Source organism: Sminthopsis crassicaudata, chromosome 1 (genome assembly GCF_048593235.1).
Source record: "Sminthopsis crassicaudata isolate SCR6 chromosome 1, ASM4859323v1, whole genome shotgun sequence".
Lineage (NCBI taxonomy): Eukaryota > Metazoa > Chordata > Mammalia > Dasyuromorphia > Dasyuridae > Sminthopsis > Sminthopsis crassicaudata.
Window position 1 is genome coordinate 383,055,135 of NC_133617.1, and position 576,716 is coordinate 383,631,850.

The 576,716-nt window shown below is 34.5% G+C and overlaps 1 protein-coding gene across 12 annotated transcripts; it reads left to right on the forward strand.

Annotated features, from left to right (window-relative positions):
* The first annotated feature begins 24,750 nt into the window (after nucleotides 1-24,750).
* On the forward strand, nucleotides 24,751-477,899 carry NEDD4L (NEDD4 like E3 ubiquitin protein ligase). Of its 12 annotated transcripts, none has more exons than XM_074279441.1 (31): nucleotides 24,751-25,451; nucleotides 168,510-168,583; nucleotides 270,156-270,237; nucleotides 273,482-273,520; nucleotides 276,767-276,820; nucleotides 367,516-367,566; nucleotides 373,043-373,104; nucleotides 373,223-373,325; nucleotides 378,042-378,208; nucleotides 388,597-388,729; nucleotides 389,853-390,029; nucleotides 395,217-395,291; nucleotides 397,552-397,611; nucleotides 406,009-406,140; nucleotides 406,670-406,789; nucleotides 407,972-408,169; nucleotides 422,967-423,044; nucleotides 424,236-424,290; nucleotides 431,882-431,940; nucleotides 433,925-433,990; nucleotides 436,406-436,635; nucleotides 437,980-438,101; nucleotides 443,060-443,130; nucleotides 444,200-444,295; nucleotides 452,477-452,550; nucleotides 453,271-453,331; nucleotides 457,124-457,183; nucleotides 459,167-459,274; nucleotides 461,742-461,838; nucleotides 462,533-462,605; nucleotides 477,241-477,776. In XM_074279441.1, exons 1-31 carry the CDS (start codon nucleotides 25,404-25,406, stop codon nucleotides 477,341-477,343), a joined length of 2,928 nt encoding a protein of 975 aa, XP_074135542.1. In that variant the 5' UTR covers nucleotides 24,751-25,403; the 3' UTR covers nucleotides 477,344-477,776. The 12 variants fall into 12 exon arrangements, with proteins under 12 accessions (XP_074135542.1, XP_074135540.1, XP_074135543.1 ...); XM_074279437.1 differs by lacking the exon at nucleotides 24,751-25,451 and adding an exon at nucleotides 26,458-26,812; XM_074279443.1 differs by lacking the exon at nucleotides 24,751-25,451 and adding an exon at nucleotides 26,695-26,771.
* The last annotated feature ends 98,817 nt before the right edge of the window (nucleotides 477,900-576,716 follow it).

A 576,716-nucleotide genomic window follows, 5' to 3' on the forward strand; every position in this document is an offset into this window, starting at 1 on the left:
CAATCACCATGCAGAGAAGCAGCTCGTGGGCTTTGCATATGCATGGTATCTACCAATGGGAGAAAAGCCAATCCAGCAGTTCAGCAACTCACTCACAGGCAAGAGGCCCTATTAAGGCATCCCTGTTTACATAGCCACTGGCTGTGACCCTCCAGATTACTCATTCCCATGATCACAAATCATTGCTCCTTGCTCAACAAGGATATTTCTGCAACATGGCAGAAAACTTACTGTGCACCAAAGGTTGAGGTGGCCTAGGTACTCCTCTTAGCAGAATCCTATAACTTAGTGTGTGTGTATACATATATACATACACATATGTATGTATATACACATACATACATGCATGCACATATATATACATGCATATACATATATATGTATGTATGTAAAGTTCCCACAGATCCATGGTTTTTAACTCTTGCCAAGAGTAAGAATTGAAAAGTATAGTCTCATCATTGAAAAGGAGAACTTGTAGAAAATAGATAATTTGTATGTAGCATGATCTGAAAGTGTTAGTGTAATATACAATCTTGAAACTGCCAATCAGGCATCTTTTTCCTTTGCTTTTTGCCAGAATATTCTTCTCTAGCTTAATCCCTGTTTGTTTGTTTTTTTCTCCCAGGATTCTTGGGCTCTATTTTAAATCTAATATTTAGTTTAGAGAATGACAGTGAAGAAAAATGAAAGCAAGGATTTAAATTATCAAGGAAAAATACAAGAATGCCATAGAATTTTTAAGAAGAATGGCAGAGAGGATAATGACCAGAACGAATTGAAACGACATAAAATTCTAAGAACTACAAAGAAGACTTTTCAAGTTACTATTTAGGAAAAAAAGTGGCTAGGGGATGGATTGATGGCCTGGGGATGTTATTGGACAAAACAGAGAAAGTGGAATCACACTCTACCTCTATTTTGTTTCTTTGTGATTATAAGACAATGATCTTCTCATTGAAAAGGACAAATTAGTTCTGATTAAGAAGGAATTGCAACACAAGAAAAGGAAATAGAAGAAGCATAAACAATTCTAAGGTAGTACTAGCCTCACTCAGAAGAATTTACACTTCATCATGCAGTTTTTATTTTTGCAGAATCCAGAAAGAAAGAAAGAAAGAAAGAAAGAAAGAAAGAAAGAAAGAAAGGAAGGAAGGAAGGAAGGAAGGAAGGAAGGAAGGAAGGAAGGAAGGAAGGAAGGAAGGAAGGAAGGAAGGAAGGAAGGAAGGAAGGAAGGAAGGAAGGAAGGAAGGAAGGAAGGAAGGAAGGAAGAAAGAAAGAAAGAAAGAAAGAAAGAAAGAAAGAAAGAAAGAAAGAAAGAAAGAAAGAAAGAAAGAGAAAGAAAGGTGGTAGAAGCTTGAGAAGAGCAAATGTTTCAGCTTTCAAAATGGAGTCTGATATTGAGGCGATGTGGTTTCCCAGGAAAAATCCTGTGTTTGGAGATAGACCTCGCCACCTTTGAATTCCATTTCTACTATTATTTGTCTTTTGGATCTTGGACAAATCATTTTAACCTTCTAGTTTAGCTTTCCTTATCTGTTAAATGAAAATATTAGATCTAATGACCTTTAAGTGTCCTTCTACCTTTAAATCAATGGTCTTATGATTCTACCATGTAGAATTTTAAGCATCCTTTTAAGCACCATGCAATATACACACTTGATAAGCATGTCACTAAAATGCCTTGAAGGTATATCTTAAAAAAACAAAAACAAAAAAAAAACTACCAAAAGTTGATTATGCTGTCCTGCCAATATTCTAGAACTAATGATTAGCTAGATTGTCTATGAACACTATAAAAAGATGTAGATGATTCCTCAGAATCAAGACAGGTACACAAAAGCAAGTTATGTCAGATTAACCCCATCGATTTATAAAAACAAGGTTACTGGATAGCCCAACCAGGGGGAATGCCATAAACATAGATTAACTGGATTTCAGTAAAAAAAAATTTAGAAATGCTCTTCTGCTGTCTTTGGACAAGATGGAGAGCTGTGGAATTGATCACAGAACAATCAATCACATTAATTTGGAATTAAGTAAATGGACATTTAAATGTGGTTGATTAATATAGTACAAGGAAATCTCTAGTGACATGCTACAAGGCTTTGTTCTCCATATTACCATACTCAATAATTATCAAATTTATGGAGAATATGTAAAGGGAAGAATGATAGTGTCTCAGTGTAAACTTATTTTAGAGACTAGAAAAGTACACTGAATCTAACAAGATTAAATTCAATGGGGACAAATGTAAAATTCCCTACTATGTTTTAAAAAGTTACAATCAAATAATCAACCCAAGATAATCAAAAGGCAATTCATTTTTTTTTAAAGGTGTGATCATTTTAAATGAATGCACTTTCAATTTGAGTAAATAGCATAATATAGCTGCCTGGAAACATTGGGTTATTAACCCTGTGTTAATAAAAGAGAATCCCCAGAATAAGGAGGCGGGAAGATAGGCACATTAGACCCTAATCTAGTCATAAAACATATTCAGTAATTTATTCATTCAGTTCTTGGCACTGGACTTTGAAAGGGACATTAGGAAGCTATAGCATTTCCATAGAAAGGTGACCAGATCATAATGGGACTTAAAACTGTGCCAAATGAAGAAAGATCAAAAGAATTGAAGACATTTGTCTTGGAAAAGACATTATAGTAGTATTTGAATATTAGAAGGAATTCTTTCTGAAAAAGGGATTTCTCCTATCTTTTATAACTTCAAGGTTTGGAAGAGGATGGGGTGGGGGCAGAAGGGAACAAACGTTCATTAAACACATACTATGTTATGCTGGTCATTGTACCCCAACACAATAAATATCTTAGCACACCATAGAATTTTATACACACACACATACACTCACACACACACTCTCTCTCACACACACATATACATTTTACACATTTAGACATTTTACACCTCACAATAATCATATGAGTTAAATGCTATTATGATTCATATTTTATAGTTGAGAAAACATGGAGATAGGCTAAATGACTTGTTTAGGGTAATACAGCTAGTAAGTATCTAAAGTCAAATTTGAACTTTGGTCTTCTTGACTTTATACATGGCATTCTATTCACCAAGCCACCTAGATTATGAGTGAGACAGATTTCAGATCACTCTAAGAAAGAATTTCCTAACATTTACAGATATAACCCAAATGGATTGGCTAGCCTGGGGAAATTTAGCAAGCTCTCCATAATTGGGTATTTTTAAGTAGAGAATTAACTTGTAGGGGATGATGAAGGTGATTGATACTTCATGGTATAAAAGTTGTAGATCCTAACAGTTTTAGGAATGTGTAAATCTATGATTCAATGTTATCCTTAATCAAAACATTTAATGTTAGTGTTTTTATTGCTATTTTTTTGTTCCTAGGTCTGTGTTTTTTTTAGACCTGGCAACTGCCAAATGAGATATTCCTTTTGCCAATGTAGATTGGCTACAGATTTAGGCCAGTTTTATACATTTATTAGTTTTATTTAGTTGCTAGAGGCGCTAAGAGGACAGGTGACTTGCTTGTGGTCCCTAACCACTGTATAATTAAGTACTGATTTAAAAGAGTAAAAATAGAAATATATACAATATGCTTATTCTTTAAATTCATTTATTAAATGAGATAGTTTTAAGATAAAAAAAAAAAAAACATGTCAACTTTAAAAAACAAGTATGAATGTTTGGGTAGCCAGTGGAGGCATTTTTGTTAGTGTACAAGTGATAACATTTACTTGTGAAAAGTTAAAGAGCTATATTTTGGGATTCTACTACCAAGATAAAAGCTATCATTAAGCATGCCTTTGAAAAGATGAAAATCATTGTTTAAAAATCATTATATCATTATTATTTTTATTTAAACTATAATGATCCCTCATTATGGAAATTCAAATAAGGAGTTTGATGTTTACTTTTGATTTTTTTTTTTGGATATTCAAAAAGTTTGGGGTTTCAAAGTTTTGACTGTTTCCCTATTCATTCCTTCTTGAAGAGGACCAACAACTTCAAGAAGTGATATCTTGATTTGTAAGTGAATTGAATTTAAGTGAAGCACGATTGTGCAGTCATCAACTCCTCTCTATCCTCTAGAGTCATCAGAATCCAGTGGTAAACTACAGGTCAAGATGACTGTTAATGGATCCAGATGCAATGAGAGATCTAAGTCTTTTTAAGTCACAGGCTATCCCAGGTCTTAGTTTATTTGAGGCAATGTCCATTCAGTAATTAAATGAAAGGTAAAAACTGAGATAAAAATGGCCTAGTTTGACTTAAAACAATCAATCTTGGAGACAAAGACTCTCACAATTTCTCTTTACATTATAGTAAATATGTTTTAGTAGTTGATGGGACCACAGAAATTGTGTCAGGTGGCTGAGTGATAAATTTTTCCATACTTAGTGAAGGTCATCTGCCTCAGATTTTAGTAGTGGGGTGTGTGTGTGTGTGTGTGTGTGTGTGTGTGTGTGTGTGTGTGTGTGTGTTAAAGAAAGTTTGCTAAATAAATTAATGGAGTAAACAAAATAAAATTGTTGAGAATAAGGCAGTAAACAAACGGTTTTTATTCTTCTTAAGAAAAAATAATTGACTTAAGTATCTCCAAAGTATCTATTGTCATAAAAACAATTAATGTGATATTTACAATCTTTTTCTTAGTATGTATTTAAGGGGCATTTATGGATCTGCACTGATTCAAGGAGGTTTCAAACCTGGTATTCTTCATACTAGTTAAATCACAGACAGTTTGATATGTTTGCTCACATACAGAAGACTGAGATCTTTATGTATAGAAGATTAATTTTATTTATAAATCAAAACCAATGACTTTTATAAACAATGTTACAAATTTAAAATTTTAAGTGGGCCCATGATTTTATTAGTTGTAGGCTGTTTCCTTAACCATCATAGGTCAGAACCTTCTTTTTATTGCGTCTTCTCTTGCAATCAAAAGAGAGTTTACAGAGAAAAATTAAGTGACTTGTCCATGTCACAAAGCTAGTATGTATCAAATGTAGACTTGAACCTACAAATTTCCTGATTTAGATAAATTTTCTCTCCATTAAAGAATACTACCAGTTGTGAACTGATCCAGCCATTCTGGAGAACAATTTTGAACTGTACCCAAAGACCTATAAAATTATTTATATCCTTTGATCTAGCAGTGTCAATACTAGGCCTGTATCCCAGAGAGATCATATAAGAGGGGAAAAGACCCACAGGTACAAACATATTTATGACAGTTTTTTGTAGTGGCAAGGAACTGGAAACTGAGTGAATGCCCATCAGTTGGGGAATGGCTGAATAAATTATGGCATTTGAATGTAATGAAATATTATAGTTTTATAAAAAATGATGAGCAGGCTGATTTCAGGAAAGCCTGGAGTAACTTACATGAATTGATGCTAAGTGAAGTAAGCAGAATTAAGAGAACATTGTACAAAGTAACAACAAAATTATGGGATGATCAATGATGATTATGGGATGGTTTTTCTATGATAGACATGAGGTGAAAAATGCCATCTGTATCCAGAGAGAAAACTATGGAGACTGAATGTGATTTGAAGTATAGCATTTTGCCTTTTTCTGTTTCTTTGTTTGTTTTTTCTTTTTCATGTTTTTTCCCTTTTGTTCTGATTTTACTTTCACAAAATGACTAATATGGAAAAAATCATTTAAGATGATATATAACCTATATCAGATTGCTTGCTGTTTTGGGGAGGAAAAAGATAAGGAAGGGAGAGAGAAAAAAAAATTGAAACTCTTAATTTTACAAAAATGAATGTTAAAAACTATCTTTACGTGTAATTTGAAAAAGTAAAATTCTATTGAATTTTTTAAAAAGAGAGAAAGAAAAAGCTCCAGGGAATCACAGCCTAATACTAAGCACCGTAGTTGGGTCAGTGGAAGTAGAAGAATCTTTGCATCCCCATATATAATAAAAATTTCCAAGAAAACATTTTGCACGGCTGAAATAAATAAGCAAATGTATATTTTTAGACTATATATATTCATTAACATAAAAAAGAGAATAATACCCTGCTTTTTTTTTTTTTTTTTTTTTTTTTTTTTTACAGAGTCCTTGGTTGACAAAATCCTAGAGTTGGAAGAGACCTTGGATAATATCTAGTACAGGAATTTTTCTTGTGTCTTGGATCCCTTTAGTGATCTGGTGAAGCCTATGAACTTCTCAGAAGAATGTGTTTAAATGCATGGAATAAATATGTAGAATTATGAAGGCAATTGGTTCTATTGAAATACAAATATCAACATATTGAAAATAAGTTCAGGGACCTTAGATTAAGAACCCATATTTGGTCAAACTTCCTCATAATACATTGCACATTGTTATTGTTCAGTTGTGTCCAATACTTCATAACATATTTTAGACTTTATTGGTAGAGACACTAGAGTAGTTTGCCCTTTCCTTCTCCTGCTCATTTCTTAGATGAAGAAACTGAAGCAAAAAAAAAAGTTAAGTGACTCACCCAAGGTCATATAGCTAGTGTCTGAATATTTGAACTCAGGAAGATGAGTCTTAAAAACTCTCTATTCTCTGTGTAACCTGGTTGTCCTACAGTGCATATAAGTAGTCCTACAGTGCATATAAGTAGATGCTTATTGTTCTCTGAGCTCAGTTAAAAATAAAATTTTGCAAATGAGGAAATTCAGGTTTATAAATGATGATTTATCTAAGCAAATCTATGTTAGCATCTATAGCTGATTTTTTTTTAATATAGCAGTTTTGAGTTTATAAAAAACTTGACTTTATTGTTTTTCCCAACAATTCTGTGAGGAAGATATTAATATTATTTATTGTAAAAGGCTGAAACTCTGAGTTGATGCACTGAGGTTGGACAACCGAGCACTTAAGGCTAATTACCAATTGGACAATATTCTATTAGCATATGCTTGGAAAATGGCCCTTCCCACTGTTTTGTGCTGGTTCAATCTTTTGGTGTATACAAAGAATTGTGGGGAGGGTTAGGGGGTGGAGTAAGACAAGAGAAAGTCACTTTGGGCAGTAGAGAAAAGAGAGGAGAAGTCGTGCAGCCCCTATGTTGATCCAATTCACTTCTACCTCTAAGACCAAGAATAAAGACCAAGGACTTTTGCTTATCCTGACTCCAGCTGATTCTAAGGTATCCAGGGTGCTAACTCGGTCTTCACAATTTATGATTGTTTTACTAATGAGAACACTGAGGGATATGTTAAGTGAGTTCTTTAATTCAAATTTAATAATAATGCAAATACTCAAACCCAGATTTTCTGGCCTTACTGCAGTAGTAATAGATAAAGGGCTAATAATATCTAACTATATTCAGAACCATGGGAACACAATCCCGGAGTCTGTTTCCTGAAGGGAGATAGAGAAGCATGAAAGGTTTCTTCTCTTATTTTATGGGCAAAATTTCAAAATGGAAGTTTAATTGAAGAGATTTTCCCAATACACATTCTTCCTAAGCATCCAAGGACCTAATGTTGTAAAATTTTCAAAATAGAAAGAATGGGATATTGCTGCAAGCTTGGGATGGCATTGGTGGTGGGGATTTATAGTAGTTTTTAAGTGATGCTTACTTTACTGATGACATAGGTATACGTGGAACTAGTGCTAGGGCCATGCAACTCAGGTTTTTCCCAACTGACTGAGTTGTGGTAGCATTTTTTAAAATCTATCAGTGGGTTAAACCCAAGGAGCTAGAAGTTAGGGAGAATTAACACAGAATGCATTAAGTTCTGAGGATCTCTAAAACATTAAGTACTTGGACCATGAAAGGGAAGACCATGTATGTTGGCTTTGGGGTCTTTTTTAGGATATAGTTGATGCCATATAAGACATTAAACTGGATTGCATAGTAGCAACTCCAGGAAAAAAAACAACACAAAAACCTAGAATAATTTTGAAAACTTCGAGTTAACTGATGGATGATACCTTTAACTGTCTGATTATTTGATATATTCCTTTTAAGATGTACTTTTTGTTATAAATAAAAGTACACCCATTTAATCTCCAAATTGATTTGGGATCATAATATTGTTTAGCTCTTCAAGGGAACTTTGAGGCTATTTAAACCAAACTTCCCATTTTGCCAGTGGGAAAACTAAGGCCCAGATAATAAGTGACTTGTTCAAGATCCTACAGGTAATAAGTGACAGAGAGGATTTGAACCTAAATTCTGGCAACATCCAGTTCTCTTTTTAAATTATTAATTTAATATTTTATTTTCTCCAATTACAGGTAAAAATAATTGTAACATTCTTTTTTCAAGTTTTGAGTTTTAAATTCTTTCCTTCTCCCCCCTCCCCTACCTCAATGAGAAGATAAACAATTTGAGATGGATTATATATGTGTCATTATGCAAAATATATTTCTATGTCAGTCATGCAGTGAAAGAAAACACAGATTAAAAAAATCCCAGGAAAAATAAAAGTATAAAAAATTATCTTTGATCTGCATTCAGGTTTTGCCAATTGTTTCTCTAAAATATAGTGCTCTTTGATCTGAAATCATGGAAATGAGCAGAAACTCTGAGGACATGGGTTGTCCTGGTGATAGTAATGACTTTTGACATTTAGGAGGGAACTACAGAGAGGGTGATAGAGCTGGCAGCTTCATATTGGTCCTTTGGGAAACATCAGAACAACATATTTGCCAGAATAGTATTGCCTTGTTTGAAGATCTGATACTGGCATTTAGGAGTCTGGTTCATTGTGTTGGTAAATCGACAGTTGTTTTATCATATATCATGTGCGTGTTCTCCAGAGCTGAGGGCAAATATGTAAATATATATTGGCCCTTGTACTCATTCCTTCTCTCTTCCTCTCTTCACTCCCTCACTGATGGCTGTAACAGATAGATACTTGGAACTGTAAGAGCATCTATGTGTTCAGAAGGAAGAAGAAGATGTAAAAAAGCAAAAACAGCTTAAGGAAGGAAGAAGAATTCTTAACCCAGGCATACTGCTCCAAAACTCTTTATCCCTCAATATCTGAAAATTGTCCCCTTGAATTTGTTATAGTGCCTAAAGTTCACCTAAGGCAACCTGTATTAGGGATGTCAAAGCCAATGAGGGAGTTACTGGACTGTTCTCTGACCATGTAGATTTAATTTGTCAATAGCAGCTGGACCTGGAACTGTGGGAGCAAAGCAAGTGAATTGCAAAGAGACCTTATCTCTGTGCCTGGAAAATAAGTGCTTAACAAATATTTTTTGATCTATTGAGTTCCCAAGTCCTTGCAAGGTACTATCTTACCTTCAAATGTCCCCTTGCTCCAAAATTAGCCCTATCTTCTCTCTACATCAAAACTATCATTGCATAAAAGTTAGAGAAGCTACCCCAAATGTTCATATGGACTATTTATTAAAGCTGGTTTTTTTGAAATTTTTCGAAAAATTTTAAAATTTTATGCATAGATAATTTTTCAATTGACCCTTACAAAACCTTGTGTTCCAAATTTCCTCCTCCTTTGCTCCACCCCCTCTCCTAGATGGCAAGTAATCTAATATATAATAAACATGTTAAAATATATGTTGAATACAATATATGTATACATATCTATATAATTATACTGTACAAGAAAAATCAGATTAAAAAGGGAAAAATGAGAAAGAAAAAAAAATGCAAGCAAACAGCAACAAAAAAGAGTGAAAATGCTATGTTGTGATCCACACTCAGTTCCCACAGTCCTCTCTCTGGGTGTAGATGTCTCTCTTCATCAGAAGATCATTGGAACTGGCCTCAATCATCTCATTTTTAAAAATTAAATCTTTTTAATTTTCAGAAGATATACTTGGATAATTTTTCAACATTAACTCTTACAAAACCTTGTGTTCCAATTTTCCCTCCTTCCCCCACCCTCTCTCTTAGATAGCAAGTAATCCAATGTATATTAACCATGGTAAAAATATATGTTAAGTCCAATACATGCATACATATTTATATAATTATCTTGCTGCATAAGAAAAATCAAATCAAAAAGGAAAAAAATATGAATGACCAGAGGACAGTCCAGTAATTCCCTCATTGGCTTTGGCATCCCTAATAGAGATTGCCTTATATGGATTTTAGGCACTATAACACATTCAAGAGGACAATATTCAGGTATTGATGGAGAAAGAGTTTTGGAGCAGTATGCCTGGATTAAGAATTCTCCTTCCTTCCTTAAACTGTTTCTGCTTTTTTTCCCATTGTTCTCTTTCTTCTAAACCCAGAGATGCTCTCAAAGTTCAAAATGTCTATCTACATTAGAGCCAACAGCGAAGGAATCTAGGAAGAAATTCAGAAGGAAAGGGGACAAGGGTCATTATATGTATAATATACATATATGTATGCTATATGTTTATATAGTCATGTCATATAACTATATTTATATATCTACACGCAGGATTTTCAGACTATTTTTTATTTTAAAAAACATATGCATAGATAATTCTTCAACATTAACCCTTGCAAAACCTTGTGCTCCAATTTCCCCTTCTTCTTCCACCCCCTCACCTAGATGGCAAGTAATCCAATATATATTAAACATGGTAGAAATATGTTAAATCCAATATGCATACATATTTATACAATTATCTTGCTGCATAAGAAAAATCAAATCAAACTGGAAAAAAATGAGAAAAGAAGTAAAATGTAAGCAAAAACCAACAAAAAGAGTGAAAATGCTAATGTGGATGTTGTGAACCATACTTAGTTCCCAAAGACCTCTCTCTGGACTCTCTTCATCACAAGATCATTGGAACTGGTCTGAATCGTTGTTGAAGAGAGCCACATTCACCAGAATTGATCATTCAGACTATTTTTACATTAATGATGATATGCACTTTTTTCAGTTGCTTTATTGATAGTTTTCATCTTTACATTTAGGTCATTTCATATTCCTAGTCCTTCTCTAAATTTGAAGAGGCAGTATAATCTATTTGAGATGTAGCACTGGACTTGAAGAACTGGATTCAAACTGACATCATTTTAAAAGAAAGCATAGTTGGTTTTCTTGAACTGTTTCTTATCATAGCCCCAAAAGATTCTATTTCATCACCAAAAACTTGGAAGACAATTTAATATTATTTATGTATTTATGTACAAAAATAAATGATGAACTCCAATTTGATTTCTGGTTGGTTTTTCAGTTTTCAGAATTGGTTTCCAGAGTTGATTAAGAAAAAAAAATCTCCTAAACTAAGTCTGGGATTTGTGAAGTGTGTGGCATTATATTGTTCTTTATTTGTCATTACAAAACTGTGCTTCAAAGAATCATTTTTGTTCTATGGGCCTGGAAGTGTAATATTGTATAGCAAAGGGAGAAACAGAGTAAAAATAAGACCTGTTTCTAGTTTTGGCTTTGTGTTATGTTGGGAAAAAATCACTTAAACCTCTTTGGGCCTCAGTTTCCCTCTCTATAAAATTAGAAGGTTGGACTTTATAGTGTGAGTTCTATTGCAAAGATTAATAACTCTAGTAATTTAGAAGATAAGGCTTGAATGGAAAATGAACATCCAAATGAACTAAACCTTTTTTCTCTCTTTTTTCTTTTTGAAATATTTATTTTCTCATTACATCTAAAAATAATTTTTTACATTTTTAAAACTTTGCGTTTTAGATTTTCTCCCTTTCTTTCCACCCCATCCTCATTGAGAAGACATTTGTGAAGTTATGCAAAACATTTCCATAAAAGTCATGTTGCAAAAGAAAACATAGATCTTCCTATCCCCCAAAAAAACAAACACTCAACAAAAAAATATGCTTCAGTCTGTATTCAGATATAATCAATTCTTTCACTGGGTATGGACAGCATTTTTTAATCATAATTCTCTTAGAGTAGTTGTGGACCACTATATTGAGAATAGCAAAGTCATTCATAACTGATTATCCCACAACATTGCTATTACTTTGTACACAGAACATTTAACTTTGCTTGAGTTCATGGAAAACTTTTCAGGTTTTTCTGAGAGTATCTTGCTCATATTTCTTATAGAAGAATAATATTCCATCATAATCGCATACCACATTTTGCTCAGGCATTCCCCAATTGATGGGCATCCCCTCGATTTCTAATTCTTTGCCCTGAGAAAAGAGCTGTTACAAAATATTCTTGTACATATATTTACTTTTCCTATTTTTTTCTTTAAATCTTTTTTTTGGGGGGGGATTCATGCATAACATAATAATGTCAAGTCAAAGGAGATGCATGATTTTATAGCCCTTTAGGTATATGAACTAGTCTTTAAAAAAAATACAGATGAAATTTTTTTAGGGCTTAGACAAGAGAGTCTAATATTTAAAGAACAAAATATCAACGCAAGTATGTGTTCACATTTTGTTTCTAATTATATTGAGCTACTCCTAGTTCAAGGATAGTGCCTTCTGTTTCTTTTGTATCTTCCTCTTCTGACTAAAACATTGCTGTGCAAACAACAGGTAATTTTAAAACTGCTTAATGAATGAATGAATGAGTGAGTGACAGATATGGGGGTAGTTAGAAAAGGTGGTTAAATATGAAGAGAACTAGAAAAGGCCTGTGGTATGTAGCAAGACATGAGCTATTTCTCCATAAGCTTTTTTTTTTTTTTTTTTTAAGCTTGTGTAATTATTTATTTAAAAAAGACTACAATTTACTTCATTTTTTATTAAATATCTATTATGTACAAGGTGATTTGCTAACAAGTGAGGGAATAATAAAGATAAAATCAAAAAAAGTTCCTATCCTTGAGATCAAATTAGATAATATTTGTAAAGTGATTAGCAGCTCTTAGCACATAGAAGGAGCTTAGTAAATGCTTGTTTACTTCCTTGGGCACCTTACATTTAAGGAAAAGGGGGAAAAGGAAGGAAGGAAGCACTAGATACAATGCATGCATAAATAAGTTTATAAAAGTAATATGAAGAAAGATTTTTTAAGAAGTTTTTTTATTCTCTAATTTTAATTGGTCAAATTCTTACTAGAATGTATTAAGTTTGGAGTAATTAAGATAGTCGTGGAGAAATTTGAATAGATCAAAAAAAGAGTAAACTGAAACTATAACTGATGTGGGAAAGTTTAAGAGGGTTTTGTTGTTACCATCGACTTTTTATTTGTTTTAAAGCAAAAGGTAGCTTGAAAGATGATTTTAAATATTTGAAAGGTCACTATAATGAAGATTTGAAGAAAAGAGAGGTGAACAATTGAGAGAAAAAGAAGAGAAAAATTTATTTTTTTTAAAAGTGTAATTGGTGTTTTTGCCAATAAGTCATTCCCAGGCATAGATACCTGCTCCCATCCTTTCATAATCCCTTGTGACTAAAAAAGGCACATGTAACACTTTGAATTCTTTGTCCCCTTGATGAGGTTTAGGTTTTGGGGTTCCCTTTCATAGGGAACCAAATGATGAGGTCTAGATTTAGGGAACCAAAATGAGATTAGGGTTTCTGATGGTCAGGGAATTAAATGATAAGGTCTAGTGGAAGATTTGGGGTTCAGGGAACCAAATGGAGAGGTTTGGCTCCCTTGTACCCTTTGGGATTTGGCACAAGGATAGGGAGTTTTGGGGAACTTCCTTCTGATAGTGCAGGGATTCTCTGTAAAGGAATTTACAGGCCCAAAAACCTAGATTGATAAAAGAGGTTTATTATGGAATTGAGATTCTACCTTGGCTCTGGCTGGAGGCTCCAGAAACCTCCCAAGAAACCTGCTCACAGAGGAAATGATTTTTTTTCCCCTTTTTCTGAGGCTGGGGTTAAGTGACTTGCCCAGGGTCACATAGCTAGGAAGTGTTAAGTGTCTGAGACCACATTTGAACTCGGGTCCTCCTGAATTCAAGGCTGGTGCTCTATCCACTGTGCCACCTAGCTGCCCCTGAGGAAAAGATTCTACAGAAAGAAACCTCCTCCCAGAGAAGGATTACAACTGAGAGACAATCAGAACTTTACAATTTGGCGCCCAACATGGGGCAAGGACTTATTCTGAGCCCTTCAGAGGAGCTAGCCCGAACCTCGACAATTCCAGTGGGCAGAGGCTTCCTTGGCATGGCATGGCATAGCATAGCATGGCATGTTTAGGACCTCTGCAAAGAGAGGATTTTAGATTGGCTCTTTTATAATAGGAGCTTTATAATTCAGCTTATAATACAAGCTGAAGGGGGCTAGTGGGTGGAGCTTGGTTTCAGCTTGAGCTATAATTTGAATGGAATAGAATTGAATGAGTTTCTTTAATTGAAGAGTGTTAGGATTACTAGGTGAGAACTCAGGTTGTCTGGACAGTGACAAGGTGAGAATTCAGGTTTTCTGGACAATTACAAGGTGAGAACTCAGGTTGACTTGATAGAAGGAGCAAGCTCATTGGCTGAAGTAGTTCTTCCCAGAAGCCCTTGCATTATCCCACGCCCATTCTATGGGAGGATAAAAGAGAGAACACCCAGAGATAGAGGAGGACTCTGCACTACATCTGGCTTGACGGGGCTCTCTGCAGGAAGGGAAGTCACTTCTAAGGACAAGAGTTAACAGCAACTGCCTGGAGACAATGGTTCACTACAGGAAGAAGAATCTGTCTGAAAGATTTGAGTAGACACAGCATATCTCTTCCCAGAGAGCGATCTGGCAGCTTCTGGAGACGACAACTCGCTACATTTGGCGTCCAAACATGGGGCAAGGACTTTTGCTTATCCTGACAAGAGGAGCTAGACCAGACCTTCTCAATTTGGCGCCCTAACAGGGACAGACACGGTCCTGATTCCAGTGGAAAAGCTTCCGATCTAGATCTCAGTCTCTCTGACCCAGAACCGTGAGTAATGAGGAAACTTTGTTAAAGATTAAGTGAGCGTGCTAATAGATAAATAAGGAACTTAACTTGTTAAGGGCTAAACCAGGAATCTCTTATAGCTGAAATGGGGCAGATGTTAGCTATATTCAATCCCTGGACCTCAGCCGACTCAACCCCAGCCCCAGAAGCAACCTCAGCTCCACCCCCATTCAGGAGTGGTACAATAGAGAGTATAATCAAGATAATTGAGGAGCAGAGTTTACTTGTAACCTGGGTACAGATTGCTAAACTCTTGGCTGCATTAAGATGCACATCCCCTTGGTTCTTAGAGGAAGAAAAGATAGATGTAGATAAATGGAAGCTAGTGGGATATGAAATGAAAGAATTTCAAGCAAAAAATGGGCCTCATTCAATTTCTGCAGAAGTATTTTATATCTACAACATAGTTAATTAGCCTTAAACTATCAAGCAAGTTGTAGGAGAAGGAAAAGTTCTAAAAATGAACAGAGGAGGAAGTGTGAGGAAAAAAGGAAAGATCAAGATCTTTCCCTAGAGCAAGAGGATTTAAATGAGGAATTATGGTATGATTCTCTTGAAGAAGCTTCAACCCTGCCTAGAGAACAGATTATTGACAAGCCCACGTCAACCCCACCTTCAGAGATGGAGGAAGAAAGAGGGGAAGAGGCAGAAACACAAACAGAATTGCCTGTGAAGCAGCCTAAGCCTATGACAAGATTAGAAAAAGCATTGGTTAAAGCTAAGAGAGAAGGACAGGATATAAGTGATTTTATACATGCATATCCTGTGATTGAAGAGATTGACTCTGTAGGTAAAAAAAGGAGAAGATATGCACCTTTAGATTTGAATAAAATTAAGGATTTGAAAAAAGGTTGTACCCTTTATGGGGCTACATCAGCTTATGTCAAAATGTTACTAGATGGTTTGTCTTATGAAGTCCTAACCCCGAATGATTGGAAATCCATAGCAAGGACATGTCTGGAACCTGGAGAAAATTTATTATGGCTTGCAGAATTTCATGAATTATGTAAAATTCAAGTCAGATGCAATTTGGAAATAGGAGTTAACACACAATTCACTTTTGAGCACTTAGCTGGTGAAGATCAGTATGGAGAGAATTCGGAACAGATTAATTATACCATGACAATATATGAACAAATTGCTAAGGCTGCAATAAAAGCTTGGGGTGTCCTCCCTGGACAGAAAGATCATGGAGAGGCTTTCACTAAAATACAGCAAGGTCCCAATGAACCTTTTGCAGATTTTGTGGGACGTTTGCAAACTGCTGTCAAAAGAACTATTGGAGAAAATGCAGCTACAGAAATAATGACCAGACATCTGGCTAAGGAAAATGCCAATGAGATTTGCAAAAGAATTATATGGGGATTAGACAAAGATGCTCCTTTAGAGGAGATCATAAGACGCTGTGTTACAGTGGGAACAAATGCTTTTTACACCCAGACAATGATGAATGTGGAAAGACAGGGTCCCTTCTGGCAAGGAACGTCTAGAGAAACTCGGCAATGTTTTCAATGTGGAAAAATTGGACATCTAAGAGCTCAGTATAGATATGGAGATACAGTGAGAAGACAGGGTGAAAGAAGACCTAAAACCCCATGTCCAAAATGCAACAGAGGACTCCATTGGGCATCAGAGTGTAGAATAATTCAGGGAAATGGGATGAGGGGCCCAGGTCCAGGGCCCTAGGCAAAAAAGACTTGGGGCATGATGGCAGCTGATGTTACACCCAAAGAACCTTTAGAAGGCCAGGACTCTGATTTGATCAACCAGCAGAAAAGCAATCACATGGCAGAAAGGGATTACCTGATAAGTGAGCCAAAAGGCAATCAGATTGCAAAAATGGATTACACTTGGGGAGAATACAGGCCTTTTAAACCAACAGGGCTGTATCCAGTGCAAACAATTCCAAGGTAATTGCCAGGTGATGAGAAGAGATTTAGAAAGTGGTAAATAGAAGGTAATTAGATAGGTTAACTGCCTGGGAGAGAGGGTTTGCTTGTATTTCTTCAGATGGAGAAGGAATCAGATGGGTGCCAATGAGTTGTATTCGCCTTGTCCATCAGAGAGAGACAGAAAAAGAGAAAGACCTCAAAATAAAGGAGAAGATCTAAGAAACATCCTACACCGAAAGAGCATGGCTAATAAAAAGACTGTTAAAGAACTTTAAAACCAGCAGGAATCATTGGACTTCCTCACACATGATGAGACTAATGGACAATGGACTTATGGACATTTATAAATTTTCAATTTATGATTATTTGATTATGTTATTTGTTATGTATTATGTTACTATGTTACTATGTATTATGTAATTTATGTAATTATGTGTAATACTTCCCATATTGATGGATTTATGTTTCAAGGTCATGACTGTCCTATGTTCTAAATCAAAAGAAAGGGGGAGATGTTAGGATTACTAGGTGAGAACTCAGGTTGTCTGGACAGTGACAAGGTGAGAATTCAGGTTTTCTGGACAATTACAAGGTGAGAACTCAGGTTGACTTGATAGAAGGAGCAAGCTCATTGGCTGAAGTGGTTCTTCCCAGAAGCCCTTGCATTATCCCACGCCCATTCTCTGGGAGGATAAAAGACACAACATTGTGCCTGGAGAGCAGATTGGCCTGGAGAAGGATAAGAGCTGGAGGAGATTCAAGAAGAAGACTCTGCACTACATCTGGCTTGACACAGCTCTCTCTGGAGAAGGACAAAGAGGAGAAGACTCTGCACTACATCTGGCTTGACGTAGCTCTCTGCAGGAAAGGAAGTCGGCTCTCTGCAGGAAGGGAAGTCACTTCTCTGGACAAGAGTTAACAGCAACTGCCTGGAGACAATGGTTTGTTACAGGAAGAAGAATCTGTCTGAAAGATTTGAGTAGACACAGCAGATCTCTTCCCAGAGAGTGATCGGGCAGCTTCTGGAGACAACAACTCGCTACATTAGAGGGTAGGAATTTTTTTGCTCAGGACTGAACTCACCCTACCTAAATAACAGAATGAAACTGTTTGTTTTGTTTCCCTTGGGCAAGGTCCCTCACTGAGGCAAAGTTGAAAATTTTCTCCTTCAAGGAGTTTTAGAATTTTGGGGTCCCTTCTTCACCCTTTTTTTTTTACTAAGAAGAGGGGAAAGTATTTCAATATCACCAGCAATAACAGTCATTGCTTTAAAAGTTAATTCAGCTCATTTTAATGTTTTTATTTGCATTAATGTTTCTATCGCATATATTGTTCTCAAATTTGTTTTTTTTTTCACTGAATTAGTTCATATAAATCTTTTAAAGTTTTTCTAAAATCCTTTCATTGCTTATTTCTTTTTGTATAGAGCAAGATATTCTTAACCTGGGTTCTCTGAACTTGGTTATTTCTTTTTCTTTTTGATAACTGTAATTCAGCATAACTGGTTTCCTTTGTAACCTATGTATTTTATTCACTTAAACACATTCATTCTTGAGGAGTCCATAGATTTCACCAGATTGCCAAAAAAGGCAGTGACATAAAAAACCCTTGAATCCTTTAAAATCCACTATAGATAAATATATATTCAGTTTGATGAAGTCCTATTTGTACGCTTCATTGTGGTGTGCTATTGACTGTAGTTGGGTGAACCTGGAACAGTGTCTGTTCTTGTAAAGCTAACCAAGTTGGATGGGATTGAGTCTGGAATTTCTTTGGTATGGAGTACTGGCAGGTGAGGGAGCTACTTCTACAAATAGAGGTCACATTCTATAAAATTTAGTCTTAGTTCAGGGATTGTTAACCTTTTTTTTAATATGAGGGACTCCCTTTTCTTCTTCCCCCCTTTTTGGCAATGTGATAAAACTCATGGACTCAAAAGAATATTTTTAAGTGCATAAAATAAAACATATAGAATTATAAAGGAAGAGATTTTTAAAAAATAAAATCATCAAAATAATTATTTTTGTATCCAAATATAAAATTTAATATGTGAAATCTATAGAAATCAACTTACAGTATGGAATTATTATTTTTTTTTTAGCAAGAAAGTGTTTTTAATTTAACTATGTACATTTTAAATGTAATACTATTGTATACTTAATAGATTATTATATAATGTAAACATAATTTTTTTATTTTTTGTTGTTTTATTATAACTTTTTATTGACAGAACATATGCATGGGTAATTTTTATTTACAGCATTATCCTTTGCATTCATTTCTGTTCCGACTTTTCCCTTCCCTCTCTCCACCCCCTCCACTAGATGGCAGACAGTCTTATAACATTTTAAATATGCTATAGTATATCCTAGATATAATATAGGTGTGCAGAATCATACAGTTCTCTTGTTGCACAAGAACTGGATTCAGAAAGTAAAAATAACCTGGGAAGAAAAACAAAAATGCAAGTAGTCCACATTCATTTCTCAGTGTTCCTTCTCTGGGTGTAGCTGATTCTGTCCATCATTGATCAATTGGAACTGAATTAGATCTTCTCTTTGTCGAAGATACCCACTTCCATAAGAATACATCCTCATACAGTATTGTTGTTGAAGTGTATAATGATCTCCTGGAAATGCTCATTTCACTCAGCATCAGTTCATGTAAGTCTTTCCAAGCCTCTCTGTATTCATCCTGCTGGTCATTTCTTATAGAACAATAATATTCCATACATTCATATACTCCAATTTACCCAACCATTCTCCAATTGATGGGTATCCGTTCATTTTTCAGTTTCTAGCCACTACAAAAAGGGCTGCCACAAACATTTTGGCACATACTGGTCCCATTCCCTTCTTTAGTATCTCTTTGGGATATAAGCCCAGTAGTAATGCTGAATGAAAGGATAAGCACAGTTTGACAACTTTTTGTGCATAATTCCAGATTGCTCTCCAGAATGGTCATCAATATAATTTTTAAAAGACAAGTTTATTGATTCAAGAATATAAAAAAAATAAAATACAAATTAAAAAAAAAAAAGAATACGAACTCCTACTTAAAGTTTTTGCCTGAGGTTTCTGAGAGTTTAAGAAATTTTTTGTTGTCTAGTCATTTTCTTTGTGACCCCATTTTAGTTTTCTTGGCAAAGATACTAGAGTAGTTTGCCATTTTCTTTTCCATATCACTTTACAGATAAGGAAACTAAGGCAAACAGGGTTAAGTGAGTTGCTTATGGATTTGCTAGTATCTGAGGGTATATTTGAGTTCAAATCTTCCTAATTCCAGACTCAGCACTCTTATCTACCCAATCACCTAGCTACCCTAAGTAAATTTATCAGTGTGTATCTGGTTAGGCCTTAAACTTAGCTCTTAATCTTGAGTCCAGTTCTCTATTCTGACTCTCTATCAAGTTATTAAGATTTCAAATACAGGTTCTGTGGTAGACTGAAATGCTCTTGTTCAAGGACTTGCATAGTTAAATTTGGAGGAGTTGGCTAGCTACTAATGAACTTTTTAGCCACAGAGATTCTCAAAGTCCCTTAGAAAGTATTTGATGGAGGGGCTTGATATAGTAGAATTATTGCATAATGATTTAACTTTTCTGGATCTTAGTTTTCTCATTCATAAAATGAAAGGGATAGTCTTATGATTATGTGCACTGTAATGACTGTGTTAGCACCCTGGATACCCTAGAATCAGCCGGAGTCAGGATAAGCAAAAGTCTTTATTCTTTCTTCTTGGTCTTTAGCAGTAGCAGTGGAAGGAATGGACCTAGGATCTCCACAACCTCACCTCTTAGTCTCCCTCCCAGAAGTGACCCAGGCTGGTCTCACTCCACTCCTTAGTCCCTCCCACAATTCTCTGTACACACCAAATGATTGGGCCAGCACAGGATAGTGGGAAGGACTATTTTCCAAGCATATTCTCATATTGTCCAATTGGTAATTAGTCTCAAGTGCTCCATTGTCTGACCTCAATGCATTAACTCAAAAGAGTTTCAGCCCTTTACAATGCACAATATTGATATACAATATAAAGGTATAACCAGGAATCAGGAGATAAAAAGCTTTAGTCCTTTCTTTAACTATTTTGTAACCTTAGGCATGTGACTTACCTTCTCTGGTTCTATTTTCTTCTCTGAAAAATATATTGTACTAAGTAATATTTCATATCTAAATTCTATGATAGTGAATAACTATTCTTTTTTTTTTCTTGTTGTAGTCAGAACAAAAAGAAATGGCTTAAGAAGAGTTTTATATTCCTATAAAGTATTTTTTGACAATCAGTTTTTAAGGATTGTAATGTTCATGTTGCAAAAGGACTAATGATTCCCAATGATTATTCAACTTGTGTTGATTTAAGTGAGGCAAAGTTGTACAAAGTCTCCAGCCTCAGTCTCTCTTTTAGAGTTATCAAACACCAGTGGCAAGGCAAAAGACAAGACAATTTGCAATGGCCTGGTTCCTTATCTAACCAAGCTCTAAGCCCTCCATTGCTTCTGATTCTACCACTACTTAGTGATTATTGGAACAAGTTGTTGTCATCTGCCCATTATGCTGAGCAAAGTCATCACATCCTTGAAATAGACAACCCCCTAACTCACTACAGGTTTGAAACTTGTTACCCTCAACTTGAGTTAGTCCATCTGCTGAGATAATTTACCAGAATGTGACTGTTCTACATACTATTGAAGAAGGAACCCTGAAACTCTAAAACTCCTTGAAGGAGAAAATCTTCAACTCTGCCTCAGTGAGGGACTCTGCCAGAGAGAAACAAGACAAACAGTTTCATTCTGTTATCTAGGTGGAGTTGTTTCAGTCCTGAGCAAAAGAATTCCAACCCTATTCATTTAAAGAAATTCATTCAATTTTATTCAAATCGAAGCTCAAGATGAAACTCAGTTTGTAGATGAGCCAATTTGGGACTCCACCCACTAGCCCCTTTCAGCTCGTAACCAAAGCACCTATTATAAAAGAGCCAATCTAAAATCCTCTCTTTGCAGAGGTCCTAAACATGCCATGCTATGCCATGCTAGGCTATTCCATGCTATGCCAAGGAAGCATCTGCCTACTGGAATAATATTCTTTTCCTGTGTTATCCTCTCTTTATCCTCACCTATTTCCCTAACGAGACCTTATGCCTCTCCGTCAGGATTTCTAATCTTACTTCCCAACCCCTATAATAAACCTCTTTTTATCAATCTAGGTTTTTAGGTCTATAAATTCCTTTACTGAGAATCTCTGTGCTACCAGAAGTGGGGTTTCCCAAACTCCCTACCCTTGCACTGAATCCCAAGGGGGTACAGGGGAGTCAAACCTCTCCATTTGATTCCCTGAACACCAAACTTGCCACTAGACCTTATCATTTAATTCCCTGACCACCAGAAACCCTAATTTCATTTTGTTTCCCTAAATCTAGACCTTATTTTTTGGTTCCCTATAAAAGGAACCCCCAAATATAAATCTCATGGATCATATTTTTGGTTCCCATACCGGGAGTCCTGAAAATTAGACTTCACCTCATCACTATGACTTTTTGGAGCTACAGGTGAGATTTGGGTGACAGGTAGACACTCATGGGATTACAGAATTTCTGTTCTAGAAAATGCTTCAAAATAAGATAGATGGTCATGATTTGAGTTGTACAAGAGACAAAATGACATAATGAACTAGATATTGTTTAGAGACAGCAGCACCTGAATTTAAATCCTGATCATATTCACTAGTTGTATAATTCTGAATGTGTCATTTAACTTCCCTAAATTGAAGGAATTGGATTCCATAACCTGAAAAGTTCCTTTTAGCTCAAAGTCTATAATTCTATAATCACGGGAAGCTGGGGACTAGACTTAGAGACTATAGCTATATGACTGTCTAATATCCTTTGCCTTAGGGTTATCTTTAATTGGAAGCACTTTTAAAGAAAAGAAATAATAAGCAGGACTGTTTTAAATATTCCTAAAAAAAGAATTACTTAAGGAAAATGCCAAATATTTACCTGTTTGACATTTTTTGAAAGCCTGCAAATATCTGTTGGGATCTGTTCATTTTCCAAGTTAAATTCTGATTAGAAAGTCATGAAATAAAAGAATCAAGAAAAACCAAGCTGATCATTGCTTGATCTTTAAGTGAAGAAGGAATACTAGAATGTAATTTAAAGTGTTAAGAAACTTAAATCCCTTTTAAATCATCCAGTAAAAGAATTCTTTCTAAAACATTTATTTTTCTGGACTTGGGAAGAGAGAGATGTTCTCTAGCCATTTAAAAATCAGTTGCTTAGATGTTTCCTGACTTTATTAATGAATGATATTAATTGTATGGAACTGTCTGAAAGACACCATGTTACATATCATTTTTGCAACATCATAATGTGAAACAATCATAATACAAAGGTACAAGAAGTACAAGTTTGGATCAGCACTTATAAAGTTTCAGACCTGCCTGTTTTTTCTCTTGAAAACAATGTAGCCTATTTTAATGGATAATGGGAGAAAGTATTCTTTGAAGGTGTCAAAGAGACAGCAAGGTGGTTTTTCTATTCTCACTAAATTTCCTCCCTGAAACTGCATCCTCTCCTAAACAATTGGTGTTTTTATTTGAGTTAATATAGCCATTGTGTATTTTTGTGGGTTTTTTCCTCTGCTGAATCAGTTAATAGAAGTCTTTCAAAGTTTTTCTGAATTTCTCTTATTCTTTATTTCTTAAATTGCAGAGCAAGGGGTTCTTAATCTGGGTTCTGTAAACTTGTTTTAAAGGGGGAAAAGTTAATTTGTTTTTTTTCTTTAATAATAACATAGCTGGTTTCCTGGTATTAGGAATCTAATGCCCAGTATGTTAATGCCTCAGAAGACACGATTCTAATTACATTCTAAAGGTGAGGGACATGTTCTTAATATTAATTTTATGTGCATTAGTATTCCCTAAAATAACGTCTTTTTGAGAAGAAAAGGGAGCCTGAAAAATTCGTGCGCCATATTTGTTTTTAGTTACACATCAGAGTTTTATATTGTTCCTTGCATTTTTATAAATTCCGAAGAATTAAATAATTTGCTTGCTAGGCAGCCATCCAAGTTCTTTCTTTCAGTAGGTATGTTGTAGGAGAGCCCTACGTTACTAAAGAATGTCTTAATCATTTGCTCATGCAAACGGAAAACCTGTAGTTAAGATTTGTTTTTTAACGTCGAGGTTTGAGATGATTTCCGAGGGCTAAGGAAAATCAGTTTGTTTTAAAATGGGAGGGGGTATCGCTTTGGGCCCCCAGCCTTTCACTTCTCCAGGTTTAACACCAGCATTGGCGATTGTTGGCCACACCGGGGCAGCCTCTCCCTGGCTGGGGGCTGGGGAAAGAAATCCGTTCCAGCAAAGCTGACAATGTAGCCAAGTCCGTATTTACCGTGGCTGCCAAGAATCATTTAAAGGGGAAAAGAAAACCAATTTTTAACAAAATTAATCCAAACCCAGAACCCTAAATAAAACAAACAAACAAAAAGCAACAGGCCAAGGAGATGGACACCTTAATGCTCTCTTGGAAGGAAGTCTTTTCATCCTGTAACCCCAAAAGTCTATCCCGCTCTTTTACCCCTAAACCCACTCCCAACTCAGGGGAGCCCTAGAGTATAGGTTAGTTCCCAAAAGGAAACCCCACATGTCCACGCCCCTTCAAACTCATTCCTATATCCCATCCCCTTGGGTAACATAATTGCACTCAAACCAGGGGAATGGGGGTGGGGGGCGAATCAAACCAACCTAGCCTGACCGCCTATCCTCCCCCAAAGGCTGAAGCCTGTGATTGGCTTGGTGGGCTCTTCTTCCCGCCCCGGTGAGACTGGGAGGAGAGAAGAGAGGGAGGGAGGGTCCCCTCACTGGCCTCGGGTGGAAGTAGGAGGAGGAGGAGGAGGAGGAAGGGGGGAGGAGGAGGAGGAGGAGGAGGAGAGAACAGAGAGGAAAGGGGAGGAAGGGGGTTGTGGTGGGGAGGATGTGAGCCGGGTTAAAGTGAACTGAGAGCCAGATAGGAGAGGGGGGCGGAGAAGGGAAGGAAGGAAGGGAGGAAGGAGGAAGAGGAGGAGGAGGAAAAAGAGGAGGAGGAAGAGGAGAGAAAGCCAAACGGCTTCGTGTAGCAGCAGCAGCAGTCTCCGCAGCAGCAGCAACAGCAGCAGCAACAGCAGCAGCAGCAGCAGCAGCAGCCGGGAAAGCCGCGGGGAGGCAAGCAGCCCCGCGTGTGCGTGCCGGGCAGGCGCTCACTCCAGAGTTGGGCAGCTCTAGCAGCAGGAAGAAGGGACCGCAGCCCCTGGAGCTCGGGCTCTCTTAAGGAAAGCCAGCGAGAGCAGCGGGAGGAAGAAAGAGCCTAGGGACTTGCTTGAGAGCTTTTCACATCCCTCTCCTCTCTAGCCTTCCTTTTCCCTTCTCATTGCCAGCCCGCATTTCCCCACAGCCTTCCGGCTTCAACTGCAGGCTAAGGAGGAAGCGGCCGCGGTTGAAGTGGGGGAGGAGGTCGCACCTCTTTGTAGTGGACTCTCTTACCTGCTTTGCATTGACACTAACTGCGTTGCCATCTCCTCGAGCTACAACTTCCCCAGGGGGGTAGAGTGAATCCCGGGGGCGGCCTGGAAGAAGAGTGAAGTCCAAAGTGTAGCTCTTGTAGCCTCTGGGGGCTCTGCTTAGCATTCCGGAGAGGGGAAAGGGCTGCAACTGCTTCGTCCCCCTCTACCCCAAGAGTTGGGGGTGCTTTTGCCCCCGGGCTCCATGGCGACCGGGCTGGGGGAGCCAGTCTATGGACTTTCCGAAGATGAAGTAAGTGATTTACTCTCTCATACCTCTTACGAGTTGGAATGCTTGACCTGAGCCCATCTGTCACCCTCGCCCCACCCCCACTCCCTTTCACTTCCCGGGGGAGCAAGGGAGTTTCATATACGCGGGAGGGTTGAATCCTCTGAGGGTCAAATTAGAGGATGGGGGTCTGGGTTTTTCCCACCGGCTTTCACTGTCCTTAATAAGGGAATTAAAGGAGCTCTGGTGATGAACTCCGAGTGAGGGGTATAGTGGCAAAAGATGAAGGGTCCCAGGAGTGCCGGGTAACGGCACCTGGGCCACCTGGCAGCTCGGATTCCCTGGAGCTGAGCGCAATCCTCGGGGGCAATTCTCCCCGCTCCCTGCCCGAGGCTCTCAGGTTTTGCTGCTGCCTCTTTCTTCCCCACCAGGAGCGCGAGTTGTTTGTAAATAAAACGGCGGAACTCCCTGCTTACTGACCTGGGCACTGGGGCCCAAATAGTCCTCGAAATGGGGAAGAAGTTATGCGTGTATCGTACCTTTTTCCTGTACTGTCTTAAAGAGGAGTCTCAGGACACTGAGGAGAAAGAGAACTCGGGGCTCTCTGCAAACTTTCCCTATTGCCTCAGGCTTCATTTTCAAGTGTCTCGTCTGTCTCTGGAGCCAATGACAGACTCTTGGTGCGCGGGGTTGGGCAAGGAAACGAACCGACTTTTTTCCGAAAACTTCCCAATTAATATTATCCGTTTTAGAGACGTTCGACGTTGTGTGTGTGTGTGTGTGTGTGTGTGTGTGTGTGTGTGTGTGTGTGTGTGTGTGAAAGAGAAATTCATTGCTGAAGATGGCTTTAGAGATTTGGTTGTGTGTGCATATGAATACATAGATTTATGATACACAATTTGGTTGGAGGACTGATATTGTTTATGTATGAGCGCGTATGTGTGAGGGTGGGAGTGAGGAGGATAGCAGGTGCTTTTAGGAAACTTGGATGGGTGGTTGCCGCCCAGCCATTTTCCTTCCTAAGGACCGGAGGCTAAGGTCTCAGAGGTGGATGGATTGAGAGCTATGGAAGATCGTTGGATTCTTTTTTATTAATAAAACAAACATATATGCAAACTCACAACCCAAACAATGTTTATTTAAATGAAAAAGGCTTTGTTTTTATCCTTAGGAAACCTCCCCTCACCCCCACCTTCCCGTTTCCCAACAAGCCTGGTAAATCACAGCTCAGCCCTCTTAGCAAGCTGTATACTCGGTTCTTATTGGTGTATTTCCATGCCAAAAAGGGGAGTGGGAGGAATATCACCCTGGAAGCCGGAGTGACAGAGAAGCTGTATGGAGCAGGTAGGAGTGGTTTCCCCATCTGGCTGTGTTTGCGTGTTCAGGTTTGTTTCTCTGGAGAGGTGAATTTACAATCCATGAACATTACTCAGCAGGGAGGTATTTCCTATCTTAGTCGGTTGTGCATTTCATGAAAAGTTGATGCCTGGAAATTCAGGCTTTTTTGGTTTTTCTTTCTTCCCTCTTTCTCCTTTCATTCTTCGGTTGAGGGGGTGGGGTTCAGAGTGAGGCTATTATCCGGGATATGCCCACATTATGGCTTCTTTCGCAGCGATGTAGGCATCTGTTACCCACCTACTCTTGGCACCCTACATGAATGTGTGTGAGTAAACTGGGGAAGTGTGTATGGGCATGTGAACCTGTATGTAAAAATGTGTAAGGTATATAAATCTATCGTAATTCTTAGTTTGTATGGGTTGCACTTTATTCTTCAAGATGGGTTAGGAAACACCTGTGGTTTCCTTTATGTGATTATAATGCAGAAATCTATATATTTATGTGAATATTGTATTTAAAATAGTTTCACCTTTTTGTGGAATTTACTGTACAATATTGTTATTTGGTGAGAGATTCTGGAGAATCCCAGAATCTTTCGGCCCGTCACTCCTTCCTTCCAATATGCCTTCCTTTCATTTTCCCTCCTCCTTTTTAAAAAAAATATCTGTAGAAAGAAGACAGAGAGCCTCCAGGGCTGGTAAGATAAAGACATTTCCAAACAAAGAGGCTGGAGCTTGGCTGAGGTATTGTGGGTGAGAGTCAGCTGCAGTTTTGTCTCATTAAGGTTATTAACATAACATGATTGTTGGGGAAAGCTGTGAAAATGTACTTTTAAAAATACTCTAGTAATGTGTGGGGTGGTTTATTTTAGGTCATGCTTTGCTTTCAAGAGGGCAGTAGATGAGTAGATTTCACATAGCTGTGGTTTTTATGTGCTAATGTGCTTTGTTGATATCAAAAACCAGTTGAAGAATCCAGTGTGTTCTTGAGAGATTGTTTTATCACCCTTTTGCCTAGGTTGGTTAATAACATTCTTAACTTGTACTACAACAAAAGGAAAAACTGAACATATGTCTATATTTATTTACATATTGTATATATATATATATATATTACTTAATATAATACATATATACAAAAATGTGATACATTTCCCTATATCTTTTTCTCTCTATATCTATTACTTCACAAAAGTATTCTAGAGCTTTGTACATATAAATGACTAACTTACTATGACTAACAAATTATGAAGAAATTGAATTTATTTTACATTTTAGCCATTTCCTTCTAGTGCTATACATGTTCTTGTGTGGATCAACAGTCTTCTCTTTTCTTAGCAATGCTATTTTGATGCCTTTTTATTTCTTTGGCTTTTTTTTTTTTTTTTTTTTAATAGAAGGGATTTTATACTGTCACACTTTGGCTGTTGGAAAGCCAAGGAATGCTTCTGCAAAATATTAACAGCAAATTGTAGTGGTATTATACCTAGTTTAGTTCTCTAGATTCCTTGCAGTCAGTCTAGAAGAAAAACAGATAGTGCTTTTGAAAGAATGGTGTCCAATGAAATTTATTTCTGGGCCCTGTTCGGTGTCCATTCACAACATGGTCCAAGGGACCATCTCATACTACATCTCATAATCTGAGTAATGGGCACAAATCATCTACTTGGCTTTTCCAGTGTAACCTTGAATAAGTTAAATCTTTCATTTTTATTTTTTAAGTGACATTAAGGAGGCCTTGTTATGTCCTGCATTTAATAGAATGTGTTTTATGTTATCCAACACATCTCTGAAAATATTTTCCTATATGTATTGCTCAGAAGTGTGAAAGCCTTCTTCCAAAATAGTGGTGAACCATCTCTCACTTGCTTTCTTTGATATTGATAAGCTGAAAGTCTTAACCGTTTTTTCAGTGGTTGAATCCATCAAGACATCATGTATCATCATGAATTTTTATAGGATTGTTGGAGACTTTTAAAGACTGCATTTTATTCTATCAAGTTGATTTTCCCTCCTCTATCCTGAACAATAAACAGCAAATGATATTTAGATCTTTTAGTAAGATATATAATAATGAGGATGGAGATTACTGTACAACATCATGACTGGATACCTGTTTCATAAAGTAGCAGATTTTCAAAGGCATTTAAAATACTGGACATCCTTATTTGTAAAATAGATTTGAATAAGTGAAATTTTATTCTTAAGAAGTTGGGGGTAAATCTGTTTTGTAAATCAAACTAGTGATATTTTAAATTAGCTTTTTAGTAAAACAGAATCACATCTAACTTATTTTTAAAGTAAATCTGGATGATTATTATATATTACTGCCCCTTTCTCTCTCTCACTCCCTGCCTTTTTTTTTTTTTTTTAATCTCTGAGCCTCTATCTTCTGGCTCAGTGCTTGCTAAGTAATAAATGTTTAATAAACACTTATTGAATAAATGATTGATTCTTAAAGTCTGTTAATGTCATGAATACACTGCTTAATCTATTAATATCAGGTAATAAGACTCTTATTTGAACCTGTAAAAATAGGAGCTGCAAGGTTTGGAGTGAGAGGGCAGTGCCACCCAGCGCTTTGGTGGTTTTACCATACTTAGTATACTTAATAATAACTTTTTGTTGTTGTTGTTGTGGGGTGGAGGATTGGGGGACAGTAAGAAGGATAAGATCAGTTTAAAGTTATGTTGGTAAGTTCACAGATGTTCTAATTGATCATGATTGAATCTGTTCAATTTGAGTGAATTAAAAAAATGCCATCATAAATTTTGTCAGGGAAGGAATGGGTGTGGTGAGACTTTTGTTAAAAGCTCAATAAAGACTTACAAAGATCAGTTTAGTTTGAGAAAATCAGTTTGGAACTATTTTGCTATTGGCTTGAGTCCTTGACATTTTTTGGCAGTCATTGACACTTTAGGGCATGTTTTTCTCATGAATATAACAATATTAAGTGTAAATCATAGACTGTTTTTTGACCAACTGACTTCAGAAACCTAAGTAAGATGTTTGAGGAGAATATGTCTATTAGGCAAAAATTTCTTGTGGTTTAACAGGCATAAGGATTTCAGGATATTAGATTCAGTATCTTTTTTTTTTTTTTTGGTAGCTATAATGAATGGGGGTTTAAATATGAGTCTTAGGCTGACCAGGTGGTGAATATGATTCTTTCTTTTTTTTTTTTTTTTTTTTTTACCCCCTCGCCTTCTCCTTATATTACTTATCTATACCTTGAATTGAGCAGTCAGTAGCCATTTTGCAAGTAACACAAAATGCCTCTTAAAGAGCTCAAGAGACCACAAATTGATGCTCAGGAGGCTGTTTGTGGAATTGGGGTGGTTGGAAAGGGGAAGAAGGACGAGGCTCGGTGTTCTTCCTGAAGAGTTTATAAATCTATTTGGTAAACACATTTTAACTAGTTTTGCTAAGTTCAGGTGTTTCTGTGCTGCTGACGGATTCTACTGTCAGCATCCTGGGGCAAAGCTCCAATAGGCCTCTCTACTTATACAAGGCAGATCAGAGAGAGTCAGGACTTTATATGTTAACAATTACCCATGTATCAACAAATTACCCACAAGTTACAAGCATAGAGTTGAATAGAATTCACATGTGATGATTAATACTTCATTTTATCAATGATGGTTTTTAATGTTGGTATCTGTTCCACTCATCTATATGAAAAGTTGTTCATGTTTTCTTTTCCTATATTGTTCTTATATGTGTTGGAGATATTTCTTTAGTTCTTTTCATATTTTATATCTGTTATGCTGAGTTCTCATTATATAATGACAGGTACATCTGCTTTTCTAATCATACATTTCCTCGATGATATCTCTTATTTCTAGTTATTGCTTATTATACATAATACATTATTAGAAGTATTAATGCAGTCTGATTTTGGCCTCCATGTCTCTCCTGTTGCCCTTTGGGTTGCTTGCAATTTTTATTCCTTGTATATTAGGGTTTGCAAGATGTGTGAGTAATCCAGCATAAATGAAAGAGCAGGTTAGGATCATCAATAAGCACTGGACAGTTTTCCAGAAAGATGTGGTACCACAATTTGTGATTTTATTAGTAGCCCTTTACCTATAAAAGTTTCTGACCTTTTCTTTAACTTTTATCTAAATCTTAGATAGTTGTCTGGGGGACATTGAGAAGTTAAGTAACTAGCCCAGGGTCACACAGCTAGCAGATGTGAGAGTTAGGACTTGAGACCATATCCTCTTAGCATTCATGGCATCCAGCATTTTCATCATGCTGTCTCAATTTCCTAAATGCAGTAAAGATGCATTTATTGCATTTATTAATATGCAAATATTTTTATGTCCATTTTATGGGTATAGAAATTTGTTAATCATTAGTTTTAGTGATATTTTAACTCAAAATTTTTATCAGAGGTGCAAATTTTATTGGATTTTCTCTCTTCCTTATTAACCTAGATGATCTTTGGAAAATGGACTAGTAGACTATGAAATGATCTAAATATTTTACTTAGGACAGAAAAATAAAGGTATTAGAATAATACACAAACTGGCTGTTTCCTCTGTTGATAATTGATCAGGTTTTTCTTATATCCTTGGTTGTATATGCATTTAGCTATTTCAGTTCTAGTAATACATATTATGAAAGTTAAATTAAATTTTATGTGCCTAATAAGAGAAGTGTAGTTTAATGGAAAGTCTTGGACTTGGGCTTAGGCAAGTCTAGAGTTCAGATTCTGTTGCTGACAGTAACAATCCTGTGACTATGGTTAATTTTTTCAGACTTTCAGTAGCTATAAATTAGAATTATTTATAAAACCTACCTTATAACCATTTTAAAAGTGAAGATCAAATGAGATAATGAATGAAATGTATTCTATAAAATTAAGGGGCTCTATATTAGTTACTAGGGCGGTTATTTGACTTATTTGAAAACTACTCATAATTGGTAAGACAAAGTTGAATTTTGTGGTTAACTTATCAAATTGGACTTGATCATTGATTTCATTGGATGATTTGATACTCTTTTCTCTAATATCTCTTGCATGTATATATCACTATGCCTAAGTATCATAAATGAATTATGGGAAGTAGAGTACATAAGGTCATAGTATGTGGCATAGTTTGTTAATTTAAAAAAAAAAGCCTCTAAGAAGCTTCATGTTTGGTATCTCTTTTATTAAGCATTTATGCCAGACATCTTTGAGTTGTTACAGTTCTTTTCTCTGTTCTAAAGGAAAATAAGACCGTAGAGGACCTCATCCTGTAGACAATCTTAATTTAAAATTCTGCTCTAGATATCTTCCACCACAGTGATGAAACATTCAGTGTCTTTGCTATGGTTTGCTTGATATGAATTATCAGAGAGTTGAACAAAGTTATTTATATCATTTATAGAATCTATTGATTTTTTTTTGTATGTCACCTACATTTCCTACTTTATTCCTTCCCTATTCCCTCTCCCAGAGCCATTCTGTATAATAAGGAATTTTTAAAACAAAGGAACAAAAAGTTTGAAAAACAACAGCACATTAGAAAAATATAACGTTACATGCACTTGTTCTTTACATCTGATTCCCTGATTTGTAGTATCTTGCATAAAATTTTGATGCTGAGACCTGTTAAGGCAGGTTTTTTACTCTTGTAGGTCAACTAAGTCACTAAAGAATGCCTTTTGTGCAGCTCATAACATGCATTTAGATAGATGTCCCATGACACTAGTCTGAGAGTTGGGCCCAGAATCAGACAGGATGAAAAGAGAAAGTCGAGTTGTCTTTGATTTAATCAATGCTCTTTTAATGTCTCCAAATTTCTTTCAGAAACAAAAGTGAACTTAAAAAATACCAGTATTCTTACACTGTATGGCTGGAAGTCATGGAATATCACAGTTTTCTATGAGTTCTCACATGGAGGGCAATAAAAAAGTATAGGGTGGATGGAAACAGGTTGAAAAAGAGGTATCAAATTATGAGCTATGGTTGGGACCTTGAAAAAAGAATGTCCTCAGGGAAATGTCTGCTCAAAAAAGATACTCTAATCCTGGGGGGGTGTTGAAGGAATAATCATTGTATAGCCTCTGTGTCTCACTGATATCTTTGTGATGTCAGGATGGAGTGAAGGTAGGGCCCAACTATGTTGTGTGGATGAACTGAGCAAAGATCTTGGACAAGATCTTGGACAACTGTTCCAAGTGAAAGATAGTCTTGAATATTGAACTGTGCTATTTTTATTTTTTTTTTTATTTTTTTTCCTTTGAATTATCAGTTTAATGTAACTTTTTTTTTCTTTGACAGCACTTTATTTATTTATTTTTATTCATTTTTCCAAGTTATCCCCTCCCTCCCTCCACTCCCTCCCCCCATGACAGGTAATCCCATACATTTTACATGTGTTACAATATAACCTAGATACAATATATGTGTGTAAATACCATTTTCTTGTTGCACATTAATTATTAGCTTCCGAAGGTATAAGTAACCTGGGTAGATAGACAATAGTGCTAACAATTTACATTCACTTCCCAGTGTTCCTTGTTTGGGTGTAGTTGTTTCTGTCCATCATTGATCAACTGGAAGTGAGTTGGATCTTCTTTATGTTGAAGATTTCCACTTCCATCAGAATACATCCTCATACAGTATTGTTGTTGAAGTGTATAATGATCTTCTGGTTCTGCTCATTTCACTCAGCAACAGTTGATGTAAGTCTCTCCAAGCCTCTCTGTATTCCTCCTGTATGACCTCCTGGTCATTTCTTACAGAGCAATAATATTCCATAACCTTCATATACCATAATTTACCCAACCATTCTCCAATTGATGGACATCCATTCAACCTTCAGTTTCTAGCTACAACAAAAAGAGCTGCCACAAACATTTTGGCACATACAGGTCCCTTTCCGCTCTTTAGTATTTCTTTGGGATATAATCCTAATAACACCAATGCTGGGTCAAAGGGTATGCACAGTTTGATAACTTTTTGGGCATAGTTCCAAATTGCTCTCCAGAATGGCTGGATTCTTTCACAACTCCACCAACAATGCATCACATCCCCTCCAACATTCATCATTATTTGTTCCTGTCATCTTAGCCAATCTGACAGGTGTGTAGTGGTATCTCAGAGTGGTCTTAATTTGCATTTCTCTGATCAGTAGTGATTTGGAACACTCTTTCATATGAGTGGAAATAGTTTCAATTTCATCATCTGAGAATTGTCTGTTCATATCCCTTGACCATTTATCAATTGGAGAATGGTTTGGTTTCCTATAAATCAGGGTCAGTTCTCTATATATTTTGGAAATGAGACCTTTGTCAGAACCTTTAACTGTAAAAATATTTTCCCAATTTGTTACTTCCCTTCTAATCTTGTTTGCATTAGTATTGTTTGTACAGAAACTTTTTAGTTTGATAGAATCAAAATCTTCTATTTTGTGATCAATAATGATCTCTAATTCTCCTCTGGTCATAAATTCCTTCCTCCTCCACAGGTCTGATAGGTAGACTATTCTCTGTTCCTCTAATCTATTTATGATCTCATTCTTTATGCCTAAATCATGGACCCATTTTGATCTTATCTTGGGATATGGTGTTAAGTGTGGATCCATATCTAATTTCTGCCATACTAATTTCCAGTTTTCCCAACAGTTTTTTCCGAATAATGAATTTTTGTCCCTAATGTTGGTATCTTTGGATTTGTCAAAGATTAGATTGCTATAGATGTACCCTTTTTTGTCCTTTGTATCTAATCTGTTCCACTGATCTACCGTTCTATTTCTTAGCCAGTACCAAATGGTTTTGGTGACTGCTGCTATATAATATAGTTTTAGATCAGGTACACTTAGACCACCTTCCTCTGACTTTTTTTTCATTGAACTGTGCTATTTTTAGAAGATAATGTTTTATGGTAAACAGTTACCATGAGAGCCAGACCCAAAGATATATGGGAAGATGTGCAATGAGTTTAAAACTGCTGTTTCCATGAATTTTTTTTGAATACTCAAATGTTACTACAACTTGCAGAAATGAATATCCTAGCAATAAATAAACGTGTATATCACAAACCTGGCATGTACTGGAAACAGCACTGAATTTGGAGCTGATATCTGAGTTCAAATTCTGGGTCTGACAGTATATGACACAATGAATAGACTGATGGACCTGATATGAGGAAGTTTTTGTTCATTTAGTCATGTCTGACTCTTTGTGACTCCATTTGAGATTTTCTTTTCTTTTTCTTCTTTCTTTTCTGCGACAATTGGGGTTAAATGAGATGTCCAGTGTCACACAGATAGGAAGTGTTAAGAGTTTGAGTCTGGATTTGAATTCAGTCCTCCTGACTTTAGGGCCAGTGTTCTATTCACTGAATAGGTTTCCCCTATTGGAGATATTCTTAGCCTGGAGTGGTTTGCCATTTCTTGCCCATTTTAAAGATGAAGAATTGAGGCAAATAAGGTTAAGTAATTTGTCAAGGGTCACACAGCTAGTAAGTGTCTGAGGCCAGATTTAGACTGGGATCCTCCTGACTCCAGGCCCCAGTGCTCTATCCACTGTGCCATCTAGCTGAGATAATCTGAGTTCAAATACTGCCTCAGACATTTACTCTCTGTGTGACTGGATAAATCATTGAGCTCTCAGCCTTAATTTCTTCATCTCTAAAATGAAGGGATTAGATTTGGTGGTATCTAAGGTCCCTTTCAATTATAAACTTATGTTCCTATGAAATTGCCATGACCTATTTAAAAGATATATCAATACTTAATGATAACTGACATGAAGCTCATTGCCTTATTTGATCCTTATAATATCCCTATGGGATAGGTAGATAGTACAGATATTATCCTCATTTTATAGATGATGAAAGGAGATTCAGGATCTGGAATTTTTATGTAGTGATTCCTTATTCAATGAAGAGTTGGAAGGGGCCAGAGCCTAGGACAGGAGGGCAGAGACAGAAGCAAGCTCAAAGGCAAAAGAAGGAGTTAATATCAAAGTAGACTACAAGAAAGGTATTGCATTGTCAGGGAGCTGGTTATCATTTGCTGTGCTAGGCTTAGAAGGGATGTAGTTTGAAAGAGATCTCTTTTTACAGAGCATTTGAATGGATTGGCATTGCAGATGACTGCAATCTATTTCTGCCTGTATTAATTACTGGTATTGTGACCTTGATTAAAGGCAGTTGGTGATCCTTAAATTTTACAACTTAACTCTTATAGATAAAACTCTCACAAGAGAGTGATGCTGGTCATTTCTCAGGTTTAAAGTTTTCCCTGATTCAAGGCAGAATGATTAGAGCAAAAACAAAACACAAATCCCAAAAGGTCAGGTACTTTAAAGAGTGAATACTATTGAAAACTCAGGCTTTAGTCTAGGGCTAGTGTTTTTGAGTAAATCAGTTTAGGATAGGTAGCAAAATCTTTTAAAGATGGTGCTCTTAAGCTGGGGTCCTCTTTGTGGTTAGATTTCATGGGCCCATGGACTTAGGGGGAAAATTACCTATCTAGCTATTTTTTACCTTTAAAATTTAGCATTTTCTTTCATTATGAATGTAGGCAATAAATGTTATTCCAAGTAGTCTTTCAGCTTCACCAGAATACCTTGTGGGCCCATGATTTTGAAAAGATTGAGTTCCTATTTCAAATGGGACAGTTGGTAGTGCAAACAAACTCCTTTGTACTTCCATTCAGCAATGAACTTGAGGCCCAGACTCAAATGGAACTCTTTATATTCACTAGCTGTGAGCTGGGGCAAACTTATTTTCTTCATCCCTAAAAATGGACTTAATAATACCATCTTTTATGGTTGGGGTGAGTGCTTTATAACTGTGAACTTGTATCAATTTAATTCATATATTTATTGTTGTGCTGCCTTTGACAGAATCAGGACTTTCCAAGTTTATTATCTTTGCTATCCATTTACTTAGAAGTAACTTTGTACTGTACTTGGATTTTTTGGCAAACAGACTTCCACTGAAAGATGAACTCTAATTCTTTTTAACCTGCTTTCTCGACAAGAGAATTTGCAATTGAAAATCAGGTGTCTTGGATTTTTTAAAAAGTGATCTATAGTGGTCAGGGAGTGCCTCCTGGAGCTAAGAGAGTCTTCAGGAAAGGAAAAGCATTTGTTATTTAGTAGGATTCAGAGTTTCTCTCTTTAGGCCACCTTAGTTGCCTGCCCACTCAAGTTACCTTTCTTTTTTACAGCCTCCTAAAGTCATTCAATGGTGTTTTCATTCTTTGTTCTGTGAGCAAAAAAGACATACAGCCTTTTTCCTCTTCTTTTGTTTGTTCTCATAAGGTACTAGGCTGAATCATGTGATATCTTTTGGTGGAAGAACAAAGTTTTGTGCTGCATTATACTTTTTTGTATTCTCACAAGTTGTCCCAGATCATCAACTCTTTCAGGTGATAGTTCTTGGCTCCACTCTGGTACCTTTCTGTCTAGGTCATTGGACAACATATCTATAAAATAAAGAGCAGAGCAAGAATTTCATCTTTGGAGTAAATAGTAATAGTGGGATAGCATTCAGCAAATATCAATTCAGGAGTTAGGAGGAATAGTCAATGCCTTCTCTCTCTCTGACAGGGAGATTCAGTTAAATAGGTATGTAGGGTATTAAGTGCTTTGCTGTGTGGAAGGAGATCAATGTATTAGGATTTGAGGCAGCTAGCTGACTCAGTGGATAGAGAGCTGGCCCCAAATCTAGCTTACACACTTACTAGCTATGTGATCAAGTCACTCAACCCTATTTGCCTCAGTTTCTTTATCTATAAAATGAGCTGGAGAAGGAAATGATAAATCATTTCAATATCTGTGCCAAGAAAATCCCAAATGAAGAGTCAGTGGTGTCTGGATATATATATTGTATACAAATGATTATTGTTTGTGTCACATACAAGCTGTCTGACTGTCAAGTCATTGAAAGTTAGGATCATAGCATAGCTGATTTAAAACTGGAAGGATCCTTTGAAATCATTTAGTCCTAATTTTATAATTTGAGGCTCAAAAAGTTCAAGTGACTTGCCCAAGATTATGCAAGTATATCTTTCTGGATTTAAATCTAGCTGTACCATGATGGCTTCCAAGCAATTCTTTTAGAGTAAATTGCAAAACAGGCTGAGTTCCCACTAGGAGTTCCCATATTGATGAAATCTATGTCTTGCTTGGCACACTTATTTCCCCAAGTGTTGTTTTATTTTTCCAAATACATGTAAAGATAGTTTTCAGCAGGGGTTGTCAAACTATGGCCTGCGGGCCACATGCGGCCTGATGAGGACTTTTATGGGGCCCACCATGTTATGACAAATGGGCTGAGGGGCAGAGACAGTGTGAGTTTTTGTTTTTACTATAGTCCAGCTTTCCAATAGTCTGAGGGACAGTGAACTGGCCCCCTATTTAAAAAGTTTGAGGACCACTGATTTTCAGGATTCAATTTTGTGAAACTCTTACCTCCCCCTCCCCATGACAGCAAGTAATCTGATATAGGTTAATTATGTGCAATTCTTTTAAACATATTTCAAAATATGTCATGTTGTGCAAGAAAAATCAGATAAAAAGAAAAAAAAAAAACAAGAAAGAAAACCAAAGCAAACAAACAGCAACAACAAAAAAGGTGGAAATACCATGCTTTAATCCACATTTAGTCTCTATAATTCTCTGGATGCAATTGACATTTTCCATCACTGCACTGTTAAAAAGAGGCATAGCTGATCATCCCAAAGTTTTATAGTTCCTGTATACAGTGTTTTCTTATGCTGTTCACTTCACTGTGCATCAGTTCATATATTCCATCAGTAACTTTGTCCAGGCTTTTCTGAAATCAGCCTGCTCATCATTTCTTATAGAACAGTAATATTTCATTAAATATTTCACCAAAACTTTTTCAGTCACTTCATTGATGAGCATTCACTCAATTTCCAGTTCCTTTTGGCACACTTGATAAATGCTTATGAATTAACTGCTGTTTAGCCTGGTAGCTTAAACTTCTGGACAGTAGGAACTATTATTTCCTCTTACCTTTGTATCCCTAGTTCCTTGCATATAAAAGGTGCTTAATAAATGAATTAAAATAATTCATGGGGGCTTAAAAAATTCAGTTTTATTTTAATTTTAGTTTTTTTTCCCATCTGTCTTTATCTTCACTCATTGAGAAAACAAGAAAAAAAGGAAATATTACAAATATGCATAGTCAAACAAAACAAATCTGCACATATCTCTAGAAAATTATATTTTTAATCTATGTTCTTGAGTCTATTATCTTTCTCTCTTGGGGCATGTAGAACATTTCATCATGAGTTCTCTGGAACTATAGCTGGTTCCATAGTATTGATCAGATTTTCGAAATCTTTCAGAGTTGTTTCTCTACAGGATTGTTACATGAACTGTTGAAGGTTCTGATCACAGCATCTGTTTTTACAATTCTTCACAAGTGTTTCTAAAACCATCTCCTAGTTGAGGGTTTTAATGAAGTGTATTCCTTAAGTTTCTTGAGTAATTAGACAGATGTGTTACTAATTGAGTTAATAATTAACTCCTGCTTCCTTGAGACAGTAATTTATTTTATATCTAAAGAAGTCTTAGAAGAAAAATAATATCACAAGAAACCCTCAATGAAATATTTTCTATTCAAAACCTGAAATTGTCAGAACTAATATTACAAGGAGATTGTTGAGAATTTTAAGAATACTGATAGCATGAGGAGGTAAAAGGAATAGCTGAAAAAATTAGCTTAATTCCTTCATGTTACCAAGAAAGAAACAGGCAGTAATACTAGAAAAGATAGATCCAAACAGGATGCTAACCCAGGTTTAGATTTAGAGCTACTTCTGCTTCTCCACTTTTCATTGTTCCCTCATTGTTTGTGGTAGGAAGAGAAAACCTTAAACTGTTTACAAAGTAATTTGTAGTCAATAATGATGTAGAGTGAATAGGCTTCAGAGAGATCTAACCTAACAGAGCTGGCTTGTGCTGCTGGCATTTGTGAAAGTGCAATTTTGTGCTGCTTTTAGAGGCAATATCTTAAATGAGGAGCTGATTGAATTTAACATAAATGGGGAAAGTATTGATCACCTTTTGGTGTGTTTATTCGGAGTATTTGAGCACCTACTGGGTGTTAGACATTTTTCTAAGCTTGAAGGTCCCATTCACCTTCCTTTTCCCTTCCTCTCCCTTCCACCCCCCTGAAAATTTGTTTAGCTTGGGGGTGAAAACCATTTCTAATTTAAGTTCTGGTACTGTTGACCCACATTTCTAAAATAATTCCAATATAGAATGTTTTTCTCCCTGGAGGTCTTTAAGCAATGTAAATAGCAATTGTTGCTGTTTTTACCAGAAACCCTGAGGCTCTTCCCCTCCCAGATTGATTCCTTCTTTTTTTTTCCTTTCTTTTTTCTCTTCTCTTCTCCTTTCCTTCTTTCTTTTTTGATTAGATTAAAAAGGCCATTCCTTGCTTCCTTTCTTTCCTACTTAGGCTTAATCACTGAATGAGTGGTTACCTCAAACTGAGGCCTATTAAAGAATTTAGCTTTAAAAGGCTAAAGTATCCCTTTATATCCAGAACCATCTCCAGTCATCTAGATTTATATCCTGCCACTGGACCCAGATGGTTCTAGAGGAGAGAGTGAAGCTGATAACTTTTCAAGCCCTCCCTCACTTCAATCTAGTTCACTTGCATGTCATGGTATGACCTCTCTGATTCCTGGTCAACTTTGAAAATGAATGACAAACAAGTACAATGACCTCTGGTTGTGTCTTCATTATACTAGAAATACTTCTTGAGATATGAGTCATACTAGATGATCTTGTAAACTTCCTCACTCTAAATTTTGGTGTTTTTGTAATATAGAGACTGCAAAATTTTCAAAGAAGTAAATTTGTTTGCCATCTGTCTCTTGAAAACTAGGAGACACAATGTATAGAGTGCCAGACTTGGAGTCAGGAAGGCTCATCTTCCTGAGTTCAAAACTGGCCTTAGTCACTTAGCAGCTTTGTGACCCTGAGCAAGTCACTTAACCTGGTTTGCCTCAGTTTCCTCTTCTATATAATGAGCTGGAGAAGGAAATAGCAAACTACTCCAGTATCTTTGCTAAAAAAATCCCAAATGGGGTTACAGAGAGCCAGTTGTGACTGAAAAAGACTGAACAACAACAGCAACACTTTGTCTCTTGGAAAGTTGCAAAGTGTTTCTATAAAGATTTTTACTTTCTCCCAATCTTCAACCTCATTTCTTCCCAGTTTATTTGTATTAAATGGTATTTTTAATGGAGGTATCCATACAGTCCAGGGGTTTGGGATCAATGTCAGTTTTTCTTATTTTTTTGTTTCACTTCTTTGTCAGTAGAAAAGAATATATGTCACCAGAAATCAGATGGAATAGATTTAAATGTCAAGCTATGTAGAGCTGCAATGACCCTTTCCAAAAAAAGGGTCAAAATGCAGGCAGTAGGTGCTTTGTTTTTCCTGAAAGTTGTCTGTCTACAGTTGAATGTTTTGGTGGCTTTGGGAATGTTAGTAGCCTGGAGGAAGCTGTTTTCTTCTTGCTTAGATTGGAGGCCACAATTTATAGCTGTAGTATTGCTCATTTGAATTTTTTTCTTACTAGTTTGTTTCTAGTGAAATGCAACTAGTAAAATTGCTTAAGTATAAGTAAACCACACAGAGTTACAATGTGTTCAATAAATGATACATATAAATATATACACATACACACATATATACATGTGCATATATACACAATACACATTATATCATATATACACATATACACAGTACTCACATTACACAGTACACCACATGTGTGCAAGCACACATAGTACAGCACAATAAGGCATACACAAAGACACACACATGCAATATATACATATATATGCATAATACATGTACATATATAGACTCACATATATGCAAAAAAACACACACTGATGATTAGTTGTGAGGAAAATGCTATCTGCTACAAATCAGGTCTCTGAAGGTAACACAGTGGATAAAATACTGCCCTGAAACAAAGAAGATCAGAATTAAAATCTAAGCTGATACACTTACTAGCTATGTGACTCCAGGCAAGTTAGCTCTGTCTTAGTTTTTTCAACTATAAAGTGGTGATAATAATAGGACCCATCCCATAGTTTTTTGCAAGGGTCAAATAAGATAATATTTGTAAAGTTCTTGGCACGTTGTCTGACACATAGTAAATGCTTGATAAATGTGTGGTCTCTCCTTTCTCTTAACAATCTATTGTAGTCTGAGTGGATCTTAAATTTTGAACTAATTGTTATTGTTCAATGGTGTGGACACTTTGTGATTCCATAAACTGTAGCTAGTTTGTACATGGGCTTTTCTTGGCAAAGATAATAGATAGTTTGCCATTTTTTCTTCTAGAAGGAACTTCAAAGATCTAGTCAATCCTTGTTTCTACAAATACAAAAAACTGAGGATCTAAAATGGTAAATGATTTATTTGAGGTCACATGTATAAGAGGTAGAGCTCAGATCCCAGCTCAGGTTTTCTGCCTCCCAAATCTCACTCTCTTTCAGGTTTTTATGCCCTGGGGAGGTGCCTGTTTGGTGTGACCCAGAGTCTTGGTAACAGCTAATACAAAAGAGTCTTGAGGGAGATCGGTCATGAGATTTTAGATCTCAGAAGAAATAAAAGGCAGTTTGCTTTGTGCTTAATGATAGAGGAGTTATTATTTAAACTAAGATATGATTTGTACAGAACCAGAGAAAGGTGAAGATCCCTCCTACTTTGTTTAGTGGGTTGATGATTTAAGAACATAGATATAGGTAAGCCTGGATTAGACTGTGGAACTTTCTTGAAATTGGTGTGTTGTCATTCCTGTCCGTTTACCTTGGAGGTACTGATAAGCCCACCACTGATAAAGGAAGGATTCTGAAATAGCAAAGTGTTTATAGAGGGCGAAGGTACGGACATAGAAATGAAAAAGTTGGGAAACAGAATGCAGCCCTCTTACTGATCAGACTAAGAAAATATTAGAAAGAGTTGTGTTGCATATATATATGTGTGTGGTTCTTCAATTCCCACTCCAAGGCTTGCCAGAAAAAGATTATGCAACATGAGTATTGCTATATCTTGGCCCTGAGGCATGCTGGTTCGGTTCCTCTTGGGCAAATCATTTGTGTACTCAGTGGTAAGCAATTCTTATAAAACTTTAAGTTGGAGAACAGTTGCTCATCATTGTTGATTGAGAGAGTTTTCTCACCTTGGTGTCTTGAGTAGGGAGAAAAAGAAAAACAACTAAATATGATTTCATCACCTGAAGACTGCCCCCCAATGGCTATGTCTTGAAAGCAACTGCAGGCACAATTTCATTGGTTTACCAATGAAAGAGATCTAGGGGAGCTCTGAAGTGGTGTCGGAGGATCATTATATAAAATGTCTTAGTCATAGTGTAGTTTTAAGCTAATGAAGCTGTTAGTGTAGTTTTAAGCTATTGAAACTTAAAATATTAACACTATTAAAGTTTACATTAATAAGTCTCCCAGGCTTAGTGTAGTGTTAAACCACTAGTTTAATACTACACTAAAATTTTTGGGACTCATGAGACTCATCCAACAATATTCTCTCTGTGTATTTTTTTGGGGGGAGGAGCAAATTGTAGTTAAGTGATTTATCCAGGATCACACAGCTAGGAAGTATTAAGTGTTAAATGTTAAGTGTGAAATTTCTGAGGCTGTATTTGAACACTGGTTCCCCTTACTTCAGGACAAGTGCTCTATCAACTGTGCCATGTAGCTACCCCTGTCTCCCATAAATATTCTCTTTTCTATATTGGCACTCAGGAATTTCTTTTTTGAAGGGGCAGGGAGGGAACTAGAGAGATTTGTTATATTCTATGATATCAACCTCTAAAGGGAAGAGAGGTTTTCCCAAACATTTTTCCTTTTAAGAAAATTTTTGTAAACTTTTTTTGACCCTTCCAAACTACAATACCTTTTAGGCAAAGAATTCAATTCAAATTTAACTTTATCTGTCACTAGGAACTCTTAGCTGAAGTACAGAAAATTTATCATGTTTGAGTAGGCTATTCCAGAAATTCATCGTATCTTTGGTTTAGAACTAAAAGGAATAAGATATTTTTTGTTCTAATCTCCTTATTTTTAAATTAGTATTTTATTTTTCCAAATACATGTAAAGATAGTTTACAACATTCATTGTTGCAAAAATTTCTGTTCCAAATTTTTCTTTTTCCCTTCCTTACCTCTGTCCTCACCATGACAGCAAGCAATCTGATATAAGTTAAATATGTGCAATTCTTTTAAGCATATTTCCATATTTGTCATGTTGTGCAAGACAAATCAAACCAAAAGGGAAAAAAGCATGAGAGAGCAAAACAAAAAGATGAAAATACTATACTTTGATCCATATTCAGTCTCCTTAGTTCTCTCTCTGGATGCAGATGGCAGTTTCCATTCCAAGTCTGTTAGAATTGCCTTGAATCACTGCATTGTTGAGAAGAGCCAAGTCCATCACAATTTAATCTTCTCATTTTACAAATGAGATTGAGAGACCCTAAAAAGCCAAATAGCTTGTCCTAGGTGATACAAGGTCTATATAAGTAGAACAGGGATTAAAACTTAACTCCTCTGAGCCCTGTTTTAGCGCTTTCATTTTTTACCACATTGTGGTGTCCCAGGGCCAAACCATAAAAGTCCAATTAAGCCACTCTCATTATGTTATTTATCATTTTCAACTCAATTCAGGTGCTTGCATTGTTGAGCCTATTGAAAAAAAAATCAATTTCATCACCCCTTCCAGTAGAGATACTTCTTGTTAGGGGATTGACCTTCAACTGGGACTTGATATGTACTGGTCTCTATGTTAGATTAGTGATAGAGACATAAATAAAGTACTTCTTACTCTAAGAAGCCCACATTTTATCATCCAAGTCAATAAATATCAAACAATATGACATTAAATAAAGTACTCTGCTCTAATAATAATTAATAATCAAAGGAAACAGAAATGTGACTTACAAATCCACTCTGTTAACAGTATTTTGCATCTCATGTCAATATAATGAATTGGGGAAGACAGACCCAAATAACATGATGACATTGTGAAAAATGGATCCATTTCAGTAATATGTAAAGAAAGCAGACTGGCAAGGCAATACTTAGGAATTCTTGTCCTCTAACTAACACACTGGAGATGATTTTTAACATTTCCTACATCATTGATTGAAAGAGTCGATTCAATTCAATAAGCATTTTTGAGTGCCTTTTATACATAGTCTAGGTATTCTGAGGGATGGTGATGTGTGGTACTACATTAGAAGCACCTAGAATAATAGTGCTATAGGACAGAGACCAGTATATGACACATGGTGCCTACCTTCTTAGGAGCCAAGAATCAAGAAGAAAAGAAAGCCTGTACAGAAAGATCTTCACTAATGGAAGTAGAAGAATTTATGTGGTACTGTAAGATTTGCAAAGCATTTTATGTATGTGATCTCATTTGGTCCCCACAATTCTGGGAATTTAGGTGCTATTATTATTTCCATTTTACATTTAAGAAAACTGAGACAAACCAGTTAAGTGACTTGCCCAAGATCACACAGTTAGTAAATATCTGGAGCAGGATTTGAAATCAAATCTTCCTGACTCTGCTTGTATATACATACCTACAAAATGTGGTGAACACTTTAAAAGTACAGGACAGAAGTAACCAGGGAGCTTGGAAGAATAAGAGATCTCTTTGTGGGGTGGGGAGAAGAGTGGGAGAATGGGATCAGGGAACACTTTATGGAAAAGAAGGGGGGATAATGAGGCTATAGACTGAGAGAGTCCCAAAAAACTTTGAAATCATCTGGTGCAACATTGTCTTGTTTTAAATGAGGAAGCTGAATCTTGGGAAGGCAATTTACTTACCCAAAATAACAAAGCTAGTAAATGACAATGGTGCCTTTGTTTCACTGTGATACTCTTTCGGTAGCCTTCTGTATTTCAGAGGTGGACAACTTGTGGCCATGGGACTAATTGTAGCTCTTCAAAGCTTCGTGGGTGGTACTTGTAACAAGCATGTAGTTTAAAAAAAAAATCAGAGAAACTGTGTTCAAAATCTCTCTTGTTTATTACCTGTAACAATCTATTACAATTCCATCTGGGCCTCAGTTTCCTTTTCTGTAAAATGAAGGGCTTCACAGCTTTTAAATTTTCTTACAGTTCTAAATCTGTTTCTGTAATGTAAAAGGTGCTGTTTCCAAGTGTTAAGAAAACAAAAGCAAAAATTTAAAAGTCCCTATATTAAGTTGCTTACCTACTAGGGTGGCACAATATGAGTACAGCTAAGTGTGAAGCATATACAAAGTAGAATGTAATAATTTTAAGGGAAAGAGAATTCTAACAATTGAAGGAAAAAACTTAGGAAATATCTAGGAGGTGACAATTTTTTTTAATACTTTAAAGACACCTAAGGTTTCTAGGAGGTGGCAATGAGGATGGAATATTTTATAGAGTTGGCTCCAGCAGCAAGGACTTTCCAATAAATATCTCATCACTATCAAAAATGCTTCATTATCAAATCTTGATACTTAGGAAATTCCCCTTTTGGGGCTAGAAGGATGGATTCCAGAACTTTTAAACTTAAAATTTATTTAAATGCTGCCCAAGAAATTTTCCTTCCCTGGCTAGAAAATGTGATTCTGTGTTATGTTGCCCAGGAAATCCTTCTTTAATTGGGAGACAAATAATAATTCCAGAGCTCCCTTCTTAGATCATTATTTAAAAAATAAAAATTGCTTTCTTTTCTTCATTTTCTCCTGGAATTTGGAATTCCAGGACCCAACCTCAAATTCTGACTCCTTTTTACTACTTATATGAACTTCCTCTGTTAAATTTTGTCTTTTATAAAAGTGGAAGTAGGATGGAGAAGGAGGGAGATTTGTTTTAGAAAAGCATTACTATCTCTTCTAGTTCTAGTTCAATGAACTAAAATGATCTTTATTTCTTTTTCATACTCTCCTGGCAATCTCACTCATTCTCAGTAGTTCAACTATCTCATGTACGGAGAAGGCTCTCAGGACTGTGCTTCAACATCAACTTCCATATTCTTTGATGTTTCTATGAGGCTGGCCCTCTAGAAATTCCAATTTAATATGGCAAACACGGAATTCATCTTCCTACCCAACCTTGACCCCCCCCCCTCATCCTCACCACTTCTCCTCCCTATTTCTGTCAATATTCTAGCAGGGAGAATTGCAGTCCCACTGACAGAAATAGAAAACTAGCTTGCAGATAGTATTCAGCATAAATTTAGTAACACATTAAAAATTCATAGGTTAAAAAAAATATCCTATCTTTATTCCTGGATGTTAGAAAGCAGTGTTGGATGTATCTTCAGTGTAAACCTTTAAGTGGCTATAAGTTGGTAGTATAAACGTATTCTAGCCAAGTAATTCTTGATGAGGACATACTTGCTTATGGAACAATCAGCTCTCAATTGTTTGACTTTCAAACAGGAAGTGTTTCCTGTTGTGTCAAACATCAGTACTGCTTTAAAAATGGTAGTATTTTATTGAGTTTATACTTTAAGATTAATGCAGATAAGAATAACAATAATATACAAGAGATAAGGAAGAAGTCTTTGATATGATATGCCTGAGCTGTAGTTGTTTTGGATTTCATGTGGGGCTTGGAGACTTATTGAAGGACTTGGTTGGCCTAACTTGGCTACCTAGAAAGAAGTCAGCGAATTTCCCATTTGGGCTTCCCTTCCACATCCAGTCATTTACTTTTGTCTAGGGCTAATACCTCAGTCCTCTGATATCAAGTGTTTTTCTATGATTTGGTTACTAAAATTGATCAATATATGTGAATATCTAAATAAAAAAGTACAGAGAAAGCAAAAGAAATATAGAAAACTGGATTAGTAGGTAGAGTGATGGGTGATATGACAGACAAGGAAGAGAGTGAAAATCAGGAAAAGCTGTGGAGAGAAGGAACTGTGAAAGCATTGAGTCTTGAACGGACTACTCCTATTCCATTCTTCTGCTTGCTTTGTCTCTTCTCCTCCACTTCCACCCCCCAAGGAACTCCTGCTTTATTGTGAAAAAACTCTCCTGTATTTAATCTTTTCCTTGAATGTGCCTTCTGACTTCTGACCATAATTTGAAACCTGGTTTCTCCCCTAATGAGAACATTTCCTCAAAGCTCTATCCTGGCCAAAGGCCATTTATTCATGGACTCTGGGAGAAACAAATACACTCACATCTCTGCTGCCATTTTTAGACCATTGTTCCCAGCACTGTTGTTTCTTTTTCTTTTTAAATGTTTATTGCTCTTTTGTTTTTCCCTTTACCTTCATTTCCCAATATGTTCCATTTTCCAGCCAGCCCTAAGAACAAAATATAAAAATTAAGAATGGAAAAAATAAGTAGTTTAGTTAAGCTAACCAATACATTAACTGAGTTCAATCTTATGTATAATATTCCACATTCACAAGTCCTTCACATCTGAGCAAACTCGGAAATCACAACATTGAATTTTAATTTTGGCTATTGTTTCATTTACATTGTTGCATCATCATGTGTATTGTTTTTTTTCTGGTTGGCTTATTTCAATTTGTCAGCTATTATAAGCATTTCCATGGTTCTGTATCATATTTTTTTACATTGTAGTCCATTTAAGTCACATATCAAAAATTGTTTCATCTTTCCTTAATCCATGGGCATCCTTTATGCTTCCAGTTCTTTGGTCATGCTAAAGGTGCTTCTAGAAATAATTTGCTCATCACTTTTCAACAATCTCTCCTTTTTAGTTCCAATGTCAGCCCTCTTGAAAGCAAAGCATGACCTAAAATAAACTACCCCAGGGACATTACTAGAGCATTTTAGATTGTTATCAGCCATTCTCCAAATGATTGTCATCTACTCAGTTTCTAGTTCCTGGCTGTTATAAACATTTTTGCTCAAGTGAGTCCTTTTCCTTTTTTTTTTTTTTTAATGATCTCTTTGGGATATACACCCAGTAGAGACACTGCTGGATTAAAGGGTATACACAGTTTGAAAGACCTTTGGGTATATAGTTCCATATTGCTCTCCAGAATGGTTGGATTAGTTCACAACTCCACCAACAATGTATTAGTGTCCCAGTTTTCCCACAATCCCTGCAACATTCATCATTATCTTTTCTGGTCATCTTTGCAAATCAGAGAAGTATGTAGTAATACCTCAGAGTTGTCTTAATTTGCATTTCTCTGACTAATAATGATTTAGAGCATTTTTTCAAATGACTAGAAGTGATTTTAATTTCTCAAAATTGTCTACTCATATCCTTTAACCCTTTATTAATTGGAGAATGGCCTGTATTATAAATTCAAGTCAATTCTCTATATATTTTAGAAATGAGGCCTTTATCAGAAATCTTGGATGTAAAACTTTTTCTCCAGTTTACTGTTTCCCTTCTAATCTTGTCTGCAGTGATCACTGAAGATTTTGTTTGTAGGGAAACTTTCAAACTTAATATAATTAAAATTATCCATTTTGCATTCCATAATGTACTCTAATTTTTCTTTGGCCACATATTCCTTTATTCTCCACAGATCTGAGAGGTAGACTATCCTTTGTTCTCCTAATTTGCTTATCATTCTTTATGTCTAAATCATAAACTCATTTCTACCTTATCTTGGCATAGGGTGTTAGATGTGGATCAGCATCTAATTTCTGCCAACTAATTTCCAATTTTCCCAGCACTTTTTGTCAGATAGTGAGTTCTTATCCCAAAAGTTGGGGTCTTTGAATTTATCAAACACCAGACTACTATAGTCATTGACTATTGTGTCTTCTTGATCAACTATTCTATTTCTTAGTCAGTACCAAATGGTTTTCAAGACTGCTGCTTTATATTATAGTTTTAGATCTGGTATAGCTAGGCTACCTTCATTTGCATTTTTTTCCATTAACTCCCTTGAAATTCTTAATCTTTTTGTTATTCCAAATGAAATTTGTTATTATTTTTTTCTAGCTCTATAAAATAATTTCTTGGGAGTTGGACTGGTATGGCACTGAATAAGTAGATTAATTTAGATAGGTAGAGTTGTCATTTTAATTATATTAACTAGGCCTACCCTTCAGGACTTGTTATTCTTCCAATTGATTAGATCTGGCGTTATTTATGTGGAAAGTGGAAAGTTTTGTAATTATGTTCATATAGTTCTTGACTTTGTCTTGGCAGGTACACTCCTAAATGTTTTATATTATCTACAGTAATTTTAAATGGAATTTCTCTTTTATCTTTTGCTGCTGAAGTTTTTAGTAACATATAGAAATGCTGACGATTTATGTGGATTTATTTATTTTTTTTTGCACAACTGCTAAAGTTGTGAATTGTTTCAAGTAGTTTTTTAGTTGATTCTCTTAAGATACTCTTAAGTATGCCATCATATCATCTGCAAAGAGTCATAATTTGGTCTCCTCATTATCTAATCTAATTCCTTTAATTTCTTTTTCTTCTGTTATTGCTAAAGCTAATATTTCTAGTACAGTATTAAATAGGAATGGTGAAAGTGGGCAACCTTGTTTCACTCCTGATCTTATTTTATCCCCATTTTATATGATGCTTGCTGATGGTTTTGGTTTTTTTAAATTTTTTTCTCTTTTTTTTTTAAAATTAATTTTATAATTATAACATTTTTTGACAGTACATATGCATAGGTGATTGTACTCCCTTCTGTTCCAAATTTTCCCCTCTTTCCCTTCACCCCCTCCCCTAGATGGCAGGCTTTCCCATACATATAAAATATGTTATAGTATAACCTAGATACAATATATATGTGCAGAACCGAATTTTGTTGCTGTTGTTGTTGTTGCAAAGGAAGAATTGGATTCAGATGGTAAAAATAACCTGGGGAGAAAAACAAAAAATGCTAACAGTTTACACTCATTTCTCAGTGTTCCTTCTCTGGGTGTAGCTGATTCTGTCCATCATTGATCAATTGGAATTGGATTTTGTTGATGGTTTTAAATAAATGCTACTGATCATTTTAAGGAAAACTCCATTTATTCCTATACTCTGGTGTTTTTAATAGGAACGGGTGTTGAATTTTGTCAGATGCTTTTTCTGAATAATCTTATAACTACTGTTAGTTTGGTTATTGATATAGTCCATTATGCTAATAGTTTTCCTAATATCAGCTCTGCATTCCTGGCATAAATCCTACTTGATCATAGTGTATTATCCTGGTGATAACTTATTGTAACCTCTTTGCTAATATTTTATTTAAGATTTTTGCATCAATATTCATTACAGAAATTGGTCTATAATTTTCTTTCTTTGTTTTGACCTTGGTTTAGATATCAGTACCATATCTGTTTGATAAAAAGAGTTTTGTAGAACTCTTTTCCCTGTTTTTCCAAAGAGTTTGCATAGTATTGGAATTAATTATTCTTTAAATGTTTGGTAAAATTCACATGTAAATCCATCTGGCCCTGGAGATTTTTTCTTATGGAGTTGATTAATAGCTTGTTCAATTTCTTTTTTCTAAAATGGGACTATTGAACTAATTTATTTTCTTCTCTGTTAATTTGGGCCATCTTTTTTTTTTTTAATCAATTTCATTTAGATTATCAGATTTATGGGTATACATTTGGGCAAATAGTTCCCAATTATTGCTCTAATTTCTTTTTCATTGGTGGAAAGTTCACATTTTCAAGTAACTAACAATTTGATTTTCTTCTTTCCTTTTTCTAATCAAATTAACTAAAGGTTTATCTATTTTTTTTCATAAAACCAACTTTTAGTTTTATGTATTTGTTCAATAGTTTTCTTTCAATTTTATTAATTTCCTCTTTTATTTTCAGAATTTCAAATTAATTATTTAATGGGGGGGTTAATTTGTTCTTTTTTCAAACTTTTTAGTTGCATTCCCAATTCATTGATCTTCTCTTTTTCTGTTTTATGCAAGTAAGCACCTAGAGGTATATAACTTCCCCTAAGAACTATTTTGCTTGCATCCCATAAATTTTGGTATGTTGTGTCTTGGACGAAATTATCAATTATTTATGATTTGTTGTTTCATCCACTCATTCTTTAGGATTAGGTCATTTAATCTTCAATTAATATATGGTCTTTACCCCTGGCCTTTTATTACATGTAATTTTTATTGCGTCATGATCTGGAAAAGATGCATTTACTATTTTTGTCTTTCTGCATTTGATTTTGAGGTTTTTATGCTCTAATACAGGGGTTCTCAAACTACGGCTCAAGGGTCAGATGCAACCCACTGAGGACATTTATGCGACCAGCTGGGTTATGGCAAATGGGCTGAAGGGCAGAGACAGAGTGTGAGGTTTTGTTTTTACTATAGTCTGGCCCTCCAACAGTCTGAGGGACAGTGAACTGGCCCCCTATTTAAAAAGTTTGAGGACCACTGCAAATACATGGTCATTTTTTGTGTAAGTTCCATGAACCATGGAGAAAAAAAAGGCATCTTCTTTTTTGTCTCCATTCAGTTTTCTCCAAAGATCTGTCTTACCTAAATTTTCTAAAATTCCATTTATCTCCTTTCTTTTTTATTCATTTTGTGGTTCGATTTATCTAGTTTTGATAAAGCAAGGTTGAGATCCTCAACTTGTGTAGTTTTGCTGTTTATATCTTCTTGTAACTCTCTTTCTTAGTTTCTCCTCCAGGAACTTGAATCTTATTCCACATTATACCACTTGGTACAAATTTAGTATTAATACTACTTCATTATCTATAGTACCCTTTTGCAAGTTGTAGTTTCCTTCCTTATCTCTTTTAATTAGATCTATTTTTGCTTTTGCTTTATCTGAGATCAGGAACTCTACCTCTGCTTTTTTTTTTTTTTTCCAGCTGAAGCATAATAGATTCTTTTACTTTGTATATATCACTCTGCTTTAAATGTGTTTCTTATAAACAACATATTATAGGATTCTGGCTTTTATTTCAGTCTGCTATCTGCTTCAATTTTATGGGAGAGTTTATTCCATTTCACATTCACAGATAAAATTACTAATTGTATTTCCTGTCATTTTATTTTTCCTTAGTTTATTTTTCTCTTCTCCACTTCTTGTCACCAGTATTTTCCTTGTGACTACTACCTCCCTCAATCTGCTCTCCCTTTTTATAGCCCCTTGCCTCTCTTATCCCTTTCCCCTTCTACTTCTGGTCTCCCTTCTATTACCTCCCCTTTTCCTTTCCCCTTTCTCCTCCTATTTCCCTGTGTGATAAGACAGATTTTTATATTAAACTAAATTTGTCTGATATTCTCTCTTTGGACCAAATCTGATGAAAGTATGGTTCACACAATTCTCCTCTCCCCTCCTTTCTTTTCCTCAACTGTAACAGGTCTTTTTTTGCCTCTTCATGTGATGTACTTTTCTCCATTTTATTTTCCCTTCCCTCTTCTTCTGGTACAATCCCTTTTCCACCCATAGTTTCTTTTTATCATCATAGTAAAATCAAATTATACCTATACCCTCTAAGCATACCCCAAACAAATATACAGTTCTCAAGAATTAAACATGTCATCTTCCCATTTAAGGATGTAAACATTTTAACCTTTAAAAAATACAGTCTTTTTTTCCTTCCCTTTTTACCTTTTTATGTTTCTCTTGAGTCCTGTATTTGAAGACTAGGTAATTTTCTGTTCAGCTGTGGTCTTTTAATAAAAAAAAAAAATGAAAACCCCTATTTCATTGAATGTCCATCTTTCTCCCCAACTGATAATGCTTAATTTTTGGATAGTTGATCCTTGGCTGCAGTCCAAGTTCCTTTCCCCTTGAATCCTTTAAAGTGGAAGCTGCTAGGTTCTAGATAATCCTGATTGTAGCTCCTTGATATTTCAATTGTTTCTTTTTGGCTGCTTACACTATTTTCTCCTTGATCTGATAATTTTAGAATTTAGCTACAATATTCCTTGGAGTTTTCATTTTCAGGTCTCTTTTAAGAAGATGACTGATGCTGTCTAGGACAGCAGGGCAGTTTTCCATGATGATTTCTTGAAAGATGTTGTCTAAGGTCTTTTTATCATGATTTTCAGGTAGTCTAATAATTCTTAGATTTTCTCTTTTGGATTTACTTTTATAGGTCAGTTATTTTTCCCAATGAGATATTTTACATTTTCTTCTATTTTTTTCATTTTTTGGTTTTGTTTGACTGATTTTTTTTCCCCCCTGAGGCTGGGGTTAAGTGACTTGCCCAGGGTCACACAGCTAGGAAGTGTTAAATGTCTGAGACCAGATTTGAACTCGGGTCCTCCTGAATTCAGGGCTGGTGCTCTATCCACTGCGCCATCTAGCTGTCCCCTGTTTGACTGATTTTTCATGTCTTATTGAGTCATTTGCTTCCATTTGTTAAATTGTAATTTTTAGTAAATTATTTTCTTCAATTAGCTTTGGATTTTTTAATAAGTTATTTTGTTCATTGGATTTTTTCCATTTTTTCCATTTCAGAAATTCTGTTTTCCTTTTTCATTTTGCCAAAAGATTATTATGCTTAAGCTGAAAAAAAAAAAAAAAAAGAGCAGAGGTAGAGTTCCTGATCTCAGATAAAGCACTTTAAGAAGTGATTTTCTTCAGATAATTTCAGTTTCCTTTTCCTGAACTGTCATTTTCTATCCCCATTTTTCTTCTAACTCTCTTTTAAGGTCCTTTTAAAATTCTTCCAAGATAGCCTTGTGAGATGGAGATCAATTTATATCACTCTTTGAGGCTTCATCTGGAGATGTTTTGCCATTAGTGTTCTTAGGGTTTGAGATCTGTTCTTCTTTGTCTCTATAAAAGCTATCTATAATCAGAGCTCTTTTTGCTTTTTTGCTCATTTTACAAGATTGAGTTCTGTTCTTAGGGCAAATGGGGAGATTGTCCCAAGTTTCCTCTACAGGCCATAGTGGCTTCATGCTCTGGGGCTAGTGCTACTGGCTTACTTCCCGTGCTAGGTGGGTTGGCCATGTCCTGTGTTATTCTGGGTTTCAGAAGCTCACTATTTATCTTCTGTAGTTGTGTTGAAGGCCTCATAGCTAATCTGATGATCCACTGGCTTTTGAACCAGGACAGAGTAGTAAATGCTACTGTATTTTGCAATGAGCCACCCACTACATTCCCTCAGAGCACAGAAGCCTCTCTGCCTTGGGTCTCCCTGCACTGCACTGCACTGTGCCTGGGATAGCCTGCAACACCTCTCCTACCTCCTCACCCCCTCCACTGCCTGATTGAATCTGTTCCTGAAGTTCTTCCAAAATATCTTCTTCTAGAAATTTGTTACTCTCCAAATATTTGTGGGTTCTGGAACTCTAAAATCCATTTAGAGGCTTGATCGGGTGTGGATCTGAGGGAAGCCAGGAAAAGCTTAAAGACCTGTCTATTCTCCGCCATCTTGGCTCCACTCCTGTGGTTGAAGTTTTGTGAAGCCCAAATACCTACATAATATCTTGCAAGTAGGCATACAATAACTTTTTGGGTGAATGAGTTCCTAGCCTTTAGCCAAAAGGAATTTAGAAACTAAGATAAAGATAGTTCTAGGAGATAAAAATTGCTAAAAACAAAACAAAACAAAACAACTTAGTATAAAAGTGGTAAGAGAGATCCTGAGTGATGTGCATGTCAAGATGAATATTCATAAATTCCATGAGATTCTTATGTGGCACAAATGGAAGGGAATAAAATTAATGAAACATTTAAGAGGAGATAGAACAAAGTAGGTATGATAAAATAGTAAAATGGAAACTGTATGGAAAACAGAAGAAAAAACTATTATTACCTAACTTAAGAAAGGGAAATTATGGAAGTAATAAGACAAAGAAGCAAAATGTTCTAATGCACAGAAGACAAATAGAACCAAATAATGGGTTGGATGGAAATAGATTTAACCACTGCTGATAAATGAAAGTGTTATAACTCTAAGGGCTAAAAGTTAGGAGGGAAAACAATATTAGAATAGAATCAAGAGAATACTAATCAGTTTCACTAAGGTTCTACACTGACATCCAACATATGTATTCCCCTCAAGATATCTCTTGATTCAGTAGAAGGAGCCAGCTCTAATTGACACCAAGCATTTTTTAATAGATGAAGAAATGGTACATTTTCAACGTGCTTTATTTTATTCCAATTTGGGTCAAAAGTGGTTAAGAGGAACATTAAAAAAAAATCTAAAGATGTTTATCATGATGGTATAGCAAGAAGAAATGACACAAAACATTCCCCCTAAAGTCAATCAGTTATAATTTATTAAACACCTATTCTATGCCAGAGTCTCTGCTAAGCATTGGGAATACCAAAAAAAGGCACCAAATAATTCCTGTGCTTTAGGAAACCCGCAATTTGATGGGAGTAACAATAAACCAAGAAATAGAAAATAATTAAGAGAAAAAGGGCACTGGAATTAAGGGGTTGGGAAAGGTTTCTTGTGGAAAATTGGATTTTAGTTAGGATTTACAGGAATCCAGGGAAATAAGTAGGTAGAGTAGGGAAGGAATATAATGCCGGAGAAACTGAGGCAAGATAGAGATTAGAGAGTTTTAATGTTTTATTTATTGGAGAGCTTAATTGATTGACTGGACAGGACTCTTGTCTCAAAGTATCCAGCAGTGAATGTGAGATTCCAAGGTTTTTTTAATAGGACTCTAGTAAGAAGAGAAACAAAGGCAGGAGGCAAAGGGATGGACAATAAATTCAGTTCTAGCAGGATAGCAGTGAAAACTATAAATTCTTACTACCTGGAAGGCCAGAGTCAGAATGTCTGAACAAACAGAAGTAAAGATGTCACTTAGGTATCTGAGATAGTCTTATCTTTTGGAATATTTAGAGTGGATAGTACAGCCCTAATGGACAGGAAAAAAGGTAGGGGTTGCATACTAACTCAGGGAAATGTAGATATAATTCAGGGAAACTAATGCAGGGAAACTGAAGTAGAACAGTTTAAGGGCGGTGGAATAACAGGAAGAGCATTTCAGACATGGGGGACAGCCAGAGAAAATACCCAGAACTGAGAGATGGAGAATCTTATTCAAAGAATAGCTAGGAGGCCAGGCTTATTGGATGGAAGAATAAGTGGTGAAGAATATTGTGTGAGAAGCTTGGAAATATAGGAAGAGGTAAGATTGTGAAGGACTTTTGAATCCCAAGCAGTGAATTTTGCATTTGATCCTGGAGGTGATAGAAAGACATTAGAGTTTATTAGGAAAATAACTTTAGAGGCTGAATGGAGGATTGGAAAGAGGAACAAGTAGACCCACTAGGCTATTGCAATAGACCAGGCAATGAGGGTCTGTGCTATAGTGTTAGCAGTGTCAGAGGAAAGATGAGGGCTCATTGAGAGATGCTGTAAAGGTGAAATTAATAGTCCTTTGTAATTGAATGTGGGGAGTGAGAGATAAGTTGTGAGTCAAAGGGACTGAGAAGGTAGTGACACCCTCTACAATAATAGGAAAGTTAGGAGGCAGAGAGAGTTTTGGACATGTTGAGTTTAAGATATCTATTGGACAATCCAGTTTGAGATGTCAGGAAAGCCAGTTGTAGATGCAAGATTGGAGGTCAGCAGAGAGATTGGGGCTGGATACATAGACATGACAAGCATAAGCATACAAATGGTAATTAAAGTCTATGGGAGCTGATAAAATCATCAAATGAAGTTTTATAGAGAGAAGAGAAGTGAGCCCAGAACAGAATCTCAAGGATCACCTACAGTTAAGAGGGCATGATCTGGAGTAGGATCTAGCAAAGGAGATAAAAGGTGACAGATCAGATGGATAGGAGAAAAAGCTAGAGAATACTGTGTTCTTATACTTAGAAAAAAAGTAAGTATCATGGCTGAGAAAGCCAACAGAGAGGTGGAGAAGAATGAGAATTAAGAAAAGACCATTGGGGGGCAGCTAGGTGGTGCAGTGGATAGAGCACCATCCCTGAACTCAGAAAGACCTGAGTTCAAATCTGGTCTCAGATACTTAACACTTCCTAGCAATGTGATCCTGGGCAAGTCACTTAACCCCAGCCTGGGGGGGTGGGGGAGAGAAAAGAAAAGACCATTGTATTCACTCACTAAGATATCTTTGGTAGCCATAGAGAGAGCAGTTTCAGCGGAATGATAAAAGCATAAATCCAGGGACACACTTTCCTACAGTTCAAACATGTTCATGAAAAGAATGGGCTCAATAATAATAATTATCATTTATGTCGTGCTTTAAGGTTTGTAAAATGCTTTACAAATATAATTTCATTCTTATAGCAACCCTGGGAAATTAGTAATATCTTAATTAGTAATATTATTATTATTATATATAATAATTAATTATTATATTATTAATATTATTAATTAGTAATATCTTAATTTTACAGAAGAAAACACTGAGGTAGACAGAAATTAAATGACTTGTCTAGTAAGTGAATGAAGTTAAGATTTAAACTTGGGTTTTTGACTCCATTTCTAATACTCTATTCACAATACCATCTAGCTACCTCAAACTTAAAACACACAAAAGGGAAGTGAGGCATAAATATAAGATATACTTGTGAACTCACAGCTTTTAGTGCTTAATATCCCAGAAGTCTTTTCTTGAGTCTATGGCATTCTTCATAGATGCAAGAGATCATAGTCCTCAATGCCACCTTTTCTCTGGTGAATATTGCTCTCAGCTGAATATGTTGCAGAAGCCCAGATTTTTATAAATCAGGTCTATTTGTACTATAGAAAGAAAGAAGTATAATTATCCAGGAGGTAGCTTTATCAGCAAGTTTGGAAGAAGTGGTTAGAGATCAAATGTTGTCCCAATACTGACTAAGCATTTCATTTGGCAAGAAAATAATGTGGAGAGCAGTCCTTTCTCTTTCTAAGGGAAAGTTACTAAATATGAACCAATCAGACTACTACAGAATATTTTTCTTTGTTAGTTGGATATGTATGAGTGGAAATTTTACCTGTGCTAATTTTCTGTGGCCTGGATTTTCAGAATAGGCACTTTGTTGATCATATATACCTCAAAAATGCAAGCAGAAAGTTGGATTTATGGCCAGAGCAGGGCAATTTATTTAAGTTTCATAATCTGAGTTATAGACACTTTAATGTAGATTAGCAGAGTTTGTTTTATACACCAGCTACATGATTTAATAGGTAAACCTTAAAATGTATTGCTTAGTGAGTTGTAGCATACCGACTTTTTGTTGTAGGGTGTAGTATATAAAGAAAGCTAGTAATATTTTAATAGCCTGGAAACTTGTAAACTTTTGTTTGAAGATTGGCAATTAGAATGTGATCTAGTAGAAGGAACATTGATTTTGAAGGCTGAATCTGAATTCAGATGCTGACTTTGAGTTCCAAACAATGTATGGTATATAATAGGCACATATAAGTGCTCATTCCCTTTACTTCCCTTAGAGGGACCTTACATTCCCTTACCTTAGGGTATTCATAAATGGAATACCCCAAGGACTTTAGAAGTCATGAAGTTCAATACCCTCATTTTTCAGGTTGGTTAATGAGGCCTAGAAAGATGAAATGATTCCCCCAAACTCACTCAATGGCAACACTAGCATTCTGACCTGCCATCTTATTCTAAATTTGTTCTTTCCATTAAACCATGCTGACTTCTAAAAATAGGGTGATTCTGTAGTTGTGTTAGTGTCAATATTAGTTATATATGTTAAGTCATGCAAAATGTTTCCACATGTTAGGGGGAAAAAAAAGGCAAAAAAACCCCACCAAACTGAAGAACGTATACTTCAGTCTGTATTCAGAGTTTATTAGTTCTCTCTCTGAAAGTGTATAGCATTTTTTAATCATGAATCATGAGTTCTTTAGAATTGTCTTGGATCATTGTATCGATTTGAGTATTCACATCTTTCACTGTGGCTCACAGTTACAAGATTGTTGTTACTATGTACAGTGTTCTCTTGGTTCTGATCATTTCACTATGCATCAGTTCATATAAGTTTTTCTAGGTTTTTCTGAAATCATCCCCTTTGTCATTTCTTATATTTATATATACTTAGAGTATTTCATTATATTCATAAAACAACTTGTCCACCCATTCCCCAAATGATGGGTATCTCTATTTCTAATTCTTTGCTGTCACAAAAAGAGCCGCTATATTTTTTTTACCTATAGATATTTTTATACTTTTTCTTTGATGTCTTTTGGATACAGGCCTAGTAGTGGTATTCTATGATTAAAATTTTATAGCCTTTTGAACATGGTTCCAAATTTTTTTCCAGAATGATTGGACCAGCTGACAAATACATGAAAATTGCATTAATATCCTGATTTTCCCATATCTCCTCTATCATTTGTCATTTTCTTTTTCTGTTATGTTAGCTAATTTGATAGGTATAAAGCAGCATCTCAGAATTTGATCATTTATCAATTGGGAAATGGCTTTTTAAAAAAATTTGGTTCTGTTACTTATTTGCTTTAGAAATGAGGCCTTTATCAGAGAAATTTTTGTACCATGACACACTTTTTAAGAAGTTTCATCTACATTATTTTTTTCTCTATCACTTTCTTAAATCTAGAGATCAAAATACTAAAATACATGAAGCCCTGATTTATAGAATTTGCCAAATAATAAGATGATTATTCACACTGAAAATGTAACCATTGGCTTGAGCTTACTATAATATACTTTGTGTTTCCCAGGCTGAGAATTGAATGCCTAGGTAAACAGTTGGAACTATAAATTATAAACTATATAAAAGTCAGTTAATCTCCCTGGACACATCTGTTTCTTTATCTGTGAAATGAAGACATTGGATTAAATGTCCTCTAAGTAACATTCCAGGTCTATTTTTCTATCCTCATATTATAATCCTACCAACATGACTATTGATTATTAATGAAATTCAGTGAGAGTTGGGTTATACAGATGAGAATGGTTGGTGGAAAATTCACTTTTTCTCTTCATCTTTTTAAATACAGTCAAGACTTGTGTTCTTTGCATGTCCTGGAAGGCAGGAGATTAGATTTTCCATTTTGATTTCTATCTAAACTATTGTAACATACATGTAACATTCTCCTATCCCCATAATGGGTAAGATGAAAATCAAATTTAGAGAAGACCATTTTCTCCCAATTTGAATATGAACAGTTATATATTGAGCACCTACTACGTGCCAATCTATTACAACCTATTGTATCTAGGGATACAAAGTCAAAAATGAAACATTCTCTTTCACAAGGAATTTACATTCTATTGGGGGTGATGTTTACATGTATATGTGCATATATAACATGTGCAAAAAATGGGAGATGGACAAGAAAAGGGAGTGTGGATTTATATAGCACCTATTTACTGTATGCAGAATATTGTGCTAAGCCCCCCCCCCTTTTTAAACAAATATTGCCTTTTTGATATGAAGAAATCTTGAAAGGAGGCTCTAGTAAATAGAAAGTTCAGCAAACAGTTTTAATTGAAGGAAACCAGGGATTTTAAGGTGAGGAGGGAGTGGGCTCCAGGCTAGGAGTGGGCAAGGCAGCTGATGCTAAGATTCCAAGATGGTGAAATGATAAGATCATTTTGGTAGGATTCTAGAGTGGAAAAGGGAAGAGATGTTTGATAAAGCTAAACATGTTGGAATTATATTGTAAGAGCTTTAAATAGCATATAGGAATTTTTATTTGATCCTAGAAATAATAGGGAACAAGTGCAATTTAGTGAGCAAGGGAAGTGACATGGTTAGAACTATGATTTATGAATTCTGATTTGGCAGCAATGGGAAGATGATTTGGAATGAAGAGAGTTGAGGGACTCCAAATAGGCCATGGCTGGAGGCCCAGGTGAGAGGTCTGTAGATTAGGTTGATTACTGTGAGTATAGATTTTGATTATGGGTTGGGGGAGGGAAGTGCAGAATTAAAAGTGACTCCAAGATTGTGATCCTGGAGTGGAACGATAGTGATATCTTGAGCACAAGAAAGGCAAAAATGAATTCATTTGTTTTGGCCATGTTGAGTTTGAGATACAAACTTAGTGAAAGGAGAATATTCCCTTACAGTGAGGCAATGTTGGACTAACACTCAGAAAAAAAACTAATGTTGGATATGTAGATCTGAGATATATATGTATTCTAATGCTGTAGGCAATCTGTTAATTATTAAATAAAAACTAAAATTTATTGCCTCTTCATCTTTCCTGAGCATTTTTATCAGTTTAATAGGATGTGCTTTGTAAGCTGGTATTTATGAAAGAGTTGGAAATATGAAATTTATTACACAGATTGCACTTATTGAAAGTAGGTTTTTGAAATTTGAAAATGAAGTTTCCCTCCTAAAGAAACAATTATCAAATATTATATATTCTGTCTCTCTTTATCAGGAGTTCTTTATCTGAAATCTACAAATCCCCCAGATGGCTACAGATAGATTTTAAGTGTTCCATGAATTTAGATGGGGGGGGGAAATGACATTTATTTTCTCTAATCTTTGGTTTCCTTTGTTAATCCCATGCATTTTCTTTTACACATTTAAAAACACTTTTATTGGGAATCTATAGGTTTTACTAAACGGCCAGTAGGTTCTATGATGCAGAAAAGGTTAAAAACTTTTGCTCTGAAATATCTTTTCTCTCTCCTTTAAGATATTTACCACATTCTTATGTTGGTCTCTGATTATTTCTTATTTCCCTACTAGATGATAGTTTTTAGGGGGGAAAAAAACTCAGTGGAAGGTGACCTGAATGATCACCAAAATAATCTGAAACTATACATTTAATCTTAGTCTATAGTATCCTTGGATTTTATAGTAATCTTGGAGAAGCCTATCCCATTGTTGAGTGCAGCTAGGTGGCGCCATAGTGCATAGAATGTCAGACTTGGAGTCAAGCAGATTCATCTTTCTGAGTTCAAATCTCACTTCAAAGCTGTGTGATCCTGGGCAAGTCATTTAACTCTGCATCCGTTCTTCATCTGTAAAATGAGCTGAAGAAGGAAACAGCAAACCATCCAGTAACTTTGTTTTTGAAAACCACAAATAGGGTCATGAAGAGTTGGACATGTGTGAACAAAGATTGAATAATCTAAATATTATGTTACTAAATATATGTTAATTGGGATACTCAGTCCAAAGCAAGATAAAACTAGAGGCTAACCATGATGCATAGATATGTCTTTTTTAAAATATATTTTTAAAATTAATTTTATAATTATAACTTTTTTTTTTGACAGTACATATGCATGAGTAGTTTTTTACATTATCCCTTGCACTCACTTCTGTTCCGAATTTTCCCCTCCTTCCCTCCACCCCCTCCCCTAGATGGTAAGCATTCCCATACATGTTAAATATGTTATAGTATATCCTAGATACAATATATGTGTGCAGAACTGAATTTTTTTGTTGCACAAGAAGAATTGAATTCAAAAGGTAAAAATAACCTGGGAAGAAAAACAAAAATGCAAACAGTTTACATTCATTTCCCAGTGTTCCTTCTCTGGGTGTAGCTGATTCTGTCCATCATTGATCAATTGGATCTGAATTAGATCATTCATCTCTTTGTTGAAGATTTCCACTTCCATCAGAATACATTCTGATACAGTATTGTTGTTGAAGTATATAATGATCTCCTGGTTCTGCTCATTTTACTCAGCATCAGTTCATGTAAGTCTCTCCAAGCCTCTCTGTATTCATCCTGCTGGTCATTTCTTACAGAACAATAATATTATATAACATTCATATACCATAATTAACCCAATCATTCTCCAATTGATGGGCATCCATTCATTTTCCAGTTTCTAGCCACTACAAAAAGGGCTGCCACAAACATTTTGGCACATACAGGTCCCTTTCCATTCTTTAGTATTTCTTTGGGATATAAGCCCAGTAGTAGCACTGCTGGATCAAAGGGTATGCCCAGTTTGATAACTTTTTGGGCATAATTCCAGATTGCTCTCCAGAATGGTTGGATTCTTTCACAACTCCACCAACAATGCATCAGTGTCCCAGTTTTCCCACAGCCCCTCCAACATTCATCATTATTTTTTCCTGTCATCTTAGCCAATCTGACAGGTGTATAGTGTTATCTCAGAGTTGTCTTAATTTTCATTTCTCCAATCAGTAGTGATTTGGAATACTCTTTCATATGAGTGGAAATAGTTTCAACTTCATCTTCTGAAAATTGTCTGTTCATATCCTTTGACCATTTATCAATTGGAGAATGGTTTGATTTCTTATAAATTAAAGTCAATTCTCTGTATATTTTGGAAATGAGGCCTTTATCAGAACCTTTAACTGTAAAAATGTTTTCCCAGCTTGTTACTTCCTTTCTAATCTTGTTTGCATTAGTTTTGTTTGTACAAAAGCTTTTTAATTTTATGTAATCAAAATCTTCTATTTTGTGATCAGTAATGATCTCTAGTTCTCCTTTGGTCACAAATTCCTTCTTCCTCCACAAGTCTGAGAGGTAAACTATCTTCTGTTCCTCTAATTTATTTATGATTTCGTTCTTTATGCCTAAATCATGGACCCATTTTGATCTTATCTTGGTATGTGGTATTAAGTGTGGGTAAATGCCTAGTTTCTGCCATGCTAATTTACAATTTTCCCAGCAATTTTTGTCAAATAGTGAGTTCTTATCCCAAAAGCTGGGGTCTACAGATATGTGACTGAGGACAGGAGTTGTCCCTCTATTGTTCAGTACGATGCAGATCTTTGTGAAGACCTTGACTGTTAAGACCATCACCCTTGAAGTGGAGCCCAGTGACAACCATTGAGAATGTCAAGGCCAAAATTCATGACAAGGAAGGTATTCCCCTAGACCAGCAGAGACTGATCTTTGCTAGAAAGGAGCTAGAAGATGGTCACACCCTGTCTGACTGCAACATCTAGAAAGAATCAATTCTTCACTTAGTCCTTCATCACAGAGGTGGGAATGCAGATCTTTGTGAAGACCTTGACTGGCAAGATCATCACCCTTGAAGTGGAGCCTAGTGACACTATTGAGAATGTCAAGGCGAAGATCCAGGATAAAGAAGGCATCTCCCCCAGAGCAGCAGAGATTAATTTTTGCTAGAAAGCAGCTGGAAGATTGGTGTACCCTGTCTGATTACAACATCCAGAAAGAATCCACCCTGCACTTGAGGGGAGATGTCTAAATTCCCTCAAGTTTCTTTCAGGCTTTTGAGTAATTTCCCTGCACTTTTCTTTCAATAAAGTTGTTGTATTCTCTTCCCCCCGCAAAAAAAAAAAAAAAAAAAAAAAAAAAAAATTATTTAAATATAATGTAATTGGCTAACAAGAAACAGGATCATGGATCTTAGTTGTTTGATTTTTGATAAAAATTTAGTGATGTATAATATTTTAAATATATACAACATAAAACTTTGTGAAAAATTCATCTTTTTTATTTTTAAATGGTAGATGTAGGATTTATTTTCTTTTGTAACAAATATGGTATACTTGAAGGTTTATTGGAAACTGAGGACTGAAAAAAGTTGAGGACTGCTAACTCCTCAGCAGATGTTTGATGTAGGATTCATAGGAGAGGATCCTAGTTCTAGAGTTGTAGAAGGGATCTCAGAGATCTTCTATTCTAAATGCCTTATTTTTTATATGAGAAAACTATAGAAAGTATAAATGACTTTCCCATTGTTACCCAGAGAGTAAACATCCGAGGTGAGATTTGAATCTATCCTCTGACTCCAGGGCCAGTGATCTAAATGAATATGTTGGCATTGTTCCATCATTTCAGTCATGTCTGACTCTTTGTGACCCTATTTGGGATTTTCTTGTCAAAATCGGACAAATATTGTAGAAAGAACTTTGGAGTCAGAGACTCTGGGTTTGAATTCTGTTTTTGTTGTTTTCTAGTCATGAGATCATAGACAGATAACCTAATTTCTAGGCCTTTCTTCAGTTTCTGCCTTCATGCCTAATGAGGGGCCAACTAATCTCTAATGTCACTTTTTAGGTCTCTAAATCCTATGATCCAAAGGCTTATCCTCAAGGCTGAGTCCTTCACAAAAACAGTACTACCTTTGACACAAATTCATTTTTTTTTTCTTGTTTTTCATATCCTTCCTAGTTTTTTGTTTTGTTTTTTTGGTGATTTCTATGCTTCAGATGTCTTCAGAATTGTATTTAGAATTTACATGTTATTTAGAGTATATGTTGTTGAATCAATATTTATGTTATAGCCTATTTTGTGAATTCACACACAAATATATTTTCTACAATGTTAGGTGGGAATGAAGTTATTAGCTGCTTCTCATTTATATACAGTATTGTTATCCTATTTTGACAGATGAGCTATAATTCTCCTTTACTACTGAAAGTAAATTCAATCAGTTTGAGTGGTTAAGAAAAGGGTCATCAAATTTATCTTTTTTTGTCTAGTTTTTGGCCTTACATTATCATTTTCTATTCTTTATTGTTTCCCTCAGTGGGAGTATGGGAACTAAAAGCAGCCAAAAGTCCAATCACTGGCTTCGGCTACTTAGCAAAAGAGATTTGGTGAGGAAGAGAAAAATTTAATTTAATGTTGAAGTTTGGATTTTAGTGGCATTTCACTATTTTGTTATCCTTTTGAAGAATTCAATTCAACTACAGAGTGCAGTGTGCTTGGCTTGGAGGTTACAAAAACAAGACTGCAGTCCTTGCTCACAATGAGTTTATATTCATTCTATTAGAGGGAAATACTATAGAAACAGACTAAATACCTATGATGTAGCTGAATTGACATAAGTGGTTTGATGTATATAAGATTATTACAATAAGCTTTTCAGTCCAATTTCATTAAATACCTAGAGTGCCTTGAGGAGATTGATTGTTATAAACTTTCCTCATAGGTTTTATTCTTTTATTTGGCTATGATTCTGCATCTAGTGAACTTTATGAATTGATGGTAATACACTTAAATGGATCCAAGAAGTACCTTATTTCCTGTTGCTTGAGATGGTTTTTAAAAAATATATTGTTATTTAAAGTTTGATATAAAGACCCGAATGTCCTCATTTTCCAAAAGTAGAGTTCCTTCTACTTGTGGGTTGAAGCTTGACCTTCAGCCTGCCAAAGTCTAAAATTATAGCATAAAAATTTACTATCTAAATATAAAGAGTTATTAGAACACTAGGAAAGTTCTATTTCTATCTTCCTCACCTTGTGGGGAGATGAGAGAAGAAGGATATTGAGAGTATAAATAAAGTGGTACATATTTCTTAAAGCTAAAAATTCAATTATTTATGGCTATTCATGAGTTGCTACTTGCTGGATGGAGTAGGACACTTCGAGCTATCTCCATAGAGAAAATTCTTTTTTATCCTTTGTTTTTTTTTTTTTTTCTTTTTAGTGGAAGTTTGTTTATTGAAGGTTTAAGACTGTCTAAGATAACTGAATACGTATTGATCCAACTCACATGAATTTGTGGTGTCAGAATTGACACAAGGAAAGTATTGTTATATTTACTGTTTTTATTTTAAATGATCTTCATTTTTTTATTTTCCCTATCTAGAAATCAATCTCTCTCTCTCTCTCTCTCTCTCTCTCTCTCTCTCTCTCTCTCTCTCTCTCTCTTCTAATTGAAGCTTTTTATTTTTCAAAACATATGTGTGGACAGTTCTTCAGCATTAGCCTTTGCAAAACCTTGTGTTCCAATCCTCCCCTCTCCCATGGCAAGTAGTCCAATATATGTTAAATATGGTAGAAATATATGTTAAATTCAACATATGCATACATATTTATATAATTATCTTGCTGCACAAGAAAAATAAAACAAAAAACAAATTAGAAAGAAAATAAAATGCAAACAAGCAACAACAAAAAGAGTGAAAATGCTATGTTGTGAACCACACTCAGTTCCCACAGTCTTCTTTCTGGGTATAGGTCACTCTCTTCATTACTAAACAATTGGAACTGGTTTGAATTATCTCATTATTGAAGAGAGAGCCATCGGAATAGATCATCATATTGATGAGGTTTGAATCCTCTCAATTCCTGGTGGTGATGAGGTTCGGCTCCCCTTGATTCCTGGTCAGAGAGCCAAATGATGAGATTTGGGGTTGTGTCTCCAAATGATGAGGTTTGGCACTGGGAGTTGTGTGAACCTCTTTCTGGCAGTGCAGACGTCCTTCATAAAGGAATTTATGAACCTGAAAAGCTAGACTGGCAAAAAGAAGTTTATTATTGCTATTGGGAAGTCAGTCTTTACTAGAAAAGACTGAATTCCTTGGTGGCAGGTCCCAACAGAGAAGTAAAGATTCTATTGGAGGAGTCCTGGTAGAGAGAGTCCAGAGAGAGAGATAGAGAATTTCTAGCAAAGAAATCTTCTAGCAGAGAAATCCCTACAGAGAGGTGAATAAAGTCTTGTAAGAGAAATAAGTGAGAAAGGTAAAGAATGCTGAAAGAGAATTATCTTTTCAATGGGCAGAGGGTTGCAACTATGCCAAGGGGAGAGAGATGAGTTGAAGGAAACTTGTTTTGTGAGCAGCTGATGGTGGGAGCTGGGAGCAGTTTGAACTGGAATCAAAATAGAGAATCTTGGAATTGAATGAGTATCTCTGGGCTAATCTCCAATTCAATAGAGTTGGAATCTCCAGCTCTGGCTAAGTAGGAGTGTTCCTGGATTCAACCAGTACCACCCAAATAATGGAATGAAATCACTTTATCTTGATTTTCTGGGGCAGGTCTCTCAGGGAAGAGCTTAGCGTCCCCCCCCAAAGTCAGAGAGAGAGAAAGAGGAAGAGTTTTGGGGCTCCCCTCAAAAATATAATCTTCTTGTTGCTGTGTATAATGATCTTCTGATTCAGTTCATTTCACTTAGTATCAGTTTATGTAAGTGAGAGCAATCACTTTTGAGAAAAAATTTTTAAGGGGGGGGAGAGAGAATAATAGCAAAAATAGATTAGGAAATCAATAAAACTAGATATAGGACATACTGTTACATGTAATATTCCATACCCATATCCCACTTCTGCAAAAGAGAATAAGTTCATTTTCTCATCTTTCTTTTGGAGACAAACCTGGTTGTTTTAATTAAATAGCATTAATTTTTATAAGGTTTGGTTCTTTCCATTTACATTATAATCATTGAATCACATTTAGTATTAATTCTAATTTTTTGTTTGTTTTTCTTCATTCATTCATTTATTCATTTTCCAACTCCCAGTTTTTCTATTCTACTTTTTTTAAAAATTAATTTTATAATTATAACATTTTTTACAACATTATCCCTTGTATTCCCTTCTGTTCCGAATTTTTCCCTACTTTCCTCCACCCCCTCCCCTGGATGGCAGGCATTCCCATACATATTAAATATGTTATAGTATATCCTAGGTACAATATGTATGTGCAGAACCAAATTTTGTTGTTGTTGTTGTTTCAAAGGAAGAATTGGATTTGGAAGGTAAAAAATAACCTGGGGAGAAAAACAAAAAAATGCTCTCAGTTTCCCACTGTTCCTTTTCTGGCTGTAGCTGATTCTGTCCATCATTGATCAATTGGAATTGGATTAGTTCTTCTCTATGTTGAAGATATCCACTTCCATCAGAATACATCCTCATACAGTATCATTGTTGAAGTGTATAATGATCTCCTAGTTCTGCCCGTTTCACTCAGCATCAGTTGATGTAAGTCTCTCCAAGCCTCTCTGTATTCATCCTGTTGGTCATTTCTTACAGAACAATAATATTCCATAACATTCATATATCATAATTTACCCAACCATTCTCCAATTGATGGGCATCCTTTCATTTTCCAGTTTCTAGCCACTACAAAAAGGGCTGCCACAAACATTTTGGCACATACAGGTCCCTTTCCCTTCTTTAGTATTTCCTTGGGATAATTCTAACTTTTAAGTGAAGAATATAAAGGTAAGAATTTGGTTCATTTGCCACAATTTTTCCTGAGTCCTAGCATTCTCAAACTCTGGCACACATAGTGATACAGATGTCATTGCAGCATTCACCATATGGCCAGTGACTATTGTGTACATATGACCCCAGCTAAGGTAACCCAGGGGGTAGTATGCAAGTGCAGACTTTTCACATAGTTGACAGCATGAATCAGCACAAACCCTCTGTCAATCAGAGCACATTGGTGGTTGAAAAATCAAATGCTGTTCAAACACTGCAACATGCCCATCCATAGGTAAACATGAAGTCTTGACCAATCTGAGTAATACTAATACAATAAGACACAAAGTGGGGAAAATATACCATTTATTTAGAGCTTAAATATGAAGATAAGATGTGGAGAACAGATCATTTGTTCCTCTCTTGCTTATGTCAACTAGATCTTCTTTCTTTTCCCATAATGAGTGACAGCAATGTTCTGAAGATTCAGGATCAAATCAAGTAAGGCAAAGTTGCTCTCCAAGAGCTTAGAAAGTATTGACAATTAAGAGTCCTATATTGGAAAAGCTGGTAGGAACTAAGGGCAGAAAACAGCACGAGATAAGAATTTCTTTTTTATTATAGCTTTTTATTTACAAAATATATGCATGGGTAATTTTTCAGCATTGACAGTTGTTCCAACTTTTCCCCTCCTTCCCCCCATCTCCTCCCCCAGATGCCAAGTTGACCAATACATGTTAAATATGTTAAAGTATAAGTTAAATACAATATATGTCTACATGTGCATACAGTTATTTTGCCATACAAAAAGAATCGGACTTTGAAATAGTTACAATTAGCCTGTGAAGGAAATAAAAAATGTAGGCAGACAAAAATAGAGGGATTGGGAATTCTATGTAGTGGTTCATAGTCATCTCCCAAAGTTCTTTCACTGGGTGTAGCTGGTTCAATTCATTACTGCTCTATTAGAACTGATTTGGTTTTTCTCACTGTTGAAGAGGACCATGTCCATCAGAATTGATCATCATATAGTACTGTAGTTGAAGTATATAATCTCCTTGTCCTGCTCATTTCACTCAGCATCAGTTCATGTAAGTCACTCCAGGCCTTTCTGAAATCATCCTGCTGGTCATTTCTTACTGAAAAATAATATTCCATAATATTCATATACCACAATTTATTCAGCCCTTCTCCAATTGATGGGCATCCACTCTGTTTCCAGTTTTTGGCTACTACAAAGAGGGCTGCCACAATCATTCTTGCACATACAGGTCCCTTTCTCTTCTTTAAAATCTCTTTGGAATATAAGCCCACCAGTAATACCACTGGATCAAAGGGTATGCACAGTTTGATAACTTTTTGAGCATAGTTCCAAATTGCTCTCCAGAATAAACCAGTCATTCTGGAGAGCAATTTGGAACTATGCTCAAAAAGTACAATTCCATCAACAATGTATCAGTGACCCAGTTTTCTCACAACATTCTGCATTATCTTTTCCTGTCATTTTAGCCAATCTGACAGGTGTGTAGTAGTATCTCAGAGTTGTCTTAATTTTCATTTCTCTGATCAGTAGTGATTTGGAATACTCTTTCATATGAGTGGAAATAGTTTCAACTTCATCATCTGAAAATTGTCTGTTCATATTCTTTGACCATTTATCAATTGGAGAATGGCTTGATTTCTTATAAATTAGAGTTAATTCTCAATGTATTTTGGAAATGAAGCCTTTATCAGAACCTTTGACTGTAAAAATGTTTTCACAGTTTATTGCTTCCCTTCTAATCTTGTCTGCATTATTTTTGTTTGTACAAAAACTTTTCAATTTGATATAATCAAAATTTTCTATTTTGTGATCAATAATGATCTCTAGTTCTTCTTTGGTCATAAATTTATTCCTCTTCCACAGATCTGAGGGGTAAACTATCCTATGTTCTTCTAATTTATTTATAATCTCATTCTTTATGCCTTGGTCATGAATCCATTTTGACCTCATCTTGATGTACAGTGTTAACTGTGGGTCAGTGCCTAATTTCTGACATACTAATTTCCAATTTTCTCAGAAATTTTTGTCAAACAGTGAGTTCTTATCCCCAAAATGGAGAATGTAATTAAGAAAATGGCTTTGAAGAATTGAATTAGAATTTCTGGGCCTTGGCTTAACATATATGGCAGACAGTTGGCTAGAGGAGAGAGGAGAGGGCACCTACTAAGAACTCTAAGAATATATTAGCCTGTAGACTTAATGGTTGTGATTAAGAGGTTTGACAATGAAGGAGAGGGAAAACCATTTGTATGCTAAATCACCAGACTACACACAGCAAATACCAGATTTGATAAGGAAAAATTAATTATGTTTAGTGTATCAGGTGCCTACTACGTACCAGGCTCTGTGCTAAAATGAAGATTTAGATCTGGAGATTAAAAATGTCAAATGTCACATAGTCTTTGCTTTTAAGTAATTTCTCTTGTGTTGGGTAAGATGTGAATAAAAACAAACAAATCATTTAAAGTGTAATTTTTAAAAAAAGGTTCCAGAACAGGTCTCCTGAAGGAGTTTTGCTTTCCCCAAATCTTGAAAGAAACCAGGAATTCCAGGAGCCCTTGGTCTGGAGGAATAGTGTTTTATTTATGAAAAGCTACCAGTGCTGTTATTGGAGAGGAGATATGGAGTATTGTGGATGAGAAGAGCAAATAGACCAGGGTTGCTAGACTATAGAGATTATGGAGGTAAGTAATGTGTAATTCTTGAATTGGCTAGAAATCTTAGGAGGAGTGAGATTTTGATTTACTTTAAATATCAAAAGTAGTTATTTATTCCTAGGAGCCATTTGAGTTTGTGTATAGAACGGGACATGATCAGATCTGTACTTTGGAAACTCACTTTGGCAGCTATGTGAAGGACAGATTTGAGTCTGGAGAGACATTAATTTTTAAAATATTTAACCTAATTTTATTCATGCTTGCTTTGGGATAGGGAATAGATCTTTCAATGAAAACATATAGTAAAAATAAAATATGTCTCACCATATACAACTTGTAACCTACAATAATGATGTCCATGCACACAAATATAAAATTGCAACCAAAAAAAAAAAGACTTGTTGGAACATTTTATTATTCTGGAGAGAGAATAGAGAGAAGGAGGAGATTGAATAGAATGCTATTGCAGTAGCTAAAGGGTAAAGTGATAAAGGATTGAATTAGGATGGTATCTCCAAAGGGAACATATATGAAAAAATGCAGAGGTAGAATCAGGATGATATTTTAGCTGATTGCCTCTGTGGAATGAACATAAGAGGAAAGAATTGAATATAATACCAGGGTGGCTAACCTTTGTAAATGGAAGCATGGTGGAATCTTTGATAACAATTAGGAAGAAATGAAAAGCAATGGTTTGAGATATCATCTGGTTTGAGGTATTTAATAGTCAGTAGACAGTTTTTACTGTAGCTCAGGTAATAGAATAACACTGCATATATAGATCCAGAAGTCGTTTCATAAGTATGATAATTAAACTGTGGGAGTTGATGGATACCCAATAAATCTTGAGAGAAAAAAGATGACCTCAGAGAGTACTAGAGGTTCCCTACAGGAGAAACAAAATGTCATTTCAAAGGAGATGTTATTCAGAAACAAGAATAATAAATTTAATCATAGTTTCATATATCTTTGCACTAAAATTCAGTGTGGGTAATAAAGGAAACTAACGTCTTAAAGCAATAAGAGAAACATAGCCTTATTGGTACAACTGTGAGTTGGTAGAGTATGACAAGTGACTGAAATTCAACCATTGAGAGATATATTTAAAAGAAAAAATTATTTCAATTAATAGTGATATAAAAGTTATAGTGAAGGAAAGGGACCTTAAAAGCCATTGAGTCCAAGCTCTTTATTTTATAGTTGAGAAAGATGAGACCTAGGGAGGTGTTGCCTAGTGTTACCTGGATATTATCTAAAGGATATATTTGGTTGTTATTACATTATTTCAGCCCTTTCTGAGTCTTTGTGTTCCCCACTTCAGCGTTTTCTTGGCAAAGACACTGGAATTGTTTGCTATTTTCTTCTCCAAAAGAATACATTATTTCATGGAAATATATCCTTGCCAAGGTCTGGGCTAGCTCCTCTGAAGGGCTCAGAATAAGTCCTTGTCAGCACAAGCAAAAGTCCTGGCCCCTCATTGGGCACCAATATGTAAAGTTCTTGAATTGTGAGGGTCTGGGCGTCTGCTCATTATAATCCTTCTCTGGGAGGAGATTTGTAAAATCTTTTCCTCTGTGCGCAGGTTTCTTGGGAGCTCTGAATCTCCTCCAGCTATTGTCCTTCCCCAAATCAGACTGGTCTCCTTTCAGCCTGCCTGGAGTCACAACTCTATCCCAGAGTAGATTCTTTCAGACCCAATGCTGCCCTTCTTTTATCCTCTCAGAGAATAGGCTTGTAAGAACTTAATGGGGCATGGGGAAATACTTCCACCAATGAACTTGCTCCTCTTAGAATTCCTAAGGTGTAAACTCCCTTTAAAGGCCCGAACCAAAGGTCTGAGCCAGAGAACTGTCAAGTCAACCTGAGTTCTCACCTTGTAATTGTCCAGACAACCTGGGTTCTCACCTTGTAATCCTAACATATTCTGAAAGGAAAAATATGATGAAGAGCATTCTAGTAAAAATTAATGGATGGAGAAATATTGTGATGAGTATTGGTGTTTTATAAGGAAAAATCTCCTTGTTATTAGAGATATCCAAAAGTGGAAGAAAGTACCTAGAGAGGAAGGGAGTTCACCATTGCTGTAAGTGTTCAAGTGTAGATTAGATGATCATGTGGAGAATGTTGTATATCCTTCTTAGGCCTGGATTAGAGTCATTCCAATTATTTTCAATTTAATAATTAAGTGTTAAGTGTCTGAAATAAAATTTGAACTTAGGTCTTCCTGACTTCAAGGCTGATGCTATATCCACTGCACCACCTAGCTGCCCCATGTGCCCCTATTTTTCTATAGCCTCTCAGCATTTGTCATTTTCCTTTTTTTTTTTTTTTAATCAACTTTGACAATTTGATGGATGTGAGGTAGAATTCTTGTAGTTTTTTTTAAATTTGTATTTCTTTAGTTATTAATGTTTTTATGTTATTGATAGCTTTTTATGAAAGGTATTAGCCCAACTTACTTATTTCACAAATCTACTGAGGCTGGCAGTAAGTGGCCAAACATGGATTTGAAATTTAATAAGGTTTCCCCCCCCTTGTCCAATGCTGATAAGTGCCAAAACTAATTAAATAATTAAATTCTTCAAACATCATTAAGCACATATTTGTTTTATATTAAGCACTAGCCAACTGCTGTGGATTCAAAAGCTAGAAGAAAACAATGACACCGATCAAGAGTTAGAAGGGACCTCAGAGGCCAATTAGCACGACCATGTCATTTTGTAGGAAATTTAGACCTTTTGTTAGGGTCCAGCTCCTGGGAATACCCAGAGTGTGAATAAATCTTGGAGACCTGGGGGAAGATGTACTTTGCAATCTGCATTTAATCTAAGTATCAGCATTTGCATATCTTTTAGACTAAGGTTACAAAATTACTAGCTACCTCCTTCCTGGGCATTTCTGTATCCACCTTAACTGTCAGTATAATACTAAGATGCTTATCAACACAGAATTGTAAGTAGTTGTGATATTTATCAATACGGAGCAGAAATTATCTTACTAATGTATTTGCCTCAAGTATGTCTTTGATTCATTGTATAGTTAAAAATGCCTTGTTCCTGTCACATGGATTTTCCATCAAGATTATCCTAAATTTACCAAATATGTCTTTGATTCCTAGTCTAGTTAAAATGCCTTGTTCCTGTCACATGCATTCTCCATCAAGATTATCCTAAATTTACTAAGAGTGTGTCTTTGATTCATTGTAGAGTTAAAATGCCTTATTCCTGTCACATGCATTCTTAATCAAGATTATACTAAATTTACCAAGTATGTCTTTACAATTGTTAGGGAGATGGTGAGCCTACAAAGTTTGAATTATTCCCTTAACTAAGTGTAGGTCTCAGGTAATTCCTGGACTGGACTCTAGCTGTTCATGGATTTATTCAACATTGGCCCTTTACAGCAATGTAGGGATTAACACTCTTGCTTCTTTAACTTCAGTTCTAGTGCTTTAAATTTTATTAAAATATAAAGGAAGGGCAGCTAAATGGTGCAATAAATCGGGAAGACTCATTTTCCTTGAGTTCAAATCTGATCTCAAACACTTAGTAGCTGTGTGTCCCTGGGCAAGTCACTTTACCCTGTTTGTCTCAGTTTCCTCATCTGTAAAATTAACTAGAGAAGGAGGTGGCAAACTACTCCAGTATCTTTGCCAAGAAAATCCGAAACAGAGCCAAGAAGAGTGAGACACGACTGAAAATGACTGAACAATGATAACATATATGCAAAGAAATACCACTTCTGTTTGAAGACCTTTAAGGGAAAACTTTGTAAACTGGGTAGAATTGGAGCCACACCTCGAGGTATGAAAGAACATACTGAAGTAGAAGGATGAGCTAGATGTGGGATAGGCAACTCTAAAAATATTTCTGAGAAGTGGGAATTAGGATATAGAATAATAAGAGATAAAGCACGGATTGAATTATGGGTGTTCTGCAGTGTCAGCTAAATGATCTGGATTTATCTCATGATCACTGGGAAACTAATGGCAATTTTGGAGCAGAGGAGATACACAATCAATGTAATATTTTTTTTTTCCTGAAAGATTCTGATATTGGCATAGAAAATTGATTGGGGAAGAGAGAAGTGGAAGCCAGGGAAATCAGTTTGGAAATAATTCAGGTGTGAGATAAAAGCTACTTAAAATTTTAATTAGTGGGAATGAACAAGAAGAAAGTGAGGCAGGAGAAAAATTATGGGGAGAAATTAACAAGGATTGATGACTGGCTGTGGTGGGCACCTGTCTTCAAGGTGAAGCAAGATGATGAGATTTTGAACCTAAATGACAAAAGATTTCACACACACACACACACACACACACACACTCTCTGCTATCCTCCCCCACTTCCCTTCTCTTTCAGAGTTTGGATTTTTGATTTCAATAGTGTTAAGGAATCCCTAGTCTGGGGACTCCAACTACCAACCATCTTTAATTTATAACCTTAGGAATTGCCTCGAGCATTGCACTGAAAGGTTAAGTGAGTTGCCTAGAGTCAAATAGCTGGTATGCATCAAAGATTAGGCATAAATTAGAGCTTCCTGACTCTAGGCTAGCCCTTCATCCACTGTATTCCACTCTCTCTCAGGAACTAGATTTTTGAAGCTGTTAAATTTCAGGTAGTGTTCCGACTCTCCTAATAGAAATGTCAAGGAGTGCTAAGGAAATGAAAACTGGGTAAATAGGAATCCTAGAAAGGATCTGTTCCTCCAGGTAATAGTCAAATGAGGGAAGATAAAATGTTCAATAAAGAGCCTGGGGTTGACTTATAAGGAGGAAGAAGAGTTGTGTCTAGGGGTGGAGAAAGGGACTTTTAGAGCAAAGCCTATAACTTGGTATATTGAAGAAACCACAGCAATGTTCTGAAGGGGGAGTGATCATCAGCATTAAATGAAGTGGAGAAGTTACAAAGAATGAGGGTTGGGAAGGGGCCACTGAATTGATTTATTTTTGACGAGAAAGAAATTTAGTCTGGATGATTTGTGTCTTTCTGGAGTGCAATTTCAGTAGATTGCTGAAGACAGAAAGCAGGTTAAGTGGGTGGTGAGAAAATGGAGGCAGTGGATACAGACCACATAGTTGAGGTTTGGTTGGGAAATTTCACAAATTAGAAAACATTAATTTTGAAAAATGTCTTGTTTTGCCCACCATAAGGATCCATGAATTTATCCACATTCAAAATCTCTGAGCCTCATTGACCTACTCTGTAAAATGAAACAATTGACCTATTTGTGGTACTATGATTCTATATAACTCTATAACCCATGATCCTAAAGGGAATTGCTCTCTATTAGATAAAAGCATTTTTTTCTTAGCTCGGCTTACTAGCCCACAGATATTTCCTAAAGAGTCACAATTTTATTGTGGGATGGGGAGTTTAGAGGATCTTTCAGTCTAGGTGCTTCCTTTTTTGTAGACAACAAAGCTAAAATCTGAGGAATGAAGAAACTTGCTTAAGACTAATAAAAAATCTAGGCCTCTCAATTCCAATGGGTTTGCGTTGAAGAATGCCATTTGCATCGAGAGAGAGGACTTTAGGTACTGAATGCAGATCACAACATAGTATTTTCAATTTGTTGTTGTTTGCTTTCTTGTTTTTTTTTTCCATCTGATTTTTCTTGTGCAGTATGATAATTGTGAGAATACGTTTAGAGGCGCTGTGCCACAGTTCTCTTTTATTGTCCTGATTCAGTTTCCCTAATTGTCCTGACTCAGTTTCTCTAAATTGTCCTGCCTCAGTTTCCCTGAATTGTTCTGCTCAATCAACACCACTCCTCCCTCCTTATCATATGTTGATCCAGATAAGGAGAAAGACCTGCTATCTTAAATATCATCAGAATGTTGGGTACCTCTCTCCATTCTGTAATCCTAATTATCAGATGTCCCCCATGCCTCCCCTCACCCTGTCAGAACCAGATTGTTAGTCCTGTGTTCCTGCTCTCAGCACCCTGATTCCCCCCCTGCCTCGGTCTACCCCCACTGGTATATATGTCACTGAGAATTCACATTGTTTGTTGGATCCTTGGAGATGACAGTCTCATTCAGCCCTGGGACCAAATCATGGATCCATTTGGTCCCAGTAAATCTTTCGCTTTCAAATAAAATATTAAATACTCTCTAATATCTATCTTGCCTCAGTTTCACCAGCATTACAGAAGAATTGTGTATGTTTAAAGTATATTGTATTACCTGCTGTCTGGGGGAATGGGAAGTAGGGAGAGAAATTTGGAACACTAAGTTTTGCAAGGGTAGATGTTGAAAACTATCTATGAATGTATTTTTAAAAAAAAATTTAAAAATCTCTTATTAAAAAAAAAAAATCCAGGCCTTCTGATTTTGTTAACCAGCCTTTTTTTTCATTGTACTATAGTAATTGTCTGATTTATAATCTTGCCTCCTCTATTATGGAGAACAGAAGAGGAGAAAAATACAGTTGTCCCTTCCACATTGGAGAATTTTCCACAAATTGGAAAATCCACACAAGAATTGTTTGGCCATCTTTTCATATGAGAGAAGAAATCTGAATTTGTTCTTTTTCTTTCATAGGGTGTTTATGATGCTATATTGTAAAATCTGGGTTAAGTATTTGGTTATAGGCTCTGTGTCATCTGGGACTTCTACAAAATTCTCCCAAACTTCCTATTTAATTTCTTATGTCGATATAGTGGAACTTTGATGGGGAAAATTGCAATGTGGAAGTTATAACTATAGATACATTCTTTCTGTCCTTGAAAAACCTAAGAACCAAACCTTTTAAGTATTCAGAAGATCAGGATAGGGAAGCACACTTCAGTGAGTAGCATTCCCCCTTTCCCCTCTAATAAGACCATAGTAGCCACTATTTATAAGAAATAAAATAGTCCTTTTGGTTTAATTTCATCATCAATTTTTGTTGATTTAAAATTACATTCTATACCTATAAACATACTTCTGCCTTAGTTTTGAGCCATATTTGAAATCCCTGTTAATTGAAAAGTCACAATCTGGTTTTAGTCCTTTGGTATCCTATACAGAAATTAACAATCTCTCAAGGACTGTGATTGCAGTTTAGGGAGAGGCTATTGTCTTTTTAATTGCTTTCTGCACTTAGAAAGAGAAAAGTTGATTAGAAGATACTGATAATACCTGTGGTACTGGTACATAATGGTGATAACAATATGTTTTTCCTTATTTGGATATTGTGCTAATCTTTCCCTGAAGCCAAACTAAAGTGAATTTAGCTCCCTTCCTTGCCTCAATCCTGTCTATTAAGAGAGAAACCCTCATTTCCTTCCGGAGACCTCAAAGATATCATCCCAAACTTCTAATGCTTCCTCTGAGACTCTGAAAACCTTATTTGCAAGTGGGAGAGGGGTGATTGGGGGTCGTGCTATGCTGGTCTGGACCTTGGAAGTCTTCTGGCTGATGGTGGGGTTTGTTTTTGTTGTTGTTGTTGTTGTTGATTTTGAGTTTTCCTTTTTTTGAGATTGGGTTTCCTTCTTTTACCTAGGACAGCTTGGTGTAATGAACAGAGTGCTAGATCTAGAATCAGAAGGACTTGAATTTAAATCCTCTGATTTTAAACATCTCCTTGCTTTGTGATCCTTGGTAAATCACATAATCCTGTTTGCCTCCATTTTCTCAGCTGTAAAATGAGCTAGAGAAAGAAGTAGTATGGCAAACCACTCCAGTATCTTTATCAAGAAATCCCCAAATAGGGTCATGAAAAGTAGGACACAGCTGAACAAGAACAAAATCCTACTAGGTTGGGAAGTACAACAGCCATTCACAGCCTCAACTCCACAATTAATTGGTTGCAGAGCTTTACCTTGCTCTGTTTCAGATCTGTCCTTAAGTAGTCTGGTCTCTTAGTGTTGACACCTGACTCACTTAGCTTATAAGCCTTCAGAATTTATGAGCTGAAGTTTACCTGAAAGTCTCTGCTTCCCTCCTCTCACAGTGGTAAGGGAGGTTATTCCATTGTGCCTGGTGATTTAGTTGATCTTTAAACTGACTTAGACGGTGATGTGACTAGAAGATGCCATCAAGTTTTCCCACTCCTTATTCCTTCTATACTTAACTACTTCTACATCATGGGGGTTAGAGTCTCTGATCTGTAAAATCCTGGTAAATTTTTTTGTCCCTCTTTTGTATCAGAGAAGAAACCTGAATTTTCTCTTTTACTTTTATTGGAAGTTTACATTAACTTGTAGTAGAACTTATGTGTTTACTCTAACATTATAGAATTTGGATGAATATTGTGTGGGACAGTATTGACCACAAAAACAATTAGAGACTCTCAGAATAATAAAAAGCAAAAAGGAATTTATTATGATTTTGTGAGAAAAGGCATCTGTCATCTGACAGGGTGTTCATCTATGAAAGGAGTGCAAAAGTAAAAACTGCAAAACGGCAGGTTAAATAAAACAGCCCCTCCTCCTCCCACTTGACCTTTTCTCTCATTTTTTTGGGGGAGACCAGGCTTACATCCTAAACAGAGAAATTTATCTCTGAAACAAAAGAATACAAGTCAATAATAATAAACTCTTAATTTAAATTTCCCTAGAGAACTGCTATACAAGCTGATACCCTTGGATTAGAGAATTCAAAGCCATTATCACCTTTACTAGAAAAATGTAAATATTAATTAAGAGGTAGTAGGAAACAGGAGAGGACAAACATCTGCAACTTTTTTTTAAAGCTATAACTCTATTTGTTATTATATAGTCTCAAGTCACAATTAAGGTATAGTTTGATGCTGTATTCCCATGAGAGGGTCTTAACTCAGTTAATGCCATACCATTTGATTTAATACAATACATATATTCTCTTCATTTCTGAGTTTCTCTGTCATCTGCTATCATTGTATATGTCATCTTCCACAACACTCCCCCCAAATTCCCACTTAATTTCTTTAACTGACCCACAATATATTTAAACAGCAATGAGGAAAGAGAGGATGTAGAAGAGATTACTGTGTCCTGCCCTACTGACTTATATTGTTAATGCTCCATCCTGTCTTTTTTACCTCAACTCCTGCAAGATTAAATTTTTGGGGGGATTGGAAGAGTCATCCAGGAGACTGGTTTCAAGCTTTTGCTATAAGGACTTAAATGCATGGTGAATTAAAGGCAGTTTTTCAGAAGTACTCATGGGTTGTTCTAAGTTACCTCTGTTCTTCCTGGTCCATTCTCCCTTACTGATAAATATTTGTGAGAGGGAGCACTGGGGTTTTGCTTGTGGTCACATGCAAAAAAATTTTCTAGAGTTTCATGAAACACTATTGAACTCATGGGAAATTGTTGATCTGTGGCTTTAGTCTTGTTAATGTGGTAATAGTCCTGGTGTTAGAGATGGAGTTGGAAGGGACTCATGAATTATTGTATGGCAGCTGTACTTTGCAAACAAATTTGAAGCTGCTTCTAGTAGGAGTTACTAATATTCCTTTCCTATTTGTGTTTTAGGCAGTATAGCACAATGGAAACAGGATTCCATTTGGATTCAGAGAGACTTGGGTTTAATCTTAGACTTGCTCCCCATGCTAGCAAGTCACTTCCTTTTTCTGGACCTCATTTTCCTTATCTGTAATAAGACAAGATTGGGTTAGATTTGTCCCTTAAAGCTTTGAATCTATCATCTGATGAGTGTTAGCTCAGACCCAGAATACCTAAGCTCTAATTGTTCCTCTCAGTGTGACTTAGTTGTATAATTATGGGTAAATTACTTAACTTTGCTTGTCTGTAGAGTAATGCTTATACTTATTGCCAATTTTATAAGGTTGTTGTGAAGAAAATGCTTTGCAAACTATAAAGCACTATCTGTCCTCTGTTTATCTATTTATCCATCCATCCATTTTTCCATCTGTCTGATCTATAAATACTTTAGTATCATGTCACCTATAAAATATTGCAGCTGACATTCTACATACCATTACTGTGCAGTGCTTTACTGAGGTCATTTGAATTAACCAATGAATACAAAAAGGATAATGAAAAAAATAGGGATGTTGTTCAATAACTTGGAAATTGATTAAATTTGGAGATTAGTTAGAATTATATTCATAGGCCATAATTTCTTCAGTCTAATCATTCACTGAACATAAACTTTACTTCCAGTGGTTTTAATTTTTAAAAATTTAACTTAACTTGATTCTATTTTTATGATATCCTTCATGCAGTTCCATGATTTTGCCTCTTACTTAATGGCCAAGTAACTGCTTGAATTTCTCTGTGAAGGATCCAAGATGTCTGGAATTTGGAATCACATTTAAATTTAACAAAGTCTATTTATGACCTTTAGGGAATAGCATAGACCTTTTTACCATGTCATATTGAGAGAATTTTAGCTATTGGATTTAATAAGCATTTTATTTTGACTTTTAACCCAATGCTCAAAATTACTCTCCAGTGAAGCTTGAATTAATTAAAAACATTATCTACTGTCCACATTTACTTATTTTTGTATTTTAAAATTCATTGGGTCAGTCTTTGACCTACACAGAGAAATTATTGGGATGGAATTAATAATAATTTTTTTACCTAATTTTTTTGATATCTTGGCTTTGAATTACATCTCAGAAAGGTGAAAGGTTAATGGAATAACTGTGGTCCATGGAGACTAGAATAAGAAATACTGGACTTTTAGACAAAATCATCAAACCATTTGCAATAGTATACTGTTTAGTTTCATCCCATATGGGTAAATTTACTTCTTAGAAAACATGGCTTTTCTTTTCTCTTTTTCTAACTACATTTTGTTTTATTTTTTGACTTTAAATTGCATAATTAATCACTCTGCTTCCTCTATTGACATACATCAGAGCTCTTTCCTCCTTTGCCCTATATGATTCTCATGTTATCCCATAAGTAGTTGCCAGTTATGTTAGAAGCTTTCCTTATATTTGCAACTTATTTTTCTCTAGGGCAGAGTAGTTCATATTCTTGAAGAATAGCTTGGTTTTATGAGTATCATTTATCATCTTTAATTCTTTTTTTTCTAGTCATAGTGACCATTGATTAGTATTCCACTTGTATGCAAACTGTTTTTAAAAAGCTACAGCACAAAGTGCATGTTTGGGTATTTGTTCTTGAGGATTATGATGTTAATTTTTCTGAGAGTTTTGTATTCCTTGATTCACAGCCACATACTACCACTGGAAAAATATTGGTGTTGAAAACATTGTTGAGTGTTAAGTTTGGAAACATCAAAAGTGCTATTCGCCTTCTGCAATGCAATTCTGTCTCGTCCTATTATTCCATTCTGGGCCATGGATGTCATTGTTATAACTCACACTGAAATTTAAGAAGCAACTTAAGTTTATTAACTGATTTCATTCTCAGGAAAACCCAGCGGACAATAATAGGAATAACCACTACTTTGTAGATAAAGCTATTCTAGGTTGGAGAGGTAGCATTTTGTTCATTTCTTTGTTCTTGAAGAGGACCTATGACTTTCAGAAGGTGTTATCTTGACTTGCAAATAAATTGGAATTAAATGAGGCAGAGGTGTACAAAGTCATCAGCCTCACTCTTAGTCATCTGAAGTACAGTGGTAAGACATAAGTCCCACAGCTGTTGACAGAAGCAAGATTGTAGGTCTTTTTCTAATTCCTAAGATAAGAACTCTTCATGAAGTCACACTGCCTTGATTGTCTGTAATATTTGTTCATACAAAATTCTATTCCAGGATCTCTAAGTTATAGATGGTCCTGGGTCTCCTAAGGCTATCATACTGAAGTACAAGCTCTGGCAAATCCTCCCATACTGACAAGGCTTTAAATAGAGGCCCAGCTAGAGATATCTCTCTTTTGAAGGAGAGACCCATCCTCCATTGCTTGGTGATGAATTCTTTGGTTTTAGCTAAGTATAAAACCAAGAAAAATATAAAATGGCACTTAATTTTGGGTGCTCCCATTCTGCTCCTGTAGTGATGATAGCAGGATATGCTAAGAGTTATCATAAAGTTTTTAGTTGATTTAAAAATATTAACTTAGCTGTGGGTACTCTAAATGTGACACTTTCATCCAGGAAATAAAGGACAGAAGACCGTAGCAAAGAAAACATATTAATCTTGATATTCTTGCCATAAATGAAATCTGAAATCAACCGGAAGTTGTGATTAAATGGAAGGATGGCTCACTGGCTTTAATTGCATTTGAGGAGCAAATAGAGAAGTTGTCAGGAGTTAGTTTTATCATATATTATTATAAGGGTGACAAGAAATATAATTTCATGAGAAATTTAGCCATCTCATATTGAAGTGTTCTTCATAGGTATTTATAAAGAATGAAATGAAGTACATGGATATGTAAGAATGTATATGTGAAGCTCAAATGAGCTATTAAATATCAAGTATTTGCCTTTAAGTCACTGACTTAAGGGTCAGTGGACCTGTGATTTCATGGTTGGGTCTAGGAGAAAACTCCCTTTTAATACAGTAAAAAATATTTAACAGATCAATAAAAATCCATTAAAATCAAACTAAGAAAAAATCTGAGTTAATGCATATGCACTTAAGTTCTGTAAGGTATTTTACATATATCAACTCATTTAAGTCTTATGGTGACCCTGTGGAGTAGATGCTGTTATTGCTTCATTTTGCACATGTTAATTTGGCAAATCAGCAATTGTTTTTAATTAATAGTCTTGGAGAGTTTTCTTGGGCATGAGGAAGGATCAAGAGGTTTAGGGATTCACTTAATTAGCATCAGAAGTGAATTTTGAATCCAGGTCTTAAAGAGTTCAAAGTCCATAGTAATTATATAACTGACTTTTTTATATAGATGTTTGTATACTGGTCTAAATATGGGTTACATTTTTAAAAAGTGACTTCATTAAATGAAAACTGTGTACACACATAACACACACAAGTATTGCAAAATTATGTTGATTATAGTCAGTGCCTGGGTTTTCTTGAAGCCATATTTGGGAGAGAAAAAATGAACCCTAGATTTGAACCAGTACTTTTGACTATGTAGTAATTCAGGGGTCTGTTCATCTGGCTGAACATTTATCCAGGTAATGTTCATTTTTAAAAAATTGTATTTTTTTAGTATTGGTGGTTTGACAAGTTCATTTTATATGACTGATTTTAGTTGAGGAGACTTAGGTTCTGGGTTTGATGTGTTTAATGGAGCATGTTCAAGGTCACACAGCTAAGAAATAACAGCTGGGTATAAGTGAACTCTGATCCTTTGATTTGACATCCATAGTCCTTTGCGGTTTACTCCAATGTCTTTCATCTTTTGTGACTAGAAAAATACCTTCAAGGGACATTATATCCCCCTGATTAATACCTAGCCTTATGTCAATGACTAGCTGCTGGTGTCCCTCCCTCCTGCCCTTCTTTTTTTCCTTGTCTTCTTTTCTTTTTTCCCTCTGTTCACATAGGAACTTTAAATCTACAGATGGTCCTAAAATCTTTTTCTTCCTCTTCTTCTTTTGGATCTCTGAATACTCCCAAGACATCTTAGTATTTACTGGCTAGATTCCTCCCTTCCTGCCTGCTTCCCTCCCTCCCTTCCTTCCTTCCCTCTCCTCTCTTTTAGATTTCTTTCTTAAGGACCATGCCTTAAACCAAAAACACTCTGATTCTCGACTGGCTACCCATAGGTCTGTGCCAAGTCTCATTTGGTCATCATTTGGATTCTAATCAACTTAGATTAAATATAAAGAGAAATTATTTCTGCTTTGGTCAGAAACCCTGAGGGTCTTCCTCTCCCAGATTTATTTATTTAGATTTTTTTTTAACTAGGTAAAAGAGGAGATTCTTTGCTTCAATTACTACCCAGCCTTTATCATTGAATCTGCACAGCTTCAGTCAAATGGAGACCTGCTGAAGATCTTAGCTTAAAAAGACCAATGTCTCCCATTGCATCTAGGGCCATTTCCAATCGTCCTAATCTATATCTAGCCACCAGACCCAGATGGCTCTGGAGGAGAAAGTGAGGCAGGTGACCTTGTACAACTCTTCTGCCCTTCAATCTAATTCACTTGCATATCATTTCATCACCTCACTACTGTCACAGTCCTCTTTGAAAATGGAAGGATAAGCGACAAGAAGAGGCTGCTGTTGTATGTAAAAACTTCCATTTGGGACCTTTCCAAAGTTCACAGTCTATTTTTTCATAGAGGATTGTGCTGAAGTTCCTTCTTATCCTGGGCAGTTGTCAGACCATACTTAATTTTCTTTGCTTCTCTGATGCATTATCCTTGTCTTTTTGGTTTATTATCTAAGATAGTAATGATCATTTATTTCCTCCAAGGCTTTTATATTTCCTGAAGTCTTTGTGTGGAGTTGCATTATCTAAAAGAGCAACACCTTGTGGTGCCATTTGGACCACTGGAGAAGCCAATGGCTTTGCACTACCAAGGGAGATTTTTGAATAGTGTGTGAACGAACAAAACCTAGACAAAGTAGAAAAGAGGAAGTCTTTATAGTCACCTGAAAAAGAAGGGATGGAAAAAAATGTGGCTGATAATTAAATATGGTAAGTGCTTCTGAGGTCTTGACTTCAGAACACATAGTATGTGAGAAAGTGTCCTTTCCTCTTCTCCCCAAAAAGGATAAAATGATGAGGGGATGGATGAAAAGGTGCCAAAGACTCATTCACAATCAACATTTAGTAGAATCAAGTAAAAATGGTTTTGCTTTTCTTTCATTGATTCAACAAGCCCATTCTGTATAGATCTACACCAATATCTGTGAAGATAAGTTTTATTTTTCAGAAGACATAGCCTTTTTCCTAGATGTATTTACCAAGAGAAGTTCTACATTTGCATTAATAAGGAAAATGATGTAGAAACTACTCACATAAAATGTAATTTATTTGGAAATTTGAGAATGTATAGACTCTTAAGAATGAGAAAGTTAGAAAACTAAAGCATTTTTTAACCTGAATCTCAGATAGCAGCATGAAGGTATGGTACTATACTGTTATAAATCTCTCTCTGTCTCTGTCTGTCTGTCTGTCTGTCTGTCTCTGTCTCTCTCTCTGTCTCTGTCTCTCTCTCTCTCTCTCTCTCTCTCTCTCTCATCTCTGCCACCCTCTGAAAATCCAGGAGCAGGACATGGAACTTTAGTCATTGTTGTCATAAGACTCTGGAACTAGGCTTGACACCATCCCTGATGCTCCAAAACTTTGATTCTATTGTTCATTGTGCAGTAGGTAGAATATACTGTGCTATAAAAAATGATGAGCTCAAGACTTGCATGAAGTGATGAAGAGCAAAGTGAGCAGAACCAAAAGAATATTGTATACAGTAATAGCAATACTGTTTTAAGAACAACTTTGTGTTAAGTCATTTTGGCTATTATAAATACACAAATTGATAATAAAGGAAATATGAAGAAAGTTTTCATTTTAGGATCTCTTTCAGGAGGTGATCATAATTTTTATGATTTATATTTATATTTATTTGATATATGTTCTATGATGTATGGTAACTCTGTGGTATATTTGGAGGGTATTGCTTCCATTTGAATTATCTTAGGAAGATTCTGAAGATCACCTGGCAGAATAAGATTCTGAGATTCTTCCTTGAATTAAACTAGCAAGCATTCCAACTTTACTGCAGAGAGCATAACTCCATTGGGCTGGCCACATTGTTTGAATGCCAAACATATGCTTACCACCAAAAAATTTTATGGAGAACTCATACAAACAGGTGCTCATGAGGTGGTCAGAAAAAGCGATACAAGGACACTCTCAAGGTATCTCACAAGAACTTTAGAATCAATTGCATCATGGGAAATACTGGCCAATGACTGCTCACTATAGTGTGCCTTCATCAGAGAAATGCTGTGGATTATGAGCAAAGCAGAACTGAATTAGCCCAAAAGAAACACAAGAAACACAACGCAAATCTAGAGAAGTCACCCCAAATGTTCATATGGACTCTTTGTGTCTGACCTGTGGAAAAGCATTCCAAGCTCATATTGGTCTGACCAGCCACAGTCAGACACACTGTAATTTGATTCTAACATAGTGATGTCATTTTGGTCCTCTTCAAGAATGAAGGACAACAGCCAACCAACCAATATGGTAGATTTGCAGTTTTATGGGCAATCATCCTTTTTCATTGTATGTTATGGAAATACTTTTTCCCCCCATGAATTAAAAATAAAATAAATTTAAAGAAAAAGAAAGCAAAAATGAGATTATTAATAATATCATTCCAGTGTTTGAAGTTGATAAGTTAAAAGGGGAAATATTGAAGATAAACATTACGTGGGGTTTTTTGTTTTTGTTTTTGTTTTCTATTGTCATTTTGGCAAAAAGTTGGAAGATTATATGGTGAGATCATCATTATTTTTATGTTCCCTCCTAAAGTTCTCAGAAGAATTCAGTATTCTCCCTGGGGATGAATACTATCTCTTGAATCAAACAGAGACTTGAAATTAAAGCATCCAAGGTTACATTTGCAATCATTTAACAGCAGAATTTGGATTGGTGAGTTTGATTGAAATTAGTGGGTGTTAGTGTTTATTGCTCCTTCTTTCTTGGATAGCAGCAAAAAAAATCTTTCTCCTTTCTATTCCTAACATTACCCAGCCAAACTAAAGTCTCCCAATTTCTGTATGAGACTTTTTTTAAGGACTGAAGTCAAATTTATTTATTAAAATTCAGCTATGAATTTAATGGCCCTGTTCTAGATAGTATAGAATTTAGTTAAAGCACAGTCTCTTCCTTCATGGACTTCATAATATGGGGGGGGGGGGGGATGAAGGAGATGTCCTGGTCCTCTCCTCACCCAGGGGAAGGCTGGGAAAATACCTCAGATCTTATAGATTAGATGAATCTAGGATGTTATGTTCTGGGAATGATGCTGGGATGAAAACAATCCTCCAGATTTTATAATTTTTTATCTTAACAATCATACTCTCAAAATTTCTGTCTATGTTGAAGATATAGAGAAATAACTTTAGTCCTATGTGGTGGTGACTAGGCTTCTCCTGGCATAATTGAAGATGGCTTTCTTTATAACATTTCTTATAGCTAATTAATCTATCACAAATATAAATGTAAATAATGAATAATAAATGTTTAGATTAAATTCTAATTTCTTAATTAGATAGATTTGTAGTCCTAATCAAGATTTGACAAATGTTGGGCAGAAAGGGAAATTCTGATTTCCTAATATTAGCTTCTTTTAGACTAGTTAATATTTGCCCTCAAGAACCTAATAACAGTCCAATTATTAATATATGCTATTTGCTCATTACAGTGTATGAATATTTCACTGGTAAACAATGTTTTATTAAGCAACTATTATGTTTGCCTTTTAAGTCTGGAAACAGCACTATTATATTATTCAGAAATCTATTATGTGGTCTATTTTAATGTTCTCATTTTTTGTTGTCATACCCATGAATCTGAACATGTTTGCTTATATTTATCCTCACTGAACTACATATCTTGGATCAATGACTAGACACTGGGAATGTTTGGGAAGACTGCCTTATAAAGTGTTGGGGTCAAAGCATTCTTACTCAGATTTCAAATGTAAAATAATGGGTCAATCACAATTTAAAAAATTATCCCTTAGGCTAGCCTGTATTGCAGCTAGACAGGTTTTTCTTGAACAGCTAGACCTGTGAAATATCTGCTGTCTGGGTAAAGAAACTGACTCCCCACCCCAAATGAGGGTGGATGTTCCTATTTTTCATGTTAATTATCTTTAAGAAACTTTTCTCATAATAAAGATATCTTACTGATGTGCTAAGTAAAGAAGGGGGGGTCATTCTTTTTTATATGTATTCTTGTGTTTCCAAACCTAGGAATTCAAAGCTCATTCAGATGTGCTGCTTTCTTTCCTCTTCTTCCCTCATTTTCTGTCCTGGATAACTCTTATAACTGATGTGTTTATAATTTACCAGATAAAGGTTATTTTACCAATGAGCGTTTTTACTATAATGAAACCATTCGAATCTTAAAGTGTTAAGGAAATTTATTTGAATGGGAATAGTATACATGATCATAAATTGATTGATACATTTATATTTTGGGGAATCAACAAGAATTGATTATTTACTATGTACTTAATCAAGTGTGATGGGATAGGGGAAGTGGTAAGCTCACAGTATTATCATCAAACTTGGTTTCTATACTAAGGGAACTTGGAGTATAGTTTTGGAAATCTTAGCTAGAAGTGATTGTTCTTTTTCTTTAACCATTTCTTTTACCATAATTTCTTCTATATATATCACATTACTCCTAATTGTGTCATATTTGTGCTTATGTACTCTGCTTAATAAATGTTGGTTGAGTTCATATAATAAAAGCTTTACAATGCACAAGGCTCTTATAGATTATCTAGTCTAACCTTCCAATTTTCAAATGAGAAAACTGAGGCCCAAAGAAATGAAATCATTTGCCTGAGGCCTTAGAGAAAAAGTAAGTAGCAGAACCCCATGCTTTTGCTTTAAATTCTAGTGTATTTCATAGTACTAGCTGACTTCTTGTTGAATTAAACTTCCTCATTTAGAGGATAATTCATTATAGCATGTGATGAAGTAATAGGTTTTCTGGTATATACTAAAAAATATTTGAAGATAGAGAAGAGGTGATATCCTGAAAAGACTTTATGGTGGAAGATATGGAATCGAAACTCGTTTTTTAGCAAAGGTAGTTGGGACACAAGAGATCATTTGAATTGGACTACTTAGGGTTGTTAGAAAAAAATGCAATAAAAGTTCCTGGCACAAGTGTGTGGAGGGCATAGAAGCTTGGGGGGTAGATAGGTCATCATTGGACACCTGAATGGATGATTAACTTACACTGAATAGTTAGATTTGAAGACAGATCAATCATTTAGAGCATTTTTCTGAAAAAATTATGAGGATGGATAGTTTCAGTGTTTTATCTTTGAAAGAAAAAGTTGTATGTTTTAAAATTTTCTGATTTAAATCAATTTAGAATGTGTGTCATCTATAATAACATTGGATATGACTGAGAGTCATATCTAGATATTTAAACTCACTGGTCATTAGTGTCTATGATTAAAAATATACATAATTGGGGCAGCTAGGTGGCGCAGTGGATAGAGCACCAGCCTTGAATTCAGGAGGACCCGAGTTCAAATCTGATCTCAGACACTTAACACTTCCTAGCTGTGTCACCCTGGGCAAGTCACTTAACCCCCAGCCTCCAAAAAAAAAAAAAAAAAAAAAATATATATATATATATATATATATATATATATATATATATATATATATATATATATATACATAATTAATCTAATGTGAATTGTTTTTTTTTAAATGATGGTCTTATCTATCCTTAAGTGGTTTTATGTAACAATTGTATTAATTTTCACTCGTTTGCCATTTTTCTATTTTCCTTTTTTAGTTTCTCATAATCTATATATTGAACTATCAAATCTTAGCTAGATGGTCCTTAGATCAAGGATCTTTAATCTTTTTTGTGCCTTAGACTCTTGTAGCAGTCTGAAGCTTGTGAACCTCTTCTCAGAATAATATTTTTTAATGCATAAAATAAAACATGGAATTACACAAGAGATAAATATTTTCCTCTATCTACATCCATGGACCCTTTGAAATCTATCTACAAAATATGGTCCCCAGATATCTATGCTAGATGAGGTAATTCAACCCTTTTATTTTCTAGCTATGGCAATTGAGTTCAAGAGAAGTTAGAGAGCTACTGAGTGGTAGAGTTGGGATTTCACTCAGGCTTTCTGATCCTAAATTTAATGTTCTTATCTATTAGAATGGAACCAATCATTCTTCTCAGAATTAATCAACCATGCACAAGCATTTATTTCATACAGGAGTTTATACTGTGTATGCAGAACTCCTAGGTATTATGAGATAAACAGAAGTATATAATGTTTCAATTAAAAAATATTTCTCTGAGAGACAGATTATTTACAGTATTGGCTTAGATTATCTACAGGACATAGATTAACAAAATACAATATCTCTTTCCCCAAGTTGGGAATAAGACATATACAATGCCTAATATTATCTTGGTGTTAGAGAAGCATTTAACCAAAATCACCACTGCTGTGTCAAGAGATCTAATTTCAGATCTCAGCTTTGTGCTACTTCTGGGATAGTGAACAAATTGGTTAATCTCTTTCAGATTTTCTGAGTGTTTTTACTTGGCAGAATGAAATGGTTAGGCTTGATCAGTGGGAAAGTATTCTCTTCAGATCCCCAGGGGTCCTCCCAGTGACCTTGTGAGGGCATCCTTGAGATCAAAAACTATTTTCATAATAATACTAAGATGTTATTTGCCTATTAGAATACACATTCTTTTCCCAATTAGTTATCTCTGTGAAGATGAGTTTTCTTCCATACTTCAACCAAAATAACACATTACAGCAGGTTGAATGCATAAACAGATGTGAGCATCCAGCTGTCTCCTATTAAATCAGGCTTTAAAGAAATCTTCAAAAATATATAAAATGATATCTCTTCTCACTGATTTTCTTTTTGTTTGAGAAAATGTTTTTCCATAAAATATTATGTCAATAAGTAATGGCTTTATTAGTTTTCAAATGAATAATATTTTTTGAATTATTGGCTTTAACTTCTAGTTTGATAAATTTTGATAGATATAATTCACATAAACAAATTCTTTGAGTCCCTCAATAACTTTAATAATGTAAAGGATTCCTTAGTTTTTAACTTTGTAAAGCTTTTTGATCCAGAGAACAAAAAGTTTGAGAACCATTGGATTAGACCATTCCTAAAGTCTCTTCTTTGGGGCAAGAGAAATTCAGGTAAGATTGCTTTGAGATAGGGTAATTTGAGGAAGTATTTCAAAGAATGTAGCATTTAAGTTGTGATAACAAGCCGGGGAGGATTTTGATAGTTGGCTGATGAGATTCTATCAGGAAGAGGAAAAGAGAAGAGATGTGGGATAGTGGTTAATAGCAACCAATTAAGATTAAAGCTTACAGTTTAGAATATGTATTGCATAGTATTTCAGATTATAGAGAGATTTGGAGAATTTTCAGATCTACTTGTGGTTGGAGAAAAGAGCAGAGGGTTATCAGGCTATTGTTCTACCTTTCCTCTTTGATTTCTGCCACTCCATACTGGACAGTAGTCTTGCTGGACTGTGTTTTGTGTTCTTTGACTGCAATCAACATTCAGCCTATTAAGTTATTGTACATCGAAATTGTTAAGTAAGCTCAGAACATTATTTAGGGCTGATGATGTTGAATAAAATACACTTTTTTATTCAATGTATTTATTTGAATAGTATCATGGTGTATTTTGCCATGAAATTTTTATTAAAACAGTTGAATTATGTAGCTAAAGATCAAAACATTTTTCCACTTTAAGTTTTCCTTATCAGAATTACTCTTTAAAAAGTGTTTTTTAGTAAAAGCTAATGTGTCATTACATGACTGATGCATTTTTCTATCATTTATCTCCAAGAGCCATTTATAGTTATGCTTTTGACAATAGTTCACAAAAGGATTACAGATTATTAAAAATCACAATTAAGAATGATCTAAATCACTAATAATACCAGAAATGCAAAATAAAAACAGTTCAGGCAGTTTGAAGTTTATATCTTACATTCAGCAAATTGGCAAATTGAGAAGAATAGTTCATATTGATAGGCTTGTGGAAAATTAGTTGGTTTATTGTTGGCGTTGTTATATTGGTACAATCATTCTAGAATACTATTCAGAATTATGAAAAGAAAGTTACAAGAGGTGACTCTGAAAGGAGAGAAGAAAGGAATAATTGGAAAATGTAAGTGATATTAAAAATATAAAAATAATAATTTTTGATAAAAGAAAAAAAGTTGTAAATAAATAGAATTTTTATAATTTATAATAGAATTTTTATACAAGGGCCTGTCTTTGAAAGGTATCCAGTTCTGAATTCTTTATCAAACCGAATCAATATTGCCTGAGTTTGTTTCTGTGTGCAAGATTTTCATATACTTCATATAGTTTGCTTAAAACAAAGCACCTATATCATCATATATTCATATGATTCCCTTTAAGTTGCGTGGTCCCATTTGAAAACTATTTTCTGATCTGCCCTGAAGGCCAGTAGACCAGGAAATAACTCTGTTATGATGACAATACTACTTAATCTTAAACCTTGCAGTAACTTTCTCACTTTTGAGAAATGTAGTGTGGAAAACAATATTTTTATTCACAGCATATTTTAAGTTTAGTTATTTCACTATTACATATTCCAAACTCAAGATGGTTTGAGTTAGCCACGGAGGAATTCTGCCAATAGTGATTTACTCTTTTATTTCAGGCAGTTTGACATCAAACTGACATCTGAAAAGTTCACCTGTTCAGTTTTAGTGCTTAAAAAAAGGATAAGTTGCTAAAAATGAAAACATGGTGATTTGTTCATGCAATTCATTACTCAGTTTCTTTGCTAGGAACTTCTTACTTTTGGAGGAAGGAAATGAAACTATTATGGCATGTGACATTTGAATGTTGCATATGTGACTGATTCATGAAATAGTTTCTGTGAAGTCATTGAGTTTGTGATTACTGATCTCAGTGTATGGGAAAAGAAGTCTCTGAACCAGAGGGTTTTAGCTTTAGGAGTGAAACTGACCTTAGAGGCATCTCTTTGAATTGCTTTATTTACAAATAAGAAAATTGAAGCCAGAGAAAGGAAATTAATTGCCTAAGCTCACACAGATATTAAAGGAACAATTACTTTGCTGCCATCATTCAGAGTCAAGTAGTATTTTGAATAGGAAAAACATTCTTTTTCTATGATTAACCAAAAGAAAAATTTTAAAGAGATATGCGTTTTCCAGAAAGTTTAGTTCTAAAAAATGACTAGAAGAAGGAAACCTGATTAAGAGAAAGTTTGACATCAGATCCAACTAAGAGAGACTATTTATAGAGCATTTCAGGATGGATTTCTAAGGAGCATACTATACAGATGAAAAATAGCTAAGTTCTATCAAGTTTTAATTTTCAAACTATTTTATTAAAGTATAGTTTAGTTTTCAACATGTATGAGGAAACAAAAATGACATTAAAGAAAACTAAAGTGGGAAGAATAACTGGATCTGGATAAGGATAGTCTGAGAAGGCATATGCTAGGGAAATCAAATTCTAATTGTATCAGAAGAAGTAATTCATAAAATTATCTACAAGGCAGGAAGATATCAAACAACTGGAAAAAATTACAGCTTGTATTATTACTGAAAAAGTGATGAAGAGTACATCAATGCCCATCTGCTTATTTTCTCATCTCTACAAAACATTTGAGAGGGATTTGCACATTTATAAATAGTATTCATGAAAATATGAGAAGGGAAAAGGCAGGCTTTCACAAATGATCATATATAGCAGACCAGAACTTTAGAGTCACATGACTGGCTGAAAGATACAGAACAACACGAGAGCTTGCTATACTTATTGTTCCTTATTTTAAAAATTGGACAGCAAAGTGATGCAGTAGTTAGAGTACTGGACCAGAAGTCAGGAAAACTTGTCTTCCTGAATTCATATCTGTTCTTAGATACTTCCTAGCCGTATGAACTTGGTGAAGTAACCTAATCTTGTTTGCCTCAGTTTCCTTATGTGTAAAATGATCTAGAGAAGGAAATGATACACCACTTCAGCATCTTTGCCAGGAAAACTCTAAATGGGGTCAGACATCACTGAAATAACAATTTAAAAGCTCATTGACAAAACTTGTAGTTCATGAACTTTTTCTCAGTATATATTTGTTTGATGGGCAGCAGATGCATTATAACTCAGCAAGAATAACTAGAAAGAGAGATCCCTTTCAAAATAACTAAAGAAACTATACAATATTTGGCATGGGATACTTACAAAGATTCATTCAAGAGCCATATGAATACAGTTATAAAAATATATTGTTGGAATGAAGACAGGACTAATGGTAGAAACATTAATTGTTCATAAGTAATTTGAGACATTACAATAAAATTGAGAGTATCAATGATAATTTACTTGATCAAGCTACTGAAGGAATGTATTATGCAGTTAGGAAAAACAATAGCAGAGTTCAAATGGAAAAAGAAAGGGTCAAGAATATTCAGTGTAATAAAAGAAAACTTGGGAAGGAAGGGGGTCCATCAGTACTGGATCTCAAACTTAATATAAATCTGTAATCAATAAGATGATTTGATTATAAATGGTCAAATAAAAAAGAGAGCTTAATCAGAAGAAAAGAAACATCACACATCACACACATAGCGTAGTGATCAGTAAATCCAAAAGACTAATTATTGGGGGAAGGGCTTATAGGACAGAAATAACTAGGAAAACTGGATATCAGTATGGCAGAAGTTAAATTTAAATAAAATTTTCACACCATATAATGTAAGCCCCCATCAATCTATAAATTTGAAAGGTCATATTATAAACAAATTAGAGGAAGAAGGAAGAAATTACTTTTTCAGATTTATGGGTAGGGGAAAAGTCATACATAATAGACATTATTATTATTTTTTATATACACAATAGAAAAGCAGTTTTGATTTTGTAAAAAATTTCTAAGCTTTTACATGAATAAGCATAATATAGTAAAAATTAGAAGTAAATAGGTAGGGGTAATCTTTGCAGTAAGTTTTTCTAGTAAAGAACTCATATCCAAGATATGTAAGGAATTGCAAGTTTATAAGACAAAGAGACAGTCTCCAATAGATAAATGGTTCATTATCAAAGGATATAAATAGTCTTCAAAGGACAAACTACCATCTGTCAACAACTATGTAAGAAAAAACCCACATGAAATCACTAATAATTAGAGAAATGAAGATTAAATAACTTTGAGGTTTCACCTCCTATCAGTCGGGCAAAGATGACAAAAGAGGAATGACAAATGTTGGAAGGGCTGTGGCAAACAAGCATGTTAATGCATTGTTTGGAGTGATGTGGATTGGTTCAGTAATTCTGGAAAGCTATTTGTAATTCCCTCCCCCCAGTGACTGCACAATGAATATCTTTTTACCCAGCTATTCCACTACAAGTTCTATATCACAAAGAAGTTAATGAAAGAGAAAAATGACCAACATGTACAAAAATATTTTAGCTGCATTTTGTGTGTGTGTGTGTGTGTGTGTGTGTGTGTGTGTGTGTGTGTGTGTGTGTGTGTGTGTTAGCCAAAGATATAATTCTGGTTGTTTGGGAAAATGGCAAAACAAATTATGATATATGATTGTAATGGAATAGTATTGTTGTTGTTTGTCATTCATTCTCGAAGAGAAGGTGATGCCATGACATACAAGTAAATTGGATTTGAGTGAGGGAGAGCTGTGTGAGGTCATCTGACTCAGTTTCCCTTTCAGAGCCAGTGGTTTAAGAGATGACAAAATGAATAGTTTAAGAGAGTAATGAGAAGACTTCAGTGAACTGATGCTGGGCAAAAATGGACAGAACCAGAAGAGTTTATACAATGATGACATTACAGAGAAATTTAAATGAGCATAGGAAAAATCCCTGTGATTAAATACATTCCAAATAGAGTATGCATGGAAAAAAAGTCCTTTTGTCCTAGGGATATAAGGTCAGGATACAGAAGCTACATATGCAAAGTAAAAGGTTGTTTTGTAAAGTCAGGACTTTGGTGCTAGGACAAACTAGTTATGCGTGGAAAGAGGTAAAAGGTCCTTTTGTAGAATCAGTATGTTGGATCTGTTGTCGCAGCTACCACTCCATCAGATTGAACTAATGATAGACCACTACTACAAAAAACCAAAACAAAATAAAACAAAAACCATGAAATGCATCGTTCTTCTACAGAGAAGTGAAGAACTTAAAATGCCCATTGTGTATCTGTACTTTGTTTAAAATTTTATCAATGGAAATAAGAGGAATAGAAGAATTTTTAAAAAAGGATATTTATGTTATGAAACACCACATTTATTTATGTTATGAAACACTATTGTGCAATGGTGTTGCTCTGAATTAATACCTTCCCATTGTACCACATTATCAAAGAGGAATGCCAAAAATACATTGCAACATCTTTAAAAAAATATTTCAATGTTCTTCTTCAAAGAGAGAGCTGCTACTGATAGCATTATTATTTGGAATGACTGGGAAATATTTATTGGAAAAAATAGATTAAAGGAAGAATTTAAATTGAATACAATTTGCATTTTTAAATTATTGCATTGCCAAGATACATATCATGTATTTAATTAAATACTTGTGCTTAAACAATTGTATTTATTAAATGCACTTTTGCTAAAATTAATGTGATAATATGCAAGTTTATTAAATTCTGTCTTGTAAAATTATGACATAGCTTATTATTCTTCCAATGAATTTATTCAAGTTCTCAAGTGCAGTGAGGTGAACACTTAGTGAAGAACACACCAAGAAAAGGTGTGTGAAAGGCTGATAGGAATATCTGAATTCCAGTGAATTCTCTCCTTTTAGGATAATTCCCTTTTTTTGTAACAAGTGAAACAATTCTTTCAGGACACTAGGTGAATATGTAGCTCACAAATGAAGGCCTTGATTGCATGTAATTCTAAATCTAGCCAACATGTTTCTTTTGCATGCAACACAGGAGCTACTCCACAAATTTTTCTCTGTCCTTTAGACACTTTTTAAAGTGCCACCCTACCCCATTTGCCTTTTATCAGATCTCGTGAACTATTCTACTCTCATACTTCCATTCCACATCTCAAGAGTCCTCAGCATTTTGACCTGCTCTCCTCCTCCTTCATTTTATTAATCTTAAATCATCTGGTTCATTTCTTTGTTGAGTCTCATCTCTCTACAAAAATAGGTTCTGGATCCTATCTTTTCCTATGGCCACTGGGGGCTTCCCATCTTATAATCTTTAGCCTCTAAGTATTGTGACTAGCTTTTCCCCTGAAGCCTTACAATTCAATTCAACGAAAAGTATTATAGGCCTATGGTGGGCAACTTTGTGCTGGGCTGGGGAATAGAAATAGGGACTGGACCGATGATGTTGTTATAAGCAAATTGCAAGTTAAAAAAACTCTCTCCTCCAAAGCAGATCAGAACTTTTCTCTGAAGCCTGAGAGTTGCCTAGATCAGAGATTTAGTGACTTGCCTACTGTCATAAAAGACGATCTTGAACTCTGATCTTGGCTTCAAAATTAGTATTGTATCTATTTTTCCCTCTTGCCTCTCAAGCTTTGGAGATAGGAATAAAATGGTACCTGCCCTCAAACAGCTTATATTTTAATTCAACTTATTAATAAATGGAACATCATTTGACATCTTCTCATCTTTAAGATCCTTCTCTTGATCTTGGTATCCTCTTTCTCACAGTTATCTTTTATCCCTATGCTTTTTCACTCACTATAGTCCTACCTCTAATTTGCTACCACCCAGTCATGGGGGCTCCTACAGTCTGGCTTTTGTCCCAACTATGCTATTGAAACTGTTCTCCCAAAGGTTTCCTTATCATCTTTGATCTTTCAAACTTTCAAAACTGTTCATGCTTTACTGATAGGCTAAATCAGTAGATGAGCTTAGCACCCTAACAGAGTTAATTAGCTATAAGGAGAAAGATACCATGAGGCATGGGGGGGGGGGTGCGGGAGAGGAGAGAAGGATGAGAGGAAAGCTGTCACATAACTGTCATGATGGGTTTAACCAAAAGGCAAAGATTTATTGGGGAATTTTAACCTCAAGAGTTTAATATAACTTGGATTTCTGACTGGTCTTAGCAAGGTGAGACTACCCATGACCTCCACAGATGGTGGGGCGCTAAGATTAAAAATTAAAGTTAAAATAGAGAAAATATAATAAGCAATATTATTCATTATTGTTTTAAACCATTTAAAATACCTAGGCAGTATAAAATATCTGCGTGTAAGAGGCAGCCAGATGGTTCAGTGGATCAAGACTGGCTCTAAAGTCAGGAACACCTGAATTCAAATCTGGCCTCTAATATTTAATACTAACTAGTTTGTATGACCTTGGGTAAGTCACTTAACCCCAGTTGCCTCACCAAAAAACAACTACAACAAAAACAACAAAAACTCTTGAATGTATACCATATACCTGCCAAAATAGACAGGAACTAAATGAATGTAAACATAAAACACTTTTTATACAGAGAAACTCAGATTTGAATAAATTTTTTTTGCATTTTTAAATTTAAAAAATATTTTAAAATTAAAGCTTCTTATTTTTAAAATATATATATGGACAATTTTCGACATTCATCCCTACAAAACCCTGTGCTCTAATTTTTTCCCTTCCTTCTCCACCCCCTCCCCAAGTCAGCAAATGATCCAATATGTGTTAAACATGTGCAGTTCCTCTATACATATTTCCACAATGCTGCACAAGAAAAATCAGATCAAAAAGGGAAAAAAAATGAGAAAGAAAACAAAATGCAAGCAAACAACAACAAAAAGAGTGAAAATACTATGTTGCGATCCACATTCAGTTCCCATTATCCTCTCTCTGGGTATAGAGGACTTTTTTCATCACAGGACTTTAGGAACTGGTCTGAATCACCTCATTATAATGAGAGCCATGTCTATCAGAATTGATCATCAAATAATCTTGCTGTTGCTGTGTATAATGATCTCTTGTTTCTGCTCATTTCACTTAGTATCAATTCATATAAGTCTCTCCAGGCCTTTCTGAAATCATCTTGCGCTATTTCTTCTTCTTCTTCTTCTTCTTCTTCTTCTTCTTCTTCTTCTTCTTCTTCTTCTTCTTCTTCTTCTTCTTCTTCTTCTTCTTCTTCTTCTTCTTCTTCTTCTTCTTCTTCTTCTTCTTCTTCTTCTTTCTTCTTCTTCTTCTTTCTTCTTCTTTCTTCTTCTTTCTTCTTCTTTCTTCTTCTTTCTTCTTCTTTCTTCTTCTTTCTTCTTCTTTCTTCTTCTTTCTTCTTCTTTCTTCTTCTTTCTTCTTCTTTCTTCTTCTTTCTTCTTCTTTCTTCTTCTTTCTTCTTCCTTCTTCTTTCTTCTTTCTTCTTTCTTCTTTCTTCTTTCTTCTTCCTTCTTCCTTCTTCCTTCTTCCTTCTTCCTTCTTCCTTCTTTCTTCTTTCTTCTTCCTTCTTCCTTCTTCCTTCTTCCTTCTTTCTGCTTTCTGCTTTCTTTGTTCTTCTTCTTCTTCTTCTTCTTCTTCTTCTTCTTCTTCTTCTTCTTCTTCTTCTTCTTCTTCTTCTTCTTCTTCTTCTTCTTCTTCTTCTTCTTCTTCTTCTTCTTCTTCTTCTTCTTCTTCTTCTTCTTCTTCTTCTTCTTCTTCTTCAATTATAGCTTTTTTTTTTTGCAAAACATGTGCATGGATAATTTTTCAATACTGACCTTTGTAAAAACTTCTATTCCAACTTTTTCCCTCCCTCCCTCCACCCTCTCCCCTAGATCGCAAGGAGTCCCATACATGTTACAATATATGTATACATATTTATACAGTTGTCTTCCTACACAAGAAAAATTGGATTTAGAAAGAAGGTAAAAATAACCTGAGAAGAAAAACAAAAATGCAAGCAAACAATAACAGAAAGCATGTGAAATGCTATGTTGTGGTCCACACTCATTTCCTAGTGTAATTTCGCTGGGTGTAGCTGGTTCTGTTCATTACTAATCAATTGGAACTGATTTGGCTCCTCTCATTGTTAAGATAGCCACTTCCATCAGAATTGATCCTCGTATAGTATTGTTGTTGAAGTTTATAATGATCTCCTGGTTCTGCTCATTTTACTCAGCATGAGTTCATGTAAGTCTCTCCAACCCTCTCTATATTCATCTTACTGGTCATTTTTTACACAACAATAATATTCTATAACATTCATATACCATAACTTGTTTAGCCATTCTTCAATTGATGGGCATCCACTCAGTTTCCAGTTTCTAGCCACTACAAAAAGGACTGCTACAAACATTTTTGCACATGTGGGTCCCTTTCCCTCCTTTATGATCTTTAACACATAAGCTCAGTAAAAACACTGCTGGATCAAAGGGTATGCACAGTTTGATGGCTCTTTGGTCATAATTCCAAATTGCTCTCCAGAATGTTTGAATCAGTTCACAAATCCACCAAGAATGTATTAGTGTCCCGGTTTTCCCATGTCCCCTCCAACATTCATTATTATCTTTTTCAGATCTAAATAATTGAAGCAATATAATTTTTCAAATGATACTTTTATCCAACTAAACTATTTATTCGATGTCGCCCCAATTAAATTGCTAAAAATTATTTTGTTTTGGAAAACATAATAACAGTTCATTTTGGAGAACAAAAGATCAAGAACGTTAAAGAAACTAAGAGGAAAGGATATAACAAGTAGATTCAGCAGTATCAGACCTTTTGAAGTGAGGGCATTGTTTAAAAGTGTAGAAAGAATAATTTCAATTATTTTCAATTAAAATTTTCTTGTGTAAACAAAATCTACTGAGCCAAAAATGGAAGGAATACAAAAAATTGAGGATGGGAGGAAATTTTATAAACACTCTCTCAGGATGTGATTGAATTGAAATATTGTTGTGGCTTAGGAAATGATTAGCTGGGTGAATTAGAAACTAACTATGCAAAGATGGAGACTTATGAAGGAAAATGCTATTCACCTCCAGAGAAAAAGATAATAGGAGGAAATAAGCATAGGATAGTGTTATATATGTGTGTATTACTATATATGTATTTGTTTACAGATAGCTATGTGCATATGCACATGTCACTTAATTGTAGGCTTCTTTAGGGTTGTGGAGGGAGGGAAGGAGGAAAGAAAAAGTTAAACATGCACAGCAGAGAGCAAAAGAAACCCAAGAAAGCAAAGAAAAGTTGGGCAGTTTTGAAAACAACGTGTAGTATTTACTGTTTACTTTTTCTTGAAATGGAAATTCATTTTTATATACAATCCTTTATTATGGTTTGCTATGTATATGGCTTCCCCTCCACTTTTTTTCTCATTTTTGTATTTAAGTTTAAAAATTTGCCAAAAATAAAAAAAAAATCCTGTTGACCTTTTTTATGTCCTACCTTCCTCTCCCTTCTCCTACTCATGGATTTTTCCTTCTTTGCCTTTGAGACACTTTTCTTTGCTGATTTTCTTACTTGACTATTCCTTTTGAGGGGTCTTTTGTTGCATCCTAATCTCCTAAATGTAGGTGTATACCTCTAAGATTCAGTCCTAGACTCTTAAAATTTTCTCCATATTGTTAGTAGATTCATCAGCTCCAATAAGTTCTATTATTATCTTTATATTACCAATGTCATTTTGAAATGTTTAGCCCATTTTGGACAAGTGCTTGTGAGCTTGGATTTTGCTTATTCTAATATGTTGCATTGTTTTCTTAATACTATTAATTTTTTTCAGCATTTTCAGTAAGAATGCCTATAAAAATTATGGAAAGACAACATGATGTTTATGAGCTCTATAATTTCCTTTAATTTTTATAACCTTCAATTCACTTCACTCTTTGATCCCTTTAAGTATGTCCAAGTTGATAGATGTTATACAAAGTAGGCTTTTAAGAGGGTATCTTTTCATCCTATAATTTAGAAGAAAAAACAGATTTATGGTTTCCCTTATCTGTGGTACAGTACTATTTCCTTTAAATGTTCAAAGAGAGTTTCCTCTCATTTGTGTGACCTCTGCCCTCTTTCCCCCTCAAATATAATAATATGAAGAATAAAAAACCTTATTCAAATAATTCAAGGTAGGAAATTACTGTTTTTGTTTTGTTTTTGTATTCATCCTTTGCCTTTAGTAACTACTTAAGTATTTACCAGAGGTTGAGAGTGTGAGTAGTTTTAGACAGGGTATGAAAACTATTTTTGAAGTTGAGAACCAGTGCTGACTTCAGGATGAAGAGCAGAGTACCTTTTGGCATGTTAAGTTATAGTTCAAGCAATTGACTAGTCTGACAGCCAATATTTGTAGATAAAGGGCGTCAAATATTGAGTGGTATCAAGTAGTCTAGAATTATGTCAGGACTGAAATCCACTGGGAATTAGTTATTTATTATGGTAAAGGCTTTCAAGATCCATCTTATTTCTCCTCAAGCCTTAGACTCTTGATCTTCTTTTTTGGACAGATAGGTCTAAACATTATAACTGGAGACAATAATTTGCTTTACAAATTTTCATATTTTCTTAATTCCAGATGGTGAAGGAAGCACCAATTTGCTTGTGATTTTGTGAATATTGTTCTATCTAATAGTTAAAATTGCATCTATGATTAGCATGTTACAATTGTAGAGAGTCTCTAGGTGGGAATTGGAGAAAATGTAGTCCAACTCCTCTTCCTCATCTTACACATCAGGGAATTGAGGCATGAAGAATGAAAATGGCTGATTTAAGGTTCAATGACTCATTAGTGACAAAATTAGGAGTTGATGTCATTTCTATTGATTCTGGAGCCAGACTTCTTTCATTATAGTATAGTTATCCCTCAAACTCAACAAAGTGTCATTAGTCAAATTAAAAGAAAAAAAAAGGCATTGTGATTATTTAGGCAGTTAAGTGATCAGTGACTAAAATGCTAGAATTGGATTCAATCCAGAAATATCTGAATTCTAATCTTTCCTCAGATACTAACTGTTTGACCCTGGACAAGTTACTAAAAAAACTCTTTTGGCTGTTTTCTTCATCTTTATAATGAGGGAGTTGTACTGAAAGGCTTCCAAGGCCACTTTCATCTCTATGACACTATAATCCTACCAATTGAACCCTTGTTAAAATAAGAGCATTTTTTTCAACAAATATTTCTTTAGAATCTGCCTGATATTGTGCCCAATACAGGAAAACAAAAAGAAAGCAATCAAGAAGTCTAGGTTAGGGGAAACAAATGCACACATATAAATAAATAGAAAGCATTATCAAGTAACCAATAAATATTTATTAAGTACCTACTCTGTGGTAGACACTGTGTTAAGTGTTGGGGATAACAAAAAAAGACTAAAAGACAGCTCTTGCCCTCAAGAAGCATGCAAGTTAATTACAAAGTCTACCACTTCTCAGTTCCCCATAATTAAAACTTCAGATACTCATAATTTTGAAATTGCTAATTACAGTACTACTTTCTAACAAGATTAAAAGCTCTTATGAAGTAGGGAGAGGGAATTATAAACTGGGAGCCAAGAAAAGAGCACTGAACTCTTTTTTTTTTTTTTTTTTTTGGATGACTGCCTCCATTCTTGGTTAATAGAAAAGGCCACCAATATCCCAGTTTGCAGTGGGAAGGCTAAGGATCAAAAATGTTTTCACTGCTTTATGGTGTGAAAGATTAATGAAAATGGATTTTATATGAAGTTTTGAAGTTTCATGGAAGGTGTCAAAGAAAATTAAAATAAAAAATTGTTTATCTAATTTAAAGAAAGAAATCTTGATATTGCTTTGAAAATGCCTGTCAGAAATGAAGAAAACTACCTTTTCTTCCCTCATTGATCTTTATTTAACATGGTTTAATTAACCATCAAAACCCAAAAATATTAAAACAGATTGTTCTAAAAACTAAGCTATTGAATGTTTCCTTTTAAATAGGTTCAGTACTGCACAGCTGTGTTTCTTTGGAGGGGTGTTAGCATCCTTTAGATACTGACTTATTACATGCCTTGTGTAATGCATTGTTTCTGAATACAGGTTTTGTTCAGTTTGAGTAATTTGCATTTGAAATCTAGTGAGAGAAATCATGGACAGAGCAGGTTTTTTGTTTTGCCTGATGAATGAGGAGGTTTTGAAGTATTTCTCAGTCTAGTCAGTGTCAAGTACCATTTCAGTAACAAGGGATTTATTACTCATTGATCTCTTTTAATAAATGTCTACTTAAAATTAAAAATTTTGCATTCCCTACTTAGTTTGCTCTGTGATGATATTGTGGGAAAGGGGTAGGGGGAGAGAAGAATCCTTATTTTCATAGACAGAAATTATGTACATATATTATATAGTTTTTACTTTTTAGATTTCAAAGGCACATTCTCATGCCTTATGTTATGATAGTTAGTCTGTCTTTGGCTCATTTTTTATTAAATCTTTTTATTTTTAAAACATATGTGTGGATCATTTTTCTTTTTAAAAATCATTTATTTATTTATTTTATATTAATTTTATAATTATAAAATTATAAAAAAATTTTTTGACAGTATATATGCATGAGTAATTTTTTCTTATAACATTATCCCTTGTATTCATTTTTCCAAATTTTCCCCTCCCTCCCTCTACTCCCTCCCCTAGATGACAGGCAATCCCATACATTTTACATGTGTTACAGTATAACCTAGATATATAATATATGTGTGTAAATCCAATTTTCTTGTTGCACATTAAGAATTGGATTCCGAAGGTATAAGTAACCTGGGTAGATAGACAGTAGTGCTAACAGTTTACATTCAATTCCCAGTGTTCCTTCTCTGGGTGTAGCTGTTTCTGTCCATCATTGATCAACTGGAAGTGAGTTGGATCTTCTTTATGTTGAAGATTTCCACTTCCATCAGAATACATCTTCAGACAGTATTGTTGTTGAAGTATATAGTGATCTGGTTCTGTTCATTTCACTCAGCATTAGTTCATGTAAAAGTCTCTCCAAACCTTTCTGAATTCATCCTGCTGGTCATTTCTTACAGAGCAATAATAATCCATAACATTCATATGCCATAATTTACCCAACCATTCTCCAATTGATGGACATCCATTCATCTTCCAGTTTCTAGCTACAACAAAAAGAGCTGCCACAAACATTTTGGCACCTACAGGTCCCTTTCCGGTCTTTAGTATTTCTTTGGGGTATAAGCCCAGTAGTAGCACTGCTGGATCAAAGGGTATGCACAGTCTGATAACTTTTTGGGCATAGTTTTGTGTGGATCATTTTTCAACATTGACCCTTGTAAAACCTTGTGTTCCAAATTTTCCCCTCCTTCCTCCCCAGATGGCAAGTAATCCAATATATGTTAAACATGTTAAAATAGATATTAAAATTCAATATAAGTATACATATTTATACAATTATCTTGCTTCACAAGAAAAATCAGATCAAAAAGGGAAAAATGAGAAAGAAAACAAAATGTAAGCAAACAACAACAAAAAGAATGAAAATGCTATATTGTAATCCACACTCAGTTTCCACAGTCCTCTCTCTGGGTGCAGATGCTCATTTTTCTTAACAATACAGAAAGGTTTTTCAAGTGAATTAGTTGATGTGGGATTAATAATGTGTAATCTATATAAATTAAGAGAGAAAAAAAGTGTCAAAAACTTTACTATTACTATGTAATTTTATTGTGTATTATATTAACATAGTTTAAAAGTATTTAATGATTGTGATATAGATATAATAGGATCAGACTTTAGAAGTTTAGTTTCCAGTCAATCTGAAATGTATGGTAACACACTTCACCTAGGAAGACAGACCTTAGGTATTTGCAGCCTGGCTAAGCTTTCTTCTAGGAAGAGGGGTGGGAGGGAAAGATTAGTTCTTTTCAGAATTATTGAAGTTGCCCTCTGAAAGGGCCCTGACAAAGCCAAGAGGAGTTTGAAGGAGGGTGCTGGCCTGGGCGGTGGATTCCAAGGTGCCATTGCTGTGGGAACCCAGTGCAGTGGTTAGCTTATATATATCTTAAGTTGCTGACAGCCCAACACAGAAAAAGGCAGGTCTGGAACTTGGCCATGGCAGAGGGGACAATGGCAGCAATGCATATTTTTGAAAGGGACAAGTCTCCAGATTATCTGTTTTGCAGAGGATTAGACTTGACTCAGCTTTCCTTCATCTGATTGGCTAATCATATACCCCTTAAAGCTGCACCAAAGCCTGTTCTTTGGGAAATAGGGGATAATTTAAGTTTTTGAATAGAGATATCTTTGGTCAACGGGCATAGGCCTCCTGAAGGCCCTTTCCTATGTTAATCTGTTGATGCAGTTATTTGTCAATGCTAGGGAAAATGGATTATCTGCCTTCAGGGCATACAGGGTAGTCTCTTGGAAGATGGACAAATACTAAAGGAAATTCTGAATTTTCCTCATGAATGGATGTTAATACCTGGGGAAAGTCCAGGTCAAAGCAGTAGTGAACTCTATAGTCTCCTGTAAATTGTGCAGAGAATTGGGAACTCACAGCTTTCAGTGACAGATGCTTTGTGTGTGGGGGTGTATGGGTATGTTTGAGTATGTGTGTATGAATCTGTTCCTGATAAGAAAAATTGGGAGTTTGGGGGATTTTGAAAGTACAAATTGAACTTTCATTGTGGAGTTCTCTTTAATAGCTGTGTACATGGAAGGAATGCGAGTACTGGTCATACTGTGCAACAAGGATGGTAGGATAACCTGGACTGAACTTCATAAATGTCACTGTTGCAATAGAGGATACAAAGTTTTTTGTTGTTCTTTTTTTCTCAATATTATTTCATTTTTCCAAGCACATGAAAAGATAGTTTTAAACATTCACTTTTATAAGACTTAATGTTCCAAAATTTTCTCCTTCCCTTTTTTACATCTCTCCTCCTCAAGATAGCAAGCAGTCTCTTGTAGGTTAAACATATGCAAGAGGGTACCAAATGAATAGTTTTTTTTTGTTTGTTTGTTTTTAATTTTGCCTTGTCTATACCCTTGAAATATGAATAAGATTTCTGTTGGTTTTTCTTTTCAAACCTTTTTAATATAATAGCAAGAAAACTGGACTATGTGAGCATGCCCCTATAATATACTCTGAATGAATTGGAATTTATAGTAGAGATAACAATGGTGGGCTGGATGCACCAAGTTTTGAATCAAAGTAGAATTTCTAAGATGGAGATTTGAAGCCTGAGAATTCTGATGTAGTTACTTCAGTGAGCTTTTTTTCCCCCTAAAAATTAGAAGAATAATATGAGGAAAATGCTTTGGGAATTTTTAAGTCTAGATAAATATAAGTTGTAGTTAGACACAAGGATAGAGAAAGGGCTTAGAGGGAGGAAATTCAGAGGTAAGAGGAAAAATTGTGTATTGATTTGCAACCATTATACCTTTTCTATTCTTTCAGTATTTCCAGAATTTCCTCTACACCAAGGCTTGCTTGTTTCTGAGACTGGAATTCTCTATTTCAGCCAGGGTGGAAGTGCAGTGCCATTTGAAGCTCTGATCAGCATGGAAGTTTTAATCTATTCTCTTCCTCCTCCTCCCAAGCCTGTTTACTTCTTTTTAGGCAGCTGGTGACCCTTTCCTGAGAATAGGAAGGAAAGCCTCAATATATTTGATCAGGACTTTTGTCCTGCTGTAACTCAAAATTCCCAAACTCAAGTGATCATCAGACTTTATATATACAGATAGGGAATATACAGATAGAGCACTATATTCAGCCAAACCAGACACTTCTTAACATGGCAGCCCATAAATGTCCTTAAATTTTTTTTTTCATAACTGAATTTCAATGTAATGTTTGTTCTACAATCCCATGTATTTTATTTTATGCAAGAAGAGATCTGTGGCTTCCACTGGACTGTCAAAAGGTCTAAAATATAAAAAAGATTAGGAATAAATTTTTTTTTGTTGTAATGATCTAAGAGGTGGGCCTAGTCAGTCAGTCAACATTTATTAAGGAGATATAAGGTGCCAGGGAGCGTGCTATATTCGAGGATTTAAAAAGTGGCACACACAAAAAAAATTCCTGCTCTCAAGAAGCTAGTCATTTAATGGGGGAGCTGATAACAAACAAATATGTACAAAGCAAGCCAAATACAGGATAAATGAGACATAATTAACAGAGAGAAGGTACTAGATTTAAGACTTTTGGAGAAAATTACCTTTAGGATATGGGATTTTAGCCAACACTCTCTTAGTTCAAAATTCCATTTTGTGATGAAACAAAAAGGCTTTTCACCCTAACACAACATTATGGATCAAAAACACAGAAAACATTAAGCTTCAGTTTTAGAAAATGTGGCTTCCCTTGTCTTAAAGAAATCAGTCTGCAGGTCAACAGGGAAGAGTATGGAGATTTTAAATGGTCTCAGGGAGCCACAACATCTGAGAGATCTCCATTTGTCTTCCATCATTGATTAGAGAAATGCAATTAAAACAATTTTGAAATAATCATTTACACCTATTAGTTGGGCTAACAATGATTGAAGGGGAAAGCACAGATACTGGAAGGAATAAAGAAAAATGAGGACATTAATTCATTGCTGATGGGATTGTGAACTGATCCATCTATTTTGGAGAATAATCTGGAATTATGCCCAAACAGTTATCAAACTGCTTATACCCTTTGACTTAGCAATACCATTTTTAGGTCTATTTCCCAAAATTATTCTGGAAAAAGAAAAAGAATCTATCTCTTCTGAAAAATTTATAGCATCTTTCTTTGTGGTAGCAAAGAACTGGAAATTGTGGGGATGACCATCACTTGGGGAATGGCTGAACAGGTTGTGGTATATAATTATAGCCGAGTATATGTGCTATAAGAATTGATGAACTCAGGGATCTCAGAAAAATATGCATAAACTTGCATAAAATAATGAATACCAAAATGAGCAGAATCAAAAGAACATTGCGTATTGTAACAACAATATTATTTTATGAACAAGTTTGAGCAACTAAGTCATTTTGAGTATTATGAATAACCAAGTTATCTACAAAGGACATATGTTATGTGTATCCAGAGAAACAACTGATAAATAGAAGTGTATATAAAATGATTTTATGTATGTGTGTGTATACACACGTAATGGTAGCCATCTCTAAGATTAGGTGGAGAGAAGAAAAACATTACATGTTAGGAGTAGCACCTTGTACATAATAGATTTGCAATTTCATGTATCATCACATTTTAAAGAAAAATTATACCATGTTATAGAAATGCTTATTTTATTTCATCAATTAAAAAAAATTTAAAAAGAAATTTCTCAGGGCAACTAGATGGCACAATGAATAGAGCATTGGCTCTGGATTCAAGAGAACTTGAGTTCAAATCCAGCCTCAAACACAATACACTCATTTAATTACAGTTGCCTCAAAGAAAAAAAAATAAAAGAATTACCCTATAGTGAATTGTGTTTGAGTTATTCTTTTTTATCTTTTATTCCTTCCTTCCCTCTGACCTGTTTGACAGCAAGGGCTATGAATTGTACATTGCAGGTACTACCTGGGTGTTTATAAGTGTTTAAATGTGTATTTGCTGAATGAATGAATGAATAATTAAGAAAATGTTCTGGAGCCTAAACATAGACATACAAAATGATTCATAAGGCTTAGCTCCAGAAATTTTCAGATATATCACATATCCAGAAGACCTTAGGCATTTAATTTGGGAACTAACTAGTACAGAATTACTGGAGTGAAAGAAGCTTTATTTGATGCTTAATGAAATAGGCAAAACTAAAAACAGAATTAGTCCGATGGGGTTCATGCAAAGTAGAAATTTATATAGAGAGCACAGTGGGTTTTGAAAATAAAGGGTTTCTTTTTCTGTAACAAAACCAGAGTCAGGACAGTGGGCACAAAACCATTTCCATTCTCTATTGCCCTATTAAGAATAAAATGTGGCTTATTCTTTGTGCTTAACAGAACACTTGTCATTATCAAAAATCAGGTGACTGCACCATCAAACATGAAATAAGGCATATAGGCTTCTTTGAAATATGGCTCCTCATGACAAATATGGAATATTTTTAGCTATTATTTGCTGTTCTGGGGAGGGGGAGATGAGGATTTGGAAAAATAAAATACTATTAAAAATAAAAATATAACTTGAAAAAAAGAAATATTTGTCTGCTTTATGTACAAACTGACATTTTTGTTCTTCAAGAACAAGGACAACTCTTTAAGGTCTTATTATGCATCCCCTTAGTCTAGTAATCTCTCTTCACTATGCCACCAGATAGAATGGTGTTGCTGTTTTGAGTTGAACATTCACCCCCACTATAGTTTTAAGCTTATTATTAAAATTTGACAACTAAAAATATTTAAAGAAATACAATATCAGGTGATTTATGTACATGAGTGAATAGAGTAGATAAATGTTTTATTTATAATACATATAAATTTATGGTAACATCCATGAATAAATCAAACATCTGAATAGAGCTAACCAAAACAAAATACATAAAAGTTGACTGCAAAAAATTGCATTTTAAATAGGAATAAATGAAAAGTAGAAATGATCTGGGGGCTTCAGTTTCACTGTAAATAATATGAACCTGAAGGATGCTGAGGCTGCTGGCTGGAAAAGCTATATTAATAGAAAAAATGTCATCCAGGTCATGAGAAACAATAGTCCCACTGTTCTGTGTACTTACTAGAACATGTTTAGACAGTTGTGTTCAGTTTTTGGCATGATGATTTAATGAGAGATTGATATACTAGAGAATTTCTGGAGGAGGGTGATCTGAATGATGAGAGATCTGGAGATTTTGTCTTAAGAGGAATAGTTAAAAGGAATGATCATGTTTTATCCTGAGAGGAGAAAACTTTGAGGTATGAGTTAAGGGGAGATATTGTGGTTCCTATTTATTGATTCATTTCACATGACTCCTCATCCAACTGGGGCCTTTAAACAGATGTGCCCTTGAAAGTTCTGTCCTTGGCTTTTTTTTTTTTTTTTTTTTTTTAAACTTGAGTTTGGGGCCTCTTACCACAATGGCTGGAATGAGGGCTCTGGGTACATTGGAAGAGATTTAAAGCAAAAAGACATATTCTTTTCCTTTTACCCTAAATTTGCCTCTGTGGATGATTATATGGTAATCCAGTCTCTGCAATAAAGAGAGGGAAAAGGAGAAATCCCTCACAGAAGACTGATGTTTTAGAGAATATTCTTTATAGCCAGCTTGAGATAAGAGGATATCCAATTTCCTCAACTGCTGTTGTTACCTAAGACCCAGAAAGAAAATGCTTACCTCTAGATATTAGTCCAGTGACTCAATAGATAGGGTTTTATCAATGGAAATGATACTAAAGAAGGATGCTTGGTGATACCACTAAGTCTTTGTATCTTCCCTAAACCTGAACGTTCCTTTATGCTTGATCTTTTTATGTTTGAACATGAACTCTTGGAGTAGAAGAGCCATGTCACTTTTCTGTCTGTATTTTTTTTAACAATAGTTTTTTATTTTCAAAATACATGCAAAGATAGTTTTCAATATTCATCCTTACAAAAAGCTTGTATTCCAATTTTTTCCTTCTCTTCCCTCTACCCTCTTTCCTTAGACAGAAAGTAATCCATTAAAATATGTACAATTCTTCTAAACATATTTCCACCCTTATCATGCTGCACAAGAAAAATCAGAACAAAAAGAAAAAAAAAATGAGAAAAAAAAAACAAGCAAACAACAAAAAAAGTGAAAATACTATGTTGCGATCTACATTCAATCCCCAAGGTCTTCTCTGGATGCAAATGGCTCTCTCCATCATAAGTCTATTGGAATTGACCTGTCAACCTCATTATTGAAAAGAGTCGTCTATCTTTGTATTTTCAATACTTGGAACCGAGGAAGTTCCACCATAGAGCAGAATTCTGGGAGGTGAAAAACAGTCTCTATGTTTATATCCTAAAACTCCAAGGAGAGAATTAACATCACTCTGCAAACAAAACAGAAATATTCATTTCACGAAGCAGGTGCAGGTCAAAGGGCACTGAAGACCAATGAGTACCCGTTCTATTGGTTAGTTACGTGCTCATGCTAATGAATCTTGGTTTCTCTGTACATAAAATTATCATCATACTTATGTCATCTAAGAAAAGTATTCTGTAAGAACTATACTGCTGGGAGTTATTCCAGGTGGTGTTATGGAGAAAACATTGAATTTGGAATTGACCAGCTTCTTTTAAAAAAAAAAAATTGTCATTCATTGATTCATTCATTTTTATTCCTCACAGGAAAGATAGTACTTGCAGTTATGAAATTCTAAGAAGTAAACATGTCCTTATACACATAATACAAAAAAAGATTACAGAAGCCACAAATCACTCACAATGAAATAAATTGTGGCAGTCATAAGTTTTATTGGTTCTACTGCATCCTCTCTGGACTTTGTCCTTTGGGGTCAAGAAGAATCATTCATCTTCCTGAATTCAAATCTGATCTCAGGTATTTCCTAGCTATGTGAATCTGGGCAAGTCATTTAACCCTGTTTATTTTAGTTTACTCATCTGTAAAATAAGCTAGAGAAGGAAATATCAAATTATTCCAAGATCTTTGTCAAAACCAAAAACAACAACCAAAAAAAACCTCCAAATGGAGTCATAAAGAGTTGGACATGATTGAAAGTGACTGAACAGCAACACACCATCTCCTTTATAACAAATCCAAATTGCACTGTATCATCATCTCCCCAAGTCTGGCTCCTGCCCTTTATGAGTCAGTTTCTGTTAAAGGAAGCCCCAGTCATTAATCTTCTCTTTGGTTTTACCCTACCCTATTTATTTATTAAATTTTATTGATTATCATTCTTATCAGCAATAATTTTAATATTAATTGTAAATTATATATAATTATGTATATAATGATTAATAATCTCATTTTCAATCACAGTATTGTTATGCTGGTCCAAAAGTATCTTGATTGGTCTGTCTTTTCGACTAAACCACTCTGATCTGCTACTACTCTACCCAGTGTCTCTAAATGATTCATTCCTGCTTATTGGGTAGAACTGATCCTGGCATTCTGTACCTATCACAACTTAACTCTAACTTACCTAACTTTTTCTTATATAAATCCCTTCCAGGAAACTACATTCTGCTTAAGCTAATTACCATTCATTCTTGTTCTGCTCCTTTCCATTTGCTAATTCTGCTCTTTTGTCCATAGTTGAAATGACTTTCCTCTTCTCTTCTCCCTCATCCCATTTTCCTACTTTTAAACTCCATCATTTCTTGAAGGCCCAGCTTGGCTAGATACCATCTCCTCCAGGAAGTTTTCTTTAACATTTCTTTTTCCTGGGAAGCTGAAAGTATTTTCTTTTTCTTCAGATTTCTTGATGATTCTCCCTGAATTTCTTCTTTCCCTTTACTAATTTTTAAAAAATCTTGTATTGTAGTTTATTATATACATAACTTTTCTCAATTAGATTGTAATTCTCTTGAAGACTGGAATATATCTTTGTATTTCTACTGATTGAGGGTGTCTTTTGCATGGTTGGTACTTTGTTAATTTTAATGGAAGATAGAATGATAAGAATTGGAAGGGAAATCAGAGATGTACCAGCTCCAGCCTTCCTCAGATATGAAAGCTGAGTTTCAGATTGTATAAATGACTTCTTCAAGATGATATAGATAGCAAATGGTAAAACCAAAGACTTGAACTTAGATGGATCCCAAAGAGCAGAATTATCTTCCCAGTACTGTTTTGCTTTGCTACTCCCTTTTTCAAGGATTACTTGGACATATGTTAGTGATGTTATATAAGAAAATTTCTGCCTACATAGAAGAAGAACAAAATGACCTCTGGGTTCCTTCTGAATAAATCATGTGATTCTAATTTCACTTTATGGTGCTCTTAAAAATATTATTGGGGCGGCTAGAGAGTGCAGTGGATAGGGCACCAGCCCTGGTTCAAATCTGATTTCAGACACTTAACACTTCCTAGCTGTTTGACTTTGGGCCTCAGTTGGACCCAATTGCCTCAGCCAAATATATATATATATATATATATATATATATATATATATATATATATATATATATATATATATATATATATATATATATATATATATATATACTTGTGATTTTTCCAAATATATATATATATATATATATATATACTTGTGATTTTTATGGATTACATACATGGGATAACTCTTGGTTTGATAATTTGTGATTTAGTTCAGCTACATACCATCTTTCTGGCTAACCACCAAGCAGTGCAGCTGATTTAATCATCTTCTCACCCAAATAACCATATGTATTTTTTTCCGGAGTTAGGATTACCAAATTGGATCTCTTATTTTTCAGTCTGGCTAATTATTTGGTGATCTACTAGCCCTTGTAAAATGCCTGCCTGAACTTCTGAACATATGGTCAGAAGTAATTTTCAGAAGCTGGTTTGAGAAAGTGAAAAATAAGGATGAGTATTATGCTTTATTATTTATAAGATTTGAATTTTGAAATGAGGGATAAAGTCATAGAAGCTAGGAAGCATTTAAAATTCCCATGGTCCAAAGTGCTTAGTGAAAATGTCTTGTCCTGTTCTGAGAACCTCATATTTAAATTCAGAATTCTACCCTTTTAAACTTGACAAGGGTTCTGGAGTATGCACAATCTCTAACATTACCTGGAAGACAAATAACCAAACTTTATTGCAGCCTAAGATAATGATGAAGGCAGCATGATATGGTGGAATAAATGTTGGATTTTTATCTTGAGGGATCTAGTTATAAATCTGTGATGTAATATTTTAGCTAACCATGTAATCTTAGGTCCCTTCCCCTTTTATTGTTGTTTAGTCTTTTTTCAATCATGTCTGATTCAAGATTTTTATCATTTAGGCTTTTTTGGGGGGGGGGCAAAAATACTGGCTTGGTTTGCTGTTTCCTCCATTAGGGTACTATACTGATGAGGAAATAGAGTTAAGTGACTTGCCCAGGGTCACACAGCTAAGAAATGTTTGAGGCCAGATTTGAACTCAGGAAAATGAGTGTTCCTGACACCATGTCAGGTGCTCTATCTACTGTGCCACTTGGTTAAACCCCTTGATCTTAGGTCTTCATCTGTGTAATTTGTATGTTGGACTTGGTGGCCCCTGATGTCTGTTCCACTTACAAATCCACTATATTCTACTTATTATACTCATGGCACATACAATTTAGTCTACTAAAGTTATCAGATCAGAACAATTCCATGTGATGTTTGAGAGCAGGACATTGGAGACTTAGAGAACTAATAATGTCTACGAGAAGTTCACAAGGAGTTGAGTGAAAGCCTGTATCAGTCCTGGCCCAAGAGGCAGCAATAATATTTATGAAGTTGCTAAGAGTTTGAAAATCCATGTGTTTTTCATGAAGGCCACAAGGAGCTGATAATCTTGTCAAGGAAAGATGGTGACACAGTCACTGTGATGTGACTCAGAATATGACAAGTATAGTATACATCATGTTTTGAACAATTGGACTTGAGAGATTCGAGGGGAAAATATTTTCTGAAAGAGAAGGAGTAGAAATCAGAGAAACCTTTAGGGTGTTGAAAAGGGAGTGACTCTGAGCCAGAAGATGGGAAGGATTTCAACAGGCTAATGAACTGGATGACTCTTGGCAAATCATTTAGCTCTCTGGATTTCATTTTATTATGTGCAAAATGAAAAATTTAGAATTGATCACTCTAGTTTGTTCTGGCTCTGAATTTCCATGAAAATTAGTTTTAGAGAGGGGCTATTTGGTTCTGTCTATTTTTAAAGTGTTATTTATGTCTGCAATTTAGATTCTCAATCTTCATATTACTTTTAAAAATTTCATCTTGAAATAAATTGGGTTTTTGGAAGGTTGTAAGACTCAAGAGAAAAAAAGGTTTCCATCTCTTCCAGCTTGGCTTTTATGTGTAATAGGTCCTCTCAAGTGTTTATGAAATGTCTCCCTCTTGTGGCAGCTTCCATGATGTCAAGCCATAAAATATACAATTGGACATAAATTGGAACTATTTCATACCAACCTCAGCTGATGGACATGTTATCGATTAGTTGCTGATATGTGTTGGGAAATATCATTGGGATGAGTTAAGGTCTTCCTAGTGGAATTGTAATTTCATTTCATGTGCACTTTTCAAATGGAAAACTTAAAGCTATGTCCTTTTATAAATGGTTTTCTTTTATGTGAATGTGATTCTTAAAATTAATGTTTTATTTGAAATGTAATATTGAATATATTGTACTTATTAAACTTACATTAATTTCAGGACATAAAATTTCATAACAATTTTTTAATCATTTCCTCTTATAGCCCTACCAAGATTCTTTGTCTTTTCATTTATTTACACTCACATTTCTCTCATGTAATCATAATGAGCATATATTTCTTTCTTTTCCTTTTTTTCCACTTTACATTATTAAGGTCTTCAATTTAAAAACAAAAATATTCCTTACCTTTCTTGTTCTTAATTTCCTTCCTTTTTAAAGCCACTTTAAATTTTATGATGTTTTGCTTTTATATGACCTGCATTTACAGACTGTCCACTTCAAGAGAGGCCTTTTTATAATAAAATAAAGTAGTTAAGTAAAGCTAATAATACAGTGACATTATTGGAAAATGCATGCAATATTTCATATCTGTAGCATTCCCTTAACTCTGTATTAAACAAACAAAAGAACAGAAATATGTTTTCTCCTTTCTACCTCATTGGAAAAAAATTCTTATTAAAAATATAGTCAAATAAAACATTTTCTCTTAATGGCTGTACACAAAAATACATGTCTCGTTCTATAAACTACACATAGCACTTTCCTGTCATGGATAGCACATTTCATCTTAAATCCAAGAATTTCTTGTTGAGATACAGTTATTTCCTTAACTGATGCTGGATATACCCCTGACTGATGAGGTTCCCAATCCTCCCTTGCCTGTCTATCCTTTGACCTTCTATATATTCACCATATAACTTCAACCTCAGTCTCCTGACATTGTGTAGATTCAGCTGGAGCTCATGAACTGTTCATGGGTTGATTATTTGTAATTCTTGCCACATGATCAGTCCATTTTCCCCCCTCATCGTACATTGATCTAGGAACTTTTATACAACCCCTCCCTTGTACTGTTTTGGCACCTATTCATATACCCACCATGCAGCTCTTCATTATCCTTAGGGTACAATTTTTTCTTTCTTTTTTTTTTTTTTTAATTTCCATATAAGTCATGCTGTAAAACAAGAAACATACTGAAAGGAAAAACCATGAAAAAAAAGTGAAAGTAGTATATTTGGATCATTTCATTCTTTGGATGTGGGAGAATTTTGGAATTGTCTTCTATCATTGTATTGCACTTCATTTCTGTACTGTTCCATGACTTGAAGCTCCATGTCACTGGAAGAATATTGCAAATTATAAAGCAACATAAGTTTTTGTTGTTCTTTATTTATTACTTTATTTCCTACCATAAAATTTATTAACAATTTCATAATTCTTTCCTGGCTTTTGAGAATCTAACTCCCTTGTTATACAGAGGGAGAAGATGAGATCCTGGGAAGTAAAAATGGTTTACCCAAACTCACAAAGCTAGGCTGAAGCAGCACCCTCTTCTGACTTTAGTCTTTTTTTTTTTTTTTTTTTTTCTCCTGAGGCTGGGGTTAAGTGACTTGCCCAGGGTCACACAGCTAGCAAGTTTTAAGTGTCTGAGATCAGATGTGAACTCGGGTCCTCCTGAATTCAGGGCTGGTGCACCACCTAGTTGCCTAGTTGACTTTAGTCTTTAACCTCGATTTGAGATTTTAAAGAATTAGTCATTCATCTTATTAGAAAACATCCTGAATATGGAGTTACATCAAAGGCTTTTTTTTTTTTTTTTTGAGCTCTACTTAAAATGGAGGGTTGTTTGATATCTTTTTGTTTCTAGTAAAATTGGTCTTTGGTTAATGAGGGAGCTCTCCTTACTGTACCTAGTTAATGATTTCTCATCTACAGTAAAGCTCTCTGTTGCCTGCATCATTCATGCCATGCGGAGTTCAACACCATAAAGACTTTAATTAAACATGTATACAAAGCTGCTTTTATCAAACAAGGCTATGCTTTAGGTAAGAAATGTGCAGCATCAATTCCTCAGAACTTTTAAAATCAAAATGAGTGGCCTGAAGTTTTTTTGTTTTAGTTTATTTAAGGTATGTAAATGTTGTAGGTCTCAAAATTATTCTACTATAGCTTATTATACCTAAGAACAATTGAGGAGTATCTAAACCCCTTCTTTTGCAGTTATTAAACTTTATTGTGTCTAGTCAGTTTTCAATATATTCACTCTGAGCAGAGTGTGCAAAGGCATGTATAACTTCCTTCCTTCCTTCCTTCCTCCCTCCCTCCTTCCTTCCTCCCTCCCTCCCTCCTTCCTCCCCCTCCCCTTTCCTTCCCTTCCCTCTCCTTCCCTTCCCCTTCCCTCTCCTTCCCTTCCCTTCCCTCCCCTTCCCTCCCCTTCCCTCCCCTTCCCTCCCCTTCCCTCTCCTTCTTCTCCCCATGTTGTCCGAAATTGACTCAAAAATCTTTTCCTATGCCCCATCTTTCTCCTCTTCTCATTCTGGAAATAGGCAATATCATGAGTCACACATACAAAGTACCAGAATCTTTATCATTAAGTGTTTTGGTTCCTAAACCATTTCTTGCTTCCTCTTGGAAGTGGAAGAGACTACACAATTTAGAGATCAAAATTTAGACCTGGAAGTGAAGTTAGAAATAATCTATCTGAAAAAATGCTATCTGCCTAAACTGATGTTATTTGAATATAGACTAAAGCATATTTTCTTTCTCTCTTTATGTCTCTCACTCACTTTTTTCTCTCTTTTTCACTCTTTTCCTTTCTCTCTTTCTTTTTGAGGTTTCTTGCACATAATGAAATGTTTTACATGATTGCACACATATAACCTCTATCTCATTGTTTACTGTCTCAGGGAAGAAAAATGGGAGGTAAGAACTCAAAACTGATTTTAAAAAATGTTAAGAATTAATTTCATATGTAATTGGGAGAAATACAATTTTTTAAATGCAAAAAAGCTAATAAAAGTAATCTAATTCAATCCTCTCATTTTAGAGATGAAGAAACTGACACCCCAAAAGATTACTGTTGTTTGTCCTTTGTTCTGAAAGAAGACCATAAGATCAAGGAGATGATGCTATGACTTGGCTAGTGAATTTGATTGAAGTGAAGGAGGACTGTGCAAGGTCACAACCTCACTTTGTCTTCTGGATCCTTGTGGATTTAGTAGACCTGGAAAACAATATCTCAATTTGGGAGGGATTGAGATTTCTCTGGGTTTTCTGGCAAGCAAGAAGAGAGAGAGAGAGAGAGAGAGAGAGAGAGAGAGAGAGAGAGAGAGAGAGAGAGAGAGAGAGAGAGAGAGAGAGAGAGAGAGAGGAATTAAGGAAGGAAGGAATCAAGGAAGGAAGGAAGGAATCAAGGAAGGAATCGTTATTAACATTTACTTTGAGCCAACTTGGGCCCTAACAATGACCACCAAATGTGGCTTGGCCTGGGACCTATTGTTGATCTATCTTTGTAAGCTAGAGTTAGTTGTGTTTCAAAAGTAGTCCTAGCTCATAAACCCTAAGATATCTTTAGATCAAAATTTACATTCTTTTCAGCAGAGCACTTGCATTTCAGAGTTTGATACCATATGTGGATTGAGGGAAGGGGTAAGGAAAGAAGAAAGAAAAGAAAAGGAAAGGAAAGAAAAGAAAAAACGTTAAGTAACTTGTCCAAAGTCTACAGGTAGCCAAGTCACAGAATAGGGATCTTAATTAACTACAAATTCACTGTATATCAGGGGTCAGCCTAAAAAAAAAATAAATAGAAGAAATTCTGCTTACAAGTACTTGTAAGTAAGCAGAAATTTCCAGAGGAGTTCCAAGTATAGATAGTATGCCCTCAGTGATTAAGAATTTAGCTACTCTTTGATTGGATTTATTACATATTTTGAGAGTTTCCAATGTCTCAACAAGTGTTTTCTAGACATAATTGATTTTTAACTAATAGCTTTTTATATTAAAAATAATTATCCCTTGATATATTCAATTGGCATTTTCCTGAAGTAAACTCAAAATTAGTGTTTTGAACCCAGTTTTCCCTCTCCTGTTGTCTAATTCAAAATGTGTTCTTATTTGAAAATTTCTTTTTTTTTTTCCAAAGTGATGAAGGAAAGAAATCCAAGGTATCAATAGACATGAAAAATTCTCTAGATTACTTTTAATCACAGAAATGCACGTTAAAACAATTCTCAGGTTTCACTTTACACACTTGCAGTTGACAAAGCTGACAAAGAAAAGAAAAGTGGCAGATGTTGCATGGGCTGTGAGAAATCAGGTACTTTAAAAGATCCACTGGTGAATTAATGTAAGCATTCTGGAAACCATGTCCTAAAAACTAGTAAACTGCACATGTCCAGTGATACTATTACTAGATCTATGCCCCTAAAAGATCAAAGAAAAAAGAAAAGGCCCCATATGTTCAAATAGATCAAAGAAAGAGGGAAAGAACATATGTGGAGGGGAGAGAGAGAGGATGGGGGAAAGACGGTGGGAGAGAGGAAAAGAGATGGCCACTTGGAATTTAGGATTTCTTTTGCTTGGTGATACATGTTAATAAAAAGGATTTTACTTTTCTTACTTTTTTTCTGGGGAAATAAAGAGAGGGACAGGGTGAAGGAAGATGGGAGGGGGATAAGGAAGATCTTTGAAAAAAATTAATTAAAAACAAAGTGATTTAGAAGATAAAATATCTGGGTAAGTTTACTAGGCTGAGCAAGTGACAAAATGAGTAGTAGTATCATGAAAAGTGAAACCTGGATAAGAGCACATTTATTAGAAAGGTGTTCAGAGAGGAAAGATTAAATTAGAAATAGGTCCTGACGGATGGGTCAGATTTGGTTAATAGGAGAAGGAACTCTTAACTGGCAAAGGCAAATATTTGAAATCTAGTTTGAGCAGATGGAAGATAATGTAATAGATTGATATCACTGTTGAGTAGTAGTCAGAGATGCAGTTGGATTGATAAATTGTTATCTGCTTATGAAGGGGCCTCAAGTGGGAGTTTAAAACACATCCTTTATGTAAACTGGGAGTCATTGCAGACTTTAGACCTTGGGAATGACAATAGTAATTTTTGAGATGACTAGTCTAACAGTGGTATAAAAGATTTAGTGCAAGAGGGACAGATTGAGAGAGGAGTTATAATGCAGATTGTGGAGTATGATGGTTGTGGGAATGGAAGAGTATAATAATATAGGTAGGGCTTAAAGACAGGTAGAGTGAGTTAAAAAAAAAAAGATCCAACTCACTTCCATCTAATCAATGATGGACAGAAATAACTACACCCAGAGAAGGAACACTGGGAATTGAATGTAAAATATTAGCACTACTATCTATCTACCCAGGTTACTTATACCTTTGGAATCCAATACTTAACGTGCAACAAGAAAATTGGATTTACACACATAAATTGTATCTAGGTTATACTGTAACACATGTAAAATATATGGGATTGTCTGTCATCAAGGGGAGGGAGTAGAGGGAGGGAGGGAGGGGAAATTTGGAAAAATGAATGCAAGGGATAATGTTATAAAAAAATTACTCATACATATATACTGTCAAAAAAATTTATAATTATACTATAAAAAAAGTTACTAAAGTTTTAATTCTATATGACAGATATCATGTGACCATAGATTTAGAATTCTCTTAGGAGGAAGATATTTTAGAAGTCCTTAATTTTAAGGACAGGAATTTGAGGCTCATAGAGGTATGCAACTTGTACAAACTCACAAACTTAGTGAAGTCACAAGGTGTTGGAACCAGAGTAATCAAGATTTGAGACCATCTCTTCCAATTTGGAATTCAGCATTCTTGCTGTTATATAGACAAGATTGCATTTCTAACAAATAGGAAAAATAGCTAATTTTATGGGTAAATATGAGACTCCGAATGGTGGAGATTGGGTAATTCTTAAGGAGCACTGAGAGGAATCCAGTCATTTCTTCCTCTTCTCCCCACCCTTTTTTGAGTCTAACCATACCCATATGCTTGGGTGAACACATACACACACATGCAGAATATGAGAATGTGAATGTCTTAATGGTTTTTATTCACTCTAGAATTCACTTAACTTCAAGTCTCCTCTTTGGTAAAATGTGGTACCTACTTTCTGAGATTATAAAATGAGGTAATATTTTTAAAAAATGCTTTACAAACCTAAAAATGCCATATACAATATTAGCTATATTATTCTTGATGGATTTAGTGATAACCTAGTTTTCATTAAAAGACATGGCAAGAGAGGTCACATTCTAGTTTTAATTTGAAATAACTTTTGCAAAAATGAGGAGCTGAGATGTGGACAGGTTTGAACTTGGGCTTTTTCTCTTGCTAATGTTGTGTAATGGAGAGTAAAATTCTCATTATAATTTCCCAAGACTAAGAGTCGAGTGTGATCTGCAAATAGGTAAATAGCAGTCTTCAGCTTATTGCAGCAATCATCAGTTTTCTAAGAACAGTGTACCTGGAGATTTGAAGGAATTATTTAGAGTTCAAAATTTTTATCTTAAGTAAAACTTGTCCATCTCTAGCAATCCCTTGCCTTCTTTGATGGATGTTAGTTGGATATAGTGGGGAGGCAGTTATCATTTATCTTTAACCCAATCAACTTAATTACACAGTGACCAACTTGTACTTATTATTTGTTGTCTTCCCCAAAATGGATAGTGGAGACTAAATAAGAAGAACTTAAAACAAGTTAACATGGCTGCATTTTATTGAACTTGATAGAAGAGTCTTTTGGGTATTGAGCCTAATGAGTTTTTAAACATTTTCATATTAAAAAACATAATCGAATGGACATTTATTCAAATCCTTGCTCATGACATTTACCCTGATATGTACCTGATAGACAGAATTGGAATCACTGGTTTTTGGGGTTAGAAGTATCCAAGGCCATGTTGTTTCAACCTGTAGATGAAAAAGCACTAACACTATCCCCCATGTTATCTGATAAATAAACCTTTGCTTAAAAAGCTCCATCAAGGTAAAACTCACTCCTTCCTAAAGTAATCTATTATTCTCTTGAGCTCCTGATTATCATTATGCTTTCTTTATAGCAGGAGAGAATCAAACTTCCCTAAAATGTTGATTCACTTGAATATACATTTATTAAATACTTGCTAAAAGCAAATACTGCATAAACATTTGTGTAAGTTTGCAGAGACATGCCTTTAATTTTTATGTTATAATTATTTCTAGATGAATACTCCCTCCCTAGTTGAATCCGTGTAACTTAGAAAAACAGAGTAATGAAACCAGCCAATTCAGTGACTGTCTGATAGTGTAGATGACACCCTGCTCTGTAAGTCTCATCTCTGCTGAAAAGTAGAAATTATGCTTCACTCAGTGAGTTTCTGTTTTGATTTTAGATATCCCTCTGGTTTTCAGGCACAGCATAGCTTCAGAATCAGAAAGATATGTTCAAGTCTGCCTCTGTCACATATTAAGTCCTGGCTAACTCATCCTATCAATGATTGTAACTTACAGTGATGGCATCCCACTTTTTTTAGTTTATTTTTAATTTTTAAAAATTTTATTTTATTTTGATCTCCACTTCTGAAGGGAGTTTACTCATTCAGAGTTCCCTCTACTGATAGGATCAGTCTAGTCCAGTCCATCTAGAGAAAAAAAAATTGCTCATCACTATTACTCTGACTAATGGAAAGAAAATTGCCTACAAAATTACTGTAAACCAAATGCAATGGAGAGCCATTAACAAAGAAATAACCTGTTTTTCTTTACTTTTTTTTTTTTTTTTTTGCTGAGCTAATTGGGGTTAAGTGACTTGCCCAGGGTCACACAGCTAGGAAGTTTTAAAATGTCTGAGACAAGATTTTAACTCAGTCTTCCTGACTTCAGGGCTCACCTCCTAGATGCCTCCTTTTTCAATCTGGAGTCTGTAGCCAGTTAACACATTAGATATGGTGCTGATGAGGCCAAAGTCATAGGTTCCATCCCAGTGTTGACTAATTATTAGCTTTGCTCTGTCTCATAGTAACTGATTAGCTCCATACTCAGCCAGTTGGGTAGTGTGATCACTTCCGTTTATATAGCTTAAATATTTACAAAATACTTTGTAAATGTTATTTTATTTGATATCATAAATGTGTGCCCTTGATTATACTGGGACAGGTGAGTGATGTTTTATAGACCCTTTGTGCTAATAGAAGAATGTACAAATGTCATCCTGGTGAATAAAAGATGAGTGAGCCTTGGCTAGTGTGGTCGGGATTGTATTTACTTTACATTTCTTTAAGACAAGAAGGATACCACCATTAGACTTGGTTGGTACAGAAAAGGAGAGAGAGAAAAATCTCAGCTTTTATGAAATCCAGGCACTGGAAGCTGTGTTGAATTTTTACTGCATTGAAAGGGAGGTTTTTTTTGACCTAGCTGTTGTTTTTCCATGCCCTGATGAACTTAGTATATTGTATCACTTAGAAATTGTATCTTCCTAAACTTTATTCTAAATAACTTTGTTTTATTTTATTTTATGATCTGCAAGTGTTATATTCCAATCTCTGCCCTGACCTAGAACAGGTAGCATGTGTTTAGCATCTCTGTCACATATCTTTCTGATACCAAAAACTTGAAACTATCAAGACTTTCAAAAAATTCAAACTGAAATCATTGTGACCTTTTTCTTTTGAGTAGTGAACACTATTAAAATGAAAACTTCTTTTTCAGAAAATATTATAGAAAACAATAATAAATATTAAGAACCAGAATCTCTCTTGACTGCCTTGTCTGAGGTAAAACTAGTTCAAAGCTAGAGTCCCTTAGGTGTAATAAGGAAGGCTATGTTTTATGGATCTTCCTTTTGTCAGACAGACATCTGTAGTTAAAGGGCTAACCCAAAGATGAGGACATGGATTTGATAACTTCTCAAGTGTTATTCCAGATATAAGATTCTGTAATTTATTTCAGAAGAGGTACTCAGTTTTCTTCTCCTCTGATGGTGCTTCTGGCCTGTTTAGCTCAATTATGGCAGATATAGGGAAGCTTAGTTGAAGAGACTATGTCCTAGTATTCCTCATGGGTGGAGTCATTATCCAGAGCTGAATTTGTATTTGGGTGGTTTATATTCTATGGCTTGCTCCATTTCAGACTTCATGATTGATGACCTTACATTCTTGGTTTACTAAATCAGCTTTGCTGATTGCACCTAAGTAGTATTTTTTAGATGAGCAAATTATAATTATTTAATCAAATACTGTATAGCCTGGTAAAATAGTCTGGATAAATAGCTGTAATATAAAAAAATATATTAAGTATAATTTAAATTAAGTAGAATTAAATAGAATTATATTTAGAATAATTTTATATATAAGTTATACAGGGTAGATTTAAAGTTTTGCATACAATCATTCTTAAAATTGTGCTATCTTAATGAAATGCTTGTTTTGTTCCATGGGTTGAAAATAAAATAATATTTTTAAAATAGCTGTGATTTTACTGTATATAAGTTTAAATAGCTGTAAACTAATCTTTCCATATAGATACAACTTAATTAACTTTGAAAGATCTAGTACAATGGAAATAAAAATATTAGGGACTTAAGTACCACATTCCCTTTTGTGATTGGAACAAAACTGGGATGATGTTCTTCTTACATTGAAATACTGCATATATTACTTTTAAAATGTTCATGCATTTTGTACATATTTTGGCTATCAAAGAATTTAAGTCATAAGGGACATCAGAAACGTTTCAGTCCATACCTGAAAAGAATCTCTACTATAATATATCCGAAAAGTGGACATCCACCTTCTGTCTGTCTGTCTCTGTCTCTGTCTCTGTCTCTCTCACCCCCCCCCCCCCCCCACACACACACACTTGCTTCATCCATAGTAGGCATTTAATGCTTGTTGCCTGGCTCTTTCAAGGCCCTTCCTCTTTTGGACAACTATAATTGTTAATTGATTTTTTTACTACTTCATTGTTCCAGAGGTTTTATCCCTTCAAGGTAACACTTATATACACTTACATAACACTTAATACATGGCAGGCACTGTGCTGAGCACTTTAGAATTATTATTGTACTTGATCTTCGCAACATTCCCGGGGAGGTAAATGCTATTGTTATTATCATTTACATTTTACAGATGAGGAAACTGAGGCAAACAAATTAAGTGGCTTGCTCAGGGTCATACAGCTGGCTAATGATTCATGCAGGATTCCAGACTCATCCCTCTATCTACTGTACCACCTAACTGACCCTAACCCCTACTAATTCTCTTGAACCATGATGTTTGGAATTAAACACATTATTCTAGATTGTTAATAGATTCCTTCTCTCAATTTTCTCTCTCTTTCTCTGTCTTTAGTAAAGCATAAGATTACATTCATCTTTTTGATTGTTACATTAATTCTGCAATTCATTGATTACATTGATTCTTCAGAAGCCCTTATTTTTCAGAACTGTCACCTAAGCCTGTCTCTTCCATCTTGCATTTGTTGTGAAGGTGACATTTTTAACTAAGAGAAAGGCTTTATGTTTATCTCTGTGGAATACTAGTACCCACCCTACCAAACTAATATTTTATATTTATAAAATTTTATATTTTATATTTATTTGCTTTATGTTCATGACATATAAGAATACTTATACATATGTGTATGCACATAGACATATGCTTTTTTTCTTCATTAGAATATGTTTCTTATGAGTAGGGATAAGTTCATTCTTTGTTTTTGTATCCCCAGCACCTAGTACAGTGCTTGGTACATAAAAAGTACTTAACAAATGCTTTTTATTACTTTATTAGAATTTAAAAATTTTGATTCAATTAAATTTTAAAATTATTTCATAGAATCTTATTAGATTCAGTGTAATTTTCAAATATTTTTGGACCCTGATTCTGTTATAACAATTCTTCATAGTTTTGTCATCTCTAAATTTCTTTAGCATGCTTTTATCTGAATCATAAATAAATAATAAATAGAGAGTCAAGCAGAGATCCCCGGGATTTTCCACTAGGGCCTTCCTGCCATGTTAATATTGTGCCACTGACAATGATTAGCAGTTACTTAAGTGATTCTAGAAATCTAACCAGTTTGACATGCATTCTGTTCTATTACTTTCTAATCCATATTGCTCCATCTCCTCTACAAGAAGTGCCAGAGATGATTCACTGGAACCTTTGTTAAAGTGCAGGTAATGTTGTAGGTATAGTATTACTTTCACCTACTAGGTTAGTAATCCTTTTCAAAAAGGAAATGAAATTATTTTGATGTGAATTCTTCTTAAGCCATTGTTGGCTCCTTATAATCATCACTTCTCTCTAGATGTTTGAAGACTGTATCTTTATGACTCATTCTAGAATTTTCCAGGAATTGAAGTCAAACTCATTGACCTCTAGTTGGCAAACTTTCATTAAAAAAAAAAAAAAAAAGAAAGAAAAAGAAACATTTTACCATCTTCAATATTTTGGTAACCTCCCATTTTGAATGATTTTTCAGATGTCATTGACAAGGATTCACTTGCTATCACTGCCAATTTTTTCAGGCATGTGATGTAATTTGGACCAGGTGATTTTAATTCATCAAGGGTGGCAAAATGCTCTCTTTCTGTCTCCTCCCTTATCTTGGGTATTAACTTCCTGTTAGTCATTATTCTATCATTTCTAGTGCAAAGGTCCATCTCCTAGGTAGAGAAGAGAAGCAAAAGATTTGACCAGCTTTGTTTTCCTCCAGTGTTTATTATAATTATCCAATGCACACTAAGCAAAGGTTTTATCCCTTCATGCATCTTCCTTTTTCTACCTAGATAGTTTAGCCACCTCTTTCCTACCGCCTTTGGTTTGTTCTTTAACAAATAGCTTCAGATCATTCTGAAATTTAGTATTCCTAACACTATTTTTAATAGAATCATATCACAAGTCTTATAAATGTATTCTTGTTACCTGACCTTGCTTCCATCTTTTGCATGAATCTTTAAAAAAAAATTTAAGTTGCTAAGTTCACTATGCACACACATAGGAGGGAAGGGAGAGGGAAAGATTGAGTAGATGTCTGAATAATAGATATTCCCCATTATTATTATATCATGCCTTTCTTCCAGGAATGATCTTTTTCCCAGATACTTATCTATTACTTTACTTTCCAGATTATCTGTAATAATACTCCAATGTAAAAATTTATTGTAATTCTCTAACCATTGACTTTCTGTCAACCTTGTGCTTCCTTTTTCCAGTATTAGCTCACACAAGTATATCTCCTTATTATATGGTGCTCCTCATCACTAGGTTCATTTAACATCATTACCACCCCCTTCTTTACCTCTCCTATTTCTTTGAATAAAGTATAAAGCTCTTCTAGATGCTTGGTCAAGTAATCAGTTTTATCCCCTTAAATCCCAATAATATCTATGAAATCAAATTCACCTTCTTGTACTTTAGCATCTACCTCAAGTCTTTGTCTTTCAACAGCAAACTTATGGTTTCTGGTTATGGTTATTGGTTCTTTTCTTGGATCTTGTCTACTGTGAAGTTTGGGGTATTTCAGCTGTTACTATTTTTTAAAATGGTTTTTATATTTTCTGTCTTATAGTACTCTTTTTGTGACAAAGGTACATAGTAAATAATCATTAAGTTATATGACATTTTAGGAGGAAACACTGTATAGTGTCAATCGCCTACTATTAGAGATGTTTTGCTATATTCCCTTAAGGAATAAGCTTAGTTAATTTTTTTTCTTTTACTAACTTTGACTGATGATTATGGTGGTAGTCTTATTTTTCCTTCTTTTAAAAATCTATGGAGCTTACTCTTCAAAGCATAGGGCATACTTGAATCAGATGTTTCGGAACTATTGAGCTGCATGTCCCCCCAAAAAGTTTCATTTCCCAGTTTCATGAACCTGTTGAATTGAAGATTATTATAGTATTTTAATTTTGTGGAAAATCTTCAAACTTTTTTGGCAAGTTGCTTTCTCATTGTGTACTCTCTTGGAAAATGGCTGAGCATCATGTGCCGCATATTTAGATTGCTGATCACTTCCTTCGGCATCTTTAATCTGCTTATTATTATTTGTTAAAAGTTCCCCTAAAATAATTTTGTTTTTTTAAAAAGCAAGACCTCATTCAGAAGCAACGCTTAAAGAAACAAAAATAACCCACCCCCAAAAGAAACCAAAATACTCCCTTCCCCAATCCCTTCCAAAACAAGCCAAAAAATTTAATCAAAAATTAGAGAATTGAGATTTTTTTTGTGTGTGGCAGTTTTGTATTATTAGTAGTACTAATATGTTGTTACTATGTTACTATGAATTATCAAAAGTTTAGAGAATATTTGGGGTGTTCATCATAGATTTAGAACTGGAAGGGACTTATAAATGTCATTTTATCTAACTCCTTCATTTTACAGATTAAAAAACTCAAATCCAAAAGGATTAAATGTTTACTCCAAGGTCTCATAGGAAATAAATAGCACAATTCAGTTTTGAATCCAGGTCTCCTAACTGTAAATCTATTTTTCTTTCTACTATGATATTGGATGAGTGTAATGAATTTTAAGCAACCCTTCTGTGCCTTTTAAGTCTGTGTTAAATGGTAAGCAGGGCATTTCACAAAATAATCTTACAAAATGCCATGTAGAAAGGCATCTAGGACAGAGTGTTCAGTAAATATCTCTTGCAGAAAAATAGCCAAGCAGCTTTTTTTTTTTTTTAGTTTATTGTAATGCTCAGTTATAATAATTAAAAAGGTATTGTTTCCTTTTGTAGAAACAATGAATTGCCTTGGTTATATTTGAAGGTAGCAGCAAAAGATGATTCAGAAGTGAAATATCTCTGCTTTTATTATTTTCCATATAACTAATCAGGTTATTCCTATTAGTGTATTGCTCCTCTGATGACTGAAGAAAAAGCTTCATCCCTATTTTTATGAATTGTAGAGTTTATTTAATGGGGAATCTGATATTTGATTATTTCTGTATGAGTCTCTTATGTGTCTATGCAAAGCTGGATTAGATATAAACTCATAAATATGGCGCCTCTGTTTGTTTTGCCTTACTATCTGATTGTAACTTATCATTTGAATGGAGACCATCTGGGGTAGAACACATAGATACAAATCATATTTGTCTTTCTAGGAGCTATGCTAGTGTAAACCATGAGGTTCCCAGTAGTGATCCAAATCTTTCTACAAAAACTAACTGACCTTTGATATAGTTGGCTGAAAGCAATATCTCTCTAATAAATTCCCTATTTACTGGCTTTACTCATATAATTAACACATTTGCAAAGTTTTTTTTGTTGGTTTTGCTGGAACATTTTGTTAAGTTATTCTTCTGTCCCTGACATGTATATTTTTATACCTGTATACTTGCTTTTCTTTAAACATGTTTTATCATTGAAAAGTCAAAAGCAAGATTGAGTGTGGGGAGAACTGAAGTAGATTTTTAAGAAGTCTCTTTTTAAAAAGGAATTTAAGGAATCTCTGTGAATACAGAAAATTTATAAGCGTTCTAGCAGCTTTCTCCTCTTCATTATGCTTTGTGATGTTAATGCCCTTGTAGCTGGCCAGGAAGTTAAACTCTTTCTCCCCCAAGTGGATAAAAGTGAGTAGTTCTATTCCAAAATTAACTAAAGGAAACAGACAAAAACAACTAGAAATTGTTGATGTGGTTCCTGAAAGCAGTGAAGACCACACCCCACCTCATGTGTTTGATTAGTTCTTATTAATCATTTTGGCATGTTTTGATATTTAGATATAAGTAAAGTGTTTTAAGGAAACATTGGTTTGTTGAATAAAGATCTGGGTTCCAACCAAGAAACTAAATCAAGTCTATGCTCGTCCCTAACTGGAGAAGGATAACTTTCATAGTTTTGATTTCTCATAGATCTACTGTTAATTATGATCAACTTATTCAAACAAGGATATTGCGAAAACTTTAATATCATGTGTTCAGTTTTGCAATCAGGACCTCTCTTTCATGCTTGCATTCCTTTACTCTCTCTTCCACTCTTTTTCTTTTCCTTTTTTAATTTTATCAAATCAAACAAGCATTTCCATAATGCAATAAAAAATATTGTACATAAAACTACAAATCTATTATGTACAATTTGCTTTTCCTTTTAAATATATAATAAAGGTAACATGTATTTTGTTTCTTTTTTCCTTTTTTTCTTTCCTCTCCCTCTCTCCCAGAGATAGCTATCATTAGACAAAATTAGGTTTAGGACAAAATTATATATATAATACACACACTCACATGCATGTAAAATTATTCTATACATGTATTTATCAATTCTTTCTATGGATACAGATAGCGTTTTTCTAAATATGTCCTTTATAGTTTCCTTTGATATTTGTAAAGGTCAAATAACTTACTCATTCAAAATCATTCTTTTTTATAGCTTTTTATTTACAAAACATGCATGGGTAAGTTTTTCAACAATGACCTTTGCAAAACCTTCTGTTCCAAATTTTTCCCTCCTTCTCCCCACTCTCTCCTCTAGGTGGCAGGTAGTCCAATTTACATGTTAAATATGCTAAAATATATGTTAAATCCAATATATGTAAACATATTTTTACAGTTATCTTGCTGCAGAAGAAAAATAGGATCTAGAAAGGAAAAAAAAAACCTGAGAAGGAAAACAAAAATGCAGGCAAACAATAACTGAAAGAGCAAAAATGCTGCGTTGTGGTCCATACTCGGTTCCTGTAGTTCTCTCTCTGGGTGTAGCTGATTCTCTTCATTACTGAACAATTGGAACTGATTTGAATCATCTCATTGTTGAAGAGCTTCTTGTCCATCAGAACTGATCATCGTATAATCTTGTTGTTGCCATGTACAATGATGTCCTGATTCTGCTCATTTCACTCAGCATCAATTCATATAAGTCTCTCCAGGCCTCTCTGAAATCATCCTGCTGGTCATTTCTTATAGAACAATAATATTCCATAACATTCATATACCATAATTTATTCAGCCATTCTCCAATTGATGGGCATCCACTCAGTTTCCAGTTTCTGGCCACTACAAAAAGGACTGCCACAAAATTTTTTGTACATGTGGGTCCCTTTCTCTCTTTTAAGATCTCTTTGGGAACACTGCTGGGTCAAAGAGTATGCACAATTTGATAACTTTTTGAGCACAGTTCCAAATTGCTCTCCAGAATGGTTGGTTTTGTTCACAGTTCCACCAACAATGTTACAGTTTTCCCACATCCCCTCCAATATTCATCATTATCTTTTCCTGTCATCTTCAAAGACTTCAAAATTTACTTCAGATATTTGCTAGCTGTGTGATCCTGGGCAAGTTTCTGAACTTTTGTCCCTCATTTTCCTCATTTATAAGAAAAAAAGATGAAGAGATTGAACTCCATGGTGTCCACAAAAATGATACTATAAATATTTTTTGTACATACAGATTTTTTTTTCCTTAGGCTCTAATACTAGTACTGGTATTTCTAGATCAAAAAGTATATACAGTTACTAACTTAGGGAGCTTAATTTAAAATTTCTTTTCATAATGGTTTTACCAACATGTAATTCTAATAACAGTATATTCATATGCCTATTTCCTGCAACCTCTTCAATATTTTACCTCTCCTTTTTGTCAGCTTGACTAATCAAATGGATAGGAAATAGAACCTCAGAGCTGCTTTAATATAAATTCATCCAAGTATTATTGCTTTGGAAATTTTTTTGTAAAGGCTTGGATTTCTTCTCTTGAGAATTACCTTTTCTTTTCCATGATTTCCATCATTTGATGGCCACAGGGATGTTAGGAGATTACTGATCTTGAAAATAGGTACCTTTGTGTTGAACAATAGCATACTGCCCAAGTTTCCCAAACTCATTTCACTTTAGTCTTCTCTTTAGTCATTTTGGGCTCAGTTTGTCTCTCTGGGACATTTTTGAAATTAGATGTTCTGATGGACTTTGAGGACTATCTATCCAAGTTTGTGCCCTAAACTATAATTATCAGACTTTTTTTTTAAAATTTAGGAACAGTAGATTTTGTTCTAGTGGAGATGGGCTTTTAAGTTTAATGCATTCAGCACAATATACTCCTGAAGCAGGAGCACAACCTTTCCATCTGTGAAAAATGACCTTTTTTGACTTTCTACTGGACATCATCCATGATACTGATGATTGTCTTTGCCAAAACAGTTTCTTGTTTAATTTCTTGCTTGATATTGAAGTTCAAAGGATTACTGAACAGGGAAAATCTGTCATGTCTTAGCCTAGCCTATTCTCTTAGTTACCCATTCACTCACTTGGTCATTTTTTAGTTCCTAAATGGTAGTATAATATGGCTAAATAATATCATTACTCCCTCCCCCCATTAACTTAAAACAAATTTCATATGTTTTGTTTCTACATCACTTTAATTTCCAAACATATACTTCCTGCCTCCCATCCAAAGGATCCTTGAAACTAAGAATGAAAATGAAAGGAGAAAAGAAACCATCACAAACAAAATAAACCTAGACATCTATCAAGTCTTATAGATTTGCAGTCTTCCATACTCAGGGTCTTTGCAAAGAAGGAAGGAACTTCCTTTTTGGGAGATCCAAATGTTATTAAATTTCTCTTTTTTGGTTTCTTTTTGTATAATGTTCTTTAGTTCAATCAGTCAGTAAACATTTATCAGGCATCTATTTAGTGCAAAGCACTATACTAGGCATAAAAAAAGCAAAAGACATTTCCTGCCCTCAAGGGTCTCAAGGTCAATTGAGAGTGACAACAACAAAAAAATAAAATGTACAAATAAACTGTACAGGATAAATAGGAAATAATTAAGAGGGATTGGGAAGAACTTCCTGTAAAAGATAGGTTTTTAGTTGTGCCTTAAAGATATCCAGGAAAGCCAGAAGCCAGTAGGTAGTGATGAGGAGGGAGAGCATTCCAGGTATGGGAGACAGTCAGAGAAAATGTCTGGAGGTGAGAGATGGAGTGTCTGGTGCATGGAATGACAAGATGTCAGAGCCCCTGAATAGAAGAGTTTGTGATGGGGAATTAAGGTGTAAAAAGACTGGAAAGGCAGGAGGAAGCTAGGTTATAAAGGGTTTTTAAATGACAGAATTTTGTATTTGATCCTAGAGACAACAGGAAGCTATTGAAGTTTATTATTGGCTGACACCAAAGCTGGGAGCCTGTGGATGGGAGGATTGGTGTGCATTCCATAGTAATAGAGAAAATAGGGGAGTGAGAGAGTTTAGGGGGATATACTTTTCCCCCAAATCTATACTCTAAAGAAGAACTAAATTTTTTGATTTTTCTAGGTTTTTGAATTATTAAAAACTTTCTCATTAATGATTGTATATATTTTAAAACAAGATTAATCTGAGCAATTAAGATTATAATGCCTTTAAGAATAAAAGCAATAATTTATTGACCCTAGGATAAAGGGCCACTTATGGAACTTACATGGCATAGTAAAGAAACGCCACAGAGAGTTGGGAATAGAACCTGAAGAGGAATGAAAAAACTTTTGAATGAGGAAAACTATTGTGGAGTAAAATGGGGTACCTCATCATTGAAAGCCTTCACATGGAGGCTAGAGGCCCATTTTCTGTCTTTTTTAAAATGCAAATCCAATATAGGCATATGTATTTATACAATTGTCTTGCTGCACAAGAAGAATCAGATCAAAAAGGAAAAAAAAATGATAAAAAATAAAATTCAAGCAAACAATAATAAAAGAAGTAAAAATGCTGTGTGTTGATCCACTCTCAATTCCCACAGTTCTCTCTCTGGATGTAGATGATTCTCATCATCACAAGATTATTGGAACTGGCTTGAATCATCTTATTATTGAGAAGAGCCATATCCATCAGAATCAATCATTGTATAATCTTGGGATTGTCATATACAATGAATCCTGGTTCTCCTCCTTTCACTTAGCATCAGTTCATGTAGCTCTCTCCAAGCCTCTCTAAAATCATCCTGCTGATTGTTTCTTATAGAACAATAATATCCCATAATATTCATATACTATAACCTATTCAACCACTCTTCAATTGCTTGGCATCTACTCAGTTTCCAGTTTCTTGCCACTACAAAAAGGGCTGCCACAAACATTTTTGCACGTGTGGGTCCCTTTTTTCCTTTAAAATATCTTTGAGGTATAAGCCCAAGAGGAACACTGCTGGATCTAAAGGTATGCACAATTTGATAACCTTTTGAGCATAGTTCCAAATTACTTTCCAGAATGGTTGGATCTGTTCACCGTTCCACCAAAAATGTATTAATTAGCCTCCCAGTTTTCCAGCATCCCCTCCAACGTTCATCATTATCTTTTCCTGTCATCTTAACCAATCTGACAGGTGTGTAGTGGTACCTTAGAGTTGTCTTAATTTGCATTTCTCTGATCAATCATGATTTATAGCACCTGTTCATATGACTAGAAATGGTTTTAATTTATTTATCTGAAAATTGACTTATCAATTGGAGAATGGCTTGAATTCTCATAAATTTGAGTCAATTCTCTATGTATAATTTTAGAAGTGAGGCCTTTATCAGAACTGAATGTAAAACTGTTTTCCCTTCCCTTCATCTTGTCTGCATTGGTTTTGTTTGTACAAAATCTTTTTAACTTAATATAATCAGAATTATCTATTTGGTGTTCAATAATGAATTCCAGTTCTTTGGTCAAAAATTCTTTCTTTCTCCACAGTTCAGTTCTGAGCAGTAAACTATCCTATGCTCTTCTAATTTGCTTATAATATCACTCTTTATGTCTAAATCATGAACCCATTTTGACCTTATCTTGGTATATGTTATAAGGTGTGGGTAGAGGTATTTTTCTAAGGCTCTTGTAGAAGTGATTGCTATTGAGTTATACTTTGAACTTGATAAATCACAGAAATCCCTTCCAATTGAGAGATTCTGTGAGACGGGAGTGGCTATGAGCTCTGATAAGAGGAGAAGGAAGAGGAAATTGGAGATAGAAAAGGAAAAGAAAGCTATACACTGATGAAAAAAATGAATTAATAATTTTGTGGGGAACACATTGCCAGTAAAAATGTAGGAGTATGTCTAAGCCAGAATTTTGATTACCTTATATTTGATTTTTTTTTCCTTTATTCAACTAAAATTTCTTTTAAGACTAGCACAGCATAATGGATACATTGCAACATTTAGAGTGGGGAAAGTAAGAGTTTTGGAATATACCTTTAACACTTCCTGTTTGAGATAACATGGGCCTGTCATTTAACTTATCTGATCTTCATTTACTTCATCTGTAAAACAGGGATAATAAGCTCCGTTATATGTGTCTTTTTGGGTTATTACAAGGCTCAAATGAGATTGTAAGATGTTTTGTGAAGCTTAAAATGCTTTTTTATATGTCAACCATTATTACTAAGCATTTATTCTGTGTTTAGAACCTGGGTAAGTATTGTGAGTAACTCAAAGGAAGAAGAAGACCTGGTTTGTGCTTTTTAGAAACTTAAAGTTCAGTAAGAAAAGCAAAAAAAAAAAAAGTGAATAACATTAGCTATTTAAAATACATTATTATCTTTTGTTTTTATATTAGTCAATGTGTATCTCACTTGCAATTCAATATGCCCTTCTTTATAATAAAGAAAAACTGTCAGGCAAAAGCATCAAAAAATGATGACTACTTCTTATTTAAAAAATTATACAATAATTATATAATATATGTTATATATTATAAATATAATATAAATAAAAGTATATATCAAATATAATATATAAATTTACATGTTTATATATTAAATATAATATAATAAATGTAAATGTAAAAAAATAAATAATATTAATATAATATAAAAATTATATTATATAAAAACATGGAGGAATAGATTGACACTCCCTTTTTAGTAGCAGTAATGATGTTGATTCAATTGATTATGGGTCCAGAGCTAGAAAGAAAGACACACATTTAGCAGACAAACAGCAGTCTCCTGTGTAAAATGAAGAATAGTTAGGGCTGGTTGAATATATGGGGCCAGGTGAGACACTCCCGAAAATGGGAGAAAGGGAGATTTTAGAAGGTTAAGTCCTCTAGACATGGTCTCTGGTAGTATAGATAAGATGTCTAAGTGTAAATATACTAGATATTTGATGCCATGCCCTGAGAGATGAACCAGTATCCCAATATTCCAGAGTCATTATAAAACCATATATCAATACTGCATGATGTCAGAATTCCATTTATCTTGACTCTTTTCAGCTTCAGCATTCAGTGGAGTTTTCTGTTCATTCAAACTGAAGCATACATTCCTTTACATTTCTAGTGGAATATTTCAAGGTTGCTATCAAAGCAAAAATGCTTTCTTTTGTACTATCAAAGCTTTGTGCTGGTTGTATTCTTTTGGTGAATTAGTGCTCTCTCTTAAATCCAGTCTTGCCATCCCTGTTTTTCCTGAATGACAGGCAGAATTGAGTATTGCTTAGAATCATGGATTACCTTTCCTTTTTCCTTTCTCTCCCTCTCCCTCTCCCTCTCCCCTTTTTTCTTTCCCCTCTTTTTCTTTTCTTGTCTTTTCTTCCAATCAGGGTTAACTTGCCCGGGATCACACAGCTAGTAACCATTAAGTGTCTGAAGCTGGATACGAATTTGGGTTCTCCTGACTCCACAGCTGATGTTCTATCTACTGCACACCTAGCTGTTGTCCCCATGTGTATCTTCCTAAGATTAATAGAAGATTTTGGAAGAAACGTTTTGGTTTACCTTTTCTCCAGGATATTATGAAATTGAACTAATTTCAAAGATGTGCTACCCATTCTTCATACATTATCCAATACTTTCTCCTGAAATCTATTGATCCACAATGTTTGTCTCATTTGTAAACATACCCTCTTCTCTCTGTATATGTGTGTATATGTATACACACATGAGTATATGTTTGTGAATATATACATATTTGTGTATATACACACTGATAAATAAGCTTTGAAATGTGTAGTTATCAATATTGATTCATAAAATTTGGAGCTAGAATGACCTTTAAGAACCTTAATATAACTTTCTTCTTTTACATGAGGCTCAGAAGTTGTGACTTGTTGAAGGTTATACCAGTATTTGCCTGGCGGGTGGAAATAAAACTCCCAGAACAAGACTCATAGTCAAATACAGTATGGCTAATATGAGAATGTGTTGCATGAGTTCATATGTATAATCAATGTTTGTTTTCTCAAGGAGTATGGGAGGGGTACAAAGAAGAAAATTTGAATTGCAAAATAAAAAAAATAAATGTTAGAAAATTAAAAATTAAAACATGGCACCTCCTTGCCATATAGGATGTCAAGAGATTAAGGATTTGACTCAGGTTAGTACCCAAATATAGTAGAGAATCATACAATTTTAGCATTGCAAAGGATCTTTGAAATCTTATGGATTTGATATGAAAATTTATGGATTAGAGACAATGATAAATCCATATATGAAATATTTGTAAAGACTTAGAAAACCGATAAGACTATCAAATGCACTTTTTTTTTTTCAAGAATTGAAGTTTTTTGGAGAAGATATGAAGTGGTAACAGAGGTCAACCTGTATAGTAGTAGGGGCACTAGAGTGGAGCTGGAAGATCTGGGTTCAGATCTCAGCTTTATATCTATGATTTAATATTTAGTTGTTTTGAGTTTATCAGGAAAGACCCTGAAGAAGATAAATTTTGACCTCTTATCATAAGCACATAGAATTATAGATTTAGAGCTAGGCAGGAGTTTAGGAGCCTTGTCCAAATTCTTTATTTTGCAGATGAGGAAACTGAGACTCTCAGAAATGAATTGCCCCCAAGGTCATACAAGTAGCCATTGCCAGGGTTGAGATTTGAATAATAGTCCTCTGGTTTAAAATACACCATATTACACATCTCTCAGCTGAAAGAGTAGAAAGAAAATGCAATATTTTCTTTCTGATCAGCTGGATTAGCAAGTAAACCCAGTATCAAAACAGTATGACAGCTTCCTAGAACTGATGTAAGAGGAGATAGATAAGGGAAGGGATGCGGAGAGACCATAAAGGTCAGCAAGTTATCTTAACTTGCAGTTTTAGTTAATAAGCTCAGTAGTGAGATGCTCTTTAGACCAGAGTACTTCACCTTTTTTGTGTTTATCACAGACCACTTTGGAACTCTCTTTGAAGCCTGTCAGTCACTTTTCAGAATACATTAAAATTCATAAAATAAAGCACATAGGATAACCAAGGAAACTAATTATATTAAAATGTGATTATCAGAATATTTTTTAGAAGACAAGTTAATGGACCCCAGTTAGATAACTCATAATACATTTTAACATATTAAATATATTGAATCAAGTTGAGCAAAGTACATGAATGCCTATATTAATATGAAAGAATAAAATGTTTTCAATTTAACAAATTTATTTTATTTTTTCTTGAAACTTTGGTTAACTATATTTTATAAAGAAAATATGATACATCTCTATTATAAAGTCACTATATGTAAATTACCCCCTTTTTCCCATGCCCCTTTTCCAATTTTCAAGTAAAAACTTAGAATAATCCCAGAACCAATGCCTATGGTTAGGAGGCTTGGCAATCTTCTCACATTCCAGACAACTGGCTGATGAAACTTGAATTGCTTGTGAAAACAATGAAACACTGTTTTATGCAACTGAAATATGAGGTTATCATGGTGATGAATTTCAGTTAAATTTGAACGTGATTAACCACTGGTTTTGTCTTTCTCCTTTTAAAAATTTCTAATTGATTTCAAATGACCTACTTTTCAATTCTTATGAGTATTTAATGGCTATGTAATTTTCCCTTAAAAACCTAAAATCTCTGACATTTAAGTGTTTTTCTGAAACCAATACTGACCCATAAAGCTATTTTGCTCACATTTCATAATCTTAGAAATGAAATCCTTTGTCCTGTATCTTGGATATATTCTGAAGGAATTGTGGCATTATAGGAACCAGGAAGAGCTGAGTTCAAGTTCTACTTCTGAGATATACTGGCTTTATGACTAAGGTCAAGGCCCTTAACCTCTCAGTTCCCCAAGTAACTCTGCCATGAAAGGTATTGATTTGTGTTAGTAAAGAAACTCCTGAGTCAGCTAGGTGGCACCAGGAGAATCTGAATTAAAATCTGACTTCAGACACTTACTAGCTATGTGATCCTAGGCAAGTCACTTGACTCCAATTGTCTTTGAAAGGGAAGGAAGGAAAAAGTTGTGATACTATAACCAAATTAGGAGAGAATTGAATAGTTTACCTATCAGATCTTTGTAGAAAGAAAGAATTTATGGCCAAAGAAAAACTAAAGAACATTATGAAATGGAAAATGGACAACTCTGATTACATTAAATTAAAAAAGATTTTGCACAAATAAATCAATCAGTCAGTCAACATTTATTATGGGGAAAATGCATGATATTTGAGGAACAATAAATTGGTTCACTTGACATAAGGTTCATAATGGGAATGATTAATTATAGGATATTTTTAGAACTAGAAGGAATTTTAGAGAGTATATAGTCCAATTTATGAAACTGAGGCCAGATTAAATTAAGTGATTTGTCTTAAGTCACATAATCAAAAATGGCAGATCTGGGTTTTGAGATCAGATCCTGCAATTTCCAGTTTAATAAGATACCCTTGTATCTTATTATTCTTTATTTAAAAGTTGGGACTAATAACCTTAACTGGCTGATTTGTGCCCCCCCAGGTTAGAAAATGAAATTACACCACCACCCTCTTTCTAATCATATGATGTGTTTATATTAGTATACAAATTCTTAATAATTTTTTTTTTCTGTGCCACTCAGCACTGTGAGACAGATAAGTGCTTTTATGATCTCCACTTTACAATTGAGGAAACAAGCAAACAAAGGTTAAGTGATTTGCCCAAATTCACTCAGCTAGTTAAATATCTGAGGTTGGATTTGAATTTAGGAATTCATGATTCTAGACCTAGTGCTCCAGTCATTTGTATCCCAGAGCTATAGAAGAATCAGATAATGACACCTTTTTTTAGGAATCCTTTCTGTATCCCCTTCTTACTACCATCCCTCCCATCTCTGCCTTTTCATCCAAAGTTAGCTGATATGTGCTTTGTGTATATGTTGTTGATACCTCTATATATATATGAATGCCTTTCCCATTAGAATGTAAGCTTTTTGAAAGCTGGAACTATTTTTTCTCTGAAGTCCTAGTATTTGGGGCATTAATTAATTAACATAGCAACTTAATGAATACTTATTTATTGATTGATTGTGAGGACAGATGACAATGAAGCAAGTAGCCTTGAATGAGAGATCTGAAAAAAAAAAAAAAAAAAAAGAAAAAGAGAATTTGTTTCTCCTTAGGGATTCCCTGCACTGATGAAGTCATGGGTTGGGTCCCACCAATATGTTTTGAATTAAACTTAGTCTGTAAAAAAAAAAAAAAAAAAAAAAAAAAAAAAAGAAAATTGTTAGAAACCTTTTCTAAGAGGAATTTTGGCCAGAGAAGAGCTAGAGAACATTATGAAATGCAAAATAGATAATTTTGATTATATTAAATTAAAAAAGTTTTATACAAACAAAACTAATGTACTCAAGATTAGAAGGGAAGCAGAAAACTGAGAAAAAAATTTATATCCAATGTTTCTGATAAGATTTTTTTTTTTTAATTTGTTTTGGGAGACTTTTTTTGAGACAATTAGAGTTGTGACTTGCCCAGGGAAACATAGCTAGTAAATATTAAATGTCTGAGGCTGGATTTAACTCAAATTCTTTTGACTTTAGGACTGGTACTCTATCCAAGGCACCATCTAGCTGCCTCTAAAGGCCTCATTTCTAAAATATGTAGAAAATTGACTCAAATTTATAAGAATATAAGCCATTCCCCAATTGATAAATGGTTAAATGATATGAACAATTTTCAGATGAAAAAATTAAAGTCATTTCTAATTATGGGGAAAAATGCTCTGTTACTATTAATTAGAGAAATGCAAATTAAGACAATTCTGTGATACCACTTCCTACCTCTCAGATTGGGTAAGATGACAGGAAAAGATAATGATAATACTGGAGAGGATGTGGGAAAATTGGGACACTAATGCATTGTTGGTGAAGTTGTGAACTGATTCAATTATTCTGGAGAGCAGTTTGGAATTATTTTCAAAAGATTATCAAACTGCATACTTTTTGATTTAGCAGTGCCATTTCTGGGTCTTTATCCCAAAGAAATCAAAAAAGAGGGGAGAGGATCCACATGTGCAAAAAATGTTTGTTGCAGCCCTTTTTGTAGTGGCAAATAACTGGAAATCGAGTGATTGCTTATCAGTTTGGGAATGGCTGAATAAGTTATATGAATGTAATAGAATATTGTTGTTCTATAAGAAATGTTGAGTAGGCTGGTTTCAGAAAAGCCTAGAAATACATGAACTGATGCTAAGTGACATGGGTAGAACCAAAAAAACATTGTACACAGTACCCACAAGATTATGTGATCTATGTGACGGACTGCTCTTTTCAAGTATGAGATGATTCAAGACAATTTCAATAGACTTGTGATGGAAAGAGCTATCTGCATTCAGAGAATGAGCTATCAAGACTGAATATGGATCAGAGAATAATATTTCACCTTTTTGTTCTTGTTTGTTTTGCTTTCTCATTTTTTTCTTTTGATCTAATTTTTCTTGCACAGCGTGATAAATATGAAAATTTGTTTAGAAGAATTGCACAGGCTTAACCTATATTGGATTGCTTGCTGTCCAGGAGAGGGGGATAGAAGGAGGGAGAAAAATTTGAAAAACAAGGTTTTGTAAAAGTGGATGTTGAAAACTTTTTGCACGTATCTGTAAAAATTAAAAGAAAAAAATAAAGCACTCATGAGATCAAAAAAAAACCCCAATACACTTTTTTGGCTCTGCTTTGTAGAAATTTCACTTGCTGTATTTCTCATCCATTTGCTTACTTAATCACTTCTCCACATTGATAGAAAAAACCTATTCTTTCTTAATTAAAACAGTGGCTTATACTAAACTGACCAGGCAAATCCCCAAACCAGCTAATTCAATGTCTTGTCTCATATTCAGCAACAAAAATGTAATCTGAGAACTGCAGGAGTAAAGTTGATCCTTTCACCCACATTTGTAATTCTAACTAGAATTTTGTTTCTTGGTGGTAAATTTAGGAAATGCTGTGAAAAGTGTGTAATATATGATGACTTGGATGATGAAGTATTTTTTTTTTTGTTTTTAAAGCTATCATAAAACGTCATTGATTAATATTGCAGAATAATCTGGAGTAGGGGAGCAGAGAGTTGAGGCCTGTGAGCCAGGCTGAGCCTCATTTGGGAATACAATATTGGTATTATTTGACACAGGGAGATGAACTTCTGTTTAAGAGATTGAAAAAGCTTGGTTTTGAGTGGGGGATCTTCCACTTAATTGTAGCTGTCTGAGTTTGGACACTTCATTTCCCTTAAAGGATTACTCTGGGAAATGATGGGCTTAAACAAGATAATTTTAAAGAGAGAGGTTCTTAATGTGGTATGTATGAACTTGTTTTCTTTTTAAAAGAAATTTATTTTCATTTCATAGAACAAAACAAGCATTTCTAAAATATCATAATTTTTAACAAAAAGATTGCACAAATTCAAGTCTAATATGTACAATTGCTTATTCCCTCCAAATATACAACAAAGTTATTGTATACATTTCTTTTTTCCCCATTTTTTCTTTCTCCAATACCCACCCCCTGCCCTAGAGATGGCCTGTTGACATAAAAAGGGGTGTGTATGTATACATAAAATTATTTTATTCATACTTTATTTATCATTTTTTCTCTGGATGCAGATATCATCTTTTTTCATATCTTTTATTTTTGATTTGTGTATTTATAATAGTCAAAATGATAGACACTTGAAGTAATTTTAAAAATAATATTGCTGGTTTTTATAAGTAATGTTCTCTTAGTCTGCTCACTTTGTTCTTTATCATTTACTGCAAATCTTTTCATGCCTTTCTTTGATCATCAAGTTCTCTCTCTTATATATATCACTATAGTAGTGCATCACAACTATACACCACAACCAGCCATCTATATGTTCTGTAAAACATTACATTAACATTGAAAATTATAATTACTATTTGTGATAATAATTGAGCTTGTTTTTGTTTTCTTTTTTAAAAAATAGTATTTTGTTTTTTCGGATATATAGAGAGATAGTTTTAACCATTCATTTTTGTACAACTTTGTGATCTAAATTTTTCTTCCTCCCTTACCTCTTCCCCTCCTTAAGACAGCAAACAATCTGATACAAGTTAAATATGTCTAATTCTTTAAAAAATATTTCTTTGTTTTATCATGTTGTATAAGAAAAATCAGAACAAAAGAAAAAAAAAACACAGGAAAAAAAAAACAAACAAAAAGGTGAAAATATTATGCTTTAAGGTACATTCAGGCTCCATAGTTCTCTCTCTAGATTGGGATAGCATTTTCCATCTCAACTCTTTTTGAATTGCCTTGAATTGTTAAGAATAGCCAAATCCATTATGGTTGATCATAATTTTGTTGTTACTGTGTACAATGTTCTTTTGGTTCTGCTTACTTCACTGAGCATCAGTTCATTCCGGGTTTTTAGGAAATCAGACTGTTCATCATTTCTTACAGAACAATAATATTCCATGACCATCATCATATTCCCTAACTTATACAGCCATTCACCAACTGATGACAGCCATCCAATTTCCAGTTCCTTGCCACTACAAAAAGGGCTGTCAGAAACATTTTTGCACATATGGGTCCTTTGCCTTTTTTTTTTTTTTTTTTTTTTTTTTTTGAGCTTGCTTTCTTAAGAAATAGCTTGAAAACTCTAATCTCAATATAATTGGTTACTTTTGGAATTCTATGCATATTATTTCACTCATTAAACTATTATTCTCAGTAGGGAGTCATAGAATTCAATAGACTACCAAATAGGTATGGAATGTACAGAACGTTCAGAGATCTTGCGCTTAGATCTCCTCCAAAATTAATGCCTCAACTATGTAAGTTTAGAAAATGTGAAGATATGGATATTACCCCTGGTTTTACTACTAAGCTATACAGCTCTGTGACAAACAATTTTACCTCTCAAGTTCTCTTATTCCTCAAGAAATAGGCTTTATTATTGTGTATACTGAGTTAAGTGTCTGAGGTCACATTTGAACTTGATATGGTCTGGGAAAATATGGGTTCTTCCTTTGTGAAACAGATGATATGTATATTGATAAATCTCTTTGATCAAGATTGGGTATGTAGTACCAAGTACCCCCCAAAACCTCACTGGAACAAGCCCACTTCTCATTCCTTAATTATTAGCCAATCAAATTAATTGATAGCCTCAGGAACAACCACTCTTTCAATGGGCTATAAACTATGAGCCTACCATCATGAGTTGTCCAAGAGAGATTGCTAAATGACTTTTTTATTGATAATATGCTAGCATGAAACTATCTCTTGAACTTTTTAAACATCACACTTTGAGTGAGCTAGGTGACTTGAGTCATCAGCTGTACTCAGTCAACCCCATCTTTATGCAGAAATGATGGGTTAATAGAGATACTTCTAGGAATTGTAATTTCACTTCTGTATTTCAGCCTCTTGGCAGCTTTACTAAGACCTAGAAAACTGAAAGCTCTTATGCTCTAGGGTAGAAGGTCTTATCACTGTGGCAGAGGGGCAGCTCAATTCAGGCTTCTAATAATAGCTAGAAATAAAGGCAGCCTGAGGAACCAGGATCTTAGAGAGTCCATGTTGTATATTCAACAGAGTTTGCTCTGTTCTTATCTCTATAGGTGGCACTATGCCACCTATAGTAAACATTGTGTTCACAGTACTTGCTGCCAATTCCTACCTAAACTCTAAATCTAAATGCCTAAATCCTACTTGTCTTTCAATAATAATAACTATTAACATTAATATCACAGTAACTAGCATTTATATAGCACTTTATAAATTTTATCTCACTTGACCCTCACAAGAAGTTTGTGAGCTAGTTGCTATTATAATTCCCATCTGAAATGTGAAGACAAGTCGCCCTGATAAATATTTACTCAGGCAGTTGGGACCTGGGTAGTTGATGAGACTTTGTTCTGCCTGTTTCTGCTGTGTTGTAGAAAATCACCTTTTCAGGTCTCTCTGACCTGGCTTCCAGTGGAAAAGTACTGGATTCACCTTGGATTTGAAGGAAGAAAGGGGTGGAGAGTTAAGGTTTTCTGAAGAGAAAACTGCCCCAGTATAGTGAGAATAACATTTTCTTGGGAGAAGAGTTACCTGGTTACCCTGACAATGGAAATTTACTGTTCAAGTCAGCTAACAACTTCCGCATACTGTTCAGTGCTGCTTGAATTTTCCAGCTACTTAGCTGCCTTTTATGGTATATAGTCTTAAAATCGACATCGGGCCTTAAGAAATGGCATTTGGTAAGATTTTTCTTGATGGGGAGGGAAAATTTAGTTTAGAATTTTTTTTAATAGCTCTCATAATTCGAATGTAGCTTATAATAGTTTTTTATACTAAGCTTATAATTTGAAATATATTCATCCAAATTTTGAAGTAATATATCGAAAGTTTCTTTTTTCTTTTTCAGAGGGGATGACTTTTGCTGGAATCACAGTGTAACAAAATGTACCTTTTTAGAACCAAGCTCAAATTGTTCTTACAGATGTTTGCTTAAGTGATGAGAGGTTTTGTCTTTCCTCACTTTTTTTTTTTTTTTTTTTTAAAAGAAAAAAAGGATAAATTTTTGGGGATTTTTCAATTGCTATATGAGTGATAGGAAAATAATATATATTTTTAAAATTCAGACCTGTGATTTCATTGATACAAGAGCTAACTCCTTTGCTCAAACTACTTCCACAAACACAGATCAGCTGCTTGTCTATTATTTACAATCCTAGAGAACTGCCTGGAGGAAGAAAGTTTTTAAGGGATTTTTTTCCTAGTCTCCAAACTCTAGTGAGTGTTTGAGATTGGACTTGTAGTAAGGCCTTCAACTCTTGTTTTCCTTATTCCAATGCATTCACTATAGAGACTCTCCCCATGCTACTCCACAAAAAGAAAGCTGACAAATCTGCTAAGATTCTTCATATTGTGTTTAGGGGAAGGGATTGGGTTTGAGGTGTGAGGGATGAACTTCTGCCTCTGAGCTTTTTGCTTAATTTTGTAGGTTCATAATTTTTGTTTAATGTTGAATTTAGTGGGTTTTTTTAGATGAACGAGTGAAAAGATAAATGCAAAAGTATTTCTTAAGCCTTTATATTAGGCTGAAACTCTATTTTGAAGAAAAGTAGTTCTTCATTTGGAGAGTGGCTTATATTGAATTGCTTTAAGAATTACCAAAAATTTGAATTATACAATACTTGGTATGAATGAATGATGTTCTCTTACAGTCTGTAGAAAAATTGTACCCATTAATAGCTATTTAGGTTGCTGGGATATCTCATGGATCTTTTCTTTCTTGGTAAATATTAACCACTTCTCTTGAACTTTTGTTTTCAGTGACTAAGCTAGAAAATGAAGAACACTATTATTTGGACTATCCAGAAATATGTTTTGTATATTAGACAAGTAGACATTTCCCAGGTTGCTTTTCTAAGATTTATTTTGGTCCTAGTAGGGGAAGGGAGGGTAATTTTGGAATCTGGAATTTTTTACCAAGGAGCGCACAATATTTTTTCTGGGGTACTACTTTTCTATGTAAACATGATACTGCTTTATATCCTCAGCATTTAAGATGACACATAGTACATAGAAGATGCTTTAAAATGCTTGTTTAAAATGCTGTATACTCTCTCCTTTCTAAATTTTCAAAACAGTGTTCTTTTTTGGTTTGCCTATTTTTCTAACTTCGTAGTATCCTTAACTATTTCTTTATTAGTGTCACACTCACTAACTATGAATGTCCCTCAAGACCCTGCCATTTACTTTTCACCTTCTGTACCATGAATCCAATTATCTTCTCTTTGCAAATAATTCCAAATCTGTATACCTATTCCTAATTTTCTCCTGAACTCATCAACTGAGCAAGCAGTCCCACATCACTAACTGCCTTTTGTATATCTTGAACAAAACATCCCACAGTGTTTCATAGGCAAAACAGAATTCGTTATCTTTCCCCCTGAACTTTATCAATTCCTAACTCTCCAATTAGTCTGGAAAGTATGACTAATATACCAAGCTCACAACGTTGGTGTCTTTCTTGATTTCTCATTTGCACTTCACATACACATCCAATCCATTGCCAAATCTTGTCTAACTTTATGACATCTCTCACATACCTTCCTTTTTGTTTCTTCATACAACTACAAATATAGTGTATCACCTGGACTATGCTAGTTTCATTCTTTTGGTTTTTCAGTCTCTCCTTACTCTACTCTTATCTCCCATTGAGTTATCAAAATGATTTTCCTAAAACTGTTCTGATCTGATCATATTATTCCTCTCTATTCAAACGTCAGTGGCTCTTTATTACCTCCAAAATTGTTTGGTGGTTAAGGTACTTCATAATCTGACCCCTTCTTACCTTTTTAGTCTTAATTTTATATATATATATATATATATATATATATATATATATATATATATTTTTTTTTTTTTTTTTTTTTCCTCTTCTGCTTACTCTAGGATTCAAGTTAAACTGCCCATTTGCTGTTCTGGCAACATGACACTTCATCCCCTCATACTATGTCCTTGTATTGGTAATTCCCTATTCCTGGTAATTCCCTAAAATACCTTTTACTTTCTTTGCATATCCTCACATTGATTCTCATGCATAATGATTTACATGTCTCCCCCATTAAAATAGAAATATAGATTTCAAACTGGGAGGAACTCAGAATCCATTGAGTCTAACAATTCATTTTTGAGATGAAAAAAGAAATTGAGGCTCAAAAAGGTTGTAAGACTTTTGAATGCATGAAATTAAAAAGGGAGATTTGAACTCAGGTCTGCAGGATTTCAGTGCTAGCTCTTTTATTCCTTGTCTCCCCTCTGCTTCTCGGCCTTTGTTTTTTGTAGATTGTTATTTTGTAATTGTATCTCTATATGTCCTGGTAGCTTGATTTCCAATATACCCTGAATTTTGTAGTTATATTGAATGACATTTCTCTTTGCATTACATATTATTACCTTTTACAAGCACTATAAATAATATATATATTACATACATAATTTAATTTATTGTTTATTCTAGTATTATTACTAATGATCTGAATTTATTTTATTGTTGATTCCTTGGGGTTTTCTAAATAAATCATCATGTTATCTGCAAATGATGATAATTTAACTTTCACTGTGTTGATGTTTATGCCTTTATTTCTTACTCTTAATATGGTATGAGTATTACTTCAAGGACTATGTAAATAATAAAGGAGAGAGGAGCATTTTTACTTTATTTAATATTTATCTGGGAAGCTCTTAGCACTTTACAAACAATTAGCCATTTCATTTTTGAAAATACATTTATTATTTACATTAAAGCTTTTGTTTAAAAAATTTGCATTCCAAATTCTCCACCTCTTTTCCTGTCTCCCTCACCTATTGAGAAGGCAAGAAATGTTGTAGCAATTATACATATGATAATCATGCAAGGAAATAAATCTACCTGTATTTAAAACTTCCCTATTTCTGTTGAGGTACCTCTATTCTTCCAGTTAACCAAGTTCAAAATGGGAATCAACTATTCTCAGTTCTTACAATATATTTCCATACTTAGGTTTTTTTATTTAGAAATATCCTTTTTTATCATACCACATTGGGTCTTCCATTATTGTATTTTCATCATTTTTAGTTGAAATAATTATTTTATTTTTTAAGTTACTAAAGTTGTACATTTTAATATTATTAAATATGTTAATTATTTTCTTACTGCTCTGCCTGGTTTCATGGTATAAATTCATCTGTCATGAATAATTTTTTGAATTTGTCTATCATATATCTTTATAAAATATAGGTTTTCATAGAAGATATCTAGTCTTCTAGCTGGGATCTTATTTATTTTTCCAACACTATTATTGAGTTAAGTGGCTTTAACATTTATCTGTTTTATTATTCCTTAATTTATGTATTAAAATCTTATGTAACTTTGGTTTTATGTACTTTTTTAAATGCTTGAAATTCCCTTGTAAATCCATTTAGACTTAGGTTTTGTGTCTCTGGTAATTTATTTATGACTTAGTTATGTTTTCTGACAGGGGGGGGAGAGATCAATCTTGTTTTTTTACCTTGGAGTTTTATTGTTTAGTTAATTATCTCTTCCTTTTATATTCTCAGTTTTGTTAGGATATTGGCATGTACAATAGACTCTGATAATTTTTTTAATCCCCTGGTTTAAATTTAACTTTTCATTTGTGGGTTTATTAGTTTGATTTCTTTCATTATGTTTTTTAAGCTCATTTTGTTTCTCATTTAAATTTTTTCTATCTTTTTTTACTCATTTATTATTTATGATGCCATTGCTTAATTTTTATTTAGGTTTATATTTTTTAGTTGTGTTTCCCATATTTAATTACTTAAAATTATATTATGATATATAAAGTATCAGTTTGCTATTTCTGTGTTTATGCTTATAATGTCTCCTGTAATCTAGCACATATTATATATGATGTGACCTGGAAATCATATCTAGAGCATATATTTTCTTCAATGTTACCATTAGTAAAATGAGTTTCAAATGATTTTTTTTAACAAAAGTATATTTTCCTTGTTTATTTTTCTATTTATATATATATATATATAATTTTATTATCTAAGTCTTTTTTCTCATTCAGCTATCTTTTGTGAATTTATAATTTTTAAATATACATTTAATAATGATGTTATTTTATTATCTCTAGTGCCTTTCAACATAATGTAATTTTTTTGTGTGTAGCAGTATGAAGTATCAGATAAAAAGTGCTGGACTTGGGGCAGGGAAGATGTGTTCAAATCTTTTTAGTTCTTACTAGATGTATGACTTTTAGCAAATCCTCATCTCTAAGTTTCAGTGTCCTCATCTTTAAAATTGGGAGATTAGAATAGGATACCTTCCTTTCACCTTTAAAGTTATGATCCTTTGTTCTTTCTTGATAATGAATATTTTTATTTTTTCCACGTCTGATAGCATGAGTTGAATGACAGGTCTTTTTGCGTCTGATACTTAAGTGATTTTTGTTTCAGTTTGTTATTTTTTTTCATTCTATGTATCATTTTTTCTTTTTTTTTTTTTTTATATTGAATTTCATTGTTACTCATTCAGACATTTTGTCTTTGTCAAGGCAATCAGGGTAAGTAACTTGCTCAGTCATACAAATAGTAAATGTCTAGTGTCTGAGGTCAAATACTCCTGACTCCAGGGGGGTGCTTTATCCACTGTGCCATTTGCCTCTTTTTTGCCTATTCTTTGAAATTTCATTGTGGTCTCCTTTGTTGAATTCTCTTGCTTGGGTTTTAATGACTAAATTACTTTTTCTTGTTCTAATTTGATTCCAGTATATTCACAGTCTTTTCATCATCCACCCCATTTCTTTTATTCTCATTCACCTATTTGTTCCAAATTTTTTGACTACTTACTTTACTCTGACTGTTGCTTTAGCTTTGTTTTTTTTCCTCTTTACTTCCTTCCTTTCATTTTCACTCCTTTCCTTCCTCCCCATTTCCTTCTTCAAATCTTTTAATTTAAATAACATTGTTTTTACTTTACTTTCCTAAAGTTCTCATTTGCCTTATTTCTATCTCCATCTAACTTATTTCAAATTATATTGTTCTTCTCCTATAATTGATCTGTATTACTGCTTTCTGTAACACCATTTATGCTTCTTCCTTTGGTTCCATAGACACCACCATATACTTATGATTTTCTTACCTTCTTTAATTCCTCTTTTACTTTACTTTCTTCACTGATCCTTTGGCCATCTCATTTAGTCTCATGGTTTCAAATCACTTCTTCACAGATAATTCCAATATCTCTATGACTAGTGCTGAATTTTCTTTCCAAATTTCCTCCCACTTTCCATTTTCCCCATTGGCTTATAGAGTATTCCTACATGAATGTTACATAGCACCTCACATTCAACATTTGCCAAGTCTCAAAAGTCAGTGAAAGATTCCAGCTTAATGTAAAGAAGAAATTCATAACAATTAAAAGTAATTTTTTAACAGCTCACTTTGGGAAGATAAAGCATTCCCCATCCTTAGAGATGTTCTAGCATATAGTACTTTCAGGAAAACATTGAGGTATAATAGAATAAGGGAATCTGAGTCAAAAGACTTCAGTTTGTATCCTACAACACTTTGCAGACAGTCACCAATTGTGGTCTTGATTGAATTACTTATTGCCTCTGGGCATTACTTTTCTTTTGTATAAATATGTGGGTTGGACTAGATGTGCTTTAATGTCTTTTTGAGCTTCAGGTTTGTGATTTATGAAACTTTGATATGGGAAATTGTGGAATGATTTCATGCATTGTTTATGCTGTAGGACTATTAGACCAATTCTAGGATTCTGCAATTGCACAGATACTTGGAAGCTGTGAAAGCATGAGAAGTTTCATGGGAGACATTGTAGTGTATTGTAAAAGGATTTGGTAATCTAAAGACTCATTTAGCTTTAGACTTTTCAGCTTAGTTCCTGCAAAAGTCACTTATTTTTGTTTGATTTGATAATGTAGTTAGAATTGTACCCTTCCCTTGTTTAATATCTCTTTGGGGGATATAAGCTCAGTAGTAACACTGCTGGATAAAAGGGTATGCACAGTTTGATAACTTTTTGAGCATAGTTCCAAATTGCTCTCCAGAATGGTTGGATCTGTTCACAACTCCACCATCAGTGTCACATCAGTGTTCCAGTTTTCCCACTTCCTCTCCAACATTCATCATTATCTTTTCCTGTCATCTTAGCCAATGTGACAGGTGTGTAGTGGTATCTCACAGTTGTACTAATTTGCATTTTTCTGATCAATAATGATTTGGAACATCCTTTCATATGAGTAGAAATAGTTTCAATTTCATCATCTGAAAAGTGTGTTTTCATATCCTTTTGACCATTTATCAGTTAGAAAATAGCTTGATTTCTTATAAATTAGAGTCAATGAGGCCTTTATCAGAATCTTTAACTGTAAAAATGTTTTCCCAATTTGTTGTTTCCCTTCTAATCTTGTTTGCATTAGTTTTGTTTGTACAAAAGCTTTTTAATTTGATGTAATCAGCAAAGGAAATTCTTTACCAGGATTCTTCTACACAGATTAAGTCAGAAGTCCATTCCTTCCCTAGCCATTTAAATAAAAAAAATTTACAAAACTTCTTTGTTATTTTGTTATTTGTCAGGAAAGTCAGGAAAACATACATCCCCTCCTTCCCCTGCCCCTTCCCCCAATCAGGGGGAATCAAGGCACAGAGGTTACCTCGGGGTATTCAGAGACAAAAATAAAGTCATTGCCTCTGTCCCACACACAATTTAAAAATATTTATTTTATTGACATTTAATTTTTGTATCACCCAAATAGTCTTCTCTCTCCTTTCCAGAGAGTTATCTCATAACAAAGACATTTTAAAAACAAGAAGTAGAAAAGCCAAACCATTGAAACTGATAACATACATAGAAAAAAAATCTGATACTACATACATATAAAGCATTTCTGCAAATAAATGGAATGGGAGATATTTTTTCCTTCCATGGGACAAAGCTTATTCTTTTTCATTTCACACCATCCATTTTTGATTATTTTGTTATTGTTTCCGTTTGTATTATTGTTAGCATCATGTATATTTTGAAATAGAAATATTTTAAAATGATCTTTTCTATGTTCTATGGTCATTTCTTTTGACTCACTACATTCAAGGCAACGTTTACAAGATGGGTAAGCTAGGCCATGCTGTTTTTCAACATTATTAGTTTGTTAATGAATTGCTGATAGTTACCACCTTTGCTTTATAATAATAAACTGGCATTTCTGAGTAATAAGGCTGACTAAAAATTTTAAATCTAATTATGTATCTTTTCACATTTGAAGGAAGTGAAACTTCAATGAACCATGTCTGCCATGGAATCATAACTAATACTAATGTATTCCTATATCCCCATGGATATAAGTGGAGTCCTAGCTTGAATCTTTCCCCTCTGTAATATATGAAAGAAAAAAAAAAAAGTTGCCTTAAGTAGGTTAACAATATTTAGTTATACCTAACACTAATTGTAGTTTCAACAAACATTCTGGATTTTTTTCAGGACATTCCTGATTATAAAAAAAAATGTATGCTTTTAAAAGACTGTCTAAAAGAATTACTCTGTGTCATTGCACATGTTCCAATTTTTTAGCTCAGATATAGAACAGATGATTTAGAAGAAAAAGATAAAGGGGATGGTAGAAAAGGAGAATTATGAGTTGTTTGTAATTTTGTATCAAGGGATGATATAACCCTTGTCAAACATACTCTTGTCTGTCCTTTGTGGTTGGAGTTTGAAGCTACTCTTTGTTGCATACGATTTTATTAATAATCTATCGATGCTTAAAAACACACAAATGCATCATCATCATTCTCCATGCATCCCCTCCCTAACAAAACTTTGGAATAAAGAGGAAACAGTTCAGCCAAACAAATAGCATATCCCTTGTATTAAGAGTCTTTAGTGTTTAAAAAAGGGATCCATCACCTATCAAGAAGAGATGACTATGCTTAATTATTGGTCCTTAGGAATTAAGAGTGATTATTACATCAATTGGAATCCTGTTGTCCTTTAATTTTGTTTTCCTTTTTGTTATAGGTACAGTTTATTTTCGAATGACTTCAGATAATTATCTCAGTTCCTTCCCATTTGGCCAGCCTGGGGTTTTCCCTACTGGGTTGGATTTGTTCTTTTACATTGTTTCAAGTTGTGCTTTTCAAGTTCTCTTCAGGAACTCTGTGCACCATTACCTTCCTTCAAATTTTCTCTTAGCTTCTCTGCTCTTCTGACACCCACATCAAGTAACTTTAATTGGATAAGGCCCCTTTGTAGCAGAGTAGATACTATGCTTTTTTAAGAAGCTTTTTGAAACATTACTTCTGTAGTTTATGTTTACACCAGGGGCTTAACTGTCAATTCATTGCTTTCAGTAATTGTTGAAGTAGTTGGGTTTTTTATCCCTGCAAATAAGGAAACATTCTAACAAGTGAATAGATTCTTTGTCTCTTTTTCTCAATGAAAGAGAAAATCTCTTCTGATTTTGTGCAGCAAAAAGGTTGTTATTCTAGATGATGGCTTGTCCTTGTTCTCAAAAAAATCTCTTAGAAAGTAAGTACTGGTTGATTTTATATTTGATCTTCCAGTGCAATAATGGAAACCAGATTCTTAATTTGAGATCCTGTCCTGGCTTACTAGATTTGACTAAAAGAAGATTTTTGAGAGAGATAAAAATAAGTGTAGGAGGTATATTTATTAGATTTTTTGTTAAGTTAAGCAAGCATGCTAAAACATCTGCATTTAGAGCAGACTGTAGACAAAATTGTGAAGTAGCTCATATTTGTTTCTTTTGTGGTTCCCTTGGGTCCTCTTCAGGTTCCTTCCTATACTTCGAAGGAAGTCCCATCTTTCTAGTAGTTTTCAAGTATCCAGCTGCCTCCACCTGCTTCCTTCTTATTAAAATTTGGTCTTTAGAAAGAAACTGGTTTTGACCATTAATAATTTAGAGTGAATTTAAGTTTATCAAGGCATAACTATCTGAATTAAACTTCATTTCTAATTCTAAAAAGGAAGGTTTTTTTTTTTTTTTTACCTCTTAATTCCTTATAATAATTGGATAAATAGAAAAAGTATTTTGGGAATGGGGACAGAAGAAATGAATCAGTCTTATCAGATCTTATCTTTGTGCAATTCCGTTGTAGGAGATAGGCTTCTCTCCAGCCCTTCCTTCTTGAACTGGACCAGATTCACTCTCTTCTTTACCTGCATTTATACTATCAGGTATAGAGGTTAGGAGTGGGAGGGAGGTAGCCACCTTCTACAAATCATCTCAAGTACTGGGGGTAGGAAACACTAACTTTCAAGCGACCACCTGTGGGCTTCCTATGTAGACGAATGAGACAACAATTTGTCTTTGTCTTAATCATGAAACATTAATTACAGGAGATAAAGACATAACATAATAGTCCCCATACTATACTAATCTATAGTATAGACACTATACTTCTTGCAGCTTCTTGCATCAGTTAAAAAGCCTATCTCCAGTCAAGTAGTTTCAGATGTGCTATCAGATGTTTGCATCACCTTTTAGAACCTATTGGCTTCTGTTAACTTCTGTGTTTCACACACTAGGGTTCTACTCTGACTTTTCATGTCTCAAATAGAAACATACTCATGCATATGTAACCCTCTATTATCTTGAAAAATCCCAAATTTATATTTTTGCTTGATCACACAAATAATTAATATACCATTCCCCACAATCCTGAAACCGTTCTTTGATTTAATGTTTCTTAGCAATAAAATTCCATTTCCTAAAATGAGATGGGGATAAAAGCCATTAAAACCAACAGTCAATCCTTTTGCCACAAAGAAGTACTACTTTCTCACAGAAGTCTCTCCTTAAGCTATTTTTCTCTGTTTCCCATGTAATTTTTCTGACCCTTTTAGTAAATAAACTGTCCATGTGAGAAAGGAGGAATACTTTACAATGCCATGTGTAATATTGCATATCAGTCAAACATTACCTAAATTTTTCTTTTAGTCTTCTGTGCTGTTCATGAACTGGCATCCTAGACTTTAGAAATTGGTGTTTTTAAAGTAATTGTGTCTAAGCATCTTCAAATTATCAAAGATATTTCAATGCTTTCTGACTTTGTTTTCATGAGTCATTGTTTACTAGGGTCATTTTTAGAACCATAAACAGAATATAATTCATTCTGCCCCGGTGGTCCAAGAGGAATTTAAAAATGCTTCCTGTCCTATGATTAGAGGTTTAGAACAATAGAAACATTTATAAAAAGATTCTTTGATGACCTTTTCCATGCAGCTTTAACTATAATTCTGGTGGAAAAGGAACTTCTAATTGAGTAGAAATTAGTAACTCTACCCTTTGAATTAAAATTTATTTCAGCTCATTTATTTAATGGCTTTTGATTTCACTAATTCAGACTAATTGTGGGAAGGGTCAGTCAGAATTACTGAATTAAACAGTTTTGAAAAAAAAACTTTTAAATGCCTATGTGGAAGGCTCTGTCCCAGATGCTTCTTATACAAATGCAAAAGTGAGACAGACTCTGGACTATTAAAATGTTTGTATTATCGATTTTTTTTTAAATAGAGCTTTATTACTGTAGAGCACATATATCAGCAAAGGTTAATTGAATTACTAAATAAAGCTGAAGATGTGTGTAATTCAGAAACTTTGCTATTTAGCACCTTGATTTATTGCTATTAGTGCCATTGTTTTTACAAGTATTTGTGGGAGAGGATCTTTGTTGGGGGGGGTATCTAATCTAAGTTCTCATTTATATAGGAATTTAATATTTCTCATAGGTTGCTATTTATCTTTTGCCTTAGTACTTAGTAACAACAGGAAGGTTACTACTTAATAAGGCAACCTCTTCTGTCTTTTGACAATTATAATTGTTAGAAAGTTTTCTATATGAATAGAACTTCTTATTCAGCCACACAGATCAATACAATCATGTCTTCCCTATGATAGACCTCTAAATAATTGAAAATTCTGACGTTCCTTAAACTATCTACATTATCTTGCTTCCTCATGCTTCAAACCCCCAGAACACTATAAACTTGGTATATATCATGGTTTATATCTTCCACAGACCCTCTTCTGAGCATAATAGAGTTTTTCACTTAACATAATGCATTGTTCCAGATATAGTATGAACAGTGCAACTTGCTCTTGGTGTGGATACTATACTCTTCTAGTGAAGTGTGAAGGTTGCTCTAGATAACAAAATTTTAATTATAAGAGAAGCATAGTAGAGTCTGTATTTAGTATAGCTTTATAACTTAAAAAATAACTTAAATGAAATGTTGGATTTTAATTTAGAAGTGAAAAAAACACTCACAAAGTTATTTGCATTATTTTATAATGCTATCATTGTACATGGAGGAGAAGTGAACTAAACCTTGAGGAAGCCAGGAGGTGAAGATAAGAACTAGAGAGTAATGTGGGCATTACTTTGCCAGGGAAAAGGCATAAAGTTAGCACAAGGTACTTGAAACAGAGAGTAAATTATAGGAAATCTTAAAAATAGGAAGGAGCCAGTTTATAAAGATTTTTGAATTTCCTTTCTCACCCAATGCTAAGTACTGTTAATTTGTATATCTTAGATGTGGAATCAATGTCTGAATGAATTTTAATGAGTTCTTAAATTCAAGATGTGTGGTACAGATAAGAAGTGATATAATAAATGCTTCTAAGTGGACAAAGTCTTTTATACTGGAGCTAGATTTTAAGGGAGATGAATTTCAAATAAGTGGCTGCTAGGTAGCAAAGTAGATAAAGTTCGCTTGGAGTCAGAAAGTATTGAGTTCAAACATGACTTCAAGACACTTTATAGTTGTGTGACTTGGGGCAAATCACTTAAACCCTGGTTGCCTCAATTTCCTCATCTGTAAAATAAGCTGAAGAAGCAAATGGTGAACCACTCTAGTCTTTTTGCAAGGAAAACTTCAAATGGGGTCACAAAGAGTTATGTATGGCTGAAATGACTAAATAACAACAATCCTAAAAAAGAAAACCAATAGAAGCTATAAGATGAAAAACTGGGACTGGCATTTTACAGTAATAGTAAGAAGACTGATTTGACAAAAGATTATTACTTTTGCTAGTGAGCAATAGGAAAACAGTATTGCCTAAGTAGTCTGAAGCCATATTCTAGAGATTCTTGAGTGTCAGGTAAAATAATTATCAAATAAATTATCTTTTTTTAAAAATTGTAATGACTTTTGTCTTCTTCAACATGGATTTGCAATATAAGGGGGGGAAAGATGATTCTCCATTGTTAGGTTCTTACTGAGTGCTAATGAGATAATGAGATGATAGGTTCTTACTAAGTGCTAAGTGGGTACTTAACAATTCTCTAGTTCACACCTTTTGGTTCCAGCCTTTAAGGGGAGTTTTACCCCTTTGAACTTCTGGGGAGGAGCTTACATGTTTAAGAGGAGCAAGTTCATTGGTTGAAGTATTTTATCCCACAAGCCCCTGAGTTATTCCACGCCCATTCTCTAGGAGGATAATAACTTGTTTGAATGTTGGCTATATTCCTTCTAAGGCATTATTGAATAACTCACATTTTTATCACATGGCTCATAAAGATTTTGCCTCTAGAGGAATTGAAATTGATGCTGATATGTGACAGTCATAGGTTCTGGTCCTGGAGGATATGTTGCTGCTATTAAAGCTGCTCAATTGGGTTTTAAGACAGTGTGTGTGGAAAAAAGTGAAACACTTGATGGAAATTCAAAGGCAGTGAGCCTTTTAACTATGTTGCCAGTAGTCCTTTATTTCAGGAAGCACAATAATCTCATTCTAAATATCATCAGGCTCCTCGAGCTTTATATTTACAATTTGGAATAACAAGAGAGGAAGCTAGGAGAATAGTAAAAAGCTGTACAGCTTGCCTTCCTTTCCATGCTCCTACACTCCCTCCAGGGAAGAATCCTCGTGGTTTGAGACCCAATGAAATCTGGCAAATAGATGTGACCCATTATAAATCTTTTGGTCATCTGTCTTTTATCCACGTGATAGTAGATACCTTTTTAGGATTCACTTTTGCAGGGCCAAAGTCAAAATAGACAGCCTGAGTTGTCACTGAATTCCTTATCCAAGCATTTGCAATTATGGGTGTGCCACAAGAAATAAAAACAGATAATGGACCTGCATATTCTTCTAAACATTTTGCACACTTTTGTGCACAGTATAAGATTTTACACACCACTGTAGTAGAGAGAAGAAACAGAGACATTAAGACACTCCTCCAAAAACAAAAGAAAAGGGGAGCTACAGGTAACACTAGAGAACTCCTAAATTTAGTTCTATATACCATTAATTTTCTAATTTTTGACAAAGATGCATTGGCTCCAGCAGACAGGTTTTATAACCCACCAGAAGGGCAGTGTCCAGTGCGAGCAGCTCCACTGTCCTTAGATAATCGCCAGGTGATGTGGAGAGACCCAGAAAGTGGTGAATGGAAGGGACCAGATAGGTTAACTGCTTGGGGGAGAGGATTTGCTTGTATTTCTTCAGATGGAGAAGGAATCAGATGGGTGCCAATGAGTGATATTCGCCTTGTCCATCAGAAAGTGACAGAAAAAGAGAAAGACCTCAAAACAAAGGAGAAAATCTAAGAAACATCTGACACTGAAAGAGCATGGCTAATAAGAAGACTGTTAAAGAACTTTAAAACCAGCAGGAATAATTAGATTTCTTAACACAAGATGAGACTAATGGACAATGGACTTGTGGATATTTATAAATTTTCAATTTATGATTATTTGATCATGTTATTTGTTACATACTTCTAGTATGTATTATGTTACTATGTTACTATGTGTTTATGTAATCTATGTAATTATGCCTCCCATATTTGATGGATTTATGTTTCAAGGTCATGACCACCCTATGTTCTAAATCAAAAGAAAGAGGGAGATATTAGGTTCTTACTAAGTGCTAATGAGATAATGAGATGATAGGTTCTTACTGAGTGCTAAGTGGTACTTAACAATTCTCTAGTTTACACCTTTTGTTTCTGGCCTTTAAGGGGAGTTTTATCCCTTTGAACTTCTGGAGAGGAGCTTACATGTTTAAGAGGAGCAAGTTCATTGGTTGAAGTATTTATCCCCACAAGCCCCTGAGTTATTCCATGCCTTTTCTCTAGGAGGATAAAAGAAGCAACATTGAGCAAGAGAAGGGAGACTACTCTAGGTCAGAGTTGGGACAACTCTCTACAGGAAGAAGAGTCTGGCCGGGAGATTGAATTGAGACAGCAGATCTCCTCCCAGAGAGCCATCAGCAGTTTCTGGAGACAACAGAAAATTACATTTTGGAGCCCACAACGTGGGGCAAGCACTTTTGTTTATCCTGACAAGGACTTATTCTGAACCCTTCAGAGGAGCTAGCCTGGACCTTCACACTCCATAAGATCCATTTAAATAGCAAGTGCCCCTTGGACTTATAAAAGATAATATAGGAAGTTGGACAGTTATAAGTAACCTGTTAATCATATGGTGGCCTGACTTTTCTAGCTTTAGTTTCATCCACTTGTCAGTTGATTACAGAGATTTTAAACTCTGAATTCACAGAAACACTTTTTTCTAATTTGTAGAAACACAATAAAATGATGTTTTGTTTTGTTTTGTTTTTTTAATATAGATTCATACAAGTATCAGAGACCTCAAAGGCCATCTAGCTTATTTCTTTCCCTTCCATTTAACAGATGAGAAAATTAAGCCACGGAGAAATTAGTGATTTACCTGAGTGCTCCCTGACACTTAGTGCAAAATTTGAGTTTGATATACTATATGCTGAGCATTACTTACCTCTTTTGAAGGCAGAGGTTGTGCCTCAGTAAATCTTTATCTTTGATCAATAAAGATGAAGGCATTAACAATTGTTGGCTGAATGACTATTCCTATTCTGGTATGGTTCTGAAACTCAGTAGGGTTAAATGACTTGTTATAAAGCCATATGGGTTATATGAATGAATGAATAATTTTTAAAAATTATTAGGTACGTATATGCCAAGCATTGTGGTACCATAGATGCAACGAGATTGAAAGATCATTCTTGCTCTAGAGAGGAATTCACAGTCTGATAGAAGAAGACAACACATTTAGAGCCAATCTAATGGCTTTAAATTGGGTCATTGGGTGTCAGTTCCATTACTAAAACAATATCTGGAGAACCATTGGACAAGTTGTAGGACTTTTGTTGTGAGATTCAGTAAGTATGGCTGCTGAGGAGATGGGTCTACATAGTACTTTCAGAGATAATTACTGAATCTCATCTCCACAATAGTCATTTACCTGAATAATGGCTATAGAGACTAGGTTGGATACAGAGCCCATCATCTGCTATTCTTATAGTTTGAGAATTCAACCACAGTTTATGCTAATGGGAATTAACATTGCAAATCCTTTCTCTATAGGATTGTTCCTCTGGATGATGGATGCCAAAGCCTCCCCCTTATTGGGGAAAGAGTAGATAGTTTAGAAGGCATGATCTCTGACTTAAAATCCAGCATCATTTCCTTTATACCTACCATATTACTCCTTCTTGGGACAAGCATAAGCCATATTTCTAAATCTTAATCCCTTGGAAAGAAAAAAAAATACAGATAAAAATTACTTACTTTTTATCTTAATTCTTTTTCATACCTTTGAGAAAGGTGCTAATATTAGAAGTATTTGTGATTTCCTCCCTCCCTCTCCTCCAGCTAGGGAGGCCTGTAAAAAATTTCCTCTACCAATGGAATTTGGAACAGGTCTACGGCAAATAAATGATTCCTAAGTAGTTTCAGGAAACACATTGAGTTTAAGAAATTTAGTTATGGTCACATACCTAGAGAGGGTCAAAGGTAGAATTTGAATCCAGCCTTTTTGACTCCAGGTCCACTACCCTGGGCTATCTCAGATCCTAATAGTGTTGTTGTTTCACCAAAGCCAGAATATAAGAATGAATTACCTTCAAGTCACCATTTTCTTGGTCTATTCTAAGCTCTTAATCATGATATATAAATTTATATTGTATTTATTAGTCTGTCTCATTCCTGCTAGTAGATGATAAGCTTCTTGAGAATAGGAACTCTGTTCTATTTATCATGATGTCACCACTGTTGTGCTTAATAAGCATTTATTAATCAATGTTTGTTGAATTGTTGAACTCCAGGGTGGTCTGGTTGACTCATAAGGTGGAAAATTAGCTACAGTAATGGATCATTTGTTGTTGTTATTAAAATCAACATATGGTGTCTTGATTTTGTAATTCCGTGAAATGTACAGTAGGAACGTGTGATTTTCTGTGACTGAACTCAGAGTTAATGGGGTGCGGTGGAGTTTAAAGATGAGCTGAGGTAGTAATGACAGGTAATGGGGCAAAAGTGGGGACAGTGGGAAAAGAGAAGAGAAAGTGATATAGAGGGGGGGGTGGGGGGTGGGGGGGAGGAAAGAGAAATAGGGAAAGCAAAAGCATTAGTAGCCATTGGATTGAGGGCAGAGCCAAAGAAATTTAAAGAAGATCAGTAGAAATCTAAGTGGATGATACATTAAATGGGTATAATGATCAGAGAGAGGGAGGGGAGGGAGAGAGGAGGGAAGGAGGAAAAGAGGGAGGAATGGAGAGAGGAAGAAGGGAGAAGAGAGGAAGGTAAGCAATAGATGGATTAGAAATAGAATAGAACAACAGGCAATTTAAAGGGTCAGTCAAGGAAAGGAACTAGGTGAAAGACCAAAGAAGCAGTGACTAAGAGGGGAAAAGAAATGGGCATAGATGGGATATAAATATCAGGGACCAACCACAATATCAGCGTGAATGGTAAAGGAAGGAGGCAATGAAACAGAGAGTAGTAAACAGTGGCCAGAAAGAACTTGAAAATTTAAAGGTATTTAGGGCAAGCAGAAGGAAGCCATATGCAACATTGAGTGGCCTATACAATATTGTCTCTTCAGTTAAATTCAGGAAGTATTTATTGGAAACTTACTGTGTACTCGGCACTATGCAAATATTTTATAGGTTGTAACTAGTAATATAAATATAGACTTTAGAGTATAAAGAGTAAAATGTGTGTATGGGATTTGGAAATGGATAGCATAGTGACACTCCCTAGCTTATAAACACATTCACAGGCATAACTTGCTTAGCACCATATTAGGGTGAGGATATAAGAAAGGGTCTTTCTGCCAACATAGTCTACATGTTTTTTGGCTGCTGATAAGTTATTGGAGCTGGTAATGATGGTATGAGAAATAGTAATTCTTTTCTAGTAGGATAATCATGAAGATGGGGAAAGAGCAAGAAATGATAGAAGCCACATTTTTTGTTATCCAGAGTTCTGAATTAGAAACTGTATTTGAGAGTTGTGAAAAACTTTCTCAATCATCTATTTCAAATCCCTAATTTACGAATGAGAAAACTTTGGCCCAGAGAAGTGAAAGAACTTGGAATTTATTTTTCAATAGAGATGTTATTTCAGCTATAGTGTGGATTAAGTTGATTTTAGAGTCTGGACTGGAACTAATAATTTAATTGTTTTGGGAGCAGAACCAATAATTGTATTTAATTATTAAATAATCTTAGGAAATTTTAATAATTTCATTTATAAGGGAAAATGTTCTGGGGTTCAAATAACCAATAAAAAATAAATTTTTGAAATATAATCTGCAAGTAAGTTGGAGACTTCCTGTACTTTAGGGTCAATTGTACTTAATTCTTTTAAGAACAATTAAAGAATAAAACAAAGTAAAGTGAGAAGCATGAAAACATAAGTAGATTGTCAGTATTTTCAACTCTTGAACAAGTCAACATATAAAATGCGACCCTTGAGTGAGAAATGTTTTAATTACCTGAACCACCTTAGTTAAATATTTAGTTCTGAAGTCACTACCAGGGACCAAAATGTCATGCAATGAATGATTTTATGTAATAAAATGCTTCAGAAAGTACAAATATTCAGCTTGGTTTTATATCTGATAAATTGTTATGATAGTCACACATCTTGTCATGTGCTTCCTTACAGTATGACGGACATTCCTTATCTTTCTTTAGAATTTTTACTTTCAGGAAACCAAGATAAGGCCAATATGCTTCTGTGTACACTCCAATTCTGCAGTATGTGTATAAATAATATTTAGTATCTTATTCATGAGGGATATCTAACCATCTCCCCTTTCCTTTCAACTTTCTAGAGAACAACCTACAACCCAAAATAATGCATCAGAAAATGCTTATGTACAATAATATATATATATATATATATACATATATATATATGTATATATATATATATATATATATATATATATATATATATATATATATATATATATATATATATATATATATATATATATATATATATATAAATGATATCATATTGCATGCCTTTTCAATGATTAGGGGAAGGACTGAAGGGGAAATGAGATTTGGAACTCAATTGAAAGAGCATGATTGCTGAAAATAAATAATAATTTTATTTTTTTAAAAAAGCTTATTTTCTACAGGAACTATTCAATCTGATAATACAAAGTATCTCTCTCCCCCCCCCCATATATATATAATACATAATACAAAATACAAAGTAACTTAGTATGTTACATTTTGTATGTTAAAAATTGGTTAGGGACTCACATATCCCTTACTTTGTTGACTCTTGTCTCTTTTCTCCTGTAATTCCTTCACAAGAGATCCAACTGATATACTTGAGAAGTTCTTCCATTGTATGCCATATAAGTACTAGTATAGCATTTGGGATTTCTTTTATTTTCCTTTTCTTTTAGACTACATGACCAGCCCATGCCTTTTAATGGTCATTCATCCCTTTGATGGTATACAGTGGAAAGAGTAGGGAGTCAAAGAATCAGTCAATCCATGAGTATTGATTAAGCATCTACTATGTACTAGGTACTATGCTAAATGCTAGGGATCCAAGTGTAAAGAATGAAGCAATTCATTTTATTGCATTTTCATAGAGGAAGCAAAGAGTTCATATAAAAATATATCTGAGTTAAGATCTTATCTCTGACTTTCAGTAACTTTGTTACCTTTTGCAAGTCACTTAACTAGCCATCAATTTCATCATCAATTATGATTAATTGATATTCCTTGGATTCGTTCATTATAATATCCTGAAGTCATTTTGCACTCTATAAAAATTATAATAGAAGCAATGCTTTTAAAAAGAATTAAGAATTAGTGTTCCCTTCCCTTTCCCTTCCCTTTTCTTTCCCTATCCTTTTGTCTTTGGTTGATATAATGTCATTCTCATTCAACTAGGGTTCTGGTGTTCTGACTAAATATAGGGAGCTTATGTGGGCCAAATTAATTGGTAATTCCTGGATGCATAATGAGCTTAGTATTGTAGATATAGATATAGGTTTTTCTTTGGGATGGTGATGGCATATTTGAAAATAGGCCACTTTATGATTTTTTCAGTTTTTCTGGCAAAGTAGCTCCATTGTTGAGAAAGTTTTCAAGGAGATAGTAGCCTTGATCAGACTCCTCTTTAATATGGGGTATTCATACATGAGAATGGCACCCTTGTAAGGGAGGGGATTGTTAAATAGGTGGTACTTTATGCAATTAAAATTTTTTTTTTCCATTCTCTTTCTTTAATTCAAGTAAAAAATTACTGTTATGGAAATGTTTTATGTGATTGCACATGTTTAGCCTGTATCTGATTGCTTATCATTTTATGGAGGAGGGAAGGGTAGGCGGGAAGGAAGGAGGAATTATGGAACTCAAAACTGAAAAAAAAAAAAAAAGTTAAAAATTGTTTAAACATGTAACTGGGAAAAATAAAACAAATTAAAATATCTTTATAAAGTAAAATATATTAAAATTTAAAAATAAGTGGGGCTTTGATCATGGAGGAATTGAAGTCAGATCCAAAAAGAAAATTTATGTTTTGATTTAAAAACTAGAGCTTAAATTAAGAGCATATCTGTAGTATAATAGCTTTATTTCCCTGCTATTTATAAGACAACTAGAGCTAGATTTATGCTATTAGAATTATAGATTTTCTGGAATTGGAATAGTGTCTGTAGTTTCAAGTGAAAGAAGCTTCAGTTGTCATTTTTTCACAGCAGTCACTTTTGAGTCAATGATTGCATGTATGTATGATGATGTAATAGGCTGGGTTGTCCTGTCACTGACGGTCATTTTGTCTACATTGGCTTCTAAAGTTGACATGGTTTCTCTTGTATTTCTCCTTCTAAACAGGGAGAATCACGGATCCTCAGAGTGAAAGTTGTTTCTGGAATTGATCTTGCAAAGAAAGACATCTTTGGAGCAAGGTATGTGCCATTTTTAATAGTTCAAAAAGCAAGGAAAAGCAAAGTCAAGAGAAATGGTAAGGTGATGAAGATGAGGGAAAGCATATTTTCCCTGTGTTCTATGAACAAAGAAGAATCGAATTAGTCCAAAAGAAATATGAGATGTGCAGAATCAGAGAAGCTACCCCAGATATTCATATGGAATTTTTTATCCAATCTGCGGCAGAGTATTTTGAGCTCATATTAACCTGATCAGCCACAGTTAGACATATTATAACTTGTCTCCAACATAGTGATGCCATTTTGGTCCTTTTTGAGTAAAAGAGACAACAACCAACCAAAGTGGTCCTGAAGGGTCCCACAGTTTGTAGTATAGTAAAGAAGAGCTTCCTGCAGCATTAACCATTAGCAGTTTTTGTGAATGTTTGGGATTCTGGCTTTTTGTGAGAGGGGGAAGGAAACTCTAACAGAAACAATGCTGTCATGTAGAATGTTTCTTATAAATGTGAGAATATTGCCATTATGAAAAAAAAAAGCATTATGTTTGATGTTAGAAGTATTTGAAATCACAAGCTCTTGGGTCAGGAGGACTGAGTTCAAATTCAGCCTCAGATACTTGACATATATTACTTGTGTCATCCTGAAAAAGTCTCTAAAGCAAAAAAAAAATTTTTTTTAAAAAGTGCTTGAAGTTAGTTGAAAAGTAAACTTTTGTTTGGAAATATTGTTATTTTAGTTTATTTTGCAAGAACTTTTTCTAAAAGAATTTTGAAGGAGTAGGGAGTATCACTTGTAATGTTTATCTGCTTTTTATTGAATAAATCTGCTTAATTAGCATATTCATCAAATTGGTTAAATGAATTAACCTAATGGTGGATGTAATTTGTATCTGATCTGCATTAGGTTTCTAATCAGATTTCATGGAACACAGAATTTTGTCTTCTTAAAAGCTTCTAAGAAATCTTAGGGATGATCTGTTTCAGAAAAAAATATATTTTAAGTGAAGTGATAGAGAAGTGAATCTAATTTAACCAGCAAGAATATATTAACTTGCTCAAGTTACTGTAGAAGGCCTTAAATAGTAAGGAAAAGTTTGATTTTACTTAATAGGGGAAATGGGGATCCATTAAAGGTTCTTGAATGAAGAGCTCTTGTCATTCTGTTAAATGAAGAATGGCCAGATTATTCTTCTAGAAATATTGACTTTATCACATCTTCTCTCTCTTTTTTTTTCTTAATCATCTCATTTACTCCCATGATACTATAATTTTTATATCTATCTATTCATCTATATATAGTCTTTTCTCTGCACCACAGGCCTGAAGCTCTATTTATCAGATACTGGACACTCCTTATCCCACACTGCTGACAAAGTAATTTTCTTTAACTATAGTTCTGACCATTTGATTTCTTTCCCTAATCATTCAACTATCTATTCAATGTGGGACCTGGAGTGAAGAATCCTGATTTCAAGTCCTGCCTTAGACACTAACTGTATATTTCTGGAAGAATTATTTATAGCATGCTTGCCTCAAATTATTTATCTTTAAAATGAAAATAATTATAGCATCTATCTCCCAGGATGGTTGTGAGGTTAACACAAGATAATATTTGTAAAGTACTTTGCAAATCTTAAAACACTGTACTAGTTTTTTTCTTCATCATCATCTTCACCAACACTACCATCACTACCAAAATAAAACTACTCTGGCTTTTAAAGCCCTTCACAAACCTCTTTCCAACTGATCATCCAGCTTCATTTGATAATACTCCCCTTTCTATATTTGATTGGTCAGACAGTTGTCTTTACTTCTTAATATAGCTATGTACAAATATATATATATGGTTTTTTTCTATAGCCAGTAATATTGATTCCATTTTGCTTTTCAGTATAAAGAAAGATGACCCAAGTTACAGAATTCTAAAAATCAACTATCTCCTCATACACATAATAAGAGATCATAAAACTTTGGAGGTTAATCATAAAAAATATTATAGTAATTCAAAATTTATTGGTCCTGCCATACAATATGTCATCTCTACCAAAAAGAAAAGAAAAGAAACTATATGTCTTGACAATTGATTTGATAGAGGATAAAAAAAAAAGAAAGTAATTGAAGATGGCACATGGGTTTTGATTGGGAGGTTGGTGATATCTTCCACATTAAATAGGGAAATTAGCAAGAGAGGAAGATAGTGAGATTAATAATGACAAGTTCAGTTTTTTACATGTTAAGCTGATGATATCTGTGAGATGTCCAGTATGAAATGCCCAAGAAATAGTTGGAGAAGGGGGAATGGAGGACTGTTGAGAGGCTAACACTAGACAAATAAATCTGAGAATCAGTCTTATAATGATAATAGTTGAAACCTTGGAAGTTGATGAATTTATGAAGTGATATAGTAAAAAGGGAGATGAAAGAAGAAATAATACAATTATAATAAAATAAAATAGTATACTACTGTCCAATTCATGGACAAAAATATTAAATATCCCACAGCCAATCAGAAGTTTCTGGATCTGTGATTTCCATATTTTGCAGAAGAGAATACTGAGACCTCTAAAGACAAAACATCATACAAGAATTAAATGTCAGAATAACTTAGTATAGTTTGCATTTGTATGAGAGATAAAAGCTCATCTCTATAGAAGCACAAATATGGGTTATAAAAACTAATAATAAATAACTAAATTGAAGGGAGCATTTGATCATAATTAGAAGATTGGTGTTTTCTTTCCACCTTTGAAATCTATCTGTAACTGGGATAATAAATTATTTACAAATAGAAAGTGTTTTATAAAAACATATGTTTTCCTTTTTCCTTGGTCAAGCTATTTAGTTAACATATGGTTCTATTAATGTCTTAGTAGTAGTAGGCTCAATCCTGCCTTGAATGTACCGCCAGCTTTTAGGAGGTATCATGATATAGAGGGGAAAATGTGTTGAATTTGGAATGTGAAGAATTGCCTGGATATGAATCTCTTTGACTTGCTAGCAACCTTTGTAATATTGGGCAATTTATTTAAAATATCTAAGCTTTAATTTCCTCATTTACTAAATGAAATTAGGCCAGATATTCTCTAAAACCCCTTTGCATGCTTAACCTAATATGACTATATGATTTGTATTTTCTAAAAAGAAAATATTAGGATGAGTTTATTTCAAACAGAATTTTCTGTCATTTAATGTTAGTAGAGAAGAATATTTTTGTGAAGAAAGCCTAATGACTAAACTGTATCTGATTTATATTCTACTCTATACACTCTTGTTTGATTAAGCCTAACCCCTTGATGCTATTCTATTATGCATCATTCTTTTACTGTTGGCAGCTACATCAAGTATAGGGATTGGGAAAGGGATCTCAGGGAGTTCTCTTCTATGACTTTCATTTTTTTGTTGTTCAGTTGTTTAAGTCATGTCCCACCCTTCACGAGCCAGATGGAGGTTTTCTTGGTAAAGATACTGAAGTGGTTGGCAATTTCCTTCTTCGTTGGATCCAGTGGGTCCATTTTTTTTCTCATAGTGATGCTGATTGTAATGACTAAAACATTATAATACATTTAAATTAAGTAGGCATGAATAATGGGCAGATTTAATTTGATTTTTTATTCTAAGGTTTCAAAATTAAGTAAAAGTAAGATTTCATGCTCCTGACAAAGATAAACTCTTATTGTTTTCTGTACATCATGGAAGGAATGTATTCATTATTTATGAAACATCTGCAAGAGCCACCCACTTACTCCCTTTCTCATTAAAAGATTATACCTTGTTTCACTGCAGGGAAAAAGTGGATGACATTTTCTCCTTCCCTGTAAATATACATCTCTATTTTGTAGTGGAAACCCAAAATAAATTGCATTCTTTTGGCACAAGTATGTTGTGTGGTTAACTTTAATGCAATATTTTTTTTTAGTAAGGGTTCATTAAGTATGAGAATTTCCTATTTAGAATCTCCCTCCATTAATGCTGATTGGCAACGCTGCATACTGAGTGAGATTCAGTAATTCCTTCATGATCACAAAGTTAATTTGTTGAAGAGGGAGGAATCAGTTTCTTTTTGCCTACAGAAACAGTTTTCTCTACCAATTATATTATGTCCTGTGATATCTATCTGAGCCATAAAATGAAGGATATCTTGACTATAGAGAAATAAATAAATTACCCATTATATCTGTAAAATGTTTCTCTATGTACACTATATCCAGTAACATATAAAAATTCATTTGCCCTTCCTCATGTCTAGTTCCATCTTCTCTTGCTTTGACCTATATCAAGAGTCATTAGAACTGGTGGAGGGGTGGGAACAGGGCCAATAAGTAGAAATTGGCACAGAAAAGCATTTGGTAGAGTTATCAACTGATCCAACAATTCTGGAGAACAATTTGGAAGTATATCTCAAGGCAGTCAAATTGTGCTTAACTTTTGATCCAGCAATACTAGGTCTGTATTCCAAAGAAATCATAAAAAAGGGAAAGGGACCTACTTGTACAAAAATATTTATAGCAGCTTTTTTGTGGTCTAAACTGGAAATTTGGGGGATGTTCATTAGTTATGGTATATGAATATAATGGAATACTTAATGTACTATAAGACAGGATGAGTATATAATAATTCAAGATCAGGAAAATGGTTTCTATTGGAAGTTGTCTTTGGGACTTGGCTATATGCTAAGTGGAGAAAGCCTCAGCATTTTGATAATAAACCTGTTATAGATAGTTTGATACCAAGTTGCTATTTTATATGTGGACAATTGGTCTTAAAGTGTTAAGTCTGGGCATTGGCCCAGGGATCCCAGGAAGTGGGATGGGAAGCTAGGACTAGGACAGAACCAAACTTTATAGACATGGGAGGGACAGAACCTAGGATGTGTTGTGAATTGGTGTCATAAACCAGGCAGGTAGGCTGACAATGAGTTTATAGGTGCTTAGAGAGATAAAGTTAATGCCTTTGACTAGCCCACCAGAAATCATGTGAGCAATTAAAACAATGTGACTTTACTAACAAAAGAGACCATGAAACTAAATTAGCTTCTCCCTTAGACAAGATACTTCTTATAATAGAAGGGTGTGGCTTGCCAAGGATCTGTAGGCAAATCTTGGTGAAGTGATAGTCTGGTTTTGTGGGACCAGAACAAATAAAGGGACAAGAGTAGGAGACTTGCATTCTGGCCCTACCTCTGCCTTTAGGTGTTTGAACCTGGACAAATTTCTCTGTCTCTCATTTTGTATAATTAATGAAGTTAGATTTTTTCCCCATTAATATTGAGGGATCATGATGAAAAATCCTACCCCATTCAAATAATTTTCATATTCCTTCCCTACTTGATTTCTGAAGATTTTTCCCTTTTATTTTATTATCAAAATTGGGGGAAAGAGGAAGGGTAGAAAAGAACGACATAAAAGAATGAAATGATTGTAGATACCCCTTCAAAAATTTTTTTTAAGACATAGGCTCATGGGATCACACTTTTATTTTTTTCCCAGTAATTTTTCTTATTTATTTATTTATTTATTTTTCTGGTTATACATGTGAATTCATTAAAAAAAAAAAAAAAGAATCACTTATGAATCATGTTGAGAGAGAACAAATCCGAACAAAATGGAAAAATCACTAAAGGAAAAAAGTGAATGTAGCTTATGTTGATTCACATTCAGTGTTCATAGTTCTCTCTTTAGATTCAGATGACATTTTCCATCTAAAGTCTATTGGGATTGCCTTGAATCATTGATCTACTGAGAAAAGAACCAAGTCTTTCATAGTTGATCATCCCATGATTTTGCTGTTACTGTGTATAATGTATTTTTGGTTCTGCTTGTTCCACTAAGGATCAGTTAATGCAAATCTTTCTAGACCTTTCTAAAATCAGCTTATCATTTTTATAGTGGTATTGATAGATTATATGTGATATATTGATAATATTCCATTACATTCATATACCATAATTTATTCAGCCATTCCCCATCTGATGGGCGTCCATTCAGTTTCCAGTTCCTTATTGCCACAAAAAGAGCTGCTACAAATATTTTTTGCATATGTGGGTGCTTTTCCCTCTTTTATGATTTCTTTGGAATATAGACCCAATAATGGCACTGCTGGATTAAAGGGTATACACAGTTTGGATCAAACGTTTAGAACTGTCTGTAATCCTATTAGATAAAGAAGAAAGAGGTTTAATTTTTATGTTAAAAAACCCCCAACATATTTCCTTTAAAAATATCTTGAATGGTATTTTTTCCCAAGGCACTTACTTATAGTATTTGCCATGACTTTCTTATTTATAGGATCATAAGATTTAGAGCTTGAAGAGACCATGGAGATTATTTGACCCTAAGTACCCATTTATATATACAGCTGAGAGCTAGAACTTAAGATATTGACATACCTAAGTTAAAGAAATCTCTTAGGAGTAGAGTTCAATTCTTTCTCTCTTGATTCATTGTACATTTTACTAAACCAAAACCCTAAGTAGTTTCTGTGTATAAAGAATGTATGTGTCTTCTATAGTTTTTTTTTGAATTTTTCTCTCACTACTGCCCCTTCTACTCCTATTCCAAGGATATAGTATAATGTATTTAACACTCACTTTTTTGAAAGTCATTCATTAACCTTAGCTATATCAGAGTAAGCAAACAGCTGAGTTGCTTTGGTGAAATTACAACTGTTGCATTATCTTTTTGTTTGTGATATGAGAGGATAGCCCTATATGATTTTTCTGCTCCTTCAAGCTGTCAGACCTAAGAAGGACCTTTCAACAAGCAAAAATAGTACCTCATTTTTGTTACATTCAAAACCCCATACCTTTAACTGATAAGAGAAATACTCAGAGCCCATTCACTCTGATTTTAGATATGATTATAATAAATATGATATCCCAGTCCATAGCAGAATAGAAGCTATTATTGACACTAAAAAATCATTATGCAAAGTTACATCAAAGACACTAATCTATTTAAAATAAACCCTTTTTCCCCCCCTAAAAATAAGTAAATAACACAGTTAAATCTCAGGTTAGAGAGGAAAACAGTTTAAAACTATGACCAGCAAATTACCAAGTTGTAAAAAAAAAAAAAAAAAAAAAAAAAAGCTTTGATCCAATCATATAGCTACTAAGTCTATAGTCCAAAGAAATCAATGAAAGAGGAAAAGTTTCTATATGTACAAAAATATTTATAGCAGCTCTTTTTGTTGAGACACGTATCTAATGGTGATACACATAAAGCAATAGATTTGGAGTCAGGAAGACCTGTGTTCAGACAATTGTGTAATCACTTATTAGCTGTTTGAGCAAGTTACTTAACTTTTCTCAATCCCAATTTTTATCCTCTGTAAAACGGGAATATGTCAAGGAATTGTTGTGAAGATCAGATGGGATAAGTTATATAGACTGCTTTACAAATTTTAAAAGCTTTCCAGAAATTCTATTATTTTATTTCTTGGTAGGCCCAAATTGGATGCTAATGGGTGTCCTTCAACAAAATAATGGCTAAAGAAATTGTAGTATATGAATGAAATGGACTATTATTGTACCATAAGATAAAATGAGATGGTTATTTTCAGAAGAACCTGGAAAGACTTCTGAATTTTCTCTGCAAAGTGAGAACTAGTATAACAATTTATAGGAGAAAATTATAGATGAAAAACAATTTTGAAAGATTTTAGTATTCTTATTAAAACATTGATAAACCATGAGTTCAGGAGAAGGAAGGTAAAGCATCCCCATTCACCTCCTGACTAAGAATGAGAAATGACGAATCTCTGTATTGAGACAAACATTTTTAGATGTAACCAATGTGGAAGTTTATTTTGTTGGATTAACTAGTTAAAATCTTTTTGGTGGAGATAGAGACAGTGGGACAAATTTTAAGAATACTTGACCCTTGAAAAGTAGAAATTATAGAAAATGCTCTCCCATACCTTCAAGAGAAGATATTTATATTGACAAATGGGGAGGAGGGGAATTGGCCTTTTAGAATAGATGAGGAAACTAAAAGAAAATTATTGTTTTTACTTGCTTCTTCCCTCCTCTGTTATTCTATTTAATGAGACACAAGGCTCAGAGACATCACCATCATAGGAGATCTTCTATCTTTGCTACCCTGTACCACCAAATTTTCTTCTTTGTGACACAAAATTTATGAACCATTTCTGAAATATCATCTTAAAACTTTTGATGAGGGGAAACTCCAAAAAGATACTCACTCATCATGAATAGCTCTTTCCAAACTTTTGGGATGCAAAGGAGAGGGAGTGAAAGTTTAGCAGTGAGGTTGATATCTCTTAAGAGACAAAGAGCAGCTGGTGATGCTAGGAGTCAATAGAAGCAAGGGAAGCAAGTCCTACTTTACCTTTATGCCATCATGGACAGATCTGTAACTAGAAATTCCTTGTCTAGCACAAGAAATAAGACAAATTCATTTGGGAATTGTTGGGGGGAGTGAGATGCAAGGTTTTGGGGGTGGAGAAACCCTACCAGGGATACTGGATGTAATTGTTTGGGAGGCCAATGGAGTGGGAGGGAAGGGAAGAGAAAACAAAGATTTGTAATTTAACTACATTAAGATTCATAATCTTAAGAAAGATTTATAATTTAATTACAGGGACAGAAGTGGTACAATGGATAAATTCCCCGCCTCAGATACTTCCTAGCTCTGGACAAGTCAGTTAACCTTGTTTGCCTCAGTTTCTTTATCTGTAACATGAATTGGAGTAGAAATGGCAAACCACTCTAGCATTTTTGCTAAGAAAACTCCGGATGCAGTCACATGACTGAAATGACTGAACAATAGCAAATATCAAATGTCATGGCTTTCTTTTCCTCCCATTTGCCAGTGTCCTCCTAATTTTGATGCCCTGTGGGCAAAGCCCAAATAGAATTCTGAGCATGTCCATGTTCCAGCTTTGGTGCTTGTTGTTCATGGAAAAGCAATTGCTACCACTTTTGCTTCTGGTGGAGGCTTCAGCTGTATCTATAATAGTAAGAACTTGATTATAGGCTGCCTTCAGGTTTGATGTAAGTCAGATATTTGGGGAAAGCGTGGTCTGTATTTGGATTGATAAAATACAAGGAAGTGCTGTTCATTGCCAACAGCTCAGATTGATGATGATAGTTAACTGTCTAATGGGGGAGGGTTGGATAGAGAAAGAATAAAAAGACAGAAAAAGAACTTGAAAAGCTTGGCAGGCTGAAGTCATGTCGTGTAGGACATTATTGTATTATGTATAGCATAGTATATAGTGTATATTATAGCACCAGGCAAACCCCTTCCTTTAGGAGCTCCTTGAGTTTTCATTATGCTATAGTACTGGACAGCAATGTGTCACCCTGCACTCTCCTATGTCCTGCCATGACTTTAACACTTCCTGTCTCCTTTGTTTGGCATTTTTCCTTTTTGTTCTTTTCCCCTCCCTTTCATGTACGCTTATTGTCCTCAGTTTACCACTTCACTCCTTTTTTGTCCTATTTCTGCTTCTCATTCTCTGTGTATCTGTTTTGAGTTCATTCATTAAAAAAACAAAAAATACAAAAAATTGCTCACATTTTTTGTTTTTTACATGTTCACCCTGGGTAGATTTTCTTCCATAAATTATCCTATCGAATTTTTCCTTCTCACTATGCCCAAAGGGCTATCAAACTGTGCATACTCTTTGATCTAGTAGTGTCTCTATTGAGTCTGCATCGAAGACCCACATGTGCAAAAATGTTGGTGGCAGCCCTTTTTGTAGTATCAAGGAACTGAAAACTGAATGGATGTTCATGAGTTGGGGAATGGCTGAATAAGTTGTGGTATATGAATGTTTTGGAATGTTATTGTTCTCTAAAAAACAATCAGCAGGATGATTTCAGAGAGGCCTAGGGAAACTTCCATGAATTGATGCTTAGTGAAGTGAGCAGATCCAAGAGAACATTGTACACAACATTGTACAACAACAAGATTATAGAATGTTCAATTCTGAGGGACATGGCTGTTCTCTAAATTATAATCGTTCTCTGGGAGCAGATCTCTTGGGGAGCTTCTGGAGGCAGCCTTAGTTTCAGTTCAGTTCAATAATCCCAAATCCAGCCAGAAGTTAAAGTCCTTTACTGTCTCTTTCCAAATCTTATCTCCTTCACTTGGGGCTCGACTAGTTTTCTGGAGGCCTTCCTCTCTTCTTGGTTCCCAAGAGCTCTTGCTGCTGTCTCTTCCAGCTTCCTCTGAATCCAAAGCCTCCAGCCAGCACAAAGGTTGAAAAAGGAATGAATCAGACTCCACCTCCAAGAGTGTGGGATTGTGGGTTTCTGTGTTATGAATCTCCCAAAGTCCTCTCCTCCGAAGTCCTCTAAAGTTCTCCCTGGGAAGTCTTCTTCTTGACTGAATCCTGGCTCTGAATCCCCTCCCAGAGAGTGGGCTTTTATATGCTCTCTAAAGGTGTGAGTCTAATGTGTGGACCAATGAGCTAACTCCTTTAAAGGTGTGAACCAAGCACATTACCTTGTAAGAATCCTAACAATAGCTGTTTTCAACAGTGAGGTGATTCAGGCCATTTCAAAGGTCTTATGATAGAGAGAGCCATCTGCACCCAGAGAGAGGACTGCAGGGAGGAAGTGTGGATCACAACGTAGTGTTTTCACTTTTTGTTGTTGTTTGGTGGAATTTTGTTTTCTTTCTCATTTTTTCCCCCTTTTTGATCTGATTTTTTCTTGTGCAGCATAACTGTGGAAACATTATAGAAGAATGGCACATGTTTAACTTATATTGGATTGCTTGCCATCTAGGGGAAGAGAGGGAGAAAAAAGTTTGGAACACAAGATTTTCCAGGATGAAAGTTGAAAACTATTTATGCATTTGTTTTGAAAATTAAAAATACTTTTAAAATTTTAAAAGAATTTTTCCTTCTCCAGAAAAAAGCAATGAGCAAAATAAATCATACGGCATTCTGGATCTATAGTTTACTTCCAAAGAAATGTTTCAGCATCATGTTTTGTTGTGGGGATGCTTTCCCTTGCTCTACCTCCAACTTATTTTATTTTTCTCTTTTCAGGCTCTGCCTCCCCTTTCTCTCCCATTTTCCCTTTTTGTCTTTCATAGATAGCTTTTAAAGAGCTATAACAACAAAAATGTATTTTTAAGTCTCTTTTTAAAAAAGGATTTGTGACTTCATCTATTTGGGGTGTTCCAGAGGAGAGAAAAGGTGGGGATAGAGAAAGACAGGAAACATTAGTTTTAAGTGTTAGGAACCGCTGCCAATTAGAAGTAATTCTGTGACTTTCAGGAGCTTAGAAATCATAGCCCAAAATTTATACATCCTTAGTAGCAGCTATAAAGTGACTTGGTTCATATTGTGCAAGATAGATACTGGGTCTAAGACTATTAAAATAGTGGCATTATTATTGTTAAAGATGAAATTCAGTTTTTTATAAAAGTGAGATTATAAAAAATAAATGTCCAGAATCCTTTAAAAAAAAAAAAAAGAATTTCCTATTGAAAATGCTATTGCTGTTCATTTTCTCAATAGATAAGCTAAGTTTTTCAACCTTTTAGTAAATAAAATCCCACAGATTTGAAAAACCCACTACAGACAACTTAGCCATATTCCTTTCCAAAAGCCAGGAATCAATGTGGGAGTATAAGGTTAGGGGGAGGGATTAAAAAAAAAAAAACAAAAAAAAAACACAAGCACACAATTCTTAACATATATTCCTTGGTGAATAACATCTAAAGAATGAGCCATGAAAAACAGAGAAATTTAGAGGCAGTATTACCATTTGTATTTGACCTTGAGCAGTCGGCCATTGAAGTCTGGTTCCATGGAGCTGTTGTAGCCATTAGGCATACCTATCTGGGGACTGTGGCATCTCTGATGTTCCATCCTTTCCTGAACTGTACTGTGAATTTAAAATAACACTTGTGCAATGGCAATGTCATTTGTAGGATACCAACTTCCACTGTTGTAAATTGGATACAACTGACAAAACATTGTTTTCTTGTAGGAAAATAATTATTCCCACTACATTATGTAGAAAAAGTTATTAATTGCTATAAATAATTTTAAATTGGTAAATACGAATAGAGGAAATATTTATAATTTAAGATACTGTAGTATGTCCCACTTAAAAATATGGTGATTTTTTTTTTTCTTTTAATGTTTTTGTCCCTTTAAATTTATTGCTCTATGACAAGAAATGTTTTTGTAATAAAGAATATGTGGTTTTAAACACTCATTAAAGTTGCAGAAACATACTCCTTTATATAACATCAGCACTAGGGATATAAAACACACCTTACCATAAATGATGATGTACTAACATTTTCTTTCTAGCATATGCAAGCCTTCAGAATGGGTAATAAATATGCCTCAAAGGTTGTTTGCATTTTTGTCTCTTGGTGATATAGGTTAGTAAATTTACTTCCTCTATAAAGAAACCATAATAATTTAAAGTTCTGCTTAGCATTCTTCTGTAGGACTCATTCATAGTAGAAAGCTACAGAAAGTGTTGAAGTGAATACTCAATTTTTTTCCTAGTCTGAACTAATAATGAGAAGAGAGGTTGCATATTGATACATGTATTGCTACTTTGACTGCCCCTCAGTTATATAGTAGCTCAATCAGTCTGTACTTCAGTACTTGAATCTTGCAAAAGGTTGCTGATTTCATCATTGTATGGGATATCCTCCCAAGGTGGGTATTGAAGATGTTACTGATCTGTTACTTAGCAGAATGTTTTACCAATAGCTGAAGTGAATAGATTCTGCCTTTAAACAACCTTCTGGTACCTAGACAGGTCTAAGAATGGACCATGCTTGAAGGTTTTCCAGCTTGGTACCACCTATCAGAGATTTTGCTATTAGAGGTTGGGCATAGTCTTTGAGAATCCAGAGTCATTTCCAAGGCTGTAATGAATAACCAGAAGAAGACTTTAGTGGTGAAGGGTTTTCATGTCTTATGAAATGTTTAAAATCTATTTTTTTATTTGAAAAAAAAAAAAAAAGCCCCTAGCTTTTTGCTTAGAGAGGATATTCCTATAGTACAAAGTAAAGAAGGATCTGGGGTTCTCTCAGAGTCAGAGGACCTGAGTTTAAATCCAATTTCTTAACCATGCTACTTGTATGACTTTTGGAAAATCACGTCATCTTACCAGACCTTTCCAGTCTCATTATATTACAATGCCTTTCCTTCTCCTAATGACCTCTATGTTTCAGTGTCACTGATCTCATTATTCTCTGCATAAGCTCCATCTTAGGGCTCCAAGCATTTTCACTGGTGGCCCCCCCCATTCCTTGAATGGTCTTCCTCCACATGTCTGATTCCTGATTTCCTTTAAGTCCCTTCTACAAGAAGACTTTCCTTATCCTCCTTAATGCCAGCACCTTCCCTCTGTTGATTATTTCTTATTTGTCCTATGTGTAACTTATTTGTTTATAAGTTGCTTACATTTTTAAACTTTTTTAAACACTTAATAATAATTATTTTCCAATTACATGTAAAGATCGTTGACAATTCATTTTTTGTAAAATTTTGAGTTCTTTTTTTTTTTTCCTTTTCTCCCTTCTTTCCTCAAGACAGTAACCAATCTGATAGAGACTATATATGTAAAATGAATGATAAACCAATTATTTCCATATTTGTCATGTGAAAGAAGAATCAGAACAAAAAAAGATTTTATAAATAATCTTTTTAAAAAGTGGAAATAGTATGCTTCAATTTGCATTCATTCTCCATAGGTTTTTTTGTTTTGTTTTTTCTTTTCTGGATATGGATAGCATTTTCCATCATAAGTCTTTTGGAATTGTCTAAATCATTTTATGACCAAGAAGAGCCAATTCAATCATAGCTGATCATCACACAATGTTCCTGTTGCTGTGTATGATATTCTCCTGTTTCTGCTCACTTCATTCAGCATCAGTTCATGTCAGTCTTTCCAGGTTTTTCTGGAATCTGCCTGATCATCATTTCTTATAACACAATGGTATTCCATTACATTCATATACCAAAACTTTTCTAGCCATTGCCCAAATGATAGGCATTTCCTTAATTTCCAGTTCTTGACACCACAAAAAGAGCAATCATTTTTTTTTGTTGTTGTTGTTGTTCATGTGAGAGATAACGGGCTTATTGAGGACAGAGACTTTTTACCTTTCTTTTTATTCTAAGTAGTAGGTACTTAATTCATAGTAGGTATTTAATTAATGCTGATTGTCTGACTTAGTACTCTTATTTGTGAAAGAGGGAATTAGATTAGATGTCTTCTGAGGTTCCCCTCCAGCTTCAGATCTATGATCTTTTGATCTTGGGATATTATCCTATCAAAGTGTGCTATGTTCATTTGTTAAAAGAAACTTGGAGAAGTGAGTTGGACTTAAGTAAATTTGGAATAATGATAATTAAAAACTGCCCAGAACATATGGTCAAGGGGCAGCTAGGTGGCGCAGTGGATAGAGCACCAGCCTTGAATTCAGGAGGACCCAAGTTCAAATCTGATCTCAGACACTTAACACTTCTTAGCTGTGTGACCCTGGGCAAGTCACTTAACCCCAGCCTCAGGGGGGGGGGGGGAAAGAACATATGGTCAATTAGAGTCTTAGCTTTCAAAATGTTTATTAACTTGCTCTGATGTTACCTGTTCTCTTTGGGAAACCATATCCTTAGAAATAAGGTAAGACAAGACCAGGCTGACCACATCAATTCCTCTGAATCCTCTGGCTTTTTGGTACCAGACCTATCCTCTCTTTTTGAATCTTCATATAGTAATAGTCTTTTATTTCTCCTTCGTTGATATCAGTGCAGGGCCCTATTTAAAAAGGAAATGCCTTACTTTTCATCTCACTCCCACCTGGATAAAATTCTTTAGGGGGAAATAATTATAAAGTTCCCTTTTAACTCTGAAGTAGCTTGTCTTTCCATAGTATAATGTATGAGGGAGTCAGAGCTCCCTCTGGTGGCCAAATTATCAGATGCATAAATTTATGGTACTCAAATCTGATAATTAGATAATAACTCATTTTAGTCATTTTAAAATTAAGATATTTATTTTAGTAGGCATTTTGATTTGTATTATTGTGTAGTTTTATTTACCCACAGGAAAGAATAACCCGAATAACCTGATAACCCTAATATTGAGGAAGATGCTATTTTTTATTGTTGTTTAGCCGGGTATAACTCTTGGTGACCTTGTGGACCACATTGCCCTTGAGGTTTTCTTGGCAAAGATACTGGAGTTGTTTGACATTTCCTTCTCTATTTGCTCAAGACAAACAGGTTAAGTGACATGCCTACAATCACATAGCTGCTAAGTGTCTAAACCTATATTTGAACTTGGGTATTCTAGACCCCAGGCCCAATACTCTATTCTCTGAATGACATAACTTATTGCTATTTTTTTATCAGTTATTTTTTATATTATCACTATAATGTCTGGAACCCTCTTTAATAACAAAAACATCAAAGCATCTTGATTTCTAAAATGATGAGCCAAATTTACCAAGATGAAGTTTATTAAAATGTTAAAACCTGTGCTTGGGTTCAGAAAAATCAACTTAAACATAGAGTAGAAGAGGTTTAGGTTTTGTTACAAAGATAAATGCAGTATGAGTTAACAATGTGATGTGGCCACCCAGGAAGCTAATGTCATCCTAGGTTATGTGATAAATAAAATGGCATTTAGAACAAAATAAATTAATATATTTTGTTCTGGTCGTCACTTATGAAATACTTCATCATTTTTAGAAAATCATAGGCAAGATGGAGTATGTTAAGAATATGTAAGAAAATGATGGAGAAAATGTTAGTAATGTAAGTTACATTTGTAGATATATAGTCTTTTTTTTTCATCAGAGAGGTAGTTGTTAAACATATAATAGCATATTCCTGTGTATATATTTATATCCTTGCACACATATAGAACTTCCAGGATGATAATTTCAAAAAATCCACAAAATTGCAATTAACTCTTTCTGTACAAATGGAGAGGAAAATGGGAATATGAACAATTCTGTAGTTGTTTTCAGATTTTGGAATTGGTTGATATACTAATCTGAAAATTAGTGTTTCAAATATTCTGTGGGAGACAGAACTTTGTATACTGAGAAACAGGAAACTTTAGAACAGGATTTTAAAAAAATGTTTCCACTCCTTTCTCCTGAAAATTTTTTACATGACCCTGGGTATATTGGTATATAAAATAAGTATACAAATCAAACACTCATAACACTTCAAAATAAATCATAATCATCTTACATAAGTAAGTAGGTAATGGAGAAGATCACAGGCTTATATCTCCATTTCTGATTCCATCCTGTAATTAATCCCATGCTGGAAATAGATAATATCATCACTCAAGTTGATAATAAGCATGAATACATGTTGCCCCACCCCTTCTAAATTTGCTGTCTCTTTGGCATAAATTGTAGAGTTAGGTAAGGCATAATTATTGTTGTTGGTATTAGCTTAAATTTATATGGGTTTTTAGAGTCACAGAATGTTTTACAGCTAAGTCATTTGATTCTTACAATTGCCCTCTGGAGGTTCAAAGTTATTGTTTTTATTTCCATTTCATAGATGAAGAAACTGAGGCAATGTGGTTCAATAAGTTCTCAGGGTTTCATGAAAGTTCCTGAATTCTTGAACTGTTTCTTTTGAACCTTAAATATAGTGGTCTTCTCCTCCTCCTTCTCCTCCTCCTCCTCCTCCTCCTCCTCCTCCTCCTCCTCCTCCTCCTCCTCCTCCTCCTCCTCCTCTTCCTCCTCCTCCTCCTCCTCCTCTCCCCTCCCCCCTCCCTCCTCCTCCCTCCCCCTCCCTCCTCCTCTGGCAATTGACAGTATTAGAAATTATTGTTCTGTTAAGCACCTACTTTTGGAGTGGGAATTGAAGTGAGAGAGAAAGGATGTAATGGCTTATGAAAGTAGGAGTGTTGTTTTGAATCCCAGAATCATAGATCATTCAAATAGGAATGTACCTTAGATAGCATGTAATCTAAGACTCTCATTTTATACTTGTTTCTTTCTTATCCCCTCCAAGTTATTTTATTTCTCAAAGGAAAATCCATATTTAATAAGCATCTAATTTCTATACTGCATCTTAATAAAATTAATAATAATAATTAATATTTACATAATTCCTTTAAGTTTGCAAAGAGTTTAACAGATATTTCATTTTATAGATAAATCAACTTTGGAAGGGGTACTGTTGTTATTCTCCTTTAATAGATGGGGATACTTATTAAGTAACATGCCTTAAGTCACAAAACTAGTATCTACAAAACTTTATCCATTAACAGCTTAACTTACATATTACTCAAGCTAAAAAACCTGAGAAATCTAACCTTAAACTCTTCTTTCCTCTCTATCTGCTGTTTTAATGACCTTGTCAGTTTATATGAGTTTAACTGTTAGCTATGTATAGATGACTTCCATATCTATATATTCAATTCTAGTTTCTCTCCTAAATTCTAGCCCTTCATCATAGGATTACATATAGAGAATTGGAAGGACCTTAAAGGTCATCTAGTCCGAGTATCTCTGGAGGTTCAAATTCACACACCTAGTAAATGACAGTTGTAGGATTTCAACTGATGTCCCTTGATTTGGAAGCTATGGCTTTTTTTTCCACTGTACTCAGTTGTCTCTCAGTTAATCAGCTGTTTGCTAGACTACATCCTATTAACTGACTCTTGGTAAGAATGTCTGGTCTTTTGTTTTTGAATAATGAGGTAGTGATAAAAGATGGGCTGATCAATTGAGAAGAACAATCATCTCAGAGAGATAAATCTGTGGACAACTCTACACTGATATCCTAGTAATGTCAGGTGAAAACAAAGAAAGCCCCAGCATGTGTTCCCATTGGCAAACTCAATGGAAGCAGGTACATAGGCAAAGTTTGCATAGAATCAGTAAGCCTGGATAGATGCTAATTCATCCCAGAGGGAATATTTACATAGATGAAATCACAAATCCATTTGAGTATGTAAAGTGATATTCCTAATTGAAGTGAGGTCATAATGCACTTGGTTTTAAGGAAGATACTTATCAATACTTCATGTAATAGGCAGATATGTGATATCCCAAAACACTAGCAAATACATAGGGAAGAAAAGAAATAATTTGTTCTTTTGAAGAAATCGGTTAATTAACAAGAATGCATATTTTTGCCAGATATCGTGTTAAACTTTGGGGTTCCTACCCACGTGGAACTTACATTCCAGTGCAGGAGACAAGACACAAGTAATGAGATATGTACAAGATAGAATAGTTTGTAATGGGTAATAGATGGAAGGTAATCTGAGAATGAAAGGCATTAACAACTGGGAAGACTAGGGAAAGAAAGGCCTCCAGGCATCAATGAGATTTTAGCTGAACCTTGAAGGAAAATAATAAATCCAAAAAGTGAAGGTGAAAGAGTAGAACATTTTAGGCATGGAGTGCTGGAGCAAGGCATAAAGATATAATATGGAAAGTCTTAATTAAATTGTAGTTTAAGGGAATACAAGTAAGCCAGTGTTATTGGATCATAAAGTGAATGGTATATGGGAAAACTAGGTGGTACCTTGGATAGAGTACTGGACTTAGAATCAGGATAACTCATCTTCATGAATTCAAAGCTGTTTTCAGCAACTTACTAGTTGTGTGAATGTGGACAAGTTTGTTCCACTTGCTCATCTATAAATTGGTAAAATGAGCTGGAGAGATAAATGGCAAGCCATTCCAGTATTTTTACCAAGAAAACCCCATGTGGGGTCATAGTGAGAAAGATGTGATTGAAAAAAAACAGCAACAGCATGGCCGCACAATGGCAGGACAATGGAAATTTGAACCTGTCCAGGAACACTTGAATTGTGATTTAGCTTCAGACACTGTGTGACCCTGTTGGCCCCTAGCTGGGCAAGTCATCTAACCACTCCTGCTTCAGTTTTCTTATTTGTAAAATGAGTGTAATAGTACCTACCCTCCATGGTTGTTGTATGGATAAAATGAAACAATATTTATAAAATACTTTGGACATCTTAAATCATTATGTAGATGTTAGTTTTCATCATTCACAATCATTATTAATGAAGGAGTGTTAAAGTATAAAAAATTGGAAAGCTAGAAAGAGGCCAGTTCATGAAAACATCCTAAGTGCCAAACCAGAAGAGTTTAAACTTTATTCTGGAGGTAATAGGAAGCCATTGGAAAAGAGCTGGGAGGTGATAGAGTTAGACCTATGCTTTAGAAAGATCACACTAGCAGCTGAATGGAGGATGGATTGGTATGGAGTGAGAATTGAGACAGAGAAATTATTGCAATAGTCCAGGTGAGAAGAGATAAAAGTATAAATTAGGATAATGTCTTGTGTGAGTGGAAGGAATGGGGCATGTACAAGCAATGTGAAGATAGCAAGGACAAGATGTGGCAATGTATTAGATTGGGTGGAGGGAAGCAGTAAATGAGAATGAAAAATCAGAGATGACTGGGAGGATGGTAGTACCCTTGATTGTGATGGAAGTTAAGCATGGAAAAAGAAGGAAAGTTACTAATTTTGATGTGTTGAGTTCATAGTTATGTGGGACATTCAGTTCAAGCCATCCAAAGAGCAGTTGGCTTTTTTTTTTTTTTTTTTTCATTTTGCAATACTCACTTTAAATTTGTTTTTTTTTTTGTGGTTGAGCTTTCCATTCACATTGTAGTATATATTGTTTCCTTGACTCTACTTTTGCTGTGCTTCTCTGTATTCATCATTTCTCACATCAAAGTAGTATTTCATTACATTCATGCCCCACAATTTGTTTAGCCATTCATTTGATAAGCACCTCTTTAGTTTCCAATTCTTTGCTGTCACAAAGAAAAGCACTGCTACAAAATATTTGGACACATAGGGATTTCTTTTCATTGGATTCCTTTAGATATAAACTTAGTCATTAGAATCTCTTAAATCAAAGGTAGATATGGACATTTTAGACACTTTATTTGCATGATTCTAAATAGTTACAACTGATTCAGAGCTCTACCAACAATGCATTAGAGTGCCTATCTTTCCATAACCTTTTTTTTAAATTTTTTTTATTATATATATATTTTTTATTATTCATTTTTCCAAATTATCCCCCCCCTCCCTCCACTCCCTCCCCCCAATGACAGGTAATCCCATACATTTTACATGTGTTACAATATAACCTAGATACAATATATGTGTGTAAATACCATTTTCTTGTTGCACATTAATTATTAGCTTCCGAAGGTATAAGTAACCTGGGTAGATAGACAGTAGTGCTAACAATTTACATTCACTTCCCAGTGTTCCTTCTCTGGGTGTAGTTATTTCTGTCCATCATTGATCAACTTTTCCATAACCTTTTAATAATGATCATTACCATCTTTCATTTTCTTTGCCAAATGATATAGCTGTTTTGATATTCATTTCTCTTATTGTTAGTGATTTGGAACATCCTTTCATATGATTTTTAATAATTTATAGTTTTTCCTTTTTGAACTATTTGTTCACATTATTTAACTATTTGGGAGTCTCACATAGGATACTTCATCTCCTCATTGTGTCTTTGCACTGACCATCCTCTGTGCCTCTAATGACTCCTTACTTGGTAGAATCCTTTACTTCCTTCAAGACTCAGCTCAAAAGCTACCTCCTATGGGTGTTTCTTTGAGTTTCCCAATCTCCCCACCCTCATTTGTTAGTGCCTTCTCCTATAATATTACTTTCCAACTAACATATATATTTATCTATATGTATGTATACACACACAATATCTTTACTATTTTTTGAATATGCTGTTTTTGCTTTTTCTTCATGGTCCCAATGCCCAGCACAATGCCAACCACATAATAAGTACTTAATAAATGCCTGCTGACCGATTTCAGGGCATACCTTCACTTCCACCATGGTCACAACAGGAAGCAAAAATTGCTACCTTGGAAGGCTCTGGATTCATTTCCTTGAATAAATATTTGAAATTAGCAAGCAAAGTAGAGTGGCATTCATGTTGTTTAAAAACTTTGGCCAGAGAACCTAGTGCTCTAGTTTTATTTCAGTAACTCAGTTTGATAGAAAAAGGTAATAGTTTCTTCCCAAGTGAAATGATCCTTCAATATCCAAGCTTTGTGTTTCTGGAAATCTAACCTTTAAGTGTTAGAAGAAATGCTTTTAATTTCTTCCCTGGAAACCTTCCATCTACTCATATTAGTATCTGAGATTCTCAGGCTGTTCCAAAACAAGAGTACCTCTTAACTGCTTGGCACACATGCTCACCAAGGCACCAGGGGTCAGCTCTGCCATAATGTCTGGCAGCTGATATAAATACCACTGTCAGTACTTCGGTGATTTATAGTTGTACTCAGCTATCCAGATGTATTTAGAACCTTTCTTTAGTATTCCTAGTACTTTTATTTATGGAAATTTTAAAGGTAGGAATTGGAAATGGAATTTAAAAAGAATCCAGAAGGTAGAGTTAGAGGATCAGGTAAGTAATGGGGAAAATGTGATGGAATTTTTTATAGGATGTGATAATATTCCATTTATGTACTCTCTTCTCCATGGACTCCTCTTCCCCACTGTAAGTTCTCCAAGAGAATCAAAATAAATCCTTTTTCTAAGCTAAAAATAGTATGTTTTAATCCATATTTAATCTCCATAGTTCTTTCTCTGGATACAGATGGCATTTTCAATCCAAAGTCTATTGGAATTGTCTTGGATCACTATATTATTGAGAAGAACTAAATCTATCACAGTTGATCATCACACAATTTTGCTGTTACTATCAACAATGTTTTCCTGATTCTGCTTACTTCTTTCAGTATCAAATCAAAATTGATTTTTGATTAACTCATTGATTAAGCATCCTTAAGTTTAATCATCCATGTTTTGTTCTAGGGGGTTTCTCTTGGATTTAGACTAATGGATGGTCTAATAGGATTTGAGTGAGAAGGCTTCTGAAAGAAATGGATTTTTAACTGGGTTGTATTGAATGAAGAACAGTAACACAAGAGAAAGGATAAATTGTTGGTTGACAAGTTTGAGTAGCTGATTCTTGCCTTAAGAAGGAGTAACAATTGACTAATGTAGAGGGAAATTTTAAAAAGCAATATTTCTCAGCAGAATAGGAGGAAATGATAACATAAGAGTCCCTTGAAATTTCCTGGTGATAATATTTGGTCTACTAGAAAACTGTAAGCCAGTGTAAGGTTTTAAGGATGGGTAGGATTTAGATAATCATGGAGAAGGAAGGGATAGTATTTGAGGCTAGGTTAGTATATATAGGAGGGGCAGCGAGATAGCACAGTGAATAGAAGCCAGGTAGATTCTTCGTCATGAGTTCAAGTCTGGTCTCAGACACTTTATAGCTGTGTGGTCCTGTGTGGTTCTAACACTGCTTGCCTCAGTTTCTTCATCTGTAAAACGATCTGAAAAAAGATCTGGCAAATCATTTCAGTATGACACAACTGAGCATAGGAAAAAATGGTTGATGAACGGTGTTGTATTTGGAGTTGTGAAACATGTTCAGATGTCATTGTTGAACCTATTCTAGATACTCTATCATGGGCAAATCATTTAGCAGTTTGGAGCCTCAATTCCCTCATCTGTAAAATGTTTTCATATTTGTACTGTCTACTTCACAGTTATTGTCTGGAAGGCATTTCTTATGAATGACCTAAAATATTTTGAAATGGGAATTGTTTATGGATTTGATGATTGTTGTTGCTTTTGCCATTTCCTTCTCCAGTTCATTTTACAGTTGAGGAAGCTGAGGTACCCAAGGTTAAATGACTTGCCCAAAATCACAATTGGTAAGTGTTTAAGGCCAGATTTGAACTCAGGAAGAGGTATCTGTACAAGGTCCAGCACTCTCCATTATGCACCATCTGGCATTGACTCATTGTAATTCTATTGTTTATCAAATTCAGTCTACTTTTGTAAAGCCATTTCATAAAGACATGGATAGTTATTGGGTTGGTTTTTTGTTTGTTTGTTTAATCTGAAGAGTAATACTCTCTTTGGGCAAGATGGTGGCCCCAATCGTAGCTTCTCAGACCCTTCTAGAGTAAGTGAATACAGAGACAGTTGATGTTAGGAAAAATGGACACATGGCTGATTATTGAGCCAATCTTTGTTTCTTTTGCTCAAGTAGAAATTTTTTTTTTTTTTTTAAAGAATAGACAGGAATTGGAGATTCACCAAAGATCTATTTAGTTCATCCATTTAGTAGATTCATTTAAATTTTTTGATGAGTTTAATTCTGAAAGGGACCTTAGTCATATAATGCCCTTACTTTAAATGTATGAGATCCAGAGAATTGTACATCATGTAGGGAGTAAGTAACAGAACTGGGATTTAAATTCAGATCCTCTAATTTTAAATCAAATGTTCTTTCAACTCAACCATGCTTGAAGAGGTCAGTAGTATAGGCCCAACTTTCTCTTTAAGGTTGAAGATGGGGCTTTCATTGCTGCATACATGTTCTTCAAATATGAAAAAAAATATTTTGGAACTCCAGTGCCTGTGAAGAAAGACTTTTCTTTTTTTGTACAAAATGGGGGGGGGGGGGATTTTGTCCAACTATGGTTTGAAATAGATTGCCATAGAGCTTTCTTCTTGTTTTGAATGTCTAGGATTCTACTAAAAATTTGTCTTAGACTCATCCTTGAAAGGATACTTAAAGTTGGTCTTCTCTAGTCTGATATCATACATGAAGGAGTGGAAGTCCAGAAAAATAGTAAAATACCCAGAGTTAACCCATGTCTTCCAGTGTCAAATTCAGCACTTTCCTCCCCGTGCCATTTTGCTTTTTTGTCCTAAATGCTTAAAAGGAGGTAAAGAATTTCTACATGATATTATTATTAAAATTTCCTAAATAAAGGATATCTCTTCATTTTCTGTCCCATCATGCTCTTTATAGTGAAGATTGGCATTTTGTGAGGTCATTCAGAAAGTAAAAGGTGAATATAGCAGATTCTGTTGCCTGAGTAAGCATTGGAGGCAGATAAATTTGAAGTGACTATTAGGGGGTGGCAATTGGGAGAGAGGAGAGAAGAAAAAAGCAAATTGCTATATCTCTAGAAACCAAGAAAATAAAATTTTTTTAAAAATGGAGGAGTTATCTGGTTTAAAAAAAAATATTTTTTTTTGACCTTTGTAAGCCAAGAAAATGGCACAGTGGATAGTATGTCAGGGCTGGTGTCAGAAAAACCTATCTTGGTGAGTTCAAAATCTGGCCTCAGACACTTTCTAGCTGTGTGACCCTGGCCCAATCACTTAACCTTGTTTTCCTTCATTCCTTCTCTGTAAAATGAGCTAGAGAAGAAATGTCAAACCACTCCAGAATCTTTGCCAAGAAAACCCCAAATGGGGTCACAAAGAGTCAGACAGGACTGGAATGGCTAAACAACAAACCAAGAGAGTAGGAAGAAGGGAGTTGAAATGAATTTAAGTTCAGTGAACTTCATTATTGCCAAGGGTATTTTATTCTGTGTTTTCCAATGTAGATAGTTCACTAATTGGAACTACTTGCTTCCCCCTGTCTTTAAAGAGAGGCCCAGAAAAGGAGACTTTATGTAAGTTATTAAATATTGGTTTTAAGCAAATGATATTAAAGTAAGTAGTCTTGGAAGATAGTGTTTGGGGAAAAAGTACTTTATTAGTCATTAATGAGTTTCTATTATACTGATAAAAGCCTGTCAGCCCGAGACACTAAATCAGAGAGCATTATTATATTTTAAAAAGAAGCTTTAATGATGCCTTTGGTTTTGACACCACACCCATTTCCAGACTGTTTCTTTCCCTTTCTGCTTCCTTTCTTAGCAAAGAAAAATTAGCTAGGCAAAACCAAGTGACTTATTGACCACATCTAAAATCATTTGTCACTTTTCACTTTCAGGCATATGGTATCATCATCTGTTCTCAAATAAAGAAATTGTTCACAATTAACCTCAGTTTAGCTATATTATTTTAGAAATAATTTCATTTCCACTTTTATAGTTATGGTATATTTTGTTTACTTGATTCACTCCTCATGAATTCTTACAAGTACTTCCTATGTATCTCTGACTTCCTTAGTCATCTTTAAAAAAAAAAATGATAAAGTCCTTTCTTTTTCCTCCCTCCCTACTTCCCTTCCTCTCCCCTTCCTCCTTTATCTCTCTCCCTCCCTCCTTTACCTTCACCTTCCTTACCTCCCTTCCTTCCATCCTCCTTTCTATCCTTTTCTTTCTCTCTCTCTTCCTTCCTTCTCCCTCCTTTCTCTCCCTTTCTTCCTCCTTCCCTTCCCTCCCTACATCCTTTACCTCCCTCCTTCCTTCCTTCCTTCCTTCCTTCCTTCCTTCCTTCCTTCCTTCCTTCCTTCCTTCCTTCCTTCCTTCCTTCCTTCCTTCCTTCCTTCCTTCCTTCCTGCCTTCCTGCCTTCCTGCCTTCCTGCCTTCCTGCCTTCCTGCCTTCCTGCCTTCCTGCCTTCCTTCCTGCCTTCCTGCCTTCCTGCCTTCCTGCCTTCCTGCCTTCCTTCTTGCCTTCCTTTCTTCCCTCTCTTCCCTGCCTTCCTTCCTTCCTTCCTTTTTCTTTCTTCCCTTCCCTCTCTTCCTTCCTTCCTTTCCTCTCTTCCTTTATTCCTTCCTAACTTCTTTTCTCTTCTATAATCTAGCCCTAGCAAATAATTTTATAGGTGAGAACACTGACATTAGGAAGAATTAAAGGGTATGTCCAAAGCTCTGTAGTTTATCAGCTGGGGATTCGACCTTGGATTGAGAGCACTGATCTTTTCACTGTTACCATGCTGTCCCATATTAATAATATTCATACTTACATTCATAGGATTATAGATTGGAACAGGGATGACTCCTGTGTCAACCCTAATTTTTTTCCAGTTATTACTGCCAAGCTTTCCTTCCTTCTTAAAGTTCTATGGATGAAATAGCTACTCTTTTAGTTGACAGTATTTGTGTATTTCTATTAATTAAGTACTTCAACTTTATTTTACTTTAATGTTTAATATTTTATTTTTCCCTCTGTTACATGTAAGACAATTTTTTTTTTACATTTGTTTTTAAAACTTTGAGTTCTGGATTATCTTTCTCCCTCCTCCCCATTAAGAAGGTACATATGAAATTATGTAAACTATACATCTACTTTATACAGAATATTTTCACCTGAAAATCTTTATGTGACATTTTTCATAAACAAAAATGCAAATAGGACCTTAACCGAATGAATAAGATAATGATTATTGCTGTATGGACTTTTAGGAGGGTAAAAAAGAATGTTACACTTAGAGTCAGGAATCTGGACTTAAATTCTCAGAAACAAGCTGTTGTGTGATCACAGAAGAGTCAATGCTTGTTTTCTCATTTGTAAAATGGAGATAATATTTATACCATCCACCTCATATAGATTATTGTTTTGCAAACCTTATAAGACTGCATAAATGTGAAGTATTGTTATTAAGATATTATCAGTTGTGACATATATGTGATGAAACAACCCAGACAAATAACAAGTTAAGAAGACTGTAATAAATGGACAGAAGGGAAGATGGGAGCAGTGATTTTGGGCAGATGGGATGAGATAGGATACTCTAGCATCACTATGCCATTCTTAACTTGATTATCTAAGATTTGATCATTTTGCCTGATGGTATTTTCTTCTTTAAATGCCAAATATAATCTCATCTTATCACTAAACATGATTTTAAATATGATTTTTTTCCTTATTAGCATTAAAGGGGGAACTTTTTCAATGTTTTCTTGGCTAGAAGAAATATGGGTTTCCAAGAGATCCAGAAAGGAACTTTATCATTGCTAAAACTGATACGACAAGCATTTGAATGGATCTAGTCTGAAAGGAAATGCTATGCTGTCTGAGAAAGGTTCAACTATGAATTCTTTCCCCTTTTCCTAACTCTTATTTCAATTGGAGATATGATCACTCATGAAACATAGAGTGTATTTGTCTTTTGGCATTTGAAAGTGGGAATTGTTTGGTAATTTGTGTGTACCAATAAATGCTAGTCTCTCACATTCAGTTGTGTTGTATAATTTTTTAAAAACTGTGCTAATTGTAAACTAAGCTTCTTGGTTTCTGTTTACAGTGCTTCCCAGCAAGAGGGCCCATCTGAACTTCCTATAAACTACAAACTCCCACTGGGAGAAACGAACATTCTTTTTTTTTTTTTTTTTTTTTTTTACTGAGCAGAGATATGGAAACAAGGGGATGATATAAGCTGTAAGGAGCTCCAGGGAACCATAGATTGTCTCATGAGAACTCACAGTGGGTCACCTAAATTTCACTATCTTCATATGAACTGTTAGTGGAAATTGAATCAGTTGCTTTCTGAATGGACTTTGGAGGAAATGTGTTCCAAAACCTCTCTTTCATCCTTCCTTCCTTCCTTCCTCCCTCCCTCCCTTCCTTCCTTCACTATGTCTTTCTTTCTTCTTTTCTTTCCTTCTCTCTGCTTTCCTCCCTTCTTTCTTGGAGCTCAATAAATAGCATTCTAGTGATTACAATGATATTGATAATCTCTGTGGTATTATAATAGAGAAGGCTAGAGCAAATAAATTATTTTTCTCATAAGCAGCTTAGAGAAATGCATGGAAATAAGACAAACACAAACATGACAAACATATTAAATTAATACAGCTCTTGCATATAAAGTATGATACTTTAAGGCATAAACTTTCTGGACAAGAATGAAGTTAACTTCAATGAACATTTTGGTAGATTTCCAGGAAGGAGATATGTAAGTCTAAGAAAGGGAGCAAAGATTTGGTATTAGAGTATAGGACTCTAATATATGATATAATATAATAGAATAGAATACAATATAATATAGTATATTTAGTATATATAAAGTATATATGAAAAGGAAGAAGTAAAATATAACTCCAAGGTTAAATACCTGGGGTTATCAACGGTAATAGTAGTAAAGGTGAAAGGATCATTGAAGAAAATTTGTTTTTTGACATTTAAATGACTAATAAAAATAAGAGCTGATATTTTATTGGACTTTAAAGTTTGTTAAGTAATTTATAAACATCATCTTATTAGATTTCATGGGTTGTTGAGGTAGAAGATGGCCTTTGGACAATGAGAAGTTTGGAAATTGGTTAGGAGATCAAGGTATCAGTCTAATTGAAAAGCTCAAGGTCTAGAGCTAGAGAACTAAATTCCTATTCTGACTCTGCCATTTGCTTGCTGTAGGATCCTAAACAAGCCATTTTTTCCCTCCCTTTGTAAAAAGAAGGAATCTAGCCAGAATCAGATCTCATCCTGTCCCCAATCATCTCCCCTCCTTTTCTTTCATCCTTCCCCATTTATGATTTTGACCTGTTTAAAAATATATTAGATTTAAAAGTAGAATGAATAAATGTATTTAATGTTTTATTTTGGTCTAGACTCGTAGTTAGAAAATTCCCCTGACTTAAAATGATAGGTAATTGCTCTGAAGTTTATTTGACTCAGAAGGTTACCTGAGCTCTTTGAGGTGTTGAAGTGATTTCTCAGGGGGCTACCTGTATTTGGTAGAGACTTTTGTTTATAAGTGCAAAAATGCTGAATAAGAATGTTTGATGTGGATAAACTAAATCATATTAAATCAATCATTAAAATTTTATTGAACTCCAACTTTGTACCAAGCACTATGCTTAATAAGTTTTTATCCTCGTTATACTAAGAGGCAAAAGACAACCCCAACTCTTAGAGAGTTTACACTAATGGGGGAGATAACATGAAAACAAACATAAAAAATAGCTACACAGGATAAATGGGAAATCATTAACAGAGGGAAGGCTCTAGAATTAAGAGAAAAAAGAAAACCTACATATCCCAAAATGTTCTAACATGTTTACAGTAGTTTATTGTGGTAAAGAACTGGAATTGCAGGGATGCCCATCAATTGGGAAATGGATAAACAAATTACGGTATATGATTGGATATAAATGGAATGGAATACTTTTGTGTTGTGAGAAATGATGAGCTCATTGATCTTTTTTTTCCCCTCCCCCCTGAGGCTGGGGTTAAGTGACTTGCCCAGGGTCACACAGCTAGGAAGTGTTAAGTGTCTGAGATCAAATTTGAACTCAGGTCCTCCTGAATTCAAGGCCGGTGCTCTATCCACTGCGCCACCTAGCTGCCCTGAGCTCATTGATCTTAAAAAAAACCATGGAAACACTTGCATGAAGTAATGAAGAGCAAAGTGAACAGAACTAAGAGAACATTCTATACAATAATAGCAATATTGTGAATGTCTTTGATAGGATAAATTATTTTTTCTATTATAAATACCAAAATTAACTACCAAGGACATATAAATAAAGATGTTATCTGCATCCAGAGAAAGAACTGATAAATAGAAGTTGCAATAATAGATTTGCAGTTACATGTGCAATAAAAAATACACTGTTATAGAAATGCTATAAATTAAAAAGAAAATAATGAATTGATTTTTGATTTTGCTTTATACATAGACATATTTTTCATTTCACTTTATACATAAGTATCATTCCTTCCTTCTTTCTCCTTTGCTTTTAAAGTTAATGCTCCTTGAGTGCTCAGATTGTTTCATTTTTGTCTCTATTTCTAATACCCAATATCAGGCTTGCCATATAGTAGGTGCTTAAATACTTGTTGGGTTGTCCTTAAATTGAATGAAATGAAATATTATTTAGCAAAAAAAGCAAAAAAAAAATTTAGCAAATAAAGCAAAAAATTACTTAGCAAAAAAACGTACTTTTTAGTGGTAGCTGTGTCATTTGTAAAGTTGGATCTATGTATGAAGTGTTTATTATTATTATTATTATTATTATTATTATTATTATTATTATTTTGTTGTTTAGGCATTTTGGGTTAGTGACTTACCCCAGATCACACAGCTAGTATAGAGTGTCTGGGGTCACATTTGAACTCAGATTCTCCTGACTCATAAGCTGGTATCAGCTCTATCCATTGTGTACCTACCTGCTCCTACTGTGTTCTTTTAAAATTTGGGTTTAAAGCAGAAAGGGGCTTAATGGTACAACTTGCTTATTTTAGGGATGAGGAAATCTAGCACTACTCTTCTCCACTGCACCCCCAACTCCCTCTTAATTGATATTCCCAAGGTAATATAATTCAAATACTCATCTGAGGCAGCACTTGAATTCAAATCTCTTGGTTCCATTATTTTTTAAGCATCAAACATCTTCTGAATTGAATTTGTTGTATGCTCTATTTTTTTTTTTTTTACTTTTAGTCTCTGATGAGAAATACTGAATCCTGAATATTTGGAAGTGATCTTTTATGTTACAGGTTGAGAGCTGACCTTTTCTCAGAGAGCCTTTTGTCATCTCTGAGACTAATGAACAAAAGGTATTTCTTTCACCTGTCCAGATCTCCCAGGGAAGCAAAATAAGTCTTCCCTCCTGATTTTGAAATTCCAATACAGATCAAAAATGCTTTATGCCAGCTAGATATGTAACAAGCAGCTGACACCACCCTGGGAAATTCAGAAGCTTTTCACCAGGAAGTCTTTCTGTTTCAGGTGTCTATTTTTATACCTTTTTACAAGCCTCTAGTTTAAGGTTTCTGTCATTCTCTCTATTATTAAGCATTCTTTGTGAAGACTGACAGAATCTTTTCTCCTGAAAGATCAGCAATTCTGAGATACTGTCTCTTCTAAATTGAAGTCCTTGAAAGACTTATAATTTCCCAGGTGATCTGGTATAATGGAACATATTTTTCTACCTGACGCATTCTCCCTGATCATCCCTTCCCCCAAAAAAATAAAGTTCACCAAAAACAGCCCATTTAAAAAGTTTTTTTTAACACTAGAAGAATGAGAATTGTAGATCAATATAAATTTTAATAATTTTACTCATAATTCTGTGAGTCTAAATACTATGCAACCAGCATTTCAAATTTATACATTTATAATTATTCCATTTAATATTATATTGAAATAAAGTATCTAAAAACTAAGAAACCAGATTTTTTCCTGTCTTGGTCTATCTCTCCTGTATGAAATATTTTCAGAGATTTTTAATGGATTTACATACAGATAGTGGTAAGAAGGTAATGGTGAAGAAGATAAATCCAGTTTTACCAATGGAAGTTGCACTATTTTCTTTCCTTTAAAGTATCTTTAATTTTTTTTTCTCTTTTCAAACTTTTGAAATAATCCTTGTATCTATCAAACTCCTGAATTATCTCCTCCCATCATTTAAAGAGTTCCTCTGATTCTCCACTTGCTCCATGAAGACTTCCTGGATTGATTACAGAATAGCTGTAATTTGAATCTTCCCTTTGTAGCATGAATACCCCGTCCTTATAATAAAAACGCTCTCCTCCATTCAGTCAATCTAGAAATAATCATCAAATAATTCCCAGACTTCTATACTTTAGTATGGTGGAAATAGAAAAGAAATAATTGTTATTTATTTTTCTGACATTATCAGAAATTCCCTATAAGTAAATTTCTAGGCAACTGAAGTTTTCCCATTCATGCAAAAAAACTCAATTAAAAAAATATATATATTTTTTAGACGGCAATGTTTCTAAAATGCATTAGACAACCACCCCCCTCCATCTTTATGAATATTGTTCACAATGAAAATTTATTATTGTTCTATAGTAACACATGCAGATACATTTTAATGATTAGCTTTGCTTCCTGTTGCAAGCAACATTTTAGTGGGTAATGTATTATTAGTATGTGATGATAAAGCTACTTATATACAGTTGTCATATCTTTTTGTAGCTTAGAAATTTAATTTAGAATGTAGATTCCAGATTTTTAAAGTTAATTCTTAAATTTCTAGTAGTTGCTCTTCCCTATCTACCACGGTTATGTTGCCAAATATTTTAAAAATTAATTAGACTGAATGTTGTCACATTATAATAAAGCATATCAGCATTTAATGGTGTGTGTGTGTGTGTGTGTGTGTGTGTGTGTGTGTGAGAGAGAGAGAGAGAGAAAGAGAGAGAGAGAGAGAGAGAGAGAGAGAGAGAGAGAGAGAGAGAGAGAGAGAGAGAGAGAGAGAGAGAGAGAGAGAGAGAGATTAGAGAAATTTCTGAAAGAAATATCAGGGAATGAAGAATTATCAGAACCATCTCTGCACAAGAAAATTCCCTCTGATTGTGTGGATGTGAATGTGATATATGAGTGGTGTATATTTCTTTGAAGGTAAACATATTCCTCAAGTTATTTCTTATGTCTGATTTTTAAAAGAAGAACAAAAACAGAAAACAATAAACTTTGCCTTCAGTTATTTTGATACAAAATTTCTGCTGAAAATATGTCATCCCCTCCTCACAATAATATATTGGGTAAAGGGGCAGTGGATTTTATTTAGTTTTGATCCTGCTTAGTTCCTACGTTTAACTGGTTTTCAACATCTGAAAGCACTAGGATATACTATAAGATATTTAATATGTATGGGAATGCCTGCCATCTAGGGGAGAGGGTGGAGGGAAGGAGGGGAAAAACTCGGAACAGAAGGGAGTACAAGGGATAATGTTGTTAAAAAAAAAAAATTACCTATGCATATGTACTGTCAAAGAAAATGTTATAATTATAAAAATTAATAAAAAATATATTTAAAAAAAAGATTGTGCAATATAAAATATGGAAAGAAAAAAAAAATCTGAAAGCAGATTTTTCCAGTCTCCTTCATGGCTTGAAGTTTCCTCTTGTATTTTTCTTTCTACTTGGTTCTTTTTCTACCCGAAATCCTCCATTCATCTCACATGCTAGATTTAATGAAGATTTCTTCTGAATGAGATCAGGTCCTATAAATGTTTTAATGTGGGCATTAGAGGCTGGGGAAATTGCTTTGAAACACTTTTTCTATCATTTTAAACTTTTCATTATAAACAATTTTATCAACAGTTGGCCTTTATGGAGCCATATTTATTAGCCAGTATATATTCTTTAGGACTTGGGAATGAGATACTGCTATAGATGAATATGTTTCTGAGTCCTGCAAGTCATTTGGTTATTTTTTGATTATCAAATAGGTAGCATTAACAAAGAAGTAGTCTCTTCAGTGAGGCTCTGTGGAATAAGTAGAATCAGGGCTGTCTGTTATTGATATACTTTAGTAGCTGGGTGTCTTTGGGCAAATTATTTAATCACTCTGAATATTATCTGCTTGAAATTGTTATTTTGTAGAGAATGTAAATTCTTTTACTATAACTTCCTGTTATTATTATAGCTACTAATCATTATTGCTGTTTGAATGCATCATAGTTGCAGGCATTATTACTGTGAGCTAATAAGGGTTAGGATCTTTTTTTCACTGCTTCATTTGTCTTCATTTTTGCACCTACTCTGTATCTTTTCTCCAAGTTATTACACTTGACTTCCTTTTCTTTAATCAGCTATTGATTATGTAGAAAGCCAGATTCTGGATTCTTTAGGTTCCCTATTTTCCTTTGAGTCCAGTTCACCAAGTTCAGATGAACTTCCTTCCAGGACATTGGAAGAATTGGCTTTCTGAGTGACTCTCCAGAAGCTTGAAAAGCATAGAAGCTCTGAAAAAGACCAAACGTTCACCTGATTTTTTTTCCCCTTTATTTCTGAGGCTGGGGTTAAGTGACTTGCCCAGGGTCACATAGCTAGGAAGTATTAAGTGTCTGAGGCCAGATTTGAACTCATGTCCTCCTGAATTCAAGGCTGGTGCTCTATCCACTGTGCCACCTAGCTGCCCCACCTGATTTTCAAAACAAGGAAAAGAATAGAATTTACAAAGTTTAGACTAGTGAGTTTGACTTTGATTTCTAGAAAAATTTTAGAATGTGGTATGTAAATAGTTAATGAATTCTAGAAAAAGGAAGCATTGAATATCACCCCATAAAACTCTTAGCTATATATTATCAATGCTGCAAGAATTTAGAAAAGAGAGACCTCACTTCAGCCTGGAGAACTTGAGAAAAACTTGAGGGGAAAAGATGGATTCAGATCCCCTCTATATGAATATAAGAACCAAGATAAATAGATGGTTCAAGGCTGGATCATGCCAGACTAACACTAACTTAGTTGTTGTTGTTGTTGTTTTGGACAATTTATTAGATTAGTATATAAGAAAAATACTATAGATAAAGTCAGTCTAAGTTCTAGCAAAGTATTTGAAGAAGTCTTGTTACTGCTCTAACTAAAAATAATGAGATGTCTATCCCACAAATATACATTGGTACAATGAAAAAAGTATTGGATTTGTAGTTAGAGAATCTGAATTTAAAATCTGTCTCTCTCATTGTGTGGCCTTGTATAAGTCAGTTAACCTTATTGGATTTTAGCTTTCTCACTTACAAAATATGGTATGATGTTAATAAAAGTCCTTCAAGTTCTAAAGAGATAAACCTTCTGTCTTGTCATGGTTGGTTGGGAAACAGTTGAATTATCAGACTAAAAGAGTAGGATCATCCAGTCTAACCTTTCATTTAAGAGAGAATCCCTCAAAATCTTTTTCTACTGTGATATATAGGGCTAGGGCTGTTACAATATTAAATGATGATAATTTGGTTCCCAGAATTGTTAGTTTAATGGCAACTAACACATAGATTTATATTCTCTGGGTTTAAGTTTCATCTTAACCCTGGATGAATATGACTATAAATAGCATTTGTAACATTTCTGTGTAGATACATGAGAATATAAATAATTGATCTTGAAGCATCCTGAGATTTGAAAAGGAAAACAGGGCATCCTTTTAATGCACATGGTATTTCTTTTTCTGTTTTTCTAACTTGTACAATGGAAAGAACACTGGGCTTGACATGAGCAAACTTTGAGACAGCTATGTAGTAGAGTAGATAAAGCACTGGCTTTAGCATCAGAAAGACCTGAATTCAAATCTAGACGCATATACTTACTAGCTATGTGACCCTGGCAAAATCACTTAACCCTGTTTGCCTCCAAAAAAAAAAAAAAAAAGAAAAAGAAAGATAAGAAAAGAAATGAGTGAATTTAGGTTCAAACCTGGATTCTGCCATCACCTAGTTTTTTGGCATTGGGTCAGTTCACATTGATGAGCCATAGTTTCCTCATTTGTACAATGAAAGGCTTGCATTAGATGACTTTTTAGCTCTAAATAGATTACTTTAAGGCTTTGAGGGGTCAATGAGAACTCTTAATGAGTTGCTATGCAGAACAGAGATTTGCCTTGTTCTTCTTGGCCCCAGAATGCAAGATCTAGGAACTGTCGGGTGGAAAGTAAAGTCAGTCATTCAACAAATATTTATTAAGTGTCTGTGATTGCCTGGCACTGTGGTGGGTGCTTGGCAAAAGGGTATATTTGGACTTGGTTCTCAGAAAAACTCACTATCTATCAATTAGATTTATGGGAAAGGAGTATAGACTGACTTGGGCGGTGATGGGGTTTTCTGTTTTTCACACAATGGAAATTTTTCAAAGACTGGATAACCACTTGTTGAACATATTAGTGATTATCTCTGGGAGTTCTGAGATTCAGCAGCCCCTTTACATCTTACCCAATAAGTGACCATTTAGATTTTGCTTGGAGATGTCATGAGGGGAAATTTCTATTATTATGTAAATTACTCCATTATGTTTTTATTTTTTTTTATTTTTTTTTTTTTTACCAAACATTAAGCAAGGAAAAGACATTAAAAAATAAAAAGTAACATGTTGCTATATTTCTGTTCCTTAGGGTAAAATAACTACCTATCTCAAGAAATTTGCTAAAATTCTAGATGAAAATTACATAAATTTGAAATAAAATATTCTAGTGTAAGTCCATAGAATTGATGGCATCTTTGTATGGATGGGCAGAGGCCATTTTTGCCCATTTCAGATGGTTGAGCTCTATTATAAACAGGTTAGGCGAACAGATTATTGATCTCCAAATAAGTGTGGAAGCCAGCAGGTACTTTTAAAAATTCTTCACCATCAATTTTCTTTCTAATCAAACTTTTGATTTTCTCAATTAATATATCCTAAACTGTGTCTTTGATTTGTAAAGCTCATGGATGAAAGTACACTCTTTTGTTGATCAATTTACTTAGCGTTCATGTATCTGCTTTCTTATATTGTTTAAAATAGATTCAACAATATGGAAATGAGCAAAATTAGATTTTGAGCAGTCAAAATGGACATCATAGAACCTTCTCTTAAAGGTTCTGTCACTTGGAAGTGTTTTTGTTTTCCTCTAGATATAATTATGGCAAACTTGTTGAATTCATTCTGTTCTTGTTCTCAATAAATAGAAAAAAGCCCAATACACCTTAAATACAAATACAGGGTTTAGTTATGACATATAAAACAATGGGAGTACACAATATAATGATGATGGTGATACTAATAATTTAATAAATGATGTTTATATAGCACTTGCTATGTGCCAAGCACTGTGTTTAAATGCTTTATGGTTATTATTTTGTTTGATTGTCACAACAATTCTAGGATGTAGGTACTATTAATATCCCCATTTTATACTGAGAATATTGAAGCAAATAGAGATTGTCATTTCTCTAGAGTCACACAGTAAGTTAGGGCAGATTTGAACTCAGGAGTTGCTGACCCCAGGATTGGTGTTTGATCTACTGTATCACCTAGCTGCATCTTAATAATAGAATATGTGTACTAACAAGCCCACCAGCCACACAATTTCTTAATTATCTCTTCTTCTAAGAGACGAAATGGCACAAATATTTCCAGACAAACTTTTCCACAGGTCTACAGGCTAGATTTGACTAGACATAGTAGTTAGGGGTAGCACTGTTTTAGCCTCAGAAGGGCAAAGACATTTGGAGTTTTTTGTCAAATGGTAAAGATAAGCAGTTCACATGGGGGGGGGGGGAAGAAGAGAGAGGGAAGAGAGAGAGAGAGAGAGAGAGAGAGAGAGAGAGAGAGAGAGAGAGAGAGAGAGAGAGAGAGAGAGAGAGAGAGAGAGAGAGAGAGAGAGAGAGAGAGGAGAGAGGAGAGAGGAGAGAGGAGAGAGGAGAGAGGAGAGAGGAGAGAGGAGAGAGGAGAGAGGAGAGAGGAGAGAGGAGAGAGGAGAGAGGAGAGAGGAGAGAGGAGAGAGGAGAGAGGAGAGAGGAGAGAGAAAGTGTGTTATACCTTCTACATTGTGGATGTGAAGGGTACAGTGCTCCTACAATCTGGAAAATTCTCATAAAAATTTCTGTGCTCCCTTCCCCACTAGAGAAATTGGAACTATTATGGTATAAAAAAGTTAAAATACATTACTATTATACAATACTATACATATATTTTATGCATTTCTGAGGCGTTTTTTTTTTTTTTTTTCTTTCCCCTGAGGCTGGGGTTAAGTGACTTGCCCAGGGTCACACAACTAGGAAGTGTTAAGTGTCTGAGATCAGATTTGAACTCGGGTCCTCCTGAATTCAGGGCTGGTGCTCTACCCACTGTGCCACCTAGCTGCCCCCAACATTTCTGAGTTTTTAAGCTTTTTTCTGTGGCTTCTTCAAAATCTTTAAAAATTCCAATTTAATTTCTTATTCATACCTGCAATATATCAAAGCTATGATGGGGAAAGTCAAGATGTGGAAGGGATAACTATATACATGTATATTCATTTCTAATAAGCCTAGATAATATGCACGGAGATATTGGTAGAATATCTTTGTTTATTTACCCTATCACCTGCCTCTATAGGAAAAGGACCAATGTAGCTAGAAAGCATCATTTATTTATTTCATTTTGTGACATAGCGGAATTGGAGCAATAAAGTATTAAAGGTTAGGAGTGGAATGAAGATTTCTATAGAAATCTGAAAACAAGGGAGGTAACAAACAAAATTAAAAACAGATGAGAGAACTCAAAAAACATAATCTTTGGTGTATGATTGAGTAGCCTTGCTCATCTAAATAATGGGTAAAGTTATTACTGTCGCAGCAAACTATTATTAATAGATAAATTTCTCTCCATCTTCCTCCTTTTCTAAGTCTACTTAATGGTAAATTAATTCTTTTTTTAATAAAAGATGGGAGGTATTTGCTTTACTATCTTTCTTGAAACTGATGTTGAGTAAAGTGAGGAAAGCCAAGAGAACATTGTACATAAAAACAAGATAATCAACTCTGATGGACTTGGCTCTTCTCAACAATGCAGTGATTCAAGGCAATTCCGATAGACTTGGGCTGGAAAACCATCCACAGCTAGAAAGAGAACTATGGAGATTGAATGTGGATTGAAGCATAATATTTTCACCTTTTTTTTTTTTTTTTTGGCTTATTTGTTTGCTTTTTTAAAAATTTATGGTTTTTCCCCTTTTGCTCTGATTTTTTTCTTTTACAACATGACAAATATGTTTAAAAGAATTGTGAATATATCAGATTGTTTGCTGTCTTGGGGAAATGGGGGGGCAAGAGAGAGAGGAAGAAAAATTTGGAACACAGTGTTCCTTTCATGCAATATCCCATATGAATGTTGAAAACCATCTTTGCATATATTTTGAAAAATAAAGTATTATTAAAAATTAAAAAAGAAAAGAAAAAGACCAAGTATACAGTTAGAGGCAAGAAGGAAAAAGATCCCCTCATCCAACACCAAAATTAGTGATGGGAGGTCAGAAAATCCCTGGGTGTGGGCAAACAGTTGTTTTTAGTATTTTGTTTGTTTTCATTTATAAAGGAAGGAATGTGGTTTACATAGCTTTCAATGAGTTAATAAGCATAAAATACCTACTATGTGCCAGATACTGTCTTAGATATTAGTGATAGCAAGCCAAAAGTTAAAATATCTCTTGAATTCAAGGAGCCTTTAATATACATAGAATGTTATTAGGTAATTGGGGAGGAGAAGGGTGGAAATAAAACACCTGAGAAAATCCAGAAAGATTTCATGTAGAATATAACATTTGTTATGAACTTTGAAGGAAACCATGGATTCTAAAAATTAGAAATAAGGAAATGCCATTCTACATATGAGAGATGGCCTGTAAGGTTGTCTTCCTTCCAAGGAAATGGAGTATGGAATGCTTGGGTGACAAATGAGACCAAGGCCATTTTGAATGAACCTCAATGCACTTAGAGAATAATATGTAATGAGGCTAAAAAGAAGGGAGATTGGGGCCAGAAGGTGAAGAGCTTTAAATGCAAAAAAATAATTTTAGATTTGATCTTAGAGGTAATAGGGAACCACTGACATAATAGGAGTTTTGCTTTAGGAAAATTTATCAGTTGTGTGAAGTGTGGATTGAAGCAGACCAGTCAATACCCACAGACAAATGAATGGACAAAGGTTAGATGTGAAGAGCAGCCTCTTTAATTTAGGTTGATGGTAAGAGGAGATGAGACCAAAGTGCCCATTCTGACTGCTGACAATATCCAGAAGAACTGGAACCATTCATGTATTTTATGTTTTTAAGAGAAATTCTAATGTTAAAAGTGCCCCAGTGAAGTATGACAATTAAATTTTAAATTTTCAAGTCTGCCTAAGATTAGCATGAAAAGGTTAAATTACTTCCAGTATATTCTTAGAAAGCAGGGAAGCTTTTAGAAGGCTTTCCACCCAAAAGAGAAGAAATTCACACAGGATGAGAATGACTTGTAGTCAGTCTTCATAGAGGGAACACCCACATAGATGAGATCACATCAAAAACTTATCAAATCTCCATTCAAAATAGTTAACATTTTGAAAATTTGGATATTTTAAAGGAAAAGATTTAATCATCAGGACAATCCATTTATGGAAGCCCCTTTTTATTCAGAGATATCTGGGAAGCTCCAAATGCTTTTTTAAAAAAAATTATTAAAAATAATAAAATAATAAAAAATAATAAAAATTTTACATTTGTTTAACTAAGGAAACATTTATTTTCTCTTCTTGCCACCCCAGTGGGAGGGGGGAAAAGTACGAAAAAAGAATATTCTTATAACAAATATATGTGAGATGACTACTTTCTTTTCTAGCCTTATTCCTACATTTTTAACTTCCTCTTCTTTGGATTCACTTCCTGAGAACTAATTGTCTTTGCATTCTTTTTAGTTCCTTCTTTTAACTCATAATCATCTGCCTAGTGCTTAGCTTTTTAATGATGATCTTGTCACTTCTGTCTAAAGATATATATGCACACATATGTTATACCATGGTAAATATTATGTATTTATCTGAGAAGCTTTTATGAATGAGTACTTAAGAAAATGTACAAAGCCTTCAGTGCTGCTACAACTGAGCATAATAAGCTAAAAACTTGTGTTTGGGTCAAGGGCCTAAAATCAACTGTGTGTGTGTACACATACATATACAAACATACATGTGTGTATACACACACATACACACTTTTTCAGTGGGCTAGAGGCGTTTTCTCCCAAGATGATTCCTTTACACTTCTGTTTGTGTTTATAGATATCTGAAAGTATTTACTAAAATGGAGAATCTTATTACTTTGTGTGTGTATGTGTGTGTGTGAATTCTGATTCCACTACCAAGTAGAGTGAGAGGTACTTTACATATGCAGGATCCTGCTGATTATAGAATCTTCATAATTCATTAAGATGATAAAGTGTGCATTATTTTAATAATTTGCCGTAAGTTTTTAAAACACCCTGAGATTTGCTTTATTATAATTTAATACACAAGCTAACATTTGAACAAATATAAATGATGGTACCCCCAGTGAATTTTTGACCCTTGACTCAAATACACATTTTTTTTGGTCAATGGAGGTAACAGATCTTGTCAATTTTAAGTACTCCTTCATAAAAGCTTTTTATTTATCATATATAAAATAGTCTGCTCATATAGTGCTCACAGATTTCGTAAAATAATGCTCAAATATTCATTATATCTTGTATTGTGATAAATTTGGATAGAGGTGATGGTGGCAAATTCCTATGTTTGACCAGTGCTTCTCCCTTGCTTCATGCTTTGTTTGATCATGATAGTCATAAGACTTGTTAAATTAAGCTATCTCTGTGGTGACTTCAATCAAAGAACTTACATAATCTTGAGTGACATCTTATTGGAAGAAAACTTTTAAAGCTTTCTTTTTCTCTCTTTGGTCAATCAATATAGTTTTAATTAAATGCTTATTTTGTGTCATGTATTGTTAGACACTTGAGTGTCAAATGCTTTTTTGTAATTCATAACCAATAAGCAGAGTAGCTTTCAGTCAGTTTTGTCCCCGACAAGAGTAACACACTTTAAAATAACATTGCATAAACCTATGTTGTTGTTCAATTGTGTCTAGCTCTTGGTGAGTCCATTTGGGGTTTTCTTGGCAAAGATCCTGGAATGGTTTGCCATTTCGTTCTTCAGCTGATTTTCAGATGAGGAAATAAAGGTAAAGAAAAATTAAATGACTGACCCAGGATCCCACAGCAAGTGTCTGAAGTTGAATTTGAACTTTAGGTCAGACACTCTACTCATTGGACCATTTGACTGCCCTTCAAGAACCTATACATTCTCTTCTATTTTTTTCAGGGATACCTTTGAATAGATATGTAGATCATTCTCTATAAAGGTCTCTACAAGATGAGAACATAAAAACAAGGGTCAATAGTTGGTAATATTCTCTTAATTGTCTTCTCTTTTAGTATTATTTTTGCTAGTAATATGTATATGAATGTTCCACTTCTTTGGTATCTTATCATGTTAGATATTTTGAAAATTGATCCAACCATGCTTTCAAAATAGTTTTGCTTCTCACATAATTTTTTCCCCATTTTCTCATAAATAAAACAATATTGAGATTGGGTTAAAATGCATTGTCTTTATCATAAGTGATAAGTATAAAAGTCATGTAAATGATATCATTCAAGAGATTAAAAAGTTAGTCATGTTACAAAAGCAAGGGGTGATGAAAGCTAAATGGCCCCCCAAATTGTGCCCAAGAAAAACACATTGGGTAGATCCTCCCTGGAGGAGATATATATATATAATATGTGTGTATATATACATCTTGATAAGAATTCAGTAATTGGAGGTTTTTCATTTTTGTTTATTGATTTCTTTTTATGCTCAATACTTAACACAGTTCCTGGCATACAACTGGTAATAAGTGGTACAGTGGATTGAGTTCAGGACCTGGAAAGACAGACCTGAGTTCAAATGGTACCTCAGACAGTTACTAGTGGGTGTGATTCTGGACAAGTCATTCTCATCTATAAAATGAGTTGAAGAAGGACATGTCAAATCATTCCAGTGTGTTTGAAAAGAAAACCCCAAGTGGGGTCATAAAGAGTTGGACACAACTGAATCTGATTGAAATGATTCTCACATTGATAAGATTGCAGATTCATTGAATTATAAGAAATATTACAGTGATAATGCCTTCGAGAATAATACAATCATTAAGGTTATCATCATAAGTGCAGGAATGATAAAGGTATTCTACAAACACAGGTTTTTTTTAAAAAATGTAGTTATTTTCAAATGTTAAGCTAAATTATATAAGAAAGATTCTAGGAAATTAGGTAGCACTTAAAAGCAAGAATTAGAGAAAATAAAGTTCAGCTTTAATTTGGAGTTTATTATTTTCCTTGGGCTTTTAAAAATGAATTCAATTTAACAGACATTTATTAAATATCCACTGTATCAGTCACTCTGAGCTAAACTTCTGATATTCTCTCAAGAGTTAAGATGTGAATTTATACTGTCTGGATCTTATGAGTTTTGGACTGATCTGGGATCATTTGTACTGCCTTAATGAAATGACATTATTTGTGCTACACTCTTTCCATTTACTCCATGCTACTGTTCTGACTAAAATAGGAGTTTCTTTGTTTACTCTCATCAGAATTTAAAGAGGAAGAAGATACTTCCCCAACAAATGTTTTTTGACTGCCTAACTAACCACAGACATGGTGGTTATGCCTACTCTGCCTGCCATCCCTGTTCTCCAACTTATGTTTTATGTGATCCCAGGAGTTGGCTCATGATTTTTGTCTTTAACTGATGTGCAGTTATTTTTAAATGGACTTTCCTGGATGACTAAGAAAGGTGTTAAAAAATGAAGTGGAAGGAATGTGATTTCCACTAAACAATTAGTCATACTCATGTTTTAGAGCTGAAAGGTAAGTCTTCTGCATCACTTAAGTCTAGGCATTCTTGACCTGTTTTGTGTCATGGACCCCTTCGGTTATTAGCAGTGTCTGGACCCCTTCTCAGAGTGAGGTTTTCAAATGCACAAAATAGAGTACATTGGATTACAAAGGAAAGCAATTGTGTTGAAATGAAATTATCAAAATATAAAAAGTTCTTGAATCCAGAAGGAGAATCCTGGATTTAGCCCACCCACCCCTCATTTTACAAATAAAGTAAATAAGATCCAGAGAGAAATGGTTTGCATGGGGTCACATTAATATTAAATAGCAGAACTCAAGTTGTTAGATTCCAAACCCATCACTCCTTCTACTGTCATACTTGGTTCCTTCTCAGAATAATTATGGTTAGTGATGAGCAATAAGGAGATAGCATCAAGAGATTAGATCTGTTATGGGATGGATGAATACAAATAAACTATATCAGGGGTTATTAGTGAGAACAAAGGCATCCAACTGTTTCTTATTAAGTCTCTTGTAGAAATTAGTGTTTCAGTCTATCAGATGTGAATCCTGTTTGATATTCTGATACCTCTATTTTTTGCTATACTTCTTCCACAATGTAGGTCACGCCTTCTTATCCCTTTAGTTCCTCTGCATCTATTTCTCACAGAGGATCTGTCTATCCAATGTGATGGAAGATTTATTCTTGTTTTTATTGGCGCTGAAGGGTATCGTGTGCTACTTAGGTTGGTACTTAGTCTTTTTTTTTTTTTTTTTAAGGGAAACCTCTCCCCAGGGGATTATTTCACAGTCAGTCAACTAGCATTTCTTACCTGTGGTACTGTCAAGTCATACCTTCAGACTTCTTACCTGAAAAGATCGAAGTATTTGTAGTTTGACATTTAACTTTTATGATGCTGTTTGCTGTTGGGGAAGTGGTAGCAAAGCCTGTTTTCTGTTGCCTTTTTTGCCTCTAGAATCTGCAAAATTCCTCATATGGTAGTTGGCCCTGGAGCTGCTGAAAATGCTGCTTCCCTCTTCCCCACATTTGAATTTTCACTTTGTTCCAGATTCCAGCTCGGTAAGCAGCAGCTTCTAGCCTAGACAGGCTGAGCACAGCACCACCTGGCACACATCTAGGGGGTGGCTGGGGGTGGCTCGCAGTTCACTTACCTGGGATATGTGCTGCTCACATACCAAGGGAGACTGCCTACAAACCACACTGTTCTCCTTGTGTTCCTGGCGATGTCACCGAGAAGAAGGGTTGTGCAGCCAAGTCTCATTGCTAAGGATCTCTCTGACTACCTGTCTGAAGATACAGTCAGAGACTGCAGTTTTACCTTTAGCCTGGCCATTATGGGTAACTAACTCTTCTCCTGCATCTGTAGAGCCAGCTCCCTCAGCCTTTTTATTCTTTTAAGAAAGAGTCTCCTTTCTGCCATCTGGTAAGTGTTCAGTTATTCTTGCTTACGCAATCTGTGCATATTTTAAATATTAAGATGTGATTCTTTTAATATCGATTTATTCAGCTTTGATCTAAATTCACTATGATTTAGGGAGCTATTTTTAACTGTAGATAAAGGGAAGGAATTGTGTGTGTGCAACAACTCTCATATCACTTGGAAATGACATGTCTCTTCAGAATGACATTATGAAGTATTGTGCATAAATCCTTTAGTATCTTTGTTGCCCTCCCCACCTCCTTATGAAGATGTGGTGACAGTTGTTATTTATGTTTCTGTATTATTTTAAATGGGTACTATGAAAAGAAATTCTATGTTCTCAAGTCTTGTGATACCTAATTAGCACCAAGTGAACCGAGGAGAGATATTTTGGTTTATTTTCAATTCCCTTATTTTTATCTCTTTATAAGCTTAATTTTAATTTATTTTAAGTAGGGCTAAAACTTTTGAGGATGGAAAAATTAAGACTTTCTCCATTCTTGTTTTTTTCACTGCAGCTTAATCCTCTAGAAATACAAACAGTTCCCCCCCAATATGCTTTGCTGTTCTCAGACAGAGGCAGTTGAAATTTGTTTCGTATAGCTTACTTGTAGCCTACACAGCTTTCCTCTGTGTGTATGGAAGAGTGAGATCATTGGGATGTAGCTATGGTCTGGTAGTTAATAAAGAGGTTTCAGCTTTGGAGATGACCTATTATGAAGAGATCTTTTGGGCAGGATTCACATACATATGCAGTCTAATAGTTTTTCTACCCAATTGTCAACCCAGACTGGTAACTTTTACTGCCTTTAGAACCTAACTTTGGTTTTTGGTTTGTGGATATCTGTAATATAATATAATGGACACAGATTGAAAATTCTAAGGTAACTCTTACAGAGTAGTAGTTATGGTAATGAGTTGATCACTTATCCTGTGGAATTTATATCTGTTTCTTCTTCCTCCAAAGTGAAGATGCACTACCTTGCAAAAGTATGTTCCTTGAGTACCTGCGCACTTCTCAATGTCATTTAAACAGAAGTAGTGATTTTTTTTTTTAACTACTGGAATTGCTCTGTGGGTACAGGGCATTCAGAAAGACTGAATTAATAATTAAGTAGAACTACATCTTGGCACATCTTATATAATGCTACAAACAGTGAGGAAACTATTTTCTGAGTTCACTCTCAAGATTACAAAACCATTTCATCATTCAGTTAGCATTACTCCTACTTTTCCTTTGCTGCTGAGTGGAAGAGGAAAATATTAGAAGAAAGGTTAGAGTGTACATGTAGCAGCTTGAAGCATGACTAGAGATGGATTTGTCAGAAATCTTAAAAACCAGGACAGTCAGATGAGGTTGGCAACATGTTTTGCTCTTCTGCCTGAATTTGGGAGGTTCTTATGACTAAGTAAGTGGTGGGAAGCGTTAGCAAAAATGGAGATAACGTTTGGATTGATTGAATCAGAGACTTTGTGGTGTTCAGAAAAGTTATCTGAGTGAATAATAAGGAAAAGTATAAATAAATAAAAGTATTTTAAAATACTTGTAAGAAATAAAGAAACACATAATTTCAGTCCTGTCGAGACTCTTCATGACCCCATTTGGCAAAGATATTAAAGAGGTTTGCTATTTCCTTCAGCTCATTTTACAGATGAGAAAACTGGGTCCATAGGATTAAATAATTTGCAGGATCACACAGTTATTAAATGTGTGAGATTAGATTTGAACTCAGGTCCTCCTGACTTGAGACCAGGTTCTCTATCTACTGTAGCATTTAGTTGTCCCTAAGATACAAATACTTACACTAATAAACTGTTCCTGATAAATTTATACTTATGAACTAAATTTCTTATAGAAAAATATACTTTAGTTCATAGAGCATAGCTCCATCTAACAAAAGAGATATAAGAGTGATTATTTTCACAAAAAAATCCAACTATTGATGTTAGAGCCGTAAAAGAGAAAAAAAAAAAAAAAACAAAAAAAAAAAAACCCCAAAAAACCCCAAAAAACTACTAACCCAGAAATACCCATGCTTCTGATACCAGAGCAATGTCCTTTTCCTGAAATGACCAAAATACTTTTTGGCAACAATAAACTGCTGCTTTATCTGAATGCATTTTTCTGCTAGTGAACTCTGATCTTTTCCCAAAGGGCCACCCTGTTTGGTTAATGATCTTTAATGTAAATGATCCTGTGCACTTAACCGGGCCAGTTGCTAATCATTGCAGCTCAGGGTGAACTCTGTGTTTCTTTTTTGTGATTTGATTTCTGCCAGCTATCCACTAACCAGTGAAAACTGGTTAGCTAGCTGATGCCTTATGCTTGCCCTTTTAGGGGAATTTAGTAGGTGAGTCAGATGAGGTAACTCAGCAGAGGGAGCTGTAGTTCAGCTTGCCCTGCATTAACAGGGCCTTGTCAAAATTCAGGTTCCTGAAATTATCTCATTCCCTACTTTGTGCCTTTTTAGACTTTTTTTTTTTCCTTTAAGACAAATAACAAAAACCAATCTTTTGTTTTAGTTTTAAAAAATAGCAAACATTTATTTTCTTATCTCCTTCTTCCCAAGTCAAAAGAAAAAGAAAAACTAAACTCTTAAAAAAAAAAAAAATTTATAGTTAAGCAAAAGAAATTCCTCAATGTCCAAAAATTTACATCATCTTCTGCATTTTGAGCATATCACTACTCTATCAAGAGGTGGGTAACATTCTTCATCACTGACTCACTAACGTAATGTGATTATTTGATTACTTTAAATAGAGTTCTCAAAGTCTTTCAAAGTTGTTTTTCTCTACAGTATTGTTATTGTATAAATTGTTCTCCTGGTTTTGCTTAGTCAATTCTGTAGTGGTTCATACAGATCTTCCCAGGTTTCTCTGAAACCAGTGCTTCATAATCATAGTATTCATTTGCTATAATTTGTTTAATCCTACCCCCTTACTTTCTAGTTCCTTCTCATTATAAAAAAGGCTTCTACAAATATTTTGTACACAATAGGCCCTCTTTATTTGATTTCTTAGGGGTATTGGCTAGATCAAAAGGGTATTGATTGAATTAGAATTGACAGTTCACAGAGACTATCTATCAATTTTTTTTTTTTTAATTTAAATGAGGAAAGTTATCCTAAGAACCCTAAGAACTTCTTATACTAAGAACCTGGTACCCTGAGAGGAATGAAGGAGAATATACAGTTTTGGTTATTTCTCTAAATGCTTATTAATTCATGCTAACCAGAGGGAGACCATATTCAACAACTCCCTTGTGTATTCTGCAATATCTAGTACAGTCATCAAAGTATATGACCCTGCTACATAGTAGGTGCCCAATAGATACTCACAGAATGGAGAAACAAAAACTCTCTAGACTTTTTCTACCTTTGTAAACATTAAATTTTAGTTCATTTAACAATGTATCTACTTCAAGCAAGGCAAATACAATTTTTTTCTCATACAGTATTTTTAAAAAATTTGCTTTAATAAAAAGGCAAATCATAAGTGAATAGTACATCTGCATTGCTTGAGCTTATTTGAAAATTGTTTTCTGACATTGTCCATTGATTTGTACTGTCTATAATGAGGTGACTTCTTAAGTCCAATTCTTGCTTTGATAAAAATGAGTAAAGTCTGAAAAAGATATAGTCATTCTAGAGATGTCATTACAAAGCTAAGTGTACATTGGATTTTTTTTTTAATTGATTGAAATGCTACTTGCCATTTTCTTTTAAAACTACAATACAGGATCTATAATGACTGAATATATTAAATATTCATTTAAGAATTAGAGCTATTAAAAAGTGATCTTGATAATTCAGTAGATTATAAATTCTCTTACCACTCTAGTCATCAAAGGCCAAATTACTCTGCTGATGACTGACCACTAGCTGGATTATTAATCAGTACCAGTCTAGAAAGCATTTATTAAACTCCTGTGTGCTGGGCACATAAGCTTTGAGAGGAATGATTAATAAATAGCTAATTATTGGGGGGAGTCCAGGTTTTTTTTCCCCCTTTATAGGTCCACATTCTCAACTAAGCCAAGCAAGCATATGAAGGACATTGCTGATACAGAGATTGGATTAAATTTCTCTTCAGACCTAATCAAGAGAAGAGCCCATTGTATTCTATTTGGGTTGGGGTAGGTATAGATCCTTTGTCTAAAGTGGGGGTGATTTGGAAATAAATGACATAATCAAAATCAATTTTCCCAGTCCTTCATTAGAATAGGTCTACCTTTCTTAATATTTCTTCTCATAACTTGTTAACCAAACAGAATTGATTGCCATCCTTAGGATCACCCACGCTTCGAAGGACCCCTTTTACTAATTTAGTGCCTTTTATATGTCAGAGGATATAAAGGCAAAATTTAAATGATATTTATTCCTTTTGGGGGGAGATTGTAAGTGTGTATGTGTGTGTGTGTAGTGTACTGTAATGTATGTACAAAATGTATATAAGAGTTTTTTTGTGGGTAGCATTAGCAGCTGCATGGGGATGGTGGTGATGAGAGGCTTCTTATAGAAGAATGCCATTCTACATGCCAGAGGGTGAATGCTTTCTAGGCATAACCCAAAAGTAGCCAAGAGGGGAGCTACTATTGTGTTCAAGAAAAAGAAAGTAGACTTATTTGGCTGGATAATAAAGAACATGAGTGGGTATTATCTCTATAAAACTGGAAAGAGGAGTTATAATGAGGCTGGGACGTTTATAGAGGATTTTCTTTTCTCTGGTATGGGTTGGACTGGGTCACTGAGGTTCCTTTTACCTTGAAATTTTGTGATTATTCTTTGCAATCATTTTATAATGATTTTTGTGTTCATTAGCTTAATGAGCTCAGGTTATTTTCCAAAGAAGTAGCTAATATATTGTAGAATTTATAGATTTACAATTCTGATGGACGTGGCTCTCTTCAACTATGAGATGATTCAAACCAGTTCCAACTTTTCAGTAATGAAGAAGAGCCATCTACACCCAGAGAGAGGACTATGGGAAATGAGTGTGTACTACAACATAGCACTTTCACTCTTTTTGTTACTGTTTGCTTGCATTTTTGTTTTCCTCAGGTTTTTTCTTTCTTTCTACATCCATTTTTTGTGTGTGTGTGCAGCAAAATAACTATATAAATATGTATACATATATTGCATTTTAACATATATTTAAATATGTATTGGACTATCTGCCATTTAGGGGAGAGGGTGAGGGGAAGGAGGGGAAAAGTTGGAACAGGTTTTGCAAGGGCCAATGTTGAAAAATTACCCATGCATATGTTTTGTAAATAAAAAGCTATAATAATAAAAAAAGAATATAGATTTATAAGAAACTATATCATTTTTTATGAATTCCTACTGAAAAAGATGGGGAAGTCTCCTGTCTCAGAGAAGAGCATTAATTACTCTCCTTGTAACTAGTTGATAATACTGTATTCTTTAATCTTAGAAAATCTGTCTTTATAAATGGAAGACTCCTTTGCATGGAAAAAGTTAGACATCTACAATAGGGAGATTTTGCTCTTTTTCATTTGTGATTTCCCTCTGGTATATCTAAACCTTACACATAGGGAGTGATTTAACAAGTTTGTTGAATTCAAATGAATCAACATGGAGTACCTGATTCTAGTCTTGTCTCTATAGTAAAAAGATATGATTTTGAATGCCACTTCACCTCTATGGGCCTGTTTCTTTATTTTTAAAATGAATAATTCAGAATAGAAGTCAATACCTATCATACTTTCCAGTTTTACCAATTTATAATTCTGTGCTTTAAAATGAGTTTTTTTTTTAAGCTACCATATTACCACATTAAGGGCATAAATGGACTCCAGTGGACATATTGGCACCTCTGCCCAGATTCTATACAGCCCTATAATGTGTTCTATGATGTAGGATTTGTCATCAAATGATAGCAGGCACTGAAAGTTGGGGTTCAGTCATATGAAGAATTCACCATGGCCATTCTCTTTGGCAAAAAGTAGGTTTATTTAGGGAAGAGGGTACAGACAAAATTAAGAGATACCAGGAATAGTAAATATGAAATAAAGTAGGAAGCATATGAAAGACAAGTTCCTCAGTGGAACTCACATTTACCTAGTGGGGGGGAGTACCTCATGCGCTTAGAGCATGCCCTTAGCTGACTGGCTAAATCCTGAAAGAGTTAGTTAACTGTAAGGAGGAGAAACTTCTAAAATCAGATCTGATAAATCCAAAGCCACCTCATAACTATGAGACATAATGCTGTCAGACTTCCTGTGAATATAACTAGCAATACAGACCATGAAAACCTACATTCCTTGAATAATAATATTCATACATTGTAATATATCATCATAGTTTTATTTTTAACCAAAAAAAAAAAAGGTGCCCATCTCCCATATTGCAAGCTTTGTACTAGTGAATCTCATTAGCCTATTTTAAACGATTCTTCTTAGCTTAAAATCAGCTGCTTGCTATTGGAGTCTCATGGCTATTACCAAGGAAATAATTTAGGATTTCAATATAGTGAAGCCTTTGTTATCAAACTTGTCATGATATCCTTAGCTACCCATTCACAAAATATAGCACTTCTCTTTCATTGTGATTCATTTAATGCTCACTACTATCTAATTTATCCACATAAAGCTAAGTTACTAATGTGGTGTTAAAGTCAACAGTTGCAGCAAGTGATGGAGTTTGGAGGTGGTGGTGAATGTTAAGCTCAACCGTTCTGAACTGGACCTATGGCAACTGTTAGATTGGATCTTCAGTTGGGAAAAAAACTATGGATTAGTATTCCTTGACCTTGTTCTTATTCATAGATATCCAAAGGCAATATTAAATTGAACAAAAGGCAAATGAAATCACCTGACTCATTCTTTGTCCCTTTTCCCCCCAAAGTGTTCTTCAAATTTATGCATGCTATTTTTAGAAGAATTGTTTTTAGTAGAAACATGACCTTTTGTTTTATAATCACAAGGAGTAGTTGGGAGGAGAAACAATAAGCAGCTGATAGAGATTCAGTGAGTTATAGGAATGGGGGAGGGAAATAATAGGAGAAAGATGTGATTAGATTCTTTTCATCTTCTAGAAATATAAGAAATAAGAATTGGGCTCCAGACTCCATGAATTACAGGACCATAATGTTTAAAGTCTTGCCGAGAAATGATGAGATCACAAATGACTAAGAAAAAAAAATGTAATTTGTTTGCTTTACTCTTAATGGAAATAATGAGGTATTAATGGAAATAATGCCTCATTGTGGTGGAAAGGTCACCCTAGTTCAGCTTCTGGCAAGTCCCTACCAAGTTGGAAAGGCTTCAAGTGTGGTGGACAACAGACTGTGTGTCTGTCATCTGAAGACCAGATTACTAAATTCCAATAGGCTCATTACCATAAAATCAGTCACCAGATTATCTACTCATAAGGCTGTTTACTAATGCATGAAAATTTTTCACTTTGTGTTGGTAGTGGATGCCTGGTAAAATTAGAGATTTTTTGAAGAATACAAATTAATTGAAGTAATGAGTTACTTCAATGTCCCCCTTACTTTATGCTCAAATGTCTAGTTTGTATTCTTAACATGTAGACTAGCTACAAACCTGAATAAAAGCTATTACAAAAGAGAATCCTTAAAGATGAGGAAAATCACTGAAAATATGATTGTTCAGAAAAAAGGAAAAGTTTATTTGGCTGATAAAGGCAATAAAAGCCTAGTCTTGCTGCTGAGAGAATATGATACTAGCAACAGGAAAGAAAGAGAGGAGGCAGAATTAAGAAAGTAAAGGGAATATGAGAAAGTAATAGTCATAAAGCATCAGCAATCAGAAATTGGTTTTTGATATACTAGTGGGAAAAAAAAAGAAATAGATGCATTTTAAAGGAGAAGAAAAAACTAATATAGAAGTAGGCAGCATTTTGCCACCAATTCAATTTAGTGACAAAAGGCTGCATATACTACAACAGCCTCTGAGGATTAAAAACTATGTTATAGCACCATGTAACTATTAATATTGATAATCTTTAGTCATCATATTTAAATTAATTATATTAATATATATATATACATATATATGAAATATATAAATATATTAAATTAATGATTAAGGTTGAGATGTGTGTAATAATTTTTTAGAAAGTTTAAAATGGTGGTAATAAGCATTTTAGTGTTTAAAAGATTAACTTTGCATTTCCTGGAATCATCTCTTGTCCTGGGGTTCAGAGTTCATGTAGTACAATTCCCTCATTTCACAGATAAGGAAACTGAGGACCAGGTAGCTTAAATGATTCAGCCAAGTAAGTGTCAAAGACAGGATTTAAAAATGTTCTTTATTCTGTACTTTACTTCTTCCTACCCATATTAAGGCCTATAAAACTAAGGTCATCATGCTTTAACAATAACAATAGTGCTTAAAGTTTTTTTTTAAATTAGTTTTGCTTTATTTTATTAATCCTCACAACACACCTATGGAGCCTTGTTGTTTAGTCATCTCAATAGAGTCTGACTTTTCTTGATCCCATTGGGGTTTTCTTAGCAAAGATACTTTTCCAGCTCATTTTACAAATGAGAAACTCAGGTAAATGGGGCTAAGTGACTTGCCCAAGGTCACACAGCTTGGAAATGTCTGGGACTGGATTTGAACTCCTGATACCTATCTACTGTACCACCTGCTACCCCTATAAAATAGATACTGTCATTATCCCTGTTTCACATATAAGGAAACCAAAGCTCAAAATAAAGGTCTTGAGCAGAATCACCTAGGAAATATCAAAACTGGAATACAAATCTAGGATTTCCTTATCTCAAATCCGGCACACTGCTCACTTCTATTTAGACATTACATGTTTATATCTGGGAACATTTCTAAGAAGACCCTAAAAAAAACCTTCACAAGCCTTAACGAAGTTAACAAAATATTATTAAGCAGAAATCACTATGAAATTTTAAACTATAAATGGTTTTGCCAGAAAATTTGCATAAGCTAAAATAAACAAGCAAACTAATCCTACTTTGGTTTATATCTGTAAGATGACAGACTGATATGGAGAATAAGAGTCATATTTTTAAGCATGAACAATTTGAGAATTTGTTTTTTCTTGATGGCTCGTGTAATATAGGGATTCTATAACTTTTTTCTTTCTGTCTTTTTTTTTTCCCAATAGAGGAAGAATTGGGAGGAAAGAGGGAAAATAATCTTTTAAAATTGTTGGTTAGTTTTCTTCTACTGATTTTTTTCTTTTCAAAACTGTATAACAAAAGATATCTTTATTGGTAAAGGAATGAGGAGAGGCATATTAAAAATGAACATAATTTAAAAGTAAAATATATCAATAAAATACAACAAGCAATTTAAAAGTGTGATATTCTCCATTGTGGAAATTATTAAAGAGGAAATAGAAATTTTTCCTAACTACTGGAAAAACTATTCAAATTCTGTAATAAATCCGAGAAAAGAAAATTCCAAAGTCACATTGTACATAGTAGATATCATCATACTCAGCAAATTGACAAAAATAGCTTTAAATGGTTAAATTTAGTATAGCAGCTCTTTTCTGAGGACAAAGAAATGGAAATTGAGAGGATACCATCAATTGGTGATTGCTGGATAAATTTTAGTATGTGATCATGATGTAATACTATTGTGCTGTAGTAATATAAAATATTAGACGCATGGACTAGAGGAAGAGACTTCATTGAAAGTGATTATTTAAATGATGAATGTTGGAGGGGATATGGGAAAACTGGGACACTGATGTATTGTTGGTGGAGTTGTGAAAGAATCCAACCATTCTGGAGAGCAATCTAGAATTATGCCCCAAAAGTTGCATACCCTTTGACCCAGCAGTGCTATTACTAGGCTTAATCCCAAAGAAATACTAAAGAAGAGAAAGGGACCTGTATGTGCCAAAATGTTTATGGCAGCCCTTTTTGTAGTGGCTAGAAAATGGAAAATGAATGGATGCCCATCAATTGCAGAATGGCTGAATAAATTGTGGTATATGAATATTACGGAAAATTATTGTTCTGTAAGAAATGACCAACAGAATGAATACAGTGAGGCTTGGAAAGATTTACATGAACTGATGCTGAGTGAAATGAGCAGAACCAGGAGATCATTATACATTTCAACAACAATATTGTATGAGGATGTATTCTGACTGAAGTGGATATCTTCAACAAAGAGAAGGTCAAATTCAGTTCCAATTGATCAATGATGGACAGAATCAGCTACACCCAGAGAAAGAACACTGGGAAATGAGTGTAAACTGTTTTCATTTTTTATTTTCTTCCCAGGTTATTTTTACCGTCTGAATCCAATTCTTCCAGTGCAACAAGAAATTTGGTTCTGCACACATATGTTGTATCTAAGATATACTATAACATATTTAACATGTATGGGACTGCCTGCCATCTAGGGCAGAGGGTAGAGGGAAGGAGGGGAAAATTCGGAACAATAGTGAGTGCAAGGGATAATGTAAAAAATTACTCATGCATATATACTGTCAAAAAAAAGTTATAATTATAAAATTAATAAAAAATAATCTGTCAAAAAAAAAGAAAGTGATTATTTAGACTTCAATTTAATAAATGCATATTATTTCTACTATATCAGGAGAAGCAAAGAAGATAAGCCTTTTTCTTTTAGGAATCTGTTATCTCTGTGAGAATTGGGAATTACCTAGTGTGTAGTATATGGATATGTATAAACACACTCACCTCCTATCCCCATTATATGTGAACACTGTGAAAGGAGTTAACCTGCGACTTCCTTCATCTATAAATTAAGGTCTTAGATAATTATTAAGAGAGATAACATGATACTTTGGGAGGGTTCACAGTAATAAGTTGTCTTGACATTTTAGGAGGTAGTGATGGGAAGAGTTTAGGAATGGCTTTGGAGATAGCCAAGGTCACACTATAGGTAGGGATCTGAACACTGTTTACTCTTTAAAAAACAAGCCAATAATATCTTGGAGGTATGCTAACGTAGGGCTTCTGGGTCATATGTAACTCACTAAATTTCCAAAATTTCGTAGAAGTAGCAATATCCCCAAATTTGTCTTAGGGAATGACACAGTTCACAAGATTTTGATATTTTCTATTTTTTCATCATGAAGCTCCATTTTTATCACATTGGACATGGGTGTATTTTTGATAAATTAATCTATTTTCTACTTCTGTCCTTGATTATAACCTTCAGATTTTCAATAGGATTTAAATCAAAACAGTTTTCAGACCACTGAAGCATATTTATCTTCATTTCTTAAATTGATTTCTTAATTCTTTGTGGGATATAACATGGTAGCAAGATCACATTTCATATCTATTTAAAAATCCCTGTAATTCTGGAATTATTTTGCTTTTTAGTATAGCAATACTTTTAGAGGAATTCATAAATCCCGCAATAGGAAAAAAATTTCCAAGGCCATTATATTTTTTAGGATGGACGTTTTATGATCTGAAGAAGCTCAGGAAAGGTTCACCTAGACTGATAATAATTGTTTCAGCCCAATTTGAATGAAAAAAAATTTATTTCATCAATTTAAAAACTACCATTTAAAACAGTGCTCCAGAGTTGAATTGTCTTGCCCACAACAAGCATTACTTTTCATAGCAATGGTTAGTAACTATTTTTTCCTCTTTTATTTAGCTTCTTGCTCTCATTTCAGCTGCCACTGAAAATCTTTGTTTGTTATCTAAATATTATTATACCATTTTGCCTTGTTTTCATTCTCACTTTGCTTTGCATTTTGATGAGACTGATCCTGTTTCATTGTGGGCTTAAGTGATGTTTGAAAATTCTCCCAGACCCCAAAATTCTCCCCAGACCAAAAAACATTGCTCTACTTCTAACAGGCATTGAAGTATACTATCTAAGAATTACATTTTATTTTCATGTGTTCTTGAAATAATAGCCAATTTTAAGAATCACTGAATTTAAAATATGAAGAAATAGAGCAGTGAAATGTGTGGTATGAAATATGTCTCCTAAATTAGAAAGAACTAAATGACCTTAGAGAAACCATCTAACACAGTTTTATCTGATCAAAGGCAAACTTTTAGTTTATTATTGATTGAAATATACACACTGCTATTATTGTTAAAAAATAAAATTATATCAAAATTATTGCTTGTCTCAAGTAACTCACACAATCCTGAATGATTGTCTAACTCAACTTTGATGAAATGTTTTTAGTTAATGTATAAAAATAATTTATAATAATTACATATTGCATATTTGTAAATAAATTTTAGGTAATGAATGCATGTCTCTTACAGATGAGCCTGTAATGTCTGAGCATTGGACTGAGAAAAGAAAAATTGATTTGAGGATTTAAAAAAAAAATTCAATGGAATGTCTTTTATTCCTTGTCTTCTGATGCTTTCATAGATTTATAAAGCTAGTCTTGAGACCAAATTCTATGGAAGGTGTCATAAATTCTGAGTATAATAGAGCACTGATTAAGGAGGCTTTTATTGTGCTTTCATTGTTAAGATTCTTGAGGACTTTTGAAAGTATAACTTGATACTTACACTAGGATTATAACAGAAATGCCATATTACTCCAGCTTTTGAGACTACAAAAGTCTATGACTGTTCCAACTTAACAACTCCTTCCCCTAGTTTAAGAACATAATCCTTTCTCTCCTTGGACTTCTTTACTTTTTAGAAGGACATTATTTTATTACGTATCAACCTGTCCCAGGTATGGTAGTATTAATTAATTGGAATTTGTGGTTTTTACCTAATTTTGAGCATTTTTGTTCTTTTTTGAACTAGACTTATAATATCCTCTACTAGTTTGGGTAATTAACAATCCTATAACTTAGTCTTTAGAGAACTGCAAACACTGAGAAGTTAAGTGACATGCTTTTGGTATTATAGTTTGTATATGTAAGAAGCAGTATTTCAATTTCAATGCAAGCCTTCCCAATTCCAGAGGCTAGTTCTCTATTAAACTTTGTTATCTCTTACATGTCTTAGTCTTTATTTAAACAAAACCTAACCAAATCATCAATATACCTTTCAGCATTACTAAGTGCATATTAAGAATAAAGTTCAATTTTTGTTCAGAATCTTGTTATATTTCAAATTCCTTACATCAGATTTCACTGTTTGGTGAGAAACCACTATGGCATCTTGGCCAAGAACATCCCAGGGACAAGTGGCCCATGGGATCACAGAGAGGTAGATATAATGAACTGACTAGACAATAATAATAACAATAGGGTTTAGCCTCAAATTATGGAATTCCTTGTAAGTTTGGATGATCTGGTTTCTGAGATTTTTTCCTAGCTCTGGGATTCCATGATGCTGAACTCTAATTTCAAGGTACGCTATGGAAATAATTTTATGGTTTGTTTGAATGTGGCATTTCCCCCCCTTAGGATTTACTGGTTTATTCACAAATGAAATACAAAAAAAATAATAATAATTAAAAAAAAATTTTTTAAAGTTTTCTGTTAGCTGGACTCTGATTAGTTGAAGTTTTTTCTCTAAAGACCATTCCTGCCTTATAAGTGACTCATACTTGCAACAGCTGTTCCTTCTCTGTTTTTTCCATTTCTGCTGCTGTTTTTGGGAGCCACTATGGAAAAAACACGGATCTTTATAAAATCTGTGGGTACAAAAGTAGACAAAAGGAAGTAGCTGTGAAAAATAGAATCAAATTTAGGTGGAATTTGACCTGGGAAAAATTTCTAGGCAAGTCAGGCCTAAAGTTCATGATGGCTTATAAAAATAACTTTATCTAAGTTGTTCAATTTTTCCTACTTTGCATAGTATCAGTATCAAATTCTATAAATTAAAGATATTGATTAGTAACCATAGTTTTAAAATGCAGACATCTTTGAATTATTTGTCATTCATATATTAGTGTGAATTAGCTCAATTCGATTAGAGTAATGGGATCTTAGAATTCCATAGCTAGAAAGAATTGAGAGATTGTTTAAATTTAGCCTTTTATTTTACATTAGAGATAAGTGTTGTACCTCAATATACCTGGCAAATTATGGTGAGGATTGGAATTCAGTTCTTTAGAGTCTTAGTATAGTGATTTTTCCTTTAAACATCTAATGGAAATAGGCTGTCCTGAGGTGACAGAAATATTATTTAGGGTGGGAAAAATACTTATGGTTTTCATTTTGGGAACTGGGCCCATTTGTTTCAGGTTGAAGGCTTAGGGGAAAATGTAGCAATCAGGACTTTTGGACAGTGAGAAGGAATTTGGAGCCTAGAGAAAGAGAGGTATCAGTAAGCAAAAGAAAGATTTGGAATGGGAAATGGTAATATGCCAAAGACAAGTTATATGTGTTTTAGAATTTTCCTTAACTTTAGCCATAGCTGAGAAAGTGAAGAAAAGTCACTTTCTTCTTTTCTTCCCTTTTACTTCATCTTCTTTCCTTTTCACCTGTATATTATATGATTCTGTACTTCTAGGAGGCCAAATTTGGACTTTTTTGGCTATAATTCAACTGTATTATTAATTAAATTAAATTTAAAAACCAGCTTTCAAATGAACTTTTAGGATATGGTCCCTTTTATAAGTAGAAGGCTGCCTTTATATAAGAAGACTCCAACTGTTGCACTCCCCTTTCCAATTAAAATTGTATTTTCCTCTTGAAAATATTTTGTAAGATCACTTAATTCATATGCCACTACTATGAAGAATGGAACCAGACAGTGCTTTCTATAATACATATAAACTGAAAGCTTCCCAAACTTAGAAAAAGTCAGTGTTAGATCCACAAGGAAAGACAGAACTTGGTGTTCTAATCACCAGGCCTTGCCTCTGCTATTATATAAAGAAATTGTCTGTGTCATGTCATCACTTCTTTGTTCAATTTATTCCTCCCCCTCCAACTGTCCTAGTTTCTCCTACTTTCTCTTTTGCCATAACTGATGTTAAACACAACAGGGAAACTTGTTCATTCCCAGCATTTTTAATTCTCTTTCTCCTTCTTATCAAATAAATAACACCAGGGTATTAACCATGATGCAGATAAGGAAAAGAGCCATGATCATGGATTCGGGAAATCCCACCTTAGAATTCTGACTGCAGGACTTAATAGTGATGTGATCCTAAGCATATTGCTTAATTTCTAATCTAAAACTTGATTTTCTACTCTGTAAAATGGGAGTAATTATGGCTGTTCTTATGTGGCTATCAGGGTTGTAGTGCAGAAGATATTTTGTCAAGTTTAAATCACCATCTAGATATGAGCTATAATTATTATTTTTCCTTTTATAGATATGTTTTCAGAATTATTTTTTTTTCTCCCAGTACTTTAGATTTTAAAAACACAATATTCCATTTGAAATATTTTACCGGACACTTTAACATAAACTTTTCTTTCTTTTTTTCTTTTTTTTATATAAATTTTTTTGACAGTATATATGCATGAGTAATTTTTTTTTAAATAACATTATCCCTTGTATTTATTTTTCTAATTTGTCCCCTCCCTCCCTCTATTCCCTCCTCTTGATGACAGGCAATCCCATACATTTTACATGTGCTACAATATAACCTAGATACAATATATGCGTGTAAATCCCATTTTCTTGTTGCACCTTAGATTCAGAAGGTATAAGTAACCTGGGTAGATAGACAGTAGTGCTAATAATTTACATTCAATTCCCAGTGTTCCTTCTCTGGGTGTAGTTGTTTCTGTCCATCATTGATCAACTGGAAGTGAGTTGGATCTTCTTTATGTTGAAGATATCCACTTCCATCAGAATACATCTTCACACAACATTGAAGTGTACAGCGATCTTCCAGTTCTGTTCATTTCACTCAGCATCAGCTGATGTAAGTCTCTCCAGGCCTCTCTATATTCCTCCTGCTGGTCATTTCTTACAGAGCAAATATATTCCATAAGCTTCATATACCATAATTTACCCAACCATTCTCCAATTGATGGACATCCATTCATCTTCCAATAAACTTTTATTTCAAAGATTTTTAGACATATGTACTCACATCTTAAATTTTCTTTTCTCTTTTTATTCTAGGTATCTAACAACCTATTACTTGCCATGAATGTTTTTTACCTTAGTATTCTCTCTGGGTTGTACAGAAAAGTATACAAATATTTGCCCAGTACCTAAAAAATGCCTTACACTCCAAAGGATTTGTCTTGGTGCAACTGAGAACCTGCAACCTCCCCCCTTTTCTTCTTTCTTCTCTATCTTCCTCTCTTCCTTCCTCCCTCCCTTCATTTCTTTTTGTATCACTGAAACCTCCCAAGATATCTTACAGTTTATCAGGCCAGATTTCTTTCTTTAGGATCAGCCTTTAAACCAAATCACTCTGATTCTCATTGGTTGGCCAACTTTACGCCAATCCCCAAATGGTTGGGGCCTCTGTTTGGTCCTCTGTTCACTCAGAGAGAATATACATAGCAATTCATGTTTGTTTTGACCTTAAGGATTTTCCCTTTCCAGATTGGACTCCCCTTCCCACCCTTCCCTTTTCTTCCTTTCCCTTCCCCTCCCCTTTCCTCTCCTCCTTCTTGTTTGTAATCATTGACTGGGTGTGGCATCAAATTGACACCTATTAAAGACCTCATCTTAATACAATTCATTTAAATATGGCATTACCTCCTGATTTAAAGGTCCTCTTCAAGGACAAAGGACAAACAACTATAGCCTCTCTATCTCTCTATTCAATCTCTGTTTCTACCTCTATCTCTGTCCATCTGTTTCGGTCTGTCCCTCCCTCTTCTACACAATTGCCAAAAAAACAAAACAAAGCAAAACAAGACTTCCTAATACATAAATGATTAGACTCTCCTTTGAACTAATATATTTTCTAATCTTATTTCCTATTTCTCTCCTTCTCTAACTGTATATTCCACTAAGCTCCAATACTAGCTTTCATCTCTATCACCTCCAAGCTTTTAAACATCTCCCTCCCCAACTCCTTTTTTATCTCTATTTATCAGAATCTTTTTATTTTTCCAGTCAGTCTCTTCTGTGAAACTACTGGTTTTCCTAGTTTCTTCTCCCTCCCAACTTGCAGTGAATTTATTTATAATCCTCTTTCTTTATGCTCTTTCCCACTTCCTCCCCTCCTTACCACTCAAATTCCATAAGGACAGGTTCTGTTTTATTTATTTTATTTCTACATTCAACAGCAGGCAAGGTATCCTCCTTATAGTAGCCACTTAAATGAATCTTTATTGAATTAAAATTACTAAGAAGACTTTAATCTGGATCTTGTCTTTGACATTTATTGTGTGCTGAAGGTCAAATCACCTAATATCTTTGTACCAGTTGCTTTTAAGATGGAAGTGAAGGGTAATCCCTACATTGTGTCTCTTAGGCTTGTTGGAATGTAAATACTTTGTAAATTTGAAAATCTGTACAAATGTAAGTCATTATTCTTATCATTATTTTCTTTGCCAATGTTCTCTTTAACCTAACCCAGCCCTATGATAATCATAGCTCAGTGTCACTTTGCTCTTTGGAGTGGACAACCACTATTGGCTAAAGTCAGATTTATCTCAGTTCCCTGTCATCTTGGCTTCATTTTCTTTGCTCTTTCATGTCAGTATTTTTCTTCTACTAAAATAGTTATAGAAAACAAATTCCATTTTGTAAAATTTTAAGTAACTAGGTATGTTGCTTTAGATAGGTTTTTTTTCAGTGTTGAATTCAATTCAATGCCTTTGGTTTTGGAATTCTCTTGAAGGTTTCATTGTAGAAATTTTTAGACAAGTGGTTAATGAGGTTAACCAAGAAATGTTGGAAACTTAGATGTCTTTATTCCCATTGCTGAATGTTTGAGGTGTCAGGAAATGCATCTACATTGAAGAAGGTTAGGATTGTTTTTATTATTAGAATTTCCGGTTGAACAGTTTTATAGAAGGGAACTTAGGTGGGCAGTCTTTTATTTGAAAGCAGTTTACCTTTGTTATGGTAAAGGTATTACCTGCTGCTCACCTGCTACAACAGGGGGCACCATACCACATGATTTTAACCGTCTCTGAGAGATCTTTATATTTCAAGTTTTTTGTACTATGTAGCTTGGAAACTGAATTTTGGGATATATATTACTTTTAAGTTTTGGTGGATGAATGTTAGGGGCAGCATCAGGATTATGATAGTGGTCAAGTGCAGCTTAATCCAAGTATATTTCTGATTGTGTTTGACCTATTTTTCATGTGTAAGGAAATCTTGGTCTTTCTATATCTGTCTTATATTTATTAACCTTGTGTTTCATTGTTTCATTAATATTGGTTAGTTTTTTTTTTTTTTTTTTTTTTTTTTTTTTTAAGGATACTTTCCAAATCTATTTTATGTTTCATTTTGCAGTTTTTAAATATATCTATTGAATGGAATTATCTAGATATTAAGTGCATTTTTATTTAGCTTTGTTTTCAGAATATCATTTTATTTTAAAGTATTATCTACAGCCTTCTCTTTGATATCTTTATACTTGATGTGACTTTCTTGAAGAAACTGTTACTTGTCTAAGTATCTGAGAAACACAGTTTGGAATTATGCCAACCAAGTGTGGGGAAAGTCTATGCCTTTGACTTAAAGATGGCACAGTGTTGGAGTCAGGAATATGTAATGTAAATCCAAAAAATGAAAAAAATACTTAATGTTTACATTTGCAAGAAGAGTTTGAAAAAATATTCCACCCCCACACTTTCAGAGATTAGTTAATATGTCAGGTAAAGTAAATGCTGGTTAGTTTTGCTGTTTTCCCGCCCATCTCTCTCTCCCTCATCCCTTAACCTTCTTGAAAAGAAATATCAGTAATAATGAACACTTCACTTCTCCCCCAATCAATCAAGTTCATATAATATTGCATGGAATTATGGAGCGATTTCTGGGTCCATTAGATTTACAGTTATTATAGCCCATTATTAAAGAAAGAGATGGCCACAGTCTCTTGCCAAAGGTACCCATAGTTAACTTGTTCAATGCAGTTTAGTTGTCACCATGTGATTTTAAAAAACTAATTGCCAAGAAGGGTGGAGATATTTAATCTTTATTGAAGGGGTGGAGTTTGACTCAACTCCTTTTCCACCAACAACTATTTCTCTCTAGCTGTCTTTTATGTGAGTCACCTGTCTAAGTAGCAGCTCTTGGAATTCCTCCTCAGTTGTGTTAAAACTTGCTGGATTTCCTGGAGTATCTGTGGAAGTGTGCCTTAAGACTGGCTCAGAACATGAAAGGAACAAGACAAAGAAAGTGATGAAGTGATTGGGGAAGGCTGATATTTCTGGTGCTTTTTTGAGGTGGACTTAAATCGAGGGTGTCCTGGGCAGGAGAGGTTGCTAATACCTGCCGAACCTTGAGGAAAATTACAGGTAAGAACAAAGACGCTACTGTATTAATTTCTCTTGGGAACGTGTAACAACTCTTTGTTAGATGGTGGTAGGAAATTTTGATTTGTTTTAAAATTGTTTAAATAGCAATGGATTGAAACAGTTCCGTGTGATCCAAGCCTAATCTATATGTACACACAACTATAAAATAGTCTGTTTGTTTTTCCTTAACTATATTATCTATAGTTGATTAATTCGGCTCTTCTAATGGAGTGTTGGACAAAGAAGTGAATGTTTGTGCTTTTAAATAATTATGATTTGAGTTCTTCCTGTGATAGTATTCACAGTTTTGCCCTTACCTCTATATGGATTCTTCCTCCATTAAAAAAGAAAAAAAAAAAAAAAGAGAAAGAAAGAAAGAAAGGAAAAGAAAAGAAAACTGAAAACTAAGGGAACAAATTCTGCAGATGTCAGAATGGTAAAAACCATCTTTCATATATTTTACATCTTGAAAATCAGGGAAATCAAAGGCTCTTAAATTCTATTAATGATTCCTTTCCATATAAAATCAGTTTTAGCATTTTGCTTCCTCATAACTTTTTTTTTTTTTTTTTTTTTTTTTTTTATAAAGGGCACTTCTTTACCTGTAGGCCCGGAAAGTTAGAAGAGAATCTGATCCAGAAAATTAGTTCCTTCACAAATTTAATTAGTAAAGGAAGTTTTTTTCTTTCTTTCTTTGGGGAGTTAAGGCTAGAATTTTGAAAATCATAGAATCTCCCCTTCCAACATCCCTCACTCTCTTGAGATGTCTTACATAATATAAAGCAAAACATGTTTATTGAGAACTGAATTCATTTGGCCTAACAGCAAATTTTTTTTCTTCCATAAATTTCTCTTCTAATTTTCTCACCTCTACTACTTATTATTCTTGAAATAAATTTGAATAACAGTTAAGTATTCAATATCAATGAAACCTACTTTAAATATATATCTTATTTTAGAAAGGTAAAAATATGCCAGCAACTTGTGATTAATAAAATGTACTAAAACCTAGAAATAATTCTAAGCTGTGAACAGATTAAAGTAGTTGACTTTACATTGTTATAATAAATAGCCACATGCATGTTTAAGTTGAATTTCTCTCTGATTTAAAAACAAAACAAAACGAAACTAACTCTAGAACTTGTGCTATACCTAGATGCTATTGCCACATTGGCAAGATGTGCTGACAGTGAATAGGGGGGAAAATTTTCTGTAATGCCTTTGCAGAAGTTTTCTCTGAGCTAGGAAGGCATAGTGCGTTTTCATCTTCTTGAATCACATGAAATGATGAATTACTTGAAGGGATAAATGAAAGGAAAAGTAGGGGGAAAAAACTTTTTACTTAACTAGAAAAAAGATAAGGGTTTAAATGTTTTTCATTTTCACTTGTAACGGCAGTTATATTTAAATTTTAAATATAAAGTGCATTGCTTTCTACTGAAGCATTTGTATAATAAACTTCATAGATGCTAGAGAATTCATTAAAGCACATCTATTTATTTTTCATTTTGAGAATAATTTAGAAACTTAAAAAAGCTATTCTCTTTTCTTAGTGTTTTACTGCTACTGCATGTTTACAATTTTATAATGTTAATTTGTTCTTTTAAATATTTTAAAGGTTTTTACCAAAAGTGGGCATTTTTGTACCTACCTTTTGCAAAAGAAAACTGACAGAAATGAATGCATAGTATTTAAGGAGACCTTTTTCAGAGCTTTCATTACCTGGCCATGCTGCTTGTGTTGCTTCCAATTTCTTTAATAGACAAAATTCATAATGGTTATGTCTTTAAGTATGAAAGAAGCCTTTTTTTTTTTTTTTTTTTTTTTTTTTTCATTTTGAATTTGGGATATACAGGATTTCTTTCTCCAAAATCAGTTTTTACTCCCAACCTCTGTTTTCCATTCTTGGATAGGCAGGTCCCTTTTTTTGGTGGGTATGTGCAGAAAACAGAAAATGCAAAGCTTGTTACCTCACACATTCCTTAATGGCTGGCAAGTGCTTCTGAATTCCTTACTAGGGATACAGGTGACTCATCCCAAGTCCAGAAATGTTCATAGGTTCAATTGGTGTCTTGTGCTTATAGAAATACATTTGAAATATCTTACTGGTGGCTCAAAATTCCTCACCAAATTATTTGCCATCATATTATCCTTAATAAATATTTGTGCTTGTTGCATTCCATAGCTATGCTTGTGCCACACAAAAACAAAAAGGTTGATTTGGGAAAATTCAGTAGCTTTCTGCTTTCTGCTTGACATCAGGAAAAGATGGCTCTTGGGACTGGAGAAAACTTTCTTAACTTCAGATCAACTTGGCTAACAATTTTCATAAAGCTTCAGGTTCCAAATGCTGAACATTCACACAACTCATACATCCTGTGCTACTTTTGTCATCAGAGTTGATAGGATACAAAATAGTCCTGAGATGGTTCTCATAATCATGATCTATCCCCTATCAGTCAACCAAGTGAATGCTTGAACTCTTAATCATCCTTGGGGTGAAGAGTAGAACAATAGACTAAACCATAGCTCCTCATTTACATCTTCCATATATATATACATATATATATATATATATAAAAGCTCTTTACTTTTCTGACATCCTAGATGAAGGATTAATAAATTGAGATTTCCTTGGAAAAAAAAGCACATGGAACCTAAGTTATACAATATTAGGACATAGTATGCAGAACAATTGACTTAAGAAATAGAAATATTAACTAGGCTAAATAACATGAAAGCAAATTATATTTAATGAGAAACAGGTAGAAGTCTACTCCTTTCCTTACTTCTTGACTGTGTAAAGCAAAATTGTTCATTTGATGTCCTATCACAAAAAAAAAAAAAAAAAAAAAAAATGATCCCATTTAGGGTATTCTTGGCAAAGACACCTGAGTGATTTGATTATTGGCTTGTTTGATTATTGGCCAACTTATTACCGAATACAAAAAAACTAAGGAAGGTGAATGACTCACCATCCTGTCATATCAGCATAGGCCATTTAGTCATAGGGTTCATGAGTACAGGTAATTCACTCTTATGGGAATGCGGTTTATAAAATAAAAATACCAATCAGATGATTTAAAACTTTAATGACAAGATTATGACAATAAAGTTATTCAAGATTTTTCATAGTAACCAAATCCTCAGACTCAAAGGTAACCAACCATATGTTAAGTATGAAAGTAATAGTCATAATTTGCTCTTTTTAAAAAAAAAAAAGGTATTTTGTTTGTTTTTTTTTTTTTTTTTTAATGGAAATTTATTTGTAAGTTGATTCTGCTTAGCTGATGTTTGTTATTCTGCCCTAGTGATATGGGAAGAGAAATGATCCTACTTTTAATGTGGGTGTAGTACACTTACTTTTTATGGGACTAAGAATTTGTATTTTAATCAGTCTACAAGAACTGTTGTAGACTTGTTGGCTACCAGATGTAACTTCTCTTATAGTTATCTGGTTGTGGGCTTTAGCACTTTGTGAGGCTTTATCTTTGATCCACAAATCCATATGAATACCTTTTACTTACTTTCTCTCACTCCTATCTTTTCTATATTTGATTGTTGGATTTTTTTCCTACCCCCACCTCAGTTCATTTGATTTATATTTCCTTTATTCCATAGATAGGAGCATCTCTTGCAGCATTTTGGAGGAGTAGTAGTATTTTTGAGTACTAATGACTTGATACTTGAATTATGTCAGACAATTATAGTAGAAGAAAATAAAGTAGTTTTGTTCTCTATTTAAATGAAAAATGAAATATTCCTTTTGAAATGCTTGTTCTTTAAATGACACCATGCATCCAAATCTATGGAGGTTGGTGCATTTGTGCCCAGGTAGGTAGAGTTCTCAGTTTCTAAAGGAAATAGAGGAATATGTAAAGTATGTCTGTGAGGACTATCATTGCAAAGAAGAATGAAGTCAGCACTCCAGTCATCTTTATTTAATTGCTAAGCTAGGGAGATTCATTGTCCTAAGGCAATTGTATTACCATATAATTTCATTTTGGAATATGACAGGAAACAAAAAAAGTTCCTATAAGCTGGTATCCTGATTTTTGTAGTAACCTAGGAAAAGCCACATAGCATCTAGAGTTTGTGTAATGATGTTATGCCTATGCATGTTAAGCTATAATGACTTTCTGACCTGCACTAGTGAACATTCATGACTGCAATATGAGCCTTTGTTAACCCTCCAGTGCTTGCTCAATCAAGTTAATGCCCTGGAGTCTTAATTAAACAACTTTCTTTGATATGTATATTGATGCTTTAGTAAAAGAAGGTGGAATTATTGCTGTTAATTTATTTAGTTCTTATCCCACCTCTTAATGTGTGTTTCTATAGATAAATTTCTATATTCTGGCTACACTGTTTAAACACCAGAGTTTACAATATCTCATATCCTCTTAAAGAAATGACTTTTGGGGGCAGCTAGGTGGCACAGTGGACAGAGCACCAGCCACTTAACACTTCCTAGCTGTGTGATCCTGGGCAAGTCACTTAACCCCAATTCCTTCAGGAAAAAAAAAAGAAAGAAAGAAAAAGAAAAAAAATGACCTTGAAAATACTTCACTGAAATAAGGAATAGCTTTTAGGAACTAGGAAAAAGCTGAAAGACATGAAGAGTTGACTAGAGTGGAAAAAGCAGGTTAAATCAATACTTTCCTCAGGGAACAAGGTAGAAATTCATAATTCAGTTTTGAGGTTACATAGTAACTTACCTTTTCTGGATTACAGTAGCTTGTTATCCTGAAACTAGATCTTTGTGAAGGCAGGGAAATGAAAAGAAAGAGAGTTGTTTGTTCAGCATTCTCTAAGCCCAGGAAAATAGAGAATAATTTTCTTATAAAAAGTTGCAAGTAGCAGAGACTAAAGGGAAAATCTAGCTCATCTCAGTGTTTTGGTAGTAGTTGATTAGTCTTTGAGATTTGTATATTTATTACTGAAAAGCAGAGGTTAAAATAACATTTAAGGCAAAATGATACTCATTCAAATGGATTTATGATCTTATTCATGGGGGCATTCACTTTCAGAGTACAAAATGTGACCTATCCATGACATCACATCCTATCTGAGTCTTATGTCCCCAGGGGTCTTCCTGACTTTTTCCATGAGGATATCAGTGGAAGACATGAATTGGCCACTGGCAGCAAATTGGATATACAGAGAATTTGATGCTAAAATAATAGTGGTAGAAAAATAGTGATTTAAAAAAAATCTTCCTGGAAGATGGTTGCCTTATTAGTTTTTATTTTTCCATACTTGAAATCCAGAGAAATTGAGTTTGAATAATGGCTCTGAAACCTTGGGGTGATGCACAAATATCTGATTCTGCTCTTCCCTCCTCTTCCTTCTTCCTTCCCCTACCCTTTCTTCCCTCCCCTCCCCTCTCCTCTCCTCCCCTCCCCTTTTTTCCCCTTCCCCTTGTCTCTGCTTGTCTCCTCTCATCCTCTCTTCTTTCTTTTCTTTATCTTTTTTTTTTTTTTTTGTCCAGGAACTCTATAGATACTACATAGCTGCCACCACATCTTTCTTTTCTTTTCTTTCTTTCTTTTTTTTTAATTAAAGCTTTTTATTTTGAAAACATGAATGGATAATTTTCAACATTCACCCTTGCAAAATCTTGTGTTCCAAATTTTTCCTTCCCTACCTTCCCATCCCTACCTCTAGATAGCAAACAACCCAATTCATATGCAATTCTTCTATATATTTCCACAATTATCATGAAAAATCAAGATCTAAAAAGAAAAATCAGATCAAAAAGGGGAAAAATGAGAAAGAAAACAAAAGGCAAGCAAACAACAAAAAGAGTGAAAATACTATGTTGTGATTCACACTCAATTCCCACCAGTCCTCTCTTTGAAGTGTAGATGATTTTCTTCATCCCAAGATCATTGGAAGTGCTCTGGATCATCTCATTGTTGAAAAGAGTCCTTACTGTCAATCAGATTTGATCATTGTGTAATCTTGCTGTTGCTGTGTACAGTGATCTCCTGGTTCTGCTCAGTTCACTTAGCATGAGTTCATGTAAGTCTCTCCAGGCCTCTCTGAAATCATCTTGCTGCTACTATATCTAAATGCCATTGCAATTTCCAGTTTATACTCAGAAGCTGTGGACTTCAATAATTTTCAAAAGAGTTTCATTGATTAAAAATAAAACCACATGTGAGGGGAAAGTGTGTCCCTGTATCAATTAGAAAGATTTCTCAGAGCCTTTCCTGTTTTAAGCACTAGTTATTCTGGTTACAAAGATTTGGAAGCCAATTATTATTCACTTTGCAATTATGAAAGTCATTATTGTGTCTGCATATAAAAGTGTGTTGTTTGTTGTGAACTTTAATTCCCTGAGTTTTTAGTGACTCTTGAGTAGTTAGAGTTATCAAACTATTTCAGTATAATTCAGTGATGGGGTGTCAAATAGTTCATCTGGCCCAAGGCCTCATCTATTTTCAGATCTCACTTAGACCAGATCTGATTCCGTAGGCTGACCCATAAGATTTATTTTTTCTGTTTGATTTGTTGCCCTCACATCTAGGAAAATTTTTAAATGTCACTAATATATAGGCATTCAAGGTATAATACACACAGCAGGGAAGCTTTTATCTCACCTTTGAGAAAATAAAGATGTACTTAGAGACACCCATAATTGGACACAGAAATAGATCAAGTGTTCCAATAGATTACTGGCTCACTAAGTACCTAAATTTGGAGTTTCCATTGAGGGACAGCCCTTCAATATTCTGGTGCATCTTCTCATTCTTCTAAATGGAGTCATAAAATCCCTCCCCAGCAAAATGTCATCCTGTGATTTGATTGCCTACCCCTAGAAGGCATTTACCTTTTGGAACTGCTGAATAATTGATCCTTCTCCCATCAGACTTACATTTTTCCAAATTAATCCCTGGCTTTGCTCTTTGAGTGGGATGTTATCGTGAACTATGTGGGTGATTGTCTTCATTCTCCAAAGAGCATGCAGCATCAGGAAATTTTCTTCTGCCTACAGTAGAATGTTGATCTGAAAAGCTTTTGATTATACATCCTTATCAGGGAAAATTATTTTTTAGTATTCCCCAATATGTTTACATTTACTTATTTATAATATGTTATACATATTTTTATTCTTGTGCATTCAATATGTACAATATGAAACTGGAAATTAGAAATTTAAAAGGATGGAGATAAAGTTGAAAAAAATCTCAGGTTCAATATACATTTACTGAGGGTAAGCTTACAGGGTCAGGTCTGCTCTTTAGAAAAATCACTCTGTGAGCTAGGAGGAAGGTGGGAGAAATTTGTGGCAGGGGAAATAATTGAAAGGGTTTTACTTATTTCACATTTTTAAGGGTTACTTTTCTCATCAGTAAATCAGGGGTGGTGATATTTTCACCACCTCATAGAGTTACTAGGAGGAACATGATTTGTAAACTTTAAAGTGCTTTATAAATGTGAGCTATTTTTATACTTGACTGTTCTTGCTTCACCGAAGATGAAGATGTTTAATGAATTTCTGAGTATATTCTCAATGAAACCATTAATCATCTTCAGAAACTCATTTTGTGTTTATAATCAATAGTCTGGTGAGACCATTACTACTTCTGTTTCCAGAACTATGCCAATTTTTTTCAACACCATAATTTTTAGCATTTCTTCAATAATGTTACAGTATTATCAGATATGGTAGTGATGATAAATTCTTCCAGTGGTGCCTTTGACTTAATTAACTTTAGCATTTAGAGGATCCCACAAGCAGGTACTGACCAATGGTAATGTATTCAAGTCAGAGAAATTAAAGGAGGCAGCTTCTTTTCATAACATAGATAGTAATTGAGATAACAGCACACATCATGTTTTCTGCAGATTGATTGAGATGTCCTGACTTCTTATTCAAGTTTTGGACAGTTTTTTTTTTTTGCAAACAGAACCAACTTATAAACATGTATTATTCAATTGTAATTAATTAAAAAGAAAAGCAATTATTTGAAAATATAAACATGATTTTTACATTTTTACAGTTTTAACTGATCTATACAGCAGACAAAAATAATTTTACTTCTTTTTGTACATTTTACATGTAAACGTTCAAATAAACTTGTTGAATGGGTTTTATACTCCCCTCCCACCAAAAAAAGGAAAAGAAAACAAAAAGCAAGTTATAAACAATATTTTAGTTTTACTTTGATATTGCTGTTCAGAACATTTTAAAAATCATTGAAATTTGTTGAAAAATACCAATGAGGAGGAAGACCAGAAACTAAGAAGGCAGTTATTAGATGGTTTGCGTATTCCTATGGCAGTAATAATAGTAATAATAACAACTCAGTTTATATAATATACATTTTGCAGTTTAGAAAGAGCTTATCTCACAGCAAATTGATAGTTACTTTAAATATTGTTATTCCTGTTTGACTTATAAGGATACCAAGGTAAGAGAGAGTGGTCTTCTGTAAAATAATTAGGTAATAGTAGAAGTGGGATTCAAACTTAAAATCTATCAACTCTAAGTGTCTTTTCACTGCACATGATACAGTTCTCCGTTATGAAGTTTGATTGTGTTATAGAGAATCTTTTCCATTTATGGGTAGATTCAGTATTCATTATTGGGATTTATAAGGCTTCACAGGTGAAATAGGAGCCTAGGTAAAGATGAAAGCAATTTTATTTGTTGTGATTAAGAGCACAAAGCTTCACTAGAGACAGCTCAGGGTGGAAGCCACTAGTGGATGCCCATAAAGGAAAAAGAGAGCAGCCCAATAATACTTTGTTAACATTAGGTCTAGAACTGCCCTTTGAAACTTTATAATGGAACTAGGACTGATACCACCAAATTTAGCCTATTTACCTTTGTTAACCTGGGATGGAATCAATAGCTCCAAAGAAATACTGAGAAAGGATTAAAAAAAAAAAAAACCAAAAAAACAAAAAACAAAACACCGGTGTATATATAACCTGTGTATAACCAGTTTTATCCCTAGGGGAATCTAAGGCACAAGAGACCATGGTAACAAGGCTAAGTCTACAATGGTGTAGGACTTCCAGGGCCGTGTTTCAGGGCAGCTGATCACATCACATGATGATTTGACTGTCTTAGGCAATTCAGGATAATAGCCAAGTAAATAGGGTTTGTTGTTATTGTTTTTGGTTTGTATTTTATTTTAATAGGGAAGGAAGGGGTCCAGGTCAACAGGTCTGTATCAGTCTCTTCCGTCTGAATTCACAAGCCAGGCAACACCAATTAACTAGGCAGAAGAAGCTTCTAGCTTGGAATATTTCAAATACAGAAACTTTTAAATTAAGGAAAGTTCCCCAGAAAAGATACAGAGGAACAGAAGCTGGTACAGGAAAGAGGAAGCTTATTTTCACTGAAGCAGACTAGTACTCAAATAGTAAGCTTAAGATAGATTAGTTTGAGTCTTAGCCATATCACTAAGTAACTTTTCACTTCTCCGATATATAGCTAGTAACACTTTCATTATCTGCCTTACAAGAGTTGATGAAAAAAGTTTGTAGAGTACTATATAAATTGTGTGAGTCATTGCTATGTTAAAGAAAGCAGAAACCTGCTTTCTGATACTCTTGAATTTTTTACATTTCACCTTCTCCTTCCTATCCAAGTACACACAGTCACTATTTAGTAGCTAATCCTTGATAGCCATCAAGAGTAAGACTACCAATGGTTTTGACACATTTTCACATCTCTATTTGTGAATTCCATCTAATTTTAAGGGATTTATTTTTCCCCATTATAGAAGAGCAAATATTAAGAGCACTGAAATATAATATGGAATGCCTACAGTTCAGAAATAATTATGTTTAAAATGTACTTAAAAGCACTTACTTTAAAGGGAAATACTGATTAAATGGTAAGAGATTGTATTGGGTATAGATCTTTGGCAGTTAGAGAACAGGATTACTGATGTCAATGTTAGTGCCAGATGTGATAATATTCCTTGAAGATTCAAGTTAAAGATATTGAACTTTTCAGTCTTCATAAAAGCAGCTCGTGGGAAATTTGTTATACAGAAATTCCAGTTAACCTTTTTAAGATTTTTATTAAAAATTGAATTAGAACTAGATAATTAATAATTTTTGTTTAGGATACTTTTTATTTTTTTTGTCTCCTATGCCTAAACAAAGTATTTCATTATCATGAAAGTATTTCATTAATAGGCATTTAATGTCATTCTGGGATGATGTTTTGCTGATTACCTCCAGAACCATCCAAATAAGATCCATAAAGTCACTCATGTTCATCAAAACCATCCATGCAGGAAAAACCAAATGGACAGATTTCCTTATCCAGATTATCATAATGATAATGTAAATTTGGATAAGTAATCATAGATCTTATCTATCATTTTGTGTATCTTGGATAAGCACTGAATAGAAGGGGAGCAGAGTAGATTGCCTTTGGGAAATTTCAAAATCTATTTATCTCATGATGAAATAAAGGTGCATTCCTTAATTTAATTTAATTTTAAAGCTAGGTTTCTCCATCTCATCTAGGGTGGAAGTACATTGGCCACTCATATCCAATCTCATTACCAAATGACACTGACTTTAGTCTGTTCTGTTTTTCTGACCTGGCCCACTTGGCCTCTCATTCGGGAGGTAGACACATACCAAGTTCTAGACACTGTACTAATCACAAGGAGACAAAGGAAGGCAAAATAATAAACTAAAACCAATCTTTGCCCTCAAAGAACTTGCAAGCAAATGGAGAGAGAGAACAAGCAGATGAGCTATATGCAGAATAAATAATTAACAGGACAATAACAGAGATGGCATAAAGTCTTTTTGTTTTTCTTTTTACTGGAAATGTTTTCCTGTTAGAGGTGGAATTTTAGTTGAGATTTGAAATAAGCCAGAGAAGTCAGGAGGCAGATGATGAGGGAGAACATTCCAGGCATGGGGGACAGCTAGAGAAAATTCACTGAGCCAAAAGTATCTTTTTGTGAAATAATTCAGAGATTAGTATCATTGGATCAAAGAATATAAAGTAGAGGTTGGGTGACAAATTAGAAAGTTGGAGGAGGGGCTAGGTTAGGAAGGGTTTTGAATGTCAAAAGGAAGATTTTGTGTATGATACTGTAAGTTTTAGAAAGCCATTAGTGTATATTGATAGAGGAATTATATGTTTGGACATGTGCTCTATGAAAAATACATTGGTGGCTGAATGAGTGAGAAGAGAATTGTAGCAGGATAACCAAGCAGCAGGCTATTGCATTAATCCAGGAATGAGTTGATAAGGATCTGCACTAAGATGGTGGCGAGGTCAGAAGAGAAAAGTTTGAGAGATGTTGTATAGGTGAAATCTATAGCCCTTGGCAATAAATTAAATACAGGAAGGGTGATGGTAGCAAATTTAGGATGACTCTAGAGCTAGGGAAAGTAGGACAATGATCATGTTCTCCACAGTAATAAGAAAGGGGAAATGATGTGGAAGGAAAGATAATTAGTTCCCATTAAACATTATTGAGTTTAAAATATCTATTGGACATCCAATTCTAGTTATCTAAGCTGCAGGTAGAGATGTGAGATTAGAGGTTAGCAAAGAGATTGGTTGTTGTCCTATGACAGAAGGACCTTTGAACAGGACCAAAAATGACATCACTTAAGTCAAGTTAGTCAAGCTAATATGTACAACTGTGGCTGATCAGACCAACTCAGAATGCTTTGCCTCATATTAAGACAGAGATTAAGATAGAAGTAGAAATGAAAATTATCATAGTAGAAATAATAATTATATCCATGGGAGTTGATGAGATCTCCATATGAAATAGTATAGAAGGATGTATAACCCCGGAACTCTGGAGAAGTATACGTGAAACAAGGATACTTACAACAAGGTGTTAACTCAGTGGAATTGATGAGATGATGGTTCTTTACTATACATATACTTTAGTACTTAGATGTAATAGTGTGCTGTAATGATGTGATCATACCAATGTATTTAAGGACTGAGGACTGGAAATGAGACATCCCATCTTTGGGCTGATCCCAAGTCCTCCAGAAAGTTAGCCCGAACATTACAGAAGGGCTAGGACAGAGCTCTATGTGAGTCCTATTATCAGTGAATATGGCCTAGATGAGGATTCAGCAAAGGAAACAGAAAAAAAAAGTAGATAAAAGGAGAACCAGGAGAGAGTGATGTCCCCCAAACCTGGAAAATGTTGTTGTTCATCCTATATTTTTGAAGAGGACCAATGATACTATGGCATGACAAGAAGAAGACTGTGGTTAGTGGATCAAAGCCTGAACAAAGGTTTAAAAAAAGAAAAAAAAAAAAAAAAAAAAAAAGAACGAGGATTGAGTTCTATTTTTTTTTTTTTTTTTAGGGAGGGGGAAGGTGTCTGTTGAAGGAAACAATATCCTTAGACTCTCTGCTTCCAGGGGCTCACCACATTATTGTGACTTAGTTGACCCAATAGACTTTGGTCTACTGTAGCTCAGAACTCCAAAACTCAGATGATCTATCTGTTTCATCCTCCCCAGGAGTAGATACCACATTTGCCATCAACATCCAGAGAACTAGAAGAAACATTTTCAGTACCCCTGCTGTGGTGGACCTATGAGGGGCCAGGGAAGAGAAAGATTATTTAGAATGAGAAGGGATGAATGGGTGGTATTCTGCATAAATGTAGAAAATTCATATATAGAGGAGAAAATAGAACCAGCAATGCATCACAGGGTTTAGTGATTATTTTAATGGATTTTAAATTTCATAAACCAAAGCATATATCACAAAACCAGTTTTGATAGATTCTTCTGAGTATCTACTTGTTATAGGCCACACATTCCTTAATCTAAATCCTTTTAGGATAATATTTGTTTTTTCAAAACCAAATAATTTAAAATAGATGTACATTGAAGACTAACATTATATATAGATTTCTGAGGCTCATATGTTTTCTAATCTGGACTTTAATTTCTGTTCTGCTTATCTTTTTTTTTTTTTTTCTAATTAACTACTTCCAGCTTTTATTTTTTTTTTTTTTTAGCTTTTTATTTTCAAAATACACGTAATCGGTAGTTTTCTACATTCACCCTTTCAAAACCTTGTGTTCCAATTTTTTTCTTTCTTCCTTTCCTCCACCCTCTCCCTTAGGCAGCAAGTAATCCAGTATATGTTAAACATGTGCGATTCTTCTATGCATATTTCTTTGTTTTCCATCAACTTTGCTTATGATGCGTTTATTATATGTTTATATTATTATGTCTGCGTATATAGTAATTATTTTTTATATTAGTAATTTGACAATATTCTTATTGGCATTTCAGAACTAAAATGTTTGTATTTCAGAAGAGATTTTTAGATTCACCCTGTACATTGACTGCCACATATATAGTATATGTGTTGTAGTAATGACAACAGAAAAGCACATTTTTTCTTTAAAAAAAATAATTATAGTTCAGCAATACAAATCATCTGAGTGTTAACCCGTTAGGACCTCCAGTTGTTGACAATATAATTGTAAACTGTAAAAATAAAAATACAATATAAAGCAAAATAAAGACTAGTTCAATGAACCTGGGGGTGGAGGAGGGGGGTGGGGTGGGAAGCATCCACTGTTATTGTTATTGCTCAGTGTTATGTATCTTTTTCTCTGCTTAATTTTATTATTCTTAATGGATCCCTAATTCTCAGATGCTCAAGCTGTGCCTCCCTTTGATCTAGAAATTAGCCTTTGGCAGATTTTTCTTCTGCTATTCCTTTAACTGGGAATGATACATAGCCCGGGCCATTTATTTTGCTAGCTGCTGTTCTGCTGTTTTTAACTAGCTAGTCTTTCTCTCCAGATGGAGTACTGTCTTGCCAGTCTCATGGGAGCCTTTAAACTACCAGTCCCTCTATTACTCATTGTTTCTTTCCTCTTCCCTCTCAGAAGACTGAAAAGATAGATGAAAATGCCATGCTATATGATTTGACTCTTGGTCTTCTTAAAAACCCATTGCAGTCTTCTCTCTACCCCCAATCAGAAAAAGGTTTCCCTAGCAACCAAGTCAGTAACTTCCCCTTTCCCTAAATGATCTGTTCAGTTTGGATTTAAATCCTCTTTAGCATAAAACACAAAGATTACTCATTAAAATGCTACAGTTGGCTTTTATCAGCCTATTTCAGTCCTGAGAATTCTTGAAGGAGACTGATATCTTATATTTTAAAATGAATTTGAGTAGACAGGATATAATAGCATTAAGAAAATTATTGTGTTACCAGATCTATTTTTTAATGTAAGTATAAAAATGCTTAGTATTTCACAGGGGGAGGGAAGTTTACAAAATTATATTCATAGGAATCATGAAAACATACATTTACATATATAGGCATGCACCTCTGTACAGTTGATTAAGTTCTACTGTGTATTACTTTTGATTTAACATTGAAAATCAAGTCAGTATTTTATTTTTTTTAACTTCTATATTTAAATGTTGTTTGGTCTCCATGCCTTTTCTGAATAAAGGGAAATGTATCCATTGTGATACAGAGATAATCCTAAATTCTTGAAGGTTGCACCATTCTTGAATCAATTTTTAGGAGGTTTAATTAAGCTAGAAAGGCCTCAGGTGCTGATGAAATTCAATGATAAACTTATCTCAGTTTGGTAGGAATCTTTCCAAGGAGGCTGCCCAATAACCATTACTCCTGAAACTATATGTTGAAGTGGGGAGGGACCATGTTCTGGATCAGAAGAGATCGAAGGGATGAAATGGCAGTGTTTTGAAATATTTTAAGTACTTCATTTAGAAATTTAGGGATACCATCAAATTGAGAACCTCTTTCATAGATAGGAATTGGGACTCAGCTAAGCCTTTTCTTCCTGTGTTGTTCTTAGATATGGCTTTTAATAAATCTTCCCAAAGTTCTACCCATGGTGCTGAAGTCCTTTCTTTAATTTTTTTTAAATGTAGTTTATTCCCTTTTGGGGATTGTTTTACAGAAATTGAAGTCAACATTATAAATTCCCTTCTTTATCATTTAATACTAAGTATAGAATGGATGATTTCTAGCAAAAGTTAAAATATAATTTATAATAACTGACATTTAAATAGGGATTTAGGATTTCAGAATACTTTAATCAACTACCAACATTTATTAACTGTCTTCTATGTGCCAGGCACTATGCCAGGTGCTACAAACACATACAAAGACAATCCTTGCCCTTAAGGAGTTTATAATCTTCGGGGAGAAAACATGCAAACAAACAAACAAAAGAGCTGTATAGAAGGGAAATACAGGAAGAGAAATAATAATCATACTCAATAATACAGCAAATAATTAAGAAAGGGAAAGCATTGGACTTAAGAATTACTGGAGAAAGATATCCAGTAAAAAATGGGATTTTTACATACTATGTAAAATTAACTCATTTGATGCTTACAATAACTTTGAGAATTAGGTGCTCTTATTATTGACATTTTACAGATGAAGAAATAGGAAAGGGGTGGGGGAGAAGGAGAGAGGGGAAGAAGAATTTAAATGGCATGTCCAATTGCACACAGCTCTTGAGTATCTTGGGAAGGATTTAAATCTAGGTCTTTCCCTTCTTAAGTTTAGAACTCTCTCTGCTAAGACACTAAGTAGCATCCTGGTTTCTGGAGAATGTTCTCATATTCTGATAGAGGTAGAAAAGAGTTCTATGATCTTATTAGTTGAATATTATTCATGTATTAAAGGTACTGCCTATGTATTAAAGGTGAATTAAAGCAAATGTGGGAGGTTAATTTTGATTATTAGAACTATAGGATGCTATGATGATTAGAGATGGGGGAAGAACAATAACTTATCTAATTTACACTCTTCATTTTATAGATAAGGAAATCTAAAGCCCATAGAAACTAGTTGACTTGCCTAAAGTCACAAAACTATTTTTGTAGCAGAACCAACACTTAAACTATTAGTTCTTTCTTTGTCTAGTGATTGTCCCATTATAACATACTAGCTGCATGAGATGTGAAATATTTTATTTATCTCTGATGGTCCACCAATTAGAAGGTATATAGTTTTGACTCTTGTTTTTTTCCCCTTCTCATTTCTTACTTTAACTGCAAGTCTAAACTTTGTACTCTTCTTTATAGAACTATTCTTTGTTTCTGTCTTCCTGGTAGAAATTGAATGACGTAAGTCTTCTGCTATATTTTGATGGCTTTTGATAAAAGAGACTATGTAAAGGAGTGGTTATTTTTAAAGCCTGCTATTCAAACTTGATATATTTATGCTTCCCCCAAGGCCCTTATTTCTTCATCTTCCTTTTTTTTTTTTTTTTTTTTTTAAGAACAATTACCTTTTATTGGAAAGGAAAGGTAGATGCCCAGTAGTAGTATAATGAAAAAAATATTAGCATAGAATATATCTAGATCGTAGGACTAGACTGTATACCTAGACTGCAGGATGAATAGATGAAATGCTTTTTTTTTTTTTTTTTTGGAAAATATGCCTGGGTTTGTTGTTTGCTCACCAAGTGGCCAAGGACTGCTAAGAATTTTGCATTTTAAAGAGTGTAATTTTTCTTTTTTGGCCAAGTATAATCAACCATCACTTTCTGCTCTTTTGTCTGATGCTCTCCTATCTCAGGCTTATCTCTTTACCAATCCCATTTCCTCTTTCCAATTTGCTAGGGAAACCAGATGATAAATCCCATTAGTTGGTTCAAAATGAGGGCTTGAAAATTTTTTATTTGAGTAAAGACTTTCTGAGTGAATTTTACTTGAGATCCCTTTTTTAAAAAAAGAAATCCAAATTAGTAATAGCATCATTTGTTAATATTATTATTAATTAAAAATAAATTAATTTTAATTTAATTAAATAATATGAATATTAATAAATAATGCTGAAAGAATAGGACATTTTTGACAAATATGGAAATATGTTTAAAAGGATTGAACATAATATTTACACAAAAAAAATTGGAACACAAAATTTTACAAAAATGAATGTTAAACTTTACATGTATTTGGAAAAATAAAATACTATTGAGGAAAAAAAAAAGAATTGGAGGTTCTTATTGAATAGTATAGTTTCCTATGGTTGAAGACAAATATTGTCCTGGTTTGAAATAAGGGAAGAGGTTAACATCTGCAAACTATAGACTTATAATATTTAATTTATTTATTGGCAAAAATTTAGACTGTATGATTAGTCAACATGTACAAAGGGAAATAATGATCACAAAAATTACATTTGAAAATCAAAAAGAAGTCTTGGAAGTTTAAACATTTGGTTGTTGTTGTTTTTTTTTTTTTTTTTTTGGGGGGGGGGAGGTTAGCTAACTTGTCTATTAGATCAAAGTAATGTCCTGCATTTAATTTAGTCAGATTTTAACTTTACAAATGGGTAGATTCAGAATTTCTTGGATGAAAAGAATAGTTATCCAAGGATTAATGCCAATATAGAAGGAGGTCTCTAGTTGAATATCACAAAGATCTAGGTTTGGCCTGAGCTGTTAAATATATTTATCAATGATTTACATAAAGGTGTAGATGACATTTTAAGAGATTGGTATTTAACACAAAGCTGGAAGGAAGAGCCAATGTATTGATGAAAAGATACAAAAAAGACTTGGCAGTCTAAAATGATGGGCTGAATCTTATAAAATTTAATAGCAATAAATTTAAAGTCTTTCCCTCAGTTCAAAAATTAAGTTTTACAAGCCCCAAATGAGGCAGATTCAAATAGCAATCAGTCTGACACAATCTGATGTTGTATTCTTTAATAGCCAAGAAAACTGATGTTTCCTTGATTTAATCTATGATTAAAGATGTCTATGAAAAAAGTCTGTAAACTGTTGGGGGTCATTCCTTCTCTGGAGGCTTGTATTTATTTTTGGCCCTCACAACTTAGGAAACACATGGACAAACTGGTGTGTCCATAGTAAGACAGTCTACTTGGTGAAGGTTCTAGTGAGGGCTAGATTGAAGATAGTAAAGATATCTAGTCTAGAGAAGATGATGGATCTCTCTTAACCTTCAGATGAGAAAGGGCAAGAGAATGATCATTAATATAGTAATTACCATGTATTAGGCACTACAATAAGAATTTTTTATGAATGTTATTTCACTTGGTTCTCACAACAATCCTGCAAAGTAGGTGTTATTATCTCAGTTTTATAGTTAAAATAAGTGAGGAAAACAGATCAAATGACTTACCCAGGATCACACAGTTAATGCGTGCTTAAGGCCAAATTTGAACTTAGATCTTCCTTCTTTGGCCCTGCTTTTTCTATTCACATTACCACTAGCTGCCACAATGGAAGAGTAATTAGAAAGATTTTTTTTTTTTTCTTGCTTGACTCTAGAGTAAGATTTAGTTTTGATGTAAGCACAAACTTTCTAAGAATGAGCCATCCAGTAGTGGAATGGGTTGTTTTGGAAGTTAAGGGATTTCCCTTCACAAAGAGGTCTTCAAGAAAGATTGATTGATTATCATATAAGCTATCGATTATTTGGTAGATGGATTCTTTTTCCAATGTGGTTGGATTAGATGACCCTTGAGAAGCATTTCAGCTCTGAGATTCAGTGATTCTGAGTTTTCTGGATAAATGACCTCTGAAGAACTGAGGTGATAGAACTTGGAGTGATGATAAGAAAGATTAACTGTGTCTCACCCATTTCTCAGAATAAACTCTTGTTGAGAATCACAATTTATTCTCTTTAATTCTCTTTTGCATAGAGAGCCTTAAGCATGGTAATCTCTGTGTGCTTTCCCTCATATCCATTCATTGATGTAACTAATGTTCTCCCTCTCCCCTCCCCCTTGTGTTTTTTCCCCCCCTACCTAATTGCCTCTCTGGTTCTCTGCCTTCAGCATGCTGGCAGTTACATGTTCAGCTGTGGTTTTACTTAGCCATAATCCTCTATTAATTGCCTCTTGTTCAAATCCCCATAAGACCAGATTATCATTGGTTTAGGGTTTTTGCTCCATCACTGTTGGTTTTCTTTATTTCAGTTCTAACATCTGCAAAAAAATAACCAGGAAATTGATATTAGACCATTTTACTTCTGTCCAGTCCCCCACCATTTTCAGAAATTAAAATAAAGGAATTTCTCCAACGACCATGTAGAACCTACCATGATCTTATTAGTAACTTTTTCTAAAATCTAATAATATCTGAAGCCAGGGAATTTGGGGGGAATTCAATCACATACATATAAAAATGACCAGAAGGCATATAGTTGTGTCTGGCAAAAACAATTTTAGTTGGTAACATGATGTCAAAGAAAGGGATAGAGTAAGTGGCAAAGTTGGAATATGACTAGGGACTTTTGAATACTTCCTTAGAGCACTTTCCATAGTGCAACATTGAATTAAAATTAAAGTGTATGCTTATTTAATTTTACATTTGAGGAAAACAGACCCAGAGAGGATAAGTGACTTGTCAGTGATCACATAGGTGACACAACCAGACACAACCCAGGTTTTCTGACTCCCAATCTGAGCGCTTTCCATTATATCACACGATTTCTGTTATTCAAGCTTGTATCTAGAGTACTGTGCTCAGTTTTGGACTTTGCTTTTAAAGTGACACATGTAGTTACAATTTAGGGCAAAGTCATTATGGTTCGAAAAAAAGTAAAAATACTGCAAACTCTTGGACAAGGTGATAGATTTATATTACGGAGATCTTAGAAATCATAGATGCCCCCACCCAACCCCCACCCCCACTCCCACTCCCATTTTACAAATGAGGAAACAGGCCCAAAGATCTTTCAAGACTCACTCTAGTATACTAAATTGTGAGGGGTTATACCTAGACCCTGGTTCCTAAGGCTAGAACTTTTCACTGTTCCATTTTTCCTTTAATACTTCAGATGGTTAACACAGAAAATTTCAGTTTCTACAGCTGATTTTTTTTTTGGCCTGGCTATTAAAGTTGAAGTATTCTTAATGGATGCCAGGTGCCACCCCACATCTTTCCCATAGTGTTGTTTCTATAAACATGTGGATTGCTTACAAGTCTGGAGCATGGTGGATTATTGCCTTGTAGGATTTCTATCCTCACATTTATATATTTAGTCTATGTTACAGCCTCATCTTAATTCTGTATTCCCTTTTTTCTTTTTGCTTTAGTGCCTATCTTCCTTACTTTTAACAATGGGCCTAGGATTTCATTTAATTCAACCTATTCATTTTATAAAAAAAAAGAAAATCAGATAGGAGAGAGAAAATCTTGGAACAACCACATCTTCCTGTGTACTTTACTTTAGACAAAGTACCCTGAAAAGTGTTAAGTATCCTAATAGGAGCTTAGAAATGATCTTTTTTTTTTTTTTTTTTTGTTGTTGTTGTTCAATAACTTCTTGGTCTCTACTACCATAACTTACAAATAATAGTAAACCTCTAGTTAAAAAAGAATTTTATACTAAAATATGGCAACAAACAATATATTGGAATCAGTAGTAATCCTATACAGAAAGAGTTTACTCTGAAACAAGATCTGATTCTGAAAACTGGAAAAAAAAATGTTTAACTTTCATTTCTTGTCATTATTGAGTTGTTTATCTATGCAAAGACATTTGCTGTAAATACTATGGAGCAAACTTTTTTTGGTTTTCACATATTTAATTAGCATGCTCTATGTGGCTTTCAAAACTTTGGTCCGTGGATGTTCCAAGAGAAAGGACTTGCAGTAGCTAGATCTATGTTCTGAAGACATCTAAGGTTTATCAGAAGATAAAGAGGTTATCTTCACATTTAAGAAGATGAAGATGGCATCTTGACATTCAAGTAAATACATACCAGAGTCAATTTTATGATGTTATGCACATCTTTATCTCTTGTTAGATTTAAGAGTTAATGAACACAAGACAAATACTATGAGATTCAGGTGAAGGTTTTGATACCTCATCATGATAATCAATAGATTGTACAAATCTGGGGAAAACCCAGTTGTTTCTAAGCTGTCCTGAAGGGAAGGACCCATCATTGCTTATAATCTGCTTTTTAGCCAAAAAATATCTATTCAATTTAGCTTAAAAGATGACTCACTTGAGAAATGTGCCTATATTACTGAGCACAACACAGTCTCATACTGTTCTGAGAACATTGTTTTTAAATACAATGTAACAGTGATGATAAAACTTGATATCTTCAGCCATTCTAAAAAGCTTAATAAAAGTAACTGTATTTCTATATTGAGAGGTGAGACTTTTTATCTTTATTTTTGGGAAAGATACTATTACACCTTTACTTATTAGGAAAGTGCTACCTTTTCTTGATTTTAATAGAGAGTAGAAATGTGGACTTGGTAATTCATTGATATTTTTAATTCCTCTATTTTTCATGTAATCCTTTATCCACAGCAAATACTTTATTGGCTAGTCATAATGTTCCAATGGAACTTGTATGAAGATATTATTGTTAGGGTTAATCACAGTGGATTGCATCAGACTATTTCACTCTGCACCAGCGTTAAAAAGATTTGCACACTATATTGTCATTATGTTCTTAAATATTCTAAAACTTATTACACTTATTAAACCAATGTATCTTTGATAGACAACATACTGCTGTTGAGGTTAATGTTTCCTCTTTGAGCTGTTTAAAAGGCCTTCCAGGGACCACCTGTAATGGTAATTTCTAGTGAGCCCATAGGACTCCCTTCCTTCCTTCCTTCCTCCCTCCCTCCCTTCCTCCCTTTCTCCCTTCCTTTCTTCCCTCCTTCCCTCCCTCTTCACTCCCTCTTCACTCCCTCAATCTCTCCCTTACTGCCTTCCCTCCCTCCCTTCTTCATTCCCTCCCCCCTTCCCTTCCTCTCTGCTTCTCTCCTTCCTTTTTTTTTTTTTAAACATGGAATTGCTTTTTATTATGGATACACCTAATCATATGCATAGTACATACATGTATTTCTTAATGTTATCTGCTACCTTCTTCCTACTCTACATGGAATCTAAGCCAAACTTTTCTGAGGTAGAATTGTATGTAATCTCTGACATTTATATAAAATTTTGGTCACTTAGCCCTCTGTAAAAATTTTGAATCTTTTACATAATGCTTTCCTTGTAATAACTATGAGGTAGGTTGTCCCCATTTTACAGTTTGTTCAAAGTGACATTGTTATTAAAATATGTAGGCAGGACTCAAACTGAAGTACTCTGATTTGACATCCAGTGCTTTCTGTCTTGTTTTCATCTAAGCTGAGATTTAAGCATGAAGTATGCTACCCTCTAACTACTTGTAAGGTGATGTATGAGATATTTCCTACTTATCTTCTGTGAGATATTTCCTACCTACTACTTGTATAATTATAGTTATACAAGTTGTTTTATGAATCATGCTTCATACCTACTGGTCACTTCAAATTTTCAGAAAATGGCGGTATATTCCAGATAATTTTTGACATTGTCAAAATAAAATAGGAACAATTGGCAATGTTTTGAAAAGCTTCTGCCAGTCTCCATAATCAGGGTGCATGAGGACAATAAAAATTTTTTTGCACTAAAGCATTGTTGGTGGAGTTGTGAAATGGTCCAACCTTCTAGAGAGCAATTTGGAACTATGCCTAAAGGACTTGAAAAGTGTGCATTCCCTTTGACCCAGCAGTGCCATAAATGGTCTGTATCTCAAGGAAATCATAAAGGAAGAAAAAGGATTCATATGTGCAAAAATGTTTGTAGCAGCTCAGCAAAGAATTGGAAAATGAGTAGATGACCATCAATTGGGGAATGGCTGAACAAATTGTGGTATATGAAGATAATGGAATGTTATTGTTCTATAATAAATGATGAACAAGCTGATTTTAGAAAAGCCTGGAAAGATTAACATGAACTGATGCTGAGTAAAACAAGCAGAACCAGGAATACATTGTACCCAATAACAGCAAGAATGTGTGATGATCAGCTGTGCAAGGCTTGGTCCTTCTCAGCAGTTCAATGATCCAAAGCAATCCCAATAGACGTTAGACAGAAAATGTCATCAGTATCCAGAAAAAGAATTAAGGAGACTGAAAATAAATCAGCACATGCTATGTTCACTTCTTTTTTCTGTTTTTAAAATTTCTCTTATGGTTTTTCGCTTTTGCTCTGATTTTTCTCTCTCAACATGATTAGCAAAGCAATGTGTATTAAAAATGAAAAATAATTTTTTGAATTTTCATATTATTTTCAAATTATTCAAAAGTTTATAATTTTTGACATAGCTATTTTCATTATTTCCCCTCACTTATAGCATTTTGCTTTTTTCCACGTGTAAAAATAATTGTCAATTTTCATTTTTATAAGATTTTGAATTTCAAATTTTTTTTCCTCCCTCCCTTTCCTCTCTCCCCTCTCCCAAAACAGTAAGCAATCTTATATAAGTTGTACGTGTACAGGCATGGCAAACATATTTCCACATTGGACTTTATGATTTCTAAGATTTCTTCAACTCCAAAGTTTTGTGATTGTTTTAAGTTTACTAGAGTGAGTCCTCTTTTTGTTACCTCTACTTTTTTGAGGCAAAATATCATCTCTCACACTTCAAGAAAGACTTTCTACATTCATATCTCAGTTTTACTGTAAAGATTACTTTTTGAGGATTAAAGATGACAACATTTCTGTCTGTCCAACTGTGACTGAAAGGACCCAAGTGTGAAAGGACAATTCTTCTCATGTTCTTTTGCTCTTCAAGGATGGGTAATGTTTCTTGATTTGCAGTTGTAAGTTTAAAAAAAAAGTTTTATTGATATTCTTTGTTTCTATATTATCTAAATTCTCCTGGATGTATTCTTCCCCTAAAAACCTAGCACTTTTTGCCACATTTCTTCTAAAGACTTCAATCAAAAGTAACCGCTGATTATTTTATATTAGTCCAGTTTGTGTCAGTCCCTTGTTTCCCAGCTGCTTCCTGCTGTGCCATATCCTCTGGATTTCTGCTTCAGAATATCCTTGATACAATTCCATAATCTTCCGTAACAGGGACAGGCAGAGTGTGGATAAAATGAACAACTGTCCATAATCCAAAAACTTCAGTTTAGCCAAAAGTTTCCATCTCCTTCTCTAACCAGACCTTTTTAAGAAGGGCAAATTGAGATTCAGTTTTGTATTCTTTCCCTTCTCTTGCCCAATTTCAAAGAGAATCTTAAAAACAATGAAATATGGGAATTTTCAAACAGACAGATTTGTTATTTTTCAGTCACATCTGATTCTTCATGATACCACTTGGGTTTTCTTGGCAAAAATACTGGAGTGGTTCGCCAGATCCTTTTTCAGATGAGGAAACTGAGGCAAACAGTTAGGTGACTGGCTTACACATTTAGGAAGTCACAGGGTCACACATCGAAGAAGTGTTTGTGGCCAGATTTGAACTCAGGAAGATGAGCCAGGCTCTGTATTCACTATGCCACTTAGCTGCCCAAAGGAGGCAGAAGGAATCAAAGGACATGATTCAAACTAACAAAATGAAAGTAGTCATCATCCTTCTTTCCCTCCTCCATTAGAAACCCATGTGAGCATCAGTCCTTCATAACTTCTTATCTTTGCTAAGTTGTTCAGAGGACTCTGTATTCTATTTATCCACTTGGCTCCAAATTGTCTCAGCCAGTATAGCATCATGCATTTAGATTTTTTTTTTTCTTGCCATCACCTCTAATGTTTATATGTCAATTCTTTTTTTTTTTTTTTTTTTTTTTGGATATGGTGACATCCTTGGTAGCCAGTGCACTGTTTCTCCCTCTTCAGTCATTCTGATTTACATCTGGCCCCTGGACCCTAGATGACTCTGGTGGGGAAAGTGAAGCAGGTGACCTTGCCCAGCCCTCCCTCACTTAAATTCAATTTACTTACATGATATGGCATCAACTCTCTGATGTCATAGTCCTTTTCAAGAATGAAGGACAAACAACAGCTTCTCCTACAGCTTAAAGCAAGAAGTTTGTTTTTATTGTGTTTTCTCCCCTATCATTTTGAATTTCTTATTTGGCTTCTCTTTAAGGAACCTCTTTAAAGCTCCAAATATAAACTCATATAGCAATTTTGTAACTACATTTGTGCTGTATAAGATTGCTTACTCTCTTGGGGAGAGGGGAGGAAGGAAGAAAAATTTGGAACACAAGGTTTTGCAAAAGTGAATGTGAAATGTGAAAACTATCTTTACATGAATAAAATAAAAAAATTGGCCATTAAATTGTATAAAGTTTAGTATATGATTAGTGCTAGATAACTGGTATGAATAGTGATTTTTATGGGAGTACAGAGGAAGGAAAAATGACTTCAAAGTAATGTATGAAGGAATATTATCCAGAGGAGGAAACATCCAAGCTGCGCCCAGGAGGATAGGTAGATAGGAGTCAGATGACAGAAGGAAGAGAGGATATTAAAGCTAAAGAATTAGTTACAGTTATGAAAAGAGTAATCAGGGCCTATAGTTCTTCACAAGAAAAAAAAACAGGTTAACATTTGATTTTTGAATTGTTTAAGGTATACAGTATGAGCTTGAGGGAGGGAATAATTTGGACGATAATTATGATGATAATAATGGCTAGTTTTACATACATACATATATGTATGTATGTATGTATATATACAACTCAATTTATAGGTTGCAGACCACTTTACAAATATCATCTCATTTGATCCTCACGTGAGGAAACTGAGATACATTAAATGAATTACCCAGTATCATGCAGCTAGAGATTGTCTGAGGCTGATTTTAAATCAGGTCTTTTTACCTCAAAATTCAGTGGTCAATCTAGCCAGCTGGCTACCTCTAGATGCCATATGTATTACTATTCTTTTCAAAATGCAATATTGATTAATCAGCAAAAATTAAACAAAATGGAAGTTAGGAAAAATAAATGAGACTCTAATTTTTGCAGCTATTGTTAAAACACTCATTTGGATAAAGTACATCCAATAGTCTTCAGTTCTGAGTGTCATGGTGAGGTACAGCAACCAGTCAGTCCCTTAAAAACCACTGCAGCTAAAAGAAGATGATTCTGTATCAAAATGTGGCAGGGTATATCCAAATTTAACTTTTGGCCTAGACAAGGTATAATTGTTTTCCCCACTGAGTCAGGAATCATGAAGACTCTTAAATTGTTATAAATGTGGAAGGAAGAGGTTGTAAACTCATCCACTTATTCCCGGAAAATCAAAGAACTTGCAAATGTGAATAAGGTTGAAGAGGGGAAACTTCTTATTCCTACATCCAAATTCTCTGTGAATTCATTTTTTTAAATAGATGGTCACATGGAAAACAAACACCTGTAGGGTATATGGGCCACTGAAAATTCATTTCTTATACTAGAAAAGCAATTACAAGCATATTCTTCCTATGGGGGGAGGGGAGGGGAGGGAATAGTTTTGTGCAAATCACTTAACTTTTCTGAGCCATACTTTCCACCTCTGAAAATTTGGGATAAAAGAATCATAGTTTCCACCATTATACCTTCCTTGTGCAATTATAAGTATCAGCTGAAATAACGGGTTTAAAAGCGTGTTTTGATGTTTAAATACATCAGGAATGTTGGTTTTTGTGTGCTGTGCATAGGTGTTATATGCTTGCTACTCTGTTTATTTTTCCTCTTGAGACATATTATGAAGCCCAAACATGCACTCTTTTAATTCAGACTACTTTAAAAAAATTCTTTGGCAGTAGTTATTCATTAACTAGAACTGGGAGAATTGGTGGTCTTTTTGTTTACTAGCTTAGACCTTAAGAACTTTGTAAATATAATGTACCTCATGAAAGTTGATTAATAATCATTAGAATACTTTGGTCTGTCTGAAAGTTAACTTGAAGAATTTCAAGATTTCACAGGTGGTTTGGTTTCTCAGCTTGCCTCCTAAGAAACCATTTTCACTGCAAATGGCCAGTCATGATTGGTCACCTGATTCTAAGTCCTGTTTAACTCCCAGCAGTTTTCTGAAACTTGTACTTAAATTAGTGTCATTTCAAATGAGGTGTAATATTCAGGAATGATTTCACTTTTCCCAAGCTGGTATTTATTGTGAGGATCTGTTCAGAAGGAGCTATCCTGCTCTGTCTTTGTTTTCATTTGTCCCTCAGGCATGTGAACTTAATCCTGTGGACTTTCTGGTGCCTCCTGGAATGTTCTTAAGTGTAGCTGATGAGGTTTGTTTTAGCATAGTATGGTGGAGAGTGCCAGGCTTGGAGTCATTAGAAACCTGGGTTCAAAGTCCATTACTTATACTTGTTCTCTACAGTGACTATATATAAGTCATTTTATATCACTGAGACTTAGCTTGCTCATTTTGGGAAAATGTGAGAGGTTGGTGTGTCAGTAAGATAATACCTAATTGGGTAGTTGTGAGGAACAAATAAAATAGTATATGTAAAGTGCTTTGCAAATCTGAAAAAAAACTTTATATACATCACACACACATTTGTATACACACGTATATCAATCATTATTCTTGTTATTATTCATTGCAGAGTTGGCTTATTTATACCTAACTGTTTAGCATTTTAGAAGCAGTTATCTCATTCTGCTATTGCAGTAGATCTTCCAAGGTTCTAGTTTTTCTACAGAAAAAACAAGTTGGTTCATGTTTTTTTAGTCAACCTCCTGGACTTGTCTTCATTATTATAAAACCTGGAAAAGATATTTTATATGCGAATACATGTTAAGCATAGATATTATATAGTTTTTGATTTGCTGCTTCTTATACCCATCATCTCCTTGCTAATTATTTATTGACAGTGGTTGGGAAAGATAGTCCCCAAAAATGTAAAAAGTGATTCCAAGTGAGAAACAAAAACTTTAAGTGCTATTTTTGATAAGAGAGTTGGGAGATGTGTGATATGCCAGAGTAGCATATAACCTTATCAGAAAATGAGGAAGCACAATTCTAATTTAAGAAAGATTGTCGAAAAAGTAGTAAAGAAATATTTGTTTCTACTTCCTAGAAACATGCTTAGTTCACTCTCTTTCTGAAAAATCCCTAACTTGAGCCTCAAACTTTTGACCTCTCTTTTCTTTTGATGTCAAAATCTAGAACTTGTCTATATTTTTGCCTCTGTTTTTTCCCTTATTTCTCAAATGTTTGAAATGTGTATTCTAGCTCCAACACTCTACTGAAATTTCTGTCTCTAAAATGAATCTTAGTTGGAAATCTGAAATTCTCAATTACTCATTCATCGTTATGTCTCTGTTGTGCTTGATGTCTCCTTATGCTTGCTAATTGAAGATATCCACTCTTTTTCCAGTGAATCCCCTTATCTTTTCAAGCTTTTCTTGAGATTCTTCCCTTGTTTCTCCAAGCTATGCATCTGATTTCTTGTTCTTAATCTATGTTTTGCCCCCTTACTTTGAGAGTATAGCAAGGCTATATCAAGGATACTCTTCTTTTTCTTTGTTGTTGTTCAATTGTATCCTACTCTTCTTGACCCCATTTGTGATTTTCTTGGCAGAGGTACTGGAGTGGTTTACCATTTTCTTCTCCAACTCATTTTTATAGATGAGGAAACTGAGGAAAACAGAGTTAAGTGACTTGCTCAGAATCACACAGCAAGTAAGGGTGTGAAGCTTGATTTGAACCCATTAAGATTAGTCCTGATTCAAAGTCCAGTGTGCTCTTCATTGTGCCACCTCACTACCCTTCCTGCCGTAGTTTGAGACCTGCAGTTGGCTGACCTCTAAAGAGATGTACGTAGGGATTCCCAAACTTTCAGCAATACTCATAAAACTAGCCTGGGAGCAAAATGGCAGATAACCCCCATGGTACTTACAAATATCTCTGGGAGTCTGAGAGGAATAGTCATTTCACTACTATTACTCACTGGTTCAAAGAAAAATCAGAGGTCGTACAGTGGAATCCCAGGGGTCCCAGGTGGTCTTCTGACAGTGTTAAGAGTTCAATACCAACTTATGTCAGATAGACTAAGTACAAAACACGGAAGTTCCAAATCTAAAGTAAAATTTTGGTTTGAGATTATAAACAAGGGGAATGGGATATAGATCTAAGACAAGAATATCAACATACTCATTTGTATAGGATTTTACAGTTTTTAAAGTATCTTCTTTCAAATTAATCTAGTTGTTCTGGTTTCTCAATCCTGGGAAACACAGAGACCTAGAGAAATCCCTTTGGCCTGAGATCATTCTTAGATTCTTTGCCTCAGGATGCTAGATTCCAGAACTCTATCTGAGAGTCCTGGTGGTATAGAAAGAATCCTTATTCTAGGAGTTGGAGAGGCTGCAGTTGAAAACTGGCTCTGAATTTCATTGTGTGATGTAGGACAAATGAACCTCAGTTTCCACATTTGTACAGTGAGGATTGGAATGCATCTTGTTTCCAGCTCACTAGGTTGGCCTGAGGAATATCCTACAGCATCCTTTCATTAGAATGAGAATCAGGACTGTTTAATTTTTGGTGTTGCACAAGCAGTTGGCGTATTTACTACATGGTCAAAGCTCTACAGATAAAAATACAAAAAGCAAGATGATTCCCTCTCCCAAGAAGCTTAAATTTCTAATACTGAGAGATATAAAGGATGTTAGCCAAGTAAGCAAGAAGGGATGTTTTGGTTCAGGATAGTAGGGACTACAGGTGGGATGGTAGATGGAGTCATTCATAGTAATTACAATTAACAAAAGCTCCTTGAGGGCAACAGGTTTATTTTTTTTTTCTCTTATTTTTTCTTGTACTCTTATCACTAACACAAATGCTTGTTGATTAATTGATTGAAAGAATTTACAACTCTAAAAGTATATAAAATGGTACTGAGACTATGACAAGATATAGTTTATTCAATGAGAATAATTCATAGCTCGTGTGTTTTTAATGATAAGAATTATTTTTTTCACTTGGAAATTTTGTGTTTTAATATTTCCTTCAAATATCTTTTATAATTATCAACTACCAGCAAACATTTCAATATAAAAAGATAAGAGGATCACACAAGTAATTGTAAATGTGTCAAATTTTAAAGAAATATGTGTATACATGTTTTGTATAGTAACAAAATTGCTTTATTTGTGTCACCTTTTGCATGTCTATTTGTTCTCTGTTATTATTCTTTTTAATTTTAGTGAAAACAAGCCTCATTTTGGCTAGTTTAAAATGTAACATTTCATTGTCCTTCTCTGTGTGTCTGCCCAGTAATCAATAACATAGTTAAATATGTATTAAATACCTACCATTTGCCAGGCATTGTGTTAAACTCTCAGGCTACAAATAAGAAAAAAAGAGAATCCTTGTCTTTAGGGAGTTTGCAATCTAATAGGGGAAGAACTTACAAAAGGATGCTGAAAAGGGGAGGGGGGGCATGATGAAGTTCCTGTTTACCTTCAATTAGAGAGACAGATAAGAGTATAAAGACTGATTAATTAAACTGATTTTAGGTTAATGAGCTATAAAGAAAAAATGAGGATCCAGGGCAGAGTGGGGAGAGATTCGAGAAAGAGAAGTTCCTAAATAGTGCAGCTTAATGGAAAATAAGACACAAGTGGTCTCCCACGTCTGGAATTCACTATTCCTCTTCATATCCCTCCATCCTTTCTTCTGCCTCTGTATTTGTTGTTGTCTCCCTTTGTAGATTACTTACCTTGAATTTATTTACATATAAACATGTTGTATCCATTAGTAGATTGCAAGCTTCAAAAGAAGAACTGATTAGGTTTTTTTTTGTGTGTGTGTACGTGTGTGTGTCCCCATTTCTTAGCAGAGAGCCTGGTGTATACTGTAATAGGTGCTTAATAAATGTTTGTTGAACTGTATCCAAATTCTGATCCCTAGATATGGGATATGTTCTCAGAATTCAAGGACAAGCAGACAAGGTTATTCACAGTTAAATGGAGAGAAGGAATCTCTGGCAGAGGTGAGCCTTTAGGCAGCAAATAAAACAATGGAGAAAAATAGAAAGCTTTTTAAAAAGTATCTTGACTTTGATTTGTAGGATATTGTTAAAATTTGTTTCAAAATTATTTAGTTCAATGAGCCTTCATTTTAGAGATTTAATTAATTCTGACACTTTTTGGCTTTTTGAAACTGGGAAAAATCACTGAATTTTCATAATTTCCAGTTTCCTCATCTGTATAATTAATCATACAATCTCTGGTATTGTTATTAGGAAGATATTTTTAAAAACTTAGACGTGTTGTGAAATATGGACTATTATGTGTACACATATATGAATAGTTTAGCAATTCAAAACATGTTTGCAAAAGGTCTGTGTTTCAAAGACTATTACAAAGGTAAAGTGTACTTTCGGATCATGTGAAATATGACTGTTCTCACCTACATTTAAAACAAATTTCTCTCCCCATCCCAACCTCCCAGTTAATCAAAAAGATTAAAATTCTATAGTAATCCTTGCTTTTGAAACATTATTTTCCTTTTTATTGGACAAATTTGGAGGGCATTGACTTAAATAATAGGATTCCTACCCATACTTTAGTTTAGGATTTTAAAAAGAAGAATACAATCAGTCAGGGAACTAATTTTTAAGTTCCAAAGGAAGTGTTGTTTGTTTGGAGATTATCTGGGTAATTTTTTTCTCAATTTGAATTTTATTTCTGCTTGTGAGGTTTTTTTCCCTTCTTGGATAAATGGAATTAATAAATTGATAATATCTCTAAAAAGTGAAAAACTAATGATACAAATCTACCATCATAGATTAATTAAGTGCCAAATTATCTGTGAACTAATTTTTTTTTAAATGAGTATATATTCAGCAACTAAGCAACAATTTAATCAGACTTACTGTGATTCTCCCAAAGTTCCCAATTTTGAACCACTTACATTCCAATTAGATAAGGAGAATGGGGGGAAAAAACCCATCATTTTATGTATCAGAAACATTTTTTAAAAAGGGAGACAATGAGTAAACAAACAAAAAATACATTTTAATATTATTTTAATGGACTTTTTTTGGGGGGAGGTTAGGCAGTTGGGGTTAAATGACTTGCTTACGGTCCATAACAAGTATATGAGATCGAATTTGACTCCAAGGCTAGTGTTGTATTCACTGCGCCATCAAGTAGCCCTTATTGGAATGTTTTAAATTTTGGTTTTGAAATTGGATAGAGATGGAGTAAATAGGCCAGTCAGATCTAACAGGACATTTGAAAACTTTACAATAAAATAATCAATAGCTAATTTATATAGCCCCTTAATGTTTATGAAGTATTATTCTTCCAATTCTATGATTTTACAGATAAGAAAATTGAATTTTAGAGCAGTAGTGGGCTGTCCATGTCAGAGCTGAGATTTTTATCTAGAGTGCCTTAATTCCAGTCTAGGTTTCTCTGCATTATAAACTAGGTTGTTCCATCTGACTCATAAGATTTTGTCTCTATAGAATCAATAAAAATTGAGATTCAGAAGGCTGAATTTTGAAGTCACATGAATGAAATTCCCCCATCTCCCTTTGTTCAATTCTAGGACATCAATATTTGGATTATTTCAGATTTTTGTGTTTCATAGGATAAGTGTAATTCATACCAAGCATGCAAATCAGGCTGGAACTTTCTTGTATTTGCTCAGGTAGAAAGAAATTTTGTAATTCAGTTCAATTCAAAAAACATTCAGTGACTGTTTTTCTAAAAGACAATTATGACAGGAATTTTCAAAAACAATAATAAAAATTAGGAGGGGAATGAGGTTCTTTTAGAGGTAATGAATGATGATAACAAATTCATATTCTCAAGTCAGTGTAGAAAAATAGATATGTGAATGATTGACAAGGGGGAAAAACTGCAGGCAGACTTATTGGGCAGTTATAGAAATAGTCTAGGTAAAATTGAATAAGGAGTACAAAAATGGAGGGAAGATTAGACAATTTTGTTTTATTTTGTTTGGTGGATTTTTAAAAATTTGCCATTGAAAGGGAGGAGAGATGGCAGGAGATTTCAACATCAGACATCAAGACAATGATTAATCACAGTAATTATCCTCATTGGACAGGCAGTTGTTGACAAGTATTCCAGTTTGTCTCTCTCCACCCAACCTTATAGGCAGAGTATGAATTACTTCAGTAGGATGAGGCATAAAACAACCATTGCTTACTGGTAGGAGACTATCATTTTCCCCTCATGGACACATATCCAACATCAAACCAGACAAGATACAGAAGTAGATACAGAGATTGAAATAAATTGAGTTCATAAAAGTATAGAAGGAGTTTAAAAGTAAAATGTTATTAGAAAGTACAATCAGTAGTGAGTACTGTATGGTTTCAGAGATAAGTCAAGGAATTTGCATTTGAATCCAGGCTCTCTCTTTTTTTTTTTTTTTTTGTATATTTGGGAATTTTACCTCACCATTTTGGACTTCTTTATTTTGGATCTCGATTTTTTCATCTTTAAAAATGAGAGGATTGAATTAAATCATCACAGAGGTCCTTTGTAGCTCTGAATATTACCTGGTAGTTATACAAAGGAGTTACAACTTACCTCTCCTTTTAAAAATATCTTGCAAATAATATGATTAATAGTTTGCCTTTGGATACCTACCTGGTCACCAAACTAGAAGCACAAGTAGCTACAGAGGTTAAAATAAACAGAGTTCACAAAAATATAGAAATAGTTAAAAGTAAAATATCATTTTACTTGTCACCAAGTGACCTTGCATTAAAAGATTCTATTCATGCACCTTTTGTGCCAGCCTACCTGCCAGGCAGAATATCAAATTCAAATTTAGAATTTGGGTTCAACCACTCAGTCTCATCCACTCCCATGAAGGCTTTGCCCTATGACCACATTCCAAATCAGTCTTCTTCCCTACACATGTTCAAAGGATGAACTGAAATGAGATAATCTGGCTCTGTGAGGACAGAATAAACACTGAAAGGATTCACTGAAGCATAGCCTTAGGTATTGTGGCCCAACCTTGCTTTTCTGGGAAACAGCTGTAAAATACTACAAGGTAGCCTGATATGAATAACTGGGGATTTAAGTGGAAGTTTTAGACTAAAGGATCCAGGCTGAAAGGCAGAATTGTGCAGAGCAGACAGGATATTTGGAAAGTTGCTGGATGTTCTCATCAAATGACAAATTTCTTATGAACTTAATGTGGAAAAGACTAAGTCCAGGAATTCTTGAATTCACATTATGATTTTAATTTCTTTTAATCATGTCATTTATGAAAATGAATACACATACATTTATTATTCACATGTATATCTGAGAGGTAAACTCTGTAAGGAAAGAATTTAATTCAGGAAATTTAATAAAAATGATAAAAGAAAGTAATAAGGGAACAAAGAAATGAATGAGGGTATGCCCAAATCTCTGTCCTAAAATCTAAAATATAGGGTTATGTTCAAATCTTTATCCAGAGATTATGCTGGAGCCAACTCGTACCAGTGAGCTGATTGTAAAATTTTCGGTATAAGAATTTACACCTCAGAAATCAGCAAGCACTACACAAATTAGAACTTGGTTGATTATTTTGTTGATTGTTTAAGACATAAGAAAGTGATGGAGGAAAGATTAAATACATAATAAACATATGGTGTGCTTTTTACAGAGCTGATTATTTAACACTTACCGGCATACTCAATATATCTCCAATAAAAACAGCACAAAGATGGAGAGGGGGATGTAAACATGTTCTGTGATTGACTGAAAAAAATAAATAAATCAACATGCATTTACTATGTACCTAGCATATGCTGTGCTTTAAAAAAGGTAAAAAAAAAGTATCTGCTCTCAGGGAGTCACATTCTAATTAACTGTTAATGATTAGCTTTTATTTATTTTTTCAAATCTTATGTTTTAATTTTTAAATCAATTCATTTTCAATATAAAGCTTTTTTATTTTTCAAAGCATATGCAGAGTTTTCACCATTCACCCTTACAAAATCTTATGTTCCTATTTCCCCCCTTTCCTCCCCCCTCCCCATCCTTCCCTAGATGGCAAGCAATCCAATTCTTCAATATATATTTCCACCATTATCTTACTGCACAAGAAAAATCAGATCAAAAAGAGAAAAAATGAGAAAGAAAACAAAATGCAAGCAAACAACAACAAAATGAAAATATTATGTTGTAAGCCATATTCATCCCCCACAGTCCTCTCTCTAGGTGCAGATGGCTCTCTCCGAATGATTAGCTTTTAAAATAGAAGATTTAGATGTACTATATTTGACTTCAATAATTTGAAATTCTGATATGTAGAATGATTAGATTTGTTGGGTCTTGAAAGCTTGATTTTGATTTAGTTAGAATGAAGTCAACAGTAGACAGATTGACTAAGTTTTAAGGAAAAGATTTCCTAACATTTGGAGCTATTTCATTACCCAAGGAAATTATTTCTTGTATGTAAGATTATATGCTGGACTTTGCGTATACAAAGATAAAAAAATCCCTGTACCCAAGGAACTCACATTGTACTATGAAGATGTACCACATAAACAGATAAATACAGAGTAATTTGAAGAGGGGCCCAGGGAAAAGGAAATGACAAGCTAGAACTTGAGGTATATTCAAAGGCTTCATAGTGATCCTTGAACTAACCCTTGAAGGAAAGGAAGGGATGGACAGGAAGAAGGAGAACATGATTTTTGAACTTAAAGATGAAAAATAATTATTTAATTTATTCTTAAAATATAAATTTAAGTAATTTTCTGAAAAGAGTATATCATATTTATTAGTATGACATCATGTTAATGTAAATGGAACTTTTTGTCTTTGATATAGGATACATTATAAATGTCCAGAGAGAAGGATTAGGCGAATTCTAGGTGTTGTAGTATATTATAAGAAAATTGCTCAGTAACAGGGGGAATTCTTGTGGGCCCTAAATTCTGTCAGATGTGGTTATTTTGACCAATGTTAAATGTCAGAATCAGCAAAGAGCTGCAAGTAGAAAATGTGCATTTTGAGTGGAGAGAAGATAATTATAGCATATGTATGACTTTTATTTCCATAGGAAAATAAATCTACATATCAATTCGTTTCATATTTCAAGTTTTTAATTTCTGAAGTTGTTTTTTGGAGTCATTTAGGAGGTATTGAGAAACATCCTAGCCCGAAATTGAGATGGACTTGGGTGACTAGCAACTCAGTAGTTATATGACTTGGAACATCTCACAACCCAATACATGCGGTATCCTTACCTACAAAATGAGTAGTTTATATTAGATGTAAGTATCTTTGTATACACAAAGCCCAACATAGAATCTTATATACAAGAAGTAATTTCCTCGGATAATGAAATAGCTCCAAATGTTAGGAAATCTAATAAACTTTTCCCTAATGCGTTTAATCTGTAAAGTGAGAGATGACTTTGATATATAGCCTTTTGCCCTCTTAGAATGTGTTTAGAAACAAAGCAATTCAATAAACATTTATTAAACACCTACTACATGCCAGGCATTATGCCAAGCACTAAGGATACCAAAAAAAAAAAAAAAAAAAAAAAAGAGACAAAACAGAGTCTCTGCCCTGAAAGAGTTTATAATCTAGTGGAGGAGAGAACAACCACATTTTACCTCCCAAAACAAAACAAACCTAGATATGTGTGCCTGTGTATGTGCACTCACATATATCAAGCTATATACAAAATAATAGGAAATAATTTTAAAAAGGGAAAGGACTGGAATTAAAAGGGATTAGGGAAATATTCTTGAAGAAGGTGAAATTTTAGTTGGAATTTAAAGTAAGCCAGGGAGAGCAATAGGAGAAAGTATGGGGGACAGGTATGGGGAACAGCCAAAGAAAATGCCTGGAGCTAAGAGATGGAACATCTTGTGGTTGGAACAGCCAGGGGACCATTATCACTGGGTGTAAAGATGCATATTGGGGAGAAAGGTGTAAAAAGTGTCTTTACCATTTTAAGGAAACTTATGCTTCAAGAGAGTTTTATTTTTACAATAAGAATGAACCTTGTTGAGCTGTGCTGCTTGCCACCTGTGGGTTTGTGAAACAAGTTTCTTCATCCCTCTCCATCTTATCTGTAAATAATAGGGTTAGATGAGGTTTGTACTTTAACACTAAGCTCAAAACCTGAGTTCAAATCCAAGCTCAGACACTTATTAGCGCATAAGTGTGAGGAAGTCTCTTAACTATTTGCCTCAGTTTCCTCATCTTTAAAATGAGCTGAAGAAGGAAATGGCAAACCACTTTGCTATCTTTGCCAAGATAACTCCAAATGGGTCATAGAGAGCTAGAAATGATTGAATAACAAGAACAAGTGTACTCTCTGTTGTCTGGAAGCTTAAAATCAAATTTATTTGGAATATAAAATGGTTCAATATTATATATTTCTGGTTTGTGCTGGATAAACTACTTATTTTTCAAGGTACATCTCAAGTGATACCTCTTACAGGAAGGCTTTCCTGATTTACTTTGTTCTTATTTCTCTCTTTTGTACTTATATGTTTTGTTTACTAATCTGTCTTTCATATATATTGCATCATCTAGTAGAATATTTATCTGCTGGTATGGTAGAGAGAGCAGTAAGCAGCTCCAGAGCCAGAGGACACATTTTGTCAAGCAAATGACTCCCTGTCTCTGGGTCTTAGTTTCCTCATGTGTCAGAGGGAGGTAGTTTCTGTGGTCTCCAACATTTCTTTCAACTCTAATTCTAAGACTCTTGAGGTCAAAGATTCTAGTTTATTCTCTTCTTCCCTCTCTCTTTTTTCCTCTTCTTCCTTTTTTCCTCTTCTCCCTCTCCCTTCTCTCCCTCTTCTCTCTCTCTCTCTCTCTCTCTCTCTCTCTCTCTCTCTCTCTCTCTCTCTCTCTCTCTCTCTTCCTCTTCTCTTTCTTCCCCTCCCTCCCTCCATTTCCCTCCTTACCTCCTCTTTGTATCTCCAGCACCTTACAAATAAGTATTAAATATATAGACTTTGAATTGAGTCAACTGCTTATAAAATCCTAAAGGCCTTGGTAATCTAGAGTGGTTAATGCCTTTCTTTTTTTTCCCCAGTAATGTATTAGTAGGTATTAAAAACTCATTATTGGCTAGTTTACAAAATTCATATGAACCTTAAGCAATTAGTATTGACTTTGAGATCTGTAATTTAAATTATTCTCAAATGTATATATACTGTGGTAAGAGAAAAGTATAATCATAAATCTGAAATTTTCTGTTTCAGTGATCCATACGTAAAACTTTCGCTGTATGTAGCAGATGAGAACAGAGAGCTTGCTTTGGTGCAGACAAAAACCATTAAAAAGGTATGTGATTAATTGTTAATTGATAGTTGTATTTATCACCAGGTTCTTTGAAATCAATATGTTTTGTAAAGATTATGCCTCTGGCTATAAAAATGTTATAATTGTCTTTATTTTTTGAATGTTCACTCACTTATTAATCTCTCCCCCCCTTTTTTTAATATATTATTTTCTTAAGATCCTAAATAGCCAATACTTAGCACAGTGCCTGGCATATATTAAATTTATAATAAAGAGTGATTGATTAGCTTAAAATCCACCTAGTTCAACTGTCTTATTTTATAACTGAGGATTTAAAATCCAAGGACTCTTTTTCTTTTGTATGCAGCATATAAGTATTTAATAAATGTTTCTCTATTGATTGAAAAGCCTTTGGGAGATGGAGCTAAGTTTTGGGGGAGAGGGTGAAAACAAGGCAGTACAGTAGCCTTAACTTAAGAACCTGAAACAGGAAATTCCCAATATAGGTAGTCTCTTCATTGATACAAATTGATAATTTATATTCTTAGAGACCTGAAAAAGATGAATGATTTGTTCTTGGTCACATAGCCCTTTATACACAGAATTAACATTTGAGCCTAGATTTTTCTCAAGCCCAAACCTGGCTCAATATACACTATGCCACATTGCATCTAAAGTGGATAAAGAATAGAGAAACTTGTTTTAACAGTGTTAGTAATTTTTTAATGAGAAAAAAAGTTTCCTCTCATTTTTTTAAACAGAAGAAAAACCTAATTCTTAAATTATGACATGTCTGTTTTAAAGAAAAGTAGGCAGGTGTCTTTATTTGTGTTTATCCTCATTTTATATAAATAGCAAATATTTTAAGTTTAGATGTTAAATTAAAATAGTTTTTAAATAAGCTGGAGTTGGAAAAAACAATTGTCAAAGAATTTAAATGCATATTTTAGCTTTATGCTAAATAAAACAAAAGGGTAATTAGAGGAAAAATAGACTTGAATCTCTGGTTCTACATGGTTTATTTGCATGTTTTCCATTTATAAAATAAGGAAACTAACATAGCATCCATATTTTTTTATGATAATAATACTATTTTCACTTGATTATGATTTTAAATATTATTATTTTTCCTTCACCCTTTTCAATTTTTGGGTTCTGTTTTTTGTGCAATACATGCTTGATTGAATTAAGTGATGTGGGGTTTCCCTGATGGCTGAATATCCTTATCCTAGCTACTGTAATGCTGGCTTTCTGTTTGCATGGGCAACACGAAATACATCTCTGATCTCATCATAGAGGTCATTTTGTGAAAAGAAAAATGATTATTGTGTAGCCTCTACTGTTTCACAGTGCCTGGCATTAAAAATCTGTTTTCAAAATAGTAGAATATGTTTTGATTAGTTGGGAGCTTCCCGTGGAGGACGCTGGTGGCTGGCCATTGTTTCCTACATTATTAGCTGTCATTTGCTCAGCCATCAGTGTGGCAGGAAGGAAGCTGGCTAGGAGTGAGTGCAGGGTTCTCCTAGCCCACTTTCTCTTAAGAGAGACAGAACAAAACAAACAAAAGCGACAATAGCTTTCTAGTATTGAGAAGTGTTTTCTGCTGTGGGAATTTAAAAAAAAAAAAAAAATTCCTTCTCCTTGCCCCTGCACCCCTGCGTCTGCAGTGGTGGCTCCTTCCCTTTCTTTGCCTCCTGGGTAGTCGACTGCCAACATCCTGGTTAGTATTTTCTGTCCTGTTTTCACTGTTGATGAATCACTCTCTCATCTTCATTCTCTTCATCTCTGTTATTCCTCCATGCTGTGTGTTTACTATACATTTTTATTGTTCTCGAGTTTTCCATTTACCTTTGTGCCTTGGGAATTGATAGAATGCATGCATCCTTAAAAAGGAAATGGGAGTCCTGGGCCTAGGTGATTGACATCCCATCAAATTGTTTTTTCCCTTTCTCTCTCCCTTTCTCCCTTCCTTTCCTTTTGTCCTCTTCCTCCCTCCCTTTCTCCCTATTTTTCTTCCCTCTCCCTCTCTGCCTCTCTCTTTGCCCTTTCATTCTCTTTCTGCCTCTCCTTTATGTATCTCTCGGTGTATCTTTCTCATTTTTATGCCACTGCACACTTTTCAATAAAAAATAATGCAACTTTGTCTGTTGGGATTTTTTAAATCTTTAGCTGTAGAATTTGTGGAGAAAAGGCAGTCTTGGACATTTTTAATACCAGCGCAGTATGCCATTTGTGTGGACAATATCTTTTGTTTCTATATATTATGGTGCAGAATGAGAATTTCTTGCCTTTTTCTTTCTTTTTTTTTTTTTTTTAATGAAATATTATCTTTAAGAAATAAGTTGATAAAGGTAGGGATTATCCTGCATGAGTGTGACTGACATACATCAGAAGCTGAATAAAAAATTGTAAAGATCTTTTTATACCAATTTTCTTTTCAAACCTATATTTATTCATGTGTGTGTGTGCATGTATAAATCCTCATGTCCATATGAGATTAAAAATCAGACTGACAAACTTCTTCACTAGAAATATGGTCATGATTCATTTTGGGGAATTTTACACATTTGGGTATGTACATTTTGCTGAGCAGGCAAATGATTTTTGTTTTCTATTGTTTTACAGTAAATAGATGTGTATAATATGTTATATGCCTATATAATTTATTTAAAAACCTAGTAATTCAGTAATTTAATTTTTTACCTTTTATTTTATACCCTATGTAATTTTCCTGAATTCATTAATACAAATGATCTCTTTTGTAAAAGATTCTCTCCAAATTTAGATGTTTTTAATTTTTAATTAGCAAATGCTTAAATTTATTAAAAACAAGTCTTCCTACCCTTTTCACAAGTATTCTATTGCTCCCATAGAGGATAGACAGTTAAATATATTATTATTTGTTTTAATAAATAGTATGATTTTCTTCTGTTCACCACAATGTCTCCATATAGATCCCTGATGATCTCTGTTCTAGTGATAGATTTCTATTAATAGTCTAGAACCTATTTTTAGATCCTCTGTCTCATAAATACACTCCCACATACAGTTTTGTCTGTGGAAGAATTTCAATCAATTGGCTACATGGTTGGGGTTTTTGTTGTTTTGTCTTGGGTGATTTTTAAAAATTTTTTTTTGTGTGCTATTTTCTACATTTCTTAAGTGGCATATTTTCATTATAAGCATAAGCATTTATATGTAAGTTTTGTGACTTCAATTGTATTGGAACCTATAACAGTTCTAAAGATTATAAAACATGTTTAAAAATACATAATTTCTCTTACAGACATTGAATCCAAAATGGAATGAAGAATTTTATTTTAGAGTAAGTTTTTTTTTTTAACTTGTTTACACAAATTTATTCCTAATAATAACTTGGTAGACACATTTTTCTTTTGATTTATTTTGGGGAGAGAAGGCGTACTACTGCTTATTTTCAATTTTGTTGGATCCTGAATATTTTGGATGTTAAGCTTTTTTCTTTTGTAAGGCTACGTAATATCATAATTTCTTTAAACCAAGAGCTAATAAGGAAAATTCAAGAGGCCAGGAGTGCTAAAGACAAAATATAACACTGCTTCATTCTGGCAGAATGATTATGTGAATGGAAGAAAATGTCATCAGTAAAAATCTGAAATTTATGAAGAAATAGAACTGCTTATTCAGTTTTAACTTGGTAATGCAATAGCCACAGCAGTAGTACACTTTCCTCAGAGGATTCTGTAAATGGGGAGCTCTTTATGCATGGATATGTATTTATATATAATCATATGTCATAATTATGATTGTTAAATGGCAATTAATATCTAACACTGACTTTCTGACATTCTGATTTCCCTTGAACAATATATCTAAGTGGTTAAAAACAACAACAAAATATATGAGAAAAGTTGTCATACTGTTTACCTTTTTGACCTATTTAAATATTAGTTAAGTTGTATGGAGAAAGACCAAGTATTTTAATGAAGTACTTTTTAAAAATTCTTTTTATGTAGGGATATAATGAAGATGTTTAGAGATAAGCAAAAAAATATTTAAAGCTCAGAATTAAAATTTTCAACTAGGAAAACTTTGTTTAATTCTGGATTTCTTTTTAGACGAAAGTTATTTTTGTATTATTAATAACACCAAATTCGGTAAAATGTTGGTAGTTTTTAATCTTTTATAGCAGTTCTTTATATAGAAGTCTCAGCTATGAATTAACTTGAAGAATCCTCTAATGTAATTACTCAGATTTTATTGTTATTTCTTTAATATTTTAGCAGTATTAATTGATTCAACCATGGGAATAATTGAATGGCGTTACTGTTCTCAGGAGTAGCACAGAATCTTTAAAAAAATTTTTTTTTGTAACAGGATGGCTTATTACTGCCATTTCCATCTAGTCTTAATAGTGTGTTATGTGTTGCACTTGCGAAACATGTTGACTGGTTCCCTGATGTATTCAGATGTGAAGCCTGCCATTGTGAATTAAATGTTTTTTAGCTTCTTTCTAAAAATTCTAATAAAGTTTTTTTTTATAGTTAAAAGCTGAAAAATCAATGAACAAAAACAAAACCATGCAGTGGTGTTATGAAACTTTGTGGTGCAATATTGAATTCTTTTAAATTCCAAATATTTTAAGGCTCTTTTCAGTTTAATGCATTGGTCACATTTAGCAAACATTTGGACACACTCTTTTATTCAACAAACATTGGCCAGTCCACATATAATTCTATACTTTTTCTTAAATTTTTAAAAGTCCTTTCCCTTGACACTGAGCTAAACTAAAGAACAAACCAGAGGAAGAAATCACCTACACCTACACACCTAATGACTTCCCAATATCCTTAGTATCCTTTTCAGTATCATTATCTTGAATGTCACAGATTTCAGCCTATCAAAAATTCAACCAATTCTTGGCTGAGTCCATCCTGATAAAATTATCTTGTTACTTTTGTTCAGTTTTCATTTAGCCTTGCCTTTGTTGATTTATTCTATAAACAAAAATGATGTGTGTGTGTTTTCAATTGACATTAAGAGCTTGTATATGTTTATTTCGTTTTAAAATGTCAATAGAAATCTGAGAGATTCATTCACATTCTTTACTTGCCAGAAGACATATGAGAGCCTTGAAATTATGATTTTAAAAGAAATCAAAAATTTCCTCTCCATGGGTAGAAAAGGGGGGGAGGCAATTTATTTCCTATTCTTTCCAGTATTATAGAATTTTAGAACCAAATAACAGATGTCTTTGTTTAACAATCTTTTTATTTTCCCATCTAGAAAGACGAGATTTTGGATGGTTAAATGAGCTGCCCCTTGAACCCATAACAAGTTTGTGTCAGAGTCAGGGGCACAAGTGAACCCTTAGGATTTAGGTACTAGTATTAGTACTAGATACTAGTGGTTCTTGGAAAATTTGAAAAGTAGACAAAGAGCATCATAGAACAGTATAGAAAGAGCAACGTAGAAAATTCCATAATGTTATTATGTATTACTAGTTCTGTATGCCTTTGTGTATCTGACATTTTAGGAGATTATAACATTATAAACTGAATCTTTCAACAATTTTAATCCAGTCTCTCTGATTTGTCCAAGGATCCATGAGTAGTAAACATTAGGGCCAATATTGGCACCTATGTCCTCTGACTACAAACATTTTAATCTTAATAGCCAAAGTACTATGTTTTATGTATTCTCCTTCTTAAAAATCTGAATTAAACATTTAACAAAACATTCTGTGCTATGTGCCACTTAAAATACTTGGTACATAGTAGGTATTTAATAAATGCTTGTTGATTGACTGGTTAGGAGTTGAGAGAATGTTGAAGAACATGCGGAAGAAAGAGTGATACAACATGAGATCAGAGCCAAGAAAGTTCATAATTTAGGTGGCATAGTGCTTTGAATACTGGGCCTGGACTTGGAAAAACCTGAGTTCCAATCCATCTTCAGACATTTACTAGCTTTGTGACTTTGGACAAGATATTGACCTCTGTCAGCTTCAGTTTTTTTAACTGTAAAATATGAATAATAATAGCATCCATCTCATAGAATTGTCCCAGAAATCAAAAAGCTATCTGTAAAGTGTTCTTAGCACAGTGTCTGGCACTGTGCTTACTAAATGCTTTTTCCCTTCCTCTTCCTTCCCTTCCCTATTGACTCTAGCTCTGGCTCTGATACTAAATAGTTGTGAGCACCTCTTTCATGTGGAAGATGGGGCTAAGATAGAAATGCCTTTTATAATAATAAGTAAAAAAGTATAATGCCTTTCATAATAGACAAATTGAATTTTGAAGCACCTAAAATTATTTCTAGGAAAATGATAATATAGTAACTTTTTTCCTCATTTTTTGCAGTATTGTAGTAGCTAATAGTCCATAATAGCCAAAAAATTAAATATTTGTTTTAGATTCCTGCCACTATAGATATTTCTGATATTACACAAGTATGGTTAAATACATCCCATTTTATCATTGTTTCTGTTTGCTTTGGTTTTATCTTTGGGCTATTTGTTTGTTGTTTTGATTTTCTTTTTTTCTTTTTTTTTTTTTTGAGTTACTGAAGATGACATTTGTATTTCTTATAGGTAAACCCATCTAATCATAGACTCCTGTTTGAAGTATTTGATGAAAACAGATTGGTAAGTTTTGACTTTTCACTCTCTACCATGCTTTTTTCCAAACAATGATCTCAATGTGAAAATAGAATCTTTTGTGTGTGTGTATGTGTGTGTGTGTGTGTGTGTGTGCGCGCACACATGCGCGCACACACGCGCATGTTTGTGGTGTACCAAAGCAAATTTGAATAGTGTGTGTATATGTATTTAAAATTTTTTGTTTCTGATTCTGGACTGCTGATTCCGTCAGTGTAGGAAATAGTCTGACATGGAAACTTCATCCACCAATGCAGATTGTCAGCTCATCTGTAATTTATAATCTTACATAGTTGTTTGGCACACTGAAAGATTAGTGGCTTGTCTGTGGATCATACTGTATGAGCAGAGAAAAAACTTAGATCCAGGTCTTTGGACCTAGATCACACTGAACCTCATGTATGTAGTTTTCAATGTCATTTTGTCTAGTCATCTGTATTCATATTAACATGTGTATGTCATGGGGCAGAGCAGTTTTTATAGTAATGTTCCTATATTTTAAAATTTTTAAATATTCATCTATATTTGTGCTAATTTAAAATATTCACCATCTGTAGTTGTGCTAATTATGTGTTAGTGTCATGGGAGAAGATTAATGATATTTGGGTATGTGTGTTTTTTCTCTCAGTAAGTAAAAATTAAACCCATTAAAGTGATCATAGACTCTTTATGTGCTGATGTTTGGCATGGAAAATGTATAATTGTTTAAGAATTACTCATTATATGTCAAATAACTTTATGGAATTCTAATGTGTGCTTGTCTACTGGTTTTTCTTTGTGCAAAGTAGTTTAGGATAAATCTAACAACTTAAAATGAAGGATTAATTGTCATATGAGAAAATAAAAAAGACATTTTTTTTTTTGACAGTTTTTTAAAAAGTGTTTTTTTAGTTGTTGTTCAGTGGTTTTTTAGTTGTTTCCAACTCCTTGTTACCTCATTTGGGGTTTTCTTGGCATAGATACTGGAGTGGTTTGGCATTTTATTCTCCATCCTACATTATAGATAAGGAACTAAAACAAACAGGGTTAAGTGATTTGCCCAGGGTCACACAGTTAGTAAATATCTGAGGTCAGATTTGAATTTAAGAAGATGAGTCTTTCTTTACTCCCGGCCTGGTACTCTATCCTTTGTAACACTTATCTGTCCCTCCTTAACAAAGAAAATGATTCCTTTCCTCCTTTACAGTAGAGAAGAAAAACTGACACCTGGAATACTTTGTTAAAATGGTCTACAGATAACAATTGGGGAGGAAAATGCAAAAAGAGGGCCAGCCTTTCAATTTGAGATTTTTGTTTCCTTATTTTGCTTAAATGACAAAATACTTTATATAGCTAAGTAGACCCTTTTTTTTTTTTTTTTTTAAAGACAGTTATTAAAGCAAACAATTTATGGAAATCTCTGTGATTATATACCAGAATAATTAATTTATCAGTGTTCAAATCTATACATAGATACTTAAGGAGCTCTGTGACCCTGGGCAAACCATCTAACCTCTGACTGCTTCCGTTTCTTTATCTGTAAACTGGTAATAACAACAGGATCCACTTCCCAGAGATGTAATATAGATAAAATGATTATATTTGTAAAGCATTTAGTAAATTTTAAAGCACAACAATGTTCTCCTAGTATAATATATTACTATTGCTGTTGCTGTTTCTGCTGCTTCTACTGCTACTGCGTGTTGCTACTGCTACTGCTAATGCTACTACTACTACTGCTGCTGCTGTTACTTATTACTTCTCTTCCTCCTCTTACAACGATGACATAGCCTCCTCTTCCTCTGTTCACTGTCCCCAAAATGTAAATTCTAATTGTTTAGTACTTTGTTTTAATTTTCAAGCCAAAATGTACCTTTATAGATCAATTCAGATACAAGCAATCTTCTCTCCACCCATTCCCCAATTAATAGATGAAGAAAATAGCATTAGTGACCACAAAGTGGGTGAAGTGACTTGTCCCAGGTCTTAATACTTTTTAATCAAAGACAGAGGTAGTATTTAAGTTCAAGCCTTCTAGTTCTTGGGGAGTATTTCTTGACCAACCTATTTTATTGAATTTAAATCAGCATATACCTTCACTGTCATTATACAACCAAATAATGCTCACTCTGTCTTAAGTGCTTGATGCTATTCCAAAAAGAACATGAGAAAAATTAGATTTCTTCATGTCTCTCAGAAACTTTTACATTAAAATATATATGGATCCAGGGTGGATGAACATATGGTTTTTGCCTCCTGATAATTATGAATCAGAAAATCCATAAAAACAGTATATGTAGCGATATAGTATATAAATAATACTAACATTTTCTTGTCAGTGATCAAATTATGCACATATGCTTATGCTCATATAGAAGTGGATGGAAGTTATGGGTTGGGGAGTTGCTGTTTTTTATTTTTTATTTACACATAGTCAGGAAAAGTTAGATGGAAGAGACTATATTGGAGAGTGTCAAGATAAGACAAAGCCCACTCAGGTATGCCAGATCTTGATAATTAAATAAGACATAATACTAGAAAAGAAATAAGCGACTTTTTTTTGTTGTTGAATTGAATTCTTCATTTAATATACTGTTTTTAGTTGAGAAAAATTCACTGTGAAAATAAAAGGATTTCCCTTTTTTCTTTATTTAACTATGTTGTCTTTAAGGTTTTCTATTATTCTGTCACTGGTTCCTTCAGTGTTCCTTGTGAGAAGGGTCTAAAATGCAGAAGACATGTTTATCAGTGTACTACTGTAGAAGGAATGCTTTATCTGAAAATTATGTTTAATAACACTAACACCTGGATTTGCACCAAGCTGTCTGCAGAACTATTACTATGTGACGAATGCCTGTGTTCTTTCTTGTTGGCTCACAAGCCTGTTAAAAGACAATATGGGATTGTGCTAGTGCTTGGCAGTTTTAGTGTTGAACAAGCCAGATTCCATTTCTTTCATAATTGGTCATCTTGGCATTTGAAAACATGCTGCTAGAAAACAGATTTAGATTTCTAAATGTGGTGTTGAACTCCCCCTACCTCCACTCCCAAACTCCCTACCCTTACCCCATATTCATGATTCCAGATCTGCTATCAAAATATAATTTGGGATTTTAATAGAAACTAGGCCCTTTCTATTTGGATTCTCTTCCTTTTCTACCCCAGTCAACCTTATATGACTAAAGAATTACTATTTCTGATCTATAAGAAAGAATAAATATGAAAGACAATTCTTATAAGTATTATTATGAATCAACGGTGATGACTTTTTATGAATTTTAAAACCTTCCTATTTTGTGAAACATTTTGGATCTTAGCAAGCACAAGAATATCACATATGGGCGTCCAAACTGCACATTTTCTGTGGTATCTATATGTAATTAATACAAATCTGTGTATATACCAGCCTTTTTTGCTTTTCTTCATTCAATCTTTCCTACCTGGCATGTACATAAGGCAATATTTTTTTAAACTGCATTTCTCATTGCTCTTTTTTACTCTCCTCATGTGAGAATACTTTGCAAATCTTTTTTTTTTTTTTTTTTTTTTTTTCCCCTTTTGGTAGCTAAGGAGAAAATTTCAATGTAGTGGCAAGATTTATAGTATTAACTTATTGCAGTATTTTAGATTGTCTCCCATCCCCCACATAGATATTTTCTTACTTGGAGATCATAGTCTAATTATTTAGTATTAAAGGGAACTACTTCTGGGTAGTGTGTAATTGTATTTATAGTGTGTTTTTATTAGTTTGCATTCCACCATAGTAGTCTGATGATGTCATAAATAATCCAGCAAAACAAACAAACAAACAAAATCTGTTGCTTGTGAAAACCTATTTCTACTTTTCAAGTTAATCTTTCTGAGGAGGTGAGAAAATATGGGGTTGCTTTTTTCATGAAATTCATTTTGTATTCATTTGAAAAAGCTTGCTGTGTCTGTGTATATGGGTGTGTATGCGTGTGTGTGTGTGAGAGAGAGAGAGAGAGAGAGAGAGAGAGAGAGAGAGAGAGAGAGAGAGAGAGAAAGAGAAAGAGAGGGCGCATGTGTGTATGTATGTGTGAGCGCGTGTGCATGTTGCTTATTTCAGAAGTACCCTGTGAATATGATGTGATTTAGATTAATAGTAGCGCTAAGAGTGTTTGCTGCCCTAGTCAGCTGTGAGAGCTCGCCCGCTGGGGCAATGCCTTTCTGATGGAAAAAGAGCAGCTGGGAAGGTGCTGTTTCAGGCTCTTACTGTTTAAAAGAGAGAGAGGGAGGGGGGGGGGGGGGAACAACCCAACTCCAGAAGCTGGCATTGGAGAGAGAGAACAAGGTCATGTGGCTCTAACCATCCTACCCTCTGTCCCAGTGTGCAGAAGCTCTGATTTCTCTTATCCAATCATGCCTGGAATGCAGCTTGCCACTTGGGTTATTTCTGCTATCTGTCGCTATCATTGGTGCAGTGCTAACAGTTTGGCAGATGGGACAATTTTTCTTGGAGTTTATGTCTTTGATTTTTAACTTCTGGCAGTGCCTGAATTGTTGTTGTTGTCTCCCTCTCCCTTCCTACCCTCCTGTTAAACCATGGCCCATCGGCTGCGGTTTCATTTTGGCTCTGGTCGAAGCAACACAGCCCCTGAATCAGAGATCCTAGATCGAGAGAGAGAAGACGATTTTTTTATGGCATTCCACACTTTGCCAAGGAGAAACAGTCCTCACCCATTCTCTCAAAATGGAGCAGAGTATGGTGGCGATAGCCTACAAGAAGTGGGAGCCCTCAAACGAAGCACATCCATGTTTATCCCTCAGCTGCTGAATAACATTGATGCCCGTCCAACAAGGAGCTCATCTGTGCAAATCTCCCTGCAGCGCAAAGCTGTGAACGGACATACTGATGAGTGTGGGGCACCAGAGTCTCTTGATGAGGATCTTTCTTATAAATTTTCAGACCTTAGGGAGAATTTTACTGCATCAGTAAGTAGACCTTCTTCATCCCAAAGCAGCTCCCAAGAAACTTCTGAAAGAGAATCTCCCAATAATTCTCCACCAAGCTTGCTCAATGATTTAGGACAACAGGTCAATGGATCTAATAATACTTGCAGTCACAGAGTGTTTTGTACCGTTCCTTCCGATAACCAAGGTGATGCTATCCCCTCAGTTGCCCAGGTTGTAGAAGGCAATGAAAATGCTTCAGGCTTGAACATAAGTGGAGTAAGAATTCAGCATCGTGCTTCAAGTGCAGATATGCGTCAGGTGAGACTCTTACCCTTTGGATCAGAGGTTCAGAACAACCCCTCTGCTCCTGAACCCAGGCGTTGGTCTTTGCAACATGTGCCAGATGTATCTGCTAGTTCTGGGAAAAGGTGTTTTGTTTTCCAGTTGCAGCAACCCCAAGCAAGTACTCCAAGCCCTGGTGGTGATTACAATTTTGGATTTACTGGAACAAAGGGGGACAGGTTGGTCAGGTATCCAAGAATAAGGCTAGAGAGGAGTACCTCCTATCCAGTTCAACCTCGACCTGAACGAGTTAGCCCAATGGAAGACAGGATAAATTCAGAGCCTTCTAACAATAGTAATAATTGTCCTGAAATACACAGGAGTAACTCAGTAGAAAGGATCTCACAGAATAAGGGCTGTACTTTTAAGATCAGGCAAGATCAGAATTCTCGGCAACAACACTTTAGAATTCTTGTCACTCGTGGCCATGAAGAACCTCACCAGACTCTTGAAGATAGTTGCTCTGACACACCTGCTTCTACAGCAGCAAGCACTCTGGTAAGTTAGGTATTGAATGTATTATGTTCCCATTTGAACATAAGACAAAAATAATGCATTCACACTGGGAATGCTTTTTTTTTTTGGGGGGGTGGCTTACAACTAAAAGAAGCATTCTTCTACAACATTAGAAATTTTTCTGAACTGAAGACATGACTCTTAAGCTCTTTAAATGTGTGCCAGTCCAGTAATTGGTTGGAATCATGTTATAATAAGACTGATTTATGTTTTGCAAGAAAATATTTTCCATTAAAAGTTTTGTTCTTTAGAAATCTTGAAAGGCCCTTAGCTGATTTTATATTTGAAGGAAATATATCCATGTTCACATTTTGGTGAAATATAATGGTTCCCCTTTTTTATGCTTAAAAAACAATTCCATCCTTCCTCCCCCCCCAAAAAAAAAAGCTAGCCATAGTTTTACATGCTAATGTTGAAAAATCCATAAAGAATATATTTGGAACTTCATCTTGTGCTAGACCTTTTCATCAAAAGTTAACTCTGCTTTAAAGTATTAGGAAATAGGGAAATAATGATGTAATTTCTGTTAACTAATTAGAATGTTTACAGAAATGTTTGCATGCCCTAAAGTTCTTGTCTGTTATATTTGGAGTTGGTCTAGTTCAGATATTTTGTGTGTTTGCTTTGATTAATTAAGAGGTGTACTGCATGTGAATAGAAATGCAGTACATGTGGTATGCTGCTTATTTTTGAAGCAAAATAACTTTATGGACCAAGAACGGGTAAAACTTTTATGGGGAATCATTAATTCTCAAGTTGCATTACAGTGCAATTTAACACTGCCCACTTGAGACTCCAGGCTCAATGATGCTGTATATAGAATAGTAAGTGCCCTATCTCCAGCTGTGAAAACAGACTCACTCAAACAGATTCTGGCCTTTGCTGCTTGTGTGCGTTCTTGTTCTCTTATGCTCTCCCTTTCAGTGAAATGTAGCACAGAAAGACAGCTGCTTACTTCACCCAAGCCATATGATGACTCTGCAGCTCTCATACTTTCTATCTAGCAGGGCAAGTGATATGGAAACTTTAATCAGATGATTTCTTTTGTTTATAACCACTAGATTTAAGCGTTTTCCAAAAGAATTCATTCCTTGTGTTTTTTAAAATTATTATTATTATCATTTGTGTTTCAGCATTATATAGCATCCTTACCTTACTGAGAAGCTTTTGTTTCTGATAGTTAAAAAAAAATAGCAACAAAAAACTAGCTAGATAGTTTTTATTCACACATAAACACACAGATTTAAAGTGCTTTGTTCTACAGGTGATACTTTTTTTCAATTTTATATATAGATTGTAACATTAGTTTCATAAAAAATTCTTAGGCTGGTTGATATCCCAGTAGTACTATTAAGCTCACTGTGCCACTTTTTCAAGAGTGCATCAGCTCCCAAGCAAATGTTATCTTTTTGGATGTCTTGATCTGACTCCCCATCTTTGCTTTTTTCTCTCTGTCTACTCCACTCCCCCCCCCCACTTTTAATATCTCTACCCTTTCTGGTAAACTACTGTGTGCTTCATCAATGATTTTAGTCCTAGTTATACTTCATTAAGTAGAATAACTACATAGAAAGGGATTAGGAAGCTGCTGATGTTTTAGAATGTTTATCCTAGATATGAATGTGTCACTGTGAGTTCAAAGCCACATTTTTCTTAAACAGTCACCTTCACTGCATTGCTTCATTTGGGCCATTCCTATCATAAGTGTTTTTAAAAATATATCCATAACTTTATTTTGACAATTTGTTCCCAAAAGGAAAGTTTTGATGTTTACTATAGTTCCATATCCAAATTGTACCACCGAATTATTAATTAGTTTTATAGTTTGACTCTAGACACAAAGGCATTAAGTATTTTTTAAAATTATAAATAGGTTTCTAATTTAAGTGTTTCTGACTAAATTTATTTTAGTACATAATTATCTCTTGAAAAGTTATTAATCAGAAACATGCAGGAGAATGGAAAGCCAAAAAAAAAAAAAAAGTATTCTCTGAATATCTTGGACAGTTAATTCAATGAGTCAGTATTGAGGTCCTTTGCCATTTTCTTGAACAAAAACATAGGTTGTCAAGTAGTACATGGGAACTGGTTGTTGGAAGAAACAATGCAAAGAATTCCAGTTCTTTTATTTAAAAAAAAAAAAAATTAAACTTTAAAAGCAGGTTCTCTTCTCTCCTTTCTGCTGTGTTACATGTGTTTGATGTGAGCCCAGGCCTTGGAGTGTGGGCAGCAGCTGCCATGGCCTTATTTATCTTGAAGGGAAACATTTATATGGGCGTCTACAGACCTACTGCCATCAAGCGTTTGTGAACTTTTGCATATCTTTTGTTTTACTGAGAAGTTTTTTTTTTTTCAGTCTAAGATTGGATTTAATGATAGGCTTCATGAAATATTAACTAAAAATGAGACTAATACAGGGCCAAATTTATTCCATGAAGAATGTCTAGAAACCTTTTTTTCTTAACTTGGGAATGATACTCAGCATTCTCTACATAAATTCATATACATACATATGTAGGCATATCTATATGTGCTTTGTGTGTTACTGTATATAGATATATACATGTCTATGTGCATTAGCATAAATATGTGCATGGATGCATATATTTATGTGTACATATAGACATATGTAGGGGAATACACACACACTTGCATGCTGTTCCAAGAATCTTGGAGCAAGTACATTGCAACCTTCTCATAAAGCTATTATTGATTTTTTTCCCCCCTGAGGCTGGGGTTAAGTGACTTGCCCAGGGTTACATAGCTAGGAAATGTTAAGTGTCTGAGATAATATTTGAACTCGGGTCCTCCTGAATTCAAGGCTGGTGCTCTATCCGCTGCGCCACCTAGCTGCCCCCTATTATTAATTTTTTAATTGAAATTTATCAATGAGATAATCTGGTTAAGTAAAGCTTTGACTAATTGTTTGTAATTATATTTCTGGGGACCCAAATTTAACATGTATAGTTGTATAAGAAGCTATGACATAATCAACTTATACTAAGCTAATTTTTTTTTTTTTTAACAATCTCTACCTAATTGTATAATGATTATACTGTCTCTTTAGCCCTGTAACCTAAGAGGAGATTAAGGTTTTATCAATAGCTATTGGTTTCTTTCACTTAACTGTTGCCTTTGGGGATTCACATATTAGTTTGGTTTATCAGGAGGAAAAGAAAGTTCATTTACATTCCCCGCAATTGAGCTTAATGTTTTCAGAACCTATTATATTTAAATTGGAAGTACTATGTTGGAGATGCACAATTTCATATCCACATGACCACTCATTCTTCTTCCTGTACTTTAAAAAAATCCTGTATGAAAAATGTGCCCAATATTTACTTATCATCATTAGTAGAAACAGCAGTAGCAAAAATTTAAGGGCCTACTGTGTATATTGCATAACACTAAGTATTTGCATAGTGGAAGGTATCAAATATGATTCTGGCTTATACCTTCAAAGAGCTCAATATGTAAGATTTGAAAAGACCTTGAAAATTGACTATTGAATCAAGTCCAAATTTATGAGAACCTCTCTTGCCTAATTTACAAGAATCAAACTGAGCTACTTGCTTTTCCTATTTTTTTACTAGTTTTTTCAACTTCTTACCTCATCTTCCCAATTCTCAGATTCAGTACCCTTTTTCAACAGTATAATATGTTGGAATTATTCTTATCTTTCATTTTCTAATATCTATAGCACCTCCTATGAATCCTTTCCTAAATTTTCCCTACTTTTCCTCAGCTAGAAGTCAATTTTCCATTTTTTTTTTACTTCCCTAATGTATTTGTATTCTTTTTTTTTTTTTTTTTTTTTTTTTTTACAAATCAGGTAGTATACTTTTTTTGATTGTTTTCCTGCAGAGTGCAATCATATTTTGTTCTTCCATCCCTTAAACTTTTGCTCAATTTATAGGTAAAATAGTACCTGTGTCATTGCACTCCACTTCTTTAATTTTACGTGACAAGTACAGTATGTCTAAAGCAGCCAAAATCATTATTTCCCCCTACAACCTGTCTATTATATATGTTATTGTCTTTTCTTGCTTACTTCACTCTGAATCAGTTCATTATACATCCTTTCATGACTCTCTATTTTCATCACACACATCATTTTCTACAGCATTCCTGATATAACTGTTAACAGTAATCTTCCACTTGTGTGTTTTTTTCTGCTTTAATGTTATCCCCTCCCTAATGTATATTCCACATCACTTTCAAGAAGATTTTTGTAAAACTGTTTCTCCCTGATGTAATATAAGACAGAGTACCAAGTATTCATTAAGTGCTTATTCAATGTCAGGCAATGCTTTATGTTGTGGGGATTCAATTATAAACAAACAGAAAAGACCCTTTTTTCCCAAGGAGCTTATAATAATGAATAATACCCAAAAGGGAGCTAGAAAAGAGGATGGGAAAGGAAAAGGTACCTCACATTTCAAAAAGTCAGAAATAAAGTTAGGAAGAGAATGAAGGTTGGTTAGTCAAAATGGGAGCCCTGGAAGGAACTCATCAATGAGAGTAAAGGAGTCTCGAATACTGTGGAGATATTTATTCTAAGTGAGAAGAATGTAAGGATAGGTGACTGTTTCAGTAGGAGGAGGCTAGAACAAAAGAGATGTGAGATGCACAAATTTAGAGACATCTCCACTCCTAATATTTGTGCCCAATATGTGGTGGAGTCCTCTGAGTTTGTATTTGTCTGATTAGCCATATCAGACACACTATATGTTGATCCCAACATAATGGTATCATTATGTTGGAATGGGAATTCTAAGGTGAAATGACGTCAGACAGTGGCAAAGTTCAGATACTCAGAAGCAAAGTCATTAGGACAAATACCTGTTTTGCAATTCCAGAACATCTCTAAATACAGCCCTCCATTAAATGTTCTACTTCTCTTGATGGGACTAATCTTTTCCCAATCTCTGAGCCTCAGTTCCATTCTCTATAAAATGGAGAAAATTATGCCTACTGGTAAAGATCAAATGAAATTTTTTATCTAAAATATCTTGTGAACCATAAAGCTGCTATTATTGTCACTTCCAGTAGTATCATAATTATTATTAACAATAAGAACAATTGTTTTCTTATGTTTGGTTTTCAATCTAATCCAATAAAGATTTGTTAAACTCCAATGGCATTCCTAGGCACTGTATTAAGTGCTTGGAACAGTTAATAAAAAGATAGTCCCTATTCTCAGAGAGTTTATCATCTAATAAGGGGAAATAACACAGAAGAAGAGGCAGGAAAATGGATGGGTAGGGCAGGGGACAATAAGGAGTTCTCCACATGGGGGCCTCCTGTATGGATATTAAATATAAAATGAACCAAAAAGAACTTCCATAAAGGAAGGCATTGGGAGGAGTTTGGTACTTCATTCTCCAGCCCTTCAATGTTAGAGGAGAAGGAAGATGAGGAAGGTTGTATCAGTTAAAGCTTCAGTTAGTAGCACAATGAAAAGATTAAAGGTCATGAACTTAATTTGGAAGATGTATCTAAAGCAGCAGGTTTCATCCATGTAGGGATCTCTTGGAGTACATACTGTCTCTACCATTGAAGATGTTTCTCTTTCTATAATTTATAGTTTTGATTTCTTTGGTGTACTTAGAGATTGATTTGTGTATGGTCAAATAGATAGTATATGCCAGAAACAAAATATGAATCCTGGTCTTCCTGACTCCAAATCTATCCTTGCTGCTATCTTCCATAGACTACATCATATTACCTAGACTACATCATATTACCTTTTATTATTGTTGTTACTTTCATCTATTATTATATTTTCAGTAATAATATTACTAAATGAAATCAAATACTACTTGCTAAGTATTATGTCTTTGTAGCATATGATTTTGTTGATCTATAATGAATTGACAATTTGATATCTTTGTTTTCACCTTGCTTTAGTTTTGAAGTATAACAATTCTCTTGTACTTTAGTAACTCTTTGGCTCATCCTTTGAAGATAAGAAACATCTTCATTGCTGTAACTTAGTAGGTGAAACTTTTTCAGTGCAAATTTTCTTATATAAATGATAAGGATTCATTATCTTTTAAATGTGCTATATCTGAGAAAGAACACCGGGAAATGAATGAAGACTACTTGCATTTTTTTTTTCCTTTCCAGGTTATTTTTACCTTTCTGAATCCAATTTTTCTTGTGCAACAAGAGAACTGTACGGATCTTTACACATATATTGTATTTAGGATATATTTTAACATGTTTAACATGTATGAGACTGTCTGCCATCTAGGAGAGGGGGTGGAGGGAGGGAAGGGAAAAGTTGGAACAGAAGTGAGTGCAAAGGGATACTGTTGTAAAATCACCCATGCATATGTTCTGTCAATAAAAAGCTATAATAAAAAAAAAATAAATGTGCTGTATCTCTGTGAAGTTTGTTAAATAGGAAGAAATATGAATATTCTACATATATGACAGTTTTTGTGTAAATAATATCTAATAGTTTAGATAAACTATTATAATTGTTTATTAGGATTTGTTTTTTCAGATATACAGTTGAAAATGTTTTGGTAGTACTCAAGGAGACATTAGAGATTTTGTCCAAATATCCTACCTAGCAGTTGAACTGGTAGGAATATGAACACCGATCTATTTTTTTTTTTCAATTAAATTTTTTTGTTAGAGTGAATTTGTTCTGATACAGTTCCATTTATTTACTTTGATGTTCTCAAATCTTCCAGCTGCTTGGATAATTACTTTTTAAAGGCATTTTGGATCTTTAAAAAAATAATTGTGATTCACTTGTTCATTTGCCATCATCAAAATGTCTTCTACAAGAGAGAATTACAGGAATGTAATTTTATATTCAAAACAGGAAATTTCATGGAAGTCATTGGTTTGTGAATATTGCTATTTGTCAAGTTATGTTGATGACTGTTTTGGGGAACACTTTTCATTATGGAATTTGAAAGCAATTGATTAAACCTAAACCCTAAGATAAATGCTTTGGCCCATTTTTGATGAGGCATGCTTGCTGATAGCATTTATAATTTTTTATTATGGGGGAAGATGTTCTTTCAGTACCCAAAGGTAAAATATTTGAGTATATAGTATATTTAAATGAATTATAGAATATTTCCTATCAATTAAGTACAGTGTGATTGTATATTGGACTTTGGCTTAAGATGAGTTTTTATGTATTTTTACTAAAAATCTTGACAATAATATGTTTCCAGTTAATACTCAATAGCTTGTTGAATACTTTAGTCTTCCCTTTTTCTCCCCCCCCCAAAAAAAAAGAGAGAAAGAAATAGAGTAATAATTTTTTGTTGCTATGGGAACAGGGCATGATAGGTTGTGATATCTTCTGTAAATCTTCATTTTTGTAATGTTCATAAAGAAGAGCTGGGACTTGTAGATGGTGAACTATAGAGTGATGGGCCTGAAGTCAGATTCATCTTCCTGAATTCAAATCTGTCCTTAGATATTTACTTGATGTTTGACTCTGGATAAGTCACTTAACTCTATTTGCCTTATCTGCAAAATGGCAACAATGCAATAGATCAGGTAAATAATTATATTGCTATATTAAGTTGCTATTTGCATAATTTTTAATTGTTTTTGCTCCTCTTCATTTTGACATGCCACTGAATACCACTTTTAGTGTTCTAGTTATAGGGAAATTCTGACATTCTGTGCCTGAATTAATAAGTTCTGGCTATCTTTCTTTCATGTGGGGAGGGGAAGGGAAGTTCAAAATTTGAATTTGGAAATCAAGGGTAGGAGCAATATAAATAAATAGCAAAGAGAGAGAAAAATGGTCAGGGAAATGAATAAAGACTAGAAGAGATGTAACTATATTGATTTCTTGATCAATTCATGAAGTGACGATGCAGTGGTCTGCGTATCCATGTAGATGTTAAAAACCAAAGTTGTTTCAAAGAGAAAGGTAGAGAATGTTCAATTTTTAAAAGCTGTCAGATGATAATCATCTGTGTGCTGAATTTCTTAGGTGTATTTATGTGATGGACCTTCTAATGGGCTATATTGTATTGTCATCATCAAAATTGAATGTAAAACATCTCCATTACCATTTTCCTTTACCAGAAATTTGTAATCAATAGTACCATAACCATCCTCCCTCTTTTCCTTCTGTTTGCATTTAATATTACTTTTAATTATTGCCTGTTATTAGGAGAGGTCCTAAAAAGTCTTAGACATAAGCCAGAAGGGCTCGGTTCTTTGATGCCTGGATCTGAACTAACATTTCAGCCATTCCTTCAAGTGATTGGAAATGCTATTCTTCTATTTTAATTAAACTGATTCATAAGTCTCCAGAGTACTAAACTCAATTAAGTCAAAAATGGAAAAAAAAAATGTCACTATCCTCAAGGTGTCCTATTACATTTAAAACTCCTCCCTATTTTTTTTTAAATTAAATACAGTCACACTGACAATATTTTCTGAACCAAAAAGATTGTTTCTGAAAGAATAACTCCTTTCACAGAACTTCATTGGAAGTATGATTTCTGTATTTAAAATTATTCTGTCCTATAAAATCTAGGATCTTTAGGCAAATGCATGTGGCTATTTTTTTTCCCTGTAAACATTTATTGAACAATTTTAAAAAATAAAAATACTTGTAATAGAGGCCCTAGAATTTTGCAACTAAATCTCACTTTGGAATGTTCCTAGATTTAATTTAAATCTTTGTAGTGCTTTAATAAACCTACTAGTTTTCATTTTGAGGGAAGTAGTAGGAAGGTTAAGTTGAGCAAGTGTCCATCATTTCCCCATGTAGTAATGCTCGTCTGTAGTCAAAACACTATCTGCCCCTTTCTCTTATCCTTTTTCTTTAAGGCAAACAATGTACCTTTTCTGATAAGGTTTGTCATATTGACATTTTAGGTCAGTTCCTTTTTGTCCTCTTTCATAGCTTATTGTAAGGTATTCATGTCTATCTCTAAGGATGATTTCCCCCTACAGGTCACAGCATTTTTGTAATTATGTGAAAAGAAATCTTTTTCTGAAGTTCTCATCTTTCCCCCCTACACACACAAACACACATATCTTTCCCTAGGGTAATTTTTTACCCTTTAAAAATCATATTTGGGATATCGTTTTTGTATATTTTAACAAATGAAGTGGCTGTTTAATCCTCAATAGGAAAGATGTTCCTTTGTTGGTGATTTTTCTTTGATTGACCTAAATTTCCTTCTTTCCTAATTTAGAGTTTTGCTAGATCATGGCTGAAAGAGTAACATGAGCCCAAGCTTTGAATCTTTATTACAGCATTATAGACAAGGCTTTAGTTCTCCATCTAATTAGTACAGTGTAAATAAAAATACATCAGAAACACCAAAATATATCTGAAAGTGTTGGCTATTGCGTCTATATTATATTTAGCACATATAATATCTTACATGCAGTGTAGATATATAATCATTTGATTGTATTTTCTACTCAATTGATAGCATTACTTTGAATTTGTTATAGTTAGCGTTTTCACTGCCTTATTTTAATTATTTCTAGTAATAAATAAATAAATAAATAAATACATAAATAAATAAATAAATAAATAAATAAACCCTTTATTTTTGTGGTGGTGTTCTGTATGTATGCACTTGTATAGATAAGGGATCTCCATGTCTTAGCTAACTAAGGACAGTATAGAAATTTGTGTAATGAACTTGTGCTTCTGAGGCTTGCTTGCAATATGGTTGAAATCAAAATTAGGAAGTAAAAATTTGAGAGAGAGTCTAATTGGAAAGTTACTACAATACTATAATAGTCTAGATTAGGAGTTGCAAGGGCATGAACTAGGATGGTGACTGTTTGAGAGGCAAAGGGATATATGTGAAAAAACAAGAGTTAGTGACTGTATATATATATGGATGGAGTGAGGAGTTCACAAACCTGCGAAACTAGAAGGATGGTAATGCACTTGACATTAATAAGGACATTTGGAGCAACATTGAGTTTGGGGAGAAAGACACAATTATGCCTTGAATATTGCAGGAGTTAGGGGTGCAGTACTCTAGCAATCCAGAAAATCTGTCTAAAATTTTTTAATCTTCATACCAGAGAAAAAGTCCGAATTTTTTTCCCTTTTATGAAATGTTTACAGTACTGTATATATTTTCTTTGTTATCCATAGCTTCCACAAAATCCCCCCAAATTCCCATTTAATTTTCTTCCCTTCTTTTTCTCCCTCCCTCCCTTTTTTCCTTTCCCTTCTTCCTTTCCTCTCTCTTTCTCCCTCCCTCACTCCCTCCCTCTTTCTTGTTCTTGGGCTAAGTGACTTTCCCAAGATCACACTAGTAAGTATGTTAAATGTTAAGTGTCTGAGGTCAAATTTGAACCCAATTCCTCCTGACTCAAAGGCCACTGCTCTATCCATTTCATCATCTACCTGTTTCTTATGGCACTGTCTAGCTATTTCTTATGTCATGTTTTTCATGTCAAAAAACCATAATATGTAAGGGATAGCTGTAGGGGGATCTATTCTGAATATGGCGAGTTTGTGATGGCCAAGAGACATTACATTTGAAAAGACTTCATATACTGTTTAATTTTGCTTTCACTTATATCATTGTAGTCATTGATTGTAAAGTTCTGATTCTGCTTACTTTGTTCTACATCAATTCTTGAAAATCTCTTTGTGTTCTTTCTATTTGTAGGCAACTAGGCAGTATTGTGTTTAGAGTCACTGAGAGCTGAGACTTATTTACCTTAGATACTTAGCTATGTGAGCCTGGGCAAATACCTCTCTCAATGTTGTTATCAAAACAGGATAACATATGTAAAGTGTACTATTCACCTTAATGCACTATATAAAAGCTAAATCTAACTCTGAGTTAGTTTTCAGTCTCATAATTGTATTCCCTTTCTTTCATATATGGCAGTTTGTTCAATCATTTCCTAATTAGTTGGCACCCACCTTGTTTCAACCATTTAAGAAATGCTGTAAAGAATATCATGAAATGGATGGAACCCTTAATTTTGTCTTCTACCTCCTTAGTCAAATTATATAATTATATGTAATTAAAACCTTCCTATAATTGTTAGGTCAGTATTTAGTGACTTGGATAATTCCCCATTGTTTTCCAAAATGGTTGTATTGATTTGAAGTTTCCCCAACAATATATTATGTGATTCTCTTTATGTAGAATCTCCAGCATTGGCAAGGATGATGAAAGCAAGTATCAGATGAAAGCTATTTTAAAATTCTCAAATCTCATTATTAGTGAAGTGAATTTTTATGTTTTTTTTTTTTTTTTTTTTTACTAGTAAGAAATAATTTACACTTGTAGTACTTTCGGATCTGCCCAACATTCTGTCATATTTAACTGCATTAATCACTCTTTCTTGAATAGCATTATACTGGATAATTTTTATAACTATTGGATAAAACTTAAACATTCTTCTTTTGTCCTTTTTATCTAAAGTAGCATGAAATAATAGAGATAATTAGGTCTTTGTATCTTTTGCAGTATTAACAATCAACCATCTTATTTGTATTTTTAAATTAAAAAAAAATGACAGAACAAAACTTGTTGTTTTCACAGTGATCTTATCCCGATTCATATTAACTCTTATCTTAACTGCCTATTAAAACTGCCTACTCCATGATTCCATCTCTAAAATGAAGGGGTTAAATTAGACCTCTAAGTTCTCCTTCACTTCCAAATCTATGATCTTGTGGGTTCTTTATTCTTTGAATTCTCTTATAATTACATTTTTATCTTCTCTTATGGAAGTATTATTATACGGAGATGTATGTGTGTGTGTGTGTATGTAAACAAACACACCTGGAGACACCATTTATCTTAATATTGGAGGATAGAATCATGTTATGATCATCTTTGTGTCTCCCATTTTACTTTACATTTACAATTCAAATGTGTGGATGAAGGAATAAAAGTGAGTTCTACAAAAGCAGGAAATTTAGGCATCAGTGTATCCATCTATCTATCATTATATCAATATATTTATATATTTGATATACAGATATCAAAAAATGCTTTTCTCCCGTTAGTGAATAGGATGTGACTTATTAATTATTTTCTTAGTGTATTTTTGGTTTACTGAATATATAAAAATTTGGAATCTATTTTTCCTTTGATTAAAATTCAACATATATAAATGGCTTCAGTTTTAGATAAGGTACCTGTTTAAGTTAGGAAAATGAGATGTTCATGGTGGGGAAAAAGAAAAAAATTCATTAGGAGTAGTTCTTTGGGCACATGCTGTATTAATAAGTTCTCTTCCAAATCTGAGACTCTGTGGTTCTAAAACAATGAAGATATTAATATGAGGAGAACTCTTCTGAAAGGAGTATGCTAAAGTGGTACATCCATTCTAGAACTCCAAAAAAGGTTATGAGAAACCAGGAAATGCTACAAAGATCACAGAAGAGCAACTTTATACAAAATCATCTAACTAATGTATTTTTTGGTCAGTCAACTAACATTGCTAAACACTGTGCTACATACTGAGGATAGAATGAAAGATGAAAGATATTCCCCATTTTCAAGAAGCACCCAATCTAATTAGGGAAAGAACATGCAAGAAAGTATATACAAACAAGATAAATACAGGATAAAATAGAGATAATCAATAGAGGAAAGGCACTAGAATTAAAGAATAATTGTTTTTGTATGTGCATGTGTATGTGTTTGTGTATATGTTGGGGTCTTCAGGATCTGATTTACATGAAGCTAAGAAATGGTTTTAGTGCTAGAGCTGGTGAAAGGTAAAAGAAAGTAGAGTAGCTGAAAACCCAAGTTGTGGGTACTTCGCTCTGTGACTTGTAGTATGGTGCTGCATTTTCAATGATTCTAAGTCCTCATATCCTTGGATCTCACAGATCCAATTTTAAAAAATAGTTTAGTATTCCTTCATTCTGAATCCTTGTTCCTCCTTTGGCTTTAAATAAATTGCCCCCTTTTTTCCCTTTATTTCAGCCCTTTCATTTTCTCCATTTCTTGCTCCTCATCCTATTCACAATTTTTGTTTTGTTTTGTTTTCTTTTTTAAATTTTTTAGCCAATTTCTTTTGAGTAACAACATATATAGCCCCAATAACCTAAATGTTGTTTGATAAGGAGTGTTACAGCTAAGTCCAAATTCCTTACTTCCATTTGTGTCTAATATTGGAAAAACAAGCATATTAATGTTTGATAATATTTTCTACCCAATTAAGGAAACAACATGTCAAAATACAGAACAAAAGGGACCAGAAGTTGATTTTGAATCCTTCCTTTGATAAAAACTGTGTGTCTCTGGGTAACTTTCTTAAATTTATGACCATAATTATGTAACCCTTTTAGATTGGAAGTTCCAAAGCAGTTGCCCATGTGTGTTGGTTTTTCTATTGGAAGTACTTTAAATTAATGTCAGGAGTCTGTGCCAGTCTTCATCCCACGTGCTTCCCCCCCCCCCCAACACTAAACCCTCAAAAAATTCTACCCAATCAATATAACCAAAGATAAACAAATTTTAACACATTACATTTTAGGTGTTGTTTCTTTGATTTTTATTTTTATAAGAACTAATATTAGCTAGAGCCCTGTTAACATTAGCTGAAGTTTATTGGGTGTGGGGGGGCTTGTGTTTGTGTATATACATTATGATAAGACCTCATCTTTTTATGGTGCATTAAGTTTTACAAATTATTTTTTTTCAAAATGATCCTGAAAGATATTATAACTTCCTTCCACTTGAGAAAATTAAACCCAAGAGAAATTAGTAACTTGACCAAATTCACAAAATTGCTAAGTAAGGGAGCCACAGTTCAAACCAAGGTCTCATGACATCATGTCCAATGCTTTTTCCATAATATTTTGTTTATGGCTCCGTCTTTCTCTTTGTTTGAGTCTCTGTCTCTATTTTTCTCTTACATATTAAAAAGAATATAAAAAACAGCTTGGGGAAAAAACCCCCACCATCAGAGTCATAGTATTCTAGAACTGAAGGAAACTTAGATGCTAGGCCTGTATTAGCTTGTGAGATGCTATTGCTCTCATCCCAAAACTGCAGTAGCTTCAAAGGCACATTGTATAAAGAAGACTTATACATAAGAATGAAAAGTGATTTTTCTATTCATCTTACTGTTGTGGTTTTTGAAAAATAAAATTATTATCCATGTAAGGAGGAGGCTAATCTTCTTTTTTTTCTTTTTTTAAATGATAATAGGTTTTTTTTTTAATTTTTCAAAACATATGCAAAGATAGTTTCCAACATTCACCCTTGGAAAATCTTGTGTTCCAAATTTTTTCTCACCCCTTTCCCACTGAAGAACCTGAGCTCAAATTATTTCTTCAGGCACTGGCCATATAACTTGTAAGCACCTGAGCAAGTAATTTAACATCTCTCAAGCTTCAGTTTCTTCATTTTTAAAATGAGAAACTTAAAGTACTTAGCTCACTGAGCTATTAATGGAATTAAATGCAATATTTTATGTAAAGATCTTTGCAAATCTTAAATGCAAACTTTTGTATTATTTAAATGCATGTTATTGTTACTATCATCATTTTTATTTCTCTTATTCTTTTCTCTGCCAACAAACTGTACAAATTCCTTTACTATCAAGCTACTTGATAGAACTTAGAGAAGATGGGGATTGGTCCCATGTTCTGTACTAAGGCCTATACTGGTCTCCTCATGTTTATCCATTATGGAAACTTTCTCTTCCTCATTTCCTCATCTCTAGTATGAAGAAATTGGACTAAAGCATCTCTGAGATCCTTTCTAAATTAGGATCTTTGATTCTGTTAACAAATCTGTTAGGGAATGATTGGCTTCTACAACATGTCATTTTGTAGATGGGGAAGTCTTGGCAAAGAAAAGTTAAGGAACTTACTGAAGGTAACACTATCATTTCCTTTTTCTTTCTTCTTCCTTCTTTCTTCCTTCCTTCTCCTTTTTCGTCCTTCTTCTTCTTCCTTCTTCACAATTGATGTTAAGTGACTTGCCCAGAGTCACAAAACTAGATTGTATTAAGTGTCAAAGGCCAGATTTGACCTCAAGTCCTCCTGACTCCAGAGCCAGGGCTCTATCCAGTATACCGCCTAGTTGCCCCTGTCATTTCCATTCTATATGGTCTGAAAACTTTAGATTTTCATTCTCTTAAATGGAGCATTATTTCATAATATGCAAGTACTAATTTGTGTATCATAGAGATGGCTGGTTTTATTTTTGTAATTTTGCTCTGCAAAATCTGCTCTTTTCAGATCATATTTTGCAAGGCTTATTTGTTCATTGATGAATAATGTGTGGGCCAGAAAACAGATACTCATATTTTAAAATAGCTCATTTATACTGCAAGATTCATACAAAGTGGAATGAGGCCCTTCAGAAGTGTTATCCCAGAGTAGGGTTTTCACATCTGTTTTGTCCAGTTTCTGATGTAATTGTTTGTGCCCTCTAGTCAAGTCATGTGCTTCCTTACCAGGTTAAGACCTGAAAACGGACCGAAATCTATTCATTGGAACATATAACTAGTGATGGGGGAGAGAGAATTTTTAAATCAGTCAACTAGAAAAACTGTGGCAAACACATGAAAAACTTTTATTCCAGCTGCTGGAATGGAGAACGAAAGAGAAGAGAAGATAGCAAATGGAAAAAGGAAATAGTAGTGAAAGAAGAGAATGCTAGCTTTTTTTTCCCCTCTCATTTCTCTCATTCTCTCATTACTCTCAATCTCATAGGCATTTGAGAGTGGTCCAGATATAGGAGTTTTTTAAACACTCATGGGCATTTTCTTTTAACAAAAGATGGTGTGAAGAGGAGAGGAGAGAATTATTAGAAGTAAGATCTCTGGTGTCTGAGAGCTGACAGAATCCTTCAGTATATATTTTTCAATCTAAGAGCCATTGGGTAATGGATAATTTGCAGTGTGGGGCATATTTATAGTTCAGATAATGTATTTTTTTAAAAACGTGGTTTTTAAAAAATGCCTTAAATGATTATGACTCCTATGTATCTCAGTGAAGAATGTTTTTCTTTTTAAACAAGCTTCCTGTTTTGCACATTTTACCATATTGCTTCAGGAGCCAGGTGACTTCTATTGGAATGCTGATGTCTGATGCCAACTAAAACAAACGTGGGCAGATTTGTTTGAAGGCAGGACAGAGAATGGAGGCTAGAAAAAGAAGTAGATCGAGAATGAGCTGAGTGAGGAAGGAAAGTGGTAGCTTATATTTGTAATTCTAGCTTCATTATTAATAGAGCAGAGATCCAAGTCTTTTTTTTTTTAGATATTGCTTTAAAATGTTCAGAAAGGCATTTGATTGAGAGATATACCAGCATTTCCTACCTTTTACAATATATATTTGTGACAATGTAAAATAGGTTTAAAATAGTACATCAAAATATCAGCCAGTGTTTATTGATATCCTATTTTTGCTTAACAATTGAGTCTGTGTCTGACATTATTAATACATAGATTAACTTAATTTTCCCCTTTTACTTTAGATTGATATAAATTCAATAGAAAACTTACTAGTACCTAGCATTTAACTGTGAAGGAGAGAGCAAGTTGTAGCAGGTAGGGTTATTTCTTTCTCAAAATAGTCTTCATCTCATCTTGGGTGTTTTTCAATTAAAAGGATGTTCCTATATTCTCTGCTCACTCTGCTTCTTCCCCTCCCCCCAACACCATATACACACATATACACTTCTTGGTAGGAAAGGGGAGAACAGCAGAGAGATACAGAAAGAAGAGTATTGATGATTGCCAACATATTTTTAAAAAAACCCACATTTAAGAACTAAATGCTACTAAAACTTTTTGGTAATCTTTTTTTTAAAAGTTATAAACTCAGTATAGTCTTTTCTGACCAATATAATGCCTCCATTTTTGAATAGTGCTGTTGATGAAAGTGATTTGTAAATAGGTGAATTTTAAATGACCTGCCAGCAGATGCTTGATTACCCAGCAGAGTAGATGTTCATCCCAGTACAATAGTAATCGTGTTATGTTTCATTATGGAACATGCTTATTTCTAAAGCAAGGAATTTAAATGAATAATTCATGGCTGCTTTCTATGGTGTGCAGTATATCACTGTTACTAATTTGGGCCTGGGAATAACTATGTTGACCCATTTGTTTGCTGGTGTTAAGGGGACCAGGGGTAGTAGTCATAGAAGCTAGTAATTTCTCTTATTCATGGAGGGCTATGTGAATTAGAGCTATGTCTTTGAGCTAGTATGTGAAAACAAACAAATGACTAAGGTGCCTGCCTGTGATGAAAAATTTAGTTATTACTATTAGTTTAGTTTTCCTGTTTGATTAGTTAATTCTAGATATTATATATAATATTTATGTGTATATATGTATATATATAATTTCCATCTCCCTTTGAGAGAAATTTTGATAAATTTATACATTTCTATAATTTGAATAGTATTTAGCCAATTTTTTTATTCTTGTTCCTTCTTCCAAAAAACTGCTTTTTTCTCTTTTTTTTTTGGAACCAGTTAAGTTTCCATGATTAATGGGATAAGAGATTGCTCATTCATTCTCTGACTAATCTACTTGATAAGTATTTATTTAATGTTGTTTCATTCACACTGTTTTTAAATAATACATTTTGATGGAAAATCAAAACTGTGTAACATCTGCATTTTAAGATCTATGAAAACTTCAAACTGAAAATTTTAAAGTAAACATTTTCAAGAATTTTGCTTGCAAGAGTACATTCAATGAAAGAAGATTAATTTTTTTAAATATATATTTTATTGATATCTTTTGGGTTTTTTTATATCACTTCTTCTGCCCCTTCTCTACTCTCCTTACTGCCTTTCAGGAGAGTCATACTATATAATAAAGCTTTTTTAAGTTTAAAAAAGAAAGAAAGAATCAGGAAAACCAATGAAAATGGATTGAAAAAAGTGAAAATTTATGGAATGAGACATTACCATGGATAAGTCCTCATCATTACTATCTCTAGAAAGGCATTGCTGGCAGAGGTTTTAGATATCTTCTGTGGGACCAACCTTGTTATTGTTATTGTAAAATATTTGTTTTGTATTGCTTTTGTAGTAATTGTTTTTTCCATTTATGTGGCAAAAGTTATTGTGTACATTTTCTTAGCCTTACATTATTTTATATCAGTGTAAGAAAGACACCTTAAAGTAGTTGGAAATTGAATATAGTAACCCTTTGGAACCTTTGAGCAAAGTCAGTCTTTTTTCATCACTATCTTAAATAACTTTAATTAGTTTGAATGAAAACTATTTCAAACTGTTGAATATCAGATATTCTATACTTTTCTAGTTATAATTTTTAGACAATTTAACAGTTTCTTGATAATTCAGGGTCATAATTAGAAGCGTCAGTTATTGTGTTTTATCTTGATATATGGCATGTAGGGCCATATGATCCTAAACTGCCCTTTTCAAAAATAATTTTCTTGTCTCTTCCCTTGCTTCTATAATTATACTCTCATGTCAACTCTTTTGCTCTTTTATATACAATTTCCATTCAATAGTTTTAGAAACTAGATAACCATCTGATTATATATTTACATTATATAAATGTATTATGAAGAACTATTCTGTGAGTAAAATAGAGAAATCTATATTCATGAACCTGATTATATTTTGATGAGTTTATATGTATACAATTGTGCACAAAAATGCACACATATATGCACGTACATAGATATATGTTTGCAGAGACTGAGGGAAGGGAATAAAGAAGAGAGAGAAATTTTATATAGAAACCTATTTAACATTTCCTAGAAAGATGAATTTGCCAATTAACTGAGTTTAGAATTGATGAACTACCTATATATTTATTTTAAAATTCCCAGACTATTGGGGCCTATAATGGAATGGGCTAAATTTTAACAAAAAAATTAATATATTCACTTAGTTGCTTTCTACATTCCAAAAAGTAGTCAGAAGTGGATTTGAAGCCAGGCTTCATGACCCCACAGGTAGTTTCCTTTCTTTCTATTAATTCCTAAATTTGTCCATAGAAATAAGAAAGCATTCTATCCCAGAGTTCCAAAAACTTTGATTCCTCATTTAATTTTAACTACAATGGATCATGTTTTCTCTCTAAAAGGAAGCCAATGTATAAAGAAATTTCAAACAGTTACACTGGTTTATATATATATATATATATATATATATATATATATATATATATATATATATATATATATATATATATATATATATATATACATACATACACACACACACACACACACTAGAATCTCTAGTATAATGAAAGCTTAAGAATGAAACATAATTTACATTCCCTGAAGAAGAATGACACTTGGATTAATACCAACCAAAATTCTAAGAAGCACACATATCCTTTTAGTTAGTCAACAAGCATTTATTAAGTGCTTGCTATATGCCAGGCACTGGCTAAATATCTGTATTATCTTATAGCACCTCAAAACAAGACACTGTGTAATGAATCTAGGCAATCCTAGTTTAATGAGCTCTTCAACACTGGGACTATGTCTCAGTCTCCACTGAGTGATTCTAACACTTGGAGACCATAATGACTAAGGCCTGGCACATGTAAGGTATTTGATGTGCACACTTATGACCTTCTGGTCATCTCTCCCACTGGATAGAAGAATTTTTGGGGTGATTGGTCTAGAAAGGACCCAGAGCCATGTCAGGGAAGGGGTAGAAAGGGAAGTTCTTTTCACTTATATACTGAATAAACTGCAGAAAAAAAGATATATAGGTGAAGAAAGTTAATTTGTTAGTTTGATGTAGACTTTTAAAAAAAAGTGTTATGTTAACACATTTTACAAAAATGATATTGATATATTTGGTTATATAGTATAATAAATCATATTATGTATATGATTATTATATAATTATGTAATTATAATACATGCAAGATGTACACATATGTACATATACATGTATGTATATATGTATGTATGTAACTATACAATAATATAGGTAAAATATGGAGCATCCAGATGTCATAGTGGATATGGCTCTTAACCTAGAATCAAGAATAAGGTAAATCTTGCCTCAGATACTTCCCAAGAGTGAGATAGTGAGCAATGTACTTATCCTCCACCTTTTGCAGCTTTCTAAAAATCTGCAGAATGTATCACTTTACTTTCAAGGTTGTCATGAGGATAAAATGAGATAATATTTATAAAATTGCACAAATCCTAAAGCATTATATAAATACTATCTGTAATTGAATAAACTAAATATAAGCTTTCAACGAATTCATTTTATGTGAAGAATAATTAAAATGGAATAGAAGATTTTTAAATTGATGGAAAATTTTTAACCATTCTCAGTGCTCTCGAGAAGTAGCAAAGATTTGTATCAAATATGGGCCTTGGTTTTTAATTATATTTGTTGCCTTTAGTTAATAAACTGAAGCAAAATTTCATTCAAAATCCAATGTTACAATTTTCCTGCTATGGATTAAAAAGGAACCTATGTTTCTAGAGTACTTTAAAATATACAAAGCTCCAAGGCAATCCCAATAACCTTTGGATAAAAAATGCCATCTGCATCAGAAAAAGAACTGTAGAGATTGAAAGTAAATCAACAGATGCTATGTTCATTTATTTTTTCTGTTTTTTTTCTTTTTGTTCTGTATTTTCTCTCCCAATATGATCCATAATGTATTAAAAATAAAATAAAATGCTTTGTAAAATACTCTAAAATAAAATAAAATGCAAAAAAAATCACAAAGCAATTTCCTTATGATAGCTTATTATTAGATAGGTATTTTGTAATAAATGAGGAAAATGAGGTGCAGAGAAGTTATAACTCATCCAAAGTTAAGTTTGTAAATTATGGGTACAGGATTAAAATCAAGAATCTTATATTGGAACCTAGACTTCCAGCTCAGCCTTCTTGTTTCCACCATTGTACCAATCCTAGATGGAAACATGGATTTGATTAATGGTATATATAGAGTACAACTCTGTGAAATTGTCTTTTAACATATGCAGGCTTAAGTGATATTAAGGGGTGGCTTATTATATACACCCACAAACAAAATGTCTTAAGAATTTTTATAATGTAATATTTGAATAAAGTTTAGTAAAGGATTATGACTTGAAATTCTAATAAAGGAAGAATGTTACATGTCAGTTTCTTTCTTCAACAGTGAATATGGTCACCCCACTTCATCACCACCACCCCAGATTCTTAAGGACTGTGGTTTTTTGTTTTTGTTTTTTATTGAGAGCTTTCTCCTAGGTACATCCAGCTCAGTTCCTAGTGCCTAAAACATCAAGGAGTACTTAAGAAATTTAATGATCTGAATGTCATGAATTGGTTTTGTTTCCTTGACAGTCAAATATCTAATACTAAAAAAATACACAAGAAGATGAAAAACTTATTAAAAATGAATAAAACACCTTTAAAGACTTGCCTGGCAAAGCAACAAGGCACTAAGCTTGAAGTCTATGGGATAATACTGACAAATGTTTTTCTTGAGTTCATCACCTATTCTGAGAATCATAGTAGAATCAGATTTAGAGTTAGGAAGATCTTAGAGGAAATCAAGTCCAAATCCTTTTTACAGATTTATACTGAGGCACATAACTGGCAGAGGTTTCAGTACCTAGTAAGTAAGTGCCCAAAGTGTGGCTTGAACTCAAGTGTAGTGCCCTATACCATTGAGTATTAGAAAGCAAAATGCAATCCTTAACATTGGCAACCTGCACATTAGTCACTTCCTTGGATTTGGAGATTTTTGAACAAAGGCCCCTCTTCCCTGAAGCTTTCTGCTATCCTACTCTCTAACAAATGTTTTACCGGAATGTGGAGGAGGGCAGCCGTGCACAGGATGGGCAGGCCAGATACCTCGGGACACACTTAGCATAGACAGCTGAGAAACAACTGCAATGGACATAATGAGAGGGGTGCACGTGGGTGTTCTGCTATCAGGAATCAGGCAATGTGCTGTTTAGGAGAGAAATCTATGGAGCTGTTAGAAATAACAGGGCTCCTGCCTGAAGAGTTTCCATGGAAAATCCATAGGACTCAAGAGTACAGACATTCTGCTTCCTACATTTATCAGTAGTGTGATTGTAGTCAAGTCATTAGTCCATCAATTCAATTCATAGGCATTTATTAAAAGTCGCTTGTGGACCAGGTACTGGGCTAAGCTCTGATGACACAAGAAAAAGGAGAACTCTGTCATTAATGATATGTCCTTGTCATGGGATAGGAGACAGAAAAGAGGAAGGAAAAGAAAAACATATACAGATAAGCACATGCAAAATAAATAAGTACAAAGTCATTTTTATGTGATTTACTTTTTTAGCCTCAGTTTTGTCATCTTCAAATGGATAGATTTGATACCTTACACGGCTCTTGTGAAGAAAATGGCAAAACACTTTCTTCTTTGCCAGCACTGAAGTACCATTATTGTTGCTATTTGTCTTTCATTCTAATAAATTGGATTTAAGTGAGGCAGAGTTGTGCAGAGTCATCAACCTCACTTCTTTGGAGTCATCAGAATCCATTTTAGGATTGAGAGTGAATAACAATTTTTTCTGCTTTGGCCAGACAATCTGAGGGATTTCCCTTCCCAGATTGAAGTACCATATAAGTAGTGAGACATTTCTCTTAGGCTAGAAATTTAGTGATCACTGACATTTATAGAAGCATTTCCCATTCATCAGCTTCTTTGATTGTCATAATATCCCTGTAAAGTAAAATATATACTAGTACTTTCATTGTTCAGATGAGGAAAATAAGTTACAGAAAGGTAAAGGGATTTGCTGCTCAAAGTCACAAAGCTAGTAAATGAGAGAGACTAGACCAATACATAGATTCTTTGATTCAAAAATTATGACTCATTAAGCACTATAGTAGGTTCTGGGTATACAAAGAAAAGTATAAACAGTCTTTTCCCTCAAGGAGCTTACATGAAAACAGGACTCTGTTACAGGATTAACATATGTGAGAGTATGATGTGAACCTGGTGAGATAGTTAAATAAGGTGACATATTCATGACATATTCAATCTGAGATGCCTTTGGAACAATGGATAGTGCTGTAGTTTATTTATAGTAAAAATGTACTTTTTCCTTCAGGAGTACAGTAATAAATGTAATAATTCATTACATTATAAAGGTGTTAATTTTCTCCCCAGTGACAAATATGTTCACCCACCAAATTTATACAGTAACTGACTCAGTGCTTAATAGCTGTTTGTTGTTTGAATAGCTTCTTGGGTCAAGGTATTTATTTTTTAAATGAGTAGTGAGAATGGGAACTGGACAAAAAACTAGTTCCCAAACAAAACCAAAAAACCCACCAAATAATGTTGATTGCCATTTCACCTTTGGTAAAGATGAAACCACAATTTTCTTATGGTTTAGTTATTTTAAGTCATCTGACTTTTCAGGATTCTACTTAGGATTTTCTTGGCAAAGATATTGGGGGGGTTTGCCATTTCCTTTTCCAGTTCATTTTACAAGTAGAAGGTACCTTATATAGTAAGAGTTTGAGGCCAGATTTGAATTTAAGATGAATCTTCCTAATTCCAAGCCCAGCACTTTGTGCTCTATGGCACCACCTAACTGCCCAGTACCACAATTAACCATAGTAAAATGAGGTTGGTTTTTGAAGACTTAGAAAAAATTGCGTTTTGATTAATGCTTGACCCAAGGTAAGTATTTGGTAAATACTTGAACTGGTTTGAGTCTCTTAGTGAGAGAATAAGCTAAACACTTATAGTAAAAGAAACAACATAATTGACAGTTTAGAGGCTGGATGGAATAAGAGAATTGTCATGATTGTTAGTTGTTGAATAGTCATAGACATCGATTGTGGGAGAAAGGAGGTCAGTTATATTTTTCATCTTTTGGTTCCTTCGACAATCATGACTTTAAACCCTCCTTGGATTGAGGGAACTCACGAACCTTTGTGTGTGAGGATTAGTTGACTGTACAGGTAACTTTTAAAACCAGCTTTGGTAATTGTTCTTGTTGTGTATTTGAAGAGCTCTTCTGGGAAAGGGAAATATTCTGTGTCACTCCTAAGAACAGATCTTGAAACAACCTATTCCAGAAGTTATACAGTGAGAGATTTCAACTCTGCCTGAACTAGAACTTAAAATTAGAATAATCTAAAAACAGGCTGCTTTGAAATTGAGTTTCCTGTATGAAGGCTAAGGATGGAAATGATATGGGGTAATGGAGAAGGTATTCATGCATTGGGCATGGTTTTGGACAAGTTGAGCCTTAAATCCTGTTCCAATTCTAGGATACCATTAAGTTCATTATAAAGAAAATATAATATGTTAAAACACTATTTCATATTGGTTTAATTCAGTAAGCATTTAGTAAGCATTTACTTTGTGCTCTAGATGCAGGGGGTCCAAAGGCAAAAGTAAAGTAGCTACATCTCTCAAAGAGCTTTTAATTTACTTGGAAGGAAGTAAGGAAACAAGCATTTATTTTTATTTTTATTTATGTGTTTGTTTCTTTATTTGCTGAGGCAATTGGGGTTAAGTGACTTACCCAGAGTCACATAGCTAGGAAGTCTTAACTGTCTGAGGCTAGATTTTAACTCAGGTACACTAACTTTTTAGGTCTGGTGCTCTATCTACTGGGCTCCTTAGCTTCCCTGGAAACAAGAATTTATTAAGTGATCTCTGTTCCAATTCTTTTATTAAGTATTTTTGCAAATGTTTTTCATTTGATCCTTAACTCAACCTTTTGAGGTAAAGTTACTATTATCATTTCCATTTTACAGTTAAGGAAATTGAGGTAAAGGCTAATTGACTTCTCCAGAGTCACAGACCTAAGTAAATGTTTTATGTTAGATATGAAAACATGTGTTCTTAACTTCAGTTTCTATATTATATTATTAAGCTCTAACCATTGACAGCTTCTGTGTGGAGAAAGAGCAGACTTCAAACACTGAGGAGACTAAAAGCAGATTGTCTCAGAGGAATCCCCTAAGTGGGATATGATTTGCTCCTCAATACATAAGACTCTCATAGAGGAAATCAAAAAGGTTCTCACAAGAGAACTAGAAGAGAAATGGGAAAAGGAAAGGGAAGCTTGGTAAGAGAGTCTGGAGAAGTCATCCCATGCATTTAAAGACAGTGGATAAAGAAATCAAATCATTGAAAAACAAAATTAGTGAATTAGAAAAGGTAAACAACTCTAAGGAAAACAGGATTAGTGAGCTGGAAAAAGAAAACAGCTCTCTAAAAAATAAAATTGATGAAATGGAAAAAAATTCCATAGAAGATAAAAACTAAATTGGACAATTACAAAGAGATATAAAAAAAGTGAGTGAAGAAAATACATCATTGAAAATTAGAATGGAACAAGTAGAAATGAGTGACTCAAGGAGAAACCAAGAAGTAGTCAAGCAAAACCAGAAAAATGAAACAATTGAAAAGAATGTCAAGTACCTTATTGGAAAGACAACAGACCTGGAAAACAGATCCAGGAGAGACAATTTGAGAATAATCGGACTCCCTGAAAAATGTGAAGAAAAAAAGAGCCTGGACACTATTTTCCAGGAAATTATCAAAGAGAACTGCCCAGACGTTTTGGAAACAGAGGGTAAAATAGACATTGAAAAAATTCATCAATCACCTACTGAAAGGGACCTTAAAATCAAAATGCCAAGAAATATAGTGGCCAAGTTCAAGAACCATCAGAAGGATGGAAGGAAAAAATATTAGAAGCTGCTAGAAAAAAGCAATTCAGATATGGAGGAGCCACAATAAGGATAACCCAGGATCTAGCAGCGTCCACACTAAAAGAACGAAGGGCCTGGAATATGATATTCCGAAAGGCTAAGGAACTTGATATGCAGCCAAGAATAACTTACCCAGCAAAAATGAACATCGTTTTCCAGGGAAGAAGATGGACGTTTATCAAAATAAATGAATTCCATCTATTCTTGATGATAAAACCAGATCTACACAAAATGTTTGATCTTTCAATACAGAACTCAAGAGATTTCTAAAAAGGTAAAAAGAAATCTTGAGAACTATATTTCTGCCATAAAGATATGTAAAGAACACATGTATAATTTGTCCTAGAAACTAGAGGTGGAAAAGAAATTATATCATAAAAAAAGGTAAAGTGGTGGTACTACATCTCATGAAGAGGCAAAGGTAACCTATTATATTTGAGAGAAAGAAAGGAGGGGGATGAACGTAGTGTGTATCAATAGACATATTCAATTTATGGTGAAACTTCTTCCACTTCATTGAAAAGTGAGAGGGAAGGTGTAAGCTAAGGGGAAGGGAATACAGAAATTGTGAGAAAAAGGGGTAAAATAGGAAGAGGAACTTTAAAGTGGGGGAGGGATACTAAAAAGGGAGAGCTGTGAAAAGCAAGTGGTGTTCACAAGTTTAATACTGGGTAGGGGGGGTAAGAGGGAAGGAAAGGAGAAAAGCATAAGCAGGGGTTAACAGGATGGCAAGCAATCTAGAATTAGACATTCTAACCATAAATGTGAATGGGGTAAACTCCTTCATAAAAGAGGAAGCATTTAGCACACTGGATTAAAAGCCAGAATCCTACTATATGTTGTTTACAAGAAACACACTTGAAACAGAGTGATACATTCAAAACAAAAGTAAAAGGGTGGAGCAGAATCTACGATGCTTCAGGTGAAGCCAAAAAAGCAGGGGTAGCCATCCCCATCTCAGATCAAGCCAAAACAAAAATTGATCTAATTAAAAGAGATAAGGAAGGGCATTATATCCTGCTAAAGGGTAGCATAGATAATGAAGCAGTATCAATATTAAACATATACGCACCAAGTGGTGCAGCATCTAAATTCTTAAAAGAGAAATTAAGAAAGCTGCAAAAAGAAATAGACAGCAAAACTGTAATAGTGGGAGATCTCAACCTTGCACTGTCAGAATTCGATAAATCAAACCACAAAATAAATAAGAAAGAAGTCAAAGAGGTAAATAGAATACTAGAAAAGTTTGATATGATAGATCTTTGGCGAAAGCTAAATGGAGACAGAAAGGAGTATACTTTCTTCTCTGTAGTTCATGGAACCTATACAAAAATTGACCATATACTAGGACATAAAAACCTCAAAATCAAATGCAGTAAGGCAGAAATAATAAATGCATCCTTTTCAGACCACAATAAAATTAAAATTACATTTAGTAAAAAGCCAGGGGAAAATAGACCAAAAAATAATTGGAAACTAAATAATCTTATATTAAAGAATGATTGGGTAAAACAGTAAATCTATATAGACATAATTAATAACTTCATCCAAGAAAATGACAATGAGACATCATACCAAAATGTGTGGGATACAGCCAAAGTTTTATATTTTTAGAGACCTACTTGCATAAAATAGAGAAAGAGAAGGTCAACGAATTGGGCTTACAACTAAAATTGCTAGAAAAAGAACAAATTAAAAACCCCCAGACAAACACGAAACTTGAAATTCTAAAAATAAAAGGTGAGATTAATAAAATTGAAAGTAAAAAAAAACTATTGAATTAATTAATAAAACTAAGAGTTGGTTCAATGAAAAAACCAATAAAATAGACAAACCCTTAGTAAATCTGATTTTAAAAAAGGAAAGAGGAAAAGCAAACTGTGAAATTAAAAATGAAAAGGGAGAACTCACCACTAATGAAGAGGAAATTAGAACAATAGCTAGGAGCTAATGGAAGAATACCTTCAAAAATATAGCTTGCCCAGATTAACTGAGGAAGAAATAAATAGTCTAAATAGTCCCATTTCAGAAAAAGAAATAGAACAAGCTATTAACCAACTCCCTAGGAAAAAATCCCCAGGACCAGATGGATTTACATGTGAATTCTACCAAACATTTAAAGAACAACTAACTCCAATGCTATATATTATATTAGTAAGTTATCTTAAGGAAGAATAGAACTTACTCAGAAATAAGAAAATACAAAACAGATACAATAATTTCAATAAGGGTACAATACTAATATGAGGGGTAGGGCAATATAGGGAAAGGACTCATAGAGGAGAAGATGATGCCTTAGCTGAACCTTAGAAGATTGTAGAAATATCAAAATGGCTCTTGTATCAGGGAGGAAGGACGTTTAAAGCAGGATAAAACTGCAAGTAGTTCTTCTATCCCACTGTAGATCCTACAGCTGGTCTGAAGCCTGAGAGAGAGGCTCCCATTCTCTCTTATCCTAGTTTTTTTGTACTCATGCAGTCAAAAAAACAGGAGCCTTAGTCCGTTAAACAATTAAGTATCGTTTTACTTTCAGTTTCTTGTTAGGAAATTAGTCTAACTTGCCTATAGCAGAGCCTTAAGTTATTGCTCCCACTACAGCTTGATTTTAAATTTGGAAATGAGATAAATTTGGAGATAAATTGTGATTATGCAAAAGTGATTCTTTTAAAGGAACTTCAACATTTTATTTATTTGTTTTTGGACAATAAGACTAGTGATATTTTTTCTCTTCTGCAACAAGGAGAACAGAATTAGGGAGCATCATTTGTGACCAGAATTCCTATTTTGCCTTTGACAGTCATACCAACTAATTCTAGGTATAAAGGGACAAGATTGGGGTAGCTAGGTGGTGCAGTGGATAGAGCACAAGCCCTGAATTCAGGAGGACCCAAGTTCAAATCTGGTCTCAGACACTTAACACTTCCAAGCTGTGTGACCCTGGGCAAGTCACTTAACTCCAGCCTCAAAAAATAAAATAAAATAAAAAAATAAAGGAACAAGATCTTCAGATTAGAGATAGTGATTTATTTCAGGTCCATTCCTTGCCTTAGTTCAGACTCCTTTATCATCACTTAAGGTCTCATGTAGACAACAGCTGAGCATCCTGGGAAGAGCTTTCCTCTCCTACGGTTATGATTATTATCCTAAACAACAAACTTTTACTAGGTGCCTAAAAGTTACAGGTCACTAATTCTGTGGAATAGTGAGGCTGTGTTAAGAGAGTGCGATGATAATATAGATGCTATCCTCCTCTAAATGTGAAGGCAAGCAATGAACTTACTAAAAGCTTCCTTAGTTTTCATCTAGAAACTCAGTAAATGCAATTTGTTCTCTATTCAGTTAGCTCAGTATAATCAGAAAGTCTTTTATTTGGATGAAAACCTTTTCATTCATTTAGAATTGAAAAGAAACTTATCCTAAGACATTCAAAACAATCCATTAAAATTGTTGTTGTGGTCAGTAATTTATTGTTGTATTATTATTGTTATCATATCATTGCATGTAGTATATAAAAATAGTTATGTTCTGTTCAAATGTTGGAAATAACAACGTTGGTTGGCTTTTGAACTTGGCTGATGAATAATTCACAGTGGTTGTTTTGAAAATTCAGAGACTTAGGAAAGTAAAGATGACCTACAGGCATATTATTGATTAGTCTTTAGAAAACTATGAACTTGAGATGAAATTTATTTTAGAGACCATGTAGTCAAACCTTCTCTTTCAACAATTGAGAAAAGTGAGACCCATAGAGGAGCAGATCCAGTACCACTCAAGTAGTTCGATGCAGAGCTAGGATAACCCTCTTGATTCTTAGCCTAGAGCTCTTTAAATTTTTTTCAAAATTAAATTAAATTATTTATTTTAAGGTATATTGCTTTATGAATCAGTATAAAAGTGAAAAACTGTGGGCAAGGGGAAAAAAAACCAGTTTCTCCATAGTTCTTTTTTCAGGATGCAGATGGCATTTTCTGTCCAAAGTCTATTGGGATTGCTTTGTATCACTGAACATTGAGAATAACCAAGTTGATTATCCCACAATTTTTCAGTTACTGGTTCTGCTTGCTTCATTCAGCATCAGTTCATGTAAATCTTTCCACACCTTTCAAAAATCAGCTTGCTTATCATTTTTTTTATAGAACAATAATATTCCATTACCTTCATATACCACAGCTTATTCAGACGGGTATCTACTCATTTTCCAATTCTTTGTTACTATGAAAACTGCTGCTATAGACATTTTTGCACATGTGTGTCCTTTTCCCTCCTTTATGATTTACCTGGAATATAGAACTAATAATATCACTGCTGTTTCAAAGGGTATGAACAGTTTTATAGCTCTTGGGGCATAGTTCCAAATTGTTCTCCAGAATGGTTAGATCAGTTCACAACTGCACCAACAATGGTTAGTGTCCCAGTTTTTACATTCCCTCCAACATTTCATTATGCCATTCTGAGAGATGTGAGGTGGTGCCTCAAAGTTGTTTTAATTTGTATTTCTCTAATCAATAGTGATTTAGAGCATTTTTTCATATGATATAGATGGCTTTAATTTTGTCATCTGAATGGCTATTCTTTAAATAAGATTAATTAAAAGAACCTAAAGCTTTTAAAAATAGACTAGGACATTTGTGTAAAGCAATCCAACACTGAATAGAAAAAATTCTGTATCTTTTTCCCCCCTCATAGTTTTCTTTAGTGTTCTGCCATCTCTATTATTTTTGTTTTTGACTATAAATAATTACATTTCTAACTGAGATACAGTTAACATGAAGACAAGCCTCAGGAAAATTACTTGGTGAAAGGAAAAAGGAAGGTTCTTGAATGTTGAATGAAAATCATTAGCCTTTGTTTCTTTGAGTTGGCTTTGTCCTTTGGCCAGAATACTGTGTTTCAGAATACTTGGCTCCACTTTGTGGTCCCTGCTTATCAGGAAGAACAGAAGTCAGCCAAAGAGGCAATTTTTTTTTAAAGGGAAATAATGCAATAGAGAGGAGAAACCATAAAGAATGAACCATAAAGTGAAGGAATGATAATGCTATAATCTCTTTTCTCCATCAAAAAAACAAACAAGAGCAAACCAGATGAACAAGTGGGCCACACAGCAAGGTGGCTGAGAAACACAGGAGGGGACATGGACAAGAAGAATGAATAGTGATAGTTCTGGGATGAGTGGGTGGGTGGGTGAGTGGGGTCAGCAGAGTTCAGAGCCTAGTAGTTTGGCTATTATTCCAAGAGTTGCTGACAAGCTTGGTTGTTAATGAGAGGTAGAAGCAGACTAATTTGGAGCTTTGGTGGCAGAGTAGTGAACTGTAATAGGGAGCAAGATCTTAATCATGGAATGTGTCATTGAGTCACACGTCTGCACTTGTCTTGTTTCTCTGGAGGCATAAATGGTTTGTGCGTTCCACATATTCTTTATGGTGACTATTTTTCTAGGTAGGGGAAGAGGGAGTTAATTGCCAGAGGAAACAATGGTCAGGCAAGTATGACACTGTATGTTAGGCTATGTTTATGTAGAGATATGATATTAAAACACTTCACTTTGCAGGAAATAATATGTAAATGTTTGTTTTTCTAAGAGAGATGGCAGGGAGACCTCCCCCTCAGAAAATAATCTATTTGGGGAAATTATCTCTCCCTAGGCTTGATTTAATTTGTTATGTTTGTTTATGTTCATCTGAAGGATGTCATTAACTTAGATTTTTTCAGTTTAGATCTCTTCCTTACAGCTTGACCTTAGATATATCAGTTCATTTTTCTCATCCTTATGATGGAGTGGGGCGGGGGTGAGGAAAGGGGTGAGGTAGGGAGCCAATAAAATAATTGAAAAGTCCTTTCCAACTTGAAATCTTCTCATTCTTTAAAGGAAACCAAATCTCTGAAAGAACCCTTCTGCTCTACAAAGACCTTTCAAGCACCTACTGTGTTCCAAGCTTTTTGCTAAGATGTAGACATACAAAAAAATGGCAAAAAACAATCCTTTTTCTCATGGAGCCCCCAATCTAATAGAGGAAACAACATATAAATAACTGTATTATAGAATGTCAGGATAAATTGGGGGTAATTTAGAAGGAAGACATTAGTATTTTGCAGAATAAATGAGAGTACCCCACTTCGTTAGAGGGCTATTTTTAATGCATAGAAGAAGTTTTTTTAAGAATGAGTTTGGTCTTTTGTTTGTTTGTTTTAAGTTTTAGAGGAGTATCATGGTCAAAACTGACATCTCCAGTTTGAAGTATGTGAATGAATGGTTTTGCTTTTTAATTCATGGGATAGTATATAGGAATTTTAAGATGAGCCATGATATATGAAGGCCTTAGTAAGAGAAAATTGTTGCTTCATTATGTTTGCCAACTTATTCAGCACACAATATCCTATTGATTATATAAGCTTTTCTGTCACTTTCTAGTATTGATTATAGAATCACCAACTGAGTTCTAAAAGATGCCATCTGGTCTAGTTCCCCTCCTTTGAAATATTAAAAAAAAAAAAACACAAAAAAACTGAGACATAATGATTGAGATTAAAAGATTTGACCACTCTTACACAGAAAATAAGTGTATGAAATGAGATTTGAACACAAGACCTCTAATAATATAGCAGCAATTCTTAGCTAAGATGAATAAACTTTTTTCTTAAATAGTGTAATAACTATTTCATTATGATTGATTTTCTTTGTAATTCTATGTGCTTCATTTTGTGCATTTGAAAACATGGTTCTGAAAAATGGTCCACAAGCCTCACCATACAGTCAGAAGGGTCCATGACTCCAAATGGTAAAGGATCCCTCTAGGGACAATGCTCTTTTCCCACTATTCAAAGCTTCCTTCAAAGTAAAGTATCTTTTTTTCCTATTAAAAGACTTTTTTTTTCCTCTGTTAATATGAATTAAATATTAAGATACTATTTCTAGCCTTACGATACTATTTTCAGCCATAAGCGAAGACTGTTGAGACATTATTTTATGTCTAATTTCTATTTTTATATTTCCCAATGCAGTGATTTTAATGTTGAGTGCTCAGTAATGTTCTGTTATAGAATTTTGAGACTTTAATGAAAAAGGAGCTGGGATAGGTTAGAATTTAAAACATCTTATAGAAGAACTTACATTGGAGGGGGAAATAATATAAAGAAAATTTTAGAGAATGTGGAATAATGTCCTTTAAAGAAGTGTTTACATACATATATATATATATATATATATATATATATATATATATGTATGACATTATGGTTATTATATTAGGAGGCTTTACTGGTTGATATCATGTGATTAATTTTTAAAATTTATCACATCACTTAGTTGTTTAATAAACAGTGAATATTTAAGCTAATAAATGAAAAAAACATATAAATGAACGTGCTGAAAGTCAAAATAAAGGAATTTAGATTCATCCTAGTATGTTAGATTTAGAAATGGAAGGGATCCTAGAACAATATCCTGAGTTCAAGCCATTCTTTCATTCAAGTATACTGAGGTTCAGAATGAGAGTGACTTGTTTAGGTTATAAAAAAAAATAAATAGCAGAACTGGTATTTGAACCTAGGTTTCCTGAATCCAAAACCTTTGTACTGTACCACATGTTGATTATTTTGCAACACATAGTGAGTTTGGATCAAAAGCTTATGAATAACTCTTAGAATGTGAGAACAACAATGTCCAAGAGCAACAAAATCACTCACCAATGTGTTTTTATCCAAGTTATTATGCCTGATTTTTATTGTTATTTCTTAGATGGAATTTTTTTAATGTTCTCTAAACAGCTAGACTTAGTTTTAGAGTGCTATGATTAAAAAAAAAAATCCTAAGAATAAAGGCAATTATTAGTAAATTTTCCTTTTTAGGACACATCTGCTATTAATTGGAGGTCCACTACTTGCTTCCTTTCACAGAGATAACCACAGAGAATTAGATTCTTTTCTGAGATTCCTAAGAAATTGTTAATATATAAAATTAGAGTAAAATAAATTAACAAAGTAAATAAAAATAAATATTGAATTCTATGAATAAAGAATAACTATCTCAATTATTCCAGAATGTCTTTATCAGATACTAGTATATACTTGGCAATACAGTAGTCCCTGTGGGAAATCGAAAAGCCTTAAGACATTATTAGATTCCTACAAATAATTCTGCTTTGTGTATAATCAGCATTTAACAAATGTTTGAATTTAATTGAATAAAAGTTTGTTGCTTGTCACATAATATTTTCTTAATAAATCCTTGTTGACTTGATATATACCACTACTAACAACAGCAGTAAAAACAGTAATACCTAATATTCACCTAGTACTAGGAAGACCTGCATTCAAGGTTCCCTGGTAACTTGGACTGGCTTTATGACCTTAGACAAATTAATTGACCTCTCTGTACCACAGACAACTGATTTAAATTGGATTTCTGATGTTTATTGTTTAAGGGAGTTTCTCACCTAAATTTCCCTATACTAGTGAAATCACAATAAAAAGTAAAAGTTACAATAAGTTTAAATATGGATTGATGGATGACAACTTCAAAAGTAAGGCCAAAAAAAAAAAAATCCATTTGAGTAGACAATAGAAGAATATTTAAAATTTTTAATAGAAGAATGCTATAACTCAAGTAATATTCTTTATTCTTAATAACAGTTGTAGGTTGTTTACTATATCTTTGTATAAGAATCTGACCCTAAGACTTTTGTGAGGAAACAAGAACTGGCCAGAGGCTAAAGGGAACAAAAAGGGACCTAGGAGAGAAGAAGAGATAAAGGAATGCTTGTGTGTGAGTTTAGGGTGTGGCATTTCAGATTATATAGATCCTTTAAAACATGAACAAAGTCAAGTAGGGCTTGAAACTTTGGCTTATCCTGTTCCTCAGTATGTGGGGTGGTGGCTATAACTATATCCAATACTCATACTATAAAGTATTCAAGGCAATCTATCCTGTACCCTCAGGGCTTCAAGGGCAACAAGCATTGAATAATAATAATATTTTATCAATGTCCTACTTCAAGACCTCATTTTAACCCTAGATTTTTCAAAGGCTATATTTATCATGAACACAAGCTCTGATACAGTCTGATAAGCTCTTCTGGATGTGCTAGTCAAGGACTGACTAGTTCTTTATAGCAATTCATCACCTGGAGATTGGTTGACAGGTAACTAATTTTTTTGACCGCAGTCATTCTTGAACTATCATTTACTAAGGCACAGAAAAAAAAAAATATAATCAGTGTCAGAGGAGAGAGCACTTAGACTGAAGAAATTAGCTTGTTTGGAAAATCTATCGGGAATGTTGCTAATATAATAGGAGAACTGAATTGGCTCAATGTTATGTTATACCTGATGCAGTACAATACATTTTGAATTTTTAAAGCCTGTTTTAGGAGTCTCAATCTTTTTTGTGTCTTTTGTGCAGCCTTGCCTATTTTTGCCTTGTAATATCCCTCATTGTTTTGGGCTTCCCTTAACTTTTTCTCAGTTACTTTTCTACTGCATAATCCCAAATTTCATCTTTGTATTGTGAAAGTTCTTTAATGATGCAACCATTGCATCCTTGGTCATAGTCAGTCATCTTGAGTTTTTTCTTGCACTGACTTTAATGACTCTGATAGGGACATTAAGACTTAAAACTGTGCAACTCTGCCTCATTTAACCCAGTTCACACTGAAGTCAAAACATCATTCTATGATTACACTGCTCCTCTTCTAAAACAAAGGATGAACAATAATGTGAAAGTCCTTTAGATATTGGGTAGTTATATATGTTCTCAGTCTCATTTTTCTTATTCCACCTGTCCATGATCATTCCCCTTCAAACTCTCTTCTTCCAAACATCCTGATTATTGTTGAGAATCTCACCCTCCTCCAAGTCACCCAGGTTTTGCTACATTGGTGTCATCCTCAATTTTTCAATATAATTTAAGGACAAATAAGTCATTTCTCACTCTACAGAATCTTTCCTGTGTCTCTCTATTCAACAAGCTATCCCCTTAGTTTCAGATTTTTTTGTCTTGCCTTTGTTGTCCTTCTTATTGATAGCCATATCTCAAGTCTCTCTCCACTCTACTAATCTGCCAAAATGATTTTCCAAAAGTGTAAGTTTTAGTCTTATCAACCCACTGTTCAGTGAACTCCTAGGTGAATGAAAGGATGATGTCCTTTACAATAATAGGAAATTTCAAGAGGGATGTGTTTGTTGGGAAAATAACTATTTTGGATAAATCAATGTTGCGATGTTTATGGGACACTGAGTTTGAAGTATCTAACACAGTGGTGATGTAGGATCAGAAAAAAAGAATAAGGCTGGATCTGGTAATAATTTGTACTGAGATGATAATTGAACCCATTGGAGCTCATGAATAACCAAGTGAGCAAGTATAGACAAAAAAGAGAAAAGGGCTCATACAAAAAAAAATGTCTTGGGGGCACACCCATAATCAATGAGAATGACCTGAATGAAGAGCCAGCAAAAGAACGGATAGGAATTTGAGAGAAACCAGCCATGAGAGGACAGTATCAATACAAACTTGGACAGGTATGTATCCTGCAGGAAAATCCAAATAAAACTCCTCAAAATTTATTTTTAATCATATGGGGAAATTATTAGTACAAATTTCTTAAAATACTTAAATTTTCCTATTAGGAAAATGAGGTTAAGATCTTCTTCTCTGGATAAAGTATAATATTTTAGGATTTTATTTTTATTTAAATATTCTGATGAAGTATACAAACTGGTGGCACACATTCCATGATAGCTTGTTGTTTTCAGCATACATTGTACTGCTGGTAACCAAGAACATTTCATTATCATATTAAAATGACACCAATCAACCAGCTATACCGGTCATACCACTTCTGCAGAGAAGTAAGCTGTTTCTGAAAAGGGAAGTTTCTCATGTGATCATGTAACTGTCATTTTTTTCATGTGCTTCATTTTAATTTAAAACTTCAATGAAATTTATACTCTAAAGAAACTCAGGCTTTATATCTAATGTTGATGGTATTCTTCCACATCATCATAACCAACAAAGTTGGAGATCTCAGACCCATGTAGCCCAACCCCATCATTTTATGATCGAAGAATCTATCAATCTAGGGTAAGTGACTTGTTTGTTAAGCCAAAGACACATTAATACATTTCAAATTAATCTTATGAAAAATTTATTACAACCCAAATTTGGTTATCATATTTATGAACAAAATTTTAGAGATCCAGGTTATGATTATCTATAGTCTTAGAGATCTTTATAGTTTTGCACATTAAATGATCATTTTTCTTCTTTTTTAAAATAAGTGTTATATGTATGTGTGGACACACCCAGACATATATATAAATGATAGACAGGATGTCATAGTGAATAGAGGCTTGGCTTTCAGCCAGTCTCCAAGACTTGATGATGAGTTTTCACTGTGCTTTGGAAGGGCACAATTTCTACCATGTAATTTCCCCATGCTGGTCCATGAATTTAAAGACTGACACAGCCAAAGATTGCAGCAGTAAACCTTGTATCAGCATAGCACTTTACAGCTGTGTTAAGGAAGGCAGAGTTTTATTTGTCTTTGTATCACCAACAGTTACTGAAGTTACTTCTTAATAAAAAATGGTTATTAATTAGAATTGCAGAATTGCAAATTCTCTACAAAGTGGAGAGATTAAGTGGTAGTACTGCCAGTTTCTACAAATTAGCAAAATTTCTGGAAAGTTGTGAGTTTCAGAAGGTCAAATGTCTAGTAAATGCTAGGACCAAGATTCTGATTCCTACTTTAGTTAACATTTTTAAGAGTTGTACATATGATTTTTTTAGGGAAAAGATGTCATTCTGAACTAACTATTGCAGTCAACCTGAAGCATAACCAAGGACACCAAAGCAATGTAATAATGATTTAAAAAAAAGAAAAGAAAAGAAAATTCATGCTAATGTAGACATTCAAAGCACTATAATTTAAACTAATTACTTACCATTAATTTGGGTCATTGGAAAATAGCCTTGGAATGAATTGCTTGATAAACTCAAAAACAATAATAAGGGAGTGAATGCTCTAGCAGGCCCTATCTTGTTGGGAAAGGTTTAGAGCATAAACTGGCAACAGACAGTTTATCAGTTCCAGTGGCAGTCTAGGTGAGCTTCAAGAAACTGACATCAAGAGTAGATGCAGGTTAGTGAACTTTTGATTGTCAGAATGTGAGAATTAACACGCTCTTAGCATATATTCTGATTCCTGTATATAAACTATGGAGTCATCTTTCCTAACTGCATTGTAGTTCTATTTTTTATGTTTCCAAGTGTCACCTCTGTATCAGGAGATTGTACTACATGGGTCATTTTACCAAGAATAAATTCCAAGGTCTTTGAAATGACATTCAGTTACCTCTGTCTACCTCAAATCATGGCTGCCAGTTGGGTATGCACAAAGCTTTCTTGTACAAGACATTTCTTACCTTAAGTCGTTTTTCATCCTATTGGACACTTTTGCCCTCTCTTCCTACTAAAGTCTTACATATCCTTTAAAGACCAGCTTAATTTCTGTTTAACCAATGAGTCCTTTCTCTATATTTTGATCCATAATACAGTCTTCCTAAGAACTCATTCTGTTTGGCATTTAATCATGTATTGTTTTAAGAAATCTTATTTTTTTAAACCTCTGAATATTGCTGTTCTTTATTTTGTATACATGTTAGTTTTCTCCTCACAACCTTCATTTAGTTTTAAAAAAAAATATTTAGCACAGATTATATGTTGTCACTGGATTAGCCCTTGAACATATACACTACACATAGACAAGGGCCCCAAAATCCTTTGTGGGTTTACAATTTCAACTACCTTGTTGATCTTGAATGGCAGGCTAAGTAGTTGCTATTTTATTTGTTAAAGCGCCGGGGAAGCAACCAGACTGAAATTTCTAGTCATTATTGAGGAAATGGAAATGGGATTTATATATATGTTTATATACATATATTTCAAGTGTAATATTGATATTTTTTCAAATGACCAAATAAATACAGTAGATGAATGTATGAGATGATCTATAATTCTTGGTGTAAATTGATAATTTATTAATACCTAGATGTTAGTGATGACAGAGAAGCTAGTAAAGGCCCCAGCCTTCTCAAAGTGGTCCTGGCAGATCTAAGGCAGATACTATTCCCCACCGTCTAGAAAAGGAGTCACTAGTTTGTATATATATTTTTCTTACAAATAAACAGTTTCCCTAATTGCTGAACTTAATGCATGCAAATGTTGTATGTGATTGACCAACATTTCTAGTGTTAGGTTAAAATAATTATTTGGGAGTTTATACACAAGGCAGGAACATATCATGCTTTTAGTGTCATTTCTTCCATTATCTCTTGTCTCTTTTATACCAATTGGATACTAAGGACCTATGTGGTAACCAGACCACAGATTAAGAATAACTGTAAATTCATTTGGTTGTTAATGGTTGTGGCTATTCTCTAAAGTGTTGATTGGACATAAAAAGAAAAGCCTTTGTAATAGGATAATAAAAATCCACATGGAACTCCTGAACTATATATTACTTCCGCTGTCATTGTATGCAATTTTCTTATTCAGTGTGTTATTTAGATAAACAAATGCTATCAAAATAAACAAGTTTTATCAAAGGTAATGGCTTTTCAGATTGATAAGTGTGTTGTTCCAAAAAAAACTTTGTGATAAATAACTGTTATTATTGGTTTAATTCATTTTTGTTTTTCTTTGCAATGCCCAAAGAAAATAACATTTTTTGACTGCTAGTGAATATCCATGAAAATATTTAGACACTTTGAAGTATAAATCTCTCTCTCTCTCTTTTTTTTTTTTTTTTTTTTTTTTTTTTTTGTTGTTGTTGTTGTTATTGTTGTTGTTCGGTTCTTTTGGTTGTATCTAATTCTTTGTGATGCAATTTGGAGTTTTCTTGGCAAAGCTACTGGAGTGGTTTGCCATTGCCATTCCTTCTCTAGATCTTTTTACAGATGAGGAAACTGAAGCAAATGTGATTAAGTGACTTGTTTAGAGTTACACAGCAAATATGTATCTGAGGCTGAATTTGAATTAAGGATGATATCTGCCTGATATCTGGTCAGGCACTGTATGCATTGCACCAAAATTGTCCCACATTTTTGTTATTATTCTGAGGTTATTATAGCATTAGATTGTTGTTCTCATGATAATGGCTCAAGAAAAATAAAAGAAATTAATATCACATATTTTGAGCTAAATAGGGACTTTAGATTTAGTACAGTAATTCTCAAAGTGAGGTTTAAACACCTCAAGACCCACAAAGCCAAAATTCTTTTCATAATAATATGAAGACAATTTAATTTCTAATATAGCAAATATATTTTTAAAATGTATTTATTGAACTAAATATAAAATAAAAAAAAACAGAATAGTAAAAAGAAAAACAGAGAAGAAAAATTAAAAAAAAAAACAAAAAAAAAAACAAGATAGAATAAAACACTGTCATGTGCCCAGCAGAACATCACGGAGAATTCAAAATACGTAACAATAAATTTCCATTTCAAGAAATCATGTCTTAATAGAGGAAATTATATTCACAAGTGTCCATTTTTCTTTGCTTCCTTGTAGAATCCTTGTTTTCTCTGCTGCACACTTTTTTACTTTATTCATTTTTTCTCCTTAATTCCTCCTCACCTTCCCCAATCAGGCTACAATCAAGCACAGATATATTTATTATGTACATATACACATTCATACTCACCCACAAATTATGGCAAATATCAATAGCTACAACTCATATAAACAAAAGTTCTTTGTCCTAAATAATTTCTAAGAGTATAAAGGGGTCCTATATATAGTCATAGAGGTGACTAGGTGGTAGTACTGAATTTGAATGCTTTCTCCAAATCTAGAATTCTTTCTACTATCAATTAATGCCCTAATTCACTGCATTTGGGATTAGTTGGGGATGGTGAAAGTGAAAGTTAACCTATTCCAGGATCTTGAAATAAATGGGTTTTGGTATTCAATTTTTTTTTAATTAAAAGACCATAAATTTTAATATTTTTTACATATATGCACTTATATATGCATATGCACATATACACAACACTGCATTATATAAGAAGCAGGAGAATCTGTTTCACACTATTGTGGCCTCTTTCTACATTAAAAAAAACAAACAAACAAACATAAAAAACCTCTTCTATTGCCCTTTCTTTGAATTTTCTTTTAAAATCTCCATGCCATTATTTCACTCTTCCTACTAGGAATAATAGTAAGGTATAATACAAGAGTATAGCCCTTCATGACCAATCACTTCCTTCTCTTTCAAGTCTTATACTTTATTCCCCTTCAAGAACTCTCTGCTTCACTGAGCACAAGGCATAGAGTCAGGAAGACCTTAGAATAAATGTGGCTTTCAGACACTTATTACTAGTAAAGTATCCCAGTGTGATATTTCCCCATTTGCCTCAGTTTCCTCATTTGTGAAATGAGTTAGAGAAGGAAATGGCAAACCACTATTTTTGCCAAGAAAACCCCAAATGGAGTCAGTAGAAGTCAGGCACAATTGCAATAAATTAACAGCTTATTGACCTACTCACAGCTCTTCATATGTGCTCCCCCTTCTACCAACTTCGTACTAGCTGTCTTCTATTTCTACAGTCCTTCTCTCCTATCTCTGCCTCCTCTTTTCTCTTACTTCCTTTAATACTTAGCTTAAAAATCACCTTCTTTTGGTGGCTTCCTTTGCTTCTCTGTTCTTAGTATCTTCCTTCTGAGATTACCTTCCATTTATAATTTATATATCTTTTATCTATGTTACTTTCTGTGTTGTTTCTCTCATGACAATGTGATTTTCTTCAAGGCAGGGACCACTTTTATTTTTGACCTTTTCTTTGTCTCTAATGCTTAAAACAGTTCCTGAAACCTAATAAACATATAATAAATGCTTGTGGACTAACTGCCTCACATTGGCTTTTAAAATGAATTCTTTGAGAGGAAATTTCATAGATAAATGTCATTTCTCAATTGTTAAAATAAGTTGAAAATGACTTATAATGGAATATTTGGCTAAAATATGCTTTTGAGTTTGAGATTGTAAACTGAAATATGTCTGCAGAAGCTGTTGAAGTGTTGATTATTTTGAGACTCATCTTTTGTGACTTTCCTCAGGAGCTAGAAGCAAAATGGTACTGTCTGTCTGGTTTGCAATTTTATGGTTATGAAGCCAATTATTAAGAGCTTGAATTGGAGGGCAGCTAGATGGTGCAGTGGCTAGAACATTGGCATTGGAGGCAGGAGGACTTGAGTTCAAATCCAACCTTAGACATTTAATACTATGTGACCCCTGGCAAGTCACTTAACCCTAAGTTAAGTGTGGTAAATAAATAAATTCTTGGGGGGAAAAAAAGGAAGAGCTTGAATAGATGAGATCTCTTTTTGAGTACATACTCACTGAGTAAAAGTTGTTTTAAATACATTCTTCACTTTGCTTGAATGTAATATAAGGATTGTGAAACCTGTTTCCTTGAGAATGGTGAAAATGTGTCACCTATTATTTAATTGTTAGAATATTTCCTCAGGTTATTAGAGTTATCCTAATTTTTCCCAAGTAATTGAGAAAGATAAGGAGGGGGAACTGAGGAGAAAGAAAGAGAAGAAAAATATAAATATAAATAACTTATCTTCCCCCACCTTATCCTGAATTAGTAAATCAGTTGACAAATCTAAGGTGAAAAGCTTTTCATTTGGGTAGGAAATCACTGATGTGTTCATAAAAGATTTCAAAATCGATGAATGGCAAAGCATCTTTCCTAAGGTCCTTGCCTGGTTCCTTCTGGACACTTAGGTTTATATGTAGCCACTAGTGCTTAGAAAGGTAGTGTGGTGTTCATTAGTTAGCTGGTTAAATATCTACTTAATGCCATTGGCTCCATGATCTAAAGTAACAGATTTTTTTTTTTTCTTATATTTGACTAAACATGGATGCTGTCATTGCATAACATAATAGAAATGAAAATGTTCATAGGTTGTGGCTTTGTTGTCAGGAAGTAAATTTTTTTAGAAGCAGAATGATTAGCTAGGGGTGGGGGAGGAAGCTTTAGGCTTTTTTTTTTTTTTTCTCCAGGAAGCTTAAGCAGAAAATGAGACTTATTTATGCTTATCAACATTTCCCAAATAATTTTTATCTTTTAAAAAAAAAAAAGCTTTTAAGTTGCCTTTATAAAAAAGCAGTACAAATCAGAAAAGAAAGATACAAACTTGAACTCTGATTCAAGAAATATGCTATTGTTTCTAGCACAATGAAATGAAGCTTTGTTTGAAATCCTTTGTCTCACACAAGTAAAGCTTATCTAATTACTACCAAAGCATATTTAAAAGAAAAATTGTATTTCTATTATATAATGCAAGGTTTTGTTTTTTTTTAAATGTGAAGTTATATCTACTTTCAAGAAATTAACAGACTATCTAGAGTAATAGGACTTTGATCTTCCCCTTGCATGCTTTCCTTCTTTCCCCCCAAAAAAATCCCCACCATGAAAACATAATCTACTTTATCCACTACACCCTCAGTTGTCTTTGAAGGTATGTAGGATAAGTTTTCTTGATGATTTAAAAAGGGTAAGAAAAATGAATTAAACTCTCATCTATTTTAAATCCTGTTACATGTTCAAGGTGGCCCTTATCTTAAATGAACAAATAGAAAATTAAGCTGAAGTTACTTAAAAGTGGAAGATACTCAGCTTGTTCACAAAGTCTTAGGAGTCAAATGTGTTTGAATAATTTTATAATAAACTATGAATGGATCATGTATTGTTGTGCTTGAGGGAGATTGTCCTTGGAGTTAGGAAGACCTGGATTCAAATCCTTTCTCTTGAACACATTAGTGATGTGATTCTGGCAAGTCACTTAACTTTTTAATGTTTGATGTTTCCAGACAGCTCTCTAAGATTATAAATTACAAAATAGCACTGCTCTACTTTCCCCCCACCCCCACAAAAAAAAAAAAAAAAAAAAAAAGGCTACGAAAACTGAAAGTCTGTATGTTTCTTAGGAGAACAAGACATTTGAATGTAATTTTTGGCAGCATAAGTATTTATATAATGTATGAAGGAGGGCGTCTTCAACTGGTTCTCATTGATTTATGTCTTTATTGAGAGACAAATTACATAGCCTATTTGAATGATTGTCAGTTCAGTGATATATTATCATTATGTATTTGTGGTGTTACTATGAGACTGGCACAGTAGATTTCAAATGAAGACAATTGTTTATGTTAAGTAGCATGCATATACATACTTATGTAATTATTGTTTACATATGTATTTTATTTCTAAATTTTGTGAGCTATGTATATGTATAAGATAATATCATCTTCAAGGCCAAGGTCTTCTTCTCCTGTAGGTATACTATTCTATCCTTCCCTCCCCTTACTTTCCCCAAGAGGACTTGAAAAGCATGAATGGAAGCTGGAAGCAATCATATTCTGTCCCAATTTAGGATGAGCCAATTGGAACATGTAACTTTGAAGTCTTGCCTAATTGAAGAGGATGAGACAGGTTTCAGTACTGTACTACACTATTTAAAAAGTAAATTAAGGTCACATAAGTGAATGTATTGTTTTCATTTTCATGTTAAAGTGAGCACAAATTGTCACTGCATAAACTGTGGTGGGAAGGAACCATCACCTATTTTGTCTTATTAAAAGCCAAGCAAGCATCATGATTTTGATTTCCCATGTAAGAAATTAGCCTCCTACTAATCCAAACATGATATGCCTCAATACTCCTATGTAAAGTAATCCTATCATTTACATACTTAGTTCTTGTAAATGGGTAGAGGGTAAGGGGGAAAGGAGAGAAGTAGCTCATGTGTTCAGTCACCGAGGAAATTAGCTTTCCTTCTTCTGAGTCTTCTTTATCCCTTATTTCATATTTATATCTATCTTTATCTTTATCTATCTTTATCTCCTCTACCATACATAATAGGAATTTGAAAAATAGCAAAAGAAGAAAGAATGAATAGATGGATGGATAAATACCAGGGAAAATAATTATTATTTCCTAGCCAAAAATTTCAACTCTTTGGGATTACTGGTTGTCAGGCATTCCTTGCATAGACAGGATTATAGTAGAAAGAATACCCTGACCAAAGGATAGGCTAGTGGAGGCATCCCAGAACCCTGAGCCCAAGAATCCTGCCAGGCTACTGGCACATCTTCCAGCACAGGCCTTTACAATCATCCAGAGGAGCAACCCTTGTGAAGATAGTCAGTAACTGATTCTATGTGCTGTAACACCACCTTTTTCCTTAGTAAATTTACCCACTGTGTTTCTGAAAAAAAGAAAATTCCTGACACTGTCACAGACCAATATCAGATTCTGATAAAAGTTTTGTCATTCCTAAGGAGCACTTGAGTTTGTCTTCTGACTTCCAGTATGTACTGTCTTTCCCTGTGGAACGTGAGCTTCTTGAGAGCAAGAACTGTCTTGACTTTCTATTTATATCTTTAGCCCTTAGGAAAATGCTGTTCATATTGTATGGGTTTAAAATACGCACTTTTTCCTTCATTCGTTGACGTGAACTTAGGAAAACATAAGTTCAAATTTTAAAAGTACTACTTTTTGACTTTTTGGACAAATCATTTAGAGTTTCTGGACCTTAATTTCCTCTTCTGTTCAAATATGTGATTGCCTACATCCCTTAATGAATGTTCCAAATTAAGTGATGCTTCAATTTATAAGTTTATTTCATGTTCTTAATGGGGAATGATGGAGCTTGCCATTGCCATTATAGACTTAAAATATCTCCCTTCCACCTACAATTTTGTTCTGTTTTAAGAATGTTTAAAAAGGAAAAAACTGTAGAGGATGAGTGACATGCCATTTAACTGATTGAGGCTCAATTTCGTCATGTGTAAAATAGCGATAATAATATTATCTATAGAATTTACTCCATAGGATTGTTGTGAGGAACAAATGTGATGAAATAAATACAAACCTTATATCATGACATCTGCTACTCTTATCTGCTATAAGCTATCCTTATCATTGTAAGCATCTATTAAACATATCTAGGAAATTATCTGATCTATATTGTAGAAAAAGCGATCAGTTAATTGATCACAAGCATTTAATAAATATTTACTATATGTTAAACACTGTCCTAGAAACTAGGAATGTGAAAAAGAAAAGAGAAGAAAACAATCTTAGCCCTAAAGGTTTGACTGTGTGGGATAGCATCCAGAAATATAAATAAGATTTAGGCCATTCATTTGACTTTTTTTTCCTGCAAATGGTTTATGTCCTGTAATGCTTTTCAAGCCTGGCATTGTATTATGCTTTGTGGAAAAGCCTTGTACTACTATGAAAGGATTATTCTCTCCTTCATTTTGCTTTTCTGTTGGCAAAAGTTTTTCTGACATTAATCCATTTTATATGCGATTCTACTAGAAAAATATTAGTATTTATATATGTGGAAAAGCTAGTATTGAAGAACTAATTTATTATGTGAAACCACTAAGATTTTCAAAAACTTGGACCACTCTTTTGGTAAAATTTTAAGGTTATAGAAATATTCCGAAAGTAACCAGAAGGCTTATCTAATTCAACACACTTTTTTTTTTTAAACACCCTAGTTGTTCTTAAACAAATTACATCAATACAAACAAAATTTTATTATCATGAGACAAAACTTTCAGTGTAGTATGATGGGTATAGTGCTTACCTTGGAACTCAGAAGGTTTAGGCTGAAAACTTATTTTTAAATAAAGTACATAACCATGGTCCCTTAACATCCTGGAATCTCAGTTTTCTCATTAATTACATAGAAATAATAATACTCATTGCATTTGCTTCACAGGAAATTTACAAGACTCGAATGAATTAATGAATGTAATAATTCACAAACTTTGAGGTATTATGTGTGAATTATTATCTTTTTTACTACTACCACCATCATTGCTCTGGTGATTATCACTGATATATCACTACTGTAACAATGAAGTTTTCATGAGATGTTATGGATTCTCCCAGCAATCCTAGCATAGTCCTAAGAGGAAAGAGTTACTGAATATTTCTTTATTGTGAATTTATCTTATTGGAGATAACGAATAAGGGAAAATTGGATGTATTCTCTGAAGTTTTAGAGCTCGTAAAATAAGTAAATGTATGTGTGTATTACATATATAATGTATATAATATATTATATATATATTATATATCAGACTACCTTTTTAAAAATAATTCTCCATTCTTTCTTTGCATGTTCTTCCTCTTTTGGGAAATTCAATTTTAATTGCCTTTTTTATGAGGCACATTGAGCTAAGGAAAGCTAATAAGGTCAATAATGTTTTTCAGTTTAACAAAAACATTCTTTTGTTATGAATTCTCTTTATCAATAAAAACTTGGAGGCTTTTATTTATAGATTTGTGAGGTATATGTACAAGTAGATCACATAAAAGTAGTCAGTACTTCTTTTTGAAACACATAGTTGCAATATTTTTTTGAAGGAGTAAAAGAAGTAACTAATTAAGAGAGAGGACATGTTCTTTCTTGTCTATGCTTCCTACTAATGTTCTCTAGAGAGGGCTAGCAGGACCCCTTGTCCAGATGAGGAACTGGCAATGTGACAGTAATTGTTCATCAGAGCCCCATTTCTTGAGGCCATGAAAAGAACCTTATGGAATTTTTTTGCTAGTTGGAAAATGGCAAATACAACCTAACAACCTATCTTGGTGCTGGATTTGTAGAGCTCAGAATTAGATTTGCTTGCTTAGATTTCTTTCTACAATATCAATTTTTCTGAAATATTGTTTGGATCTGTGTGTGGAATTTAATTCTGGGTCTAAGAAAGGTTTTGTGGTAAAGATTTTTGTTTTGTTTGATTATGCTTTATATCTAGTTTGTGTGTGTGTGTGTGGGTGTATGTGTATATGTGGTTTTCTCAATCCCTTTTGGTTTTCTGAAGCCTTCAGATGCTTTCTGAGAATAATATTTTTAAATGAATAAAATAAAGCACATAGGAATACTTAAAAAACCAATTATATTGACGAAGTTACCACAATATTTTTAGAAAGTTCTTATACCCCAAGTTAAAAACCACTTCTTTAAATGCTTTAAAAATATAAACTTTAAACATGAATTTAGATTTAAATGCCCATTAGCTTTCTTGTATCTAAAAATCCATTTGTTGTTTAAAGTGTTTTTGCTTAGTGAGGAAGGCAAGGGTTAGATGTCTCCCAAATCTTTATTAAAGGTAAAATGAAACAATAATCGGTTTTTTGTTTTTGTTTTTGTTTTTGTTTTTGTTTTAGACTCCAGAATCACTTAAGACACAAATGGGGCTTTGAAAGTTACAAGGAACTATGCTTTAAAATCAAATTATAGTAGAACTTTGCTAATTCATGCCTGACTAATCTGCCCACCCAGTAGTTCTAAGTGAAATTTTACTGTTCTTCTCTCCCCATTTTGAGAAACATTCAATAGCACTCTACTACAGTCTCATGTTGCACTGGCTTTAAAATCTAAGTGCATTGTGAGAAACTTAATAGTTTTAGAAGTATTTGTAAACAAACAAAACAGGCACATAAACTTTTTCTGTACAAATATTACAAATATCTCATAAAAGAACTTAGCAGCATTTGAGTTTGGGGGTTTTGTTGTTTTTTAACTATCAATGTACAAAATTAAATAATTTTTATTGGAATTTCCTTTTTTTAGGGAAACAGAATATAAAACCAAAATTTCTTGTGTAACTTTTCATGAAAAGATAATTTAATTAAAAGTAAGATTCTGTGTATCAGGTACTAAAAGGAAGACTTTGAAAGGCTTGGCCACAGAAGAAAATGGTCTTAATACTAGACAAGAAGGTTGATATTGTGGCAAATCTTTTTTATGAAAGTTTTAGAAAAAATTAAATATTCATTATAAAAGAATAATTCTTCAGAATGGCTTTTTACAGGAAATAACACCTAAATTGAACCTAAAGCAACACAGGGCAGGAGTTTTTAACATAGAGTACTTGAACTTGTTTGTAATATTTGATCATTATATTTTAATGTTTTATGTATTTCAATACTTTTTTTTTTTTTTTTTTTTTCCTGAAAAGGGATCAGTAGATTTCACAAGATTGCCAAAGGGATACATGATGCATAAAGATTAAAGGCCCTTGCTCTAGGGCTTGTCAGAAGTAGATGTGAAGGAGAACAGAAATTATTACCTGAGGGCCAACGTGGGCAAAGGTGTCCTGGCAAGAGATGGTATCTGGTACACTGAGAATAACACCTAGGTCAACTTAACCGGAATGTAGAGGATATGGAAAAACTCTTGTGAAATTACAATGTAAAGGTAGATTGAAACTAGGTTATCAAATGCCAAAAATTTAGCTGAAGAATTTATATTTCATTCTGAGGCAATGGGGAACCAATGTAGCTTCTTGAACAGAGAATTAACATGGTCATTCATGAATACCTAATGTTTAGGATATAAATACCCTTGTGTGTATGTGTGTGTGTGTGTGTGTTATGTATATGACATATAGAGACACAAAAGAACAGAGCAAGTCAGGAGATTATGTTGATATGTACTTCTTAGTGTATTTTCATTTATGGTCCTGTATTATATGAATTAAGGCTCATCATGTTTAGCTAAAACTTACACCAAAGCCTTGCTTCCCTTTCTGAATCATTTGAGAAAATTGAAATTAAGTATAATCTAGTGACAAGAATAGTTGATTGTGCTCTAAGCTTTTGGTGATTTGTAATTCACTTTTGATACTTAGTTGTATTCATCATTTACCAGGGTACATGGTAATGGTAAGGAAAGGAAACTCTCAGGCCATCTCATTCAAATCCTGCCTTTTGAAGTAAAGAAACAGCGGTCCACAGAGGTTAAGTGATCTGCCCAAGGTCGTCCAAGTGGACAATCTCTGTGCTGTCCCTGGTGACATGCTGCTTCCCATTCTCAGCCTTTAGAGTGCAAGATGCAATGGAGGCTTTCCTTGAGTTCTTTTAATATTTTGTGTCTTCTTGCATAACACTAGTATTTTGAAGTATTCAGAATATTCAGTGGTTTAGAATTTTTTCTTTTCATAAGTTTTGGGGGAGGGTAATCTTAAAATTAATAACTAATTATTATATATTCCCATGATGGTATAATTATTATAAACTTAATCCTAATTAAATATTTTTAAATAGAATCTGCTAAAGTTTACTTTGCAATGTATTCTGATTTGCCAAAAATCAAATTTTACAAACAGTATCTTTTAAAGGGAGGCACACTCAGAAACAATATTCATTATACCTTAACATTTGGTTATGGTGAAGTCACCTGATTCAGAGATGTTAGCTAATTAAGAAAAATGGAGCCTCGACCTCATCTCACTGAATGACTTTAATATACTTGGTACTATTCTGTTTGTTAGTGTCCTATGTGTTTTTATTCCCTGTATTTAAATGTGCCTTCCTTGAGGTCACTTTGGTATGGTATACTCTGAATTTAGCACAGTGTTTGGAATATAATAAGCTTTAAAAGGCACATTGTGAGGGCTTTTCCATTCATTCATCCATCCATCCATTAATTTATAAATTCAATTCATTCCTTAAAAACTAGCAATATTCAACTCACAGAATATAAGCTTTTGAGTTAAAACATAATGCTGATGAAATCAAGGTTGTGATTCTCTCTTTAAAAAGGACTAATTTGTATCGCTTTATTGTATGGCAGTAGACTTTACCTCTAACTGAAAAAAGTTGCCTGGGTTAGTAAAACCCATCCTTGCTACTGGAAAAATAGCTCAGAACATATTCTTTGTGGATAGGTCAGTAGATTCTTTTAAAATATGAATAAACCATTATTACTATTAATTAGCATATTATTAAGTGTGCTTAGTTAATATTGATTCTCACCTGTCTTCTTACAGTCTCCTGAAAATACCATAAATTAGATTTGAATGGAAAAAAATTCAATAGAAATTATCTAGAATTGACAATCCATGCTAGGATTTTAAGTGGATCATTTCACAGTTTCTATTGGATGCTTTCAGTGTTTTTTGCTTATTGTGTTTTATGTGGTTTTTAGTCAGCACCTGTGTTTTCTCTTAATCTGGAAAGCTCCTTTCACCAGTGACAGAAAACAGCTCAGAGTTGTTTGGAATTCTGAGAGGTTGAATGATTTGTTCATAGTCACTTAGCCTGTATGTATCAGAGATTGTATTTATGTCTTGACCTTTCTGGTGCTTCTAACTGACAAAATGAACACAACAAAACATTACTGTAATAAATTAGGTTTTTGAGGTACTTTTATTTGCTGGAATGTTTAGTGAAGTGATATCTTAAAGATAGCTGAACTAGGGAGAGTAAGGACACACCGTTGTTATAATTATAGTAATAACTCATATTCTGACGGCACATTCAGTTTTACAAAGCACTTCCCTCACAAATCCATACTATAATTATTTTTGTCTCCATTTGTGTTTAAGCAAATTGAAGCTCAGAAAGATTAGCTAATTTGTCTAAGGTCAAAAAGTGAGTTCCAGATCGTGTACTTAATTCCCAAGCAAGTGTCTCTTCAATTCAATTCAAAAAGCATTTCTTACAGTGCCAGATTTGAGATTAAAGTTATTGTGGCAATACAAAAACAAAATTAAACAATTCCTGATCATCTTCACAGAGAAATATGGTAGTAAGTGTAGAAGTGAGCATTTCTTTAACATTCCTGTGTTTTGGTTATTTTTTTTAAAATGTTTTCTATTTTTTTAATAAGAATTTTTTTTTCTTTTTGGCTAAAACCTAGAACAATTTTAACTTGGGAGTCATATTGTTTGTAATATTATTGAAAATTTTAAGGAATTCTGGTTAGTGTTATTTCAGTAATCCTTAAGTATTACTTCTCTCTGATAAATTGTATTTGCTAGTGAAAAAATATAAAGAGTTATTTTTAAACTTTAACAGGTACTTTTTTGAGAGTTACAATCTTGAGTCATTTGCTAAATGTGTAATGAACTAAATGTTCACTTTTATGAGTAAATTATTTATCAATAGGTCCATATAAGAGATTATATGCACTCAATGTAATCCTGGGAGCCAGGAGGTGAATGGTCTACTTCTTTCTTCTCAGTAATTTCAAGCCTGTTATTATTATGTTAATAACCTTTATTAAGTACTTGTGAGGCACATGGGTTCTAAGTACTTGTATTTTTTTAAAGCTAGGATAGCATACACACACACACACCTACATATGTACTTAGAAAAATGCATATAACATGCACATAAGGACCCCAGATCCTTGTTTTATTTGCTTATATTCTTAAAATGAATTCTAACTCAGCAAGACTCACAAATTTGAATACTCATTTTAGTGATGATTCTTTTTAACTCAAACCCATTTGACCTCTTCAAACTCAAATTTCAAGAGAACTTCATAAAGAACAATATAGAAGAAGGGAAAGGTTATTTGGGTTACAACATGGACAATTTTATGAAATTTCCCTCTCTTGTTGCTGGTTTAAATTAGTAGTGATGAGGATATCCCATACACATACCCAAAGAAATGAATTGTTGATTAGGATTTAGGAGATTAGGGCTGGATATATAGAACTGTAAATATTTGTGTAGAGATATTAATTGAACCCATGGGTGCTGATAATTTTGCAAAGTGAAAAAAGAAGAGGATCTAGCCTTTAGGTGCATCCTTAGATTCTCCTCTCATCACCTGAGCAAAGTTATACTGTGATCCCAGGCTACCTCTTTCCTCTAGGCACCTGCATGATTCATCTGGCACCAACGTCTTAAGTGCTTCACCAAACATCCTGGTTCCTCCTCAATTGCCTAGAATTCCACCTGTCTCCCTAAAGGCAGTATTATTCAAACTGTTTGCCACTTCTAAATATAATTTTGTTTTAGCCCATCTTTGATATATTCTTAGGGCAAAAACCAAATGATTTATTGTATATTTCCTGGATGGCTAAAACTGTTTGCCACTTCTAAAATGGGGAGAATGGGGATTGGTGGAGAGAATGGCACACTCTCTTAAAACTCATACCCCCAGGAGAGTGAATGGAACATTAGACCCCCCCAAAAAAATTAGAAAAAATAAGTATTGAGTATTTACTAAGTTTTTAAATATAAGTACCTAAATTTATTAAATAAAGACATATATATAAAATTGGATGTAGAAAATATAATTTCTTGTCCTGAGTAGTTTACATCCTGCATTCATCTGGAACCTATGTGAATATCATTCACTTTTGTGATTCTAACTTAATAGTTGCCAAAAAAGTATATTCATCCATATTTGGGGGTGCCTAGTTCCAAAAATGTTGTATTTTATCCAGTTCATTTTGGTTAGGCCCTACTTTAGGGGCTAACAATGTAAGAGAAACTGATACAAAACAGAAAAAATTATCTTTAGCCTAATTAGTATAATTGGTTTTTGTCTAGTTGGTACATAATAGTAGTAGACTTTTATGGAATACTTAAATTTTTACAAAATCCTTTAGTTTCATTATCTCCTTTATTATTTCATCCTGTGGTGCAGATAGTACAAATTTATTACGAAAAAAAATTTTCTTGTTTTACAGAAAAGGAAACTGAAGCTCAGAAAGATGAATTGACACCTCATGGTCCCCTAAGTAGTATTGATCAGAAGTAGGATTTGTAATCCAGGACCTATTAACTCCAAAATTTAACACATGTTAAATGTGAATTTACGTTTCAATTGGAAGTAATTGTATGCCTAAAATCATCCATCATTAGCTGGTTTGAACATGCCTTGTAATACAATTATTCTGTGAAGCTCAGCTGTGAAATACTTTTTGTCTCCTTGGCAGCGTTAGGCCTGGTTAGGCCATGTACCAGTGTAACTGGTTTCTAATTTAAAGTACAAATTATCTTTCAAAGTGGTAATAAATTCCCTTTTAAAATGGCAACAACATGTCAACTGGTGCATATCGGGTAATTATAACATACTTGAAAAAGCAAACCAGTTTTAGCCATCCAGGAAATATACAATAAATCATTTGGTTTTTGCCCTAAGAATATATCAAAGATGGGCTTTGATAGTCCAATAATACTTCTTGTACAATTACTCATTATAAAATTGTAATCACTGAGAACTAATTTTTTTAAACCTAAATCTCCTTCGAGTCATTCTATACTATCTGATGTGAAATGATGAACTATGACTTAGATAAAAATAATTTAGATTTTATAGGATATCACATGTAATTTTTTATGATTTTAGTATTAAATATTTAATAAATGGAAGTTTTCTACAAAACATTTGTCATCATGGACATTAACACCCATTGTTTTCTAAGTTTTAAGATGACCTTTCACAATTGAAAAAGGGAAATCTGTTATATGTATAGCAATATATTACATATTTTTTATTTGTTTTTTGGTTTCATTGTAGGCCAAAATTCTTTCCTCACGCACTTAGTCTTACAGATAAAGGAAAAATATTACAGCTTGCTTTCATATTAAGGAACTCATATATAGATTGTGTTGGGCCTTGTAGAAAAACAAATTTATACCTATCCACATGTATTTAACCATATTCACTCACGTATGCATGATGGACCAATTTAGAATTTTAAAATAAGCTTTTTCTGTGGGGAAAACACTCGACAAGGATGATTGAATTCAAGTATTTCACATTTTACAAGTGGACATTCAGAGCCCTTTTGTAGAAGAGACTGGCATCTTCTCTTGCAATCCTAAAAAGAAAATAAAGAACCATAATTTCATATTAACAATAGATACTAAGTGATTTTTGTGTCCAAAATACTTGTAATTGACCAAAATATTTTAGCATCCTTATACATTTGTCTTAATTTGCTTTCCATTATTTTTTAATAGAAAATAGAAAAAATTGAAGTAGTGTAATGGAAATTTTCTCCAAAAGTTCACTTTTTTTGTGTATATCAAAGCCTATCCATACTGGGAATCTAAGTGGCACAGTGGAGAAAGACAAGCCTGAAGTCAGAAGACTGACTCCTCACTCTGAGTGCAAATTTGGCCTTCGACACTTCCTAGCTACGTGACCCCTTAATCATGTTTGCCTCAGTTTCTTCATTTGTGAAATGAGCTGGAGAAGGAAGTGGCAAACTATTCTAGTATCTTTGCCAAGAAATCCCCAAATGATGCAACAGAAAGTTGGACGTGACTGAAAATAACTGGACAGCAATAAAATTCTTCCTCCCTTCTCTTCCCCTTTCCCTTTCTCCCCCCCTCTTTCCCTTTCTCTTTCTCCCCCCTCTTTCATTCTCTCCATCCTCCTCCCCCTTTCCCCTTCTCTCTCTTTTTCTCCTTCCCTCCCTCCCTCCTCCTTGCCCCTCTTTCCCTCTTTCTTCCCCCCACCCCCATTTTCATACACACATACTTCTTTAAATTCTAAACTCACTTTTCTCATTTTTATATATCAGGTTCTTGGTTGTACAGTTAGTCTCATTAGGCAGGTGGCTATCAATTGCCTTCCTTCCTTCCTTGGCACTTGCCTGATTATGTGGCTAGAAATATCTATCCATCATGACATGCTATATAGATCTCCCCCTGCCCCCCAACCATTCACTGTCTTTTCTTTCAGATTCAGGCATTGCTTCAAACACACCCTTTAATGATAACCATTAAACATCTAAACTATATTGGTTAAAAGTAAAGACAAATAAATAAATTAATAGGCATGTACATTATAGAGCAGATCATTTCACATATGTTCAGGGAGTTCATCAAGGCCTTCTGATTCTTTCATTTTGGAAACTATTTCTGATTTAGCTTTCTAAAGTGTGAGAAATTTACTGTTTTAATTGATCTCTTACACTGAAGCAGAAACAGGGCACAGAACCCAATCAAGATTGTGGAATGCTATAGAAATTTTCATTGATTTTTAGAGTTACATCTGCATCAGTGAACAGGATACATGCTTAAATGATTCTAAGATCCTAGGAATTCACTTTCATGGCCAAATTTATGTATCTGTCTGGGACATAAAAAAACCCCTACCCAAAAATGACTACTCAGGGATCACTCATAGAAAGCAGAATTATTTATTATAGCCTCTCTTGAGAGGTGGAGCAGTCTCATTGAGTAATAGATTCACAGCAGGGGAGCCATTCCCTTGAGAGTGGTCACAGTTTTTATAAATTTGGGACAAAGAACCCCAAAATCCCACCCTCTATATATTGTGAGTGGCTACATAAGTCTCTATTCCCCTATTTGTTCAGTGGAATGCAGTAGATAAAGTGACGCTATAGTTTCTTTGGCCACTATACTTTTTAAATCCAGGTGTAATCTAAAATCATGTGAACCTGGAGAAGCTGAAAAAGAGGCCTTAAAGCTTCAACTAATTTAACAGTTACTGATCAATATGTGCTTGATCTGTAAGTTCCTCGCCTTTTCCACACAATTCTAATCCTGTGACCTAACACTGGAATAGAGTTTGTTCAAATGCCCCTGAGGGTATTATGGAGAGAAAGAGGAGTAATAGGAGCAAAAGACAGATATGGCTGTGTGTTATTTTATGGACCTTTTCTCTGTATCTGTCCTTTATCTTCAAACTCATTGTTCCCTATCTTATATCTTGATGTCATGCCTTCAAGACTAATAATATAGACTAGGCTAGCAACCAAGCCTACCAGAAACTGATTTGATCTAGGTATGCCTTTGGAAATATCTTTAAAGGACACATTCTTAAGAAAGAAAAGTGATATGTATTTTTTTTTTCAATCAAATGATAATTAAAAAGTGTATATATATATATATATATATATATATATATATATATATATAACTTGTCTTTCTCAGTTTTAATTTCCTCACCTGTAAAATTAAGGTGTTTTGCTGATCAAATGTGTTAATTATATAAAGCACTTTGGAAACCTTAAAGTAGTACATAAATGATATAGATTATAATTGCAGATACATATACATATGTATATGTATATGTATATATATATATATATATGGCATTAGGATCACAGCACTGTGATATAGAACACTGACTCTGAAGTCTAATGGTCTGGACTCAATCCACACTGCTGATAGCATCTGTATTACCTTGCTCAATTGCTCAAGTCACTTAACCTTTAAGAAAGTTGATATCTGAGATTAATTCCTAACTTTAGATTATGTTCAATTTATTTGTTTTATGCCACAAAAACCAATCTTTAGTACCACCATTACCTCAGGAATAGTAGCAAATCATAGAACATCACAATCCCAGAAGGTTCAAATTTTCAGGTTCAAAAATCAGCAGTTAGGCAATTGCATATTACCCATAATGACTGGAGTGGGAAAAATGTAATTAAAAATATCTGAAGATGTGTGTGACCAAAGAAGTGTCATGTACTAAAAATGGGGGACAATAGGAGAACGGTGCCAACTGTTATGTTGGTTCTCTTGAGAGGAAGATCTCTTGGTTGGACCATTTATGAAGAATTTATGGGGGCAGCTAGGGGTTGCAGTGGATAGAACACCAGCCCAAGTCAGGAGGACCTGAATTCAAATATGGCCTCAGACACCACACTTCCTAACTGTGTGATCCTGGGCAAGTCACTTAACCCCAATTGCCTCAGGGAAAAAAAAAAAAAGAATTTATGGGATGAAATTGAGAGCACAGTTAGAAGCATGAAGGGACTCCATCTTGTAGCAGCCAAGGAACCTTATCCATGAAATCACACCTCCATCCATGTATTTCAAATGTTCTTGGATGATTTACCATATTAAAACATATGTTATGACAGTGAGATACACAGGGTGATGAATTTAGAGGATCGGATTATAGAACTGTCTGTGCCCCTTCATTATCTATGCAACCCTGGAAACATTTCACTTAACTTTGTCAAGTTTCAGTTTCCTCAATTGAGAAACACAGGTGTGGGGAGGGCAATTGGGGCAGATTATGCTAATTAGATGATCCTCTTACACCCCTCCCCTTTTTAATTAAATCTATGATCCCATGATGTAACCTCTAGTCCTGGACATTCTTATTACCTGACGTTTTGATTAAATGTATCTTGGGAATTGCCCAGGTTAACTAGATCACAGATCTATTAAAACATTCTTGATAAGTAGAAGAATGTCTTGGGAACATTTAAAAGATGTCATGTTAAAGGAATCTGATAACAGTTCATTCTACTGGTATATAATAAGGTGTATGACAAAGAATTTACTTTTTAGACGTTTCATTGTTTCAATGAATCAAAGTTTGGGCTTAGTTTTTATGGATGTATTTTCCTAGTTTTTATCCCTTCATCCTATATAGTTTGACTCTTGAAACTAGAGCACAAGCATTTTTTCCCTTCAAATTAAAGTAAGATAAATGGTTAAGTTGCTGATTGAAACTAATAATGATTCATAACATGACTAGGGATTAGTTAGAAATTACTCTTAATTGATGACAGTTGCCTTTTAAATATGATCTTTAATCATACCATAGTGATGTCTGCATATGCTTTTCCTTCCAAGCTACAACATATATAAGGTTGAGTACATATTGTTGAACCCCATTTGACTCTTGTTTAAGCAGTAATTCATCTTTCTACATATCATGATTTGTTTTCACAAAAATTATAAATTGAATCAAGATTATTTTGATATGATTACTTCAAATTAAACTTATGGAGCATGTTCATACTGGAGAATTAAAAGTATGAGGAAGTAATGCTGAGGTGGTTTGTTTTCAAACTGGCCTCGGATACCCTGGTAATAGAATTGTAACTATGCTGTCATAAATAAATAACAGTGATTATTTTCCCACTGATAGGAACAAAGATTCTTGTTAGCCTAATTCTAAGGCAAAAAATAAATTACTAATGAATGAAAAGTCAGCTTCTTGTTTTTACCTACATTGTGGTTTTAGGGAAACCACATCATGGGGGGAGGAGGGGGAGAGAGACAGAGCCTTGAAGTTGTTAATTGAATGCTCTGATTGAATTTCAGTTTTAACATTTGCTCAGTAACTGTGCCTGTGAACAATAATTTTTTTTTTTAACCTCAGTTTCCTTATCTGTGAAATTGGGATAATAATATTCGCATTATTTAACCTGATAGACTTGTTATGTAAAGCACTTTATAAATCACATATGTTATATAAAAATGAGATATTATATGATAACCCTACATATGGAAGCATAACCCTTATTAGATAGCTGTTTTCAGGCTTTGGCTCTTATGGTGTGAAATTTTTTTCTATACTTGGATAGGAACAGTTTGTCCATTCAAGTCTGCAGATAGGCAGGTTTTCGAAGATTAAGGGAAACTAATACAGTCGTTATGTGCTGTATAAACAAACTAATAAACTTATTAGATATTGGGTAAACCCAAAAACTTAAATTGGAATTGCTTTCTCACGAGACATCTACTCTAACCCAGTTGTACCCATTTTAATGAAATAAATCAGTATTCCTAGATCATATTAATTTTAGAAAACTCATTTTACAGCTTATCTAATGATTTCATAGTAAATCAGAAAGTTATTCTCAAGATAATTGAAAAAAATATTAGAATTTGAAATAATTTCTCAAAATTTGGGTGAGTATTTCGTCGAAGTATTTCTGAATGAATATAAGGATTGGTCAGAAATTAAAGTGTAAACATGCTGGTGTTTAGGGGAAATGTCCAGTAAACATAAGGAGAAAAGTGGGAGCTGTTTACTTTGAATAACTTTATTATTGGAAGGAAACCAATGTATCATGAGGGCATTAGGTAGAATTACTGCCATGAGCTTAAATAAAAAGTGACTTGCTTGGATGACTTCTACTCTTGATTTTGGACCAGGGTGAAGGAGTTGCTGTTTGTCCTTCATTCTGGAAGAGGACCATGACATCAGCAAGGTGATGTCATGACTTGCAAGTTAATTGGATTTAAGTGAGAGAAGGGTATGTGAAGTCACCAATCTCATTCTCTCCTCCAGAGCCATCTGGGTCCACTGGCAAGATATAGATCAGGATGGATAGAAATGTTCCCCTTGGTCTTTTTAAGCTAAGGTTTTCCTACCTCTCAGTTTGTCTGAGGCAACTGCCTATTTAGTGATTAAGGTTAAATCAGAAAAAATTTCCTCTTTTGCTTCTCCAAAAAGAAAAAAAAAAAAAAAATCAATCTGGGAGGGGAAGACTGTCAGGATTTCTGGCCAAAATGGAAACAATTGCTATTTATATCAGAACCCAGATAATGACCTAATGAAGTTTGGGTTGGGATCTGTTGTTGGCCAATCATTGAGAGTCAATTATTAGGTTTGAGGCATGAACCTTAAGAAAGAAGTCTAGTCTGTAAACCCCAAGATGTCTTGAAAGGTTTTAGTAATCGATTTATATTCTTCTGGGCAGAGTACCCACAGGTGCTTCCTGTGTCAGCTGAGGAGAAGGAATGAAAGAGGGATCTGCATTGTCCAACTGGAAGTGGCTAGTTGGATTCCCAGTAGAACACTTATCATTATTAACAGATTGTTTGTACTTTGTTCTAGAAGAGGACCATGACAGGGGAAAGGTGATGTATTGATTAGCAAGTGAATTGGATTTAAGTGAGGCAGGTCTGTGCAAAGTCACCAGCCTTACTCTGTTCTCCAGAACCATCTGGGTTCACAATTACTTTTGATTTTGGACCAAGGTGAACAAGCAGAATGACATGCATGGCAGAAAAAAAGTGAAGGAATGGAGAGAATTAATGGGAAGGAGATTAGTAAGTTTTCCTGAAAATCACACCCTACAAAGGTCAGGTAGCCCCAGAAAACAAAATGATTCCATATACCGTTCCTCCATGGAAACTTTATAATTTATTTTTTGGCTTTAGCATATTGATACATCCAGTATAAATGGTCTGCCATTAATAAAATTGGGCCTCCAATAGTAAATTTGTTCTTTAAAACAAATGAGAAATTTGAATATTTACTTGACTTTAGGAAACAGGTTATTACTGAAAGTAGTTCAAATTAATATTTACACAGTATTTGTCTTTAAAAGCAATCACCTAGACCCAGCATCCTTTAATAATAAGGGGGGAGGGGGAAACTGACATAAAACAGGTAGAAAGCTATTTAATACACTTAAATAAGATCAAGTGTGGTTATTTACTGTTTTCTATAGCTGTGATTATCCAAAGAGATGTTAGTAAATATTTATTAAGTGCATAGTATATGCATAATATTAAGTGCATAGTATAGAGAGCAACCTACTAGTAGCTGGTGGGGATCTAATTCTGAGCAGCAGAACAGATCCCTTCATGTGAAAGAACGATAATGATACAAGAAGACTGAAAGTCAGTTGCCTTCTCTGACCTCCCTCCTCTTCCCTCTTCCCTCCAATTTATTTCATTCTCAATCCACAAGCAACATCTGCCTCAGGAAAGGCTGATTTGCAGTTCCTTCAAGTGTGTTATGATTTACGGCTGTGGGGGCTTTTGGAGAATTGACTCATCTCTTCACACTTAGACGTGGTGCTTAACAAGTATGTATCGGGTAGTATGCCAAATTCTAGAGATTACTTAGAAAGGCAAGAGGTAAACCCTGCCCATGAGGAGTTCACAATCTAATTAATAAATTATTCTTTTGATAAAAGGTAGATCATCAGTACTCTATCCAGAGATTGTTTTTGTGTTAGGATCTGGTTGGGGGAGTGGTGTAGGGAATAGATAGGTCTAGTGGAAAGAGCACTGGATTTTGAGATAATACCTGTGTAAGACATATTTGCCTATGTAATCTTTTTTTTTTTTTTTTCCCCTGAGGCTGGGGTTAAGTGATTTGCCCAGGGTCACACAGCTAGGAAGTGTTAAGTGTCTGAGGTCAAATTTGAACTCGGGTCCTCCTGAATTCAAGGCTGGTGCTCTATCCACTGCCCTCCTAGCTGCCCCTGCCTATGTAATCTTGATGTAATCTCCACCAAGTCTTTTAATCTTTTCGACACTTCAGTTTCCTTGTTTGGAAAATGGGAATAATAATGATTACTCCAAATATTTATATGATGTATTATAGAGTTTTATGATTGTCAACTTAAAATATTACATAAACGGTAATATTATGAAATATTGGGCTGCTAGGTGGCATAGTGAATAGAATTTGAGGCCTGAAGTCAGCAAAGCATATCTTCCTGAGTTTAAATCAGGCTTAAGACATTACTAGCTGTGTGACCCTGGGTAAGTCACTTAACCCTGTTTGCCTCAATTTCCTCATCTGGAAAATGAGCTGAAGAAAGAAATAGCAAATCACTAAAAGTTGGACATAACTGAAATGACAAAATAACAACATGAGATAGTACTATGAGTAGTAAAAATAAGTTCTGGATTGCATTCCTAGTTATTAAGTTCAAAGATCTTTATTATTCTGTAGCTTTCACTTCAATTCTTCAGGGATCAATAATTTGGTAAGCCTATGTGCCTCTTCTACCAGTGAAGATTGAACTCTTCTATGACTTAGTATAATAACATTGAGTATTACTGTGGCAAAAAAAAAAAAAAAAAAAGAACAAGAAAAAGAAAATTGAATTAAAAACCCTACCTCCTTACCCTAAAGTCAAGAGTCTCTCGGAACTGAACTATTCTAGGCCTCAAGCCTCAATAGGCATAGCCAGTTGCCTTGCCTTGATTTGAAGCCTTTCTAGAAATAATTCTCAATTTTGTAAACCTGGACTTTGGGCTTTTAGGTCATCCATGGTTATCTCCAAGCCACAACAAAGTATCAGACATAGTCTTTAGTGGAAAATTTTGTACCTTAATTATTATTTACCACTTTCTTTTAATTAATTAATTAGTTTAGTTTAGTTAATTAATTTTTACAAAGAATTTATGCATAGATAATTTTCCAGCATTGATAATTGCAAAATCTTTTGTTTCAAGTTTTCCCTCTTTCCCCCCCCCCACCCCTTCCCCCAGATGGCAGGTTGACCATTACATGTTAAATATGTTAAAGTATAAAATTAAATACAATATATGTATACATGTCCAAACAGTTATTTTGGTATACAAAAAGAGTCGGACTTTGAAACAGTATTTACCACTATCTAGAGTAAAATTGGATCCTTTTTTTTTTTTTAACTTAGAGAGAAATATGCATAATCAATGAATTTGCCCAATATCTTTGTAAACATTTTGACAGCATAAGGGAGAAAACATTGATAACCTAAATGAAAAAGCTCTAAGTGAGTAAGAATTATGTGAAATTAAAGTGTTCATTATATTAGCTAGAATTATCTTACTATGAAGCAACAAATATTTCCACTATAAAGTCTATACAAAAACAGCCAGTATACCAGTATAAATTTGTATTGAGGTGAGCTGCTGAAATTTTGAATGCTTAGTAGACAGTTTTCTTAAAGATCATTGCAGTCTTCTGCCAAAAAAAGAAAAAAAAAATGATTCTTTAATGACTCTCAATTGCATCTAGTATAAAAGACAAATCAGTCTAGCCTCTTATAACCTGACTCTATTATTACTTTAATTGTCTAACTTTCCAGATGTTTCATATTATTCCTTTTCACAATTTAATTATTTGTTATTGCAGAACTGAACTGTTTGCAGGTTCCCAAATTCCCTCCCTCCAAAAAATGTCCAGCTTTATGTTGCCATGGATTTACACAGGTCAACCTCCATGCCAAAAATGAGCACTTTTCTCTCTTCCATCTTTTACTCTCCTTAGCTTCCTTCTAGGAAGAAGAAATCTGCTTTCCTCTAAGGAGTCTTTCTTGTGAGTTCTTAGTGCTAGTTCCCTACTCAAATTATTTGTGTCCCAGGTGTAGCTGCTTGAGGGGAAAGTTTTTTTTTATTGTTTTGTTTTCCCAACACCTAGCATACTGATTTTAAAGTAAGTACTTAATAACTTGTACAGTTAATTAATCCATCTTAAGTTGCATGGAATTGGATTGGATTTCATAGTATTATAGAGTTACAGAGCTTGAAAGAATCTTAGAGATTATCTAGCCTGACCACGTCTTTTTACAGGTATATGTGAGCCCTCAAGAACTTAAAAACTATAAAAACTCAAAGAATTTATTGAGGTCAGAATCAGAACCAGAACTCAAGATTTCCTGAATCCCACTTCAGTGTATTTTCCACTAAAAAAACAGGAAGACACCTAAATATAGATCAGGGGATGAATTAAAATAGAGGACATTTACAATTCCTCTTCTCAATTTAACAGTGAATATTTAACTGTGGCATAATTATCTCCCGGGCATTTTCTCTGGTATGAACACTGTTGCCAATAATTGTCATTTAGTGCAAGAACATGAAAACTATGTGTTAATTTTTGATAGAGTTTCAGGCTTTGACCAATTTAGCATCAAAGAATTGTGTGGGAGGCTAATATGTATTATTTCTAAGTGCTGGTTCAGAGAATTCCTCTTGCTTGTTGGTTAAGCATACTATCTTGAGCTCAGCCTCAGATGTAGCTTCTTTCTTTCTGGTCTGGAAAATACAATGTGAAATACAAGTATTTTCATTATTAGCTTTGAGTCATTCAAAGTGACATGCTATGGAATACAGCAGAAGTAATCTATCTAATAGTTTGTATACTTAGAAAGAATATTGGTAGATTCCAGGTATTAAGCATTTAGAGATTTTTCTTTTTTAAGAAAAAAAGTATTTGGGTTCATGCTTATAATATGACATAGAGCAGTGTCTTTAGTGCAGGAGGTTAGTTTTTTCCAGAAGTGACTGACTGAAGGTATTGTCCTCAATAAGAATGACTTCCTAATTGTTCTCTCTTTATCCAGTCTCTCCTCACCCCAATCTATCTTTTCCTAGTCACCAAAGTGATTTTCCTTATGTATAGATATGACCATCTCATGCTTAATGAACTGCTTAATCGCTTTAATGGCTTCCTAGTGCTCTGGGATCAAATATCAACTTCTTGTTAAAATCCTTTAAAACATGACTTCAACCTATTAGTCCAATTTCAATATACATTACTCCCCTTCCTATATTGGATGCTTCAGCCAAATGATCCTTTTCTCTGTTCCTCCCATATAGGACAACTTTGTTCCATGCTTTTGCATTCTACGGATGGAATAGCCTCTCTCTGCCTCATATACTCTCACACTTCCTATCTTAAAACATAAAAGCCTTTTTATCCATATAAAGCTGCTAGTGCCCTTCCCCTTGATAGTCTGTATATTCTTATCAGTTTATGTGTTTTTATCATGGTAAAACATAAGTTCCTTGAGAGAGTAGATTATTTTATATTTTGCCTCTTTATTCTCGGCCAACAATGTGCCTAGAATGTAATAGATAGCTAATAAAAGCTTAGTTAATGATGTTTGCTTGACTAAAAACACTGAAACAAAACTAGAAATAGTATGAGATACACTTAACCTTCTTCCTAAGGTAGTTTTGACATGTCTTTTTTCTACCAACTCCTCCAAAGTAGAATTCTGAAAATTCCTGACTTATGACTACTTCAAACAGAATGATGTAAAGGAGAGGTTGTAGAATTTGGAATCAGAGGACCTGGGTTAAAATCTCCACTTCACCACTTTACTCTCTGTGTGATTTTGGGCAAGTGTTTTTTAACATCTTTGAGCCTCAATTTCTCCAAGTGAAAGGTAGATGGGATGACTTCTAAGGACCCTTCACCTTAGATGCCATGATGCTTTGTACTTAGATATGTGTCTCATTTTACACCTTGAGTCCATCACCTTTCATTAAATAGGCAACTCATTTCATTATCTTTCTCTGATTATTTTGTGGAGTCCTAGTCATTCATTACTTTAATCAGAGTTCTTTCACAATTATTTTCATTTACAATGTTATTGTTGTTATTATATAAATAATTTTCCTGGATTCTGCCTCTTTTGGTATCAGTTCACATAAGTATATCCTATCCTCCCCTTCCCCCCCTTAAAAAAAAAGAGTATGGGAATGGAGTTAAAAAAAGAGTAAGGGAATGGAGTTAAAAAAAAAAAAAGAGTATGGGAATGGAGTTAATCTTGTTAACACTATTATTAGTGTGACCTATTTCTTGGGCCACTTTTCATTTGAATGTTTATCTTGTTTTAACTGTGGATGGTTTAAGTAGGAATTCTGGACCTAGAGCTGTTTCATGTATAGCAATGGGGTGTCAATGTGTTGACTAAAGGCATGACCACAACTTTTTGGTTGAGATAGATTCAAGATAGAGGTCACAGTAATTGAGGAGAATGAGGAAATGGGATTTGAATTGGGGTTGAAAAGACTGAGAGGCTAATATGGAATCTTATTAGAATTGAGGGAGTGATTAAAAGATGATCTCCACAAAGATCTGGGCATGAAGAAGGATTGTAGCAAAGAGTCTAAAAGCTGTAATGGTGGTAGGGAAGAAGGGGAAGGAGAAAATATACCAATTCCTCTCTTTTTGGTATGGGATGTGAGGGGAAGCAGCAGTTATTGAAGAAAGTTCCAAGAAGTAAAATATGGTATCTTGTGAGGGGTCAGTGGAAATGGGAGGGAAGAATGTGAGATTTCAAATTAAGTGAAAGTTTATTAATAGAGAAATGGGATTCCTTGGGGCATAATTCAAAAGGAGAACACAGGAAGCATAGAATTGGGGAGAGAAACATTGTGAGATAAAAAAAGAAAATTTCTAGTGTCCTGTCTATTCAGGTTGTTGCAGAAGAAAAAATTTAAATATGATGCAGTTGATTGATTAAGACAGCGAAAGCATACAGGCTCATATGTTGTAAGTTTAGGTTCTGAAAGATGTTATGAATGCAGAAGAGCAGACCTGCAGAGACCTAATGAGAAAGCCATTTCAGCCAGAAGAGAAATAGAAGCAACTGTGTCTCCAAAGATCATTGATGCCATAATAGTTTGAGCTGCCAGTATTTTCAACTGTTCTTGCCTCAAAGTGTATCTGCCATCTGTGCAAGAACTAGTTTTCGATTCTGGATCTGAGCAAAATGTTATTTGAATAGTAGAAATGCAGAGAGACCCCATTGAAGCCTATGGGCTTCAAAAGCAGCAAAAAATAGAACAGGCTGATGTGGAAGAAATTGAATGGTTGCGGGGTGGAGAGTGGGCATGTACCATCTTCTTCCAATTAATTCAGGGAGTTTGGTATAATTCATACTCCTAGAACTAAGCAATGTTTTTCAAATGTGAAGATAGCCTGGTGAAGGAGATCTAAGACAGCTTGGGTGCTGGCAGAAAACTGTTAGGTAGCCTATGTTCCATGTAGTTAGAAAAAGGGGAGAGAAGAACATTCTTCTATATATAAGGATCTGCGACTAACTATTTGTTTGCCTCATCCTTTTCTACTCTGCTTTTAACTTTCCTCCTACCATGCTTTTTTTTTAATCTGCCCATTGCTATAGAAAAATTGATCCTGGAAATTAATATAACTAATAACATGGTTGATATTCCTCTTTCAAGGGGAAGAATTTATATTTCTATCTACTTTCCAAATGGTCATGTAGAAACTGAAATATTAGACCTTTTCCAACATAGCTAGTCATATTTGTACTAATTTTATTTGAGTAAAGTTTCAGGCATGAAAGAATAATGGGTTTATAATTCATTTAATTTGTTGTTGTGTTTTGTCACCAGAGATGTGCTGAAGTTAAATAAATGAAGCCTGGAACAGCAAAATATTAATGAAACAAATGCATGCAATTGACTATCAGTCACTTAAAACCAATTATATCAAGTTACTCTGTTAGCATTAAGTTAGTTGCTAAGGTAAATGTGTTCATTTTATCATGCTATTTGGGTTACTTCTAAATAATTAACTTAAACCAAGAAGACATTTGGACTCAAGGGAATCTGGATCATTTCAGCAAAAATTTTGTATCCTTAATTTCTTCTAAAGTGATTATTTCATGCTGAACACCCAATTCAAAACTTTCTCAAATAGTAATGAAAAACTATATATCCTGAGAGATACATATGTATATGTGTCTATAGATTGGTAATGGCCATTTCATCAGTTTAGGAACTCTCCAAAAAAGAGCTTCCTCTACTGACATAAGTCTTCAACTTATATTTAAAGAACTGTTTGTGTCACTTAAAGGTTAAGTGACTTGCCTAATATAATTCAGCCACAGTATATCAGAGAAAGGACCTGAATCCAAATTGTTCAGTCTTGAAGGCTAGTTCTCTCTTCACTATGCTTTACTGCTTCTTCAGTGATTTTTATTGAGGCATGAAACTGGAAGAAAAAAAATAGGGCAGGGGAAGGAGGCAATCACAGTTAAGTTACTAGCCCAGGATCACACAGCTAGTGGCAGGTGTTTTAGGTGAGATTTATATTTAGTTCCTCCTAATTCCAGGTCTGGTCTACTATTCGCTGTGCTACCTAGCTACTCTCAAGCGGCAAAAAATTAAATAGTCAATTGACTTAAATGTACCATTAATGTGGTCCTGGATATTTATTTATTCAATCTAATACCAGATTATGTTCAAAGTATAGGTCGGTATTTTTTTCTTACACTAGTGAATTAGATAGGAAAAAAATCACTGAATTTATTTAGCCACATGTTCAGTCATATTAACTTTATTTTTTGAAGTATTAATTAGGCAAAATGTAACAGTATTAACAATAGTAGAGTGCTTCAGATTAGTAGAAATAAAAACTTTATGATGAATTTGTGACAGCGATCAAAAATAGAAGAATTATTAATTCTTTACCTGATGTCATGCTTTTTTTCTAATTGCAAACATCTTCCATCTTGTAGTCACCACAAAACAGTCCTAACACAGCCATATTGGCACATCATACAACAAGATTTCTGGAGGCAGCAAACTAGCATACTTTCCTTCTACTCTTCTTTACTTGTCTTTATTCAGTGTAAAATATCATCATTAAGACCAAAAAGAGCAATTGGGCAGGATGATGCTTTATTTAGCAATGTTAGGGCCATGTCTTAGTGTGGGTTATTTTATAGAAATATCTTTACCATGCAGAATGATGGATTAATGAATAATAGTAGCTCACAAATGATGTTTTATGGAATCATATGGTCCATAGCTTTCTTAATGGCCCCCGTGATAGTCCAAAGTTACCAGGTTTCTATGAACTGCAATTTTGTAAAACCTATTTGTTAAAAAATAAATGTAGAGAAAGGATAATTGTGGCATAACACAATAGTATGTTCATAGCATGATTTCTCTAGAACTAGAAGGAATCACAATGCTCATCTAATTAATTTTTAGTCAAGGAAACAATCTTAGAGTGGTAAAGAGATTTGCCCAGAGTTCCACAGATATAAGTATCTACAAGTGGGATTCAGATATGGGTCATCCAGGGTTTTGCTCCTTGCACTATACAATCCAGGTAAATAGCCCATATATGTTTCTATTTTTAAAAAAATATTATTAAAATTTTTTTCTGTTCCAACTTTTCCCCTCCTTCTCCCCACCCCCTCCTTTAGATGGCAGATAGACCAATACATGTTAAATATTTTAAAAATATATATGTGTTTCTATACAAAAAGCTGAAATAGTGGACAAACCTATTTCAGCTGTGCATTTTCAGTAAAGATTATCTGTTTCCTTGGTGTCTTTTTTCCATTATCTTCCACATTGCCCCCTCTCTTTATTTAAAATCCTGTAGATACTGAATGTATCCTTAAGGATCAAAAAGTGTCCAACCTTTTTATTTTACAGATGAGGAAACGGAACCAGAGAGTGAAAAGTGCCTTGTCCAGGGTTGTTATTGCCACTTTTCTTCCCTCTTTATGGGAAGATTGAATTAATAAAAGCTTTATTAAGTACCTCCTATGTGTGGAGGATTGTGCTTAGATGAAATGCATGAAAACGAGATATAATAAAAGTACAGTTGGATATTTCAAAAAAAAATGTCAGTTTTAATGCACCTTCCTGACTGCTACCTTCCGCCTCTATTCACCAATAGCAGCCTGACTTCTAAAAATATTTCCACGAAGTGTGTTAAAAGCATTGTTTAGATTATGATTTTCCATCACATCAACAGAAAAGGCATGAATGGTTTGAATGTGTTAATGAAAAAGTTGCCTAACAAGATTAAGAAGCTTCCTGAATATAGTGTGGTTGACTGCCAAGGAATATGGATATCTGCTCACATGTTGGGTTTTTTTGCCAGGCTGAGACATTGGTAACACTGGGAAATCTTGAATCCTATACAACATTCCTGTGTGCTACTGCTCCTATGATAGCAGGGACATAGCTGCTCTCATGCTCTAAGTGACCATGGTGAGCCTCTGGACTTTGACTCCTCACCTAAGTTAGGGTGGAGGAGTTAAAAGTGTATTTTAGTCTTAAATAATTGTTTCCCTGTTTCCCTAAGGAAACTATACTAAATACCAATGCACCATTTCACACAATACTAGCAGTTAAACACCTGGAAGTTTTCTCCATAACTAATTAAATTTTGGGCCAGTAGCATAATCATTTGCTTTCTTTCTTATAAAATCTGATTTTTCTAGGTGGTTGCCATATATGAGAGAGAGAGAGACAGAGAGACAGAAAGAGAATAAGAATGAGAATGTTTTAGGAGGTGTAGATTTAGCACCTTCTGTTGGCATTTATGCATGTGCCTTTACAAGTGCTGCAGATTTGCTTAGACAGTTTGTTGAAGTGGATGGCTTGTTTGTTGTTATAAACAATTATATATACTTATAAATAATGCTAGTGCTTCCTGCCTGTTGATTTTTCCAGTTTATTCTATATATCTCACTTGTACATAGTTGTTTTCTTGTTTATCTCTTTTACCTTTGATTATGAGTTCCTTGAGAATATAGATTTTGTATGATAGGTACTTGATAAATGCTTCTTGACTTTGTCTCAGTAAGAAATAATGTCTTCAGAATAAAACTTACTGTGTTGGTCATAGTTTTCCTTTTTTTTTTTTTTTTTTTTTTTTTACTGAGATTAAAAACCACAAATAAAAACAAAAATCTAACCGAAAGGACTGTGAAAAAAATAAGTCAGTATATAAGAAGTATTCATATTTTTATGAAGAAAGAGTTGGACTTTTCTCTTTCAGCATCATAATTTTTTTATGTTTGCTATTTTCTGGCAAAAGTATATGCACATAGGCGAGTACTTTGATGTCTCACTTTCTCCCTTTTCTCCCTTTCTCTGTTTCTCTCTTTCTCAAATGCCGTTTTGCAATTTTATTAAGATAACTTTCAATAATGGGGTTGTGAAATCATTTGTTGGGAAAGCTGGAGGTCCCAGGTGGTGAGAAATCGTGTTATGTAATACATAGTGTTCATCAGATCCGTTGAGTTTTTCTCTTTTGAAATCCCAGCAGTTCTACCTTATGAAGAGATTCACCTGCACAACGGTCAGATGGGGCAGTGGTGAAATCCTTCCTTGCTTTTGTTGCTGAGAATAAAGCTCACTTTATACTTGTCTTAAGGAATGAAATGGAATTTGAAGAGGCAGTTAGTTCATCTTGCTAGTGAGGCAACTCTGCTGGACAATAAGCTGTAAAAGGTTAGCTATGGTTTCCAAAGTTTTAGAAGTTACATGAGCTATTTGTTATTGAAGTAGTGAAGGCAATGCTTTTCAAATCATTCAAAAAATGTGGCCTATTTCAATGTCTTTACCTAAGTGATACCTGCTGCCTGAATACAGTGCTGTATTATTCAATGGCTAAAGTTACATGTCATAGATACCACAATGGAAAAGGATAATTTCCATTTCCCAGACTTTGATTCAGTGTCAGTAATATAATTATTTTTGCTATTAGTTTGAGTGACAAATAACAGTATGTATTTTATTCAAATTTTTACTCTCTGGCCTTGTCATTTTCTAGTGGTATTTAGATTCAGCTTTTTATTTTTTATCTTTGTTTTTCTGAAATAACATGATTTTTTTATCTCTAAAAATTCTTCCTTATTGCTTTGGTTACTTGATGATTTTATGATTTCATCAGCAGGTTACTCTTTCCACTGATATAGCTCAGAACTCTTCCACGACCTGGTACACGATCTTTGAGAGTTACTATAGATAAAAAAAAAACCCCAGCTTGATCTAGATTTAATTAAGCTGGTCTACACATGCTAGGTACTTTGCTGTTACCCATAACTTTCCAGCTTGGTAGTACATACCATAAGCTACTGGCACAGTCCCTATTGTCATACTTTGTTGGCAGAGGTGCAGTATCACAGAGTATGAAACAAAATCTTTTTTGAACTTCTTTGAATGCCATGAGTCTCATGATGAGACTTAAGAATATGACTTGAATGGAGATTGGGTCTGTACCCATTGGTAATTAATGAACAGGCTACAGTGGGTACTGAATTGATGGCAAATAACTTTGTAATCCCAGGATTAAACTCCTGTTTATAGTTGTCGGTGCTTACTGATTTCTCAGAGGAAAAATATAAGCAATCAAATAAATTAGAGAAAGTTGTGTTGTGTTGTTCCTTATAACACAGACATGAATGACTTGATTGGATATTTTATACATTTAGCATTGCAAATCTTTTCTGTTGTTATTGTTTTACCTATATCTGTATCTTCTCTTAACACATGATCATCATCCAGTTTTTTACTTCCTGCCTTCCTTTAGTTAACTAATGATTGCATGTGATTATAGTATCATAGATTCATCTGTCATTTTTGTGAATCAGTCCTGGCTGTCTGGTGAAGCCTATGGACTAATTCCTTTTCTGAATAATATTTTAAGTAATTGAAGGAATTTCAATTAAAGGTTAGTGAAAATATAATGTATATAATATACATCAACCTCCTGAAATCTATCCAATCTATCTCAAGAGGTTAAGAACTCTTTTTTTTTTTCTTTTTTTTTTTTTTTTTCTTCTAATCCTAGAAATTTCTGAGCAGGTACCCATTTACTTAGAGAGAATTTTCTTAATTAGGAATTACATATTAGAATGTAAATCCAGATCTAGTTCTCCCTAACCCCACCAAAAACAAAAAACACAGCTATACATGCATGTGTGTGTGTGCGTGTGCGTGTATGTGTGCATACATTGATTCTACAGATTTGTTTGCTATATTGTTTAAGAGTAGTTAAATTGCTTTTTCACAAAATCACCCACAAAATATAATTTTATAACTTGGCCATTGTTACCATCATCACAGGGCTGGCTTTTCTCCATTTCTTTCTTGAACCCTGTAGGTTTCTTTTCAAAGAGATAGACATTACTGTAGAATAGAATTCTTGCATATAGTTTCACAGGGTTGGTGAATGCTTAAATAATAAATATTTTTTATTTTACCTTCTCTTATGTTTCTTCTTACAAAAAGGGTAAAGTGGAGTTTTATGTCAGTTAATATATAAATTTAATGACTTGGGTTTTAAATATTCAGTTGCATGAGTCTTTGTCATGTTGGAACTAACCAGCTTAACTGGTGAATGTTTTCAGCATTGCGGATGGCGCAACAAGTGATAACTGAGGCAGGAAATTGGCAGCATTTTACCACCTTAAAAATAGCTACCAGAAATGTCAGGACTTTGTGGATAAGAGGTTAAATTAATTCAGTGTTTATAGGTTCTAGAGGTTAACATGATGCCTCATTTAAATAGATTCATGATGGAAACTGACTCCATTAATCTGAATGAGTTGTGTTTGGCCAACTCCCTGATGTGATTTTAATACGGTTAATAAAGTACTTCCAGGTATTGAAAGTAATCTTTCAATCTTCTGAAAAAATAGTTGGTGACACTTTCCCAAATACCAAGTTCAAATGCCAGAATTGCTGGCACTAATTAACCAGAGAACATTAGAATATTCTCCACTGTTGTTTTTGCTAGGGATCTTTTATCTCTGTCTTTCCTGTCCATTCTCCCACGTACAATAGTATGGGAGAACGGACATTTTCTCTGATATAGCAAACTATTCATACTTCCCTTATCGATTTAAAGTTACATACATTTTTGTAAAGAAAAATAGTTTTTGAAGGATGGATATTAGATAGTACAGTGGACAGAGTGCCAGATCTGGACTGAGGAAGATCTGAGTTCAAATTTGGACTCAGTCACTTATTAGCTTGTGACCATAGGCAGGTCATTTAGCCCTATTTGCCCTCAGTTTCTGGATCTATAAAATGAGCTTAAAAAGGAAAAGGCATACCACTCTAGTATATTTGCCACAAAAATCCTCAAAAGAATTCATAAAGACTTGCATATAATTGAAATAATCTAACAACAGCAGTCAATCAAATAGTCAGCTAGATGGCACAGTGGGTAAAGTTCTGGGCCTGGAGTCAGGAAAGACTGAAGGCAAATCTAGTCTCTGACACTCTGGGAAAGTCACTTAACTCATTGGACTGAGTTTCCTCATCAGTTAAATGAGTTAAAGAAGAAAATGGCAACCTGCTCCAGTATCTCTACCAAGAAAACACCAAAGGGGGTCAAGAAAAATCAGGCACAACTGACAATAATCAGTCAACTGGACTCAATTCCAAAACCTCTTGATGTAATTCAAAATAAAATTCATCTTGAGATGCAATGGGTTTAACATTAGCTATATGACCCTAAGCAAGTCATTTAATGTATGTCCTTTAGACAACTTAAGAAAGTCTTGTAATCATGCTGAGAATTTTGTTGAAACTTTGGAAGGAAATATTGTAAAATGATGTTTTCTGTTGTTGAACATTTATTAAGGGAATGAAGGTTGTTGTGCCCATTCAGACGCTTTTGACACAAATATTTTGCAGTGGGTATGAGTGCAGTAGTTTTGGCAACAACGAACTGTTTTGAAACATGAATCTTTCAACCCACTCCATTCCCCCACTCACTTGTAAAGCACCTGTTTAGGGCAGCTGGTATTGTCCATTTCTCCTATACACGATCAACTATTGACACTGAGTAACTTAGTCGCCTCAGTTAATTTTGTAAACAGTTTTATTTTAATTATGCAAGAATTGTCCTTAATGCAATAAAAAAAAAAGAATTTTCTGTTTTTAATTTTAGTAGTAAAACTATTTTTTCATGATCTACTTTAGAAATTCTTAAAAACTAGAATGCAGTTTTTTGTAGAATGTAAAAATATAAGCACTCCAGTGTTATTGCTTTAGTAACTAAAGCAATAACTTCAAGGAATTTTATGAACTTGATTTTGTTTTCAAATCAGAATAATATACCAAAGAATAAAATTGGAGTTTGTTTTCAAAATAATATAGCCAAATATGTGTGGTGTAAAGTTTTAGCTGTCACATGAGACTGAGAGGAATATGTGTTTCATGTGTCATACAGCAATTGGAAATCCAAAAACCAAAAAGGAGTGAGTCTCAAATTGTTCTGAAACCCAGTTTTCTTTGCCAGGAATGGGACAGGGATTTGCATTCATGGACATATATGTTTATCTTTGTTTCCATGTAAAGGTTAAACTTGGTCTGATCAGCCACTTGGACACACTGTACCTTGACCTTATGTCATTTTGGTCTTCTGAGCACAAAGGACAACAAATAACCAACTAAACTTCAGTTAAGTTTAGATTCTAGATAAGTGAGTCAGAGAAGCATTCAAATTTTTGGTTAGGGTAATAAGGAGGGTTAGAACTGGATTGTCCTCTCTTTGTCCATAATAAGGATTATTATTGTTTTCTTTCTTTCATCAATAATTATAGTTTTTAAACGGTCTTTCTAATGCAAAAACATAATTTATACTTTCCACTGAGCTTAGTTTAGTTTTATTCTCCTTTATATGGGATATGAATCAGCATACCTCATGTAGCTTTAATAATAATAACAATAGTAGCATTTATATAGTATTCTGATTTGTAAAGTACTTTACAGATACTATTTCATTTTATCCCCACAACAGCTTTGGGAGCTAGATGCTATTATTATCTCTATTTTTCAACTAAGAAAACAGAAACCGGAATAGGTTAGGTCCAGTGTCACACAAATAATATCTGTGGCTGGATTTGGACTCAGAACTTCCTGACTCAGGGTATTAAGAACTTAAAAAAAGAAGATTCACACCCAGGAAATCAGCATTTTCAGAGATTTGAACAGATTCTTCCTTGAACAGACTTCCTCCTTTCAAAAATTAAAGTTTATAAGTATCTCACTATAACATTTCCCTTTAGAGAATAATTCAGTGTAAATTGTATCCAAATTGCTTCTATCCAATGCAATTTTTATATTTTCTGCAGTTATCTTAAATGGAATTTCATTTTATGTGGTTTTCTAAGTCATCATATGGTCTACCAAGAATAATAGATTTGTTTCCTTATTGCGTATTCTTATTCCTTCAGTTTTTGTTCTTGTCCTATTGCTATAGCTGGCATTTTTAGTAAAATATTGAATAGTAGTAGTGATAGTAAACATCTTTGCTTCATTCCTGATTTTATTGTGAAGGCTTCTAGTTTATCCCAATTATAATGTTTACTCTTAGTTTTAGATAGAAGCCACCTCTGTGGAACAGTTAGAGATATCAAAGACACTGCATCCCTTGCCATTGTTAGTTATTTTGATTCCTGGTCTTGCCACTGGGACTTTGAAAACTCTGGAAGAAGAGAGAGAGTCTGACCACTTGGAAAATTGAATTCACACACAAGTCAAGACATGACCACATGATGTCATTGGTCTTCAAAAACAACTAGTAATGATATGAACTCCTGTAAGACACCTACAACTTTAACCCCAATTTTAGTTTTAGGGTTCCAATGGAATTACTTGTTTGAGAAACGTGTTTTGCAACTCTTTTCGTTTATAATAGGTAAGGATTAATTTTTGTAGTAATAAGTTAAGACATAGATAATAAAGTATCATAAAAATAACAAGTCCAATTATAGATGATTCATTTTAGTAATCTGCACATAACAACTAACTAACAGCAATAATAATAATGATAGAAGTACATGTTCCGAATCCAGCCATTCTGGAGAGCAATCTGGAATTATGCCCAAAAAGTTATCAAACTGTGCATACCCTTTGACCCAGCAGCGCTACTACTGGGATTATATCCCAAAGAAATACTAAAGAGCGGAAAGAGACATATATGTGCCAAAATGTTTGTGGCAGCTCTTTTTGTTGTAGCTAGAAACTGGAAGATGAATGGATGTCCATCAGTTGGAGAATGGTTGGGTAAATTGTGGTATATGAAAGTTATGGAATATTATTGCTCAGTAAGAAATGACCAGCAGGAGGAATACAGAGAGGGTTGGAGAGACTTAAATCAACTGATGCTGAGTGAAATGAGCAGAACCAGAAGATCACTGTATACTTCAACAACGATACTGTATGAGGATGTATTCTGATGGAAGTGGAAATCTTCAACATAAAGAAGATCCAACTCACTTCCAGTTGATCAATGATGGACAGAGGTAGATACACCCAGAGAAGAAACACTGGGAGGGGAATGTAAATTGTTAGCACTAATATCTGTCTGCCCAGGTTGCATGTACCTTCGGATTCTAATGTTTATTGTGCAACAAGAAAATGATATTCACACACATGTATTGTACTTAGACTATATTGTAACACATGTAAAATGTATGGTATTGCCTGTCGTCGGGGGGAGGGAATAAGGGAGGGGGGGTAATTTGGAAAAATGAATACAAGGGATAATATTATAAAATATATATATATATATATATAATAAAAAAAATTAAAAAAAAAAAAAAAAAAAAGAAGTACATGTTCCACTCAAAGGTTTTTGTTTTTGTTTTTTTCTCCACACTATTCTGTCATATTGTTCTTGTGGCACCACATAATTCCTCTTCTTCTCCATGTCCCTATATTGATTGCAAATTACATAGAAACATCCAGTTTTACTAAATGTGGGAACTGATTTATTTTGAGAGGAGATAGGACAGAGAATAGAATTATTATCTGCATTCCATAAAGATTTTATGGGACTACAACTATTTAAGATTCTAGTTTGAGATTAGGCAATTGTTCAACTGAGTGCCTCCACATCCTAAGACATTCAGCCACTCTGGAAGATACAAAGATGCAGAGGTGTCATTCCTTAACCTCAGTGAGTTTTCATATTGTTGAATTAAATAATAGAAAAGAACAACCCCAAATGAATGATTTAGAAATTGAGAATATGGAGAGATTTTTGTAATGTCAGGGGAAACAAGAACTTGCACTGAGCCTTTAAAAAGAGAAGATTTAAATAGATGGAAGAAAGAAAGAAGAAAATTAATCTAGACAAGTTCAAATTATGGGCAAAAGTTGAAGGGGCATAAAAGTATAAAGTTTGAATACATAGAGAATGCTAAATCCTATTTCTGTAGTACTCCAAGGTTCACATAGTATTTTACTTAAGTGTAATTTTTTTTTTTTCTCTTTTTTCTCCACTGCCTACAAGTAATGCTCAGGCTCTTTAGTCCATTTAAATAAGATAATCCTGACTTAATTTTGCCAGTTCCTCAACTGATCATCTTAATCTCTGTTCCCTTTAATTGCCAATCTCATACTTGGAAGTAATTTTTGTGAATTTTCTCTGGTTTCATCTCCCACTTATTTCTCAATTCCCCACACTCCTACTTTTCATCTCCTATTTTCTTGAAATTTTCCTCTCTGTGGTTGATAAAGATTACTTAATTGCTAAATCTGAAATCCTTTTCTCAGTCTTCATCTTCCTTGACCTACTTTTACTGTCGTCTTTTCCTCAGTAAATTTTCCTTCCTTAGCTTCTATGACCCTGCTTCTCTCTTTTATCTCTCTTCTGGATGCTCATCCATCTCGGATCCTCTAACTGTTTTTCTCTGAAGGCTCTGTCCTATGTTCTCCTTTCTCCTCTTTTTACCCCAATTCTTCTTGAAGTCATCTTCTTCCATTTAGCTAGTTAGTCTGCCTATACAGCTGATTCCCGAATCTTTATCTTGAGCTTCTCCATCAATTCTGCTAGCTGCTTGCTAGAAATCAATAATTCAGTGTCATCTGCATCTCAATCTGTTTATCCAAATACCATGCTGATGGGGACATCGTGACACTTCTATTCACCCATTTTTGTAAATTTAATCATCTTTGCTTTATTCATCTTTTACTCCCTCAAAGCTCATAGCCATTCATTTAGCAAGTGCTTTCAATTCTTTGGAAGAATACTTCTGTATCTATTCTTCTTTCTGCTATATCACTATAATTCTTTTTTTTTCTGATTATAACTATTCTCTTTTTTTAATTTTTTTATTAATTTTATAATTATAACATTTTCTTTGACAGTACATATTCATAGGTAATTTTTTTTTTACAACATTATCCGTTGTACTCCCTTCTGTTCCAAATTTTTCCCCTCCTTCCCTCCACCCCCTCCCCTAGATGGCAGACATTCCCATACATATTAAATATCTTATAGTATATCCTAGGTACAATATATATGTGCAGAACCGAATTTTGTTGTTGTTGTTGCAAAGGAAGAATTGTATTCGGAAGCTAAAAATAATTTGGGAAGAAAAACAAAACAAAACAAAACAGTGCTCACAGTTTATACTCATTTCCCAGTGTTCCTTTTCTGGATGTAGCTGATTCTGTCCATCATCAATCAATTGGAATTGGATTAGCTCTTCTCTTTGTTGAAGTGTATAATGATCTCCTGGTTCTGCTCGTTTCACTTAGCATCAGTTGATATAAGTCTCTCCAAGCCTCTCTGTATTCCTCCTGTTGGTCATTTCTTACAGAACAATAATATTCCATAACCTTCATATACCATAATTTACCCAACCATTCTCCAATTGATGGACATCCATTCATTTTCCAGTTTCTAGCCACTATGAAAAGGGCTGCCACAAACATTTTGGCACATACAGTTCCCTTTCCCTTCTTTAGTATTTCCTTGGGATATAAGCCCAGTGGTAGCACTGCTGCATCAAAGGGTATGCACATTTTGATAACATTTTGGGCATAATTCCAGATTGCTCTCCAGAATGGTTGGATTCTTTCACAACTCCACCAGCAATGCATCAGTGTCCCAGTTTTCCCACATCCCCTCCAACATTCATCATTATTTGTTCCTGTCATCTTAGCCAATCTGACAGGTGTGTAATGATATCTCAGAGTTGTCTTAATTGGCATTTCTCTGATCAATAGTGATTTAGAACACTCTTTCATATGAGTGGAAATAGTTTCAATTTCATCATCTGAAAATTGTCTGTTCATATCCTTTGACCATTTATCAATTGAAGAATGGCTTGATTTCTTATAAATTAAAGTCAATTCTCTGTGTATTTTGGAGATGAGGCCTTTATCAGAACCTTTAACTGTAAAAATGTTTTCCCAATTTGTTACTTCCCTTCTAATCTTGTTTGCATTAGTTTTGTTTGTGCAGAAACTTTTAAATTTGGTATCAAAATGTTCTATTTTGTGATCAATAATGGTCTCTAGTTCTTCCTTGGACACAAACTCCTTCCTCCTCCACAAGTCTGAGAGGTAAACCATCCCATGTTCCTCCAATTTATTTATGATTTCGTTCTTTATGCTTAAATCTTGGACCCATTTTGATCTTACCTTAGTATGTGGTGTTAAATGTGGATCCATGCCTAGTTTCTGCCATACTAATTTCCAGTTTTCCCAGCAGTTTTTGTCAAATAATGAATTCTTATCCCCAAAGTTGGGATGTTTGGGTTTGTCAAACACTAGATTGCTTTTTTTATTCACTATCTTGCCCTGCATCACTATAATTCTTGGCTGTTGCAGCATCTTCTTAATTTTTCTCTCATTTTCTAGTGTTTTCCTTTTCCAACCTATACTTACACAACTTTTGAATAATCTTCCTAAAGTATAGGTCCAAATTTGCTTCTCACTTTCAAAAAGTCTTTAGTAACTTCCTGTTGCCTTTAAAACACAACTATACATCCTGGAATTTCAAGCTCTTAACAGTTTGGCTCTAGGCTACCTTCCTGACTCTGTCACATAACTCTACTTTGTGTATGGTAAGACTTAATTAAACCGAGTACTTACTTTTCCTTAGGTAATTTGTTGTCTACTTCCCTTCCCTATTCACTTCCTATACACACTATTGTTATCTCCATATGTAATTTCTTCCTCCTTACTTTTACCTCTCACACTCCCCAGATTAGTTCAAGTTCAGTTTTTGTATCCTCCTTTTAGCCTTTTGTGATTTCCTGTGTTCTTGTGCTATCTCCTTTCTCAGATTACCTTGTATTTACTTTTTCATGTGCATGTTGCAGCCACCTCTCCAAGTGGCTCGATAATTAAGACAGTTTTATTTTCATTTTTTAAAAATCTATTTTTGATGGAAGTTTTATGATGAACATAATTATTAATAAAATAGGTAAATATACAAATATTGAAATTGCATATTCAGTTTAAGTGCAGGTTCAGGACTTTGACCTTATTCTTTTAACACATTTTCAAGGCTCTCAATGGTATGACCCCAAAGTCTATCTTTTTAGTCTTACCTTTCATTACTATTCTTACATAAACTTCCTTCTCCTGCCAAAATAATCCATAGCATGAGAGTAATATTACCTATGTTATCTTCCTGATCCATTTCAATAAACATTTCTTAAGTAATTACTAGGAACAAAACTCTAAAGCAGGTGTTGGGATAAGTGCAAAAATATTTATTTTGCTGATAGCAAGGTACAGGAAAACCAGTTTTGAGCCTATTGCCTGAGAGACAGTGGAAATTTAGCCAGACATGCCTCTTTTTTCACAGGGAGGCAGGGACAGTTAAACATAAAAAGCTAGAAAGCTATGAATATAGTCTCCCCTAATCCCAACCTATAACTAAAGGATAGATGTAGATTATAGATATAGATCTATCAGTCCATGTGTGTCTTATCTTGCTTACTAATGGTTGTTTTATTTAAAATGTATCTAGCTATTAAAAAGATACTGAGTATTAGTGTATTTGAATAAAAGACTACAGCTACTTTTGCCTGAATACAAAATAATGTTACCATTAACTACTGTTTCCTTTGGATATCCCATATAATCCTGGGCCTGAAACATATAGTTTTTGCCTTTCTCTGATGCCAGGTTTAGAGGGGTTTTTTCACAACTTCAATATTGTTTAAAGAAGTGAATTGGATTTTCAAATGCCATGATTATTCATGTGAGACTTTTTTTAGACCATTGCCTTATATTTCTATGTATTTGTTAACCAACTAATCTCCTTAAAAAAAAAAAAATAAGGCTAATGGGATCTAGAAGCCAAAACTTTTAAAACGTACATTTGTTATCTTTAGATCTCAAACTTGGAAGGATCACTCAGACTCATTGCTCAGTCTTCACGGCTGTGTAGTTTTCAAAGCTTCCTTTGCTATGTAGTTCTTGAATGAGAGGCATGTCAATGTCTTGGCAAATGTGGCAGTGACTGGTCTAAATGGGTCCCCTGGAAAAGCTAACCTCATGCTTATTTCAAGTGTCATGCTTTGTTAAATAGTATTTCTTCCCATTCTGGGAAGTGTTATTTAAGTGCTGATTGTCTCAAAAGACATCCATCATTTTAATGTATCCTAAAGAAGTTGAAAGAGAGAGGGAGGCACAGTGGATAGGCAGTATGTATATAACTTTGATTCATTTATGTGGATTAATACTTCCCTAAAGAATGATTATATATTCTAGAGTGGAGTTTTTGTGTGTCAAATGAAAATATTCTCAAGCCCTCTTATTGGGAAAATAAATTGATACTAATCTTGAACAATGGCACATTACTCACACTCTAGGCTATCATGGAAAGACCTCAGAACTTGAAAGCAAAAGACTTGTTACTTAGTTCCCAAATTTATTGCTTGCTAGCTGTATAATCTTGAAAAATTTGCTTAGTTTCTCTGGTGCTCAGTTTCCCCCTCTGTAAAACTGAGACCACAATGTGATTGTTGCCCACTTCCATAAGACTGAGCATCAAATGAGATTACATCAGAGTTCTATGTAAATTTATACATCAGAGTTCTATGTAAATTTAATCTGCTGGTGTTAATTTTCATATTGTGATTACCAAATATATTAGAGTTGTCCTACATCTCTTTAGGAAAGATGATCAGTAAGATATAGGCAATGTCTCTTATTTTATCATAAAGTACAGCATTCATCTTAGTTGTGGCTAGTAAATCTAATGAAATAAAGGAAATTAAATTTAAAATCTCTTCAAAAGGAATTAAAATGAGTTAGTTCTCCCCCCCTCACACAGGCACACATTGTAAAATCGATAACATCAAGTTTTTATCATCCTTTAGGCATTTTTTAAAAGATAAGCAACTTTGTTTCCATAGCTTCAACTGGTTGATAAGAACAAAATGCATGTTCCTGTTCTTTAACCTAGAGCAAATTTTCTTTAAAATCGCCTCCCTTCCCCTTGGCTTCCTTTTTTTTTTTTTTTCCTTGTTTTTAATGAGTAAAAATCAGTGTAAGTCAACAGATCATTTGATGGAAAGTCTTTCCAGCATATATTGAAAAAAAAAATCTTTATATTCTCTAAGTTAGAAATCTTCAAAGTTGAAGCATTATTTATTGGGTCAACAAAAGTCCTGGACCAGAGACTTGGGAGACCTGAGTCCTGGTTTTAAATTTCCCTAGATTGAAGTCTCATTTTGATACGTGCCAACTGTGTGTCCATAACAAAATCATAGAGCATCTCTAGGCCTCAGTTTCTATATATTTTAAATCAGTCAAAGAAAGATCTGCATTTTGTGATGGATATGGAGAGTCTATATATGTGTATAGAAAAGGAATGGACCCATAATTTCATGAGCAATTCTAGATGTGGAAACATTGATTCAGATCAGTAACTGTTCTGTAGCATTTAGAAGCAGAGTCTCTGGGTGCATTTACAGGGTCACTTTAGACTTGCTCAGAGTCACATGCTGATAGTGTCAGACAGTACTTGGACTGAAATTTCATGATTCTAAGACCAGCTTTCTATTCACATACTATGCTCTCCTAAAATTAAAGTGAATTAAAAGTAATTTAATGTTAAGGATATTTTTAGTTCTTTCAGACTAATGAAGATAACGGCAAATTAAAAAAAAATTTAAGTCACTAATTTGAACAGCAAGGATTGCTCCTATTTAATTTGTGCTGTTGAGCAGCTGGCATGATTTTTATAAAACACATCATAGAAAAATCCCTATGATTTCAGAGTGATATTGTAAGATTTGAAAAATATGTAACTAAAACATACATGTATGTATCACATAACTAGTATTTGTAATGGGCAGGGCTTGAACACAGGTCTTTATGGCTCTGCTATCAGTGTTCTATCCAGATGAGACTTCCTACACACACACACGAAATTATGTAATTAATATATCATAAATTTGGATTATTTTATGTTACATCACATTATAGTATGGTACTGTACTTCCTTCTAGACAATACAAGTAAAGTATATTGCTCAACTATACAAGTCAGTGATTCCTAAGCCAATTTTGTAGAGGATTTTTCCTTACTTACCTATATATCTCTATTGGTCTGAAGCTGTAGTTATAAGGATCCTAAAATATTCTTAAAATTATCAGGATATAATTTAGGATTAAATTATATATGTATATAACTTATATACACTGTCTAATAGGGGGTATAGTATTGAGGGGAGAAAGTGAGTTTCAGAGTCATAAAAACTTTGCTCTAACTCCTGCTTCGAGAACATTATAGTTGGGTGTCTGTGAACAAATTATGTGCCTCAGACAGATTGTAACTTACAGATAACTTATAGATTGTAACTTACAGAGCAATTGCCCATCTTGATAAGTAGAGGGAGTTTTCATTCTTGGATTTCCTCATGCCCTTCGTGTGTGTGTGTGTGGGGGGGGTATCTGTCTTTCTCTTATTTGCTCTTGTTTGCTTTTCTTCTCTCTTCTATATGAAGTATAATATGGAATGATGGTATGGGCAGGGAGAAAAATGTGGAAAAAATCAAGCAAGTACCCCTAGAAAGTATAGAAATTATAACTTAAGAACCTAAAGGTCTAAGAAGAATAGCAGTTGGATAAGAATTTTAGATCTTTGAGAAAGATAATGTTGTGTGGTGTAATGGCTGCTCTAGAAGTTATGTTGGAATAAAATAGACTTTAATTCTGTTTAACTTCTCAGTCCCTTGCAAGGTTATAGTTAAAGAGAAAGATGTTGTTGGTAGCAGAGAAAGCCTTCAGGAATGGGACTTCCTTCACCTATACAAATGAAATCATGGGTCCAGCTGCAAAACAAATATTTTAAGCTTTTTTAACCATATCTCTACCCAATTTAAAGTAATCTTGAATTGGCTTATTCCATTTAAATCACTGCCATCCCTAGGGTTTATTGGCATATTATGTGGTGAGAAATGAAATTTCAAAAGTTTGGAAATCAATTTTAAATGTGCCTTAGTATTGTTGGAATATTTGTATTCATTTCTATTTGCAACTTACCACCTGCTCTATAGCAGTTCAGGTGCATCTGATTTTTATTCTCCCTCCTTCTCTCTCTTCCTTTTAAAAAATAAGCTTCTTTCAGAATGTTGGAATATTGCTATTTCATTGATATACGACTTTCAAACTCAGTAATCTTTCTCTGCTTTATTAACAGACAAGAGACGACTTCCTTGGACAAGTAGACGTTCCTCTTAGTCATCTCCCGGTAAGGAAGTTTTAAATTACCTATATTTTATGTGATGGAAAATAATTTTTAACTTATGCCCTTTGATAAGTGTCTGAATTTTAGGAAAATATTTGTTATACTTTAGGGAAGAATAGAAGATAGGATGAAAGAATCAAAGTATTACTCCCATTTTAGAAAGAAAGAGAAATCTCAGCTTCAAATTGAAGGTTAGCTTATCAATATCAATTACTCCCAAAATCCTAATTTTTTTTTTTTTTACACTTTTCTGTATTTCTAGCCAGGTTGTTATATATCCCAGCTCTTTGCTCTTTATTATTGTCCCATTTTTCAATAACTTTTCCCTTGATTACGAAGAAACTGGGGGTGAGGAGAAAATAAATTACATGCCTTTACCCAAACTGTTCAGAAAGTATATATCTCATTTTTCTTTCTCTTGAGATTTGTTTCTGAAATCAGTGCCTTTCTGTTTTATGGAGGCATTTTCCAGCTAGCACAGTGCTATAGAAAGCACTACTCCTAACCAGATTAAGAAGTAAAGCAGATGATTCTTTTAGCTTCTGGATGGTGGTCAGGAACATTACCCATATGTTCTGTAAGAGAGAGTACAGGAAGATCTTGATAGAAAGAGATGACATCTCGAATTCTAGTTTCCTTTTTCAGTCCCATTCTCTAATCTACCTGCAACACAAAATGATAATTGTATTTAAAAGTGTAATATAGAACCAAAAAAAGGTCATTGCTTTGGGGAGGTGATGATTGTTATCTTTCAGCATCACCACCTACCTATCATCTTCATTAGACATTTTCAATATTTGCTGTGACAAGTAGGTATAGATGGAATAGATTTTCCACTAATGAAATAGTTTTAAAACAGCTAATGATTTAGGTTCTGGATTAACTTGAAACTGTTCTTAGCAGACTGAACATGCAGGATAGCCACTACCAATGAAGGCTTCTAAAATATCAGAAGGGAATCTGATAGCAAAAACTCTATTAAGAGTCTCCATTAAGAAAGGAAGGTCAAATATTTGTTTCTTTCCAAGCAGCACAGCTTATATAAAAAATCTGAAGCTCTCAAGTGCAAGTACTCAAGGGGCACCTGTGCTTTTATATGTGTGTGTGTGTTGTTTTTTTTAATATAGATACAAACTTCTGAGTATAGATACACTTCTGAGTAATGGCTATAAAACGAGATTCCTATAAGAAAAATATCTCATTACTTTAAAGGCCTAATTTGTGTGTGTTTTAATATATAGTATTGATAACTTTGAGACTACAATGTGACACATAAATTTAACGGGCCAAAATATCTATGGGTTCATTGATTTGTTAACAGAGAACTTATTCCTCTCTTTTCCCCAAAAAAATTGCTGGCCATATTTCATTATGATTGGTTTCCTTTATAATCCTATGTATTTCATTTTCTATATTTATTAATATTATTCTGAGAAATGTTTTATCAGACTGCTATATATTTTAGGAATACACCAGAAAAGTTAAGAATTCCCACTTTAAAAGATCAATGATTCTAACAGTGTGGATACTTCTTTCTCCCAATACTGGTGGCAGAATTTCCATGCCTTTGGCTTAGATAATGTTCTTTAGTGAATTGTTATTTCTTAAAACAAAACAAAACAAAACAAAAAAAAAAACCCTATGGGGCAGCTAGATGGTATAATGGATTTTATAATGGACTCTACAGCACTTAACCCCAATTGCTTCACACCCTTCTCCCCTCCTCCCCCCCAAAAAAGTCCTCTGTTTAGGCTGGTTCTTGAAGGACAGGCCTCTTCAAATCCTCTATTTTTCTCCATTTTACCCCACAAAATTTGTCCCATTGTTCTGGCCATAATGAAATATCAGAATGAGACAAATGGAGGATTTTATAAAAGAAACAAAATCTCTTTGTTGTGGATTACTTCACAGTAAGAGTAATGTAATAAAATTATTCCAGGTATTCTTTTTTTTTTTTTTTCCTTCCCATTGCCAACATACTAGTGCTATGTAGCTGTGTAGATTGTTCATGGATTTAGTTGGGGGTGTTTAGCAGTCTTAATCAGCATTTTTTTATTTTTTAAATTTTTGCCCAGGGTCATATAGCTAGGAAGTGTTAAGGGTCTAAAACCTGATTTGAACTCAGGTTCTCCTGACTTAAGGGCTGGTGCTCTAACCACTTCGCCACCTAGCTGCCCCTTAATCAGCATTTATTGTCTCTATGGAACAATGCTATAGGTGCTGGGAATACAAAGACAAAAGCAAAAAAAAAAAAATCCTGGCCTTCCCTCAAGGACCTTAAATTCTTAATTGAAAAGACAACATGTACATAAGTAAGTATGTACAAGATATATACAAATCAAATTCAGATGCCCTTATAGAAGGATGCCTTAAAAGAAAGATTTTTAGCCTGCTAGAGAATCTGTTAATTTTTTTTTTTTTTGGTATTTTGATAACTATTTCAATATAATTGATAAAGTTTTATGTTTTCAGAACAAAATGTACGGTTTTAAGTCATTTCCCTTTCACAAATAATAATCAAGTAGTTTATTTTCCTCTCCCCTGATCAGACACCAAAATAATCTCTCATTAGAAATTCTAGTAGTCCATTGGCAAAGTTGGTTCTATGTATCAACATTTGTTGTGTAATATACTATATTGTCATTCTTCATAATGAAACTTTTAAGCTGAACCATATTTACAATTATAAATTCACTAGGCCAAAGAAGCTTTTCAGAAATACAAGTGGGTCAAGGCATTCCCAGGTCTTAATGTATTCACTTGGGAGCAGATTCTTAAGGAAAGAATGCTGAGTAGTAAGCCCTTTGGTATCTCTGCAGTGGGTTGCATGGGATCTTCGTTAGCCTCCAATCCAAATCCCTGAGGACCTGGGACTAATTAGATACTCTGCTAGCTTTCACATACTATGACCTGAGATTCCATTCTGGCATTCCACCACCAGTAGATGAAAATGAATTGGAATCTGAAGTGTTATCTATATATGATCTGAATTCAGGTGATCTGGATGGGGGTGGGAAAGACTCACTCACATAGAAATTTACTATAAACCGCAGTAACACAGAACTGAAATGGAAGGTGATTATTTTTTTTTTTTATCAAGAAACTAATTTATTAATAAATTTAACACATTAGAATTTTCAAGTGTTAGCAAGAGCAGAGGATAGATTTAGAGTTCTAAGGGATCTGAGCAGTCACATGGTCCAACCTCCTTTTACAGGGATATTCTAGAGTGGTTAGGGGACTTGTTCAAGGCCATGAAGGTCATAAATATCAGAACCACAATCCTGAAGGAGATCCTCTATGCAAACATTCAATTTTTTTTCTGCTTTACTAAGCTGTCTTCTCTCATTGAAATCCTATTATACAAGAAATAGATCCCATCTTTTTCCTAATTTTACTTTCCCTCAAGTTCACATTTTTTTAGTTATGGATGATTTATTTGTTGAAAGATATACAGAAGCTATGACTTTATACAGAAAAATCTTAACCACTTAGATCATGTAAAAATAAGAAATATAAATTAAAATTTATTTTTATAAAACTTGGTCATTTCTTTTCTATCCCTATGAGATAGCTTCATTAAAACATCTTTTCTTTGGAGGTTGGGAGTTGTTAGTAATGAGGTTTCCTATTAGTATATTTTGTTTCTCATAAGAGTACAAAGTGTAGCAGAAAGAATTGATCTTAATTGAACCACTTAGTTTAAAAAATGAAATTGTATGTAGGGGAGGTAGAATAGAAAGTAGAAACTGGAAAGTGGGCATTGATAACAAACAATAAACAAAAAAGAGAGTACTAGACCAGTAGTCTGGGCTCTGACACTAGCTTTGCTTGCTGTGTGTTATGTCCAAGACTCCCAAACATACTCCAAGGTTGATGAGGCCTCAGAGTCTCGATTGCTATATCAGAAATACAAACTCTTGGCTGTCTGAAAAGGTCTTTTTGCCAGAAAGCTAACCCCTCCAGCTAGTAGTTACCAAGCACAGCCACTGTACACAAGACAGATGCCCACAGAGACGGAAATAAACACAGCATGTTAGACTTAGATACAATGACTAAAGTATAGTAGATTTGTTGCCAAGTGCAGTTTTGAATTGTAGTGGGCAGCCTCAGTCTAACACCTTCTTAAGGGCCATTGTACCATTGGAGATATTCAGAGAAATAATCTTTGTTACCATTAGAGACATACAGAGAAATCTCTAAGCTCTTGGCAATTCATACACACCCTTCTGGAATCCCAGAGGCTACTTGGGTTTGGATCACTCTTTACAAACAACTGAAATCCGTCACAAAGATTTTTCATAATAGTGTCCAGGCTATTAACTGTCAGCAATGAGTATCATTCTTCTTGGTCTTTACCATGGGAAGTATGTAGTGAAGATGTTTAATGTTGCATAGTAGGAATGCAAATGGCTGCTTGCTCTTCATAACATAGACCTTGACTAACATACAGTATTTTTGATGTTTCTTCATGGGAGTGGATGATTCTTGTTTCTCAGAGAGTATCTGTTCCCAACCTTTGTGGCTAATTTCAGCTTTTTGTAAACAGTGATTCAGACTCTAGTGGACTCTTGGATTCCAGAAAGTTGTGTATGAATTGCCAAGAGCTTAGAGCTTTCTCTGAATGTCTCTACTGGTAACAAAGATCATTTCTCTGAATAATTCTAATATCCCTTAAGAAAATGTTAGGGGACAGTAACTCTAAGGTTACTGATATCAATTCTATATTTTGTGTATAGATCTAGTGATGAAGTATTATCAAAACAATCAACTTCATTGTTGGAAGCTCATCATTAAAATACTGTTTCCTGGGACATAATTTTGTTAATCATGAAACTATTTGTTTGGGTGTAGTAACACTAGAATCTGTTTATTTAGGGTGAAACTTGAGCATTAGGAAGATTTATTTTGATTAACTGAATGGGAGGTGGATTAGAAATGGGAGATATTTACAACAGGAAAAGAAAAGTTAGAAGGTAATTACATTAGTTGAAGTCAAGAAGTAATGAGCATCTGAAATAAGGTGGAAGTACTGTGGCAGGTATTGTAAATTGGGTAGAGATTCGAGCTTATAAAGGTATAGTTAACAAGATTTGACAGTTGATTGGATGTAAGGTATGAGGGAGAGGGATAACTAAAGTTTTAGAATCTGAGTAACAGTGAGAGTATTACTATCATCAATAAAATTTGGGAAGTTGGAAGTTACCCGAAGGTAAGTTTAATTGTAATTAGGCATAATAGTTGGATATTGGCCACTAAAAGAATAAAGTTAATCAACTATATTATCATGAAGTAGGTATCCTGTAGTTATAAATTGCAATCTCTTGATAAAGTCTTGGTTATTGTTTCTAAATGTAGGGAATCCAACCGTATTTATACACATACCATATTTCTAATAGAAAGATTCATGTGCAGTTTGATAGATCAAAAACATGAAGACTGTCAATTTTCAAACTTAATTTGCTTCTCATGTCTATAGACTGAAGATCCAACCATGGAACGGCCCTATACATTTAAGGATTTCCTCCTCCGACCAAGAAGGTGAGGGCTTATTTTTGTTGTATTAAGTGTAGGCTGATTTTAGTTTATTAAAAATTTATCCCCAAAGCACCATTTAGCCAAACATTTGGGTAACTTGTTTTTTCTTCCTGTCATTTAGTCATAAATCCCGGGTAAAAGGCTTCTTAAGATTGAAAATGGCTTATATGCCAAAGAATGGAGGACAAGATGAAGAAAATAATGATCAGAGGGAAGATTTAGAGGTAAGGCCCTTTACATTATATTTTTCTATTGTTTAAAAACAGTATAAGAACTAAAATAAATTTGAGGTTTATTTAGAGTATCTTATTTCAGAAATATGAATAAATGTGTTGGCAGTCATCTGTTTCAGAAATAACAAAGGCCACCATGCTTAGACATAATAATGAGCATATATTATAATTCATTGTAGCCTTTGTAGTTTATAAAATGTAAATATTCACCACAAACAGTTCTAATATTTTTCTTCTAACAAAGATAAGAAGGGTTATTAAGTATAGAACTGAGGATGAAGAAATTATTTGACAATTGCTTACATCTGTGAAATTATCTAATGTCTTCATGCCCTATGTTATGGCACTTAAAACAGTAGATTCAATGCTGGACTTGGAGCCTGGAAGATCCAAATTTATATTTTACTTCACATACTTTTTGTGTAAAATCTCTCCCAACCTCCATCTCATCACTTGTAAATGAAGATAATAAGGCTTATTTCGCAAATTATTGTGAAGATAAAGTGATAGTACAAAAGTTCAGTTGTTTCAGTTGTGTCTTTACGATCCCATATGGGATCTTCTTGGCAAAGATACTGGACTGGTTTACCATTTTCTTTCCTGGCTCATTTTCTAGATGAGCAAACTAAAGAAAACAGGGTTAATTGACAAGCTCAGGGTCTCACAGCTAAGCAGTGTCTGAGGCCAGAAAGTAAATCTTCCTTGCTCCTGGTGTGGTAATGTAGCAACTGTGCCACCTAGCTGCCCATAGACTATAAATAAAGTGATGTTAAAACCTTCAAGTTCCATATAAATGCTAGTTGTTATTGTTATTGCATATAAAGGGAAGATAAAAGCATAATGACCTGTGTCTGATAAAATGATTGAATCTTGAATTTAGAAAATGCATGTCTATGTTTTTTTAAAAACAACATGACTATTATGGAAATGCTTTATATGATTACATATATATATATATAACCTGTTAAATTAAAGATAATGATTTTAAAAAATAAAGAAAATGCCCATTTGGATATGAGAGATTTCAAAACTTTATGAAATTTATGAAATCAATAAATCTTTTGTAACAATCAAAGAAAATATATATTTATGTAAGATAGCATTTAATTTATTGGTCAGTTACTCATGGTATCAGATAATAATAATAATAATAATAATAATAATAATAATAATAATAATAAAATAATTTATATTTAAAGGAGGGTTTTGTTTTTTTTTTCTTTCAAAGCATTTTGGCACATCTCATTAGTATTCACATTGCTCTATCTGAAAGAAATAAAATGCTACCTTGAATATGAATATGATTTTTTTTAAAAACCAAATAGCCCTTTTCATTTTATAAAGAATTAACTTTTGCATTTTGATGTAGCTACCAAGAACAATTGAATATCTTTTTATTTAGAATTTCTTTCTTTCTTTTTAAAGAAAGCATTGCCCAGATTTTGTTTCTTTCCACCCCTAGAAAGGATTTGGAAAGCAACCTTATTCATTTAATTCCATCATGACTTGAAGATTTAACCCTTCTAAAAATCCTCTTTAGACCTTGGGATTCATTCAAAGTAGTCAGAAGCATTAGAAAGCCTCTCCCAAGTTTCTTTTTCATTTGGCACCCACGTGTGAGAAATGGATTAGATGACCTTTCCCTGGAAATAAACATTTTGGAATTAACTGTTTTGATAATTTTTTCTTTTCTGTCTCCCTTTTGGGGTGGGAGAGGAAAATGAGAGTATTTAATGAGGAAGAATAGGGTGAGTCCTCCAGTACCTTTCCATTTTATGTTCAAAACAGTTACCTTTTTCTATACTTTTACATCTTGAAAAGACCCTCTCAGTTCTGTTTTCCTGGGCAAGTATTCCTCAGCTTCTGACAGTGGATGTTAATCAAGGCTTAACTATTACTTGGTCTGCCATTTGTGTACAGCTGTTGTATTATGTGAATAATGTGAGCATGTTAGCAGACCCCCTCAGACTGAAAAGCCAAGTTTTGGGCAATATTTCACTTACAACTTTCATCTCTATGTATGGTATATGAGGAGAAAAATGACAAGTGGGTGGTAGACAGTTCTGAATTTTAAGATACCATAAGCATGTCAGCATATTTTCATTTATTATTTTAAATCCAGTAATTTTTTACACTTTTTACACTCTTCTGATGGCAGTAACCAACATATTAATAATTTTACAGTGATTTTACTATGGAATATTAGGAAAGGAATACTTAATGCTGAAAATATGTGTTATAAAATGTAATTTTAGCCCTAAGGCAAGATAGGCTGATTGTATGGAGGCGACATCTGTGGAATAAAAGGAGACAAGTATTAGTTCCCAATCTACATCTGGCTCCAAGAATGAAGCCAGTTGTTGAGGGGGCCTCTTTCCCTAAGAAACTAGTTATGAATGGAGTAGATTCTTACCTAGACAAAAAGGATATTGGCCTGTAATTTAACCATTCCTAGACTTACCACTGATCCATTTTAACTCAAAATAAGTTTTTGAACAGATCATTGAAATCTGCAAAATAGAGATTTTGTTCACCATTTCATTAATCATTTAAAGGTATTAGAATATATATAACTATCATAAAACAAAGCCATGTATGTCATGTTAGTGAAGCTCTGGGTCCTTTGGGCCTTCAAATGAAAAGTTATATACAAGGTACATCATTATAAAATAAAAAGATGAATTTATAAGATAACATACAATTGCTTTATGAATCTTTTCCCCTTCAAAACAGACACCTTATATTGTAATTCTCCTTTTATTCAAATGAAATTGTTATTATTCAGAATATTTCTGATGTTTCTCTTTGGGGTTGGGCTTCAAAGCCTGTAGCAATATATTCAAATCCTATTTTACTGAGATAAGTTATAAGTGAGCACATTAGAATAACTGTGGTCTTGCCTTAGCCCTGCTTCTTGCTAGCTAAAGATTATGAAGGAAGTAGATTAGATTATTCTTTGGGTTTCTTTCAGTTCTAAAATGACTCTAGTTTCTATTTCATAATTTCATTTGGGCCCTGACTTCAGTAAAGCAATTCTTTTTTAACTCCCTTACTCAATTTATTTTATTTTACTCACTGCAGGAGTTGTTCATACATTCTATCTCTTCTCAATCTCTTCTAATCAATTCCCCTTCATTATATCAATAGATAGCCTTAATGTTTTTGGTAAGTGACACTGTTCTAGTCTTTTCCCTTTCTCATCTCACTTCATTTAAATATCTTTCCCCACTATCTCCTCACTATCAACTTCAGTATTGATGTAGTTGATTATCTTCTTCTGAAAACTATCCTTTTTAAGTTTGTGTGACTCTGTTTTTACCTGTCTGACCATTCTACATTTGTTGGATTTTCATCTGGATCTTATCCATCCTGTGTCTGCCAAAGATCTATTCATGGTTCTCCTCTCTTCTCCCTCTGTATTTCTCACTTCGTCATCTCATCATATCTTCTCTGTTCAGATAGCTCTCAGCTCTATATCTATGCCAGTATTTATTTCTCTTCTAAGCTCTAGTTCTATATCAAAAATGCCTTTTAGACATCTTAAACTCAACATGCCCAAACAGAACTCAGTGTTTTCTCTGTCAAACCCTCCCCTCCTCTGAACTTCTCAATTACAATTGACTTTGCCATGTTGTGACTCACTCAGGCTCTCAATTTCTGTGACTCTTCACTCTAACTCACTCTACATATCCAGTCTCTTCCTAAGTCTGGTCATTTTTGCTTTAACAACATCTTTCATAAATATAATTCTTTTTTTATCCTCACACAATCCTCCTAGTACAGATCTTCATGACTTCCTAACTTCTTCAGGAGCCTCTAATTGGTCTTTATCTGTCAAATTTCTCAAGTTCATCCTCCATTGAGTCACCAATTTTCCTAAATAATAATAAACAGCCTGTCAAACTGTCACCTACTCTGATCGAGGTAGATAGTTGTGGAAATCAAATAAGATAATATTTGTAAAGCCCTTAGTAGGTACTACATAAATGCTCATTTTCTTTCTTTATATTCAATAAACTTCTTTTACCTCAAGGCTCAACTATAAAATGCTCAGTTTTGCATTTCAAACTCTACACAGTGTTACCTTTTCCTACTTTTTCCGTGTTCTTAAACTTTATTTCTCTTCAGTAACATTAGCTTTTTTATTTTTCTTCATATACAACATATTTCTGTCTTTTCATTGGCTATCCCCTATGATTGGCATACTCTTCCTTACTACATTCACTTGCTACTTTCCCCACCTTCCTTCAAGCCCAAGTTCATGTCTCACCTTCTGCAATAGGTTTCCTCTCATCTTCTTCCCAGCTAATGCCTTCCTTCTGAATTACTTTCCACTTACAACACATATTTTGCTTGTATGTAGTTATCTGGGTGCTATTAGATTATAAGTTCCATGAGGGAAGGGCCCATAATTTTTCTTTTCTATCTCCAGTGCATAGCAGATTGCCTATAGATAGAAAGTAATTAATAAAAACTTGTTTATTGACTGATTGTTCTTAATAGCTTTTTTAAAATTAGACCTTGTGTAAAAACCAGGTAATATTTTTAGACAGTTGGCTTAATTATGGCTTTCATGGGGGGTTTGTATATATGTATGTGTGATGTGTGTGTGTGTGTGTGTGTGTTTTAAACTATAATGTTGTTTTCTTATCCTAGAAACAAAAATAAAAATAACCTTTTAATCATCCATTAAACTTTATTTTACAGCATGGGTGGGAAGTTGTTGATTCAAATGATTCAGCTTCTCAACACCAGGAAGAACTTCCTCCACCTCCCCTGCCACCTGGGTGGGAAGAGAAAGTGGACAATTTAGGTAGAACTTACTACGTCAACCACAACAACAGGACTACCCAGTGGCATCGACCCAGTTTAATGTAAGTTCTCTATGTTTTTGGGTTAAAGAATACATCTTTGGTTTGGGCAGAGTTAGAATAACATAGAGTATCTTCTTGAAAGCAAGTCTGGGAAGTAAATCCAAAATCAGTAATACCCACAAGTTTTTAACTATCAATAATCCTTTCTTGGCTAACCAGATTAATCTGAGATTAATTCAGAACAAATTTCATTATTTAAGTCCTAAGAATAACAATTTTGTGTCATATTTTTCTCAGGATAACTTGAATTGGTTGATAAATTCTTTGATAAATTGGCTTTACTGAATTGCTTGCATTAATTAATTATGGAATTATGGAATGAAAAATTGAGCTTATATTTCCTAGATTTAGAAGGCTATGTTGAATAAGTGATTTTTTTTTTTCCCCTTGGCTCACTCTTGGTGATTGACCCTTAATCCAAAGTGGCAAAACCAAATTACTTTGGAATCTTCTCCATTCATTAAGTTGGTGCTTATCCACATGGTTGAGAAAGGGAAAGAAGAGGATTTTTTTGAGACACTTTTATTACTTGGTTTTTATAAACCTTTCCAAAAAAGAACCATTTGGCATATGTGCATAGGTAAAAGTATATATAGAGGTGTGTGTGTGTGTGTGTGTGTGTGTGTGTGTGTGTGTGTGTGTGTGTGTGTGTGTGAAAGAAATTTTTATTTTTAGAACTTTTTGAAAATTTGGAGAGACTATGACTATCTGGTTCAGGATAATTTGCATAAAGAATAAAGAAAGTACTTAATAAATCTTTGTTGGATTAAATCATTGCTATAGACAATAAGTTTATTACTATTTACCTTTCTTTAGTACTGGTTCTAACTCTAGATGTAATCTTAACTGTTCAAGTATGAGTTGATGTAATACTAATGTTCACTAAGAAATTTTCTTTAACAAATAAATGAAAATAATTCTATTAAAATTCTATTTGCTTTTCTTCTATGGCTAATGGATGCGAATTTTCCTATGGGTGAATAATTTCCCTTTTCTTCTTACACAATCACCATTAGGTAATTAACTATTAAAATCATTTTGAGGAAATATTTATTGTTATTTAAGCCTACCTTTGTTGTATTTTGGAGAGATTTAGTAATTTATAGAAACTAGGTTTAACTTGGGTTCCTTAACTGCTTGTAAGAATGGCTTTTTGTAATTAAATCAGTCTTTATGAAGACAGAAGTTACATCTGTTATAACAGTAGAAGGCAATATATACAAGAATTTATTCTACTTTGGAAATGACTAGCTTGATGTAATAATACCTTTGTTCCAGATTACTCATCAAATATTTTAAGAGTTGAGGACCAGAAAGTTATGATTTTTGCTCTAGAAAAGTTTGAGTTCATGTTATAAGATTCCCCAGGTCAATACTGGTGGAAGTATGAAATGAAGATTCTTTAAAAAGTTTTTGGTTTGGGAGTGAAGTTAAGAATGGTAATAAATTTGGAAAAATCATCACCCCAGTGACTCAAGTGTCTAGTACTAAAAAGCAAAAGAACTAATTTTTGTCCTGGTATATAGTGAGCACTAAATGAATGCTTGTTGTCTTGTTTTGTCTGTCTTGTCTTTGTTTCTGTCTTTGTCTCTTATTGTTCATATAATTTAAAGCAACTTTTAAAATAGTATTTTATTTTTCCAAATAAAAGTAAAGAGAGTTTCTACATTAATTTTTTGTAAAATTTTGTGTTCCAAATTTTTCTTCCTCCTTTCCCTTACCTCCAGACAGCAAGCAAGATATGGGTTGAATATGTGCAATTCTTTTAACATATTTCCATAACTGTCCTATTGGTAAGCAACTTTAGAAAGAAAGGAAGAAAAGAAAAGACAATCAACCTCAATTAAAGTAATGTAGGTGAAAGTTTTGGGTTTTGATTTTGATTTATTTTACAAAGTATTATACAAAAGTGAGATAGGACAATTATTTTTCAATAGGGCTTTTTTTGTGTGTGTGTGTGATCGGGAAAATTGTGCTTGTATGATCTTAATCAACCCCACAAGTTCTGTTCTGTTTTGTTTTTTTAAGGTACTGAAGTTTTAAATATATCAGTCAAACCAAAAAAAAAAAAAAAAAAAAAAAAGATTATAGAATTGTAGCAAAATAAAACTAAAAGCTTTACCAATACTTGGTAGAAGCAAAGAAAAAATATATTTCTTGCTTTAAGTTCAAGTTCATCATGTTCATTCATGGTATTAAGAAAAGGAAAAGGGATGATTAGAGGTATAAGCCTTTATATAGTTTCTACTATGTACCAGGTATTGTGCTGTGTTTTACAAATAATATTTCACTTGATCCTCACAATGATCTTATAAGGTAGAATTGCACAATTGTTATTTTTTAGATAAGAAAACTAAGGAAACAAAAATTAAGAGTCACACAGTTAAGTATCTGCAGTTGTATTAGAATTTGGGTTTTCTGATTCTGGGTCCACTGCTCTCCAGCAGTAAAAATAAAGGATATGCCTGAGCAGAAGCTCCACTAAATACTGCATAGGAAATGGGTAATCCTTCCCTTTCCCGTCTAATTCTGTGTTAGAGAAAATATAAAATATATAGGATAAAAGAGGTAACAATCAGAGTCAGCTTAGCATGCTATCTCCTCATAAACTTTATATGGAATCATCACTAAATAGCCAGATCCCTGGGGGGGGGGGGGGGGAAGGAGAGGCATTTCCTTCCCTTTTTATGAATGTATATTGCCCAAAGAGCTTCCAGAACAAAATTCTGGAATTTTGTTAAGTATTCTGGCAGAGATTTCCAGAACCATTAATTCCAAGTAATAAAGTATCCTGGAAGAAACTGATACAGCTGAGTACTTGATGTCTGTTGAGAGAAAACTATCTTTGAGAAAATAAAATTAGTGAAGAATAATTAATTTGATGTCCATAGTACAGTGGAGAGGGGGATGAGGGGGATGATGGATAAAAGAAAAATGCTGAACTGAGAGTCACATGACCTAGTTTCTAATATTGTCTGCCACTTTATGACTTTGATTAAATCATTTAATTATTTCTGAATTTTGGCTAATCACTTGAGTCTGTAGTGGTTTTTTTATTTGTTTGTTTGTTTGTTTTTTTAATTATTTGGCAATTTTTAGTGATTACAAATCCAGTGAGCAATAATTTTACATAGTTTTTGTTGTTGTTCAGTTATTTTCCAATAGTTGCCCAATCTTCGTGAGCTTATTTGGGGCTTTCGTTATATACTTCTTTAGCTCATTTTTACAGATGGAGAAACTGAGGCAACAGTTAAACAACTAGTAAGTTTCTGAAGCCAGACTTGAAATCAGAAAAATGTCTTCCTGATCACTGTGCCACCTAGCTGACCACTTAGTTCTTACATGCCACCCTCTGAGATTTTGCTCCCTCCTGACCACTTTCCCTTAGTTGGCCAGATGGTTCAGTTGGATAGTCTGCACCTGAAGTCAAAAAGAGTTGAGTTCAAATGTGGTCTCATAGACACTTAACCAGCTGTGTGATCCTAAGCAAGTCACTTAATCTTTTTGGTGTTGTCATTGTTACAGTTTTCTTATTCATAAAATGAAGATAATAAAATTTCTTGTGGTAAAGATCAAGTGAAGTTATTTGTAAAAAGTGGTTAGCACAGTGCCTAGAATATAGTAGATGCTTAGTAAATGCATATTCCTTTCCACCTTCATAAAGTCCTTTGTTTCTTATAATTTCAGTTTAGGTTTTACTTCTTCCTGGAGTCTTTCCTGATTGCTTCAGTTGTAATCGCTATCTTCCTCTTGAAATTATTTTGTATTTATTAACATATATGTTATATTTCCCTAGAAGGATGTTAGTTATCTGGGGATAGAGACTATTTTGTTTTTGCCTTTGAATTCTCTTGGACTCATCAGAATGCTTAATGAGTTAAATTGATAGTGAATCTGTTTTAGAACTCGAGTTAGCCCCTAGAATTAGCTAGAACTTTTACTCACCTTTCCTTAGTATATTATATAAAGTGTGTATGTGTGTGTGTGTGTGTGTGTGTGTGTGTATATATATATATTTATGTATGTATATTATATAAAGTATATATATGTAGTATGAAAACATATAAAACACAAATGTAAAAAATTTTAAAACTGAAGTTTTATACACAGATAACTATAGTACTAGTTATAATTAGCATTTAAGAATTTAACTAGTATTTGACAATCAGGTCAAATAAGAAATCTCTAACAATTAGAATCTAATGTATAAGAGAACTTTTTAAATTTTATTTAAGTAATTACTGTTTCAAAAACTGAATTTTGTTTCCTACTATTTGTATTTCCCTCAAAAAAAATCATCTTCATCATCTTAATCTTGCTGTTTAGCAACACTGAAAATGTATTTGCATTTAATATTATTGACTAATACACTTCATCCCTCAGAGTTAATCTCTTTACTGCCTATTGACTCATTGACTTAAGTGTCACAGGGAAATCTTATAGCCATTTGGGATTTTCCCATTGTTATATTCAGGCTGTATTTTCACAAGAACACATAAAAGTGTAGCCTTTCATCTTCAGCTAACTTTCAATTTCACTGGCGGTGTTTAGTAATTTTTTTTTTTTTAATCATATTGGACTCATGAGTCCACTGGTGGTTTTCTTGGCAGAGATAATGAACTGGTTTACTATTTTCCTTCTTCAGTTCATTTTACAGATGAGGAAACTGAGGCAAACAGTGACTTGCCCAAGGTTTGCCCAAGTTACATAGCTAGTAAGTATTCTATCTTCGTTACAGGAATTCAGGTTTTCCTAACTCCAAGTCTGGCTCTGTATCTATCTAGCCATCCCAGTTTCATTATGAGGCAGGACATTTTAGCATTCTGAATACCATCAGTTTTATATCTTGGTTGATTTTTAACATGTACATTATTTTCTTACAGAGTTTTAGGGCAGTATGACTATCATATACAATTAGTAGTAAAATACTGTTCACAGACTTTTCAGAAATAGAACAGTTGCATGTCTCTATTAGTAAAGGGAGTTTCCTCCATGAAAGTCCCATACACTAATAAAATTACAGGCCTTGACTGAATTCCTCCCCCCTAAAAAACAAGCACCACAACAACAAAAAAGCCCAACCTTATTTCAAAAGAAGTCACCTGCATTTTTATCTTATTAAAGTAGAAGTTTCTTGAGAGAAAGAACTAAATTTTATCTTTTCCTGAGTGCCTAACTCCTCCAGGCTTTGTGCATAGTACATATTTAAAGCCTTTAATCTCTGCTGATAGTGTGGGATGAAACTAGTGGATTACTTGAGCCTAGGGGTTCTGATTTGCAAAGGGCTAAGCCTATCTGGTATCTGTACAAAGGCTGGCGCTAATATGGTGAGACCCTGAGAACAAAAACTAATGGGCTTTCCTTAAGCAAAAACTAATGGGCTATCCCAGGTTGGATAAATAGCTTTCAAAGCTTCATGGTCTGTCAGTATTGCAATTAGGCCTATTTTACTGTACTTCCAGCCCAGAGACAGAAGACCAGTCCTGTTCTCCCCCTTCCCCCCCAAAAAAAGACTTTTGAATGAATGAATGCAAACTGAATTTTTCATCATTGTTCAGTTGTTTCAGTCATGTCTGTCACCCTATTTGGGGCTTTTTAAGCAAAGATGCTAGAGTTGTTTGTCATTTCCTTCTCCAGTTTATTTGAAAGATGAGGAAACTGAGGCAAATAGGATTAAATGACTTACCCGGTATCATATAGCTAGTAAATATCTGATACCAAAAGTGAACTCAGGAAGATGAGTTTCCCTGATTCTAGGGCTACTATTCTATCTACTTTGCCCCTCAGTACCCTTTCATCATCTTTAAGAGATACTAGAATATTTCAGAGTTTAAACTGTGAAATTTAAAGGAACTAATGTTTTTCCCTCTGGTGTTTTTTTTTTTTTTTTTTTTTTTTTTTCAGTTCTCTTATTTGGGTAGTTTTTGTAATCACAGATTATACTTAAGTCTGAAATATTGTATAAATTGGCTATGAGAACATAAAACTGCCAAGTATAATATTACATAACTAGCATAGATTTATTTTTAATCATGTTGATTCTGTGATATAGGGGTATAATTTGTGCATTTGGGTATTTTGGTTTTAATTATACATTCATTCACATAATTATATCAATCTCTACTTCTCAGATTTCATTCATTTAACACTTAATTTTAGATTTAGTTGATGATTTAAGTTAACAGAATAATATTTTTAGACAAGTTATTGATTTATCTTTGGTATAGTTGTGAAAGTGTTTTCCTTTTATATATACATATATATATTTGTGTGGATCACTACTATCAATTTTAATTCAAAGTCCAATAATTATGAAACTTTATTGATTAGAATGTGAACTGTGCTTCAGTTTACCCATTTTTCTATCTCTGAAAATGATGCTAACAAAAATAATAGTTTTAAAAGATCACGGAAAAAATATATTATACTTAAGAGAATATATTGTTTTATCGTTTGAATTATTTTTGTACCATCAATTGTAACTTGTTGATGTATGGCCCTTTCATTTTAGGATTAAATTATATTTTTTTATTAGAATTAATTGGTTGGTTTTTTCCTCAAAAATTTTAGGTTCATATTCTTCACATGAGACTTTCTGTTTTTTTCCTAATTTAATCATAAAATCATAGACACTTAAAGCAGAAAAAAAACCTTAGAAGTCATATTATTCAATCATTTCATTTTACACATATGCACACTGAGTTTCTTAAAAAAGAAACAAAAGACAGTTCCTACCCTGAAAGAGCTTACAGTCTCATAGGGGAAATAATATACAAACAATTACATACAAAGCAAGTTCTATACAGGATAATTAGGAAATAACTTAGAAGGGGGAAACACTAGACTTTAAAGATATTAGGGGAGACTTCTTGGAGAAAGTGGGATTTTAATTGGGACTTAAAGGAAACCAGGACAGTCAGTAGTTAAAGTGAAGGAGGGAGAAACATTTTAAGCATGAGGGACAGGCAAGATTAAAGCCTAGAGCTCATATGTCTTGTTTGTGGAAGAACAGGGGGCCATCATCAATAGGGAACCACTAGAGTTTGTTGAGTTTGGAAGGTGATGTGATCAAACATGTATTTTAGGAAAATCATTTTGGAGGTTGAATAGAAAATGTATTGGAGAAGGGAGATTGCCCTGCCAATCCACCAGCAAGCTATTGCAGGACCTTTATTACAATAATGTCACTATCAAAGGAGAGGAGGAATATTTAAGAGATGGAACAAAGGTGAAATGATAGGTCTTAGCAACAGCTTGGATACAGATACCATCTATTTGAATAGGGAAGGTAGAAAGAAAGAGAATAAGTTCTAGTTGAATTTAAGATGTCTACTAGACATTCAATTTTAGATATCTCAAAGGCATTTGGAGATGGAGATTGGAGGTCAGCCAGGAGTTTAGGGCAGTAGAAAAATCATTAACATGGTGTGGGTAATTAAATCCCTGAGAGCTGATGAGATCACCAAGTGAAATAGTGTGAAGAGAGAAGATAAGACCCAGAGGACAAAACTTTCGGATACTTATGGCTATAGAGGACATGATCTAGATGAGGATCTAGCAAAGGATAGAGTAGGGGTAGTCAGATAATTCAGAGAACCAGGAGAGAGTAGTGTTCTGAGAGCCTAGAGAGAAGAAAGTATTTAGTAATGGACAATGAATAAAAGTATCAAAGTCTGAAGAGAAGTCAAGAAGAATGGGGGTCGAGAAAAGGTTTTTAGATTTGGCAATTAACCAATAATAAATATAAAATATTTGTAGTTGCTCTTAAAACTTTTCAGTATGATGCTTTTTTACTAGAAGTCTTAGAAAAAGAAGCATTCTGTGACTTAACATTTCTGATGTAGTTTTCCTGGATTTTTTTAGTATCTCTTTAGTATAGGACAAATTGTTTAATCTCACTTCACATCAGTTTCCTAACTTATAAAATTCAAGTTTTTGCCTCAATGACCTGTAAGTTCCTTTCAACTCTCTCTCTGTAAATCAGTGGCCGTTTGCCTTATTTTCAGACAGCTCTTTATAACGTATCCATAATCCAGCTGTTTTTCAAATAAAGAACAAGATTGATTGAATTTATATTTGTTTACAAATTCTACTTCCAATATTTGAACTTGTACTTATAACAAATTTTGGACGTTAGGCTTCCACTTTTGTTTGAACTCTAAATTTTAAGTAGCATTTTCTGCATGAGAACATATAATTATGATAAGGGGTAATAATTCATTATATTTGGTGACCAGCCAAGTGTTAATGTTTATTTAAGATAAAGAACCTGCTTTGGATAAGAGAAGAGGGAGGGATGTATTGACATTGAAGTGATTTTAGAACAAAAGATTCCAGTAAAATTTTGGAAATAAATGAACTAAAGAGATTACCTTAGGGGATAAAGAAGAGACCAGAAGCCAACCAATTTGTTGTTTTTTTGCCTGATATTTTGATCTATCATTAATAATTTCTCTAAATAAAAAATTCAGGCACAGTGACTAGTGAGCAACTGGGAAGTAAAAAAACAATTCTTTATTTACTGAATCTTAGGATATAAGAATCAAAACTAACAACGTGCCAGCTGAATAAGGGGGGAAATTGAATGGCATATAAGATGAGCCAAATAAACAAAGGTATGAAAGAATCATAGATTCTAACAGAACTCAAAAGGGTTATGCCCCTAGAATAGGACAGTAAGGTTATATGGTAAAACCTATGAGGTGACAACCCACTTGGAAATATGTCAGAAGAGCTAAACCATAAAACAAGTGTTCAATCTCAGGAAAAAGCTGCAGGGGAACCAGTGGTGGATACAGCAAACAGATAAAAAAATGGATGTCAGAGAAGACAAGATGGAAGAAAATGTGACTTTTGTGGACAATATCCTAAAGTGCATAGAAACATAGTTCTAGACATGGACAAGGAGACTAAACTTCTAGAAGAAGCAAATGAGATGATTCAGAAGGCTGATATTAATAAAGATCATGTTAATATTGCCAATAGTAAAGAAAAGAAATTCATAAATAGCTAATGATGTTGCTGCCCTCATTTTGGATTTTCTTTCATTTGCTACTTTTTCTAGTTCCTCCTAACTCATTTGCTTCTCAGAAAAAAAATTTAGGGCTTCTTAAAATTCCTTTTTATCAACTTATTCTAAGGAAAGACTTTTAGAGTTGAAAGAGTGAAATATATTCCAGTTATTTGCTTTCTTAATCTCTGCCCTCATGAGAGGATGGCTTTATGCCAATTGAATTTTTGCTCTGTGATTCTTTTCATCAATCACGGTTTGAGGAAGTATTTTTAAGAGTTTCACACCCTTAAAATTACTTTACGTCTTCCTTGTCCATATAAGCAGATCTATTTGCTTTCAAGATTTTTAAGTATTGCTGAAAGACAACTATAAAAGAAGATAAAGTGCATATACATAAGTAGGGAACTGTGGAAGTTTTTTGGAGGGAGGAGGGCAGTATTAGTGTCATTGTTATTTCTGTCCTGTACCTGTCTTGCACAGTGTCTATTCCATAATTAATAGTTACTAAATATCTATTCACTGATTGGATTGATTGTAATAGTAAAAATTCCACAGGCCCAAAATTGAAAATTTACACAGAGGAAATGATATTCAGTTTTCTAAACATCCCCCTCCCCCATTTAAAAATATTGTTGCATTCACTGTTGATTAATTTAAAATTTATAATGAGGTTCATTCCTAATTTAAGTTAAAGGTTTTCAAGAATAAATGGACTGCCGCTAATATACTGGCTTTTGTAACTCTGGGCAAGTTATTTAATGTTTGAGGATCTCCATGAGATTATTTTGTTAGAAACTATTTATTTACAGAAAGCTCTATAGAATCATGAGTCCATACTTCCCTTCCTTCTTCCCCCCAAAGATCAAACAAGCCTTCAGATTGGCAAATAAGACCACCTATTTTTAGTTTGGGAACTAAGAAAGTTTTCATCATATGTCAACATCTCACAACATGTTCTTCAAAATAACTTTTCCTGTAAAGTAACTTAATTTCTCTAAAAGATTTATATGTTATCCAAATTCTTGCCATATTTTCCAGGAATATTTTGTACAATAAGTTTGATTTAAAAGAAAAAAGGTATTAGTAATACCTTTAAAAAGGTATTAAAAGCCTGAAACTTCATTACCCTCTGTGTTTGATGCATTTGTTTGAGAAAATGCACACAATTTTCAGATCAATTATGTTTTGTTTCTTTAAAGCCAAATGGATAAAATTATGTATTAATTATGTATAAATGAATTCAGATTTACCTTTAAAAGGTTATCATGATGCTTTATATATGTTAGTCTCATAATATATGTTTTATTGATGAAGATTCTGTTAATCCTTATTCTTTTCACCGCTTGTCTTTTCTCCTTGTTTCCATAATTCCCAGTGATGTGTCCTCGGAATCAGATAACAACATCAGACAGATAAATCAAGAGGCAGCACATAGACGTTTCCGCTCCCGGCGACATATTAGTGAAGATTTAGAACCTGAACCTGCAGAAGGTGGAGATGTCTCTGAAGTATGTAGTACCATTCCTGACATCTGTCATCAACTTTGTGTATTTCACTTTTGGTGTCTTAAGGGTGGTTTTATGTTTTACACGTTTTCAGTAAATTTTGTTTGTAAATCCAAGATGATATCCTCATAGCCAGCTGATCACTTGTGTGGTTATTAATGTTAGTAATCCAGAATTACACACTCTTATGACCTATGTCTGACATATGTGTCTTGGTGCAGTGTTTTAAAAAAGGGAACAAATTTCTATGACATTCATACCAAAAATGCAAAAATGTAGAGATAATTTCAGTTTTGGTGGTGGTGTTTTTTTTTTTCCTTTCTTAAAGGCCAGGACAATTTATCTCTTTTTAGTCAGATTAAATTAGAAACATACTTTTCAGTTTGAGGAGTTTGGAGTTTGAAACTTGGAGTGGAATGGAGACATAGATTTCTTATTCAGCTGTTTGCAATATCTTGGGAAATCTTTGTTGACAATAAATAGAGTTGTTGGGTATTATTTATATAACATTACAGTTTGTCTTAATGTTATCTGCACCTGGAACAGTTAATTAAAGTTAGTGACTATAAATATATGATACATTTCCGCCAGGATCCTCTATTCTTAATTATTAACTATATACATTTTAGGCAGCCACATCATTTTTAGGCATTTGCTGCTTCAGAAGATATTTTAACAAATAAAAGGGAAAAACATAAAGAACAGAAAAGCCAGTACTTTATTGATAAACTTAATGAGATATGTTCTTATTTACCCTATTAATGCTTCTATACATACCAATATTGCAAAAGGCAGAACTGCTAACTTTTTCTAAATATTTATGAAAAAAGTTATCTTTCTGAGCCATTGACTTGATCTCTATAAATTTGGAAATGAAAAAATTCTTTAACAATTTTTTGCCAACTGCCTATTGAGTTTTTATTCAAATGATAAAATCATTCCTCTATTACTTTACTTATTAAATGGATTCTATGCTAAAGATTGTCCACCTCAGGACTAGTATTATTATGGTTAATTCAGTAAATCATCTTATACTAAAGACCTCTTAAAATTTAAATCAATGGGGAAGTAACACAAACCAAAATCCCATCTTTAGCATTTACAATAATTTCTCATTTCTTATAAGCCTTGGGAAACCATTTCAGAGGAAGTGAATATAACCGGAGACTCTCTTAGTCTGGTCTTTCCACCACCTCCTGCTTCTCCAGTATCTCGGACCAGTCCTCAAGAACTGTCAGAGGAATTGAACAGAAGACTTCAGATCACTCCGGATTCCAATGGGGAACAATTCAGTTCTTTGATTGTAAGCAGTAGTATTTATAGAAACAGAGATGGAACAAATTTTTATTTTTGCAGTTGGTTATTTTGCCTTAAAATTGTATATGTGTGAATATTTTAGACTTTACCAATTAAATAATAACTAGATTTCCATATCACTGGCATTAATCTGTTATTTATCCAAGTTAACCTTACCTCACAAGAGTTAGGAGCAAACTTAAATTCTTTCACTCTTAAATAAGTTACTGTTTCTTTCCTTCCCTCCCATATTAGATCTTACTACTAATGTAATTTGCTTACTACTTGATTTATTGTCACTGTTAGGAATTCTTTCCTCTTGTCCTGAATTCCTTAAGCTTCAGTAGTAATGAGATAGATAGGAGACCAGATTGTGACTTTGGAAATCTGTGCCTAAGTTTCTAAGTAACTTAGAAACATTCCATGCAGCTGTACTGTGCTGTGTGTTAGATAGACAGAAATAATGTAATTTGACTACTTCACCTCTAATGAATAGTGCAAATTTGCATTGCATTTTCATACTGGTGTGATTGGTCATTTGAGCTCTGGACACTCCTGACTTTCTGGGAGCCCGAGATATCCTATCTGGGTGTAGATCTTAAGACAGAGAAATTGTTTCTCTATCAGGAGAACATAAGGAGAAATTCAGGTTTGGGGTGGAGGAGAAACCAAGCCAGTCTTCAGAGGTCAGATGTACATTTACATGTGAAGTGACCAGTGCTGTCCAAGGAGAGGTAGAAATCCTTCCCACTTTAGGAGCATAGGTAATCCTAGGGAAACTTGCTCAGTATGCACAATTCTTTAGAATTATTTTTAAGCATTTGATTTTTAGAATCTTGGATTTAGAGTTAAAAGTGACTTTTGAGTCCATCTAGTATAATTATCTAATTTTGCATATGAGAAAACTCCAACCCACAGAGATTCGACGATTTACCTTAAATCATACAGATTTCAAGTGGTAGAAGTGAGCTTTATGGCCAGCCAAATGCCTTTACCCCCCTCTGCCTCTTTAATGTCCGATATAATTTCTCATGATTAACATAAATCATTAATGCTTTTTATCTCTATTTTATCTGTTCTATGAATAAGATACCCACAAATTAGTCAAGAGTATTTACTATATATAAGTGTGAGGAAATGGAGCATTTGTTTTTTAGCCAGATAGTTATTTAAAAAAAAAAAAATATCAGAGCCACACTTACTACAAAGCACAGAATCCCCATCCAAATAGCTCAAAATATTAGGAGATGGCCCATAGGCATTTAACTCTTGGGACTATGACCAGCTTTGCTTTTTCTTTTTTAATTGAGTATATCCCATTTCTATGTAGAAGGCAGAAAAATTATGAGTCTAGAGGTACTGTCTCCAGTGCTACCTTTGATTTCAATTCAGCAAACATTTGAATACTTATGGTTTCTATAAGATACTATTCTGGGTAATAATAGAAACAGAAAAATGAATAGAACACTCCCTTTCTTCAAGGCTTTCACATTCAAGTGGGAGAATAGATAAATGGCTTCTAAAGAAATATAATTGGGAAAACAATAGAAACTGCTATGACAGAGACCTCAAAGGAAGGAAGAAGTTTTAGTGGCAAGGTGGGATCTTGGGATACCTTTTATCCCAAGGATATTATGGGGATCAAGTGAGATAATAATTGTAAAGCATCTACCACAGTACCTGACACACAGTAAGCACTACAAAAAATGTTAGTTATTATTGCACTAATTATTTGCAAAAGGTTGTTGGGGTTTGGAGGATCAAGAAGCATTACAGAGGACAAACATACTGCAAAAATATCGAAGCCATAAAGCTACAAATGAGCACATGGGTGGAGACTAAGAGCATAGGATGTCTTTGGGAACAGTAGATTCTCTAGCTTGACTATTCTTTAGGGAATGCCAAAAGGAAAAATGTGAGATACAACTGGAAATGTTAGATTGAAACCAGATTTTGAAGAGTATTAAATTCTAAGTAAAGAATCCCAGAATGTATGTTTGTTGGCACTTAACAATTTAATTTCTTGGTTGGTGAAATATAATCAGTGTCTCTGATGGTGAAATATCATGATTAGAACTTTTAAGAAGATTAACTTAGAAGTAGTATTAGAAAGATGGATTGGAAAGAGGAGAAACAAGTGCTATGGAAACCACTTAGAAGATTATTATAATCCAGGCAAGAGATAATGAATGGAGAGGTTTGAATTGGGGTGGGACCAGTAGGGATTGAGTAAATTGAATAAATCCAAAGGATGTCAAAGAATTAGAACTGATTGGACTTGGAAATTCATTGAATTTGAAGAAAAAAGTCAAAGGAGTATCCTGATAGTTGACATCTGCTGTCTGGAAGAGATGACAGTGCCATTAATTGAAACAGAGAAGTCACAAGTAGGAAAAGGCTTTAGAGCGACTTGAGTGCCATTTTAAACATGATAAATTTGTAATGTCATTAGGTTATCCATGTTTAGTAAGCTGTTGATAATATGAATCTAGAACTCAAAAAAAAGTTTAGTGCTGTAAATGATTGATTAAGAATCATGCACATAAAGTAATAATGGGATTTAATCATGGGAAGATAGAGGGGAGGTTACCCAGGCTAAAGAGAGAAAAGTGACTTTTCTTTCCCCCAAATTTAAATTCATCGGGGACATGTTTTCTAGGACCCTACTAACAGCATTTTGGCAGCAGAAGATACAGGATTTGCAAAGTCCATGAATTTTAAGTGTTGCTTGTCATACAGAGAAGAAGCAGAAGAGTAGAGAAATCATAATATGGGGTCCCTAATTATGTAATTTTACAAAATATTCAGAAAATTCTATAATAAGCAACTACTTACCTTTAAAAATGAGAACAAGTGTGGTCCCAGTGCAAGGTAATAGAGAATGAAGATGTAATATTGCAAACCATTGCAGGATGTGGTACTTGAAAAATGATTATTTTAGCCAAGGAATCCATTATCAAAATAATAGCTACTTTAAAAGTGTAGGAGGGCTGTATAAAAAGTATGTACAATATGATACTCATAAATAAAAGCTTTAAGATAAATATTTTAAAAAATTGTTTGTTTAAAAAATCTTGCCCCCACAAATAAATTAGTTATAATTATTCTATTTCATCTTGAAATTATGATTGTTTTTATAAAAAAGAAATTGAGATAGAAACATGCAAATTAAAATTTAGTGCAACAGGAAGAAAGAGATAGTGCATATCTTAAAATATAGAAGGAATTGAATACTGTTGTTATGGAAACAAATTAAGTGATAAAGCCATACATTAGAATCTCAAAAACATAGAAATGTCCAATCTTCTACAAAAAACCTACAACAATTAAATACTTTTATTGTACCTAATGTAAAAACACAATGTTAATTTTAGGTAATTAAAATAGCAGTCCTTACTAATTGTAATTTTTAAAATTGCATTTACTTATGTAATAAAATATTGTTTAGATTTAGGTCTGCTATGTTGCTATTTTAAAGTAATCTCTTACTATATGATAAAATCATTTTCTTAAAAGGAACTTCTAGGAAAAAGAACATGGAGACACACCTTTTCTAGCTTGCCTACAACTCTAATACCATTTTATTTCAATCAATGTTCCAGGGATATTGAAATGCCATTTAGTCAGTAAATAACATCCTGATGCGTCTGTATGAAAAATTTGTCTTCACAACTATGTAGACATTAATAATTATAGAAGTTTTTAAGAAATTTAAATGTTTTCTAGATCTCAATTACAAATATGTCCATTTTTACCAAGGCAGTTATTTCCATATAAAAGGAATGAACAAAATCAAGATGATAGTTAAGTAAGACGTGGGTAGTGGACATGCATCATTACTTTTAAAAAGTATGACTTCATTAGTACGAGTACTTCTTCCAATAAAGTCATAAGCCCTCCTTCATAGTTTCATGAGTATATTATGACTAGTGAAATTCATCCCATTATGTTAAATCTCCTAGTAGTGAATCCATCTGGAGTTAACAAGTTTGAACCTTGGATGAAAGAATGCAATTACAGCTGTTTTCAAATACTTATAGCTTGGTAGAATTTAGCAGATTTCACTTTCTATTGGTCTTGTATATGATGAGGAAATAAATAAGTAAGAGTAAGAATTAAACAGAGGGAAATCAAAATAAATATATGATATACACACATAAACAAAATCAGTATGACTGAGTGAATAGACCGCTAGATTTTGAATAAGGAAGTCTTGGGGTCAGATTCTACTTTTGACAGTAATTAGTGAGTACTCACTAGGACTTACCTCCTAATTTATAGTCAGACTGAGATCTTTATTGTTGGAAGATGCTCCTACATCATACTACTTGCCACTATTTATGTAGTCATTTATTGAAACCTATATTCAATGAATACAAGAGAGTCATGTATTCATTGACCATGTGAATTTGATCAATATTTCTTTTGCCATTTTAAATGATCTTACCTTGTGGAGAGTATATTGCATGGCAAATTTTCAAGCATCGGCAACATTTTTCATATCATTCTGAGTTTTTTTCCTTTCTTTTTTTTCTTTTTTCTTTCTTATTTTGCAGAGGTTTATTGAGTTTTCCTCAGAGGCTAGGATTAAGAATTCTTGACTTGTGAGATTTAAGACAGTTATATGTGTCCCTTTTCACAAATACTAAAATTAATTCTTTGTTTTGTCCAGTGCTTTATGTATTGTAGGCATTCATTTAATGTTAATCATCATTATACATCACTGTTTTCTTTCTCATTTTCTTTATCTTTCCTTTCCCTTTATTGTTTATATCTGCCCTGAAGAGTTTGCATACAAGAATAGTGTACTGCTTGCTTTTCAAGTTAGTTTTAAATATTGGATTGAAATGTAAATATGACCTATTTATTGTTGTTTTATTTCTTGGATTCCTTTTACTACTTTATTGTAGTGAATTCTAACTAGGGCCTAACCATGAAACCATCTGCATTAAAATATTGAGAAAAAAAAAAAAAAAGTAAAGTCATTTGTTTACGTATATTTCTAGAAAAGATGGTGGCTTTTTCTTGACTGCCCTCCATGTTATAGTAATAGCAGAAAAGTACTGTAAAGAAAAAAACCATTTTGCTTTCAGTGAATGGATTGAATGATTTTTTTAAATGATCAATTTTTTAATTTAATTTTTAAAAAATTCATTTGCTTGATAGCTTATTATTTATTTTTTTATTCTTCTAGCAAAGAGAACCTTCTTCAAGACTGAGGTCCTGCAGCGTGACAGATGCAGTTGCTGAACAATCTCATCTACCACCGGTAAACTTAAGCAAAATTTTAGTTGTTAGATGATAGATTAACTTATTTGAAATTCTCCCTTATATCTGAAAAGCAGTTTTCCCTGGGCAGATAGATATTCTTGACCTTTTGTGGATATCCACATTTTTAAAAAGGAAAAGAAAAATTCATAGCCTCATCTGTCAACAAAATATGGAAGCCTGCTTTTTTTTTTTTTTTTTTTTTTTTTTTTTACTACAGTCGTATGTGAAGGGAATATATCAGTTCCCCACTCTGCCTCTCTGCCTTAAAATTACCTCATCACCTCAAAGGTGAAGCATTTGGAATAAATGATCTCAACAACTAAAAGTCCCATGATCCTCTCAGCCCAATTTAATATCGATTCTTATGTGTTGCTGGCAATGCACATTAATAATTTTTCTTAATTAAAAGTTAGATTTTAAAAATATATATGGAAGAGGAGATATGCTCATGTAGACATATTCTGAACAGAAATTGTTATATACAACATGCCATATTCCCTTTCCAAAAAATTATATCCATTTTCTGTTTGTTTTTGTTTTTGTTGTTTTGTCATTTTTTTATTATTTCAAATTGTTTTACTCAGGAAAAACTTTTTAAGGTCTATAATAACACTTTCTTTCATGGTTAATAGTGAGCTTGACTGTCTGTCTCTCATTGTTCAGTAATGTCCATGAACCATCTAAGGCAGCTATCCTGAACCAAAGTGACACTAATTTAACATTTGACCCATTTTTGACAAATTTAACTAAGTAAATTTTTTGCTTTTGTAATCCCTGTACCTAGCACCAGTGTCTTCATGTATTTGATATTTTAAAAAGTTGTTTTGAATATGTTTGAAGTAGAATTAGCAATATTTTGTGTGTGTGTGTGTGTGTGTGTGTGTGTTTAAACACACACACACATATATATGTACATATTTATATATTTGAATTACTGTGGAGAGGTATTTTGGGTAAGCATGAAAATAATAGGGTGCATGCAGATTTCCTCAGGTGAAGTTAAAGTTTAGCCTATTTAATTTGTTATTTGGCCCTAAAATAGTTTGCTTTTCATACCTAATAATCAAAGAGAAACACTATAATTTTTTGATTGTGTTAAACTTGAATGAGTTCTAATATAGAAATATGAGCAATTATATTTTCTGAATCTATAAAGGATGTCTTTCATTGGCATGCATTTTTATGGAACTCATTAGAATTGTTTTTAAAGCAATCCATTCATCAGAATTACAAATAATTGGCATTCATTCTTTATATCTCATAACTGGTGATCTTCACTCTTCATAAAAAATTATTAACCTATTCCTAACTGACCTATAATTTATACTATACAATTAAACTTGTTTTGTTCACTGTATGTTTATTCTTGGGTCAGTTTTAAGTGATTTTTGAGCTATAAGAGACAGACACACAAACACTGACATAGACATACACACACAAACTCTCTCTCTCTCTCTCTCTCTCTCTCTCTCTCTCTGGATCTCTAGTGATCCAGTGAAATGAATGGCCATAATAACAGATTAACTAGTGGTGGATGTTATATGGTGGTGGATAATGAAACTGGTAAGAATACAGGACAGCCAAATGTCTTTCTGGGATGATTTAGATATAGGCCGGCTTTGATGAACTTTGATTAACTCTTGGGGTTCTTTCCAACCTAATAATCCTTTAATTCTCTTTAATAAATTAATGACACTTCTTTTTCTGTTGTAAGATCAAAATATATTTTATTTTTGAAAGGGTTCACTTCCTGGAAATTGCTGTTTGGAGATTTCAAATATACCCTTACACTTGATATTTTTCTCTGCTTTTTCAAGCTTTGTACTCACTAATCATCAATGGCCAAATACTGATAATGTCATGGCAAAGAATTTACTAATTCTTTCTGATGGGGACTAAGAACATCCAAGAAGAATAATTCTTTGGTGGTAGTTGTTTGTTTAAAAAGAAAAATGAAATAACTCCCATTCTGATCAAATTGTCAGTTGGAAATTTATTCATTAACATAAAAACACTATCTGCTTAGTTCTATTTTGCTTTTGGTCATTTAATGAAGGAAAAATTCACATTCGTCTTTCTCCAATAGTTATCAGTGATTGCTAGTTTGATTTTGCTTCTGGAAAGGATTGATTTAACACAATTTTAATCTCAGGGTGTAATTATCTCAATGGCCCACACATAGCTGTGATTCCTGATTCATGGGATATGAGAATCCCCTATCTGAACATTTTTAACTGACCTAAACTATGATTTAACAGCAGAGTGCCCCAACTAGGAGAGCCCGTTCATCAACTGTCACTGGTGGTGAAGAACCAACGGTAATGCTATTCTTTATCAGACACTAGCTAAGTCTATTTGGGTTGGATTAAATGTCTTATATGAGGGTTGATTTACTTTTTTTTGCCTTTTTAAGCAACATTGATTTCAGTATGTTCTTAAAATGTATATGATACTTATTTTTGATCCTTTGATTGAATAAATCTATTCCAATTTTAGCAAAATGTAAGGTACTATAATAGTAGGAATTGTTTATTACCTTTCCATACAACTACTCTGTTTTAAAAAATGACCACTTACTATATCTTTATCTAATATGTTTGTTGTTGTTTTTAGATGGTTTTTCTTTTTTCTAATGTATCTAAATTACTATGTGTACTTAAATCAATATTTGTTGATTTGACACTTCATCAACTGAACTATAAATCAGAACTTACATGGGAAACTCTTATCTATATAAGTTTCTCTCTGCATATTTTTGGGTTCAAATCCTTTTATACCTCCAATATCTTTAGAAAACCTTTTTTTCTAACATAAATTTGTATTTGAGAAATTATCTGTGGGATGTCAGTGATTTGAAAAGCAATCAAGTTGAAATGTTAATATTTAAACCACAATTTGGAAGAAAAAAATTGTCAATGAATCGAAAAAATTTATGGGAGGCAGAGAAATCATCAGTATAAAGACAACTTGCTGCTTCTTAGTAGTTCTGTTGTTTCTTCTTATAATTGATTCTGGTTTTCCTGTTGTGAATCTTGCCCAGTTTACATGTATCTTGGGATGAGTAGAGCTATGTAATTGATATTGACTTTAGATTGCATTTTAAAATAACTTTAATGAAAATTAGCATCAGTCAGCAAGCTTTACTTCTTACCTAACTTTGGAAATCCCTTGTCATTGTTTCAATATTGCTACCATACTGGGTTGAATGAAACAATAAATATATGTGAAGAATTAGAGTGCAAAGTTTAAGTGGCAACACTTGACAGGCTAATCAAGGCAATGAAGTATCACGTGGATAGTTACGTAGGAATTACACCTCACATGCATTCTTGATTTAACCCATGTCTTGGTATTAGGTCCTCGTAAGGAAAAGGATGAAAGCTGTGCATGCACCACTGTTTATATAAAGAAATATGCAATAGAGTGATCCAAGAGATTTTTAAAAAGCAAATAATGTTTGTACCCACATGCCACTTGAATTATTTTTTCTTGCCCATGAATAGTTTAGTTTCCGTTTGCCCAGAACACAAATATAACAAATATATTGCATTTGTTATGAACTTAAATGACAAGCTCATAGGAGACAGGCTATAAATTATTTTTTTAATATCCATACATGTTTTAACCTATAGTTCATATATTCACACTATAGTGTTCTTTTTTTCACTTATTCCATTTGTCAGTGTGGTCCACATACTTGTCATTTTTAATTGCTAAATAGATTTCCATAATGTATTTATTGTACCATAGTCTGCATGGATATCACTATTATAGAGGATTCAGATTGTTTCTGGGGTTTTTTTTTTAAATGCTATTTTTAAAAGATGCTTTCCCCCTATTTAAATACACTTATAAGGCTGCCATATCTGTGTTTTAACCAGAATGTAGCAATTATTCATGTCCAAAACAAAAATAATACATAAGATTCTCTAGTGCCTCACTTTCCTCACAGTGGACTCCCTAAGTATTTGTTGTTGCTTTTATAATAGCTTTGTCACTAGCAGATACCATTAGATTAGGAAAAAGCTTGCTGATGTCCTTTTCTTGGAAGTGGAAAAAAGCTCCTCACCCACAGTCCTAAAACCTATTGTGTAGTGGAGAAAGTATTTGTTTTGGAGTCTGAAAACATCTAACTTTGAGCTTTGGTTAAATTTCTTTACCTCTTTCAGTTTCAGTTTTCCCATCTGTGAAATGGACTAAATAATAATAATAATCACAGTATCATTGCATTATAGTTATCATATGACATGATATATAGTTCATTATCATAAATCACTTTATTAACAAAAGTTTCTATTTCACTTAAGGACTTCCTTTTAGAGCATCAGATCTGTTTTCTCCCCCTTTTAATTATTTTCTCTTTTTAAGATTCAGTATTCATTAATATCTATTCAAAATAAAGATATCTAAAGGAACCCTCATTCCTTCATAGCTATAGGGTTTTTGATTTGTAGACACACAATATTTAGTAATTCAATTTATAATCATAGGACCTTTCTGTGATATAATGGAAATGATTATTTTAAACATATTCTCTTATGTTTATAAAGTACTTTGTGATCTTTCATTATGCTTATGGTCAATTATATTATGTGTGGGCACTGTGGATGTAAAAGGAGGTAAAAGATAGATAGTCCCTGCCCTCAAGAATTCACATTGTAATGGCAGAGAAAATAAGATTTCCACTTTGGGCTGGAAAAAAAGTAAATATATTTATCAAACTCCTTTTATGTGCCAAGCCTTATATTATGTGGTTTACAAATATCTCATTCGATTCTCAAAACAGCCATTGGAAGTAAGTGGTCTTATTTGCATTTTACAGTTGAGGAAACTGAGATAGACAGAGATTAAGTGACTTGCCCAGAGTACACAGCAAGGAAATTATCTGTAGCTATATTTGAGCTTAGTTCTTTCTCACTTCAGGCTCAGCATTCTATCCACTGTATCGCCTAGCTTATGGATCCAAACTCACTGCAATTCTGAGAAGTAGGGATTGAAGGCAATACTTACCCCATATTTTTATTTGTTTTGTTCAGATCAACTAATTGAATTTTTTTTTCTTTTTTTTATTTAACATTTTCCCCAGTTCCATTTAAAACATTTTTTTTTACATTTGGAGTGTTATATTCTCTCACTTATCTTTATTCCCATCCCCCATTAAGATACCACATGTGAAATTATACTAAACATTTCCATAAAAGTCTATTTTGACAGAAACCATAAATCTTCTACCTCTAAAAAATACTCAGAGGGGACAGCTAGGTGGTGCAGTAGATAGAGCACCAGCCCTGAAGTCAGGAGGACTAGAGTTCAAATTTGACCTCAGACACTTAACATTTCCTGGGCAAGTCACTTAACCCCAATTGCCTCAGCAAAAGAAAAAAAATTACTCAAAAATAAAGTTAGAGACAGAGACAGAGAAAATTCTTCAATCTGTATTCAGACACAATCAGTTTCTTCTCTGAGTATGAATAGGATTTATCATCTTAAGTCCTTCATATTTGGTTCATTGTGCTACTGAGAATAGCAAATTCATTTACAGTTGGTAATCCCAGAACATTGCCATTACTTTATATACACTACATTTCAGTTGCTTGAGTTCATGGAGGACTCTCCAGGGTTTTTTTCTGAGAGCATTCTGTTCATCATTTCCCCTAGTATAATGATTTTCCATGACAAACACATACCACAATTTATCCATTCTTCAGTTGATGGGGATTCCCTCCATTTCCATTTTTTTTTTTGTCAGCTAATTGAATTTCAAAGAAATTTATGTCATTTGACCCTGGTTGCACAGTTAAATTGGGGAAGTTGAGTGCAGATCTTTAGTCTTTTGACTTCTTGCCTAGAGAGGTGGCCTGTCACTGTGTATAGAATACTGTATTTGAAGTCAGGAAGACTTCAGGCCAAATTTTACTCTAGGCATTGGCTCAAAACAGACTCAAAAGAATAAGCAATCTTTCTCAGCCTCTGTAGTTTTATGTAAAATAGGAATATTAATAGCATCTTTTTATCATGATTGTTGTGAGAAGCAAAAGAGAAAATATTTGTAAAGTATGTTACCAACCTTAATGTGCTATATAAATTAACATTCCTATTATTATTACACCATGGAGAGTAATATTATTATACCATGGCACTATATGAGAGAAAGATATTTTATCCTGCTGTGCATGTGTAAGATTTTGGAATTGGCTCAGATGAAAAAAAATATAACAGTTTACTGGCATTTGAGATAATTTTGAAATTTTTCTGACGTGGTCAAATAGGGAACCCCATACTTTTAAATTTTAAAGGATCTTAAAGATAACCTCACTTATTACAAATGAAGAAATTCAAAGAGATTCAAAGAGATGACACTGACTTGCTTAAGAACATGCTAGAAGAACATGATTTAAATTATGGGACAGTATTCATACTCTTTCAGCATCTTTTCCATTCCATTATATTCTTTTGGGGGGAATATTGTGATTTTTATTGTTTCAGATCATAATAGATTTTTTTTTCATTTTATCTAAATTCAACTGTTATGTAATTGTAATTGATGGAAATGTGGCATCATCAAGCACAATAATAAAGTATTCAGCTTGAGAGATGGAAAAGTGAAATTACTAGATTTTATAATAGAACCTTTTAGCAGTTGTGAACTTCCTTCTCAAGAAGGTTATTTTGGGGGGCATGAGGAGGAAGTATCTTATGAACAACAGAAGGATGAAACTTTAGTAATGATTTTGTTAAATTATCTCAACTGTATTTGCACTTATTTTAGCTTTTCCTGGCTTTGTTTAAAGCCTGAATCACGTATTCTTATTGAGTACCTTGGGAGGAGGGTATCACATGACTTTGTGTCCTGGGTTGGTATCATAGCCTAACCTGTTTTTAAAGATAGTCAATTATTTCAGGAACATTATTGGATTTAAAGGAGTTACATATTTTCCCCTATTAGTCTGATTTTAAAAAATATTAAACATGTATAATCTATATTACATTGTTTGCTATCTTGGACAGGGTTAAGGTAAGGGAGGGAGAAAAAATTGGAATACAAAATATTACAAAAATGAATGTTCAAAATTGTCTTTAAATGTATTTGGAAAAATAAAATACTATTGAGAAAAAATAAGTTAAAGAAGTTAGACTTTTCAGTTTTATTTCACATCATTTAGGAAAGAGAATTGAGAATTTTATTAAAGGTTAGTGTTTCCAACCATCTTTGGATTTTAATGCATTTTAAAACACTATATAAATATGAGTTATTTATTATTCTCCTATACATATAGGGAGAAAGTTCTCAAGTAAGATTGTTCTGTTGATTAGTCTTATGGGGCAGTTAAATGGCACAGTGTTTAGAGCATTGCTTTTGAAGTCAGGCAGGAGGAACCGAGTTTAAATATGACCTTAGACATTTAACACTTACTATGTGACCCTGACCTGGGCAAGTCATTTAACCCCAATTCCTTATTCCTGAAAAGTTGTTTAAAAAAATATAGTCTCATACCTAGAATAAGATATCCCTTTTTTAAAAAAAAATTTTTAAATTTCTCCTGTATACTTTTTTCCTTTTTTCCCTACTTAATATTTTTTCTAATTACATGTAAAGATAGTTTCAAAAGTCACTTTTATAGATTCTTGATGAACAAGGCAACCTTAATTCACTTCTAGTTCTAATAGAGGTAGTTAGTGTCATAAAAATGGTAGTTGCCTGGAATCTTAGAATCTGGAGTTTTGAGTCTGGACTCTGAGATGTATTAAACATGTGACTGTGGGCAAATTATTTCATCTCCTCATCTCTAAATTGGAGGTGTGTATAATCACAGTACTTAACCTTATTGGGTTGTAGTTCCCAAAATGCTCTGTCAAAACCTTTTGAACTCTTCATAATTTTTTTTTTTTTACACCACTATTGTTAGAGCTACCCAAGCTATTCGAGTTATTTAACTTTTGTGCAAGTTCATTTCTTTGACAAACTCCTCATAAATTTCACTAATCATTGAATGGATCCTTTATGACCATAAGGAAATCATTTCACTTCTTAAAATTTCTTAATCTATAAAATGAGTTGGAGTGTATGTGTGGTGGATTCAATACCATACACTGTCTCTAAATGTGTCATTTTATGATCACATATTCTTTGCCAGGCTACCAAAAGGACTAAAAAAACTCCCTCACAACTTAGAAAAAGTTTTGTGGTATATCACATTACTTGTCCTTTTTAATACAGTGCTATAAAGAAAAAGATACCTAAATAGCACATAATTTTATTGGTGTGACTCAGCCAGTTTTTTTATTTATTCCATTTATCTATAAACATTTCCAGTGTGATCGATGCAGCAGGTTAAGACTCTGCAACCTGTATGTTCTATGCACTTAGTTAAGTCAGAATACAGTTAAGTCAAATTTATATACCCATTAAAAACAGTAGAACTGTCATAATTTACAAGAATTGGATGTACTGCTCTCCCTCATTATGTGTATTCTCCCTTTAAAAAAAATAAAAATAAGAACTTTCAAGATGAAAATTTTCTGTTGGTCATAGGAATTCTTCTTTTGGATTGAATCCCTTTTTGTCCCAACAGTTTCTGTCAGGACTAGAGAACAAAGCCGTGAATTTTTTACTTAATGTTTTTCAACAGGTGACAGAGAATGGAGTTTATACGGATACTCTTCATTTTCATTACAATGTCATAGCTCTTATTACTGTCAAAACAGTTTTCACTGGGTCTATCCATGGAATGTTATAAAACAGATATGATCAAGGCTTAGTAAATATAACTGTTATCTAGTCTATTTACTTTGAAAATATAAAATAAAAAATCTTGCCATGTGTTAGTTGTCCCATGAAACAAATTAATTCCCATCTGGAACATACTATGTAGTACATGAGGTGAAATCCTTGACCTCTTGTAAAATGTTGCCTAAGTTATATGGCAGAACCCCCTTTTAATAGGATGCTATTTCCAGCAAGTACACTGTGGTCACCTACCCACATGACACCAGCTTTCTGTATGCTGTTTTGCCAAGGCTTTTAGATGCTAAACTTAATATCAGAGCAAAAGAGATTAGAGTCATCAAAGAGAAAGAACTTGGATTACAAATTTTTTTTTTCTTTTAAAATTAACAAGCATTTATTTTTCTTCTTCCTTTATCTACCATACCCATTAAAAAAAAAAACAAAAAAAAAACCAAATATGCATGTAGTCACACCAAACATTCCCATAATGACCTTGTCCAAAAGTTTACATCTCATCTGTATCATAAGCCCTTTCTGTCATAAATCAAGTAGCATGCTTCATTATTGGCCCTCTAGAATCTTGATCATCAGAATTCTTAAACCTTTTCAACTTGTGTGTCTTTGCAATATTGTTTTTCCTATTGTGCTCTTGGTTCTGCTTACTTCACTCTGCATCAATTCATATAGGTCTTCTTGGATACAAATATGTTTTCATCTTTAGTGGAATAAATGGCATAATAGCATTTATTCAAGTAAATGGTAGTCCAAGAAGAATCCCTAATGAGGGAAGATAATAGTGAAAGAAGATCAATATCCTCTTTTTCAGCTTTATTTGCAAAATAACAAAGGTGTCATTTGCTTCTGAACATTGCAAAGATTTTTATATACTTGTTTTTAAATAACACAGAATGTACCCTGTCCTACTAGACTGGAGCATTGAAGCAACTTATATAGCATACATTCCTCAAATCTAGAACCTTGGATTTAAGAGATATTCCTTTTCAGTCTTTCTGAGATCAGAATCTCTTCTTACACTGCTCAATCTCAAGTTGTGGCAGCATCAGACCTTGAGAAATCTGAATCATAGCAGAAAAGCCTTTTTCTGCTCTTAATTTTCTACTCTTGATTATATATTTGTCAGAATGTATGTAATCTTGAGAAAGAGCTTTAACATAGAGTTAGTGTGGAGGGGCTAATGAAGGACAAACACAGTAATATGTTGTTGGTGGAGTTCATCTGGATTAGTCTAACCATTCTGGAAGGAAGTTGGAATTAACAATAAATGACTCAGAGATTCCATGGCCAGGCATATATGTCCCAAGGAGGTAAAAGACAGAAGTAAAAGACTTATAAATGCCAAAATGTTTATAATGGCACTTTCAATAACATCAAATAATTTTTAAAATAAGCTCCCCTTTTGGTAAATTCATACTGTCTTTTCTATAAAGGGTTCTGTATATTAGGAGACTTAGAAGTAGAATTTAGTTAATTTGAGAAGAAGGACTAAGGGAGCATCTTTATTTCAGCTATTTACAAAAAATATATTCCATAAAGAGGAATTAGTCAGATACTAAGGCACTGCTTTAATGAAAGATGATATTTGAATTTTATTAGATTCTTTTAAAAAATTGCTTATGACCTCAATATACTTTTATGAGTAAGTAATCTTTTATTTTTATCATTTTCAGAGCAATGGTTCTCCAGATTCAATAGACTTTAGAGCCTACAAACTGTGCTCATTTTTGTACTTTGTTCCTAAAATTACATCATCTAGTCATACTGCACACCTAAGATATTGAGTGACTGGAAGTTTTATGTTTTGAAAATAGTAATCTCTTTTAAATGTTCTCCTGTGGTTTTTTTCCCTTTAAGTAACATTAACATGCTATGTTAAAGGAAAAGAATTCTAAAGGTGGAAATAACTTTAAAAAGCTGTTCACAGAATGATTGTAAAGCATAAAATAATGCCAGTTTCTTGCATAAACAGCCATCAGTGGCCTATGTACATACTACGCCGGGCCTTCCTTCAGGCTGGGAAGAAAGGAAAGATGCTAAGGGACGCACATACTATGTCAATCATAACAATCGAACTACAACCTGGACTCGACCCATTATGCAGGTATGAAGGTTCTGTCCAACTTCCAGTGGCAGACAGTTGAATTTGAAAATATGGCTCATTCCATTTTTTTTCCCCAAAATCCATGCTTTCTACTAAAAGGTCATGAAGAAAAGTTACATTCCACTAAAAATGATATGGATTTGAATCCAATGTTTTTCTGAGAAAACATTTCTTCTTTGGTGCCCAAGATGAAATATAATTGGGTACATTTTTAGAATGTTAAATAAATGAGATTTTCAAAATAATAATAATAGCCTATTATAATGTATTGCAATTTTTTTTTCTGATGGTCTGAAGATAGTTTTGATTCTAAGGGAGTGATTCATTTTTATTCTCCTTGATAGTATTTCCCTGCCTCTTCTTTGCATCATTATTATTATGTTTAATTATTCTCTCTAAGACTTAAATATGCCAGACCTTTTGTTGTAATTATTGCTATTGCTGTTGTTTTTTTGGGGGGTTGCACAGCCTAGTCAGAGACAGAAGAAGATCCTCACATTTAGCTAACTTGTTTTTGCCTCTAAAATAGCTTGCCGAAGATGGTGCATCTGGATCCGCTTCCAACAGTAACAACCATCTAAGTGAGCCCCAGATCCGCCGACCTCGTAGCCTCAGTTCGCCCACAGTAACTTTATCTGCGCCGCTGGAGGTGAGAAGTCTGTCTCATCTAACAAAGGATCACTTTTATCCTGTGACTTCTCTCATTCTTTCTTTTGTCTTTTAACTCAGACTCCAGTTTGGCAGCCCCTCTCTCCCTTTCTCCATAGTCTATTGTTTCCCTTCATAGCAAAGGTGTTCTTCTTGCAGCTTCTCTACATGCTTCTCTGTTTTGCCTAGCAACATCCTTTGATTCCTCTCACTTAATTCCCATACTCATTCTGCTGGGCTCTTGGTGAATTGTGAGTTATTCCATCTTGGTTGGGACCTCTGCCATCATTACTGTGTTTCCTATTTTCTACTATGGACTCTACCTAATTTCATTTTATCAACCTTCCAAAGGCTTCTGTTTGAGCTTTACAATGTAGCTATTGCTTTCATCATTAAGAAAAATTCAAATTGTCATTGTATCTATCTGCTTTCATGTTTTTCAAGCAAAGATTCTGGCATAGGTATTGGTTGTTCATGTAGTCTACAAATCATGGCTGGGCATTCAGCTTGTGCTTTCATTTGTGTTGTTTACAATATTGTTTCTTAGGTATCATGATTGTCATAAAAAATGAATGGAAAGCAAATCCCTTCAAAGCATTGAGTGGTTACAGTTTTGGGAAAGTAATTGTGTATCACTTAAGTTCCTGAGATTCTTGATATGCCTCATGCTTAAAATGTATGCAGACACTGGGGTTGAAGAAGAACCACATCATATTCTAGATGAAGCTCCCTTGAAACTAGTGCTTAATTCTTAAATTTTATATCTATTATATTGTGCAAAAGCCATATGTTAGTATTTTCCTCCATTAAGCAAGTTGCATATTTTGTCATTGTAAAGATTGTAAGTATTCCCCATTAGATTGTGAGCTCTTAAGGGCAGGAACTGACATTCTTTATGGCCTGTGAAATCCTCGCTCAGTTTAGCATACATAAAACCCTATATATTTCATTTATGCTACCTAATTGGTGGAATCTATATTTAAAAACATTCCTTGATAGCCATAGAGAAAGTGAGGTTGAAAAAAGCGAGTTAAGGTAAATGTGGAAATAGGAATAAATATTTTAACTAAAAATAGATGCTTATTTTTCATTCTTCTCCAGTGAGAAGCTTTCCACAAGCTCACTTGGGCTTATTATTTTAAATGGCTATGGAAGAATGCTAATGGGTATTATTATTCTATAGGGTGCCAAGGATTCACCCATTCGTCGAGCTGTAAAGGACACCCTTTCTAATCCACAATCTCCCCAGCCATCACCTTACAACTCTCCAAAACCACAGCACAAAGTTACACAGAGCTTCTTGCCACCTGGTTGGGAAATGAGGATAGCTCCAAATGGCCGTCCATTCTTCATTGATCATAATACAAAGACTACCACATGGGTAAGGTGAATTTGGGCGTTTTGCTTTTACTTTACTCAATTTTATTTATCTATAGTTTGTCTAAAGTAGGGCTTCTTAAACTTTTTCCACTCACAACTCCTTCTTGCCTGAAATTTTTATGTGATTTCAGGTATAGAAGATAGGTATGTAAATCAAACATTGATTGATAATAAATTATAATTTCATGACCCCTACATCTACTTATGAGACTCCATATAGTGTTACAAACCACAGTGTAAGAAGCTGGGATCTAAAGTATATCAGCCAGATAAAGATTTTTCTTCTTAAAATCTTTGAATGTTTTTTCCTTGGTGTCTTAGTCTTCATATTTAGAACAAAAAATGATTTAATGATCCTGAGTGATTCTCTGACTTTTGATTTAGGTTGTATTTAGGCTCACATGTTCTGATATTGCTGAAGATTTACTCTTTTTTAATGTCAAAAGATATCTTAAAAATCACAATAGGTATTTCCCAACCATATTGCCTTATCTACGATTCTGTGCCCAAAAATTGAATTAGTACAAAATCTTTAAAACTGGCATTTTTGCATTGAATCTGATTTCTAGATTTAGATTAGGTGCTATTTGTTATTTTTCATCTCAGAATAAAGCTTGTGGTTCTATTCTATTTCATGAAAAATATATGTTTAAAACGGCATGTGTGGCATTCAATTTTTTTTTTTTTAAGTCACGTCTGACTCTTCATGACTTCATTTGGGATTTTCTTGGCAAAGATACTGAAGTGGTTTGCCACTTCCTTTTCTTGTTCGTTTTATAAATGAGCATCCAAAACAAACAGGGTTCAGTGATTTGCTCAGGGTCGCCCAGTCAATAAGTTGTTTGAAACTAGTTTTGGACTCAGAACTAATTTCTGCTAGATTTTGAAATTACAATAGGGCCAGATTTCTACTGTGCCACCTAGCCATCTTTAAAAGGATGGATGAAATGATAGATGGATGGATAGACAGACAGACAGACAGATAATGAGTCCTTTAAAAACAAAACAGAATTTAAAACATTACCTGTAAAATCTAGTTTTAGTCACATGGATTCTGCCTCAGTTGTACTGCATCAACTTTTTTGTTGTTGTTGTTATTATTTTTAAAGCAAAAAATGACCAGATAATTGAAATGTAAATTAGTTCTTAAACCACTCTTGAGAATTTAACTTGTATGTGTGTTTGCCCAACTCCCTGAATAGCCTTCTGCTTAGAAATATTTTACTCATTTGTATGCCTAGATATGTTAGAAAAAGCAACTTGTAAAATACATTTAAGAATATTGATCTAAAATAAATGATAGGAACTATAAATACATACATGTAAAGTGCTTTAAAAATGTGTTGAAAGCATATAAAATGATGTGAAATAATTAGCCTTGGCAGATAAAGCATTTGTTTTATTAATATTATATATTTATGCAATACTCTTTTCTTATTGAATGTAAAATCCAAAGCAAAGTGAAAAATTAAATTTTCTACTGCTATCTTAAAAAAAAACAACCTCATTATGTAAACAATTCCTTTCATAGTTATAAATAATTTGGACTTTGTTATGTTAACATAACATTTGCAGTTTTCTTTCCAAGGTGCCCAGTTCCATTTCCTGTTGAAATACTGTAATTTCAAAACTTAGCTAGAAATTGAAGCTCTAGAAGTCGAGGAGAATGTATAAAAAGGGATGGATTAGTGTATGGAGCCACTGTGGCCTGCCAATATAAGCTATGATTTTAGTAATTTGAGCTGGCTTAGTAATCAAATCCTCTAACCTTTCACAGCCTTTCACATCAGTAGCTCAGTGTAATTGCTGCTGTGTGGATTTAATTTTAAGTAGCATGAGCTTTGTTTGTTACATTTATTGATGCTGAGTGGAGTGATTTTTATCTTATGACAAATAATTCTATATGGATAGGGAACTAGAAAACATATGTGCCATATATTTTAATATATATTTTTATATATTAAAATTTTTGTTTTTTTTTTTTTTTTTAAGAAAGTTGACTTTTGTTTTATTGTTTGGACATTTTCTAGTTAACAACTGGCAATTCCATAGCCTCCACTCCTCTTATTTAGAATCAGGAGTATTCCCTGACACAGCTGCATTGTGACTTTGAAACAAAAACCTATAGGCAGACTCTTACTGTGGATGGACAGGGCTGCCTTGCATGTCTATTTTAATGGGGAGGGAGGAAGAAGGGGGACATGCCTGTGAAGATCATTTTCAAGCTGTAGTATTTTTACAATATTTATCTTTTTTTAATTTTAAAGAGAAAGACACCATTATTCTTAAAATTTGACCTTTTATAGTAAAAAGGAAAAACTAATAAAATTAAAATTGGTTAAGGATAGGGATGTGTGTGGACAATCTCCCTTCTCTCAACATTGTTGTGGGTACTGAACTTCCTAAAAATTCAACAATAACCTGCCAACAGCAACAACAAAAATGAAGCCAAAATGAAGTGGGAAAATTAACTTTCTATTAATATATACAAAACAAAACCTTTTTGTCAGTCACCATAGACGTAGAATGCCTTAGAATGAAGAGGTGTAGGATGATTGGAATGAAGTATTAAGCATCAGAGGAATGTTGCCTTGTTTTGTAGAACGTGCTTATCCATTTTTTTTCTTTAGCCTGTGGCTAATGAAGCCCAGATTGAGAGTTCAGTGCTCATTGTAGGCCAGTGATCTCAAAATACAGAGAACTGAAATGCTAACTCAGAGATCTCTTATAAAATCTCTCCACTCATAAAGGTGGTTAGATAAAAGAGATTGTGGCTTTCTGCATTCCAATCCCCATTGTTACAATAGCAATAAACATTGTGTTGCTTATTTGTATTATTTTAATGGGTACACAGCTGGTGGCCTATTTTCAGAATATGAAGCACTTCTTTCTTTATTAAATTAAATAGTCCCAAGTTAATTTTTTCTAAAGGACTTTATCCAAAGCTATTATTTTTAGGACAAGGGATATTAGAGAGATCATTTGGTGACAAAGGACACATAATTAGGGGAGCTGTAGCCCAACTGTAATGTTTAGTATCTAATGACATATCACTTCACCTTGAGGCCTCAGTTTCCATTTAAAAAATAAGAAAGTTGGACTAGATATTTGAGTTACCTTCCAGTACTAAATCTCTTTTGGTTCTACCCATTATTATACAAATTAGAAAACTGAGGCCTAAGAAATCAAATTGGTTTGCCCTTAGTTCACATAAATCATGAGAAATAAAGTTAAAATTTGAATTTAGGTTCTCTGGCTCCAAATACAGTGTTTTTTTTCCTTCAGAATGTTATTCCCTCTGAATCTAAATCAATGAGATCTGGCATAGTGAAGACCTTAAGTATGGAAGGAATATTTAAGAAGTATTGATTTTTTTTTTTTTTAATTGGTGATTATATATTTAGAACTGGGAGGAATCTTTGAGGCAACTGAATCTAACCTCATTTTACAGAGAAATTAAATGTTTTAACCAAGGTCAAATGGGTAATAAAATCAGAGGTGAGATTTGAATCTATATCATCTCACTTCAGCACGTAGAGTGTTGAGCCTGGAATCAGGAAGATTTACCTTCCTGAGTACAAATCTAGCCTCAGACACTTCCTAGATGTATGTCCCTGGGCAAGTTACTCAAACTTGTTTTGCTTCAGTTTCCTCATCTACAAAACATGCTGGAGAAGGAAATGGCAAATCATTCCAATATCTTTGCTCCAAATGAGATCACAAAGAATCAGACATGACTTAAACAGCTAAACAACAACAAAAAAAAACTTCACACTTCAGAGCCAATTTTTCTTTCAATTAGCCATATCTTCTAAGTTTTATAAGTATTTCATTTTAAGAATGGAAAAAAATGTTATGGGTATAAGTGTTTTATACTATTTTAGAGCATTTTTAACTAAATGGAGAAACAGAAAAAAAAAGTAAGTGAATAATTTTTATAGTTACAAATGAAAAAGAAACAAACTCATCACTCCTTTTAATAGGCTGATTTTTAAAGTCCAACAAGTCAATAAAAATCTTTTTTCCTTAAAGCTCATATAACATTGTATTTGGTACCTCTGTGATGCCTTTCTTGTATAATATCATGATCTGTGTTTTTATTGTATACCTTTACTTGACTATGAACTGCTTGAGGGTTATTAGTTCTTACTTAAATCTTATATGTACCCAGTCCCTTGCACATTACATACATTATGTATATAATAAATATTTACTGGACTAGTTATTCTTTTTTTTTTTTTTTTTTTTTTTGGACTAGTTATTCTTTGGTACTTCCATACAAGATGGAAGAAACAGATGCAAATTTTATTTATGATAAGATAGCTAGTTTATGGGCCTACTTCTCAATGTTTATTTTTCTTTTACTTTGCTGCTTCTTGAGAATAGTCTTATCAATTTTGAAATTTCCTCTTATTTCTTCAGCTTTCATTTCTTTGTAGTAGCCACCTTTATTTGAAAGTATATGATTAGCTGTATTCCTAGAAATTGAGTGACTTGTTTTTCTTAGCATCAACTGACTCCATCAGACTTCATGAAGAGTCAACATATGTTGTAGTTAAAGACATATTATAGTTAGGTGGTTTATTTAGTGGGGAACACATAACATTAACATTTTTGCTATAAATTACAAAGGGTACTTGAAACTATAAAACAAAAGTTAATTGAAACTAAGGACACTGCCTCACAGGCTTTCCTTGGAGAGGAGGATAACAGATTTAACAAAGTTGATTTCATCATGAACACTAAGGCTATAAGAAATGCCACTTGATCATCTTGCCTTGCAGTGTTCATAAAAGCATAGTTAAAAAATAAAACCACTATTAAGATAATTATAGCCTACATGCCAGCAGTAAAGAATTAGAGAAAGTCTACAAAGAACTTGGCAAGGTCCTTAAACTCAATCAGCACATGCTTTAAAACTCAGTATCTTTGATGAAAAGATGAGCATAAAGGAAACATGAAAAATATATTGCAAATATAGTTCAGGATTATGAAGTGAAAAATGTCAAAATATTGGCAGACTGCTTAGAAGTCCAACTATCTCAAATATTCATCAAGAAGACAGTAAGAAGGTACTTGTTATAAAGAATATCATATAAATCACAAAACGAAACTAACTTTAACCTAACATAAAAAGTTGGTTTGAATTGTTGAATCATCCATTTATGTACAATCAAATTAGATTAGAACTGTGGTCCAAACTCTGAGATGTCACTATACACCTGTCAGATTGGCTAAGATGACAGGAAAAAATAAAGATGGATATTAGAGGGGATGCGGGAAAACTGGGACACTAATGCATTATTGGTGGAGTTGTGAATGAATCCAACCATGTGGGAGAGCAATTTGGAACTATGCCCAAAAAGTTCCCAAACTGTGCATACCCTTTGATCCAGCAGTGCTACTACAGGACTTATATCCCAAAGATCTGTTAAAGAAGGGAAAGGGACCTGTATGTACCAAAGTGTTTGTGGCAACCCTTTATGTAATGGCTAGAAACTGGAAAATTAATGGTTGGATAAATTGTGGTATATGAATATTATGGAATATTATTGTTCTGTAAGAAATGACCAACAGGATGAATACAGAGAGGCCTAGAGAGACTTACATCAACTGATGCTGAGTGAAATGAGCAGAACCAGAAGATCGCTGTACACTTCAACAACGATACTGTATGAGGATGTATTCTGATGGAAGTGGATTATCTTTTACAAAGAGAAGATCTAATCCAATTCCAATTGATCAATGATGGACAGAATCAACTACACCCAGAGAAGGAACACTGGGAAATGAGTGTAAACTGTTTACATTTTTGTTTTTCTTCCCAGGTTATTTTTACCTTATAAATCCAATTCTTATTGTGCAACAAGAGAATTGTTCAGTTCTACACATGTATATTGTATCTAGGATATACTATAACATATTTAACATGTATAAAACTGTCTGCTATATAGGAGAGTGGGGTGGAGGGAGAGAAGGGAAAAGAACAGAAGTGAGTGCAAGGGATAATGTTGAAAAATTACTCATGCATATGTTCTATAAAAAGTTATAATAACAAAAATTAAAGAATTGTGGTCCAAATTAACACCAAATCAAAATAAATGACAGGAATGACAATCTATGGCATGAAGTGACAAAAGCTCCAACCTGAACATTCTAGACATTTCCCTTCAAATGGGAAATAAAACAAATCAACATGAACTATCACTATTTGCTACAGAAAATTAACTGTTGGAAAACAGCAATGAGGCAGAAAAAGTCCTCAAATGTTCTAAGTGTTTATTTTGCTAGGCCATGGGGATACTGTTGATGAAAATAGCTAACATTTATAGCTAGCACTTAGTATGGGAAAAGCACAGTGACAGGTTATTTACAATTAATCTCTCATATATTTTTCATAACAACCCTGAGAGGTAGGTAGTATTATCTCCATTTTACAGATGAGGAAAGTGAGGTAAATAAAGATTAAGTGGTTTGCCTGGGATCACATAGCTTCTAAGTGTCTGAGGCTGATTTTGAATTCAGGTCTTTCTGACTACAGGCACAACGCTCTATCCACTAACCTAGATACCAACAGCATAATAATTTAATTAAAACAGTAGCAAAATAGTTAGTATTCTGCTGGATGCAACCATGTATATAAATAAGTAAATACATTGGTAATTTTAGGAGTGAGACAACACTAACAACTGGGTGATCAGTAAAGGCTTTGCAAGCATTTGTTCTCCTTTGATAGCCAAAGTGACATTAGAGCCAAAGTCCAAAATGATTGATAATAAAAACTCATTTACAAAATCTTGAAGAAGGAATTGTAAAAGTTGGTGATTAGACTCATTTCCTAAAACATCCAGGAGGCTAAAAGGATACTTTATACTTGTTATGTCACTCAATTAAACCAGGTCATCCCAAGAACGTTTATAAATGAAACCGAATAGTGTATAATCAGTACACCAAAATTGGAACAAATTTGTCATTACCACTGTTACAAATTGATGTCAAATATTGACAGTAGAATCATATCTCAGTCTCCTACGATGCTAGGTGAAGAAATGGAAATTTCATTAAAGGAGGAAGCAGATGGGAAGAGCTAGACTAGGCCAAGCATGCACAAAACATTTATGCTGACGACAAAACAAATTTTTTTAATAATAGCTTTTTATTTTCCAAATATTTGCAGAGATAATTTTCCACAAGGTTTTTCAATTATCATGTAGCAAAAGAAAAATCAGATCAAAAAGCAAGTAAAGAACAACAAAAAAAGGTGAAAATACTATGTTGTTATCCACACTTAGTCCCCACAGTCCTCTCTCTGGGTGCTGATGGCTCTGTTCATCACAAGTCTATTGCAATTGACCTGAATCACCTCATTGGTTAAAAGAGCCACATCCAACAAAACTGATCATCACATAAGCTTCTTGTTGCTGTGCATAATGTTTTCTTGGTTCTATTCACTTTACTTAGCATCAGTTCATGTAAGCATCTCCAAGTCTTTTAGAAATCATCCTGTGTCATTTCCTTCAGAAAAATAATATTCCAATATATTCATATACCATAACTTCTTCAGTAATTTCCCAACTGATGGGCATCCCCTTAGTTTCTCATTCCTTGCCCCTGCAATTTTGAAAACAGAGATCCATTCTCAAGATATTTTCATGAAGAGAAAGTATTGAACAATGAGAAAAACTCCTGGATGTTATCATTCCCCTAAAGAAAGTGATGAAGAAAAGACATCAGCAATTGGTTTCTCATCTTTACAGAATCTATGAGAATGACCTCAAAACACTCACAAAACATATCCTTGACAAAAATTATGCAACAAGGAGGTTTTTATAAATGCTTTTCTATGGCAGATTACATTTTCATAGTCACAAAATTAAGTGAAAGCTTCAGAAAATAGAGAACTCCATCATCTTTATTATTTAACTTTTGAAAGCATTTGAACTTTGACCAAGACAGAGCCTCAAAGACCATTCTACAACAAGCCTTCCCCCCAAAACACATATGTTATTATTATAAGACTCTTTCACGAATGCAACCATGAATGAATTTCACTCAATTACCCTGGCTGTAAATAGTAAGCAAGACTTAAAACAGAAAGATGGATGATTGCCAAAGGTGTTTTCCACTATCTTGGTGGATGGCCAATGTAGCATCCAAATGGAAAAGGGATTCCTTTTAGATGGCAAGCCCCCCATATCCTACTCTTCATAGGAGACACTGGTGATGACATTACCTTCTAGAGCCTTTAGAGCTATTCCTCAATGGAGTATCTTCAGGGATCTCAGGCTTTAAGACTGCCTTCAGACACCTCTTCCAGGGCACACATTATTAGTATTCTCTTTCTTATGAAATTATCTTATATGTAGGTGTCTTTCATAATGTTCCTATGCTCTGCCTCCAATAGATTATTATCTGCTTAATAGCAGAGGTCAATTTATCCTTGTTGTTTTGCTATATTTCCCAAGCAAATGGCACAATTTATTGCCCACTTTTATTTTGGAGTTCAGATCTTTAACTTTTACAGTGAAGCCAACCCTTAATATGGAAAATTCCTCTATCATTCTGTAATTGACAGCCTTACATTCGACAGTAAAGGGATAAAGTGACTTGCTCCTAGACACAGAGATTGTTTTAAATTCAAGTTTTCTGACTTTTAGTTAGTCTCCATATCAATTATATTGCCTCTCCTCTAGCCTGTTATAATTAATCAAGAAATGTTTTGTTTATTGAACTTATAATCATTCTAAAGATTCTGTCCTAATAGTTATAACCATGGAACGTAGAGTATCTCTTGTCTAGATTGTCCAGTGTGCAATTGGATGTAGAAGTCATTGAGTTTATGTACTTATGTATCTATGTAGCTGATTCTCCAGCTGTCTATATGTACAGCTGTCTATATGTGTGATTTAAATATGTATATATATATATATATATATATATATATATATATATACATACATATATATATATATATATATACATACACACACACACATACATGATTGAGTGTTGTACACATTTGTCTATTTACAAATGCTTGAGATATATATATATACACACACATACATATATACATATATTACACACAATACATATATATATACATATACTACACACAATACATATATATACATATATATGTGTATGTGTGTATATGTATGTATATATATGTGTGTGTGTGTGTGTATATATATATACACATATACATATACATACACACACACACACACACACACACACACACACATACACAAAAGTGACTTGCCCAGGGTCATACAGCTAGGACTAGCTGGCTGTGTGACCCTGGGCAAGTCACTTAACTTCAATTGCCTCAGCAAAAAAAAAAAAGAAAAAGAAAGAGTATTAGAGTATATAAAGATTCAAATCCACTAAAGAAATATTCTTGAAATAGGCATCTAGGAAATATTGACCTTATGCTATCATGTTTCATACCCCTGAGGAAAGATAATTGATAAAATTTTCTGTTTAATCTATAGCAGTAAATGAAATCAAGTATATAGTATATAGAAAAAGCAAGTATATAGTTATGAGCAAAAACCAACAAGGAAGGTGGGGTTATCTATACTTCCTTAGACTTGGGCATCAGTAATAAAGGTAAGAGAAAGAAAACAATCTTTCTGTAGGCATTTGTTGTTTAGTCATTTTCAACCTCTTTTGAAGTTTCCTAGGCAAAAATACTGTTCTGCCCATTTCCTTCTTCAGTTCATTTTACAGAAGAGAAACTAAAGCAAATAGGGTTAAGTGACTTGCCAAGTCATCTAGAAAGTGCCTGAGGTCACATTTGAACTCAAATTTTCCTGATGCCAGGCCTGGTGCTTTATCCACTGTACCATCCATCTACCTATTTGGTACTAACAAGTGGCTATTAATTTTTTAATTTCGCTTGACTTTCCCACCTTTAAACTAATTCTGTCTCCTTCTAGTTATCTAATCCAATAAGAAAAAAAGTTATCTCAAGAATAGGCAGAGAATTATCAATGGGATAACTTTCTCCGTTTTTCACAAACACACACACACACACACACACACACACACACACACACACACACACACACACACACAGAGTTTACTTTAATGATTCTGTTTAATCTCTAGACAAACTTCAGGATTTTTAGAATAAATCCAAGCACCCTCAATGTCCTCATCTATAAAATTAGAATGCTGAACTAGATAGTCTTGAAAAAAATTGAGGCTGGAAGACTTAAATTCTTTGCCCACAAAGATGTGGTCCCATATAGTGCTCCTTATGATAATCTAAAATATTATTCAACCCTTTAACCAAGTTGTAGATTTGGCAGTTTGTTTAGTCCCAATAATAAATTCACCTCTGTAAATTCAAAATGTGGCTTAGCTTATATCACCTTAATGCATGAATTGGAATGAAACAGAATCGGGCATGAGGGGGAGAGAGAGTCTATGATGGTTCTAGAGTTTTGAACTTCAATGGCTGGGAGAATGGTGGTTCTTTCAATAAAAATAAACATGAGAATGGAAGAAAATATTAAAAGATACTGGGAGAACAGGCATGCCATTGATAGAATAAGGAAATTAGAAATACAATTCTCTGAAAACACAGATTTCCCCCCTCCCCTTGTTTGCTATAATCCCGGTTTCCTTCTGGCATTTAATAAATAAAATCCACATTTTAGACATGGTCAATATGTTAGATTTTTCTGAACTTTTCATTTGCAATCATTTGCTATAAAGTAAAACTCAATGGAAAAGGTGAACATTAAAAAATCAATGTGATAAAAAAACGAAAAGTATCAATGTTTAAAAAAAGAAAGAAAATTTAAAGAAACTATCTGGGAATTTATTCAAATAAGTAGATAGTGGAATTTTAAAAAACAAAAACATGACAAAGCCACCTAAAACAGTTCTGATAATGATAAAGATTAGAATCAGGATTCAAACCCAACTTCTCAAACTCAATATGTAATTGTTCTTTGTTATATGTCATAGATATATAAGGCCACCCACATGATTCTGCTGAGGATGAAGCAAGGGGTGCACTAAAGCCCCTATAACATTCTTCAGCTGTTAAACTTACATTGAAATCATTTATATAAAGTAACAAATACTACAAATCAGAGTTTGATTTATTGTTGAATTCAAAAGTTAATGGAGAAAATGTTAATATAGATTAAATTTAAAAGTGTTTCATGAATACATTCCTCACCCCCTGGAGAGCCAGTAAATTGCATATTGAAATACTGCATTGGAGCAACAATGTGATATCAAATAGTTTATGGTAATATTATTAAAATAAAAAATAACCTATTTTTGTTCATTTACCTGAAAATATTACATGGCTTTTCACTATAACTGGTCTAATTACTTATTATAATTATATTATCATTACTTATTATAAGAAGTTAATATCTTGCTAAAATATTTGGCAAAGCACTTGTTTTATCCAGTATTTTATTCCAACATTCCTTCCAGGTCATTGTATGAAGACAATGTGATATAGAGAAAGACGTGATTTAATACTCTTTAACTTGAAAAAATGATGAAGTAGAAAACCTTTAATAACTTGCTAAAAGAAATATTTAAATGATTGAGTGTAATTAACATATCTATCTCTGAGCAGAAACAACTTGATTAAAGGACTAACAAAAAGCCACAAAATGACTCTTATTGGTAAAAATTTATTTATTATCATAAGTTGTGTTATTTTCTGCCTTATATATTTAACATAAAGGCTGTTTTTTTTCCACATGATTAACTTTTAATGGAAATATATATACTTTTCAGTGTTGGTAAGAATAGAGGCTCCAACTTTATCTCCTAGTTTGAAAGCTTTGTTCATTCTCTATGGTTTTTTTCTTAGCTATTATCCTAAAAAATTTAAGAATATTTTAAGCTCATCTTCTAAAAGTAGCAAAAATTAAGATTTAATCTGAAAAATTTAGCCAATCTTCTGTTTAGTATTTCTTCTCACTGGGTGTGATATGACAATGAAGAAACAGTTATTTAAACAATCCAGGAACCTATAGGTTTGAAAGCTAGACCTGGCACTCTTTTAGGAAGCAGAAATGTATAAAAAAGTAAAAATAAACTTCTTTGTAACATTTAAGAAAAGGAATAATAAATAAAAGATATTTATTAAGGACAACATGCTAAACAAGGGGCTAAATGCTGAAGATACAAGTACAAAAGTTAGACAATGCCTATTGTTAAGTAGCTCACATTCTAATGGATGCATATAAGTCAGATGAAAAGGTCTAATGGTCCTTTAGGTACAGCAGCAAGATAGATAGGAATACTAACTTTATATATGCAATGGGCATTTTATTTCTTAGTTCTCAATTGATGAGGGAGGGAGTCCAGAAACAGAATTTGGATCTGAAATTTTTTAATTTTAAAAATGAAAAAAATAGTTGATGTAAATTAACATTTGCATAGTGTTAATGAACAAAGTTTAATTGTTAGCATTGAAAAAATATTTTTACAAAGAGCTGATGATATATCTTCTTTAAAGTCATTTTCATGACAAAACCATATCTCTTTCTCATGTTGAAGCATTTGACTAGTCTTATAGAATAAGTTAAGAATTTTCTTTTGGGGAGGGTCTTCAGTAACTGAGAAAGCAAAAGCTGCAAAACTTGCTGAGAGAGATTTTTGGCCACATCTTCATAAGGGTTTTAGAATCATCAGCTAATAGATCTTGAAGCTACTCTGACTTCAGAGATCTCTATCAAACACAAACATTTATAAACTATTGTATAATGAGTAAAACAATTCTCAATCACAAAGACTTTCTAATAGGGCATAGGACAACTCAGGTGATATTGAAAAGGGAGAGATAGGGAGTAAGGTAAAGCAAGTCTGGAAAAGGGAGGTAAGATACGATTTTGAAGGCCTTTTAAAAACTAAGTAGGGGGTTATATCTGATCCAAAAGCAAGGCAGAGCTAGTTGAGTGTTTTCCATACTTTGGCTTAGCTTCATAGGAGGAAGGAAGACAAATCAGTAGAAATGCTCTTTCCCTAAGTAAGAGAATTTCCAGTTATTCCAGATTTTTAAGTATGAATGAAGCTTTCAGGACATTTTGCCCAATATGTCAGAAATTCCCTCTGTAATATCCTCCCAAGTGGTTATTTGCTGAAAGATTTTGATGAGGAAGAACCAGTTACTTCACAGGGAAGCACAATATACTTTTCAATAATTTTAATTGTTAGGAGATTTTCCTTTACCTTGTCATTCATTGCAATTTCTATTCATTCTTCCCAGTTCTGCCCCCTGGAACCAAGAACAGGTTTGATATTTTTTCTGTCATAGAACTTCATTACAGTATGGTGAAAAGAACTCTGGCTGTAGAGTCAGAATTTGGGGATTCAGATCTCACCTCTGGCTTCAGACACTTATTACCTATGTAAGCTTGGGCAAGTCACTTCAAGTCACTTCACCCTGTTTGTCTTAGTTTTTCTCATTTGTAAAATGAGCTGGAGAAGGAAATGGCACAAACCATTCTTTTCAAGAAAACCCCAAATGGGGGCTCAAAGTATCAGATTCAACTCAACAACTAGAAGTCTTAGATAATAAAAGTGTTTTCCTTGATATATAGGGGGTTTTATTTATTTTCATTTTTTAATCTTTTAAAATTTATTTAGTATTTTCCCCCAGTTACATTTAAAATAATTTTTACATTGTTTTAAAATTTTTTGGGTTCCAGATTCTCTCTTCATCCCAGCTCCCATTAAGAAATCACATGTGAAATTATGCAAAACATTTTCATAAAAGTCCTGTTGTGACAGAAAACAAATTTCTTACCCCCCCAAAAAAAAACCAAAAACCCTCAAGAAAAATAAAGTAAAACTAATCATAATAAATGAATGAATAAAAGAGATAATATACTTCAATCACTATTCAAAGACATTCAGTTCCTTATCTGGGTTTAGATAGGAGTTTTCATCATAAGTTTTTCAGAGCATTATACTACTAAGAATAGCAAATTCATTACAGCTGACTATCCCAGAACATTGTTATTACTTTTTATATAAACATTTCATTTTGCTTGAGTTCATGAGGGGTTTCCCAGGTTTTTTTCTGAGAGCATCCTGCTCATCATTTCCTTTGATGGAAGTTTTTAAAAAAGAAAATGTATAGCCTAATATGGACTATTGTCAAGGAGATCCCTGTCCAGTTATGGGTTTTACCAGGCAGCATATCAGGATCCAGCCATTCTAAAATTCCTGATTATATGGATTTATTCTCTTCTGTCTGCTCACCTGGTCTGGGTAGGGATAGAAAGTTGGGAAATATTAACTCTACCTTGCTCAGTGTATGTGAATAAATCAAATAAGCAATGATCAGTTTTTTGGAACTTCTAGGTATGATGCACTGAGATGTGTATATAAAATACAATGACAAGTAAAACAGTAACCTCTCTCAAAGAGCTAACATTCTAATAAGATGTCCCTGGATAAATATTCACAAAATGAATAGGAGGTAATTTGGGAAAAGAATACACAGAGTGGGGAGGGAAGGCTTAGAAAAGGATTTTCTGGGTCACTTGAGCTGAATTTTGAAGAAAACAAAGATTCTGGGACAAAAACAGAAATGAAAGATATTCTAACCCTGAGCAAAGGAAGTTAGAAATAGAAGATGTAGTATTTTCTCCCATTCCCTACATAGAGCTGATGCAGCACTGACACAAAATATACTTTCATTACTCTGGACTGCATGTTCTCAAATAGAGACAGCCTGTGACCACAGTCAAATAGTTCATTGCCCTGTTTATTAACATAAAATTCCTTTCACATTATCATTCCAGGAAGATCCACGACTGAAATTTCCAGTACATTTACGATCAAAGGCATCTTTGAATCCCAATGATTTGGGTCCTCTTCCTGTGAGTACTTGTTTCACAAACTCTTAAGTATCCATTTCATATTCTTTTAAACATATCCAGCACTGCTGCTCTCCTCACCCCAACTCCTTTCCAGTACTATTTATTTTTTGATCTTCAGAATTTAGCATTTAGCTATGATCTGTCTATATAAGTCATGTGACATGATTAGAATTATAGCACACATACCCAGTATTGCTGAAAAGACATTTCAGAATCAGCCAGCCACTTGTGAAAGGTAGGCTTCCCTAGATCTTTGTAAGCCATTTGTACAAAAAGACACAGACTCCCTTGCAGCTGAGTTTCTTTTGTTCCTTTAGCAACAGCTTTCTTCCATCTATAGTCTTGATTTAATCATTGGAAGAAACCTATTTAAAGCAGTTGGGGGGAGGGGTGCACATGAGAAGTAATTAAGGAACGGTTCTTGAATTATGTTATTATGTAATGTAATTATGTAAATTAAACTGCAGCTATTTAAAGGATTTTTTAACCTTTGGTGAATGTTTATAGATTTAGCTTATTATTTTGTTATCCTTTGGAGCCTGAGTGGGATTGCTATACTACAATAAATTAGATTTGGAATGACACCTTCAATATGTGCCCCACCTTCCTCCCCACAATTGAAGAAAGCCATCCCTTATTGAGAGACAAATGTTCCTAAAAACTGTGTTCTTATATATGGATGCTATTATTTCCCAAGCTTAAATGAACATTTAAAAAACTTTTCTGGAAGCTAAAACTCTTTATTTCATTGGCCAAGAATGAGGTCAGTTCTAAGGTCCAAGCTGGATTTTAAGTGTAAGATTTCAATAGACAAGTAACCCAAATCCACCTTTTCTGTAATACTCTGCTAATGGCCTTTTCCAGTTGTCTTTTTTTTTCTTTTTCTTTTTAAGAACAGGAATAGATTCCTATTTTCCCAACTTTGTATAATCCCAGGTCCATTGCATTAAGCTTGATGATCAAAAGCTCATTATCTATTCTTTTGTATTCTTATTTTGTATAACTAATTCTTTTGTACATCATTGATTCTCATGCAAAATATCACCATTCATACTAGGCCAAGAGCATAAAGATATGTTGGAATTGAGAATGGATGCTGGTAGAGAGATGAGTTTGGGGGGGATTTTTTAGGAGGATCATTGTGTGGAGGACTGTCAACTAATAGTTATTTTATCCTTTCTTTTGGATTAGCCTGGTTGGGAAGAAAGAATACACTTGGATGGCCGAACATTTTATATAGATCATAGTAAGTAATCCCTATTGATAAACTGTTTTGATCATAGAAAAAAGGGAGGTGAGTTAAATAATATAGCAAAAGCTTTATAATTGTACTCTTCATTTAGGAAGCCAGGTGTTGATATGTGGAGAAAATGATACCAGAGACTTAGTGCCCTCCTACGGTATCGTATATTCACCAAGTTTGTGGTTAATTGGCTCATCAGCTTTGTTCCCATGTGGATCTTGTGAAGCATTAACAATTTTACCATTTATTGATTTATTTGAATTTTATTGTTGTTGATGACCCTATGGCTTATGTGCATTTAATAAATTAAAATACACCATAGTAATAGAAAATAAGGTTAGAAATGTTTTTGTCACAAGTCTACGAAAGCAGTGAGGAAAAAGGAATGAAGTTGAGTTTAAATGAAATCACTGCCTTGTGACATATTGCCACTTCTGACTTTATTTTCCATTTGTAGCATGTTTTTTCTTGCATCCACTGTTAAGCTATATCTGGTTCTGTTACTGAAATTGTAGTATAAATAATGTTCTATGTAGAGTTTTGTTATGGCAGCTTAGGTCACTTATGTGTTTTTTGGTGTGTTTGAATTTAAAATTGGACTAATAAAAGTGCTCTTAGCCCAGGATATTTTTCTTTTGTTTTATTTTGCAAGGAGTCCCTTTTAAGCACACATTTTCTTGTCTAAAAGACAGCTGTCAAATATATTTTTAATATAAATTCGAATACAGGCTTTTAAATATGAACAGTAAGCTCCCCTCTTTTTTTTTTTTTTTTCTTTTCCCATTGGGATGGTACTTCACCACTTGTAATGTCAAGGAATTTATTGTTTTATGAATTTGCCAAAAGTGCCTTTATTTAATATTTGAGATAAAACAACAGAGATCAATGATTCTACAGTTCTGAAAACTGAAGTAGCTGCTATTTAATTCAATTGTAATTTTTAACTTTTGACCTTTTGGTTCAAATTGGATATCTGAAGTTTTTAAAGTTTACTTTGTTTTTTATTTGGGGTGTATAGTGAAACTAAAACTGCTACCATAAAATTATAAATGTTTTATAATAAAAAATGAATGTGCTCCCTATACACATGCTCATATTCTTCCAAAAAGCTATTCAGTTATAATTTTATGGTTGACAAAATTTGATACAAGCTCATTTTTGCTACATGGCTGGCTTCTTGATAAAATGCATAAATAAAAAAATGATGGAAAGCTTCCCTTGGTTGTACTACTAGTTTCCACTAACAATAAAAATGTTACCCTTTAAATGTTTGCATCTGATTTGCATTATGATTCTCATGGTCAATAAAAAGTTCATAATAATTCTGAAAATTTAAAGAAAGTTTTAAAACAGCATAACCATAATGATATATAACATATAAATATGTACATAGATATATAGGTCTATAGGTGACTAGAAGGTCTATAATTTGCAATATAAGTATAGACTTCTTATATACTCACAGCAGTCCTGAGAGATAGATATTATTATGAGTTCCTTCAACTAGCCAGATTAAGTATGAAGCCTAGGTCATAGTAAATATTCAAGGGAGTATTTAAACTCAGGTTTTCCTAACTCCAACAAAATGGCTACTACTATATATTAATATAATAACACACTCAAAATTCATGTGGCATGAAGATGGTGCCCTTATGCTAAACTGACAATTAAAGGAATTCTACATATTCTTTATTATCAAAAGTGTCTTATTATCTCAGTAATTCAATATAGATCCATTTGTTTTTCAATCAGTTTCATCACTATTAGCCAAGTTTATTAAAAAAAAAAAAAGTGGAAATCATTATGTGCTTTTTTCTTTTTAAAAGACACATTATAGAGTCATTCCCTTTCCCCCCTTTTTGCTTCAATTATCAATTTTTTTTTTTTTATCCTTAAAGCAATTGGGGTTAAGTAACTTGCCCAGAATCACACAGCTAATAAGTGTTAAGTGACTGAGGTCACATTTGAACTGAAGTCCTCCTGCATCCTCTAAGTGCTCCAATCAGAAGTCATTTTAAGATGATATAATAAGTCCATTTCTTGGTCTTTTCTTTGGGAATAATAATCTGGCACCCACTAAAAAGTTTTCTGTGTCAAATTTCAACTAAGTAGCTCCAAACCTCACCAAAATTTTCTGTTTTCTGATGATAGTGAAATACTATTTTCACTACTCCGAAGATTTCCTAACAATGTTTTGCTTTGTTGTTGTTGTCCTTTGTTCTCAAAGAGAACCACTGACATGAGGAGGATGAATTGTATTTAAGTGAAGCAGAACTGTGCATCACTCTCTCTTCCAAGGTCATCTCTGTCCAAAGGCAAAACATAGGTTCGGTTGACTGGAAATGAACCCAGATGCAGTGGGAATCTTGACATTTTTAACCAAAAGTCTTTCCCAGGTCTCAGTTTGTCCAAGGACACTCATTCAGTGATTTAAGTCTAGGTAAGAAATTAGATAAAAGATGGTCTAGTTTGCATACTGAAAGAAAACAAAAAAAATCAAAGTGGACTTAGTAAAGAAAGTCCCTCTACCAATACAATTATCTTACATCTTATAGTCTTCCTGATGGTCATTTGAGTTCTGCTAATAATGCAAATTTTGTTCAGTTGCAGTTCACACCAAAATTTACTACTTGTAAAAAGAAATTTTGCAAAATGAACAAGCCATGTAAATAAATTATGAGTGACAATGTTTAAAAGTATTTTTAAAAGTTGAGAACTTCTTAATGAGTATGTTAGTATCATCTCATTTGTAAATTATTTAAATCATTCAAACTTGTTTCTTTGATGACTTGACAGCATTTTTTTAGCCTGTTTTTAGTCAGTACATATATTGCTATTATTCAACATTCATTGTTGTATGCTATTCAACATACTTTGCTAGGCACTATACTTAGAAATAATAAAAGTACAGCAAATAATAAAGTAAGTAATAAAGTACAATAAAAAAACTATACTTTTAAAAAATTCCATAGTTTATAATCTATCACTAAGTTAGACTTGCTTTTATGCCAAATAAGTATGAATTAACAAAGTTTTATCATATGTACAGGAGGTAGTGATTGTGGTTCTGTGCTGGACTTGGATGTCACATATCTGCTGACTAAAACTAACCTAATTGCCTCTTTGGGTAACAAATGTACCTAATAAATGAATTGAGTTTTTTGTTTTATTTTTTTTTTAAGATTTCAACAGCTCTTTAAATAGCCTTCCCATCTTTGTCACTTTTGACCTTTAGTGTTTAGTTTTACCTTCCATTCTTCGGGAATCTTTTCAGAATGATGGCAAGCGTCTAGAATGCTGGGACCAAATCTGAGTACTTTGCGCTATGCACAGCCATTCTTACCTAGGACATTAAAAAAAGCAGCTAGATTGACACAGTCGATAGTGTCAGAAGAGCTGAGTTTAAATGTGGCCTCAGAATCTCAGCAAATCACTTAACTATAATTCCTTCACAAAAAACAAATACATCTTAAGATTTGTAAGGAAGTTGTCATTTGTGTGCTGATTCACTCCCATTTAATACATATTTATCTTCTAGTTTTCCTGAGGAATAAGACTTTAAAATTTGGAAAGAAAAGCACAATCCACACTACTCTTTTATGATTGTCTATTGTGTATGCATTTAAGAAAGAGTTAGCTTATAATGATTCTTTGTGGCATGTTTCTTTTCAAAGGTGATTTGAACATAGCAATGGAGTATTTAACTACAAATAATAATTCACATGTAGAAGTAATAGAAGTATAGGGTAGAAGTATAACTGAAACAGGGACGGAATTGAGATTCAAACTTCCCAGGATACATACCCGGGTCTTCTTGCTAAATCTATTGATCTTTCCACTATATTACTTACAACAAAGGAAAATTAATGAATCCTCTTTTGCAACCCTTTACCAAAACTTAAATCAGTTTTGTTATGTAGCCTCATAAAAATTTACCCTAAAAGCCTAAATTTTAAAAACTTTTCTTGATCAGAAATGTCATTCCAATTGAACTGATCCAACTAATCATGCTGGTCCAAATAGGTAACCCTTTTCTTTCATAAATATACATGTGTGTGTGTGTGTGTGTGTGTGTGTGTGTGTGTGTGTGTGTGTGTGTGTGTGTATACACAAAAACAGAGACTCTCAAGGTTAAAAAGGCAAAAAGGGATTTATATCTATCTCACAAGAAAGGGCAACTGCCAACAGACAAGGCATTGTCAGTAAAGGAGTGCAAAATACAAACTGCAAAATAGAGCAAATAGATCCTGAATGCAGAAGCCCTCACCATCCCTCCTAGCCTTTTCTCCCTTTGTCTGGGGGAGTCCAGGCTTACATTCTAAATGCAGAAGTCTTATCTCAGAAACAAAAAGATATTAATAAATAACAAAACTGTTCATTCAAATTCCCTAGAGAATTGTTATACAGGAATATGTTCTTGGATGAGAAAATTCTGTTACCTGAATTCCCAAAGTCATCATCACTTTTAAAAGAAGTACTTAAATGCTCATTAAGAGGTGGTGGAAAACAGGAGGGGAAAGGTTCCTCCAAGACCGTCAAACACCTGAAGTTTTTTGTTTGTTTGTTTGTTTGTTTTTCAATAACTCAACTTGTTATTGTAAAGTCTCAAGACCATATTCCTATGAGAGGTCTTCACTCAGTTTATCCCATACATATATGTATCCTATTTGCCTTCTTAGTTTAGTTATCTTAATTCTTATATTGGCTGCTATTACTTTGTCAAGGTCTCTCCTTCCATAAAACAGGAACCAAAAATTTCCTGCAGGGAATTTCACAACATTGTAGAAATGTCATTGCCATGTGAAAGCAAATCAAAATAATCTAAAATAATAAAAATTTTTATCAATGTTTGTTGATAACCTAAAAATATTCATTAATTTAAAAAATAGATCTTTTGTACAATTCATACTTATTCTAAGACTCACTGAAATCCATATTACTCAAATAATATTTTCTATCTGCCTACAAGATGCCAAGGGGAAAAAAATCAATCAGATCATCCTTTTCCCAATTCAATCTACATACCTACCAAGCAATAAACATTATTAATCACCTATTATATGCACATCACTTTGGGTAAAGAGTTGAAAGTGAAATGGTCTTACTCATAGAGAAGTTTACATTTTACTATTGAGGTTGGGAAGGAGACTCCCAAACTTTGTGGTCACAGACTGGTGTCACTATGTATCTCAAAAGAATTTTCAGGCTTGAACCCATTTCCCTGTCAAAGGCAAAGTTTGTTGTAATTGTAACACTATTGCAAGTAGATTAAATTCCAAAAGAAATTTTAGCAAAATTGTAAGACAGAGGATACCCCTTTATTCAGATGTCTATCACTGACATGCTAATTCTATGACCCAGAGGAGTGTCTCTGGAATTTGGTTATCACTGTCCAACATTATCTATCTAACAGTCAACATGAACTGAGGAATGACTCAGAAACTTAGTTCCCACTGACAAGATTATCAGTCAGCAATGAATTGAGGAGTGGTCTATTCAGAATCAGATTGGATATGGGAGTTTCCTGAGGCAGACTCCAAAACCACAAGATTTAGGATTCATTGACTTATTGTTAGAACAGAACCCTAGCCCCCCCCCCAAAAAAAAAAAAAAAAAATCAAGGAATCTCAACAGAACAACCAGTGTAAAGGTATGTGGACAAGAGTTAAAATACTATGTATGAGAAATTGTTACACAGTAATTCTGGCTGGATTCTAATATATGTGGAAAGGAAGACTTTGGAGATAAAATGAAGTCAGATTGTGAAGAGTTCTGAATTCCAGACACATAAATGTTGATCCTAAGGGTGATAGGAAACACTTGGAATTTATTGATGAGGGGAAACCATAATGTGGTCCTTTCTGCTATGTAGGAAAATCATTTTGGTAACTATGTTGAATATGTGTTTGGAGAGAGGAAAGTTTGAAAGTGGAGGAACCAGTTGGGAGGTTATTGGAATAGTTCAGATAAGAAGTAAGGAGCATGTGAATCAGTGTGGTGCTCATGTATGAGAAGAAAGGCAGGACTGTGGAGGGAGGAACAGCAATATGGCATTTTATTAGAGACATAGGGTAAGGAAGTAAAGATTAGAGATTGAAAATTTGATTGACTTGCAGAAAGGTAGACAGACATAATGAGTTCAATTTAGTTTGAAATGAGACATCCATTTCAAAATGTCCAATGGGGCCCCTGGCAATCATTCACATAGATGATTATATTGATGATTAACCAGTAAGAGGGCTGAGAAAGAATGATCTGGCAATAGATATGCCAAGAGTTAAGAGTATCATGGAAGCACAGAGGAGAGAATACATAGGATGAGAGGCAATCAATAAGCATTTATTAAATGTTCATTATGTGCTGGGCACCTTCTAAATTCTGGAGATTAAAAATAAAGGTCCAAAAACCAAGGTACATGCTAATTTATAGTATAGTATGTAGTTTATATAGTATGTGGCAATTCCAAATTGTTCCAGGGACTGGCACAAAATCAATGCTTAATAAATACTTAGTGATTGATGGAATTTGTGAATAAAAACCTAATTTTACAGTTCTTAAATGCAAAATACAAAAAAAAAAAATCACAGATGTAAAAAATTGACAACATATCCTATTATTTAGTAATGTAAGTCTTAGGATATTTCCCAGATTATATAGAGTTCAAGTGATGTTCAGGGTTTTTTTTGTTGTTGTTTTTCTTTTAAATATATTCCTTCCTACTCTTGACAGAGTTTTTAATGCCTTTTTGCTTGGATTTTATAGGACCTCAAGAACATCTTAAAGTAGTTTATTTTTTTCTTTAAAAGGATGTATAAATCAGCTCCTTCTCTTACCGTATTATTACCAATCTCTAACACCATTGTATTACCACTTATACCATGGTAGAAAGAAATTGAGCCTATTGAAAGTGCATCTTTTAGGAAAAGTAAAGCTCTTGCAAGATTAGTCATTGGGGAAAACTTTTTGTGCAGTATTAATTTAATTCTCATTTTAGGACTGTCTGACCTGCTTTGATTTTATGTATGTGTGCGTGTGTGTGTGAATGATGCATACTATAGATTGTTCAATTGCTCAACATAAAATTCATAACTGAAAGTTGTTTTTGTTTTGTTTTTTACTATGTAAGCAAAAAAAAATGTTTATAAACAGTTAAATACTATGTGTGTGTTTCTTAACCTTTTTTAAGACAGAAAGGGGACTAATGCTGTTTTGCAGTTGAGTGAAAAAATCACAATCAAGTTATAAATCCCTAACAGGGGTTTATAATTGAAGTATTTACAGATGCTTATCCCAAACAGTGTGAATTAGATGGCCTACCTTACTTAGTTTTGCATTTTTGATTGAGTGTTTTCAACTAAACAGTGTGTTGGTGGGCAGGGTAGATGAATGGATCACATATAGTTGTCTCTTAATTTTGCACCACTCTTAGAAACTTCTGCTACTGTGGAAGTGGGCATGAATAGAGAGAAGCAGATGACTGAAGAAACCTAGTGAAACTTCTTTTTGAAAGCTTTTTTTTTTTTTTTTTTTTTTTTTTAAATATAAACTGGGATAGGTTCTAATTGATGCTCTATTTTATTGGGTTAATTTTCAGATAGTAAAATTACTCAATGGGAAGATCCAAGATTGCAGAATCCTGCTATTACTGGTCCAGTGAGTATTTTTCATGATGGATTTTTTTTCCAGGTTGTTCCTTTGTTTCTCCCTAAGTATGCATTTTTTATATGTGATAACAATGCCAAAAGAATGACAGGATAGTTGATACTCTGCTTTTCATTCACCCAACTTTTTAAAAATTCAATCAAGCATTGTTTTTGTGCGACTTCTTCCCAGAAGCATAAAAGTAATAATTTGCATAAAAGTGGCATGATCTACTTTTTTCTCCCCAAGGTTTTTGCAGTCTTGAATTTCTATATAAATTTCATTCCTATATAGATAATTTTCATAGTGGATTACTTTGTCATGGACGAAGGATAGTTGAACTTTTTCAGAGGGCTTCCATATTTGTCTAGGTCATTAAAACCCCTTGTGAGAGGCAAAAGGCTCAAAGGCACACCACCATGGTTATGACTTAGATCTTCTAATTCGAGCATTCTTTCTTCTTGACAATACTGAATCTCATCACAATCAACCAGATTTGATTCTTTCCCTCTAATAAAACTTTAGACTTAATGTAGTCAAGAATGGATTTATACTTAACTACTCAGGATATTTATTATACAAACATTAAATAATTTAATAATTTATATTTTGTTCAAGAAAAATGGGAAGAGAAGGGGGGTTGTTATAGAGGCAGGTGAGTTTTTTAGTAGGGTTTTGCCATTATATGAAATAATAACTTAAAATTCACTTAGAAAATCATTGTTCCAAATTATTCTCACATGGGCTATATAATCTGAGCATTACAATAAGCCTGAGATACACACAATGTACACATTTGTTCATTGAGACTCAAAAAAGTGATTTGCTTCTTCTCACCAAGCTTAAAAGTGACAAATTCAAGGTTTGCGCCTAAGCCATCTCACCCTAAATCATTAGGTCATTCAGTGACAGGTTTTTTTTTTTTGTGGGCAAGAGTAAGATTGTCACTCACCCTACCTCATGATCAGTAAATTAGATTACAATTGGCAGTACATTTTTATTTCCCTAAGTAGTAATTTAACAAAAGAATCTGTATGAGAAGAGAATTGATGATTTGGCCCATTAAGCTATTCAGTCCAAGAAAGATAATGTACTTTATACTTTTTTCTCCAGAGGCTGTAACTATCAGGCACTTCCGTATATCAGTAGGATAACAATTTCCTTCTAGGGGAAGGAGAAAACGTATTCTTGTTCTTTCATTTGAAAAACTACCCAAAAGAGAAAACATAATAAGTAGAGGAGGAGGATAATGATTTTTGAACTTCCCATGCATCATTCCCCACAAGAAGAACAGAAATATCTCAACCTAGTTTCCACCCACATCTAATCAGCACCTACCTACAAGGCTTACAAATGACTTTTTTCAGTCAAATATATAGACAGCTAGAATGTGCATGTGAGACTTAAGGCAGATGGTGAGAAAAAATTTTTAAAGTAATTTTTATAATTACACGTAAAAACAATATTTAACATAATTTTAAAAAAAATTTTGAGTTCCACATTCTTTCCCTCCCTCCCCTGCCCTTTCTCTGAGACAATTTCATATAGATTATACATAAGAAATATATTACTATATTATTCATGTTGCCTTTCACTTTCAATTGCAGTTTGTTCTGTACTTTATTAATAGATCTATCAGGTACTTATCATATTATCAATTTATGTCCTAGATAAGACTGAAAGCTTCTTCTAGTCCAGAACTTTGTCTTATCTCCAGAAGTAAAGGGATTATCCTAGTATCTCTTTGCAGGAACCTAATGTTTCTCTCCCCACACACAAACTGCTATATGAAACTTCCCATACAAAATGGATGCACATGAATAGATTTTTTCCAAAGTCTATTTAAATAAATAGACTTTGGATTTATATTCAAATATAGAAATAACTTTAAGGCTTATGATTCATGAAGTATTCTAAATGTTGGCTCAATAAATGTAAAAAATTTTAAAGTATATTATTTTCATGATCTCAATTTAGAAATATCTCTTTTTTTCAGGCTGTTCCTTATTCCAGAGAGTTTAAGCAAAAATATGACTACTTTAGGAAGAAGTTAAAGAAACCAGTGAGTAATTTTGTCTTTTTTGTATAGCATTGTATTTGTCATTTGTCCTTTGGAAGTTACCACAGCCTCATTTAGTAAGAACAATGTGTTTATGGTTTTTTTTTTTTTAATTAACCTAACTAAATCTATTATCACATTTTAAAAACTAGTCTTTGGTTTTTCCATTTTCATAATTTTTTTGTAGTTAATGATAAAGATATGAATGTGAATTCAATCAAAGTTTTAATTCCAGCATTTTTGCCTTTGTTATCCCCTTTGCATTGTTGGTGATTACTAGCTCTTAGTAGGTACTTTAGAAATACTTATGGACTGATTAAACAGATTAGAAAAAATTTAGTGATTCTGATAAATTATACAATGTGTCTGTTTATTGTGTAATATAAAATAGATGCTAAATGTTTTCCCCAAAACAAAGCAAAAGGAAAAAATATATATATATATTAGGATTGTTATAACTTGGGCCTAGGGCCTGTTGTTTACAGTCATCTTAATTGTAATCTGCTCTTTGATTTTACAGGCAGTCTCTTTCATTTTCTCCCTATCTATTGTCTCTTTCCTTATTTGTAGTTACTTCCTTTTTTAAAATTCATCCTTTCTGCAGCTGTCTAAATAATTTCCCATAGGTTCAAGTCTCTTACAATCCTGCTCAAAAGCCATCAAAGGCTGTACATTAGCCTCTGAAGCATAGACTCCTTAAGCCCATAGATAATTTCCACCCTATCTTTCCAACTTTATTCATCCTTGTCTTTAACAAATTCTTAACTCCTTCCATTAATACATAGCCTGTTGAATTTTAATAGAATTTTCTTTTGTTTTTCTTGTATTATTCTCGTCATCTCTTCTACCTTGCTCCACTGTGAATTCAGTTATGAAGTATCACCAGAATAGTCCTGACTAATTATGCCCTTTTAACTTTATGCACTCCATTCCTTATAATTTCCAGAATTAGGCAGGCATTGGCCAGGAATGTGCAAATTATATAGCACAATTTTCCTTCATCCTAAATGATTTTTTTTCATGCCTCTTTTCTTTCTTGTTTTCTCTTTTCTGGCATAAACAGATATTGATGAGGATATTTTGCTTCTCCTCCAAAACAGTTTTTTTTTTTTTTTTTGCCATCTGAAATGTATGCATCACCAACATTCTGTCATTATTTCACTTGCTGAACATTGTCTGGTGTTGACTTTCTTGACAGGCCATATAAACCCTTAGGAGAAGGATTGTTTCCCCGTGGGCTCTTGCTGTCAGAGCTTTCTTTTTCCTTCAGAAGCCTAAATCCATTTCATGTACCCCAGAGACAAACTGCCTTTATAGGCAATCCCCTTTACTTCATGATAATTAGTTTTTCTACAAATTATCTGTCAACAAAAGACATCCTTCCCCAAAGTCTGGGTACTGTCCTCCGTAATAGAAAAATTGACTTAAAATCATAGGACCAAAATCTAGACCCCACAAGATTTGTCCTTACTTCCCCCATTGTTTTTGATAAATAAGAAATGTTTTGATTTAGACAGGTGTACATATGATTTTGATTTAGTCAGTTTTCTCAATCTCCCTCCTCACAAAAGCACACAAAACTACACCTTTATGACATACTCATAGTTTACCCCCCCAAAAAATTTCCACATTAGCCATCTATATTTTTTAAAAGGTCTCATTTTGTATCCTGAATTCGTCTCATCTCTGTCAGGAGATGAATAGCATGAGCCATCATCAGTCTTTTAGATTTATAGTTGGTCATTATATTGATTAGAATTCCTAAGTCTTCCAAAGATTGTCTTTTACAGTGTTATTATTGAATAAGTTGTTCTCCCATTCCTGCTCACTTCATTCTGTTGGTATCAGCTCTTACTGGACCTCCCATGTCCCTTTCATCATTTGATATAACTTAATAGTATTCCATTACATTTATATAACATAATTTTTTTTTCTGCTCTTCCCCAAATAAAGGAATTCTCTTAGCTTTTCATTCTTGGCCACTACAAAAAGACCTGTTATAATTTTTTGTACATATGATATCCCAATAAGTTTTCTAGCAATAATGCCACAATTCTGATTCAGCAAGGTGGGTTATTCAGATTTTGCTCAGACTCTCTTCCTCTTGTTACAGATAATTCTACCAGATGGTAGGAAATGCCTGGTAAAGTTAAAAAATGGAATATATTTTTTCCCTTCATTCATTCATCCATTCATAATAGGCAGCATATTTTAGTGGTTCAGTCTGAACAATTGTTATTGGATGCTAAATGTTTCATTTCTTGATATAGAGAAGCTTAGCTTCTATGTGGAGGAAAATCCAAAATAAGAAAATCTGAATGGGAACCATTCAATCATTGCCTTTTTAATCAGAGACTGCTTCCACCATCTCCTTGCTGTTATTTTTTCTGATGCTTAGTGTTTTGTTCTTTTATGTAGGCTGATATTCCAAATAGGTTTGAAATGAAGCTTCACAGAAATAACATATTTGAAGAGTCCTATAGAAGGATCATGTCTGTGAAGAGACCTGATGTGCTCAAAGCCAGGCTGTGGATTGAATTTGAGTCCGAAAAAGGCCTTGACTATGGAGGTGTGGCCAGGGAATGGTTCTTCTTGTTGTCCAAGGAGATGTTTAATCCTTATTATGGTCTCTTTGAATATTCTGCCACGTAAGTACATGGAGTATATATGAAATTTTATTCTAACACAGAGAGTAAATGGCTCACCAATTTCAGATGAATTAATTCTTCTGGCATAGGCCCCTGGAGCATGAGTTTAAAAATTATTCTTAGTCTATTTGGTGTGTTAACATATCCAATGAAAGCCTGAAAGTGATTGATTCTTTTCTTGTCTACTGAACTCATATAACTGAAATTTTCAAAAAGTTTCTGTTAATTGTAGCATTTACAAAGAGAGAAGCAATTATCATTGCTTATGTTAATTCAAGAGAAGAATTTGTCAGTATCATGCTTCCAAAAAGAATAATGCATTTTTATGAGCAAGAACAGCCACTCATGTCAAATTATGAGGTCTTTGGGGACCCACACTTCAGTATACAAGTAGTAAAAAGAAAAATACTTCCTTCATAATTAAGGATTTTAGAATCCTTACTTGTCATTCTAAGCAGTCAAACAATGGTCACTTTAAAAAGTCAGACATGAGTGTGTGTCATTCAGTTTAGCTTATGACAATGACAAGATTAATATTGTTTTGAGGCCCTTGTTAGAATAATTTTTGCCATAGCAACTTCCCTCTCTTCTCCTGTCCTTCACTCATGTCCTTTATTTAGGTATAAGATTCATGACTCTGCCTTTCTTTCCAGTGGCATGGGAATTTGTCAGAATGGCTTTGTCTTTATAGGTATCCAAATGGGATTACAGACTCTTAGATGTATTTAAAATGAGGTGGTAGGATGAAAAAACTTCAGTGGCTCCTCTCAGTGTTAAATAAAAGATCCAACCAGACAAGCAAAAAGCCTTTATTGAGCATCTGCTATGTGCCAGACACTGAGCTTAGGTGATTGAAATACAAAGACAAAAAATATTCTATCTTCTCAAGAGAGAATATTTTTTGTTGTATTATGTGTTCAAATATTTTATGTACAGACGTGTTCAGATATCAGGAAGAATAATTTATGAGACATTTCAGAAAGTCACTGGGTGCATCCCTGAAATGAAATGGAGATTGAACTGATTAAGTATATCATTTATTTCAAAGGCTTCTTTCTTAGTCTTGAGAGGGCATCTATCTCTGTGGTGATTAGAAAAATCTTGACTTACACAGCTATGTAAGTTGTGGGTCATCAACTCAGAATTTTCTCTTCTTTCTGAATCAATGGACATATGAGCATAGAAGTAAAGAAATCGCAAACAGATAAATTTTCTATTAAATTACAGAATATATCCAAGTAGCCTAAAATTAAACGGAAAAGGAAAAAAATTATCAGTTGACTTTTCTGTTCTGACTTTTATTATTTAAAAATTATTACCTGATTTTATATTCTTTCCTCAAAGGGACAACTACACACTTCAAATCAATCCCAATTCAGGCCTTTGTAATGAAGATCATCTGTCCTATTTCACTTTTATTGGACGAGTAGCAGGTCTGGCAGTATTTCATGGGAAACTCCTAGATGGTAAGTCATTAAACATGCTTAAACAATGAAAACTATCGTATTCTAATTTTGTTCCAGAAATTTTTCTAATCAGAGATCCTTTTTTTAATGCTTTATTTTTTTCCAGTTACATGTAAAAACAATGTTTAACTTTTTTTTTTAATTTTGAGTTCCAAATTTTCTTTCTCTTTCCCTTTCCTAAGACAGTAAGCACTTTCATGTGCAATCATGTAAAGCATATTTTCATATTAGTGAAGTTGTGAAAGATATAAGCCACAAAAAAAGATTAAAAAAAAAAAAGCTGAAAAATAGCATGCTTTGATTTGCTTTCAGATCCATTAGCTGTTTCTATGGAGGTGGATATATCATTTTTCATTGTGATTTCTTTGGTACTGTCTTGTCTGATCAAGGATACTTAATATAATATTATGTAAAGCAACAGATCACTTTATCCTAGTCCCATAGTACAGCTGTTTTCCCTAAAAGCCTAATTATTTTGATATTATTTGATTTAATGTCTATACACATTAAAATTTTAGAAACTTCTTAAAATTGAAACACAGCATATTAATTGAACTATAGCTTAAGAGTTGAGTGAGTCCTTAGAGATCATCTTGTTCATTCATTTATTTTTCAGACTAAAGATGAGAAAACATAAATGACTTATATAAGGTTGCTTGGATAGGAAATAGCAATATGATTTTAATTAAGCATCCTCTGACGTCAAGTCCATTTTTCTTTCCACTACACTGTATTGCTCCCTATTTAGACTTAATCTTTTCCCATTTTCCCTAAAGAAAGATTTCTATTTTGCAGTGGGTAGGTTGGCAACATATTGAAATACTAATATAGAAAGTTAATTTTAAATTATCTAAGCTGTCTAATATTTAATATCCATTTGTTTCTGCATTATCATTTTTAAATGTGATTAGATCATAAATAATTTCAGGTAATTTTGTGACTTAGCTAACTATGGAATCATAGTGCTTCGTAGATAATGGGACACAATTCCTCTTTCCAAAAAGTAGGTCAACTTTCTTATTCTGTGTAGATGGGCACCCAATACTTTGGATATGAATATTGAAAAAGTAATTTTATTCAGAAAAAATCATGGAAGTCTTCAGTCAGGAAAGAAAAAGCACTTTTAGGGAATTTCAGGATTTGATGAGGATAGAGGAAGGAAAGAGTATGAGGATTTATGGGTTATGTAAAGATTGAGATTACAGGAATTATGAAGTTTAAGTGTTTCTAGGTTAATATTCTCCTTCCTCATCTCTGCCTCTTGACTTCTTTAGCTACTTTTCAAAGTCCCAACTAAAAGTTCTTCACAGTTCCCCTTAATTATAGTGTTTTTTTCTCTATTATCTACTGTTTATCCTGTTTCTAACCTGAACATAGCTGCTTGTGTGTTTTCTCCTCTATCAACTGAGCCCACTGTAAGAGAGAAATAGTAGGCATTTAATAAAGATTTATTCACTGACTAACTGAAGGCTTGGTGTTGGTTTTGGGGGCAGCTAAATAGCATAATGCATGGAGTATTGGGACTGGAATCAGGAAGACTCATCTTCTGGAGTTCAAATGCAGCCTCAGATAGTTATTAGTTGTGTGGCCCTGGGTACATAGGGCATTTAGCCCTGATTACCTTGCCCATGGGACTATGGAAGTATTTTTATTTGCTTTACCATCTTCAATATGCTTCCTCTCTAATCTACCCACAGTTTACTTGTTAATCTCCCTAAACACTCTGGATATATATCATTCCCTTATTCAGAAATCTTCCTATAGGCCCCCAGTGCCTTCAAGATAAATTTTAAGTTACATTATCCTTATTGATGTTCCTTCATTATGGTTCCAGTATTTTATTTCCTCATCTGAAAAATGAGTGGGAGAAGGAAATGGCAAACCACTCCCAGTATCTTTGCCAAGAAAACCCTAAATGGACTCTTAAAGAATCCCATATGACTTAATGACTAAACAACAACAAAAAAAGTATTCATTTTACTTCAGAGCAGCCCCTATTATAGTTGCTAAATACTGTTCTTTATACATCTTTCCTTACTATGAAATACTATCTGTGTTTAATGCTTTATCATAGTCAATCTTTCCAAATTCACTTACTTGGTTTACTAAATTTATCAAGTACAAGTATGTTTTTTCTAATATTATTTTTGCCTAGCTATTTCCTAGGATTGTAAAAGAGTTTGTCAGGAAGTTATTTTAAAACAAGAGTTATTTGCTAGTTTGCTGGTTTCTTCCTTTCTAAGCTATAGATAGGTTCCAATCTCTTTTGTTTGGGGGGAAACACACATCCTCCCCTTGACTCTGTGGCCTATTCTTCTCCTTCCAAATGAGCCTACACTAGGCGCTTCTGCCATGACCATAAAATGAATAAGAGAATCTGTAAGGTATTTTCCTTCCTATGATACTGTGACCCTGTGACCATCTACTGAATCCTCAGTCTAGCTTAGGAATCTTACAAATCTGGCTCTCTCACCCTACTAAAACAATTCTTTCTTAGTCACCAATGACTTTCTAATACTGCATGCAATGGCCTTTTCTTAATTCTTACTTTCTTTCTCCTTGAGGCTTTCAACACCATTGATTATTCCATCTCCTTTAAAAAACTGTTCTTCCTTCTTTGTTACTTCAATGACTCCCTGGATATTTCCTCTGTTTATTCTACAATTTTACCTTTTCTTCTCATGCCTTAAATAATCCCCCAAATCTCAACTTTTATCTTCCTAACATATTCTTCTCTCCTCCTTTCTTTTTTCTGCCTCTCCTTGTTCCTCTTCTTCTGTCTCCTCTCTTTCTCTCTCTTCCTTCTCTTCTTAGAATATTAGCACTTGGATGGGAAATGCCATTCACATTCAGAGAGAGAACTATGGAAACTCAATGTGGATCAAAGCATAGTATTTTCACCTTTTGTTGTTGTTTTTCTTTCTTATTTGCTTGTTTTCTTTTCTTGTTTTTTTTTCTTTTGATGTGATTTTTCTTGCACAGCATGACAAATATGGAAATATTTTTAGAAGAATTGCATATGTTTAATTGCATATATATCAGATTGCTTACTATTTAGGGAAGGGAGAAGAGGACAGAGAGAAATTTGGAACACAAGATTTTGCAAAAGTGAATGTTGAAAAAGCTATCTTTGCATGTATTTGGAAAAATAAAATACTTTAAAAAAATTTTCCAATTGAAAATTACTGTCACTTCAAATTTTATGACTTAAATTCTGCTCATCATCTTCTCCCTAACACCAGCTCCTTTCTGTACTTTCATCTCTTCTGTCAATGGTCCAACCTTCTCCCAGTCTTGATGCCTTAAAACTTTGAAGTCATCCACACTAATTTAATCTATTCTAATTTCTTAGATTTCTCACCAGAGCCTAATGGTTTTCCTTGTGTAAAATTCCTTGTATTACACTTTCTTTTCATTAGTACCTTCACTACTATATTCCAAATTCTCCTTACCTTGGCCATAGGGCTATGATGGTACTTTTCATATTTGCTTTATAATCTCCAATCGGTTTCCTCTCTAATCTAACCACAGTAATCTTCCTAAACACTCTGAGCATGTCCCTTTCTCATTCAAAGATCTTCCTACAGGGAAAAAATAAAATAAAATCTTATAGCCCCCCCCCCCCATTGCTTGCAGAATAAGTTGTAAGTTATATTATTCTTATTGATATCTCCTCAATTTAGCTCCAGTATTCTCTTTCTCTAACATTATTTCTTATGTATCTCTTACATAAACCTCTGATTTTGCCAGCTTTGTGTATTTTTGTGTTTGAAAAATAGTGAGTAGTTTAATAATAATATCAATAAAGAGTTATGTAGTGTTTTAAGGTTTGCAAAGATTTAACAGTTTATCTCATTTTAGCCTCATTATAACACTGGGAGGTAGGTGCTATTGTTATCCCCATTTTATAGTTGAAAATACTAACGTGCACAGAGGTGAAGTGATTTACCCAAGATCACATTGTTAGTAATATACTGAAGTGGATGCAAACTCAGATCTTGATGACTCCAAATTATGTTATATCCCAGTGCTTTCTCCACTATAACTTTGCTCATACTACTTTCACTTCTAGATCTAAATACCTGCTTCTTTCTTTCCATTGATCTAAAGGTCTTTTGTTTCCTTTAGGTAACTCTCTTTCTGACCACTAAGCTATTTGGAAATTCTTAAACTTAGCATGGTCTCTCTTCTGGAGTCATAGAGCTCGTAAAGCACTATTTTTAGGATTCTATTGACAATCAATTCAGTAAAATTATTAAGTTCCTACTATGTGTAGAACAAATAGTCATTGAGTAAAATATGCAGTTTCAATAAACTATATCCCCTTCTCTTCCTAGTAGGGAAATTTGATGAACATTTATATAATAAAAAATAAATGATAAAAATAATAAATAACTATTTTGCAAAATATTATACATGTGCATAAAAGAAATAAATGTATAGAATATAAGTGGATATAGGGAAGGAAATTCTTTCATAACATTTGGGAATTATAAGCATATATTTACAAATTTTATACTATTTGTTGTATACAACAACAACAGTTGTATACAACTATACACATAGTTACAAATCATGGAAATGGATGAAATGGTCAATAAAGAATGAAAATAAAACCTTTAGGAACATCTACTTTATGGTGTGAGAAAAATCACAAGGGGATATATAAAAGAGACAGAGGTAGGAAGAGAACTAGGACAGTGAAGTCAAAGAAAGAGATAAGTAAGTGTTTGGCAACAGTCAATCAACAGTGTCTTCTGCTATTGAGAAGTCCAGAAGGATGAGTTCTGTCCTGTATGTTTTGGTAACCCAAAGACCCATGTGTTGTTTGTGATGTTGCTGCAGAACCTGTAATTATTCTCTCTGCCTTTTCAATAAGAGCTTGTCTTTTATTTCATGCTTTGATGCTCAACAATAGTAAACACTCGAAAATCAATTCACTTATCACTTTATTTTAGGTTTCTTCATTAGACCATTTTACAAAATGATGCTGGGAAAGCAGATTACTTTGAATGATATGGAGTCAGTGGTGAGTAAACAAAGATTGTTCATATTTTAAATAATTGTGCTCTTTTTTCCTAGTAAAAAAATTAAACGCTTTGATTCTTTTAATCCAAATGGTTTTTCCTCAAAATAATAATAATAGCTAACATTTATCTAATGTTTACCATGAACCAGACACTATGTTAAGCAATTGACAATTATTATCTCATTTGATTCTCACAGATCCCCTAGGAAGATAGGTGCTACAATTAGCCCCACTTTACAAATGAGAAACCTAGGGTAAACAGTTAAGTGATTTGCCCAAGAAAATATTTTAATAAATGTAATACAATTTGTTAGAGGGAAGGGAATGTACCAGAGAGAAATAAGAAAGTTTCTTTGATTTAATTTTTGATTACCAAAATATTTTCCATGCTTGCTATAGAACTGCTAATTCTGCAATATTAGCAAATATACTCGATCCTTTATTACTGAGGATATAGAAGGAATAGTTTAGATAATTTAAATCTACATATAATCAAGATGCCTCATTCTATCCAATTTTTCTTCCCTATCAAACTTCTTTCTAGACTTGATAAAACATAATCATATTTACTCTTCATCCTTCATCTTTTTCTTGGCATTTACATTCTAAAATGAAAGAAAGTATTGAATAAATTTCTGATTGCTGACAATATCAATATAAATCATAAACTGACAATTTTCATTCATCTTGATCATATATTTTTGTCTTGTTTTCTTGAACATTGATGATTAACTCAAAAGCATACCTAATATAAGCAAAATTGTTATCCATACTAATTAATGTCCATTTCTCCTTTCTTTCACATTTTCTTACCTTGACCATTCTGCCTTGAGTATACTGTTGTTTATAGGACTTTATCACAACCCCTGTTGCTAGCAAAACTTTAAAAAAAAAAATATTGTTCTTTCCATTAGGAGAAAAGAGTAATGCTGGGGATGGAACAAGTTAACATCATTAAACACCACAATTTATAATTATTCTAAATCTATGTAATTGAGCAGGACATTTATCTAATTTGCAAATCAAATGCTGTTTTGTTGCTCATTCATAATTTTGTGTACTCCTATAGGATAGTGAATATTACAACTCCTTGAAATGGATTTTAGAAAATGATCCTACTGAGCTTGATCTCATGTTCTGCATAGATGAAGAAAACTTTGGACAGGTATGTTGGGGTAACTCAATTACTGCTCCTTGATGCTGAAATCTGTATTTTCTTTAACATATCATAATGATACTTTTTTCAATAAGGAACATTCAGCAATTTTAAATGGTGCATAATATTAATTTACTGATATTGAGGTTACCTGGTTATTTTAGTAGGATGCCAGGTTCTTGTTTCAATTTTTTTTTCCCTAGCAAATTCTAATAGAAGGCAAAAGACTACTCTGTGAGTATTAGGATAATATCTTCTTAGAGTAAGTGCTGGCTATCAGAAGCTGTATTTTCTCAGTTTATGGATTTAGGTACTTTCTCAAAGTAGAAACCTTTCATTGGTTAAGCGACTACTATATCAAATGAAGATTATAGTGTCATTTTAGAACTAAAAAGTACTTTAAAGATCATCTAGCCCAACCCCTTATTGTTGTAAATGAGGAAACTGACAGGTAGTTTATACAATAAATTAGTAGAAGATCCAGGTTTAGAACTCAAATGTTCTGGTTACCACACCAACAGCCATTATTCTTTTGCTATTTCACACTGCCTGGATCATAATCTTGCTGACTCATTCCATGTGAAACTAGGGCACTTACATGCTGCTTTCTCCCTCCTGAAATCCATGTACTTCAATTACCTCAAATATCCCTTGAAAAAATAATCTTTCTAATGTTTCTCACCTTGCCCCAAAGGATTAGCACACTACAATATGTCTTTTGTTGCAAGAATTCTGAGAATAAAATGTATCCTCTGGAGTCACCCAAATTGACTAATTTTCATATCATCCAAAACATAATCCTCATCCTTCTCTCAAGTTCTTTTCTTCCAAAAGGATTATTCTCTTACACTAGAGAACTGAATAAGTCCTTTTGGGTTCCCCTTTACAAAAACAAATGTGAGAGTATTATAACAAAACCACTTGTGGGGTTTTGTTTGTTTTATTTTTTATCAAGAAATCTACATCAATGTATGAGCCAGTATGTTGGTCCTCAGTATATATAACAGTTTCCACCTTGCCATCTTTATACTGTTGGTGTGGGTTTGATATTAAAAGGAAGCATGTGTTGTGATAGTGTGTTGACCTAGAATTTCTTTTAAATTCTTTAGTTATCTTTCTCCTTGAAATTTCACCTTCACATTCACTTTATACTTATTCACTTTTTTTTTGTTAACTTGAAAAATGCCCAAAATATTAATTTCATTACTTCTCGCAATGACACATGATCTCGTCTCTTGTTAATAAAAGAACTTCAGAAATATTAAGAATTGAACAACAACAATAAAAAAAAATGAAAGGAAGAAATGTGGAATCATATAATGAACTAACAGGAAAATGTTTCACATGATTTCACATGTATAACCTATATCAGATTGCTTACTGTCTTAGAATTGGGCAGGGAGAAGAAAGGAAGGATAGAATTTAGAACACAAAAAAGACAACAAATGTTTAAAAATTGTTATTACATGTAATCAGGGGAAGAATAAAATATTATATTTATAAAAAGAGAGAAAGAAATGTTAAAAGCCATACCCTAGGATCTTCAATCCTAGACCAGTGGGTCATTCAGTCTGCCCAGTTCTAATGTGTGACTAAGCCCTAAAAATTAAGAAACTTGTATGATAGAGTGAAAATGCTAGAAGAGATTTTGCTAGGACCTGGTTTTTCATTTCAACTTTCCCATTATTTCTGTGATCTTAAATAAGCTATTTAATCCTTCTCTCTCTTAGCTTCTTTTGCTGTATAGTAAGGATAATCTAGCCCTATTTATCACATGGGCATTTTTGAGTTTCAAAAGTGAAAATAGATAAGAAAATAATTAATTTGTTAAAATCTTAAAGTTGAAAAATAACTAAGAAAATTTCCAGTCAAGCTTCCTAACCAATGCAAGAGTCCTTTGAAAACATGGTTGTTTGTCATCCAGACTCTGCTCATATACCTTCAGCAATGAAGAGCTCACTTTATTGTTGGATTGCTCTGACTTTTTTAAAAAGTTCTTTCTTCTGAGTCAGTTTTGCCTTCTTCAAACTACCCTCCATTTGCCTGAGTCTGTTCTCTGTTTTAGGGAAATTGAAATATGGTATCTTTAAGGCCTGTTGGCTTCTTGAAGCAGTGATTTCATCTTTTCTTTTCAATTCCAATAAGATCATATAGCCTTCAAAACTTATTTCCTAACTTTTGACATAGTGATTTATGGCATATACAGTTCAGGAAGAGTTCATTTCTGCAAACCTGAGGATGATTAAGATGTCAGAAACAGTTTTTTTTTTTTTCCTTTTCCTACATTCCTCAATGAGAATAAGCTTAAATGTGGCTTATGACTTTTAAAGCCTATTTCACCGATATATGTCATTTTCTCCCTAAAGGAAGGTATTAACTATAATCCAAGAAACAAAGGGGAAAGAAGATAAGATATTATCTATTTTTGCCCACCTCTGTTTCTTTTTCAGCTTTTATAAATGGACCTCTTTTTATGACAATTAAAAAGTATTGACAACATAGACTACTTGTAAGTTAATTGTACTATACCAGTCAGCACTGACAAGATTTATACCATTTATTACTTAAAACTGAGAAAATGAGTTTACAGGAAATGGACATAAAGAACATGGAGGTGAAAGGTAGAATGAGAAAAACTTTTGAATAAGAATGTAAATTTTCTAAGTATCTAAACAGGACCATTACTTCCAAGTAGGAAAATATAAGTGTACTTATAAAGGACTGAACACAATTCCTAAGTTTTGCATGTTTAAAGCAAGATAGAACCTTGGAATAATTGCTGCTTTCCATCTAATTAATTAGGCAGCCTTTCCAGCTTCTTGACCATGACAAAACTCAAGGGACTACAGATAAATAGGTACCCAGTAACTTGAGTGTGGTGTAAAAAGATAGAATACCGAGTTGTGAATCAGAAAACTATTTTAATCTTGCCTCTGGCATATTTGTCGTGTGACCTCAAAGAAGTCATTTTAATGTTTCTGAGTTTAGAAGTTATCTTCAGAGGAGAAAAAAGTAGAAATGACTAGTGTAAAAGGATATCTTGATGATAATGTTTAACTTAATTCTAAAATTAATTTATGGAATAGAAACCCCATTAAGTACAAAAAGAAAAAATAATCTTAAATAAGATTGGAATTTTCAACTGAACCTATTCGTTGTTTAGGCTTTATTCTGCACTTCTGTTAATATAATTTGGGAGCTGTCTTGAAAGTATCACTTTCTTGTGAGAAAAAAAAAGTAAAAATAAGCAAGAAATAAAATAAGAGAAATAATACCCCAAAGGCACACACTAAATATTTCATGTTTTGTGTGAATTATAGGAATACCAAGTAGTAAGAAAAACTCAAATTTTTTCCCTTCATAAGAAACCATTTTACTATCATAATTTTAAAAATAAGTTCTATGAGGTAGAGAAGAAAAGATGAAACAATCTCCTAAACAGGAGAGGATTCTGGAAACTTATGTTAATTTTTCACCAGTAATTATGTGCTAATTCAATGGATGGGGATTCTGTGATTTTCCTAAACTATTTAATGTTCACTAAATGAAAACTGAAGAAAGAATGGTTTTCTTATTTTAAAAAGAACCATACTGAGAGTGATTTTCAGTTTTATTTCTTGCCAAACTCTTCATGTAAAGTAAGAGGAAGATCTAGCTGCTTTTTGAATGGATCAAACAGGACAATGCAACAATCAAAATGAGACGAATGATATGATTATGTTCTAAATTTGTTGAAATCATCTCCTTTTTCTTTAGGGAGCTAACCTGTCTTATAAAGGTTATACTTTTTAAGGCCTAATGCTATGAACATGTATTAATAAACTTGTCACGAAGGGAATTTAAATTCCCACTCCTCTCCTGCTCCATCTCTTCCCATCTCCTGAGAAATTTTTATTTTTATTTTGAAGGCCATAAACTATTAGCTGCTTTCTTGTCGTCTCTTCATATCTCACAAAAATTTTGATAAATTTAAAATTAACCTAACCAAGATGGAAGTTTCTATTTTCCTTCTATCAAGACAAGCTAATTAGTTGCTGTTAAGAATTTTGTAAATCATTTCACTCTTAGAAGTGAGGCATATGCTTTCCTCATAATGTCTGAAAGTTGTCTTTCTGACTACTTAGAGCTTCCTTCCTTTTCCCATTTGGGAATATAAGAATATGACAGAGATGTTGTTGGCTCTTGCTTCATGTAATCAAAATGCAGATGTTGCCTTTATTACCTGATTTGCTTCCTTTTTAGTCTGACAGAATAGACTCGATTCTGTTCTATTCAACTTTGAGACCTGTTTAAAGGTTTTTCCACTGAGAAAATTGAGGCATCTGAAAAGTCTCTCATTGTTAGCATAAGGAATTATGCCATGCATAATTATAAAAGATAAGACACTCAATCATCGTGTGCAACTAAAAATTATAGACTAAAAACTATATGAGACAAAATAACAAAGCAAAAAATTATTAAATTATATTAAAAATGAGATATGTCATAAGAAATAATATTATACAAATAAAAGTAATAAACAAAAATTTGAAAAATAAATTGATCCAACTGGTGATATGGTACAGTAATTGAGTTAGCTTCTGAGTCAGAACAACCTAGATTCAAATCCCCCCTGGCATATACTGGCTGAGTGATTTTGGAAAAAATGATTTTTTAACTCTTTGTCCATATTAGTCTTAGAGTCACCAAGCATATATTAACTGATTACTATGTGCCAGGCATGGTGCTAGATTATGGATAAGAAGAGAAAAAATGGAGGCATCTAAGAGTAGATCCCTTCTTCAAGGTATTTAACAACAAAGGAGAGAAGAGGAGAGATATGAGGCAATAATAGTTGGCGATGGTTAGTTCACTTGAGGATTTTTAAAAGTGTGTCATATAGACAAAAATAAAATAATCTATCTTTAAGGAGACTGCCCTTTTCTTTAATCAATTTCTACAACATATTTTTTTCAAAAGTCATAGATTGTTCTATTTTTGCTCCACTAAAATGAACAATGTGAAAATATAAAAATAAAAGCATGACAAAATAGACAAATTATTTTTTAAGGAATAGAAGAAAAAAAAGTTCAAAAGGGGACACAGAACATTTCTGCCATGTCTTAATAAATTTAATATATATTTGTTTTAAAAAAGAAAATCATGCATGAATTATATCTCAGAACATTATAAGATCCTGTCTTTTTTATATGTTGAAATGTAGTGATTATAAATTTCAAAATAAAAAAGATTTTTAAAGTAAATAGAAGTTACTTTTAGAGACACTAACAGTTGGGATAATCAGGAGAAGCTTCATCTAAGAAGGTAGCATGTGAACTTTACTTTGAAGGGGAAATTAGGATTCCAAGGTAGGAAGAGGAGAAGAGGAAAAGGATTCTAGCCATGGGACATAACTTGTGCAGTCATGGAAATGAGATAAATACCATGTACAGAAATAGCAAAAATATCAGTTTGGCTAAACTGGGTTCAAATAGAGGAAAAGTATAAATCAGAGGATATAAATAAGTTGGAGCCACATTGCTAAACAGAGGAGTATGTATTTTATATATTTTTTCACAGCCAATAGGGTTAAGTGACTTGCTTAGGGTCACTCAACTTGTAAGCTTCTGAGGTCAAATCTGAATTTGGGGCCTTCCTACCTCCAGAGCAAGTCATAGAGAGCCACTGGAACTTCTTGAGCAGGAGCATCTCATATTCAAAACTGAATTCCAAAGCTTGTTGAGTTTGAAATTCCTGTGGATCAAGCAGATGAAAAGTCTGTTAGCAACCAGGATGTGGGACTGGAGCTTCAGAGAGCGATAAAAGCTGGACCATATATTTGAGAATTACCAGAATCTAATCTGATGATGCGATTGTTGAAGCAGTGAGAGCTGATAAAATTCCCCAAGAGAGAGTACAGAAAGAGAAAAAAGGGACCAGATTGCTAACATAACCATACATAGTGGGTTACTCCTACTCATGTATCTCCCACTAAATACTCTTCATCTCAAGGAGCAGCTAGGTGCCATATTGGACCAGCCCTCCAAACAGGAGAACTCTTAAGTTCAAATCTGGCCATTAAGACTTGATACTTACTACCTGTGTAGTTAAAAAAACAAAACAAAACAAACGAACAAAAAGATAGTTTTCATTCTCCATTTGATGATACCTAGTGCATTCTTTAAAAGCAGCATAATATAATTATAATGGAAAGGGCCCAGGAGTCATTCATTCAGGAGATTTACCTCACTGAATCACATGTTTTATGATCTGAAGTAAATATCTGGGTCCCAATTTCTTTATTTTGGGGATGAATTATCGTGACTATTAAATTATGAAGAAAACAATACACTCAAAAAAGCATTATGGAAATGTAAGGAATTAAAGAATTAATTTTAAAATCACAGTTTGGGTTGAATATGACATTAGAGATTTTATCAAACAATTTCCTGATTTTGCAGATGAGGAAATGAGCTCCAGAGAGGTTAAATTAATTGTGGAAAGTCACACAACAAATTAACAGAACAGCCCCCTGCACCCTATGCCTCTTGATTTTTTGACCTTGTACTCTTTCCATAACCCCACAGCTGCCTCTTGGCTTTGACAGCACATTAGGATTTCAATGTCATTTTCAAATCCTTTTGTAAATTTACTCTTAAAATTCCAGTCTTCCTCTTTCAATGAGTAATTATAACTATAGTTTTTTGGTGAGCATAGTTCGTCCCTTACCCTGATGAGAATGAGTAAAGAGGAATTTTTTTGTTCACCCCCCCCCAAAAAAAAATCACAGTGAGGGAGGCTGAGGAGCTTTAATTCTAATATCGAGTTAGAAAATATGGCAAGCATTTATTAAGTATTTACTATATGCAAAATATTGTGCTGGCATCTAAACACAAAGCTTCTCTCAAGGCTCACTCTGACCTAAACATCTGATAGGTATAATGGGTTTAAGGCAGGGGAATATGGAGCAGTGTTGCTGTCAAAGGGATTATCCTCCCAATTACAGCATCCTTTTCATTGCCCCTCAGCCTCGCCTGGGTATCCTGGATCCCTTTAGCAGTCTTCTAAAGTCTTAATTGGCTCTTCATAATAATTTCTGTTGCCTAAATACCTAATTGAAGGAAATGTGTTTCAAGTAGCAATAAATGAAAACAAATATAGGATTTCTTTCCCTTGTTAAAATTTATAGATCCCCAGAAACCTACAATCAAGTCATTTGTCATTGTTACTTAATCATTTTTTAGTCCTGTCCTACTCTTTGTGATACCTTTTGGAGGTTTTCTTCACAAAGATACTAGAATGGTTTTCCATTTCCAGTTTTATTTTACAGATGAAAAATTGAGGTAAACAGAGTTTAGGGAAACACAGCTCATAACTTTCTGAGCCCCGTTTCAAACTCAGATCCTCCTTATTCTAAGCTCAGTGTGCTATCCATTATATCACTTAGCTAAATACCTGCTATATATAACTTTATACTTAATTATAAGGTTAAAACCCCAGTTTTAAGGTTATCAGCTCTATGTAGGAACTTGAGCCCATTAGAGTCATCTTACTTTCTAGCATTTAGCATACTGCTCAGCATATAGTAGGCACTTTATAGATTTTTGAAATAAATTTCTTTTGCCCTTAGTGGCCATGGCAAGGTGGGCACCCTTCCTACAGATTTTAATGTCAGCAGAACTGGTACTAGTGTCAAGAGGTTTCCTTGTGACCATAGAAACTAACACCTCCCATAATGGTTAAATCATCCACTCATTCAGTATGACCATAGACAGAACTTTCTCCCAACACTCTCATATTGAACAGAGTTCACAACTTACCTGCTTGGTATTAGAAAATGAATTCTGTATGTTATTCTCTAGAAACATAAGTGGTTTTTATATTGAAATGTAGCTTTCTGCATTAATGCAGCATATAATATATTCTTTGTTAAGCAGAGTGAATCCCTTTGCTCTATGCTTAAGAACTGGGGGTGGCTGCAGTAGCCTCCTCTTCACATTCAATAATGAAATATGGGATAGGATTCAGACTCATAAATAATAAAGTAATTTGCCTTCAATCTAAAAATCTCATTAGACATGCTAGTACGTTTCCTTTTAACTAATAAGTATTAAAAACATAAGAAAACTTTTTCTTTTTTTTTTTTAAATTCAGTAAGAAAATATGCAGTGTCATTTCATGATGATCTTTTGTTTGTTTTTGAAAATACAGACATACCAAGTGGATCTGAAGCCAAATGGGTCAGAAATCATGGTGACAAATGAAAACAAAAGGGAATATATTGAGTACGTGTTCCTCTATTTTACAGCCTTTCTTAAAACCATAATAATAAGTTTGACATGTCTTATAGATGTGAGTTTTATTGCTTTTTGTTTAATGGCAAGATTTTTTATCCTTTGAGTTCAATCTCAAGATCAGAATGGGAATTTTTTGTTGTTCTTATTTACTTTGATATGAAGTAAAGGGCCATGATATTTATGTCCAGATGATACGATGCACTGGAGGATAAGTTATTGGTGGAACTTCCCTGGAACTCTTGCATATCCATTCAAGATCTCTGAATTTCAGAGACCAGGACAAGAGAGGGTAACTTACATAATAGGGTTTTAATGCCATAGCTTCAAGTTTTATTTTTTCTAGTTAGATAAATAATCGCATAAGAAAACTGTCAACATAATGTGCTGTAGTGTAGCCATCTTTTCAGGCAACCAGGCTCAAAAATTCAAAGTTATCTTTGAATCCATACATTCCTGCTTTCATTTCCAATTAGTGGCAATTCCTGGCACTTCTACTTCTGCAGTGTAACACTATTGCTAGGTTCCGTAATTGTATGTTGGAAAGCATATGAAAACCTTCATACTAAGAAGGTTATCCTTCTCCTGCATTTTTGGGGTCTTATATTAATTTCATTAATTGATAAGGAATTAATTAAGTTATTAAATGATAAGTAGAAAATAATGATACTGAAATTTTTTTTCAATGTTGTCTCATCTTCCTAATATTAGCTTAGTCATCCAGTGGAGATTTGTCAACAGAGTCCAAAAACAAATGAACGCCTTTTTGGAGGTAAGTTATACTGCCTGTCATCTCTCAAGTCTCATTAGTCATAATATTTCCCCACAAGTTAGATGATGTGATGGAACTGATCAATAACCTAAAAATGGAGCAGAGGGGAAAAGACACAGGATAGATCCTTCCAAATTAGGCAGTTTTCATCCTTTTCTGTGTCTACAAAAAGGATATAATAATGGACAATAAGAAAAAGGCACTTAAAAAATCTCTATTTTCCACTTTAGGGAAATTTTGCTGCATTTTGTTTCTCTCATATTTTTGTATTACTTTGATGTTTTTTTCACATAACAATGTCCCTAAAGCTTGTCCAGCCTTTTCATTAAAGTTTAGTTTAAGCCAATGTAGGACAAAAATCCATCCTATTTAGGTTCTTCTCAAAATTGATGAATTCTGCACAACTTTCAAGAGGGGAAAAATTACATAAACGGCATTTCTGCTGATTCCATTGTCACTTTGAATATTGACTTTGACAATATATTTCCCCCAGGTCTCTCTACTTTCTTCTACAGTAGTCTAACTGCTATGGTCCCGGCATGATCAGCCACTTTTAGCTAGGTTGTTTTTGTTGTTATTTTTGCACTTATTAAATTTTCATCCATCTCAGTTTAATCAATTTCTCTATCCTTCCATGATGCTACCATGTACTGAGGAATACAATCCTTACCTCAAGGAATCCCTCACCAGGGATATGAAAATCAGAGGGAAGAGAGGATGGTCTATTTTTTTTTTTTAAATTCTGAATTTAACAAACACTGTCCTCATGAATATTCCTACATACTAGAACAGAGAAGGATTATTTGTGAAATGACAAATCTCTAATTTATTGAGATTGTGTTTTTCAATGTAAATAAAGTCAACGAGTTACTTTTAAAGTTGCATATTTTGTCCCTTAAATCATTTATCCCCTCCACCATAAGAGGAAAAAAAGAAAAATCTAATCTTTATAGCCAATAAACATAGTCACAAAAACCCAAATACACAATCTGCTCTGCCCAAAAAAGTATAATTTATTTTAAACCACAAGGCCTTGATCGTTATTTTAGGATGTGTGCTTTAGTAATATGCTTTATGGTTGGTCCTGACAATGAGTAGAGTTTTTAATTCTTTCAGAGTTATTTGTCTTCACATTGTTGTGATCACTGTCAATACTGTTCTCCTGGTTTCTTTACTTCACTCTGCATCAGTTCATATAGATCTTGCTATGTTTCTCTAAAACTGTCATTTTCATAATTTCTTATGGTACAAACTGATATTCCATTATAATCCTATGCCACAATTTATTTAGCCATTCATAAATTAATGGACAGGTTTTTTTTTTTGTTTGTTTGTTTCCAGTTTTTTTTTTTTTTTTTTTTTTTTTGCTATACCAAAAAGAGCTGCTATAGTTTTATATGGTTGGATTCTTACCTTTAATTGAATTCTTTGTGGGATATAAGCCAAGTAGTAGTATTACTAGATCAAAGGTTATGCATAGTATAAGATATAATTACAAGATGCTTTCCAGAATGGCTGGACCAGTTCACAGTTCCACCTACAATCATATATCAGTGGGAATATTTCCCTGAAGGCCCTCTAACCATTGTCATCTTATTTTCCCTTTTTGTTATCTTGGCACATCTGTTAAGTGTATAAATCTGTTAAGTATAACCTCAGGCTTGTTTTAATTTCAGTTTTTCTAATTATTAGTGATTTGGAGCATTTTCCATATAGCTGTTGATAGACTTAGACTTCTTCCTTTGAAAACTATCTGTTGACCTAGTGATATCACTCATAGGTCTGTATTCCAAAGAGATCATAGAAATAGGAGCACCCATATGTATAAAAATATTTATGGGAGTTCTTTGTGGTGAAAATGAGGGGGGATAACTTATTTGTAGTATTTAATTGTGATAGTATGCAATTATTCTGTGAGAAATAATGACTCAGGATGGTTTAAAAAAAAATTGGAAGGCCCACATGAATTGATAGAGAACCAGGAGATCATTATACACAGTAACAGCAGTTTTGTAATGACAGTCAACTCTGAAAAACTTAGCTACTCTGGTGAAGACAATTCCAGCTCCATTGAGAGAACTGATGAATTCTAAATGCAAATTGAAATTTAACTTTTTTCACTTTATTTTTCTTCCTTTTTTTGTTCCATAGCTAATCTGGAAATATTTTTGCATGATTCATATTAATAATTGATATTATATTGTTTGCCATCTTAAAGGGTAGGCAAGGGAAAGGAGAGAGGGAGAGAAATTGAAACTCACTCAAAAAAAATTTAATGACAAAAATTAATAAAAATAAATGTTTAAAGAGAATAAAGAAAAACTATCTTTTTGTATTCTTTGACTATTAGGGAATGGCTAGAATTCTTATTTTTGAATACTGATTCAAAAATATTTATGTAGCATAAATATCAGACCTTTACCAGAGAAACTTGGTGCAAATATTTTTCCAATTAACTTTTTTCCATTAATATTAACTACATTTTTATTTGTGCAAAAACTTTCCAATTTTGCATAATCAAAAATTTCCTTTTTATCTTCTATGCTCCTATTTATCCCTCACCTGTTATGAACTCTTCCCTAATCCATAGTTATGAGAGGTTTTTTCTTCTTGTTTTTCTAATATTTCCATGGTATGATCTTTTATATCTAGGACATGTTTCTTTGAAGCTTATTATGATGTGTATCATGAAATCTTGGTCTAAATCAGAGGTTCATAACCTAGAGACTTGTGAACTTGTTTTATAAAAATATTTTGATAACTTTATTTCAATTTAATTGGCGTACTTTGTAATCCTCTGTATTTAATTTACGTATTTAAAAGCATACTGAGAATAGGTAAGCAGATGTTTGTCAAACCACTAAAAGGGTCCATGACAATAAAAAATGGTTAAAATCCCATGATGTTAATTATTTGCATAGTTTATCAAAATTTTCAATATCTCAAAATGAGAAATGGCTTTTAAGGTTTATCAAGCTTATTAGCTATTAGAAATCTACAGCAGAAAAAAAAAATCTCTAAATTGTTATTCACTTTAACTTAATTTAGAAAATTTCTCTAGTTCTATTTGGCAAGGTATCTACAACTAATTAAAATTTATCCCCAGACATAATGAGGAATAAAGCCTTAACTATGGATAGAAACTCTCAAGACATTCAGAGATTTAATAATATAGAATTTCAAAAATCATCTAAACTTAATCCTTTAATTTGAAGGTTAGGAAACTGAGGATTGGAGAGATTAAGAGAATTAGCCCATAGCTAGAAAAGATTATCAGTGACAAATCTAGGCTCAAATCAAAATCTCCTGCCTTTCTTTGTCCATTATCCTTTCTTCTATACTACATGGCTGCTATATTTTATTTAACTTGCTATACGTTGAATTTATGCTATTTTAAAATATTCTGTTCATTGTCTGTGGGCCCTGTATATTTATAGGACATACTGACTCATTTGAATGTATCATAGACATATTTTAGAATCCACAGACTTGCAGTCACCCATTTTAAGGTCGACTTTCATGGGATATTGAAAATTTAAGTTCTAAATTTATGGTTTTTTATTACTTGTATTGGAAAGAAAAAAGAAAGGATAACATTTTACAATTGCAATTGCATGGATGCGATCACCTGGAAACAAATAACTGCTGTGTTTTTTTTTTTTTTGTTTGTTTTGTTTTGTTTTGTTTTTAAATTTTTATTTAGCTAAAAACAAATACTATGTTTCTTTAAACTTTATTTTGAGAAAAAAAAAGTAAGTTTTGGATTATGTATTCTTTTTTTTTCTCTTTCAGGGATTCACAGAACTGCTTCCTATTGATTTGATTAAAATTTTTGATGAAAACGAGTTAGAGGTTTGTTGCCTTTTAAATCCTTTATAATTTTTTGAACAATGTATCAGAAAGTTCTTCATTCTTCTTCCAACTACATATCATTTCTTTCCTCTAATTCATGATGTTCTACAAAGAAAGCAAAAATGAATTGCATTGTGCATAAATTTTATTTGTTTGGGGAAAATGAGGAGCTGAGTCGTAGCAAGGTATCCTTCTGCTCTCATTTAGCAATATGAATTAAAAATAAACATTAATATAAGTGATTTGAATGCTAAGAGATCCATTATTCTGAGTTTGATCAGGGTCCTGAAAAGTCATTCAGATCCATACTATATCCAGAAGCAACATTCCTAACTGCTTCCCCAAATAGTTCTAAGGAAAATTTATGAATGCTCAACTCTAACCTGAATCCTCCTTGTGGACTCAGCTGCTGCACTGTTGAATTGAAGTTCTTTCTCCATTGTCTGTGACAGCTGTGTTGTGGTAAACAGCTCTCCAACAGACAAGCAAACTGAAGTGCTAATGATCTATATCAGGTATTAGTTATAGTTGTATTTTTTTAAGGCATACCTTTGCTTAAGTCATTCAGTGAACATGAAGTAGAAAAAAATAGGCTATGTCTTTATTATTTTTCACCATTTTTATGCTGGAGAACTAATATGGAAATTTAAAGTCAATGGACCCTATTTCCCTGTGTGTGTGTGTTAGAAGAGAGTCTATTGAGAAATTGACTACTCAAGGTAAGATTAGAATTCAAAAGTTTAAGGGAATAAGGGATACCCTAGTTTTACCTTTTAGTTAATGATAGATTTGGGCTCATTTTAGTAGAGGTCCTTTCCTTAGACAGTGGAAACTGGCAATTTGTGATGTGTACAAAGCCACATTACTAGTTATTGGCAGAACAGGGATTATCACTCAAGGTACAGATCCCACTATCCCAGTTTTTCACTGTACCTCTGTTGTTATATCAAATATAATTCTAAGAGAATATCTTCTGTGGTCCCTTTGCTGTTGAATGAGATAAAGGATAATATGACTTAACAGCAACGAATTGAGAATCATTTCCTGTGATCAGTGATTAAACATGGTAAAAAGTACCTAGTCAATGGGGTAAAGCTAAGAATCTAACACACACACACACACACACACACACACACACACACACACACATACACCCCCCGGCCCCAGAGGAGATAGGATGGGAGGTGGAAAGGAGATGGAAAGAGGTACAATAATTAACAGCATGTTAAGAATGGAAACTTGGAAGGGGCAACTAAATGGGGATAGTAGTTGTGTGAAAGAGAAGCAGCTTTATGAAGTTTCTGATTTTGTTTATCAAGCCAGATATGATTTTTTTTTCTATTAATAGCAATATTGAACATTGGTACAATTCAGTGTGCTTATTTACATGTAAACCTTCCTAAAAGTTAATGTGATATTTTTTTTAAACGTTAAAGTATTTTGGGAAGAACAGGATAAAGATGTAATAGATTTCCTGGTTACATACAAAAATTGGAAGTCAGTCTCCTTTTTTTCTTTTTTTTTTTAAACCCAAAGTGAATTTTATCCCTTTAGAGCATTTCCAGTTAGAACTTTCTTCTCCCAAGTTAATATCTTCTTTACAACTTCTATTCTTAGAGAGTTTTGTGGAAATGAGAGGCTCGGTAACTTGCCCCAAGCCACAGAATCAGTATATAGCACAAGAGGGACTTGAACCCAGGTCCCTTCCCTATAAGCCTAGCGCTCTATTCACTAAAGCTACAGTGCCTTTTATGTAATCCAAATGCTCATCTCTTTGGTTTATTACAGCAAATGGAACTAGGAGCTTTATCCTGTTTGTTTTTATAAAAAGTGATGAATTGGATTATGGATATTTTTATTTAAAAAAAAAAAATAAACCAGCAATCGTTTTTATAATAGTAGCGATGAAATAGGTTGAATCATTAGTGTGATATCCAGTTTTCAGACCTTCCACATTTAAACCTGAATTGATTTTCTAAATAGCTGCTGATGTGTGGCCTTGGAGATGTTGATGTTAACGACTGGAGACAACATGCTATTTACAAGAACGGCTACTGCCCAAATCACCCCGTCATTCAGTGGTTCTGGAAGGTAAGCCCCAGTCCCACATTGTGGCCACATTGTTATTCTAGGGCTGGCTGTTGTACTAACTGTTCTGTCTTTTCTGTACATAGGTTATATTTATCTCTAGTAGGAGTACTTCCTGCTATGCCTTATGCTGTTTTCTTTTTAGTATTTATATTTGAAGATTAGGAAAAATTCTTCTTTGATTTATTATCTATATAGAGCAAAAAGTAATGAGAGTGCTACTTTATCATTCCTTTAATTAATCAAGAAGTAATGGGAAAGACAGAAAATTTAAAGGATGATCTTCAATGCTAAGACGATAAAAGCATTCTCCTTTATTAAAGAATATAAATTGAAGAAAAGTTGACTTGCATAAATAACATACAAGAGCATGTTCAAAACTATTTATATTGTCCATCGATAATGCAACAAATGTACCCTCTCTCATTATCTTACAATGGATATTGGAAATTTTTTTTTATCCTTTTCCAAAGAATCTGTTCTAATTTTTAAGGAATTCTGCCAAGTATTTTGAGATTATATTGCTCCAGGAATGAGTAATATGAAATGTGATTTAACTATTCTAATACCATTATCTATTTGTAATGGGAAGATGGTGAAGAGATTTTAAAAGTATTGAACAAAAAAGACTGTATATTTGCAAAATGAGAAAAAAAGAAAACTACTCAAGACTTGTATTTCTAAATTTTTATTTTTCTTTATTATATTTTTAAATACCAGTGGAGATATAGATGGTATGGCTTGCAGAGAAACTACTTGAAATCCCAGGCTTGTAATTAGATGAGGATGTAATTGTAGTTGAAGTAGAAAGAATTTTCCTTTTCTTTCTTTTTTCTATTCTTCTGAATCCAAGTAAACTAGAAGTATAAAGATTTCACTCTCTGTGCTATGCTTTGTATTTTGACCTGACTTGGCCTTAGTAGCATGTGCAGTGAAGAGTGCGGCATTCTAACAAATGTTTCTCTCTCTCTCTAATCTCTCTCATATGTTCTATTTTCATCAATCACACAGCAAACATCCTAGTCCAGTCCCTCACCTCTTATGGAGTCTTTCCCTGCTCCAATCTAGCCTTGACAAAATCTGAAGGGGTTTTCTTAAAGTGCAGATTTGATCATGTTACTTTCCTACTTGGTAAACTCTCCTTATTACCTATACAACTAATTGTAAACCCTCTATTTTGATATTCAATGCTCTTCAAAACTCATGCCTTATTTTATCTTATTATGCCTTTTTTGTACTCATTGTTCAGTCACTTTTCAGTTGTGTCCAATTCTTCACGACCCCATTTTGGGGTTTTCCTGGCAGAGATACTGCACTGGTTTACCATTTCTTTCTCCAGTTCATTTTACTCATGAGGAAACTTAAGCAAACAAAGTGAAGTGACTTGCCCAGGATCACCAGCTCTGGTGTTCAAGTGCCCGCGGCCAGACTTGAACTCGCAAAGACAAATCTTCCTAACTCCAGGCCCAGCACTCTATTCACTGCATCACCTAGCTTATACTCTATTACACCTCATTATTATACTTAGATCTCTATGTACTCAAGTCCAACCAAAGACGCCTCATTATTATTCTTGATCTATAATAGTTTACCCCATCATTTTCTCACCTCCTTGACTTTGCTCTTTGTGTTGACTTTCCCTCCTACCTGAAATGCCCTTTCTTTTATATTCTTGGTCTCCCTCAGACTTACACAACCTTTTTATAGGAATTCTTTCTTGGTAACCACACAAATGGTACTTTCCTCCATCCCCAAGGTTACCTTGTATCTGCTTTGTCAGTATTATACATATCTGTTTGGGTGTTAGAATGTAAACTCTTTGAGACAATAGCTCTTTTGCTTTTGGTTTTATATGCTCAGCTAACTTGCATAAAGTTTTGCCTTATTTTTTAAAGTTTTTTGATGACTTTCCATAGAATTGGTTTTTTTTTTTTTATAATTTTATGTATTTTATTTTATATGTTTAAAAATATTATTTTGAGAAGGAATCCGTGGGCTTCAATAGATTGCCGAAGGAATTGAGGGCATATAAAAAATGTTTAAGGATCCTTTGATTAAAGGATGTCCCAAATAAGAAACTCAGATTTGTACTTTTGAGTTTCTGTTGCTGATAAAGTTTGCATAATATCTTGTGTTTATGATTGACCTTTGTGGAGGAAGGGAGGATCATGATCATGTCCTATAGACAGAATCATAAGAGTGATGATGCCATCAACACGAGCTTTTTATATAATGTATTTTGACATATTGGCAGACAAAAGAGACATTGTGAATATTTGATCTCTTTCTAAGATTAGAAAGGCTAGTATTGTGGCGACATTCTAAAATGTGACTCAGTTTTCAGACTCAACTGTCTAGGTCTTATATTACAATATAAATAAAATGATTTTTTAAATGTCTAAGTTACAGCAGCATGTGCTGCAGTACTTACTGCATGGGAGACATAATGACCTTATGTCTCTGTTCATAGGCCGTATTATTGATGGATGCTGAGAAGCGTATCCGGTTACTCCAGTTCGTTACGGGGACATCCCGAGTGCCTATGAATGGATTTGCTGAACTTTATGGTAAGCAAGAGAATGTATTAGATAAAAACTCTTTCCAAAAATCCATGCTAACATATTTTCCAAAAGGAATCTGTCTAAAGGTAAATGATACCTTCTCTAGACTTCTTAACCAAGTTTAATATTTTCTGTCTTCTCAGAAACTTATTTTGTGTAGGTCTCATGTAAATGCATTTTATTATACATAAGTCTGTATACATTTTAGCCTAGTAATTCATGCTTCATGAAAAGTACCTTGATTTTATTATTAATGGAAAAAATAGAATAATCAGATTAGAAACCTCCCATGTGCTTGTGTACCAGAGTTTTCCATTGTTTATGTTGTATTAAAATCATAAATACGCAAAGTTCTATCTGTTCCACATATTGATGGGTTTATCACATCTTTTTCTTAGAAGTAACATTTAACTTACTCATTTCCACCTTAAAGGTATCAGGACAGTTTGTCTTTGTATGTGAGACTTTGAGAAAATTACACACTGAAAATAATGTAAATTTTATGTTGTGAATCTATCTAAGGATATTATTTAACTAGATAATAAAAAACATATTGTAACCAAGAAGCTAATAGGTCTACATCAAATATTCTTCTTTTTGTTTTTCTCCTCGGTTCTTTCCTTCTCATTTTATTTTTCACTTTTCAGGTTAATTCTACTATCAATAGTACATGTTAAATTGTATTTTCTTCTTAATCTAGGTTCAAATGGTCCTCAGCTGTTTACAATAGAGCAATGGGGAAGCCCTGAGAAATTGCCCAGAGCTCATACATGGTAAGTGGGAAAAGGGACCAAGAATATCAAATTATGTATAGCTAAATACACATGTAACCAGCATACTTTAAGTACAAAATAAGATTGATAAATTTCACTTATGTTAATATCAAATGGAAGTTAGTGGAAGTAATGACTAAAAATGTGTCAAAAATTCTCCTTACTATTTTCTTCATCATCACAAAGCATTCGTAAACACATCATTGTTTTTCATACTCTAGATGCCATAGAAATAAAACAACATAGCTATTTCCTACCATCAAGTAGTTTTTAGCCTAGGATATGAAACTTGTCTTGGGAAGGTCAATTTAATTTAAATCAGTATGTGAATGGACAACAACACATAAATAATCTGTGTTGGATGGTAGTTTTTTAGCATCCTAAAAGCAGAGGTGTCAAATTCTCCTGGAACCCAGAACCAACTTAAAATGTATTTGGAAAATGTTTAAATAAAGGATGAATAACTCCTGTAGATTTCATTCTTATTCACCGTAATTTGTAGTTTTCTAACTCATAGATTTATAGAAATCCATTTTATTTGAGTTTGACTTTAGTCCCTTTCTGTGTCTGAAATGTCTCTGAATTAAGAAGGCACCATAGAAGAAAAAAGGCCTATGATAGCAAAGATTCTACCAACCAAAATTGCTGAGAAAAGAGGAGGATCTGAAGGTTATCCCTGACCCAATTTACCCAGATTATTTGGCTCATAGACAAAAAAGAAAAAAAAAAAGGCTCTTTCCTAACTCTTCAGTGACTAGTCTTTTCACACAAATCTTACACATGAAAGTGACAGGAGAACCTAATATTGGAATGGATCTTGTATTTCATTTATGTGACTACTCCCTCCAGTGGTATGCTCAAAATTCATCTGTGGCTTTCCATCCTTTGCAAATGTACTGCAAAACTTGTCCATGTTCTTCCATAAATATTCTATGAGGATTTTATCCATTGTGCTTTGGGCCTTTATCTCTGTATGTAACCAGATTATGGTAGCACCTCTCTGCCTGTTACTTACTTGATTCATTATCATATTCATTCTCATTATCCTAAATCCTAGGCTAATATAAGGACATGTTTGATTGTTTTTCACCAGTTAATAATATATCAATCACTTGCTCATTAATTATCCCTATCAGTTTATTATATATGATTTAATTAACTGGAGAAATCCCTTAACTTATAAATCATTGTTCATATCTGTCTACATACCAAAACTCCTAATCTCCTAACTATGTGACTTATTACTAATGTAATCAAACAATAAACATAATTATTTGTCATATTTTACCTTTAAGAAAGATCAGAGCTATTCTGAAACTATAGATGACTTCACCTTGTTATTAATTAATTCCACACACCATTTCACTTAATATACCAAACAAAGTCTCTTTTGGAGAATTCTTTTTATCTCTTCACCAAATATAGGTTAAAACAGTTCCATTAAGAGAGGAAGCCTCTTGATATTCTTTCTATCTGTCTACTTTTTTCCAGCCATAATAGGAAAACAGCTTCCCTCAAGGCAACTAAGTTGCTAGAGCCCCAGTCCTGGAGTTAAGAAGACCTTAAGCCTCATTAGCTGTGTGACTTTGGGCAAGTCATTTCTCCCTGTTTGCCCCAGTTTCCTCAGTGGTCAAACAGGGATGATAATAATAGCAGCTATCTCCTAGATTTGTTTTAAGGATCAAATGAGATAATATTTGTTAAAGCTCTTAGCACAGAGCCTGGCACATAGTTGGCAATATATAAATACTAGTTGTTATGCCATCACTCTTAATAGTGTCTCTCCAGAATGACTCATAAAATTATTTTTATTATGGTTCTTCATAAGGTAACTAAGTTCTCCCAAGAAAATTTTCCTATTTCTCCTTCCTTTTTTAAAAATATGTAGTTTCTTATATTCTCCATTTATTCTCTCTTCTCAGTTTTCCCAAAAACTTTCTAGCCCAAATTGTCAAAATCTTAAGACTTAAGTCTATAGTAACTATAGACTCTGTAGAAGAAGCTCCAATATTGCATGAACATAAACAAACAAAAGAGAAAAGAAATAGAGAATAGTGAAAATAAATGTTTGATTTGCATAGAGTTTCAGTTATCCACAACACTGTTGATCTTGAGATGTTCTCATTCCCCCAAAGTTTTAGAGGACAGGTTTATTAAGTTAGACCTACCCTGTTGAAATTACTTTGAATTTTGATTCTGTCATTTATCATAGTGGCTCTTCCATCCAACTTTTATCCCTTGAATGTTTGAAATATACCATCTGTGTCTTTATCCAGTTAGTTATTAAAGACATTCTTGAAGTGGACAGAACTGAAGACTGAGTCTATACTTTGGAAAAAATAACCAGGAGACATTAGTGTCTAATAAGTACAATCTATGTCTAGTGCAAGGAATAGAATTGGATGTGAAATATTTGGTTATCTGAAAGTTTTTTTAAGAAAAAGTCAGTGGTGAAAAGGGAAAAAAAAATCAAAAGCATTCAACAGGTCCTCTTATGTTGGTCCCATTAAGAGATGGTCATGAACTAGATTTATCTGAAAATGAGGAAAAGAAACCAAAAGGAAGCCTCTGTGTGTGTGTGTGTTTTTAATTGTTCAATTATGAACTCATCTGGAGTTTTCTTGGCACAAACATTAAAATAGTTTGCCATTTCCTTCTCCAGTGGATTAAACCAAACAGGTTAAGTGACTTGCCCATGATCATACAGCTAAGTCTGAGGCTGGATTTGACCTCCAATGTTCCCACTGCAGGCCCGGCACTCCATCCACTACACTTTCTAGCTGCCTCATGACTATTACTAATAGGACAAAGCTTTAAGAGTAACTAAAAGGATCAAGTTGTAGCAATTAAAGCAGTACACACTTCATTTCAAAACTAAATTATAATTTTTTTTTTTTTTTGCTTCAATTAATGCACCTGAACCTTGTAGTGCTTGACCTTCTATCAAGGGATGGATGGATGGCAACTGAGACTGACAGAAGTCAGGTCAAGAGTCAACTCTAGAAATGCAGGTAGCCTAGGTGCTACGCAGCTACAAGTTAGCAGGTTTCATGAAATTTGGCAAAGGCCCTAAAGAAGACAGAGTGCTAGAGAAGGATTATCATAATGGCCAGTGTCCAAGTCACCCTGCACCACCTTTTGCCTCCAGGCCATCTTTGGCAGAGACAGAACCCAGGAGGGAGCTCAGAAACCCATAATTCAAATCCACTATACCAAACAGAATCTGATCTTACAGCTGTTCATCATAGCTCACTCTGTATTAATATAAGCTATGTGAGTTTGGTGTGAGGGGGAACATTATTAGTAACTGGGTCACAGCCTTACTTTCCCTACCCAGTCACTATTCTGACTTCTTTTGCTGGACAAAAAGATATTGCCTGGACTCTTCAGTTCCAAATTCTTGTTCTCCTGAATTGTTTCACTCTCCAACTAACCCCAAGGGTAAAATCACTGTAGCCACTCTTCTGCATACCTGCCCTTATTATTCAATCATTCAGTCATGTCTGACTCTTTGTGACCCTGTATAGATTTTCTTGGCAAAGATACTGGGGTGGTTTGCCATTTCCTTCTCCAGAAAACACCTGTCCTGTCCACTCCCTAATCTCATACCAACATAAACACAGTGTGCACTCCCTACACTCCCTGTGTCTGTTGGCAGAATACCACAGAAATAGCTCCTAGACTGTCTCCTAAGCCACTTCTCAACATGCACAAATCCTAAGGGCACTTCCTGGGTCTCCTAAATCCTTCCCTTTAAGACCATCATCAGCTACTTCCATATCCATTGTGTCAAGAGACAGAGTAAAACCTCTGTAATACATTGATTCCCTTTTGTCCCCCTCAGCCTTGCTCAAAATCCACAATCAATGTGACTACAAGGGGAAACAGGTGTTTCCAAAGGGGTACTTAGACCAGAAAGCATCTTTATGACTGCTACATGTTGATAAGAATTTTGAAAGCTGATCCATGAGTAAATCCTGTGTATATTGGCAGAAAATTCAGGAACTGCAGGAAATATTTGTTGGTGGGAAACTTTAGAAAGGTAATATTATCTATACTATCAGATACAGCTGAGTTTTTTTTTTTTTTTTCCCTTAAATCTTTGTTATAAGGAATGACTTGCTAGGTAAGAAAGAAGGGCTGCATGCAGAAATGAAGGTGATATCAAAATAAAATATAACAAAAGAAGAATTTTTTAATTGGAAAGAAAAGATGAAGATGAAATAATATTTTAAAAAGAGATCAAATCTTGCTTTAGAAGGCTATAGTGTTCATTTTTTGCTTCTCAGTTGGGATGACAGGAGCTAGGCAAGGAAGGGGGAGAGTGGGCCAAAGTACCTTCCTTACCTTTCCCTAATCCAACCATCCTTCTTTTTTTAATTAAAGCTTTTTATTTAGAAAATATAAATACAAAACACCCAAAAAAAAAAAAAGCATATGCATGGGTAATTTTTTCCAACATTGACCCTTGCATAACCTTTTGTTGCAAATTTTCCCTTTCTTGCCCCTATCCCTTCTTCTATCTGGCAGGTAGTCTAATACATGTTAAATATGTTGAAATACACATTGTAATGCTGGAAAAACTGAGACAAGATAGAGATTAGAGAGTTTTTAATATTTTATTTGAAAGGGAGAGATTTACTGGGACCAAATGGATCCATGGTTTGATCCCAGGGCTGAATGAGACTATTGTCTCCAAGAATCCAGCAAACTATGTGAGTTCTCAATGACATATATAGACATGGCTCAGATTCGGGATAGACTTAGGCAGGGATGGAGTCAGAGTGCTGAGAGCGGGAACGGGACTCTGACAGGATGGGGTGAGACTCTGGAGATGGGATGACATAATGGGGTGAGGAACCCCGGAGATGAGGAGAGGCATCTTGATAAGCCAGTATCTGATATTCTGATAGCTTGGTTTGGGGAGAGGCATTCTGATATTCTAAAAATAAGATCTTTTATCCTTATCAAATATTTTGATAAAGAGGGAGGGGAGGTTTTCCAGGATTGAGCAGAACAATTATAAACTGAAGCAGAACATTTAGGGAAATTGAGGCAGGACTGGGTCAGAATAATTAGGGAAACTGAGTCAGGACAATAAAAGAGAACTGTAGCACAACAATATTAGATCCAATATGTGTATACATATTTATACAGTTATCTTGTTGCACAAGAAAAACCAGATCAAGAAGGAAGAAAAAAAAACTGAGAAAACAAATAAAAACCAAAAAACATACAAGCAAACAACCACCAAAAAGTACAATTGCTATTTTGTGATCCACTCCATTCCCACAGTCCTCTCTCTGCATGTAAATGGCTTTCTTCATCATGAAATCATTGGAACTGGCCTGAATCATCTCATTGTTGGAGTCATGTCCATCAGAACTGATCATCATATAATCTTGTTGCCATGACAATGATCTCCTGATTCTGCTCATTTCACTCAGCATCAGTTCAAATAAGTCTCTCCAGGCTTCTCTGAGATCATCCTGCTGGTTGTTTCTTACAGAACAATAATATTCCATAACATTCACATACCACAATTTATTCAGCCATTCTCCAACTGATGGGCATCCACTCAGATTCCAATTTCTGGCTGCCACAAACATTCTTGCACATACAGGTCCCTTTCCCTTCTTTAAGATCTCTTTGGGATATAAGCCCAATAGTAACACTGCTGGGTCAAAGGGTAGCACAGTTTGATAACTTTTTGAGCATAGTTCCAAATTGCTCTCCAGAATGGTTGGATCTGTTCACAGTTCCACCAACAGTGTGTTAGTGTCCCAGTTTTCCCACATCCCCTCCAACATTCTGCATTATCTTTTCCTGACATCTTAGTTAATCTGAGAGGTGTGTAGTGACAACCATCCTTCTTAACCCCCTTAGAAACTCCCTCACTGGAATTCACCTTGTTCTAAAAATATTCTGACCAGGGGCAGGGTGGTTCCCATGAGGTAGCTATTGCTGGTGCTCCTGGAGAGGGATTGAAGTTATTGGAAGTAAATTGATCATGTGTTCACAGAAGCAACTTTTTAACTTTGGAGGCTCTGGGGAAAATAGGGACCCTCTGAGCTCACCCTGAATATTTGATGTAGGTAGCAAGGGATAGATTCTTGGGTGGTATCCTCATTATTCTTTGTAGAATGGTGGGTTTTCCCCAGCTTGTTGAGGTCTATTTTACAGAAAGAAGTCCAACCATGATAAGGTAGTGTCAAAAGACTTAAGAGGAAGTATATGTGAATAGTGTAAAAGCATTTAGATCTCAAGGAGATTCACCATGGAAGTAATTGCAGGTGGGGATGAGATCTTGGATCTTGTTATGGATAAGAATAATATTTGTCCTACTGAAGAGATAAAGGTGAGAAGGAAGAATCTTGTATATTTCAAGTACTTAAAGAAGTATAAAGCACCATATAAATGCAAATGTATTACTAAAAAAGGTTGTGGTTGAATTTGATAAAGTTTCTCAATTCTCAATCTCTCCTCTCTGGCATCAGTTTTATTGCCTGGCTTTCCATTCTCACCCTTTAGAAAGCATGTGGAATAATCTCTCTGAAATACTGAGTGACCCACATTGTACCATGGCTAAAGACTTGCTCAGCTCCAAATCAGCCAGAACCCTAGTAACCCTCATTTGCTTTTGCTGAGCTGGAGAACCAAGCCAATCTGAGGGCTTGGTCCATGTGGTTTCACGTCACAAACATATGTTCTGAAACCAAAGAGTAGAAGAAAGTTCTTGTGAAATTCTATTTATTTATTTATTTTTGGGTGAGGTAATTGTGGTTAAATGACTTGCCTGAGATCACATAGCTAGGAAGTATTAAGTATCTGAGACCAAATTTGAACTCAGGTCTTCTTGAATCCAGGGCCGGAGCTTTATCCACTGTACCACCAACTACCCCAGAAAAATTGTATTTGCAAATACATAAAAGCTAGGCAATTCTGCTATTTATTTAAGTTAGTTGTTTCTTGTATTTCATTCTTGAAGAGGACCAAAGTAACATCAGTATGTTAAAGTTACAATGTGTCCATGTAAATCCTCTCACCCTTTCAAAGAAAGAGAAATTTTGTTTCTCCAGTGAATTCCTTGTCCTTCACATCCTGAAAGCAGCCTGCCCTAGACCATGTAGAGCAGTAGTGATTGGTACCCATTCTTGGCGCTTACTCTACAGAAATGACATTTATTTTAGAGATTTTAATTAAGAATCAAATGCAGCTTTATTGCATTAATAGCCACAGTGTGAAAAGACAACTAAGACTATTATTATGACCATTAAGTTTATATAAAGTCCTCACTTTTTAGAACCTTGAGCATCTCACCTTTTTTTTCCAATTCTGAAAGTACCTTTGGGCACTGTGTCAGTGGACAAAGAAATCAGTCCATCTAGGAGACTTACATCCTGGCTTCCATAAAAACAGCAAAGATGAAGTATTTTTACCCTAATCAAGCAATAATCCAGCTGATCCAGCTAATTTTATTCCTTTGAGAATAAATTTGATAAGGCAAAGAAAAAATAATGAGTTTGAGAGTCATCAAAATTAAATTAGAATACTGACTCTACTACTTACTCCTTGTATGACTTTGTACAAGTCATTTAATTGCTTGGGGCCCCTAGATTATGGTCTCTATGTGGAACTTCCAGTTCCAAATCTAGGAATGAGTAAAACTAACCACATAAACTAAAGCCAGGTGTAAGTTACTTAAAATGTGGAACTGTTTGGTGGTTACAAATGAATCTGGCTCATTTTTTTCATGAGGATGAATTAAACTGGACCCAAACCATGCATATTTTTACAAAATGATGACCAAAAATAAAACAAAACTTTTAAAAGTTCATTAAGTACTTGATTGCAATAGTGCCAAAATAAAAACCAACTGTTTAAAGCTGATTTTCCTTACCTTTTTACTAATAATGCTCAAAATTATCAATACTCAAAGAAAAAAAGATCTAATCTGCTGTCAGCAAACTTCATTCAACTTGAGTGACAAAAGGAAATGGAGCCATTTTGTTCTTCAGTGTACCTTTTAGTCTAACTCTTAGTCACTTTTGTTAAATCTCCAATGTTCAAAAGATTATTATTTATCTTTTTGAAGACAGAGGCTGATTCCATGAGCATTTAAAAATAAAATCCACTAATTTTATATTAGAAAGTCTGAATATAATACATTTTTAAATAGTTTTTATTTACTATAATTTAATACTTTTAAAAATTGTTCCATAGTTGATGATTAAGACAAATAGGTAGAACTACATATATTTCCTGTTTGTCTCATTGGAAATAAAAATTATCATTGAAAAGAATGATTCAATTTAATTAATTAGAACAATTCTAGATAGCATTCTATGTTACTATTTTGTATGATTCTCCAAATACTCTGGTAAAAAATTTCCAGATGCTATTAATGAAGACTGTAGCTTATTATTTACTGAAAATAAGAACAAGAAATGTGTCGTATCTGTTTCATCCAGTTCAGAATTCTGTGTTTGCCAATGATAGGAAAGGGCTTATTTGCTATAGTTAATGTTGGCATTTAGAGATGTCCCCATAAAACACTATTTTTTTTTTTTCTGGTTTTCATTATGGATCTGTCTCCCATGAATTTATCTAAAAGTTTTTAAAACTCTATTAGACTTCTGAAGATAAAGATAGTAATAAAAGATAATTTGTTGCTGTCTTAAGCTTGCCAAACATCTTGTATGACATATATTTCTCATGTTCAAGAGTTGACTTTAATACAGTTTTTCAGAATTGCACTATGTAAGTTACATCCAATTTGTGACATGACATATTGATGAACATTTGCCTATTCTCTCATGGAAACGCTTGGCTATCTCTATGAGATCTAGAAACCAGTCTATCTCCTCCCATATTCTGATGGTCAAATAAAGTAGTAGCAGCCTCCCATCTCCCTCTCTGGTGACATGATCAGTATTGAAAATTAGATTGTGAACTGTTTGAGGAATTTGTATGTTTAGCATTCAACTCATTGTTTAGCACAACCTGACTTTTAAAAAAAAGACAGACATATGTCAATTTGATATATGACTTCAACTCAATAGACTATACTAGTATAGAGATGCATATGAGTGGTATGAGGGGGGTGGTATACCCAGAGCTAGTTGAGTTTCTGAGCTGGCTGTGTTCCAAAAGTTCATTTGAAACAGTTAGTTGTACACACACACACACACACACACATACACACATACACACACACACACACACACATACTTTAAAAAAAATAGTTGTGAAATTCTAGTATGACTTCTTATGAAAAGTTTATATTAAAGAACTCACTAAAGAATTAACTCTATGGTTAGGTTCACAGGCAAAATAGTCAATAATCATTGTAATCTAGTGTGTGACAAACACAAAGATCCCAGCTTTTGGGATAAGAACTCAACTATTTGACAAAAACTGCTGGGAAAATTAGAAACTAGTATGGCAGAAACTAGGCATTGACCTATACCCATTACCATATACCAAGATAAGGTCAAAATGGGTTCATGATCTAGACATAAAGAGTGATATTATAAGCAAATTAAAAGAACATAAGATAGTTTTCCTCTCAGATCTGTGGAGGAGGAAGGAATTTGTGACCAAAGAACTGGAGATCATTATTGATCACAAAATAGATAATTTTGATTAGATTAAGTTAAAAGGGCTTTGTATAAACAAAACTAATTCAGACAAGATTAGAAGGGAAGTAGCAGACTGGGAAAAAATTTTACATTCAAGGGTTCCAATAAAGCCCACATTTCTAAAATATGTAGAGAATTGATTCAAATTTATAAGAATTCAAGCCATTCTCCAGTTGATAAATGGTCAAAGGATATGTATGAACAGACAATTTTCAGATGAAGAAATTGAAACCATTTCTAGTCATATTGAAAAGGTGCTCTAAATCATTATTACTCAGAGAAATGCAAATTAAGACAACTGGGATACCACTACACATCTCTCAGATTGGCTAAGAAGACAGGAAAAGATAATGACGAATGTTGGAGGGGATGTGGGAAAACTGAGACACTAATACATTCTTGGTGGAGTTGTGAACAGATCTGGAGAGCAATTTGGAACCATGCCCAAAGGGCTATCAAACTGTGCACACCCTTTGATCCAGCAGTGTTTCTACTGGGATTGTATCCTAAAGAGATCTTAAAGGAAGAAAAGGACCCACGAGTGTAAAAATGTTTGTGGCAGCCCTTTTTGTAGTAGCAAGAAACTGGAAACTTAGTGGAAGCCTATCAGTTAAAGAATGGTTGAATAAGTTATGGTACATGAATGTTATGGAATATTATTATTTTGTAAGAAACAATCAGCAGGATGATTTCAGAGAGGCCTGGAGAGACTTACATGAAGAGATGTTAAATGAAATGAGCAGAGCCAGGAGATCATTGTACACAGCAATAACAAGATTATACGATGATCAATTCCAACAATGAGATAATTCAGTCCAATTCCAATGATCTTGTGATGAAGCGAGTCGTCTATACCCAGAGAGAGGACTGTGGGAACTGATTGTGTTTCACAACATAGCAATTGCACTCTTTTTGTAGTTGTTTGCTTGCATTTTGTTTTCTTTCTCTTTTTTTTTTCCAGTTTGATTTGATTTTTCTTGTGCAGCAAAATAATTGTACAAACATGTATGCATATATTAGATTTAACATATATTTCTACATGTTTAACATATATCAGATTACTTGCCATCTAGGGGAAGGGATGGGGGAAAGAGGGAAAATTGCAACACAAGATTTTGCAAGGGTTAATGTTGAAGAATTAACTATGCATATGTTTTGAAAATAAAAGGCTTTAATAAAAAAATTTTTTTAAAAAGAATTCATTCTAGACAGAATGATTTACAATGCAATAAAACTGTCTAGAACTATCATTTCAGGATAAGAGAAGCTTTAGTAAATGCTCTCATGTCTTAAGCAAATGACATTCAGGAAGCTATTAAAGCATCATCTGTTTACCTAACTTTGGGTATTCTAAATACCAAGAAATAGCTCTCACCTTTAACTGTTATTCACATTTTTTTGTTTGTGTTTGAATTATAAAGGCTATAAAACTTTAAGATTTGTGTAAGATGTCTAACCTTTTGCTTCCTTTTTGCATTAAGATTGTTCCAAGAATAAGTTGGTATAATTGAATTAGTACAATTGAAGGATGCTACAGGCTTATCATAATATTATTTGTATGTAATTTATATTTGCTTCCAAAAACTTATGTAGTCAGATGGTCAATATAGGCAGGTTGTAAGGGAGAAAACAATTGTCACTATCTCTAATATCAGCTAGTGAATATTCTACTCTGTTTCTCAGACCTTGTTTTTATACCTTTTGTTCAGTTGTTTTTCAGTCATTTGGGATTTTCTGGGCGAAGATACCAGAATAGTTTGTCATTTCCTTCTCCAGTTCATTTTATAGCTGAGGAAGTTGGCAAACAGGGTTAAATGATTTGCCTAGGGTCACACAGCTAATAAGTGTCTGAAACCAGATTTGAATTCAGGAAGATGAAATTTGACTCTAGGCCTAGTGCTCTCTCTGTTGTGTCACCTAGTTGCCCCTATCTTCCCCTATTAATATTTTTAAGCACATGACAGAGAAGGTTAAAAACCTATAGAACAAGAGAACTATTTTCTGTGCCTCACATAGTCCCTCAACCAGTTTAGAAAATAGTGATTTAAATACTAATTTGGAAAACACTAATCCAAAAGTTCATAGGAAACCAGTTACTGTTTCCTGGGTAAAACTGCATTGAATGCCAAGGTGTTTTATAGACTCTCCCACTACTACACAAAGCCTATTTTTCCATAGCATTAAAATTTTAAAACTTCAAGCAAACTTAGAAGTAATCTTGTAATATTGGAGACACCAAGGCAAGATAGAAATTAGAGAATTATAATATTTTATTTGAAAGGGAAAGATTTACTGGGACCAAATGGATCCATGGTTTGGTCCCAGGGCTGAATGAGACTATCATCTCCAAGAATCCAGCAGCCAGTGTGAGTTCTCAATGATATATATACACATGGCTCAGACACAGGGTAGACCAAGGCAGGGGTGGATTCAGGCTGCTGAGAGCAGGAACACTAGATTAATAATCCAGTTCTGACAGGGTGAGGGGAGGCATGGGGATAATTAGGATTACAAAATGGGGAGAGGCAAGGACATTCTGATGATGTCTAAGATAGAAGGTCTTTCTCCTTATCTGGATCATCATGATAAGGAGGAAAGGGTGGTGTTGCAGAATTGAGCAGAACAATTCAGGGAAACCTAGGCTGGACAATTTAAGAAAACTGAGTCAGGATAATAAAAGAGAACTGTGGCACAACATTCTAGTCATCCTTATCAATGTTGTTATAATACCTAATCATCATTTATAACAATATTTTATGGGAAAATATGTCCATAACATCAGGAACACATTTTTTCCCTAACTAGAGTAAGAACTTTGCTTTCCCTCATCTCTCTGATCTTTAGAATTATGAGATTGAGTGATCCCTTCCACTACAAAAAAAAAAAAAAGCTCTGGTGAGGGTTCCCATGGCTTCATGAGAATTCTAGGAAGGCAAAGGAAAAGGGAAAGATGGTGGAAAAGAAAGTTTCACTGACAACATTTTTAGGAGAATAGAAGTGAAAATCTATAGGGTTCACACTCCAGTAATCACTACTTGACCTAATATTATTTAGTCATTTTACTAGTAACCTGATCAAAGACATAGGTGCCACATTTATCAAATTTGCAGATGACCAAAAGTTAGAAGGAATTCCTAGTATGCTGAACAACAGAGTAAGGATTCAAAAAGATTGTGATGGGCAAGACATTTGGGCCAAATCTAATTGGATGAAATGTAAGGGAGGAAAATGTAGCTATTATATTATAGTTCAGTTGAAAAATCATCTTCATGAGGGTATGAGAAGCATGTATATATGGCTTTGGGTCTAAACTAAAAGGTTTATTAGTGTACTAATGCTCAATGTAGGTCAACAGTATGATATGACAGACAAAAATGCAAATATAATCTTAGACCAAGGCATAATGTCCAAAACTAGGAAGGTGCTAGTTTTGTTCTACCCTGCCTTTATCTGAGTACATTTAATATATTAGGTTCTGTTCTTGATGAAACATTTTAAGAAAATAGTTGTAGTATCCAGAGGAAGGCAAACAGGATCATGGAGGGCTTGAGTTCATATCTGATGATAATTGGTAGTGTTAACTTGGAAAGAAAAGAACTGGGAAGAATATGATAGTTATGTTCAAGTATTCGAAGGCTATCACATGGATGATCATTAGGTTTCCTCTGCTTAATTCCATAGGACATTGATTTAAAGTTACACAGAGAAAAAATCAAGTTTGATGACAAGACATATTTCCTAACAATTAGATCCATCCATTACCTTAGATACATCCATTTATTTAAAAAGTAAAAGACTTGAGGTCTTTAATCTTATTGTAGCTAGATAGTACACTGGATTAGATGTAGGATATCAAGAAGATCCAAGTTCAAATTCTCCCTTGAACATTTACTAGCTGTGTAAATTTAGGCAAGTGACAACCTCTCCCATCCAATTTACTCATCTGTAAAATGGAGATAATAGTGGCATCTACCTACCTTTCTGGTGTGAGATCAAATCTTTTAACTGCTTTAGAAACCTAAAATGCTATAGAAATATTATTGTCATTATTAAAAGGAATCCTTTCTTACTTACAGGTGAGTAAATGGTTCTTTTTACTAAAGATCCCTTTATATTCTTAAAAATTGAAAATTCCTTCCAATAAGCTTTTGTTTATATGGGTTATTGTTATCAACATTTGCCTTAGTAGAAAAAGAAGTAGCTTTAGTATTGTTATGAAAAAAATTTTGAACTTTCAGGCTCCCTAAAAGGGTCTTTGGGCTGCAAAGGGAACCAGTGATTAGACTGAATGGCTTTTGAGGGCCCATTGAATTATGAGGTTCTTTAATTTGAATTCTCAAAGGTTCCCACTAATATGAAACTCTGGGTTTTTAAAGCCTGACTGACTTCCTAATGAACCTCATTCCTTCCATAGTCCCTAAGAATTTACTTACCTGCTTTCCTTTTCTATTGTTGTCTCCTGTTGCTTCCAAAAGGGAGATATAATCTCATTCATTTTCTCTCTCTCCCTCTGTTCCTCTCTCCCTCCCTCTCTCTTCTCCCTCTCTCCCTCTTTCCCTTCCTCCCTCTCTCCCTTCCTCCTTCCTTCTCTCCTTCCCTCCCTTCTTCCCTCCCTCTCTCTCCTCTACTCCCCCATTTTTTGGCTCACTTCTATGCTCTAAAACTTCCTCTTCTTTCATTAACTTAAACTCTACGAATTTAAATCACGTATTTGCCAATAGGGAAACTGTCTGTACACAGAGTTGAAGAGCAGGTTGGTTTCTCTACTGTGAGGTGGCAAATGCCTAGGAAACAAAGAAAATTCAAAAATAGCCCTTTCATTCAAGGAACTTCTAGTCTGATTTATGGGGAAGGAGAAGTCATCCCTCTGCCACTGCCTTTTCCTAGGTAGTTTTGTCCTTAATAAAAGTAAGAATGAGAGGTGTGAGTCAGGGATCTCCAGGTCAGGATGATTGGTTACTATTTTATTCATGTTTTTGTTATTACCTTTTCAGCTTTAATCGCCTTGACTTACCTCCTTATGAAACTTTTGAAGATTTAAGAGAGAAACTTCTCATGGCCGTTGAAAATGCTCAAGGATTTGAAGGGGTGGATTAGGCAGCTGCTACTTTTTGGTTGTTGTTCTTCAAGCAAGTTCTTGCCCCTTTGCATTTGCCTAATGGACACATAAGCCACAATGGCAGAACAGTTGCACAAAGTTGGTTTCTGGAGCAAACTCTTCGACAATGCAGTTGCCTAAGGGCAGAAGTTGGAACTCTAGCCCAAGGATAGTATTTCTGCATTTTCCACCACAAATTATCAACTGGTTGATGTGTACACTAATTACATTTCAGGAGGACTTGTCCTATTTATGTTGGGCCTCTGTAGGCAAAGCCCTTAATAAATATTTTACATACTTTCTAATGACAATGAATGGAATTAATCACTCTACAGGTATAGTATTACAACTCATGTTTACTTTTAAAAATGATTTAGACCTATTTTCAGATTTTATTTCATTACAATTAAAGATATTATATACTTGGAAAAATGAGCATTTTTTTGTATCTGAATTTCCTACCAGACTTAATGTCAGTGACATTTTAATTTTTTGTGTATTCCATTTCCCCCGCCCCACTGTATTCAAAATAAAGACCTAATATTTGTGCAGAAATGCTCCCCAGACAAAGACATTTTAAAAATTTCAAACAAGTCATCGAGCATATCTTTCCATACCCAGAGAGGCTAAGCACTCACTAGGGATTACATTTTTTATAAATTTAGCATCCTAGCTGCAAGACAAGAACGAATCATGATCTAGCATGAAAAATTTTGTGTTGATTTTAAAAGGAATCACAGCATTGCTCCTTGGTAGCTATTCCAAGTAATAGAATCCACTTTGAGTCAGGGTGAGACTAGCATTTCTTGTAAGAGAACCTGCTTCCCCCTGCCTCCTTCTTGCTGTACAGTGATGCTTTTATGATCTTTCCTCTTTACTGTTCTCTGTGGTGGAGGCATTTTGAATGAAACCTGGCAGTGTTCTCCATTTGAAATTGTGGAAATCAGATCTGTTTTGTCTCCTATTTGTATGCATTTGCTAATGGTCGCTAAATAACCACTTTTGTTCTGACTGCACCAATTCTGAAGGCACTTTATGTACTCCATGGAATTCATATCTGGTTGTTGTTGTTTTTTTTTTTAATCATAAGCATTTTAATGTGATGACTCCTTCTCATTGCACATGTCTATCAATTGTGAATTTGGCGGCTGCTGATGTATAAAAACCCAAATGTAAAACTGAGCCTGCAGTCCTCTTCTCACTAATTATTTGTGATTTTTTTTTATACAGTCACAAAAATTTATTTAATATACACTTTATCTAACCAAGTTTTGTTTCCTATGACATGTTGCATGCTTAGAAACTATATAATGCCTGAGTTGTATCTATTGTGTGATAGATTAAAGCTAAAAGAGAAGACTGGTATTTGATCCACTTAAATTGTTAATCTAGTAGTAGAGTAGACTTGAGGGTATTTATTTGTTTCGGTCATTTAATTACCTTCAGCTTTTTAAGTCTTCTTTGCTCCTGGAGCTGAGCAATTCCTCTTGTTCTTGAGAGAATTCTGCCATACTTACAGAACTAAATGTGGCCCCTTCTGTACTAGTGAAGCAATTTTTAACCCTTATTTTCTATTGCCCTCCCTCCTACCTCCAGGACTTGACCTTTCAGTTATTCTCATACTAGCAGAGAATGGAGAAGAAATGTATGGGGTCATGGGTTTTGTATTTATAAAGGACAAAACAGAGATAATAGAGCCCCTTACACAGCAACACGATGACACTCGGAAAATGTCTTCTCTCTGATCTCTGCAAGGCTTAAGAAAACAAAGCAATCTAGCTGGTCAGAGCACTACAATTCCCAGAAATTCCTATAGCAGAAAAGCATTGAATCCCTTTTCTACATTGGTCTTTGTCTAAAAAGACAAAAATAAGAAAACCAACATTCCAAGTAATTCACAAATTGGTGACTTTTTTTGCCAATTGGTGAGAAATGTGATTTTTTTTTTTTTTAATTGTAGATCTGTCTACTAATATCTCACTTAGTTGGTGAAAATCCCTTTTGTGCAACTGGCTTATTTTTAAATTAATTTTGTTTTAAAAACTCAACCCAAAGGCTGAATTGTGCATCGGTTACTTTTTGAGAGCTATTACACAACAACGGTGCTGCATAATCAACGTTTTCCAAGAACCTGGATTTCTTTTGTTATTGTTTAACCATGAGTGCTTTGTAAAAGGGTAGATAACCACCAGATGCAAAATAAGCAAAATATTAGGAGAAGAAAAACAATTTTATTATAATAAGATAATTTGTGAGTCTCTAAGAGGTAAATTAAGAATAAGAATTCAAAAAAAAATTGATATATGCTATAACAAATTTCTAGAAGACAGTAATTGGATAAAAGAAAATTTCAATTTAGCTCTACTAATAACCTATTTTTATTAAGGTTGAATGACTCTTTTATCAAACCAGTTTCTCTGAATCCAAAGGCTACCATGTTTTAATTGTTCTCTATAAGTCTCATATTCTGTTTTTCTTTCTTTCTTTTTTTTTTCTTTTCCCCTGAGGCTGGGGTTAAGTGACTTGCCCAGGGTCACACAGCTAGGAAGTGTTAAGTGTCTGAGGTCAAATTTGAACTTGGGTCCTCCTGAATTCAGGGCTGGTGCTCTATCCACTGCACCATCTAGCTGCTCCCTATATTCTGTTTTTCTTAATCCTTTTCTTGTAATCTTCAGGATGTAATATCAAAAACCATTGAACACAATTTGTTGCATGAAAAATAGATTCCTTAGTCAAAATTCTATGCATCCAAGTCCACTGTCTCCCTGACATTATCTGTAAAGAAATGCTATGTTTCCTTTTCACAGATTGTCCTTAGCAGCAACTTTGTTCAGCAGTCCTGGTCTTTATAGTTACTCTTTTTTCCCAAATCAGAGAAGTAGACATTTGATTTCAAGTTTCTTGAACTTTGTTCAAAAGACATAGGTCATGAAGAGACAATCTTCTCAAAAGTGTTGCAGGTTAAGGAATTTACTACAAATATATACTGATTGTTTAAGCTTCTTTAGTATAAGTTACCTTGATTGTCCACAACGTCTTTTTGGTATTCCCATTCTTGATTCCTGTAGATCTGATTGAGATTGGAATTTCCTTCTGCCTTGAATCAACTTAGAAGTGTCAGTTTAAGAATGTGATGAAGTTTCTTGGATTAGAGAGATGAGAGATTTTTGTTCCATTTCAAGTTATATCAATTTCAATGCCTTTTTCTTTTCTTCTTTTTTTTTTTTTCACTTTAAATTCTATGCTCTGATTCAGTTGCCCTGGTTTATTATCTGTAACTAGTTTCACTCTTCCTCTCTTACAAGTTTCAGAAAAGTGAAGTCTTCATTTAAATTATTTTTAAAGGACTTTTATTATTAGTTTGCAACTGAAATTTTCCTCTGTGTGGTCAAATGATCACTAATGTAAGCAGATGTGATTCTTCATATTTTAGGACATCAGGGTAGATTGTAGCAAGAATTGAGTAAAATTGTCCATATCTTATATCCTTCATTGTAGTTTCTCTCACTTGTACTGCTGCTCTTTGGTATTCCCAGATCCAAAATGCCAGGCTGGAGAGTCAGGTCATTATAGAAGTTATAAATCATCTACAATAACTCCAAGTTTTGACCTGTACTAGTAGAATATTTGAATTGAAATTAGCATTTTCCAAAAATTTCTTATATAGCATACCACTGAAGTTTAAAGTTTAAAAAAAAAACATGATCCATAAGATTAGCCAGTTATAAGTTCATCACTTACCTTGCAGGTAACTCTTTCCCTTTCCTACTCTCAGGCTCTCTTCCCTCTCTTAATCCCACACCCTGATGGGGACATATGTGGGATGCTATCTTCCATTTTCTGACAAGCCAGTAGAGGATGCTGCAGTACAGAGTAACTGCCTGGTACCCCTCCCTTCCTCACCCCCAGGCAAAGTACACTACCTCTGTCATGTACAGGTTTTTCACCTGTAACTTGACATGGAAGTTGTGTCAAAACTGCCAACTTCAGGCCTGAGGTGTTTAAACAAAAAGAAATAAAAACAACTTTTTTCAGTTCCTTTGTAGTTTAAATTTTAAAAAAGGAAAAATAATGTGATATACTATGGACCACTTTTTGAAAAATTTATATATAAGCCTTAACTTACATGTATATATCCACACACACAAGTACACACAGACACACACACACACACCCCTGAATGTTTTCTATGTAAGAGAAAAATGCTGTAGAATTACAAGATGAGTTTGTATAACATTTTATAGGGGGAAAAAAGACATTTCTGTATGAATTTTTGCAAGAAAATCTAGTTGGACATCTTTACTAAAGATGTTTCACTCAAAGTAATGCATGTTTAAAATGCATGGGGATTTTTTTAAACTTTGGTTTAGAATAACAACTGGAATCTAACCATGTGTTACGTTGTCTGCAGACCTGTAGTACTGCCTTCTCTACTTTACATCAGTGTTACTAAGCCACCATCACCAACCATAGCCTTGTATCAGCATACATTTTTATTCTTATAAGCCATTTTGCATCTTTTAGTCAGAATAACTTTCACTTAGGATGTCATATTTTCCTTCATGTTAACTTCATCAGATTTTCATCTCCCCTTTATTATTATGGATGTAATATTTATATACATATATATAGTACTTATGCTGCCTAAATATATATATATATGTATATATTTATATAGCATTTTTAACATCTTCTTTGAGTAATCTAGTTTCAAAAGGGAGTGAGAGTTTGGTCTCTACATTTCTTTCCAAGCCCAGTCCTGTAAACTCTAACCTGTAAGCCTGAGTAAACTTTAAGATAATGATACTGATTCGCTATCCTTTGTGAACCAAGAAATTCAGATTAAACATGAATGAACAGTGATTGCTAAAGTGAAAAGAATTTCAAACATTCCAGATAAAATCCCATTTCATAACTTTTTATTGTTAAAAGAAAAAAACCTCCTAATATGAGGCTAATATTTGATACAGTGGTAAATACTAAACTACCTTGATTTTTTTTGTTTGTTTTTAAAAAAGCAACTTATAAAGAATGCTCATTTTCACAATCAGAATAGCTTTAAAGTACAGTTAAATTTGATACACAATAAGGGAAAGTTTTGTTCAAGAACAAAACCATTTTTTCCATTTATTTTCTTAAGAGAATTGAAGGGAAATGTAGATTGTTTGTTTTCCTGACAGCAAAAAAGATCAATGTGACACAATGAAGTTGTTGTAATGAAATGATGCAACTTGTCAAATATTTAATAAAGAATTATGGAAGCTGAAACATTTTATGTTTCAAATATATGATTTCTTTGATTGCAATTTTTTTTAATGCATAGCACCAGAGGGTTTTTATTGCCAATAACAACATATGAAATAATCCTTTTCCCCATCATTCATTCCCTCCCTCCCAAACCTCTACAGCTGGAACATATCACCAATGTTTTCCCCAAAAAATTACTTGATCATCTTAGCTAAAACTGATTTGCTAGACCGTGATACCTCCTCAGGAGTTGGACATTAAAATATTGATCACTTACTTATAGATGCTAAGGATCTTTTCAAGGACCTGGTGAACTTTTGATTGTTTTTTTATTGACTAGGGCTTCCCTCATTGGTCCCTCTTTGTTGGGAAGAGGGACTACTCCCTCCCCTGCCCCACTTCACCCCAGTCCATCAAAGCAGGGGTCTTATGTAGTTTAATGAAGTCATGAGTTTCTGAAAAGCAATATGCTTTTTTCCCCCCCTCTCCTCCCAACTTTTTTTTTTAAATGTCCAGTCTTGATGTTCTTTGTGAAAGACTCTTTAATCTCATTCCTAAGAAGGAATGGCTTTGGAACTTTTTTTTTTTTTTTTTTTTTTTTTTTTACTACTTAACTATCCCTCCCTTGTTACATACTTATAGGGATGTGTGAGGTTACGTAAAGCATGTGAAATGATGGAGTTTTTGCTCATTGCCTTTTACTGTGGGGCAATTGGTCCTTTGCTTTCTAATGTCTTTGTTTCTAATGTCACTTGCCTTTCACAACTCCTTTCAAACACTGTCAGACATAACTCGGTAAGTGGTGAGTTCCTTAGAACTTCTCTGAATTTTCAAGACAGTATTTTTCAAGTGTTCAACAATACGCTTCCTCTAATTTTTAAACTTGAAGTTTAATTAGAGAGACTTAGCACACTAAGAAAGGACCACCAGAATACATCCAATTTATTCCTCTTCCTTTGGGCTCAAACTATATTTTACACAGATAAGTATTTTTCTCCTGTTCTATTTCCCCTACACCAATATTCCCTATTCTCCTTACAAAAATCTTAATCACCATAGAGCTGGAAAAGATCTTAGTAGTTATTGAGACCCAGCCTCTTATTTTACAGATAAGGAAACTGAGATTCAGAGAGATTAAGTGACTTACCCAGTGAGCTAAGCATTTACAATCCTTTTGACTCTGATTCTGATGCTATATCTATTACACAGGTGTAACACAAAAGAAATGAAATTTTCTTAATTCAAACTATGGGCAAGGCATTATTCCAAGTGCTGAGGTGTACAAAGAATACCAAATGATCTCAAGGAACTTTCAGTCCAGTAGTATGAGGAAAGAGACAAATTACTAGTGATGTAAGAAAAATTGTGGTAAGCAGGTTCAAAATGTTAGAAAAACTTTAAGGAAAAAAAAAAAAACTTTTCCAAAAGGGATGGGGAACATCTAGAATAAAGTAAGTAATAAGGGAAGATGGTTCAACAATCAAAGCCGAGGGGTATGCCAGTGGAGAGAATTAGTCAAGCAGCTCTATCTTCCCTGATTCTTTTGTTGGGATTAAGTTGTGTAGATCCATACATTCAAATTCAGCACTTACAGGTTTTTTTCTACATGCAAGTCACTATTTTAAGTGCTGGGCAATGTGAGAACAACCACAACATATTCCCTGGCATTAAGGAGCTCAACACATATATACTCACACACAATATATACAAGATTATATATGTGCCCACATGTAAATACATGTGCATATACATATATACACATCCATATGCAATATATATACATATATTTGTATATATATACACACATAAAATAATTACCCAATGCTTATAGACACACATAACAGTAAAACATGTGGATATATAAACATGCCCATGGATACACATAAACATATACATACCCAATACATATACAAGCACATACACATATCAATATACATAGAGAAATGCATGCTAGCTGGAATTTATAGTGGAGAAATATTTATGTGTGTTTAATTAATCCACAGTACAATTCCCTACATAAAAGGATGGAAAGAAACCGCACAAGTTTGGCAAGATTAGGCTGGATTTAACTGAAAAGAAAATGAACATAAATATTCCCTTTCCAACATGCTGTATTATGATTGATTATAGGGCTGATCCTGAGCAAAACAGGAAAATGAGGAAAATTGCATCATCATTTGGAGGCTTGTCCTGCTCTAGCACCCTCCATTCCTATTATCTAATAAAGAGAATAGAAATTACTAACAGAAGGTCAGTTTTTATGGCCATTTCATAAGTGTCCTTTTTGAACACAATGCCCTATTCTTTCCTTCTGCAGTGTTTCAGGGACTGAGGCTAGAGAATCACCATCTTTCATGGCTTCTGATCATCCCTGTCCATAGCAGACCCAAGGTTCTGGATTTGCTGTGGTTGTTCATCTAGCAGAATGTTCTAACAATGTAAATCTAAAGAAGTGATTCATCAATGCTCACTTATCTCATTATTAGTTATTTTCTTTCATCCTGAAAGATCTAACTCCCCTTAGTCTATTTAGCAAAATGTCCTTCCACACCTGTTATTTTTATTTGGTTTACTTTTCTTAAGTTATTATGGAAGTCATACTTGGAATTCCTAATTTTGTTTATACTTTAATAGTAAACAATGTTGTCAATGAAGAGACATAGGAAAAGTTGCTTTGTTTTTCCCAGTTGAGTTGAACTAGATGATTTCTAAGATATCTCCAACCTCTAAATCAGTGGTTCTCAAACTTTTTAAATAGGGGGCCAGTTCACTGTCCCTCAGACTGTGGGAGGGCCGGACTATAGTAAAAATAAAAACTCACACTCTGTCTCTGCCCCTCAGTCCACTTGCCATAACCCGGCGGCCACATAAATGTCCTCAGCCGGCTGCATCTGGCCTGTGGGCCCTAGTTTGAGAACTCCTGCATCTAAATCTATTACCTGTAGAGGTAAGCACTGAGGGCTGAGCTTCCTGAAGACATTAGTGGATTTTCATGAAATGAATCAAATAGTAATTATTTATTAAATGCCTATTACATGCTAGAAACTATGCTAAGTGCTGGACATACCAGAACAAAGAAGGAAACAGTCCTTTCTGTTGAGAAGTTTTCATCTATGAGAGTGGAAGGGGGAACACATACACAAGGGTGTATCTACATATATGTATATATGTATATACATATATACATAGAGAAATATATATCTATTTCAATATATTAAGGAAATAAATTAGTACAAATAAGTAAAAAAATTTCCTATGACTTCTCAGGCAGATTGGGGAGAGCAAGGCTGAATCAGCACTGGGGGATGTCAGCCCTGATTGCAGCTCCCCCACCCCCTGAATAAATGCAATGAGCCTGGGTTTATTTCCTTCTTATCCTTATGTGTTGAATGATAAGGGAGTTGGATAAAAGACTGATAGCATTTGAAAGCAGTTGAGAATGGCAGGACGGGGAGTTTAGTGTTCATGCAATGCCTGGAAAGTGAGAGGAACATGAAGAACTGAGGAAATTTCCCAATTTGTCTAAGCCATTTAGCACAAAATAATGTTTGTGCTTGAGTGTAGCAAGGACGGTATCTCATTTTTGAGATTTTCCTCCCCTTATCCTCCAATAATGATAGTAACATCCATTCAGCACTCTCCAGGGAGGCAAGGTAACTTAGTCCACTCCTCAAGAAGCTTCAGTGGCTCCTTGCTTCTGTGATAAAAAGCCTATTTCTCTGTTGAGCATTTAAACCTTCAGTCTAGCTCCAGCCCCTCTAACTAGGCTGGTTACACATTTCCTCCCCTTTCTAGCCAAATTAGCCTACTGATTGTTCCCTGTGTATGACATTCCATCTCCTATCTCCAAAAGGTTTGCACAGGCTGTCCCCTATGACCAGATTTCTCTCCTTCCTCACAGCCTTTGCTCCTTTCAAGACTCAGCTCAAGTGCTATTTCCTACAATTAGTCTTTCAAGGCCCCCAGCTGTTAATAACTGCCCCCTAACTTCCATGTTATTTATTTGGCATTTATTTTGTCTCTTATCTTGTATTTACTTATTTATATAATGTTCTGAATAATAGCAAACTTCTTGAGAACAAAAACTTCCATTTATTATTTTTTTGCATCCTTCTCAGATCTTCTCACTTTCTGGACTTCATCATCTTCTCTTCCCTCTAGTCATAAAAAATCACTGTTCCTTCCTGAGTCTCTCCTTACTTATATCCTTGTTAATTCTCTCTCCCAACTTTTCCAGGCACTTGTTTTTCAATGACCATTTCTCTCTCCCACATTTTTCTATGTGGCCTCTGAACCAACAATCATATTTAGGTCTCCCCAGTACCAAAATATCTTCCTCTGAGCCTTCTGACCTGTCTAAATACTAGTCCTTCCTTCTGGATAATCTGTGTTCTCATTTCTCAAGCTATTTCTGTGTCTTCTTCATTAGCTCTTTGTTCTCTGTTCACCCCCTTAATGAAGAGATTTTCTTAAAGGTGGTTATCAATCTTCTCTCTACATTCTCTTTCCATGGCAATCTCATTCATGACCATAGCTTCATCTCTTAACTCTATGCCAGCAATCCCCAATTTCATACAATCTTGATCATTTAGCTGGATTCTAGATTTTCATCTCCAATTCCACATCAAATTTCCATCTGCATATTCCATAAAAACCTCAAGCTCAATGTACCAAAATCCTGTTCAAAACCTATCTCAAGAACTTTTTTGTGTGACCAGGCCACTTTATTTCTGTGCTTCTCATTTATTCCTGTGTAAAATGAGCAGATTGTTCACAGTAACCTCTGAACTCCTTGCCTGCTCTGAGTCTGTGATTTTATGAGTTTTTTTTTTTTTTTTAATTTTTCCCATAGACTGATTGAATGAAGTATTTCTCAGTATTGAGTCACATAATCCCTGTTCCCACAGCTAGAACCTGGGGGGCAAGGGGAGAGGCGGGAATCAAATGATCTCTGGAGAGATGAACTTTGAACCCTGGGATATAGGAAGTGATGTGACCTGTGGGAGGCAGCCAACATTAGTGACCATTGGTCAAAGATAGTTACATCCTTTTAGTCTATCCAGTGAGAAGGCTTGGGTCTTTTGCTTTTAATACCTGGACAAGCCAGAAGCTGGCCAGGTTCCAGGAGCACATGGTGGAGTTGGGATGGCTCCCAGGTGTGTCTCAGCCTCTCCCTGTAGGGATTAAATAAATGCTTTCTCTTTGTACCTGAAAGAAAAATGTTTCCCATAAACCTATTTTTCTTTCTTACTTCACTATTTCTGTCCATGGCATTATCCCTGTACTCATGTTCCAAGTCCAAAATGTTGGCATTATCTTTGACCCTTCCTTCTTTATTTCTTATATTCAATCAAATGCTAGGCCCTATCAGTTACATATCTTCAAAATCCCTTGTATCTGTTCCCCTGTCTCTCTAGCATGAACTGCCACTACAAATGCAGCAATCTATCAGGTCTTTATGCCTCTACTCTAGTCCTCCAATACATTTTTTTTCTTATTTCATTACTAGAAAACCCTTTCTTATACTAAGATCTTGTGTCATTCCAGTGCTCAAAAATCTTCAGTGATTCACTAACACCTGATGACTCAATTTTAAACCTATCTTCCAGAATTCAAATCTCCTCCCAATCGGACACAATTTACCCTATGTTTCCAACCTTATCTCATACACTTGAGCATTCACGCCAGCTAAAGCAGCCTCCTCGATGCACTCAAACACAACCCGTGCTATCCTAATTGTAGGCCTTTCCTCAAGCTTCCATATACCTGAAATATTCTTCTTGGCCCCTTTGTTTATGGAATTTCTTTTAAGGTTGAATTTAAATGCCTTCTCTTTTCCCCAAAGTCCTACACCCATCTCCATGCTTCTCCCTAAGTAATAATCTAACAGACAGAGCACTAAATTTCAATCAGGGCACTAGGTTCAAACCTTACCTTTGACACTACTTATCTGGGTTTGAACAACATTTAATTTTTATGGACCTCAGTGTCCTCATCTATAAAATGCTTGATTTCTAAAATTCCTTTCCATTCTAAATCTGCAATTTTATCATTCTATGATTCCTTTAATGTCCTATGGAACTCATTTTTTCTATAATTCTCCAATGTATATTATCATACAATATTGTCCATTAGAGAGATCTTTTTAGTCTCTTAAAATCATTACTAGCCCATGAGGACAGGGACTATGTCTTTTCTAAAGTATTTATCATTGCCTAGCCCACAACTCTGCATATGATAATTTTTTAATAAATATTTGTGGTACTTTAGAAGGCTTCTTTTATACTTCTGAGTTGATTGCTATTCATTTTATTGATTGCAGTGGCCCTTCATTATATAATGAGTGTGCTTTGGTCATTTCTCTTCTCCCCTTTGTCATGGCAAAAAGGAGGCCCTGGTCTGTTTGGATATGGGTGTATGGATATAAATGTGAACATATATGTGGATATACGTGTGTGTGTGTGTGTGTGTGTGTGTGTGTGTGTGTGTGTGTGTGTGTGTGTGTGTGTAAATAAGTGAATGCTCTTACTACCAGAAAGTGAGGAAAAGCAGGTGAAGGGGCTATAGTCAATCCCTGGCCCACTGTCCCCTTTCAGATTCTTTATTTTTAAACATCCTCTCTGCCTCCAATCCAATATAAAATTGAAGCAGACACTGAATGTCAGGCACTCTGCTAAACATGGTTACAAAGAAAGGCAAAAGACAATCCTCACAATTTAATGAGGTAAACGGTATGAAAACAATAATATACAAACAAGATATATACAGGATATATGAGATAATTTATAAAAAGAAGGCAATAAATTTAAGGAGATGAGGAAAGGCTTCTCAGGATTTTGACTGAACCTTGAAGGAAGCCAGGGAAGTAAAAAATTGGAGAAGAGAAAGGAGGAATGAAGAACAACCAGTGAAGAGGTCTAGAATTTGGAGACTGAATGTTTTGTGAAAGACAGAGCAAGGACAGTAGTACTAGATTACAGACAACATGGCAGGGAAGTAAAGTATAAGATTGGAAAGGTAGGATGAATCAGGTTGTGAAGGAGTTTGAATATGAAAATGAGAATGTTAAATTTAATCTTGGAAACAATAGGGAACCACTGGTATTTATTAGATAGAGCAGATATGGAAAGATTTGTGTTTTAGGAGGATTAATATGATAACTGAGTGGAGGATGAATTGGAATGGCAAAAGACTTGTAGCAAGAATACTACCCAGGAAGCTATTCCAATGGTCCAGTCATAAGATGATGGGACCTGCACCTAGAAGGTGATACTGTCAGAAGAGAGAAAGGTACAAATTCAAGAGATTTTATGAAGGCAAAATTGATGGGCTTGGCAACAGATTGGATATGGATGAGGGGAGAGTAAGATGACTTTTAAAATATGGTCTACTGCTTTGGGTCATAATTATAACATTTTCAATACCAGTTATTAATGAATGAATGAATGGAATATTTGCTTATGGAAACTTGTAAAAATCTCTCGAATGAATATCAAAATTATATATGATTCTTTAGCAGGTAATAACATGAAATGTTTCAACTATCCTTCAAAAGTTTACATAAAGTGAGGCCCTGAGATGGAAGATGCATGTTTTAATGAATTTGCCAGTGTTGAATAAAATGTCCTGGGAAGGACTCTCTATTGATAATGAGATTCTACAAATATTGCTTTTTACTGATGACATCTATATTAATTGCTGGAACCCTACCAAGTTTCCAGTGAAATCCACATTAGAATGGAAAATGGAAAAACAAAATAGATTTTAAAATACCTATTGTCCAAATTGTGACATGCTCATTGGATAGTGTCAATGAACTCTTCCATCACTGTGTGTATCTTGGACAATTTCTACAGAGGAGTTGAGTCTGCAATTGAGTAATAGGGCAGTTCCAGCTGGATTGCATTAGGGGAATGCACAGTGCTTTTTGTTGTTCATTTGCTTCAGTCATGTCCAATTCTTCATGACCTCATTTGGGGTTTTCTTGGCAAAGATACTAGGGTAATTTGCCATTTCCTTTCTCAGCTCATTTTAAAGATGAGGAAACTGAGGCAAACAGGATTAAATGACTTGCCCAGGGTCACATAGCTAGTAAGTGTTTGAATCCAGTTTTGAACTCAGGTCTTCCTGACTCCAGGTCTGTCATTCTATCCACTGCACTATGTTTCCAACAGTATTTTTAATAATACTAAATTAGTTACCATTTCAAAAGCCTGTGAACATGTAATTTGTAGAAGATAAAACATTATTTTTAAAAGAAATTAATAAGGAAAATTTCCCTGAAGTTTTAGAATTAGAGGATAAAACAGAAATTTTTAAAATTCAATGATTACCATATAAAAGAGGTCCCAAAGAGATCCTAAAAACTTACAGGAATAATATGGCTGAGTTTTGAAGCTCCCAGGTCAAGGAGAAAAATACTACAAGCAACTAGAAATAAATAATTTAAATAATGTTGTAGGTGTAATCAGTATAACACAAAATTTAACAGCTTATACATTAAAAGATCAAAGGATTTGTAATATGATATTCTGAAAAGCAAAGGATCTGGGCATAAAACCAAGACTAACTTACCCAACCAAGTTGAGTATAATTCTGCATGGTAAAAAATAATTAATGGATTTTCAGGTATTGTTGTGGAAAAGACTGGAACTGAATGGGAAATTTGACCTATAAGAATTAGGAGAAACATAAGAAAACAAATATGAAAAACTAATTATGAGGAATTTAATAAGATTAAACTGTTATAAACTTATATGGGAACATGTTACCTTGCATTCTTAAGAATATTATCATTATTAAAATGGTTTGAAAGAGCATATATAGATAGGCTTGTAATTAATTGAGTTTCATAGGATGATCCTAAAAAAATAAAATTGGGTAGGGAGAAGTAAAATAAAATAATTATCTCTTAAAAGTCTTCTTAAAATGGTATTTACACACATATATTGTATCTAGGTTATATTGTAACACATGTAAAATGTATGGGATTACCTGCCATCGGGGGGAGGGAGTGGAAGGAGGGAGGGGATAATTTGGAAAAATGAATAAAAAAAAAAAGTCTTCTTAACTTATAAAGAAATAAGAGGACTAGAGGATAAGATAAGGGAGGGACTTCTAAAAGGATGGGCAAATCAAAAAAATAGGAGAGTAAGGGGAGAGAATAAGAGAGTCTTAGAAGAAGTGCATATTAGGGTCACAGTAGTCAGAAGTTAATTAGACATCTGAAGATTGATAGGGTAAAAGGAGAGGGAAAAGATAAACCGGAAAAATAGGATGGAGGGAATATACAACTATAACTTTGAATGTGAATGAGACGAACTCACCCATGAAACAAAAATGGATAGAAGAAATCAGAATCTAACAATATGCTATTTACAAGAAACACATTTAAATAGAGAAATGCACATAAGTAAAAATTTAAGGACTGGAGATGAATTTATTATATTTCTTCTGATGCCAAAAAAAATCATGGGTAGCAATTATTCTCAGACAAAGTTAAAGCTAAAATAGATTTAATTGAGATAAACAAGGTATCTACAATATGACAAAAAGTAGAATAGATAATGAAGTATTATCAATACTAAATCAAATGCTATAGCTTCCAGATTTTTAAAGGAAAGGCTTAATAAATTACAGGTATAGTTTAACATAAGGAAAACTATTAACAATCTATTATATCAATAACAAAGGTAATACAAGTCATAAAATTCTAACAATAGATGCAGAAAAGGCTTTTGACAAAGTACAATACTTATTCCTATTAAAAATACTTGAAAACATAGATATAAATGGATTTTTTCTTAAAATAAAAGCATTTGCCTAAAACCATCAGCAAATATTATTTATGATAGGGGTAAACTAGAAGCCTTCCCAGTAAAATCAGAAATCAGCAATAAGAGAAGATAAAGAAATTGAAGGAAGTTAAATTGGGCAAAGAGATGGTCCTTATTCTGATTCCTTCTATTTCTTTTTTCTTCTCTTAATTACTATTGCTAGGTCTTCTAATACAATATTGATGATAATAGGCATTTTGTTTCACTCCTGATCTTATTGGGAAAGCTTCTAGCTAGGATGGTTTTATATATTTATACATATATATGGCATGTGTATATATGTATATACATATACACATATATGAGTGTTAAGGAATGGTTTTCTCTGGTGTAGGTTGGGGAAGGAGGGAAGAAGACAGTTTAAAACATAAAATTTAACAAAAAATAAAGTCAAATGTTTCATAAAGTTCATACTATTCTAGATTTAGAGTCAGAAGGGACATTCGTGGTTATCTAATTTAACTCCTTCACTTTATAGGTGAAGAAACTAAGGCTGAGAGCAGTAAGGTTATTTGCCCAATGAGGTCAGGGACTTGAACGTGATCTTTGGTTTCCACTATGCCACAGTTGTCCCTATTAAATATCAAACCATGTCCATTTAATTTTAATTCATTCTGAAGAAAAATCTTTTGTGAGCTGCAGAAGAAACTGGAGTGTTTGGAAAGAGGTACACCCTTGCCAATCCATCAACCAGAGAGGGAAAGATGAAGTTTCCCTGAATTCAGGCATGCCTTTAAATAAAATTATTTAAAAATAAAAAAACTTCATACATATATTTCAAAGTGAGAGAAAATTAAGAAACCCAATATTGAAAGTATTTGGCTATAGTCCATTCCAAAGCAAGAAAACACTTGCAATTAGGCAAAGTCCTGGAAATCAGGATATCAATAAATCAACCCACAGCAAAGAAACGGAGTAGAAGCAAGCACATCATTGAAACAATTTCCAAAATAAATACAGTAAAGCAAAGAACACCAAGGGTCCTCGGCATCAATCAACATGATCTCAAAGAAGCCTCCCTGGTTCATGAGAGCTACAGATTGACACGGGGATGCTTGGATGCTGGGAATGAATGAATGAAAGAATGGCCCTCCAATGGGTCAGTGTCACTGTAATTGTATATTTGCTTTAAATGTATATTACACTTCTTTTTGTTTTCCTAAGTCTTTGTTTCTTTTCACAAAGACTTATTGATCTGATGTCTTACTACTCCAAAGAGGGGCAAAACCCTCCATAATTTGATTGAGAATTCTGCCCCTGCAGACAAGCTTGAGGTGAGAGGTCACAATGTCCCTCTTCTCTATGTATCAAGCTTTGGTAGACTCTTGCCATAGCCTCCCCGTTGGTTTTCCAGACTCAGATTTCTCCCCCTCCCAGACCACCCACCTCCACATAGCTGTGAAAACTACTTTTCTTAAATGTAGATCTGACCACTTTAATAATTAATATACTATAGTAGCTTCCTATTACCCCAAGAGCAAATATAAATTTCACTGTTTTAACATTTACAGCTCTTCACAACCTGCTCCAGTTCTACCTTTTGAGTCTTCCTATATACTGCTTCCTTTGAATTCTGAGATCTAGTTGTACTAACCTACTTATCATTCTTCACTGTCTCCTAACTCTTGCATTGAATTCTTGCCATTAATCCTGGAATATTCTTGCTTCTTTCTTTGCTATCCCTGTCATCCTTCAAAATTCAACTTGGGAGCGAGCCACTTTCTACATGAATCCTTTCCCAATTCCTCAGTAACTATGGACTCTACTTGCTAAACAACTTCATATGCATTTTGAATATATTACATATATATTTATACATACATGTTCATGTTTTCTCTTACAATAAAATGTAAACTCCTTGAAAGCAGGGACAGCTTCCCTTTTGTCTTGTATCTTTTGTGCTCAACACAGTGCCTGGCATATAATAAGCACTTTAATAAATGCTCATTGGTTGTTGATGAATTAGTGAGTCACTCAGTGTTAGCTGGAAGGGACTATTTGGGCATTAACAAATATTAAATGCTTACAATGAATAAAGCATTCTGCTGGTATTGATGGGCATCCAGAATTTATTTGTCAAGATCACTTTTATCATGGAGTTTATTATCTAATGAAGAAATAAGACACCAATACATTATGGTCAGGATTTAGGGAGTGAGGTCTAATTAGAATGGTGGTTAGGCCTGAGGGTCAGAATTAGAGGTCAAAATTGCAGGAGAGAAATTTAGGGAAAAGAGAATTAGAGTTTTTTTTTTTGTTTTTTTTTTTTGTTTGTTTTTTTTTTTTTTTTTACTCATCTCAAATTTTGAGGTGATAACCTGATTCCATAACTTAGAAGAGAAGTTTTTGAAGACAGACAAAAGGAGAAATAAAAAAGACATTTTGTCTTTAGTTCAGCACTCTTTGATCTGGGCTTTTCTGAGACTTAATTTCTTTATCTATAAAATTAGTGGGTTAGGCTAAATAACTTCTATGTTCCTTAAGCCAAATTAGGTACCAGAAGTAAAGTGCTTTGCAAATCTTAAAGGCTTATATAAATCTCAGGGATCATCATCCATCATTATCCTCACTCATCATCATGTTGTCATCAGCAATCATCATCATAATAAAACACATGTTATACCTATCTCCACCCCTTTAATCCTTTCTAAATGTTTTATTGATGCCTTTTGTTTTTACCCAGATGTTATTTTCCAATAACTTCTCTCAACAAAACATTCTTATGACCAAGAAAAAAATGGTTAAGTATAAACCATTGCATCTAAAAGTGTATAGTCTCTCTATGGAGAGGAAGGAAGTGTGAATTATTACCATTAGGTCTCTTCAATCTATTTTGGTCTTCGATTTTAATTTGACCTCTGATGTCCTCTAGGGTCATTTTAATTTAGATTATCAGGGTTATTGTGTATTTAATTCTTTTGGTTCTTTCTTCTGACTACATCAGTTCATGCAAATCTTCCTAAGTGTCTCTGAGCCTTGTGTTTTTCACTCCTAGCAAAGTCCTCAGAAAGGAGCTGATAACTCATTATTGCTAACATGTACATCACTGATAAACTTTAATCTGGTACACTCTTGGAGATATTCATTGTTCAACAAGAAGCTTTGTTTGGCTTAAGGCAGAAGAATAAAGCTTTAATTGTAGAATGTTTCTTATAAACAAGCTGGGTGAAGGAGGTATCTTGAAATAATTTTTATGAGCACTTATCTTTAGAGAGGGAGAAAGAGGGGGAAAAGAAGAGATAGGGGGAAGAGGGATGAAGGAGAGAGAGGGACAGAGGAGGGAAGGGGGAAGAGAAAAGGGAGAGAGGGAGGGAAAAGGGGGATGTGAAAGGGGAGGGAAATGAGGAAGGTGATGGAGAAGGGGAAGGGGAAGGAGAGGGAAATAAAAAGAGGAGAGGGGAAAGAAGAAAAGAGGGAGGGAAAGAAGAAAAGAGAGAGAAAGGAAGAAAGAGAAGAAGGGAAAAGAGACTTTCAACTAGTGGATTGGTGTCCTTGGACTCTTTGGGAATCTGCAAAATGGGGATGATAATACTAATAGTATGACCCTCCCAGGACTGTTTCATAAGGAAGGTACTTTAGAGGCTTTTAATTCCATAGAAATATAAGTTCCTATTTATCTGAATTCCTGACGATGCTCACTGACTCCCTTATGACAATAAGACTAGGTGAATGATCCCAAAATCAAGGTCCCTTATTTCTTAGGTGGTGATTTTAAATGTGGCCTGAATTCCAGTGATGTTGAGAATCTGGAAGGAAATTTGACCTGCATATTTTCATGTCAGGTCTCTGGATGTGTTGGAGCCTATATTTAATGCTTTATTGGAAAGGAAGTTTGAGACTCTTCTGATTTTCTCATTTATTGGTTTTATAGATCTTCTGTGGCAAAAGAGAGACTGACCTGCCTTGCCCTACCCTCACCCCTCCTGCTTCACTATGTGGCTATATTTACTTAGAATGTTGTGGTCAGTGTACCAGTTGAGATTATCTAGGGTACATGTCCTCTCCAATGCAATACATTTTTAAACAAAAATTAGTCCTTTGGACCTTGGAATCTGGTTAAAAAATAACAGGGCTGGCTGTTGCATCAATAGAGAACAAATGTTAGCTGGGCAGAAAGAACTCTAAAAGAGAAATCATTAGGAAACTTCCTCAAGCTGGTGACATAGAAATATCAATGGACAAGACAGACAGCTAAGACCCACCTAGGCTAAGTCCTTGACTCACCACTCATTTCCTCCAATGACCCTGAGCTTCTCTCTACAATATGGAGCTATTGATACCCAGTTCCCTGAGATGCTCAAATCTGTGTCATTCAACTCAACAAATATTTAATTAAGAGTATGTACATGTCACTGTGCTAAGCCCTGGGAAAGCCAGCAACAGCAACAGAACAACAACAATAACAACAAAACAGTCCCTACTCTCTATGAGTTATCCATGTACAGGGTTAGAAGGGAGAGATATGAACATGAATAAGTACAAAGGACATGTGTATATAGCTGTATTATGTATGCATGTATATGTGTTTATATAAAATACAAAACATATATATATATAAAATATATATATAATACAAAGTATATATAACACAAAAATATATATAAACAGAATGTGTGTAAATATATATATGTATATACACATACATATATATGCGTGTGTGTATGTATAATTGAGAGATGAAGATCATTTTTTCATTCAATTAGCCAAGGCCTCCAAGAGGAGGCTGCCCATGAGCTATAGTCTGAAGGAAGCTAGGCATTCTGTGAGACAGATATAAGGTGGGAGTGCATTCCAGATGTGCACCACCGGTGCAAAGGCATGCATGTAGGAGATCTAAGAATTGATAAGAGACCTGTTTAACCAAAACCAGAATGTTGTGAAGGGAAGTAACAAGAAATGAGACTCAGAAGCAAGTGGAAGCCAGATTACAAAAAATTTTAAGTGTTAGAAGAATTTGTATTTTTTTTCTAGAAGCTTCAAGGACCATATGAGATTTTTGTATAGGGCAGCACCACTATAGTATTTGTATTTTAGGAATAGTAATTTGACAACAATATGGAAGGCTTAAGGCAAAAGATTGAAGCAAAGAGATAAATTAGGAGGCTCTAGAAGTAGTCCAGATGAGAGATGAGAAGGGCCTAAACTATAGTAGAAATTGGGAGAAGAGTATAGATGAAAGAGATAATATGGGTAAGATTTGGTAGATGATTGTTCATGGGGTGGAGAAAGAAGGAAAATTCATAGGTGATTCAAAGATTGTGAACCTTAATGACTAAATACACTGGATGGCTTTTGAAAAAATAAGAAAGTTTGAAAAAGGGATAGATCTGGATAAAATGTAATCAGTTCTATTTTAGACACATTGAGGTTAAAATGTAAATGGGAAATCCAATAGAGTTCAAAAGAGAGACAAAATCTGGATATGTAGATGTGGGAGTCATTTGCACAGAGATGATGAGGCCAGGGGGACTAATGGGAAGGAAGAGACAGTGTAAAGAGAAGAGAGCAGAGGCCAGAACTTATAGGATCACTCACTTGGGTGTTCAATACATGGAAGTAGGAAAGAAGTAAATTTAGGAGTGATGTTTGAGGGGGGAAAACTTCCTAATAATTAAGATTACCTGAACATGGAATGGACTGCCTGACTCCAGAGCTTTCTCTACTCCCCCAGCCCTGAAGGCTGGATGCCCAATAGTGCCTTGATTTGTAGCAAAGATTCCTGGCCTAGAAGGCTGCCTTCCAAATCTCAAATACATTGATTCTATAGTTCTATTCAGTGTAATATCCACTGCACCTGAAAGAGTCTACCTTCATAATGTTCTTTAAATGCTTTATAAGATGCATTTATTTTAGTGGCAGTAGAGAGAAGTTGAAAGTACACATAGCAAAATAGGATGGATAGGATCTTCCCCCAGTTACCATATGTGAGGTTGCGGCAAGGTGAGTTACTGCTATCCCCATCTTCCAGGTTTCCACTGCCTCTAATACCACCTCCCTGCTCCTAACTTGACTCTATCTGAGTTCATCTGCAATGCAGTTACATACACCTACGCCAACTCAGCCAAAGAGCTCTCCAAGTCAATCCTCCTGTATCCCTTCTCTCAACCAATTTTTTTTTTTTGTTTAATTCCAAGATGAAGCAAATTCTTGTGATGGCTAAACTGAGACTCCTTCCTTATCTTTAATAGAAATTATCTTGAGACTCCTTACCCTTTTAACTCTACCTTCCTGTTGTTTCCAACTGTCTTTTCTTGTTAAACCTATTATTTATTTGTGTCAAGATGGGCAGAAGGTTAAACATATTAAATTAGACTTTCATAGCTATTTGACTTACACTCTTGAAGTGAGCACATCTGGAACTGACAGACTTGGGAGGCCCTCACCTACACTTCCTATTGTATCTTAGCTTCCTTTTGGTCAATGTGATTAATCATAGAACTGACTGGAATATTATCAAAATCGCTATTTCAGCTTCCTGGTTTTTCTTTGAGAAACAGGGCACTGTTACTGTTGTGTGTCCTGTCTCAAAGAGGACCATGACTTCAGGAGGTGATGCTATGACTTGCAAGTATACTGGACTTAAGTAAGCCAGAGTTGTGTAAAATCACCAGTCTCACTTTTTCTTCCAGAGCCATCTGAGTCCAACGGCAAGATACAGATCAAGACGACTAGAGATGGCCCTGGATGCGTGAGGGGACCCTGGCATTTTTAAGCTAAGATCTTTAACAGGTCTCAGCTTGACTGAGACAACCCCTATTCATGATTAAGGCTAGGTAAAAAAGAAGTAAGGCAAAAATGACCTCTTTTACTAGTCAAAAATAAAATCTATCTGGGAGGAGAAGATCTTCAGAGTATTTGGCCAAAACAGAAATAACTGCTGTGTACATTTACTCTGACCCATCAAGGCCCAAACAATGACTAAAATGAGACTTGAGCTTGGATCTATTATTGATTAATTAATGAGAGTGAGAACCAAAGTGGTTTGGTCTTTAAAAAAAAAAAAAAAAGTCTTTCCTGGAAACTCCACGATACTTCAGCTATCAAAAATAATTTATATCCCTTTGGACAAAGCACTTGCAGGTAAAGGTATGACACCTTATGTGGATAGTGAGAAAGGAATGAGGAAAGGAGGAGAGAAACAGAAAAAGGAGAAAGAAGAGGAGGAAGAGGAGGAGGGTAGATCATTTAATCAAAGATTAGCATGAAGACTAATCAAAGATTAGTACAAGGTCAATGGGATTTTGACCCAGAGAACAACATGGAGGAAATATATATATATATTTTACCCCCTGAGGCTGGGGTTAAGTGACTTGCCCAGGGTCACACAGCTAGGAAGTGTCTGAGATCAAATTTGAACTTGGGTCCTCCTGAATTCAGGGCTGGTGCTCTATCCACTGCGACACCTAGTGCCCCCCCGAGGAGATATACTTTCTCAGGGCAGAAAGGAGGGACATATCCCCCCCTCCCTAAATAATAGCCTTGAGTTTTCCTTTGGGTTCTCCAGTGGCATGTGGTATAAGACACTCTCTCTGAAGGCTTAACTTATGTTCAAACATCCTCAGGCTTTTTACCCTCTCTAATATAATGGAGACCCTTGGGAAGATTATTCTCCTCATAATTGTATCTTCTCTTGCAACTAGATTTGCTCCAAGCAAAGTTATAGTTAGTTAGGGCTCAGCTTCTAATTTCTTTGGAACCTGCACCCACCACTCTTAGTACATTATCTACCATTCAGCACATGCTTACTATTGACTTGTGGTACACAAGAGTGTCCCTATTTAGATAAGTGTGAAGGAAAAACCAAAGGTCTACAAACTTTAAAAAGTGATGTGCCAAGGTTTCCAACTCTAGTATTTTGGCACATCCAAAGGTAGAGATGTTGATTCTCTCATGTCAACAGAGCATGATTCCTGAAATAAGGTCAGTGGTAAGCAGTAGTTTATAGTTGGAAAAAGAGTTGTGAGTAACAGACCCTTTGAATCACTAAATAGTCATCTTTTGGCACATTTTCCCATGGGTTGTCCCTCCCCCTGTATCTATAGGGATATATAAAAATACATCTTGGCTTATTAATCACACGATTCTTGGCTTATTAAATGCTTGTTTGACATATCAGTGGATCAGGATTTGCCTTTAGAAGTTAAAATGGCTTCATTAACAAAAAGCAGAAAGAATAAAATCTGTGTATTTTAGTTAGTAGAGTTGCAATGAATCCTTTTCTTTTCATTTCTATTCCTCTCCCTCACTGGATAACCGGGTAATAAGAGCAGAATATGATTCACTTTATGATAATTTGTTTAGGTTACTTAGAGAGAATAATTAAAGGCTAGAGAGGACTGTACTATATATAACCTTGAATCCAAGTAGGATCTGCCTCTGATTCACTTTTTTTTTCTTTTCTTTCTTTCTTTTTCTTCCCTCTCTTTCTTTTTTTGGAGGCCATCAGAGTTAAGCAACTTGCCCAGGTTATATAGCTAGTAAGTATCTGAGACAGGATTTGAACTCAGGTCCTCCTGATTCCAGGTCTAGTGCTCTATTCTCTGTGTCACATGGGTGACTGATTCATTCTTGGGAGATCAATTAGTTAAGAAACATTCATGAAGTCTTTGTAATAAGCTAGATACCGTACTAGGCACTAGAGATTCAGAGACAAAAGACAACATACAATAAGGGAGATCTTTGTCCAGCAATCACCAAGTGGGGATGGGGAGAAGGAAAGAGGGAGACACAGTGAGAAACAGAGACAAAAAAAGAGAAACAGAGAGAGACAGGAGACACTTGAGAGACAGAGACAAAGAGACAGGAGATGCATGAGAGACAGCGAAAGAGAAAAAGACACACACAGAGAGCCAAAGAGACAAAGACACACACAGTGAGAGACAAAGAGATAAGAGATACAGTGAGGAACAGAGAGACAGAGAAACAGAGAGGAAGAGAGAGACAGAGAGCCAAAAGGAAACAGGTGAGAGACAAAGACACAGACAGAGACAAAAAAACAGAAGGAAGACAGTGAGAAATAGAGAGACAGACAGAGAAAGAGAGGTGGGGAAAAGAGGGAGACACAGAAAGAGAGAGACAGAGATAGAGAAAGAGAAAGTCAGAGACAGAAGGAGACACAGTGAGAAATAGAGAGACAGACTAGGAGAGATAAAGAGACAGAGACAGACAGAAAAAGAGAAAAAGACAAAGAGACAGGAGACACATAAGAGACAGAGAAAGAGATAGAGAGAGAGAGAGAAAGAGAGAGAAAAGAGAGAGAGAGACACACACACACAGAGAGACAGAGAGAGAGACAGCAGACAGAGAGAGAGAGACAGAGAGAGAGACAGAGAGAGAGAGAGAGACAGAGACAGAGAGAGAGAGACAGAGAGAGAGAGAGAGAGAGAGAGAGAGAGAGAGAGAGAGAAAGAGAGAGAAAAGAGAGAGAGAGACACACACACAGAGAGACAGAGAGAGAGACAGCAGACAGAGAGAGAGAGAGACAGAGAGAGAGACAGAGAGAGAGAGAGACAGAGACAGAGAGAGAGACAGAGAGAGAGAGAGAGAGAGAGAGAGAGAAAGAGACAGAGAGAGAGAGACAGAGAGAGAGAGAGAGAGACAGAGAGAGAGAGAGAGAGAGAGAGAGAGAGAGAGAGAGAGAGAGAGAGAGAGAGAGAGAGAGAGAGAGAAACAGGAGACACAGTGAGGGACAGAAAGACAGTGAAAGAGACAGGCAGAGAGAGACACAGAGACAGAGACAAAAAGAGACAGTGAGAAATAGAGAGACAGAAAGAGAATGAGAGAGAGAGAAAGACAGAGATAGGAGACAGTGAGAAATGGAGAGACAGAGACAAAGAGACAAAGACAGAAAAAGAGAAAAGACAGAGACAGGAAACACACTGAGAGGCAGAGAGAGACAAAGAGACAAAAGGAGACAGTGAGGAATAGAGAGATGATAAAGAGAGAGAGAGAGACAGGAGACACAGTGAGACACTCCTGGGACAAGAAGTCTCTCCCTTGCCCAACTCACAGTAGATTTAATTGGCTAATTTTTGCACAGTATTTGGAAAGCCTTGGACCAATGCCAAAACAAAGCCTCCCAGGCTCAGTGGGCTTAACAGTGGGATTGAAAAGCAGACAATGTCCAAGTCTTAGCTCTTTCTTTGATGGACAGGATTTTTGCTGAGTCATCCCCTAGCTCTACTCTTTCAATAAAGAAAAGCAGGAAAGACTAACCTTTCTCCTGGGACTGACTAAGGGGAAATGTGGTGCTGCATTAAGGCCCTAATAGCTTGGTGGTGTAGTAAGATATATGGCATAATGGAAAGAGGACTGGAATGGGAACGAAGAAACCAGGATTTTAGTCCCAGATCTGCCATTGTGCCATTGTGTGATCTTAGACAGGTCACTTATCTTGTCTGAGCATTTTCTTCATCTCCCAAATAGAGGTAGGGGATCAGAGAGGCTGGATTAGTAGAGTGTAAATTTTTTGAATGCAGGATGATTTCTATGAATTATTTTGAGCTTTTTTATGGTTGTTTATTTGCTTTAGTTTTTGTATACTCAGATTAGGGCAGTACTTTGCATGAAATAGTCATTTAATAAATATTTGTTGAATTGAAATGGATTAAGTTATTTCTAAGCTTTCTTTTGCTCCTTACTTCCTTTAGTTTTATGATCATAGGATTTGTAGCAAGAAAGGGCCTCTGAGGACATCTAGTCTAGATTTTTAAAAAGCATCTATTAAATGTTTGCTATATACTAGGTACTGTAATATTCTAATGACCCTAATTTTCTAGATAGGCATACCAAAAGTGAGTTAAAGAAGATTGCCTAGTGTAACAGAGGTCACAGTGGCATAGTTGGAGCTTAAAACCAGGTGCTCTGACTTTTAAGTCTTTAAGTACCCTTTTTAATATACCAGCCTTGGTCTTCATGGATTTTATCATCTGTTTAGTGAACTGAATATTTATCAAGGTCATTTCCAGTTCCAGTATTTTGTGTTTGTTGTGGTGGTTGTTATTGCAGTTGAGTCATTTTTCACTTGTGACCAACTGTTTGTGACTCCATTTGGGGTTTTCCAGGCAGAGATAGTGAAGTAGTTTGCCATTTCCTTCTCCAGTTCATTTTACAGATGAGGAACTGAAGCAAACAGAGCTATAGAATTCCTCTATTAGTCTGTTTTCTCATCTGTAATATGGCTTCCAAGGAAATTTTCAATAATTTTAAATAAAATACAAAATCAAACATCCTGTCTGTGGTGAAAGACAGAAAACTCCTCTGTTCTCTCTGTCTCTGTCTCTCTGTCTCTCTCTCTCTTTTCTGCTGAGGCAGTTGGGATTAAAATGACTTGCCCAGGGTCACACAGCTAGGAAGTATCAAGTGTCTGAGACCAGATTTGAACTCGGGTCCTTCTGAATAAAGGGCTGGTTCTCTATTCACTGTGCCACCTAGCTGCCTCAATTCCTCTTTATGCTTTTCTCTCACTATATTGAGAAAAGAGGAAAATAGTTTCCCTGGAGTCAGTGGTTCCTATCAACTAGCTGACTCCCCTGGAGGGCAATGGGGCATTGATCCCAGTGGCATATGGGGGAGTTTGCCATTTTCATTAGAACTCTGGAAAAGCAGAACTCTCTACTTCTAGCAAACTTTGCCTAATGAGCCATCATCAAGGGAACTTCAATAGTCTGCCTGAGATAGATTTATCTTGCTCTCTACTTTTAAGAAAGATAGTTGCCATAGAGGAAACCCAGGAGTGGTCTCTGAAGTATTTGTTTCTCTGTGGCTCCCTCCCATCACACCATTATGACCCAGCTACTGAATGAATCATGTATCCTTATGAGATGTTCCCAGAGACATGCTTTCCTCTTCTCTAGACAATCTCTGCAGGAATTCACATGAGAACTCATTTCTATTTCTATTTCTTATCCCCAATACATTCCTTCCCAAACATTTGCCTTGCAATGTTAGCAGCCATTACAGAGTGGGTGTTGAATGAAGAAAAGAATATAAAAGAACAAGATGAACCACATGGTTCTGATTCAGACCCAGGATGAAGGTCTAGACAAGGGCTGATCTAAAAGGGTTAATAAAATTTAGGGATCTAGAAAGGATCTCAGATATATTCTGGGATGTTGATTTGATCCAGAGCAATTGAATGCCCATCAATTGGAGAATGGCTGAATAAGTTATGGTATGTGAATGTTCTGTAAGAAATGATCAGGAAGATGATTTCAGAGAGTCCTGGAGAGACTTACAGGAACTGATGCTGAGTGAAATGAGCAGGACCAGGAGTTCATTATACACAGCAACAACAAGATTACATGATGATCGATTCTGATGGATGTGGTCCTCTTCAACAATGAGATGATTCAGGCCAGTTCCAATGATCTTGTGATGAAGAGAGCCATCTACACCTAGAGAGAGGATTGAGGGCACTGAGAGTGGATCGCAACCTAATCATTTTCATCTTTTCTATTGCTATTTGCTTTCATTTTATTTTCTTTCTCATTTTTTTCTTTTTGATCTGATTGTTCTTGTATATTATGATAATTGTGGAAATATGAATAGAAGAATTGTACTTGTTGGGGCAGCTAGGTGGCACAGTGGATAGAGCACCAACCCTAAAGTCAGAGCACCTGTGTTCAAATCTGGTCTCAAACACTTAACACTTCCCAGCTGTGTGACCCTGGGCAAGTCACTTAACCCTAATTGACTCAGCAAAAAAAAAAAAAAAAAAAGAAAGAAAGAAAAAGAAAGAAAAAGAAAAAAGAAAAAAAAAGAATTGTACATTTAACATATATTGGATTACTTTACTTATCATCTGGGAAGGGGTTGGGGAAAAGGAGAAAAAATTTAGAACACAAGATTTTGCAAGGGTGACTTGAAAACTATGCATATGTTTTTAAAATAAAGTTATTAATTAAAAAATAAATAAAAATTTTAAAAATATAAAAACAGATCTGGTGACTGGGGAGTTCAGGGGATCCTGCCTATAGACTTGTAGATGTCAAATTGGGGTGTAGGCTTTTTATCCAAGCCATCCTAGGTTTCAGATCTTTTATTTCCTTTCATTGTTTATGATCCAATTATACTTGCTGCTCCTCACACACAATGCTCCATCTCCCATCCCAATACCTTTGCAATAAGCTGCCCCTCATGCCTACAATGTTCACAACTGCTTCTTGATTTCCCTAACTTCTTTTAAGACTTAACTCAAATCCCATGTTCTGCAGGAGGCCTTTTCCAGTCCTTCAGCCTGTCATCCTCTGAGATTATCTTCTATCTAATCCACATATTTCTTGTATGTACCTAGTTATTTACATGTCATCTCCCCAGTAGTACATAGGTTTTCTCAGGGCAGAAACTTTTTATTTTATTTTTATTTTGCTTTCTTTGTATCCCCAGCACTTACCACATTATCTGATAAATATTATACTAACTGCCTCACCCTGTGCAAGTTAACCACTCTGTCTCAGTTTCATATCTATTTCTCAAGGTTATTGTAAGAATCAAATGCAATAATAATTAAAAAGGATTTAGCACAGCATCTGGTACATAGTAAGTGCTATATAAATGTTAACTATTATCATTAATATTATAGTTAATAATGGTTGTAATAGTGGTGGTAATAGGAGTATCAGAAGCAGCAGCAGTAGCAGTAGTAATAGTGATAATGATAAAGTAGTAATAATAACAACAACAGTAGTAATAACAGTTGTCATAATAGTAGAGCAGTAGTGCTAAAGTAATAATAGTAGTAGTAGTAATAGTGGTGGTTGTAGTAATAGTAGTTCTAGTAGTAGTGATCATGGTAGTAGTAATAGTGGTGGTAGTAGTGGTAGCAGCAGTAGTAGGAATAATAGTGGTAATGGTAATAGTAATAGTAGTGGTTGTAGTAGTATTAATAGTAATAGTACTAGTAGTAGCAGTACTAGTACTAGTACAAGAAGTAGTAGTAGTAATAGTTGTACTAGTAGTAGCAGTAGTAGTACTAGTAGTACAAGAAGTAGTAGTAGTAGTGGCAGTAGTAGTAGTGGTGATGGTGGTAGTAGTAGTAGTAGTAGTAGTAGTAGTAGTAGTAGTAGTAGTAGTAGTAGTAGTAGTAAAGTGCTTAATACATGCATGTTTCCTGATTGCCTATAATCAGAGCCAACCTATAGCTCCAGCAGAATGATGTATTAAAGAAGACCATCTCAATGTCCCACCTGCTTCCCCTGTGGCCTTTGCCAAGGCTTTCCCTATATCCATGCCATTGCAGCAGCTTGGTATCCTACCCCTGGAGCAGGTCATGGAAGATTCTTTCCCTTTCTCCCCAGCCCACCTTCCTCCCCCAGAGAAAGAGCTGGGGCACAAAACTTTTGCTTTGACTTCCAATGGGGTGGAGCCTGGGGAACTGACTTGTTGAGATAAGCCGTACCAGATTGCATTCAGGGTACAAAGCCCAAACTGCTCTCCTTTTTATCTGTCCCAATGGTATCTATTTAAATAGCATTTGTTTGAGGAGATGGAGCCAGGATGAAGAAAGCAGGGGGTTTTAGTCTGCTGACCGGGTGGTCAGCTCTACCATCACCCACTAAAGGAAGCACAGGTAACGTGCTCTCTACTCTCAGTTCCAAGAGGAAAACTGGCAATTAGGTAAACAGAGCTTTTCTTCATCTATGGAAACACACACACACACACACACACACACACACACACACACACACACACACACACACACACAGAGCAGCCGTGTTTGGATAGAATTGGGCAATGTCCTGGTCAGAAAGTCAACTTTTTTCTCTAGGTGGCCACGGGTAAGCTGTTCTCTTCCTGTCAACAGGCTCCAGCCTCACATCAAAGAGCAAAACCTCCAGGAGAGAGGGTCCCCATAGACCTGCCAGTGCCAGTCTGGAACACATGGACTTTTTTCTTCCCCTGGGAATCTTCCCTTGACCTTCCCATAGCTATGGAGCAATCGTTTCAGAGGTCATCCCTAGGACTCCTAGATTTAGAATTAAACCCAGTCTGTGGGGCATTTATGGAAGAGGCAGGAGTTGGCGTATTTGTCAAGGACTATGTCTATAATGGGGAAAGGCCATCATGGAAGAGTAGGGTTATAAAATGGGAGAGGCAGGAGGGACCTCTTAGAGGTCATCTACCCCAACCCCTTCATTCCGGAGATAAGAGTAGGTAAGACTGAGGTAAAACACTGATATAGCGGAAACTAAATCTAGGTCTCCTAATCTCCATCCAATGTTCTCTGCCTCAGAGTGCTTATGATCTGAGACATTCTGACAAATATTTGTTAAGCACCTTCTATGTGTAAAGCATCCCCCTAACTTTATAGCACCTGTCCTCAAGAAGTTCATAATGCTATAAGAGGAATGATGTGTGAACAAATACTTTATTATAATGCAGGGGAGAATGTGAAAGAGCACAGGAACCCACCCCACATGCTAGTTGAAAAATATAAGAAGGAAGAAGCCATTCTAATGTGTTTATGGGGGGGAGGGGAGAACACAGCTTGGAATGAAGAATAGCTTCATGGAGGATGAGGCTCTTGATTTGGACCTTGAAAGAACGCTTCAATAACTTCAATAATGGAGGAGAACTCATTCCAGAGAAACAGGATAGTGTGAGCAAAAGAATGAAGAAGATAGAGGGGAAAACAATTATGAGGAATGTCAAATAGTCCAGATAGATGGAATATAGAGTAGGTGAAGGAAGTAACAATAGGCAAATCTGGAGAGGCAACTTGAAGCCATATTTTGGAAGGCTTTGAATACAAAGGTAAGAAGTTTATTTTTTATTCAGCAGGCCATGGGAAACCACTGAAGGATTTTTAGTAGGGGAATACTATAAGTTACAAAGAGCATTCAGACATTGATGTGAGAGGAAAAAGGAAAGGCTATAGAGGTAAGATTATTTAGCAGGACATGACAAAATTCCAGGTAAAAGATTATTATTATATCCACAGGCACATAGATTTAGAGTCCATTCAGGCCCAAAACCTCATTTTTGTTGTGGGTGGTTTGTTTATTTATAAAACAGGTCTAATTCTAAAAAACTTGTGTTGGAGATAGCCATCTGCATCCAGAGACAGGACTATGGGGACTGAATGTGGATCACAACAGAGTATTTTCACCTTCTGTTGTTGTTGATTGCTTGTTTTTTTCTTTCTCATCTTTTCCCCTTTTGATCTGATTTTTCTTGTGCAATATGATAAATGTGGCTATATGTTTAGAAGAATTGCCCATTTAACTTGTATTGATTACTTGCTGTTTAGGAGAGGGGAAGGTGGGGAGGGAGGGAGAAAAAATTGGAACATAAAGTTTTGCAAGGTTGCAAGGGATATCTTTGCATGTATTTTGAAAAATAAAAAGCTACTATAAGAATGAATGAAACAACAACAATGTTGGGAGGTAGATGCTATTACAATCAGCATTTTACAGTTGAAGAAACTCAGGCAGACTAGATGATGGTCTGAGGATGGATAAAATAAAAAGTTATTGTTATAAATTTTAAAAAGACTGAGATCTGAGGAAATTAGATGAATATTAGCCCAAGGTCACATAACTAAGTTAATGGTTGAATCTTTATTCCCTGATAGCAAATCTAGCATCTTCTCTACAGCACCAATATGATGTGGTAGTTGTGAGAATGGAAAGGAAGGCACTGAATCTGAGAGCAATTTCAAAAATAGAAACTACAGGACTTGGAAAAATGGGAGACGGGAGGTAAAGGAAAGAGCCAGATCTAAGATTTCTTCCTTTTTCTAAGTCTTAACAAGGTAATAGATTCTTTTATCCTATATGGCAGCCATGTCCTCTCTGGTCCCTTTTCCTCATTCCTTAGGAAATCTTTGGATCATGTGTCTCTTTATAGCTTGAAGGGACAAATAAAGGCAGTCCTAATTCTTTTTCCTTTATGTCAGTTAAAGCTCTGGTTCTTTGGGGCCTATTGCAAGCAGAAGAAATGTAGCATGACTAGTCTATCCCACTGAAGTTTCAGTTTTCTCTAAGCATATTGTATGTTATTTTGGAGCAATCTTTTTTGAGATATGATGTTTTAATGTTCTGTAGTCAGCTTTCAATCACTTCCGATTACCTAAGATAAGAACATTCCCACAAAAGGACCCACATGTGCAAAAATGTTTGTAGTGCCAAGGAACTGGAAAGAGTGGATGCCCATCAGTTGGGGAATGGCTGAATAAGTTATGGTATATGAATGTTGCAGAATATTACTGTTTTATAAGAAACGATCAGCAGGATGATTTCAGAAAGACCTGGAGAGACTTACATGAACTGATGCTGAGTAAAGTGAGTAGAACCAAGAGAACAACAACAAGATTATACAATGATTGATTCTGATGGACGTGGCTCTCTTCAACAATGAGATGATTCAGGCCAGTTCCAAGAATTTTGTGATGAAGAGAGCCATCTGCACCCAGAGAAGGGACTGTGGAGACTGAGTGTGAATCACAACATAGTATTTTCACTTTTTTGTTGTTGTTTGCTTGCATTTTTTTCTCATTTTTTTAAATCTGATTTTTTTTGTGTGCAGCATGACAAATGGAGAAATATGTATAGAAGAATTGCACGTGTTGAACATATATTGGATTACTTGTCATGTAGGGAGGGTGTGGGAGGAAAGGAGAAAGAAAAATAAATTGGAACATAAGGTTTTGCAAGAGTGAATGTTGAAAACTATCTATGCATATGTTTTGAAAATAAAAAGCTTTAAAAATAAAAGAATGAAAAAAATTTAAAAAGGACATTCCCATGGTGTTAGACTACTAAATAGGTTTCTAGAAAGAGGAGAACCACATTAGCTCACAGTGCAATGGCCAGATATGCTGTGATGTCATCCCAGATGGAACACTCTAAATTGAGGGTGATGGGCCAGATGGTCTGTAAGGTCGTTCTTAGTTCCAAAACTTTCCAGGTCTTAGCCAACTTAATAATCAGACCAACCAACAGTCTAAGGTAAATTAGAACAATCTAGAAATCAGCCAGATAGAGAACGATAGCATTGGTTCATTTACTGATGACTTTCCCATATTTATCCACCATTCTTGGAGACAATTGAAGGCAATTACTTACTTGGCCTTGAAGAAAGCTCTGGGTTCAAATTGTGCTTATAGCACACACCGTCTATGTGACCCCAGGCTGCCTGTGTGTGTCAATAGAAGGGGTTCCCTCCACCAGGAGTTCCCTGTCTTAATGAAATCTTAGGTCAGGACGATAATCAATTAAAATCCATCCCATGAGCTGATCGACTGCAATGACACTGGTGACAGCTGTCTTCCTACTTCATCTCTCCCTTTGGAGTTGGTGACAGGGCCCAGCAACTTCTCCCTCCACACCCCTTCCAAGCCTTACCTTCTATTCTGGAAGCAGAAGGAGGTGGAGGAGGAGGAGGAGGGACTGGGCAAAGCCAGGGTTTGCACCGTCTGCTCTGCCCATCTGTCTGCTGAGAGAAGGCGCCGGAGGTGGCAATCTGACCCACCCTCCTTCTTGGCTCACTGTAGTTCCTTCGATCTGCCCAGAAGCAGAGGGGAAGAAGGTTATTTTAAGAATGACTTACAGCCAGTTAGTTCTCTTAGGGTTTAGTCGATGAAATGGGCAGTGGGCAACCTACCTAATCCCTAAATAATCATATTTCACTTTAACAGCCAGAATACTACAAATGCTCTACTTTATGGTGAAATAATGAAAACATGAAAGAAAAAGACAGTCAGGCAAGAATCAAAACTCAATTTGTACACATAGGAATCCCTCTCCACTTTGTGACTCACTCTTGAATAGCCTCATTGACCCACTTTTATGCTTCTGCAATATACTAATTAATAAACAAAGTATACTGGGAACTACTGTGTGCCCAGCATTTTTAAGTGCTATGGGGAATGCTGAAGAAGTAGAACATATGGTCTCTGTTTTTAAGACACTTCCAGTGTAGTTGGGCAGATGAGAGAATGGCACGTGCCATGAAAGTGAGCAATATACTTTCAAGTATTAAATTGTATAGTAGGAATTGAGAGAGATATAGGAATTGGGAAGGAAATCCCAATTAAGATTGGAATGTTCAAAAAAAAAAGACTTAAAGAGGTGAGATTTAAACTGAGCCTTGAAGGAGGGATAAGATTTTTAATGAGAGTTTGGGGCAATAACACAAGCAGAAGGTCATGACATAGTAGATGGAATGGCAAGAAGAAAAAGCCTGATTAGAATAGAGGGCTCATGGCAGAGAACAGTGGAAAATAAGTTATATTCTTATTGTCTGAATTCTGATTATAATCCTATAAGAGGAATGATATGTGCATAAATACTTAAAATACAGACCTTGAAAAAATTATTTTTTCCATTTATGAAATGGAGAAATCATACGTTTGTGAGTGAATCAAATTTCCTCTTATTCTCAATATTGATCAGTCCCAAATTTTTATTCAAAAGTGACCTTATTTAAGGTCACCGTCTACAGTAAATGTGCTTCTTTTATAGGGTTCAACAGGGATTCAAAACCAGTGTCCTCTTAGAGGGTATTTCTGTCCAAGATGGCATGAATTTCATCAGCATGTGTCTCTTATCACCAGCCAATTTTTTTTCCTTAGAACACCCCTGCTGTTCTCTCTTGCCTGCAGAGAGAAGGGAGCAGACCCATATGACCAGATGCCAGAAAGACTCATTTGTCAACTGTGATAGGAGGCAAGATTCGGAACTCTCAAGGTAACTAACTGTGTCACTCATTGGGCCAGATGCCATTCACTAATACAAAGCACAAAGCACAACCCCTTATCTCCCACCACCCTGAAAAAAAAGTTCTCATCATAATCCCCTCCAAATGAAAAGAAATAAATAAGCTGGGAAGAAAGGAGTCAGACATTATAGGGCCACTGATATGACAGAACCAAGCAAAAAGGAAATGGATATGTTTTTGCTTTGAATAGAAGCTTTATCAAAATAAAAACAGGCTAATGTGAAAAACAGGATGATCTAGCAGAAAGTGATGGAGGGGAAGGCCTATTATATTGCTCAATTTTGTATCCTAGCATATAGCATACTTCCTGGCATACAGTAAGTGCTTAATAAATGCTTGTTGGTTTATGGATTGGGATCCAAGGGGCTAGATTCAGATTCTGCTTTCCCCATTTATTTGGGTGTCCTCAGACAAGCCACTTTAATTCACAAGAACTCATTTTTTTTCATCTGTATGATAAGGGGGTTGAGCCAGATAATTTACAAAGTCATTTCTAGGTCCAGATCTGTGATTCTAAGGTTAAAGGTGGAAGGGAAGTTAAATTGATGTGGGGCATGTATCAATCCCCACAAAGGAGTGGGTTCTATTCCTCTGATCAAATGTCAACCTGCAGAGAAGTGTGACTCTTTAAGGAAAAAAAAATGAGATCTCTTCAGTGAGATGTTTATTCTAACCTGAAGATCATCTTTCTCTTCAAATGAGTCATAAATTGACAGAAAAAAATGACTAAAATATTTGAGCATGACATTTGCAGCTATTAAATAGTCATTTAGTCATATAGCTACAAAATTGGATTTTGCAAAAAGTTACCAGAGATTGTCTTCCTTTGCTGTTTGCTGTTAGTCCCTTTTAAAAATGGGTCCAGAAATGGGGATGCTCAAACTTTCTGAATAAGGATAATTAAGAATAAAGAAAAGGTGTCAATTTATTTAAAGGTTTAACAATTTTGGTAATTAAGCAAGAAGAGAATGGATGACATTGAATGAGTTCTATTGCAATATACTGCTAATAGTCTCAACTATATGGACAGATAAAAACATAAAGCTCCTACAAACCAATGTTCTGAACCTAAAATAGGACTGAGCTGGGATCCTGTAGATGATACCAAGTATCCTCTAAGTCAACTGAATTCTGTCTTTTGCCTTTTTCCAGACAGGTATAGCAAGAGCACCCTGGAGGAATTCAAACCCTCTTATTTCTGAAGTCAACTAGTAGTCTTGAGTAGATAACTTTAAATTTATCCCGACATATCATCACAGACAAAATGTGCTATGAATAACAAAGTGGTGTATGTTAGGAAAGGATAGGTAGGTGGATGCAAAAGTTAAAGCTTCTTAACTCTATCTCAAAATGAGACGAGACACGGACACACACACAAAAACAGAGACAGACAGAGAGATTGAGATTCTGTCCACAAGGGATCTGAGAAGGCTGAGGATCCTCTGGAAGTGGAAGAGAAGAAAATAGGATACTCAAGATGGAAGGCCCCAAGGAAACACATAAATCTCTTCAATCTAAGAACCTACTTAATTGCTAGAGTCAAGCCTAATAGAAATGAAGCAGAGTAGTATTGGACGTATGGGCAGAGTAGTATTAGAAAGTGGTGAAGTAGAGCACTTACCACTAGGTGTGTGACCCTGGACATATGACTTAACCCCAATTGTCTGACCCCTCCTCCAAAAAAAATGAAAAGAATGTGCACTGGCTTTGGGGACTTAAGAGCTAAGTTCCAATGCCATCTTGACAACTATATTACATTGGGCAAATCTCTTAGCCTCTTTGGGACTCAGTTTCCTCCTCTGTAAAATAAAAAGGTTGGATGATATGGTCTTTGAGGGCCCTAATAACATTAAATCTATGATTCTATAGTAACGAATAAAGCATTTTTAAGTTTTCCAAGTCCTTTACATTTTTATCTTATAATAGCAGTGAATCTGCTGCTTGACAGGCATTCAGATATTCTGAAGACATTTACTGATAGTCTGAGGGAGAGGAATGTGAATGTGAGTGATGAGAATCCAAGATTTTGTTCTAGGACTGATCAGGGGAGGGAAAGCTGCCAAAGCAAGAAGGTGGGAGTAATGCAAGGAGGTCCAGTGGTGTGTAAAGGGCATGTATATGGTCAGACAAAAAAAAAAACGGAGCATCTGGACAATCAGAGAAAACCTGACACTATATGGCAATAATCTAGTTTTACAATTTGATGTAAAAATATTTTGAGTCAGCTGATAGCAGTTGGTGAGGGATTCCAATAGGACCAATGATGAGGTCTGCATGAGGATAGAAAATAGTGAAATGGAGAAATAAGTAGCTCTGAGTGGTGTCTGATAACTTAGGCAAGTCAAAGTACCTGGGATATATTCATCAAGTATTCATTTATTCATTCAGCATGCATTTAATAAAAATTGACTATACACTAGACATCATGCCTTGAATGTAAATGCAAAGAGAGAAAAGAAAATGTTCCTTCCCTTAAAGAATTTTACAATTTATTGGATGAGGGATAATGGTAAAGAATATTATAAACACAGATAAATAAACACAAAATAGAAAAATAGGAACCAGATCTGTAATGTTCTTAGAATATAGTGAATTTCTGGGTAAGGAAGCTCCCTGTCCCAATCAAGTTCTTCTGCACCTTCTCTGCAATATCTGGTGGGAAAGAGTTGCTTATAGTGGAAGTGTCCAGCCTCTAGTTCTCAGGGTAACAAATACTGACTGCAGCCCAAGCAAGAATAAAATCTAATTGTCTAATTAAAAATAAGTAGATAAACATATGTGACTTTCTAAGTCAATATCCAACCTGCAGGGATCTTTATTTATGGGTGCTTTATAGTCTCCTTTTCTACTGGAATTTGATAGCATTGGCTTAGAATATTGGGATGCTAAGTAATTTGCCAGGGTCCCACAGTCAGTTCGTCTTTAGAGAAAGGATGTGAACCAGGTGTTCCTGCTTCAGAGGTCAACTCTTTGTCCATTATGCTCTAACAATTTTTCAGGACTTGGAAGACAGCAATACACCTAGGTTGACCGGGCTTGGCTATCCTAGCCTTACCTATAGGTGCTCTGCAAAAAGAGAATGTAAATTTTGACTGCTGAAATCTTACAAGATAGGGTGGGTTTACAGCCAAGATTTCTTTTTTTGACCATGCCTTAAACCCAAATCACTCTGACTTTCACTCTCTTTGATTGCCCAAACCTCATTTGGTCATTGGGCCCTGATGGCTGAATGAGTGCAAATAGCAATTGTTCCTGTTTTGGTCAGAAACCCTGATAATTTTCCTTTCCCAAATTGACTTTTTTTCTGGCTAGGTAAAAGAGGTCTTTTTCCTGCTTCGTTTCTTACTTAGCCTTAATCAGTGTCTGGGGTCACCTCAATCAGACTTGACACCTGTTAAAGACCTTAGCTCCCACGCATCCAGGGCCATCTCTAGTCATCCTGATCTATATCCTGCCACTGGACCTGGATGATTCTGGAGGAGAGGGTGAAGCTGGTAATTTTGCCCTCTCTCACTGAAATCCAATTTACTTGCACATGATGACATCACCTTCTTGAATTATGGTCACCTTCTAGAAGGAAGGACAAACAACAACAGTTATAGACTAAGTATGCTGACTCTAAATCAAGCATCTCTTTCCACAACATCAAACTGATTCAGGAAACAGATCCCTATCCTTGTTTTATTCTCTCATTCATGGGTCTTATCTTGGTTTCCTTCCCTAGATCATCTTAAATGCTTTTTGTTTCCTAAATTGAGTATTCCCTTTCCCCTTCAAACTCCTATCCTTCCAAGGAGTCCTATTTTCAAACCCCGATTCCCATGGCCATGTCTCTACTTCTACTGCTGAACATGAGTATTGTTGGCTGTTTTGCTGCCTGGACTTCTGACCATGGCCTCAATTTGTGCTTTGCCTACCTGCAAGACCTCTAGCTAATACTTTAATGCCTTTTTAATGCCTTTAAGATTCACAAAATTTTATTCATATTATCTCATTTGATACTCACTCAAACCTTGTAAGAAAAGTGCTACTGCTATTATTACTACATCACAAAGGAAGTCATTGGAACTGGGAGAGTTGAAATGATTTGTCTAAGTGTGTGAGGTAGGATTTGAAGCTAGGCCTTCCTGAATGAGTGATTAAGTCCACTGCTTCTTCCCACAATAGATTGCTAACTTCTGCTGTTTGCTTGCCTTTAATTCTTTCTATTGCCTATAATTTAGACTTTTTTGATTGAATTTTCAGCTTTTTATTTGAATACTGTGTCTGGTTTGGTTTGCCATATATTGAGTACTAGATATGACAAATGCTCTAAGTCTCTGGATGAGTGTTGAAGAATTTGGTATGGTTATAAATATGCTTTAGCTACTTAGGAAGCCTAATACGTGGAAGAACCCAATTTGATGACCAGTTCAAATGTATTATTACATGGTGTCCTATTGGAATTTATATGAAGTATTAATGATTCCCACATAATGAGGAAAGTAAACATTGAATGGATTGTACTAAAAAGAGCTAACCAACAAATAAGCAAGAGAGACATTCCAATGTAACTACATCCAGGGTCTCTGGGAAAGACAACTCATTTCTGAAAAATCTAGTCAAATTTAGATTTTTGGGAAAACTGTACTCAGCTTAGCTTCTTAATTGTAAAAGAAGTATATTGTGCAGAGTATTTCTAATATTTAGATGAAAAAAAATAAAGACACTTCTAAATATATTAATGTATGTACATGTGAATGTATGTGGGTGTGATATGTAAAATGGAATTCCAAAAGTCTCAGTGCCATTTTAAGCTATATAAAAGCTCAAGCTATTAAAGTTTTATAGCTTAAAACAGCACTGAGACTTTTGGAAAATCCTATATGTGTGAGGATGTGAGAATACATACATACATACACATATATGTCTCTATAGAATGTATATGTAATACATATGCATGTGTATTCTCTTAGAGATAGGTGCTATGATTATCAAAGAGTTGAAGAAAGTGAAGGAAACAGATTGTGACTTTCCCAGAGTTACACAGCAAGTAAGTATCAGAGGACAGATTTCAATTCAAGGCTTTCTGACTCCAGGCCCAGTGATCTATCCTCTGAGCTACCTAGCTGCCTCCACAGTAAACACAGGTTAGTGACTTGTCCAGGATCATACAACTAGCAAGAGTCCTGACTTAGGTGCAGCACTCTATCTGTTCTCCATCAGCTGAGAAGAAAAGAGATAAAGAGTCAGACAGGGACAGAAATAGGGTAAAATAAAGACAGATACTTATTTGTACTCTCATATCTGGTCATAAATAGCATTAAGACAATAAATTTTACCTGACCTTATGAGACAGTGGGAAGATATAGACGGCTACATAAAAGACCAACTGCAATAGATGAAAATATGGAGCTTGAGTGCTAAACCTGAAATCAGAAGACTTGGGTCTTAAATATTGTCTCTGACTGGACATGGTGATTCAGGTCTATAATTCTTGCTACTGAGAAGACAAAGGTTTGTGGATTATTTGAGCTCATGAGTTCTGAGCTGCAATAGAAATAAAGTCAATCAAATGTTATACTAATTCCAGCCCCAATATGGTGAACCTCTAGGAATGAGGGGCCACTAAGGTGCAAAAGAAGAGGTTAGAAACAGAGCAGATCAAAGCTCCCATGTTGATCAAGGATGAGATCAGACCCTCCTGGAGTGACTGCTGAACATACAGCCTGAGTGACAGATAGATCAGTATCAAAAACGAGAGGAAAAAAAAATTCCTTTCTCTAATATTTGCTGTTTAATTGACCATAAGCAAGCCATTAACATCTCTAAGCCTCAGTTTCCTCATCTGTAAAAGAGAAATAATAATACCTGTAGAACCTAGGTTATAGTCTCTTGTAAGAATCAAAATGAGATTATGAAGGTACAATGCTTGGCAAAATTTAAAATCCCATGTACATATTAGTTATTAATTTTAATATTAAATGACACGTAGCAAACAGAAGAGAAGAATGATTGGTATCAAGCAAAGGATCTATGGTCAGGGTTAAAACTATCCCCAAATAACAGTTGACTGGCAAAGTAATCTGTACTTTTTTCTGGCAAGGAAAAAGGCTGAAAATTCTCCCCTTCCACTCAGGAAATCTGCATTGCCTCACCCAGGTTGTGGAAGACTCTCACCTTTAAGTATAATGCAACATAGAACTGTGAGAGAAAATTTAAGACTGAAAGAGTTCTGACAGAATAATGAATTCAATTACAAAGCTCACTCAAAAGGTGCATTGTAGGAAATAACTAGATTTCCTCAAGGTTTGGGCAATCAAAAAAATAATTCATTTCTATTACTTGTTTCCAGGTGCTAAAACATCAGGTCTACTTTTTAATCTGCCTTGAGACTTGCAATATATTATAAAGATTATTAAAAAAAGAGAATGAATGTCATTCATTTCTCTTTTCACAAGATCATTTACAGTGAAAGAATAGGGTCAAAAGCACAATGGGGTATGTGCATCATTGGGAGAAAGCCATGTCCTATCAACGTACATGGAGTGTACTTATTATTTTCCTCATCAATCACATCAGCTTTCCATATATATATATATATATATATATATTTATATATATATATATATATATATATATATATATAAAAGATGCTCCTTTACCCACTTCCCTTCTATCTAAGCCTTTCCCCTTTTCAAAATGGTTTTCTAATATATCCTTATATTCATATCTGGGACTCCCTGCCCCCAAATAGAGCAGTCGCTGATAAGCAAGCAGAGCTATAATTCTGAATGTTTTCAACTCACTCAATGGGAGCAAAACTGTTTGAGAGAAACAAGGAAGGGGCTAATCAGATGGGGAGGTGAGGTGCCAGTGCTGCGGGGTGAGATACATGAATTAATGGAGGGGAGGCAATCTAAAGTGATTCCAGGGGAGAAAAGAGTCCAGTTTGGGATGGGTAGAAAGGAAAATGGCCCTGAGATGTCCCATAGCCCCATCAGATCTAATGCCTTAGGCAGGTTGTTTAACCTTTCTGGGCCTCAGTTTCCTAATTTGAAAACTAAGAGAAGTTGATTTAGGATGCATTCCATGGTAGTCCAGCCTGGTAAAGTGAGAAAGTATGCCCTGCAGAGAAGGAAGCAGCTCCCTTCCCAGGGGTAGAATAGACCTCTGTTCCCTGCCATGTTTCTAACAGAGAAAAATCTTATTCCTTTTGTACTAATTATGGCTGCACAGGTATGGAAAGTGCTGGTATATAAGGAAAACCCACAGCCAAATAATCATTACTTTCAATAGCAGGGCCTGGGTCCTAACCCCCTTTCTAAGTGATTCCCTGTGTCCAATGGTTTGTCTTGGTTATTCCTCAATCCAGAAACAGCATAATTGGACCCTTTTGACCTTGCTCCTCATCTCCCACTACAAATGCTCATCCTAGTTTTGGCTTCTTCTTGACTCTCCCATCTCACCTTCTTTGAATTCTCCTTTGGTGGACTCAGGCCTAGCACAACTCCTCCCACCCCCACCCCCTCATAAAAGCTTTTGTCAAAATCAGACAATGTCATCTGATATTGAACCTTATTTTGTATGAATTGTTTTTCAATGCTCCAGAGCTCCTCACCAGCCTGACCCATGTGAACTCAGAGGTTATCACAGATGTACAAAAGCTTAAGGATAAACGTCTCTTACTTCTCTTTAAGAGGAGTGTTCTTTCTTTTATATAAAGGCAATCATCTTTCTTGGTAATGATCTGGAATAAAAGCTAATACCTTTGTCACACTTACCAAAAACTCAATTTCCTTCTCCACAGAGCCTACCCTGATTTCTCCAGCCCCCTTGGATTCATTTTTTTAAGTGAATTTTAATAAAATAGTTACATTGTTATAGCTTTGCCTCAATCAGTGTAATAGCATCCTTTATACATACTCCAGCATACATTTTCCAAGAATGAGCAATGATGTTAAGGGGTATACTCATGACCCAAATATAGTTTTTAGTCATATATTATTAAGTATTAAATTACCTAATATTAGAATTTAAGAATTGGAAAAGATCTCGACATTCATATAGTTCAACTCACTCATGAAAAAGCAATCAACCCCCCTGTAGCATACAAAACAACTGGGCATCTGGTCTTTATTTGAAAACCTTCAAGGGAGGGGAACTCCCCATTCTACTTTTGGACAGCTCTCAATGATTAGGAAGTTTTCCTGACACCAAGCCTACACTTACTTCTTTGTAACTTCTTCCCACTGCTCCTGGTGCCCTCTGGGGCCAATCTTTCTTCCACATGGTTCCTTTAATGTATTAAGGCAACTATCTGTAAGCATCTTCTCTTCTCCATGATAAATGTCCAGTTCCTTCTGATATAGATTTGGCTTGCTTCTTCATTCTGATTTTCCATCTTTGGATGCTCTCTGGTTTATCAAGGGCTTTCATGTTTGTTAGTTATATAATGAGAAGACCATTCATCTTTGGATCAGAAAACCTTTGTTCAGGTCTGTTCTCCCACAAAACTACTAAGTTACCGAACCTTTATGTTGTTATGATAAAGATTATATTAATAGCTAACTTTTTTTTAATATAGCATCTGCTAGGGTAAAACAAAGTTGCCCACTATCACCATTACTATTCAATATTGTAAATGAAATGCTAGCTTTGGCAATAAAAGAAGAAAAAGAGCTTAAAGGAATTAGAATAGGTAATGAGGAAATCAAATTATCACTCTTTGCAGATAATATGATGGTATACTTAGAGAACCCTAGAGAATAAACTAAAAAAATATTAGAAATAATCCACAACTTTAGCAAAGTTGCAGGATACAAAATAAATCCACATAAATCATCAGCATTTTTGTATGTCATTAACAAAATCCAATAGCAAGAGATACAAAGAGAAATTCCATTTAAAATAACTGTCAATAGTATAAAATATTTGGGAATCTTATCTGCCAAGAGAAACTCAGGAACTATATGAGCAAAACTATAAAACACTTTCCACACAAATAAAGTCAGATTTAAACAACTGGAAAAATATCAAGTACTCTTGGATAGGTTGAGCAAATATAATAAAGATGATAATACTACCTAAACTAATCTATTTATTTAATGCTATACCAATCAAACTCCCAAGAAACAATTTTACTGACCTAGAAAAAAATAACAAAATTCATCTGAAAGAACAAAAGGTCAAGAATATCAAGGGAATTAATGGGGGGGGAAGCAAATGGAGGTGGCCTAGCTGTACCAAATCTAAAGCTATTCAAGTTTTTTAAAAAGCTGAATAACAACAAGGCAGCCATGTCCTCCCCCAACCCATCCCTGTGTAAATGCAGTATATTCGGAACCCGCCAGCACAGAATAAGTGCAGAAGCAGGTAGCTCAGGCTAATCCCCGAGGTCAGTCTGACAGAGAACATCTTATAAAAGACAACATCCAAGGGGATTCAGGTGCTGGTAATCTGGAAAAGACTGGCCTCTTGTTCTGGGAAAGCCACAGTTTTGTAGTATTATTGCTGAAGAATTCACAGAGAAGTAGCCCTGGGTAAGGTCAAGGTCAAGAGCCTCAGAGAAGTCTTGTGCCAGTGGAAGTTTGCATTTTCACTTCTCTATGGTTCTTTCCGTGAGTCAGTACCTCTTCCTGAAGTTTCTCCCTGTGAATTTTGGACCCAAGTTATTCTTGTCCTCTGTGACTCTCTAGGCTAGCAGAGATCTCAGTGGAGAGAGTCCCCTGGCTTTTGTTTGTCTATAGGGAGTGAGAGTGATTCAGGGAAAAGATCACAATGAAAATCAGCATGTGATGAAAATTATTTCTAGGTTACTCTGGCTGCTAACTCATCTGAGTGTTAATCTGAGGCTCTTCCTTACATGCTCAGGGGACAGTCCCACGAAGGAAGCATACAGCCCCTGACAAGAGCAGAAATTGCTTTCTATTTTTGGATCCCTCCTATCACCTTGATGTAATGTTGAATACACAATAAGTGCTCTAATATTGCAGTGACTAAATCTCTCCTTCTTAAAGACCTACTTTCTGTTTCAGCCCTTTAGGCCTGATAAGCAACAGAGAGCACAGCTCAAATCTGCCTGGGCTCTCTCTGTTGGGTTCCAGGCCCTGTCAATAAATGTATTTTCATCTAAATGGTGAAACGACATCAAACTGCATCTCCCAGGACAGAACTCAGTCACTTTTCTTCCCATTAAATAATGACACCTTATACTGCTCTCAGTCTTTACTAACACTTAGAGGAGCCTCCTGGGCTCAGATGCAGTACATTACTTGTTAATCTGCTTTTTATGCTTTGACCTAAAATGAGCTTTCCTGGGCTCTAGGCTCTCCTCTTTCTTAAAGTATCTAAACCCTGGCCCAAAGAGACTTAACTATATGTTCAGGTCTCAAAATAAGCATTAAAAATTAACTTCAACCAATTTTTAAAGAAAAAAATCTGTGGATTTAAGCCCGGGAAAAGGGATATGGACAAACTGTGAAGACTAATAGTAGAAAGTTTGTTGGGGGGCTAGATGGAATAGGATTACATCACTGATCACCACATTTGGGGGTGAAGCCACTGGAAAGGGGAAGAAGGAATTATACATGGGATAGCTTCCAATTTTAACTAATCTTTCTTATTAACCAGATACTCAGATCAGTTTCTGTCTTCTTTTATAGTAGTAGTTCTATCACGCCCTTTAAACTTCAGAACTTTGGATCAAAGCTTTAGTTTCCCTAGCCTCGTAACAGCTCTGTCTAGTTCCAGGTCGGTTCCTTTTATTTTTAGGTTACAGTAGGAGGTGTTCAGGGAGGATGGGCACCTCTGGCTTGAGGGCTTGCCAAGCCCTTTTCAGGGCTGCTCATCTACTTGTGGTGCTCACCTGTCACCCAATTCTCCTCTGTGGGTCCAAGAAGCTGTAGTATATGCAGCAATCACCCTCAAAGCAAGCAGATAACCAAAAGTTAAGCATAGATGAATTAAGCAGATTCTTTAAAGTCACTTCAGGTTTAAAAATCATAAAACTATGACTAAAAGGTTCTGATTTTTAAAAAATCTTTATTGGAAAATGAGCTATAATAAGTAGTATAGTTCAATACTCCCATGTAGTTCAATAAATTCCCATGGGTAAAAGTTGTTTATATTTTTTTTTGGAAAAGGACCAATACCATCATGTGGTGATGTCTTGACTTGCTTGTGAGTTGTATTTAAGCAAGGTAGTTATTATACAAAGTCATCAGCCTCACTTTCTCTTCCAGAGTTATAAAACTCCAGTGGCAATATAAAAATTGGGACACCTGGCGCTGGCCCCCATACAATGGCCTTGGTGTCTCTGATGTCCCACCGAGCTCTAAGCACTCCAAAGTGCCTGCTTCAGCTTCCTTTGTGGCCATTGAAACAAATTATTCTCATCCATCCATCCTGCTGTTGGAAGTCTATGTGTATGGTAGACACTCTTCTAATTGGGCAATGACTCTGAGTCCCCTTGGTTACTCTCAACCTCATTTAGCCCATCTGATGAGACAGTTTACCAACGTGTGACTACTACATGCTACAGATTCTTGGAGCCACAGGTGAGCGGAATACCAGGTAGACACCAAAGACAGGTAAGCAGCCCTGAAAATAGCTCAGCAGTCCTCACACCAGAGATACTGTCATCCCTGAGCATCCTAAATACTCTCATTGCTTGACTACCCTGATTATCAAACATCACTTTCTTTTCCATGGATCCAGATGAATAGAACCTGTGTGGTTTTCAGTGACCTACTTGATGGTCTCCTTCGTTTTAATTCCTTATTAAAAAGTGACTACATAGCTCAACATTCTGGACACTGAACTGTAATCCAGATGGCTTTGAATATATATAGCATGAATTCCATTTTCAGCCCTTTATCTATCTTAGTCTTTTTTATAGTCCATACCATCACATTACAAGTGATCTTTGAGATTGTGTAGTACTGTTACACATTAAATGATTTTAATTATGAGTCACAATTCAATAGCATGGATCTTAAGAAGGGGTTTGATTTATAAGCCATTAAACTCTCACTCTCTAATAGTTATGATATTACGTTTGGAGATTTTCGATTATGGTTTGAATTTACTATTATAATGTCCTGTATGTGAGTCATCTCCTCATTACACTGGTAATATGTATTTTTTCACTACTCCTTATAGGCTACCACAAAACAAGAGGACAATTAAGCTTTGAACTGAGTAACACCCAGACTCACACTGTACCTGGTCATTTATCTATCCTGATACAAAAAAAGATGTATGGTTTCCCCTCTTAATGCCCTCAGGAGAGTATTGCTTTCTAATTTGTTATAATTAATCTGATAGCTTAATTGGGGATAGAGCCACAGTTGATTAAAATTATAAATCTTTTATAATTAGTTGGTTAAATCTAATTAATATCATAAATGAGGACAAATTGTTAAACTTTTTTTTTCCTGCATTTAGCAAATTGGAATTAAATCCCAGATCTGACTATTTGACATTAAGTCACTTAATTTCTTTTAGAGTCTGCTTTCTCAACTAGATTGTAAGAGTCAGACTAATGTCCCTTTGAATTTTATATCCTAAAATATATTGAGGTAATTTATGTCCACTTTCTTAAAAAACAATAGGTAGTTAAAATAACAGGTAGTTATCATCTACCTGTACTACTCTTAATACTGAGATTGGACTCAGATTCAAATACTGGATCTGCCATTGTTTAAGTCACTTACATGACCTTAGGTGGGGCAGGTAGGTACCTCAGTGGACAGAATGCCAAGCTTGAAGTCAGAAGACTGGAGTTCAAATCCAGCCTCAGCCACTCACTCTGGGCAAGTCACTTTTTTTTTTCCCCCTCCTGAGGCTGGGGTTAAGTGACTTGCCCAGGGTCACACAGCTAGGAAGTATTAAGTGTCTTAGACCAGATTTGAACTCCAGTCCTCCTGAATTCAGGGCTGGTACTCTATCCACTTCGCCACCTAGCTGCCCCCTGGGCAAGTCACTTAATCCTATTTGCCTCAGTTTCCTCATCTGTAAAATGAGCTAAAGAAAGAACTGGAAAACACTCTAGTATTTTTGCCAAGAAAACTTGATATGACCCATATCTGGACTCAGATAGGTTCAGAGGAGAAAATGTGCTCTTGCACAGCCTTCCACTCAAATTCAATTTACTTGTATAACAGGGCATCACTTCCTTTTTGAAAACAAAGAACAAATGACAATCCACATCCCATCTAAATTTATATTTAACCTTATTCCTATTTTCTCACATTCTTATCTCTTCCCCTCCTAATTTACAGGGGGAGGGGATTTATTTATTTGTTTTGTTTTTCCTTTCAGATTTTTGTTATAGGTTAATTAATTTGGAAACTGGTAAGAAATGACAAAAGGAACTCTTAGAGAAAATTGGTAAGAACTGAATGAACTGATCCAAAAGAAAGGGAACAGATTTGAGAGAAAAATTTAAATAAAAACAACATCATGAAGAAAAACAACCTTGAAGAACCTTAAGACTTTGATCAATGCAATCACCATCCACAATTCTAGAGGACTGATAATAAAGCATGCTTTTCAAAATATTTTGACAGGAAAACATAGGCATGTATTTCTGGACACAGACAATGTGGCTTGACTCTGTACACTTGTTATAAGGATTTTTCTTTTGTCCATTGTGAGTGAACAAGGAAGATGAGGAAGTAAGGAAGGGACAGAGAGAAAGGGAAAGAAAGAGACCAGAGAGAAGAAGGAAGAAAGGAAGGAAAAGAAAAGAAAGAAAGACAGAAGGAAGAAAAGAAGGAGAAAGAAAAGAAAGACAAAAGAGAAAGCAAGAAGAAAAGAGGAAGAAAGGAGAGTCATTGAGCTATTTTTTTACATTGTTGGTAGAACTGTGAATGGATCCAACCATTCTGGAAAGCAATTTGGAACTATGCTCAAAAAGTTATCAAACTGTGCATACCCTTTGACCCAGCAGTGTTTTTCCTGAGCTTATATTCCAAAGAGATCTTAAAGAAGGAAAAGGGACCTACATGTGCAAAAATGTTTGTGGCAGCCCTCTTTGTAGTGGAAAGAAACTGGAAATTGAATGGATGCTCATCATCTGGAGAATGGCTGAATAAATTATAGTATATGAGATATCTTTTTTTAAATGAATGAGTTATAGCAATACCACTCTTAATTATACATCCCCCAAAAAGGAGCTATTTTACAAAAATATTTATAGCAGCTCTTTGTGATGGCAAAGAATTGAAAATTGAAGGGATGCCCGTCAATTAGGGAATAACTGAACAAATTGTGGTGATACTTGAATGTGGTGGAATAATATTGTCCTATAAGAAATGATGAGCAGGATACTTTTAGAAAAACCTGGAAAGACTGATAGGAACTGATACAAAGTGAAATGAGCAGAACCAGGAGAACATTAAACATAATAACAGCAATATTGGAAGATGATCGATCATGAATGACTTAGCTATTCTCAGCAATTCAATTAACTGACAGTTTTGAAGGACTTATGATGAAAAATGCTTATTCACCTATAGAAAAAGAAGTGGAGTCTGAATATACATTTAAAGATACTTTTTAAAAAATTTACTTTATTATTCTTGATTTTTTTCAGCCTGTGTTTTCTTTTGCAACATGGCTAACATGGAAATGTTTTGTATGACTGCACATGTATACTATATATCAAATTGATTGCCTTCTCAAGGAAGGGGAAAGGAAGGCACGAAGAGAATTTGGAACTCAAAAAATTTTAAACGAATGTTTTTTTGGGGGGGCAAATTCTTTTTGAAAATTTTTAAAAATTAATTTTATAATTATAACATTTTTTGACAGTACATATGCATAGGTAATTTTTTACAACATTATCCCCTGTACTCCCCTCTGTTTCAAATTTTCCCCTTCTTCCCTCTTCCCTCTCCCCTAGATGACAGGCATTCCCATACATATTAAATATGTTATAGTATATCCTAGATACAATATATATGTGCAGAATTGATTTTTTGTTGTTGTTGTTGCAAAGGAAGAATTGGATTCGGAAGGTAAAAATAACCTGGGAAGAAAAACAAAAAATGCAAACAGTTTACACTCATTTCCCAGTGTTCCTTTTTTGGGTGTAGCTGATTCTGTCCATCATTGATCAATTGGAACTGGATCAGATCTTCTCTACGTTGAAGATATCCACTTCCATCAGAATATGTCCTCATACAGTATCATTGTTGAAGTGTATAATGATCTCCTAGTTCTGCTCGTTTCACTCAGCATCAGTTGATGTAAGTCTCTCCAAGCCTCTCTGTATTTCTCCTGTTGGTCATTTCTTACAAAACAATAATATTCCATAACACTTATATACCATAATTTACCCAACCATTCTCCAATTGATGGGCATCCGTTCATTTTCCAGTTTCTAGCCACTACAAAAAGGGCTGCCACAAACATTTTGGCACGTACAAGTCCCTTTCCCATCTTTAGTATTTCCTTGGGATATAACCCCAGTAGTAGCACTGCTGGATCAAAGGGCATGCACAGTTTGATAACTTTTGGGGCATAATTCCAGATTGTTCTGCAGAATGGTTGGATTAATTTTAAATGAATGTTAAAAAAATTTTGGTTACATGAAATTGAGAATATAACATCCAAAAACAAATTCAAAAAATCCATAAAAGTAAAAACAAAAATAATCAGAAAACCAGTTAAGGCACAGACAATAAAGACAGCTTTGCAAGCTATAGGTTGAATTTAGCATATATTAAAAGGAAAAAAAAGCAAGCATTACAGGAAACATCTGCAGTTTCTTGTACAATCCTCTTTATCTGTTTTATTCTACATACAAAATGCCAATTTTGTTAGGTGTTTTAAATTTCAGAATAAAAAGAAAAAGAAAAAGAAAAGAAACTGTTGGAGCACATTTAAGATTGCCTGCAAAGTCCATAAGGCTGGATTAGGGAGTATTCAAAGAAAAAAATGAAATATAGACTGATAGGACACTTTTTCTCCCTCTATCTTTTCATTCCAATATTTTTAGATCAATCTTAGCCTCTGCTTAGTTTTGTTGATCTTGTCAAGTCAGATTAGCTCTCTGTGTCCCTGCTTTATCACCTATAAAATGAAAATGTTACTTAATATTGGCTCAGTGACACTAAAGTTATTAAGGTCATACTTAGTCAATCAATAAATCAAAGCCTAACTTAGGAAAAAGCTAAATTTATTGAATCAGTCAATATAAAATTTACACAATATTATGGACACTGATAAATGTTTGTTGATTGAATAACCATCTAGTATGGTTTAGTTTGTCAGTCAAAAAATATTTATTAAGCACCTATTATATACCAGGCATTGTGCTAAGCACTGGGAGCACAAAGAAACCCCCCCCAAAAAACCCACAATACCCTTATGAGGGGGAAAAGTATAATAGTATATTTTCTCAAGCCATTTGGAATTTATTTGGTATGTAACCTTATGTTAAAAATGTAGATAGGTTCTCTTGATGGAGAAATATTATATTATCTTGATCTAAAACACCAACCGATAAACTTGGGGAAATGTGTTAATTTAATACCCCAAAGGAATAACTCCATTTCCATTTGGCAAATACATTGACCATAGTATACCATTAGGATGTTTTATTAATCAAGAAAGATGTGAATTATAATATTCCCTTAAATCCTACACTAATTATTCCTTTCCACCTCTAGTATTAATATAAATTTTCCTCTCATTCTAGGATCTTTCCTTTCTATAGCAAATCTTTGTTCTCATCTCTTTAATGCTTTCAGTGTCAGCACTTGTGACATCTTCTTGTAGTCATTAGAGAACTGTGCATGTTCTGGGCACACTTTAGCCTGTGATGTTGCTCTTCTGGCTGGGCTTACAATTCACCTCAATCACACTGGATTAATCTACAAATGAGGAAAATGAAGCAAATAGAGCAAGTTGTGTAGAATCATGGCTAAGCCCACGACTCATTCTCAGGTTTCCCCAATTCCCAGTCTAGCACTTTCCCCACAATTGTTTTTGTACAAAAAATTCCAGTAGCTCTTGATTACTTCTGGAATCAGATACATACTCCCTGGGTTGGCATTATAAGGTGCTTCCCAATCTGGTTCCAATCTCCCTTTTTCAGTTATATTATACATTATTCTATACATTATTACGAGTGTTTGCTAACATAGGAAAAGATAGAAGAGTGTGTAACTTCAGAGGGTTATTCAGGATAACACTGACTCTCAGAAAGTTTTTGAACTAATCTGTAAGAGAATAGAGACAGATTCCTAATTGCCAAGGGTGTGCTTCCTCCTCCTGAGATAGAAGTCAAGCACTGCTCATAGTGGTAATAGTTGCATTCCTCTTTCCCCTTCCATCATGGTATCTAACTTAGTTAAAGTGATGACAGTGATTACAAAAATAGAGATTACACTCAGTATAGCAGTACTTGGCCCCTGTGATTGAGCCTCTAGTCACGAAAAAATATTTCTTTAAGGGAGATGGCTGATCTATTTCTCTCCAAATGGGCTAAAGAAGCTCAACAAACATTTCTTTCTTCAATTACCTCCCCTCCCTGTCCTAGAATTTTTATATAATTTGATTTCTTATTGCTCTCTAAGTTCTTTATTTATACAGATTCTACTTTATCTTTATATTAAGTTTATGGTAGACCATGAAAAGTGTATTTTGCATTACAATGGAGTAAAGATGTCAGTCTTTGGCCAACAGTTAAAAAAATCTCCTAACTTGGGGAATAAGGAGCTATGTTGTGCTTTTTTAAAAATAAAAAAATCTATAAAATTCTTTAGAGTTAGAATTTAAACTGAACCTGGAATGTTTCTTTCACTTCTGAGTCTGTAAATAAGCCTTTTCTTTTATAACAAGGTATTCTTCACTGGACTGGATTCATGATAATCCCCTGGTAGTTTAGGTTTGATATTGAAACAAAATGAGACAACTTAGGTCATTCAATAGTTAACAAAAGGAGATTTACTTATCTATAGCAGGAAAAGGATATTCAAAAAAGATAGGCAACGAGAGCCTCTGGAATTGATTCAGTTGTGCAATGCTAACATACCAATTAACTAGCTAAACATCTGGAGAACTCTTTCCAGTTCCTTGGAGCTTTACATTCAGACAACTGGAAGGAGTTCTTAGTCCCTTGAGTCAACCAAATTTAAATATCTTTTAAGGAAAAATTGGTCTAATCAGCAGGGAAAAGAGGATTTGAATATTGCTCCTACCCACACATATGATAATTATATTTATGGAGGGAAGTGGGAAAAAGAAAAAGAGAAGAATGTCTAGGACTAAAGACCAGTAGTATCATAATCAAATAGAAATATTTTAATCTAGCATTTTGCAATATCTCCATTCAACAAAGAGAAGTAAGACTTAAGATCAGAGAGGAAATAATATCCCAAACCATGGCTTCTGGACAGAGATAAGCATGATTTGAGAGAATTTATGTGTTACTCTTTCCAAAAGAGAAAATATAGGGTAAAGGAGTGAGTTCTTTCCAGCCAACTTCCAGTGACACATCTGGTAATACCGGAAATGCACTCCTTCCTCACCTCCCTGACTCTGCCTTAGAATCTCTAATTTCCTTTAAAATTCAGCTCAGACATTATTTTCTACATGAGCTCCTCCATGATTTTCTCTCTCTGCCAGCTGCTAGTGCTTGTCACTTGTTCTGCATTTATTTACTTCTCTCTCTCTCTGTCTCTGTCTCTCTCTGTGTCTCTCTGTGTATCTCTCTCTGTCTCTCTATCTCTCTGTCTGCCTCTCTTTTTCTCTCTCTCTCTTTCCCACCTGTCTCCCCCTCTTCTCTATCTCCCCACCATATCCACACAAACACACACATATATATAATGTATAATATATAATATCTATTATAATAATATAATATATAATATCTATTATCCAATATAATGTATAATATCTATTATCTAATATAATATATAATATCTATTATCCAACATAATATATAATATCTATTATCTAATATAATATATAATAGCTATTATCTCTATGTATGTATACATCAAATAAAGAAAATTTCTTACTAAGAACTCCACTGACTCATTGATGAACACAAGAAAGATTTATTTTACATTCTTGCAAGAATGGATGCCTGGGTTAGTAGCCACATCTTTAAAACTCTAAAGGTAACATTTGATTTCCCATCCTGAATCACAAGTCCCTCCCCTGATTCCCCTTTAATTGGATGTTACAGAAGTTACAGGATTTGAATCTCTATCCCTCATTTCATAGCCAGTAGCTATCCCCAGAGAGCTTCCATTCTAGAAGAGGGAAGGTAACAGAGGAGGGCTAAGGGCAAAGAACAAAAGATTATTTTTAAATCTCAGGCTACTCAATTACAAAAGTCAGTTCCTGCCCCCAAGGAGCTTACATTCTTTTGGGGGAATAATCCATCCTTGATTATTCTTTGATGTCCTTTTAAGTTTCAGTTTTCCAATTTATTTCATTTTTCCAATTTAATTTTCCTAACTTTAGAAACTAAATGCCCATCCATTTCTCACAAGGTGAAATCAGGTTGAAGTGAGCATCAAGGACAATATTAAGATGTAAAAGTCATATCCATCTATAGCACAGAACCTCAGGGAATCAGGGAGAGTTGGTCTTAATTCAGTTTTATCTTGGCAATGGGAGAATTTATGGTACTGACCTTTCAATATGTGAAGAATCTATGAATTGGTGGGAGTACTTTCTCTGACCACACTATAACACCTCCACATCTCAACTATAACAAACAAATATACTTCGATAATCTCTTTTAGCCAAACTAGACCCATTTGCATATTGTTGCAACAATTTTCATTTCTACATTATTTTCAAGTTAGCAAACCACTGCCTTGTCAATAACTCTAAGGTAGGCAGTGGAAATATTATCACCTCTATTTTTCACATGAGTAAAGTAGTGAACAGAGAGATTAAATGACTTGCCTAGACTCATGTTATGATTAAAATTCAAGTCTTCTGATTCCAAGACCCTCTACTTTATATCATATTTCCCCCTTTCTGCCCAAGGACCCTGCCTTAAACTGAACCTGGAATTTTTCCTTCACTTATAAGCCTGTGAATGAGCCTTTTCTTTCATAACAAGGGTTTTTTTAGCTGGACCTGATATATGACAAAAGGAGCATCATGAGGAATTGTCCTTGTCTACTCTCTGGAGATTTTTTAATAAGTAAAAAGGGTTTAACCTTAGGACTCCAAATTTATGTTTTATTATGATACAGAAAGTTGGTGAAGTATTTTTTAAAATATACATTTGTGGTGTGCTTGAGATTTCTCAAAGCACTTTCATGATCTACTGTATCATTAAACTTTCAGTCATTTAACTCTCACTGATAGGTAGGGGCTAGTCATTTTCATTCCCATTTTATAGATGAAGGAATACAGATTCATAGAAATATTGAAGAAAAAAAAAACTGTGCAAGTGTTCCAGAAATAGTTTGTATTAATTTATCATTATTACAATCAAAGCATTGTTCTGCTTGGAGAGAGAAATGTTGGAACTGGCTGATGTCTCTCATGCCCTCAGACATTTCTCTGACACAAGACATTTTAAAGTGACATTTATTTCATATTATTTTAAAACAAAGCTATACACCTCAATTAACATTCTGCTTCATCAATCCAGAACAATGCTCACTTAGTCTTTGCCATTTTTCTAAAATGACTCAAAACCTCTATGTCCTCTCATTTCAAGGATTTTCTTTTCTAGCAGGTTAGTACGCTTGAGAAGTAATCAAAGAGACTTCTTTCTGTTCATACTCAGATCATTATCTTCTCCTCTTCAAAGCACTATGAAGAGGTTATTATTCATAGGGCCCCTTGTCTGCACATTGGCTTCAAGGGACAAATATTTTCTGAGTTGATTAGACTGAGAGGAGCAGAACCACTTTCAAAATCAACAGTTAAAAACCAACAAAGCTTTCTTTCAGATTAGTCCAAAGTCTTTAGATAAGAAGCAATAACACTTGTTATGAAAATGATATTTGTTCTAACATGATTGACACATTAGAGCATTTAAACATAATTTGAACTTTGTATTCATTTATGCACGATTTTGTCTTTGGGAGAACACAGAAAATGACACCATTTCACAATAATTCACAAGCTGCAATTGTTGCCTACTTCCACAAGAAAACTTATAGTCTTTTTCAAAGCCAAGTAACATATTTAATGCATCTCTTCAGCCAATTTGGCTGATTCATTATGGCCAAGGCTCTACATTACGGCCCAGTAGTGACTGGGCTTTGCTAGTCCAAATTCTGTGGAAACCCCATTACACACACACACACACACACACACACACACACACACACACACACACACCACAGCCTGATTCTTCTTGCTCATCCCTCTCAACCCTCTAATCACAAAGTTTCAGCCTAATTGTCTACCCCTTCCACTGTGCCCTCTGGAATGATGATTTCACGGGTAACAAATTTCCCTTCATCACAAACCTTTCCTTTTCCAATTCTTCCATTTACTAACTCATTTGGCTTCCCACTGAGGAAACAAGACTCTCTAATCATGAATCTTCACTCATTCTCCTCAGTTCACTGGTCAAGATAAGGGAGTTGGAATACTCTTTATACCACATTGTTACTCCCAGGTTCTCTTTCTTCTATCACTAAGTAACCTTTCCTTTGAGGTTCATGCTATTCATATTTACCATCAATCAAAATTTGGTGATCTACAGACCACCAGATCACTCTGCTTCTTTTTTCAATGAATTTGCTAACTGGCTCACAATTTTCTATCTTGCCAACTCCTGACCTCATACTATGGATTTTAACATACATACCAATTCTATCTCAAATAGTCTAAACATTTGATTTCTTAGTCTACTCACTTCCCATGAGCTACTACTCCACCCCATGTCAACAAAGATGCCACACCTTTGAATTTGCTATTATCCATGAATGAACTACTTCCATATTTAAGCTGAGAGGGTAGAGCAAGTGGTGGGGGAACCATAGGAGGTATGAGGAGAGATGAGAAGGTTTAGAAGAGTTACTATAGAGGGCAGAATAGTAAGTTGATAAGGTAGGTAACGCAGGATTGTCTTTTGGCATTGAGGGCCAGTTGAAGGTGGGTAACAAATATATAGTGGATCCAGTCAGAATAATTTTGTAATTTTCCCTTTCTTTGTTCAGTAAGTAGCACATATGTAAAAATAACTGTGGTAGATGGTAGGAGTAATACAAGGCAAAGGCTTACCTAGACACAATCAGAAATATGATAAGCTGGTTAAGTATTTACAAGAAAAGAATAGCATAGAGCTAAATTGATTCACCATGGAATCAAGATGGATAAAAGAGAAGAGAGTTTAGTGCAGTGGAGACACCTTGGGAGGAAACTGATGGTGTGGGCAAAGGCAAAGTAGAGAGAGAAGTTATGGTCAGATAAGAGAATTTCAGAATTCTTGAAAAAGTGGAAGTGATATATTTGTAGGGTGCGATCATCATCTAAGTGTATGATGAGGTGGGGTGGAGAAGTATCTGATGGGAAATGAGTAGGTTGAAGAGCTGAGTGCTTAGGATGTTTGAAGGAGAATCATGAATGTTGAAATATGAAATCATACACTATACTCATTGAAGAAGGAAGAGAAGTGACTTGGGGTCTGTAGGCAACTGTTATCAGAACTGAGAGTGAGAATAAATCAATATTCATGCAGGCAATGATAATGGGACATACTTGTCCTGGGTTTTGGTTTTCCAGACTTCTGTGAAGCAAACTAGAGTGGTCAGAACTGTGGCTATGGAGGTCAGTGCAGGTATAGTGTGAGGTTTAATCAATCAGTGAGTGAAATTGCCAGAAACCATCGCTGCAGGAGATATAATTATATTGTATCACGAATAGGGATGAAAGCTGCAATGAAAGAAGATTGTAATTGATTAGTCTGACAACTATCGTGAATCATATTTGAATGGAGAATGGGGAAACACTAATTTCCAATATTGTCTCTCCTGCCTTCAGTACTATAATAATCTGTTATCCAAAGATAATACCTACCTCCCCACACCCATCCACTCACATACAATCACACTCATATACATTCCTCTCTTATCATTTTCCATGGTAAGAGGGTTAAGTAGCAAATGTCTATGTGTTAGGAATTTACTAAACTAATCCTGAAGACTTGTGAAGGCAAGTGGAGAAGGTTTAGGAGATAGCTGAAAGCAGATGACTTTTTACAAGAATGTGTGAATGATTTCCTTTCTTCCTGTTGAATTCAATTAACTTTGTGATCTTAGTAGGTTAAGTATTTCAGTATTGTAGATATGGGAGGAATCATGATTAGAAAAAGGAAGGGAAAGTCGAGAGTCAGGTAAGGGCTCATCAATTGCCATAGAGAAATCTTTTGAGTAAAATTTTATTTAATTCCTAAGCTTGATTCTGGACCTAGCTATTATTGCTGCTTGATGTATCAGGCTCAGCACTAGGACACATTCTAGTGTCTACAGGTTGTACATCATTTGGTGATCCATGAAGATATTGCAGCCTTTTAGTAATATGATCCCATGCACGAGCCAGAGATACTCTGATGATATTATTTGACTTGTGAGTCAAGAAGGTTGCCACTTTGTAGACATCTCTGCTATTAAAGTCCATTTCTGGATAATAGCACAGTGAAACAATATTTCAGTTCAGTTTAAAAAATATCAGTTTAAAGAACAAAACTACTAGAGCTACATTAACTAAGAACACCAGGGCAGAAGGACTAAAAGTGGAAAGTATTACTCATAGTAGAAAGAGTCTGGATTTGATGTCAGAGGTTCAACTAAGTACAAATATGGGATTTGTCATTTACTAAGTAGATGTCCTCTGATATTCAGTCAGCTCCAGTTTTGTGATCCTTTGACTTTATGATCCTACTATGTGAAATTGGCCAAATCATGTAACTTCTCTGGGCCTGTTTCCTGTAAAATGGAAGTTTGCATTGGGTGACTTTGAAAGTTCCTTCCAACTCTAAATCTATGATTCTATATAGAGTGTTATGACCCGTTTCCCTGAATTATTCTGCCTCAGTTTCTCTGGTGGCAACCCCCTTCCTGGCCATTAGGACTGAAATAATTAGGGCTGGGAGCCCTGACCACTGGCATTCCAAAGAGTCATAAAACTCCAGATGGCTTATCTCAAATACCTAGATGGCACCCCCTTCTCCCCCCACATCTCCTGGTCTAGATATCCTTTCTCTAGCTCCTTAACTTATTAGAATTTATGATCTTTCCTCCTTACCCTCAACCTGTCAGAACTCAATTTATGGTCCTTTCCTGGAGTTCCCGCTCACCAGTGTTCGACCATCCTCCTTGCCTTTGTTTCCCTGATTTCTAGAGCCCTTTGAGAGTCTCTGGAATCCCTCACTCATTGCTGGATGCTTTGAGACAAGAGTCCTATCTGCTCAGCTAGCTAAGATGGCTTAGCCAGTCTAAGACTCTCTCTAATAAAATATTAAAAGCCTTCTCTAATCTCTCTCTTGCCTCAGTTTCTCTGGCATTACAAGAGAAACTCTTGCTTTAAATTAGATGGCCTCAAAAAGTCCTATCTCAAATTTTGCTATTCTGAATCATATTTATGTATGACAGGCACTATTGACCCTATTATATTATAAGCTCCCTGAGAGAAAGACAACATTGTATTTCATTTTTCTATCTCTAACCCCTAGCTGGTACCTTATACATAGTAGGTGCTTAATAAATGTTTATCCAATTGAAGAATACCTGATGTCATTTGGCACAGGCTCTTACACAATCTATAACCCTTCCCCATACTTTACTAAACGCTATCCTAGAACTTCAGATCTGAGAGAATTATTCTTCTTGTTGCATCTCTAATCACTATGAAGTTTAAGCTCCTGAAAATTCAGGGTATAGGATAGTCATGCCAATTTTCCACAGTCCCAAGGATAGTTGTAGTTATGTATTATGGATAAAATCTCTATTGCTTGGTCAAATTTTATGCTTTATTATAGATTTGTAAATGATATATTTTTAAAACTTTATTTTATTCCTTGATTTCTCAATTAGCTGATACTAAAAATAAAAGGGATAAAAGATGTGGGTTCCACCCTGCAAAAATGGAGATGGGCTAATTGATCTCTAAGGCTTCTTCTAGATTTAACATCTGGGGATTTTATAAATACTTGATTCAATTAGGACAAATTCCAAGCCTGGGTATTCTTCTTGTATCTAATATTAGGAATCAGAATCCTATAATCCCTTCTTGTTCAGAGGTTCACATAGCTCCCTAATTATTTTTCAATTTACTTTAATAGTTGGGTAAGATTATTCTTAATTATCCAAGGCTAGCAACCATCTATTCCAGTTACCAACCTCACATCTGATGGAGGCTGAATCTTTAGCTATCCTAAAGTCTTACATATCCTCAGGTTATTAACTTTCTACAGAGCCACTTTTTGGGGAAGAGAAAAGGAAATAATTAAGCCTAGTCTTCCTAGGAATAAAGCTAATATCTATAATCAATTAAATGATTATGCAACATAATTTTTAAGATTAAATAATTTTTTCTTGTGACCTTGAAAAATGTTAAACATGAACATTTACTGGTGAATGGGATAAAATGAGCAAAAACCTCTCATAATAATGTGGCCTTGGTCTATGCACTAAATGTGAGTTGAGACTTTATAAATAATAAGTTGAGCTATTGCTAAAAGTTGCAGGTATTAGATTGACTTAGATAAACATTTCCCTTCTATTTCCCCCACTTCTTAATTAGCATTTAACTACTTAGTGGGTAAAGAGTTTGTTATTTATTAGTATTCTTTTGTTTCTGGAAGAGACTTTTGCATTTAGGGTATAAGGCTGGATTCCCCCAGACAATGGGAAAAAAGGAAAGGTCAGGGAGAGAGGTGGGAGCTTCTGGTTAGGATCTATATAATCTTGTGTTTTGCAGTTTGCACTTTGCACTCCTTTACTGACACCTTGTCTGTTAAGAGTTGCCCTTTTTCCAGAGATCATAATAAATCCTTTTTTGTTTTTTACTTTAAGAATATCTGATTTTAATTTGGGCAAGGGTGACTGTCCCATATATTTGTGCAAAGAACATAAAAAGATTACATATGATATTGTGAATATTACATAAAGCTTCATTTTAAATCCATATTAAATTGAATGTGATTAGTAACATTGCCCTGCTTATCTATGTTCCCTTCTGAATTTTCTTCTGTTTTTTTTTTTTTTTTAATGTTTCATTGGCAGTCTTTTCTTCCTGATTTTTTTTTTAACACAAGAAAAGTCTACAGAAATTAAAAGGCAAATTTATGTTTAAATAAATTTTCTTTCATTCTAGTATGGTTTCTCTGTTGCTTATTTCCCATTTATCCTGTAAATAGTTTATTTGTACATAGCTGTGTGCAATGACAGGAAAAAATTGTTGGTTTCCTTTCTTTATAACGTCAGTGTTTAGCACAGTGCCTGGCACATAGTAAGCATTTAATAAATGTTTATTTACTGATTGACATGAAGGCAATGACTGTGTCCTACCTAAATGTTTACTTCACTGAGCCTCTATCAGTGTTCTATCCTAATCTTTCTTTCTCATCTGTTAAATGAAGAGAATAAACGAGGTGACCTCTAATATTCCTGCCAGCTCTAAATCTATGAGTCTAGAAACAGGAAGTGCCTTATGAATGTTTGTTAAATTAAATTGTCCTAAATTAGGGAGCAATATGGTACAATGGGAAGAGCTAGTTCTGGTTCCAGAGTCAGAGGATCTGGGTTTGAATACTACCTTTGGGGCTTACTGCTTGTGTGAACTTGAGCAAGTTAACTTTGTGGAGCCTGTTTTCTCATCTATAAAATAAGTATTAGACTAGATGTCCTCTGGGGTCTCTTCCAGCTCCAGAACCATGACACTAAGGCCCTTGAATTCAGAGGAAGAAGACATTAATATCGATTGGAGTGGTCAGCTTCACAGATAAGGTGACATTGGATTTGAGTCTTGAGTCTTTCATGAGTATATAGACTCTGGAGAATGTAGTGCAGTAAACTGGATGTAATATATATCTATAGGACCATCTACATACTATCTACACATATATACATATACTATGTTACATGTATGTATTATGTATGTTCAAGTTTGTATGTGTGTACCATATCTTGGCATGGTTTAAGACCTAGTCCACTTTTATAAGTAGTATTCCTATACTGCTAGCAGGCTAGTTTGGGTCAGGGAGTTAGAGAATTAGGGAACAAGGAAAGAAATAGGTGATCTCTCCTATCTTGGAGATAGAATTGTGTCTAAATGGCAATAACTCTAGTTGAGGGATTTGATTGTTACGCTACAGTCTCCTTGAACTGTTCTACCTCAATTTCCCTGCACCAGTTTCCCCTAACTGTCTCTGACTGAGTTTTTCTGAATTGTTCTGCCTCAGTTTCCTTAACTGTTCTGCCTCAATCCCCTTAATTATAAAACCCCCCTCCACTCCATTAAAACTGAGGGCTACTGCTCTGAGCTTATAAATTGTTAATGTAAGACTCAAGATAAGAGGGAGATCAGACCCCTGGCTTCTAATCCTTCTGCCCTCAAGAATTTATGGCACTACCCTTCTAAATATTCCAAAAGATAATACCATCCCGGATACCTCATTGGCATCTTTACTTCTGTTTATTCAGACATCCTTACTCTGGCTTCCTAGTAAGAATTTATATCCTCCCCACATCCTCCTTGAACCAAATGGTTCTGAAAACTTCCCCCTGTTTTCTTTCTTTGTTTCAAAATCCTATAAAAAGACTTGGGATTCTCACATTCGTCACTGGATACTTTGAGACAAGAGTCCTGTCCAGTCAATTATGCTCTCCAATTAATAAAGTATTAAAAACTCTCTAATCTCTATCTTGCCTCAGTTTCTCCAGCATTACATGATATTTAGGAGATCTTAAAGCCTCTTCTCTGATCACTATTAAGCTGGAGGGTAGCTCTTAGTTCAAATGCACTAGCTTGGCTCCTCATCAAATGCTAATTTCACAAAAAAACTAGTATAATAGCAATGATGCAAGAAAAACAATACTCAGGAACTGAAGTTCTACAAATTAGAATATACCAAAGAATACACAAAAGTAAATGACCTCTTCTGTTGAGGGTAAGATAATAAATACCTAAGCTCAAACTATGAGTTTTCCCAGAGAAAGTTTCATGTCAGTCTTTGCTAGAATTATAAGATTTGGAGGTCAAGAAAGATGATGGACTAGTTCCCATACATTTATTTTCCTTCTCATTTTCCTTCTCTCCCTCTTCTTTTCCCTCTCCCTTTCCCTCTCCTTCTTTCTCTTTTTCCCTCTCCCTCACCCTCTCCCTCTTTTTCTTTCCCTCTTCCTCTACTTGCTCCCTCCTTCCCTCCCTCCCTATAGTTTCTCTTTCCTACGAGTATTCAATTTATCTCTCTGAATTCTCTGGAACAAACTGAAGTAAATGCCTTCCACAAGTCACACTCATCATTTTCTCAATCAGGAATCATGTGGGCATAGTACACAAAACTGCTCTAGGCTTGAATGGAAACAGGATCACAGAGACCTTCCAAGGAAAAATGACATAAATAACAACCACTGAGGAGAGAATGTGTAGAGCAAGAGTGACAATAAATAAACCTATTTTCCCCATTGTATGTCCACCTCAGATCATTAATACACTTTGATTTCTACCCCTTACATGTATTCTACTCTTGTTGTTTCTCTTTTCCTTCTGAAAGAGGACCAATGGCGTCAAGAAGGTGAAGTCTTGACTTCAAGATGAATTGGATTGAGGTAGGGCTGTGCAAAGTTACCAATTTCACTCTCTGCTCCAAGGTCATTTGTGTCCAGTGTGAGACTTGCATTTTTTTTTATTATTTATTAAAGCTTTTTATTTTCAAAACATATGCATGGATAATTTTTCAACATTGACTCTGCATAGCCTTGTGTTCCAAATTTTTTCCCCCTCCCCACCCCTTCCCCTAAACAGCAAATAATATAATTTAGGTTAAACATGTGCAATTCTTCTATACATATTTTCACAATTATCATGCTGCGTAAGAAAAATCAGATCAAAAAAAGGAAAAAAAAGACAAATCACAAGCAAACAACAATAAAAAGGGTGAAAATACTATATTGTGATCTACACTCAGATCCCACAGAGCTTTCTTTGGGGGTAGATGGCTCTCTTTATCACAAGATCATTGGAATTGACTTTAGTCATCTCATCGTTGAAAAGAGCCATATCCATTAGAATTGATCTTCATATAATCTTGTTGCTGTGTTCAATCATCTCCTGGTTCTGCTTATTTCACTTAGTATCAGTTCATAGAGACTTGGGCTTTTTAAGCCAAGATCTTTTCCAGGTCTCAGTTTATCTGAGGCAATGTCCATTCAGGGATTTAAGGCTAGGTAAGAAATGAGGCAAAAGATGGCCCAGTTTGCCTACTCAAAAAAATAAAAAAAAATAAAAGGGAAAAAGAATATTCTCAGGAACAGAAATAATTGCTCTTTATATTCACTCTGAGCCATCAAAACCCAAGCAATGACCAAGTGAGACTTGGCTTAGATCCATAAGTCAGTCAGTGATTTGAATCCCTATAAGTTTTATCAAAACCTGGTTTTTCAGTGTTCTATTTCAAGAAATAACAAATGAAACTATGTGGGACCAAAGAGTTAATTGTTAGTTTAAAAAAATGATTAAATATTAAAAAAATAATTAAGTAGCTTAAAAAGGCCAAGGTCTTCCACTGTATCTATGGTCCTCTTCACTCTATCATCTATGTCTTTCCACTGGGCTAAGATGACCCTGGAGGAGAGAATTAGATCAATGACTTTGCACTTAAATCTCACTTAAATACAATTCATCTGCAAATCAAGACATCATCCTCCTGATGTCATTGGTTTTTTTTTTTTTTTTGAGGATGAAGGACAAACAATAATCTGTGAATTGTAGTGGGTGCCCCATTTGGGATTCAACTGGTCAGTTCCAGATGGACAATGCTTGCTTGTCCCTCCTTCCTTCCTCTCTCCCTCTTTCCTTCCTTCCCTTCCTTCCCTTCCTTCCTTCCTTCCTTCCTTCCTTCCTTCCTTCCTTCCTTCCTTCCTTCCTTCCTTCCTTCCTTCCTTCCTTCCTTCCTTCCTTCCTTCCTTCCTTCCTTCCTTCCTTCCTTCCTTCCTTCCTTCCTTCCTCCCTTCCTTCCTTCCTTTCTTCCTTTTTGCTTTAAAGTTTATGACTGGTCTTTCTGCAGTTCTTTTCAAATATTTGTTGGGTTTTGTGGTTTAAAATTTTGATTACTGAAACCTTGTAAGCTATCTTGGGGTTTGAGGGCTAGACTTTTTTTCTCTTCCCAACTTATTTGTCCTATTTTATAACCCTTCATAACTGATTACCTTAAAGTTTTACAGGCAGTGCAGCCCATCACAAAATCACACAAAGTCACATAAATATACCCCTATCCCTCTTATCTCTTCTGGAAATTTTCCCAGAAGGTAGGTCTAGGGAAGGAAGCAAAACTTTCCAACAAGAGTCAATTACTTTCATGCCAAGTCCCTGCAGTACATTGGCTATGCAGCTGGAGTAAAGCAGGATACCCATCTAAAATCTACACAAAACTGATAAAACAGATTAATTTTTAACATTTTCAAGTTCATGTATGGTAAATAGTTCTATCCTCACATGCTTCCAATAACTTTCTTGATTCATATCTCCACAGACAAGGGCTCATTTTATATAGGATTCATGTGTTTTCCAAGGCCCTAGGGTTGAATATATGTATGAAAAATATATCCTATGAGGAAAGTTATCAGAATTCACAGAATTAGAATCATAGAATTTAATATTAGAATCATAGAATTTAATTAGAATGGCTGTTGGGAAACATTTGGTTGAAACAATTATCTGTTTCTGAGAGGAATCACTGGCAAGTGGTCATCCAGTTCCTTCTTTGAAGGCTTTGCTTTCCCTGAAGTGGGAACCCACCACATCATGAGGGAGAACATTTCAACTTCAGAACAGCTCTAATTGTTAGGATTTTTCCTGACAAGAAACCTAAGCTTATCTTTTTTGCAAAGTACTCCAGAAATAAAGATATTTACTTTGAAGAATAACAGGCTAAAGGGTAACTTAGTTACTGTATTTACCTATTTAAATATATCTGTCCTATCTTCTCCTTCACATGGTGATATATATGAAAGTATTTTAGAAATGATAAAATATAAATGTAATGCATAATAACACAGTAAGATTTACATTGGTATAGTGAGGTAACCAGCAAATTTCTATAGACAGGTATACATAATAAATGTAAGAAACTGGTCCTGCTTGGTTTACTTAGCCTTTTATTCTGGCTCCTATCTTACTTTGCTTGCTAATCAGGGAAGATTATTGGAGGGAGGAGAACCTTCTGACTCTAAGCCTCCATATAATATCTATGATTATTTTGCTTTGTTTTTAAAGCAAAATTCATAACATTAGTTTAAGAAGCAGAGACTTCCAATTAGGGATTTAAGACAGTAAAAAACCAAAAACAAACAAAAACAAAATAAGCAAACAAATAATGACAATAACAAAACTCTTTTTAAATCTCCAGTGAAATAGTTATCTGGGACTAAGAACTTTAAACCAGCATCTAAAAAATATATTTTGAAGGGCAGGTAGATGGTGTAAATAAAGTATTGGTCCTGGAATCAGAAGGACCTAAATTCAAATCTTGACCTCAGATATTTGCTGGGTATGTGACCTTGAGCAAGTCACTTAACCTTGATTGCTTCCCTCCCCCCTAATAAAATTTTAAAATACATTTTATCTTATGACTTTTATTTTTATATTATGATTAATTTTGTTGTTATATTTGGGCAAAATAATTTTAAATGATTTATTGTGAATTCTTTTTTGTTTTTGAGATGGGTAATTCCTCTCTTTTTGTAACATTAGTTAATAGTTTATCTAATTAATTAGGCATTTAAAAATACTTCCTAACTTTATTTGTTCAATTTTACTTTTGTTTTTCTTTTATTTGATTTTCAGAATGTTTTTCTTTGTACTTTTAACTTTTTTTTATTTTCTAATTTTTTTACTTGCATGCCTAATCGTCGATTTGTTCTTTCTCTATTTGGTAAGGAAGATATTTCAACATATATATTTTCTCCTAATTACTGCTTTGACTGCATTTTACAAGTTATGGTACTTTATTTCAATTCTGTCATTTCCTTTGATGAAATTATCATTATTTCTTTAGTGACCATTTATTCTTTAAGATTATATTATTTTATCTCTAAGTTTGAATGTTTTCTTCAAAAATCCAATTTTAATTGCATTGTGCTCTAAATGGATTTAATATTTTTGCTTCTCTGCATTAGTTTAAAAGAATTTGTTCCCTTACACATGGTCGGTTTTAAAATACATATACAGCTGAGATGTATGCATATTTCTTTCTGTTCACATTCAATAATCACCAGAAATCTCTTGTATCTATTTTTTCTGAAATTCTATGCAGATACTTCTTTCTTATCTTTTAGATCTGAAAGAAGTACTATTAAAATTGAGGTTTGCAAATGCTGGGGTGAACTCTATATGACCTGAGTGAGAGCTCTGTAAAATTATGTAAAATCACAAAAACCATGTCCCTTTTTGATCTATAGTCCAAATGGTCTCACATCCTCTCAGAGTATGATAAGCTGTGCCATTCAAGAGCAAATCAAGCTTCTATTGATCTTTTCGGGAAGTCACAATCCCAGGCAAGATTTCACATTCAATTGAGAATCATCAAACTTCCCCTAGACTTACACATAAAATGGGTGTTCTAAAAATGATTCTTTGCAGATCTCTGTCTTCATTGAGAAAAATATGCCCACTAAGAGAATGCCTCTTGGTGTTTTCTTTTAAACAATAAAGCCTCCTCTTTGCCACAGCCTCTGGGAGTTAGCAAATTCTTTGGCTTCCGAAACTGGTGAACTTGTCCAAGCAAAAGATACCCCACTTCTGGTACCAATCTCATCACAACTACTAGAGTTTTGTTGTCTATTTTCCCTATAATTAAATTCATTTCCTTTTTGTATTGTTATTATATGTATCAACTATTGATATGTTTCAATGTTTATCATGCTTTAAACATAATGCAGTTAACTTGATTATTTAACCAATATTTCTTGTTAAGAATTTTTCTTGGTTACCTTGGTTAAGATTATAATTACTACTCTATTTTTTAAAAAAATATTACCTGAAGCATAAATTCTGCTTTGGATTTTGATTTTGATATTCTGAGTGTTTTCAGTTTGAGGTTCTCTTGTTTTAAGCATAAACATACTCTCTAAGACTCAAAACTTCTCTTGGTCCTACTAAAATAAAGTAAAAGCTAGCCTTGTGACAACTTTAAAAAATTCTGCTCTAGTACTCATTTTAATTTCATGTGATTCTTTACATACTTCAAGTGTATTTCTTGCAAAGATGTTAAATTCTAATTTCTATCTGCTATGCTTTATTTTATGATTGAACTTCCCTTTTTTATGTTTGTTGTTATGGATGACTATTAATTGTGTATTTCTACAATTATACTCCCTCTTCCTCTCCTTCCACCTTCTACCCATTTTCTTTATTTCAAAGAAGGGGATAGTAAAAGGAAAGAAATCTGACCAACATTAGTAATCTATAATGGAAGGATATTTTTCCTCCTACTTCTCTGTCCTCCTTTTCTTCACTAGGCTCAGGCCCTCTAGTTCTTAAATTTTTTCCCATTTTTATTTGATCCTTTATGAACAAAAATTGACATTGTTTTTCTTTATGAATTTTTCTCTTTCCAATTCTAATCTCTTTTACCTAACTCTTCTCTTTCCTTGTCCTTTCTTGTTTCCCTGGGAAACAGTATATTTCTATACCATACTCCAACCTTTCTTTTTCCAGTTCAGATATTTACCTTCTTTCAGATAATAGTGAAATCATTAGGTGCTTGATCCTCTACCCTTTGCTCTTTTTTTATGTACATCATTTATATGTTAATCCCTATCTTCCTCCTTTAATTCCTAGTATATTAATTTTTTTTTCTCTTAGAATCTTCAAAAGAGAATATAACCAACTCTCATATCCTTTGTCTTATTGATTTCCTGTCTGTTTCTAGAAGACTTTAGGATTCTGAAGGGACACATTTTTCTTCCCTACCATTCCATTGAATAAAGGCAGTTAATCATAATTTAGTTCTTTGAATTGTTCAAATGTATTTATCTTTCTAGATTTCTCTTAACTCTTGTGTTTGTATTCCAAAGTTTCTATGTCTAGCCTTTCACCAGGATTGCTTAGAAGCTCTATATTCTATGAAAAGTCTAGTATTTTCCTAAGAAAACATTATGCACAACACCAGCAATGTGGTCATGTCAACTATGAAAGACTTGATTTTCTGATCAATGCAGTGACCTAAGGTAATTCCAAAGGACTCATGATGAAAAAATACTAGCCATCTCCAGAGAAAGAACTGATGAATTCTTGAGTGCAAATGGAAGTATAATTTTCCCATTTTATTTTAAAAATATAGATAATATGAAAATACAATTTGAATGATTTCCCATGTATTGATATTGCTTGTCTCACAATGGGCATGGGAAAGGGTAAGAAGGAGGGAGAGAATTTGGAACTTATTAAAAAGAAAAGAATGTTAAAAATAAATAACAAACATTTAAAAAGTCTTCTATAGATTATACTTGGTTTTACAGGGTTAGTTTTTCTTGTTTGTAAGCTTGAGATTTCCTATTCTAAAATGTTCTCTTCTTTATGGTCTCATTGCTGCTAAATCTTGTATATTCCTGGCTATACTCTTTCTGGTTGCTTATAATATTTTTTCTGTGGCCTTGAAACTCTAGGCATTCCCAGATATTTTGAATTTTGGATTTTCTTTCAGGAGAGAATCCATGATTTCTGCATTAACTTTGCTCTCTATTTTTAACAAGTCTAAGCAGTATGTTGTGTGTGCATGTGTGCATGCATGTGTGTAGGTATATGCGTGTATATATATAATTTTTATTTTATTATTTATTACATCACTCTCTAACATACCTTGTCCCTTTCTCATTTGCTTCCACATTTACCTGAAATCTTCCTGACTTTACTGGCCTGGTTCCTCTCCTCACTTTTCTTGTGTTTTGTTGTTGTTGTTGTTGTTGTTTTGTGTGTGTGTTCATGTGCAGATGCTTCTGTTCCTTACTAGCATTCTTTATAACTGGTCTTTCTGCAGTTCTTTTCAAATATTTGTTGGGTTTTGTGGGAGAGCTGGGCTTTTCTGTGATCTTTTATTTTGCCTTCTCAAATGGTAGTGTATTGAACTCTCCCTTTGTGACAAAGAAAAACCAATTAATCAGAAAAATCCCATCACTTTAAGCATGAAATGGCCATCTCTACCAGATACTCCCCTCCCCACTACAGGAGAGAAGTATTTCATTATCTGCCTCAGGGACTTAAATCAGTTTTTCAGTAACTGGTAGCTTGGCTTCCTTTTAATGATAATTTTGTTTCCATCATTGTAGCCACTTTGCATATTGTTTATTTGGATATTTATTTCTCTGTGAATATATGCATATATTTTCCCACATTTCTCTGAAATCCTCATAGCTATAAATTTTACTGTTCAAAAATTATCTAATATATTCACACATCAGTTTGTTGTTTTATTCCAATAGATGGGCACTCAATTTATTTTCAGTTCTTTGCTTAATACTTGCTAAGACTGAGGCTGTGAATATTAGGTCTCTCTTTTTATAATCTTTCTTAGTATATAAATATACATATATATATGTGTGTGTGTGTAATAATAAGATTGCTAAGTCAAAGGATGTGAACAGTTTAATATCTTTTTTGAGGTCAAGGACAAGATCAGCAAGCATTTATTAAGTGCTTGCCATGTACCAGACCCTCTGCTAAGTGCTGGGAATACAAATATAAACGGAAAGAAAGTCTACTCTGAAGGAGTTTATATTCTATTGGGGAAAGACAATACATAAAAGGAATCTGTAAAAGTATGGGATGCTTTGGAGGTGGGTATCATAGACAAAAGTTTCTGGAGATGGGTCAGGACAACTATGTGGAGAGTGATCTCTGAGAGGCATCAGTTAATTAGAGAAAGAAGTCACGGAGTCAAAGGATATTTCTAATGTGGGTGAAGAAGTTTGTATGGCATGGTAGAAAAAAATCCAACTGAGATGAGTCAGGAATGCAGCCTGGAGAGGAATTGTGTAAAAAATAATGATTATGCTATGAATGTATGGAATTTATCCTCCAGCACAAATACACATACCTAGTAGTGGGATCTCTAGGCAGGAAATATGGACACTTTCATTACTTTGTTAATATAAATATCATTTCTGGGTTTCCTAAAATCTAAAGAATATTCCTCACTAAGGCCAGCAGACCCATTTTTATCTTCATGGGTGTCAGTTTTCAGTACTATTTACATTACAATAGAACTATTTAATGGTACAACTCAACTGTGGCTTCTCTTTGAGTAAAATAAATTATCTATAATGCCTATTCTTCTTGGTACTCATATCTAGGCTGCCTTTTTTTCTTAATCCCTTTCTTCCTTTCCACAAAACTGGTCAATAGACTAAAAATAGACTCACTATTATTTTTTCCTAGCTCCAAACCTTTGCTTCAATTATAATCCATAATCTTTATGTCCTGAACTAGTCTAAAACAAATAATCAAAAAAGGATTTATTAAATGCTTATGATGTACCCCACACTCTGCTAAGTGCTGGGAATACAAATACAAATAGAAAGAAAGTTTTTGTCCTGATGGAGTTTACAATCTTTTTTTCTAATTAAATACTTTTATTTTCAAAACATATGCATAATTTTCAGCATTCACCCTTGCAAAATCTTGTGTTTCAATTTTTTTCCCTCCCTTCTCACTACCCACTCTCCTAGATGGCAAGTACTCCTATATATTAAACATGTAATTCTATACATATCTCCACAATTATTATGCTGCAGAAGAAAAATCAGATCAAAGAGAAAAAAAATGAGAAAGAAAACAAAAATCAAGCAAACAACAACAAAAAAGTGAAAACACTATGTTGTGATCCACATTCAGCCCCCACAGTGCTCTTTCTGCCATGAGACCATTGAAATTGGCTTAAATCACCTCACTGTTGAAAAGAGCCATGTCCATCAGCATTGATCATTGTATAATTTTGTTATTGCTGTGTACAATGATTTCCTGGTTTTGTTCATTTCACTCAGCATCAGTTCATGTGAGTCTCTCCAGGCCTCTCTGAAATCATCCTCCTGATTGTTTCTTACAATATTCCATAACATTCATACACCATAATTTATTCAGCCATTCTCCAAATGATGGGCATCCACTCAGCTTCCAGTTTCTTATCACTACAAAAAGCGCTGCCACAAACATTTTTGCACATGTGGGTCCCTTTTCCTCCTTTAAGATCTCTTTGGGATTCAGGCCCAGTAGTAACACTGCTGGATCAAAGATATGCACAGTTTGATAGCCCTTTGGGCATAGTTCCAAATTGAGGAAATTACATTCTAATAGGGAAAGACAACACATAAAATAAAACTGAAAAGGATGTCTTAAAGCAGACAACCACAACTCCTTTTATATAATATGTCCATCCATGTGATGCTGTAGTTATTTTGGGATTTTTTTGTAAAACTGCTTGGATAGTTGATGCCTTCTACTGTTTCTTTACCTGCAGAGCCCACTTGTTATTCATTACAGTGTTTTAAGCATTCAATATGCAATAACCACAGTGGATCTTCCCTTGAGAAGAATTAATGGTATGTGGGTTATCTGAATTTTGCTTTTGGGGTACAAAGAGTGTGAACAGTGATTGTCTGAGCCAGAAAATTCTGTCAATTTTCCCATTTTCCCAATGGGAAAACAAATGCTGGATTTGATTAGAGTCAGAGGACCTACTCTCTCATTTATTGCTTCTGTATTGATAAGTAAATTACATATCATCTCTCTTTTTATCAGCAAAAATAAGGCATTGAGAATCCTCTAAAGGCCCTTCCAACTTTAAAATCTATGATGGCTTGGGTATTTTCCCCATGCACTTTGTAGAGTTCAGTCTTGTTAGCCCCCAATCTGGTAGATGCTAAAATTCATTGGATGGTGATTATGGAACAACAGCTTTAGTTATTCAGAATTTATGCTTGGTTTAGGGAAAGCAAATTGAAAAGAAAAAAATAGGTTCTATGCACACAAAAGAGGAAATATTATCAATGAACAAAAAAATCCACAATATATTGTATAGATTGGGTTGGGTTTTGGGGACCAGGAAGGTTTTGCAAATCAAATTTAACAGAAAACTAGCAACATTTTGTGATGATACCAATTGGGAGCTTTCCCTATAATGCTATTTTTAGGATACATATGGCAAGAATACTTTTTTATAAAGTTGCTTTCATCAAAGGCTCAATAATATTTAAGTTTTCTGTAGAGGGCTGCAGATAATTGGAGAACTCTGGGTAAATATAAGATCCATTAGCCCAGAGGAAACCCACTGGCAATATCTGGTTTGGCTCCCCATTTCCCTTGGTGTTCATACCTTTTCCTGAGAAGTTAAGGAGGGCATGACCACCTGTGTTCTACTTGAAGCAAGGATACTTACAGTAGGGTATTTACACAGTGTGATTAATGAGATAATGGTTCTCTAATTCACATATACTTAGAACTTAGTATGGTGATGTAATGGTTCTACAGTTGGCACATGCTCAGTGTGCTGTAGTGATATAATTGTACTAAGGTATATAAGGGCTGAGAGGACTTGAAATAAGCAGACTCGAGGCAGACTCAGAAAACTAGCCCAGACATTACAATTTTCAAAGAAAGAATTGATTCTAATAAGACTATAAGCTCCATGTTAACAGACCACTAAGTGATATCATCAAGTAGGGCATAAAATAAGTAGATATGTTTGCTTAAAATGTATTTTATGGTGGATGTCCTTAGAATACAAGTAGAAGGAAGATTTCCTATGACATGTTTTTGAATTTTCTAATTACAAGTGGGGCTGTGCTAATTACATAAAGCCTTGGGACACTACAAAGCTGCTGGATTAAAATCTATTGTTATTGAAGAAACTGAACTAACCACATCTTTCAGAAAAACAAAGATATAAAAATCACAATTGTCCAGATTAGAATATTCAGTCAGGGATGCAGTTAGGTATATATAACCCAGATATTCTAGACAAGTGCTAGAAAGAGACAATAAGTGTAGCCCAAAATTGCATCAGATAAGAACAAACTATATTGCATTTGGCAAATCACACAGTGCTTTCCATGGAACCAAGTTTTTCCACTGTCAAAAAATCTTTTAAATATAAACCTTGTGTCAGAGACTCATTCATGACACAAAGTATACAGCCTCACTTTGGCTTCCAGCCCCTACCTAAGAAACCTAAAACAATTTATATATAGTAGTCTTATTATAGTGAGACCTACTTCTCATCTTCAAGCATGTAGTTCACAGTATTATAAAGGAAAGATTTATTTAAATGAAGACAAAGTAGGAATTATAGAATGAGAAATCAGTAATTGCTTATCCCAAATCATTTACATTTCTATAAAAATATGGCTCTTCTTGTGGAGGCTTTTCATACAAGTCTTATGTTGTTGTTTAATCATTTTCAATAATGTCTATTCTTTATGACACTTGTTGGGATTTTCTTGGCAAAAATACTAGAGTGGTTTGACATTTCCTTTGTTCATTTTACAAGTGAGGAAACTGAAGTAATTGGGAATAGGATCACAACTAGTAAGTGTCTGTGGTTGTATTTGAACTCAGATTTTCCTGACTCAGTCCCAGTACTCTATTTACTGTGTCATCTAGCTGTCACAAGCCTTGTCTTAATCTACTATATTTTCTACATAGTAGAGAGTATGAGCAGTACGTGTCTCTTTCCTTCCCTCCTCTTCTCCTCTTTCTTTCCTTCTATTTCCCCTGAATCTCTTACCATAGGAGTTCAGTGGAGAAATAAATCATGTATGTGTTGAGTAACATGGGGCACTATAGAATAGATAATAGCTAGTCTTTGGAGGGGTTCAAGAACTGGAGGGGCATTGCAAAGGGAAATACACCAACTGATGAGAAGAAAGGGACTTAGCGAAGGTATAGAGGTAGGAAAATACAAGTGCAAGGTCTGTTAGTTGAATCCAGGCCTTGAATTATATCGAAAGCTAACTTTCTCAATACCAAACTTTGTTGAGAATGGCACAGTGAATTATAGCACATGATCACTGCTCTATACAGTACAGTAAAAATAAACATTCCAAAGTGCTTTTTATTAAACTCATTTGCTAACTGACAGAACCCAGATTCCTTTCAAGAAGCCTATTTTTTTTATCAGTGTCCCATGTGAAGTATTTTCAGACATGAAAACAAATTGATGAGGTTGTCTTTGACAAGACAACAAATAAAAGCTTCCAGACAGAGGCAGGATAATTTGCATCTCCTTCTGGGGTCAGCCTCAGTGCATTTAAATGATGTATAATGCAAGGGATAAAAGGCATTGCACACATATTTATTGTGTTTATACAGAGATGCTTTTATGGAAAGCAGAGAAATGAGTCCATTTGCTGAACAGCTAGTCTTCAGTGTAACAAATGAGGAAAAATTGTGTAATCAAACCTTTGTAAACGAAGCTTTTCCATTAAGCCTGACAAGGAAAGCAGATTGAGGGAATGCCCTTGCAGGAAGTTCCATGTCACTGATAAGATCAAATTAAGTTGAATATTACTGGTTCAAGAGATTTATAGTTTAAACAAATCTCTGCATTTAACAACATACATTAGCAGCTACAAAGTAAGGTATGTTTCTTTCATCAGGAGAACTATTTCTCTGCTATTGAGTCAACTCATAGAATCATAGAATGACAAAGAACCTTTGAGACACATAGTCCAACCCCAATATTTACAGATGAGCCAACTAAGGCTCAGAGTCCCAAGTTCATACAGGTCATTAGAAGGAAAACTGGGGCAAGAAGGGCTTCTGATTCCCAAACTTTCACTATCCTATATTGTGAAGCCTGGGTCTTTTTCCTGGAACTACATTCTATTATTCTAGGACTACACCATTATCACCGTCAGCCACCAGTGAAGAGATTTCTGACATATCTGGATTCCCTGAAGTCCTTTTAGTAGCAGTAGGAGAGGGGGTCTCAAGAAAAGAAGCATCAGCCCATCTGGCTGCTGTATTCTGGCTGAATTCAGATTGATTTAAATGTGATATGGCAGGGATATCTAGGTGATGCAGTGACTAGTGTACTGGTCCTAGAGTCAGGAGGACTTGAATTTAATTCTAGTCTCAGACATTTACTAGCTGTATGAGTATGGATAAGTCACTTAATCCCACTTGGCTCCAAAAACAAAATAAAAATGGGATATGGCAGTGGAAGAGAAGGATAATGTTGTGAGACTTAGAAATGATTAGAAAGAAAAGGAAGAGGGCAGATCCTTCCCCTTTGATACCTGAAGTCTTCCACTTCAATTTTCATTGAAGGCCAAAGATGTATCTTAAGTCTCAGGGGGAAAAGCTTTCAAGCATTTCCACTAACTTGCAAAGTAAAATCAGACTACTACAATAGCCTAGTTGTTGTTCTCTTCCCTCCCATTGAAGTTTCATTCCACCTCCTCAGCTGTTTTCTACTTTACTATCGCTCTCATAAACCTTCAAGGCTCTTCAAAGTCCATGCAATCACCACCAAACTCTTTAGCCAAATGCTATGGCCCTCCACAATTGGCACAAATAGATGATTGTATAGTGGGCAGATAAAAGAGAGATACCAGTGACTAAGGCAGAGGGAGGAGTAGAGAAGAAGGAAGAATGCTCCTATTCCATGTGATTTTGTATCTAGACCAGATTATTATTAAGTGTATTTTCATATATTATCTTTCCTTATAGAATGTAAGCTCCTTTGGGACAGGGACAATCTTTCTTGCTATTTGTAGTTGTATTCCCTTCATATTCCCCAAATATAATGTCATTAATAACTGCTAATTGACTTAACAGTAGAAAGTTAACTGTAATTTTGCATGTTTCCTTTTCATCAAGGTTACTTGTTATTTGTAGAACATTATTGTGTAGATTTTCCTGAGGTGAGAAGACATTATAGGGTTTAGCAGTTGCATTGATATCTTGATTATTTGGGGTAGGTAAGTAGGGAATACTAATTCTATGAGTCCTTCCCAACATAATTGTAATTGTAGGTTATATTCACATTGAGTAATAATCTTTGAAACTGATGCCTCAAAGTTTTCAAAATTATGTCACCCCCCAACAAATTTATTCTGCATATTTTGCCTGATCATCTAATCACTTTTATTATTGTTAGTCATTGAATTCCCATTATATATAGCACACCAGAGATGACTAGAATGACTGTACTGACTTTAATAATAAAGATGAATTTTTATAAAAATGTCAGCAAATCTGTCTTGTTTTTTATTTGTTACTTTTAGTTTTCTTCTTAGAGTTTTTCCTATAAATGCTCTTAAAGTGATCAAGCTTTTCTTGAAGTGAAAACATTTCATGTTTTTTTCAGACTAGTTTTTTCTACAAGTTTTTATTGTTTTTTTATATTAGTAATATTAATTATTAATTAATAATATTAATTCTTTTATTCCATCTTTCTCCATAATATTTTAATTTTAATTTGTATTTCAAGAAACTTTGCTCTTGCCTTCCATATATGATAAGAAATTGAATATTTATTAAGTTTTTTTTTTTTTGGAGTCTTTTAACCTTTCATTATGATGAATTTTTTATATTAAACTTTTCTAGGAAATCATGATAATCAAAACATATGTCTTTACTGTTATCTATTTATTTTTATATTCTTATGTATCACTAGCCTGTTTGAGTAGATCAAGGTGAAGCTTGTGTATTTGTACAAGTTTTTTTTCAAGTTGTGAATTTGTTTAACAATTTTTGAAGGCAATTTAAATTTAAATTTAAAAAGTAATTAGAAAGCCTATATTCTTTGATGTAGAAATCCCTTTGGATATAACCCAAGAAAGGCAAAGAGGGGGTCTATTACATATATACTTATTTACATTTAGAGATATGTATGTATTTATGTGTGTGTGTATGTGAGAAATATATATATTCATAGCATCTTTTTTGTAGTAGCAAACATCTGGAAACAAAATTGGAGCCCTGGAGTCTAAAATGGGGAATGGCTAAACAAATTATGCTATATTGCTTCAAAGGAATATTACTTTTCTATAAGGAACAATGAATATGAAATATAAAAAGGACTTGCATGAACTACTGAAAAATTAGTTAAGCAGAAATAAAAAAACAATATATACAATGATCAAAGCAATATAAATGGGGAAAAAAATGGAAAATGTATGTTATGTAATTATAATGAGCAAACTTGGCCCTGTTCATTATCATTTTTAGAGAAGAAAAAATGTCCTCCCCCTCCCTTCATTGGAGAGTGAATGTACCATGGGTATGGAATGCTACATGTGTTGTCAGATATTGCTAATTGTTTTTGCTGAACTTAAAAAAAAATCTATGGACTTCTAAGGAAGGCTCATTTTGTAAAAAGCAAAAGATACCAAGAAAAAATAATATATTTAAGAAAAAATGATTATGCACCAATAACCAACCATTTCTTATCTGTTCATATATGGTTGATTTCATTTTTATAATGTTGGTTAATTCTTATCATCAATAATATCTTTCAACTCACCATACCTCACATGCCTAATTGTGTCATGAGTTCTCAAAAGCTATGTTAAAATTGTGCTGACTGTCTGATAATCAACCTAGTTAAGTATAAAGAGACTTATTACCAATAAGTTGACCATTAAATGTCTTTTTTATCTATGAATCTACAAGGCAAAGAAACATGGAAGAGTCCTCAGTTTTGTTGTTTTTCTTTTTCTACTTCTGTAGTGATGGGGACAGAGTGATAGAATTAGGGAAAGAAGGCCCCAGAGTCTTACACATTTTAGACCATCTACAAACACATATTTGTATGTCTAAGTTGGTAGTCTAAATGCTAGCACCTTGCCCAATGAATTGACACACTACTGAGTATATCGGTAGTATGTGAATATGTATGTATTTGTGGTTTATTCATATCTTTACTATTTATTGTCTGCCTGATTTTGAGCCTTTTCAATTATTTATTACAGAATAGGAATCATTCACAAGGAAAATCATTCCAAGAATGTTACTTGATAGCAGATTTGGTGAAAAGTTAATTGGGGATATGGAAATCAGGTCCCAGTCCACATCAGAAAATATATCCTTCCTCTTTCAAGGGAAGAAACTAAGGATCAGACAGATTAAAGCCTCATAGAAAGTCATGAGACTAGTAATCTGGGATTCAAACAAGTCTTTCTATTATACTAGTCAACCAACACAGTCTTTCCCTGGAGTTGCATTCTTTTAGACCAAGTAAAGAACTAGACATCAAAAATAGGACATCTCTGTATTCATAATACCCAAATGAGGCAGAATGAAAAAGGTCAAAAATCACTTTGATTACAGAGAATTTTGTTAATGAAACTCAAGGCCTTAAATTGACCTTGGAAAAATCAGTTATTATTCAAGTACAAATATAGAAAACCTCACATGATCAATTTGTTGATGACATTGATAGACTTTCTGCCGTATGGTCACTGGAAGAAGAGCATGTTCAATGAAACTGAAAGCACTAATTTTTAAGGGTGAAGGGAAATCTTGTTTCAAAGTAATGGATAGAACACTACTAAATCTTAGGCCTAATTTTCCTAAGGAAATGCAACATAGAATTTTAGAAATCACTTAGTTTAACTCTTTAATTTTCTAGATGAGGAAACTGAAAATTATCCTTTTCCCTAACTAATTTTCATATGTTTTTCCCCTTTAAATGGACCAAATCATTTGTATCATCTGCCTTGTGTCCTAGAAAACATTGACAGAGTGGGTGGGCACTGATAGCATAAGACTGATTCTCATATCTTACTTTAAAAAATTTGACCCATCAACAAAATAATCTTTCAAATAGTTTTTAAAATTACTGAAAATAAATTTTTTTGCTTTCATATTTTCTACTTCTTTTGTGTAGTTTTTAGACTTTGCTTTAGTTTACATTATTCAGTCTGAATTTTGTTTCTTGACATATCACTTTATATGCATGTCTCCTCATTTTTTGGTATTCTTCATATTTGTATTGTATGTAATAATTCTGTTGTTTCCAGCTTTTTGCTATTGATTAATTTTTCCTTGTTAATAATATCCCTAAGATATTATTCAAACGAAGACTCATTGGATAAATGTACCTTCTATTGTCTCGTGGGTAAGGATCTTTGATCAATTCATAAGCAGCATCCATAGAAAGAATTTTTTAAATGAGTGCTGAGTATAAAGAGCTGTCCTAGGTACCAAGGTCTCAAAAGAAGTATAAGATATGGCTCCTTCCTTGTAGGAGCTCACACTTTGGACGAGCAGAAGGAGATTTGTATAAAATAATAACTAAAAAATAAAAGCAGTATATACTAAATGCCAAATAAGCCGGATGAAAAACCCAAGCCAGAGATCAGGGATTTCTGGGGAGCAACCTTTGTTCCAATTTACATAGTCCCTTAGAAAGTTAATCTTTTTCTACATTCTTGATCTGATCTTGTCCATGCATGAGTCAAAGGTAATTTTTAACTACAATATACTGCCTGAATCCAGGTGCAGGTTTATTATTTATTGTTGTTATTATCAATTGATAGCATTTTTAAGAACTTAATTGTCTACAAAATACTTCCATCACAACAACCTTGGAGTACTATAAGTAATAACATCCCAATTTTACGGTAAAGAAAACTGAAGCTCAGAAATTGTAAATGACTTGCCCAATGTCAGTAATCAGTAGCAGAGATAAGACAGGAGTTTCAGTGTTGTCTACAATGCCCTTTTTAATATAACCTTTACACTTACTCTATGACCACCAGGTAAGCATTGAAGGTTAAAAAAGAAAAGAAGACCCTGCCCTTACAGACTGCCAAAGTTAGAAAAGCTCTTTGAGATCCTTTAGTACAATCTCCTAATTTGTTACATAAGGCAAGTAAGGTATATCCCAAAAAGAAGTGAAGAACCAAATTGGATATTGGACATATATATGCTACAAATATAAAACTTTGCAATGATTGTTGATATTATATTTATCTCATGGTTACAAAGTATTTCATAGATATTATGTCATTTGATACATGCAACAATATTGAGAGGTAGATAGTGATAATATTATTACCATTTTACAGACAAGTAAACTGAAGTTCAGAGAAATTAAATTAATTGCCCAAGTTCAGAACTTGGCATAAATTTGGATTTTTTTTTTTACTCCATCTAGTACTCTTTTTACTACATGAAACTAACCCAGTTTTTATATGTTTATATACGTATGTATATATATGCATACACATACATATATACACATAAACACACATACATACATATATAGAGACACACATATACATATAAATATAAGATCATAGACTTTGCTGCTGAAAAGAACCTTGGTAATCATTTAGTTCAATCTTTTCATTTTTACTGGTCAGGAAACTGAGGTGAAATAACTTCCTAGAATTCAAACCCAAATTCTTTGACTCCAAATCTATGTTCTACAATAGAGAGAGTATTTGCCTATTAAAAAAGATAGAGAAGTTTTAAAGGAATTTGAAAAATATGACACAGTGGACACTAGATTAGAAATCAGGAAGCCAATTCAAAACCCTTGCTTGCTGTGGGACTCTGGGTAAATCGTTTTATTTCAGTTTTGTTTTTTTGTAAAATGGGGATTGATGTAGGAATGGCCAAAGTTAGCTCCAACAGATGTGTTCCAGGTGTGACTTCTGGAAATAACAAGGTACAAAAATGTAGTGATGCCTGAAGAAGCTTTATTGGGAGAAAAGTGGATGGGTAAGTGAAGCTGGGGAAGAGACAGGGCATAGATTAATGATGTAATTAGTGGATGATCAGTATAGGAAGCCAGCTAATTGAGTTTTGAGGAGTTGGTGCATGTGGTTAGTCCACATGCAGCTAGTAAAGTTTAGCATCTTGTACACTCCTCTCCAGTCAGCAAAAAGGAAGTCCAGAGTCATACGGTTGTCTAGGACCAGTGTACCTATGGTGCATTGGTCTTCAACCAATAAGTGAAGGCACATTACTATCTTGGCAACGTAATTAAACACTTCAATGGAGAGTATGCAGTGCATCTCCCATAATGTTTAAAGGATGCTCCATATGGTAGAAATCTGAATGGCTCCATCTACCAATCCACTTAGCAGGAGAACCATAGTTCCGGAGGTAAGCCAAAAATGTTGGTGAAGAAACCATAGACACTCCAATCCCACTAAAGGACAGGCAGGCAGACAAAGGCTTGGGTGTTCAGATGTGGAGTTGTCCCTTGAATGTTGATGGCAAGAAGTCCTGCATGAGAATATCTTTGGTTAGGAAAGTATTCTAGTTGTTCTGCTATCAGCAAGCCCATCAAGCATCAGATGGTGCTGGGATTTTGTGACTGAAAGTTATTGACCCATTATAAGTATAATGATCCCAGTCTTCCTCCATAGTGACTGCAAGAGTAGTGGAGTATTTGCTAATTTTGAGCTTAATCTGGCACAGGGGCTCCCATGGCTCAGAGGTGTTTTGTGGCTGGGAGTAAGAATCAGGGGTCTAGCAGGTGACAACTTGATGAGCAGTTTTAGCAATGGTTTGTGCCAAGTACTAGAGCAGACTAGATAGTATCTCAGGCTTGGAGTAAGCCCAAGTGCCATTTCTACTACACTATCTGGCCATATTGATGTGGACATAGAAGTTAGTAGAGTGGAAGATATGGGAGTAAAAAGAAATTTTGAAGTCAAACTTCCCTGGTGGTGTTTGGACATCAAACAGGAGTAAAATAGGATGGGACAAAGTTGGGGGTAAACAAGTAGCAGGGATGGAGATGATGGGGAAGGCTGACCCCAAAAGTTGCTGTAATGTAGCTAATATGTTAGTTTGGGAAGGAGACGTCAGCTTGGGCCTTTAAAGCTGCTTGGTATTCCAGTCACTGCGTCACAGCTACTTGGTATTCTAGGTCTTATGGGTGAGGATTGGGGCATTTATCTACCTGTTGCTGAACATATTGTATCAAAAAGGTGCAGCCCTGGATATCTCTATCATTGGTGATGTGCGGAGGAACCAGTAGGGACAAGCAGGAAAAGTGCAATATGTCATGGAGATTTCCAAAAAAGGAATAAAGAAGGAAACTAAGGTTTCTGAGTCTAAACAAGGGGCTGAGTGGCAGCTGGCCCTAGGTGACACAGGGGTTAAAGTGCTGGCAGTCAGGAGTCTCCTCTCACAGTGTGTGCACCATCAGGCTTGAGCCCCAGGGGTGCACGGCCTTGACCCCCCATCTGGATTTGGATGGTGAGCTAAGTTCTTCCAGCATACCACTGAGCACGGGCTAGGCCAGTGCAGGTCTCATGGATCCACAGGAGCAGCTGCCTGGCTGCAGCATCTTTTGTGGTCATCAGGTTGGCAGTGGCACCTTATAATCTGATGCCACCATTGCCAGAAAACTGGGAAGAATTCCTAGTGGGGTTGTGGTTGTATGTCATAGCCCTATCACATGGCGAAGCAGTCAATCCAAAGGCCCAGATCCAGTGTGGAAAAAGGCCCACACAAACTAAACAAGCAGCGGCCATCAGCCTCTTTGCCTTAGTGAGGGAGAGCTGTGACATAGGCCTACCCCAGGGAGAACCAGTGGACTTCCCCCCTCAGTGGTGTTCCAGGCCCACTCCCGCAACTGAGGGGTGGTTCCTCATAGCAGCCATACTCCTCCAGGGCCATGTTCCTCCATTTACAAATCCTGGGTCATAGTTATCCAATTTCCAACCCATTTAGTAGCCCATGGTGGCAAGTGGGGCCCAAAGATCTGCCTGACCATGAAGCTCAAAGCAACCAATGAGAGACTCTGGTGCCTGGAACACAGTGGGGCATCCTGTGAGGAAGGTCTTCAGGATCATCTTAGTAAGCAAGGGTCAGGCATTGGGCCAATATCATTGAGATCTGAGCCCCAGCTGGTTGCTTTGTGGCTTAGGCAGGTGGACACAAAAGGGGCTCATGCAATCCTTCCAAGGAAGGTTCAGGTCAGGGTTCTGGCGCTCCCAACCCAGGAGTCCTTAGTTGCCCCAGAAAGTGAAACAATGCGGGATGGCTGGGTGCCCTAAAATAAGGGCAAGTGGTGAGGGCTTGTGCACTTGGGATAAATGCCCCAAATAGGGCAGAAACATTTTGGTACTTCTTCTAGGGCATCTAAATCCAGTCAGTTGTGGTCATCTTAGGGGACTTGCACACGTTTAGCTTGGAGCAGACTGCCATGTCCTCTTCTATTTCAGCCTGCCAAGACCAGGTTACTGTCAGGGTTAAAGGCCCTATATCTGCTGTTGACAAGGACCAGGCTCCCCTGGAAGGGCTCCCGAGAGATTGGTGTAGGCTAGAAGGTGCAGAACCAAGCCGCTCTCAGCACGCTGCAAGGCCCAAGCAGGCTCTGGTGGAGGTGGTTATACAAAGGGGCACGGATGGGTCTGAGTTCCCACTTTCTTGGCAAAGGGTCTCATTGGCTGAGGCAGTACTGCTGATATCTGCTGGTGAGAAAGGAGTGGGCAATGAGGAAGAGGTAAATAAAGTAGGCCAGGAGAGAGTGATGGCACAACCCCAGTTGGGGCAGTGGCCACTTACTGCTTTCAGCCTCTCGCACCAGCAGCACACAGGCAGTGAGGCATTAGATAGTTTGGAATAGAGTCACTTTCTACCCATTCCAACCTTCCACTGATAATTTTGGAACTAATTATTCCACTAACAATTAATAATAAGCATAAGGTAAGGAGGCAGGGGCAAGGGAAATGCACTCACTTAGGTGGAGGCAAGGCGTTCCTGGCCCACGGATGGTCCTTTGTGGGGCATAGGAGGGGAAGAAGGTCATTGTCTTGTCCACCACAGAGCAGAGAAAGATCATGGCGAGAGATAATTCCCAGGGCGTCTTTCCCTTCGTTGGCCACCCATTCGGTGGGGCCAGATCACAGTGCAACTATTCCCACTTGTCCCCTGATGGAGCGTGGTGAGATGCTTAGTGAGGAGCGAGCCCATGATGGCGGGGGAACCCAATCATTAGCACGCGCTCCTCTGTGATAGTCAGTGGTGGACCTGCTGTGCTAGTAGCCACAGAGCCTGGTACCAGCACCCACGCTCATCTGCATCAATTCCTCGCCTCCTGGGTGCTGGAAACAGACATTGACACCAAGTGCCCATGCGCCTGTCTCTTGGAATAGGCCGAGTATAGCCTCTGGGGGGGGGTGTGTTGAGGTGTTCCGTGGAAATTGCTACAGTATCACCTGGTGGGTTATAGAAAACCTGAAGGGGCCTAGTTCTAGTTGCATGGAATCTAGTCTCAGAACGCAGGCCTGGTCTGCCACCTGGGTCTGCCCCTCTGCATGGAAGTTGTGCAATGAAGAAGGGTCAGTTCCGCCACTGTGAAGAGAGGCATGATAGACAAAGATGGTGACAAGGGAAACTAAGAATTTCCACAAAGTCATGGCCCGGAGCTCTCCACCTGGTACCCGTTATCTGACAACCCACTCGGGACTCCATAGGGGGAGGCCATGGTGCCGGACTAGGAAGATGTGCGGCAAGTCTAAAGCGACAGGGCAAACAGGAGCCCAGACTGCACATGCTCTTCTTTCCCTCAGAAGACAGGGCCTGGCCAACCCTAGTGTAGTTCCGTCCTCTGCCACAAGAAGCCCATCCCATAGGATCCATGAAGCAGAAAACCCAGGCTTGCTCCCACAGTCAATTCCAGCTATTGCTCAGAAATCTGAGTCCTTGAGGGGGGCAGGGCAGGAGTTTCCTGGGCTTGTCTAGGAGTCTTCGCAAGGTCACGTTCCGGGTAACTTTGACCAAAGCTCTCTGTACCAACAACAGAAATGATGCATCCATGCAAGGAGGCCTTAAACACAAAAACTCGGACCCAAGCCTTGAACCCACTGGTTTCTTTCATCCCGAAGACATCCCCTACCCACTTTTATACCATGTGCCCTTTTCTAAGGCAACAATTCTTTCCCGTGACACAGGTGAGGCTGGGCACGAGCCCAGAGAGACCAGAGTCCTGCTCATGGGCTTCCGTCACTGACGTCATACCCTACTTCCGGTAATCATTGGTGGGCTGTGACTCATGGGTATGAAATGATCCGGAAGGAGTTTATTGGCCGAAGAGGGATGGAGGGTTGAGGGAGGGCAGAACAACTGGCAACTTCAGTGCCCCTCCTAGTAGGCCCCTCAGCCAGAGGTCGCTCTGCGGGGTGGGGGAATCCTGAGAGTATATCAGGAGTGTTTCAGGGCCTCTTATGGGTCTTACAAAGTGTGGGATGGCACGATTGGCTGCAGATGCATCAGCTTCCGCTTTGGACAGGATGTCAAAGGTGGGGTCATCTGCGCAGGCGCTGCTGGCAGCATGGGGGACACGTGGCTTTTTCAACTGAAGCAGCAATGGCCGGATGAGGTTTTGTTACCCAATGACGTGGGTTTCCTATATGTCAAAAGCTTTGTAGAGTCATCTACTCAGTAGTATGTGAGGACAGCCGCCTCACGTGGTCTTCTAGTTAAAGGAGAGTTTTTTTAGCCAATGACGTAGGCCTAGTACGGTCAACTTTGCAGAGTCATTCGCGCAGGTGTTGATGAGACTGGGGACACGTGGTCTTCTGCCTGAAGCAATAGCGTTACACCAGCCTCTGATGGGGCCAGTTTTTTCCTATCTCCGTAATCACAGCATTTTAAACTACAAGTAAGATTGGAATCCTTAAAGGCTGTATAAGGGTGAGCCATCACCATAAACCAAGAGGGCAGCAGCATCTTCTCCAACCACATTTCTAGAATTCTCAGTCGAGAGCACTGAAATTGTCAAAACCCTTCCCCGTGACAAAGGGTTCCCCGCTTAAGGCAATGAATTCCTGCTCCTGTTTTTCCAAAGGAGTCTGTGCCTTTTCAGTGGTAATGTGGGAGAACGATGGAAGCCCTTCCTTCCATCCTCCAGCTCCCGGAGGAGAAAGGATTCTGCATGTCTGCTCCTCACGGTGAGTGGAAATTCCCATGATGTTTCTTCCCAGCGTTTGCGATACGTAATTTCTGAATTTGGGGTGACTTCCAGACAGTCCAATGAGACTTTGACTAAAGGTGGTCAAAATGACCTCTTGAAGTTGTTGCCTTTGGGAGGCAATCAGGGCCACACAACTAGTAAATATCTGAGGTTTTGAATTCAGTTCCTCAACTCCAGGGCCAGTGCGAGATCCATCGAGCCATTTATTTGCACCCACCCCGGAAATGACCCGGAAATAAAACCTAACTTCCTACAGTATTCCCCTTCATGCGTATCCCCCTAACCTGATACTCTAAAAAACCGTGAGTATAGCCAAAATATAAGGATCATCCTACTTCTGACACATCCAAGTGACTGAGAGGTAGGGCCACTGGGAATTTTAAAGAAATGAACATTTCCGCCAATTATGGTTTTAGAACTGAAGAAAAAGTGGGGATTTGTGGAACAAGCTTCAGGTTTGGCCTAGTGAGAAATGTTGAGGAAAAGTGTTCTGGATGTGCATCCTGCTGAGAACTGGAGCTGGGAGGGACCTACTTGTCCCTTGTAAGAATATCTGTCTGATGTATACATATATCGTAGTTAATTTATACTCTAACATATTTAACATGTATTGGTCAACCTGCCATCTGGGGGTGGGGGAAGGAGGGGAAAAATTGGAACAAAAGGTTTGGCAATTGTCAATGTTGTAAAATTACCCATGCATATATCTGGTAAATGAAAACTATTATAAAAAAAAATCTCATAAAAACGAATATCTGTCTGGAGAAACTCAGCAAACTTGGCAAAACTTTTCACTGTTCCCTAAAAGATTTTAATTAATAATCGTCCAGTAAAGAAATATGATGGCTGTAACCAAACCAGGCGGTGAAATAGATTAAAAAGCGAATACAAATCAATTTACCACATATTGTGCAAGACAATGCTGAGGAAATTCCTTTTTTGAAGTTGAGCTTTGTCTCCCATCGACAATCTACACATGGGTTTGGAAGTTTTATTTGGGGGCAGGATAGGGAAGACTTTCTGGAAGAATGCTTGATATGGCTCCCTCTGAAGATGACAGATTAGACTCTTATAGCACAAAATAGTATATTGCCCTTAAATTGCCATCTCCAGTCACACAGTTCTTTCATGGACAGCCTGGATGGTTTTGGACAATTCACTTTTTCTTCACATAAGGAGGTAAACCAAATTGCCATTGGGACACTGAAGAGAAATCAGTGTTCAGAACTACTATCCCTCTTCCTGTCTTCTCTGTAGACTTCCTGTACTTTAGTTAGAATCTATTTTAAAAGTTCTCTTTTAGTAGGGAAAAAAAAAACAAAAAAAACAAAACAGTAGCAAATCATGCCTCTGCCTCACGGCCATTTATAAAAACAAAACAAAGGCAGAAAGAACCCTTTTTCTCTCTTGTCCTTTGTACTCAGTAGTGTCATTGTAGTAATTATGAGCAAAAGAGAGAGACAACCACTGTTATTCAGACTTCTGTAGCCCTGTCTTCTAAAATTGTTTGTTCCCAGTGGGCTTTTAGGGTCATGATAACACAACTTTTAAGAATCCACAAATGATAGTGGAGAACATTTAGAATTTTTTTTTCTATTATGAGATACACTTATTGTCAAACTGATTTACTCATCACAGAGAAGGAAAAATACCCCCAGGAAGATTAAAAAGTTGTAATAAATTAATGATAGGCAATAAACTGTAGTAGATGAGAGAGAGCATTGGAGTCCAAGAAGCCCAGATTTTCTGATATAGGTTGTGTGACCCAGTGCAGGCATTTTAACCTTTCACTGTCATCCCTTCCCCCCACCCTCCCATCCCAGCTTCCTGAGATTCTTAAATTACAAATTAGTTGTTGATCTAAAATTGGTGGGCAGTTTTCACACCAGGAGTTCTCTAGATGGATGAAACCCAAGGTCTGGACCATCTTCTTCCCTCCAGCTCCCTCAAAATATAGACTGAGAGCTTAGTGCCTGTAATTTGATTTATAATAGTAGAAGAAATAATCATTTGAAAAGGCCAGGATTTTATCCAAAGTATTGTTTAGTTCAAACTAGATAGAACCAAGGAAAAATAAATTAATAGACTAATACTCAACTCATTTTTTGTTCATTTGATTTTATTTTGGAAATCTGAAGACTACAGACACAGTGACTGATTTCCCTTTTCCAGCCAAGGATACGTCTTTACAAACTCCCTTTATGTTAGACAGAAGGGTCTTTAGGGAGCCTCAATTTTAAAGTGCATTGAGATAGGGGGAAAGAGAACAGTGGTAAGCTGCTAGTTGATGGTGTGTGAAGAGAGATAAACAGGCTTGCTCAGCTTTCAGAGAGAGCTCTTGACTTGCCCACCAGGTATTATTGCCTATGTTGTTCTCAAACTCAACTTTTTCCACTCTCAGGTTCTACAACCCTTACTATGCATCAAGTCTGTGTCCACCCACAAGCTGGGGGGGGGGGGGGGGGCGGAAACTAAACTAGGATTTCCAGTATGTGCTTGGTCTGTTTGGCCAAAGGTGACTAACTTAGTGGACTGAGGTCGACCTCCCCCTCCCCCAAATCAATAATTTAATGTGACTTATCAGAAAGAGAAAGAATTGTTTACTTTAAAACCCTGGATCCCATAAAGGGAGAGAGGGAAAGGCACACTGGGAACAGAAGCTCCAGAGGGCCTTGTTTCTGCCTCTGGGCTGCTGAAAGGCAAGTAAGGAGAAAGTTCTTTAGAGGGATGCAGCTAGCTCTGAGAGATGTGTGGAGTGCCAAGGCCCAGTCACTGTTCATAACAGAACCTGGGACAGACGCTGCAGAGGAGAAGCTCCCCAGCATGCAGCCACTCTTGGAGGTGGTAAGTGTCTCCTTAGATCACTTTCTGTCCCTTGAGGTAAAATAGACTTTGCTTTGGGAACAGGCACTGACACTGAACACTTTGAACAAGGAGAGCTGGTTCACATTTAAGAGAACTGTAGACAAAACCTGGTTAGCATCTGGGATTCTAGAAAAATGTGTTTGTCTTTCTGCTAAAATGACTGAACTTTGAGGCCTTGAGGGGAAAGCAGGCATCTGCCATTTAAAGGGCTGGCATTGCCTTCTCTAGGAAAGTAAAAGAAACGAAGCCAGGCAGAGCCAATTGTCTGGAGTATAAGAACTAGGGCCAATTAATGCTTTTCTAGCCCAGATTTAACAAAAGCACAGCCTAGAAACAAACAGGCAAAATAATAAAAGAATTAATAAGCAATAAATGTGCTCCCATAAAAGAAAGGGGTAAATCCAGTATCCAAGGTTCCCTTGATACTATATCTTTTGGGTTTATCCTCTGATTTTATAAACTACCAACCTCCACAGACATTCTTCTTCTCTTCTTCCTCTCTCACCTTTAATTGTTCTGTGGATGGTACTTAAGAATAATTAAGCATCAGCACAGAAATGAAATTGGCTCATAAGAATCACTAGGCAAACAGCCTTTCCCTTTCAAGTGTCAGCCACTCAAATGATAATTTGCTGAGAACTCCTGTTAGCTCTTAGATTGGTGATTGATTTAGAAAACAATTAGCAAGAGATCTCATGAGGTTTGATCTGGTGGAAAGAATGCAGAACTTAAAGTCAAGAGAACCTGGTTTAATAATAACCATCTGCCTGCAGGGTCATTATGAGGGAAATCCTATAGAAAAGCTGGTTAGCATTCATTGGTTTTATTATAGGAATATATTACTCTGCTAAGTCACAAATGGGTTGTAGACTACATGGTGGAGAATAACATACTCCCACAAAATCAAAACTTCCTCAGGAATCATAGATTGTATCATAGATTTTTTTTTCAGTTAGAGGAAGCCTTATAGATCATCTAGGACAACCATTTCATTAAAAGAAATTGAAGCCCAAAGAGCTAAGCTACTTAAACTCACACAGGCATAGATCCAGCACTTGAATTCATTTCTCTTGATTTCTAATTTAGAGTTCTTTCCTTTTATACCATCCTGTCTCTCCAGGGATAGCCATTTTAAGTTGTATGCTAATTTTCCATATACTGAGAATAAAAAAAAAGTTTCAATGAATTTTGAAGGAGACACATCAAGGTGGTAATTTTCTTTGGGGCATGTTTCAGTTCCATTCAAGGAGCCATGATCTCCCTCAGGATTCCTTCCATTCACTCTGATCATAGTTCCTCCTCACCTCATAGTAGATGGGCTTAAACAGATTTGTTACCTGATAGCCAGCCTTCTGATCTGGACTTTCTGTCCCTATCTATGTTGGTTTTCTGTTAATGCATAACATAGTCTTTCAGTGGGCCAGTTTTCATAGTGTTTCCAACATAGGAGACCTTGCTAAATCTGGTATTTTAGGGGCACAGCATTCAAGAGCCCAGTGTCATCTCCAGCTAGCAAAGAATAACTTTGGTAGAGAAGTTTCCTAATTGTGTCAAATTAATGAGTCAAATTTTAAAAAACAAAACAAAATTATTTCATTTTTTAAAGTACTTTGTAAGCTGAAAGCCTTCACTTCACTCTACACTAGAAACAATGATATAACTAATGAAATTTAAAACAGCACACTTTTCAGTAGTTTTATATACATGTATGTTTCTGAAAATGTGTGTATGTATATTTATATAAGATATGTGTATGTATGTGCGTGTGTGTGTGTGTGTGTGTGTATGTATCTGAGAAGTCTACCAAAAGACCCTACTGTAATTTCAAATTCTGAATCTTCAGACATAACAAGATTATGCTGGGGGAAAAAAAAGGAAAAAAAGGATGAGTATCATCACTTCATCAATCAACTGAATGACTAAATCCTTCAATGAACTGGATTAGAAACTGATGGGAATTTAGTGCTTTCTCTTGCTTACTCTCTGTCTCTGTTTCTGTCTCTACACATACACACACACACAAACACACACACACACAAAGGAATGAGAGCATTCAATAAACACTTAAGACTACCTTAAGGCCCTGGGAGTGCAAAGAAAAAGCAAAAATAGTTCCATCTCTCAGAGAATTTACATTATAGGAGTTTATATTTTGTATTTTCACTTGATCTTCTTAACAGCCCTGTGAAGTATTTGAACTATTTTTATTCATATTTTACAGATGAAAAAAGTGAAGTAAACAGCACAGTGACTTTCTCATAGTCATATAGTTTAATCATATGTCATGGGGTAGAGTCTGACATAGTTCTTTCCTCTAAATCCAGTATCCCTTTCACTATCCTACTTGCTTTAATGCCTACAATACCACCCCACCTCACCCCTAAAGCATTTCAAGGATCATATGAAATAACATATAAAGTGTTTTTCGAACCTTAAAGCACTACATCAATAACAGCTATTACCCCTGTTATTATTAATGCCAAAAATATTAATAATAATAAAAGGTAATCATCTGATATTGTTGCAAAATTTTTAAAATGGCTAAGTATAAAGTGCTGAGTTCATAGCCGACATTTTGTAAATCATTATAAGTTGATGTAATATACAGGACAATCAGAAAGCTTCCATGACCCATCTGAAGCACTCTGGAGAAGTTACCCTGAAGACAACATCTTCTCCAAGATGCCACCTTTTCATGATTATTGATGAAAGAATAACCTTTGTCTCTTCTCTGATTAGAGCCTTCTGGATCTCTGCTTTGAGGCGTGGAGGGAAAATGTCCAGTAGGAGGTTCAGGGTGGAAAGCAATGCTGGGAATTGCTTCATTTTGGGGTTTGTGAAGAGACAGGAAATTGAAAGAATAGTCGGGATTGAAGAAGAAAAGATAGTATACATCTCATTTTAACTTTAACTTTTTTTAGTTCTTATTCCAGTTTCCTTTATTAGATTGCAAATTCTTTCTTGTATTGCTTGTATTTGTAATTGCAATGCTTAGTGCAATGCCCTCTTTCTGTCTTTCTCTATCTGTTTCTCCCTCAATTCTCATCTCTTCTTCTTTCTCTTCCGTTGTAGAATTCTTAAGAAGTGATGAGCCACCCAGCTGGGACAGTAGAGAGAAGTTTATACCTCTACTGTGGCTGAGCACTGTGAAAGGTAACCAAAAATATTCACACAGTACATTGATCTTCGAACAACCATTAACACTCCTATCTAACAAGCAGTTCACTCCCTTTCAGCTTCTTCTCCACTCTTCCTAGATTCAGCTACCTTTATTGTAAGTCCTGAGAAATAGTAGAAGGACTACAACTAAGAGATTGTAGTTAGTAGAGTAGTGTCTTTCAAAACCAACAAATACTTGTTAACCATCTCCTTTATCCCAAGATATTTTGCTGCTCCCAAGAGATACAAAGTGAAAAATCTCATCCCTGTCTTCAAAACACTTTCATTTCATATACTGAAATGTGTGAGGAGCTTTGTTCTAGGTCCCCAGGCACCTTTAGGCAAATGAGAGAAAGAAATCAAATACATGAAAAAGATATAAAGCACATATAAAATCTGAGTCATAACAGATTAGGCATTTATGTATTTGTTAACTATATTGAATGCAACTGAACTAGATGAAAGTTATATAAGCCATCATAACTTGTCTGCATCCATGCATGTGAGTGCTGAGATGTTGCTATGGCAATAGAAAAGGTAGAACTCAGTCTAGGCAAGTTTTCATTTATTTATTTATTTATTCATCTATTATCTCTCTATCTATCTATTTTATTAAAGCTTTTTATTTACAAAGCATATACATGGATAATTTTTCCAACATTGACTTTTGCAAAACCTTTTGTTCCAAATTTTCCCCTTCTTACCCCCACCTCTTCCCTAGCTGGCAGGTAGTCCAATATATGATAAATATGTTGAAATACATATTAGATCCAATATATACATAAATATTTATACAGTTATCTTGCTGCATAAGAAATATCAGTTCAATAAAGAAGGAAAAAGAAAAACTGAGAAAGGAAACAAAATGCAAGAATGCTGTGTTGTGATCCACACTCAGTTCCCACAGTCCTCTTTCTGGGAGTAGCTGGCTCTCTTCTTCACTGCACAAATGGAACTGGTTTGAATCATCTCATTGTTCAAGAGAGCCACGTCCATCAGAATTGATCATTTTATAGTCTTACTATTGCCATGTATAATTATCTCCTGGTTCTGCTCATTTCACTTAGCATCAGTTCATGTAAGTCTCTTCAGGCCTCTCTAAAATCATCCTGATGGTCGTTTCTTAAAGAACAATAATATTCCATAAGAATCATATACCATAACTTATTCACCATTATCTAATTGATGGGCATCCAATCAGTTTCCAGTTTCTTGCCACTACAAAAAGGGTGCCACAAACATTTTTGCAATGTGGGTCCTTTTCCCTTCTTTAAGATTTCTTTGGGATATAAGCCAAGTAGAAACACTGCTGGATCAAAGGGTATGCACAGTTTGATAACTTTTTGAGCATATTTCCAAATTGCTCTCCAGAATGGCTTAATCTGTTCACAACTCCACCAACAATGATTCAGTGTCCCAGTTTTCCCACATCCCCTCCAGCATTCACCATTATTTTTTTTTGTTATCTTAGCCAATTTTAGAGGTGTGTAGTGGTATCTCAGAATTTGTATTTCTCTGATCAATAGTGATTTGGAGCATCTTTTCATATGGCTACAAATACTTTCAATTTCTTCATCTGAAAATTATCTTTTGACCATTTATCAATTGGAGAATGGCTTGAACTATTACAAATTTGAATCAATTATATATTTTAAAAATGAGACCTTTATCAGATTTGGGGTGAGTCTGGGCAAGTTTTAAGGAAGCTCAGAATTGGATGGTACAAATAAGGGTCCAGAAATTTCTGAGGGTAAGAATGAGAAATAGTGAATGCAGTGTTATATGTTAGTTCACAGAAGGTGGGGCTCAATAGCCATTTTGATGTCTAGACTTTTTGTAGTTGCAAACTCGTTAACAGAAAACCATTCGGCTTACTGGAGAGGATTTCCTCAATTAATTCATGCTAGACTATCAATGACTGATTATAAACTGGACATTTGATCCTTCCCAGGAATATTTGGAGCTTTACAAGGGACTAAAAGAATCTAGTAGCAGAACAATTTCAGTTACTAATATCTAGCCTGTGGAGACACACATTTGAGGGTAAGAAAGAGGCTGGGAAGGACTTTTCTAGTATCTTTCAAATCATACTACAGAAGCAGTCAGTGGCCTGTTTGGCTAATGGACCAAAGTCACGTTCCAAAGGGAAATGAGTCATCCTATTGAAAGGATAAGCAAACCAAGAAGATAAAAAATAGCTGGAGCCAATTCCCTCAACCTGAGTATGATAAAAATGACTTTTAAAAATATACCAATCCTTGCAAAACCTGAAGCCCTGTTGTCTTTGTCAAGCCTGCTGATTTCATTTACTGGGAGCCAGGAAACCAGATTGTCTTTAAGAAATATAAAGAAAATTGATTTTAGGTCCTCAAGGATATGATAACATTAGATTTAGAGAGTATTTCTGGTTGTATTTAGAAAAAAGAGGCAATTCTGAGAAAATGAACCAACAAACATGAATCCCAACCTCCCTTTTTTTATTGCATAGTAAAAAGAAAATTAGTGAAGTAAAATATTTAGCTCCCTGTCTTTTTCTACTGTGGGTAGGAGTTTAGTACTATCCAAAAAGTAATTCAAACTGGAAACCTGTGCAAATCTAGAGCAGGACTGCCTCACAGATAGGTCTCCTTTTGGCTAAGAACTGAATGCTGTTGCCTCCAAAATGAATAAGTCCTTTTCACTAAGCTTACCTCCTGTCTCCTCAATTTTACTCCTCTTCCCTTCTATTACCATAATGGACTGAAATTTAAAATCTAAACAGAGCTTGGTTCTTAGGCAACCAATGCCATACTACTGATGCTATTGAAACTCGTCAAAATTCTATTCCTTAAAAGAAGTGTTTTCTTTATTGGGAAGAAAATACCACTTAACAAAATTAAGTTACAGATTTTAAGCAGACTTTAATGATATGCTAAGAATTATTAAGGAAAGGGGAGATGGAGGGAAAGAGAACCTTTTCATATCTTTATACTTGCTTATTATATGCATTCCCACAAAATATTTTTGTTTGTCAAAGTCTGGTTTCACACATACAGTAGTGTATCCACTGAAGATGTTTTATTTTCTCAACCTAAAAATATAAGTGAAAACAAATATTCCAGTGGGCTCATCACATATTTGATTTCCTTTAAAAATCCCCACTTATTTTAAGGAGTGCTTTAACTGATAGGACAAAAAATATGTAACATGGAAAACACTAACTCTGGAATCAGAAAACATGGGTTTGAATTCTTCCTGTTTCTTATTATCTGTGTGATCTTGTATATCATGTCACTCCCTGATCCTTAGTTTCTTCCTCTCTAAAATGAGGATCTTGGAATGAATGGCCTCTGAGATCTTTTCCAGTTCTAGATATATGATTTTGTGATCCTATGAAAGCAGAGCAAAGGGCAGATTTGCTAGTGTCAGTGTAGACCAAATGTCTACTGTCCTAAGGCAGTTTCAGTTTGGATTGGACAAGGAGAATCTTCTGCCTTTTGTTATGACTTCCTTCAGCTTATCTTTTCATTTCCTATAAAGTTTGTTATGGTATCCTATCTCCCCTCTCCCTTTCAGGTAATGCATAGAGATCTGGAGAATTCCTTTTTGATGGGTCTCTGTGGCAGTGCTGCCATGTGGAAGTGCAACTAATATCTTTTGGGCTGTGTGTTATCCCTACCAGAGCTATGGAGTGTGACAATGGTGTTTGTGTCCAGTCTATCAAACGCCATTATCACACTAAATAGCTACAGTTGGGCACTACTTCTGTTCAGGGAAAAGCATATCAAGCATCGAATCATCTGCTGAAGATGGACAAAACTGTTACGCTTACTTCAGTGCCCCACTCATTCATGGGTGCCAAAGAAATTGCTGGCTCATAAAAGGTATATTCTCATAGAGGCAGAATTTTCTCAACTTTGCCTTTAAATGGATGTTTTCCTGTAGGATGTAAGCTCCTTGAAGGAACTTTTTTTGTTTTAATTTTCATCTTTGTATCCACAGCCTATCACTGCATCTAGTACTAATAATCCTTAATAAATGTTTATTGAGGGGCAGCTAGGTGGCGCAGTGGATAGAGCACTAGCCTTGAATTAAGGAGGACCCGAGTTCAAATGTGATCTCAAACACTTAATGCTTCCTAGCTGTGTGACCCTGGGCAAATCATTTAACCCCAGCTTCAGGAAAAAAAAAAATGTTTATTGAATTGGAATATATTTCTGAGTCACTAGAGAAGATGCATACCATCCCACAGGATTTAGCATGCTTCTAGACACAGTGGATCCCATAATAAATATTTCTTGAAATGCAGTAGCAAGGAGGGAACAGATAAAGGGAAAAAGAAATCATCTGGGATATGTAAATAATTTATTTTTTAGGTAGAAAGTAAAGTATTTGCTTTTATTTTCTTTTCTTTTCATTATAGAATTCCTTTCAAAAGCACACTTGGTAATAAACTTACATATGGTCTAATTGACCTTCTAGAAATGCTTGTGCATATGTTTGACTCCTAACAATTTTATTCAATTACTGTGCTGATTGCTATATATGTATGCAAGAGTCCCCCTTCCCTAATGTATCCTTTAATTATCCATTATGTTGAGCTGCTAAAAACAACTTTTGAAATTGTTAACTCTTCTTGCCTATTTAATAATAGAACTCAGCAGAGTTGAAATGCAATAGAGGTAGAGGGGACCTTCTTATATCCTAGGCATACCAAGGAGATCAGAAGGTGTACTGGCTTAAAATAATTTGAATTAATCAACTGCATGATAGCCCAAGTTGGGCTTTTTCCTCAGAAACCAGTTATTGGGACTAAATTCATGACAATGGAGTATGTTTTGTGTATGAGGCAAACTGATAGTATATGCAGTTTTTCAGCTTCCAGTTGTCCTGGAGATGGAGGTTATAATCATGCCAGAATACCTGGTGAATGATTAAAAACAAAAAGAAAGAAATAGAATAATGGAAAGAACACCAGACTAAGAGGCAGGAATTCTTTCTTTAAGGAAGTCATTAAATCTCTTTTGACTTCCTGGAGCAGCAAGGTGGGTGACATAGTAAATAAATAAAGGGCCTGGCCTAAAGTAAAGAAGACCTGAGTTCAAATGCAGCCTTAGTTATTAACTGTGATCTGGACAAGTCATTTAGCCCTACTTATCTCAGTTTCCTCATCTGTAAAATAAGCTGGAGCAGGAAATGGCAAACCACATGAGTATCTTTACCCCCTAAAATGGAGTCACAACAAGTCAGACATTATTGAAATAATTGAACAATAACAAAAATGGAAGGCCAGCCTAGATACTCTCAAGTTATAATTCTAACAATCTCTGAATCTAAGTAATACCATTAATCAACTGAATAAAATTTACAAAATAATTCAAAATCTCTTAATGAAGACATTATCTTCAGTACATTTAGTAAAAATAAATGACAAATATCACATTTCAAAGAAATGAGTTTGTTTATTCAGAGGACAAAAATACAAATAATTCCAAAGAACAGAGCTTATGTAACTGGGAGCAAGGAAGGAAAAAGAGGGGATAATTTTAAAAAGATGTGATACTATTCCAATCCACTGTAATAGTTTTGGGGATTTTCACAGGGGAGAGACTCACCAGCCAATGATACTGCTAAAAGCAAGAGATCTTTAATTTGACAACATTTTCAGCTTCCCCAAGGGAAGGTTTAAGGGGTAAGGGAACACCTAGGAATGGGAACAAATAAGGGGAGGACAGAAGCAACCAAGGAGGGCTACAACCATATTTGTAATAACAGTATTTAGGCCACAGCAGGAGAAGAAAGGGAATTCAAGGATGGTTGAGTGAAAAGGCTATATGTTGCCTTTTGTATACTTAGCTTTGCTTCTTTGCTTACCCTTCCTAAGTGATACATAAGATGGCTAAGATCTTGTCTCCACCAGGGAAGCACACCAGCTCTTCCCACCCTTCTACAACTAGGTGGGGATCAGCACAGGTCAATTCTCTATACCAAAGTAATTTCATAGACTAGGATGGCCAGCCAATGAGAAGAGTCGAGGAAAATTCAACTTGCCAGAGAAATAACAAAACAAGGCAGAAGAGGGAAGGGTGAGGTCTTGCTCATGCCTAGCTGATTGATCTTCATTTGCTGTCATATATAACAGATGCTAATTAACCAGGTGGAGTAAGGGAGATCCTAGGCATAGAAGATTATAAAAGAGGGAAGGGGCCAGGCTAGATGAAAAGTTGTGTCTGAACCAAAGACAGCTTGTTTCAAGAAAGACTAGATTCATCTGCATCCAGAAAGAGAACTATGGAGATTGAATGTAAATCAATACATGCTATGTTCCCTTCTTTTTTCCTGTTTTTTTTTCCCTCTCTTGTGGTTTTTCCCTTTTGTTCTGATTTTTCTCTCTAGCATGATTCACAAGGAAATGCATATTTAAAAAGTTAATACAGATGAATAACCAGAAAAAAATAAAACAATAAAGAAAAAAAGACTGGA

Bases quoted from the DNA above. Each gene is read 5' to 3' on its own strand.
- NEDD4L (XM_074279437.1), top strand. From the start codon at position 26,537: ATGCAAACTCACAACCCAAACAATGTTTATTTAAATGAAAAAGGCTTT. The intron at 433,991-436,405 runs GTGAGTAATTTT...TCTTTTATGTAG, and splicing joins GGAAGAAGTTAAAGAAACCA to GCTGATATTCCAAATAGGTT. The intron at 462,606-477,240 runs GTAAGTGGGAAA...TTACCTTTTCAG, and splicing joins TTGCCCAGAGCTCATACATG to CTTTAATCGCCTTGACTTAC.